Raw genomic sequence first — 483,194 nt, 5'->3', positions numbered from 1 at the left:
TAAAAGGTACTTAGAATTAAACTATATACATGAAACTTGGAAAGAAGGTATATCTACATGTATTCTACACGTATGTAACATTTGGTAACAATTAAAAAATAGTTACCTATTTTATTAACAGAAAACTGCCGTAAAAAGCTTATTTCATTTTGTTGACCCAGGTCAATCACCAATAAAAGGTACTTAGAATTAAACTATATACATGAAACTTGGAACGAAGGTATATCCACATGTATTCTACGCGTATGTTAAATTTGGTAACGATTAAAAAATATTTATCTATTTCATTAACTAAAAACCGGCCAAAATAGCTCATTTTATTTTGTTGACCCAGGTCAATCGCCTAAAAAAGGTACTTAGAATTAAACTATTTACATGAAACTTGGAACGAAGGTATATCTACATGTATTCTACACGTATGTTAAATTTGGTAACGATTAAAAAATATTTATCTATTTTATTAACTAAAAACCAGCCAAAATAGCTCATTTTATTTTGTTGACCCAGGTCAATCGCCTAAAAAAGGTACTTAGAATTAAACTATTTACATGAAACTTGGAACGAAGGTATAACTGATAAATATTTTTTAATCGTTACCAAATTTAACATACGTGTAGAATACATGTGGACATACCTTCTTTCCAAGTTTCATATATATAGTTTAATTCTAAGTACCTTTTATTGGTGATTGACCCGGGTCAACAAAATGAAATTAGCTTTTTACGGCAGTTTTTTGTTAATAAAATAGGTACCGGTAAAAATTTTTTAATTGTTAACAAATTTAACATACGTGTAGAATACATGTGGATATACCTTCGTTCCAAGTTTCATGTATATAGTTTAATTCAAGTACCTTTTATTGGTGATTGACCCGGGTCAACAAAATGAAATCAGCTTTTTACGGCAGTTTTCTGTTTATAAATAGGTAAATATTTTTTAATCGTTACCAAATATTACATACGTGTAGAATAAATGTAGATATACCTTCTTTCCAAGTTTCATATATATAGTTTAATTCTAAGTACCTTTTATTGGTGATTGACTCCTTTTTACTGTTAATGTTTATTAGGCTAAAAAGTCGTATCACAACCTACCTCCTTTTGGCATGGGAAAATTTTGTTTCTTAAAAGACATTTTCCTAAGCCAAAAAAAGGTAAGTTGAGATACGGCATTTTGGCCTAAAAAACGTTAACAGTAAAAAGGGTAACTGGATTAAAAAATATGAATGTATCATTATACATTAATAAAAATATATTCATAGTCTCCTACATTGAAAAAGAAGTAGTTTGAAAAAAAAATTATTGAATTCGGTCAACCGGTTAAATAAAAAATCGAAAAAACATGACTCTGACTGGCTTTGACAAAACATCCATTTTCTCAGATTCGTCATTTATGTTGATACGGCCTTTTTGCTTACCACGGCAGTTCCCTCATCTACAGGGTTTGAGAAAGGAATATCGTATGCACAGGCAGCTGCGAATATCGATGGCTGCGAGTGGCCAAACAGGCTGCGGCTGCTGACATGGTAGCAAAGGGCTGCCAAATCTTGCAAGGCAGCGTGGGGTCTTCAACCGGAGCAGGTCCAGTCCCAGAAGTGATGGTGAGACCGACTTTTTTTCTGCGAAGGATTTCAACTTGTTTTTCCTCGACTCTGTAGACAATATCGTGAGTGGTATTGTAGGAAATAAGGTGGATTATTTAAATAATATTCCTATGACACAAGTAGCCTTTCAGTGGATGATGTTTACACCCACTGATGTTGTAAATATTGTAAATAGTTTTAAACCATCATGTTGTAAGGATGTGTTTGATATGTCCACTAAGTTAAAAAAAATGCCGCAATACTAGCTCATCAGTTCAATTGCTGCCTATTAGAATGGGGTTTTCCGGAAGTCCTAAAAAGGGCAAGGACTGTACCTGTGTACAAAAAGAGGCCCAGAAATAACATGGCTAGTTATAGACCTGTATCTCTGTTACCAGTTTGTATCAAGAACCTTGAGGGTTTAATAATGTTGTACCTGTTGCAGTGTCACTTTGAGTTGCATAATTCCTTGTTCCGGCTCAACATGGTTTTCGGAGAGGCTTTTCATCTACAGTCACCGCTGTGGACTCCCTCATACAGGTTGTTTTGGACGCTTTCGAGAGGCAGTCTTCTACTGCTGTTCTCTTGTGTTACTTTTTATCTCGCGCCTTTCGATTGTATGCCGCATAATATTCTTTTAAATAAACTTGAGAGACTTGGACTGCGGGAGTTTGTACTCAGGGTGGTCCGTTCATATCTTGAAGACAGGTCTCAGGTGGTAAGCTGGGCTGGTAACAATTCCAGTCCTCTTCAAGTGAATCATGGGGTCCCTCATAGGGCTCAATACTTGGGCCTTTCCTATTTATTGTGGCCATGAATGACATTTATTACAATATGTGTCAAATGATGTGCTGCTATACGCAGATGACACAACCCTGTTTGCTAGTGATTCAGATCCTGTAGTTGCTAAACTAGCTGTAAGTAAAATCTATGGTAGAATGTTTAATAGCCTACTGCCACTGATTGGTTCTCGGGCAATAGACTAGCTCTTAACCAAGTGAAAACCCAGGAAATCGCAGTAAAATTGTTGGGTTTCACCCTTGACTCTGAGCTTGGGTGGAGTGACCACATTGAAGCACTGTGCAATAAGTTAAATAGAGTAACGTGTCTGCTCCGTAAGCTCTCATAAGAGATGCCCTTTGATTTTGTAAGACTCACTTTTTTGTTTTTTTTTCAGGCTCATGTTGTTTATGGAACCAGGCTATGGGGCCACTCCCCCCAGGCTCAGAAGATTCTGTTGCTACAACAGAAGAAGGCAGTCAGGGTAATCTGTAGGACTATCATCAGGCTCATTGTAACTACCTTTGTTTTGTGAGCTGCAGATCATGACTGTTATCAACGTTTAAATTTTTAAGTGTCTTAAGGCCATTAAAGAATCAGAAAACACGTACTTGCTCGATCAGATGTACATTAGTATAAGACTAGATGATTCTGTAACAAATATTCACTTAAATTATAAGGACCTGGGGACCGAGCTTTGCTCGGGGAAAATCATTAGTTCACTCTGAAAGCACCTTAGTATTGGAGATACATAAATCCATTCCCAAACTCCACACGGCTCGCCTTTACCACCATTTCCTACGTCATGGACCTGTTTCCCTCCATTCCCATTGCATTTAAAGATTGCAGATACCTTAATCTAATCATCATAAACAGTTCCCACACTCCGGACTACTCGCCTTGACTACATCCTTCACCACTTCCTACGTCGCGGACCTTTTTCCCTCCCTTAGCATAGCATTTTAGGATTGCAAATACCTTAATCTAATTATCATAAACAGTTCCCACACTCCGGACAGCTCACCTAGACTACTTCCTTCACCACTTCCTACGTCGCGGACCTGTTTTCCTCCCTTTCCATAGCATTTTAGGATTGCAAATACCTTAATCTAATCATCATAAACAGTTCCCATACTCCGGACTACTCGCCTTGACTACTTCCTTCACCACTTCCTACGTCGCGGACCTGTTTTCCTCCCTTCCCATAGCATTTTAGGATTGCAGATACCCTAATCTTATCGTCGTAAACAGTCCTCACACTCCGGACTGCTCGCCTTTACTACTTCCTTCATCACTTCCTACGTCACGGAACTGTTTCCCTCTATTCCCATAGCATTTTATGATTGCCTTTATTACTTCCTTTACCACTTCCTATGTCGCGGACCTGTTTCCTTCCCTTTCCATAGCATTTTAGGATTGCAAATACCTTAATCTAACAGTACAGCTCGCCTTGACTACTTCCTCCACCACTTCCTACGTCGCGGACCTGTTTCCCTCCCTTCCCATAGCATTTTATAATTGCCCATACCCTTATCTAATCGTCATAAACAGTTCCCACACTCCGGACTGCTCGCCTTTACTAATTCCTTCATCACTTCCTACGTCACGGACCTGTTTCCTTCCCTTCCCATAGCATTTTAGGATTGCAAATACCTTAATCTAATCGTCATAAACAGTTCCCACACTCCGGATGGCTCACCTAGACTACTTCCTTCACCACTTTCTATGTCGCGGACCTGTTTTCCTCCCTTTCCATAGCATTTTAGGATTGCAAATACCTTAATCTAATCGCCATAAACAGTTCCCTGACTCCGGACAGTTGCCTTGACTACTTCCTTCACCACTTCCTACGTCGCGGACATGTTTCCCTCCCTTCCCATAGCATTTTATAATTGCCCATACCCTTATCTAATCGTCATAAACAGTTCCCACACTCCGGACAGCTCGCCTTGACTACTTCCTTCGTCGCGGACCTGTTTCCCTCCCTTCACATAGCATTTAAGGATTGCCCATACCCTTATCTAATCGTCATAATCAGTTTCCACACTCCAGACAGCTCGCCTTGACTACTTCCTTCACCACTTCCTATGTCACGGACCTATTTTTCCTTCCTTTCCATATCATTTTAAGATTGCAGACACCTTAATCTAATCGTCATAAACAGTTCCCACACTCCGGACTACTCGCCTTGACTACTTCCTTCACCACTTCCTACGTCGCGGACCTGTTTTCCTTCCTTCCCATAGCATTTTAGGATTGCAAATACCCTAATCTTATCGTCATAAACATTCCCCACACTCCGGACTGCTCGCCTACACTACTTCCTTCATCACTTCCTACGTCACAGACCTGTTTCCTTCCCTTCCCATTGTATTTTAGGATTGCAGATACCTTAATCTAATCTAATCGTCATAAACAGATTCCCAGACTTCGCACTGCTGCCCTTGACTACAATGTATCGTGTAATCTTCAGTATAATCTTTGCTAAATATTAACAAGTGATGTTTTTCCTTTTGTACTGTATTTGTTATTTGCTAGTATACTGTGGGTAGTTGGCTTATTATGAACACATACTACAACTTCAAGTCTTTTGTTTACTTTATCCTTGTTATTTAATTCATCCAACATGGTTACCTAGCAACCCATAAGACTAATGTTAAAAAAATGTGATTTTCAGTTTCATTTTTCTACGTAATTAGATTTTTGTTGGCAGTTCTGACTGCAGTAAACTTGTTTTTAGGCCAGAAATAAACTATTTACAACATTTGAAGAAAATCGTCGGAGCCGTTTTCGAGATCTTTCTGCAAGCAAGCAAGCAAGCATACATACAAGCAAACATTGCTCGTATTAGAGTATAGGATAGGATAGACTAAGTAAAACCTAACAATGCTTCCCTTTTGTTGTAGGTATCAATCTCTTCAACTCGCTACCAGATCAAGTGAAATCTCTTCCAAATTCCAAATTTAAAATTATCCTGAAGAAGTGGCCATTGGCAAATCCTTTATATAAAATCATCGAAAATTTTTATGTAGCAATGAAGTATGGCACATTTGTTGTACCCTAGAATAGGAATCTGGAAGGTATATTATTTATTTATTTGCTTGCTTGTTCACCTGCATGGTTTTGCTGAATTATTTTGTAGTCTTTAGCTTTAGTTTTTTATTGCAGCTTTCTGTACTTGTTGCTTACTGTAGCTTTCTGTGTGTTTTTTGACAATGCCTATTGTATTTATTGTATACGAATGGCTAATAAAATCATTCATCATTTATTAACATTTTTGGTCTCATTCGGTATCACGAAGTTTGCCGGCTTGTGCTTCCGTACAAAACCGGTCTGATAGAAACTTGAGATAGCACATTGATATAGTTTTGTATTCTACGATAGTGTGTACAGAATGGGGAATGGGTGACTTGTAATTCAAAAGTTAGAAAGGTGATTCATATTTTAAGCTGTGAAGAAATTGAAAACGTAGGTCCAGGTTGGATGTTTCGATCGGGTAAGTGATATTTACCGGCCTGTACTTCCGTCCGTACACCGGCCTTGTTGAAGTTTGAGATTGCAAATTGGTAATGTTTTGTATACTACAATAGTGTGTATACAGAATGGGAGACCTGTATTTCAAAAGTTAAATAGGTTATATAGTAAAGTTGAAGACAAATTCGAGAACGCAGGTCCAGGCAGAATTACGATCGGGTACGTGAAGTTAGCCGGCCTGTACTTTCGTACACCGGCCTCATATAGACTCTTGAAATTGCAAATTAGTATTGTTTTGTATACTACAATAGTGTATTCAGAATGGGAGACGTGTATTTCTATAGTTAGATAGGTTAAGGTTATCTATATTGTAAGTTATGAATAAATTTGAAACTTAGGTCAAGGTCGTATGTCATGATCGGGTATGTGAAGTTTGCCGACCTCTACTTCCATACGACGGCCTCGTGGAAGTTTGAGATTACAAATAATTGGTATTGTTTTGTATACTATAATAATGTATGAAAAATGGGAGACCTGTATATTTTTAAAATTAGATAGGTGATCCATATGGTAAGTTGTAGAGACTTTCGATAACGTTGGTCCAGGCAGGATATCACGGTCGGTAGCACAGGTCTGATAGAAACTTGAGATTGCATATTGATATAGTTTTGTATACTACACTAGTGTGTATACAGAATGGGAGACCTGTATTTCAAAAGCTGGATAGGTTATATAGTAAGTTGAAGACAAATTCGAGAACGCAGGTCCAGGCAGGTCATTACGATCGGGTACGTGAAGTTGAGAGTATACAGAATGGTAGACTTGTAATTCAAAAGTTAGATTGGTGATCCATATTTTAAGTTGTGAAGAAATTGAAAACGTAGGTTCAGGTCGGATGTTACGATCGGGTACGTGATATTTGCCGGCCTGTACTTCCGTCCGTACACCGGCCTCGTGGAAGTTTGAGATTGCAAATCGGTACTGTTTTGTATACTTCCCCCGTAAAATTGGGTAAAGCTCTAAAATTGAAAGTTAATCATTATGATTTCGCTTATTGAATTCTACATATTGAAAAGACATTCGATTATATAACAACAATTATTAAACTCATTTAACTTTGGCTCATCGTTAATGTATAGCATACTATTTCATCCTGGATTGTTGCAATGATACTCAAAAGTTACAAAAAAGTGTTTCAAACTTTTTAAATTTTGATCTAAACTAATTTATTTCAAAAACCTAATGAAGAATTTAAATAGAGAAGTTACAATATTTAAATTTCATTTTCACAACTTTACTCATATTTCATACACTGTTATCATAAGACAATGACACTAAACGAGGGTGCCAATTCCAAATAAAATGTATTTGGGTCCAGTATGGAGGAACTTATTACGGTCCTGGTGTGGGGTGAAAAACAGGACTGTGGTTCAGGATCCCGTTTCCAGTAACTTGATCCCAGTCTTTTTTACTATACGATTTATAGTTAAACCGTTTTTTTTTAAATATAGATCTTGTTTGTGCTTACCACCAGATCCCTGTAGCTCCTGATGACGTTCATAAGACTATGCTGCCTTTTCAAATTCCTTTTCATGTCTTTTGGATTATGCAATGCTGCCCAAACCTTAAGTTTCATTGATAGGGTTGTTGTGATATCAGCAATCTATCGATAACGATTCCAGCCTCTAATATCGATATCGATAATATCGGATCCAAATATCGATATCTTTAGTATCGAATATCGATATTACTTTGGAGGAATCTACTTTTTAATGACTTGCTTGAGCTTGTTTAGGATTTTTGATTAGGCGTTCCGTCAGGAAATCTTTTTTGGCAGATATGTTACTTTCACTTTAGTACCTGTTGATTGTTATTACTTTTTATTTATAAGCACCAAAGAGGAAGTGAAATTTGAAATTTTCAGACAGCGCAACCAACACTCCAGCAATAAAAATCAGTTGCTACTAACTTAGTTCCTTCTACCACAAAAAATATAACCAGCTATTCCCATTAGTGTGGATTTTATCTTGTACATAACTTAACTCGATAAGAAGGTATGCACGGCCACCTTTAACTACAGGCCGCGGCCTGGTAGAATTGGCAACTTCGCAAGTGGTGTTGTTTAGTGACAGATGTCCCATAAGATAACATGACTGACAGGTGACATCAGCTCATTAATTCACACTCTATTGATTTAAATTTAAATTTATGAACATAAATTTATTAAAATATTGAAAATAAAACATACAGAATGGAAAACCGAAACAATATGAATTAAAAGTCTAGATATGTACATTTTAAGAGGAGTTAATATTGTCATAGTCCAGTAACCAATCTTTCACAAATACACTAATACCATTAGCTGCTTCCAAACAAAACAGCTGTTACAACACCACTTGCGACGTTGCCACTTCGAAGGCTGCGGCCTGGAGTTAAAGGCGGCCGAGGTATGTCGATATCACTCACTAAAACTTTTTCAAAACTTAGAAAATTCAATAGCGAGAACCAATATCAACAAAATTCTTCCGATATCACGATATTATCGAAACCCCAATATCGATACAATATTGGAAATATTGAAACGAAAATATCGTTATGCATTGATATCGATAATATCGCAATATCCCTATTCGTTGATGGTGTACTCAGTGGACTAGACTTCTGCTACGCTTACATTGATGACATCTCGTAGCTTCAGAATCCAAAGAACTACACCTCATTCACTTACGACAATTGTTTAAATTGTTTGCCGGAACGGACGCCCTGAGAAATCGGCTTTTTTCTCTTCGAAGGATTGTTGACCAAGACAGAGGACAAGAGTAGGAAGGTGTGAGCGTTGATGCAGTCGCGGCAGGCTAGGAGTTGGCTTCGCGAAATCCACACACTATATATAAAATATAGCGTGCCGCTATGCGTCCCACCGCCTATCTTCTTTCGGAGTCTTTGCCAACCCAAGTAAGTGCAACCTAGGAGTTGCCATTGTTAGTTTTCAATATCATGTAGCGTATCAATATAGCATATACATAGATATTGGAAAAAAATAGAAAAAAAGGTTGTTCCAATGTAATAACGTTTATTTATCTTTTACAAGTTAATCAGAACCGTGGATTATCTTTCATAGATTACTTTACAATATACACTTCATGAGGTAAACGTAATACTATCAAAATCTGATAACTTTTTTAATTTTCAGATTATTTTAGACATTCAAACAGTTAATTATAATAAAGACAGATATATATTGGTAACTCAACAATGTTTGCTTGATGTGACTAAATAATTCATAAATATATATATATAGTGATGTAACAAACTGGTGATGTAAATTATTCTTAGTTGGTAAATATCCCTTAAATCACTACATGTACTATCCGGCAATATTACTACTGCTAAATGTATTGGTCTTTTAGTAATTATCTTACAACTTAACATATATGTACAGATAGAGTCTAACTAGAACGCTAGACTAGATTATTCTCAGTAACATTGCATCTTTGAATATACACGAAATAAACTCTTTTTGGCACTTTGTCGGTTAATGTGTTTACATACATAGTTTACAAAACATTTACAAAATTTGATTAGAGGAATTTCTTATGTAATGAATATGGTAATTATCTTTAAAATATTCCCATTTGTTGTACAATTAAATATGAGAAATATCATTTATACGCTTTGGTTCAGTTACACAATCCAAACACTGCAGGGTAAAGAGGTAAGTTTTTCTAAGTATACCAAGAAAAATACCAATGATGTTCTGGCTCCCCCCCTTTATTTAAGTTACTAATTGTTTTGTTAAATTTCTTTGAGAAATGTCATAAAATGTGAATGGATTCTCATTTAAGTATCATTACTTTGACTTGTTCAAGAAAAGGTTATTTCAATTGAATACTTTGAGATATTAAATTATTTACTTTATAATTGGTCCCTTAAATAATATAGCTTCATATCACAATTATCAGTATCAAAGTTGATTTAGAGACTATCTCATTCTACATTTCCTGTTTGTAATTTTACAACTACTTTATTCAAAATATTGTGTTAATGAACTGACTACAAAGTTATATTCAACTTGTTATTTTGTAAACATAATTTAGTATCCAAATTACACTACCAAATTAAAATAGTTTAACTGAAACTAAACAATTCCTTAGTTTTTGCAAATTAATCACAAATACTTCTAACTAACTTACCTTCCTACGCTTTTCACTGGTGTACAAAACTATACGGTCCTATTTCTACATCGGTATAAGATTACAATTACATTTTCACAATGAAAAATATAAGTAGGCATCATTGATGGTGCTTTTAGTACCGTATGTATTTTTCAAACTGGAAAGACAGTTAAAAAATCACAATTTCTCCATTTAGGGAAATGTTTGTATATTACATTATAAAAGATTTAGTAAATATAAAAATTCAACATATAAAAATATTTTGATTAGGAAGTCTACAGTAAATACATTAGCAACAAATACCTAAATACGTCTATACAAAAATAGAATTACAGTGGTGGTTGACAGGGCTTTGTAAAAGCCGAGGGCCTATATCAGACTTTGCTCTCGGGCCCTTCTGCCGAATGTTTGAAGGAACTGCGTATCCGGGCAAGATGAATTGCACAGAGGTGGCCATAGCTCTTGTTGTACCACTCGGGTGTTCTTCCCCTGGAAAAAAGAGTTTGTCTATCAACATATGTGTGTAATCATCTAAATCGAAGCAAATAGAGTGTCTGCTGATGGAAACCGAAAGACAAAAAGATCCAATTGTTTGAACCTAAGCCCTAAAGACAAACTACATCTTTAACGATTTTCTGAGAAGGTATATATCTAACACTGTGAGATAATTTATGGCGTTTCTTGGTTTATTTTTTTGTTTACCCCACACAAACAAAAACTTTTGTTTTTTGACTAACCAGTGCTCGATTTGTAAAAAAATGAGGGGTTGGAACCGTAATCTATTTAATATGATTTGTACTTATTTATGTACATATCTAACACCAACCTATAACTTGGTGGCTTCATTAAATGATTGCCCAATGAAAAAAGAAATATAGGTTTAGAATCGACATTGGTTGAGATCGACCAGCAACCCACAGATTTTATTTTATTTTATTTACATTCCAACGGCAAAGACCATTACAAAAATGATTACGATACTTAAATCTTAAATTAATAATTAAATATGCATTTATATAATTCAATAAATAGATATTAACAGGAAAACAGATAAATATATAAATAAACATTTTAAGAGATTAACAAGACAAGAAACACAACTCAATTTACATGCACATTGATTAATAAATATTCTAACCTATCTATATACAAAAATAGAATCAATAGAATCAATAGAATTAAGTTAATTTTAATTGGCTATTCAGATAACTTATCCAGACAAACCCACAGAGGCAATTCTGCTTTCCTCATAAGATAACCTTGTGCTGTGTAAACTTACAGTGCATTACAAGAAGTTTAAATTCAATATTAATGTTACAAAATCGTTTATCACCTTTTACTTGATGAAATTGCAATTTAAAAATCAATATCTATATCTATATGATCTATCTATAGATCATCTCCGACCATTTAAAATTTTTCCGATACATTACTTGCTAAGCTACGGGGTCAGCACTCAAAACTTTGCAAAAGATATATGGTATTTCTCTTTATTGTGTCTGGGCCAACTCTATCACAGATGGAGACTTACTTGGTGTCGACCCTGGATAGGTGCATGATGCGAGACCGACCGCTGCCGCAAGGCTCTATGAGGTACCTGGAGGCCAACACGATCCCTCGGACGCCACCAGCCAACACGGCGCCTTCACTGTGCTCCACCGACGTCTCCACAATCACACACGCTCCCTTGCCCATCTCTGTCCTCCACGACCTGTTCACAACATCAGTCAAGAGTTGAGGACACAGCTAAGGTGTATTTTTACCCAATCAATAGAAGATGAGAGTGAGACTACTTGTGTAGCTTTACTACGATAGGGTTTTTGTTAGCAAGGACCATTTATCAAACAAAACACAAATCATTGACATCAGGGTCTAGTTGATCCATAAAAACCCGAATGACTTAAAATGGAATTGAAAAGTTACCTTCAGATTGTTATACAAGCACTAGGTTGTTATGCAAGCAGTACCTATACGCAATCAGGGTGTAATGTAGATTGATTAAGATCTTTTTATTTGGGGGATGATCCAGAAATTTGTATATGGGAGATTATAAACATGGATCAATTCGATTTTTTAGTATCGACTTTTTTATGCTCCACTCCTAACACAGCTGCCTCGCCCCTGCTTAAAGGTTTAACTTAACAGAATGTTCTCATAATTTTAGACTCAGCCTATTTAAATTTTACGTTATAGAGTCACTTCTAAGCCCATGTTCAACTAGAGGTTGTAAACATCATTCCTTGAGTTTATCTCTGAAAAATTTTAGCCAAAACTTGTGCTAACAAGTTAATGTATTTTGCTGCTGCTTTAGATATAGGAAATCGATGGTAGATACTAATTGGACAGAATATATGATTCACACCAACCCCCTTTAATCTTTCCCAACAAAATCTTTCAGAATAGTCATAGCTTTCATAGTACCTGAGGACGCAGTAGTCCTTGGCAGGTAGAGGAGCCATGCTGGAAGTGACGTACTGGAACACCTCTGCCTGGGGCTCCAGTCTGGCCACCACTCTCCACTTGAGCAGTGACGTGTCCCACAGATGTCTCTCCCTCAACACTCTGTGTAGTAGCTCCGTGGGCGGAGCCTCCACCTAGACAAAATTAACTGGTTTTGAAGCAGTTCATTTGCATGTAATTTTAGCTTGGCAATTACACATTACAATCCCAGTAAAAAGTAGGAAGTGTCTGCTTACTCAGTACTGTTGAGTGATCATGTTTCCCCGTCAGGTTAACTAAAGGTTTATTTTTAAGCGTATTTCCAAGTAAAAAAAAATCCTCCTCATCACTGGAGTGATGAAGAGCTGTTGTAATAAACATATAGACAAATAAAAAAATACCATAACATTAAATAGACATTGTTTGAATTATATTATTGAAAATGATAATGACTTTTAGGTTTGAAACAAGTGGTCGATTAACGAAATACCAGGACTTAAAAGTATTCTAGTGCACATATTTTTTATCTATTTTTATAAGAATGATACAGTGAAGAAAAAATGTACAAATAAATTACCTACTTAATCTCATAGATATATTTCAGTAAACTATGATTATAGCCATACAATTGTTTGGATAGCAACAACCTCTTGGATGGGAATCCGAGGCATAATAAGAATGTTTGAGTGTAGAAGAGAGTGAGAGGCCTCAACAGGAACACATCATAATCTACTTGACGTAAACTATTTTGTGTTTGACCTACCTCTGTACTGGCCCTCCATAGCCTAAGTGGATGACCATCCCCGACTTTCTTGTAGGCCATGTCAACCTCATTCCACGCTGATATGCTAACCCATCCTCTGCTCCTGAAAGATAAAATAAACTATGTGATACAATCTTGTTATTTGAAAAAGAAAATATAAAAACTGTGATTGTAAAGAAGTATTTATGTACAGAATGTTTCAACGTTTTACAATTGATCACTGAAACGCTTATAGTTCTTCTAGCAGCTTTGTGAGTCAGACTGTGCATATTCGCCTGGAGACCCATGCTATCAATGTGCTATCAATGTTATCAATAAACTGTAGGTCCCTTAGTTGCCATTAGCTGTATGGGCTATTAATTACAGCTGTGTCTAAGGAATATGTCGGCCTTAGTCACTAACAAGACTACAAGAACGCGCCACTCATCCTACACTCATACTTCACTCATATTTGGGTTAAAATATGCACATACTGGCGTCCCCATCATAAATAATTGATTGATTGATTGCTTTCCATGTATTTTGAATGTGACAATTCTTCACCAGTAGACTTAGCCCAAGGAATCATTTTTGAACAAGTGTAAGTTGTTGCTTACTAGGAAGCTGGTTCTTTAGCCATGCCTATTATTGCCACATGAAAGCTGAGCCCACTTTAGAACAACACAAAACAACTCACTTTTCTCCGGATCAAAATACTGACAACTACTAGGCTTCTCATCATTCAATGTACATACTTGTCCCTGGCCTCCTTGAGCAGTGCCGTGGTACAGGCGTACAGGTAACCTCTCCAGTCCTGTTGTAACTCTGCCCCCAGCTCCTCTAGAGCGACTGGCACACTCTCCTCCATGTAGCTGAAGTGACACTGGGACAACATCTCCTCACTGACCTGCACCACCAAGTGACCAATTTGTATCTGAATCATACAGTATTCTTTCAACTGATTGGAAGCTATGAAACAGTAATGCAACGATTGCAATTATAAATCAATAGTAAATTGACAAATAATTGTGAGTAAGTGTTAAAACCCACATAATGTTTGTAATGAGACAAGACAGTAGGTACTTATCTGGGAGACACACACAAACATTATCATACAAACTTTTTAAAAAATCACTAATTCTTATACCTACTAGTACATACTAAATCATTTCAACTGATGATTTCCATAATTTTAATAAGAAACTAGAGGACCCACGCTGCTCTGCAGTATTAAAATAAATATCATATCCGAGAAATAATAACATTTTTGATTTTCGATTGAGTAATACAGTATCTTGAACTTAACTATTTCAAATGATCAATAGCTCAAATTAAAGCCTACAACTTAATGATTATTTTGAGTCCAAAAGAGTAAAAAAACATAACCAATACTGGAGCTATCTATGATTTTTAATCATTGAAAAACCTTATAAAAAAAATTTCGTGTTGGTTGTTCACTTTGGGTTTACTTGAAACTCGTCCGATTTGAATAACTAATAGCTTAAATAATGAAAGCCATTTTGTCACTGAAGGTTCTTAGACCAAAATATATAGGATCATATATTTATAACCGGTGAAATACATCTTAAATTGAAGTAAGAGTTCAAAAATAAATCAAACATATGTTTTTTGGTCGAGTAATACAGTAAATGAATGTTAGCCGATGCTTGATGTGAAATCTGTGCGTGCATACCTTCAATTTGAGACCTCAATCATGAAAATCGGTCAGGTATAAGAGCCAAACGAACTCCGAAAAGAAAAACCCAATTTTTTATTTACAAGATTATCTTAGATAGAGGTATTAAATTGCTTTACAACAGAATTGTAATTAATTTGTTAAAAAGCTTAGCTGCAAGTAACACAACTAGCACAAAGAAGCTCACCATTGTTTTAAGGTAACTGAACGATTCGCTCAATAAACAGAAAGTCCAACAGAAATGAATAACAATGAATAAATTTATTATTTTCTATCTAAAAATTACGGTAAATCAGGATTGTATCCAATAATTACCGAGAACAGTTCGCGGTGTTGTTTAATCAAGGTGAGTAAACAGTCGTGTGCCGCCTTGTTCTGTCCAAGCTCCTTGGCGTCGGGCACGCCGGTGCTCTTGTTCCTGCGCCTGGGAGACACAGAGCTCGACCTGGACGGTGTCGGCTGCCAGTGGAACAGTGATGGTGCTAGACAGACGGCTAGGTTGCTTGCTGTCATCTGGTTAGTGCTAGAGTGCATTGAAACTTGGTACAGGAAGTCCAGAAGAGTCAGAAGAGCCTCACGGTGCTCGTCTGGTAACAGCAGCAACGCACATTGTACCGCCTCAGTGCGCAGATTGACAGGCACATCTGTGAATATAGAGCTCTTTGACTATTTTGCATGGTTTATAAAGACCCATTAATTATTTCCTGAGTTGCAGGAATACTTATATATCCATATTAGAAAGAATATCATGGAGAGAATAAAACAAGTCTTGTTATCAAATTTAACTTTTTCTTAGCAAGGTTTACACAATCAAATAATCATAAGTACAAGGTGTGGCTATAAAATAACAAGAATGGTTTTCTAAGAGACAAACTGTGAACCTGAAGGCCAAACATCATATTGCTTTGTCATCTGACATCCCCGCTCCACATTCAGGCCCGTTTAGGACCTTAGGCTGTTTAGTTTGGACAGAGCATTTGTTAGAATCAAATTGTGTATTTTTTGCTCATTGCAAAAATAAAGGGTGTTATAAATGTCAAACTTGTAACATGATTTTTTTGTGTAGATTTTACATCAGACAGGTTTGAATGTAAGCACTATAACACATAGGCTACTCAGAAAATCATATTATATTTCTTTTCTTCTCGACACTTGCCTGAGATAAAATTATTAAACTGTTAAAAATTATCATGCAAATTTGTGCTCCTCTGAAACAAACTTACGCTGGAAGATAGCCACAAATGTCTCTGACAGTTTATTGGTCAGCAAGACCTCCGGTAGTTCCCTGAAGTACTGCTTGACCATGTCAGCGACATCGTAAGCCTGCTGTCCCTCGAAGGAAAGGTCGTCCGTGTGAGTCTCTGCAAGGTTCTTCAGCCTCTGTATCCGAGAGCGGACGCCGGGTTTGCGGAAGAGTCCGACCTGGTCCACAGCCTGTGTCCTCAACCAAGTGAGAGCTGCTTGTATACACACTGGAAGGGCTTGACCACTCCTCTGTAGTGACACCACCAGAGGCACTCCAAACACTGTCTTGTCTGTTGATAGAAAGGAGCGCATTGAATAGTAATCGTACTCTGTAGTTTTTAAAATTAATTGTAGTTAACAAAAAGTCAAAAAATGTATTTATTTCTTTCATCAAAAATCTATTGTCTTTCCATAAGTAATCACAAGGTATTGGCCGTTTATTATATATTCACTCAGCGGTTAGCATATAACATAGGCCTTTGTATTCTTTTCTAATTTACTAATCAATTGCGTTCCTCCAAATCATATTAATCTTATTATCTTATTATAGGTAATAAGATAATATTAAGGTATTATTAATATTAAATAGGTATTGTTATCTTATTATCTTATTATAAAATAGTAAAAATATTCTCTTTATGTTGTCTTCCGCAGTAGCATTTTTGAGAGAAATAAATTTTATGAGAAATTGCTTAAAACATCAATAACAAACATCGTTTTGAAATATAACAGGGTTGAACACATCAAGATCCAATAGCAGGTTTACCAGAACGGGATGGAATTCTTTCTGGCACAAAAAGCACAACAACTTTACATTACACACAAAAAAAAATAATTTTACTTGCACTGACAACATTACCAAGGCCTAAAAATTCCAAAAATTCAATTTTTTGTGTTCAGCCTAAAGTTGATGAGTTTCTTGTGCCAGGATGAACTTAATTCCCACCTAACTAAACAGAGCCTGGCTGGGATGGAAGATGGCAGCATTAGTGAATTTAATAGGGATTGTACGCCTGTTTTGCTAACTTTTACCTAGTATAAAGAGGAGGACAACGATTGATCTTTTTCCTCTTTTAGTAAATATGGACATAGTTTTGATGAAATGAAAAATATAAAAAAAAACAAAATTCATAAAAGTGTTAGACTTATATAGAGTTTGTTTAAATCCCGGAGTTTAAAGGGGCATTAGCATTTTCAAGAACATTTAGTTTTGAATCATACAAGTAAGTCTGTAGAAAATATTAAACTATCAATAGTTTTCAGACAAGTAACACTCAGCCCACGCACTCTTACAGAAATCCATTCAAAACATTTGAACCCATTTCACAACGTATAACAAAACCAACACAAACAACTCACCTTTGTAGTCCGGTGTTTTGATTTTCCTGATGAACTTGGGCAGTTCCCAGTTCCAGCCTGTGCGATGTGTCGGGCAGTATCTCTCCATGATGGCAGTCAGCTTCAGCAGGGCTAGCTTCCTCAGCACTAACAGCTGACCACAAGACATGGAGCTGATACATCGGCCAGCCAGGGAGTCTGGACGCACACTGCCTCTCTGGAAACTGTGCCATCGGACGACGCTGCGGCTGTGAACACAACGCGGGAGTTAGATGTCTGTAGAGGGTGGTTAGATGTTGGGTGAAACTCTACATAGGCTTCGACAGAGCTAGGGCAGTGGAAACGAAATAACATGACAAGGGAGAAAGATATAATTATGAGAAACTTACTCCTAACTTTCTATTTGACTGCCTTCAACTACTTCAACTACCTTGTGCCTTGGATACAAGACACAAGATACGCAACTTGTTGAATGAAAATGTTGACCACAGATATTTAAAAACAATCCATCATCTCTGTCTTATTAAGAAGACACCAACATACTTGGGAAAAAAACTGTACCAGTAGGCTTAAAAAATATAGCCAATAATATGTCATTTAAAAAGAATTTATCATAATTTTTAATAAAAAAAAAACTACTAAAATATTAATGAGTATTTTAAGTCAGTATATTATATTTAACTATGGAATGTAAGATGACCAACTATGTATTCATTATAACTATAAATTGTCCAGTGGTAGAAAACTCTACCAAAAATATGTAATGTAGGCCTACAGACTTCTCTATTTTCGCCCCAAGCTGTAAATCAAACATGTGACTGGAATTTCTTCCATTTGTTTTGAATTTCTGTTTATATTTTGTTGTTATTTCTTCACCAGCATAGCAACCCATAAGGCCCATGTAATTTTTTTTTTAATTTAAAATTAATTTTTGCCTTTATTTTTGAGCTTATTTTAATTTATTAAGAGATTCTGCTCATCTACTGGAAAATGTATTTCCAAAAGTACCGGTATGCATAGACTTTTCCCGCAATGCACACTAGCTGAGAAAAAAGATTTTCAAGAAAGATGCTTATTCGACAATATGTCACCTTTTTTATAGCTGTGCTATAACACTATGTATACAAGTTCACTATGTACTATGTACACAACTATGTACATGCACCATGTACATGTTCACTATGTATACAAGTTTTTGTTACGATTAGTTTTATTTTATTTTATTTTTTGATGTTGTAAGCTTTAAATTTACAAACTAAATGTTGATTCTTAGGTGATGTCTACCTGTGTTTAGGGGTGAGCTCACTATCGCTGTCTGCTACGGCACTGCTGGATGTATACAAGTTTTTGTTACAATTAGTTTTATTTTATTTTATTTTTTTATGTTGTAAACTTTAAATTTACAAACTAAATGTTGATTCTTAGGTAATGTCTACCTGTGTTTAGGGGTGAGCTCACTATCGCTGTCTGCTACGGCACTGCTGGATGTATACAAGTTTTTGTTACGATTAGTTTTATTTTATTTTATTTTTTTATGTTGTAAGCTTTAAATTTACAAACTAAATGTTGATTCTTAGGTAATGTCTACCTGTGTTTAGGGGTTAGCTCACTATCGCTGTCTGCTACGGCACTGCTGGACTCTGCACTCTCCGTTTCTTCTCTTGCTCCTGTCACACAACACATACAGGGTCAATACATGGTGACCATATAATAGGGGATAATGTTTTACCCTTGTGCTTGGTAGGGAGGCTTTGGCTTTAAAAACTGAAGTGGAGATACCATTTGAACCAGATGTAGCCAATTTGTCATTTAAATCAAACCTAGTTGAATGAGCCGAACACGGAATGTTTAGATACTTTGATAATTGATGCGATACAAAGTATATTACAGTTTACAGTAAGTTTTGTTTCAGTTGGGTTTGGTTAAGCAGTTGAACGCAACAGAAATCAGTTGACATCAGCCCTGTGTATGTGGCTCAAATCTCAACTATGTCCATTTCCATTCTAAAATTGGTGACATTTTTAACAAAGATATGGGATGTTTACTTCCCTCTAAGGTCGAAAATAGAGAATAATTATTGTGTAGGTTTTACTAGACTGCAAAAAACTATTTCACAACGATTTCAGTCTCGGTATTTGTCTGCTTAGACAATATGTTTGACATTGAGAGTTCTGTAAGGTTTTACATAGTATGCTTAATGATTCAAACAATTCTAAGACACTCTTTCTTTAAATCTTAAAGTGTGGAGTTTCAGATAAATTCTTATGTATGGTGGAAACATTTTAATTTATGCACTTTCTAATGGTTTTGCAAGAATTATATATTTCTGTAAAAAACCATGCATTTTATCGAGCGCTTGTATTAGCCCTGGTATGAGAGAAGTTTTAAGACTTAAGATTAATATAAGTCAGTGTATAAGAGTGTATGTATAAGGAGTAGCATGGAAACTTAGATTTTCTAGCATGTAACATGTTAACTTTGAATAATGTATAAGCATTTTATACCAATTGTGCAGATGGAATACCAGTATAAATACTTATTTAAAAAAAAAATGTGTACGTAAAAAATATATTTTTCATTAGTAACTTAAATAGAGTAAGAAGCAGTGCTATAGAGCATGCGAGCAAAAACAAAATTTGAAGTTTCAACTTAAATCTACATATAAGAACTTGAGAGAATCATGCTTAAAAATACTCTAGCACCGATACCTACAAAAATACCAGCTTGATATGGAAATTAATGAAAATTAAGTTTACATATCTCTCCCTATTGTAACAAAAATGTATTACAATCTGTGATGATTTACACAATTGAGAAGTTTATCATACACTTTTGACAAGCTTTCACCATTTAAATGTGTTTTTTATAGCCATTTTAAAGTATTTGTGTGAAAATATAAATGTATCATAGTTCATTTTTAAATTACCATATTACTATTTCTAAGAATGTGAGAATTTATCAATTCAAACGTTGATAGTAAGCTGTTTCCAAGTTGGTAAAGTATAATTTTTAAGAGTTGTGGTTAGAAAACAGGAACACACTATATAGATTTATAAGAAATTCTTAAATCATTTCCAAACAAATAGACGAAGGAAGCAAAGGAAATATGAAACATAATTATTTCTACAGGTTATCAATGTCCCTACTGCATTAATAAACATAGATCCATTACAAACATCTTTGAAATACTGCAAAGCCTAAAAGCCATTAAGAAATTTTACAGCCTAGCAGCGAGTGCAATGAGTCAGTGAGTCGTTTATCTCACCAGCCTGCATACACGTAGGGTTACATGCCGTCTCTGGTTCATGATCGAAAGTAAAATACGCAGATTCGTCACTTCCTAGAATAAAGAGCAAACCAACCTCATCTGCTTATTGTGCCTTGTTAAACGATATTGGGATATACAAAGTACACATCCTCTGATATATTGGAAAACTCCAAAACCGATAATGTAAAAAGAGTACAGTTTGATGGTGTTATTTATGAACATAATTTGCTCTCAAATTACAAGAGAAATCAGATATGAGGTTAGTTTAGTTAGCATAGTTCGCATAAGAGTTCACATAAGAGTTTGCATAGTTTTATTCAAATGAGAATAAAATTTTTTGTCAAGATTTTAAAAGGAAAAATTATCAATAGCTAGAAAAGATTGATAAAAATTAATTATTCCCATTCTAAACTTTACTTTGACAGAACATACTACACCATGGGGGTTATGAAGGAGTATGAAATAAATGGGAAAACCCTAACAACACTGTGAAAACCTAGATACATACTGTACTTTCATACAAGATTGTAAAGTGTTATACAGATCAACTTTTAATAAGTGAATGGCTTTAGTACAGTAAGTTTTCTTACTGGGTTTGATGATACGTTGTCAATCTATTTACTAAGGAAGGATAACATTAAATTGTGTTTAGTAATTTGTCAAAGAATTAAGAGGATGTATTGAATCAGCATATTATCAAATTATAACAATGAATTGACACGCTCCAACTCCATTCCAAATATAATTGTATTTGAGGTGGCATTACGGATTTACCAACTTAACAGAAGTTAAAGGATAGTGAAAGATGGGAGATCCTCCACATTGTACTAGCCTACCTGATCTCTTTTGCAGTTTATCTCTGTAATGTTGGCTGTTGTAGCCCATGTTGAGGCTGCCACTCCTAGACGCAGGCTGGCAAACCTTCTCTCTACTTCCACCAGGTCTTACTTCCAGCAGTTCTAGAACCTACAAGTCGAAAAACATACAGTAAGATGATTGTGAACTACTGTGGGATAAGCTTAAGTTTTGCGCTGGACTCTGCTATACAATTACCATAAAAAGTGACTGTGTTGTTCTGCAAACTGAGCACTTTAAAACTAAGCAGTTTGGGTTTCTCAGCAAACCAATTAAAAGAATTTTTAAGTGCCACAGTACACTATAAGTCACAGTTATTTACAATCTTTCTAGCAACCCTTATGATGTTAAACTGCAAAAATTGGTAAAATCAACAGTTCCACAGTATCTGTGCTATTTGCGGCCCATTGTTGTTTGCGGACATTTAGAGTCTTCATCAGTGGTAGCCATATTGGATTTTAGTTTTGCCATTTTTCATCCATTCTTCATCCATTTCATTAATAAGTTAATGATCATTAATTAAGCCTTTAATTAAATAATTTACAAAGAAAAGACAGAAACAAATATTTTAATATAATTTCCTCATTTGTATATGTTATAAACCCAATTATAAATTTTCAAAACTATATCTTTGTAAATAACACCGGCATGCTGCTTCAAATGATGGTATGTTCCGTCAAATTTAACATTGCTCTTATGGGACTAAAATCCAATATGGCTACCACTGATGAAGACTCTTAAGTCTAAGTCGAGTCACACATACTGTACCTTATGACCCGTGCATAGCCATGTTTTTTTTTTTAGGAAAAAGTCACATTTCCTCAACAAATTAAATACACTTCCAGGTCATAGTATAGTATGATGTAGAATGTACACAAGAGAATGAAAAGAAAATATTAAACTAAACTATACCTATGTCTCTGTTTTAATTTTTGTTTTTTTTCCCTGATTATCTGTCTTATAACTGACTTCCACTTTAAGAAATAGTACCCATTAAACCAAGTGGGACTCAAGACTAGAGTACATCTAGACTTGATAACGTTCGCCCCTTGTACCTTAGTGTGGTTGCTGTTTGCATCCTTGAGGTAGTGTTGTCTCCAGCTGACCTCGGAGTCACTCAGCGCCCCCGAGTCACAGTCAGGACGAGACAGCAGACGACGCATAACACGAGGGTCGTCACTCAGGGCTAGTGAAGGTGACTCTGGAGGTGACACGTCCACACACCCTAGCTCCTTCATCCTCTGCTGCATAGACACTACATCCAGCACCTGGACAAACAGTCATGGGTATCATGATCAAAGGTTTGAAAATAAAAAGTCAGGAGACTATTCGAACAAAATTAGTCTAAGTTAGATAAACCATAGAGAGATCAGTTTGGTTTCTTGTTCTCTTATGCCCAGAGCCACTTACTAAAGTTTCGCTGCTACTAGGTCATGTTTTCTGGAAGATCAAGAATGGGTAAATCTAACAATTAGCCGTTTAAACCTGTTATAAACAATATTATAATACCTCTGATTAAAATTTTTTTTCTTGGAAATGTTAAGACTATCAGTGGACTTTGATTTTATCCATTATATTTCTTCAATAGAAGGAAATATGTCTGTATTGTAAGAAATGATCCATTTTCTTAAATACCGGCAAAAGGAAGAAAACTACTAATCTAGAGATTAAATACCTTGTTGCCAACATAATCCTTGGTAGCCTTAATGGCTACCAGTTTCAGCACACTAATGCTGTCATTGCCAGCCTAGACGTAGTTGTTGCTCCCATGAGGTCGTCAGAAAGTCCTCAAAATACATATACGAGACAAATAAATAACAACACACAAGCAAACATTTTTATGAATGAATAATAATATTGTATGGCCTACACCCTGAACCCTTATCTGCGCCGAGAGTTTTATGGCCAATGGCCATACAGATAACTTGTTCGTAAACATGTTTGTGTAAACTAGTGTTCGTTACTTATTTGTCTCGTATTGTGTTTTCAGGACTTTCTGTATAGGCTTGACAATGAACCCATAAGTCTATCGAAACCTTTAGCCATTAAGACTACCAATGATTAAGTTGGCAACAAGGTATTTAACCACTAGATTAGTAATTGTTAAGTGATCCAGAAGGCAACACCCCAGACATGAAGGAAGAAAACTATTAGAATGAGAAGGGTCCCCTCAGATGTGTTACACAATGTTTCTCTATCGATAGAGAACCTTTTTCTCCTATATTTAATTTTGAGTCCATAAAACTCCCTAAAAATAAATCCTAATGTAATTGAAACATCAAACTTATTTCGGTAGAATACAGTATAATTATCATACCTGCGGACCAGATATTATGACACCTTCCCGATGCTGCCTTTTCCGTCTCCGAGACTTCAAGCTCTCGACTCTCCGTAGGAACGCTTTGGCTCCGTCCCGTAGTCGCTCACTGCCAGAACGTCTGAAACGAGCAGCAAGGAGCTCACTGTCCGTAGTGATTGCTCCCGGAGGTAGGCTGCCGTAGCGGATCACTACTTGGTCACTAGGAGAAGCTTGCTGTTGGGAGACTGTGAAGCAAAGAGACGTAGATAGAAATAGTATCATACACTACATATTCTATTGACATGCGTACACTTATATATTGATGAAGATAATAATGTATAGCACTGACATAAAAAATCATAGATTTATTTCATGAAATATTTAATTTTGTGCTGTTAGCTTCTCCAGATTAAGTACTCAGATTCGGTTGCTTCTGAGAATTCAAGTGGTTTTAATAGTTAACAACAGTTGGCTGGTTAAGTGCCCTGAACATTCCCCAACTTGAACACTGATAAGTCCTGGCTTTGACATCCACTCAAACTAAAGGAGAACTAAGAGCAAAGCGTTTAAAATTTGGACCCTAAGACGAAGACTGTATTATGATGAGCGTTTTACAGCTGATGCAGATCTAATTAACTTTTAACAATTTTTTATAGACATTAAACTAATTTTGGACTTTGAAATGTATTTTTCTAATAAACTTTATTGTATTCCATCATAAGACTTAGTGGCACAGATGAACTTCAAAATCGGGATTGATATTTCTATTTTGTAGTTGTAGCCTAACTGTATAAAAATAATTTGAAAAACACTTCAGATATAAAAAGAGGTATTCTACTGTAATTTTCTTTAGAATACTGGTCATCTTTTGACTACAAAGAATTAATGACACCTACTAAATGATCATAATTTGACACATAGGCAGACCATAGGAAAGAAATGCCACACTTTCCCTCAAAGATAATAATCTATATATAAATATTAATACACAAGCATGTTTCTTTAAAAACTTTTTTTCAGATCCTGTTCATCGCAGGGAAAATGTCTCATATTTCTCACACATAATATAATATCTCACAGCATAATGTAATTTATAAAGAATAATTGGATCCCAGGTTTGATATTCCCTCACCATTAGGATTGAGCAATCTCTGAGCGGCCACATCACACACCCTGGACCACCGCCGAGACTCTGGCTGGAACGTCCAGTTCTCACTGAGTGCACACTGGTCCTCCTCATCTGAGTCGTCCACCTGAGACGGAAAAAATCATTGTTTAAACTGATCCAAAAATGTTACGTCTCTAAAACCTTCTAAAACTACACTTGCCGCACTAGTTGGCACACTGGCTGACTAGGAAACATCGCTAACGCTGAGTAGAGAAAACACTGTGGAAACGACTAACAATTTTCCCGCAGGCAAATTAAGGGTAACAAGGTTTTTAACCCTGTTTTACTGTCATATACCAGAGTTCTTAATCCGTACAAAAATGATGTGAGTTATGGAAATGAAAAGAAGCTAAGAGCAGTCCCTCAAACATTGACTACAACTATTAGAGAGAAGAGATCAGCTATCAAATCATTTACACCCAATTTGTAATATTAAAAAGAAAACTAAAAAGTAAATTGGGGTTGTATAACGGTTTTAAATTGATAAGAATTTGACAGTCATACAAAGGATATGAAATTGAAGATGAGAACAAAAAAGTGGTACAGTAGGAAAAAATTAGCAGCAAGTCGCCCCTAGGCGGCAAACATCTAAATCAAGTTAGTGACAAAAACTAATAACAGTGCTACAGTTGTGATTTGCTAGGTTGGTTGTTAGCCGGAATCAGTGAATTAGAACACCAGAAGTTCTCCTGTCAGTTGGTGAAGTGGGCAGACTGAGGTAGTGTTGGTTGTACTCGGAACTGATTATAATGTATGAGGCAGATAATGGATTACTACAGTCTACTGAGAAGGATTGGGTGGTGTAAGTGGTTCAAGGTATGTTGTATACATTATTGTAAACACACCTGGAAAGAATCACTTGGTGTAAATTACCAATGGTAACATCTACGTGTGCTGTAAATCATTGGATTAAGAGTTTCCTGACATCGATCAATTCTTTAAGATAGCGATGTACAAAAATTATGTACACATTTGGAGCTTAATGAATGCAAGGGGAGTGTAGAATGGAGTGACTTGCAGCTTTGTTACTGACAAATAATTATGAGCTGTTTTGTTGGTCTGGGCCATTTAACATCGGAAACTTTGGTTGCTGAAATGCAAATCCTTATGCTAATGATATAAAAAAACTAATAGTGTATGGCTAAAAAAAATTAAACCAAAACTTTATTTTGAGGGAAAATACTTTTTATATCTGAATCTATATATAAAGCCCGAAGTACCCATGAACTTTTGAGAAAACTACAAGTCGCACCCCCATAAACCATTTACTTAAAATGTTCGTCATGACGAGAAACCTTGCGCAAAATCCATTATCCATTATTCCATAAATTGCCCTTTAAGGCCTTAACTCCTTTCTAAAGGGAACTTTCCATATAACTAATGTTAAAAATACTTCAGCTGTACTTATTTGTTTGTATTACTGTATTCTGTTTTGTTTACTTCAGCTTAACTTAACCAATCAATAATTTTATTGATACTCATGAAGTCAAACGGGTAACAGCTAGTTTATGATAAAAGTGAGATTCCATTGCTTGATTTCAATAAGTTTTCATTATTCATGTGCACATTTTCAACCTTTTTTTGGAATTTCCAAGGTCTTACATTTTTAGCAATATATTATCAATTCCTTTCCTGCAGTATAACAGGCGTAATTTAATCAACAAGTGCATATTTCAGGAAGTAACTTAGTCTAGTGGGGCGAGTGCAGCTGATAGGTTCAAGTATCTGACCCAACTTCTATTCTGAGCCAGTTTATATTGGATTGGTTTAGTCCGAGAATAGTCTGATGTTTAAAAGTTAAAAATGAAATAAACGATAAGTTTGATTTAAATATCCGAGTAGTACACAGTATATTTAAACATTTAAAAATTTAAATAACTGTTATACATTAAGAAATTTTATAATGAAACTAAATCCTTAATAGAGTTGTATTATATGAATGTTAATTACCGCACACAAAAAAGTGTAGACTATTCAGATTCAGATTCAGATTCAGAAACACTTTATTCAAGATTTACATTTTACAAATATAAATGCAGAATGGCGTCAATAAATACAATTAATTCTATAAAATATTATCAAAATGCTCACTAAATGAATAGTAACATTTGCTTAATATAAATATTTTCAATTTCTTTTTAAATGTCTTAATATTATTAATTTCCATTAAATCTTTAGGCAGAGCATAAAAAAACCTAGTACCTGCAGCAGTGGGTTTTTTATTATAAAACTCTAAATTATGCCTCTGGATGGCTGGGTAGTTCCGATGCCGAGTATTATAATTATGTGACATTCCCAATTTTGGAAGTGTATGTGTGTTCATTTCACTTTTTAGATTAATTATAGTTTTATAAATATATAATCCATACACTGTAAAGATATTTAATTTAGCAAAATACTGTTTTGCCGATTGGTTTTCTCCCAAGTTTAACATGATACGTATGGCTCTCTTTTGTAAAATTAATTCATTGTATAACCAGCAGGAGTGTGACTTTGATATAAGAACACAAGTTTTGTAATGATAGCTCAAATATTGTCCAGTTACATAAAAAATGCAATTAAAGTATAAGAAATATCCATCTGGTTTAATTTACGTCCAAATAAAGAGTTTTAAATGTTATTTCATAAAAAAAATAATCGTCAGTTGGTTTGTTGAGCCTAAACCCTATTTATTTCTTACTTCAAAAACCTATCCAAATGTCCAATTAACAGAATCATTCAACATTAATGATAAACTTCGGCAAACTTTGCAAAGTTTTTCCCCTCTCGCGTGTATTTCCTTCCGCACATTGGTCATTCGGGAGCGGACTGCGGAAGCGTTTTTGGCGGCAACGGTGCGTGAAAGCGCGGGAGCGGCGTGCTGATGGCGGGTCAAGGGTTAGCCGGCTGCCGAGAGATGAATATTAACATTCACTTGCCTTCCAAATATCAACAAGTCTTCTACTCTCACTTGTACAATCGTGTGGTTTCCTCTTCAAGACATGTCATACATTTGTATACGTGGACATTGAAAAAATAGGTACTTTCCTGTTAAAGGGAACATTCATTATTATCGATGATTTTTTTCTCGATATATCGATATTAACAAATTGAAACATATCAGCTGACAACTACGAAAAATATTGTTCAGTATCAACAAACATTAATGAAATGAAACTGTTCTAAAAAAATAACCTAACATAACTAACCAAACTTGCTGTAACATTGAAAAATCCCGTGTTTATAACTTGCCTTTTATATTCAAACCCAAACGAATTTTTTTAAATGGTACAGCAAGTTTGGTTGGTTATGTTAGGTTAGCTTAGAACAGTTTCATTTCTTAATCCATATAACAGACTATATCGATATATCGAGAAAAAAATCATCGATAATAATGAATGTTCCCTTTAACAGGAAAGTACCAAAAAGTACTAGGTAGCCAAGGACTATTTTAACAGTATGCAATGGTAAATTATGTATACTTATATTGTGCCCTTCGAAACAAAAAATTCTAAAAACGGATTTTGGTTTGTGATTAATCTGAAATCCCACAAGTGTTCTATTCCGATCTGTACACAGCAGACGATTCTGTGTATCTTCTTTCTGCTTTGTATATTTTTGTAAAAGTTGGCGTATTCTTTTAGACTTGAATTTGATCATTCACATCGGTCTAAATGCTTGTGCGTAAAGTATCAAGCAAAACCACGGGTGAGCTGAGCAGCTGGCATAACACAAGGACAAATTGTCAGTACAGAATCATTCTCGAAGGCCACGAAGGTCATACAATAAGGACATTCTTCACCCAAGATACGACTATTCTTCTGTATACTTGAACACATATTATATCATTAGTGACGTGGCTAAAACCTTGAGTGTAAATCTTTAACTAATCCTAAATCAATACAATATGAAAGGCAATTAAAACCTCTAATGACTTTCTTTATAAGGCGCCGCTTTCGCATCTCTCGCAACACAAATGGAGTCTACAAATGGCCATCTGCAAGGTAATCTCATTAGAGCTAAATTAGAGGTGATTACATTACAAGTGTGAGTGATTTACATGACGGTGATTAGAAGACATCACCGTGTGTGAGACAGAGACAGAGAGACACCGTGTGTAGGTGTGTTGCACGCTAGAGTGCGTGTGTGATCACAGAAAACATACTACTATAACCCAGATACACGAGATCTGTGTGAGGGAATTATAGAGCTTCCGACATTAGTTTTAATTTATATATAAAGTAAAACCAGTTGATAAGCTCCAAATAGTATGTCGTTCACCGTGAGGTTACTAGTCATTTCTGTTATTCATTCCAGAGCTATTCAACCTTACTATCAATCTTCTACTTACTGTATATATTGGCAGTGTTGTTTTGACAATATCCACAATGCTACTTATCATACTTTACATTGGACAGGTTGGTAGCGTTTCCATAATTCATTTGAGTTAACAATGTTTTGAGGACAAACTTTACATCGCAGCATTGTCGTAGTTTTCTGTTTGCGAACATCTATCTATATATTAATAGGCAAGCATGTTTCTTTAAAACCTTTTTTCTAAGCTTGAGTGCATAGTGGGGTAAATCTGTGCATACCGTTAGAAAGCAATTTCCCTGTAGGTGTGCAGAATCCCTTTATAAATTTAAATAGGCTCAAAGATAAGCACAAAAAATGAGTTTAAAAATTTGAAAAAATTAACATGGATCTTATGCGTTGCCATGCTGGTGACGAAATAACAACGAAATATTAACAGAAAATCAAAACAAATGGAAGAAACTCCAATCACATGTTTTATTTACAGCGTGGGGTGAAAATAGAAAAGTGAGTACATTACATATTTTTGGTCGAGTTTCGACCACTGGACGACCTCTCGTTTGTTTCATTCTGCGAATCTTTATTACTGGACGTCTTTGTTAAAAAGGTTACAGCACAATGATAATCAATTGTGGTTTTAATCGATTGAGAGCTTTTGGTTGGGCACTGGTTGAACTGGAATGTATTTCGAAATAGTTTGGTTTCTCAGTTTAAGAAATATCTTAAAATTTGTGGAACTTGTTAGTTTTAGACACGTCTTAGGTTCCAATTTTAAAATATGATAGGACCTAAAAATACTGCTTCTATGAACTTTTCATAATCCAGATCTGTCAAACATGTCTTAGAGAATCTATACAACAGTAATATTAGAATCATATCATTATCCAGGCCAAAGTTTAGAGCACACACTGTACTCAAGGGAGTAGGGACCGATCAAAACGTAACTTCAACTCATTCTAACTCTCTCGCCCCTTTACATCTTCAGTTTAGTCACAAATGCACACAGTTTTTCTCTGAAACACTTATCCGATTATCAGTGTAACGGCTTGTTGGTGTGTGTGTGCGTGAGTGTGTGCGTATCTAGGCCGGCAAGGAGTGCCCAGCGCCGCCAGTACCGGTCCCATTAGCAATTATGAGCATTGTTTAATTAGCCCGCAACATATGGCCATCTGACGTCTGCTCAGACTCTGCAGCGCGGCAGTTCGCGGAACACTCTGTACATGAATCCCACACAAACTGCAAGACAGATTGGGCAGTTCATCACAATCTTCTGAGAACTGCCAGGAGGATGGTTTTATCTGAATCGTCAAACAAGGATGCACATTTTACCACGGTTGGTGGAAGCAGAGAACCACTCATTTTGTGGTGAAGAAAATGGGCGTTTTATTTGCTGTGTTACCATATCTTTGAGAGTACATTACAGCAAACACATCACAACATTACAGCAAAAAAGTAATGGTTACCGAAGTAGTTCCAGCCTACACCCCTATATTGTAATGTGCTAGGGGGATGAATGGTGGTTGGTGTTAATCAAGCCTTCTAATTGGTGGGGCACTTTTCATGGAAAATCTTTTAACCGTTAATTTGCTCCTCACTCCTTTCGAACGTCTTCCGTTCGTTGGAATTTATTCTAAACCTCTAAAATGTTCCTACTCATTTTAAATACTATAACTGTGTGGACACCATTAATAATTAATGGTGCTTATGATGCTTATAATTAATAATTTCCTATGCTTGTCTGTGTATTATTAAAATTAATTTTAATTTTAATAATACACAGACAAGCATAGGAATAATGCATATTTAATTCTTTGGTCTGCAATATTACGTGTAAGCTTTAGCTTTTGGAAAACCTCCTTTACTCAACGAGACAAACCCAAGTTGTTAAACAATTATTACAGTTTCGTAGCAGTAGTACAAGCACTTCTCTCGATGTTCCATATTTCTGATATTCACTAATCATTTATTATGCCTACGTTATAGTGGAATTGTGTTGCTCGTTTCGTATTTCGCGAATGGAAAACATTAACAACAAACCCACGCTGTCTGTCGAAACTGAGCTGACACATAGACACACGCTATTGATAAGCAAAGGTGTTCAAGGCTCTCTCGCTAACGACTTGATTAATGATTCTCAACCTCAACCCAATGGACTAATGATTCGCATTATGTTATGAGTGGTTTCCACTTTCAGTTTTGGTAGTTCAAACAAGTTTCCACAAAACTTTTATATCATGTAACATGGATTTTATTCGGGGTTTCACTAAAGCAGATCAATTTATTTACCCAAGTAAAAAAGAGATTATTATACACAAGTGAAGCAATTGATTAGTTAACTCATCTAAAGGTATTCTTTACTGCGTCTGTGTTTACAACTAGAGACACAGTAATAATCGATTTATTTTAGGTTATCACTTTATAACGACGCCAATTAAGCTTAAACATCTTCAATTTATTTGCGAAAATATCATAACCTTGTATCACATATAATAGCAGAGTTCCTTTTCTATGCTAAACCCGATCAAAAACAACCGTAATATCATACTTTTGCATCACACTGCTGGAACTATAGAAAAAAAGTATCTTAATTAGTCAAAAATGACAATATAACAATACGAGCAGGATAACACGAGTACCGGTGTTATCAGTTCCGGTGCCGAGCCCCGGTGGCCCGTGGCGTGGGTAGGCGGGTAGGTGCCGTGTGCCGTGTTGTCCGCGTGGTGTGAGTTATCCACCTTGGATGTTTCCGCGAAGTGTTTGCAGGTGTCAATGTCTGTCACACGAGTCACCACCTCGCCACACACATACACTGACTGTGGCTGGCCCGACGCCAACACACAGGACAGGTTGTGTTTAAATCTACAGTCTACAGGTGGTGATTCTACAGCAAATGCGAGATATTTCGGCACCTGTGGGGTACAACTATACTAAAATATAGGTTATGGGATAAAAACCAGATTTTCTACACCGAATTGTGGAAACCACTTTAAAAATAAGAAGGTTCGACCCTGAAAAAGTAAGTGGATTTTTTACAGTTCAAAACTGACCTAGCAGTTCGGCATTTCTCAGCTGTATCACTTTTGTTCCGGAGGTCAGCAGGTAGATTTCGGGACCTGCCGAAACACTGCTTTTGTTCCGCGGACATCTCTCTTGTTCCGCGAGAAAAGGGGCTGTATTCTCCCTCCTACAAATCCTTTCTTTCACCCATCCTCCTCCTAATTCTTTCTTTCATGCGGTCTTAAAAAACTTGTTAAATTACAAGAATATCAATAATTTAAATAATTTAACCTAGCTTAACCTATAAAAGAAAGAATTAGGAGGAGAACGAAAGAGAGGATTTGGGGGAGGGAGAGTAAACCCCCTCTCTCTCGCGAAATAAGAAATATGTCCGCGGATCAAAAGAAATGTTTCGCCCGGCCCCGAAATCCACCTGCTGACACCCGGAACAAAAGTGATGTGAAGAAAAAAGCCTTCAATCGTAGAACAAAAGCGACATAAGCCATTTCTAAAGCAAATGACAATGAGAACCAAGGTACATACATGATACTAGTTTAATGACATCTACAATTGTAATGCCCTTGCTAGGTGCTCGTGACGTACGTTTTTAAAAATCGACAAAGTAATTTCGCAGCCCCACGTGTTATTATTCCTTATTGCAAATGATATTGAACACAAATTAAAATCTGTATAGCTAGAAAGAATGTGAATTTTAAAAAATCTTTCATTCACACATCAAATGTGCGTAGTCCATCACTACACACAGAAAAATTGTTCATCGTAGAGCTTATAACAAACTAATATTTCTTTATCTTCAACAACCACACTGACGAAGCACGGAAAAATAGCTTCCTGACAACATGAAACTTAACTGGCTAGTTAAACCAAAAATAGACCTCCCAAAGGTGGTAATTATTGGTGAAACTTGGTGAGATTTTAAAATAAGGATAGATTACTTGGTTAAAAACCTCATTTTAAACCGGTAACTGCGCCTAAACACACGTGTCGGACTGCAATGGGGAGTAATTAATTCGTTAATTACTAAAGAAACGGCTTATTAGTCCCCATCTGAGTTTAACGTGGAACGTAGTGCATGCATTAATTAGTCTAGAACGTTCTCAGATTTACGTGAATGGAGAAAACGCTAGGGCTACATGTTAAAAAGATCCGGGACGTTCACTCCTTTCATCTATGGTTATACGTAAGAACGTGGAACACCATAGCTCAGCTTTGACCAATGACAAGTTCTGATACAGACAATTAGATATAATTATTGGAAGTAGGGACCAAAATGTTTATTAGTTTAATTTTTCTTAAATTAGTTTTATCTGTGGTCCAATACAAAAGTATAAACACAACCAAAGTGCAACATTTTTGAACTCGTGACCATAGACATTTACGTTGTATAGGTCCAATGTTTTAAAACTGGACCAAACCGGCCTTAACCACTGGGATTTTAATAAAATGACCCTAACTCAAGAAACAGCTGATTTATCAGTAACAATGCTGCACATATCATCCACTCCAGTTCACGTTCACACCAACCCTTCATTCGCATTTAGCCTGGAGACTTGATAAATTGATTAAAGGTTCAATCACTAAAACTTGTAAGTGAATAGCATATGAGTAAATACACATCCCAGTGAGGTTTCGGTGAAAATATCTCACCACGTCAGGGCCACATACCGTGCTCTTGGGTACGTTGTCCACCTTCATGTTGGCGCAGCGGTTGAGCGTATGCAGTCTGCGAAACAGCGACTGTAGCGAGTCAGGCTCCAGGAAGGGATGGTCCTTCTGGACTCCGCTCACGTCGATGGGGAACTGCAGGTCTGAAACAGGGCAAAGTTCATCTATTAGCGACCAACCTCACATATCCCATGGGGAAGATCTCAAAATCAGATTGAACCACTCACAAGATCGTTTCCGGTAACTTAGATGATCAGAATGACGAATGACGCAATAAACTCCGGCCCTCACGACAAAGGGAACTGCACAAATTGAATCCCCGGAGAAATTGAATGGAGGATCTGAATGACCATTGTGTATTCTGCGAGTCGTGATCGGGCGCCGTATAAGGCAGCGGCCTCGCGGGTTTCACCGTATATCAGATCAGCAATTCAACTGTTCCCGAGAAATTCGGGTTCTCGTTAGCGGCTGGACGTCCCAGGGAGAACGGGTCGCCTTCTGAGGGCAAACCCGGGTGACACACATTGGAGCTGTCAGGGAGATGGGTTCCTAAGAAACATTGTTTTACCGCATAGAATTCGGTAGATGGATTTCTCTGGAATACAGCAAAGACTCATCGCCTCAGAGAACTTGAGTTTTTAGGCCTACAAAACCAAGTACGGATCACTGGGTCTCGCCATTCATGGAATACGACTAAATCCGTAGCTTATAATGACATAGTTACCAGGCTGCAAAAGGAAGGTTTAGTATGTATACATGTTACAGTCTTATATTTATTTGTAAACGAAAGGTACAAAAAATTCGTACCTTGTATCAAATCATTGACACATTTGAACCTCGAGTGTGACAACACAGATTGTCTGATTGGTCGCATCAAAGTTTGATGTTTTGTTTGCAGCTGACGGCCAAACATCGGTCTAGACACAGGTGGGTCTGACAAAACAAACGTCCTAAAGCTAGGCGCCCACCGGGCAACTCAGCGGGTGACGCGGCGCGGCGCGGCACGGCGCGACGCGGAGAAAAACTTCCGTCCGCTTCTCCAGGGTTCGCGCCCACCAAGCAACTCAAGCGGAAGCGCGGGGCAGCGCTGAGAATTATTCTTTTGGAGGGGATGCACAGTGCACTTCGATTCGGACCCGAACACTCCCGAAGGGCTCACGATACTTTCCGAAAACACCCGAATGAGCGGCAGACGAGGGGCAGACGCCGTTTCCGTGCCTCTACCCCGCGCCCACCAGGCAACTCAACGGAGGCGCCGCAACACGAGAGGAAGAAATTCTCCACCGAATTCTCACTGCCGGATTCGAGAAGAAGTTTTTTTTCCGCGCCGCGTTGCGCCACCCGCTGGGTTGCTAGGTGGGCGTCAGTCCATAAGATAACATGGCACGGATACGTGGCAACTTTTTTCCACGGCGTCGCGCCGCGCCGCGCCGCGCCGCGTCACCCGCTGAGTTGCCCGGTGGGCGCCTAGCTTTAAACATTAGATTTACGACTCGCGCATATGCTCGTGAGTTGTGAGTTTACCAACTGGCACGTTGGGATGTTTAAATACTTAAGTTCTGTGTTGTATGTATGTTTCTTGTATGATATTGTGCGTATAAAACTAATATAAACTGTATTGATAGTCAGCATTTTTGTTTGTTTCAAGGTCTGTATGAGATATCACATAGTAATTGCTAAGTACTCCAGTGAAGTCTGTACATCAGTTAAACTTTACCAATACAAAATTTCACGATTTATCTTTAACCGGCTTCACAGATATTATAGGCCTAACTTTAGAACCGTAGTATAGTATTATTGTTAAAATGATTAATATGTTAGTACGACAGTCAAATTGGATATGTGTCCTTTAAAACCTTTACAAATCAGTTTTAAAACTCAAAAGGGAAGTTTACGTTTGGGTAAATTTACCAAACATTGTTTCCCTAGTTTATAATATAAAATATATTACAAATACTGACATCACCATCAATGGTGAAAAAGCTTAGGCGTATTTTAAACCAAGTACTTAAGGAAGATGCGCGAAGAATGGATAAGATACCTCATTGTTACAAACAATAACAAATACCGTGTCGAAACTGTCCAAATCAGTATTCTAGCATAGAATATTTCCATTATGTTGTGTTGGTTGTAATATTATTTATGATGCGATAAACAAAACGTATAAATTTTGTCCTGCGATCGCGTGAGCGTAAATCACTGTTGACCGCGCGAAACTCCGTTTTGGGGAACCCGAGATTTCGCCTTTTTAACGTGATATATAGGGACATAAGGGGGCCAATCTGCACTTGTAAAAGGCAGGAGCGAGGGAATTTCAACCTTAATGACATCGGCCTTGGCGAGCTGTACACTTACCGCTGAAATTAGCGCTTAATCGATTCAGAACTTTTATGGAGATCTTTTCGACCAAACCAGTTGTTAGACTGTTATTAAGCTATACGCGATGTAACACCTCGGATTCCGAACACTAACACGTAGGCGGGGCGTTTTAATCAAATTTTACATTGGCGGAAGTAATAATGGTGTTTGGATTGCCGAAATTGCCACATTACTTACTTTCTACCGTGTACGCATCACAGTAGCTAGCCGAAACTGCCTACTTTCTAGCCTAACTGCGGAGAAAGTGACAAGTTTACATTTGGTGTTTACGTCTGTAAATTGTGTTTGACAATGTTGTAGAGTGGAAACTGATTAGCTACAATTTTTAACTTGGGATAGGAATAATTTTAAACTTTTGTTGGTGATCAACGATTTAAATGTGTATTCTGGTTAAGAAGGTAGTTCTGATAAGTGTAAGTCTAACTTTATGCGAACAGTAATGGAGAAAATAATGGAATATCCATTTCCATTTCATATCCTCACAAAATGGAAAGTGTTACCTAAGCCACAGACAAATTGCACGAATCAGAATCAGTAGCGTGTATCTGTATAATTAAGTAATGGCAATTTATTTTAGTTTTATTCCGGGGTAAATGTGTGAAAATTTTAATATGTATTTGGTTTTAAATGTGGTTTTTACAACTGTTAGTTTAATGTAAGCAGTAAGTTTACAAACATGTTTGGTTTACCAAACAAGTAAGAGTATGTAAAATGTTTGCTCTTCCCCGTAAATTTATTGTCGTAGAATTTGTTATGTTAAGGTTACCGTAGCAATTACAGTAAAATGACACACCAGTATTCAGAGAAAACTCATTAATGTTAAAAGACTGTGACTATTCGAAGAAGAGTCACCCCCCATTGTATATTACTGTATTTAGTTTCATCATATAAATAATTGAAATAACCTCACTAAAATAAATTGAGAGAGAAACCTATTAATTTCTTATGCTTTAATTTCTTAACACGTACACAAATCTTTCAAACAAAAATAATTGAGTGGTCATACACTTACATACTAAACTTACAAAATCAAATACTCAAACAGGTTCAAACTATTCTGGTAAGAGTTTCAAGTTCTCAATTTCGCCCTAGTTCCGAGTGCGGCTTTAAAACGTCCGCTATTAAAGAGTTAAGCGGTTTCCAATGGCCGGAATCCCTGCTGAGATTACCGGCATAAATTACATTATCGACGTTGAGCTTTCAATATGATCCAGCGGAATCACTGATTGTTTGACAGTCCGGTCAAAATAGATTTAAATAACCAATCTGTTCGGATTTGGATTTAATTTACTAATGGAAAAACAAACAGGTTGTCAAAATATGTGAGAGTGGTTTCTGTTTAAAGTGTGATATTCACCATGAAAATTATCGTGAAAATACGTTCAGTGCTATTTTTAATGTGAAATTTGCAAAAGAGTGAAAAATACCGTAAATCTGCGCGGCTTTGTTGGATATTTAGCTCTTAATTCTGTAAAAAATTGACTAACGAGATTTTTATTGCTTTTGAGTTAGGTTTGCGATTCATTATTGGGAAAGCGTATGGCGTCAGTTTGTAGTTTATGAAGCAATTTAAAAGTTTTTGACACAACCGTTTGGCGATATTACGCTATAATCTTTGCAGCTGTAGAGGATTACTAGTGCATAAAACGACCGATAGTTCAGTGCACTCTCGGTAAACACGTAATGTCATAAAAGATTATAAATAAACCGATCTTTCTCTGATTATGATATTAAATTTCTGTTAACACAAGGTTGTTAGTTAAAAACTCACAGTAGACTACTTAGGTTGTTCCTTGAGGCCTTTATAGTTGATGATATTGTCAAATCGCAATCATTAATCCGATATTAAACAAATAACAAATTAAAATTGGCGTTAAAAGGTAAATGTATAATGGGTTTTATTTACCAGGAATTTTTTTTTATTATATCTTCAGTATAAACTGATATTGCCAATGCATATAATGTTACTTTTGACCAAGAAAATCCCTTGTGACTTGTAATAATAGTAAAAAGTTTTACGGTTTCAACAATGAAACTATTGCGCAGGGTTTACTTTACATGAACAGTTAATTATTTACACTACTGCGAGGTTTCCAAATTATTTCATTTCACATATTTATGTAACTGATCGATTGCAGCGCTCGCCTGGCAACCATAGAGCTGCCAATTTTACCTCAGATTAGGTCAGTAATCCTACTAATATTATAAATCATTTATATGTTAAAACTAATTGATCCAGGTTGACCATTGGGCTTTTAATAAACAGTCCTGACTGAAGAGACAGCTGATCTAGGTCTGCAACAAAGCTGCAGATAAAATATCACTCACACCACAAATATATTTATATTTGTATATTTATATTGGTACTAGCTGTACCCACGGGCTTTGCCCCGTTTTACTTCATAAGTGAGCTCGTTCGCATGGCTCAATCACGTCCTGGTTGAAGTTCGTTCGCGACGCTCACTCACCTTTAGGTTGGAGCTCGTTCGCTGCGCTCACTTGCCTTCAGGTTAGCTCGTTTGCTACGCTAACTCGCCTCCAGGTTGAAGTTCGTTCGCTACGCTCACTCACCTTTTGGTTGCAAATTAGCTGTAGTCATAAATTAAAAAAAAAAATAGTGCTGCACCCTGTTGGTAATCCTTGTAACTTAAATGCTATTGCACATCATAGAACAGAACCAACTTGTTTAATTGAAACAGCTGTTAATATTCATTAATTCCATTTAAATATGAGTACTCATAAGGTTAACATGGGAAACTCCAGAGCCACTGGGGCGGAGCCCGAGAGTCCGGTCAGAATAAAAATAGCTTAGTTTTCCTATTTAATACCTAAAGAATCAGTGTACCAAATTTCAGCCTCCTAGGTAAATGGGAAGTGGGAGAATTAGTGATGAGTGAGTGAGTGAGTGTGTCAGTGAGGGCTTTGCCTTTTATATATTTAGATTTATATTTGGGATTGAATGATCTTTAGCCGTGTCCCCACTAGTAAGGTGAAATTAGCCAACAAAGGGCTTATCACTCGGACATCCATAATGAAACCACACTTTTGACTCTAAGTTGTTCAGTGCAGTCCACATAATGTTCGGTAAAAAGTTACACCTATTTGAGCGTCAGGTATGGGGGGGGGGGGGGTAAAGTTGGAAAAATGGCACTTTTTGGTTTTTATTGGATATCTCAGAAACTATGAATTTTAGTACAAAATACGCCGTAAACAAAAATAATCTACACAAAATTCTAAACAAGATGGTCCTACTCATTATTTTGTTAAAGTGAATGGTTACAGAGCTACAGAAGCTTCAAAATTGGCATTTTCGACCATCTTTAATGCTTTAAAAGTCCCGGATATAGTAAAATATAAAAAAAATAATAAAGATACAGCTACACAACTTAGAACAAATTCACTGGATACAAAAACATGAATTAACAATATTTTCGTACTTTCACTTTGGATGTCCGGGTTTAGGTCTACTGTAATTGCACCGCACTACACCTCCTAATAGTAAAGTAGTGTTACCAAATAGTCTAAGTTGCCTCCGGTTTTGACGTTGACGAGTGCAAGTTTCACCCATGTATGTATGATCCGCTGACCCCACGTTAGCCACTTTCACTCCAACTTGGCGTTGAATTAATTAAATTTGTCTGCAATATTTATCACCTTTTTAATTAAATTCACCCGCCGTGTTGCATAACACCACGTAATATTGCTAATTAATCATTTCTCTGCTGGTTGAACACGTTTGAACTTTAAATTGCAACTCTTTACTGTACACTAATTAAACCTAGTTGTTGACTGACGTTTCAGTAAACAAATTACAACTAGTTTCAACGATACAAAAGTTTCAATCACGTCTATAAACGTCGACTTTATTGGATTAGTAAATGTTATCTATGAGTAAAAAATATTAAATGTTTTTATGTAGACATTTTTCTGACTAATTACAGTTCTTCATCAGAAGAAAAAGTATTTTAAAATTATGGTGTTTGTTATATAGTTAACCATCAATATACTGATAATCAGTAAGCGAATAAAGTTAAGAAAATGGCAAAACTGCACAGAGTTGGGCAAATCAAGGATTCCGCTCGTATGTGTGAATGCAGTGTAAAGTATGAAAACATCAATTTTAGTTGGGAATGGGAAGCAATTTACAGTACGTTCTTGGATTGGTTTTTTTCATTTTGGTAACCTCGTATGATAACAATTCATATTGTGTGGAAACTGACATTTACATTCATACATTTAGAAACGTATACGTATTCCTTTGTTTCAATATAAAATACACACACATTTTAAGGTTTGAAATTTAAAATGGAAAAAAGATTTTTAATCATTACTTTACCACGGAGTTACACAGAAGTCCACGTGTAAGCTTTTAAGCTGACACTCAAACCCCTCAAAAAGTCAAATGTATTGATTATCGTAAAGCAAACTCATCTGACATGTTTGGAAAGTTCTCAAAACCAAACAAAAGCCTCCAGACGACAAGTGATAAGAATACGACACGACAACCAAGATAACCAGTTCAGCCTTTCTCGCTTGTGTTTAAACCAGGGATTCCCTCGTCCACATTGGGTCGACTAATCGAATACTGCAATGCATAAACGATAAATCGAATTAGTAAGCGATCTATCGAACAGATAGCCGATTTCGTATGGACAATTTCGGCAATTACTTTATAAACGAATAATTGCTCTAGCGTCGTTAACACTTAAGATCAGTTTTGTCAGATCTACAACATTGAAACGGTTTGTTTTAGCGAAGTAGTTTCTGTATCTATCTACAAGTCCATAGAAAACTGGCACAAACTGCAATCCCCTCGGTTTACAGATAGAAAAAAATGTAACACATTACAAATTACACTTTCACTGAACTTATGAATTATGGCAGATAATTTTTAGATGTTAATTAGTCAAGAATCGAAAGCTTACCTAGGTAATCGACTGTGTTAATAGAATAATCTCTTTGTAAAAAAAAGAATCAACTTCAAATGTAACAATCGATATCTTAAAACTATCGTCATCTTAAAATTATCGATGGTGAAATCGATCATTTATTTTCTCTAACACACAAGATAGTCAAAGATACAAGTTCAAATGTCGGCTTCTTTACATCCGATTAGTAATGAACAATCCAACCTCGTAAAGAGTTGAAGCGACGATTTCACCGACAAAGAGTAACTGGGAACGTTAAAACTCCGGTTTAATCGTTTTTACGTAATGTATTCGGCAATTAAAACGATAAATGTTGCGTGGATTCGACCTAATGGAGTTTATTGCTGTAAACAAACTGTGAAATCGATTATATTACTGGTTTTATGTTACTTAGTAGGTACTTAGAACAGGAAGAAAGGTAGTTTACATATTACGTAACTCTAAGGAAAGTATACGGGAAGTTTATAAATTACTTTTGTAAGCAAAATTATGATTTTTTTAAAGGAATTTTGAAATTATCAAGTGTGAAGAGATTCATTTTGTTTAGGGCATACGTAAGAAATAGTATTGTATAAATTATTTGATACAAAACACATCTGGAACTACCTGGTCAGATTCCCTACAAATCGAATTTCCTTGTTTATTTAGAACCTTAGGGATAAAGTCCGATGATTTTATTGGTTTTAACTTCATACGCGTCACTGGAAAGTTGGTGAAAATATTTACATTAAGAAATATTATGGGTTTGGAGAGCATTATCCGTAGCATCAGTTACCAGTTTACCATAATTTCTATCAACTTAAATATTATTGTTACTGGTATATTGTGTTGTTTATTTACAGGACAAGTACCGGTATATAAAATAAAAAGTAAGATTTTTTCCAAACTAACACAAAATCAACGCTCACATTTTAAAAACTGAAGCTCATATTACGATTTAACTATCTTCGCCATCGATAGCGATGTCAGTATTTGCATATTTTTTAACAAAGAAATCAAGGAATCAATGTTTACATAGTAAAATAAAAAACAAACGTTTTCACGACAAAAGTCTATTCTTTGTCACCATGACAGGACGTGCTACTTCCCTGACCTAGAAACCTCGCGAACTTTGCCACTCAGATTTGAATTGTAAAACCTAAATGATTCGATCAGCTACATGACGCCCAATGAGTCATCTGTTCCTAGGTCAACGAGCAAAGGCACACTTGTCGCCTCAGCGTTCTGTGTTTTCCGAGTAGCGGTGACTAATATTTAAATTTACCTTCGCTCAGATCAGTGACGTTTAAAAGTACAATTTACCTAAACATTGAAAAGGTTGAAGTAGTTTTAGATGGTTTCAAAACGGAAATGGCAAATTAAATGCAATTTGAATAAATTCTTTCTCAATAGTATGTGAAAAACACTGAAAAATATACTAAAACAAACTAGATAGAACTATGCGACCTTAGCTATTACTTGAATCGTCTTATCAAGGAACAATTCATCTTCAGAAGTTCTTAGGGGAAAACTTAAAAAAAAATTGAATCGTATGCTTCATTGAGAGACTGTTCATATTCCCGAAATGGAGTGACAGATGAAATGTAAATTTCAGTGAAAAATTCTTACTTAACTTAACATAATAATAATAAAAAAAATAACCACAATTGATTAAAAGAATGTTTAAACATAAGTGAAATGGAATGAAAAATCAAATGCAAATATCAGCCTAACTAATGTGTAACTTGAGTAGGTCTACATAGTGTATTGATCATGAGTCATTAATGTTATGTACGCTATGACGTAATGTGTGTCATCATATTGAACACAATTAAGTTTGTAACTCATCAAATATACGTAACACTTGGAAACAAGAGTTTTTGACAGTGATAGTATAATACTGTTATATAAATAATAAAATGTGAAGTTTTCGTCGTTTTATTGACACAACAGCAATTAAATAGATAAATTATAGTTCGGATATAAGAAATGTATACATACATTTTTTTACTAGTTAGTTGCTAGTAATAAACGTAATTCACATGTTATGCATTATTATTCAAATAGTTCCCCAACAGCTAAGAACAAACACGTCCAATACAGGAGAAGGATGTTTGCGATAATGTAACAGGTGGCAGGAACGTCGAGCGAGTCTTCCTTCACGAGTTAACAACTAAAGTGATGCTAGCGATCTGTCACGTAGTACGGCACACAAAGTTGTAAACAAATACTAGTTAGTTTACAGCCCGAGCTGTACAATGTTGCTATTCTCTCTCTGATAATCTTGGACATTGTTTAGCTGATTTGGCAATCTATTTATTATTTATTTTTAATAATGTATTTTTTATATTTTGTAATAATTTTTCATCTATTGGCATTTTTATTTTTATTTATTAGGAAACAGTCCAAACCATAGGTATCAAGAATGTAAATTTGAATAATAATATTCAACTAACTTGAGGAATGTTTTACAAATCAGGAGGGTAGTTTTGCCCTTTTCTCAAAGATTAAAATTTTTAAATATTTGTAAACACGTTATGCAGCTTCAATGCAAAGACTTGAAAAATAAGGAGATCCAGTAAAAAAAAAAAAAAAAAAAACATCGAAATAGCGAAACGTTGGTATATCTAAGTGTCAAAAAATCCATTTTAACAATAAAAGTAATACCTTATTCAATTGCATCCAAATTATGTAATTTACAATTCTTGATCACACACTTCTCGTAAAACATCACAAACGTCATTACGAACTTTCAAAACAATTGTGGGTTTGTGCAGCACAATGGTTAACACCATACTGATGTACACTACGCACACTATCGCCGGCACCGCGCAGTCTACTGAGCTACCGCGCAGGTTGTCTACCGCCTCCGCACACTGCGCATGCGCAAACGATCGGGATTTCTCTTTTCCACTTTTCGTTCCGGGAAAACTGACCAGAGTCAATAAGTAGACGGTGAACGATCTCACGTCACTGACCACTGTCATTACGACTGTAAACAATATGGTTGACGACTGTGGGGACTTTTGTCTTAAAATACACGTTTTGTAATACTAAACTATATTAAGGACGGGGTTTTTTTTATTATTTACGTAAACGAATAGTATATTATGTGTAGTTGGTCTAGCTTAGGTTCTTTCAAAATCTAAAGGTACCTACACAGAATTTGGTTCTCTTACATAAGGCATTTTTAGTATAAAGTTATCACATATTTAAAAGGGATATCAGGAACTATGTAGCTTAAGTGTACCTTAAGTATTGAATTTGGTACAGGAAAAATATATGTTTGGTCGACAGTTGTTGTTAAACATTTAGTTTCAAACTAGATGAGATTCGAATTAATTCTTGTGTTCACAATTTTAACTTGTCATATTTCCATGTATAAAAAAAACTCAAATTTAAATAATGCATTTAGCTATACAGTATATTGAAATATTTTCATTTTATCATTGCCTCACATTGTTTTATCTGCAAAGTTATAGTTATTTCTTAAACAAAATAATCTCTTAGTAATTACAAAATAATGGATTGACTATTTCAACTATGGAGACGACACATAAATCAAATTCGTAATTTATAAGCCTGAAGAATTTATTTGCCAAATTCACAGTAGGCCTAACTCAAGATCAATGTTGTGGGGGAAGAATTGTACTGTCTTTAGTTACCTCGTTAATATTCTTTGAATATTTATCTGCTTAGTTATTTGTTTGTTTTAGTTTTGATAAATTTGATTAAGACAATGCCCCCCCTCCCGGGTTACTTAAGTAGGGCTTTCCTAAACTGAGAGGCGAAAATAAAATTAAGTTAACATACTCGTCCATGTAATGGGGCGCCAGAACCCTTGTAAGATTGATGGCTCACAGAGGTGTCATTAACGCGGGTTTGACAGCCGGCCAGGTTTACAATTTTGGCGGGTAACTCTCGCTCTCCGACAGGTATTGCTCATAAAATAACTTATAGCCAAAATTAACAAAGAATTAAGTTTGAAAATTTAACGAATAAATATACCATCATTATATTTTAGGTTTTGGTTATTTAATTTTTTTTTTCTTTTAACCTTGCATTTGCCCGTCCACATAGACTAAGCGCCCGTGCGTGGAACGTTTGCAGCAAAGCAAGGAGTGAGCCGGTACAGTACAAAGGTGAACTGTACTTATATTATAACATGTTATCGGCAGTGACCAGGATCCGAACCCACGACATCGCTGCCTTGGGCCCGAAGTCCGCGACGCTACCGGCTGAGCCACCGACTCACTAAAGACTTTCATTTAAGAAAATGAAGACCAATTATCAAAATTCTGTTAACATTTTAAATTATTGACATAGGTTGGGTTCAAAATTTAATATTGTTTCGACATGTCATACTTTCTGAGGTACAACGATGGCAAAATAAAGTCGTTCACCTTGTATTTAACAATTGATATTTTATATCAGAAAACTCTCTATTTCAGTAAAATATACCGCCTATAGACCTGTGGTAAGTAACCAAACAGAAAATTTAAATTCGGCCCAAAGCAAAAATCAGTGTCCTATGAATTAGGTAAGACCATAGACAAATTCAAACACGTGTATTTTTGTGACACCAACCATGACTTTCAATCAAATAAAAAGGTTAGAGTACAAATTTTTAGAACACATAGCAAGGCGATCTTATCAGATAAATGGTTTCCTGATTCAAACGTACTAAAGGCTTGGCATTACATGATCGGTATAGTTTCCAATGTTAATTGCAAATGAATAATTGATACAACGAGAGTAAGGAGTGTCCGGACATCCTACGAAGCAGGAACACTTCCTACACAGAACACGTCAACACGTACACACAACACGAGATACAACAAACAGGGCATGACGGGTAATTCGGTAATTGTATTGTATCGTGACGTCACTGTTCGCAGTCTACTTGTGGTGTGTCAGTCCAAGCATAGATAAAAGGAGTATACTCCTTTTATCTATGGTCCAAGTATAAATATGATCAATGATTCGAGAACTTGATAAATACGAATTCGTTTTAATAACAGTATGTTCTGAACTTAGCCATCCTAAATATCAACTCACTTGTAATAGATTTATAAGCCAGAAGTAGAATTTAATCCAGGCAATATAAGACAATATAAATAATTAATTTCCTCTTTGAAAATCGGTAAATTATTTCTCAGTGGTAAACTTACAGCGAAGTGCTATTATTGTTTAACAAATACTAACTTGACCATATAAACAATCAAGAAGTTACCTACTCAAAATGCGTTTAAATGCATAAATCTTCTGGACCTCAGGATTCAACTTTTGTTCTAGATTATATATTTTTCCACGTCATTGGACAAAAAAGATTGTTTCAGTCGACAGGGTTTGGATTTTTCCCTACCTAGAGTTAAAAGCGTGGAAACGGTCTTTAACACGAAATAAACAATTTAAAATTCAAAAGTTGATACAACAAATTTTCTTATTGATCTATAAGCAAGAATTACGTTTCTCTGGTTCAACAAAGCCCAAGATGGCGGCCAACGATTGGTAGGAACACAAACTCCGAATGGCGTGCAAATCCCGGGTATTATGCAGGCTCACAGTTGATATAGGGGTTTAATCCATTGCTAAATTACCCGAAATGTTCAGCAAATTCCTTCATTAGTCCTAAAGCTGGTTACATAAATCAATATCTCCCCAATATAAATGGTTGATTTTGTTATACATTAGTAACATACAAAAGATAAATACAAATTTTGATAAAAGTAAAATCGCACTTTTTTGAAACGGTAAATGTAATGAAATTATTGATACCGGTAAAGCAATTAAAATCCGTTTAAATCGTTGACTTTCATACAAGGCACTGCAAAATTTTCACAATGACGGGATTGTTAGTTTATTTATCAGTTAACAAATATATACAGTATGTAGAATATACACAGGCTCAAACCCACATAACATCCATTCAAACATACCTAGCTTAAACGCTAAGTTGTATAGCAATTTCAATTGAGCGTTGAATCACTTGGTTAACAAATATTTTCCTTTCAAAGCACCTCTTGATTTTTCGCCCGGTCTTCATACTTTGAGAGAAGCCGGATTATAGTTTAGAGCCCTGGGTTTAGTTAAATGGCAGATATATTTCTTAGTTGTATAGACTTACTTTAAGATGAATTATCACAGGTGCATTGTACTTATGCACTTGTAATACGTGAATGATCTCTACTGGCTCGCTGGAAAAGAAATTCGATAGACATATACTATTAATTAACCTATTTAATGAGTCTTGAATAAATACTCTATATTGAATACAGAGTATTGTATGGGAAAGTTGTGTCTCTTACCTTCGTACATCTGCGCATACTGAGGGAATCCCGCCGCTCTCAGCCACTTGCAGGCTTCTGCAGCTTCGATTTCTGGAATAAAAAATATAATTGAATCATCAGCACATATACAATTTTTTTAATTGTATTTTTTTCTATTCCATGTAAATGGACTCGCCAAAGTTGCCACCAATTCTGAACCACGCTGGTGCACCTATTTCAGTTAGGCAGTCCAAATTTGATGTAAAATACAATGATTACAAAACTATGTTAACGCTTTAAATATCTAACTTACAAATGCTTTCTTTGAAAAATGTATTTTAACATTCTGCTTCTCATACAAGCTAATTAAAATGCTTAGGTATGCCTGCCTTCAAGAGTTCGATGTTTTCTCTCTACCTTTTATCAGCGTAAATTAAGCTCTGTTATGTTTCTACTTGTATTGTTTTCTATTGTAAAAGAAAAATGTTATAACTTCTTAAAATATTCGTATGTTCTATTTTGATTATTTACCATTTAAAAAGAATAAGTTATTGCTGGGTGTCATAAATTCAATGAACCTTTTCCTATTTCATACAACAGGAACCCAGGTATCAAAAATAAATTGATCCCCATAGTGTGCTACTCAAAACCATCGCTTATATTAAACACTGATGCCGAAATCGGTTAAAAGTTCTGAGTGAGTAATGCAATTAAAATACATTTTTGAAGGGTTCACCCACGCTGAAAGTATTTTGTGGCCGATCAATTTGGGGAATACATCTGAAATTCAAATGTGACAAGCCGACTCTGTTAATAGCCTCGTCGTCCAAACGAGTTTATTATCAAGGCTTGACCACTCTCGACCGAAATACACTCGTATTGTGTGTAACGCAATACAATGTATTCGGCGAAATAAACTGTTACTCTCGATGATTTACACCAGTTGCAGTAATCTAGAAACAAAATCGTGTTTGAAATACTTTTGATGTTTAATGTATGTGTACAACTCTAAAAAAATATTCTAATGGAGTTTGACATCAAATCCTGTGTATGATATCGGGAAAATGTTGTGACATACTTCTGTATACCGTAATAATCGAATAACCTCTAGGAATATTCAAATTAAATATGTACGGACACAAATTATGTTGGATTAAAGTGCACATTGTTCCCTACTTATGATAACAGAAGAATTTTGGCCGAAGCAATATAAGTGCCAACGACACTTAAACCTTTTAAATAGGTTGGAATGTCGGAGATGCTGCAGTTACAAAACTCTTTGTACTCGTAGAAAATGTTATACGTTTTGATGGTTGTTTATGTAATATGCTAATTAACTACTTTATTGATTGTTAAATCGAACTGAATTGAATTGAGCTTTGGTTTGGTGGCAATCATACGTATAAACTAAACATTAAAAAAAAACAATTTATATTTATATTCTTGGCAATATTGGTATGTCCCTGAACACATGTATTTCATATGGCATTCAGAGGTTTTTCCAAACTGCAATGTTATGGATTCAACTTTCGGTATCCATATTTGAAACAACCTAAAAAACTTCGTAATTTACCAACAATCTCCAAAATAAAATACAATTTTATTCGTGACGTCAAAAAAACTTCAAGAATTAAAAACAAATAGATCCTTATCTCTATTCCTCCCCTAACCATCAACCTCCTTGACCAACCCAAAGAACAAAACTAAAACGCATCACTCAGACCACGCGGACAATGCGGCTTACCGAGAAACACAGCAATTAAGACCGGAGTGACAATCTTTCAGTGACAATGATAAAAATCTCGACATGAACCGGATAATCTGGACTTTCATCCGGGAAAACCGGCGCAGACAAGAAGTCCTCGGGTAGATATGACGCGCATGCGCGATGCACTGCGGCTGCGCAGACGTGGGTCGCCTACAGAGCGACACCTGCGCTAGCAGACGACGCGGAGACTTGTAAGTTATGGCAAAAAGTCCAACGGGGATATTCCATTGATTCAACCTCCTTTGGTGGATTGGCGGCCATTAGGGAATTCAGCAATGCTGACGAGATTGCTTAGAAGAGATTGAGAAAGTAAACGAGGATTAATAATGTAAGTAATGCAGGTTTAATTAAAAAACTGTGGTAGGAATTCTTTGAATTATTGTAAAATTATTTCTCTGACTGTTTGACTCAAGTGGCTTGAAATGTGAGCCGGGTTATTAAGTGTCTAATGTGTTTTACATTATTTTCTACCAGGAGCTGTACATTGTTTTCCTCTTTTGTCACTAGATTCTAGCCCGGGATTGTTTATTACATTACTTTAGTCTATATCCAGAGGCTTGTAAATTGGACAAATCTGTTGGTCATTGGCGGGATTTGAACCTGGGTGACTGTTTCTTCAAGTGTCTGTTGGTTAAGTTATTCGCTGAACTGCGAAGAGTATTAAAATTTATCTTGGAGTGTTGTTTGACTTACGTAATTCTCGAAAGACTACATTTTAAAAGGAAGAAAAATATAGATAGGTACGTCATAAATACGTTAGCTGAATTTATGATTATAATTTTAGCTTAAGTAATAAATAGAACTACATTCTTCATCTAACATAAGATCTGTTTTTCATTTATTGGTCCAACTATTGTTACTTATCGAATCAACATAACTCATAAATATTACATGAATATCGTTAAGGAAATTAACTCATTGGGTAAGTTTTTTCACAATGCCTGGATCTGAACCAGGTGATTACAGCTAAGCCAAGATGCTGAGTGTATTTTGTTTATATTATTTAAGCAGTTGGCAAGCAAGGGGAAAATATTATACTTCTTGTGTTTTCCGAGTCTAAAGGGTTGTATGTTATATGAAACAGATGTGGCTTGTATCTTATGCAGTAGAGAAACGGATCTCCATAACAATTCTTTGGAGAAAATGTTTTCGTTGAAAATGTATGAATATCACGCACTCTAGGTAATGTTAAGCCCCTTAAAAAACCAATTATTTATACAATAAATTCACAAAACGAATTAATTGAAACATTTTTTAAATATAAATAAGTGCCAAAGAAGGCAACGTAATTACATTTTTGAAAGAAATGGGTTAATAAATTCACCATTTCTGATTAACATTTTATTTTCGTATAGGAAAAGGGAGGTCTATAACTTATGATTGCAGTTATGAAGCTATGATTGCAGTTTGAGCACAAAGATGTCAGTTGGGGGAGATTGAGAGCTAAAAGTATACAATGATTTTCTCTCTGGATTCAGAGTTTGTTTCATTCCATTCAATGCCTCTATGACAAAGGCAGAAGCTGCTTGGTTCATCGGACATTCTGGAGTGACTTCTTTGTTTATACCGAGTGACATCACAGATAATGAACTATTTTTATTTACTAGTTTCCTAGCTATTTGAAATCAAGCTTAGTTAAAGTGGGTAGCCAATGTTCAAAATATAAGTTGTAACGGTTATTAATTATTTTTATTTTATTTATTGAAATTTAGAAACATTGTTTTGATACTGGTCACTGAAATCTACTTCAATTTGACACGTTTTATTGTTGTTTTAAATAAATGTATTACTGTTCTGGAGTGAGTCATATAAGCTTATTAAAAGAGGTGTACTCTATTTCGTTATTATGGTACTTGTATTTTAAATACAAGATGAGCATAAGCATGATACGTAAATCCTTATTCTAATACTAATTATATAATTGACTATAGAACCTTATATATGTTATTGTCAGTAATTATGTACAAACATGTAAATTTAGGTACATAGTGCATCCTTCACTATGCAGACTCTTCTAAACGTTACCTAGAAATATTTCACGTGAATCTTTAATTATAGACTCCAATATTATTAAAATCTGTTATAAAAGAAAGAAAATGTTTTCAACCTTACTTAAAAATGAACCTTTGGGATTGAAATACAGTACATAAATACGTTTTTGTGTTGGAATCAGTGAAGTTGTTATCATTTTCAATGATATGATTGAATTACTGAATACAGTCTGTGTAGTAGTATCCACAAAGTATCAAGAAAGATCAAAAGTAATCTGTTTGAACTTCTTCTTATACATAAAACAATGTTTTGTATTTTTCAGATCCAAAATGCGTGTAATGTAGTTTGGGTTCAACATAAACTAGCTGCGGGCTATAAATGTGAACACCTCCTTACCACAATATCACCGCCGCAATAAAGCTAGAGTAACAATTTGCAAGTGTTTTTGCTTTACGACCCATCGAGAGGTTTGAATAAAACATCGCAACAAAGAAAAACATTTACAGCGTCCTCGTTGTTTATTTAACCGCATACGAACTGTTGTGGCAAACATATAACTGAGATAGGCAAATATATCTGCATTAAGCCAACATGGAAATGCATTTAAAATACGATGCTCGAAATTATGCTAAAGGTTTATTTATTTAGTGCGACCTATTTTCACATCGGATTAGAATGGAATTAATCTCAAAGCTCTCGAAAAATAAATTACTCAATGAACTGACCTTTTTTGCTGACAATCGACAGTTGACACAGAGAAAAGAATCCATAATACGCAACCTGAAAGATCTAAGGCGGTAGGAACGTAAGTTTGTCAGGATTTCATCAGGACAGTAAAATTGGAATTTTAGGGATTTTTTAAGATCGTGACAAAGTTTAAGATGACACTTGTTACATTATATTAAACTCACACATTTTTGCTACCATACCAAGCGATTTGATTCACATGAATTTCCTCTAAAAATAGTTACCTTGTACAAGATTAGTTTTACTAACAATTACTACTCGGTAGAAAAGTGAGTTGATTATTGACCACGGCCGTAACTAATCGTATTGAAGTGATAGACTACCTAACGTTTCCATCTGATTTTAAAATTCATTTTTTTTTCTTTTAAATTCTCATTAACAATGTAAACTGAAGGCCTAAACATCTTGCATAAAAATTACATAAAATATAATGTAAAATTCTCGTGAAAAGCAAGTATACTGCCAATTCAATAATGCTAACACCTAATTTAAAATAACAGAACATTTCTTTAACCTTTATTAGTGTTGTTACACATCAATGTTACTATATTACACTCTTTACGAAACAACGAAGCTGAAACTTAACCGTGTGATACGGATTATTTCAATCGCCTCCTCTCCTTTTAAACTACATACATGCTGACATGGATCGAAAGTTAACCAAAGACGTGTGAAGAGGCTTTGGGCCGTTTCCGCTTTCTGCTCCCAGGTGTCCACACAGGAGATAACTCTTCTTCCCAAATCCAACACCTCGGTTACGTAAACGTGATAAACTACTTTCTAAGCAGTATGAGTAATGGACGCGCAGTCTGGCTTATGAATTGTACAATGGAAACGCATTATTCCCTCAGTTATGTCACGAGTGGGACTCCACGAAATTGGAAACGAAGTTGGAAGAGGGTAAGATTTCAGGTGTTTATGAAAGTTGAAAGAGATTATCTTGTTATGTTCCCTTTTGAATTTTTAGAAATTTTCAAACTGTGTTGTCGTCGACATGCCCACATAAATACAACAACGGACATTGAGAACAGTTGCACGGAGTTATGCTATTTTTTTCTAAATCCTTACTAATACCATATAGAAAAAATCTAATAAAAATCACAATTGAAAGCAACAAGAGCAAATAAACGAGTTGCACAGCGAAACAGTCAAGCTGAATCCTTCCTTAAATAAAAAAAAATCATGAACAAATAGGCCCTAATACTTTAAACCACGAGGATACAAAATGTCCGGGCTATACCGTAATACATATTATACAAATATTATTCTAGTTCATAAACCAATGTTTGTTCAACGTAATTCTTTCACAGTTGTGTTTTGACTTAATCCATTGACTATAGCCAATGCTTAAACCAAGCTAAAACATTACTAACACTATTTCACATCCCAACAGATTACTACGTCTTTAAACCCGTTGTCCGAAGCCCACTAAAGTAGTCAGCTTGCGGCGATTGTTCCAGGAAGCCCCACAAACCGTTTCAACAGCTGATTGTCGCGACAACAATAGGCCGTCACTTTCCTCGCAATCAGCTGATCGAAAGTCGACACCTGTGTGACAATTGACCAATCACGCACCGCATTGATCTCCACTCCGTGACCGGTCGAGAGAAAGTAGTTCGCCAATGTTTGGTCCTTAACTCATTGCCCCTCTTTTCACTTCGATTGATATCAAATCGACTTATTCACTTGTAGCGGTTGCAGTTGTTGAATGGCTTCTTTGAGAGATCGAAATTGCAATGAGGTTGCTGACAGTGATTTTCTCCTATAAGTGGATTCGTCCTATAAAAATAGGAGTAAAAGTGTCGAATATCTGTTTTTTTTTTACAATGAAGTAAAGTAATCGTTAACCCTGATCATAATAACTTTGTATACGATTCTAGTAAATTTTAACCCAAAACTTAATATTGTCAGATTTTAAATTTATTTTGTACCATTCAAACATGTGTAGATATACATAAACCCTTACATGAAAACCACTTCCTTCCTACTACGATTTTCCAATATGGTACCGTGCGAACATCTAAAATACTAAAGTGTAATGCATTATTTGGTAATTTACGATGTTCAATGTTAATGAATTGCACTTTATCTTGCACCTCTTACTTCTTTATTCCCCAAAATCCATATCCCTGTAAATTTCCTGACCTCGTGAAATAAAAATAAACTAAAAGTTATCTTCGCCATTTCCTACGATATATACACTGTCCCAAACAAAATCGTCTTCATATTTTACCAATATATACAACTAGAAAACTACAGTTACCACCCAGAGCCCGTACAGCCGCGCCAAAACCGCAGACCGCGATGTGCGCATGCGCGGGGTCTGCGTGTGCGTGCCGCGTCACCCACGGCTTCCTGAACCTAATGGCACAACCACAGCCATTGTCTCGCCAATCGTAAACCTATAAATGGGTCATCAGAGGAGCGTAGAGTGGGAAACCAATACTGTGGAGTGTGGAGTGTAGGCGAGCGCAACACATAGTTGCGACACACGAATCTATTGTCATGGGTTAGGTAAATAGTGCAGCAGAGAAAAACATCAATTCTTGGGGAAACACTTTCAGGTCCGGAATACATCAATAGTGGCGAGTCACTTCACTTAAAATTTTTTAGACGCAGCGAGGTGTGTTGTGTGTTTCAGGCCAAGTAGAAGATCGAAGTGATTGTAGAATAAAGCAAAAGAATCGTAACTTTTTTGTTAAACAAATGATTATCTCAAATTTAAAATAGAACACAGCATGCGTCCTAGAAGAAAACAGAGAGGTAGAACCACGCTCTAGGCCACAGCGACGCCGACCCGCATTTTGATAAGCCATTATTAAATCTGTGAAAATAATTTAGTTATGTGTAAAGAAAACAATGGGGTGTGGTAATGCAGGGGTACGGGCCATAAGTCATCATTATGTAAAGCGATTCGACGTGCTCCGCGGGAATTAAGAGGTAGACTGCGACGTGGGAGGCGGCCTGATGATAACGGAGCCACCAGGGACCAAGGTGGATGATCTACCCTTAGGATATCTGGAGTAGGATGAAATGGTCCAGGAATGAGTCAGTTGGAAAGTCGATTATCGGAGCCACCAGGGACCGAGGAAGAGGATCTATCCTTAGGATATCTGGAGTAGGATGAAATGGTCCAGGAATGAGTCAGTTGGAAAGTCGATTATCGGAGCCACCAGGGACCGAGGAAGAGGATCTATCCTTAGGATATCTGGAGTAGGATGATATAATCCTGGGGTAAGTCCTTTGGATAATCACTTAGGCACTATACCGTATTATACGGACCACACCGATAAATCGATTTCCAAATAAGATTTTAATCAGTTTAAATAACAAAATCTTCCTAACCTAACCTAAAACATAGTCCACCCCCAGGTTTGGTTAGGTTATAATTATTAGGCGTGGTCAGTATAATATCAAAGTACCACTTAAACGACACACTTTGAAACCAAGACAACGGTAGGCCTATCTGAGGAAGAGATTTAAAATTGGTTCACTTTGGACAATCAGTTACTAAACGCTTGCACATCAAGAAACCAGACTCACGATTCAACTTGACTTATCAAGTTGTCAACTTCAGCCTTACTTACAGCATGCATCATTTTCAAACCCAAAAAATAAAAAAATTAAAAATTAAAATCGGTGGTAATTAGGGGCAACTTGCCAAGAAAAAAATATATACATCAGCTTCACAATTGAAGGGTTTTTTGTATAAAACCACAGAAAAGCTATTGATTCATTCATCCATTGATTGATTCATTCATCTCTCTATTTTCCATCTTTATTTTATAACATAACAACAATCTATCTATGATCCTCTCTGAGATGTAACCAACAGAAAGTGTAACTTTAAAATATACAACTCATTCAACAAAAACGTCCATTCAAACATCCCATGTTTACTAAAAAAGAAGTATCACGCGTTACCCGTATTAAAGACACATTAAGACATTCAAATAACCATTTACATGTTCAAACCTTCGAGCGATATTCTCACGCGCCCAACACTGCCCTGAGGGACGCCGTAGATTACCACCTCATCAGGCTGGCAGCATTAACAGCGCATTACCCATTGTTTTTGACAAGTGTGCTCGCTATATAAGGGGCGAAATGGGTCCTAAGTGGCCATTACGCGCAGATATTACCTGCAGGCGTGGCTTATCACCATCTGGTGGCGCGTTATCACCTTATCAGCTGCTGCAGCATCTCCCGCCAAACCTTTCACTTTCAGCTGCGTATCGAGAAAGTACCGAATTAGTTTACGCCACGGCGATGTTTTATAGCGGAACCGACTCATATTCGGTTGTTACGTTGAGAAAGCAGCGGAAGCGATGTTTTTGGTCTATTTTATCCTCATTATCGTGTTAATTAGCGTCCGGGTTACGTTATGGAGCTTATGTGTTCGTGTTTGTGTTTCGGGGGACTTTCGATTTAGGTTTCGACTAGGCTGATTACGGCCATAAAATCTGAGAGGACTGTTGATATGAGAAATCGAGTAGAAACTATAATGACTAGACAATTTGACCGATGTTGATACGTGGTCAGAAACGGGCGTTCAAAGTGTTCCTAGCCGGGAGCTATGGTAGATTGTAGTTCCGTGAGAAATTGTTTGTTTTTCAATTGGGTCAACATTTTCACTGTATACCAAGGTCGAAATAAATACTGCACTGTCATGTGCTTGTGTTGTAATGTTCATAAATATTAACCAAAATGGCTACATTATAAATAATGAGAACAACATCGACCACGTTAGCAAAAACACAAGACACATTTCATTATGGCACTTTAACAGTTTTTAATAAAAAATGTTAATGATTATTCATAAGTAACCACGAACCTGTCATGACTTTAAAAAGGCCGAGAGACAATCTCGATTCTTTTAACGGGTCTTAAACAATAATAAGTACAACGGATACTAAAAGTATGGGTTAGAAATGAGAGATAATAAAAAATGATCTAAAATGAACACTTATTATTTAAAGGATTTCAATGTACAAACAATACAAAATGTACAAGGTATTGTGACAACTATTTGTGCAATTCTCTCAATGAACGCAAGTCTTTAAAAAGTTACATCTGCTAATCGTATGGGTCCATGCAAGATTGTTTCTGCCTGAACTGCATAATTTGTCCAGGATTGATAAAATGTCAATTGGTTTAGGTTCAGGTCGGGTTCAACCAGAACTGTGGGTTCACCAGATGACATTAGCTGTTGTATTTTGTATTATATCTATAAACATTTTAACTGGCTTCCACTGCTAAAAACAACTACAGCCTGTATTTAACTATAGGAGCTTACCTCAACTTTTAAGAGCATAAGTTGACTTCTAGTTAAGAAATATATATATAGAAACAGAATGATTAACACGGATCTTTAAAAAATCTCTTCAAAACTAAAGAGAAGTGCATCAACGAAGAACATGATGTGCAGTTTACACTTGAATATAAAATTTAGTAAATTATTTTAACAATTTTTTTGTGATTTCATGGAATTTTCTTGTGAGGAAGAACAGTCTTAATAACAGAGTAGATCAGCAAAGCTCCCACATTGCTGAGTTGACACATTCTACTTTGACACATGACACACTTACAGTCTGTGTATACAACTCGAGTGATGTAACGCGCTGACTCAGCTCCAGCAAGTGTAGCATCTACTTATGTATTGACTCTGGTATTTCTGCCATATGATGTTGACAGAGTGAGAGATCAATGCCTCTAATCTGTCAGTGTTTCCGCAACTTTTCAAATCAGTTTGTACTCGATGAGGGTCGTTGGTCTTAGTTGTTTGGTTTTGAAAATCTACAACAATACCTTTATGTGGGAATTTAAAAGTATTTTAACATTTTTCTACTTATCTAACATTTTAATAACAACAATTCATGGCCAATACATGTTGAAAAGCAAAAGACTGCTTTGACACATTGTTTTCAACAATTAATTTTACATGTACTTTTGTTACATTTTGTTACCCTGGTCTTTTGTTACATTAGACGAAAATTTTGCCGCCAAAATCCTCAGTTTTGTATAAATTCCCATCTTAAACTCAAACCAACTTAGAATTGGATATTAGGCTACATAGAACTTAAAAAAAAATGATTTATAGATTAGGATTGGACTTCACCGAGCATAGTGGTGAGACCAATGCGAAGATATTGAAAATAGTATATTTAAATTTTGATTTCTTCAACCTAAGATTGTCTGCAACATAAACATTCGTTTAATACTTTGTCCCTTCATTATCTAAAAAGCATCGCAAATGGCAGTCGAATGATACCCAAAACAATACAAAAACATAGTACAACAGCTAACCCGCTAACACATTCGTGCCTAAAAATACTACCTAATTTACATTCAGAAAAGGTTTCCACCAACCCTGGCCATAACATTCGGCTAAATTGCACAGCCATTAAAATAAGCGATTTTCACATTCTTCCCCCCAATAATACTTATCACTGGGATTATACTGTTTGAAACTGGTTTTTACATTAACCAGAGGACTTTGCATCATGGACACATTGTAGAAGCTTTTACGGAACATGCAATCATGCAATAAACATTCCCAGAAGCGGGTTTGGCTGCGGGTGACTCTGGAAAACACATTAGGCTGATTTTGAAGCTTTAATTTGTGGACCAGTTTTTAAAAGTGACATGAGTTGCTGTTGAGATGTTCAGATAAAATCTGAGATATCAGATTTGGCATCTAAAAGGGTCTGGTTTGAGATTGGACATCTGAAATCTTATTTACTAGCATTCTACACCGAGGAAGCTAATTACCCATCACAAAAAAGCAAAAGTGTCAGAGCTACAAGCAACACAAACAATTAAAACAAGCAAAACAATAAATAATCAGCCATCCAAACGCTATTTCGTAGTCACAAGGGTTTCTACACTCAAGATTGAAATATTCTACCCAAACTACCAGTAATATATATACAAACACAAGTAAAAAGATAACCCTCAAAAACCCTAAACATCTTCATGTATAAAAATATTGAGTGGTATGAAGATTAGAAAATAAGATAAAAATCCAGACCTAACAACGTTGTGTTTAATAGGTCACTTGACGATCCTTCTCAAAATGAATTAACTCATAAACATAAAAAATACGCCTTTTAGTGAAACCAATCAGAACAACGTCCTAATTAGAAATAGAAACTGCACTTAATCATTTCGAAACCCGGTCCGAATGAGCTGGTCAGATAGTGGTTGGTTTCTATTATGCATATTAGATGTGACAACACCGGAGACATGCTGGATTATAATGACCCAATAATCCACTGATAGAGCAGTCATCTCCAAACTGGGACGTAACTCTATCCGAACTTATCGTCGTCTGGCCCTGAAGAGAGGGACCATGTGGTATTTGGCAGGGAATGTATCAGAGACATGTGTAAACATCAGGACCAATCCGTCTTAAATTGTATTTTACCAGTTATATTTTGACTAAGGACAATATTAGTAGTCCAGTACTTGATGCAGAGTATGACAGTCTAGGAGATATTGGTTGTTGAAAACGAAACTTTTCAGAGGCGTTGCATCATCCATCTTCCGGAGAATCAGTTTATTCAAACAGTATGCGTTAAGCTGTATATTTTTGGACTAATATTATAGATTGGTTACACTCTGTAATAGTGCAAGTGGATTTTCAAAATATTTAAAAATCTAAAGAGTTTTATTATGAGTAATGTTTCATTTTACAGACGTTGGCGGCCCTTTTCCACATGGGCATGGGAGAGTCGGTACAGTACAAGAATGATTTATACTGATATATTTCAAGAAGAACCTGGACACGATCAAGACCAGGTTCTTCCAAAGATTGCATCGTTGGTTTTACTATCCGACTTAAGCCACCGACTCCTGTAAAATACTCTCTTGTTAAAATACCAGAGGTTATAGATAAGTTTATGATAATTTTAAGTTTAAGATTGTTGAATTCAGTTAAAATAATTAAAAATTTGCTTAAAAACTGGAGGAAACGTACCTTAAAATTGTCTTTAGCGTTAATCCGTGCTTACATGTTAAAGCGATTATCAGTTTAGCTCGCCAGTATACTGCTTGAGATCAGGATGTTGTCGATGACAACAATACACAATGTAAACAGCTGATCTAACATGCACTAGACAATGTTTGAGAACCCCTACAACACAGAACTCCACAATAATATATTTAAAGTAGAGTATAATTGAACGACTGAGTACCCTTTTAAGCATACAATTATTTATTAAAATACTTTCCGACTAGGATTCAACACTAAGTCCATTTTCATAGTAAACAAAAATGCCTTTGGGCCTTTACCTCATTCATACGGTTGGCAACTCAATAAATCTATACGGAATTATTATTTAATCTATGCTGGATCTTACAAAGTTCACAACTATCATAATTCACAACACATGAGGACATTCATTTGACAACTAATTCATTTCCATTTCACAATGAGCGATGCACATAGGTCATTTTGAGTTATTACGTTTGAAATGAGCAGTCCCACGCGCAAAGACGAAATCAAAAGTCCCGTAGAGAGTGAAAGTCGTAAATATTACAGAAAATGAGTTTGGTTTCCAGGCCAATATTTCACGGCTCATTTGCGTAGAGAACATAGTAGGCGGGCGCGCTGTTGGATCTGGTCTTCTATGCACTATTCTCTGAGGTAAAAAGAATGTGTAAAGTTTGTTCTATAGAGAATACAACGAATAATATAACGAGTTCAACCATTTAAGTGCCATTTTATTTGTAAGTTTTTAAATAAATACACCGGAAACAGCAAACTGAGCTTATTCGTAGTTGCATTATTAAACATTAATTTAAAATAGTTCACAGTAATACGTAACACGTATATCCAAACCCAATGTAAAAAATATGGCTTACAATTAATAGGTGTATTGTTATGAGGAACATTTCAATTCACTTCTCAAAGCTTACAATTGGATAAATGAATTTATTAAACTTTATGAAGATGTATTGATGAAGAAGCGATCTACAACCGTTTATTTTGTATCCACTTTGTGAAACGAAGAACCGCGTTTATCCCTTTTACATCCTGGAAACAAATAAGTGTGTAATAAATAAACGTAAAATACCAATGTCTTTTTGAACGATTTAAACGGTAGAAATTTACTAATTTAAAATCTTTTAATTAACTTTGGACTACATTCTGCTTTTGGGGGGAAGGAATTGAGATAAATAATATAGTATAGTACTATAGTAAATACTAGTAAATACTAGTACTATAGTGATGTATAATTCACGAGGGAAGTGTGTTTTGCAAGTAACCACCAAGTAAGTTTAAAATATTTCGACCCAATATTTATACAACGTAATTAAAACTTTAAAATTCAGGTAACTCAATTATTTGAATACTTAGGAATTGTTTGTATATCCGTTAGGTGTGGACTATCAATATTTAAACATTGCCTCATAAATGTTTCAAAGTCATCAGAAAGCTTACATATAGATTCCTAATAAAACCAGGTATGAAGTTAAGTGTGGAGGATACGGGGGTGTGAAAGACAAAGTATCGTTTAGGTGGGAATTATGTCAAGAAATTGAGAGAGATAGGGGGATGAAGGGTAACCACAAGGGGGGTTGGAAGGGGGGTGTTTTGTCGAGACTCGAGAGGCAGTTCAACATGCAATTAACCACATCTTACAGCGCTCATGCTCTAATTTGGACACTGACTTAAACCCTGGATAAATGAAAAGAACTTAAGACTATAAGGTCAGCTAAGATCAAAGGTCAAAATGCAGGAAATACCGACGAAATGGATTTCCTAACTGTACTTATCCAGGTAAATTTGCAAGGCTTGAATGTACATTTTAATTTAAGTCTTTTCTAGTTGAAACTAGACCTGTTGCACTGGTTTTAAGAAGATTTTACGTATAACAAATATCACTGTAAAATAGAAGCATTGAGTAAGTATGATTCTTTATAAAATTTTGATTTAGAATGAGCAAGTGATTATTATGGTGTTATATGATATATTACTATTTAAAGATGAGCAAATGATTATTATGGTGTTATATGAACTATTAAACTATTAAATTATTTATAACACATTTCATCGACACTTTCATCAAGAGATGAACCAAACTAATACCACTTGGTAACGTTGATCTAATGACGTATTTATTGAATCTGACAAAAACAATATTTCTACTCGTAATTGAAAACTAACTGAACCGGATTTACTATATGTACTACATTACAACAACCAAATCACTTAATAGCTATATAATGAAACAAGACGTAAAAAGTAATTGCAATGTGTAGAACCGAATTAGGTCAAGTCTCTGCCATTTGAGAATGTAATACTTTAATACTTTTTAATACTTTTCAATGAATTGCCGACCATACCAAGCCAAGTATGAATGGAGATGAGTGTAGGATGAGTGGCGCGATTTTGGGGAGCGTTTCATAAACTCCAAATTTCACAAACTCCAACGCTTAAAATATTAAATAAACAGAGTGGTTCATAACCTCCAATTTTCATAAGCTCCAAATCTATAACATTCAAATAATCACTGTTTCACAATGTCCAAATTTCACAAACTCCAACGATAAGATACCAAATAAACAGTGCGGTTCATAATGTCCAAATTTCATAACCTCCAACGGTACAGTCTGGGCCAGAAGTCTCTACAGTGGTTGCCACAGTCAGATAGCAGGCACCGTTCTCCAGCGCTCAACTACTGATAATACGTGCATTTTATGATTGAAGACCACTCAGCTGTGTGACTCAAATATGTGTTAGCACACAATGTGCAAATCAAATTTACATTTTTACATTTTTAATACCTTTAATTCAAGCTTTCAGCTGAGTTTCTTAACTGTTCCGTCTCTCAATTAAAAAGCCAATTATTACATTACAAATATCGTAAGAGATTTTTTTACCGATGAAAAATTTTAAAACATATAAATATGTTTTATAAGTATATTTTCTAATAGCTGTTGAAATTTCATAATGATTACATCAGTTGTTTTTTTGTTATGTGTAAAAATAGCCCTTTGTTAGAAAAGTGCCAAAAACCTTGTACTTTATTCATTCTACCCACTAAAAGGATGAGTTTAAACTACATAAAAATGTAGAAACTAACATACATAAACGCAGAAATACATTTTTATAAGTAGGATTTAACTTATACATCATAATGTAGGTATACTGGTCACGTTTCAATAAAAGCTCATACTCGAGTATTTACACTTTTTTACTCGACAGCAGTCTCGTTTTCTCTTTGCAACTTAATGTGGCTAGTTCAATAATGTTAAAGTTTTGACAAGGTGATAATTTATATTTTGATTGACTTTTCAGTGGAGAGCTAAGCATTGTATACCTTTTATTTACCAATAAAAATGCGTAATCACAAACAGTGGAGTCTTTGACTGTCGTATAAAATATTAAGGTATGAAGTTGTTGTTGTTGTAACGATTATTGCATATTCTATTTAAAAATAGTGTTCAATGTAAATAATTCAACAAGTTATTAGATAGGTACCTTTTAAAGTTTTTAGATTCTATTTAGCAAATTTCCCTATAAGAAAGTACAGTAGCTATTACCGTAGGTGGCATGGTAAGACCTAGGTCCGGGACCGATTTACTTTTTGATTTTGATGTCCCCAGAGGCAAAAAACACAATTCGTTAAAATTGTTATATTTGTATATATATGTGTACAGCTGTCCGTGTGAAAGCATGCATTTTCTAAATTTAAACCGACGACAATCAGGGATTGCCCTGGTGTCTTAAAATGGTTATTGCGAAAGCAAGACAAAAAGGAAATTTTAGTTTCTTAAATTCAGAGGGTAATTCGGATGAAATCATCATTATTCTTTGGATTATGACTATTTCTCCTTTAAACTTACCACTGATAACTTTTGCTTCAATCATTTTTGGTGTCATTTTTAGCGAATTTCCTTATAGGGAAATAAGCTATTACCGTAGGTGGCATGGTAAGACCTAGACCCGGGATGGATTTACTCTTTCATTTTGATGTCCCCAGAGGCAAAAAACACCATTCGTTAAAATTTTTATATATGTATATATTCAATTCAATTCAAACAATTTTAATTAATGCAATTTGTTTATTAAATACATAATCCCTTGTGACATGCAAAGCACGCGCGGGATGAAAAACATATTTTTCTTAATACATTTCATTTTCTTGTTTCTGGCAGAAAAAAGCTCATTTTTCCTTTTTGTCACTTAAACAGAACAGTGAGTAGACATTTCCTATTGCAACAGTTTTAATCATATAAATAACACTTAGACAAATTACAATAATTTAATAAGAACGCGGTTTTTAGAAAGACAATAAACTCTACATGCAAATATAAATATTTATTCATCTAAAACAAAGCTAAAAATAAGTTACAGATTAGTTATGCTATATTATGATTGATAGAAAACAACAAAGCTTTTGACTTTATCACAGACCTTTTATCATTATAAACTTCATTACCGAACATTTTTACAAACGCATTAAAAAATTTTGGACCAAGACAACAAAACTGATGTCTACTAGTTTCCTTTCTGCTAACAAGTAATATTGTGCTGATCCAGATATTCTATTGACAGGTTTCATTTTAAACATGTACGGAAACGGATATTAAAAAACAAACATAATCAAAGAGTTTACGTGCAATTGATTGAAGGTTAAAAGCTCTTCATGTTCAAAAAGATAACTTACTCTATCATATTTTTTTAATCCAAAAACAGCCCTCAGTGCATGTCTTTGGTTCGTGATGACAGGTTGTAATATGGTAGGATAAGTACCCCCATAATGTACTATTCCATATCTCATCACACTTTCAAATCAGGAGATGTATACCTTTTTTAAATGCTCACTCTTAATGTTGTCTCTTAAGTGATATAAAGCATAATTTATTTTCCTTAATTTAATTGAAAGTTGTTTTACATGCTGCTCCCACTTTAAATGATGATCAACAAACAATCCTAGATATTTAACATATTCTACTACTTCAATACAACTGCAAGAACAATTATACAAACAAGGGTGTTTACGGTACAATAAATTAAATTCATTTTGTAAATTTTCTCGTGATTGATTATAATGTTTTGAGTGAAGTGCTTGATTTGCAATTTGACAACCCTCAAGGAGTGGTTTTGGGCCCCATTATTTTTTGATATATATAAACGACTTGCTGGAGCTTGATTTATGTTCAAAAATATTTGCCTATGCTGATGACACAGCTCTTGTGTGCTCAGCTTTCAATAAAAGGTCGCTGAAACTAAAAATAAGAAAAGATTTAGACAAGATATCAAATTGGCTAATTGAAAACAGATTGTTAATAAACTCCTTAAAATAGAATTGTTTATTTTTCGATGTTTATATATAACTAACGATGTACGGAGGGATAATGCTACTTGATATTTAGATTCAGTGATATCACTACCGACCGTCCCCCCTCCGCGCCACTTCCGGCGTTCGAGGCCGGGTAGCACTGGTAGCAGTTCGAGTTCCTCACTCCGTATTTACTCGAGCCGTGCGTCGATTTTAGGATAAGTAAAAACAGTCGATGATGCGTAGAACCATTGCAATAATTAAATGCTGCTAAGTTTCATCGTAGGTGAACGCATTGCTTAGAATCTGTTTTAAATTACACAAGAAATGACAATATGTATACATGTACTATAAAACTACTACTACGTACTATGTACTATGTCTATGTACTATGATCTGCTAATATTTTTAATGGTTACGTAACACTAAACATTACGTCAAGTTATTTATAGGCCTACTGTGAATTTATATTTATTCTGTGATTTACCTTTCGGGTTTTGGACGACTTTCAACTCGATGTATAAAAAGTATATGTAACATAGTTACTACTCGGTGTAACATATTATGTTTTTCCGAGGGAAATATATTCTTCAATAACCACTAACGATTACAAATGATAAAATTGTAAGTAGAACCTTTGTTTTAGTAGGGTGATCCTTAATCCGAGTAGTTTTTGCGTGGACTAAATAAGATCGATATACGGTTTACTGTTAGTTTTTTATATGTCAAAGAGTCGTTTTCACCAAAATTGTTACTGTTAACACGCATAGATTTTTTACTAAACTCTGTACTACATTAACATTTCACTTCATGACGGTTACCCCTATTGTATTAAAAATACTAAACGGCCCAATCCATCCCATGTATTCCATCCCATGTATTACATATATTATCGGTATTATACAACATACGAAAGGTGACAGTGGATTGGGCCGTTTAGTATTTTTATTACAATAGGGGTAACCGTCATGAAGTGAAATGTTAATGTAGTACAGAGTTTAGTAAAAAATCTATGCGTGTTAACAGTAACAGTATTATTTATAAATGTATTTAAACATTATTTTTTAATGTTTTGGTGTAAATTTTATATTTTTGAAATGTTTTAGTTTTCCTGCAAAGTGATCTGAAGGAAAGTGGTAATTCAGTTTATGTTTTGAGTATGGAATATTCGTCTCTACGGCCACCAGAACAATCAAGTTGTACAGATAATTAATTGCTAATGAGAGGAAAACATATACACAATTTAACATAGGTGATGAATCTTACTCAAGGTGAGTGTTTGATGTTCAGCAGTACCAAAATTTACTTTCTCGAGATGGCGAGTACGCTGGATACGTTGAACTACAATGTAAATTTTGTATTATTGAAAAATGAGGTAATTGAGTTTAAGTTTAAGTATGGAACGTGTAATAATACCCATAGTAGGGGACGTAAACCGTTTGTTCTGATCAAAATCATTTATTCTCTACGGCCACCAGAACAATAATGGGGAAATCCACTTGCAAGTTGTGCTTATAATTGCTAATGAGTGGGAAACATGCAAACATTTTATCGTAGGTGATGAATCTTACTCAAGTTCAGTGTTAGACGTCCAGCAGTACCAAAATTTACCTTTCGAGATGGCGAGTACTGGATACGTGGAACTACAATTTATCAGTAAACTATACCCAAATAATTTTTTTTTTGTACACAGGGAAGTTGCTTACACAGGGTGTGAAAAGTACAAAAAGAAAGAGAAAAGGTAAAAAGTCATTAACTGTGCGTAAAGAGGCAACCAGATTGAAAAAAACACGTAGAGGAACCATCAAACTAAAAAAAAGTAAATTGCAGTTAAACGTGCTCTGGAAGCCCCTACAAAAAACACTGACTCTTTTGAATTGGGTCGTTAAATTAGATTTGTCACTACTGAAAATCTATGAATTTCGAGTCAGAATATACTAACAGGGACACAAATATACTCTCCTGATGTTGTCACAATGGGAAGGTAAAATTAGCTCCTTATCAACATTCTGAGTTAATGGAACATCTTATCAACGGGGCTACATACATCGACTATAAAGAAAATATTAAGTATCAGGGTCATTCCGTATCAAATCAACACACTTTTAAAATAATTTTTACCTCACCATTTTAGATTTTGATGAAATTTGGTACATATGTTACCTTTGTGGAAACTAAGAAAAATACAAAATTTCAGCTCAATATCTCAAACGGTTTCCAAACGGTCTTGGTCTCTGGATGAGTTACCAAAAGAAAAAACGAAGTGAATCCCGTTAGGGCTCTGCCCCAGAAGCATTAAAGCTTCCTCCACAGATTTGTTTACATTTTCATGATGTGGATAATACTTTTGAATTAAACAGCTGTTAATTCTTAAATTGTATTTTAAACAACACACGTTTATTGGGAGTTATTGAACTGTCCAAAAGAAGTATTTGCAATACTATTTACTGATTTTAAAATATACTAGTTAACCACCCGTGCTCTGCCACGGGAATATTGTCAGCAATAAGAGACATAATAATTAACAAATACTGGTTATCTTTGTATTTTATTTAGGGGCAGCTTATTTTTTTACATAAAATAGAACTGATAGTTGGCCTATATAAACTATTTTATGTTAATCAAACCCATTTTATTAGTTTAACGAAATGAATGTTTTATTTTAATTTGAGTTTCATTTGAAAAATAAATAATGTACGAACTGCGCAATGCTGATAACCTAATAAGCTACTTATTCTATGGAGATAATTTGTTTATGTATACTCCTACATTCCCTGATTTCTGTTCATTATATTTGTTGTGTGGAATAAAGTTAGTCACTTAAATCACGCATCAGCACTTGGTCGCATCTTTGACCTATTCTGTGAGCAACAGCTGTGTTTACGTCGTATATAAAGTTGAGCATACTTTGGTACAATGTTAGAGGGTATTAACGGTCCAATCAGATGGTAAAAGTAGTAGTCCCAGATAAAAGATTGATAAAAGAAACCAAAAACTTTCAAAAAACTATTTGAATAATACATTTGCAATGGTGAGTTATAAGTCTCACTTAGATGAATCAACATCATTCTGGTAGTCTATTTAATCTTAAGATCTGGGACTACTACTTTTACCATCTGATTGGACCGTTAATACCCTCTAACATTGTACCAAAGTATGCTCAACTTTATATACGACGTAAACACAGCTGTTGCTCACAGAATAGGTCAAAGATGCGACCAAGTGCTGATGCGTGATTTAAGTGACTAACTTTATTCCACACAACAAATATAATGAACAGAAATCAGGGAATGTAGGAGTATACATAAACAAATTATCTCCATAGAATAAGTAGCTTATTAGGTTATCAGCATTGCGCAGTTCGTACATTATTTATTTTTCAAATGAAACTCAAATTAAAATAAAACATTCATTTCGTTAAACTAATAAAATGGGTTTGATTAACATAAAATAGTTTATATAGGCCAACTATCAGTTCTATTTTATGTAAAAAAATAAGCTGCCCCTAAATAAAATACAAAGATAACCAGTATTTGTTAATTATTATGTCTCTTATTGCTGACAATATTCCCGTGGCAGAGCACGGGTGGTTAACTAGTATATTTTAAAATCAGTAAATAGTATTGCAAATACTTCTTTTGGACAGTTCAATAACTCCCAATAAACGTGTGTTGTTTAAAATACAATTTAAGAATTAACAGCTGTTTAATTCAAAAGTATTATCCACATCATGAAAATGTAAACAAATCTGTGGAGGAAGCTTTAATGCTTCTGGGGCAGAGCCCTAACGGGATTCACTTCGTTTTTTCTTTTGGTAACTCATCCAGAGACCAAGACCTTTCTTTTTACACCTCTACCAATTTTCTACGACTACTAGTAGTCGTTCTCTCAAATTAGCGGAGACAAAGTTTCCAATTAAATATTTAGATTCCTCCATGTTAATCCTATGGAAGAAAATCCAACTTTGATGGAAGATCCTGCCCAAACTAATAAAGATTTCAAATAATGACAAAGACTTTGCAAAACTACAGATCAGGGCCATTCTTTTGGCACTTTAATCATCGAAATCGGTCCAAAAATGAGGGAGGAGGTCTGTTTAAAAAAATCGGCTTAGCGTATTATATATATAGATTTCCGTAGTGGTTAATTATTCATGAGATTTACTTTCTGGAGAGAATTTGTAGAATAGTGTTTTATTAACTGTAAGGGTTTCTGTAATATTATTTATAATATGTTACCTTAAATTATCACTTACATTTCATTACACAGTTTAACTTTAACTAGTCTGAATCTCAATTTTTCAGTGAATATAAATTAAAATGTATGCAGCACTTAGCTCGAAATGATTAGGGGTTTAGGTTGGATAAGAAAAAGTACAGTCCAGCAAAAACTTCGCACCACGGCCTTGCTGGCGTTGCAGTCAAGAGGGAAGCTATCGTCAAGAGGAAACACCATACTTTGCAAAAAAATATATAGGCCTATTTTTTGTTTTGGTCAGAGAGGTTCTGCCTGTGGCTAAATTGTAGCCAATAGTTTAATGCATAAAATAGCCTGTATTTTTTAATTTTTTACAAACAATGTTTCTGTAGATTGCTTAAACAGGTAGGGCAATTTAGCATTTTGCAACGTGTAGAAAGAAACTACAATCGTACGCGTGCCGTATGGACTAATGTTTAATTACCTAAGGACAAAATAAAAATTAATTTATCTTTTACTGACTTTAAAAAAAAAACTGCAAAATCGGCATGTAAACTGCGAACTCAATTAGGCCTTTTACCATCACTAACTTTAACAACAAAACCAAGATACCAGAAAACGCCAAATAAAATTTTAACACAAATCACTAATTTCACTAATTAATTATGGATTCAATATTAAATGGAAAACTCCTGCTTTGTTTTTATTTCAAAAACATTATAATGAGATGATATATTCTAAACGTTTCTGTAAACATTTGACGCTTACTTTAGTGTTTAATCAATATTTTGTTTAAAGTGGAATGACCTCAACGGCTACTCTGGAACTAACCTGAGAATTAAACTAAAAAAGTTCGTAGAGACAATATATTTTTTCACTAAAGCAATTACTATGACAAGTTCCAGTGAGCGGGATTTATTAATTTTGTTTGGAGAAGGTTTTAACTAGGTACATTCTGTTTCTCAAAGGAAAAGGGGTTAAAATCATATAGACTAGCATGCATAGTATGAATAAAGTACAGGGAAAACCTATAACAGTAATATTTTGAGGTAGTTTCCTTTTCTTTATATGCTTGTCAATGCTGGAGAAACGTAATTTCGTGATTGGTTTCGACAAATGGGTAATCAAACCCTAACCATGCACTGCAGTGGCAAAAATGTTAGACGTGAGCCGTTGATTAGCTTTTTCAAATATAGATGAATATAAACTCGTTAAATGTTTTAAAATAAAATCATAATATATCCATTGAATATAACATGTAATACCATCTAACAACTAAATGGCTAAAGAGGATGAAGAAGCAAATAAATAGGTATTGTAATGTGGTCTCAACCATGGTCTCAACTGTGAACCCGCTGAACGTTTTAAATAGGCCTATTTCGATAGAATGTAAAGTCAATCGCACTTTTAGCAAGAATTCCACCACATAAACTTAGAATAAGAGTAGTTTCTATTTTCGTTTATATTATTTTGACCAGAACCAAATCTAGGGTAAAGTTTAGTCAATGGGATGCATTTACACTAATTTAGTTTACCTTAACGAAAGGAGAATAAAAGTAGAAAAAATAACTGGGCCAGGTCGCTAATTCAGTGGGTTTTACCAAGAAATTAAATTATCTCCACATCTTTATATGCCTTTTCATATTTCACGAAGACAATTTCCGAAATTACAATCGGGGAAGCATTTGTATCAAAGAATTTTGTTAACTATAGACTACCGGTAAGCATTAAAATGCACAAACATACGCCTGTAAATTAAGTTACCATTCTTCGTAATGTAATGACATATTTTATGTAATACAGTATAATGATAATTAAATGCTAGAAACTCAGTTTCTATATCCCGTAAACTGATGCTGAGCCGGCCAAACTCCTAGCGCCAATGCCGCGCCAAGCGATTTTATGCCTATTTTTAATCGCTTAAAATGATACAAGCAGGCTCCGTATCAAAAAAAGCTTCAAATAAAAAATAAAATTCATACTTTGATCTAAAACTTTGCCGCAGGAATTTTTTTCCTGACCAAAAAATAAAAAAGTTCCTCGCTTACTACATTTTTCATGTTTTTTATGGTGTTAAAAAACAATCATCTGTTTTAATTTGCCTAAATAAATTATAAAAATTATGTTAAGGTAAAAACTAGCTACATAGTAATGAGCACTGGTTTTTCCAGAAAAATAATATATCAATTTGAAATTTGTATGTTAACAAATAAGTGTAGCAGAGCAGGTTGAGTGAATGTATGTTTGTGTAAAACAGAGAGGTTCATTCGGCCCGTCCGCCTCGGTATCCCGCCAATTCGATTGACTTATGGCAGAGACTGTACCGTTGGAGCTTATGAAACTTGGGAGGTTATGAACCGCTCTGTTTATTTGATATTTAAAAGTTGGAGTTTGTGAAATTTGGACATTGTGAAACTGTGCTTATTTGAAAGTTATAGTTTTGGAGTTTATGAAGTTTGGAGGTTATGAAACACACTGTTTATTTAATATTTTAGACGTTGGAGTTTGTGAAATTTGGACATTATGAACCTCACCCCGATTTTGTAGTCTTTTTAGGGACTAAGGCCGACTTATTCCTTAGACACAGCTGTTAATTGATAGCCCATACGATACAGCTAATGGCAACTAAGGGACCTACAGTTTATAATGGAATCCGAACCACATTTTTGCCTTGGTATATACGAATTGGTCTAATTTTCAGGATAATACTGCAGATAGTCGTAGTACTCACTCGTGCGAACGTTAATCCACACCAGGGAGTATCGTATCCACAGTGCATGCCTAATGAATTGGGGTGTTGCCTTCAGTGCTCCGCTTGTGATATCACATAGTGATCAACTAAGTACCCAATCCGTAGACCTCATTATACAAACTAATCAATCACTGCAATTATTCTATAGGCATCACTTACAATATTTATATTCACTATTATTTATTCTACTACATAAACCCATTTTCACGATACGTAACTTTACTGAAAATACACAAAGTTTTTGATGAAACGGATTTTTATTTTAACCTTTTAAGTATGATTGAAGCTTTTCTTAAAGCCAGTAACTTCTTTACACGTTTCTTTATCAGATTAAATTTACAATTCAAATTCAAGTTCCACTCGCATTACAATTCTATTATATCATATTTAGTCCTTTTACTAATCTTCAAGGGCAATGTTTCACATTAAAATAGACTTCACGAGTCGCTGTAAACATAAACTGTCGGATAATAAACTGTGTAATTTCAAAACTACAGACCCAGTCGAACACTCCCTCCCGATTCACACCTTTGTAAAGACAAACGCGCCGTGAGACAATAAATAACCCCTGACCACGCCGCCCCAAAATTCCTCGTTTCCTAAACCCCCGGGGCAGGCGCTGTCGATACAAATTTGGAAGCTTTTGTTTACAGATGGCGTGTGAATTTATCGCGTCCTGTCATTACCTAATGTACGACTCCCAGGGTGGCAGGGGGGAGAGGGGGGAGAGGGGTCGTGTCAATATTTAATACCCTAACATTCCTGGCCACACACGATCAACCATTAGACGTGGGCGCAATATTGGAAGAACAGGAGATTTTGATGTAGATTTAATTGATTTGAGGATAATAGTCTATATTTTTGTAATTTGTGAAATTGGTTGTCTTAAATTATAAATCTTTAGTTCAGTTAATCCTTATTAATCCAAAAAGCCATTTTAAATAGTTTGTAAAACTATCTGACTTCAGAGACATAAATTATTCATCGTTAACTGCTAAGTTTCGTTAATTGTTTGAGCATGCGTACCTAGATTGTTTTTTCAGTATCTAGGTGTGGGGTTAACAAAAGGTCTTATAATAACATATTTTTTATTTATATGGATTTATATCTTCACATTTAGTTTATTTCATTGTTCCGATGACTTTGATCCCCAATAAGTCTAATAAAACCAGTTTACTGTACTACCTTTATTCCCAGGCCGAATTCAAAATTATAACTTTACAAAGGGTTGATTAGTAATTTTTAACAAATTGAAAAGTCTACAAATATGTTATATTTACATTTTAGCCTTCAACATCAACATTTACTCTTCAAACAGCAGATAGGTGCAAATGTTTAGCTTGTATTCCAGCGAATGTCAATGTTGTACTTAAAATTGTACAAAGTTTCCAATTATACTCAGTAGAATCTTGTTATATTTTTTTGACCATCCAGAAAAATATGCAATAATGAATATTATTTTCAACAATATAAAAGAAAGGGGTGATTCTTCTTACACAACTTCCAGCAGCTGCACAGCAATCACGATGTTTAATAACATTAAAACCACTTTAATGGTAATTTCCTAAAATCCCAGTCTTTTACTCCCCTTTTCCCATTCCGAACCCACTAATATATGTTCCACTCTGAGCTTGTGGGATTTATAGAGGTCCGAGGCAATTACAAGGGTCAACAAAGAAACAGCGACCCCAAGAACTCACAAATCACCAAATGAAACAAACAATATCAGCGGTTTAATCTAAACGAGTTGGGTGGTCGGGGCGGTCACCCAAGTCACCCGTATCACCCGAACAAGTCAATCGGGCGGTGCCTTCAAGGGATGGGCTGATATATCGGTATACATTACCACATATGGCTAGAGGGTGGAAGTGTTTAATGATGTAATTTAAATATGAGCAGGGATGTTTTTAAATTTTATAACAGTGCAACGCCCACTTTTGTACTTGGGTGGCTAAATATGTGTGTTAAGACGAGGGTGGTGAATAAAATAACCTATCAGCTATTTGCTGAGTGATGGATTTTGAAGTGACTGAGTAAGGTACAGTGAAAAAAACTATTGTGTCATTACATTCAGTTGTACTAGTAACTTGTTATTTAAACATTCGTATTTTACAAACTCCTCTTATACATATTATACATTGGATAAATAGATTCCAATTTGGGAATATACTATGAGGAACTCCCTTTCCTGAAGACACAAGACCATAAACCACATTTGATTAATTGTGAACGAGGAAAGTTCATTGTTGATGAATATTGTAACGATATAACATATTTTATATCCTATACTGCCCTAAATGATCCAACGTACAACTACAGGAGGAGGTTTTAGACCAGTTTACCATTGTCATCGTCTTGCCGCACGTCTGCTACGCAGTGCACGCGCGGTCATGTGTGCGGTCACCTGCCCCACGTGCGGTCAACTAATAGCCCCTCCGGCCTCATCAACCAATAATTACACTGCTCCATCAAAGCTACCAGTCAGCTGATCTAATCCACAGACCTTTGTACAGCATTCACAGCTGTAGTGTGGGGTTGGGCCGTTTAAAGCCATTGGATTGACAAAAAAAAAGCTCAAATTGACTCAAAGTAGCAATCACCATATGTTCAGATAGATATTGTATCGTATAGCGCCATGAAAAAAAATACTTCAATATTTGGGATTTTAGAGTTCAAGCTTTACACCTTTTATTTCATTTCACACCTCTTTTTCATTGCAAAGTTTATTCTATGAATGTAACTTCATGAATAAACTTGACCATAACAGGTTTCACCCTGTAAATACCAGGATACCAGAGTTTTAACCTGAAGGACAACGAATTTGTTATTAATTTTGACCACGAATCCTTGTTTGTAGTGTTTGAATACAAGTAAATAACATCAAGGTTTTTGTGAAAAGGTGTAAATTATTTAATTGCTGCATTGTAAAGAGTGGAAAAAATGTTGCAGCTCTTGAAATTTTAATTTTGTGCAACAGAGGAAATCCCATGAGACTGCCGATATAAAGTTTCTGCACAAAACGACTGGGAGATATAATTACACGACCACTCTTTAAAATATAACCCAACCGAGAAAAGTTGCCTGTTTTAAGCACGTAACATAGAAAACAAACTATTTTCATCCCAAATTACTGAACAACTAGAAAAACTAAACTTTGTAACACGATAAACCACTAAATAGTTAGCTTGCGAAGTGGACAAAAACTGATCGTCCAAGTTTATAACACTACAATCAAGCTAACTACTCCCACCAACATCTAATGTATCTGCATAGTTGATGATTGTTGGCGAAGTCTAGTCGTCACTTGGCTGGTTTGAACTTAATTGAAGTCAAGTTCAGCCCTCGCATTCTGCCTCATAGTGATAAATGTCAGCTTGGACAAGACACATTTCACAGTAATTAATTACATTTAACATTAATGGACTTTGTGATTTAAATTAATAATATTACTGTTGGTCTGTAAGAGTTTATTTGTAGTGAGTCATTATTGGTTGAACAGAAATCACCTTTTTTTGGTAATCAATAATTAAAAGTCGATATGCCTTCAGTGGTTAATCTTATACTCGCGTGTACCGACAAACTCTTATTTTCGTCCAAGGATTTTAAACTATTTGGTTTATTATGAAGGATTTGGCCACGAGAAATAGATTTGAGTTGGTCACAATGATGGGAAAAATCCACTTTCTGTCCTACAGCCCTTTAAAGTCCCCATGTTATCGTCAATACCTATTTGTAGCTGCAGTTAAGAAAAGAGCTGATACAGGTAGTTTTTATTGCAATCTATGTAATTGTAAAGGTGTATTAAAATGTTTTATTTAATTCATTAAATATTTACTCACATTGATTAACCTAAATAGTAAATATTTTTTAGCTAAATAACCTGTCTATTAAATTTAATTTTTAATTTCCCGGTACTTTTTATTTTATTCTAGTGTAAATATTGTTCCTAAATAAGTGAAACTTCAAAACTAACCCCTGAATTTAGGTGTCTGCATGTTATATTCATATAAATTTCTGTTTAATGTTGGAATTCAGAAGTGAAAATTAGTAGTTATAGTGCTCGCCCATCGATACGGAGGTCATCGGTTCTTTCATGTGGAAAGTCAGTAGCTTTTTGATGTTTCAAAAAAGACCCAACGGTCCTTGTTAGTTGGGATTTCAATCAATAGTTCTGACCAAAGATACAGCTGGTGTCAGTAACGTAGCTACCCAAGGCATCTCATTCTATTCGCCACCCTCCACTCATATTAAATTTGGTCTATTCTCTTAGTTGTGTCACCTTACTTTGTAATATGGTAATAATAATACAAGATCATTAAACTTTATGCACAATTCTACCCACCAAAATTGTCACTGTATGTCAAAATATGCTAATTTCATAGTTGCACTTTGTAGTATCTGCTCCTAAATAAATACACTGGGAGGTCAAATAGTTAATAGCTGCAGCGACGGTAGACGTAACCAACTGCACAGTTCGCTGCAAGCTGCAATGTGTTTATGCAGGTTAATGTTTTCATTAGAGTAGATTATCCACCATCGTCAGTTAACCATGAAGTTTTAATATTCCACTTTACTAGGTTATCAAGCTTTACGGCCTGTAAAGCGGCCTGCAACAATGTCTGACTGTTGGATGGGCTTCAACATGTGGATTTATTTATTTACCTCAGTCCTAACGGTTTTATCCACATTAAAATGAGAATAGGCAACGTATTTCATTTACATTGTGGTAAATAAATATTTAAATACATATTACGTCTATTTGAAACGTTTGTTTAGTATTTTCACACGGCTATACTATTTTTATGTACATTGCCAAGTTTTGTTTTTGTTCATTTTTATGCTTTACAGTGAATAATGACACAAACAGAATAATTGACAGTGATAATGGGTGAAGTGGGGTAAGTGGGGCCACTTTTTTCATAGTTTGACTTTGAGCTCAATTTACCAAGTTATTATTTAATATTATTCAATGAAACTTGGCATGCCTTATCTCTACTTTATTGGCTATCTAGTGACATAATTTATTTTAGAATTCCTTTAACCTTTTGTCCAGTAGAAATTTTGTTTTGAGACAATGTTCGGTGGCTGCACTTCCCCAGGTGTTCGGGGTAAGAGCAGCCAGGGCCTGGATTTCCCCTTTAAGACACACATAGAGAGACATGGGGGCAAATGGCTTATAGCCTATTTTTCACTGAGTTTGGCAATTTTTAAATAATTGAGATATCGTTATTTTTTCATGAGTTACAAACTTTTTTGTGATCAAAACCACGGCAACGTGAAAATCTTAAAAATTTCAAAGATATTACTTTTTCCTATAACTAATAAAATAACACCTAATTGTTGTACTTACATGATAAGTATTATTGTCTGACCTCTTCTGCATGGTTTGTTATACATTTTATGAACAAACATGATTTTTTTATTACTTTTTATTAATTTTTTACATTGTGTTAACAAAATTCTACACTTGGAACGTCAGTCTCATGGTTGTAGCCCTATTAAATTCAACTAAAAAGCCACTTAAAATCACTAGGCTATTTATTTTTCACTAAAAACTCCTTGTTGCTGTTAATTATTAAAACTTACATGTTAGGCCTTACAATGTTTTTGTAGCCTAATAAAAAAAATGTGTAACGTAATCCTAAATTTCACACTTGGAACGTATGTTTTGTCTAAAAATCAACTGAAAGTCACTTTTTCAACTAAAAACACCTTACTGTCTTTGTTAAATAAACTTAATTGTTAATGTCACAAATAAAAACAATTGTAAAGAGTACAAATAAAAACAATTTTTACTGGCTGCTCTTACCCCGGATGCTGTGGCTGCACTTGCCCCACATCAAAAATTGCCGGGGTAAGTGAAGCCATGGCTTTATTTTTTTTACCAAGCATTTTTGAGCAAAATAGATTACACAGGCTTAATCTACACATCAAAAACTACTAGAAACACTCACAACTTTGAGTTTAGGACTTTCCATATAGTGGTAAGAATTTTGCAAACTTTGACCCGTGCACTTCCATTTGGCAACAAAACGCAAGGTTTTTTTAAAAAGTAAAAAAAATTAGTTTTTGTCCAGTTACACTCAATGTTAATGTTGAATATATTAGATAAAGGTCCAAATAAACATAATTTGGTGTTTTTGTGTTTAATTTACCACTTATAAGGTCGAGGTAGCCACTGGCTTCACTTGCCCCGTGACCCCGCTTACCCCACTCCACCCTAATTGTAATCAAAACAATCGATAAAACATATAACAATCTTGTAAATAATCGTAGCAGGTACGGAAGGGCTCTTCCTTACACACATAGTGTAGGTCTATGTACATTTTTTTAAATAGAAATTATTTTACCTGCTTTTTTTAATGTAAACGGTCTACTTTTTTGAGAGGCCACAATCGATGTGTGTAACAAGTTTGAAAATGGTTTAGATTAAATTAGACTCAATTACACTTCAAGGAATACACTACGCTTTGCAGTAACAACAATCAATACGTTTCCTTTTGTGTATCCGTATTTCATTATAAAATTATAAGATCCTTAATTAGTAAAACAATAGACTCCAAAAATCCCAAACTACTGGAAATGGCCGATCCGAATTCGATTCCAATATAATATTTTCACAATCGGAAATAATTCGGTTGTACAAGAATGGTTCTCGAATGAGGTAAAGCTAATTGTTATCGCCTTAAACATTTTTCGGTGTATTTCCTGTATGCTTTCATTACATTAAAAAGCAATTCGTCTTTACCTAACAAACGATCAGGAATAAAGCAAAATCCGAAAATAAATATTTTTTCTTTTACTAAAACACACTAATAAACACTCCGAGCTACAAATCCAATGTTTACCTTGGATCCATAACAGATCTATAAGCAAACATATCGAAGGCGCGACGGTATATTCCGGTCGGACCAGGTGGCTATTGTATACAGCGGCGCGCCTGCCTCCAGCTCCAGGGTGTAAACTGTAAACAGCTGACATTCCGGGGGCTACCATCTGATTGCGGCTATCAGCAAGATCAGCTGATAACGGATGTTTGTACAGCAGAACGTCTCTGTGATAAAGACCACATTGTTGTCTCCACTTAACGGAGTGAAAGACGAAGACAAAATAAATACCACGTGACATTTTAGGTGATAAGACTCATTAGTGATAATTGATTCTAGAAATTATACTAAATCAAAAAGGTTGAATTAACCTGTTAACCTAAAATTGATGGTGGCTGTTTTTTCTCATTTTTTCACACTGCAGGAATGTTTTGTTTTAATGTTTTAATAAAGTGCATTCATTGTGAGGCTAAAGTAGTTACAGTATTTGTTTCCCTGAGGCGATTCATTTTTACACTATAGCATAATACATTTACGTTCGTTTGGAATGGAAAATCTTTAATATTGATTTTACTGGATAAAGTATCTTTAGGTATACCATAGATTAAAGGAGCTGCCCTACTCTTTAATCTACTCTGTGGGTATACTTTGATTCTAGTCTAGTAGGCCAAATCCTTAATGATTGGCATATAATCTGAATATATCGTTGTGTGTGTTTTCCCGTTGCAAAATCAAACATCCCGTACGGTTACAAATTTCCCACAATACTCGTCACACCTAAGCACACTGCTATACGGCCGTGTTCGGACGCGTGGCAATTTTTATTTGTACTCCCAAAAAGGACTCGCAGCCCAGCCGCAACACGCACAACGCATTAACCACACACCACAGACAGGACTGGTCTTGCACAGGACACAGGACACAGGAATGCTATTAGGACTTGCGTCACGAGCCAAAAAGGACCTCTTTGTGTGCGAATCGCCGCAATAGGTACACAATGAGAGATTGGCCAGTAACAGACCACAGCGGACCTGTCACGTGAGAGGGATTGTATGGGGTACCGCAAGGCTCCACTCTGGGACCGCTTTTGTTTTCAAAGATGCAATACAAACTTTGCTAAGGATCATTGGATATAAAGTAAACCTTGGGACTTTTACAAACCGGTCACAGATGGCTGTCTGTACAAGAACACAGCTTATAATTTGAATGGAGCAGATTGGACTTCTCAACTTATTATAAACCCGGATACTTATTTTAATTTGTGTTTAGTTTCGTTAGTTTGTCATATGAATGTTGTCTAAAATTATCATCTCTATTTGTACGCACTTTTACTCGAAATATTACGCATATGTATGCCTATTCTGGGTGAAATACAAGGATTAATTTGTTTGGAGATTACTTAAATAAAAAGCAAAGCATCAACAAGCTTACACGACATCCTTATAAACCAATGGATTTAAATTGAAACGCCCCTCGTTTGAAAGGCGTCGCTGCGTTTATCCAAACCTTACCTTCTGTACAATGTCGCCGTGTTTCAATCCGCTGCAATTTGCTGCTGTATCTCATCTCGTTCTCGCAACATCTCTTCACGACGTCCAGCTGTTCACCGGAGACTACTTTCCATTCCACCAGGAAAACAGATACGGCGTATGTGTAATACTAGAATACTGATATTAGTGAGTTAAAATTGCTGGATACTACTTTTTACTTTAGAACAAATATACGACTAGACAATCATTCCTATGATTGGAACCGATATTGCTAGTATGTGAATCAACAATTAATTTTAGAAGATCGTGCATGTTTCGTGTTATAACGATGTGTTTTGACGTTTCATATACTTAACTGTACTAAATAGAGTTTTTTACGATTCTAGTTATTTTTAGAGAGAACGTTCTTATGAGACAGGACTGAAGTTATGTTTAAATTTTCAAAGTAATCTGTCTCCGTTCCACAGAATAATTTGAGACCATGTACTTCTTAGATAGTGGAGTATATGTAGGTACTTGTCTAAGTATCCAACCATGGGCATGAACCCATATTTAACACAGTGCATCCCAATTGTCCTAGACTTCAATAGACCCCAGAAACCACCAAAGGTTACACATACGAACCCCCTCAAAGTCAAGGGTTGATCGCGAAGACTTATAGGAAGGAAAGGGTGTCAACCGGAAGTGGCACAATCGTTTTCGCCATTTCCGGCTTCCATGGTTGTTTCCGGTGTACGCAGGTGATATCCAGGTGGCACGCGCCAAACCAGCTGGCTTCCCGCGATGGCGGCAGATGGGGCGTTTATTGGTTTTACATGGGACATCGTTGTCTAGATCGAGGGAGGATTAATGGGCTGAGGGGAGGATGGTTTACAGTTATACAGTGGACCAATGATCAATGATAGTGAGAAGCGTGCATACTGTCTCGAGAGGCATCAGTCTATAGGCAATGTACAATATTTTAATAACGTTAGTTTGTTATCAGATATGCAAAACCCATCGACACATTCGCCCCTATGTGGTTTGTTGCATGCAGAATGCAGATAAGCTTACTTAATAAATCACTTTCAGCGTTGTTGTCGTTCTAAACTCGAGCCCCTTTATTATATTACATATCTCGAAACAGAAAGATCACATTCTGAACGCTTGAGTTGTGTTTTTTACCTAATAAAAAAATATCGCGAGCATATAAGGATGCCATGCATGAACTCTATAAAAATTTCAATATAGAAGTATCAAATGATGACTTTTTACAAGATTCCACCTCAATTCACTAAATACACTGGAGACTAGAGTAAAACATACCTACGACATAGAATAGACAAAGAGCAGTTTATTTATTATGCCTATGAGGCCTTTTCCTTATAGAAGCACGTCTACGCATCAATGATAGACCTACTATCACACACCTCAATGATAGTAAAAAGCAAAATATGCAACTACAAAGTTTCATGTAGGTTGTACATGCGTTCCTAAATTCCCAAGGGTTAACCTTTTACAACCACGATAATCAATTAAGATATTTAGTTAGACCCCAATTCCATCATACAGATAATATTTTCACCTTTCTAACACCACCGTGTGCCCCTCCTATACACTATCTTTTCGTGTCCCGCCATATTCAACGCCCCACGAAAGTGGCGCGGATGTGTTTGAATCAGATCACGACGTTCCCGCTAACATCTCAGTCACGAGACGGATAACCACAAGGGTCGAGCTATCAGCTGATCTGGCGTGGACGTCCCGGGAAGGCAAACATCGAGTGATAAAAGTGTTAGGTCGCAATCGCCGCTAAAAAAGGAAATAGCGAGGGAACGAGATGGGCGCCCCGTGGCGGCCACAGGGCCTGCCGCACATCTCGCTCCTAAGCGGAACATATCGGGGAATTTATAAAATTTACAACATTTTGTGGTTTCAAAAACGGTTAAAAGGATCCAACAATCTATTAATTTATCGTTGTAGTGATACAACCACTGCTTACAAACTTTAACCATCGTTTATCAGAAATTAAAAAACCTCAGCTGCCCGTAGACTGACCATAAACTCCTGGTCTGAAAATTGATCAAAAGACAGAGAAGATGCGTTCGATACGAGTGGAGTCACTTACGTAAATGAGGGGTAACTGTAATGATAGATAATACAAGCGGTCAGTATCGAATAAGCAAACTATGGCTATTAGACAAATATGTTTCCGTTGAGCTGTGTTCGGTAAGATAGATTGGTTTTCCAATAGTATTACCAATAAAAAAAAATAGTTAAATTGCCCCTAATCCCTTAAAACCCTAATCATCTGAAGAAGAAGAATAAATAAAATCTGTTTTACTTATGATATATAATAAATACACTCAATAACCAAAGTGATTATTCTTATTATAACTTAAAGTGCTTTGAGTCTAGTTAAAAACCTTTTTAGTAAAATCTCCTCTTTAATAAATTTATGACCAGAAAAACCCCTTCCTAAAATAGAAAAATCTATACATGGAAGAATAAACTCTCATACTTTCTCATCTAGAAATTCCAAGTTTCTAATAATCCTCTCAAATTCCACACACAACTCAAAATGTACACAGTATGTCTTGTCGCAAAATATTGTGGATTAAGTCAACAGCTGATCCCACGACCAGCTGTCCGGACAAAGCATTACGTCACATGACGTCACTGGGCATCGCAAAGTGACGAAACACAAACAGAGAGCAGTCCGACACTCTAGGCTCTCTGATGTGTTTACAGCAGCGAAAACTGATAGGATGAAACACTAATGGTTGTTTTTGCGCAATCAATTCAGTTCGGGAACTGTTTTAGTCCAACAGATGGTTAATGTTCTGGAACTGCGACTGAGTGTAAATGATTTTTTCCACCATCTGGTTGATTGATATTCACTCGACATCTCATTCGTTTGAGAAGCGATAAGTCGACGAATATACAGTTTTTTATACCATGTTGTTGTGTAAAAATAGATAATTTCCATGTAAACTTGCTGACGTTACATTTCAATCACAGATTAAGGAAATTTGTATCCCTTGAACTGTTAAAAACTTTGCCAAAAAGTGTCCCAAAAACCGGCGCACAGTCAGGGTACAATACAGCAAGCGACTTGTCACATCCAATGATCGTGTTTGTCTTATTGGCTCTTTCTTCGAAGACGTAAACTTCTAAAAATAACATTTTGAAACGATGTACAAAATTGCACTAAAACCGGAAACAGTATAAAATCCCTATTCAAACACTTGAGGGTTAACATTTACCATAGAACTTGTGAGTATTATAACTACAAAACCCAGCTTTCAAGCCTCTTTCAGCCTATGTGGCTGGTAAACCCAGCGGCTGTGTAAAAGCGCATGGACGTAAATATTCCCTCTTTTGACCTACTGATTATATATAGCTCAGAGATTACATTGAGGCTAAACAAGGAACACGTGTCGCACACCACGTGACTTCAAAGAGGTTTATATTAAACTATTCTGTAATATAACCATCCAGTCCAGGAGTAAAAGATATGACACACGTTAAGATTTAGATATTTGTTTTGGTTAAATCTTCATTGTTTTTCATCACGAGACATTTAGAGGAGTATTTTATTCACTCTAATGTTTTAAGTAAAACTTATAATATTTTTTTCCTACCACTGCATTGAATTGATCACATTGCCAAACCTGTAAACAGTGCACAAAATAGCACAAACAGTTAAAAAGTCATTGCCGCACAATTCTAGAGTGGCAACGACATACTTTGCGATCTTAACACAAATAGCTATTCTAACCTGTGCAAAACAGATTTTAATTTAACATGCAACAACCAAATAATGAACTCTCTCCCAAAATTGTGGTGAAAAGGGCATCATAACTTTGACACCCATTCAACTACATCATTATTTGAGTTTAAATAATAAATGGCTACAATTGGTCAATGTATACTGAACGTCTACTTTGGTATATAAAGTTTACGATAGCCTATTGGTTACTTACACAAGTTTAGAAACATTTGAACTTTTCACGTCATTTTTCATCCACATAACTCACCTGAAAATAAAAATGAGATTAGGTACAATACAAAATTATCACTGTTGATAAGTTACCAACTAACAACAACCAATGTTTCATACAAAAAGCAAGGTTCTCTCAATGAGAGCTAGAATATAACTGGATGTAACACTGGCACGGCAAATCAGGAAAAAATAGACACGTTATAACATTAAGCTATGTTGGTCCTAACTAGAGGAATCAACCATCTTATTGGCTTATGGCTTTATTACAATCACACAATCCCCTATTCCCACCAGCCTGCCCTAGTTTTAATGTGCTCTACCCGAAGTACATTGGCAGCCAATGTCACCCAAAACTCCCTTTCAGTGTTATAGTATATTTAGTTATATATTTAGGAAAATGGGTTCTTGACAAAAATTTTCCTTTTTAAAAATTTTACTTAGGCTATAGCTTTTTAGTTAACTCTTTGAAGAAAGAAAATCTATGCTTATTACGTCAATTTACACGACAGGACTTCAATTTACATGACAAGACAGAGTTGTAACGTAACTGGAACAACGACAAATTTACATCCAAGAATTTAACCATTTTTGTTACGGTTACTATCTGTCCGTAGAATTGATCCTACAGAGTGATAACCACAACAGTAGCCACGCAGGAGATGATGGTCCAGTAAACACCAGAAGTCAGCTACTGTGGTAGCCCGGGGCAAGGCTGTCAGAGAGTCAGACCGTTACACAGAGTCTTTTGTGGTCTGAACTGACTATGCCGCGGACCGTAGCGAAGAATTAACTGTGTCCCAAACGGGATTGGTTTGATGGTAAGGTAGTCCAAGCGTGAATCAGAATCAGTATTATATACTGTTATAGGCTAATTATGCGAGAATTATCTACGCAAATAGTTTTGAACAGAAAATTAATGTGTATTTATTTAACTCCAGTAGTGTTTTTATGAGTGCACACGACAAAGCACCCCTAGGTATGCTTTAACTCTTTTTGTAAGCTTGGTATGGTCCAAACCCTGGTGTCATTCGTGATTTTTACGTGTACGTTAGAAGATGTAGTTAGAAGATAGCATCATTATAACGTGACGACAAGTGCCATAGGATTTAGAATCGCTCTTTCTTCGGATACAAGGCAAACACTACCATTAGCTATCAGCGTCTTGTAATGCGCCTCAATTGCGACTATACTCTGATTAAACAGCTGATTTACAAACGCTTCGATTAAAATTCAAATAAATATATCAAATTTAGTGATTAAACATAGCAAAATGTACTCACAATTTACAACAACAAGACTTTTAGAGCCAAATTTATAATTTCATTCGCCATAAACTATTTATCAATAACTAACATGGTAGTTCGCAAACAACATTTACAGTATGGACAACAAGATTAGCAGATAGTTAAAGTCAAAATATCTCGATATATTTTAGCTTTATTTTACAAGTTTATTCGCACACATACATGGAAATTGACTGTTGGACGTCTTCTTTAAGACTAACGGTACGATTTGCGTTTACTCATAGTGTGCAGAGAGTTGCCTTAAAAATCTCTATCTTAATTCTACGAAACAATCAAGTGCAACAGTTTGTTCATAAACATGTAAACTATCATCATCAGCTGACACAACAATTGATCACTGTGTAATTTTCTATTCACTCGATAATTCAAAACCAATCTAAATAAAATCTCCGCATCCACAGCGTTACTTCCGCTCCCTTTATTAATCTTGTTTATGGATCACCAATAAACCAAATCGAATTAGGCTATCACCTATAAATATTTAACACGGACTAAATAAATAGGCAATCAATTTTAATCGTTCGTTAAACTCGTGAGGCGATTTACATGGATATTCTCCCACGCTCTAGACACTTCATCTCCTGGATCAGAATCTAATACAGTTTTCTGTGAAATTTTAGTTTAAGGAAAACACAATACAATTAATTGTTGAATGTTGAAAGTGGTGAAATAAACGCTCTCTTGTCATCTAATTGTATGATTATTTAAATGTGACCTTGTCAATGTCAAAGCATTGAACATGATAGGATGTACTGCATATTAATTATATAATTTTAATTATTTTAAATATTTCTAGTAAAAGAGATAAAACACACAATTCAAGATATGCCTCAAGATAAAAAAGTTGTGTTCTTTAAAATAAAGTAGTATTGTTTCAAATTACAGTGCGCTATCAGTACTGTTATATTAGCATGCTATTCCTTCACTCTTTAATTATAACAGATCTAGCTAAAATTTCAATAAAATGGGAAACCTGTTACAGGATTTAGTAGTCTTGTCCACTTAGTAACTTGTCCACACCAACATTGATACAATTGGAGCAGAATTTAAAAAATCAACAACCAACCCAAATAAACATACACCGGAAACATAACCTGTATGTGTTACTTATTTATTGTTAATAATTGTGTTAAATAACACAAATTTTAATACAATATATTTTCAACCCACGTACAAACTAAACCCCCTACAGTGAAAGTGCCCAGATGCAAACAGCAAACGCAGAAGAACTTTTGAAATGTAACATTTCGTACCCCAATAAATTATAAGGCATTAAAAATGCCAACCACGAGTGTGTTTCAATTGCTGAATTCGTCTCCCAGGACGAGTCTGGTACAGTGTTATCGAGTTTGCGATCTTTCCTTGGCTTAAAACCCGCTTCATCTTCATCGCTCACTGACAACACAATCCAGACGAGACTCGGTATTGAAGGTAACCAACATTTAAAGCGGCGTAAGCAATGTTAACGGGTAATTTAGTGTAATTAAGTACAAATCATCGTTAATTCATTACCTATAAATATTTTAAACTCTATAGCCGAAAACATTTTCAACACGTTAGTGGTAATTAAACGAAATGTTTACTAAAACTGAAAGACAACAAAGGGAAAATTGATGGTAAATATTTGATAAACTAACGTCAGAGATATAAAATACATGGAGGAGCTTATTATTTGTAGCTCCTCTATACTGTGGGACTGGACACCATAATTATAATTACACCACAATAATTGTCAACAATTATCTGGTAATTAATTATCCGCCGCTGTGTCACACCGATGATCAGCGTTTGAAATTAATATTCCAAAAACTCGCTTTATTCTTTAAATGTATGGGTTAGTAAATGTAAATTATCATGATGTATTTAAAACACTCAGTAGATGTTGATAAAAGTATTATAACAACAATCTATCTATATATTAATAGGCAAGCATGTTTCTTTAAAACCTTTTTTCTCAGCTTGTGTGCATCGTGGGGTAAATCTGCGCAAACCGTTAGAAAGCAATTTTCCTGTAGGTGTGCAGAATCCCTTTATAAATTTAAATAGGCTCAAAGATAAGCACAAAAAATGAGTTTAAAAATTTGAAAAAATTAACATGGATCTTATGCGTTGCCATGCTGGTGACGAAATAACAACTAAATATAAACAGAAAATCAAAACAAATGGAAGAAACTCCAATCACATGTTTTATTTACAGTGTGGGGTGAAAATAGAGAAGTGAGTACATTACATTTTTGGTCGAGTTTCGACCACTTCCGAAACTACTGAACCGATTGACAAGGTTTTGGTGTCATTGGAAAGAGCGTAACGTGAAGTTGTGCAGGAATGAATTCACATTGCCTAATTCACAATGTTTACATTTGCTTTGACATTTAAATGTAAAAAACCAGAACTGTCAAATGCCTATTTCACAATTTCAGACAGCTGATCCAAAAAAAAAATAAAACAACTATGTGGTAGATTTATTTAATCTTAAACTTTATGATGGATTATCTATCTATATATTAATAGGCAAGCATGTTTTTTAAAAACCTTTTTTCTCAGCTCGTGTGCATCGTAGGGAAAATCTACGCATACTGTTAGAAAGCTATTTTCCTGTATAGGTGTGCAGAATCCCTTTATAAATTAAAATAGGCTCAAAAATAAGCACAAAAAATGAATTTAAAATTTTGAAAAATTTAACATGGATATTATGAGTTGCCATGCTGGTGACGAAATAACAACGAAATATAAACAGAAAATCAAAACAAATGGAAGAAACTCCAATCACATGTTCTATTCAAAGTGTGGAATGAAAATAAAGAAGTCTGTACATTAAATATTTTTGGTCGAGTTTCGACCACTGGACGACCTCTAGTCTATATATTAATAGGCAAGCATGTTTCTTTAAAACCTTTTTTCTCAGCTCGTGTGCATCGTAGGGAAAATCTACGCATACCGTTGGAAAGCTATTTTCCTGTAGGTGTGCAGAATCCCTTTATAAATTTAAATAGGCTCAAAGATAAGCACAAAAAATGAGTTTAAAAATTTGAAAAAATTAACATGGATCTTATGCGTTGCTATGCTGGTTACGAAATAACAACGAAATATAAACAGAAAATCAAAACAAATGGAGGAAACTCCAATCACATGTTTTATTTACAGTGTGGGGTGAAAATAGATAAGTGAGTACATTACATATTTTTGGTCGAGTTTCGACCACTGGACGACCTCTCGTGGGTATAAAAATCTAGATAAATAAACTGCCAAACTAAATTAGAAAATGTTCTTTGCAGTTAATTGGGTACTTTGTTATTATACCAACCAAGCCCAATAATACTAACCTAAAATAAGGGTGGACTATTTTTTAGGTTAGGGTATGACGATTTTGTTACTTAAACTAATTTAAATCTTATTTGAAAGTCGGTATTCGTCGGCATAATACCAAAATACCGTTATTTGGTTTCCAACAATAGTTATTTGTGTTAGTGCGCTTGCGTTACACATAATATGTTTCAAACAGACACTATAAAGCATATGGATTGTCTTACACTAAACAACACGTTTTAGATTACGTTGAACCAAGGCCACACTAAAAAAAAAAACAGTTTTTTAGTGTAGCCTTGGTTGAACGTTGAACGAAAATTGAATGTATACACAAAACAACAGGTTAGGTAATTAAGTAGTAATATCAAAATTCAAAAGACTGTGAAACGCTACACAAGCTGATTCTAGTGTATCTTTGTGTCGCCAACTTATTTCCAAGCGTTGATTAATAAAAGCAGACTGTTTTGTGTTGTTTGGTCTGGATACTGCAGTGCGGCCTAAAAAATTGAGTGTGGCAAAAAAATGAGTGCGGAAAGATTAAGTAAATTAATTAGATACATTGCAATACAATTGGGTTTCTAATATTTGAAGATTTTCTTAGTTATTTAATTTCTTTAACTGTTTTTTAACATTCGGGGTTAAACGAAGGTTCCTTGAATATATTTCTTCAAATAAATCATAATCAGCATGTTCCCATCAGATTTGCTTGATTTATCAGTCAAATGTTTGTTTACGAATTAAAAGATAATAAAAAGTAACCTTGCGCCTTGTTATACAGCGCTCAGCGCTTGTCTACGCCCACCTCACTGTAGCAGTTAAACACTTTAAAATTATCATTAAAAGAGCTTATAAACATTTGACAAACTCCGGTAGCCAGAGAGCCCCAGGGATAAGGGGAGGGAAAAGAGAGGGAGAGATAGATACGGTTGCGGAAGTATTTAGCCTAACAATCTTACAACCTTACAAGGCAAAGCGAGGCTCTAACTCATAGCCGGGTCAAGTCATCCAGGTTACTTTAGATGCAAAACAGGCCCAGTTTAGTTGAGTCATACCGACCTGAGTAACCTTGTGTCGTGTAGAGAGATCTCGTAGATACGGCTCTTGAGTTGTGTTACACGAATTAACTGTTAAACTGTGAGCTTAGTTTTGACCAAGATGTTGAACAATGTAGTGCTTAGTTTTTGATATGGTCCTTAGTTCAACTGTAGATGACAATTGCTCCAAATTTGAGGAGAGAGATTGGTAGATATTTAAGATTTTGTAGAAGAAATATTGTTTTATACATAAAGCAAATAGTTTTATAATATTTGTCAAATCTTAGGACTATGTTCTCATCGAGTCGTTGAACTGGAGAAAATAGTAGCTGACGTATCGAATATGTTCCACAAACATTTTTTAAGACATGCTACAATTGAATTGTAGTTTATTTTGACCATGGCAACGTTCTGTATCTAGTTTCATGGAGTTTTATAGCACAGATTGTGAGATTCTTGAAAAAGGATGTCTCAAAATTCAGTGTTAACAGTTATACGAAATTGTAGTTTAAATTCATGAAACCCATGTGAAAGTGGACTTTCTGCTTTACCATTTATTGAAGAGTAAAAGTTATTTTCATGTCATCTTTTACACCCTGTATACGACCAGACAAACTTTCCATTGACATCGTACCAAACCATGACTTGCATCAGGTGGCGAAAGGAGGGTCACACCCTATAAAACAAGACTGTAAACTTTTCCAAATCAACATCATTTCATTGTCCTTTTCCTTGGCTGTAAAACTGGAGAAAATCGTAGAAAGGTAACTCTCAGATGAGAAACCACTCGGCGATGAGAAAATAGGTAAAATTCTGTTCTTGTGATAACTTCACTGAATTAGCGTAAAAAAAACTACCTACCATAAAACGAGTGGGCTGTAATAATTTATTGTTAAAATGCTTGAATTTTTTTTTGGAAACGGGGAGAGACGAGTGTCATTGTTACTAAGGTGTTATAGTCTTAGTTCATGACAGAGGCGATGGAGGTGGTAGAGGTTAGGGTAGAGGTCGAGAGAGGTTCAAAGTGTTCAGTCAGGTGGACATGAACGTATTGAACATCCCTCAGAGCTTATTGATTGCCAACCACTGGCACTGAACAGTGTACAGGCGTTCATTTACAACGATGCAACCGCAATACAGTTTGTGGTTATTACTATGTAAACGTTTTTTTGTACGACTATTATTTAACTGAATCGCACTCATACACTGTCACATAGATATAATATTATTAAGTTGGCGATATTTTCTGATTAAATAAAAATGCTATTTCAAAAAGAAATGTTTCCATATCCAAGTTAAACAATTTTTTGCTGAATCAAATGTCTTATCTAAAATTCCTACCAAGGTTCTTCCAAATTCTATTTCGTGAAAACCAGATTTTAAGCAAGGACACAAAGCTTTACTATAATAATAAACACCAATTCTGGTCTAATCTCCGCTCGCAAGGCCAGCCTGTCCTTCTCAAGATTTGTTTGGATTGGTAAATACTCGTAAAATCTTAACTTTATCATTGAGGAAATGTCAAATAAACCTTGAATGTCTGGATTGCATTACTAAAGACAAATTGAGTTCCCAAACATATTTTAAGGATTCGAAGTTTATATTGTTAAAATTCGTAATTTGCGAAGAAATGGACAAAATAAACTCAATGCTCTAACAAAATAATTGGTTATTATTACTAAAGCATTATTAGAGGTACAAATGTTCGAAAGACGATTATGGTTCTTCTCTGTAAACATTATAAGATATGGTAATATTTCAAAACAATTTGCAGGAAAGAAATACAGTCTACTCAATGATTCAAGGGCTTGTAAAATATTGATCAAAACTTCAATAATATATTTTGTTCTGAAATATATTTAAAATTACTGTTTTTTTTCTTGTCAATAATAACGCTATATGGAAACAAGAAACATTTCGATTATTTAAAAGACATAAGTACCTGCAATTTTTTATGAAAAGGAAAAAATATGTTTTGGAAAGTAATAGTATAACACTTAAAAATCATCTCCCAATAAACCACAAATTTTTAATTGTGGACGTTGTTTAAGTTTTTAAGAAACAAAACTGCCGAGCTCACCATAATGTTGCAAAGTGTTGCCAACACAATAGCATTAAACTGAAAGTCATGCTGCAACAATAAACAATGTCACCAACACTGCCACAGCCATAGCAATAATCGTCTCCCAGTACTGCCACAGCCATAACATAAAATTTCCCACGTAACATCTACTTATTTGGTGTAATACACTGTTAGCAGTACATAGTGGACATTCTATTACGTGAAACTAATTGATAAGCAACTGACTTATGAAGCAATACGGGTATAGGGTAACATTATTGTCTTTATTGGAATTTATTTGCTGGATTTATGATAAATAAGAACCAGTTACTTGGTGGGGTGATACATTCTTGAGTATAAAGGGCCACAAGAGTTAGCACAACATTAATCAATAAAATGTCAGATTTCGAAACTTGTCCAAACGTGCCCCTATGTTTCTCGTAATTGGATTGGCAAGGATAGTTGTCATTGTAGTTTAGAATATTGTACTCTGTTAAACTAACTGAAAATAATTTCTTAATCCGCTTGGTATGTGTCACAATACAATATTTACATTCTATATTTACATACTACTAGCAGAGCACCCGTACTTTGTTGCTTTGTAGCTTATTGCTGTTATACTCAAGCTTTGTGTTTGCAATGGGGAAGGACTCAGTTTTATAAAATTTGGCTCTTTAAATTTACAGTATGACATAGTATAACACATCTACAATAGCCATAATGTTCTACCACTGCACCTAAACAATAGAAACAAATAAATTATCAAACAGTCAAACAATACCACAAATTATTCATTAAATTAAAAACATACACATAACTGTAAACAATCCTACTTTGACAGTTCACATTGTGTATCACAGCTTTTTGTTGGACCGCTTGATTCAAATTAGCTGCTGTCATATATGCAAAAACTAAATAATAATAGTGATGCATCCTGTTGGGAAACCTTATAACTTTTTAATGCTATTGCATATTATAGAACCAACTTGTAAAGTTGAAAGAGCTGACTAAATTCTTTAATTCCATTTAAATATGAATACTCATAAGGTTAACATGGGGAACTGCAGAGCCACTGGGGCGGAGTCCGAAAGGAATTTTGAGATAAAAATAGGCCTATATGTTAATCGGGAATGTTAGCTATCATCATGCAAAATTTCAGCCCAATCTGTCCTGTATTTATTGCGTGATTGAGCAACAAACAAACACACAAACTTACAAACTTTCAGATTTATAATATTAGTAAGATATTTACATTTTGTAATCCAGCCCAAGACACACAGCACTTGCTATTGCCACCGATATTGTTGGTTACTCTATAACAGAACTCTTCACTGAACATACATAGGTATTTTGGTGTTTCACTTAAATACTTGAACGTTTCCCTAAAATTGATTCAATAATAGAGTAAAATTGCACAAGGATACAAAGGAAAAAGTTAAAAATATTGAAACAGCCAGTGTAACTTTTCACATTGTGGCGGGAGGGAGGCTGGAGAGAGGCCAAATTGTCGAGATAAGTCCCGGTAGAATTATGAATCACAATCACACTCCATACAAGGCGCTGCAGACAGTTTATCATTCCAGAGAATGTTGGCTCAATTTGATGTTTGTCGGAAGCGATGTTGATCAGCTGATTCTGAGTCATCAGCTGTTCGTAAGCCTTCCTTGAGCCGATGATTCGCCTTTGCCCTCCGGCCGGGTTGTTTGAGATGCCTCTTTTCCTTGTGTATTGGGTTTGGGTAGAGTATATTAGCTAAACAAGGTTATTCCGTTACAAAAATCTGACTATACAAAACTCTAACGAGTCAAACATTCATACTCCACTACAAGAGGTAAAGTCTCAGCGAGGAATAATGTCATCAGGAAGCTCACCAGCAGATGCTGGGGTGCTGACCCTAATGTCCTCAGAACCTCAGCTTTAGCGCTCAGTGTGTCGGCTGCGGAGTACGCGGATCGAGATCGAAAACCATTTGTTTTCTACAGTTGTTTAACATTCAGCACTCAGGCTGGGGCAACAAAGTTAGGTTATTTAAATGTTATAGTTTCCCAAACAAAAACAGTAAATTACAGTGCCTATTCAATATTCAATACATCTTTCTTAAAAGCTACCAATTAACTTATGAACTAGATCGAGCTAGAAGAGGTTATCAGGTTTCCTAAGCTAGCCTACGGCCAGCAACGACCATGTTAAATAAAATAGAATCACTCTCAATGGAAAGGAAGGAGTCAATTAAAAGTGTATTTATGTTCTGAGCCATCTACGATAAGCAAGTGATCATGGAGGCAGTGCTTCAGCGATTATATGACTCATGACCTACACCAGCTCGTAAGTCCCAGTGACCGACTAAGTTGCATACGTCACCTTGGTAAGTAGTTTATGTAAGTATCACAATAACACTGACTCATACTTACGTACATATACATAAATATTATACTTTACTAATTCACGTTATTCTCACAAATGAAGAATTATTTGTGAGAGTTTTCGTTAGAGACTGAAATGCGTGAAGTCAGTTATTGCATGTTTACGTTATCACCATTAGTCCCGTATAGATGCTATGGTTTTAGGTAATCGTAAGATAATGGTAAGCGGGTTTTTAAAAGATTTATAACTTATAGCCCAATAAGCTAAATCAGTTGGTTCCAGAATAATTCCATAAGTAAATTGAGATGAAAAAGGTTGTTCTAATAAATCATAAAATAAAAGAAGGCAAAATCTTCAAATCTTTCAAAACTGTCGTATTTCTGAAAAATCCTTTGTAATAACAACATTGCCGGTTAGTGATTTGCACTTCGTAAACGACATACAAATAAATTCGTTTATGCAAATTAAATAGCATAAAAGAGAGTGCAATTATTTTTATTGATGAATTTCATATTTTACAGTTTATTACAACTTAGTAATTAATTGAAATGTTATAATAATAATCTTCAATGTACGTGTTCAAAGTACAAAGCCAAGCAGGCTTTTCTAAACAAACAGTTTCGGGTCTAGAATATATTTACTTTTATGAATAAAACACAAAAACATTCGTAATAAGTTTATCAAAAGTTGAGTTTTCAAGGCCCAGGTTCACTTAAAACTTTCTTAAGATGAAAGAGAAAACGAAGAAAGTTGTATTGAAATCGGACCACTATCGCACCATCTCGGCTTTTCATTGTGGGCGGTGTGAATCAGCAGCATCGCATCCGGCGTCTCGCGATCTGCGTGAGAAATAATGGCTCGAATGGTTATAACAATTCCATTAAATGAGGTTACAAACCTCTGATAACCTAGAATTTGATATTCGCCCAGAATAGGCGAGTTTGTTTAGAAAATATTGCCATTGAGTTAAAATCGTGTTCAGCTGATCCAAAAGAATACTAAATCTAACGGGATTGCACCTTTCAATTCCAAAACTACTTTGTAAACAAGGCTTCAAACGTGGTTTCCATTACCTCAACACAATTTACAACCCGTAATGCATGTTCGACATATGACGTGCTTTCAGCTAAATGAATGGAGTGTGTACATCAATCTATCTAAATCGAGTTTCCGACCAAACAGGCTGAAATATCGGAACTATCGTCATTCCTGCTGAAACCATCGCTTACAAAGCTGATACATTGTGTGAGGTAAACACATATTGTAGTCTGTGACGTCACCATATGGCAGGTTGGCGGTGATCCAACCTTCGCCCACGTCATGCCAGGTGACCAACAGCTGTGAGGTTGTACATAGCGCGGCAAACTGTAGGGATTTGGCGGGAAATTTTGTTGAATGTATTTACAATCGAGTGGCAATCAAACTTTTAGAAACCCAAGGTTCTCTTCTCATGTCTTTTTAGCCTAATGTGCTTTGTATGGGATCTACCCAGTATTAATCTCTGCTAGATTTACGGTTTTGTTGGCGACTTTTGCAAGACCTTGGTAACTTTCCTGACACTAAACTTCCTTGTTTTGTTTCCCATTCAGGGTTTTTCTAATGGTACCTGTGGGTTTCTTAGGGGTCTGAATAGATGCTATCGCTTTCCGTACGTTCTAAAGAATTGTTGTTGAGTAACTGGACCTATTGTAATTTGTATTTAGCCTTTAAAACATTGTGAATCTTTAAAATCTGCTTAAGAGAGCCAAACTATCCGGTTCCAATTCCTTGTAAAATATAAACAAATATTAGCAGCTCAATCCACAATAAAATCACACAATGGTTATTGAAAAATATTTCATAACTCTAACTGCAAACTGCATATCACTGTCGTGCGCGTGCTACACTATAACTCTGTATTACAGACAGTCGAGTCTGCAAAGTATATAAACAGTGTATATACGATACTTCGGATTGCAATAAATCGTGCCGTGATAAAAGTTACAACCCGTTATAGGCTACGCTATACGCAGCAAACTTCTCGTATAGCATGGGACGCCTATAAGGTGCGTCAGATTTGTTTTTGATATGCAGGGAATAATCTTGTCTCGCACAATAAAGGTGACAATATAGCGAAGATCAATCTTGCGAACGAGGTTGGCACTACTGAATATGAAACAGCTGGTAACACTGCTTTGACGTGGACGAATAAAAACGTCGAATATTGTAGTTCAAACAATACATTTGAGTTGAAGCGTGTAAAAACATATTTTAATGTTACGGTGTATACATTTTAATCAATTATATTTAACTTAAAGGCAAGTGAATTTTCAACCGTCAAATTTAAAAGCGATTAAAAATATTTTAAACTTAAGGAAATTTTGGCATTAAACATCTCTAAGGTGGAATAATACATCAACGTCTCATATGTGGTTCTAAAAATGTCCATCTAAAAATGTAAAACGATAGTCTTTAATGAAACATATTTGAATTATTGTTAATTGGTAAATTAAATTATGGTACAATACTTGTGCTAAGTGAATTCGCTTAGAAAAATTAATATAAAAAATAGTTTATAATTTAAATGTCCCCAAATACGAGAAAACTACAGGTTGATTCATACACTACATAAATAACGTTAGTTAGGATGAGTTATTATGATGATGAGGATGGTCTGAAAAGTCACGAAAGTTCATCAAATTTGAAAAATAAAATGAGTCACAAAAGTTATACAAAAATTTAATCAAAACAACATACAATAGCTCTTAATGGGGATGACAATGTAGCCCATACTACTTAATTTCTGTTCTGAAAACAAATACGCACTAACATGAGCTGAGTATTCCTACAAGAACTGGCATAGTTTACTACAACAAAATGTGAAGGACACACCCAGAGCTCAAACGTTACTTTCATACTTTATGTGTGTTACTTATGTGTTATGGACTACTGTACTGTTTATAGATTATGAAGATAAAGTATAGAACACAATGCGCCGGTAAGCTAAGTACGTACTGTTGTACAGCACAATGCGCACTTTTAGTGGACCTTGAAGGTGACTAAAGGGATATTTCAAGGTCATTGTCGTGTAGCTTTAATTTCATATAGCTATTTTCAGTGTACAAAGAAAAAATTACACCATTGTTTTTAAATGTGAAAAATTGTTTTAAGTTGTTTCAAGTTCATTAAACATCTGAAATATATTTTAACTAGTACTTTTTGGGGTTTTTAGTAACAACAGTAAAATATTTCGTTTGAAACAACGGGTTTCTTCATAATTTGGTCAATGCTATAATTTTGTAACCAATGATTTAATAATCCAGCAAATGAAATATACCTGAAGCTGTTAAATCACAATATATACTGAAGTCAGTTCAGTAGCTTGATTATTATTGTGGAAGATAAAACATAGAGCGATGTTAATTTTCAAAACTTAATCAATAAGCAAGGTAAGGTAATTGATAAAACAACGTAGTTATGTTAATCCAAATATTCAAACCAGCAAGCGCTTATTAGACCAGAAACCGGTTGAATTTTCAATCGAGAATGGATTATAGCATTGTTATTCATCAAAAGATTTATATAATTTGGTTTAATACAGTAACGGAGGGCGTGTAAGCGAGAAATTGTACCATTGGACATGGGGATGATATAGGTCGGGATTTTAAAAATTTACTGATTCAAATTGGATGAATTTGAATTTCTTTATAAAATATTTAGTATGGGTAAAAAAACCTGTTTATTTATTAGTTAGGGATTAGCTAAATGTCTTAATTAAAAATGTTGCTTTATAGCTAAAGAGGAAAGTGAATCAAAATGAATTCAACATGTAAATAAATGAAACACAGGAATAAATTAAACCACTAAAAAAGGCTGAATATCACACTATAGACGTTGAAGGAAAAAAGATACATAAGTTATCTTGGCATTGGTATTAAATCTGGTTTAAAATGCAGTATTAAACACAACGAAATTTTCAAACTACCACCATCTTGCACATTAATCATAGTGTAAAAACAACTAATTTTGCCTAAATAGTTATGCTTAAGATGTCCTATTGGAATCCTGCTATTAAATATTTGAAAACAATTGTAAGTTTCCACTACCGTATATCTCTTAAGTTAAAGTACTCTCAATATTTAAGTGTACTTAACAAACAAGTTAATCTTATCTGTCGTTTGAACTGCAAATACGAATTAATTATCACTAAAACACATTTAACAAATCCGAGGTAATTCAACGTGGTTAGTTTGCTCATTCACAACAGGTTAACTGGATTCAAAGCTGAGCTCGGTGAACAACAATGTTAATTTCGCTAAACCGCACAAGGTGTCTAGTGAACCATAGCGGCAGCACACGAGTGGCTGTTAACAATACGCCTACAGGACTGTTGTGCTGGTAGGACTGGTAACACAAAATACACAGATTAAACATACCCCATTGTAGATTTATCATTCTCAGTGATCGGCTTAAGATAATTTTAAGGTTAGTTATTTCTGGTTTATGTAGATGGAGATTTGTTGTTAACTTGTTTATCTATTTCTTAGCGTTTAAACTATTTATCATTCAAGAAATATGGTAAAAATCAAGAGAAATTTAAGTATGTTCTTTCTCTTAACTAAAGTTAAGTTTTATAGACTGATCTCTACGCAAAAAAGCATTATTAATAATGGCAAATAACTTGTATTACACCAGAAATAATCCAACGTCACACACTATTTTGTTTAAAGTCAAATAAAGTAGTTAGAGCCATATCACATTTTCCCAGAGAGCACAGAATAGAAATTTCTATTCTATGCTCTCTGCATTTTCCTTTACAGAAGATTAAAGATTTTCTAAGCTCATAAACTACGTTACGTAAATCTAAAAGTACAACAGACATGTAATAGTTTTCCTATAACGTGGGTTTACCTGGAATCGTTAGTACATTAGTTTTTAGGGTGTCAGTAACATCAGTAAGTAGTGTAAACTAACTTAACTAAGTATGTACATACCAAAACCTTCGGGCAAGAAGGGCACTCACCTGAAAAGAAGAAAAATTGTTTAATATTTTACCAAATCAGAAGGACAACAGCCTGGTTAGTGGTATATGGTAAGTATGTCGGTAAGTTTACCACAATAATTACCCTACCTAAGAATATACACCGAGCATAAAAATAACAACTTAATGTTTTCAACTTTATAGGCTATCATTAATAGTTTTACTTTCAAACCATGTTACAGATGAAATCAAGTAATTGGTAAAAAATATTGTAAAAATAATTTTTATATTTCATTAAACTAATGATTACTAGAAATATATAGTGTCATCTAAAAATAAAGTAGGAGTAGAAAAAAATACAGATATCATTGAGCTTACACATGCATCCAAACATCTAACAACCCTAAAGGAAAGCGATCTTTTATTTATCAACTTTAACCCAAGTTTACCATAATCCAACCGTGTCTTACACCTCATATTTTCCCATCGCTATTAAATTGTTCAGTAATATTCATTCTACTTTTAAAAACGTGGGACGTCGAGAAAATCAACAGTATAATAAAAGAATATGGTAATACTCCTTCATATAACGGGTTAAGCAACGTTAAATACTTTTCACTAATTAAAAATGTCCATCTACAATACTTATCAAACAAACATAATCTCTCCAGTTTTGACCCAATTAACGAGGTACAAATTACATTTGACATTCAATTCCACATTGTTTACAAAACACGATATTAGCTAATAGACAACAGTGACTGATTATTCGACCTTTGTAAAATGATTGGAAATACACACTATTGTCAGTTCTATTAGTCAATCCCATATAATGGTCTGAATGACAGTATAGCACAACAAGTTAGCACAAAGAAGAATATTCCATCGCTTCTTTCTCATATTCGCAGCTACCTTATTCTATTTCCCCCGATGTCATTTTTTCCTAATTCCGTTCCATTTCTCTTCTTTGTAGCTTGTCGTAATCGAATAATATCAAGGAAATATTACTCTTTCAGATTTCGAAGAAAATGACTTTGTTTGGAAAATATATGTATAATTTTCGAATAGGTACATTTTGTTTTTTATGTTTTTGTATTTTATTTGCTTAGTCTGTGTTAGTAAGAAAATCTTCGTTGGATCACTATTTAGTTGGCCTATTTGTACTCTATGTAGAAAATCTATATTTAGTAGCTTATTTCCATCATACGTTCTGACCATTTTGTAGTAAAACCATAATTAAAAACACAACTTGAATACACCCAAACTGAACAATGTCTTCGACTGTTGAATCAAAGCAACGAAACGCAGTTCAAAGTTGTTTTGTCTTGAGAAGGAATACATTTACACTTTACACTGAGAAGTTGATTTTAGCGGGTAATTTATTCAATCTTCCCGCCAAAAGCGAGACAATCTCCTTGATTACCTTCCTAACGTCAAGCATAATCCAGAATACGTTTTGTACGTGTTTGCAGAATGTGGAGCCAAAGCATTATATTCATTTCATCAGGGATATTTCGGTTTATTTTGTCAGAGATACAAATAACAAAATAAACAGTTTAATTTTTAAACGACAAATCTTTCGGTCTTTTAAGTAAAAAGGTTTCTAAAAAAATACTTTCTCCTTCGATACGACTTTTAACATAATGATCAATAAAATAGTACTGTAATTATTAAACATATTACAATGGATTATGCCAACTGTACCCATCGAAGGACAACAACCTTGAATAGAGCTGATGATAGTTTATTCTTGGAAACTGTAGTTGTCCTGCGGATGCTGTAAATGCAAACATATGTGGATATTGGAAACCTATATATTGCCAAACCCAGTTTTTGAAACAACCCGTTAATATTTGTTTTCTATTTGTATGTCTAGTAACCACAATAATGGGTAACTTCGTCTTAAGAGGCCCCACCATGTATTAACCATATTAAGAGGCCCCTTTCCTCATTAACAACACCTGCTACTGCCCCACAGAGCGAGTTTGGCATTACCGTTTTCGTAAGGTAATGTTTCGTAACAGTGAGCGGACTTATTTGGTCTCCTCTCCTGCAACCGTCTAAACACTAATGTCCCTGAAAGTAGCCTACTTTGTAACCCACATAAACACTTTTCTAACATTCGGTGTGTAGCTATGCCTTTATAAAATGCCTATTGTAAAATCTATAAAATTATAAAAACCTATAGTTCAAGTTTGGTTATGACTAGGGTGGGTTTAAGTAATAGATATATTATGAATAGGTTTTTTTTAATGATGAATTAACTTACTGTCCTAACCCAACTCAACTTTAAGTTTAAGGAATAAATAAGTAAATAGGTGGCTAACCTATTTGATCTAGTTTTAATTGATTAACTGCTAAAAATGTATATATTAGTTTTCACCATCTTCATGTTATAAGTTTTTTAGTTAACTTCATTAGTTGGTCTCAGATTGGCTGGGCTTTAACGGCGCTGATATCAGCTTCACAGTCAATAAACATTATATTGATCCAATACTTTGATTCGTGATTAAGGTAAAATATTGAATTAAATAACTATAAACCCATTATATGTTTGTGTCGACGGTTCAGAAAGGACAGCACGTCATGAATATTAAAAACAATATTGTGTGTGAAGCCAATCGGCTTTATGACTGTAGTTTGCCAACAAACGCTTGCAAGTTCGTTATAATATTGCAAATGCACTAGATGCTGAATAATTGAGTTTTAAATAAGTTTCAGCTTGATTATCGTAAAGTTTGTGGCTAATTCGTTTAAGCCGGCAAAGTGGGTTATTGATGTAAGTGGTCCAGTGTTGAGCCCACACACACCAAAGACTGATCTAACCAGATCAGCTGATTTCACTAATGGATGCTACTAAACCCACTCCTGTATGTGGGACACAAAGTTTATACGGTCTAGTTACCTAACTTGTTTATACATGTAAAATGTCATACCTCTCAGTAACACTGGCAAAAGGTTAATTCTTGACTTTCATACTTATCACCCTAAAAATAAATATGTGTACTGTAGTTGCTTCTTACAAAAATGTTGCAAAACCCTAAGATAATCACATAAAAGATTACAAAAATGAACAGCACCCGTACAGCTTCAGACAAAACCTTTTCTTTGACACGACTACAAATTCTACTGATATTTTACAGAAAATACTACATAAATGTAGTGAAAATCCGCGCTCAAAATTTCCACCACGTAAATCTTCAATTTGGGGAAAATTCATTAGATATTTAATTCCATGGTTTGAATCCCATAACAACATTTGAAGTTTAAATAATCATACATAAATACAATACAAATATTGTTTAAAACTTCGGGATCAGTTAAAACAGCAAAAGTAACTAGTTTAAGTACAGAGTAAAAGCAAAACAAAGACAAACAATAAACATCCCAAACAGCTATTTAAGAAGAGAAGTGTCCTCTTGTATGGCGCTCTGGGTTTGGACGACGGCCAAAATGAGAGAAATGCCCGGAAGATATAACAGTATGAATCAGATCTGTACAAGGCTATGGACCTTGTGGCAGCAAATTATCCTAAACGGCGTCGTTTTTTATTTTGTTTTGGAAGGAAGGAATGCTAATCTAGTGAGTCAACATACAAGGACTCCAATGATCGTAGAGCTACCACGAACAACGTGGGCTTTAGTGCCGAGCTCGATTACAGCTATCGATGTCGTTGGGTAATTATTACGAATGAAATCAAACCTATCGTTCGGTGGTTTTAATCCCTAATATCGAAGTGATTCTGAACTTGACAAAGTGATTTCTAATAAGACATAATTGAAACATTGGTGACTTATATCAATGAACTACATAGTGGTTCGTGAAGAGAAGTGAGTATTCTCGTTGGTACGAAACTGGGAAAAAAGCTGTCCTTGATTATCATTGGTCTTCTTATAAATTATCCTAAAAATAACAGGAAATCTTAGTTAGCAAAAAAGCAATTATCTAACGCTTTCAACTCTCATCCTTCACCAACGTGAAGTTAACCCCACCCGAATAAGCACAGATTATGAAAACAACATGATTTCTTCGACTTAAAATCAAAATACGCTCCCTAGCGTTTTCGTAAATTCTACATATCTAAATAATAACGGATTGTGACAGAGATAACAATGCATTCAGAAGTAGTTTTTAATCATCATTACACGTATCAAGATTCGCAGAATACAGCTTTTGCACAATTAGATTTTCTGTTTATTTTTAGATTAATCCCAAACGTTATAAATCAAACCACATTCAAGCGCTAGAGTTTTTTGGCGGGAAACTCAAAATAAACATCTATGTAAGCAGCCATTGTTTACACCAGCAGACACATATTTGCTTTGTAACCAATAAAGTGAAGAGTTACAATCAAAACATAATTACTCACTTGTATTAGGTTATACTCGAATCAGGTAAAAGGTTATTTAAGAGCTTAAGAAATGCTCAAATATATAAACATATGAAAACATCCGATACGGTTCATCGCAAGGCCCTCTCCTAGTGATACAAAACGATAAATAAAGCCAAGTAATATGAAACCGAGACACGCCATCATTGATACTATTATATAAACAAGGATCAGGTAACGGCCGAGGTATTGGTGTCTTAATTATAAACCTGCCTGATAGTGATAGGATATTGTTCAAGATTTTATTTTATTATTAATTTTACAAGAGAATGGCACAGATGTATCAATTTAGTGGTTTGGAAAATTGAAAATTGCCCTTAAAGGGTTGAATCATACATCCAAAGTTTACGGCTTTCGTATCTAACTTTACTGGTGGAAATACATTTTTAATTTTTAATTTTGTAAACGGAACTTTTCATGCAAATTTTCGCATTCAGTTAGACATCTTATCTAAGAGTGTATTTTACTAAGGAGGAATATTCGGTAAAAACCTTTGACAATTTCATGATTTTGTTTAAATATTTACATAGGCTTGTTTAATTAATTAAAATAAATCATGTAAAGAGTAAACGAAAGGGTCTATAAACATTAAAGTTTTGATATAAAGACTTTGGAATTTCCAATACACTGCTGTGTACTTCAAATGCAAAATGTTTATTCCAGGAAAACGTAATATTTCTCAACCAAAATCGCGAGCGTTGTTTGATAATAGACCTTGTTTCGTTTATGAAATCACAAAATATTTTGACGGTAAATGTGCTGATTAAAATTTCCACGAATTTCAGGAATAAAGCATGTGAATGAGGTAGTGTAGCTTTTAAAAATAATATTTATTTAATATTTTTAACTGAAACACTTTTTGAATACATTAAAACAAAATTATGAAAACATTTAATTTTGTATTATTTATAAACTATAAATGGAATCTTTCAGAATTCACCTATCAAAACGTTTATAATTTATTATGTACAATAGATTTTCGACATTTCATACATAATTTGAACTACAGTTTTAGTAACTTAGCATAACCTAAATAGTTTTAAAACATTTAACATCAGTCCCGGGACCTGGTAGCTTTAGAGGAAATAAACAGTTTGAAAGTCTTACACGTATCTTGCATTAAGCCCAACGCCCTACTTTACTGACATCTGGGACTCCGTCGGACGTCCAACTTATCTCGTAAATTTAGATTATACTATTTAGATAAGAACCGTTGGGCTTAAAACGCAAGTAGCACAACTCCCTTTAAATACACCTATCAGATACGTAGGCTAACTTGATATTGTCATCTACTGGATGTGTTATTAGCTTTACTATTACAATTAACTAATTATGTACCCTAAAGTCAATAATAAAAACTACACGTTTCAACTTACTGCAGTACACGAGCGTGTCGTAACACTTCGGCCCGAAACCCTCAGATGTGGCCTACGGCCCAACTCTCTACCTGCCCACTAGTAACACTTCGTCCCAACAAAATATTTATGTACCATATAGTGATCACTTCAGGTGAAAATGTGTTTTATAAGTAAAATCATTATACTATCCATATTTAACATACAAGTATAGTAGTATTGTACTAGCAGTATGATTATGATGGTCTATTTTCACATGAATTTGTCTCGTACATAGTAGACTGTACAATTGACTGACTGCCAATAAAGTGTCATGACTATATATTCAATGATGTACACAGCACTTTGTGACAAAATAAGAAAATATTCTTAAATCATTGTCGTTTTAGAAATTCTAATATCCAAACTCCCCCCACAGTTGCATCTCCACACGTGTGCCGGACTCCCGCAGTGCCGGGCTGGAGATGACAATTGTTGAGAATTAATTTTGAGTCGCTGCCGCCCGCGCCTCACATTCCTTCCTCACTACAGGACTACAATTACACTCTACTTCCTTATAATCTCCCACTTCTCGGTGGCACCCTTAATTTCAGCTTCTCTATTTCTGTAACACTGATGATAGTTTGGTACGTTGGCGTGACGTGAGCCTCCTATTCTTCCTTTCTAGTGGTCGTGTGAAATGTCCAGTTATCCAGTTATCTTTACATAATTGGAAACCGACAAAACACTTCCTCTTGTAACTGGTATCACGAATCTAACCTTCAAACACTATTCCAATTGAGCTTAAAAACACGTAAAATATAGGTTGGTAAAATACAAACCTGATTTAATATTCGAAGGAACCTGAATATTTCAGTGAAAATGTTCTGCAAGATTTTGTTACCTCACCTTCTAACCTAATAAGAGGTGGTTCTTTGTTAGTAGTTAATTGTTTGGTAATGGTGTGTCTAGTGATAGTTGAGGTAATTTTTAATCCCGATTAGAAAATAAACGATGAGTTCAAAAGACTTTTCAGAATCTGGATCTCGTCAAAAGGTGAGGAAGTACAAAAAAAAGATAACAATGTAGTAGAAACGACAAAGCTTGCTGGGTTTGTGTGCTAACATTATGTTTACGGTACTGTTTTCACTTGAGGATGTAATTGGATTAATCCATAAACGTCGTGAAAGCTCAGTTTTTTACTCGTATTGATAGAAAATGTTGCAAAAATCCATAAAATAACAAAACGATGTACAGAAAAACTATTTTAAAAAGAAATTTTGTAAGCAATAGTGTTGAAAACACGAAATTACTAAACAAAACCAGTTTTGCACGAGTCAGAATAACATGTTATTTCTTGAACATAGGCTGTATAACAAAAACTACAACATCACAGATTGTTAAAAACTATTTTGTTTACCAACTCACTTAGTCGGATCGAAAATAACAATCGACTTCGAAAACCAATTCCGTGGAACGTCTATTTATTGCTCATCAGTGAAAATAGTAGGGCGGAATGATCGAGAACATTACATTATTCAAACAAGAAACGAGCGACTTATAAATAGAAAGACCGGACTTCTGCATATTAATAGAGAGTTACGTGGTAATATCGGGGATATAATCTGTACAGGAATGCGAAATTGGATTAATATACGCCTTGCGCGGCCTTGGACCTGACTGCATACCTGACACCCAACGATGGACACACCTTGGTAAACAATGTCCAGTCCGAGAGGAAACATAGGAACTGTGTCATCATACAGGAGAATATAGAGATTACACTGTATCTATAGGAACTTGTTAGGTTAAGCCTTTGACCATAGATGGATACACTTTCGAGAAATAAATAATGAATTCCCATGTTAAGGTTTAACAACATTGAGGATGAACAAAATTTTCATTATCATTGCATACGGACAGGAATGTGTTTATACGAACCTTCTGTTTTGTACCTACTGAACTAAAGTATAACCACATTGATCTAACCAACTAATTTTGACTAGAGAAATTTATTTAATGATAAGTCGTAAAGCCAATATTTTATTGCTTTAAATAAAGTACTGACACCCACTACAGATTTGTTTGCAGGAAAAAAAACTTGTGACGAAAGACTTTTACTCTCATTAAAGAAGCTGCACTGTGCTTATACTCGCATTTCCAAGCTTAATCCAAATGTTACATAATTTACAATTTAAACCTATTTTCACTCTGTTGAAGCAATTTCAGCGTTTAGTACCTAGGACATTGTGACAAGGTCACTGCTTAATGCTAGGATATGTAAATTCCTCACACTCGTAACTGGGTCATCTCCCCGCTTTACACACACGTACTCTTGCCGTGTTCTTTACAACACATTTTGAAATTTTATATTTTAACTTACTCTGTATAAACCTTATAAATATACACAATTTATTTGATTATTATTAATAAATTGTCATCCTCAACTTATCCTCGTTTTCAAACATATTATGTATATAGTTAACGTTTTAAAACTGTTTTAATAGCCACACGTTTGGTTGTAGACCCAAGAAGTGCATTCTAAAGCCAAAAACACATAATTTGATTTTGATAGGGTTTTCAAGCAACGAAAATTATCTAAATTGATGCTCTAACTCAAACATACTTCCTCGAATGTATTGAATAAATAAAAAAAATCTTATTGCTTAAGCTGTATGGAGTTTCTTCAACTGAGAGTCCTATTATTTTCGTTATTTCAACCTACAAGTACCAAGGCACATCATTATTACAGAAAAATCTATCTAATCTAGAACCTAGGTATGAGTATTAAGTAATTTACAAACATTGAAATAGATTTGAATATATTTCAACGTATATATCTTATGGAAAAAATCCTTTACTAAACTTTCCCTTGTATGGCACTAAACAGAAGCAAAGGCCAATGGTAAATCATTCACAGATGTAACAAGTAAGGCTGCATGGCGTGTGGTGACAGTGAGTAAGCACGCCGGAGGGAAATTACTGTTGACGTATACACTGTACAGTGTACAACCCCCGCCATGACAGGAGCAAAGGTAGAGTGCCTGGGGACGGGGCTCAATACACGGGTTTTGCATTAAATCCCTGCAAACTAACGTGCTTTGAGCTAACTTACAACAGAGAAACAAGGGATAAAGTGGGATATATTGCAAAATGTATTTCCAGGAAGTTCTCTTGTTTAATATACAGTATCAAATGTACAATATTAACTTAAGCGTTAAATATTAGTATTAAGTTCAAAGCTCTTATCTGATAACAGTCAAATAATAACATACTCATAAATTACGAATACGTAGGTTAATAACTAGTTTGATATTGTCCAACTAACTTATCCTATCAAAAATAAATATTAATTCAAAACATGTCGAAAGTGAAGAGACCCCAACTACTTATATACACAACTAAATTATGATTGTGTATTTTTGTGTGAGTTTTTTAGATCTAGATTTTCACTCAACCTTGGCCAAGCGAGATTATCCCCATCTTGTGTAGATGAGTCTATTGCGTTCGCCTACTCTCTTTTTGTACTAATTGTACTTTTCATTAGGCATATTTGTTCACTCTGTGAAATCCATTTAGCACTTCTTTATCTTTGGCTAAATTTATGTAATAATCTTGTTATGTTTTAGTTACTTATTGTCCAGAAGACGGAATCATATTTAAAATTCTGAAACGTCGGAAAAAATGTTGTTTTTTTAGAAATATTGGTAGAAAATGTCCGCAATAATATATCAGACTATATAAATCTCATACAGTAATTATAAAATCTTAAGATTACCCAGTCCAAGTCGAGAAGGGCGTACATCACCAAAGGCGTTATTTGGAAGGTCAGCAACGGATCATAAACCGAACCAATACATACTTGAGCAGATTTATAGGCCAATTTCAATTATCTCAGACGTAGGTTCAGCCCAGGGTCATTTGACGAATTTTAAGTCCACCTTCCGTCACCCACACAGCCAACAGTTGTTCGCCTTGAACTTTTAGATTGAATGTTTGTCTCAAAACTGATCTCTCAAGGCGTATCTGGCGATATGATCGTATTTTACTGTCACTATCATATCTTGTGAGATTTGTATTCATGGAACCTAAAAGTATAAATAACCACTGGAACTAAGACAATGTCAATTTAACTTAAGTTGATGGTACAATTTATACTTGACAATGTACGTATTTGTTATTGTTTGGTAATCGCAGCATTTATTGTTTTGAATAGAATCAACCACTGCGTATTTTCAGAAAAAGTTCAACAAACTGGGAGTGGTAGAGCAGACTTCAAGGTTGTGGGAGCTAGTTATGACACACCCTGTATGAGCTATACAGTGAGTCTCTTGGAATGTTGGCGGTCATAATTGCCAACGTATTGAGGAACGGACAGCACAGATTTATGTTTAATTTGTATTGTATGGTCGTTGATGTAACCATAACCTATATCTCCAATGTAATGTTTTAACCATCGATGTATAATAACTCTGGTTTTAACGTGTAGGATTCCCCCAATATTGCTAAGGGAATCTAAAATTACATACACTACAACAACACTACCACATAAACCATTAGTAACCACAACAACTAAAGTCCGAGTGTACATTTCAAGGTCGTAATGTGATCACGTGACCAAGTCAGCCAATCAGGGACGTTGTTGACTGCCGTTACATAAACTGCACCACCACTCATGTGGAGTATTGGCGCTAAGCTGCACTTGTGATTATTGTACTTATTGATTACACAAGATATTACATACTATCTCTGAAATAAAATATACCGAATAGTGGATTATTGATATAGACGCATTCAGTAAACAACAAACTTAACAGTCCTGAATGACTGTAGAAAAACAGTGATTATTACAATTACTGAAAATGAGTTAAGGACGAGCTTATTACGATGTAGTGAGGTTTTATGTGTAGCTATTTGGATGAAAACAAACATTTTCTCTATAAAGGACTATTTATTTAAATCTATATAATTTTATTTACTTTTCCAATACCTGTTAGATGATAAACAACCACTTATATCGTTATGCGGCTCGATTTGCATCAGATATACTTTTGAACGCAATTTTTCCAGTTAAGTGGTCAACAATCTCGGGTGCTACCGTTCTATTTCATGGTTCAAATAACCGCAAACTTTGGACACTTTCTTGTATACTTTTATATAAATTCACAAACAACAATCGCCGACGCCGCAGTACTCAAGACAACGGCAAACAGCAAACAGAGCATCGCACTGATGTATTCTCTCCGGGCCCGACTGTGTTAGCATTTCTTGCATCGTTTATGTAAATCCGGAGACACGCCCGAGTGGGGCGTCGCCCGAGTGTCGCGTCCTGGGAACTCGCCCGGGTACAACACAGTCGCTGGGGTGCAGTAGCAACGGTGTGAAGTGATGGTTAGATCTGCTGGAGGGTCTGTAGGGATCAGGGTACTCGCAAAGTGAAGACGTGGAGTTAGAGGATGAGGTCATTGATGTGTTCTTGACTTGTGTGTAAAGTAGTCCTTTTTAAACAGTGTTAGAGGGACGGGTACTATCCCCGGTAGAGCCAAACGATTTGGGAAGCTTAGTTTTCACATCTTATGCGTTTTCCCTCCATTTAAAATACCACTGAATGGCTAGTAAGAGAGTGCGCAAATACCTTATATCCTGAAAGAACATCTAGGATGTATTTGTAACGTGTTCCAGGTGTGTTGGGAAATGGACGGACATAATGTACTAAGTTTAAGACAAAAGTTTGATGTTCGCATTCAGAACGAAACGCTTAATGAACCTTCGAAACAGTAAACACACATCACCAATGTGAAACCTATCAGTCACTGAATAAAAGCTGAATGTATTAGAGTGGAACAACATAGTTTCAAACAAAAACAAAAATCTATTTTGTATCGCAAAACGTTCAGTTACAAGATCAACTTCAAATGTCACGAATCATATTTGTGGAACAGAGATGAAACGTTTGCATTATGAACAAATACTAAGGGAACGAGTCCTCAGAGGAGATGCATCGAAGGACCAGTTCACTGATCCGGAACAACCCAATCAGGCTCAAAGCATCAAATCACGCTTGGTGGATCCGAACCGTCTAGTTTAGGGAACATGTGACCTTCAAAAATTAATATCGGAAATGTCGTACATTTTCCTAAAACTCTTTTAAATTTCAACCAAACCAACATAAGATTTGGTTACACAATAACATGGTCGCGGTAACATCTATATGCATATCATTGCATTCAGATTCGGCAATAATAGGGAATTCGTGACAAATCGGGGGAGAAAGTCAATTTTGATTCGGTTATATATGCTTGACATTTTACAGAAAATGCAGTAAATTACGTCCATAAAACGTACATCTCTTGTAGCCGGAAATTAAATGAGCGAAAGTTGCATAAAGGTTTACAGCGAATACTTCCAGAGCTGATCAGTAGTAATCGCGAATATAAGTAGCTACGTAACAGATACTAAACGACACACTAAAGTTTATATTTTATCACCGTTGCAACATATGTGTATACGATAGGTCGATCCCTAAGGAGAAACTATTATAAAACGTATGACTCTATCCCAGTAACCGATAGAGCCGTTGGTGCTTTGTTAATCCTTATTTTTAAAACTTTGAGACTTTGCTAAGCAGTATACAAGGACAGTTCAAATATTAACGATTCATAGTTCTAGGAAATCTACAAATTGCAAGACTTTTGACCACTGCAATGTTATTGGTGCGTTTATTCAAATCATACGGTGTAGTTGGCCTCAGTTTAATAGGTACATAGTTGGTATTGGAGTACAAATTTTAACAATCGTGTTAGTGAGTGTCAATGTAAAGAGATACATGTTAATGGTGTAATGACTTAACTTGGGGTAGTTATAAGTTCACTCATTTGACCCCACAACAATGGTACATGTGCGCCGATTTAATAACTTAACAAATGACACTGATGGTGTATCGATTTTAGTGTACTGATTTTAACAGACCGATGATATTGGTGTAATGATTTGGCTACTACCTTAGCAAATCCACCCTACTGCAGTGGTGTAACTAATATACTACTACTTTAATATCTATTCGTAACAATTTTCAAACTCACTTATCAAGATGAGCAAGTGCGAAACACCTCTTCTGAAAAACTTAACTCGCGCCCACATTGTAGCTACACTGACACACAAATACACTGATACACTAATACACTGCTACTCTAATACACTGCCACACTCATACACTGCTACACTCATAAACTACATGTTACAAATACGCTGCTGGAGTATAGAACAGTTCTATAATTAGCGAGCCGATAAGCACCAGAAGACTACAGCAACGGCGGAGCTATTATCATTGTTATCAGTGTTTGCGAAAACTTACATGCTTACCAACGGCCTTGTGCTCGCTCTACCGTGTTCTCTCACTGGCTCCTGTTATTTCGGCCATACACGTCGTGTACTTGTGGTATAATATATTTTAATTTTGTAAAGTAGTTAAGTTCCTTTGATAATGGAGAAATCCAGAATAAATAAATTCATTTTTCCCGTGAATAAGTCAAAGTCTACAACTACAGTAATAGAATATTGATTGTATGAGTAACTCTAATACATTTTATATCGGACAAGTAATACAATTTAGTAATGTGGATGAAACAAGTTTAAGTGCATAGGCTAATAAAAACTGAATTATTTTTACAATAGACTAACCTACAGACCCTACCTACCTACCTACTTATAGACAAACCTACAGTACACAAAGAGAAAAGTTCATCAGTGATAAAATTTGTTATTTGGAATTGACGGATAAAAAAACAAATATTAAAAAAACAGTCGACCACAATACTGGTACTGGTACTTGTCGACAGTGTACTGTTATGCAATAAAATTGTACAGTACATCGATAGTTAGAATAATAGCGATAACATTGCAAGTTTACAGAGGTGAACACCAGTCTTAGGTACACTAATTAGTGATAAGGCGTATCCCAGAGGATTACCAGTCTGATCTGTGATAATTTACACAACTCTGTCATCTGTAGGTAATCGAATACATCTTCGATACCTCTTCACGGCTTTGGATAAATCATTTACGGGTTGTTTAGGTTGTAATTAATTGTAATAGCAAAAATACTTGTATTGTAAATAGTATACAACAACAATGGAAATAAAAGGTAATGCCTATGACCTTTTTATCACAGCATCGGCAATTTTCAAGGTTAACAATATTTTAAATTCAATTGCAGAGAGCTACGCTGGACGTCGGCTCATGAGTATGTATGTCGTAGCAGTAGTTTGTATGCCGGGATGTTAAGTCGACATTTACACTTGAATCACGGATGATTCATGTTGCCAACCGTCTGACAGACACACAGACACTTGTACAGACAGACTAACGGTACAAAGGAATCCGATCCGGGAAGATACTCGCCGGTCTTTCAGATCTACAGGGCACTGGACAGCGGTCAGATATCTGCAACGACTATCGGTTTGTCACTAGGCAACTCGATAGTCGATATACCGGTTGTCTGGGAACGGGATTCAAGCTGGAGAATTTTAAAAGACTTGAGTTTCAAAACTAAATATCAACGTTAAATTTTGTTCCTGTGGATTTAGTTGATAATTTGAAGCTGACTATCACCAAATTAAACAGTAATGCCCATGGAATCCTAGTGATAATAAAGAATGAATAAACATCTACTTTCGCATGCCAGAGTAAACATTTATCTTTATGTTTCAACTGTGTAGACAATTCTTTATTCAATTGTAATATGCAGCTTACAGAGTGACCTATTGTCACAACTATTTTTCACTCTAAGCTTTCTGATGCTACATTAGTTGAGTTCATATACAAATTGTATCATTCATACTAAATATTCATTTTGGCTCTGGTACATGTCCCTCTATAATGGCAACAGCAGAAACCAGTAACTTTAACATGTGAATGAAATTCCAAGTTTTACTAACTTACGATAAATAACTCTCAAAAATACACATCATTAGCGTTGGTTGTATACAAAAGAAGGATAATCTATTTCTTAGCATTGAAAACGATCCATTCGGGAAACCAATATGAGTCAGTTCCATTGGAAATCCAAATTCTGTATACACAATGACAGAGCATGTTTAACTCACAGATTAGTAGATCAAAGACGACGACGCAAACAGATGTGTGTGTGAGTAAACCAGTTATCTGAGGAACCGTTAGTGAGTTTACTTACACATGTAATGCCAATCATTAGTGGTGTCTGCAAAGTTTAACAGCTTGGCGTCACCAAACTTCAGAACTATTTCAAGTACAGAGCTGTAATCAGTGGTGTTGATTAGGGGGGGGGGGGGGTATTTGGCAAGGGGGGCAACTGTCCCGCACTGTTGCAGAGATATGTGAATACATTTATTAAATGTTTAGTTACAATAAAACCTTACTTCTTTTCTCAGCTTCTTTTGTACAGTTTATACCTCCCCGAGTTGTAGGCTATATCACGCGAGTTCAGTTTCTTAAAATTACAAGTTCTTAGCAAGTTACACAAGAATACATTTCTTGTTTTGTCATATTCGATCACACTTCAATAGCATGAAAAATGTCAGAAATATTTCAAATAATTTTGTAGACAGACATCAACTCTGTAAAGTGAAATCGAACACAAATGAAGGATTTGTCTTCGAAAGTGAACATAACCTATTTGTCACGAACCCATCGACACCGAGTAGTAAATGTAACCGAGAATTCCAGATACCCAGTCCATAAAACACCTCTTTGTCAGAAGCTTCGAGTGGAAGAAATAAAATGAAAAAGTGAGTCTAGAACACGTCATGCAGGGGTCAACAGTCGATAAGAATGTAGTAAACATAGGAAAGTGAAGTGGCAGCGGAGGCCCGCCGGGTAGACGGTAGACGGTAGACCCATCGATGTATAATGACTCCCTGGATTGCGTGCTCAGGTTGCAGTAGGTCTCGAAAAACGGTCCGTCGCTACCTCGCTCTGTCCGCGAGGAGTGGGGATAAAGGCATGAGTCACCCTAGTGGCGAGCGTCGCGCCCGCTCTCGCCGTGTATTGCTATGTTAGTTTTGTGGAAATATTCTGAGGATAATTGATTGTAACGAACTTAAGGAGGTTTTAATAGGCAGATATAATTAATCTACGTATTTGCTCACACTTTATAAACTATGTGTCAAAAGTAAATCTCATAAGAAATTTAGTGATGTTATGAAAGATTAAGATCTATTAATATTTGAACATTAAACAGCGCAAAATATATCACAATAATTATTTGATCACAAAGCATGTCATCATTTGCTGCTGTGAGGCCCAATTATTATTGAGATACTTTGCAACATTTAAGATATTTTGTTTATAGCGTATGTCTCTTTGTCATACTGTGATTAACGTGTTTGGAAAAAATATTATGTTGCTAAATAAAATGAGTCTAGCCTATAATATTTAATGCCAATATCTCAAATGTATTGATTATTCTCACTGAAGTAAAATAATAACAAAATATTTTCTCAGGTACTAAATACTACTGTGGAATTCAACATTTATTGACATAAAATGAGGTTACTAACCTGTCGTCAATCAGTCCTCTATTGTCTTTGATGACTATAGTTTCGGGGTTATAACCCCATTTTCAAATCTTCTCTTCAGTCGTCAAATGTCAAACATATTTTCTTGCGTAAGCCGTCGTCAAAATTACTTTACATATACACATAAACACACACGAAAACATTTATAAATACAAAGCATGTACATGCGCGTGAGGCCGGCCAAGGACAAAACCAGACTGCCAGATTAGTAACCTCATTTTATGTCAATAGATCAATCCTGGAGGCAAATTATGTATCAACATTTATTCTTTGATTCAAAGAATTTAGTTAACTATAGACTACCGGTAAGCATTAAAATGCATAAACATACGCTTGTAAATTTAGTTACCATTCTTCGTAATGTAATGACATATTTGATGTAATAAAATGATAATTAAATGCTAGAAACGCAGTTTCTAGATCCCGTAAACCGATGCTGAGCCGGCCGAGCTCCTAGCGCCAATGCCGCGCCAAGCGATTTTATGCCTATTTTTAATCGCTTAAAAAGGATACAAGCAGACTCCGTATCAAAAAAAGCTTCAAATAAAAAATAAAATTCATACTTTGATCTAAAACTTTGCCGCAGGATTTTTTTTCCTGACCAAAAAATAAAAAAGTTCCTCGCTTACTACATTTTTCATGTTTTTAATGGTGTTAAAAAACAATCATCAGTTTTAATTTGACTAAATAAATTATAAAAAATATGTTAAGGTAAAAACTAACTACATAGTAATAAGCACTGGTTTTTCCAGAAAAATAATATATCAATTTGAAATTTTTATCTTAACAAATAAATGTAGCAGAGCAGGTTGAGTGAATGTATGTTTGTGTAAAACAGTGAGGTTCATTCGGCCCGTCCGCCTCGGTATCCCGCCAATTCGATTGGCGGGCACGGACCGTTTTTCCACCACCTAGCGCGCTATCCAGTAGAGTTATATACATCGATGGGTAGACCATGACAGAGGTCACTACAAGGTCACTAGGAGATTGGTTATTGGCTTGTGATCGTAATTAACACTCAGATTGGACAACACTTCCTGACAGATGACAATGCTAATGTTGCTACGCCCTCTCCCTGTTGTAGAGTGTTGATCGCTCTACCTCTCGAAATACACCACCTCAAAGTGATACCCGCGAGAATACAATTCCAATCGTTATGTGATGTAGTATTGTTCTAAAAAATACGTTGCTTACTGTATCACAAATTTGATAAGCTATTTGTACTGTAACTTTCCTCTTACGATCATTATTTGGAATGACAAACTGAAATCATCGGGTGATTGTGCAATGGTTTCGTCTTCATATTTGCCAAGTTTTCCAAATTAGTTATTCCATAAGCAATGCATTTTTAGGGAATATTGTTTGAGAAAAACTATTAACCTACAGACAGCAGATAAATAGGTGGTTAGCTATGTATTTTGTATCCAGAAGGTAAAAAAAGACTGAGGATTTTCTCGTCACTTCTTCTGCTGCAACTTCTTCAGATCTATCTTTCCAATTAGTTGACCCATCGGACAGTCATTTTTGGGCGCAATGTGCAACTGCTGGGGTCATGAAATCGATGACCGTGTATCAGTGTATTGGTGCAGTCCAACTTACGGCATGATTAACTCAAAAATCAATGAATCATGCACATCCTTCTCATCTAAAAACACCGTGAATTTGTTGGCGGAAAACAGGACTCACATGGCACAACACAGTGAGTGCAAGCATAGATAAAACATACTCCCTTGTGCAAGGCAGAGATGCAAATTATACACTAAGGTCACAATCACAAATCCGGAATGACCAAAATAACATCTGTTTGGCAACACTGCTATTCTTGGCACTGGTGTGTACAAGAGTGGCGCAATTGAAATATGTCTGCAATTAATCCGGGGACAACTCCGGGGATCTGTCGGTGCGTGTTGAGGCGTGTTGAGGCGTGTCGTGGCGTGTTGTAGCGTGCACATCCATCACTGACAACACGGACAACACGAGGCTTGTAGTCTGACCTTGGGCCATCTTCAGCCATCAGTATATCAGCTGTGTGATGGTCAAGATGTCTGTCATGTAGACATTGAGTGGTCGTATGTCTAGCACTCGTTAACAGTGTCACCCGCAATATTGGGAGGAGTTGTTGCTGGTTTGAAAAAAAAAACATGACAACAAAAGGCTGGCTGTCGTATTCAGAATATTGACAGTTAAAAGTTATCATTAGGCATATTAGGCTGCCGGCTCAATCCTGGAAAAGTCAGTAGTTTTTTTACAGTAGTTTTTTTAAGACACCTTCCCTTAAAATATGTACTCTTGGTGTCCATAAAACTTTGGTGGTGCATAAAGCCAGTAGTTAAAAAAGGATAAATGCGTACTTTAGACGTTGACAATGACGTGAAAAACTCTTTGATTGTGCGTGGGACAAATAAGTAGAGCGGTTTGATAATTCAAACTAAAAAGACATATTTTGTACCAAACGTATAACTTATTTGCAGATGACATGGCAATCTCTTTTCCATGAGATCGCTTATCCGACGACAGATTTTGAAACATGTTGACAAATTAATGATAGTTACAGCTCAAAGTGCACTGTACGATTAAGTAACTAATCGACATAAGCATATAAGCATCGACATGGCGACAACATAGGCTAACTACGAGCAACTGTTCATATACAGTAAATATTGGTAGAAAACTAAAATAAATCACTTCATTTAGCAATTTTTCAGACCTTTCAATTGAGTGGCAATATCCTTTAGTGTTCAAAGTCAATTAAAATTTGTAATATTATGTATTTAAATTTAGCTAGTAAACATGTAAATGCTAATATCTAAATTTATAATCAATCAATATAACCTCTATACTCGAATTAAATACAAATCGAGCGAAAAATGACTTAAACAAGTGTCAAAATGATTAACGAGGTTATCTATGACTACGATGAAAAATGCAGACGCTGAAGTGTCCCCCCGGGATGTAAAAGCTGGCTCGGACTGACTTTGTGATTATTGATAGTCGAACTAATGAGAGTCTAGGTTTGGATTTCACCAGATTTCATTTCCAAACGCGTTTCCCGCAGAGAATACTGTAAATGTAAATGTCCAAGGTTGTTCATTTGGCGAATCTTCATTTATATGCGAATGAGCGCTGTTAGCAGTTTCGGTGTGGGATTTATAACGCATTGAGAAACATACGTTTCGGGAAGTTGCTTTCGAGATTTCTAAAGCCAATATACTTTTTCATGTCACGAATCACCTGTATGAGTGTGAGTAATGGATATGGGAAGAAATTCCATCGATGTTATGCTGTGTTATTCGTGGTCGTTAGTTGATTCGCATTTCTTAACTATAAATATAAGGATGCAGAAAAGATACAAACTAAAGATGACGAAAAGTTTAGATTTAAACGTGATTAAATTTGCGTAATGAATGAACGTGATTTTTCTAATACAATACCCATGTCACGAAATTGACTACGGATTCCTGGACCTTTAGAATCGAGTTATTGAATTATTGTTGTACATAAGTGCAATCTGATCAAAATTTAGCTTCCCATTCTGATGCTTAGGAAAAAAGCCGGCCAATTTTCAAAATGTATGGAACAAAAGATTTCTACCTTAACGCGTAGTCAAATGGAAGAGTGTAACATTGTAGACACCATCGACTCCGCCAAGAGATTGAAGTATTCCCATTAAAAATACATCGTCAAGAGTAATTTATCCTAACTTTATAATTTATCTTACTATTTCTTGTAATTTCTCCTAAACTAAAACTTATTGTATTAAATAATCAAGTTTCAAAACTATGATTATTATACGGTCTTTCTACCGAATTAAAATGAATTTCGAGTAGAAACCCTGATAACTTCAAGCGTTCCATCTGCTACTGTAGCGCTATCAAATAATTCTCTCAGACAAACCGCTTGTCTAGAAGACAACTTGACGCGCTTTACAAGACTTCTCCCAAACCTTCAAACCCGGTGTAGATCAACTTTCTCTGATATTGCCGCCCAGTAAATGGAAAACCTAGTACACCGTCAAGTTAATAGGGTGAGACATAGTGACAACTACAGAACTGTCTAGAAAGCCGACACAAGAGACTAGAGACTTTAGAGACACCTGGACAGTTTCTAGAGAAGACTCGTCTAATCCAGTTAGAAGTGACATAGGTAAATAACGCCTCGCTTTAATTCGTTTAATCATTCCTACTGAAATTATAATAAGACTCGGCTTTCTCTGATCTCGTCATATCTTGTACAATCAGACTCGAGTGGAAGAAAGGAGCTTATCACTAGTGGCTGTGTCATAGTGGTGAGAAAGTTGTCCACTTTAGATTGGTAGATTGACGGACTCAGGTCACCGTTTACATGTTGAAGGGCGAACTAGACTAAATAACTAGACTGCAGAAAATACCTTGCAAATACCTCACTAATCTCTCACTAGGATAAACAGTATTGCAAACTCGGGTGATCAAGCGATTTAGTTTTCTAACCTAATATAACACTTAGTCAATGTGTTTAAAGGAGCAAAAAAAAAATCGTCCAGTAGGTGTTCACATGTTTTGACCGGCTTTGGAAATATTGACCAGTAAGAGTTAGAGATTAGAAAATTGTTGCGTGGGTAGGCAAAATTGATTGAATTCGTGCTTATAGGACTCGGATTTTACGAAATGATTACAATTTGTTTATACAGCTCACTATAGTTTTCAGATAGCGATGAGGTCATATTTTCGTAGGCCTACCCCAAAACCAAAGAACAGCCGAAACACTAAGCCTAAAAAAAGCAACGGTATTCAATCAAAACTAAAACAAACTGTATGTGTAAATTGCCTCGTAGTTAATTGTGATTACAATAACAATTTAGATAAACGCCTGTGCTGCCACAGAAATGAGTTTTCAACTAGCCACTAACATGCATATGCGTACCGATAGCCCATAAATGCATCAAGTAAATACCCCATTACGCTTTGTCACTTCTCTGCAAGTAATAGACTAATTGTTCTTGTAAAAACACTACTGATCGTCGTGCGTTATGCGGTCTGTATCGTAGACTACAGCATTGTGGCGACACCGCGCGAACGTTTCCAAGAACTGCGGCGACTTCGGGCTGCTTACCTGAAGCCTATCAAGGAGCTGACCATTGTACTTGAGGGGTTTGGAATGTTGGTTTTTAGGTCGGGGTCGGCGCAAAGGCCTAAACAAACGTTCGTCGGTTCAAGTGGGGTATCATAGACACATACGTTGGTCCGACTTTTAGAGACTCTTAATATTATTCGATTAATAAGTAATTATCAAGTAACATATTCTTGTGACGGCTTTTGATTTAGCATGCGCTATTATTGGAGAGGGAAGGTGGTTGAGCTTGAACATTTTCCCGCCATAAGGGTTGAGATAAAATAAAGGAGGAAATGTTCAATATACAAAGTAAGTATAATGACGATAGTAGGCCTAAGTGATATTGCTTATACTAATTTAGTTTATCCGTTCAACACAATGAACGGTTACAACTGCCGAAAGCAGGATTTTCAAATTTTCAAAATTAAGAATCGTCAAAATAATATTTGATGGAATTACAAACCAACAAATTTAAAGCACTAGCCTTCGTTAAGTATACAATAGTTGTAAGTATAAGTATAAACCTGAAACACCAGTGCAGCAATCACACCTAAAAAATTACCTGATAATAGTTAAGGATTGTTATTTTGTTATTATTTACTTAAATATTATTTGCATTGTAATGTTAACGTTGGAAATTCTATGTAGTTAATCAAATATAAAAAGAAGACTTCCATTTCCAGGTTGAACAATTAATAGGTCTTAGAACACCTGACTAAAATAGCAATTTTAATTTGTACACAAATCTGTATATTCTTTACAGCCTAATAAGAACAATCAAAATAGAACGAATATTTCCATTTCTACGAGTAATTCAAAAACCTAGCATATACATCATAAATTGGAACGAATAAAAACTATAAACAAAAATTAAATGAGTAAAAAAAGTTAACAAAATAAATCATGCAAAAACCAAAAATTTAAATTTTCTTAACAAAGTTCAAAAAACTCACCTAGTTAAAGTAAACAAAAAATCCACAGGAAAACAAACAAAACCACATTGATCTACCGACAAACAGACAACCGCACTAACATGACGCTCTACCTGGACGGCAAGGCAGCTAGGCACCGACTAAAGAATGAAGGCACTACGCGGCTAGTCGGCTACAGCACAGACAGCCAGTAGGGGAGGGGAGAGGAGACAACAATTAGAACATATGTTCAAGAATCGGTGACACTGTCAAGTCTGCTACGTATGTCGGCGTACACATAACTAATTGTCCACCGCTGGATTAAAACATTATTTATGTCCAGTGGCTCGGGGGCAATGACTTTTGTATTAATCCACTCCGGTAAGCACAAACGGGTCTCATGATTTTATCACCGGATCTTTACGAGTTGGAAGTCTCCAGTTGTAGTGATACCGTTAGTTTTACTCCAGTTGTTTTGATTTTGTATCGATTTTTATCTATAAAGTCTATGTTTAAGAATTTAAGCTTTACGTAGTTGTGTAAGGTTTTTGTTTTATTGAAATTTAATTTTAAACCATTATCAACTAACAAGTACTTAAGACATGTTTTTTGACAATAACTTTTATTCATGGACACAATAATTATAAACCTAAAAAACTGAACGTTTGTATTAAAAACAGTGTGGATAGTATTTTGTGGACGTAAGTGCATTTTATGACAATTCAAACATAATCAAGATGTTCCTCAAACACTTCCCTTTAGACACTAACTATCTTTTTTCAGATGTGAAAACTTTGATCAAACCACGATGGAAAATATCAGCAACAATTGACATATAAATGAAGTTAAATCTGTAATCACTTTGGATAATGTTTTATGGACAAATGGCAAATTTTATACGAGGTATTGAATCGTCAACTTTTAATCAATAATTTTTTAATAAGTCACTTTAAAATGATACAGCAAATCTTTTATAAATAAACGTTCTGAATTCCATAAATTATGTAAGTGATGTCTTTTGAATGATTTATTTGTGTTATTTAAGGTTATTGAGTATCGACGTCGTATTCCTCTATTATTTCGTATTATTTGGTATATATTATCATCATCAATATTACAGTATTCATTAGTTCTTCTATTTAGGGAATATGATTAAAGAAAACAACAGACTAAAATAATACAAAATAATACAAAATTAAATAACTTTAAATAATAGTATTCTGTGTCAAAGGCCAGTAGTTTAATAACTGACATTACTAACATAATTCTTGGGAGAATTGATAAATAGTCCAAAGTAAAACCACATGTCAAATGTATACAGCTATACAATTTAAATACGAGTCCGACTGTGGCTGTACACAGAGTCGATAAACAACGACTGTTACAATACATCAGCTGTTTGCATTGTTGCATTGTCAATTATTGACCATGTGTCCAGCTGGTTTTATAGATATCTAATACTAGTAATTCTAGAGGATTGTGTAAATGACAATAGAATGTTTGCCAACACAATGATTAAGCTTGAATCAATACATAGATATAACCACATGTTTTATTAGATTTACCTGGTAAAATGGAACGAAACTAAAATCAGCTAATTGCATCGATTCCTGTTAACATGAATATTTAAAAAGCTTAATGCGATAGCCAATATGTTCTGGGTTCTGGGCCTGTTAATTTATAAATCCTTGTTCTCATTCCATTGTTAACTGACAACAGTATTTTTTATTTTAGTTGATGGAATTATTCATCATTTGGGCATTGTTTGAAAACAAAAACATCTTTAGTTAGTGTATGTTAATTCAAATATACAAGTTCTAGTTAGCTAATTGTATGTATTATTCAAAAATAATGTTGAAATATGGTTAACGTTAACACTATAATAATGATTTCTTAACAAGCAGAGTCAGTGATATTGAATTTGCGAGATGTAACTAAAAATATGTCCAATAGTACTTAAAACTTGTATTCATGCTTATACTGTTTAATATAAATTATATACATTCAAAAGATAGTAATTATTAACCGAGTAGACGTAATTTTATTTACTTTCCGCACCATTAACTACAAACAGTTTTTATTTGCGGGTTTTGTTACAATTTCGTAGAAAGATCACACAGCAAGGTAACATAAAACACAGAGACAATCTTAGCTGGCAAACCATCATTTTGTTAAACATTTAATAAAATAAAGTTTTGGTTCTACATTTCTAGGTTTCAAGTGTTTGCCATATCTATATATTAATAGGCAAGCATGTTTCTCTAAAACCTTTTTTCTCAGCTCGTGTGCATCGCAGGGAAAATCTGTGAACACTGTTGGAAAGATATTTTCCTATAGATGTACAGAATCTCTTCATAAATTAAAATAGGCTCAAAAATAAACACAAAGATTTATATAAAATCTAAAAAAATAACATGTACCATATGGGTTGTCATGCTGGTGACAAAATAACAATGCATTATAAACAGAAAATTAAACCAAATGGAATAAATTCCAATCACATGTTTATTTACAGCTTAGGGTGAAAATAGAGAAGTCTGTACATTACATATTTTTGGTCGAGTTTTCGACCACTGGACGACCTCTAGTATTTAAGAAATGTATAACAAGGTACATTTAATTATTAATTTCCTTTGTGATTTCCATGTGATTTTACTTTTGAAAATAGGTGAACAATACAACCTGATTTAAAATAATTCTCACATCCCTTTATTCGTTGGCACCCAGCCTCCCAAACTTTTATTCCACAAACCATATTTTGAAAGCAATTTTACGAACAAAGAATCGCCATAAGTAGGATATAAATCAAAATTCAATCTGTTTCAACAATAACCCGAACACCACGACCTGGGAATCCCATTAACGCTTATTTGGATTCCAGTGAAGACTCCCTGCCTAAACCTAAACCGTTCACACCACCTGGTTTTCAATTTCCTCTACAAACACCCCCTATTGATTTCCATTAATCGTCATTTGGACCCAAATTTCACCTCAAATTTTGCCATAATTCGATTTTTGAATTCCCAAAGGATCATTTACGAATAAAATTATATTTTGCTTATTGTAAAGGATTTTTGTTATTTACTTCACCTAGTTAGACAAATTAATAATATACTAGTACCATTATTAAAGTAAATAGATTTGAAGTATAGCTGAGTAAATAAAGGGATAACAACTATCGAGCAGTCAATTCCCTAATACGTACAAACTAAATTGTTACTTATCTTATCTTAAAAGTAGAGAATACGATTTTTAGACATTTTTACTGTATTATGAACATAGCCCTACAGCTGAGAAAACCGTATTAATATTTTGTACCTGTAAAACAGTTTAAAATTAAATGCAATTTAAACATAAGAAAAAACTTGTGATGCAAAACCAATCGCTACGTTAGTTTGGAAAATTAATTATTTTTCAGTACCCTGAGTGGCAAAATTTTAAATTTAAGTGTCATCATCAGAGCATTATATTATATGCAGAGCATAATTTATTATAACATGATTTTTTGACCAAAGTGCGTGCTTACTAAATTAAAATTCTTGCTTTAGCTATCACGAATTTAGGTTATAAATAGGGTATCACTTTTTGAGAACGTTACACTTCATCCGATTGTCATAAAACACACTTTTTATGTCAAATTAAAGGCATGGAGATGGTCTAGAGTTTCGTAAATGAAATGACCAAAATGACTAGAACATTGTGTTCCGTGGTGTAGGCTGTGGTTAAATCAATATTTAATAACCAATAAATTACAAAATCTTTAAAATACTTGAAGGATAATATTTGGAAACGAAAGAAATACACACAAGAATCCCCTACTCTGTTATACAAACAACTCAAATCGCAACAGGGAGTGAGGAAGGGTGGTGGGATAACATACAGATAACAGCTGGCCACAGTTCAGCTTCACACCAGCAACAATCCAACTGTCGCCATGGCAACGCGATCAGCATTTCTACCTTTGACCAAAACACTTTAGATAAGCGGTCCAGCCCAACCCACTGACCGTTGGTATACGGTTGATAGCACACGTTCTAGCTATCTGGCGACAGAATTTGGCCTTTAGATAACGACTAGTTTGTATTGTTAAATTTGCGTTTATTTTTATTGTTCTTTCACAAATAAGTTTAATTCTGTGTAATTAACACTTCATGTTAAAAGTGTTTAAAACTTATTTACACTTAACACACCTTTAAGTAAGTGAAAATTTTCCTAAAATAAGATTATAATGGCACAGCATGTCTATTGTTAGAGACCAAACATGATTTTTTAGGACTTTCTTAAAGTTTACCAATCAAAAGTTAATTTTCCTCCGTGGAAAATATGTCATCATATTAACCCTTGGTTAACCATCCATAATGTAACGGTAGCACCATTTTAAACGGATGTTTGAAATAAAATACAAAAGACAAATTCTCTCCATTGAATATTAAAATATAGGCGACAATTTCCATCTTGGCTACTCAATTGAACCTACTCTCTAGTGTGTATATTAGTTACTTTCATTACTTGTCAAACAGTGATATGATGTGCAACTAGGTGAAACCATTGACTTTGGTATATGTAAAGTCAATGGTGAAACTGAATAAGAATGTAAGGTGGTGAGTGGAGTATAGAATAAGATGAATACGTATCTTTGTTACTGACTAGCTGTTGATTTAGCAAAAAATATTTTTTGAAAGCATATATTTTGCATTCACGGGCAGCTGGACTCAGTTGCAAAATGTTGGAAAGCTACTGACTGACATTTATATCATCTAAATACCGACCTTTTGTCAGACGAATACTCACGGAAACAGCTTAAAATGCTCGTCGCACCGTGCAAGTTGCACTAGTGGTAACCCGCCTACATATATTTTTACATTTATCTCACGATCATCCCCTATTCCACTTAAATATCGTTCACTAACCACCAAATCGCCTAAGCTTCACAATTTCTCCACAATTACCACCTGCACATTACATTGTACAATTACGACGTAGACTGCAGACACAACAGTGAGTGAGAAGTGAGCGAAAGTTGCCCGATAACATCGGATGTTCCCGCCGCCGCCGTGGACTTTTTGGGGCATAATTGGTAGAGCAATCTACATAATGTGGAAGTGTAGTTTGGTGAAGACAATTGAATTTGCTGGTGGGCTGACCCCCCCTCCCCCCCTCCCCCCCTCGGGCACAATGACTACAAAAGACCATTCAACGACTAATTGGTGATCGCCTTACCTTTTGTTTGAACAGCCGAGATATGGGTTACAACAGACTTATGTAAGGGAACAGACATTTGTTGACAAATTACCACTTTGTGGTGGGGGGTTTGAGGAACTTTAGTCCTAAGTGTTTAGAGGGAGCTACAACTGTTATTTGGCTGGTTTACATTTAAGTTTTCTGAGTAAAAATGATACTAGAAGCACTAGAACCTCCTCCGATAAAGTAGTTGGTCAGTTCATATAAAATATGTATACATAAAGTGCGTATGCATATGTGCAGGAGTGAATACATATGAATACATGGTTATACTTACGAATAAATCAAGTTGTTAGACCATGACACCATACATACCTGTTAAAACAAAATCATAACGTCATTACTCGTCATTAAAATCATAAATCAATAAAATAATACAATACATTTGATTTAATTTGTCAATTATCAATAGAATATACTATTGTATATCTCCAAGTGGCCATAAAATACTTATATACAGAATTGGATTAAATAGGAAAGAAAATTTCCAGTATGACGTAGTCTATACAGCTCTGTACTTGATTCAAAAGTGTCCTATGTTCTTGTAAAAGGTAAGATTTTGAATTTACCAACAATGTATGGAAAAATGAAACATATCATATTCAATTGAAAAAACCTTATACTTTGCTCCTCCGCACAGTAAAATATAGAAAAACTCGAAAAATCATAAATCCCCGCCAAAAATATACCGCCAACTTGAACCAACACTGACAAAATACATCTTAAGTGACGTGGCCATCTGTTGACCCTTAGTGTTCAGTATAACAGTAAGCCACGGCAATCGATCAGCTGGGTAACTGAGGTCGGGATCCATTGTGAGGGTCAACGTCTGGCCAGATTAACAAACAATGGAAGAGCCCGTTACCCGGCCAGAGATATGGAATATCAGCGGACCAAGTACTGACCCCTGGGGAACCCCTTACGCTACAACGCCGTGTGGAGTAGCATGGTTATTATCATATTGTATTTGGTGGGGGGAATTTCACGATAGAGAAAAAAATATATTGTATCTTTAGACGCTTATTTGTTTTTAAGGTATAACTTATGGTGTGCTCAGAACACTGGATCGTGGAATTTTCATATAGCTAAATGTTGCGTGTACAGCGGGATTCGAACATAGAACTCATGAATAGAAGTCTAGAGCTGATACTTCTAGACCAACTCTAGCGTACAGGTAGTGCTAAATGTTTTCTCCTTTCCAGACAGGAGCGGATTATGTGCGGACACATATAAAACAGGAACTCTTGAGTGTGTGTAGATAGCAAGTCAATTTTGCATGGAACTTCATGGTCGGGTTGTTACTGCGTATAGGTGATCAGGGATATTTTGAATGATTATGCACACAAAAAAATACTTTTGAATATTTTGGGTTGCTAAATAGCAAGTTCAATTGCTTTTCGGGAAAATTTTGCTTTGCAATGTATTTGGCTTATACAAAGTTCTTCCGAAAATGGACGAGTTACACCTAGGTAAATTAACATAACGTAATCATGGTACTTTATTACACTTAACTATTTACTTGTCTTAATCCAGGTAAGCAAGTATCAAGGCAAAACCGTAATCTACTTACACAAGAAGCCTGTATACATTTATTTTTATAAGAATCGTCGGACCTATATGTTCAATTAATTTACAAATTATTGAATCATGCAAATAAAAAATGAAACCAAACGAAATAATGGAACTTTTGAAGAGGTGAGGTATACTGGCAATAACTATCGCTCGATGGATCAATCCCGTCTCTCGCGTCTATAAACCAATTTGTGTGTTATAACCAGACATCATATCACTCAGGGCCGTATCACTCAGCTGTCAAATCCGCTGTCAAACGCTAGCCATTGGTGACGTCACTGTAGCAATCACAGGTCACAGCACACAAATGTATTCTATTTGAAATAATAATTTATTGAGTCCGTCAAATCAGTTAAGCTTGGGTTACTTGAAAACTGTCAAATCAGGTCTTAAATAAAGCAAACAATGTAAATGTGTGTTAATTAAGCATAATGATTATAGGTCAACTTCTTTTTATATAAAATGGTTACCTTACGAGAGAGCTTTCACTTACCAAATTTTGGGGTTTATACTTCATTTACAAAAATTTTTAGCACCCCTCGAAATCAATCCTGTGAACAGCCTACTGTACTTGATTGCAAAGAAACACATAAAAATGTTTTTCATACGTTAATTGGTGGCTGAAAGTTACGTTTTGCTGGCCATGTCAGCTGTCGTCATCATTTGGGGACCGAGCAGGGTTTTAAATCCCTAGGGCCGCAAAATCAGCTGCCCGCTTACTTTCTTAAAACATGGATGCATATTAAATACACTATCAGTATCCATAGCATTGCAATAGAATTGTTTTATTGTCACCGCTGCCTAGCAACTGTTTATTATTATTTTTACTAATTCCTCAAATTATTTCTTCACGTAACCTTAAAGTTGTACTTGTGTTGACAGTGTGCATTATTATTGTGGTGAATAGTAGTAATAGTGGTATAGTGTGGTGAAAAAATAGCATTCGTACCACAGACCGAAAAAGGTTTTCGGCCCTAGGTACGAAATATACTATTAAACCCCATGCATATTAGTAATAGAGCAAGTCCATTAGAGTTAGTATTTATATTGCAGAGGACGAATATTTTCAAAATTAAGAAATTCATCCATTCCTTGAAATATGCACCGTACTTGATTTTGAATAACACAGCAAGTATATATTTGTGGTTCTACTGTAACATAGGAAGATGTCAGTATTGGCAGGTTTCACGTCCGACATCTCTATGTTTTTCTCTTATTTCAGGAAACATTTTGCAATGCGTTTAAATTTGTAGGTAATGTTTTCCAACTACATATCTTAAGAATAGTTAATCCACGGCGATGATAAACAAATTAAAACAATTCACCTGACAAAACAGTTTTAAGTTGACAACGTGAACCGGCGAAATTAGACTCGCAAATCAGCTGTCAGTGCAGACGACGTTGATATGAAACTCACATTGAGCGATTGGGCTGCAGCAATCAACAGAGGCCTTGGTAGAGTTAACACTGCACAGGGGTGATTGGCTCGAATAATCAAAGCTTAACTAGACTTCTCATGATAACTATTATTGATGAAAGTAAGGAAAAAATGCAGTAATTGGGGCTCAAAACGTACATAGCAAAATTCAAATTGTATCAATTAAGGTCAAAACATTCGCGTATGAAAATCTTTCAAAGAGTTTCCCGTCGTACTTTTCATGATATTTCACTTACATTTACTAGTATCAATCCTTTATACATAATTTACTTGTATTTTGCATAATATTTGCAATCCGTTATTTTTGCGTGGTATCTAATAAAAATAAGAAACTCACAAAAAATTATAAAATAAAATACGAAGTTTTATTTTGGGAATATATTTTCTCTATTTAGATTTTGGAGAAAGTGATGTAGAGTTAGTATGTAATTATAATTAATTTAATATTTATATTTCACTAGGTTTTATTTTTATTGATTAGTTGTTTAATTATTATCACACTGTTGTTGGTACTTGACAAACTTGTTCAAAAACCTTTTAGTCTATTGTAGTACTGTACAGAAGAAATGTTTTTCAAAAAAATATTATTCGAATTCACACTGATGTTGGGATGAACACTAAAAACCTTCAACTTGATAAATAACTATTCCTCCAGCCCTTCAATTTTGATGTAATCTTCTCCTATGTGTTCAATCTAATCTCCTGAACTTTTTTCAACACCACTGACTGTTGAAACCAACATAGAACTTGTAACATAAGCATTCCATAAACGTTTGAAAATATACGAAACTTAACTTGTCGAGGTTAGCAAAGTCGAGCTATAATTATAGTAATTGTAGAATGTAACACATTTTACACTCCCAAAGTTTTACAACGCACTTTTATCCTCGAATACGGTTTTATTCGAAAGATTTACTGCAGAGTATTAAAAAGTTTTAACAAGTAAATACACCAACAGTTAAAGTCGGAGCAGTGCGACGTCGTAAAAGTTTCTAATTTCAATAACTTTGTAACAGTTAGAGAACCGGGCGGAAGAGGAAGTTCTTGAAGAAAGAATCTGTCAACTGACTTTTATAAATATAGCCTACTCTTGAACTCTGAAATAAATCTAAAAACGTACTTTGCATAAAACTGTTTATTTAAGAACTGAATTGAATCTGTAAGTATGACTTACACCTATAGTTGAAGATTAGACTATTTAAATGGCCAATGTCCTAAAATGCTTTTGGATCCCAACAATTTTATTTGTTGCCGTTCCAATTATATAAAGTTAAAAGGGCTGTTATAAAACAACCAACCGAAAATACCAAGGAACTGCACTAAAGGTCAATTCGTGTGTTTTATTTAACCTAAAAAGTCAAATATAAAACATGTTGAAGTCATAAAAAACAACAACAACAATTATGTAAATCTTTAACTACGTTATGAAGAAAAAAACATCGTACTACTCACATTGTTGAACACCCAACCCGTTTGAAAATGCAAGTAGACTTATCAATGGAATAGGTTTTGATTATAAAAATTTCATTTTGTGTAAATTATTTTCCCCTAAAATAGATTTCACGGAAATAATCAGTTATTCTGTTTACAATAACCAGGCCATTTATTATCGTAACGGGGAAATCGCGTTGTATAAGATTCAATGCCCGTTCAATTCCACTCCCCATTCAGCGCAGCGAGCGCTGGCAATTATTTAAATGTCTGATCATACTGTGGGTGGAAGCTAAAGGTAACATATACATATAGCTCACATATACATACATACAGGTAACATAATACTGTAGCTCACAGATATTGTGGGTTAGGCATAAGCATACAGTGGGCTACATATTAAGAGATAATAAGGCTAGGAGATATTATAGCTCTAAAATAATAACGAGCTAAATAAATGTCTAAGATATAGTTTCAGAGATTTTATTTCAACAAGTCCAGAAGCTCAGAGTTAAAGAAGGTAAAACACCATGAGATAAAGTAAGCAGTAGCTCATAGAGAGATGCGTGAACATTAGCTTAGAGACTGTCCAGGTACAGATATACCGTAACTACTGTAGAAGTGCAAGAGATGCTAAAGGTCAAAGCTCAAGAAATACTGAACATACAAGTTCAAGAGACTGAATGTGGAAGCTCAAGACATACTGAACGTACAAGTTCAAGAGACTGAATGTAGAAGCTCAAGACATACTGAACGTACAAGTTCAAGAGACTGAATGGAGAAGCTCAATACATACTGAACGTACAAGTTCAAGAGACTGATTGTGGAAGCTCAAGACATACTGAACTTGTAGTTCAAGAGACTGAATGTAGAAGCTCAACGTACAAGTTCAAGAGACTGAATGTAGAAGCTCAAGACATACTATACGTACAAGTTCAAGACACTGAAGGTAGAAGCTCAAGACAAACTGAACGTACGGATTCAGAGATTTCCACCTACACAGTAGCTCTCTTTCTCTCTTTCTCCAATTAAGAGATTCGCAGACTCTCACTAATGACAATAACGGGAACCTTTCTTCTCACCAAATCGCTCTCACCTATTTCTACCTTGTGAATTCGCACTTCCGCTCCAGATCATACTGACGTTTAATTGTTTTGGCACAGAAATTCAGTCAGGAAGTGGCATTTCTGTTAACTTTGAGGTAGTATGAACATGCTCTGGAAAAGGAAAAAATGGAATGCACTCCCATGTCAATATGAGATGACCTTTTTGTTAAAGTGATGCACTTCAAGGCTAAACGACAAAGACAAATAATAATTAACTGGAATCTTACTGAATTTATGTATACAATGTCACAATGAACTTTGGTATGAAGGCTTCAAATGATTATAATGGATTTCAATTGCTTAGTGTATAACGTAAAATTTCATTAAAATTCGATCAAACATCATTGACTTCAGGCTACTAAGGATATTTAAAGTTAGGTGATTATTCTTAGTTTGGTAGGTCTGTAAAATATTAAATTTTAAACTAGAATTGTATGTAATCACTACTCCTATTACATAAAACCGGCCGCAGTTAGTATTTACACAATGTAATAGTGTTTTGGTCCCTGGAGGCATCTAAATGAGTAAAAGTAGATCGATTTTGGGCATATTTTAGACCATGCCACCAACTACGGCAAATGCTTCTTCTGTACAAGGGAAAGTCACTAAAATACTTAAGGAAATATCGGAGTAAACTACCTATGTAGTTTGTATAGCATAGTGACAACTTAAGTGAAAAAACATTTGAAAATAACCAAATACTCTAGCTGTCATGTGTTGCTGTGCAATGTGCATGCAGTTCTCCCTTTCCATTTCTTACTGTCGTGTCCCTCTGTGTTAACATTGAAGTTCTTTGCCCGATATCACACATTGAATGAACATTTTAATATACATTCAACACATATAACGTTTAATCTGGCGTTTCTAGTCCGTTCGTACCACGAAGGAATAGATATCTCCACGTTATACAACTCTCCACTCTCCCATAGGTCACGTCCATTCATATTCACCCATTATCATATCGTACCATTATATGGTAATCCATATATAATTGTGCCGCCAGTTATGTAATGGCGGATAATTTATTCACCAAACATGATCGAGCATCGACTGTGGGTGAATGTAGGTCTACAGCCGGCCTAGTGGGACAAAGGAATACTTGGGACATAATGAGTGGGTAATTCATTTTTAGTATCTTACGTGATGTAAATTACTTAATTACTTCACTAAGAAAGCGGTTTTGTGTACTGTAAGCTGATGGAGATCGATTACGTATGTAGCTTTGTTTTAAGTAGATCAGCTTTTTAATGGTCAGAACCATTTGATAAAATCACAATGGTCAAGAACAGCTTTGGGTTTGAACCATATAGCTGGCTGAATTTTCTCAGGATCGGAGGAGCACTACTGGCCTTCGAAAGTATCAAATATTTACATTATAACTTTTTAATGATCCATGCAATATCGTAAATATAAATAATAATAAATAGTTCGGCTAAGGACCTTCCCTAAATGGATCCTCTTTTACTTGCGATGATAGCTAAAATGTTCAAGCAAAGAACACATAGTTTCTAACCTAATGTATTCTGTGGCCCAAACAAAAACGAACCAGTGACTGATAATATCCTCTTTTTGACTTATTTTAATATCCTGTACATACCTTCTTAAAGTGTTTTCTGCTTACAACTTACAAAATAATTAAAAGAGATCAGGACACCAGATGCACGAGTGATTAAATTATGTCTTTTAAACTATGTCCCCTGTACACAAGACATTAATATGTATTCCACAACACTGTAAAAGCTAAGTCATATTACCCTTCTATACTCCAGTCATGCTCCAAACGTTTCATTGATAAAACATTAAACTTCACCGTGTAAACATAGAAAGTGTTTCAAGGATTAATTGTGAAACACACTTGTACCTCTACTCAACATTACCGTGCGTCTCTAAAGTTGTATTTCGTATTTGTATTCCAGAAGAGTCCGGCACCAGATGTTCATTTTATGTAACACAAAATATTCCGTCCCAGTTTCGGCTCGTTGCAAAATACTGCAGTTCGTTAAAACGCCGGATTCCGAGCACGTTTGTGAAAAAAAAAACGTTCTTCTACGGTTGTTTCTGGCCGTTTGACGTATTGTTTCTATGCTGTTAAGTGAATATAAACAATATGTTGTGTCGACATCTTTTTATAAAATAAACTAAGCAGATAGATAAATTGATTTAGTTTAGATTTACGTGATATTTGTAGCTAACAAGTTTTTTAAGCTTACCGCCCAAATATCCGGAATCAGCATTGACATTTTTAACAACGGTTTACTACAAAAGGTATATTGGATATTAATTCCTCAGAAGTCATGCCATCGGAAGTTTGCATTAATCTCGGGGTAAAATAAAATGCTCGTACGAGTAATTTATGTCAGGTACCTTGTGAATTATTATGCGGAATTCAAAAAAAATGTGGCAACAAAATTGCTTGTTAGAGTACAATCCATTACGTGCCATTTGAAAAACTTGTGTTGGGACAATAATCTTAGGACTAAACTATATAATTTTATCGTATAACAAATATTTTAGGGTAAATTTTATTAAACTTAAGGTAAATTGACCATACTGCTTAAGTGATCTATTACTGTTTCCTTCGATTGTGATTTTACTACCTTTTTTAACAGTGGACGTATTCAACAATCAATTGTATCATTAAGTTTTTTTTTTATATATAATTCAAAAGCATAAATAATCCAATGTAAGAAAGTATATTGTATGCCATTATACAGTAGCGGAAAGCTGAATGAAATAATCACAACGCTTTTGAAGAATTTTAAACATGAATAATAAAATGAAAGAAAATTTTCTTTCCAGCAATTTATTCAGTAATGAAAAGACGAATGAAATAACAACAGACTGATTACTTTTCAAGCGGCCTCAGCCTCAGTCCAGACTCTACAAAAACCCAGAGTGGAATCTCTGCAAATCCATCCAATCCCTTGTGCTCGAGCAAGGCCTTTTCTGATTTATTTCTCTACAATTGAGTGATATAGCAAATTACATTTAAAAATATTTGTGTTAGACATTTCTCATAATTTGTTTAACCTTGTTCAAAATCATGTGAAATGGTATGCAGATCCATCCAAAGATTGAATTATTTTTACAAGATTTTCTAAAATAATATAGTGACTTATAAAAACTACGCAAAATCGTAAAATTGAACTGAGTAAGATATAAATTCTTTTTTCATAGCTTTAAAATAGCTAAAGGTATATATGCACCTTAAACGGCTGTAATGATAAATAATACATTTTATACAACATTAATACATTTAAGATAAAACAAACTTGCTCATAAAACGGACACTACTAACAGTGATCTATGGTGGTTAATAAAAGTTAAAACTCAAACAATAAAAATTTACTTTAAGTCAAGTTATCTTTGTAATAAAATATATATTCAATTGTTATATTCATATTATTTTGGGATTTAGAGCAACCATTAGGTCCTTGTTTATTATAGGTAACTAGTTCAGATTAGGTTAGATAATTCATAGAGCCTTAAACTGGCCATACGTTTTGTTTATTCCTCAAAGATGCCTTTAAAAATTTGTCTGATGTAATTGAATATTATTAGTAAAAGATTCCAACACTTTATATTTGACGCGAGTTTCTAAAAATCAGACAGTACTGAGAAACACTCACAAAAATGCGTTATTTGATTATGAACTGCTACGTTAAACTTACGATAAGATACGATACGTTCAGTTAGACTATGTTTGGATAAGTTTAGTTAAGTCGTACAATAGGTAAAATAGGTTGAGTTAGTTTACGTTGGGTTTAGTTATTCTAAGTTAGGTTCTGTTGAGCTGAATTAGGTTAGGTTAAGCTGGATCAGGTTAAGCTGGAATATGTAAAATACGAATCCAACTAGATTATGTTGGATTAGGCTTCAGGAGAGGTTAGATTAGGTTAGGTTAGGTTGTTAGGGTATTAGATTTTCTTATGAAAATGTCCGTTAAAAAAAATAATTTAAAAAATAATTAAATTTAGGTAATTCATGACAACCACTTCCAACCGTTGCGCATCGTCAAATAACATTTTCAGGCGAAAGACAAACCATTTCATCCCTCGTAACATTATTTTCAGAGAACTAACAGGATCACGTGACGTCACAATCAGTGATAAGACACCAATCAGTGTTAAGAGCCGGAAACAACGTAATTGGATTAATTATCTCCCTTTTACGCCTCCTTTCTCCGCTCGTCTCAGATTTAACTAAGGATTTGTCGATTTAATCATTATTTCCTTGTAACAAAAAGAGCTTTATAATTCCTTAAAACGTAATTATCGAGTGTTGGAAAGTATTATAGAGAGATGTACATTTTTTTATTACAGGTATAATTTTTTAATTGATGTTAACTTTTAATAGTAGCCTAAATTATACTATAGTGAAATAGTTCAATTGATATAACTCACTAAAATATCAAAATAATCAATTATACTCATCAACTACAAGCACAAAAACCCAAAAATATCTATTAAACTTTAAGATTTGGTTAAAAATTGCTATTAATGTAATTTGTCTAGTAAAACTAAGAATTTATAAACAACTCTAATTAGGCTACTAACACGGAATTTTTGCACGGGTTCCTTATTTTAATTCTCTTATTTAATTCTTGACCCGCTTTTATCAGATTAACTGCAATGTTTTACATTAAAGATTTGAAATTTTTGGCTAAATTTAAATTTTCTTCTTATAGACAATTCATTAATATAGATCTAACATGTCATCGTATAACAAACTACTTCTTTTTCTTTAAATTAAATTTATTTTTTGCTCTGTTTTGCAATTATTTTTGACACAGCTCAGTAGGATTGTTTACACCCATGGTAAATGCATTAAGGTATTAAGGATTGAGGCATTAATGATAGTGTAAATGTTGAAAGCAGTAAGGGAATCAATTACAGCTCACGACCTATCCACCATACTTCCCTCTCCGTCACACTCGTCTGATGATTCATCTCATCCCATCGGGTATTCAAAATCAAAATAAATCATTCGGAAACCCGAGACTAACAAATCCTCATCACGTCAGTTCAAAACCTCAGGGCTCAGAACCCTTTCAGGACTAAAAAAAACTAACTAATGGATCCTTTAGAAATCGTGTTTTACATACAGTAAACACTGATCGACAGAACCCTAACGGGTATCGACTTTCAAGCGTAAAAAACTCAGTGAAAAGACCCGCCAGAATGTGAGGGATGTTTTTTTGGCGGGAGGGGACAGACGTCCTTGAAAGGTCACGAGGCGGCCTCCGCATTCCACAACACAGGTAGCAACGGTAGGTAATGGGAGGGTCCGAGGGTCTATGAGATTAGGAGGTGGAAGACCTCTAAATGAAACGGGAGGAGAAAAAACGTCAAAGAGAGAAAGGATTGAAGTGGGAATTATAAAGCGATGACCCGCGAGCTTGGAGAAAGAGCGGAGAAAAATAGTTAGGAAAACAATTCCACCAACAATAGGAAAGATCAGATTATGAAATTGTCTGGGCAGCTGAGAGGGCATGGTCCTCACATTCAAATCCGAAGATCGCTGGTTCGATTCCAAGTGAGACCATTGGATTACCAATTAGAATCTAAGAGAAGGGTTGATGTTAGGTAGTAACAGGACCAGGATTTGCGCAGTTACCTTGAAAAAATGTTTAAAATGCCATGGGTGGATACACTAAAATATCAAAACATTGGGTGAATTTAGTGAAAGATTGACCTTTACCAATACTTTTATCAAACGCACAAAGTTTCATACATTTTATATTTTTCTATACATTTTGTAACCGACGTTAAGTATTTGCGGTTAATGGATGGAGATTCATAAATTAAATGTTTATAATATTACCAAACAGTTTGACTCGAAGTTTTTAGGCTCGAAATGTATCTTAAATAATTGGTAAAAACAATTTCGTTTGGATTTAATCAGTTGAGTCATTTTGAAATTTTAAGATACCGATGTAAAGAGCAAAACGATTAAAAAAATTTACGGATTTAGAAACAAAATTAAATAGGAAACTAACAACCGTAACTGATCACCTATCTCCTCAGCGACACATAGATATATGGGTGCAGTAAAAGATAGGTTCAACATAACTTAACACATTCTTTGTTTAGGAAAGTGCTGAGCACACAGATAAGCATGGTATACTCGTATGGATAAATCGGAACTTAAGCTTACAAAGGGGCACTACTATCCTATACAGCAATTGTTTTTATCAAGCACAAAAAATTATAAGTATAAATGATCTAGTTTCATGTTAAAATTCATCAACGAACATAATATTTCAAATGCCAAAGGAGAATTTGAAATAGATATATGTTGTGGAATTATGAAGAATGTTTAACCATATTATACACAATGTCCACAACATATTAATTTATGGTAACACAATATTAATAATATCATGATAATATAATATATAGGGAACGATGGCCTATATAGTGGTCGTTGTTACCATACAGATACTTTTATCTTTAAATTATAGATTCACTGGGAACTAAGGTTGTATTGAAAATTATATTCATGAAAGAAACTGAATATTAAAAGCCGCAAGGAGAAACACGATATAAAAGGCAAAGTTTGCGGTTATGCAAGCTCGCTTGTTAAGCCCCAGGGAGAAAAGATCCACTTTTGAATTAAACACACCTTTAAGTAGGTCAGATATTGCGGATGAAGAATCAGTTAATAAGAGGTAATTGAGTTTTTAAAAGTATTCTTATAAATTGAGAAGAATAATGCAGTATTCTAAGCAAAGATCAGTGCCTTTATTGTCTTCCTTTACTGATTTGATCTCGTATATCAAATGTATTTTCTTAGTTAATGAGTAACTGAATTAATTATTGCTAACAGTTTTTACTGTGAAAGATGTATTATGAACCTGTGTTATAGATAGTTGAGTGATAGAACTGCAGTAGAAGTGAAATTCCAAGTCATAAACAAATATTGTCTACTGTAGTCCTTTTGTCTTTCCTTTCGTCTATGATCATAAAACATTTACAAAACGTATCAAGATTTACCCAGCAGTATAATCAAGGAATATACAAGGATATAAAAGGATTATATAAGTGACCAACCTATAGTTTGTTAATCCAATTTAAATCATCTCATTGGAAATTGGTGATCAATAGTAAAGATGTTTTTATTTTATTGCAAAGTAAAATAACTTACTTATAACAACCAATATAATTAATTACTTATGACAACTAAAAATACCTCGATCTTCCAAACCAATTCAAATCTCGAGAATTGTCTTAACCAGTAAAACCTACAATTATTCACGATTTAATATATTTTCAACCTAATAATTTCGAGATTATTGCGGAAATGGGTTAAACTACTACCACTTATCGCTAACGAGAGTTTTAAATGGACACTTTCCTGGAGATAAGTCTTTGAATATTAATAGTATTGTAAATTGAATTATTTTTAATATACTTTAGAACAACTTATTATGAATAAATCTTGATGTCTATACTACTTTATTGAAAAATCCACACAAGTTCTTAAAAAAAAATTAAATATATTTTAAGACATCTCAAACGTAGAAATAAGTATAGCTATACCACCGTCAGGATAATTAATGGCTAGTGCAAAATTTGTCATAATTAATCCAGCAGTCTTACTCCTCGACAATTAAAAAGAATTTGTTTTCTGGGTAAAACTAGCCTTCACTATTCAATAAAGTATAATTAAACTAGAATGAGCATAAACAAAAACCAAATATTTATAATCAAACACTTTGCTTAAAATGTGAAGTGGAAAATTAATGTAAAACTCAAATTGTAATTCTAGATTTGTAATTAAGAATAAAAACCCTTGAACAAAAGCAGGTTTTATCGGGAAATTTCAGGCTGAAACATAAGATAAAATAATTAACCGAGCTCATCCACGCGTACATCTCTGATACCGTACAATACAGACACAACACAGGCCTCACACTGCGCCCATCGCGTCTAGATTCAATTACTATTCATTTCCGGCTTATATAGGAACTCCAGTCGAATAATAATCTCAAAATCAATATTGACAAAATCACCAACATATTGTCGAATGCTTTGTACAGTAATTTACAAATTATAAATAATGTATAATAATTGTGAAAAAACTCTTGAATGTGTCAAATATTACTGTTTTAAATGTTCATAATTATAACCAATATAATATTAGTAGGCCCTAGTAGGAAAAATATTTTAGTAAAGCTGATAAAATTAAATACGCTTTACTGTAGTTTGATAAGAAAACAATTATTATAAAGAATAAAAGCTGACTTTTTCACGTGTTATAATTAAAACCTTTAACAAAATAAATTATTATTCTTTTAAAGTAAAAAAATATAATCGGAAAATTAAAAACACTATGAAAACAAAGCATAATGCGCTTGATAAAATACACAGTAGTCATTTGACGGAGAGCGCCTTCATTCTACAGGACGCAATGTAGCTACAGTAAGCGAATTGCATATCCTCACCAAGGCGCTACTCCAACACACAAAATTATAATACTGTAAGTTATTGTAGTCTGACGTTGTTTAAAACTTGAAATACGGGGTTTTTACTGGAAACATAAATTATTAGTAGGATTAAGGATGTATTTTTTTACATAGCTATTAGAATAGTATCTTCATTGAATTACATAAATCACCAACTAACAACCTCGTTTATAAAAATGTAGGTAATTGTACCGTGGACAGGGCTTTGTATTAATATAATTTTTTGCTAAATGTTAAGTATTAGGTACTTATAAAGTATTCGAAAATGAAAGATGATATTTGTATATCGAACACCAATTGTTTTTTTTTCATTTACTTACTCCAATAAGTGCACGTTGAAACTAAGTCCTTCACTTTGGAAATTTAATTACGAGGAAAATATTAATTTGTTAATTAAACTAAAAAAAACCCTCAAGTTGAAATTGCAAAATAAATAGTCTTGCACAAGTTACACAGTAACATTTTTAAGTCAACTCAGATATGTCTATTCAAGAATTGTTTAAATTAAGCTTCTCGGCTAAGTTTCGCCATGTTATTTGTAAATAGGCCTAGGCAATCGTTAACTCCTTAAATACTTAAATTTAAATACTCTACCAAAGTAGCTTAAAAATGTAAGAACAAAATATATATTGAATCCAAAAATATAATAGCATATTTAGGGTTTAGGTTTTATGTAAAAGAAAGTATATTTAATAGTATTTTACTCAACTTGATCGTATGGAAAAAAAATGTAAACATTTGACCTTGGCCCATTCAACAGAAGCATTTCCGAAACCAATTTAACTTGGTAATTACCCTCTCAACTTGCCAATGACACTGCACAAAATTTATTCACCGACGCAACACATTGGAAACTGGCTATTTATTGAAAATATTTTAAACCGAAACATTATTATATAACCAAATATGTTATATTAACCGTCCTGTACATTACCTACTTTGAATAAGGTAGGATTCTGGTAATACTGTACAATGTTAGGTTTGTATACATCTTTCAGAACAGTGATCTTGTAGGTGATTCATATCAATTTATGAGAGTTTGTTAATTAAATTATAGTTCCTGAAAAAAATTAAGGTTACATATATTTTAAGCATTGACTTTGTTGCATGCTAGGTACGAATTTACTGAAGTTGACACTATATCTAACATGATCTACAAAGTAAAAAGTTGTTCTATTTAGTCCTATTACGACCTCATAATATTCAGAATATGTAAGGTGCAATTTTAACTGATAATTATTTTCTATAGTCATTCAATTACAATATTTATAGAGAAGATTGTACTTTTAATATTAAAACTTTTAAGATTAAACAATGGTTTGAATGTATACGTTTTAATTATTTATATGCAATATTTCTCCTCATATAGCAGTCGATACAGATAAATAGAAACTATAAACAAAACTTTGAACATAGTTGCACAATACTGTTTGACCTTAGGGAATACCCTAACCATGTGGAGTTTGATTGAAAACATATGTTACTTTTACGTCCCGGAAATTAAAAGAAATCTTGATAGTTTAGCAGTTAGCATTGGTTGAAATTGTAAGAGACAGATATTTCATAAACATGATACTAAATGTTATTTTTTGGAAAGACAATTACATAAAACATAGTAAGTTTAGTTTCGTGTTATCTAAAACTAAATACGCTTACCAAAAGGCATTGGAAACAGTTTAAACTGAAAATACCTTGACCCCATTCAACATTGGCGTTTCCCGAGCCAATTTAACTTTACTAATTGCCGATACGGTTGTCAATGGCACCGGAGTGAATGTATACGACTGTTGAAACTGAAGTTAGCTACTTTACAACTATACACGACCGAACATGTTCAAACATGATTGAACCTCACTCTACACGACCGTGAACAATCTTTGCTAGAGTTGACGCTTTGGTGAAACATTACAATCACGTTGCGCATTTCCATGAGTAAATGTAACTGAAATTCAGTAGATATTAATTAACTACCAAGTAAGATTGTGTTAGGTCAATTATCAATCAACTTCAAATACTTTAAAAAGTCTATATTACATGGCACTGTTAAATTTCTTCGCACACACACAAACTCATCTCACTGACGTATATTGATAAAGTAAAATTGGCTTAAGCTATTGAAATTTGTTTCTGAAACTTTCAACACCAATAGGAGTTAAGAATGAATACATTTTTTTTTTTTTTGTCTTGAATCGAACCTGATGACCGGTGTAACTGGGCGTAATCGATATAAAACCTGGTATACGACGATAGAATATACTAACTCTTTGTAAAGGTTTTGAGTGTACAGATTTGTATATATAAGAGTGTTGAAAAACATTTATATCAAGCCGTGTAATAACATAAACACACATGGACTTACTATGGGCGTAGCGAAACATTGCATGAAATGCATGCCTAACTACAAATTAAAAAAAACACTAAATACATTAATTAGAAAATAAACCTTTTTGTCCATCTCCTGGTAGGCAGTCTTTGAATTGCATATACAACAGTTGACAGAATATAAACACGTTTTACAACACTACGCAGTTCAGCTATCTTAGAAACTATTTAAATATTCAAAGACGCATTTACAAAATAACCTCATAAACCGTCTGGTCGAGACGTGTATTGCAAGGCCCTGCCGTGACAGGTAATTTCCTGACTTGACAACAATTGTTTGCTTACAGTTTGTTTTTATTGCCAAATATCTTGAAACAATAATGGCATGTTTTTAAACTGCGGATAAAAAAAACGAACAAATATTTACCTAAGGGGTGCAAAAAGATTACATGTCCAGACGATTGAAAAATAATGAAATTATGATATGTCATTAAGTTAGGCGTAAACCTTAGATTAAATGGTTAGAGACCAGGTAAGACCATGGGTAAGTGATGAAGATGCACATTTAAAATTTAATATTATGTTGTATGTTGTTTTTTTCTGAATCACTGTGATATAATATATATATAAGGCAATGTAACCTCATACATATTATTTAATATTTTTTTCAATTCTGAACATTTTAACTAAGAAAAATACCATGAAGAATTTCAGATTTTTATCTTACTCCAAAACAAAACTGCGTAAATTTAAAGCGCAAACTCTTATTACAATTTTTAAAGACCTCTAATTGTTATAATTAAATCTAATTGTATATAGGAATACATAGAACTTAAGGTGGACTCAAAACCATCCAAACTATCTGATTCAAAACATGTCTATGGTATAAAAGTCCCATGGTCTAATCACCAACCCTTGGATAAATATTAAAAATGTGTAAAATAATGTTTTAATAAAGTAGTTTTACATAGACTTTATGCATTGAATAACATGATCAACCAATGTAATTTTTTAGTGAAAATTTACAAGATCCACTGTTGAGATCTTGTATGTATCTTTTTCCAATTTGTCTCATAAATAATTAGTAATCTTAAACACAACACAGCAACAACTATAATATACTCGTTGAATACGCAACGACCGGTTTAAAGGATTAAATGTTTACTACAACTGAGCTTTAAAAAGTTAACCTCTTGCAAGTTTACAGGAAATGCTGCAAAGTTCAACAAACGTTGCTGAAGTGGTTTGATTGTGGAGGAGGGGGAGAAAGGATTAATTAATTACCAAAGCCATTCATGCGATGAACCGATTTACACGAACTGTATTATTTATCAACCTAAGGGAACAACTGCATACGCGTATGATTGATTAAACAATATTATAATTGCATAGTTTTATGGAAAAAATATAACTGACTTTGACAACTAATGCTTTATTAAGTTCTTTATGCATTTTTGAGTGAAAATGACTGTGTACCCTGGGAAACCCCTTCTATAGCATACAAATTATATTTAAATGTCCAAATCTTCGACATTACAAAAACCTGTCAACTTCATCGCAGAGTTATATTGTATTGTCGTATTTGCAATTCATTCACCGTTGTTAAACCGCTAACTTTGGTTAAATTAATATCTTGAAATCTGATAACAGTATTTAAATGTTGGTTTATCATTAATTATAACTTAAATATTTATCGGAAAACGTTTGCATCCGTAGGTGTAATTCAATTTTGAGTTGGATGTTTTGCTAAATAGCTTTACGAATAACCAATTCACATAAGATAAATAGACTAACAGCAGGTAAATTTAGAATTTGAAAACAGTTTATATAATGTACTAATTGAAAATGCAATAAGCTTGAAAATAAACTGAGGCTCCCACGAGAATACTAATACGACAAAGTTTTGCATCATGCTTTAGAAGTTTGAGGTGTTCGTGGTATTAAGTAACACTTTTTATTTTTTATGTGGGACATCTTTTTATCTTAATCTTAATCTTTTTATCTCAATTTTTATCATGCAACAGCTTGCGTATCTTTTGTACAGTTTTTGTCCTAGGACGCTAGGCACGAGCCCGAAATTATTGTTTTTCACATTACTTCACGCTAGACATGTTGCGGCATTATCACTTAGATAAAATCCATTGGTGATTTGGCAGGATTTGAACCCGGGACCTCGGTGACCGAAGTCCCACGCTCTAACCACTACACCAGCTCGCTTCCCCATCGTTTGGACAGTACACCAATAAATATTTGACCTAAGCAAGATATTTTCCTCAGGGACAACCATGAATGGAAGATTAATCGCTGGGAGGTGTTAAATGAGGGTGTACATTACTCTAACTACCCTGAGTCTGCAGCGTCATGGCTACATCTTGGGACACATCAGCCTGTAGTGGTCCCAACGGAACTATTACTACAGAAGTAACAGCTTTATTGTGTGCTATTACATGGCTGTAACGCCTGTAACACGCTAAGAACTCAGATGTAAAGAATACTAAGCACATAAGTATACTTATGTTAGTTCCTGTTTAAGACACACAGGTTACCTGACTTGGTTATTTGACTGATTTTCGTTTCTAGTCTAATTCAAATTATAGTTAAAAAAATTCTATTGATTTGAAAAGAAATCTCAAACAAATCATTTATATTTAATCAGCGGACTCAAAATAAGTTACTTCCTATTTTTGCTATATTTTTATTTTATGTTATTTAATATCTATTTATTTCAGACAATTGTTTGTTACTTTTCCATTTTTTTGATACCATTTAAAAGTAAATTATACTACAAATATTTTCACAGAAGTAAAAAATCTCAGTAGGTATGTAGATTATTATTCGTTCCACAAAGCATTTGAAAATAATACAACCTACTTCAACTCTTACAATTAATATATTTGGAAAATTATTTACGGATAAGAACTAATCCAAGGAATACCATTTTCTACGGCTCATGGAATCAGACCATATAAATTTTACGTTATTTATTTTTAATTAATTTTTTCGGTAAATGTTTAGGTACCAAAGTGAGTGGCAACAACTGAGGAAACAGATATCTAAACGTCGTTGTGTCTGTAAAGGAAGCTGACATTTGAGATGCGGTGTATTCAGATGTCAGGGATTCCGAGAGAATTGATTTTAATGTCTGACAACCCGTTATGTATTTATCAGTAAACACTTTTAAAATAAAAATAAAATTGTCCTTTAGGATTTTATATTTAACTATCAACCTGTTATGAGTTATTTGTAACTATAATGCAAATAACTATACTCATTTATTTATTTTTTGTAGTTTTATCCACTGAAAATATGAATGAAACCCACTTTCAAGCGCGGCGATGTTAAATAAAAATATAAAAAAATAAAACATAATCAAAAACGATTTTTTGTGTGAACACAAACAAGTTAGTGACATCCTAATCCAAACAGTGCATGACGAATATTCGTGTTGATCTTTGAAACCGCACTAAAACGCAACACTTCCAAAATTAGACGACTTTCAAAATGTCAGTAACGATGATGCATCGCGATGTATTCTCCCACCAAAATGAAACCTTGTTGTGAAAATGCATCACTTTCCCGCCTCGGCACTTTGCGTGGAAAATGTCATTACAACTGTAGAAGCAAAGATATTTTCCCCCGCGAAGAAGCAAACTGAGTTTTTGTGAAAATATATCCAAAGAATACTTCAATTTATAAATTCGTACGCTTTTGAAACAAATAATTGTAACTATTAACCACAATGAGTGAATCTAGCTACTTTAATCTAAAATACTACATAATTGAATGAGTCTAATCTCTATTAGAGTGAAGTCAATAATTGTTAGTACTAATAAACCAGTTACTCAAGATTGAATGTATAACTATATTTCCCCCTCTCTTTTCACTTATTTAATTTTCACCTTTAGTTTGCCACACTTTGATTGTAGGTGGGGGTATCAATATATTGTATAGTAATCGGACTTGTTATAATCGTTTTTGGTTATTTGAATATTTTAGAAACATTCAATTCAGTGACTAAGAACGAAGAAACTTAAACGTATATTTGAAATCCTACAAAATTTTTAATTCCAGAGGATGTCACCAATTTATTTTTTAACCTACTTTATTTAAAAATCTAACGATTAAGCACCTTCAAAGATCGAAATGGGAGTTTATATATCCAATTTAGTTGTTTACTAGGTAATAATTTTCTAGTTTGAAGTCATTTTGTAACACACAGTTTCATTAACTAAGACAGATGATCTGTTTACAGTGCTTGACTGCAATGCTGCTACAAGTGTATCCCATTAGCAGTATGTATCTCTCCCCCCCCTACAACCCCCCAACACTGTGTTAATTAGTGGGTGACGTCATGATATCACACATACATTATCTATGAAATACAGCGATAATCTTGTATGTAAAATGTTGAAGTTCGATATGAATACATACATTTACTGGAATCAGGTATATTTGTCAATATAAAGTAGGGTATACATACACGTGTACTTTAAGTTTATCTGGAGTTCAAAATTTTGATTTAAAAATCCTCGTTTAAGTTGAGAATTAATGAATGCATAATATTGTGCCACACAAACCAGTTGCCAGCAAGCAGCTGAGGAAGAAAATACAGTTTCGTCAATACAAGTAATACATTTAAAGTATTGATAATTCTTCCATACTTTGAGGGAATACATAATGTCTCGACTGAGGATAGTGATTTATTGAAATAAGAATATTTTCCTTGTAATTATTCAAGTTCTGACATCGTTTCTTAGACTTATTCGTTATCTGAACTTTATCATTTGAAATATGTTTCGCAAATGACGAGCTTTCTTTCGTAAGCTATCCAATCCTTACATGACATTATAATGAGCACGTGTTCTCCACTGAGCATCATTATTTTCGAAAGAAACCGTTTTCATATATATTATGTGACTATCGTGTATTTTTAATTTAGAAATAATATTACTACTTCAAAACACTACTCTACTATATAACACTAAATTGTGTGACAGTTTGATTACATTTTTTAATTGGTGTTTGGAATAGGGAATTTGGAACTTACCAATCAATACAAAACTAGATTTAACGTGAAAGACAGTTGACGTACCTGAAAACAAAAAGAATCGTTACAACTTGTTAAAACTTGCAAAATATATGAGAAAACCAACAATCAATTCACATGTTCAAGTCTTTGCGGGTTTGTATTTTTGTTCATGATAACGTTAAACTCTTATCTTCAAACATGAGTCGAAATGATGAAAATGATAACATTTTTAAGTTTAGCTGTTCTTGAACAATAAAAACTCAACATGTGAAAAATTCTGTTCCATACAGATATTTAATGTATTTTCCGAAGCAACGTCTTTAAAGTATCAAGTAAACGTATTTTTAAAACAAAGTCGACAAAAATTAAAAAAAATTTTCTTCTCCAAATGAATATTGATTATAATAAGACTGATATTAACAGTATTGACGTTTTAAAAACAACATAAACATAAAAAGAGGAACAGGCCGTTGGGAAACATACAAATCAACAGTTTGAACGATAATATTTAAAAGAGTGATCATGACGTCAGACGCCTAGAATACCCGCCAATTGACGTTATGCAGCTCTGTTTTGGCGGCAAATGTAACCAGCTGGTGAAAAATAGATAACGTCGTTTGTAGGAGAAACGCGGCGTGTGTACTACGTTATGTGAGAAATATTGCATTGATCTATGTATGGAGGTTTTGATATAGTATTCCTGCCTCCTTATTTTAGTTAATATTGGTAAGATTTATTGATTCCTATAAATATTTAAACGCAGTTTAAATTAAAAATACAAACATATAACACACGGTATTAGAATTTCAAACACGAGCACAAAATACACTTTTACACTTTTTACCTAAATCCCAGACGTCTTTAATATTATTTAAAAACTGTAACTGTACAACTTGTAGTGTTGAATTTTTTTTCGACATAGGAATAACTATATTTCACAAGTTTAAATCATACTTTACAACAAAAATGAGTTACTCAATTAAAAAACAAACCTACAAATAAACCAATGAAATAACAATCATTAATTATTCAATTTTGAACAAATTTTTTTTATAGTCGCTCTCAAATGTTTGAAATAATGATCCATTGTAGCAAAACGACAACAATTCCTTTTAAAAATAGTCTCGTTTCATACAAGCTACTTTCATTCAATAAATGCTGTCCCATTTAGATTCCTAACTCGTCGAAAGCCATGCATGTTTGTTTGTTTGGTAAACGTACCGAAAAGTGTTTTTATGTATCAACTATTTATTTACCAAATACTAACTTTGACTTAAAATCATCGAAAACTCAATTTGAATACACAGACCCTATATAATAAAATGTATATATGCTCGCATAAAATATGTGTATGTCATTGTATTGACAGTAGTGGAAGACTACACGGGTTATTTCTACGATCGTTTTATACAACTTGAGATTATACGAGAATAATTTCCGCTAACTTTAGTTTCAAACAGATATTTCAAACGGAGGAACCCCGTAAAGGCGACACAGCATTCAACACTGAAGACATAATTACTGCAGATACTGTCATCAAGACACACAAAGATGTTCGCTTCCTAATGATGACTGAGACTGAGGCTTGAACTGAACGTAGTCTCGCCACAGAGAATTACTTCGCTCACTTGGCTGTTCCGCTACACTTGCAAATTACATTGGCACTGTATGTTTGTATACGTAAAGTACTTTAGGAGATTTTCACAAAGAAAATCAAATATTTAAACCTTTGCTCAGCTCTTCCTTATTACTTGGTTTCTCGGAATCACTTTAGCTAAGTAAGTAAATAATGTAAATAGTCTCATTTCCAATCCAACGTGGCTCTCACCAAAAGACATAGAATGTAATGAAAAGTAATTTTTTTTTAAAAGCCGAGGTTCTTCGTCTGTGAGCAATTTTAGCAATATTTTCAGTTTATTTGATTCCAATTTCAGGTAGCATGTAGGAATATTTGAGGGAAATGCAGATGGTGAACTGATACACATTGACCAGAATATCTTTGATTTATAACGTAATATTTATAACACCCTTCATAATGAAGAATGTCAAATATAAAGCAGGCCTATTATTTTATATTTTATATTTGTATAATTCAATTTGTGAATAAACAAATTAAACCAACCTCAAACAAAAAGAACGACAATACGAGTTATAAATTAGTGTATTAGATTACCTGGTATGTGCGTATTTTTGTTACCGTATATTATTGGTGAATGAAGATATCACACTGACGTCAACCTGAGTGTACAGATATAACATTGTAATTTTAAACTTTAAGTTTAGCAGGAAAATGCCATAGGTAATTCTTTATGCCTGTTTACGTTGATAAGAAAAATAATGCTCTGAGGGAAAAAATAGCTCTGAAATTGTAAACGTTAGACACAATGCTGTGACAATCATGTTACGCCGAATAATATAATCCCAGATGACCTGACGGTAAATGAAACTCGACGAATGTGACACTACACGTACACTGAAAGGAAAACTACAAAGTAGAAGCCGTGATACGTCTCTCAATAACGAAATAGAGTTTGATAGTCAGGTGGGGCTCCAAAGAGAAGCTATTTCAATCTCTTTACTCCCGCGGCGGATGTCAAAAGTTGTTATGCGGCTTTGACCAGACACGACAAATCTTGCCAGGGCAACAGTGATGTCACAAATGTATGTAGGGTCTGTGATGTCATAAATATACGACATAAATGTGACGTATGACTGTTTACCAGAGAAGTCATAAATTTACGTCATATATGTTTTTATGACAGTGTACCAGTGTCTTCGATCTATTTCATTTCTTTAATGTATGACAGCTTATAGTCATTATCATTATACAGGGTGAGTTTTAAATGAGTCCCTCCCTGTTTTTTTTTTTTTTATTTCTTAAGATATCAACTCCGAACCACATCAGCTCATTTTAGGGTAGTAAGTACTTCATTTTGACTGGGTATAAATTATTGGCCACCATCCGCCATATTGGATACAAAGAAATATTTTCAAGGTGGGGTTGTGGTTGTGACGCATCGTTTCAAACTAGATTTTTACACTGAATAGCCTACAACGCTGCAATCTGTTTTTCAAAATCTTAATCCGTTAAAAAGTAATAAAGCCTTTTTGAAAGTAATTTTTACATTTTATCGACCGAAAATTAATAATTCGTTAAAATGAAGTCAATTTGACCTTACAATGATCAGAGCCTTAACTCTTAATCTTAGTTTTTTTTAGCAAATTTAAAAGATTAGGGGCGAATTCTAACATTGCGTCATATAAAAATGAATACAAAAATTATTTTTGAATACTCCTAACAACTTTTTAATGGATTAATATTTTGAAAACAGATTGCAGCATCGTATATAAAGTAAAAATCAGGTTTGAAACGATGAGTCACAACCCCACCTTTACGCTTGAAAATAATTTTGTTTATCCAATATTGTGTATCCAAGATGGCGGTCAACATTTATCCCAGTCAAAATGAAGTACTTACTACTCTACAATGATCCGACGTGGTACGGAGTTGATATCCAAAGAAATGCAGAAAAAAATAGGGGGGACTCATTTAAAACTCACCCTGTATAACAGAGGCAGTTATACAATAATACGTATTTGAACTAGAACTCAGAAAGATGAGTGTAGAATGTTGTGATAAAGAAAGATGTATTTGCTTTAAAGGCCCTACTGAGTACGACCAGCGGTTTTTGTCACAGCCATTTATTTAAAGCTAGCTGCTGAACCCAATTTAGAAACATCACTGAGATTGGTGATTTTCAGGATCAAACATGTAACCTTATTACTTAGCAAGTACTTCAACCTATCATCAACCCAAATGTATGTTAAACCTGAAATGTATTATGATAGCATTATGATAATGCCAACAGTGCATCAGTGCACGTCATAATTATACTCGCATTGGGCACATCTGAATGTATTACGGTATCAGCAATGGTATAATGAGATTGGGTTGGTAAAATTAGCGATTATAATAAATATATCTTTGGAAATATATAGACCTTTGTAATTCAGTTCAATGGTAAAATTGTAAAAGTGTAATAGTGTTTTTATTTATTCCTATTATGTGAATTAATCTGTGAATTATAATAATGTTTTTTATAAAGTAAAATTGCAAACATATTATTACAATCAATGTATATTACAATTAATAATATTAAAAAAAAATGTTGTAGAAATTAGTTTAGTTTTGAGTAATACAGGTTTTACTAGAGATATGCAGCAAGGCGCGATCAAGGGAGATTCAAATCCTCTAAAGGAAACTTTTGTTGTCAGCGGATTTTATGCGAACAATAAATAAGCACCTTTACTAATATTCTGGAGATAGAGGTATACAATGCAATACTTTATAACTAAGTATACACACAATCACAGTGGTTTCAACATTTACAATCAACATATTATTAGTCCATCGTTTATGACGATTTGTCTTGTTTTAATAAAAATGTATCTATATAAATAAAATTTCTCCTTTAAATTACACGATTTAATTAATATTGTTAAACCTCTGTAACAGAAACTAACTGGGGTAAGTCAAAAATAACAAAATATACATTGCCGATATGAATAGCAAATACAGTACTAAGGAATACAGTATATTTTGCGGGATTTTTGCAACTTTTTATCGCACAACCTGTCCACAAAAAGTTGCATTATTGTATTTTATTTGTGGTTCTGCAATTAAAATTGAAAAATAAACAAGGACACGGATTCAACTCGTACACAGACAGTCTAAAAACACAATGGCAAAGAAAATATATATTTAACCCAAGGATTAACTCATGCATAATTTTTTTTATTGTTATTATTAATCGTTCTAATACATGTGATAAAAAGAACTTACGTAACTTATTTGTGAAATGTTAAGTTTGAGTATCTTTGAAACCACGAGTTAAGACATAAAAAATCCATTCAATGTTTGTAACTTCTTTGGGAAAATATACGACACAGTAATAATTAAGTAACCCTTTAGCGTCTCAGACCCAATTAGATATTATGAATATTTAATTCCTGTAAGATCCACTCAGTAACATCCTTGAGAAGTTCTACTTCGTAATGAGATCTCAATAATTAATTAACTTTTCTTTTCATATAAAACACTTCCGTTGTTACCATCAATAGTTACTTAACTTTAATAAAAGTACGGCTGTAAAAAGTAGATTTAAGTATTTTAGAGTGCAATCAAAGCTTTTTGTGTATATAAAAATTAGAAATAAATTTTGAGAATGTTAATGTTATTTTTAAACGAACAGGAGAAATACCATATTATCAATTTACATTTCTATGTAGGGTAGTCTATAAAAGACCTAAAGTATTTATTTTATTGATTTTTATTCTAAAGTAAATATTTTATTTTATTACTGTTGAGCTAATTTCTATACTGTCTCGATTTTGTTCATCGGAACGTTGAATACAATTTTAACAAATCATAACAACCACAAATTTGTGCCTCCTTCATGTTATGATAAATAGCATTTGCATCTTACAGCATTTCACATCTCATTTCTTGACACCCTGTGAATTTATATCCAAAATATTTCTTACAACAGTTTCTGATAATGAATGCCGAATTGATTTCCCAGTGCTTGTAGAAATTTTTAAAGACCAAATATGGATCTAACAGTTTTTTAAGCGTTAATTGTAGTTACGGTACCTTAATTCATACCGATGATTGACTGAGGAAAGAACACTAAACCAACCCTAAATATCGGTATATTTACTAAATGTTAAATTTGTATATAATCGTATTTATTTTATTAATAGTGCAATTAATGGAGAAATAATCTTATTTTCGGGTATTCATATTTGAAATGGATAATTGTTTGGTGTACCGTTTAAGAAAAATTCAACAAAAGAATGATAATAATGATCATGATGAGATGATCATGGTGACAATAAGAAAATATCACCAAATAATTATTAGATAACAATTACTAACTAACTTCCTTATAACTTTTAATGAAAGTTAAAATAGGAATTTCGTGGAATATCTCTTGAGGTCAACGTACTGTGTTACTGATCACAAATATCCCTTCTGCAAGCGACACTTTTGAAAAGGGTAAAACTTTAAAGGCAATTTTAAAAGCTAAAATAAGGATTCTGAGATCGACTGAGATATTTTCATCAACAAATTAAAAAGGAAGGGTTTCTGACTAGTGATCGAATTAATTCAATGAAGATTACTAAGCTATTAATTAGGGAATACAAATACCTTACTTTATACAAAAAAAATTGTTTTCTTAATTTGCATTACAACAATCATAGATTGTTAGCAAATAGTACAGAAATAAATATATTCTTTATTTAAACTTATCCAAACGAAATGTATATACAATGCAGAGGGTTTCCAAAATATGAACAACTAACTAAAAGTATTCCAATTACGAAATGCCTCAATATGGTAAAAAAACTTTTCTCGAAGTATTGTGACATTTATGCGTGTTTTTAACACAACCGGGATTTTAATGCAATTTTAAATAAACTAATGGTTTGTTTAACATATTTTTATTCCTCCCAATTTTTTTACCAAATTAGAAATGTATACTCGTTTTTTTCATATGTGTACCCGAGTAACGCATCTGAGAAAGAAGTTCGCATAAATAAAGAAGGATTTTCTAGATAAATGTAATTAGTAGGCAACTAACGGAGCCATTGTACTTGGAAATCCATCACACAATTCCAACTACAGCTTTGTGATATAATTCGTTAAACATTGTAATGTTTGGTTTTAACAATACGTAAGTGGGCTAAGAGGTAATTAAAAATGATCACGTACTAATAAACTTGAGTGAATTTCGAATAAATTTATGTTAAACGTTACTTCTTGTGTCAGAGTGCAATATTTCTTTACTGGAAATATTCATTTTAAGAATCTTACGTTTCGAACAGTTTAAAAATGTATAATAAGTAATGATTTAGGTTTGAATGTATGATTATAAACAATAGAAATTAATACTACGACCATTTCATAAAAAATATACAATTACAACTTATAATACATCAATATTTAAAGGTTTGACTCCAATATAAAATGGCAAAACAAACAGAGAAGATTTATGTTAAGTTAAAAACCCATTGATTTTCATAAATAATTATTTGTAAAATTAAGAGATTTCACAAAAACAGTGCCTATACTGTAATAAAAAGGCTGGCATCTCACTTCGTAAAATGGTTTGTTTTCCGAAGTAAAACAGACAAAAACCTCTGATATTAAAACAGATTTAATCAAGTGTTGCAGTAAAAATCTCCTCCGTGCCTCTTTGCTCGGTCTAAACCACGTTGTAATCTTTACAACTATGTTAAAAGAGATCAACGTGTCAATAGAAACAATTAAACTAGAACAATTTAATAATCATATAATTGTTTGTAAAATAATATCTCAGTTATTATACTTTAAGTTGCAGACCTTGGTACAACAAATGTCATGTAGTTCATAATATACATATTTATTTTAGTGGATTATAAGAATAGAATAACAGAGTAATTAATACAAAAAATACGAATTTATTGTAACAACACTTTTACACAGTTTTTTTTTTTACTTCTTTTTAGGTAAATAGAACAAACCACAAAGAAATCAGATGACTGGAATATTCAAATATTTTTTGCTACTCAGGCGTACCAATATCCTAGAAAATGGTAGGTTCGTTGATTTACTAGCAAGAATTCAAGACTTGTGATAGTAAGCTAGGGTAAAAAGTTAAATATTTACTTACTACCAAATAGGCACTAATCATAATTTTAGTCGGTAAAAAGGTATTATGTTCCAACATAATACATTATGTAGAACAATTTTCTAAACTTAGAGTGCACATACGAGGGTAAAGTTTTGTCATTTACATACAAAATTTCAGCTGCCGAGCAAACTTAGCTCCTCTTTGTCACTTAAATAATCAACGAGTGCTCGTATGTCTTAGATCAGGCGTTTGAAAATACAATACACACACTATAATGATCATTTTATTACAATGTTGCTTTTAAATACAATATAATTGTTTACTCTGAATAAAAGCAGTATATCCTGTTCAACTGGATAGTATACAAACACATCTGTTTCGAAAAAAGATTCTTTTTTGCTTTGTTACATTCGAAAAGGTATTTATATTATTAAATTTTTTTAATACAACACAACTAAGTATTTAACACATTTCAGGATAGCAGTTGATTTTATACAATGATGTAACGTGTATACTCAGTAAATGTGTGAATACAATTTTAGAAAAATAAGACTGACATCAACAACGAACATGATAAATTGTTTTCACACTATATTGTCAAGGGAAACATTGACATAATAAATTATCCTGTTGCAACTGATATATTCGTCTTTGATAGTGGATCCAACACTTTGTTTGAATAAATATTTGAGTTTCAATAATGAATACTATTTCATACAATTATGTTAATGATAATTGTTATGATAGGTGCGTTCTTTAAGAGCCGTGTGTGGAATTTTAATAACAATAACAATAACAGGTCTAATAAACAAATCATTTTAAAAATTGTAAAATATGAAAATGTTATTTTTTATAAATGTTTTATCAATGTAAAATTAATGTACCAATACCTCAGTCACATATACATATTTAAGGCTTTGTCATACATTGATCTGTTATAAATAATAAGGTTTTGGTAGCTTAATTTATACGGATTCTGAGCCAAATGTAATTATTGAAAACTATTCTACGTGGTTTACGATCCGACACTTTAAATACTTTTGCATTATTTAGAGGTAGGAAAAGTATTTTTTAGCAAAGACAAAAAAATGTCTATCCCCCTAGCTCCTTAAGATTTACAACAAATATAAATGCTGTTGCATATGCATATGGAAATGAAATATCGTTTTATATAACAAAATACTTATTTTCATTTTATGTAAAGGAAATTCCTGATAATACATATATATTATTAAAACGTCCACTGTGATTTTATTTTTCAAAAAAGAAAAACATTTACTTCAGATATAAAATGAAACTGCCGAAACCCGGGATCGAACCAGGGACCTTTAGATCTTCAGTCTAACGCTCTCCCAACTGAGCTATTTCGGCACTGATAACATTTCTAACCTTTGTGATAAGGTGAATAAGGCATTCAAAGGCGGGTATAACGTCGAATATTGATTTTTTTTATTTAGATATCTATTCATGTATACACAAATCAAAAGTTATCCCTGCGAGTTCATTCTATTTTAAAATTAGTTTTAAAGAATTCATCACATGTTCCCTTAAAAACTTTAAAGTTTTAAATTTTGTTGGTACTAAATACATTGCAATAAACTACATCTCTTGTTGTTTTATTTATATTGACAAAGTCAGTAAATAACTACTAAATCGTTGATACTATTTGCAGAAATTACATTAAAAAATCTAAACTATAACATGCAGGCTACGTATATTTTTAGTAAAATGTACAACGTCAGTCTCGTTATATTTTTTCTACAATAAAACTTAGAGACCATACACGTACGAACATTATAAAAATTGGTAATGTTTTAGAAGAAGGTAACATTTAAACATACAGTAATGAGATAATAAGCTAGGAATGTGTTTGCAACAGCAAACCAATTTAGATATCTAACCAGTTTCTGCAGCGTGAAAACATTCCAACAATTTAATAGAATGTCTTATATTCTTTGGGAATTTGTCTAATTACTAGACTGGCAGTTTAAACGTGTTAAACAGTAGGCTAGTTTAGAATCTTTGTGTTTTCTCTTCCTCTAAGTACTATCATTATTATTCTTTTACGTGTTTTAAATTAATTATTCTTTCCAAAATGTATCACGCTTTAAACATTTTTAAGGCAGTGTTCCATAATTACTTACAACGTTTAACCAAAGCAAAAATGTTAAGGGAACAAAATAATGTCAGATAGTTTCAGTTAGTTTACGAAATGTTATCCTGACAAATATCAATTGCCATACGCAATATAATCAAAAGAACGTGTTGGCTATGTTCCTCACAAATATAACTAAACAAGTTTCACCCTCTTCAAATCTCAACTTCCAATCTGCACGCTCTGTTATATTATACCCGATTTCCATCATTATCATTATTATTATTCGTAAATGTTTTTTAAGTGACAAAGACATTTTAAAATAAGAAAAATACATGTATCTAATTATCTTCTAGTTAAGAGGCTATAAATTGACTTTTATAAATAGTTTCTCGACGAGTTCAAAGTGTGGGAAGGATAACTACAAAGGGAATGTGTGCTCTGCCCGTCACTTCAAGTAGCAGTGGCGTTAATATTAGATTGCTCGTTTAAGGCAAGTGTCTGCTTCGAAGAGTTCACACAAACATTACGGATAGAAGGTTATAATTGTAAATTGAAAATTTAATTAGGATGTGTGGAGGGGTATAGAATTCGCATAGTTTTGAACTTCAATAAGTCATACATTTTATTATAGATAAAACTGTTTCGAACGACATAACACCTGTTTTGAATTACCTTTTTATGTAGATAGCTAATTGAAATTGCTAATTGATCCGGTACGTACATTAACTGATCTAACTATGAAAAAATTAAAATACTCTATGAAAAATCGTACCCATTGTAATATTCATGACGATAACGTTCTTTAATTCGTATTAACTCTGAATAATACACTAAACTAAGTTGCTTATGGTTACGAATATCACAGATAATAAATCTTCATATTCCTCTAATTGGTGAACTGAATAATCGATCAGTACATATTCTACGATGGTACCAATTCATGATACTGCTTACTGATTCTACTACCAAACATGCTACCACAATGCCAAATATACCATCGCAACCAACATGACAAACCTTATAAGATGTTTTATTAACAGTGGTTACAAAATAAACGTACTTTCCAATTTTCCCAAATTGCAAGGCAAGTTTTATATAAATTAAAAAAATAATAACCGTGTATAAAATACGATTTTTCAAAAGAGGATTATCTTTAACATAAACAAGTGTGACTTAGAGTTAACGTTAAGTACACTAAGGTCTGTTTACGTAAATGAGACAATAGGCCAGCTCATTAGGGAGTGAGCTATCAATGGGGCTATGCTGATGTACAGAGTGTATTGTATAGTTTTGCACCAGTGATGCGTTATCTCTCATCCTTGAGGGAGCAAAGTCAATAGGTAATTCATACAGCCATGACGACGTAGAACTTCAAAATCTATACTACTAGTGGAACCCCGTCGAAATCGACGGTTAATCTTGAGGTTTTATGTAAATTCAGCTAACTGTGTTGGATAGAGTGAAGTCATTAAAATCTTAGTTATATGAAGGGAGGGTAAGCAATAATAAGTATGATGATTGTGTTCCCAAAAAAACATGATTGATGAATTCGTTGAACACAATATTTCTTACCTTTCTTTTTATCGGCTTTAGGTTGCCCAAAAGGTTTTTTAGGAGTCTTATAATTGTTTGTTCATGGGTTTGTTTCATACCAAAGCCACTTTCACTATATGGGAGAATGAGTTCATATAATTAGTCTATTATGTTATGGAAAGAGTCAATATTTATTACTAACCACTAATTCCATCTGCTTTAGGAAAATCATTCAGATTGTATCCGGATTTATAAGTAAATCTTCATCTTTTTTTGATAAAAATATCTGATTCTCCAGAAAGCAGTAACATTCTTACTTCGATCTCAGCAATTTTAAATCCTTCTCTTGTCACATCGACCCATGTATTTAATCATCCTGTTCTTACTTGATAATTCATTACTTATGGGGTAGTTTTGCCTTGGCCATATAGATCACATAAAGCTGTGCATGTATTTCGTGGATTGGAATGAACCATAATTGTAGGAAATTTTATCACAAATCTTGAAAATTTGCGGAACCAAATCCATAACCTAGTCCAGCATTGGTAACAAACTATGCAAATGCGATGAGATGTGATGACACTGTTGTGTTTCCGAATGTTTTGCATGTAGTGAGGTTTAGATGCGTTGTTCAACCTACATGTGTACATCAAAGTAAAAACTGTGTATAAATTTTTTTTAATACCTGAATTTACATTAGTTCACCTACTTTACCAAAACCATAGACTTCGTAGTTAGTCTATTCCAAAACTTGAACACAGCTCTCATCCTCAACGTACTCATCTATGACACAATTTTCAACCCGATTATCAAAAACTGTTATACCAATAAATGAATCTCAGGTGTTCTTTCTTGAATTTAAAAATAAATGGTGATTGAAAGTAGGAAAAAAGGCAAGTGCCAACCTTACAATATGTATAAGCTAACCCGATAAGGAATAGTTATATAGTTCACCTACTTTACCAAAACCATAGACTTCGTAGTTAGTCTATTCCAAAACTTGAACACAGCTCTCATCCTCAACGTACTCATCTATGACACAATTTTCAACCCGATTATCAAAAACTGTTATACCAATAAATGAATCTCAGGTGTTCTTTCTTGAATTTAAAAATAAATGGTGATTGAAAGTAGGAAAAAAAGGCAAGTGCCAACCTTACAATATGTATAAGCTAACCCGATAAGGAATAGTTATATGTTCCTTTGAAATTGATAAGTCACACTTATTTCATAATTTAAAATTTTCTAAGAGCAATAAAGCATAGATTTTTGAACAAAACATTTCAAACGTATCATAAATTCATCATTTTGTTGAAACTATAAAAAACTTGCCATGCAGTGGAGAAGCCATTTAAAATCATAAATAATAATGTAAACATTTAATTTTGACAGTTTCAGTAGACCTTTGAATACAATTTTAATATTAACAGCTGGTTCATTAAAAGTTGTGTAAAACTATCCATATGGTCGAAATGTAAACAAAATTGCAGAGTGAACTTAAAAGGCCTCTGGGGCAGAGGCCCAAGGAAATTTACATCGTTTCTCTTTTGAGGGCTCACCTACAGACCAATACCTTTCTTTAGACACCCCTACCAAGTTTCTACGCCCAGCCGTTCTCTCAAATTAGCTGTGACAAAAACCTTGTTTTCCTCCATAAGAATAACATGGGATGGGAATTTAAAGGCAACTGGGGCAGAGCCCCGAGGGAATTCACCATGTTTCTCTTTTGATGGCTCATCTACAGACCAAGACCTTTCTTTAGACACCTCTACTGAGTTTCTACGCCCAGCCGTTCTCTCAAAATAGCTGTGACAAAGAAAAACAGTTTCAAATTAATATATAGATTATATAAAAATCTAAAGGTGTCTGTCTGTATGTGTGTTACTAATAGGTGCAAAAATTACTGAACCAACTGGGCTTAAATTTTACAAAAATATAGCTACCATATCAAGGACCATTATAGGACTATTCACGTTTCGATACTGACTGTAGGCTTTGCCCCTTAAGGACTGTTCACACCGGCGTAGCCAGACGTATTAATACTTTTTAGAAATACGTAGCTGACGTAGCTCTTAATGTAATTCATAGAGAGTGTTCACACCGGCGTATTAATACGTGAGCTACGGAAGCTACGGCGCTGCCGCTACGCCGGCTAGCTACGCGTAGCTCGCATAGCCGAATACGCGCATGCGCACTAGCACACCGGGCTGTTCTCCGCCACCCTCCCTACACCTCATAATTAATTTATTAGTGGTAAATGTTGGACTATAACATAAACATTCACTTAAAAAATTATTAAATCGCATTAATCTATTACATTCAGATTAGACTATAACATAACAATCTTAAGACAACTTTATATGATCAATTTAATACTTCATCATACGATTACCTAATGTACACTTTTTTTTGTTTATGCTTGCAAATTTCCTGATAAAAAACAATGTCTCTCTTAATATGGTTTATTATGGTTCATATAGTGGGCTGACATTTTTGAAACATTAATGAATTATATCTAGACATAGGTCTTACTTACACCATAGACTATTTTATTATGTAATCCTTATGGATGAGCAAAATTATTGCATGCTTTCTGTATATATTTTTTAATATTATAATATAGCGCAAATCTTATAGCCTACTATATACGGCCTAAAATTAGAGTGAAATATTTTTGTCAACATTAACACATTAATCAACAGACTTTTCATGGTACTATAAAAGCTGCAATTAAACCGTGGCAATCTTAACTGAAATTCATGAAACACTAATGAAAATAAACAATAAATTAACAAATATAAACAAAATGTAAAATAATATAATGAAATAAACAAACAAAAGCCGGCTACGTAGCCGTCAGACGTAGCTGCGGTGTGAACAGTGCACGGGCGACGTATTAATACACCAAATACGTCTGCAGACGTCTTGCTACGCCGGTGTGAACAGGCCTTTTGGCTTTAAAAGTTCTGAGGTGAACATTTTAATAGTAAATATTGATTGGTCTCCATGGCTGCGATGAGAACACTAACAATGTTTGTTTACATTTGATTTGACATTTAAATGTAAACAAGAATAACTGCTAAACTGCATATTTCACAATTTCAGACAGCTGATACAAAGAAATTAAATATAATATTTTTTATAACCGTGAGGTAGGTTTATTTCAATCTAACCTTTTATCATGGATTATTTATTCTAAAACTATGTAAATGATTGTAGAAAAAAAGATTCTATAACCGATGCTGTATCAACTCCGGCTCTGCTTTGGATTTTTTAAAGCGTCTAAGTTATGAAAATAATGTTATTGATATGTTTTCATGGAAACAGTATGCAAATTACAATGAATAGATGTTTTGTATGGATTTGGAGGCTACTTTAAATAAATTCTAACTGCTTAACATGTGTTAGATTAACTTAACATAACTTGCACATCACATTGTTTTTTATATGTATATTTAGGTAAATTAAGTTTTTTTGTTTTTTACAGCATTTATTTCTGGTTCAATGTAGACAAGGTAAATTAAGTTATTGTGTTTTGCTAAATGTTTAAATTAAACTAAAGAATATCATCAATAACTAAATTGTATATCGTTGATTTTTGTTTTCTAAAATCTGTTGTATGTGTGTAACTATATTTAATTATCAAATGGTCATACAAAATACTCTTATTTTATCTTAACATAGCTTTCAGTTCACATTTACTTTATTTGATTCATTTATTATTTTTGTTTTGCCACACCACTTATTAAATTAAACCAATTAAAATATAATAAAACTAAGCAGTACACCGTGTTCTTTTGTTTCTAAAATCAATGAAATATCTGTTACTATGTTTACTTAGTGGTAAGTGTGAAAATGTAAAGGCAATGGACGATGGAACTGATTAAAAGAACTGGTTTGTATATTAAGTTGTTTGTTGATATTTTTGTAGAGTAGAATCAGAGATGCAATGAAACGTATACTGTATTTGCTATTACATTTTTTAGTCCTCGATGCTTTGATAACCATATTAGTTTTGTCTGCTGTCTTTAATACTAAATTATTTGTTTAAATTATTATAGTACCTATAGATATAGTTTTTTTAATATTTCAAAAGACTGTATTTTTAAGGCACAGCAATATTTCTAAAGTTTATAACAGCTGACTTAGTTTTGCTAATGATTTATTGTGAGTGACGAAACTGAAGATGGAAGGATTTGTGATTTAATATAAAGAAGAGTGAAATTTAAAAAAAAAAATGTTCATTTAAATTTAATAATTAGTATTTTTGCAACTTCAAAATTAAAATTTAAAATGTCAATAATAAATTAAAAGATATGTAACTAAGGGAGATGAAGGTAAATCATGTATGTCAAAGTTTTACTCAAAGATTTGGACAGTTTTTATCATATCAGCCTACACAAGATTTAAAATTAATCAAAACCAAAATGGTGATATCCACTACTTACCAGATTTAAAAGTCATAGTTTAAACGTTTCTATTAAGGCCATAAAAGTTGAATTTTGCTTCTAAAAGCGTTGGCGGATGTGTAACTGGTAGGCTATGCAACAGATGTAAAGATTAAAATGTTTCTATTTTGTGTCCTCTTCCCGTTGCAAAGCACGGGTACAACAGCTAGTACATAATAACAATAATAACAACCGGAGAAAACAGTATATGTTTTCATAACAAGAGTGAAAATATTAGATATTTGAGACCATGTTTGAAGTGCATTTTTCGAGCACTGTATAGACGAGAATATGTATAGACCCACTTACACTCGTGTTTTGAACGTTACTTATCACAATACAACAAAGACTAATGGTTTTCTTAATTAAAAAGACATAAGATATTTCTTCATTACAATTAGGAACATGAAAAAGCTCTTAGCATTTTAAGGTTATGTCTTCAATTTGAAGTTAATATTTACTTTGGTTGTACAGTTTATGTTGTTGGTTCACAAAACAATAACAAATAATTGTTTGTTTACGTCTACAAAATACAAAAAATATAAGATAGTGAACACTTTCGCACAGTAAACATTCTTTTGCCGTATTAAACAATGTAATGACGCATTTTCGCAGGTATTAATGTAACGAAAACAGATCATTTCACAGTAGTGTAGCGACAAATTTATTTTCACCACACTAGGATGTTTTTAGCTGTTTTACTAACATTATTGGAGGCCTAAAGCTACGTATTGTTGTCTCGACTTTGTCTAGAACTTAAAAACTATCTCGAGCATGCAAAACCTCTTTCTTTCCTCGGTACGAAATATACTATTATATTTTGTCGTCTGTGGCTGCAATAGTCGCGGCTTATTTCGCAAGGCTTTTAAATAAATCCCTCTGGGAGAGGGAAGAAAGGACGCGGTATCTCCGCTTATCTATTTACAAGCTGTTTATCATTAACCCTTGAACAATTTAAACATCTACTACACGCGGTATTTAATTAATCGATGGCTAAAGTTTGGGAAGCCATAGCTTCGATTGGATCCTACTATTGCCCTGCTTCCACTGTTGTGTTTAGTCGTAACTGAGCTGCAAATAAAGGGCTGTCTTACAATCGGCTTAAAAATAATTTATTTAAAGATTCGAAAACTCTCTCAATATTGGTTTAAGGATAATTTAATTACTTTTAAGTTGAAGGGAGTGGTATAAGACTGGAATGTAGTAACGTACAGTTAAATCAGTTAGCCTAATTAATTCAAATCTTTAAATTCCTAAATTTAATCGAGTTGACACTCACTATTTAATACCTAAAACCTCAAATCTGTAAAAGGTGGAACAAATCCGTTAAAATATTGCCCAAAAGGCCTACAAAAAAAAGGTTCTTGAATGATTATCAAGTGTTAAAAAACCTTAAACTGGTACCACACTATTCAGTTAAGAAACTATCAAATGCCTCCAGCGGGGTTTTACAATACCCAATAAAATTCACTGTTCAAATAATCTCACCGTTGTATACGACCGAGTTGTCTATCAATAATATTAAGAACTTGTAAACAGCATTGAGGTTGATCACTTTTTACACTTAGTTAATGGAAGTACAGCTTTGATAAATTATATCAGTATTTCTAAAGCAACACGAGGCAGAAAACATGAGAAAACTTGTTTAATGAAGAGCCAAAACATACGCGGGGTCGATTCCTCCGGGACAAGACACGCGTTAATCACATTACCGGACAACGGCGAACTGCAGAGCTTCATAACTATCAAAACTCTCATGAGAGTAGCCTCTCGTACGCTTAAAACATTTCTCTCCAATAGGATTAACTTTATAAATAGGTTTACATTTCAGATAATTAGAAACGTGCTATTCTGTGAGCGTGTTTAGGTTTGTTAGGGATTATTGTGGGAATTTCCATTACAATTAGTAAAACAAAGCTTAAAAAAGTTAGATTTGTACTATAAAACTATATATTTATATTTTTTTTTACTATTCGTGATACCAAAATAATCCCCTCCACAACTTTAACAACGTTTACTAAGTTCAAATTTCCTACACATTACGTTTACGTTATAGTCAATCTTTTATTTTGGACAAAAATAATAATAATAACAAAATATGTTCAACCGGTTTCCTACATAACACACATGACAAAAACTCGTATAAAAGGCAAAAAAGTCAATATATAGATAACATGCAGAGGACTGTCCTGAAATTGAATTAAAACTGAAACCTTTGATGTGACCATCCAAATTGAACTCAACATCGGTAGAGATGTTTTTCGATCTGTCCACATGTGTATTGAAACATTTGTACAGCTATCAACATGTTAGGAAATGTTTGTTGTTATACTTTTAATAACCTACAAACATTAGGTGTTAAAATTTAAGGTGTTGGATAGATTTTCATCGAATATTCAAGTGTCCATTGCAAATGACAATGTTCTCTTTATTTAATATCGTTAAATAATTGTTCAAGGTTTGTAAATTGTTAATTTTGTATTGATGGATTTTATTATTTATTGGCAAAACAAGACAAATAAACAACAAAACAGACGACAACTTACTGTAGCTCCTAAGGAAATTGCCGAGACTGGAAAAATCCCTTGTCAGATTAACGTCAAAAACCAGTCAGACCAAACTTATTTTCTATCTGAATAACAGTTGTGTATATATACCTGAGTGGATTTACATATGACATTTTCCTACTAAAACAAAATTAACAAACAACGAAATTCGCCGTCATTGTGTGAAGTTTTATTGCTGAGAGACCACTCGTGCCTACAAACACAATATTTTAACATTTGAAAATTATAAACATAATCGAGATTGTTATCTTGAACAGTTGTTGCTTATGTTGATACATCATGTATACTGTCTTAGTAGTGGAGTGGTTGTAGCACTCGCTTTAAATCTAGAGGTGATTAAAGTAGACGTTGAGTAGTAAATAAAACCAGGGTTGGACCCTCACAAGAATCGTAAAAATCAGCGTTACAATCTAAAAAATATTAAAATTTAAATACTTAAGAGTGTGGGAAAAGTTAAAAATTTTGAAACAAGAAAAGAATATCAATCGTTAAAGATTTGAATTTAGCCATTTCATAAAAATGTACGTACAATTTTCGATAATAAATGCAAAAATAAAGCGATCGAAAAACTTAATTTACGCAAGAAATTTAACCCCAAATGAGTCAAGAGGGAATAAATTCCTATGCAGATTTAGAATAATACAGGAGTATTCAAAGTGACATTCATAAAAATGATCTACAACCAAGAAGTACTTATTTCAACAAATTACATAATACAGAATAATAATTGACAATTATCAATTAATAATCATCCCACAAAATGTTAAAAAATATGAGATTAAACAACAACAATGACGAAATCAATGTGTGTATCTAGATTGTAACCACATTAGTGTATTGAAGATCAACACATGTGTTCTTTAAAGTGATCAACGCAAAGGAAGGCTAAATATACTTTGGTTAACATCGATTTGAATGTTAACACTTGGTGAGTGTTTGTGTTTGCCCGGGTTTGGTTTAGTCTTGAGCGAGGCCTTTGAAACTAATTGGTTGCACGTTACCCTTGATTATAAGCAATGGAAATTGCAGCCACATATAATCTAGAGCAAAAAAATCAGGTATTTTTATTTTTACCGTCTGTACCACGTTTATACAAGTAAAATGTGTTAAATAAGAATTCTTTAAAATGTAATGTTTGTTGGACGAACACAATTTGTATTATAAAGAAAATGTTTCCAGTCGATCGATAAAATATTGACTTAGTCTTTTTGAGTAACTTCTATGCTACTTGAAGCATCTTTATGGCTTATGAGGAGGATTGTGACGAGTCGGACCACACATACATCAACCAATACAAATTGTTTAAACCCTTATTTCGATTACGTACAAATCGTGGGGTGCAAAATATGTATGAAAAAGTAGCCTGAATCATGTGAAAAAGGTACATTACATTCAATACTTAAACGGGACCTGTTTGTTTTGACAACGCACCATCGTGGTCACTATTCCAAACTATTAGATAACAAACGTTTAAATACAAGCCATACCAACAATTTTTCAATGCATATTATTTAGAAAATGAGTTGCATACACTATATACCATAGTCAATGATACTACTTATGGTATATAGTAAATGGTAGTATGATTTGATCAACTAAAACATACGAATTTCTAAAATAGCGATTCAGTTTTCTTGACAAGAAGACTTTACAATGTTATGAATTAAGATTTCATTACGATCGTAGAACAGATGAATCGTAAGAGGGATGAATCTGTTGAGTTTACATCACTCTTAGCCAATGCGAATCTTTTCTTAGCTTCTACTCCGAGAGAACAGGAATAATGCGAATGTGTTTCCAAGCAATTGAACGAAAACATATCAAATATAGCAGCAACAATAACAAATAATAATAAAATATAAAACAATATTTTATGGTAGCATGTGAATGGAATTTAACTTAGCTTGTTCTTTAGTTATATGTTATGTAGTATAAACTGTTGTTAATTTTTAGTGCAGAGTTGTGGAGAAAAACAAATCGTTGTTGTTTTTATAACAAATCTAAACTGACATCAAATCCCAAACAACAAAACTTTAGTAATATGTTGTTAAAGAAATTAAATTGAAGTATAAGCAAACCTATTTATTTAAAACTTTCAAACCCAGTGTAAATTCATTACGACGATGTTCATTATTAAATCTCAATCAACCTAAGTTAAGCCGAAAATTGAAGGGCGGAAGTTAATAAAACTTGCTTGAGTTACTTCAAACTTGGTAGAAACTTCAGAGTGGTTCAGGTGTCTTAAAATATGATAAATCGTAGCAATTAAGCAGCTAATTCTTAGGTGATTGCTATTTTAATCCGATTAAAACTAAACCCTTACTGGGGTATATCGATAACACTACGAAATCGGCTAAGTGATTAAAGATAATTTATTATTGTTTTATATTTGTAAAGATTTAATGTCATCTAATTGTGTGTAAACATCTAGAATATAAACTTTTGGTCTAAAAAATATAGGTAGTGATTTCAATAAAATATTCGCAAAACTGTAGTTAAAAGTCTACCAATATATTGGGACGAAAGTGTTGACAACCTACGTTCAAGGTTTCGTTTCAAAGTTTTCTAATTGTAAGAACAAATACGATTTGTTATTCATTTTGATTGGAAGAAAAATTAAGAGTATTTAATTATGTTATTCGTTACACCAATGGTTATGAATATTTAATACCTATTTTACTTTTAATTTACAAAAATGATAATAGAAACCTTTAGTATTAACATAATGAAATCGATGGATTGTATGTAGTAAATTGAACTTAGTAAATGTGGGATTGTGCAATTACAGTAGATAATACAAGGTTTTTAATTTTGTGTGCACATTGATAATATTAAATCGTACTTTTAAGACTGAAACATTGTCCAAAATAACTGACTCAACAATAAACAATCCTATACTCTTATATGAGTAATGTTTGCTTATATGTATGCTTGTATGCTTACTTGCTTGCTTTCACAAAGATCTAAAAAAAAACTCGACGATTTCCTTATAATGTTGAAATAATAATTTATTTCTGGCCTAAACACGTTTTTAATGCAGTTAAAACTGTAAACAAATTCTAATTAAAGTAAATAAACGGTATCAGCATTCTGACACATACTTTCTCCCATAACTTTGTCAACAACCTTTATCATATTGTGTAAGCGGTGAGAGTAAATATACGGAATTGGGATTAGTATAATCTTGTTAAGAATTTAAAGGACTACATACAAAATTTTTATCAAAATCGTTTTGGGCCAGTTTTGTGAAAATCCGATTTTTCCGTTATTTTATGGGATTTTTTTATGGGAAAATAACATAATTTACAATAACTTTTGAACCGTAATTTTTACAGAAATGGGATTTGTACCATTTTATTTAGAATATAAAGGACTATAACATACCAAATTTTTATCAAAATCGTTTAGGCCGTTTTTGGGAAAATCCTATTTTTCCGTTATTTTATGGGGTTTTATGGGAAATTTTCCATAAAAAATTATTTTTTTTTAAATGAAAAAACTATCAAAACTTTAAGGACCATAACATACTATGTTAAATTAAAACCGGATTTTTTTTCTAAAATCCTATTTTCGTTATTTGACTGGGTTTTTATGGGAAAATAACATAATTTACCATAACTTTTGAACCGTAATTTTTAGAGAAATGGAATTTGTACCATTTTGTTCAGAATTTAAAGGGCTACATAATACTAAATTTTTATCAAAATCGTTCGGGCCATTTTTGAGATAATTCGATTTTTCCGGTTTTTTATGGGTTTTTATGGGAAAATCCCCATTAAAAATCAAAATTTCAAAAAAATGAAAAAAACGCCTGGAGATACCATGGATTAGAACCTACATACCAAATTTCATCGAAATCGGACCACAGGTGTAGTCCCTAGCTCTGTACACATCCAGACACACAGACACACACACACACACACACACACACACACACACAGACATCACTTCGAAAACCACTTTTTTGGGTCCAGGGGGACCCAAAACGAATATATCCACTCAAAACTCAAACTCGAAAATTTTGACGAAAACAATACTTTCTCCATATACTATGGTATAGGGGGAGAAAGTAAAAACTAAAATTGAAAGTCAAAATATTTTTAACATGGGTTGGCCGTGTTGGTTGATTAAAATAAGGAATACGTAAACAAAAGACTTGAAGCATGTGTTTATAACAAGCCATCCACAGTATACTAGCAAATTACAAAATACAGTACAAAGAAAAAACATCAATTCTTAATATTGAGCAAAGATTACGCTGAAGATAATCGACTAGGTGAAAATAGTTCCGATTAAATACTGATTATTTTACTTGGCTCTCTTCTACCAAAACTTAATCCCCGAATTACTGAGGCAATCTTTAGCAAACTTTGGTTTAGCCGTAAAATACAAATTTAATAATATTATATTTATGTTATGTAAATTTGTATCCAATGTAAGATTTTCAATCAGCTATTTTATTTTAAATTAACTGTCAAAACATGTTTATGCTAGTAAAGACTATTATAAACACGAGTGATTTTTACCATCGAATGTAAAATAAATCAATGTGGGGTGGATTGCCAGGTTAAAATCTCCATCATAATAAATTGAAATTCCACTGAATCCAAAATAATAAAAGCCAAAATTAGTTGTAAATAAAACAGGAGTTTCCTTTAAATTGCTTATACAATAGAAATAAACTATACCGAGCCATGGCTTGGTCCCCAGGTACTAAAGTTTAATACACACGTCTAAAATATAATATTTTCTCTCCTTAAACACTCTGTTAACATTTTGATAAAAATACAAGAGAAATATTAGGCCAGAACTTGCAGAGAGAACCTACGAACAACAAGACAAGAAAATAAACAGGGGCGGTTTAATATGGAATTCATCCATCTGCAATAAACCAAGACAGTAAACTCGGACTTTTTACACCGTTTTCTTTGACTTAGTGTAAACTTTATTGCGAGTTGACATATATAAATGACAAAACAGTAGCGTGTATGAAAGTTGTCTATATACGTACACTAGTATGCCTATAACTTATTTTCAGATTTTCAAATTAGGCCTATTTCAATAAACAGTCATTTTAATAAAATGATAAAATGGACCAGCTTTATAGATTAAATCTAAATGTGTTTAGAGGCTTTCTTGTCTTTATTTGTCTACACTTTATTGTAAACGGCCAGGAAGATCCATTTTAACAACCCTTCTAATCAACACTTTTTGCAGTCCTCATTTTTGGGAACGCTTGCTTCTGAAAACAAGAGTAAAATTATTTTGCTGTTTTAATTACTTTAATTGGCGTCATGGTTTAGTTTACAGCCATAAAAGTTAACAAATTTGAAAAATATTTCGAACATATTATGAGATTACAAAATTTAATTAATGTGTACATTTTGTTGACAATCCATGGAAATAGAGTGAAATGGATTGATCAAACTCACACAAATTCCCAGTTTAATATATGATTGTATAGAAGCAGTAGACCGTGATACACGGCACACAGTGTTGATCTCCGACAACTACTTGACACCTTTGCAGAGTATTTCAATGCTTTACGGCAGTTCTTTTAACTCGTTCAAATTATGCATACGAAATTATGATTTAATGGAACTGAAAGGTAAAACTGAACCACAAAAAACACGTGTGCAAAGCCTTTTCACACTAAGTTTACTTAGGGAGGTTGGATTAAAAAAATATTATGGGAAATGAAAATAAATTTAAATGTGTCGATTAAAACCAATCCCACCTGCAATTCTTCTTTCTCTCAACCTCCTCCAGAACTGCTCGGCTTTCCGCATGGGCCATCCCGACTCGACCTTGGCGCTGAAACTGCGGAAGAACTTGTAATCCTTCACCTCTGGTACTTCAGCCTCCGCCATCGTCAATATTATCACTTCGAAAAAATAATACAGCTAAAACTCCATCAAGAATCTACATCCACAACAACGACGACGCGTGCAAACATTTAAACGGAGTTAAAATATTTAGCGAAAGTGTAAAAACCACGAATATGACGATTAAAAAATATTACGAATAGCAGAAACACTGAACACAACACGTAGACTATGGAAACACAGAGAACACGGACACGTGTATCACAGGGACGTACGTCAGGGGGAGGCGTCGACACGACACTGAGCGTCGCGGCGTCGAGACGAGCGCACGCGCACGCACGTACACACGCCCTGACGTCGACAAACGCGCGGGAGATCGTAGCCTAGTATGCGACTATGCGACACCTTGCATACTAGGCTAGTCTGCTCTTTGATTTAGTGAACTGCCAATGAGGCAACACTCTTGATGTAATGGTAAGACGATAACATTTTAGGAGCAAGAGATTCAAACTTAACTACAACTGTAAAAGCTTACAAGTCTTTACCTGTTGAGCCAAGAAATAGCAATTATTTTCAGCATGAATGCTGTTGAAGGAGTACAACAGTTATTCAATTAAAATAGGCTAAAAAATAAGCACAAATAATGAATTTGAAAACTTCAAAAAATTGATATGGGCCTTACGGGTTGCCATGATGGTGATGAAATAACAACGAAATATAAACAGAAAATCCAAACAAATTGCAATCACATGTTTTATTTACAGCGTGGGGTGAAAATAGAGAAGTCTGTACATTCAATATTTTCGGTCGAGTTTTCAACCACTGGACGACCTCTAGTTTAAAATAAAGCACCACAAAGCTCGCTGCTAAAATTTGTATACTCAAAAGGAACTATGTTCTATACAACATTAATATTATTAACAATATCGAATTACATTATTTTGTAACTAGCAGCACGTTGTGACCAACTTCTAGTCATTTACTTTCGGATAATACTAAATTTAGATGATTTTCATACTGAGTGTACACCCTAGCGGAAATATAAAAGCAAATAACTTAATAGAAAATTTTGTTTCTGACACAGTTTGGAACGAATTCTAAAACTATGTAGCAAAACCACAACCTCGCGGCCTCACTGCCTTTGACACTTCATTTTATCCTTTCGAATTATTCTGTGAAATATATGCTCCAAGTATTTATTATTAAAACTTCTACAACTTCATACAATACCATTAAATTCAAATTTAACCGAGTAATTAGAGGAGATTTGTTTTTGTCTACCACCTTTTGTTTCCGAAGTTAATTAAAATATTAAATAACATTTATAAACCTTGCTCAACAAAAAGTCTCATGGAACATCTATATATATAACTAGTGGAACCCCGTCGAAATCGACGGTTAATCTTGAGGTTTTATGTAAATTCAGCTAACTGCGATAGATAGAGTGAAGTCATTAAAATCTTAGTTAAATGAAGGGAGGATAAGCAAAATAATAAGTATGACGATTGTTATCCCTAAAAAACGTGATTGTTGAATTCGTTTAACACAATATTTCCTACCTTTTTATCGGATTTAGGTTGCCCAAAAGGTTTTTTAGGAGTCTTTATAATTAATTGTTTGTTCATGAGTTTGTTTCATGTCAAAGCCACTTTCACTATATGGGAGAATGAGTTCATATAATTAGTCTATCATGTTACGGAAAGAGTCAATATTTATTACTAACAACTAATTCCATCTGCTTTAGAAAAATCATTCAGATTGTATCCAGATTTATAAGTAAATCTTCATCTTTGGTCATAAAAATACAGAATTTTATCAGCATTTAAATAAGTTTTTTTTTTGTATTTGATAAAAATATCCGATTCTCCAGATAGCAGTAACATTCTTACTTCGATCTAAGCAATTTTAATTCCTTCTCTTGCCACATCGACCCATGTATTTAATCATCCTGTTCTTACTTGATAATTCATTAACTTGTGGGGTAGTTTTGCCTGGCCATATCGACCACATAAAGCTGTGCATGTTTTTTGAGGATGGAATGAACCATAATTGTAGGAAATTTGATCACAAATCTTGAACATTTGCGGAACCAAATCCATAACCTAGTCCAGCCTTGGTAAGAAATTATGCAAATGCGATGAGATGTGATGACACTGTTGTGTTTCCGAATGTTTTGTATGTAGTGAGGTTTAGATGCGTTGTTCGACCTAGCTACATGTGTACATCAAAGTAAAATCCCTGTAGGCCTACACATTTTTTTTAAATACCTGAATTGACATTAGTTCACCTACTTCACCAAAACCATAAATGAAACATACTCCGTAGTTAGTCTATTCCAAAACTTGAACACAACTCTCATCCTCAAGTTACTCATCTTTGACACAATTTTCAACCCGATTATCGAAAACTGTCATACCAATAAATGAATTTCTGGTGTTGTTTCTTGAATTAAAAAATAAGTGGTGATTGAAAGTAGGAAAAAAGGCAAGTGCCAACCTTACAATATATATAAGCTAACCCGATAAGGAATAATTATAGGTTCCTTTGAAAATGATATGTCACACTTATTTCATAATTAAAAATTTTCTAAGAGCAATAAAGCATAAATTTTTGAACAAAACATTTAAAACGTATCATAAATTCATCATTTTGTTGAAACTATAAAAAACTTGCCATGCAGTGGAGAATCAATTTAAAATCATAAATAATAATGTAAACATTTAATTTTGACAGTTTCAGTAGACCTTTGAATACAATTTTAATATTAACAGCTGGTTCATTAAAAGTAGTGTAAAATTATCCATATGGTCATAATGTAAACAAAATTGCTGAGTGAACTTTAAAGGCCTCTGGGGCAGAGCCCCAAGGAAATTTACCTCGTTACTCTTTTGAGGGCTCACCTACAGACCAATACCTTTCTTTAGACACCCCTACCAAGTTTCTACACCCAGCCGTTCTCTCAAATTAGCTGTGACAAAACCCCCGTTTTCCTCCATAAGAATAACATGGGATGGAACTTTAAAGGCCACTGGGGCAGAGCCCCAAGGGAATTTACCAGGTTTCTCTTTTGATGGCTCATCTACAGACCAAGACCTTTCTTTAGACACCCCTACCGAGTTTCTACGCCCAGCCGTTCTCTCAAAATAGCTATGACAAAGAAAAACAGTTTCAAATTAATATATAGATTCCGTAAGTCAAATTTTTGTAAAGAAATTGTGAGTGACTGGATGGCCGTAGAAGGATGGGAGGGGTCTTATTTTAAAGGTCTTGACGTGAATTTTGAGGGAAAACTATTCATTTTTCTTATTTTTTTTTACCATAAATTCACAACAGAATAAAACTTTTCCCATTAAAACAACATGGGGTTTAATTTGTTTACATCTTTTGAAATTAAAACAGCTGTGCCACAGATTTGAAAACAGTGATCAATACACACATTTGGTTTACTTTTAGCCAGTCAACTATGAAATGTATACTATAATAAAACTGAAATATTGAAGATTAGTCGGAAAAACGTCTGCATTCTTTGTTTATATTTAAATCATATACTCAAGTTTCATTTTTTCATGCTTTACGTTATTGTCGTGTTAAAGGAATAAACGACATAGAATAAATATTTTGTATAAATAATCAAAGAGTCGAAATTAAATCTAACTTCTGTTTTGTTTTTATTTTTAAATCATATGTTCAAGTTTATTTTAAATGATGTTGTTTTCTTTATATTTCTACACATTTTAAGGTTAAGGTTGTGTAAATATATACAACTAAAATAACCTATAAATGTTATTGGTTCTAAAATGGTGTATTTGCATTCCTTCGTAAGTAATTTTTTTTAGTACAGTGAATATACAACGTATGATCATATTCGATCATACTTTTATAAAATCACCAGGGATTCAAGATGTTTTGGTATGTAGGCTGCTGGATATATATTCTTTTCATTATAAGTACTGTAATTAATATGAACGCCAGGGGAATACCACAAAGGCGGGGAACTGTTCATAGGAATGACAGTGCGCGTAGGAGAGCAAGAGTAGATAATGACGAACTTAATCAAGATATGTTACAACCCCTTTTTAGGAGACCCATGGTAGACGAGAGAAATGTAAAGATCCATGATGCAGGATTATTGGACCAAGAGTGCATTCAATGTAGTGCTCATCATTTTAGAGAAGAACTAACGAATAATCATTTTATGACATGTTGCCATAACGGACTTATTAACCTTCCTCAGTAAAAAACTAATGTAGAACTTAAAAGTTTGTTTGAAGAGAGCCCACAACTGTATAAATTCATTCGACAATGCAACAGTGCGATGGCTTTTGCTTATTTTTCAGCCAGTAAGAAAGATATTCCAGGAAAAGGACCATACTGTTTCAAAATTCAAGGACAGATTTATCGTCCAATCTCAGATTTGCTGCCTCAACATGATGAAGACCCCGTGTATGGCCAATTGTACATTATTGACACATCAACAGCAACAGAAATTCGTCAAAGGCGTCGAGAAAATAGTGACTTAAAACCTGAAATATTGTCAAAACTAGCTGAAATTCTATTAGAAAATCCATTTGCACAAATTTACAAAAGAGCTTCGGAAGAAATGGTTGTACAAGGTGACAGTGAATTAGAACTTTAGGTTTGTAGACAGGATAAATATGGATCGTCGTAGGTATAATAAGCCTAGCAGATGAAATTGCAGGCGTCTTCAATTCATCTGAAGGCGAACCTCCAATGAATTTTTAAAATTCCAAACAGGGAAGCTTTTATTTATCCTCATTAACCACAAGACCAAAGCTACCTTAGTAAACCAGTATTTATTTACAAACAATGATATGTTTGCTGCCTTTTCATGTTGAACCACTGGAGTGATTCAAATTATTTATTGCAAATGACATCAACAAAAGCAAACAAAGAAGAACAACAAACTGGTTTTTACACAAAAGATATGGTGTAGGGATGCCTATTCTGACACATAGATAATGTTATTCTGAGTTTGTTTAAATACCGGTATTGCAAAAAGTTGTTTTACATTTGAGCTTTTTAGGGACTTATGTCCCTACAAGCCACTAGTTTCTCTTGATTTTCTATTGGCTGAACATAGTTTTTGGTCGTAAACAACCAAGAGCGTAATGAATCGCCTACTGCAATTCTTGTTATAAACAAAATATTAAAGTTTTTTTATTTAAATAATTTATATATAAGTTGGACGATTATTAAATTTATACATAAAACCTTATTCCAAACTATTAATTTAAACTTCCGACGTTTTGGCGTTGTTTTTCTTTTGGGCAAACAGCCAATCTATGTAACAAGCAAGATGTAAACAAACTGACAACAATGCAAAAGATAATCTGTGTGAAACGGTGAATGTTTTAAGAGTGGAGATAAGACAGAAAACTACCATTCAAAATACACTCTAATTCTACCATTCACTCTGACTACTGTACTAGACATGACTTCTCAAATGGGTTTGGTAGTCTGTTTTTATATTGAAGTTCTAATGTCTTTTTGAGTTGTTTAAACTTAGAAATTTAGTGGGAATATGATAGAAAACTTTCCCCGTCAGTTTCATGAAAGTTCGTCTTAAAATTTAGGAGACGGTGGGCATATTTCACGTAGCAGCACACTCTATGAAACAATTTGTTTATTTCGTGCACTCGGGTACTTTCAACGCGTCATTGGTACTGTATTTTTAAAATTATTAGTAAAGTACGGTCGATGTTTGAGAAAATTCAATAATAGTATTAATAAGCCATATTTGACTAAAAATGCATTGGTTTTTTTTAACACAGCAAGGATGTTGAATATGTACTTTACAGCATTAGATATAGTCAAAGCTTATTTATAATCAAACTTTAAAAAAAAAACACAGAATATAAGACTCCCCTTACTTTATATTCGTTAACGTACAACCGGCCATCGATTACTCGATTGTTGATTTATCTTGTTGTGTAAAGCTGCAGTGCACATTTAAAATAAAAAGCGCCATTGCACTGCGCCTTTTAAGGTTGCGACCGGGTGAGGAGCAAAAACCCTCTGACCTTGCAAAACCAGGTCGCGGGACTAGCTGCATCTGAGCAACTAAACAGCTGATCAGCCATTGATGTGTGGTACAGCTGTGGTGGTTAAGGATGGCGTTGTCACGTCAATGTGAATATAGTCGGGGTTTCTAATAAACAATTTGAGAAATCGGAAGATTTTTGTTTTGGAATTTGGATTGGCGTCCAAACATTATTTATTTGCGAAAATTGTTATGGAAACCAGCGTGTAATCAAGGACGTTAAAACAGTAATGATTAGAAATATAAAAAAAACTTAACGCGATGAAGTTATATTGGGTAGCTAGTAATAGCATTGAATATTGGAATAGTCAAAGTTACGATGACATGAACAGAACCGATATGGGTCATAAAATAAACAAATGAAGTTGCTGGCCCGAATCCTATACTAATAGAATAATTACATGGTTTAGACAGTTCCATTTAAGCAATGTTTAACTGGCGGTGTGCGCCAGATTCTGTGGTAACCGCAGCACGGCTGACGGTCTATATTTAATTATTTTTGTCTATGGTGATATATAATAATAGCAGTCATATGTTTCAAACAATCAAAACAACCCTTGACTATTAGCTTTGCTATTAGGTACTATTTGTTATTAGATCTTAGTTAGATCAAAACACAAAACAATATGACGCAATGCAAGTGTAATTTCAAAACAAATTGCACATTTATATTCTATCTAGGGAATGAGGGCAATTTAAAACTCAATTTCTCCCAATACGAAATAATTTGAATTTTTTTAATTTGATTGCTTTCCTCATAATCTAATTTAAATGAAACAATATCACCATATCGTCAGATAATAATAAATGATAATTCGTAATTATGGTCGTGCGTATTCGAAGAAACTGTGTTCGTTGAACTAGCGAGTTCTATAAAATGCATTATTGTGTAGCCAATTTTCATTAATATTGCACATAATGAAAGATCGCACGAATGTTGTTGTATGGAGATAGGTGCGATTGTGACGTAGGTGTGACATTTCGCCGACAGTAGGCGTTATCTACCTCGCTGTCACACGGTTTAATACCTACATAGTCGAGTGTGTCAAACATTGTATATTGAACTGTTCAGTACAGTGATGGGAGGATTTTTGGAGCATTTAAATTTCACTAAGATAATAAATTACTTATAGCATAGAACGTATACATTTGGACTAAATCTAATTGAGGGGTTATTTTATCTTTATATTTTTTGTTAAAAAACCATTTGATTTATCTTCTCTAGGTAATCGATCCTTTTTCGTTATCTTTTACATTTTGACTATTTTGGTAGATTCACGATTTTCATTTGCACGTGTTTTGCAACAAAAGCGATGATTTGTAGTCCGACAAACAGTGAAACTATAGTGGAATAGAATACAGAATAGGACCGAAACCAGTTCGAGTCGGGTGGGGCGGGGCATGCGGCATCCAATCAGCTTTTAGAAAACTGTCCACTGTTGCCAAGTTGTGCCACGCACTCAGTCTCTGCCCGATAGCCGACCTGTGCGTTTCTATATACCCTCCTGTTTTGTCAAGAATTCGTCTATGAACTGTGTTTCGCCCAATGAATACGAACAACAGTAGGTGACGTGGACGACCACGAGTACACGTGAAGCGTTTGCGATATCGTAACGTCGGACGTGGTGTTCCTTTACGTAATGCAAATATCTTGATAGGTCTATATAAAAATGTCATTGTCCCTTAAAAATTGTATTTAAGTTTCATACGTCAATATCTTCTTTTGTAAATATTTTTATGCAACAATTTCCAGTGCAATGTAATAATATTTTCTAATAAAAATAGTTATGTCATTTTTGCAATAAATTGGCAGTTATGTTATCTATTTCCCTTTTTACCTGGTATGTTTTTTGAGGATTTCTAGAGTACCTACATTAGAAGTTTTTTTTGTTATAGAAGAGTGGATATATCGTATGACTATTTTAATGAATGCAACACATAACGTAATGTATGTAAACGTTAGTTCAATTTTCTTAAATTCAATATAAAACTAACGGACTCTTTTGTCAAATCACAATACATATTACAGAAATGTCTTCGTCACTATTGAGCTACCTGTTCTCCGTAAGTTTAAGTTCAGTCGAGTGGCAATAATAAGATTAACGGAGTGAGGGTCACAATAGGTGTTCAAAGAAAGGCAGCTTTGGGGTAATTCCTAAACATTGACCAACTTCGTTTCCTAAACACAACCAAACTATTGCTGTAAATGTTTAATATGAAAGATTGTACCTTCTTCATTTCCATGTTAATTTGTTTTATGTATCAAACTATAAGCAGGGCAACAATTTACAAGATTTTTAGAACTGCTATAAAAGTTTTTGGACCATATGTAGGCCTATTCATTTGCTCTTATTGTTACGGTGATTCGTTTAAAAATTGGGGTTGACAAACGTTTGACTATAGGCAACATTTTCCCAGAGACTTGTAAAGGTGACCCTATATAAAATGTATTTTCATTTTATATTTATTAATTGTATGTTAATATATTTTTCAAAAACTAGCCTAAATCTAGTATCGGTTTAAGTCATTAATTGTGCAAACAATCTATCCATAATCATGTAAGAGATGAATATATCTTCCATGTGATATAAACATGACAACACTAACCGATACCACCAAAAAATTAATAATTTGTGGTGTTAAACTACCCTACAGGTAAGAAGACAGAATCAGAGGGATGCCCGCGCCCGCTCCCCGGCTCTAGGTGAGCTCACCAGCCAAGAACGAAGTGGCAACGTCGCATCCCCTACCTCCTCAGAGGCCAGTCCTATTCTGTATTCTATTCCACTATAGTAGTGAAACCTTAAGAGGTTAACTGTGAAAAAAAGAATATGAGGTCCTAAGTTCGCCTCAATAAAGAAGCATTTTTATTTCATTTCAAAACTAGTTGTTTAAGAAGATACAGAGACATCACAATCACACTGATAAAAATTAAAGTGATGTATAAAGTATAACTTTGACTATTTTATGGTCTAATGTATTTCAGGAAAAAAATACCCTAACATATTGTACACCACTAAGAAAGAATGCAGAATCCATGTAAACCAGTACAGTAAAAACCCAAGTTGAGTTTAAAATTCAAATCGCCTCCAACAAGATTCCACGTGTGAACCGTTAAAGCCCCGTGATCCGGAATATTTCAGTGGCGTTAACTGTTAACATTGTCTTGTACCGATGAATATTTATATGTGAGCATGTGGTGCGGTGAAGTGGTTTTATTCATCTGCTACGTATGTTTTTAGGGAAAAAGGCTGTACAAATGAATATTTACTTGGACTTGAAAATGGTTACTGATTTTTTTTGCAGCAACATTTCTTTCCGAACGATGACGTTTGGTATTATAATATCCAAGTTATCAACTATCCGCTTTTGAAGATTGTTAGAAGTAGATATTCCAATACGATGTCAAATTTGTCTGAAATTGTGAAATAAGCATTAGCAGTTCTGACTGTTTATATTAAAATGTAAAAGCAAAGGTAAACAAAGATCGTCAATTTTCTCATGCTTCCATAGAGACCAATTAATAATATTTACTTTTGAAAACACCTCAAATCTTTAGACATTCAAGGGGCGAAGCCCTAGAGGATTTCAGGGAAGTGAATTAGTCCTACGACATTCCTAGGTATGTGGACAATCTTTGTGCTTAGTTTGGGCTGTATCGGTTTAGTATTTTAGTCGTGGCAGCCGGACAGATAGACACCACCACAATTTTATAATAGTATGGAAGAAGATAGATAGATGATAGATGGATTAGGGTCTCCCTGTAAGTGGCTCATTTACCAAAGTTTTGTTTAAAATAAATGTATTGGCTACAGCCTACAGCCGATCCACATGGATGTAATGTCTATCACAGTGTCCAATTTGCAATACTAGTAGTAACTATTGAAGTAGTACAAGCACTTACCGGTAAGCTGGCGTTCGGACTGAGACCTCGGCTGTTTCAGCACCTACGGACAGACAGACAGACTGACACACAGACCTTGTTAAGCGTACAATACATGATGAGTTGGCACTGCTTTGTACTAAGGTAATTAATCAATCTTGATGCAGTCCTTTGTCCGTACAACAATGTGTGAAACGGTAAGGATCGCGGAGCGGTTTTTTTTGGCGGGTGATTAGACGATGGGGTTGTTGATTTGAGTGCAAGATGGAAGGCGTAGTAGGACGACCGGCTCTAAATAATAAGGATCTTAAGATAAATTAATCTTATTATAAATTGCGTTAAGTTGAAGTTTTAAGCCCATTAAAACCCTCACAAACGTTCAGAAAATTGATCTAACATTACATTTTAAATTGAAACCTTGCACTTATTTACAAAAGAATAATCAACACAATTTGACAACTTTGTATTACTTAATTACCTAAGCATAAAAACTATATTGTTTCACAATGAATGTAAACCATGCATAAAATAAAATTAAAGTATCAAGGGAAATTCTTACATTACCCAATTTACATAAAATGATTCAATGTATACTTAAGTACAAAAATTTTTGCGATTAAAATAATTCACACAAAATTGTCACAGTAATGGCGATTCGAAGGCAATAAAATCACATAAAAATTAAAAATATTATTTCCGAGGCCTTTGTAGCTATTAGTTTTACAGAACTTAATAATACCATTGACTATATATACCTACAGGTATATATAGTCAATGATAATACACACATCAATATCAATTTAATCCTTTAAAACGTGCCAACCTAGACTCTGAATTCAATGTAAAGTATTTAATATAAATTACTATGTTGGTGACGTCACAAGCTTTAACTGAAACAATATTTGTATAATAATATTTGCTAAATATCACATTAACTTCAAATTTACATCAGAAAAAATAACTCAAACTATAAAAATAAAGTTTTAAAACTTAAAAAACTCAAAATTTTCGTCAAAGGCAATTTGAGATCAAACTTTAGAACAATGTAACACCATAACAGTGTAAGTAAAATTAAATTTAAGTAAAAATAAAAGACAGTTCTAAATTTCGTCACACCACTCCTGATAGAATTGCGACGATGATTCACTCAATTCGTAACCCTATAATGGAGCCGACTCCCCGTCGAGGTGTGCAGAATTAATTTAGCATATTGAACAATAGAGTCTCTTGTTACAAACCAATAAGGAACGAACAGATTAGCATCCCAATGTGGTGTCCCGATCAGGCCTGTGAATAATAAGTGCTCATTACCGATGGAATATTGAATATATTACAGTGCTTGATTGAATTCGGCAAAGGAGTCACCTCTTTTCCAAGTATACCTCTTATTTCTATGACGTATTTGTAATTGTTAACTTATAATGGTACATTTGGTTTAGTCATCTTGAATACACCGAATCAAAAAAAAAAACAATGTTGGAAGAAACAGTTGACGAATAGATCAATACCGACAACCTTAAGAGGCAAAATTTAATGAGCTGCGTAGTTGTATTGCTTTCTTAAGTAATTATTTTTGCCCTAATGAATTGAACAAAAATCTTTTTTAATTTTCCTATTGTCTTTTCTTTTGGAGGGTTTATTGGACGATTGTAACTTATATTACCAAGTACAGCACCTAAATCCGTATTTTAACCAAAATATGAGTGAAGGATGAGTGTAGAATAAATTGAGGTGCCTTGTGTAGCTTTGTTACCGACTAAAACCAGTTGTTTCATTAGTCAAGAACATTTATTGAAATTCCAATAATAGGCCAGTCGAATCGTACATAAAAAGAGGCTAAAATCGCAAAGCGTGATGTATTGCTGCATTTTTAATATGTTGTTGGGACCCGTTAGGGTAACTCAAAACCAAGTTTGCAGCTTCGAGATCCCTGTGCTCCCTGCGTAAAAAGTAAAATATTACAAAATTAATGTATTTTTTTTAAAGTTTTTGGTTTATAACTTATTAACAGTGCATTTTTCTTAATGCTACTCAAATGTAGTAATTAAAGTACATTAAATTTCCAACAATTTAAGCATAGTTTCATTTTTGTGTGTCAAATAGTTTTTGAGAAATGATTTTTCAAATATTACAAATTTTTTAAGTAATTACCATAATTTACATTTTTCCCGGGTTGGACCCACAAAAACTGTGTAATACCCATATTATGGCAGAATTTTTATAACTGCTTTTGTAGTAAATGTTATTGGCTTTCGTTTTATCACAAAGCTAAGTCTCTACCTCCAACACTTTTCTGAAAACTATACAAAAAATAATTTATGAATATCACGATTTTTTCATTTAACAAGCTTAATTGTTTTTACAACATGTGTAAGTTATTAAGAGATAAAACAAATTTACTATGTTTTAGCAAATCTTTTTAAAATATAATATAAATTTGTGTAAAAACAACTTACGGTAAATATTACCACCGCAGAAAATGATCAAATATATCGGTCTCGGCACTAAGACTTACCGTACCACCTATGGTAATAGCTACTTCCTATCAGTAAGTAAAAAAGAAGAATATGTTAAATTAGTGTTTTATTTCTATTATACTTGTTTTCTTTATGTTAAGTTTTAGATATAGTTTTTGACGCCATTCCATGTACCGATTTATGTACAATATGAAATAAACACTATCTGATTTGATTTGAACACAATCGTTGCGTCTACTACTACGGTATATAATTTTTTTGCTGTTTCAAATATGTATATGATGCATTTTAACTACAATAGTACAGGTTCTACATCAATAAGACTCATGCTGATTGCTGATGTACTTTTTCCCGCAGCATCTTTTCCGAGAGCCTGAAAGAAGACCTCCTGTTGTGTCAACCTTGTTCACTGATTAAAAGGACAGGACGTCACTTGCAGGATTTTGTTTTAAACTAAAAAGGAAAAATGACTTTGTTAAGTTAAAATGGCAAAAGATAAGCTGTGTTTTGATCTGATATTTATATCTATAGGGTGAATATTATTGATTTTGTACTGTATTGAAATTGGTCCCGGGTCCAGGTCTTACCATGAGTACTACGGTAATAGATCATTCCCTATATAGGAAATTTGCTAAAACCTTATAATTTTGTTTATTTCGATGTCAAAAAAATGTCATTATTTATACACATCCAGGACTGATTTACTTTTTCAACTTCAAATTCCCAGAGGTCAAAAACGCCTTCCATTCAAGTTTATGTAAATGTGTGTGTATGCCCATCAGCACATGAACTAGAGTAAAACTCATCCGATTTTGATTAAATTAAAAGCAAATGTTATGAACCAGTATGATCGTACTAAAGGGTACGGGGTTTTATGGGATTAAAATAGGTTTCCCCATTCTCACCCTAAAAACTCCTCCTAGGAAGCTGGAGAAAAGTACCTAATTGCTTTGTATGGTGACAACACATTCCACGATGAATTCGAAAACCTTCGGTTCCGCCTGTTTGTAAAGGCAGCAGCCTGCGCTAAGGTATCACGCTTGCCCACCCCCAAGATGCAGCTTCCTTCCACTAATTTCGAGCATACCACCAAGTGCAAAAATGGTTAGGGATTGAAAAGGATCCCACAGAGTGGGGTTGGTCAAATAGCACAGCAGGATTGGTTCCAGTGACAACAACATGCAGTACAGCTCCATCCAACCTTCTGAAACTAGTTTCATGTAGGTGCAAAAAGGGATGCAAGGGTGCTTGCACATGTTGGAAGGCCGGGATAAAGTGTTCACCATTATGTACTCCTTGCTCTGCTAAGAACTGCCAAAATGTCACATTACCATTTATTGAAGAGGATGAAGATGACCCTGACGATAATATGTCTTTTCCCGAAGATTTTGAATCAGGAAACATTTCTAATACCTTGCCTTCAGTGTCGAAAAAGCCAAAATATTAATTATAAGAATGTTTTGTCATTATTTATCTTTAAATATAACTTTTAATCTTAAATATGTTTTTCCTTACTTCGTTTTTATCACTTAATGGTTGGGGACATTATTTAAACTCATTAAATAAAAAAAATCGTGATATTTATAAATTATTATTTGTATAGTTTTCAGACAAATGTTGAAGGTACAGACTTGGCTTTATGATAAAACGAAAGCCAATAACATTTACTAAAAAAGCAGTTTTTAAGAATTCTGCCATAATATGGGTATTACACAATTTTTGTGGGTCCAATCCAGGAAAAATGTAAATTATGGTAATTAATTTAAACAATTTGTAATATTTGAAAAATCATTTCTCAAAAACTATTTGACACACAAAAATGAAACTATGCTTAAATTGTTGGAAATTCTATGTACTTTAATTATTACATTTGAGTAGTATTAAGAAAAATGCATTGTTAATAAGTTAAACCAAAAACTTAAAAAAATACATTAATTTTGTAATATTTTACTTATTACGCAGGGAGCACAGGGATCTCGAAGCTGCAAACTTGGTTTTGAGTTACCCTAACGGGTCCCAACAACATATTAAAAATGCAGCAATACATCACGCTTTGCGATTTTATTGTCCAATTTGACTGGCCTATAACCAAGGACAGCTGGATCAAGTTTAGAACCATTAAAATCTACTATTCGTAACTTTTCTCAGGATTGGGCGACCTTTTGATTACCAGGCGAGAACTACTATACAGGGTGGCTGGTCATCAGTGTGACAAAATTTTTTTGGCGTAAGTAAAAAGTAAATGCAGTGTAATGATGTATATAAAAGGTTCCAAGTCCAAAAATTAGCTTCCCAAAGAATTATTTTATGTTTTTCAAAAATAACAATGTTTTCAAACTTAATACAGCTATTTCTCAATTACCTGTTAATGGATTTGAGTAGACAATGTCATTTTCGTGTTCTACATTAAATTTTGAATATGAATAATAGAAAATGACAGAGGATCAGTTGTAAAAACTCCATTGTAAATATTATCAAAGATACATATTAGGTGTTTGTTAAAAATTAAAAAAAAAACATTGGTCTATTGTATTTGTTCACACCCTGTATACAAGAAAGTGGCCGAATATGTAAAAAAACTGCGCCATTTTATAAGCTTTCTAACCATATGCTACACTATTGAGGTTTAGATATTCTGTTGTTTGTTTTAGTGGTTTGAATACCAGAAAACAGGGAACTTTTTTACTGTTTTTACTGTTTAAGCTGAAACAAAAATACAACTTTTGCTTAATACATGCCGGCTTTCTATGTTTTAAATGTTAAAGACACCCTGTTTTCTGGTATTCAAACCACTAAAACAAAAAACAGAATATCTAAACCTCAATAGTGTAGCATATGGTTGGAAAGCTTATAAAATGGCGCAGTTTTTAACATAATCGGCCACTTTCTTGTATACAGGGTGTGAACGAATACAATAGACCAATGTTTTTTTTAATTTTTATCAAACATCATAATTTTTATCTTTGAATCTATTTACAATGGAGTTTTTACAACTGATCCTCCGTCATATTCTATTATTCTTATTCAAAATTTAATGTAGAACACGAAAATGACATTGTCTACTCAAATCCATTAACAGGTAATTGAGAAATAACTGTATTAAGTTTGAAAACATAGTTATTTTTGAAAAACTTAAAATAATTCTTTGGGAAGCTAATTTTTGGACTTGGAACCTTTTATATGCATCATTACACTGCATTTACTTTGTACTTACGCCAACAAAATGTTGTCACACTGATGACCAGCCACCCTGTATAACTACTCAGCTACCTATAGCTATCTGTTGTCATTCAGTTTATGGAGTTGCCATAGGAGGCCGGTAACTTAAAATACTGAAAATATGAGTCCTTGATCTTTAGTTTATAAATGGTCCGTGTTAAAGAAAAACTGATTTGTGACACTGACAACGATACACAGGAGCACAGGGTATCTACCCTTATCTCCTCCGCGTCCAATCCCCATCCTGGATGTTTATAGTTACATTAAGTAACATTAAATTTACTTTTTTCAATTTTTAATCAGTGAAATATTAGAAAATACCATCTACAAAACAAATGTGCAAACTCACCCTCTTGTTGCAGTCCTCGGCCTTGGGCGACGGCAGGGGTGGCTGTTTGTGCAGTATTGGCGCCGACGACGACTTGTTGCCCAGCTCTGTCACCATGGGGGTGGGTGACAGCTGCAGGGAGGTGGATGGGGAGGGCAGGGCCTCTGTGGAGGTGGCGGGACTGTGGAGAGGTAAGGGCAGACAGTTAGGACGGACGGCCCTGGGCCGGGGGAGAGTCAGGTCCGGGTCACTAGAAGACTCCAGGAGGTGGTGTTTGAAGCTCTCCCGTCGTACCCAAGGGTCGCCGCCCTTCGCGAGACTCTGGGCTCTGGAGTTGACGGACTGTCGCCGCCGTAGTCTCTCCCAGGTCTCTTTGCGCTTGCACTTTTGTGCGGGTGCTGCAACAGAACCATCGACTTGTAAATGTATGTACCAAAACTTAAAAAAAACATTTGTTTACTATCGTTTCAATAAACTAAATAAAAGACTGAAGTGGGCCATTTATAAACCACCTATGTCCAGTTTTCCGTTCGATTTATTTTTGTGTTTTTCACCTCAATTGGTGTAGTAATCTGTTGTAAAGTAAACCAGTTCTTGTTTGTTAGTTAAGTTGTAATATAAAAAACCTGAGATAAGTCAGCTTGTCATTAGATATCACAATAACAATAGCACTATGGCTAATGCCGTGTGTTTAGAAAATATTCTTAAATATGACAATCTTGCTATATCAAAAAATCAAAGCTAAATGGGAAAGTAACATCATTTGTTGACTTTGGAAATGTTTTAGAAAAAGTCTTTTCCGAACAGCTTTTTGTCCAAATGTGTTGAGAATTTCACATGATTTTAAAGAAGAGGTAGATTTTTCTAATAAAGAGTGTCTACTCCAAATACGTTCAAAATCATGAATAAAAAAATATAAGTACAGGAAATCGTTATAACAATTTACCTACACCAATTACAAACTCTCTGCACTAGCAGGAGTAAGAATATTTCAATCAAACCACTAAATGCACGTGTTAAAAACATTTTGTTTTCGATCCGTACAAACTAGACTATCCCTTTAAATTATTTTCTTACCGATATCTTAGACGAGAATCGAAACAGGAGGAGATTTCAGAAGCTTCAGAAACGGAAATGAGTTTAAAATGGCACTGGCGCTATTTCATCAGGTGGCTCAATTGCATTACGAGGCTTAAATGAAAAGTCCATTTCAATTAAAAAGGCTGTAGCAGTCAGTCAGCGCGGAGTTTCACGCCGACACTAATTATTCCAACGATACAATTGAGAACCATTCAGAGCATTTAACTTGGAAAACTTTTAGTACCAACGCAAATGTCCCCTGAAATTAATTTACAAACGATTGTTTTGAACATCAGTGCTCCAAACTCATTGTAGTTTCAAATTAAATTTCAACTTCAATGTGTTTCACCCACTTGAAAAGTTACATATTCGAAGTTAACGACAAATATTTGAAGTCATAAAATGTTATAATTTTTCAGTTACGAATTTAAATAAATCATATGCATTATTTCTTCTAGCCTACTTATTTTATTTATCATACTTATTTTGCTAATTTACCATTGTAATTTACCGTTCATTTACTGTTCGTGGAGTGGATATCATGTCAGCCTTGTAATCTATATTAGTAACAAAACCATCATATCGATTCAACACGTCCACCATGTATTCCAATCTGCATTCTGGTTTTGCGGCGGCGTAAGAGCATAATCTAATTGTGCTTGGATTAAATGCAACGGTCAGCTTATTATTCATATTCCAGTACCTAAATTAGCAGTAAATTGTTATTAAATATTGAAGACAAGAAGAAGTATTTCTTTATTTTTAACTATAATAACATATATGACGTTTTGATGATTCAATGTGGTAAGAATAAAATTATATGTATAAGAAACTCATTAGAAGGTTCTAATGAGAAAAATCTAAAGAGAACATTTTCTAAAGAGAAAACTATCCGAACGTTTGATTATTCTAGGGCAAATTCTACCAACGTTTACTCAGGTGTGTGGATTTGATTTGTAAAAGTTACTACATATCAAGCATTTCAAGATTACGTCAAAACTCTTCCACGAAAATACATTCCTGCTTGTGAATGTGTTTCACTGAGAATACAAAATACATTGTATTGTTTATTTTGCTGATACGAAGTTTGAAATATTGCGTTTATCGGAAAAGGCTATAATCCTCCCTCTCTGTTGCGGCACAATAGTGAATTATATTCCTGATTTAACAGACAACAATGCCGTTTTGAAACTAAACTATTCATGTTAATCCGTTGAACAAAACCCACTGTCTGTGTTTAATGCAAAGTTTGAATATTCCAATATTCACAAAGGACTTGGAACATCATAATGTTTTTTATAAGGTAAATTTTCTAATAATGGGAGAAATACATCTACCTTCATGATTTTTTGAAACAATAACTAGTAATTAAAATAATATTTTAAGTTCTTCACTTCCAGTTCTGTAGGACACTAATGAAACACTTGTAAAAATATGCTACTAATTAAATAAGATACAGTAAACCCCATTTGGATAGTTTTAAAATAATAATTCTTTTATAAATACTGGTCATGGGTATTTTGTTTTTTGCGTGATTCTGTAATAGGTTCAATAAAAATATTATGAAATGTTGGTATACAATGTATATTTGACGCACGGGTAATATTAGATAACAAATACATTCTCAGAGACTTCTCTATTCCACTGTAATGAAGGAGAGTCACGTTTTGATTCAATCTTATGGAGGGTGAGCTAATGAAAAGCTCCGATCTTTCAGTACTCAAGTCTGAGCTATTCTCTCTTACTCCATGATATATTAGTTGAATATAAACTGTAGTAATAATCCCAACACATCGTTCATTATAAGTTCTGTGGAAAACAATGTCTGACATTCACAAACACCTGATAATGTTGTACTTCTACTTGTGGACTTCGATGGTGATAAAGATCTAATAAGAGTTATAAGATATATTTTCACTAAAATTGTATCACACCTTACACCAAATACTGATAAATACAAATTAGTGACCGATTTCCATGTCCCTTAAACCTAATAAGTAAGACAAGGAATTTATTATTGCATAGTGTCTCAACTTTACTGACCAAAAACTCCGAGGTAGAAGTTTCAAAATATACAATTATGATTAACGTTTATTTGGTCATTTAATGGTTTGTCCTTTTTTATTTGCACACACTTTTGTTCCACTCAGACCTTGATTAAGCCTATACAAGATTGTCCTCAATTTCTCAAAATAATTGGAAATCATATAACTAATGTTTGTAGGAGTGCTATCTTCGGTTAAGTTCTTCAATATGTGATGACGGATTTCACTCGTGTCATTCGTGTTTAAATGGAATTATAAATAACTGTATTTTGTAAGACCTATTTGTGATATTTCTTGTCAAATTATCTATGAAATAGAGAGCTATGGAGGTAATAAAACTATTTCCCATAAATTTTCTTAACTAATACCCAGTGTTAATAGGGCCACCATTTGATTTTATGTCATTTGAAAACGATTTCAGTGTAAGTGTGTCAAAGTCAATCACCATTCAACGTTTGTTTCTTCTTCTAAAAGATTGTTATTATTAGACAAGTAAAAATAAAATCTAAATCTAAACTCTCTTCTTCAATGTATTTAATCATGCATTAGCAAGTTATATGCAATAATTTGAGCACAGACAATATAATATTTGAGACTGTAGCCGTTTTTGTAGATTGGCAGATTGTGCGTTGTATGGAGGTGCAGTTTACTATTTACTGATTCAGCGGGAAGGGAAGTGATAACGGGGAATTTGGCGGGAAAGGAGGGTGGTAATATTTACGGATAAGCGCCCATTTCACTCCATTGTATCGACCTATGCTGGCCCGTCTGCTTTCAAAAATGTGTTCTCCCTTCAACAAAAAATATACTAAAGCGCAGTTGCAAACTTTCCCTTCTTAAATTTTCCTTGTTTCGGATATTCACTCTCAAACAGGTACCTCCTGCGTTTGGCTCTTATTTGACGTTGTTAAAAATCCAATATTTTCTCAAGACATAATAGATTTTAAAAGTACACAAATACGTTAAATGTTATTCCAAAAGATAATAATGTAGCTATTTAACTCATTAAATTGCATTCGCACCAAACGCCTAGATTACCGTTAAAAACATTACTATTTTAAACATAAAACATTACAATTACCATAAAACTTGAATATTTGACCAAGACATCAAATACCACTCAATAGGTTTGCATTGGAGCCTGCCTACCCTGCCAACCTAGGTTTAGTGTTCGATTTTAAGAAAACAATGTGGAGCACATAACTTATGTTTAGGGAGTATGGTCATAGATCGACTAGTATGTTTTATCTATAATATGGCCAAGATTAAACTTTTTATCATTATAGTTCACAAAAAGATATATATAACTTCTATTTAAAAAAATCTATTTTTGACGATCAAAGATTTGAAGATTTAGGTTAATTTAGAGTCTCTGATGTCTTTTGTTTCGAATTTGGCCTGTCAATTGGTTTGATGAATATCAATACGTAAGGAAGAAGTCAGCAACTCTTATTAAATTTTATAACAGTATTCCAGCTTCTACGCCATCCACACTCATACTGTACTCTTTAATAGAGCTTAACACTATTATTGTGGGAAAAACTCACGTTTGGTGTGTCTGGGATGAGGAGGAGAGGCGGTGCCTATCCCACTCTCAGGCTCGTCCCTGGCTGTGGAGGAATCAGCAGAGCTGGTGGACCTGTCGTCGGTCTCAGACTCTGGAGAGTGGCGAGGTAGGGACGAGGAGCAGTCAGACAGCCAGGTGAGGCTAGAGCACCGCGACACTGCGGGGGAGGTCTGTGTGTACACGTCGTGTGGATGCTGGGGCTCTGGAGGCTACAAACATACAAGACACAAGGTGAGTAGGTACATGTAGTCTCTGACTCTGGAGAGTGGCGAGGCAGGGACGAGGAGCAGTCAGACAGCCAGGTGAGGCTAGAGCACCGCGACACTGCGGGGGAGGTCTGTGTGTACATATAAGTTTGTACACGTCGTGGGGATGCTGGGGCTCTGGAGGCTACAAACATACGAGACAGTTGAAGAGATTCTAAGAGACCTGTTGGCTATGATTAAAGTACAGATAAATGGGCTTAAATTTACTATTGAAAATATACAACCACTTAAAGTCATAAGTTGTGATAAAAATATACATCTTTCCTACAAGTATAAGGGACAAAACACAAAACGATCAATGGTAAATCAGGTTAGGATATAGCATAGAAGGTGGTGTTACGGAACTTAGCCCGTCCGATCTGGAAGATTCAATAAAGGAAGATAACACAGATTCAATTTAACCACAAGCTGTCTTGAAGATACAATCTGTAGGTAAGATCGCAACCAAGCTGCAAAATCTCGCTCGGAGTCGCTTGATATAAAGTTTGTTAAGGAAACCTGAGATTTTACAGCAGGCTTCTCTGTAATAATAGTCACAATGTCGGTTCGTTGTTTAGCATGGTTGTTTACTCTACATACTAACTATTAGGTATTTTCTTTCATTGTTTTCTGTATGGAACACACTACTGTACAGATATTAATGTAGGTGTTCTATTGCAATTTATTGGCTTTGGCTGAGTTTGTAAGTATGTTTTAGGTACTTTATAACCCAAGCATGTGATAAAGTTTGAGATTCTTTCAAATCGTGATGAAAAATATCATCAATAATACCTAAAATGATACTTACCATTCATAAAGTCAAAGTCAAAGTCCTTTATTCAATCAGATTAACCATACATTGCATAAGTCAAAAGATTACATTTTTATGAAATTAATTAACTACTAAATACATTATATACAAATTGTTTTCTTTTATGTAAATAAATTATTTTAAAGTGTATGTTCATGTGTGTGCGGTGTGTATGTGTCGCGTGTGTGTGTTTGGGTGTTGTATGTATGGAAGGAAAACACTAGTTAGACTTTTGGAATGTACAATTGTGATAAGATGTTATTTGTTAATTGTATACATTTCCTAGTACGGTGGTTACAAACTATACTTCACTCACCTGAATGCTGCTAGACTCCTCACTGTCACAACACGCCACTCCCTCGTCCACCGCCAGGGAGTCCTGCTCGCTCGTCTCCTCACACGACGTGGGCGTAGTCCCCTCAGTATCTATGGGAGTCACCCTGAGTAGCACGGGAGCGGCCTTGTCCCTCGGCATCTGAGACCTAGGAGGTCGCCGCCATAGAGGTCGATGTAGCCTCCCCGAAGACCCAGAGCTCCCCGAGCTTGTGTCCGACGTAGACGGTGACGTCGCCGGCGAAGGGGGCGGAGTCCCCAAACTCTTTGACCTCGGCATCGCAGAACGACTTCGAATCATCGACTCGTCATCAGACAGGAATATGTCATCTTCGTTTTCTATATCGTGTTCCGCCAACAATGTTGTAAGTTCATTGGCGATGATTGTGTTGAACTCTGCTAGAAGGCCCTCGGACCATGCGTTCAACGTTTTGTCCAAGTCGCCGTTCTTCTTCTTCGGGCTGGGCAGCGAGTTGGTGCGGTAGAGATGCTGGTAGGGGCGCCGCCCGTTCTGAGGCGGAGGTGGAGGTTTCTTGCGAGGAGGAGGAAGTGGCGGTACACCCGAGGTTATGGCGGGAGACTTCCACCGGTCGAACACTTCACCAATCTCCTCCTGCGAACAGACAAAAGTAGTTAGAGAACAATAGTTTAAGGCATGATATGAGATATGTGCTTTATTTGTTGAATATATGAACTACTCTAAGTGATGATACCTATGTCATTTGCTTACTTCTTTAATGCTAGAAATACATTAAATGAGCTGAATTTCATATCATTACAATAACTGTGCTTATTCTATATATTCATCAGTTAGTAATAAAAAAATTGTTAGAAATAAAAATATTGCTACAAACAACAAAATATTTAAACGTTATTTTGTTTAAACCAATCTTTATTTTAGAAATCCCTTTGATTTTATATCAACAACAACCTTTACAATGACGACTGTCGTCAACATACGTTTCATACAATACTTTGTTACATAGTTTGTGTTGGTTCTTGGACGAAGGTTACAGGTTCGGTGCTGAGACGGATTTGATGCAATTGTCATTTACCACTTTATTGGTCTATATATACAAAAAGGGCGTCGTTTTGATTATGGACAAGGTACTTTACAAACTAATTATTGATTTGGGGAATATTTTATCTTAAATATATAATAAATTGTCACCAGCGTTGATACACATATAATAAAATATAATCATTGACACAATAGGACATCGAAAATAGTTTAGGCTGTAAAAAAAATTAACTTTAGGGAAAAATTTAAATTTAACCAGTAATAAAACGTTGCAGTAATCATTTGCTAGACAAAACCGATCCAAATTTAAACGGTCGCGCTTTACAAAGGATAACAAACATGGAGAGACAAAACAGGTATTTCCATTGATATTGAGTTGGATGAGGCCCTAACAATGGGTTGTGACAAAATAGAGCTGACATTTAGTTTGGTTAGTCGGTGAGAGAACATTGTAGTTGGCCATGACTATATTTAGAACGGTATATTCGGTTAGTGGGAATAAACAAAATTATCAAAATACGACTTAATAACTTTATCATTATAACAGAGAAAAGCTTGTTGAAACGAAATCCTGTACGATTACTCCTATCTTTCTGTGGCAGAACTAATTCAAGATAATATTTCGATTAACTCCGCACAGTTATGCAAAATAATGAAAGACGAAATAATTCACTAGAACAACAACTATACCTTTTGTCCAGGTGTACAAATGAATGCAGATACGCAAGTGAACAATTACAGTATAAGACTGATTCTAAAGTTTTTTGACTGAAATTCAAAATTTTGAGTCAGTAGTTTATTCTGTTTGGATTGTATTTAAAATTATTGCCCTTATGAAGAAGATACACAGTGTATGCATTCACTGACCAACACTACAGCAAGCGTAGGTAGAACAATAGTAATTGCATGATGTAGTCTGGGCTTATTTCTATCTAATTTTGAACTTTATCGCACAACAAAGACAAAATTATACTACTACAAGGCAAAATAGATTTCTGACGTTGCGTGCTTTTTGTATAACTGACTTTTCAACGTTTGGATGTCGTGCCAGGGAATTATAAGACATGTTATTCAAAATATTTCTTCATACATGTAATTTTATTCTTACCACATTGAATCATAAAAACGTCAAATGTTTTATTATCGTTAAAAATGGGGAAATACTTCTTCTTGCCTTCAATATTTAATAGCCATTAATTACTGATGGTAAGGATTGGCGTTCCCTGGCAAATTATCTAAGAGATGCTTGGAAGTATAGATGGGATTTGGTTTTAGAATTCCAGCTTCAAAATTTTAAAAAGGTACTGACTTTCTTCTTCTTCTTCATGATCCAATTGCAACCACCTGATTACAAGGCTAACATTATATTCACTCCGTGATTTCCTATATAATTATAGGCAAGCATGTTTATAGGCAAACCTTTAATCGGTTCGTGTGCATCGCAGGGAAAACCTACGCATACTGTTAAAAAGATAATTTCCTGTAGATGTGCAGTATCCCTTTATAAATTAAAATAGACTCAAAATAAGCACAAACAATAAATTTAAAATTAAAAAATAACATGGGCCTTATGGGTTGTTATGTTGGTGACGAAATAACAACGAAGTATAAACAGACGATCAAAACACACGGAAGAAATTCCAACTACATGTTTTATTTACAGTTTAGGGTGAAATTAAAGTATTCAACATACCTTATTATCATTATCTTGATATAAATAAACATGTTTGTCTAATGTATTAATATGCGAAATATTAATATTATAAATTCATTACATTTTGCGTCCTCTTCCCGTTGCAAATAACGGGTTTAACAGCTAGTTATAGTAATCCGACAACATGGTAATTTATGTATGATTTCCCGAATACATATAACAATAACCAGAATGTAAAAGAATCGTCGATATATTCCCAATCGAACACCACATGATATAATTGGAGATTTGAGAGCCTAGTTTCAAAACAATTGAATGATTTATGCATGGCTAATAGTGTTCTAGTCAAACCGACCGCTACAATGAACAAACCACTAGTATCACACTTCTAGTTGAAAGTTGGCCACTATAATTAATTGTAGTTGTGTTTAAATAAGCTGTCAAAGAGATTTGAAGAGGGCTTAGAGCTATTGAATGTAGTCAGTTGTCTGAATTAGCAATTGCATAGTAATTGTGAGTTCCATATCAGTCCATTTCCTTTGATATACTATATTTTACGTTTAATTGCCTCCTATGTAAACAAGCAGTGAATACTTGCCATATAGTCTTTTAGTTAAGGTTTAGTTTGGTATAGGTTTGAATGGAAATGTAACATGTATTTACATCACATTTTATAATATTCCCTAAACCGGTTATTCCAAACACACGCAAGGCTATTAGATCATAACAAAATGTATCGTTGTAAAATCATTAAATATTTATTCGTTTACTTCCTACTAATTATTTCATTTCAAATTATATAAAAAACCTAGCCTACTCTTAAAAAAATACTTTACCTCGTTAAATTACAAACAGTCATTTTTACAGTTTAAAATTTAGGACGGTTTTTAATTTGGTGACGTAAAATTAGATATAATCAGATTCTGCATTTATAGAATTGAAAGATTTTGTAAGGTGGATTAAAAATCAGATCACTATTCAGGATTAAGTTTCACGTTCAATGATTCATTTCAATTCGTAATCTTATTTCTACCTCGTGGCGATCCGATTATATCATTGTACTTTGCGAGTCACAAGTCTGTGCTCTAGGCATGAGACAATGGGAGTTTTGTTACATGGCTCTGACCTACTTCACGGTAATTTTACTAACTTTATTGTTACCTACAGTGGTGTTAGTTAAAAATTGAAGTAAATAATTGAGACATAGAAAATGTCACTAACTATGATAAACTAAAAATGTCGATCTAAAAACATAAGATGATTTGTGAGCATTTTCGTAGAGGAACTCAAAAAACGTATAAATGTACCTAAAAGACTTATCACATCTATGATTTGCACTGACAGCTTTAGATGTGTTCAGTTCCACAGGGTCGTGGAAATGTCACTTAGTAAATAATTGCCATATATAAACGGGATTCTTATTCTAATTCGTGATTTAAAGCCATAAAAACTATTTAGAACATCCAAATTAGCTGCACCTCATGGACCAGTAGGCATTTGTTCATACTAGTGGTGACGTGCTGGGAAAAAAATTATGTACATTTCAATCACAGTTTACTATAGCCAATTCCGAGTCCAGCAAGATCCAATATACTTACTTCAATATATTTGTGGAAAGCAACAATAGAATAATTTCAATTTTATAGCAAGGATGGTAAAGGTTTGATAAAATAAATTATCTTTTTAAAATGTTATTCCAACAATAAACAAACCTTGGATAGCTCAAACTTTTTCCGTAAATAATTGATTGATACCATAGAATTTTCAAATTTGTACGATGTAGAGTATTTAAAACCCCGTCAAAGATTCAGATAAATTGAAAAGACAGTGTAATATTTCCAGCCAAAGTTGCATTGCCCGCAGACAACCAGAAGATTAGTTCCGCTTCCGGCCGTTGTGTCCGGCGCGTGTGATGATTGGTGATACAGTCGCTTTGACTCGTGTTTCCGTTTGTGCTGAGCTAATCAACGCCAACCACTCGCACTCATTTCGTTGGTTTTAGTTCTAAATTATACCTACATTTAAAAGTTCAATTGCCGGTAAAAACATTATGAACGAAGCTAAAATAATAACACTAATATTTGGACTTTACGAATTTAAATAAACGTTATCAGCATTCTGACACATACTTTTTCCCATAAGCTTGTCGACAACCTTCATGGGTGGTGAGAGGAAATATGATATTTTATAGTAAAAAATCACAAAAGTTGCAATAACTTTTGAACCTAAATTGTTACAGCAATGTGTTGTACTATTTTTTAGAGTTATAAGGACCATAACATATTATTTATGATCAAAACCAGCTTTTCTTCAAAAATCTGATTTTTTTGTTATTTTATGTTTTTTATGGGAATATAACATAATATACAATAACTTTTGAACCGTAATTTTTACGGAAATGATGTGTACATTTTTGTTCATAATTTAAAGGACCATAACATACTAAATTTTTAAGAAAACCGTTCGGGCCATTTTTGAGATAATCCGATTTTCCAATATATTATGGGGTTTTATGGAAAAATCCCCATTAAAAATAAAAAATTTCTAGAAAAATGAAAAAAAAACATTTTAAGGACCATAATTTTGACGAAAACATTACTTTCTCCATAAACTATGGTATGAGAAAGTAAACATTTGATAAAATTTCGAAATGACCATAAATTTTTATTTAAAAATATATTAAACCAGTCTCAGTTATGAGCTTAAACCACACCAATATAATACTCGCAGTAGTCCTCGACCATCTGTATATGTACGGATGTCACCATATAAGGCTGGGGAGGACCTGACGACAGCTCCTGCTGTGGTGATGATTTATAGATGAGAGTCGCGACCTAGTCCACTGGATACCTCAGATACCACCAGGACAAGATCGTGTATCAAGGAATGGAAAAGCAGAATGCAAGGAATTGCTGTAGTTGTATCATACGTTTTACACGGAAGCGTAATCTTAATTTGTTTTGCTAAATGTGTAAAAATATTATGTTTTCTGTGCTTTTGGGGTTTCTCAATAGAACTGCTTGTCTTGCATATTAATTAAAAGAAGCTAAATTTTGTCTACCCAAACGCTCTAATATATTGTTTGTGTCAATTTTATAAAAACATTCACACACGTATTTTTTATACCAGTTTATTTAAAACGTTTTCTTAAACTGAACATTGGAATAATATTTCAAACCCACTCCAACATAGTCTTGGCATTATGTTTATCCGAGCATTTTAATAAATATATGTTGGTTTTTATTTTTGGGTAGCTATTTAACAAATTCCTCATTTAGTCCATGTAGACAGAAGGAATTCGAAACAGAAGATTAATACATTCGATAACATAGAACACGGTTTGGTTTATATATATCCAGTAATATTAGATTTAAAGCATCTCTCAATGCATCATATTCAGCAGCCAATATTAGTAAAAAAAACCTCTATCTTAAAAGACTGTTTGTTGAATATGACGTATTTACACATATTAAACACATTGGATAGTTAAATATGTTAGCTTTGTGTTTGCATTTTCCGATCAATTGAACTACATACATATCTAGTTTAACTTTGGTTTTCTTATAATGACTAATAATAATTCTTAAAATTGAAAATACTAATTTGTTTGGATTCTATATAAACGCAGCTTTATATTTTTTGTTGTCTCAAAAGATACTCAGTATTTTTAGAATTAGAAGTGTTCCTAAACAAAATATCACAGAGAAAATGTTATTTAAGAATTTTTGCTGTTCTTTTAAATATCAAGGGGGCATTACTTTTAAGGAAAAACAACAGTGATTGACTAAATTAGGACGTCGAATTCGCTGATAAAAGTCGAGAACTGTAACCGCTACACTAACACATTCCTTATTTGAAACTAATGGACTACTTTAACAAAATATCACCCATTAGCTGACAGCCTACAAGCCTGTAATTTGAAAACTGGTCGTGGAGATTTAAATCTAATCAAGAAGTCACTTTCGATCTATCCATACACGCGTGACTGCACAAAAACTATTTTCGCTTTAGATAGATACGTAATGGGAAAATAATAATTCCTTTTATGGGCATGATTTGTTTTAATTGACAACTTTTTAATTAGGCATTTTTAATGAGCAATGGCTTAGGATTTTTCAGTTAAAAACAAAATAGACCGCGATAAAAATGTATAAAAAGTTGCCGGTTATATTCACATGAAAATACCTTACTACATATATCATCTCCCTCCATTGTACTTTTAAAATCAACCCACAATTATTTTTGGCTTAAAACTTGTGCCCAAGTTTGTGCGTCACTCTTTCAAATAGTTCATTGCTCGTATCGCTCTATCCAGTAAATTAAATTGTATTCCATGTATCATTTTGACTTGCTATCTAAATGTTTTGATGTCAAATGACAACATGAAATAATCATCCTAGCTCTATATTTTGAATAAACACGCTTATGCAATCTAATCCATTCCGCTAATTGTTTACCAAAGAAATTCCAGTTTGACTTGTTAAAGTATCAATCAAATCACATCGATTCCCTGAACATGTACAACAAACTCCGTTTGATCCATTGAATTTTCGCCGAAGTCCTCTAATTGCAGACCCGTTCTGGGACTCCAGAAATAAAGCAGTTCTCTGTTTTAAAGGAACATTCCCAACGAGTTTACAGAATTTTAATTTATTAGGGTTGTTTACGACTGGCCGCCACAATGTTTACTTCATTGTTGTGGTTGGGCCACTTTTAACCGCTTAATGCAAATATTTTCACCTCCCTGGTGTAAAATGTTGCTTGCAAATAAAATAGTTTCAAAGGGCCTGAACTCAAATTTTGACGTCTTAACGTATGAAATACACAAGTGTAATTTTCTATTCTATTTTTAATTCTACATGTTGTTTGTATTTTTGTACGAAAAGTACGATCACAAATTAAAATTAAAATTGACGATAATTAACATTTTAGTTGAGACTGTAGCTAAAACATATCATTATTACATACTCTGAAAAGACTAAATCAAATTTATGATTCATAATGCTAAATCTTAATTAACAAAATAAACCCATCTTTAAAAACAAAGTCCACATACCAGATAAAGATATCGTATATAATATATATCGTATATATCGTATATATCGTATATATCGTATATATCGTATATCGTATATATAAAACTCATAATGTTAAGGTTTTCATTACATGGGGTCAAAGCAAAAATGTTGTCCATAAAAATTGTGGTCTCTCCATATCATGAAAAAAGCTACCCAGTCAGCTGAAACTTTACACAAAGATAATCTACGAATTGATGTCTTTTCCCGTTTCAATAAGGGGACCTAGGGGATCTACTCCTAGGGGTTTCAATTCCAGATGGGGTTTCGGGAAGTAAATATTTATTAATTAATCTGCATGGAAAAAAACAATTTTCATATTTGTGTGGTTTACTTCTGATCACGTGACGAAAAATCACAAGTTTTTTTAATGCAGGTCCAAGACTTCAATTTGTTTATATGTCAATACAAAGTATAACACCATATTACTTAACTGCTAATTCCTATTTAAATCTTATAGTACAACAGTTTGCAGAATTCTAGAAGTGACAAAGTATGGATGATTTGTCTTTTTCCGCCACAGTAAACAAGAGATCATAAAGTCGAAGACTCAACAGGTAGAAAGAGAAGATTGAGAGGAGTTGAGATCAACATTGACCCAGATCTCCTAAAAGGTTCCACGTTTTATAACCTTTGAAATATTATTATTTTCATATCTGAAGTCAAATGCTGTTTGAAAGAGAAAATACAAAACTCTCTTTGCAGGAATGTTTGGTTGAGTACGGTTTACGAGAACTAAACTTTTTTTGGGTGTAAAATCAACATTTTTATCCTTTGTATTTTGTAATTTTGAAAAACTGCATGACTTCCGAAGTGTTTACCGAAACCGTTTTATCACGAAATTAAAAAATGCAATTGGTTAATAGATGAGATTGTTAATTATGTATGTCCAACTTGTATGTATATGCAACATAAACCGTAGCTTTGTACCCTAACTTTTACTGATAATTTTCATTAACATAATATTTAATTTATTGTATTTCTATAATAAACATATTGAACTAGAAGAAATACTAAATTTGGAAAAGGAAACAGTTTTGTAAAAACTGGAAACAAAACCAATAATTGTATTTATATTAACTTTCTAGCACACGGGAAAGACTCTTCATACATTTTCTCCATCTATCCATTTCTTGTGTACAGTAAATGTAATAAAAATCACTATGATAATACTGTATATGAACCGGTCAGTTCCATAGGAAATTCCAAAAGATTTTAGTAATTTAGAAATCCGTCCAGATATTTAATAAAACATTAGCAATAATTATTACGAAATTATTTAGCTGAAAGTCTATTACATGAAAACACTATTGTATAACAACATTATAAGATATCTAGACCGTATTCAAGAAACTAATATCACAACGCAACCGTTAAAGTTTTATTTAGCAAAACGTTTTTCTATTAAGAAAAGGTAACAAAGCAATACAATACAATAAACTGGATAAAATGAAAACAATAAACAATACAATGTACCCAGCAGTCAACTGCACTGTATTGTGTTGTATTGTTATGTCGGAGAGTGTGTTGCGCAGATTACCTCGGTGTAATATTGTGTCCTAATGGGGTTTACAGCAAAGGTTACATCCACATCAATACACCGACAATTGACTGAGTCCAGCCTCTGTCATACAAACGTTTCAATGTGTTTACAGAAACAGATGCGAGATACGAGGAAATTTGTTGTTAGAAAAACTATTACAATCGACTGGGCTCGTTGGAAAATTGTAAATACATCTTAAAATGTTTCGGTGGATTATCATGAATGTATTCCACACATTTAAAGGGTTTGCAGATTCCTAATCTCATATATTTTTACTCAGAAATTAGGTTATAGCAAAGCAAAATTCGTGTACGGGATTAAGTTTGCAAAATAAAAAAATTGCGTGTTCAGTAAAAGATTCTAAGAAGTATTAAAATAATAATTAAGTCTTGCATTCTGTTAGGTGTTTGGTTCTGAACATTTTTGTTATGCCCCATTTTCACGTTATAGGACGCTAGGGTCTAGGCCGAAACTGTTTACACATTACTCCAGGATAGTACTAGAGGGTTACGGCATTATCATATGGATACAATCCATTGGTGATTGGCGGTATTTGAACCCGGGAACTCGGGCTCTGAAGCACCCAGCTCTACCACTAGACCAGCTCGCTTAGCTCGCTCCCCTTAGTTCTGAACTTGTCGTACATGGCTACTGTTAATTGTAATTTACAAGCATTTAGTGAATTTATTGCCTATTCCTGTTAAAATGGGGCATATGGCAATAAAGACTTGTGACTTGAAAAGGCGGAGTTTAATCAACAAACTCTGTTGGGCTAATTGACCTAACTTGTTTTATAGAGCGATCACTGAATATAGATAAGACATACATTCTAGCTCTCTGCTTATTCTGTAACAGGAAACACAAAACAATTACACTCTCCTCTAGTACAAATAAGACTTTTTTAAATGCACTGTGACCTCTTATTTATTTTATAATCACTGCTCTGATTGGTGGCTGAACGGTTGGTTTGGGAGAATTGATTATAATTGTACAATATACTGTTAGTAATTAGTATGTATAATCCAAGTCTTCCTGAGGCCAAGTTTCTTGTTTATTCCAAATAAAGTTATTTGTCTTTAACGCGTTTAGACATTCAGACTCGGTGCACTGAAGGATATTGAATAGGCAAGTGACGGACATTAATTTGGCGCCAAGTTGGATTGCTTGTGGCGGGAGAAGTCCGTTGGACAAGACAGAAATTGCTTCCGTATCCGGTCAATCGGTTTAGGACGGAAACAGACATTAGGGTAAACAAACAGCTGATTGTAGAGTAGAGACTAATAGAAGGGGAAGTTTAGTTTGTTCCCGTAAAAAGTAGTTGTAGTGCCGATTCATTAATCGCTTTAATCACAATTGCACAAAAGGGCTTTAAATATAGTTGGGCGGAAGTTTACGCTAATGGAAAGTATGCTTAAAATGTTTGTTTGTAAAAAGTACTACCAAATATCTAAAAAAAAAATCAAAAAAATCTAAAGCCAGATTTTATTTAGATTCTTCCTTTTATGGCCTTTCCTTAATTGCACTGTTAGGTATTGGGCATTTGTTATATTGGATATAAGGTATAACATAATTTGATTGCTTTCTTAAACCTGAAACTAAATTGCCAAGATCACAAGCTTTGAATGTCAATAAATACTCACGAACCGTATCCGAAGTTTCTACTAACATATGCAAGGGGATCTCTAACAGAAAACCACTATCAGATAGGCACACATTTTTAGAATTTCAGCTCATTTATTTAAAAAGTTTTGTAGATGTACCGACCGAAGGCACAAATTACATGTTTAAACTAAAAAGATATGTTTCTTAAGCAGTTGCTAGCCTATAACCTTAAACGTTACCGCCCCCATGCCTCAAACTTGTGCATAGAAATAATTTAATCAAAGCAAGGCTTGAACCGTATAGTACAAGATCTAACAACATTGATACATTTTTAGTAGTGGCGCCAAAATGTGGCCCCACGACTTCGATGTCATTGTTTACAGTCCGTCGAGCTATCGAATCGCCAACAATAGGGAAAGTCTTTTTACAACCTGAATATTAAAATGGTTAACAGATTACAATGATATTATCGCTGTACTGTATAATTAGCAGTTTACAAACAATGATGAAAAGCTGTGTTATATGTGCTGGTTAGTGATACCATGTATACTGGGTATTATTGGTGATTACTATTGACATGACATGTTATACATTGCTCCAGGGATCTGTGATCATTATGTGTGGGTGGTGAGATGAGCCAGTCACAATGTTTGCCTCATTATTCCATTCGACCAGTTATTAGTTACATTTTAAATTAGTATAAACATACTTCCTTTTTGTAAATGGAATACAATTACACTTTCCTAAAAAGGATTTCGAATAGTTATTTTATTTTAATTATGCATTGAAGTATTTTTTTATTAATGTACCTTCGAGAGTGGCTTCCAGACTATAAATGCATGCAATATGCTAATATGTAAAAATAATAAACACATCATTAATGCTGAATTCTGTATCACAAACGTTCTTGCCTATTTTATTGCATATAGTGGAAAAATGTATACAAGCAGTATGTATAGTGCAGTTTGTACTTGTACATGATTTATATTGTAAGCAATAACGAAAATTAGGGTAAGACCGTGAACCTGTTGTAAATATGAAAAAGGTCTAAATGGAGTTTTTTATACCATCCTGAAAAAGATCAGCCGGTTCTCTGTCCAGAACAAAGGTCAAACTAAAAGGACAACTAAAAAAAAAACAGACAGAGAAAAAAACAGTTGTGAAAAGGACAACTAGGTCCACTTTCAAACCATCGAAAAGTTACTGACTTTCCTCAAAATGAAGACCTTTTCGTTACTAGGCGAACACTAGATGATCCACATAGCTACAAAGTTATTTTTAATTAACCAAGTAAGAGATTTCGTTAACGCGCATGAAAATTATCTTTACTTACAAAAATCTCGTACGTACCCCGATATCGAAGCCATCTTCAAACAAGATTCAACCAAACAAACTAGCCAACCTCCCGCTAAGGCCATGGCACGTTTCAACCTAGAAATCCACTTAAACACAATGGCGTGTAGCTACTAAGCAGCGCGCAATATAAAGAACAATAAAGTTGCTTTTAATACAGCTTGTGGCGTGTCGTGTATCTAATGATAAACAAACATGGACACAGGAGCGACGGAGTGGACCGAAGGCCATACAGAGGAACGGTGGGAAGGGACAAGCGGAACATGGACTGAGGTTTACAAAATAGAAGTAGTAAATTGTGTACTTTACTTCTTGTATCATCAAAATATGGCCACTGCAGTTTTTTGATGGAAGATTCTAAAATGACCAGGTAGGTATTCAATCAGTTGTTTCATTCAGTAATGCTTTTCGTAACTAGTTTCAAAAATTCAGTGTTTTAAACTGTTAGATCGTCTGTACACTGTTGCTTTTAGTAATGATTTTCCTGAAAAAACTAAACATATGGTATTCTAATTTTAGGATCAACAAAGTAAATAATAATTGCATTAAGCATAAATGATTTTTTTACAGACACATTTCCAACATTCAGGTTTTCACATGTCAGCTGCTGTATTGATCAATGATTTTCCTGCAAAAACTATTATTATTCACTGTTTTAACTTTCTGCATCATTAAAACAAATTATTCATACAATATTGGTTGTTTCAAATAATAGAGTCAGCTGTTACATTGTTGCATTCGACAATAATATTATGCACTCATTTAACGGTTTGAAGTACTTGGATCAGCTGTTGCATTTAGCAATGGTTTTCTACGCACGTTTTAACATATATAATCAGCTTAAGCACTGCTGTGTTTTTAAATCCTTTAAAGTGCACGTCACAACTGCAAGTCTTAAAAAAAGTTTCACTCTTAAAGAGTTTAAATCTACACCATTGACTATACAACACAAATAGTTAATGTCTATACTTTGATTTAGATTTAATGTTAAAAAATTTCAATTTATATTTGACAGCACAGGAGGTACTATATTAAATTCAAACACGTAGATAAGCATCTGTTAGCGCAGCACGTAACCCGATTGCAACGTTAACATAAATGGGTTAGATACAGCTTGCATTCACGATTTTTACGATTGAATCAGTAAGTTTCCATTTGGCGTAACTTTAGCATCGCATTTCACCACATAAAGACAAATCAATTTTGTTTCTGTCAATATAGCAAAAGATTTAACTAATTTAATACAAGCAGTTAATTTGACATAAATCATATACGGGCAATTGTCTTTAATCAAAACAAACATTAGTCATAAAACAGGGAGTAAATAAAAATGTATAATCCTTAAGATGAATAGAATAAACCATTACCAAGAACAATTGACTTGTAATACAACGTACACACAGCTAATCACCGCAAAGTTGACCAGAGTTTTAGTTACTCGAGATATTCTAATTTCACATCGTAGATCAAGTACCCACACACATATCGTAGTGGTTATTAATAGTTCTAGTCCATAAATACTCCAACACCAGAACTTTCAATTAGAACCCAATTATAACTGTCAGTGAATGAGCTATTCGTAGATACTTGATACAGATTTCAAACTGTTGACCGGTGAAGTTTCTAAAACCGTTGCGAGTCAGTTTTGATTGGCGGAATGACATTGCATACAGTATTCCATTCAACAATATGGATCACATTTGTTTAGTTAGTACTATTATTATTTGTTATTGTGTTGTTTTTACCCCATTACACAAAATAAGTAAATATATCATGTTATTTATAATATTACAATAAATTTAATCAATAACCACAGATAAACAAATAAAAGGTTAATTGCCTGATAGTACCTGGGGACCGAGCTTTGCTCGTTGAAGATCATTAGATACTCTGAAGTGGTGAAGGAAGTGGTCAAGGCGAGCTGTCAGGAGTGTGGGAACTGTTAATAACGATTAGATTAAGGTATCTACAATCCTAAAGTGCTATGGTAGGTAGGGAATCAGGTCCATGACGTAGGAAATGGTGTAGGACGTAGTAAAGCTAACAGTGCAGAGTGTGGGAACTGTCTGTGGAAATTACATTAATGTATCTGCAATCCTAACATGCAATGGGAAGGGAGGTAAATAGGTCCACGACGTAGGGAGTGGTGAAAGAAGTAGTAAAGGCGAACAGTGTGGAGTTTGGGAATGGATATTTGGTATCTGCAATACTAAGACTGTTTTAAGAGTAAACTAATCAGGTACTTTAGTTAAAAAACTTAATAATAATAGTGTTTTCTTAGGTATATGCATATATCCCCCATTATACGGCAAGAAACCCCTTAAAAGTCATGCTGTTGAAATTTAACAGGCCGTGAAAATGTAGCTTATAACATTAAATGTTTAGACTTTCTGTATGAACCTCATTCCTAAACTTTTTAAAAGCATTCTGTATACACAGCTAAACATTGAATAATTGAAAGACGCACATGATACTGTATTACGAATCAAAGGACAAGACAATTATGAATGACATTCATTAAGAATGATCACATTAAAACTATGAATTCAAAACGTTATAAGACTAAAGATGTGGAAACTATTACGTAAAAAATGGGAAACAAGGGCAGTTTACTATTTAAATATTAATTTTCATAACAATACCACATCAAAAGCCGTGTTTTAAAACAACTTTAAGATGTACAGACAAAACTTAAGTCACAAATCTAGAAAACCAAACCACTTTACTCTGCAATTATAATAACCAAGCACATTTGGCTTATTGAAATCCTTGACAAGTACATAAGTCTGTCACAGAAGTGGTTATTAATACATTACATCAATCAAACCGTCGTACACCACTCATACACATGTCAGAAATTACAAAAAACAGCTGTTTAAAAACCAAATGAGATATCTCGTTTGGAACCAGTCCTCGTCCTTACCTGGCGAAACCTCGAGACCTGCTAAGGACGGATCTGTCCAGGGATTCGACGAAACTTGACTTTCGTAGAATTTAAAAGGATAAGACGCTACTTCATGTGTTAGCCTGAACTAATCGTAAAAATATTGTTGCACATATTCTAAAACTGAAATTGCATTCTGTAAAATTTACTTTACATTTTTTTTATGGGACTCAGTTGGTTGCAGTTAAATATATAAACTGTCCTGGATTCAACAAACTTAAGTTTTAACATTACAGACTATTTTACTTTTTAAACATTGATCTTTGCAGTCTTCAAATTAAACCTCGTACTACTTTATTAGTGTGTTGTTTCCTCTTATGTAGTTCATAAGAGATTTTCGGGAATCTTAAAACACCTTATACAGAATAAGCCTAAAATATTGTCTTTATTTAGTATACCCAACTACCCACTATTACTCCGAACTGACCCTCACCCACACATGTTATTAAAAACTAAAAATATTAGAAATATTACAAAATTTGAAAAACAAGTAATTAATACACTAAAATATTCACAACACGACTATTCTATTAATTCAGCATACATTCCAAATGAATTTAAATTATTAAAATGTAGCCTATAGTTAATGACATAGTTCATGGATATTGAAAATGTATCAACTGAAAGCTTTTCGTTAACGGACAATTCAACAATTGAAACAGCTGGTTCCATCCAACAAAGACCATTTAAAAGGCCCGTCACCCAATGCTAACTTTGAAAAATCAACACTCTTATCACATTATAAGATGAACGTGACTTCAGATAATTTGTGTAACTACGTTGCCCCTGAGTACTTGGCAGTGACGGCTACGCCACTATACGCCTCTGGTGGCCCATTTACGTTGTAGGCTACGTAGAAGGTCGTACGTTACGTTGCGCCACCGTCAATCATCCTATCTAATGACACCTATCTCTATCTCTATCTCTCCCTGCGCTAGATTACCGACCGACGTTGATGTGTCTATAGTCTCTGTCTGGTCTTTAGTCTAGAGACAATGCAGGAGCAATATATTGTGAGATATCTAATCAAGGCTGAAATGTCTTATATAATTATCATTACATATATACCGACAATGCTGCAAATTTGAAGCCAAGAGTGAAGGGTGCGTGTAGAACGGAGTGAGATCTTTGTTTATATTTGTTACTGGCTAAGACCAGCTGTTAAGCTGGGTCCATTTAAATAGAATAGACCATTTATACAGGGTGAATAAAAAGTCAAGACCCCCCCATCTAATATTTTTCCAAGTAAATATACAGAGATATCCTTTTAGGGGTCGTGCAATCTTAGCAGGAAGTTTCTTTTTATGATTTTGAAATTTTTGAGTGTCCCCCCAAAAGGGGGGATTTGGGGGGTTACTCAAATATTTTAAAAGTAAACCCCCTTCAAGTGACACCTCATTTTGAAGTGTTTACAAAAACTTAAAGAATGGTGAAAACTAGAGGTCGCTATCTCTTCTCTGACCAAAATGGTAGCCCGTCGAATGTTGTGGAAATTCAATGGTAAAATTGGTTCGTAATTGTAATATTGGCTACCATTTTGGATAGAGAAGAGATAGCGAACTCTGGTTTTCACCATTCTTTAAGTTTTTGTAAACACTTCAAAATGAGGTGTCACTAAATGGGGGTTTACGTTTAAAATTTTTGAGTGTCCCCCCAAAAGGGGGGATTGGGTGGGCAACTAAAAACTTTTTAATGTAAAACCCCATCAAGTGACACCTCATTTTGAAGTGTTTACAAAAACTTAAAGAATGGTGAAAACCAGAGTTCGCTATCTCTTCTCTATCCAAAATGGTAGCCAATATTACAATTACGAACCAATTTTACCATTGATTTTCCACAACCTTTGACGGAATACCATTTTGGACAGAGAAGAGATAGCGACCTCTAATTTTCACCATTCTTTAAGTTTTTGTAAACACTTCAAAATGAGGTGTCACTTGAAGGGGGTTTACATTTAAAATATTTGAGTTACCCCCCAAATCCCCCCTTTTGGGGGGAGACTCAAAAATTTCAAAATCATAAAATGAAACTTCCTGCTAAGATTGCACGACCCCCAAAAGGATATCTCTGTATATTTACTTGGAAAAATATTAGATGGGGGGGTCTTGACTTTTTATTCACCCTGTAGACCATTTATATTAAGGAGAGCCGGGCCCAGTTTTTAACCACAAAAAATCAACTGACTTAAATAAATACATTTAAAAACAATTATATACACATATTAATGAAAAGTTACGGACTATTTTCTCAAGTTTACTCAAATTATTTATTTAAAAGATTTAATTTACTTTACCGAAATAAAACATTGTTTTTTTCCCTTATATAAAAATCTATGCAAGTTGTGTGGAAGGAAAAATATAAAAGATACTTCTAAGCAATTAATTTTTGAAGCATTGTTTTACATGCTACACTTACAATATTATGTGAAGCTAATAAACTGGAGTTACATCAAATAATGTAAATGAAAAAGTAACAACAAGTTCATTGCGTACAATTTCAAAAGACAACAGTTGTTCAGATAGACGTGGCCGGTTGACATTCTGTGTGTATTATTCCCACGTAGAGAAGGTGTGTAGGAGTTACTTTACCAGTTCATCGCGCACGCCTAACCTAAGCCCACGTGTTTATAAACTGTGAATCTACAAGAGAATACAGTTCACCTGGGGAAGTTCATCCTCCATTTCAAATTAGAAGTGTTAGTGGTGTTTGTTAAATTTTTAAGAAAGAGCTTGTTGTATGGGAAAAGGTATTTCAATTAAATGAATACACGATTCTACCACTGTTACGGGTCCCATTTTTAAACATTTTAGGTATTATTTAACAAAAAAAAAATCAATCACCTTTAAAAGTCAGGAAAAATATATAAATAATTTCTTTTCAATATTTTGGGAAATGCTAAATTCGATATCCAACATTACATAAAAAAAAACTCTCAAATACAGTTTCAAACTCAAACACATAGTTTAATGTGTGAAATTATTGAATGTACACAACACAGCCGCTACCTCAGCCTAAACTAGGTCACAGTCAGAGTAGATTCGCGCTCAACAACTCAACCGAGCTCTCATCTCACTTAATGACTCGTCTCGATTGTTGTTTTGACTTTGGAAACAAAACTAAGAGCTTTTCAGCCTCTTGGCTCATGTATGCAGCGTTAATTAAAATTCACACATTGTGGTCATGTGGGTGCTAAAGCCATTTGTGTGGAGTAACTTGGTAATATATTTAAGGGTGTGTTGTTTAGTAGGGTGAGGGACTGTTTGAAAACGATTATTATCGAATGTTATGTTGAAAATATCTATATAGGTTTATCTGTAATTTAAGTTATACCTAATTTGGGTGTAAGATTGTAGATACAATGAAATTGCAAACGAAAAAATAACAATACCCGTTTTGATGCGAAATATTATACGAGTTTAAACACCGCAGAGGAGAAATGAACCCTGTGTGGGAGTTGTTGACGAAACATTTGTAAAACAAATTGTTATTCTTTTGTTTTAAAACGGCCCTGTTTACTTTACAGCGTTAAAATGTATTTGTGGCAGTTTACTAACACTTAACTTATAAAATAGTCATACGAATTATGATATCCTTCCTAAAAGTTGTTTTATGTTGATAAAATAAAAAACCAAGTTTTAATCGTTTCACGAAAGTTTTCCGCTGATGTTATAGCCCATAAAAAGTGAAAAAATTACTAACAGAGAATGCGAAGTAAGTTTTCAGGTTTAAGTATTTGATTATCACTGTTTTAATTTTATTTTTACGTGGAAGCATCATTGAATTTGTGTTTAAACTGTGTGTAATTGGTAAACAAATTATATTTATTTTGCAAGATTAAAAGTTTAAACTCCGTTTACAAGCAGTTGGCGAAGTGGCAGTCCGGTCGGGAATTAAACTGAAATCAACTTAAGACTCAATCTCTATCTCAGGGACTCGATTATGTTAATAACTTATTTCTAGTGCAACTAACAGATTTTTTATAAAAAATAGTATAGCTATACTATTTTTTTAATATTGTAATGTGTATATAAAGCATTGTTTTTAGGACAGATTTTAACAAATTTATAAAATAACACTGTGACCAATAAAACTTTGATTTTGATAAGAAAGTGGGTATGCAACAAAAGTGTTTTCACTGTAATACAATATATTATTTATTAACTAACAGTATTCACGGTGAAATCCAATTTACTAAATAAAAAGTGAAATCAAGAAGCTGAGGGTTAATCCAGTTTGTTAATTGCTTCTCACGGTTCGTGGATAACTAATTGACCAATTAATCAACGTGGATTATAATAGTGAAATTCACACAAATCATCTTTAAAGGATATTAGTCCGCGCACAGCTTAAGCAAAGCTCACCATTTTAAAGTAAAAGAGAAGATTGTCTCTTAGTTGGGAATTCCGTTTGAAGCAAGATTGTTTAGTTTAATATATCTGTCCATGAACTACAAAATGTATATTATCTATTTATCTATACTTATTTAATACGCAAGCAGGATTTTTGTGACAATTACTCCTCCGAAACTACTGAACCGATTGACATGTTTTTGACGTCATTGGAAAGAGCGTAACTTGAAGTTGTGCAGGAAACTTTCTTTTTAGGGAAATAATTAGAGGGTGAGGCCCTGGGGCCCTTTAAAGTTTCGTATTTCTCCATAAGATTAACATGGGAAACAAAAATTGTTTTGCAACTCCAGCTGTTGTCAGAAATTCAATATTAATAATTGGTCTCCATGGAAGCATGAGAAAATTCACAATGTTTACATTTGCTTTGACATTTAAATGTAAACAACCAGAACTGTCAAATGCCTATTTCACAAATAATTTCAGACAGGTGATCCAAAAAAAAATAAAACAACTATGTGGCAGGATTATATAATCTTAAACTTTATGATAGATTATTTATTATAAATCTATTTCAATGATTATGAAACAGATATTTCCCGTTGCAAAAATTAATAGTGAGAAAAAGAGAATATGTTAATTGTAAACAGTCAATGTGTAAATTATCTATATGTTGTATTAAAAATGTAAAAAAATGTTGGTTTGTGTTTAATGATATAAGTTATTAATTATAGAATTTTTATTTTAAGGATTTGGCATTTGAGTAAGTCTGTGATAAATAACACCATTTCAGAGTTCTGCCAGTGTTTGCCTAACTCTGTCATGTAGAGTTTAAAGTAGCCTACACCTTATTGTCTACAAATTGGCTAAAAAACTTAGGTACGGTACTTTATAAAAGCTGACAACCTTTTTACGGTGACTTAAATTGTAAGCTTACCTTTTCCCGTCCATAAGCAGTTTGATTGTTAAAAATTAACCCTTTAAACTGGAATAGGACTGTTATATAAATTGTGAGTATTCCCATTAGTTAATAATCTTTTAGTTGTCTCTTTTAAAATCATCGTAAATTATGACTGTTTTAGTTTTTAAACAAGTTGTTTATAAATAACTCCTGTACTTATTTGCAATTGCTCGATTTCGAGCAACATGTACACTAGTACTTATTTAATACGCAAGCAGGTTTTTTGTGACAATTACTCTTCCGAAACTACTGAACCGATTGACATGTTTTTGGTGTCATTGGAAAGAGCGTAACGTGAAGTTGTGCAGGAAACTTTTTTTTTTGGGAAATAATTAGAGAGTGGGGCCCTGGGGCCCTTTAAAGTTTCGTATTTATCCATAAGATTAACATGGGAAACAAAATTTGTTATGGAACTCCAGCTGTTGTCAGAAAAGTGAAATATTTATTGATGGTATCCATGGTAACAATGAACAAACCCACAAAATTAAAAAAAAATGTAAACAAGCAGAACTAATGTTTTGTCAAATTTATTTTGATTTCACAATTCCACACAGCTGGTCCAAACATATTAAATACTGCATGATTATTAGAACAGGAACGGTATGGATCATAAACATAAATAAAATGTGTCACTCGCCTGAATGTAAACATTTAAAATTGATTAAATGGAACTGTCAAACTATATGTTAATGCCATTAGCATGGGATTCTTTCAGTTACGTCATTTGTTGACCGAGTCTGTTCCAATATTTTTGAGCTGCTGTAATAATATTTTACAGGAAATAATTATTAGATAAATTCATGGATATAAGTAATAATTCAGATTCTTCAATCATTGCTGTTATTAAAATTGTGTATCCGCAGCAAAGCTTTAGACTAAGCGAATTCCCATTTACCTGGCTTAATTCTAGAATGATATTCCCTGAAAATTGTCATTTTTTGTCCTATTTAAATAACATTAAGTTAATTTTAATATGAGTACTTAGGTTTGCTGCTACAGGGAAGGTAGGTGTGTTTTTGTTGAAATGTTGATAGCTTAGTATGATTGTTATTGGTTTGCAAATCCTGTAATACTTTACAATTGCTCGAATTCGAGCAAAATGTACACTAGTTTATTATTAAACTCCTTCATTGTTGACCTGAAAATATGAATTTATTTTGTGGCGGTTTTCCTGTGGTTCCCAGCGTACAATTTAGCCAACGCAACAAATAGTTGTGCACAACCACAGGGAATATGTCAATATACAGGTTTATGAGTTATTTAAATTGTTCACGGAAATTCGTTTGTTATTGAACTGAATTCAGTTTTTCAACACATTTTTATATAAATTTTTTTTTTTTTTGTTTGCTATGGAAACTCAATTTAACAGATTCCAAAATAGTACTATACTGTATAGCTTGTACGCATTTTGAATAAGGTATTTAAATATTAAATGATAACAAATTTTCCATTAAATGAAACTATTTAAACAATTGTATAGACAAAAATGTGTGTATATATACTTTTAAATTAAATTTAAGCACACTTAAACGTAAGCAGGTCATACATTGGTATTTGTTCTTGTGCGAGAACAGTACAAAGTTTATCAATTTAAAATAATTTATCAGTATGAATTTGAAAAATATGTTTTTTATAAATACCCTTTTCCTACATACTTTCAATGCAACAATGCAATTAAATTAGAATCAATAAAATAAGTAAATCAACAATATAGTAAATCATTGTATAACATTAAAAACTAATATGGTATGTTAAAAATAAAATAATTTAGCTTTTGGTTTAGAAAATACCCTACGACAGATAAGGGGTTTCTCGCCTCAAACATTAAGTTTTTTGTTTTCTAGAAATATTCTCACAATATATTGCCAGCGAGAGTTCCTCATAATACAGGCAAATATGTAATTCCATTAAACAAATATATCGGAATAACAGCAGGTTTGGATTTATGGTAATTGCAAATGAAATATTCCTATTTAACAATATAAAAGACACTAAAGATAAAGACAATGCTATTATTTTTTATGTATCCAAATTAGTTTATGTAGTTATTTTCAGGAATTTTGTATCCAACCCTCCGGATGGCGTAAGAAATTGACAGCGAAAAAAACAGCATTTTCATCTAACTAATGTTAGTTTTATTTTTACCTGTTACCACGTTAACTTTGTGCTTGACAACCTAACCTTTTCAAAATATGATGTCAAAATTTCTACTTGCACCAGTCGTTAACATAAATAGCCTATATCACCTGATGTCATCCAAAGTAGTCCTTGATGTTATCACTATCACTGACGTCACAGTTCACGCACACACGCGCACCACACGCGGACAGTTGCGGCGAGGTACTGCGGGTACCTCCTGCTGGTAGCGCTGCCCTGACCATAACCAGCGGTGAAAGGTACCTCAGCTGTGTGTGTGTGTGTGTGTGTGTGTGTAGAGGCACCACAGTGTCTGCTGTGTCTAATGCTGGTCCTTGCCCTTTGGCAGATTGAGCTACAGTTATCAGAGCCGCTTCTGTTTCGTCAACAACCTTGGCTATGGAGGTGAAGGCTGGTGATGGAATTTGGAAACGCACTTGTATCACACACTTTCGTTGCCCAACCACAACTCTGGTGAATCTTCTTCTTTTGGGTAATAGTAAATTGGTGAACGTATAGGATTACGAGAGAGGAATTCCTAAACGTGATGTACCGATGCTATTGGTAAATATTTATTTCACCTAAAATGCTTACATATAGAATGTACTAGCTGTACCCGCGGGCTTTGCCCCGTTCAACTTCACAAGTGAGCTCGTTCGCATGGCTCAATCACGTCCTGGTTGATGTTCGTTCGCTACGTTCACTCACCTTTAGGTTGGAGCTCGTTCGCTACGCTCACTCACCTTTTGGTTGCAAATTCGCTGTAGTCATAAATTTAAAAAAAAATAGTGCTGCACCCTGTTGGTAATCCTTGTAACTTTAATGCTATTGAACATCATAGAACAGAACCAACTTGTTTAATTGAAACAGCTGTTAAGAAATTCCTTTTAAATATGAAAATCATAAGGTTAACATGGGGAACTCCAGAGCCACTGGGGCGGAGCCCGAAAGCCCGATCAGGATAAAAACTACTTAGTTTTCCTATTTAATGCCCAAAGAATCGGTGTACCGAATTTCAGCCTCCTAGGTAAATGGGAAGTGGGAGAATTAGTGATGAGTGAGTGAGTGAGTGAGTGAGTGAGTCAGTCAGTCAGTCAGTGAGGGCTTTGCCTTTTATATATTTAGATTAAAAAAAAAACAGTTCTCAATCAAAACATCTGGTCTCATGTCTATATTCTTCCTAAGCAACGTTAATTTACGCAAAATATACAGTTAAGTTAAGGTTTCGTACGATTTTACTGTTCAATTACAGCAATCTACAACGTCATCAATCATTACTTGAATATACTATTGTTAAGTTCCCAAGGTTCAGTGTTGGTAGGTGTCAGTGTATCGCAAATGGATAGTGATCAATAAGACAACGATATTTGTAAATCAATGCAAACATTATGTAGACCTCGTTCAACCTAATAAACCTAACCATCGTCGAGTAGTGAGTTGGGAGCAGGCCTACTCAATGTGGTATCCAACAAGGGTTAGTGTTCAGAGCTGTCAGTGTACCTTCAAAGAGAGAATCTTTGAAAATATATTGAGTGAACAAAAAAAAACAGCAAAAGATTTAAAAAGCCAACTTTCTTCAACCTAATTAATCTTAACATCAGTGAGGTTGTGGGTGTACACAATGTGTGGTCCTCCAAGGTTCAATGTGTCGGAGGTGTCGGTGTACCACAGAGATAATGATCGACAAGACATCGAGTGAACCGAACATTTGGTAATCGATACAAAAACACGGACTTACTTCAACCCGATTTACCTTAACAAGACAACCTGATCCGCCTGATTTAGGGTACGCGATACTGAGGTGAACGGGCCACATGTTACAAGAGCGAGCCTTACTTTATTGTGTAATTAATTAGACAATGCCATGATGTAGTGTCTGATTCTAGTGACATTCACTACCTTGGAGTTCTGTCTGTTAGTTGTAGACAAAGGTTTTAAATCTATAACAATTCCAGGATAAGGCGCCGTTCTACGATTTCAGAATATTCTTCTTTATCTATTCATATTGGGTATGAGTTCTTTTAAAAATATTTTCGTGCATATGAATACAGGTTAAGAATCTGTAAGAATCACCTTATGGTGTTTGTTGTGATCCCCATTTATACCATTATACTTATCAATTTAGATTAAAGGTAGATCAGTCTATGAAAGTATGCTATATGACGAGACTATTAATCTTTTTGTTCACGTAAGTTGAACTTAAAACATATTTCTACATAAACTCAAATAATACAGGGTGGTCATAAATTATTGTACACATTTTAGGATTAAAGGATTAAATACGTATATAACCAAGTAGCTTAGAAACATGGGAATTGTTTTATTTAATAAAAAATTTAAAGCTGTTTTATACAGTAACTGCAAAAAATAGTAATAAAAATGTCAGAAATTATGAGAACTAGTTATAAAAGTCTGTAAAAATCACCTAAGCCGTTATTGTAAGCTATGTTTTTATCTGACCCTTTAGACTGTTGGACAATTACTGTTCGTTCAAACTGCCTGTATAATAAAAATAGAACCTAATTAGAGTACTAACATATAAAAAAATCAAACTTACTTCTAATCTTGAACGCATCGCATATACAGTGCATTAAATCCACATAACATTCTCCACAAAAAAATACACCCAAGCAATTTCACACTCGTTTCGAAAATGCCTATCCTTCTTTGAAGTTGTTCAACTTGTGGGTAATCACAAAAACACTTGTGTACTAAGTGAAACGAGCGTCGATAAAACGCAAGGATCGACGACAGATGTTCTGATGTCAAGGTGGTTCGGTCCTTACGTACACACACATACGTACATGTACGTACACACATACGTACAGCTTGTCCGACATACCGCAGGCATCCAACGATGTGGATGAGCATTATCCTTACGTAGTGCGTGAGCAGCGTATAGATGGTACAACATAACGTGGAATCATCCGGACAACGATTTGAAAGTAGACCATCTATCGTAATGTATAGGAATAATCTTACTGTTATTTACCTATTGGTTATAATCTGGCGTACCGTTAAGCACTACTTTATTCTAATCGTATAAAGAGTCGTATGTTCAGTTAGAAAATATTTTAAACTTAACATCTCTAAATTTAGTTTTACATTGTTACAGTAATATAAGGAACCAAATTAGTTAACCCAGGGTTATTCTAGATAGGTAAAAACACTACGATAGCTTAAGATCTTATTGAAATTGTTAATGTTTCCAGAATAACTCTATTGCACAATAAACATGTTTGTACAACACTGTGGACTCGTCTTACCAAAGGGTTTAACGTTGACTTAAAGTAAGCCTATTACGAGTCTTAAGCAGTAAAATAGGACTACACTATTGTGTTTAATACTGCAATGACTTTTCTTAGTAGAACCTTAAATAAAATCACAGTAGTTCATAGATTTAACCATTTTGGTTTTAATTTAATATGTACGACTCTTCACACATTTACAGAATTGTTCACCTCATTGCTAGGTGCGTTTAGTTATCCCCACACAAAAACAATTCGTGTAAAATGCAATCACGTCAAGTCAACGAGTGACGCTAAAGGCTGAAAGACGACGTTGGAACTTTTAACTCAACCAGAAGCTTAGTCGTCAACTTCGCGCTTGGCTTTCAAAAGTGTATCTTCAGGAAAGTTTTAAATGCTTTCGTGATAAGTGAATTACGTAATACAAAATTCTAAAACTTTTAAAGTATTTTAGGCTAGAGCTATAATTTCAATTGTTAAAGCTTTTTTGTTTGTGTTTTAAAATATATCTGAAAATATACCATCGAATTCTAGACATATTTTGTTTATTTAATATTTAGAGTAAATGATTGTATGAATAATCATGATTATGCTACATTTTGCAATGCAGTTCCTAGAACGTAGGATATGTTCGATTCTTTTTAGTACATAAACTCCAGAATTCGTATAGTGTTTGTATGGATATTACCCTTTTGTAATACGTAGTAACGTTCATGTTAACATCTTATGACGCACTTGGCTTGTGAACGAAATTAATTTGATGTACCAACAAATCATTCCTCCCTTCCAAAAAGAAAAACGATCCTAAAGCATTCTAAACACGCATCACTAAGCTTGTCAAATGCACAGGGACATATTGGTAATTAATTTAAACCGGGCCCCGACCGAGTGCCCCACGACCCCCCCCCCCCCCCTCTCATACACAAGGTAGATGGGACATATAGATAAATGAGAATGTGTGGTCGGCGTGTCTCTATAAGGCCAACGGACCTTGCGGTATCTTGCTAATGGTATGTAAAGAATTGTCCCAACGTCAAGTGAATAAAGTGGCACTGATAAGTGAGTTGAAAGAGGCGAAACGAAGGTTCAAGGGACCGAGCTTTGCTTGGGGACAGAACATTTCATTATGGCACGGGTTATTTTACCCGAGCTCTTGATCATAACGCTTTGGCTGGGTTTGTGTACTAATCTTGGAATGCTTGATGTACTTTGTCACTTGAAGAAGGGATTAGATTCTATATGGCGAAACGTCTTGAATTCTTTGTTTTTTGTACTAATCTTGATGTGTAATGTAAACACACCATCATCAATAATGCACTTCAAACGTAGGCTATGGGGTAAAACACGTTTCTTTGTCTTAGGAAGACTACCGAGGTTCCCTGAACCAAATATGTCCCAAGATTATTTTAAAAGTTTACGAGCATACTGACGAATAAGCACGAACTAAATACACTTTTTGCCATGTACTGAATCGTCGTGTCTCAGCTCAGATCGGATTACTTTTTTCCAACCTTATTTTCCGAATTAAATCAATGAATTTCGAAAAAGGACAAAACCAGATCTGAAAAAGCACTATTTTACAATTTAATTCGACCCGGTCATGTCACATTTCAAATTCCAAGTTGAAAACACAAGCTTCTCCATGTTGTTACAATGTTTAGTCGAGTGATCTTGTCTCCCAGCGGGACTGCCTCAGGACCTCCAGCAGTGCTGCCAACCAACGAGACATAATGCCATTTATCCCACATTTAGGGTTAAAAATCCACAATTTATCCCATATAATGTGGAATCTTATTCCTACTCATATGTACATCCCTAAATTAAGCGAATTAATTTTAAATTAAAATTAGATACCAAGATTTGTTTATAATGTGGCTGAAAATTGCACTGGCTTTATTGAACTCTATATCTACGTATTGGATTTTTCATCCTTATGGAACAGCTGATGCCAATTTTATTGTTAATTTTGAACGTCCAACTGTAGAGGTCGTGTTTTGTTTACAATTTGTTTCTTGTTAGTCCAGTCATTTAAAACCTCATTTAACCAAATAAAACTATACAATCATAAACAATAACTGGTCTCCTAGTTATATAACCAAATAGTAAAGCACAAATCATGAAAATAACCCTAAAATAATAAACGAAATTTCGTCTACCCCAGTGATCAGTCTGGTCGTAAACATACTAGACACGAAAAACTAGCTTCAAAATTTACAATGGGATGAGGAGTCTGTACTACTTCGTACTATTATGCCTTACATCTTACATCTATTATGCCTTAGTTTACATAATCATGTTTCGCAAAGAGGTGAGGCCGCAGAAGAAAACAATATGGTTTAGAAGAAAAAGATTGTTCAGCCAGTGATTACCACATGTTTAAAACTTATTTTTGAATTAATTCAATTAACTGTGAGAAAGAATAAGATCAATGTAATTTTTGGACCACATTATTCTCTTCTGCATCTCGACACTTAGTCTACGTACTGTAAACGCACACACAATCACACAGATTGATATGACTGCTCTTAGAAACGAAACTAAAGCTGTGTGACTTTCAATCGTTTCAGTGGCAGAGCGTTTCGTCGTTTGATCGGAATGCAGTCGCTGTTGTGAGTATGTACCGTGAAAATGTAAAAATACTGTTTTATTGTCATTGAAATTAATTCATTTTTACCTCCAAAACTCTACTAGGAAACATGCGACGGAACCCGAAGAAATTTTAAGGATGTGAATAGCACCATGTGTTTGTTATTATCCACCTTTGTGTACATTTTCAACTCTGCATTTTTAGTAGTTTTGTGTCACAAGAAACAAATAGATATAAATGCACACATGCTCCGCATTGCAAAAACGGACACATGGGATGAAAATAATAATCTTGCATAACATAGGTTATTTTTATTAAATTAGCACAAGTAGTGGGGTCACATATCTCTAGTCGACCTGGTAGTGGCTCATGGCTCAGAGAGAGACAGGCTGTTAGTTATGCTGTTGCTGTTGGCCAGTTTCATTGACAGAGAGGCAGGTTTCCATCTCTGGAGACGTCTCCGCCCTTACACTGTCCGTTCCTCGTCCACTTGGCGATGTTATCAATCAGCTGTTGAAGATTTATAGCTGTACACAGCAATCGTGGATTTTTTTTATAAACCTGGAGATGATTGGTTGTTTACTCACTTTTTACAGTACTAGAATGTTCCTTCAAATTTTAAACATTTTTGAAACCTGGCTTGAGTTTTTCGTATCTGGATGTACGTTTGCCATCCATAAAGTTACGTCTAATGTAAAAGGATTGTGTTTCAAGAATAATTAGTTTTTTACTCCTAAAACACCTGCATCTCAGGAAATATCCGAACTTGTTGAGCAGTATTCACTGTAGCATACTGGAAGGAATGTAATTGGTTTTTATGTTAGTTGGATCTGCAAATTTGCCCAAGTTGTCACGGTTTTATAGCAACATATGGTGTTATATATGAAACATTATCTTGCTTTAACAATTACATTACAGAACAAAAGCAGCCAGCGCCGCTGTCACTACCGTCACTGCTGTCATCGCTGTTACTGTTATGTGACAGGACCACGGGTATCACATGTCACTCGTTCTATTATGCGATTTAGACATGTTAGTTTATTGAAAATTACATAAAACTTGTTGAACTAGTTTGACCAAAAAGATTTCCGCTTTATAGAGGAATGCTCTACAGTGTAAATAGATAAATACGGCTTTCTTTTAGTCCTGCCCTAAAGTCAATGCAGAAAATCAGTAGCTTACAGTGTAATTACACCCCTTAAAGATGGTGTAGGGAATTTATATATATAGATAAGTAATTTAAATAAACTGATGGGGTTACATTTCAATACAAAATTCAGTGCAAAACATGTACACTATAAAAAAATACAAAATCCATTTATTTCATGTACAAGTTAGTTAGTATATGTACAAAATAGAATCGTAAACAGTTTAGCACAATCTTTGAACATGAACAGAAATAATTTATATTTTTATGGATCAATATAAATAATTTATATTTTTATGGATCAATATAAATAATTTATATTTTTATGGATCAATATAAATAATTTATATTTTTATGGATCAATATGTGTAAAGCGTTCCAATCTTCAATCTGTGTTTTTATCTTCAAATAGTTTTTTAACAATAGTTTTACTGGTACATATTGTGTTAATTGATATTTATTTCCTTCAAGAAACCTTATGTAAACGACACTCAATCATAACTGAAATAAAATAAATCATCGTAATACGATACAGTATAGCCAATTAATTTAACAAACTGTGATTGAGATTGAATAAACTGTGTAGTTCAGAGTTATTCCGCGCAGCGCCACTATACTGCACGACCGTCGCGCTACCTCTGGGCGTTTGTGTGAACTTCACTCAGTTTGTAGTGGTAATCTGCATTGCCGACAGCCTAGTCGGTAACAGAGATAATTACAGTACAGTATTTCACTTTATACGTTATAAAGTCGATGCATAGAAGCAACATTTATAATTTATATTTTCATCATACATGGGGAGGTACACATGGATTCGTATTATTTTCAATATTATGGATATGGTCGGGAACTCAATCTACATTATCGCTTTTCGGTAGTAACATACCGAATATATATTTTTACTTAGACAGTACAGTAGTGTAAATTTAGATATTAATGAATTATTAATAATCTAATCTACACTATTGGCGTTACGAAATTTATAAAGTGTGGTACCCTAGTAGCATACTCAATGGTAGTAGGTACATATTATTTAGTTATTTGCCCATTCATGCTATCAATCGTACTTTGCAAATAAGTTTACTGTTTATGTTTCTATGATTTAAATTAAACTAAGGAACAGTGATATATATTTTTGAATTATAATTGGTAAAATACCAACGTTGTAATTGTAGGTAATTACGAGTTCTTTATGATGTGTATGATTCTACAATTTGTAATTGAATTTAATATACATTAAGACTATGACACGACAGTATACTGTATAATAATTTCAATCATAGGTACGTAAACTATACATTATACAAAAAGCTTTAAAATAATAAAAAATGACAAATGTAGGCAATAGATAAGATCACTAGCAATCCAGACTTCACTTTAGAATTTGATTTGCAAATGAAAATCCATCACCTATTTGTAACCGTAATTACATCAAAAATTCCCAATGATCTCCTTTAAAAAACTATTCAAGCTTCCTAAGTTTCCTTTTCGTTGCCCTCCAATTACTATTGCATCAAACACATCTTTTCGATGCAATAATTTTCGTTTACATTCGCAATTTAAAGTTCTAATGTCCCATTATATGGGGAGCGAGCTGGCGTAGTGGTTAGAGCGCGCGACTTCAGTCCTGAGGTCCCGGGTTCGATCCCCGCCAAGTCACCAATGGATTTTATCTATGTGATAATGCCGCAACCCCTAGGTCTAGCCTGAAGTAATGCGAAAAACAATCTCAGGCTCGTGCCTAGCGTCCTAGGAAAAAAAATGTCCCGTTATATGCAATTACACTTAATTTAGTTAACGTTTATCTCTCAATTACATAATTCCGACGCACAACCAATACTAGCCAAGTATAACAAATGACCTGACCTCCCCCAGCGTATTGTAAGGGCAGCCACCCCACCCCTCCCCAACACAGACGGCAGACAGCGATTGAGGTCCAGATCCTGTGATAAATAGCCTCTCCTCTCAGACACCATTAATATTACCAGTTTCATTCCCTTTTCACTCCGTAAGCAGCTTATTCAAGGGTCTGATGAGGACTTGTGTCGGGTTTTTGCCCGCCAAGTTTTACATACAGTAGGGTGGTCGAGAGCGACGACGACTGTCACGGAACCATCCGGAGGAATGTTGAATGTTGATCGTGTGTTCAGGTTGGTTGAGGGGGTTAATTGATAAATTGAGTATATATGAAGGTTTGTGGTTGTGGAGCTAATGTTGGGAAGCACGAAAACATCAGGGACAATAGTTAAAACGTGTTTCTCTTTCATACGTTTTTTGACACATTTCAAAAATATCCATTAGAAAACCCGTCATAATGGGATGGGAAACGCTTTAAAATGGCTAGTTAAAGGATATTATTTATGTTGAGGGTGTTAACATACGTGTCCATTGGGGTTTTCATTTTGTATTAAATGGTTATAGTATTTAATAATGAGTTATGATAACTAATTTGAAACAAGTAATATAGATACTAAATTTCCAAGTCTTACCATTTATGCAGTTTAAAACAAGTGTAACAATCTAACAACCAAGTGAAGGCCCATTCAGGTTCCATCTATTTATGACAAGTTTATTAGTAATCACCGTATTCTAAAAAAGTCCAGATAATTGAGAAATTGCATACAGATAATCAAATGCTTCGAAAACATTTAAACGGTAGGCAAAGTAGTTTCACATCAAGCAATTTGAAACCGGTAGCTTACACAAATCAAAGTACTTGCAACTTTTTTACACATCGTATAAATGCAAATTCTATACAACACCATGGTAAACTTTACATTCTAGCTCAAAAAAATCCTAACTATCCTAATTGCTTATTTAAATCCACACACCGATTAGCGGCTCTGGGCCGATCCGGGACGAAATTTGGTTAAATGCATGATGCATGAGGTGGCTATTAACAGTCAATAAACTATGGCGAATCAGCGGGTGTTTGCATAATACCCTCAGTCGCTGCCAAGCGCTCAAACTGGACTTACTGCGTGATTTGTAACTGGAATGTGCGTTTACGCAACCTGCAACACATGTTTTGCATACGAAAAGAATCACGTATTTAGCTAGTAGAAATTGGGGGAAGATTTTTTGAACTTGGTTAGGTTTTAGTACGTAGGGTAAAACAGATTTCATTAGGGACACAGATACAATTAGATTTACGTACGGAGGCATTGATAAACTTTTCACACTGTTTTGCGTTTTTATTCGCCTAAGATGGACGAGGCAGAATGGTTTTCGAAGAGAAGATCGGAAAGCCAATAGTGGAGAGGGTCAATACCTTTGTTGACGGTGAATGCGAAGAAATTGGCAGTAACAACTCAAGGTGTAGTGAACAGGAACGTCGCCACTCTTAAGTCGGTACTAGGATGACTTCGGTAATACTGTACTGCGATTGAGTATTTTTCTAGTGGAATCGCCTGGTACCCAATTTGCAGCGTCCAAAGAGGCAAAAAAAGTCCCGTTCTTGAGAGATATACATGAAAGATGTAGTTCCACTTATCTGATGATAAAAATAGTGAAATAAATTTCATAAATATTTCTGCCCTGCCACTACAGCCTTTCCCCAGAAAAAGCTACAGAGCTTTTTACATCATGGCAAGCCCTTAATGGCAACAAATATAGTGTTTTTTCCCCTTGTTAAGTTTGACGAATGAATGTTAGGTAACATATAACCTAAGTTTGGAAACATTTAAAAATGCTTAATTATCAATATTACATGTACGTTTGGTGTTTTACAATGTTAAAATATTTGATTAACCCTAATGTATATTGGCACTATTGTGCCTCTTAAGATCTAACTGAATCTATAAAATTGGGTCTGGCCGTACAAGTCGTTTAATCCAACGATAATGCTTCCTAGGTTTTGCAAATATATCTGCCTAGACAAATCTTAAATTAATATATTTGTGAAGTTTGAATAAAATAAGGTAATCTAGTGATATTCATCCGATTTACTCTGATTAATTTGATATAGAAAAGCGGACAAAAAATATTCAAAGGAGTCCCCATAATGCAACCCATTATTAGCACCACTCAATCGCCATTTGTTGTACTGACGCGGAATGATTGACAAAGTGTTCGTGAGCCAATGGCAGCACGGAGCACGACATTACATGACTGGAGTGGAGTGTAGTACTCCAGTAACACAATACTCCAGTGTTGACAGCCGAACTGTTGGGGAAGTGTGTACTGTGACAAACTGGAGTAATTCAATGATCACATTGTTGGTTTGGAAACAGTATTATCAGAGACAGTGTTGTTGTTTGAAACATTGTTGCATTTTGTCATCATTATTTTCGAAAATGAAGCATAGATGTGGTTTGCAAGCATTATAGCAAACATATCTACAACAATCTTTTGTACTACCTATCACAGCTGTTATTGACCAGATAATGATTTCAAATTATGAGGTGGAAACCGAAGGCTAATTACTTATTTGGAACGTTTAGCAAATCCATGTGTAACTCTGTTGCTATCAAAGTTACTCTGTGATCCCACATTCCAAACACTAATTAACTAGTACATACTTAAGGAACAAAATCTCCTTAAAACCGTTACTTAGTTAATTCATTAAACCCCGTCGCCTTAATTAGACACCTAACATTCCAGGAGAGCCGTAAACATGTCTAGTCAGCGAGATAACTCTATTTACCAGCCTCCCGCGGCCACAAACATAGAGGTACAGTGACACAGGTACAGTGGTGCCGTGGTGCCGTGGTGCGGTGACACCCTATAAATACCGGCCTTAGACGCAGCAGTAAAGTAAGGTAATGAGCCGCGTGGACACCCGGGGATTGGGGGAATTATGGCGGGAGTTTGGGAAGAAGTGGCGGGAATGATCTGTGTGGCGATTGGGAGAAACTGTAGTTGTTTTGTGTACCTCAGTCAATGTAATGGGTTAGGTATCGTTGACTTGAGTTATCATTATCTTCTTTGACTATTAAATTGTTATTGGGTTTGCTGTTATATTTAACGATTAGTAATACAATTCTGAGTATGATATAGGAGCAAGTAAGAGCACTGCCACTATTTAAGAAATAATACTATTGTATACAGTTACAATACCTTTTCTGAATTCAGCATGTATCAATAATTTTTTATAGAACGTCTCATTGAGATATTTATTTCTATGAAAACTGCATTAATGGAAAACAGTTGACTATGTATGAGTCAATGAGCTTACGGTAGTATAATGATTAGGTTCATATAGTTTTTAAGAAAAAGAGTTAGTTGTTTATGAACCACACAGATTGTTTTACCAAGTAATCATTCACTGAAGTGGTAATGCCTATAGTTTTTCGCAATCGTAATAGCTCACTAAATGTTGGTAAATTTAAAAAACTATAAGAAATACGTTCCCACAAACTCCATGAAAAATATAATCAACATCGAGCAATTTAAGCCTACAACCACAACCATTGACTAAATTCTAAAACTTTAAATATTGACGGTTCTTTAGAGCAGCAAAAACAATCTAACAAGCCAGAACTTATTTCGTGCGATAAAGAAATTACAAATGACGCAACAAAACATAAACACACGTTGACGTTTATCGTATATTTAATTCGTAGAGACGTCATAAATAACGTTGCTAATAGCTCCATAGTGACGTGTACACACGTGTGCACCATCCCATCCTATGAGAGACGCGATCAGAGCAAAGTCTCACACCGTAACTAGTGACGTCATTTACACAAGTTAAAAAATGTGTCTTCATCTTTTGTCTTGTTTCCCCAATTAATATAACGCCTTAGTGCAACTAGAGTAACTTAAATTTCCAATACCAACATGTAAAAAATATGCAATAGACTAACCAGTAAGACTAGTAGATAGAAAGTCAATGGGTTGATGCACATTTGTAATCTTTATTAACTTTTCGTTGATCTTTCGTCTCCTGGAGGAGATTTTTTATCTACATCCTATTTATTTCCCAGGGTATTTATAAAAGGGTCCAACCAGGACTTAGAAGTAAAACCCCTATTTAGGTTAAGCAAATTCATCCAACAAAGACAGTACCCACAAAAGCCAGAATTATAGGATGTGCACTCCACAAGAATTGACATTTCACTCACTGTTGTTATGGACGATTACGTTCCTCAACATTCCCGCCTAGGGAAGGTGTTTTGTTAAAAAGGATCCCTCCATTAAATCTGACACCTGAAGGAGATTAGTAGAACTACACCCTGTCTGATCACAGAGGACTTAAAAAAGGGATCAACCGAGTCCTATACATAAAGAATATTTCAGTGAAGCGAACTCAATTTGATTATCGTTCATCGATAATATACTCTTCGCTCAAAGTAGATTTCAATAGAGACATTATTTAACAATCCTGTCAGGGAAGGTATATTATTTTGTAAAAAAGATCTCAATGAACTCCAGTACCTGATGAGATTAGTTACAACCTATTATGATTCATAGTAGGTACTTATAAAAGTGAACAACTAAATCATACAGACAGAAAATTCTAACTTAATACAGCAAATTAATTCGTTGTACAGTAAAACAAAGACCCGTTGTACAGTAAAACAAAGACCCCATTACATCAAGTAGATTAGGATGTACCCTCTTCAATAGTAGACACTTCACTCACTTTAGGTTTCAAAGGATACGTTATTCAACAACACTACACCGAGAAGATTCATTTTTAAAAAGAATCTCTCTCTCGATTCTCTACTAAATCTGGCACCTGAATATTAGTAAACCCACGACCTCCCGACTTATAATAAAACGTATAAGAGCGACAATTGAATACGCTACTACAGAAAAAACCAATATAAGCGAAGCAAATTTAATTTTACCCATCAAGACAATACCCACCCTAGGATGCACGCTCCAGCGCCGCTCCCTACACCAACACACGTCACTTCCGGTTTCACACTTGCGCGGGTCAATTAAGTGACCTTTCTACCCGACTTTTGTCTCCAGACTGAGGAAGGAAGACACCGACCGTGACATGAGCTTCCGGAGACGGATATAACCTAGCTTCTGGCGGGAAAGTAAACAAATCTCCCGCCGATAATGCAGCTCTCCGGGGACGAGATGTGTTTATGTATCGGAGTGGAAGTATGAAGACGAGATCTGTGATATGGACAGACGTCTTGTTTGAGGCCGGCAACTTTATGTGCACAGCGTGGCTGCATGAGTAAATCTGTCGAGTGTGTTGTGCTGCATGGTAAAATATGAAGATTATTTGTGGACACATTGAAGCGCTTGATGTAGAATGCTACTTGCTCTATTTTTAACCACTTTTATTTCAGAAAAAAAATTGCTTGGTCATCGTTCAGGTTTAGATACAAAAGGTTACTGCATGTAAATATTCTTAACAATTTGCTTCGTTTGCAGTTGAATGAAGTACTGTACACATGTTATGTTCAGAACGTGAATACTTAATGATAAAGTTATTTTTTTCTTGATCATGATCAATTTGAATGAATAATAGTTACAATACGTTACTTCACCAAGGGTTCCTGAGTCGTTTTAAAAACAGATCACGCAAGTCAACTCATCACTCGCGATCGCGCAATTAGTATAGGCTACATGCGCTGTTGGTTTTGTTATTTTGGATAACCTGATTTCCACTCGAGTACATTTTTCCTAAGTGGATATGGCAAAGGTGTGTATGTATTTACTATAATGTAATGTTGTTGATGTTGTATTTTTGTTGTTACTTACGCTGACTTTCTCGAGGTACAGTTCCAGCTCTCTGTAGGGGTCGGCGCCGGATATAACCCCGGCGGCTCTCTCGTCTCCCCGCATCATGGTGTCCATCTTCACGGCTCCCTACACTCCTGCAACAGACACGTTACATCAGGTATTAGCTGTATGGGTTATTAATTAACATACTGATGCTATTTGCTAATTTATGCTATTTCTTTGACTACTGATCCAATTAGACAACCTATTACAATGTTTAAGTTACAGCCGGTTGCATGGTACAATTAATATAGTTTGATTGAGCCATTAACAAAATGCAATGATGAAAATTACTAATTTCTGTTTTATACGCAACCTTCTTAACCAAACCAGACTGAGGGAAGATTTCACTGAACAATAGATTATATTTTATGTTACATCAATTATACAAAATAATCGTAACCCAAGAGACAAAATAGAATCGTAGCACGCTCAGTAGCAGAAAATGCACCGGTTTTTTTTGTCTAAACTATTGGTTCATCTGATCCATATACCTTGGTTTGGATACTGAAGCACACTAGAATAAAAAGTATGTTGTAAACACTATGTCGAATAAATGTATACTTTACAAAGAAAATTTTTAGAACATGTAAAGGTTTCTCTTTCTTTACAGAGAAAATAATTTCAATTAGTCCATAGGGATTACCTACTACGTCAATCACAGCTGTACTGTATCAGTATTGAGAACTGTGACTGGTACCAGCAGCTGTCAATATGGCGGCTATCACTGATAATACGACCTTGAGTCATCGTGATAACGGCGGGGAAAAGCGGTTAATCACTTTACTAGAAACATACCAACTAAACTAAGGCAAACGTCACTAAGCTAAGTCATTGTTTTGTAAGTTTATCCGGTAAAATAGATATTCAAAAATAATTATCCACAGTGTGCACAGTGGTATTACATCCAGTGATCTTGTATGTGTTTGTGGTATAGATTTAACAACGCACATTGATTAAGAATAGGTAATAACCTCTCGAAATTAATGTTGTATGGGTCAAATTTGGAGGGCGTATTGAGAATGATAAAAAGAATTACATGTGAGAAGAATAGGAGATGCAATAATAAGAAGAGTGTGGAGGGATCATCCGAAAGAGCGACATTTATAGGAAGGATCAACCAAGATTAAGATGGAATGATCAAGTGAGTACAAACTTTAGGAAACTTGGAAGAGAGGTTGTGATGGTGGGGAAACATGGACTCCTGTGGTAACTTATTTATGATGTCAAAACTCAAATTCAACTTAAGTAACCACATGCGTAATATTAGGTGAGATTCGTATTGGAAAATCATCATCAAGTTTCAGGGCATTATTTTTATTGTTATTGATTTAAGCACAATACGCTTCTAATGTATTTATTATATTCGGACATTAGTTCCTATCCTAGACACCACATTATCAGTTGCAGTGTCGTCACACCACATCTGTCCTCACCACACAAGGCCGCTCTGACGCTCTGAGAGGCTTCAAGCGTCGTTGCTTATCACAGATCACAGCTATTTTCGCACATGTCCATCTGTGATAAGACATCAGCTGATCAATGGAACAGATGGCAGACTGAGGCTATCTACTGTGCGTCTGTAGCTATTTATAGCTGTGCTACAAGCAACAAGCTACAATGTATACTGCGTTGCTAGGATAAGAAGCACTTATGTTGCAGTTGTAGGACGGTTTGTAAACTCATTTCATGTCTACAGTGAAACGCAGGTCTCCTCAAAGGTTACATTCGTTTGACATAATGGTAAGTTTAGTATGTTCGTGCAAACATTATCAATACTAAAAATACAGAAATAAAACATTATCTGATGCTGAAGTACAATATTATTTTATTTGTGCTCTTAATTGCAGTATCCACAAGTAAAACAGTCAATTATTAACAATTGAAACATCAAAGCTATCTTAATATTCTATCCAGTCAGATAAAGTGTTACTGAAATTTATGTTTCCTCAATCAGCGTCCATTGATTGAGAAACATGAATGAACGAGATTACGAGGTCACCGAGACCTCATCGATCAGCCAATCGGCGATAGAAAGTCATCAATGATCCTGAAATATTGCAACCTGCGGTTTCTCAATGGACCATCGTCTCGGCCAATAGTAGGTTTCATAACAGCTGATAGCTCTAGGTTCACAGCGTCGAAATTCACACCTTATCGCCTTCTTATCACCGGACGTGACGGATAAGATAACCCTCCCTTCTCCACCAAGTTCGCACACAAGGGTGAGAGGTCACGTGACCTGATGATAGCTGACCAACCACGCGCCGCAGTCTGCTTGCCGTCATCTATATATAATATAATCTATTATATGGCTGCTGGATGTTTATTGCCCACCAAAGATTTGAGGTCCTGCTACTTAGGAATGCGTTTTGATTTGTTTATCCGCTGGACTAGTTTATTGCATGTTGTCTGTTTTCGAGATATGTTACAGGTTTGTGTGCCTTTTTACTGGACAACAAAAGGATGGCGATTGAGAAAAATACTCACGTGTCTAAATTAACGTATTGTATGAGGTATTTTTTTCCTAGGACGCTGGGCATGAGCCCGGAATTGATTTGTCACATTACTTATGGCTTGACCTAGGGGTTTCGGCATTATCACTTTGTCAAAAATCCATTGGTGATTTGGCGGGATTTGAACCCGGGACCTACGGAACCGATGTCCCGCGCTCTAGCCACTAGACAACTCTCTCCCCAAAGTTGTGTGAAGCTGTATGAAAATACCGTAGTATACCTGGTATTAAAAAGAATGCAGGAAATACAATTTATAAAGTAGCAATTTTAATGTAGGTAAAAACCTCCAACACCATACAGCTCCGAACATTTTTTTTATCTTACCAGTTTTGATTTTCTGGCGTAACATAATCCCAGCATAATAATAATAGGTGAGTGTGCACATAACGCATAGCTCTTTAAGCCCTCGAAGAACACGCTAATTCTAGGTCAGCTTTAATACAATTAATAAAATTCATAATTGAAACTGTATATATCAGAACCACAGAAACCCTCCACGCCAGTCACCTTAGCGCAAAAAAATTTCTTTCGACGAAAAGACATGTTTATAAACAAGTTTCGAAGATATCAATCTTCCAACCAGTTATTGATAAAAATTGTTTTCAAACACTACAAACTTTAACACTAATTTAAAGCGGGGGATGAAGCCTCGGCTGGTCTTCAGAGGGTTCTTGTGATAATTTCAGATAACCCGCTGGCCTGGGGAATGTAACAGGCTCTTGTATCCATTAGAGGGTGAATGGGGAGGTTATGGGGTGTGGTTATCTAAAACGTTGTGTTGCTGCACTAATCTACAAGCTATAAAAAGGTCTAAACACGTCGTTCCGTTTCCTCGATTTACATGCTAAGCTAAAAACGAACAGTCGCAGTACAATATCTACACAATATTGAGTAAGCGAAAAGATGAATCGATTCTTCAACATTCATTATGGAAATCGTTTGTATACAAGTTGCAACTGAATGTCTAAGTCACGAATGACTATGTCTAAGTTCGGAAAACCTATAAAAATTAAAAAACATATCTTCGGAGGCTGTCTTTTTAAAATCTTGATTATAGTGTTTCTTCATTGTACGATATACATTTCTTAAACTAATATTTCATCACTCTTTCAAGTGATTAAAAAAATTAAATACAGAACGAGCAATGCAACCAACAGGTATGACATTTACTTCACATGGCAACTTCTTCAAATTCAGGTGTCAAAATTTTAGGATTATTCTTTATATTTACAATGCCAGGAATAACTGTCAATGGAATAAAATACTTAATGTGCATGCATGATTCTAGGAGTTACTGTGTTCATTCCGAATGATTCAGAAAAGCATTTGTTGCAAATCACCTGTCAGAAGTACAGTTATATCCACGATTTTATTGGAGTTGTTACATCACTTAACGAAACATCCCTTGATTTAAAAATACTTCACAGCTAAAACACCATAATACTAATTTTCACCAAGGCGTAGGGGTTGTGGCATTATCACTTTTATAAAATACATTGGTGATTTAGCGGGATTTCAACCCGAGACCTCAGGAACCAAAGTCCCGCACTCTAACCACTAGACAACTCGCTCGCCCAAAGTAGTGTAGCTGTACGGTTTGAAAATAGTAGAAATGTACTATTCGTGTTAAAAATACGTTTTACAATTCTCTTATGATATGTTAAATATTTATTACTGTTCTTATCAAGTAGGTATCAACTACAATTGCCAATTTAACAGATAAAAGATAGACTACAAAAGATTTTGACAAATTACATTGACCAAACACTGCTCTCAGATATACTAATGATTTTCCCTAGCAAAGCTCGGTTCCCTGGTACTGTGAATAAACAGGCAAATTAGCATAAACCTCATTGCATGTTAACATCGTTCATTGAGGAACTAACACTAGTTCTACAGTCTCACTGGGAAACCAAAACCAGACAATAGGCAATTTTTAACTAAACTACCACCTAGATTAAACTATATATTTACAAACTATTACTTGATACCATCCTACTTATTGATATCAAAGTATTACATGGGCTTATTGTCGGTTGACTCCGTCGAAGTTAGAGGTTTCTGCCATTGCACTGATAGAGGTAGTACATGTGATGGTGTTCAATAATAATACATTCTGGAATAATATCCAATTGTCATCACATACTGTCAAAACAGGACAAATCAACTTGACATACACACTGAACACTTTCTATCACAATACAATGACTTGTTAGCATTGACTAGTGACCACCTGTCAACAATCAGCGCAGATCTGTGATAACAATGACTAACAACAGACACACTGTCTGACCAATTAAAGTCTGCCAACATTCAGGTTCTACCAGAACCACTATCTTGTACAGTGGTGTTTGATATACCCTACATTAATACACGGCCTTATTGTTGGTCTGAATGGTGATGGAGTCTTTGCAGTTCCTATTGATTGTTTCGGTGTTTCACTGATACAAATATCGGACCTATAAGCAGAGCGGTGTGAGGTATTGTTTTGATTTTTTAATCAAAAGCCTATTTTTTACCACGCTTATCATACGTTAATCATCCCAATGGATCAGATATAGGCTGGTTTAAGGTTATTTCCATCCAGTTAGGGAGAGGACATTTTACTTTTTGCTATTCGTCTGTTCCATGTTATCTTACTAACTTCGAAATTATTGTAACAAGATTAAACTATATATTTACAAACTATTACTTGTATGGCTTTAATATTCCACGGGTAAATGTGTTATAAATTCTACATTACATACCATAACTAAGGTTTAAAACTGGGAACAGCTACGATTTCTTCTACAACAGTTTGTTTTAAATTCCTTACTTCTTAATAATCAACTGGACACAGTATTTAGGAGAACTCTTCCTTTCCTCCCTCATATCATTCGAGTTTCAGATTAACCTTGAGATGCACTATGTAATGTTCTGTATAGTGAATACCAATAATAACAAGTATTTACAGAATCTTTCTAAGTAAACTATCCGTTTACATGACCAACTGTGTTATTTAGGACCATTAGATTCTCTCTATATCTATTCCACAGCGTTTCCTCCCTATAAATCTTAGCAGTATCTCTACGAGAACATTTGTAACGATATGGCTCACGATATCGCCGCTATAGATTATACAAATACGAGGTTGTTCTCGGGCAGAACCTAGCCTTGTCAACAACATCTACATAAAATGCACGGTACATTTTTACAACCTAAATAACTTAAATGAAAGTCTATGGGTTTTTCTTGTTTGCTTGCACGTATTATCTATATTACTTATTTAATACGCAAGCAGGATTTTTGTGACAATTACTCCTCCGAAACTACTGAACCAATTGACATGTTTTTGGTGTCATTGGAAAGAGCGTAACGTGAAGTTGTGCAGGAAACTTTCTTTTTAAGGAAATAATTAGAGAGTGGGGCCCTGGGGCCCTTTAAAGTTTCATATTTATCCATAAGATTAACATGGGAAACAAAATTTGTTATGGAACTCCAGCTGTTGTGAGAAATTAAGATCGAAATATTTATTGATGGTATCCATGGTAACAAAGAACAAACCCACAAAATTAAAACATGTAAACAAGCAGAACTAACTGTCAAATTAATTTTGATTTCACAATTCCACACAGCTGGTTCAAACATATTAAATACTGCATGATTATTAGAACAGGAACGGTAGGGATCATAAACATTAATCAAATATGTCACTCACCCGAATAATTTTTGTCTATGCCCGAATGTAAACATTTAACATTGATTAAATGGAACTGTCAAACTATATGTTAATGTCATTAGTATGGAATTCTTTCAACATTATTTGTTGATCGAGATTGTTTCAATATTTTTGAACTGCTGTAGTAATATTTTACAGGAAATAATTGTTAGATAAATTCATGGATATAAGTAATACCTAATTCAGATTCTCCAATCTTTGCTGTTATTATGTATCCGCAGCAAACCTTCAGACTAAGCGAATTTCCATTTACCTGGCTTAATTAATACAAAGATTGATGAATTATTCCCTTAAAATGGTCATTTTTCCTACTTAAATAACATTAAGTTAATTTTAATATGAGTACTTAGGTTTGCTGCTACAGGGCAGGTAGGTGTGTTTTTGTTGAAATGTTGAAAGCTAAGTATGATTGTTATTGGTTTGCAAATCCTGTATTACTTTACAATTGCTCGAATTCGAGCAACATGTACACTAGTTTATATAATATTCTGGGACATTCACCTTTTGGATTTTGGCACACCAAAGAATTCCTCAAATATCGCTTCCAACCCAATAAAAAGATAATGTCAGAGTGAACTTTCAGAAACATTTTTATTAATTTACTTAGCAATTAGGAATCCAAGGAAAACTTGTTTCTGCTGAACTGCGACATTTAAAAGGATGACTGGACACATTGAGGTGACTCAGGATTCCGCATACATGAGTCATCCTTGTTGTAAGGAACATTAGAATCAGCTGATGCGTTTGTGATTAGGTGATTCTTTTGCAACATTCTAGTGTTCTGCTAGGTTGTAAAAGCAAAATTAGCTATTGCAGAGCAGAGAAAGTTATTTTCAGTGTTTCTCAGTTTTCAATACAAACACTTTTGTATTCCATTTTTTTCGCAGCTCTATCGAAGTGAACGGTTTTAAGCTAGTCCTATTAAATTTCACAAGAGTTTTACGTTTAATTTTTAAAGATATTTTTTCCTTCATTACTGCAAAGATCTATTCACATCCCTAAAGCGTTCCAATGACAATAAAAAATATATATTTTAACGGTTTTATTTTGACTTTATCATTCATCATGTAACCACGTTTTTTAATTACACATGTATACCTTGAACTAAGTAAACAAGCTTTGTAGACCTAACTACGCAATATGCTCGAATTTTAAGTAATCGAATGAAATCCAATCACCACACTTTTGAACCTGTTTATGTAAGTACTTAATATAGTTGATAAAGTTATCAGGTTAAGTTAGGTTAGGTTAGGTTGGGTTTGGTTACTGTGGGTTGGCATTCGGGGTACTGAAAATTAAAAATAACACGGTAACGGCACTTAAAAAAAAACAGGGTTAACTTTAATATTTGGCATTAGAATATGTATCTTGTTAAATTTGCAACGGTTAGCGGAAATACGCGGTTGTAGAGATTAAATTGCGTTGTTAGCGGATCTATACGCAATTGAGATTCATTCGGTCTTTTAAGTCTCCCGTGTGTTCAACTCCTCAAGTTTTGACTTCTGATCCGTGTAAACCAGCAGACAAATGTTGTTATCTGAGTGATTCACGATCACCAGGTTTATAAATCACCGGTGGCGCCGGCGCTGCGGCTCACTTGGCAAACATCACCGGATTTGTGGAAATGTTTACGATAGCGACATCGGGCGTGTTGTGGTGGCTGGCCGATCGCCACACTCTACACTGCTACACTGGCCGGTGTACGAGCAGGTACGAGATATCGTGTGTATGGCATAGCCCAGGCGCATATTGAGCTGTGCGGCACGGTCGGGCAGTGCAGCACAGCACAGGGCAGAATTGGGCAAAAAGTCTGTGTTGCACAGTTGACATCGCATATTGGGAAGCAGTGTCGTACAGTTCTCGTATAGGAGTGACACAGTTTCTTGTGTGAACATGTTGTTAAATTTAGGATTTCAGTTCTAAGTCAGATTCAGGTGCTGATCTAGATTTATTGTTATTTCTTCACCAGAGAACAAGGAAGAAAGGGCGAAAAAATTTTACAATATTTAGTAATTTTCGTATTTTCTGCCAGATTTCATTCTCGTAATTACTCTTTATATACTTACTATGACTGGTAACGTAAAAACTTGATAAAAATGCACAATTTCTATTAATTATCCTCTAGATCCGTCACAAAACACTAGTCAACCCGGCGCAGGTGAGCAATGCGGCACAGACACTTGTGACTCGACCACAAGTGCGCGCAGTCCACGTGCGGGACTGCACTGTCCTGCGCTGCGCTGCGCCATAATATGCGCGTGTCCTAGCAAATACGTGGTTTACAAAACACTGCCCTGCGCTGTGCTGCGCTACGCTGCTCCGACTGCGTCTCAATATGCGCCGGGCCTATCCGTCATGAAAGTAACTACCACATGGATGCCGACATGTTTTGTGCTGCTGAAGCAACTATTGATAGAATATATCATGTATAGCGATGATCGAGTCGATTATTAGACTGTGAAAGAATAAGCTGATTGGAATAGAACTACTGTCGACATGCATTGATTGCCGTATTAAAGTTATCAAATTAAAATGGAACTACTACATTTTAAATTAGCATCTGACATGGGTGAACTGCTGTCAGGCGTTTCATTTGAGTGTTCTAATTGAAACCTTAAAAATTCAGTAATCAATCCTGATGGTTACTTTTTGACTGTCAAGTAGTTGAATTTTGTTTTAGGGACAAAATATCATTCAACACATGAGTTATATTTGTAAAAAGTGTACAAATTCGATCTTGAAGATGGATTGTTACCACGCATCGGTAAATTCTGTCAATATTCCAACCAATTCAACATTGCTGCCATCCTTTGAAGACCAAGATTTAAGAAATTTAGTAATTAATTATTGTACTTGGTCAAATGTTTGTACCAAGTAACCATCCAAGCGTTACCTGGTTTTCCTGTGACGTCATTACACGACCATAGGAGTTGTACACGCTGTATACTAATGAAATGTTTGTTTTGAAAATTCCCCCAAGATGAAGTCATAGCTAGCCAGCCAGTCACGACGAGAAATTACTAATGATAAATTGCCTGAGGAAATTATACTGGCTGAAAATAATGTGTCCGCGACGCCGCGCGCTTGCTGAATACAGCCATAGAATTAAATTCGCAGCTTTGAATCGTCAAAACAATGCAGTCTTTAATTAATGATAGAATTTTTGCATAGCTGGCGTGTTATAATGTAAACATATAAAGTTCAAAAAGCTATATAGATTTGAGCAAATACCTCAATGTCAAAATTACAATCTAAAATGTAATCATAGAAAACCATTCAACGCACTACGTACTCAGGCGTCAGCGTGGATAATGAAGATATTTAGAGTTGAAATTATTAAATACAACTGCACTATAGTATTATAGAACTAACGTAATACCTCAAATGTGTATGATAGGGGAAAACAATACAATAGTTAAACTGATTTAAATAAATTGATTGGATTTTCGTCGGAATTATTCGTATCATACGATTCTGATCAGTTGTGAAAAAAACTTTCTACCGAAAAAAGATTATTCATAAAATAATATTTTCGACACAAAACTGCAATGAATCAATAGAGATCAGGTAATCCATTATGCAATTATAATTTCTTTTTATGTAGAACATGCATACATACTTTTAAACATTCAACACATAATCCACCACAAACTTCACAGCAAAAGAGAAATTCTTTTAAACAGGATTTAAAAAATCGGGTTGACCGAAATAACCATGAACCGCTCAGAACGCTTCACTTGAACCTAATCAATCCGCTTCAGCTGAGCTAGGCGCGCCGGTCTAGGATGGGTGATGGGTGGAATCCTGCGATACGGTGCGCGGTAGGTGTGATTCGGACGGCATTCCTTGATGCATTATATAACTGATGCATAATAATGAGCTGGACATCCGCCAGACAATGTCCCAGGCTTTGCGCAACTGCCCAACTGTCCTAGCTGTCCTAGCAGCTCTAGCAGCTCTAGCGGTGCGTAGAGTAAACTATTCGGAGAGAGGAATGAAATCGATCGAATCTTTCGCATAAAAGCTTCGACCCCTTGATAGTAGATATTACATCTCAATACATGGCGTCATCAGTTGGAGCTCATATTGAAGATTTAAGTATTCAAGGGATGGTTTTGAGCGTGTGGTGGGAGATTGCAGACGTCTCGCCTGGCAAGACATCCTGAAAGTATTCTGATGATAGCCACTCATGATATCTCTTCAAAAGCAATGCTGAAGCTTCTGTCAACAATCCCCAACTGATGAGGATTTCCTACTGAAATGAACGCATTGAATAGTCACCGACAGAGTGCCCTGATGTATAATACTGATATCTGTAAAGCGTGCCAACTTTTAACAAAGCCACACTAGGCCTAATAAGGCTACGATTACTGTATGACCTATGGCATCTTTCAATAACGCGGACATTTCAATCAACAGAAACATTCAAAACTCCGTATGTATACGTTCTGCACAGACCTACTTATGTGAACAATCGTACATAACTGCAAACACATGCATGAAAGTCCAAGTTTGCCAACAATTCACACCTTATGTTTGTGACGAAATTCACTTCCCACAAATTAACTAAATTACCTTAACAAGAAGGTATCCTAATGCAAATCACCATGCAAGACTAAAACCACAGTTGGTCAATAAACAATACCTAATTGGTCAACAGCTCGGCCGCGCCATCTGCAGCCAGTAGCCCTAACTCACATGTACGCAGATTTGCCCGACACCGACTCTATTAGAGATCACCATGTATGGAACATAACTAAATAACCGTGTGTTAGCACAGTTACTTTTATGCATTTACATTCAATCCTGGGGGAAAGTCTCAGTATCGTTTGATTCTGTTGGACAAGAACGATTTGACCTTTGGCCAGCAAACGTCCACATATCAGCCTTTCTCAGCCCGCCTCTGCTGGCCCGCAGCTACAGCGTAATTCGCAATGTCCAAGTTGTAAACTGTCAGTTTTGTCGCTTTCTAAAGCCTGCTGGGCGGAACGGCTTAATTCAACGGATATCTACATTAGCGCCATATACGTAGCGGGTCTAATAAAAGTGTAATATAAACATCGGATTGAATGTAACTAGGTTAACATGTTGGACTCGAAACTCAAGCGGAGGGGAAATTGTTTTTCAACATCCTACACTTCTGAAAATACATAATTTGAAATTTGAAACAAAATGTCAACCAAAGCGTTAGTTCTTCATTGTTGTTCATTCAACTTGTATATTTTAAAGTAGGCCAACACCTTTGAACTTTTTGAGCTTTTGATCAGTAATGCATACAGCTTTATTGGTTCCAATCAATAGTTTTAATTCATAATAATTGCGTGTTTCGTCAAATGTACGCTTATGTTTTGTTACTAGACAATCATTAAACAATGTGCTTGGGTCAAATTAATCAATACTGTTGTTCATGATTAGTAGGTTATAAACAAGTACAGCTTAAGAATTTAACATTGTTGAAACAATAAGGCTCTTCTTAATTAGATAATACTGTAGTTATATTTTTTTACATGTGCTACTTGATGCGTTAAAATCGTCTGTAATCAACCATTCCAATTCCTAGCCGATTTGTGGTAGATTGCAAAGGTGATAGTCCAACCATACAAATTACATACATTGCAAATGTTCAAATCTCTGGAAATCAATTAGACCATTAGTACTGAAGGTATTAAGCTCTTTAAAATATTAAACAAAAGTGACATTGCAAACAATTATAAGGTAATGTAATAGGCATTTTATTGATTTAAACGCCCACAGTCCCTCTAAGGTCTACTTGTGTACTAGCAGCTAATTTGTTCACCTCATTACATCATAGAGCAAGGTGCGAGGTAATGTATCATGTATGCATTCAACATTCCACTGCACGTGCAACAGCAACAGCGTTGCAAAAGTTGCATAACTTTGTCACCTTGACTGCAACACCGAGCTCAGCCAAGTGGATAGTTTGAATTAGTCCATTTTGAACTATTCAATGCTAGAGCTAACAAATTAAAATGCAACAATTATCTTCTTTTAGTATGTAAAATCTTGTTTAGTAGAGGTGTAAATTCGGTTCCGTCGGAACCCAGCTACCGATTGGGTCTCCAATTGACCAATGGGTTTGGTCGCAATCAAACTATCGTAATGTAGCATCATTAGACTTCCCATCTATATGGACCAGCTGTAGCCAATTTTTTTATTAAAACAGAATGTAGTTGTGTGAGCCGCTTACAGAATGCGCTCGTGTCTAAAATTCTGTTTTATAGCTTAATTTTTGTTACTGACCAGTTTGATGGGTCATAATAGTTGCTATAACTTATCATAAGTCATTCCCTATGTTTGACTTGGTTAAAAAGATTGTGTATTCGGCAGAATTTAGTAATTTAGATCAGCGCAATCTGTAGGTAGCTCACATCAACTATAACGATTTTGATGAAAAAGCTGGCTACAAAATTAACATGGGGATGGAGTGTCTTAGGTAGCATCCATGTTCCTACAGATAATGCATTTAAGTCAGTTTTTTTTCTTTCAATACTTTTACTTTACTTTGAAATTGTGACCATACAAAGTAGGTATTTTAAGCCAAGTATGATTGGAGATGGGAGTAGGATGAGTGGCGTGATCTTGTAGTCTTGTTAGTGACTGATGCCGACATATTCCTCAGGCACAGCTGTTAATTAATAGCCCATACAAGGGACCTACAGTTTAAAGTGGAATCCAAACCACATTTTTTTCCTTGTAATAAACGAATCGATCTAATTATCGGGATAGTACTGCGGATAGTTGTAGAATTCACACCAGGGATAGTGTAAACTGTAGTAAACCAAGTCCAAAATATAGTACTTACTATAGTCCAACTATAGTAGTAGTTCAAGTCCAATATTTAAAAAAAATCCGAATGTTAAAATGTTACTAAATCACGTGTTAAAATTATGTAATTCAATTAAATATACAGGAAACAAACTTTGTACTTCTCGCCATCCAAACACTGTGATTTACAACGTTTTGTCAAACAAAATTGTACAGTGTTATTTTAATGTTTCTTACCAAACACAAACCACATTTCGTTAACCCCAAGTACTAGAGTCATTTAACTTCATAGTTTTCAATCCGCATCAACGAAAAGTTATACAGTAGTTGTAATGTAATTAGTTAATAGATCTGACGATCGATCCGTTCAAATAAATTTGAACACTAAAAAAATTAAACAATATACAACAACATAAGAAAAATAACATAACTTATTTGTTTAACCTGAATCTTTTTAGCACTTGACAATGTACTTATGTTTTATTTACGCTATTCCAAATAGTGTATTAGAGGACAGAGGAAGCTGTGAGGTCATCGATCTATCCGATGCTGGAAGAATGGTTAATGCATCAGAAGCCACGTGACTTAGTGTCCGACTGTCCGAGCATTTATAATCCAACATGTGACGAATGGGATTTAAATGATCACCTCTCCAGGTATAATCCAACTAAATAACGCCGACAATTCTTTGTTATGACACGATGTGTCAGTATCATTTTCATATGTTCAGGTTTGAAGTATTCGACGACACTAAGTAAACATATGAAAAATATAAAGGAGGAAGTGTAGCATTAATTTTTGTTTTATTCCCCGACAATTCTTTGTTGTGACACAATACGTCAGTTGCATTTTAATATATTAGGTAATGAATAAGCTATCGACACTAAGTTAACGTGAATATTAATTGCAACTCTAGCTTTAAGCCGTTTTATATCTACTTATTTATTGTTCCTGTCAATCACGTGCAGGGTTAGTGTAATACATTGCTTATAATCCTGAATTATATTTAAAAGCCCTCCCCCCCCCCAAAAAAATTGATTATAATTACATTGTTATAATACTTAGGACAACAGTAGTTGATTGAGCAACCATGAGAGAATAATTGATAAAAACAATGAAATATAACATTTGTAAGGGGGAATCATAATGTTCAGCCAAACTCGATGGTAAATATATGCGGTACAAAGGAAATTTCGTACTTGACACGCTAGAAATGTCATTCAAATATGTATTATCTTCATAGTGGAAATTTATTTTAAATGTCTTTGTTTATAACATGAAACTAACTATGCACCTTATAATAGTACAAATAAATGAACAAGTAAATTTTTTCGTGAAAAACACGATTACGTTTTTACAAAAGGTGGTCCATGACATTTTATGTTTAACATCAGATTTTCAATAAAGTTATTCCTAAACTACTATAATATGTTTTGAGGGGGTAAGTCTATCGCGGCGAAAATATCATGCATATTATACATTGTAGACTATATGCATCCTATAGTATACAATGCACTTGAACTTGAGTTCGAAATGATTAAGTAAAATATAACCAAAGTATGTTTGTAACATATACGATTGCTGTTATCCAAATAACAACGTTTACAAATTAACTATCTTGACAATTCTCCTCGGAAGCTCAGATTGACGTGACAGCGCGATGTACATTGTACAGTGAGTGCTGGAGACTACAACGCTGGAGTGGAGAGGTGGCGAGGGTTTGTGTTTCACTGTAACTGGAGACGCCTGGACACTGCTGGACACTGCTGGAGTCACGGTCTACGCTCGGCGCGGGGCCAAGGGGCAAAGAAACGCCGACATGTCACGGGACAAGTGAGGAACTAAACACCGGTAGCCATCTTGGATTTTCTTCCATATTAAACCGATAACTCTATGGCGATTACACATTGACCACAAAAGATTGTGAAAGGTGTTTTAGTAATTTTCAATATAGAAGATTGTATTTCAGGAAATTTTAGTATCTTCATTTAAAAGTACTATACATGAAATATTATACGGTTCTTTAGACAGTTTTTTTTTTCAGCCATGACCATTTATAATAAATTATAATAAGAAGGGCTAGTCCAGTTATGCAAAATTAAATTGATTTTTCTCAGAATCGAGCCGCTGGGTTTCACACTGTCAACCCCGTTCATTAGTTATAGCATATATTTTATTTCACACCTTGTCAGCATAAGAATTTTTTTTATAATTTGCGATTTAATAGGTTTTCATCCTTATCTGATCAGTAAAGCAAAAACTTGAAGAAGAAGACACATTTAGTTTGTATTAAAGATAGTGAAGTCTTTTCACTTTCGCTAGCCAAAGAAACTAGATCTTTTGCTGTTAACATATAAAGTAGACCAAACATACAACCCTCTAAAACAGTCCTAATGTTCTACATAATTTATTATCTAAGATCTCCTGTAAGGTACTACCATTGGCTAGTCAATGGTACTACAATATAAAACAATCGAACACTCTGGTCAGATTTACATAACTGTTTTGCATTCCACCTCTACAGGCTATAAACCTCCGAGATGGCTCTAAATCAATTCTATTCTTCAGCCGAGCGTTGCTCTTTGTTCACCTATTCCAAGGTGGATAAGGTGAAACGTGTTAGATAGAACAGGCATTGCAATCAGCTGGTTATTGCGATAAAAAGACTGAAAAAATGATGCAGTTACGTAATTCTTGCAGAATTTGGTCGAATCCACTTGATCGATTCATCAGTTCGATTTCAACTCTGGAGCATCGGATACTCTGTTATTACCCTGAAACCGATCTTGGAAGTCCATCCCATTTCGATTGCAATTCTGGAGGCAATCTGAAACCTTTTTATTGTTCGATGAATCGCTTCTGTTTTTAGAGTTCAAAAGATCATTGAAACGCTTCATCGTCCATTTTTAGGAGGAATCATAAGCAAAAACTACACATTTATGAATTTTTTCAAGTATTGTTCAGAAAGTTAAGTTGAAGTTGGTTCTTCAATTTGTTTTTTGTTATTAAAATAATTATACCTTAACATTAAACAACAGCGTATGTGGTTTAAAAATTCAAAATCTACAATCTCCATCTTTATGTTAACAAATAACACAATATTTTACTAAATATAAAAATCATTAAAATGACACGACATTTTTGAGTGGAAATAACAACTCTATCATCACTCTGAATACGCAGAGCAAACCCCATCCGATTTCGATTGCAATGCTAAAAAAAGGAAGTATTTGGATGTTATAGTACACGAGATTCAAAGTTGATTTAATTTATCAAATCCATGTAAAGAGTAAAGTTTGTATTTATTTGACAAGCTCCGTTACAGGCGCCAGGGCGATGAGTTCAACTAGTTAATGAGCTAATCATTGAACAAACAGACAAGTGTTCACCAGATATCTGAGTCAACAGATGATTCAGAGGCTGAGGACAATGTAACACTCTGTAGAGTGTTAAGTTTTATAACCGACTTTTAGTTTTATTCATAAAATCACAGTCGAATGAAATGGGTTTTGTATGGATTTAATTGTTTTGTTTAGCTGCAATTGAATGCACAAAATTATAATTTGGTCTGAAAAACAATTTGGTCTGAGTTACTCATTATTGCAACAACGTGCCTTTAACGTATGCTTATGGAATTTCCGCTATACCAGAAATTTTGCACATAACGGGATTCTTACGAACTGAAATTGTCTATTAGTCTAATTAATGACAAGGGATTACTCTTAGGAATAGCCGGGAGCCAGACGTAAATGTGAATTTTTTAGTTAACCATCTAACCTAAAGGGCTTAAGCTCATAAATCGGTGGACGAGGATCAAATTTGATTATTTTACCATGTAAATCATTACGTAGTACAATAACTTAAATTATGTATTTCATTTCATTTCAATTTCTTTATTCAATAATTGTACATTGTACATTGAATAGTGTCAAATTGATAACCTAGTAAATAGCCTACAGTTGTAAGCTAAAATTACAATGTATACAATCTAAGAAACAACCAAGAAAATCAGGTTAATTGAGGAAACACCTCTTTAATGGAGTAAGGAGCGATTTCTTTAAGATAATTTTTTAATTCCTTTTTTAAATGGATGCTGCCAATGGTTTTTAAATGATTTGGAAGAAAACGTAAAAACCTTCTTCCGTAGGGCACCACCAGGATGAGAAGAGGAATTGGCGTAGAAGCAATGTGTTCACATATCCCGTAGGAACCTCCCAATATCGATGACGTCAGAGGTGGCCGAATCTGCGGCCTCAACTCGCCGGTGCCGAGGCCAAGGTCAAGTGTGATGACATACTGTGGGGAAATGACTACTTGAGTGACCTTGCAGTACAGACCCACCTTCAACCTACATATCGATCGTCTGCAAAATGTCTTCCTGGTTTTATGGCGAACGGTGATAGACTTCTGGAGAGTAGTGTTGATTTATTGTATAGTTTGTGATGCTTTCGGTTAAAATTGTTATGTATTTGCTTCCTATTTTCATGCAGAAAAATCAGATTCGCATCCTTTATTCCTTATTGTATTTTAATACACAATATTAACATTGTTCTCAAAACCAGGGTCCGAAACAAAATCCTGCCACACAAATAGCCGACATAGACGGTCCCTCCTTAACCAAAATTAAGGTATACTTTGCTGAGCTCGCTATGGGACTCTTTTTAACTCTTGGTGTCTAATTGTCTATATTTTTTGCTATATCTTCGCTCTAGATATTTATCTTGCTCATTCCACTAACTAAACTAAGTCTGACACACAAAAGGTTTTTCAATGTCTACACAAGGAAAACATCAACCTAAACACACGCCGTCACTTCTATTTTAGCACTAATAAAATCATTTCCCTCCATCAGACATATACAAAGCGAACCCCTAGCCACGTCAAAAGGGGATATGTTATTTGTCAAAATAGAAAGTTGGGGGTTTGTTTATCTTGAAAGCTACCCTAGGTGTGTCGGCGCCCCAGCCCCACCCTGTTGGCGTCAAAAGCTACTATCTGGGGATCTCGTCCGTGATACGTCTGTCTATGAGACTTCACACTCCGTTCTGCTAGAAGGGCTGGGGTTCGTGGAATATCACCAAGTGCGAAAATGATTCATTTCATCAAAAACATTGCTTGAAGCTAAATAATAATTGTAAATACTGAAAATAAGCCTTAGTTGTTATCAAAGAGGTTATTGTGTACATTTTCCATCACGAATGGTAAAAGCCACACAGAAAGCCACTGTGATCTAAATTGGTCCACTCTTAATCTTACAACAATTACATAAGACAGATTTTATTTATTACCTGCAGTTCTCTGTGTAGTGTTTCTTTTCATGTTTGTCAACTTCTACTGGGTTTTAAATACCAATATTGTCATGTTGTAGACACTTTCTTGCCTGAAGACAGGATCAAAGTCCAGTTCCTATTTCTTCATCAAAACTCATTTCACAAAAAAGTATTTTCAATAAAAGAGGCTTTAGCCGATTTGTTCATACTAATTTGACTAATGTTTTTATTTTGATAATGCTGTTGAGCTAGGCTAGAGTCAAACCAACGAACCTACGAATTCAAGTACAATAGGTTAGGTAGAATTTTTGGCAGCATGAACCGTTGTAATAAATAAGCCTTGTTATAAATTCCACTATTAAAGCATTTCCTTAAAAGACTTACAATTGGAGATAAAAATGTTTTAAAGTTCTAAATATTTTTTCTACAATACTAATGCTTCAGAGATCGAACGAAATAAAGATGTTTTAAAGCATTCTGTATAGCTGCGACATCCTTTGAACTCATGCTTTATACCCACAAATCAAACATCACTTCCTACACCAACACTTAATGCACAGCCATTCTTCAAAGCCAGCAGCTTGTTGAACTCTTGATCAAATTTTCTTCCTACACAGATGGCACAAAACGGCATATTTTTGCATACCGGGTCCGCTTCGAGAGCAGCAGCCACAGTATTCAGATGGCCGTGGAGATGTATCAAACAGCTGATACAATCTGACAAGCCCTCCAAAACAACAACCACCAATTACCAGGGATCTGTGGCAAATCCTACAAGACCTGTGTTGTAATTACATATCGTGGCTAGTTTAAAATCATTTAGATAACATCAACGCGTGGTATCGGATATGTCAAGTTTCTATATCCAGTTTCCAAACGAGGCGTAAGTGTTTTACGTGTTTTGCGCCACTTAAACAGTCGTTATGCGGGACGACACACTTTTGAGTTGTAAAACTGATTTACAGGCAATAGGAGAGTGGAACTGGGTGTTTATTCGCCGGTAATGGGATCTCGCCATTTATACGCTGTTTGTTGACAGTTATCTTGTTGTTGGTTTTTGAAATGTTAAAATTTAACATATTCATAAAAAGGTTCCATTTCATATCCTAGATATAAAATACTCACAAGCCATAGGCAGTGTTTCTCATAATCTTGAGTATCAAACGTAATTTCATTGGAATTATGTTGCCTTCTTTCCCCCCAAGTTAGCATAAGTGTGAAATAGAAATAATACAATCTGTTTGTTTTTTTTTTCAATGAAAAGTCAATAAACATCAACTGCACGACAAACAATAGGCATGTAAAAGTTATTGCTCGATATAACCATGAAGCACTTCACGGCGAGGTGTGCGAAGATGACAGAGATACGGTGCTGGAGGCTCCAGCTCCAGTGATCGTGCTGTTCCAGCGACCTACACCAAGGCCAACATGTGCGGCTAATATCTCAATGGTAACCGGAGAAAACGATTAATCACGCTTTTATTGAGCATTACTTGAGGAAAACGATTGTTAGAAAATACTTATAGTATCACTTTACTGGCATTAACTCTTAACATTCAGTATTCTTTTCGGGTGCTATACATTTCTATAAGTGTACAACCACTATTAATATGAAAATCTGGTGAATAAGTGGCCCAACAAATATTTCTTCAGGAACTTTACGTAACAACAAAAAAGTTTTTATTGTCGTGCTGAATTTGAATAGGAGTGTTAAAATTGGATGTTATACCTTTTAACAATTGTATATGCTGGCATGAAACTTCTTGGCAGATAGTATATCAATGGTAAAAAGGTATGCAGTCATCTTTAGAAGGTTATCAGATTTATATGAGTTAATTCCTAGAAGATAACGCTGGAAATCTAGTGTATGAACCAATACGGCTACAAATATTCTTAAAAAGCAGATCACTGACCTAAAGGACACATTGACGATCCGAACCGGTTATATTAAAGAACCTTCAGAGAATATACCAGAAAAGCGAATAATAATTCTGCAGTTACCTCAGGGTACACGGCTCAAAATAGTAGCATTGACTAGGTATATAAATTCAATGATAGTAGTTAACTCATCTGAGATGTACGATATACAGAGTCAGTTCGCAAGGATGATCAGTTCTATCAGAACGTCCTTGGTATCAGCACCTGGCAGTAGGAATGTGAAATGTCGCCATTGTCTTTCATGAGTCTCTGGAATACCAGTAGTCACCTCATCTGAGGTGTACGATAGACAGAGTCGGTTCGCAAGGATGATCAGTTCTATCAGAACGTCCTTTAGTCTCAGCACCTGGTAGTAGGAATGTGTCAGGTCGCCATTGTCTTTCATGAGTCTCTGGAATACCAGTAGTCACCTCATCTGAGGTGTACGATAGACAGAGTCGGTTCGCAAGGATGATCAGTTCTATCAGAACGTCCTTGGTCTCAGCACCTGGCAGTAGGAATGTGAAATGTCGCCATTGTCTCTCAGGAGTCTCTGGAATACCAATAGTCACCACATCTGAGATGTACGATAGATAGAGTCAGTTCGCAAGGATGATCAGTTCTATCAGAACGTCCTTGGTCTCAGCACCTGGCAGTAGGAATGTTAAATGTCGCCATTGTCTTTCATGAGTCTCTGGAATACCAATAGTCACCACATCTGAGATGTACGATAGATAGAGTCAGTTCGCAAGGATGATCAGTTCTATCAGAACGTCCTTGGTCTCAGCACCTGGCAGTAGGAATGTTAAATGTCGCCATTGTCTCTCAGGAGTCTCTGGAATACCAATAGTCACCACATCTGAGATGTACGATAGATAGAGTCAGTTCGCAAGGATGATCAGTTCTATCAGAACGTCCTTGGTCTCAGCACCTGGCAGTAGGAATGTTAAATGTCGCCATTGTCTCTCAGGAGTCTCTGGAATACCAATAGTCACCTTGGACCTTGGAGCGACCGCGACACCGCGGATACGCAAAGAACCTTGGGGAAACTGTGACAAAAAGATACTTGTTAAAGTTCACTAAAATATAGTGACCCAAATCAGAATGCGGAATTAGGTGTGAGACTTATGAGCTGATGTTATAATACCGAGACCACTTTACATATCGAGTTTACTAGGGAAGCAACAATGCCTAAAGCTAATTACTAATTGTAAAATACAAGACAAGAAATTGCAAAATCATTTACCCAGAATTATATGAATATCACTGAGCCACGTGTTGAATGTTTTCCACGGTTGACATCGTTGGAAGGACAAGATCAAATTCACACTAGCGGAAATGTAACTACAGAAATCACAACATGTTTGACGGCTTTCGACACGTCCTCATTTCCCTGTTTGCAGTGTAGCGTCTATTTCAGTATCGGAAGGGAAGTTTGTGCGACACATGCACACGTGTGTTGACGTATCCTGCAGATGCGCCACAGTGCCACATGGAGCGTCGAGAGCTCTCAGAGGCATTAGCAAACCAGAGTGCAAGTCAAACATGGAGAAAATCACCCACTGGGTATTTCACTTCAGCTCACACTACATGACAGTCAAGTTGGGGATAATTTTATCACATAAAGTTCCAATGTCCTGCATGCCAATACATCGTATACCCACAAACTTGAACAGCAGAGTAAATAATCCACCCAGGATAGATTTTTTCCCTCTATGTTGGGTCGTATCAATCATTCAGATTTGATGTATTTTCTAAACTGAGTCTTTTAAAGCTATATTAACACTGCTTGTTATCTTTTGAAATACTGACAAAGCATCGTAAATCCAAATTAGTTTTTATCACGCTGTAGCCAGCATGAACTACTCCTCTATCACCAGTAGCCTAGTCATACAACTGCGTCATAATAATAACTCAAATCATTAAACGTTTGCAGTGTGTGTTTGAAACCTTCGATGGTAGCCATAACTTTTGATAGCTAAAGGAAACGACAGTAAACCCTTTAAAACTAGTATTGTACATACCAATGTATGTGTTCCTAGTCAACTAGTCAACCCCCTAGCGCTAGCAAACGAACAACTCCCGAAATAAGATAACACCTTAGGTAAAGGTATATTTAAGATTTACTTTACATTAAGACACGTTAAGTTCACTAACACATCGCATCTGATATAAAAAACAAAATAAGTCATTCACAGAAAAGTATTTTTTTTAAAACATGTAGGACCCAATCTACTGCCTTGAGGCAGTCCTGGGCGTCTCCAGATTGCCCAAACAAAGAATTATCAGACTCGTGTCTACGGTTTGTTTTATGGCAGCGCCGAACAAACTGAGTTGTAGGGACAAGTCATTAGTTCAAAGATGTGTCCGCCCTTATCAGCATCAACAAGAGAGGAACTTAACACATTCCTCGTCGGTGGGAGACTTAATAGGCAGGATTAGACGGACGATCCTTATTTGACTTAGATTGTCGGGTAGGCTAATTTGTTAAGGTAAAAGGAACAAACACTCCATAATCACGGCCCGGGAACAATAAAAGAGCGCCCTCTAGGAGGTGTCAAGATGTACCCAAAGGAGATTGGCTCTGGTGTCAGAATAGATCCTGGTTACAGGATAGGTATTGTAATTCTGAGGCCTGTTTTGATATGTGTTTAGTTTTGATGAAAACAAGCGTAATGGTCTGGACTAAATGTTCTCTACCATTTTAAGGTATATTCTACAATGTGTGGTTTGCACTTTAGTCATAAGTATTATATGCAGTTTATATGATTACAAATTTTGTTCAATGACAAACCCTAGACAGTACCCAGCAAAACTCTTCTTCATCAAGTATAGAAGTATCTTTAAGATCAACCGTCTAACTTCCAGGATGTTCAGATATTGCATTTAAAACACATACATATGGATTCTAAATACTGTGTTTAATTCCTAAGCTAATGGCGTTGAAATGGAAAAAAATGAATATAAATTCACCATAGAAACTACGAAACATCTAACGACTCTCCGATTTTTAAAATCGCATTGATATATCCCCACCAATTACCCCACAGCTATAATCGCCTAACGTCTTTTACACCGTTCATAAAACTTGTGTATTTTGGACACCGTTTAGCAGCCATTTAGGAGCGGCTGTGGCCCCCCATGAGGTCAACTCGTGACCTTGAGTCAGCTGATCACAGTGCCTCTGCTAATGGGAATTGATGGTTTGTGTTTGTCCGATCAAGCTTGGGTGGCCAGCGGTAATGGACCCACAGAAGATACATCCCGGTTGAAATGATGATGGATGATTACAAGGATTGCCCATTAATTGAAATCTCGGATTTTATCTCTATGCTTGCTGAGTCTGAATATTGTTGAACACATCGATAAAGGTGGATCATGATAGGTAAGAAGCTTTTTGATAGTTCCAAACAGAGCTCAGCTGTCTTTTGATCATTCGGCTTTCCGTAGCCTATAAGGGGCTGGCTATAGAAACAGCTGATCATAGTAATTTGTTTTTATTCATTCAACAAATTATCATTCACTCCTTTTCACCCTTATGCACTTTGGTGGCGTCGTATGAATCTAATATGTAGTACAAGTGGATGGGGATTTTCGTTTGATATCGATACAGCAAACCAACAAAAGATTACATAGATGGATACGTAATATTGCTAGTGCTCACCTTAAAATTAAAAGTTTGCTATTTAAGGCAATGAAAGAGATAATAACTGAACCACTCTGTTATTCGGCTATTAATCATTTCTGTTTTCTCTGAACAGAACAAAGTTTAAAAGGCCTATTAAAGGTTGCAAAGTAAGACCGTCCCTTGTGAAATTTGCTTAAAACCTCAAAGATAGAAAACCCACAATGTCCTATAAATAGGCCTTACAGTAATGACTACCTATAATATTTGGCTGATACAACGTTATGTCAACGTTATTAAAAGGAGAATCAGTGGATACTTTATGCACCATAATAAACATTTTTCATATAATTGAGGCTGCAAGATGGTGGCTTTTTACGGCAAACCTTAGGACGAAGCTTAAGAAACTTAAATCTATGAGTTCACCATTAAATCAGTAGTTACCCAGCCATCTTTCAACTACACACAGGAACATCTCTTCCCTGATGCAATGTGTAATGTGACAACAGTGCACCAGCTGCAGCGGGGCCGGGACCGCACGGAACAGTGTTTGTAAATAGAACACTTCTGTAAACATATTAACACTTTCATAGAGGTAGTGTAAAGTGTAATAGCCCGGCATTAGAGAGAAAACCACTCAAACCGAGCAAGTTCAATGACTGCGCGTATTTTGAGCTTTTGAGGTTGCTTCGTTATTTTGTGATGCTTTTAACCAGTACTTTAACCTTTTGTGATCCAGCTCCAAATGATAATCGATGTAATATTATTTGAGTTTTATAGATTATTTTACGGAAAAGACCTTTTGAACAGTACGATTCTTTTTTTTCCTGACATAAAAACCAATAAGGACCGTTTACCCTCTTATTCGAGTGCGCACTTTTGTGTGGCAGCGATAGGAGATACAATTGAAAGATGTACCATAACGATGTTAACATTCAAACTAAATGAATTGATAAATAGTGGAGTTTTTTAAAAACGCGGGTTTTCGTACAAGGATTGTGTATAGGTTTGGTTTTTTTAAAGTCAAAACTCATTAAACTGTTATTGGTAACTTCTTGATCCTCAAATTTGGAATCCACCATTCCCATCCTCTTTTAATTTCATTACAATTTTCCAAAGTAACTTTACATATAATTTCAGTCTATTAAGCTGGTTCAAAACACGTCAATAGGATACGAGGAAAGCTTAACTGCCTCAGTCAATAGCAAGTTGATAAACCTCGCCCGTTATCAGAGACAATACGCTGTACGTCGTGTTATCAGTAGGCTTTAAATGTTACTTACGTAATCCTCACGACCTTGACGCTGTGGCGGGAGTGTCATCTGAAACAAACACCACACTATTACACCACTAAACTACCACAGGTATATCATTACTGTACCACAATATTACCACTATACCACCATATCACAATATCATCATGAACAAATTTTTATTAAGATCAATTTTCCCACTGAATTACTTGCAGTTAACTATCAGAACTATGTTAATGTTCAGTAATGATTTGTCAACAACCTAGCAATATCACCTCAAAAATAAAACAAAATCTAAACTTTCTATAAGACAAACCTGTTAGAAATGATCACGAACTACTCGATCTGAGACGGTAAGTGACAAACTCAATCAAGAGGTAAATTCTACAACGTCGAAAAATGTACTGACCATACACATTTTACACTATCATGAAAGTAACAATGTAAGTAGCTTAATTTTAGTATTACAATAACATTGTGATAAACCTACAACGACATTATCCCAATAACACGACGAAAGTTAACTTTATCGCAGAGAAAATATTGAAATATTAAAAGATTTGGTTGAGTTTTTTTACATTAAGATATGTAACACAAACACTAGTCATAGTTCCAGTGATCAAAGGAAGCGGTTCTTGTCAATATTTGATCAACCAAAGAGTTCCATAACAGGGTCAAAGTAAAAACTCCAGAACAATATTAATGGTTATTTTGTGGCAAACAGTATTGTAATAAGCTTGAAAAATGCATATTTTTTATAACATACTTAATAAACGCGTTTAACGCAATAAATGAGGTCATCTTTGGTATTCGACTGTTGGTGTGTTCTAAAACAATAGACAATTTAAACAGCATTACTTTTGTTAATAAATGCCGTTTAGATTGTACCCACAAGTTTTTGAACTACACAAATAGGCTAATTTATTTATTTAAAATCTCTAATCTCAATTTATACACAAATTTGTAAATTTAATGAATTAGCTACACAAAGTAAATCAAATAAGTTACCTAATTCACAAATCCATACAAAACAATCTAAAATTGAAACCATCCAACACAATGATTCACTTTCACAAACTACCAACGATAAAACAATCTTACAAGTCGATTCTGATACTTCTAGGAACCGGAAACACCACTCCCCAACTCAAAAGTAATATTACCAAATATCCTCAGATCGTAGCATGTTTATTTACCGCAAGACAAAGCAAGAGTTCACAGACGTTTCTAGGCCAGTTTCGTTGCGAAAGCTCGCTCGGTTTGGTGCTTTATAGAGGGTCCGGAGCCCTGCTGACACGTTTATGGTTCAATCCACTCCCCAGGAGATACTGGCGAAACTAAAACCTTTCTAGAGTCCGTAAAACTTTATTGGATGACAATATTTTAGACTCGTTTAGTTTCAAGACTGTCTGAAGTGAACTCGCAGTTTAAACTAGTTTAGGGGACAACATGTGAGTGTTGGCCGTTGTAGCTAATTTATTTCAATTAAATCTTTCATGAAGTTCCACCATTTTATTAGGTAACCATATTAAGTTCGTCATGACGCGAAAAACGTCCTTCAATGTGTATGTTTCAAGTATATTACAGCATATTCGATTGGACCAGATGAGTGGTTGATATAGATCGTCGTTGTAGCTTTTTTTTGTACCTATCTCACCTATCTATTATTATAAAATAGTATATTACGTTACTAGTCCTGAAAATAAGTGTTTACCGGACGAGCGTGGTCGTTCCCGTGCGAGACATGTCGATTACGGGATTACCATACGAGTCCGGTAAACACATTTTGGACGTGCGATAGTTTATGCCTTGCTACTAAATCTGTACAAATCCTTATATATTACCACCAAACCAACTAAAGGACTAATAATCACTAGTCAGAGGTTATGTTTTTGTTTATAATACAGCATAATAAAGTTCGTCAAAATAGTGTAGTGTGGCGTAAAAGATGTTTTGTATGTATGTGTTGCCGCCTTGTAAATGTTTACATATTGAAGATTGTTCAGAGAATTGTTTCGTTGCAATAGTGAGGACATTCACCTAAAATAATACCACAGACAATGGAATAAACCATTAAAGTATTATATTGTCTGTGATAATACTGTGCCAGTTCTATTAATAAAGTTTACATAATACAAGATAGACTCGAAGAGTAACTCATCAAACTTGTTTTTCAGAGTGATAATACAAAATAAAAAGTGTATAAAACGATAGTTACCAAAATATTTCAACATTGATTCTTCGTAGTATTAACAAACGGCTATTTAAAAAAAATGAACTATTAACACACTTAACACAGTAAGCTCCATTAAGCTTAAAGCTTAATCAGAAACAAAAACAAACAACAAAAGCAAATAATGTGTTTATAACTCTAGTATCAGGTGGTTTGGTAAAAATCGAAAATACATAATTCATAAGGAATTAAAAATATATTGATAAAAGGGGAAAAAAATGTATACTATCTCAAATTTAGACCAAATGTTGTTTAAATTTAAGTTTTAGTGAGTTTTCTCAAGCTGTCTTAATTTTATGTCTGATGTGTCTTTAGCTAATTTTCTCATACCTTTTTAGTGAATAACACAAAATAAATCAATGGATATAATTATTAACTTGTCTTAATCGATTACTTAACTTAGTTTAGTGTATAAAAAATATTTTGTAGCACTTCAACTTTTGTTAGTTACTAAAGTTAAGCAACAGCACTAAGTAATTATCCTATGTAATTTGTCACCATTTGAACATGTGGCAACACACGTGTCGGGATAATTTGTTCACCGAAGGTTTTATGGGTGTAAAACTGGGTGCTAATAACAGTATTTGGCCCAGTTTAGGGCAAGAAAATAAACCCGAGCTCAAAACGCCGACCACCAGCTGAATACTAATTCTACTTTAATAGTAGCGCAGTTTCTAATGATGATTGCATATTAAATATACGTTTCAACACATAGCTGACACCAACTATCGATGGTATGTTTATAGTTTATACTAGAATTAAACCACGTCTTTCATTGGAGAAGTTCTGTCCAACAATCAATTTCCAAATGTGATTAAATTATGGCTGTAAACTACTGAAATAACAGTCAAATAATATACTTTGATATTTCCAAATTTGGAGAATGCTTTACTGTTATTGGCTCTATTAACTAACACAATTACTTAGAGTAAGAATATACATATTTTTCGAAGTAAATTCTCCAACTCGTTAAGGGCTTGTTTTCCTTGTAGAGTAAACATGCATACGCTGATTGAATTCTAATCGATTCCTCATGGAAATGCCGTTGCTAGTGTTTTCCTTGTTCTTCAAGTTTCCATTCAATGCATGATGTAGAATCATGTAATGTTTATGTTTGAATCTTAAAGGTCTGCTAACTATTATAATCACGTAAATCAAGATTTACCGAGAAAATGACTAAATACCAAGCAACAGATTCTTCGATTTTTACAAATAAAATTGATCAAGTATTTTTAAAGAACAAATATGACTATGATTGCTAATGTACTCCAGGAAACGCAGAATTTGTCAAAAGAGAGAAATGTATTTGAGTAATTAGTAACGAATTTTAAGTTAAGATAAAACTTGCGTGTAGCTTGCTTGGGGTAGTTCTTGCCTTCAATCTGAAGTTCGATAGTACAATTCCAATCGAGATAAATTAATGATGATGTGGATGTTAGATACTATTGTGCTTTCCCTTACGAAATAAAAAAAAAAACGTATAGCTAGTTATACAAAAATAAACACAAATGAACACTAGTTTTGCTACAGAATTGAATATTAATAGTCAAAGATTGAATGCATGACTCATAAGAAACATTGTGAAGAGTGATCAAAAAACAATTGGTTCATTTGATTCTTCAAACCATCCAAAAATGTTTGTGGAATCGACGATCGTCCAGTGACTTGGTGGACACTTAGGACTCCGCTGAGAGAGTGTTGGACCTTAACAACATGTTAACATACCATAATACAACTAGATTAGTCATCCTAATGGAACAGCTGAAGCCAATTTTATTGTTAGTTCTGTACGTCCAACTATAGAGGTTATGTTTTGTTTACAATTTGTTTCTTGTTATTGCAGTCATTTAAAACCTCGTTTAACCTAATAAAACGATATAATCATAAACAATAACTGGTCTCCTAGTTATATAACCAAATAGTAAAGCACAAATCATGAAAATAATCCTAAAATAATAGAAACAAAATGTTGTCTACACTAGCGATCAGTGTGGACGTACATGAACTAGACTCAAAAAACAAGCTTCAAAATTTACAATGGGATGAGGAGTCTGTCCAAATCCAATAACGTTAATCACGCAGTACGACGGTTGTGTTGAGGTTGGTTATCCGAGCCATGAGGCAACCGAAAAGCAAGTCAACAAACCCGTACATCTGTCAGCTGTGTTGAGATATCATCTGGGCTGTGCATCACCAACTGTATCGCTTACAAGGCCGCTGTGATCATATCTCAACTACACGGTGGTTGGTTGTATCTTTGTAACGTTTCATTTGTCGTTTAACGGTTTCGTCCAGTGACACTAGATTGTGGTTCGACGATTCTGTTTAGATTTTTATCGTTCGTCGAGTAAGACTTGACATTGTAGACTTCTGGTTACTACTCTTCCAATTGTCACAGCCACAGTGGGACTTGATGCAACCCATTAAGCGACCCCGTGATTCTACCACGTACCACTTGATATACCCAGTCTCGTTTGGCCAGTTAGTGTCCTCCAACTTTGACCTCTGACCTGTCTACTAAAGAGCTTGGTCACCTTCTAACAATCCTGACTCACTTGTATGCGTGTGCCACAATAGTGCGTAGAAAAGTATGATATCCACACAAAATTTCTAGTTTAATTTTTAGTAAGTAGCCAAACAAACTATCTACAAATGAACTAAAATTTTAATGTTACAATGTAACACCACCAAGACATATACATGGTCAATATTTCGAGAACTTTTATTTTCAAACAGGACATCACTTATAGAATTGTAGTAAGTTTCTTGTGGATGAACCATAGGTTAAATTTAGGCTCATTCGACAAATCAACAAAATTCGTTCCACATACGTAAAATTGGAGATACCTGAAATGTATTACGACAAATCAGTATAACAACATATTCAACCTCTACTCAATGAAGTAAACGTCCTTACAGTTAACCCCTCCTTACAGTTACAGCCTTACCCAACTTCGACGATCACTGAGAAACGTCCTTACATCCTTCTGTTCACCATATTTGCTACGTAAAGCGACGGCTAGGGAAGGAGTAGTGACCCCCAGGTCCTGCATATTTATCACTCATGTTTAAGTATGAAACGCATAACTGCTTGGCAAACGGCGCCGCACAAGATCCAACCCGAGAGCTGAGGATAAGTGAATTACCTACCTTTCTCTAAATGTTTACCTCTGAGTGGAAACTGTGCTGGGTTTAGAGGAAAAAACCTCCGTGAAAGCTACGAAGTTTAACCTTTGACTATTGATAGAAGTAAACATAACTTTCCGATGCTAAAGTCGTGGCCAGTTTAAATTACATTGATTGATGTAATTCAATCAATTGATGAAGTTGAATTGAGCTACCAGCATAGTGTTGTTGTTATTTACTTATTTCTCGAATACGCATTTAATTTTTTCTCGAACTTGCAAACTTTATAGCTAAGCCAAACTGAAATGATGCCTTTTTGTAAACTATAGCTTCATCTGTATCGTATCAAACACTAGGTGTAGAAAGGAATAGCTACATCAGCTTGTCCATAAAGTTAGGATGTGTACTTCTGTATCCTAAAGTCAGCGGTTTAAAATTATTAAGTAACGCTATAACCACGAACTACATTAAAATTTCAAGAAATAGGTCAACTGAAAATTGAGTTTTGTATTACAGTACCTATTTTGTATAAGTCCTATGAGCTTAGATTTTCAAAGGACTATAATCCAACAAGGTTGTTTGATAAACGTTTAAGTAAGTTAACTTACCCACTAGCACTAGACATAGTAAAATCCAGAAACCATATCAAATCTTATAAGTGAACTTTTGCAGTCCGTGTAAAGAGTTAACAGAAACCAAAGTGCTTTCTGCTTCTTGATGTGATCTAATTTCTCTTAGTGACCCAACATTGATTATTGAATTTGTTTAAGCAACCCACACAATGGAAATCGTATCCCTGATAGAAACCAACCGCCACGCGCAGATGTGCATTCCAGAGTGGCTATAAAACCCGGCGACTTTTATCACGATTTTAGTGTCACCAAAAAACACGTTCTAGAGGATTTCGGCAACTCTAATCTCCTGTGACCAATTCTAAATGCCCCCTAATGGCGATGAGAGCTTGTGGAGAGGGGGGCGGCGAGATGAGAGGACATTGTGGTCAAAACTGATGCACGAGTCTGCTATTAGAGCTTGGTCATCGGCACACCTGATCATGGCCAGAGAGAGACTACTGCTAAAATAATAACTATGCAAAACGGTATTACCTTACAATTCTTGTTGAGGATGAAACAAGAAACATGAACAATAAGGAAAAGAAAAAACTGGTAGTTGCGCTTCCACAGAGAAAGCCTCTCTTTTCTGTGACATCTTACTGATGAATCTTGGTATTCGAAAGATGACAACTTTGTTGGACGTTTAGGGGTTATCTGAAACTGAAGTGATGAAACATGGATATTTATTTATCCAAAGTTACAAAACTGACGTTTCAGCTACGTTGCAACACAGAAAACATACTAAACCTACTACTAAAAATTGGGTAATAGTAGTATGTTTTCTGTGGTTGCAGCAATCTCCGTCGCCAGATAAAACTGAACAGCGACGCGGTCATCTCACGAATACCAATATTCGAAAATAATAATTTTACGTCAAGACATTAAACCAATGTAAAACCAAATAGCTCCAAATAGCTTAACAGAAATATGTTAAACCCGACCTTGGTGGAGCGAAGATGTATTTTAAGTTGTAACTCACTATACTTCGATCACGATACTTTCAAGACGACAAATGCGAGAATCAGGTGAAGCTGGTGAAACTGTGTCTCAACCTGAACCAACCTGATAACATGTTCATCTATCTATCCCTCGCTAAGCCGCACCTCCAGCTGGTCGATTGAGATACAAACTGTGACACAATCGCGAGATCACACCCGGAGGCGAAGTTGCGCCACGACTTCGGTGTGTTTAGTCTGTTCGTGTACGCTTGTTTGTGCGTGTGCGTGAATTTGATGGTTGCGTGCGTGATGCTAAGTACACGCAGGTGCACTTTCAAACTCTCTTTCGGGTCCAACTTTTATTACTAATGGAAGAGAGTCACACTTTTCAGCTTAACGTTCTGAAGTAACAACAATGCAACAATAGAAACAGCTGATCTTTTTAACATTATTTTTGTAACCATGTTACCTCTAAGTACTGTAACCTCCCAATTTTCTATTTTACTTTGATTTAAGATGTGACAGAGATATTCTTAAGTTTACGATAGAAGTACTGTAAGTCCTTGCCGTTCGACTTACTTCAAAAGTGTGCGTTTTCGATCCAAGTTTTGGACATTTACAGCAGGGCAATCGGTCGGTGGCTAGATTGCGCATTTTCATTTTGGCTACAGACTATAACATGGGAATAGGATGTCTAATTTTACCCAACTACTGGTTTAATAGAACTTTGTCGAGTTATAACGCAGCAATTTTAAGAGCTGATTTGATAGTTCATCAACACACAGAGCAATGTTAACGTCGTAAACACTCGTTGCTCATTTCTTACATTTGTTATGATGGGTGCTCACCATCATATTCCTCGAGCAAAGCCCAGTTCTCGCTTACCCTGATAGCTAAGCTCGGTCACCAGCCACTATGGTCGGATCTGTGTGAAGGACGTTTCCGACATGTTTATCACCGTACTACAGCTAATGAGGACGCGCCGTGGAAACTCAGCCATTGTTTGGAACAGGATACGTCACGTGACCCGCCCCGTGACGTCATGTGACGGTGACGTAAACAGCGTCACGGTGAGCATAACCATACCTTAGCGCGATGGTGGGAATTAGAGATGTCACTTGGAAGATCAAAGGTGAGGTTGGCTTACGCAAAGACGTGACATCAGAGAGACTTTCAATGGTTTGCAATTGTACTTACTGATGTTTTTATTAGTGGATTAAAAGGTCGGGATATGGGCTTTGATGCTACATTTATTTAGTTGCGTTTGTTCAAATAACGTATGAGTAAAGGTCAGTGGCGAAATGATCTTCAATTTTTCTAACTTGAGTAATTGTGCATAAATCAGTATTAATTGCTGTAGGAGCTTCGGAGGTGCAGGTACATTTAAAACCAATTACCTGTACAGGGTTATTACAAATGATGTTCCTGATTTTGATTATAAATATTATTGGGTTAATTTGTTTCAAGACTATTTTAGTTGGTACCATTGGAAAGAAAAACTCACAAAGTTTCGTTTACATTGGTTTGAGCGCATATCAGCTGTTTGTCAAGTCAATTGTTGTAAGTGTTGTGTAATGGCCGAATTTGAAGGCAGGAAAGCTTTTTGCCAGTTGGAATATTACATTAACCAATCTGTTATTAGTGTGGAACGACACTTTAGAACCAGGTTTAACGATTATCCTCCTAGTAACCACTATATTGGCAAGTGACACTTGAAATGTGAGAGAAATGGCTGCATTTGAATGTTACTTGTAGTAGGGCTGAACTTAACAATGTGCTGGCTGAGATACGGAACGAGCTCGGTGGTCCGAATAATGACACACCCCTGAACTGGCCTACAAGATCTCCGGACATCACCCCCTGATTTTTTTCTTGTGGGGATACATCAAAGATAAGGCGTACACACCACCATTATCAGATAGCATACTTAAGGTCCAGCAACGGATTACCAATGCTATCGAAACAATAGACCTAGACACACTTTTCAAAGTCTAGCAAGAGCTTGACTACATTATTGACATCTATCGTACCACAAGGGGTTCCCGTGTCGAGCATTTACAGTTCTGTGTATCTGTGTCAAAACTTTTTGAGTTGTTCAAAAGTTGTAACTATTTTATTTCTTTGTATAACAAATAAAACTATATTTCAGGTATGTATGAAATCATGAACATAATTTGTAATAACCCTGTATTTTTAATACACATAACTAAAATATCTAAAGCTGTACTTTCCAAATGTAGATTTTTTAAGTTTGGTACACTTTTTACCATCCCTCCGAAAACAAGAACAAATCATTAATTTCAATGTAAACATTTAAATTATCAAACAATGTTATGTTATTTCACTCCCTCTCTCGTACTGAGAGTTCAAATTAAAAGTCCCTAAGAGATGTTAACACTATAATTCAAGTTTCAAGATACTTAGTTTCCCACACAGAAAGTTTCCTGTCACTATTTCGCGCCATTACATTCCCCTGTCAGCTAATGAGCTAGGTTCAACGAAACACATTATCCTCATCGACATACCTTCAAGAAGGCCGCTGACTGGTGACTCATACGTAATTTCGCTCATGTTTAGTCATGACATGCATGGCGAATTTTCCCCTTCGCTCAGGTGATATGAATAATTGCACTGATCTGAGCAATGATTATATTCGCACATACTGACGGATGTTGGGTGGAGACGTATCGTACTTTGTTTCTCTTTGTGTTCTATTTTTACATTTTGTTTATGCTATGCACTACCTAGATTTTTTAAACATTACTGCAGGCTAGGTCTAGTAGTTTGCGGCACAACCAATTAGGTAAAAATCATTGATGATTAGTGGGATTTGAACCCGGAACCTCGGGGATTGGAACCCCGCGCTGAACCTAGACCATTTCACTCCCCAGTACGTTGCAGCGTGTGTGTGTTATCTAGTGCCTAAACTGAGCCCCCGACGTTACAGACTGGGCCAACATAACCAAACCACATCTGTCAACTGTCAGGTGTAGATATCACTTGAGAGCAAACTCGCGCCTACACCTTCTCAACTGATATAGTATGTGCCACAGACACCTTTGGTGTGGTTAGTCAATTAGTGGTTTGTAATTAATTTAGTTTAGTATTTTATTGAGCTTTTTAATGAGTAGCAGAAGATGTAGAGCTTGGCTTGTAGAACCTTGTTTGTACTACGGTATACTTACTTTGCATATAACCATGCTTAATCTTAGATGTTAATCTAAGCATTCTGATGCAACAAAGGTCAGGTGATTGAAAGGACATGATAGGATATTTAATAGAAAAACTGCTAAAAGAATATTTATTTTATTTTTAAATGCTTGCGTGGAGCTGGATGGATGTGTGTGTATACTTTCTGAGGAAATACATAAAACCATAGACTAAGGAGCCAGACTAATTTGAATCAAAAGTAATAAAAGGAGAATTATTTAAACACAAGTTTGACAAACTGACCAAGCTTTTCTATCAAATGTTGTTCAAAGATGTTTGTAACAACAAACCATTCGTAACCTACCTCTACAGCTTGGGTATGCATTACAGCAATATAAACCAGAGAAGTATACCCTAAAAAGAAAACTACAAGAACCCCTAATCTCATGACTGAATATTCAAACAGACATCTCGATATCCAAATAAACCCATATAACTCATAATAATGTATTTAAACTGCAAAATAATTTTACGAGTTTGAAAGTTACATTAGTTCCGAGAAACTTGAGGCACAACAATGAGCCATAACTGTGAAAGTATCCACTGTTGGCGTGCGAGAGTCAAAGTTATCACCTTACTTTGCAAACGATACATCTGCGGATCTCACAGCACCTCTGAGTTTACAACTGTGTTTATCTCAATACTAACGGTTTATGGGATGTGCCATATGTGATGGTAGATCAAACACATACGGATATGGCTCGACTATGGTGCAAGTAATGGAGAAAGCGTTGATTGTTGTAAATGTGTATTATTGAGGAAGAAATCGTTAGTGATATTCATTGTATATGTTGTAACATTGGATTTGCCAAGGATCTATAAAACTAATGAACTATAAAGTGGTTTTAAATTTGTATACAACGTTTGTTGAGGATAAACTTTCTAATTTTCAATATTACCTGCCTTAATAAGATTATATTTCCATTTTGAAATGTTGAATGTGATGGCTGTTTAAAAATAATAAGATCTTAGGTCTATACAACCAAATAGAGATTACTGTTTGAAAGTACTGATTCTCTCTCACATACCAATTTTAAATGGTTATAAGTATTAATATTTACGTTCACGCCATAGTAAAAAAATCTATAAGAGAATATACAACTTCAATAGTACAACACACTAACTGAGGCCAATGATGTCTTCGGATTTCTTCCAAGAGTAATATTGGAAGCAGCTTCTTCAATACAGATGGTATTTCTTATTTAGTGTGAAAAGTCAAAACTGATATTAGACGGAGAAGCAAGGAGTTTTCATATTTAACAAAATTAGTAATGACATTAAAACGTCCCATCCACAAAGGGATAGCAAAAGAAAACACAAAAACAAAAAAGTATATTTGTTGAACTACAAAGTTTATAATAATAAACAGCATTATACACAGCTTAAAATAAAGACACCATAACACCGTAGAAACAGAACTGTTTTACTTTGTTTAAGAACGTTTAGCTGTAAAACTTTAGCTCTAAGTTATGAGCGCATTACTTTAGACAATAAACCAGATGTAAAACTATGTTTAGCAACTGCCAGTAAACATACAACATAGAACATGATACTTGGAACTACAGTTTACCTATACTGCACTAATATTGGATGAACAGTCATAACTCAAGAATAAATACCTTGGGTCCTCAAAGTTATTGATTATAACTTGTGATATAATAAAATATACTGTATCCGAGGACATGTTTCAGCAACGAAATTCTACCATTTTTGGATCCAGTTAGTTACGACACTATCCTATATTTTTGTTTTATAAACTTATTCTCAGTTATGGTTACAATTTTACGTATAAGTTAATGAATTAAAATGTTTGGCTCAACAAATAAAAAAGCAATTAGATGTCTCTACCCCATAATCTCTAGATGGTCCTAAATGAGTAAATATACCTTATGTCGCGGTCGTGGAATATATGTGTAACTTCGTGAAAACTACTTAGACAACTTGAAATCCACCCAAAAACAATATCCCCCAGAACGAACGCTTAACCTAATCTTCAAACTGTTACAGGGTATTCACAAAAGATTTGTCATTAATTTCCATGACTTTCCATGACTATCCATGACCATTTACCATTGATTTCCATGACTCATGAACTTAACTCGAAAATTATAATATAACATACACACACGAATAATACTGCCTAGACATGTTATTTAGCAGAAAATACTGAAATGTGTAATAACAGATAACAATGGAGTACAATAGATACTACAATTAACTAAAACAAACTCAAAAATCATAAAATAATACAACTGTAATAAATTGAATTGTTGAACATTTGTGAAAAATCCTTAAAAATGACCACAACAGTCGGGGTTACGGCTGACTAGAGCATTGAATGGTCCCCTCAAATCCATCCATCATTGGAAATTTCCATGACTTTCAATGACTTCTTGCCTCTTTCCTGACTTCTTGCCTCTTTCCATGACTTCTTGCCTATTTCCATGACTTTCAATGACCAAAATGTTTTTCCATGACTATCCCTGACTTTCCAGAATGTGGACACCTTGTGTACAGTAAAAATCTGTTTTAAGGAACGATTAGCTCACGTTGACCTATATGAGGTTGGCCAAGAGTTCTACATAACAAAGGAGGTTTAGACCAAACCCACCTTGGTATCAGGTTGCCGGAGCAGCCCCAGGCTAAGATCAGCTGATTGTTAACTTTGATCAGCTGATTGTGACGTTTGTTTAGCTCATGCAGCCTTGCCGTCGGAGGTGCATTGCATCACTCTTCTTCAGATGCAATCTTCGATAGTATACAATGTAACTATGTGCAATGTTGAAATCTTATTGTTCGTCTTACGTTTATTTGTTTAGGGAATGCACTTAATCGAGGGACTCAAGCAAGGGATGTGACACGTTTTCGGATCAAGAAAGTATTAGCCTATAAATATTACACTGAAAATCTACTTTGAATACTCCTATTTCACAGAAGGGGGGCAAGTATTAGTAAAAGTACTGTGAAAGTGGCTTTAAATGCATTTTATAGTTGTGATTGTTATATAAAAAGCATCAAAAACCTTATTTAAACGGTCTCTTGTTGTGTATAGGATTTAATATAGGCCTATAGGTATCAGAGACATCTTATTGTAAAATATCTTTAATTGTGTACGTACTTGTTCCCTGTAATCCTATGAACAGTTGTATGACACCCGCCATGTAAATGTCATCCTTTGTTGGAATAATTAGTCTCCAGAATGTATACTGTACACATAAAATTGTACTATAAGAGTTCAGTGACTGTGTTAGCTGAAGCTAAAGGCAGCTTGCCAAAGCTACTCATTGGCCTTGACTTAAACCAATATTTAAACAGGTGCATTGGCCATTTGTCGATGCTTATGGAAAGCGGCATTGCATGCACACTGCTGAGTTGTAGCAATTGCTTATGAAGATAAAAACCCGTTGTTCATTACGCTATTTTTTCACTTAAAACACTCATAAATTCTCATTAAAAATATATTACAATAAATATAACACTGATATACCAAAGAGATGTTATGAAACATTTGTCGTCTAAAATTTTAAGTGGGCAAATATATAAAAAAAATATCTTTGGTCTTTGGAATACGTGACATACTTCTAACACAAAAAATAATCTAACCTCATTTTTATTGAATAACATGTTTTAAAATGGTGATACCTCCAAGCAGCATAAAACCCCGTTCAAAAACATACACAACTCCATCCAATAACCAAACCACAAGTGATTCCATTGGCGTATACACGAATAGTCATCTGACAATCTTGGAGGAAACAATTTATCGCTCGAATAACAAGTGGTCTACAACAATGGTGGTCTAATCTTTACTGTCTACAGCATGCTACACATCATCAGATATCACAAGACAAGGTTGTAAACATATAATCGACAAATCATGAATATTATCTGCTCCAGAGTGGGTGGGAGGGCCATCCTGCAGACAATGTGTGTAACAGTGTTGATAGAAGTGGACATAGCCATGTTAAAACTGTAGGCAATTAGACAAAATATAACGTAAATGAACTGATATCTATTCAACGACTGGGTCGAATATGCATACTTATAACGAAGCCAAATTGAAATGACTAATTGTAAACTATAGCATCTATTATGTCGCATCTCTGTGGCAGCAACTAAGATATAATATACAATTTTAAACTGTAGAGCACTCTGTGATTAGCTTATTGAACTATATTCTTTCTAATAAAGCACTGGATAAAACTGGTCCCTTTAGATTGGAAGTATCCTTTAGTATCCAAAAACAATACAACTGCGCGCGATAAAAGTGATTCCTTCAGCTTGTTCGATTTGAATAAAAACTGGCTACACTTGGTTACCGAAGGTACATACTGTACATCAGAATACAAAAGTGAATCGTCTCGTCACACGTTGTTTGGCACAGTTATTGCTCGGTACCACACAGTACCAGTGACACAGAGATACACAGGCTAAGCACGTGCCGGGTACCGGTGGCTTCGACGAGTTCCATCAATGGTGCTAGCGACACTGGAACGCTTACTACAAGAATGTCACCAACGGTATTCGATCAAGTGTAGAGGTGTCCAGCCGTCGTGTATCTCTATACAATGTTGAGAAACAGTTGATAAACCTTTAGGTGATGTTTCTCAATATTTGAACGTACATTTGGTTGTACTACTTTACCAAAATGTATAATTAGTGAATTTACTTGTGACAAGGTCGTCACTCGAATACTATTACAGTATGTGACCATGGGAGAATAAGTTCTCTTCCCTTACTGCGGCCTGGTCATCAAACTCAACGGTCATCTATCACACAACTTAATCTAAATCTCCACTCAACTCCCTCAGATCCAGAAATCATCCACATTCCTGTCCCATTGCCCACTCTACGCTCATCACGGAGTGGCCTAACTAGCCGGCGCAAGTGAGAGTTCTCTGTTAATAGAGATGAGCGGGATGGACGGCGATCAATCAAGGTGTGTTGATTGTGGCATTACAGTCTTGTCACGCCCTCCTCCTCCCCCCTCTCACACCCCCTCACCCACATATTGGCCCGGTTTGTTTGGGCCTGGGGCCACAGGCTCGGTTGGTGGGCCCGTGACGGTAAAGCACGGCACGTGCTTGGACCACGGCCTTTTATGGGATTCGGTTCGTTTCTTTATCGTCGTCAACGTGGACTTTCTGTTCAAGCCCTTGTATGATTCTTGATGCATAATGTATTAGAGGATCAAATTTAAAAAATGGAATGTTATAACGCGAGCTTCTACTCAATATTGGGTAGATTGGGAATTACCACATAGCCCCCACGTGATTTGATGATTAGAAAATTTCTGGGCAAATGGGAACTTTCTTGGGCCAATTTATTTTTGTCTCTGAACCTTAATCAATCAAACAACATCACAAATGTTGATGTTAAACTATTTTTAGCTTAAACTCGTTGTATATTTGGAAATTTAGATGTTTAACTTCTCATGTGTTTGACTACTATTTTATATAGCTTTCAACAAGATAATATTGACTGTATTTTGTTTTGCATCTTGAACAAAAAAGGAATAGAATATTGAATCAAACCATTTCTTCCTCTCGCCTGGCCTAATCCCTAACATTATGGCAGTTAGGTGCAGACCAACTGTAAAGTTTATTGGTTCAGTTTGTCGTGAGGAAATTAACAATTTGAGGGAACACGTACAAACGAAAAATTGGTTTTGCGTTGTAAACACTCAGAGAATTGTGTTACAATCAATTGCAGAAGAAAGTTATGGTCTTTGAACTCTTCAGGATCATTTGTTCTGATTAGATAGTCTACTTATGAAATGTCTGTGTGGCTAGCACTTTATTTCCCACTTATATGATTTTTTATAAGTCAATGTCTTCTTTTTTGGCCTTACTTTTAGCATGTATCTAGCATTAGACCTGGAGAGTTTTAATAAACACAATAGTAGAAAATATGAATAGGGGTAGAACACACAGTTAAATACATTTGCGACTCATCCTATGATAATTTAAAAAAAATTGTTTGATAGTAAAAGATACACTGAAAGAAAAATATTATAAAAAACAGTAGTGGGTCTACATTGTTTTGTCCTACCCAAACCATTGATCCAACACTCAATGTCGTCCACTACATTAGCTTTTACCGCTCTATTACCTCCATAACACGATGATGACCTTGATAAGAAGAAGTATAAACGATCAGTGACGTAATCCTGAAATGCCCAAAACTCTTCCACGTCCTCAGCGTCAGTGAAAGTGAACTAAGGACGTCTTCTAGGACAGATCACCTGTACATCTCGATAATGCGTCATATTACTTTCGTCGTCCTTTACTCAGCGATGTTATTTATGTTGAAAAAAATATCAGATCGTTAATGATTTGTTTACAATACAAGTTGAAAAATTTTGTATATGTAAGATTATAATTGTGTTCATAAATTAAATAAGTAAGCTATGACAGGTTTGAGTTTGAAGCTAATAAGAGCTTTCAAACTCATTTACAAACTTTTTTATCATTATCACTGAAAACTTTATTTTTGCTTGATTAGTTTACTACTATACAATACTATTAATTAAACTAATTACACATCAAAAGCTTACTGCAGTTTAAATATAATTCTTTTCGTTGTATAGTGTGAGGTGGGGTCGTATAATCAATGGTTATTATGTAAAAATAAATGAACTGTAACTTTAGCGAAATCGTGTTGACAGAACGAAATAGCTAGCTTTCCGGTCAGCTGTCGACACAGTAGAAATCAGCTGATTATCTTGTCAGTTTCTATTGCACCACTGCCCTAATACCATTTGTGGAGAATATTTAATTATACTCATATATTTGGTTTAAAATTTAAAGAAAACCCGCGTCTTTTGAAATACCAGTGATCCGATAAATTTAATTTTCTTCCAAAAAGCTAAATAGCTTATCTATTTTCACAGACGACCTTAAAATTTGATACTAACAGATGTTAAAATCAATCGCATAGTTGATTAATGTTTAAGGAAGCTAGAAATGCATTTGAAGTAAGTTTTCTTTTATAAACCAAAAGACCTCGTATGCCATGTTTGTTTCTTATGAAGGTATGCTTTTGGTGAAACTAATCTCATATTACGGGGTCTCAAATCACTTTGTCAATACTATAGTTTTAAATAGTTTCTCATGCGTAGATGAAGTAATAGTTTCTGCATGTAAATAAGATATCAGTTTATATAGAATGGTTACTATAACAAGACAATAATTTTGTTTTAAGTTTTGGCAGAACAAAACACAAAGGAATTCCAAAACATCGATGAAAATACATCATTAAGTTATGCACGAAAAATCAGTTACAAAATGCTAAGTCAGGTTGTCTATGATTGGTCAATTGTTCCCAAATCTAGGATTGGGAGAAAGCTAGGAATTATTGCTAGGATCGAACTGTTATTGTCTCTAGTTTCGACATCTCGATTGGTCGCAGACAATTTCTGTTGCCGAAATATCAGAACGTGTCCGACGACAAAAGAAATCGTGATGGAAATGTCTTCATAGCTCATCCGTCTGTGATTAACCGCTAAGAGTGGTTCCAAAACACAAGAGTTAGATTTAAATACTAAATCTATATAAATAAAATTAGAGTTTTGTCTGTACATTGCTTAGAATAATGAACTTTTTGGTTATTTTTACATTTCATAGGTCAGAGAAACCGAATCAAACCTTATCTCAATTTCTGTCTGTCTGTCTGTCTGTCTGTCTGTCTGTCTATCTGTCATTCTCTTGGTAACGCTAAAATACGCACTTTATTACAACTACTCCTCAATAACTATAGCACTGTCCCGCCTGAAACTTATTTTCCAAATACTATACATATATGAGATGGTTTTAGACGTATTTCATCGAATATGAGACAGTTAGATATTTAACAGTAAACCCTTGAAAATCAAGTTTTTGTCGATTTTTGACGTGGAATTTCTGGAAGCCCATGTTAACCTTATGAGAAATGAAATTATTGAATCTTAACAGCTGTTTCAATTAAACAAGTTGGTTCTGTTCTGTGATGTTCAATAGCATTAAAGTTACAAGGATTACCAACAGGGTGCAGCACTAGCACTATTATTTCTTTTACATTTATGACAACAGCTAATTTGCAACCTGGAGGCGAGTGAGCGTAGCGAACGAGCTAACCTGAAGGCAAGTGAGCGTAGCGAACGAGCTAACCTGAAGGAAAGTGAGCGCAGCGAACGAGCTCCAACATACAGGTGAGTGAGCGTAGCGAACGAACTTCAACCAGGACGTGATTGAGCCATGCAAACGAGATCAGATAGTAAAAATAAAAGTAAGCCTACCGTTATAGGATCGACCGGCAGACACAGAGGTAATTTAACCTTTTATTGATTGTCATACCGATCCGGAACAACAAAAAACAACATAAAATGAAGCTATGTATAATAGTTTGGCCAGCATATCTTAAAATATGCAAACCAACTGCTGTTCGTTATATAAGAAGGTTTCAACTGAATATTATAAGATCCCCGTGCGTAGAACGGGTACACAGCTAGTTGTGAAATATTAAAGTAATTTGATGGTGAAAAAATTTGTTTTGTATTTGCATATTGTTAACCAGTAAAATAATATGGTTCAAACAATTGCAAAAAAAATTGAAAACGACAGTGTACGATATGGCCCAATAGAAAAGTAATTAGGAGCAAGGGGCGGTAAATTTAGTACAAGAGTAGTTCTGGTTCTTTTAATTTTGGTCTAAGTTTGGGATTAAGAAAGAACAATTTCCAGTTGATACATACAGATGATAAATCAATTAGGTCAGTTTATTTCTTTGTCTAAACACAGGTTGATGTAAACCCTTACCTTTCTTAATCATGATAATATCTTTCAAAGGTATTAGCAAATAATCTCAGTGTTTATCAACAAAGAGTACTTGTCCAAATCAAACCTTTTCAACTTACTGCCTCCAATTCTTCACATTCAACGTCACCAATGTGGGAATCACTGAACATTCCACGTCCACTCAACGACAATCATTCAACTCGCTGTGACACATCTGTAGACATTCCATTATAGGTTGTTCACTCAGCTCAATCAATCTTACACAAGTGTTGCTTGAGTCTCCTCAGTGATACATCAATCCTCATCAGCTGTGAGATGTGAGCAAACACTGACCTTGAGGTCAAGAGGAACATTGTTGACCTTCGGATGCTGCAGGAGGATAGAGTCATTCGTATTCGCGTACCATTAAAAATAAACTTTAAAAGTTGTTGGATAAATAATTGTACGGTTGTAAAACATTAGGTAATTTATTGTTTGGTGCCAAAGAGTAAATTCCATGAAATAGACGATACGTAGTCAATATTTGTATATAAATAGTTAAGCAAAGTTTGTTGTTTCATTTCAGATAGCAATGTAGGACACTGAGTGTTCCTCAAATCGTACGCTGCTATCAGAAATTGATTTTCTCGTTTAGTTAGTATAAATTTTATTTGGTGTACCATGAGAGATATAAGTTGGGCTTTCAATTTTGCTTGGCATTCCAATCAGTAAATCCTTATTATTTAGATTACAGTGCACATGTACATTCTGTAGATAGCTCAATTTAACTGGCTCAATATTCTAAAACTATATAGTTACAGTTTTTATAATTTATATAGTAATAGAATATCTACCCCTATCAATAGTCCAAATTTGAGTATCTACAGTTTGAGCTTAGGCTTATAACAAGGACTGTGGTCCCAATTTTGCCAGGAAGCATGGATAATTTATTTACCTATTAACATTTTCGTTTGTTTTGGTGAGCTAAAGACAAGTAAAATAAAGTATTTAAACGCGTTCTCATTGATAAGATGACGGGGTTATCTGACCGGAAGTTGAATCAATGGAGTCAATAACCATGAATGAAGGACTATATATGATCAAGGGATAGTGAGTGATGGATAAAATTTGGACTCGTACATAATTATTTTGAATTGTCCAGATAGCAAACATGTTTACATGATTTGGATACCACCGTCCACATTATGTTCTGATTATTAAATTGAAATGATAATCTTAAGCGTAAAATGGTTTGTTCCTAGTATATGAACGTTGGTAACTTCATCTTTATATAATTTTGAAATTCGCACAACGAACATCTTGGAATAAGACATTGCTTTTGAATCTGAACGAGGGTCTGCATACTCAAAAAAATCTTAAATATAATTAACAATTTTATATAATGATCTACATAATCAGGTATCTAATGGGGACATAAGGCAAAACATTTGATTCTCTCTCTCTAAAAAATGTTTTGATTCCCCTAAAATCACATCTAAAATCAAGGAAACGTCAATAAGTTCTCACACTAAAAGCTAAAACTCTCAGGAAACATTCTATTGATAACAACTCGCAATTTCCCTGATGCCTGCCCAAACCGTGATCCATCTTCGTGTCGAAAATAACATCTCGATCAATCCCCATTACGCCACCCTTACCAAAGTAGCCCCTGTCTAGTAACAGCTGTGTTTACATTGGGGTAACGACACGAGCCATTACAGCTGCTACATCCCCCTTTGACCTCCTTCCGCTTCCGGTTTAATATTAATATCCGGTTATTTTGAAACAGTTCGTAGTGGTTACGGTTGCCATTAGGTGATGAAACTTATACCGGAATAGGTGTGGAAGGTAAATCGTAAAAAGTATGTTTAGTAATTCAGTTAACTAACTCAAGGAACAGTATTGAACAATACGTTTGATTAATAAACGTACAAGATAAATATGATACAAATATGATAGGAATATAGGATGTGTCTTTGTCCTCGGGTGAACTTTTGTAATTTTCCAAAATATTTGTAGCGTAGGCCTACGTATAAAGTTGCCCACTTGTTTCATGCAAGGGCTGTTATTATGTATTAACAATTTACATTCAACTAATAAATAAATACTGTACTTATAAATACGCTCCAAAGACAACTACATAACGTATTCTTAACAAGGCAAAAACTATGACGCTAAACTATGTAGGCACTATTTGAATGCATTAAACCTGTTTCACTTTAATGTACGCATAATAAATTCAACACGTTTGACGATTTCACTTTAATCTACGAAATTGGCAAACTATTAAAATAATTCCGACAAAACCTCCCCTGATGATCTATAAATTATGGATCGTCGCCAACCTGGACGTGTCCATGGTTTGTTCTCATTAGTGTGTAATGCAATAATAACAGGGGGAGAGCGGAGTGACCTAGGCAGGTTCTAGTTGCAAGGTTTATCACGAAAATGAGGTATTATTTTGGGGCCTGGAGCAATCAATTGGGATAATTTATGATGTAAAATCCCTCAAAACCATATAACAAAATGTATAAGTAGATGGATCAAAAGAGATGCATATGACAACGTGTGTTTGTTTTTGAAAGGTCGAAATTCTAAATACCCGATGAGTGAAAAGAGGTTTCAGTGAGTTGGAAAGAGTATTCAAAAGGCAAAGTAAGGGATAGTAACGTTTAGTGAAATCCTTACGAGTTGTGAAGTGAAAAATAAAAAGTGACCAGTCTCATTTTGCCAAACCTTGCGGGAATGATATATGGCACTGATTGTTCTTACAACTTTAATTCTAAGAATTTAGCTATCTAAAATTTGCTATTGCTTTTTTTTACTAAGCTTAATTTATTGAAACACACACATAGTCTCCCTAACATTGTTACACGTTTTACTTCACAAATCGTCTTACGCTGGCATTGACCCAGCGACGATAAGTAGCCATTCAACTTTCAGCAGGTTGAGGTTTTGGCAGCGAAGAGCTAATTACACTTGAGACACATTAGCACAAATTAGCGAGTGTTGAACATTCCCAATGTGTTAAAGACAGTTGTGTAAGGTCGACCCGTCTCACTAACGCAACAAGCTATGACTTTACATTGTATACGGAGTATGACACTAAAAGTAGTTACCTCCATCAAATGTTTCATACAATTTTACAATCTACTCATGAGGGTGTATTTTTCGCTCCAATAATTCCCTACACAGGATTGGCAATTAATTTAAAAAAGTATCATACTTTTTTAAACATCAACCACGATTGTCGAAGATTAACGATAAAGATCTCGTTAACTGTTAATTAACAGTTTATTCTGTCTGTAATAGTAATTATATTCACCCAATATAAATAAATAGATTGATTCTACAACCATTCCGTATACTCGTCAACTCCATTGTAATTCAAGCATCCCACACACGGCTTGGTTTACCCGAAATGTTCAGAGGGTATAGGAACAAACGCATCTTCAGATGAGTTTTGTATCCCTGTTTGTGCTGCGCAATACAAATGAGTAATGGATGATTGCGCATCCCAGCACAACTACTGTGGCAATTGAATGGAGAGCTAATTTGACAAGAGACAAGTGACAGGGCCACCAACGTCTTTACATTACACAACTGCTGTATCAGTAATACTCAATTGTACTCAGTAGTACTAGCATAGTACTACAATTGTTACTCAGTAGGTAGAACTCAATTGTATTACTCATGAGCAACTGAGTGTTCACCGATCAAATAATAGATGAACACCTGATGAAATTCTCATGTAGGCCTACGCTTAAAATTATAATGCGGAAACTTGACTTTTTACCTTCCCCAACACCTTTTATTGCAGTTTTATCCTCTACATAATTTAATGCAATTAGTCAATGTTAGGTTCATGTATTTGAGTATGAAATAAGCACTCATTGGTGGAGCTTTGAATATGGAATATCTATTTTACTATCCATTTATATTTTGTTGAAGGCAGCTTACCAATTCTGACTAATTTGAATTGATTCTACTTTAGGTTAATCTTTTACTTCTATAATTACTTGCAATTATTCTAAACATCCTGTGATATTTTTTAAATTCTAAATACATTCGTGTGATGCACTGAAACAATAAGCTGAATAGATATTTACTCTTTGTAGTTCTGGAATTTACTGCTTTCTTTTCAACTGTGTCTAAGTTTTATTCATTGAAAACCTCGACGATTTGAAACATATTGCTCTCGAACTAATCCTACTGAGAGAAACTAAAAGGTTTTTTTGTTATTCTCAAAACAGAAAATCGGTCATCATAAACCCCATAAGACTCCAGTCAGCTGAGCAGTGTAGGCGTTTATGTTAGTTAGCGATCAGCTGATGACTTCTTACCTCACAGCTGATAGGGAAATTTGATAACATATGTGACCACCTAAACACCTTCACCTCCTGATTAATGTATCAGGTTATCTAAAAATAAAAATAAACTTTCTACACCCTCAATGCTAGCTAACACCAAGTACACTTTGCATTACTTTCCTATCTCTAATCGAAACCATTCGCAAGTCCGCGGGACAATATCAATTGTTCTACCAACTAATAAAGCAATAATCCGTGACGACTCGGGTTTATCGATTCAATAAGTTAATAACAAGTGGTGAAAGTGTCTTGGAATCTGATGCAACTCGAGTGCATAGAACAATAGATGACGTCACCCATAGAATATCCGTCAGCGATACTCGGACCAATCATCTGCATGAATAAACAGCTGGTCCATTGTTGGGCCGATAAGGCGGGAAAGGGCAGGTGTCACTTGTTGAAAATTAAACGAGATAAATTGTAAACGGGCATGAAATTATTCATTTAATAATGAGATATCTACACGTACCACAGTCAAAAATACAACGCATGGATAAGCCTTCAATTAGATTCATTTAAGACGCATTGAGAAATTTCTTCGAACGATTCGGTGTGCTTCTGTCGAGTTTGTATGATACATACGGTGCGAGTAAGATAAAATTAGTCTAGTACGCGAGTACTACACGCTCGCACGTGCTCTACTACAGGGGACTTACCAGAGTGATAAGAAGTGTTCTGGAATGCGGCATTCCATGATAACAGGAGTACCAGCCTGCTGATAGTAGGTGTGCAATAGGTTAATTAACCCATAGTTGGCAACTATTGTCTAACCTCAGTCAATTTTTAAAATTTTCTAAGATATGTGACATTTGGACATTCATGATCGTTAGCCCAGATTTACTTCATAGTCAGCTGGTATTATGACAGAATCAACTTATTACAAAAATATATATTCTTAGGTATAATTAGCACATAATCTGTTCAAGTCAGTAACAAATCTCATAACAAATTCATTATATTTGAGTTGGAAAACACCTCGGGCGAATGTACTAAATACACATACTGTGGTGGCTGAAAAGTAACTTGCAACTTCCTTACATTTTCCCACCATTTTAGATATTTGGCGCAATTTTACTTTTTGGACACCCATACGATTGTTTTGATTTGAATCGTTTTAGGGCGCTATTTCTTATTGATGTACGATTTTAGTTTTCTTGATGTGAATTGATTAGTTTCGTCAATACCTATAAAATGATATCAAAGTCGACTCCCATTTGAAAGTTTTGAGCTACCGCCTACCACCACTACCCCTAAATGAGAAATTTTCTAAATTAACCCTCATAATATTGTAGCCCCTCATATCTAAGAAGGTTGCCGCAAACCGATTTCAAAAATCTTAAATGGGTAAATAGATGGGGGGAGGGTGCAAGTTACTTTTCAGCTACCCTGTATAACGATCATTCATATTCTTCTTCTAGTCAGCGGTTGATTATTGTCTTCGATTACACACACACCACCCCTGTTTGGGAAGTCCTGTAAAATTTCCCCGTGCTAATTAAGGTGGTGCCAACTATTAAAAATCCCGCTTTTTTAAATACCCCAACTTTTCTGCATTACGCTACGCATTTAGGAATCAAAACCATCTAATATTGAACAGAATGTGGGGGGAATAACTATTCAAAAATAGATTTAATACTCGCTAAGGACAATACAAGTAGACACCGCCAGATGATACGCTGACGTCAAGGTCGTCGTGATGACGTCACCGGTCATACGTCGTGGAGGTGGACAGACAGAGGAGGATGTGATATAACGCGAGGTTCAGGGTCAGCCACCTTCAATTATATGCAAATGTTCAACACTCGGGTGTATGGGACAGTAAGTCTATCTACACTCATCTTACTTGGAATACAATTAATCTGAAACACAGGTAGCTTGTGCCAACCAACAATGTCTATCACTACAACTGTGACAGCGATTTCTCAACCTTTCTGTTCACGTTCAGTTGTTTACCGTTGTAGAAGGCCCATCACATTCTGATACGGTTTGTTTTGTTTATGTTTGCACCCAAATTAACGTGTTGAGTGCAGTTGCCGTACCCTATTTTTTAGATAACCAGTTTAGTAATAACACGAATATGTTGGGAACCTCTTTCCAACGCAGTGAATTTTCAACAAAAGAACACAATACTCATTACTCACTCAGTCATTCCTTCTCTATTTCCATATTGACTATCCAGATTGAAGAGCTTACCTGCAAAAGAAAGCATTGTAAATTTGGTGGTTATGACACACATATAGAGTTAGAGATTTCACTCAGTACGTATAAAAGATGAAACAATTGTTTAATTGTAGATGTTAGCCTCTGGATAATATCAAAAAGGTTCAAATACCTGCTATTAGGCAATCCAATCTTGTTGCAAACAAAACTAGTTTCGGCTCCTATGTGGAGTCATCATCAGGCTGTACAAGGACGTTTTTCTTTCTTCGTACGAAGAGCGTCATATTTTTTAACACGAAAATAAATAAACATTTAAACACGACACAAACACGAACACGAAACGTGTATGACAAATGATCAGTTAAGAAAACAAACGAAGCTAACCCAGCGGAGTTTACGTCCAAGTTGCAATTTTCGTGTTAAATACTATCAATATGACGGTCTTCATATGAAGAATGAAAAACGTCCTTGTACAGCCTGATGATGGCTCTACATGGGAGCCGAAACTATATAGTTGTGTTTGCAGCAAGATTGGATTGCCTAATAGCAGGTATTTGGACCTTTTTAAAATATTGTTGTTGATATAGTAAAACATGTTCCATAAAATTACTGCTCAGACCGTCACCTTTTACCTGTGAGTATACTACTGGAGTATAACTGGAGCTCATAACTACCGAAAAAATCCTCCCAAAATTAAGTTTATCCCGAATAGTTAATATTGTAATGTATTCGTGTACTCACCCTTCAATAGTGAAAATCATCGAGGTAGACTTCGAGGTAGAAGTCTACCTCGATGGTGAAAATACGCTCCTTGGTACCTCAATCTTAATTGGTAATTTGGTAATCATTTGGCAAATATACAAGTATGTTTTGTACACACCTTCAAATCCGTAGGTAGTTGGTTCGACCATGAAGAATAAATTGTCGAGTTTCCGTTTGTCATTTGATACTGGATATTAATTTACATATAGGCCTAGCGAATGTTTTAAATGAAAATAGTCGGATTTGGACCCTTTAAAAAGCCGTTTTTTACTTTTCAAAGATGAAAAATGAATCTCTCAAAACGCAAGACTCTTGGCGACCTTCAGTGGAGGATGCTGATGTGATTATCGCGAGCCACAATGCGCATGCGTTTTACAAGTCATCAGTCCCCAATTAGGCAGCTATCAGCTGGCTTTGATCCGTGATCAATGTCTGACCCTGCACAATACTACGACTGACACCTGGCTGATTGTAATATGGATTAGTCGGAGAAAGACGTTAATCATGGCTTTGAAAATGCCAATTCGATGTGGAGTTTTCAATTATTTTTTCCCTTTAGATTTCTTTTGTATAGTAAGATAATTTACCCACTGTATAAATTTATGATTGAAAAACTGTACCAGTGTCAATGCACAGGAAAAAAAATAAGATTTTCTGTCCAAAATAAATTGTATATGTCATATTTACTGTCAAGGGAAACTCTTTTTGACCAGTTTTGTGTTGAAAAGTGTGTTTATGGGTTTCTTCGTGTCGTTGAAAGGTGTGCTGTGGTTGCATTGACTACTACAGACTACTTAGTTCAATATTTGTTTGTCTATAAAATCATAGATTAAAAGGAGAAGTCTACTCATTTAATCTATGATAAAATCTAGAACCTTAAGTCAAAATAAAACAAAACTTAGAACTTCCACTTAACAGATCAGCGTGTTTGGTTGAATCTAATCCATACTATCGACCAGCTGTAATTTACTTTACTTACATTACTACTCCCAAATTAAGTCATTTCAAAAATTGACTTTGACGCGATAACGGTTTTCAAACCGGCCCCGAGCACTTCGTCCCCCCAATGACCTCGCTGTAATTATTCAGCACATGTTAATTGGCCATTTATGATTCCAAAGAGGCAGAATGTCGTCATCCTTTATTAAAATTCATCGGAGAACCTCTACGGAATAACAATTGCCGGTGAACATTGGAAACACGGTGCTTCAAATGGTAATTGCGGCAGTTCCGGCTTGTTTAAATATTGTAGGAGTATTAAGCTAATGTCTAAATAGCGTTGTAGATAGTCGTTATCATCTGTGGTTAGTGGGGTTGGTGTTTTGTAATGGAAAAATCATTCCCGATTCGTCGTTATTTTTGATTGAAGTTTATGTAAGAAGTAATTTGCTACAGGGTCAACGAATTGGGCAAGAGTTCGAGGTGATGCCTTTTCAATTCATGAAACCAATTAAATTTTATTGAAACTGATTGTAAAAGCAACAACAATTGCATGGACAAATTTCTAAAGCACAGACCCTGATGCCTGCTGACCTTGCTGCCTGATATGATTTTGGTAAAAAATGCTCTTAGTTGAACTTTTTTTGTAATACTACGATAAAGTAACTAACACTTTTGTTGAACATAAATTATAGGCTAAAGATAAGAGGGGTTATTTTCAATATTTTTATGTTATAGGCCAACTCAGAATAGAACAGTTCATATTAGGATGTCCATTTTGTTGCTTAATGTTTCTCAGATTAAATAGGAAATACCCTCTAGATTAATATTACAAGTATTGTTGGAATTATGCTTCTTCCAACAATATTCTATATACAGGGTGCGGCAAAAGTCAGCGTGCCGAAAGTGCAGCTAAACTACAGCTAGTAATAAACATAACTATAACAGTATTATTGTAAGTTCCTGTTAGAGAAGCTGCTAAAAGTGACCACCTCCATTGTCTTTTACATAGTTGTGGTGTGAATATAACATCAAAATGTTCCGTTATCAATTTTTTTTAATGTTCTAAACTTTGATGTTTCTCCGAACAAAACGTTAGTAGGTTGTGTTCCAGGAAACTGTTGTTCGTATGCTGCAAGAACATCCGTAAAGTTACGACCTAAAAATTTCCATCAATTTTTCAAAAGAAATACTTGTTGGTCTATAGATAGTTTGCGATTCATAATAATAAACACTGATGTATAGAAGTTAATAGAACGATCACTACACTAACCAACTTCACTTCGCGGTCACAGGTGGAATATTGACAAAACAAAAAAAAATCCTCGATAAAGAATAAACGAAGGTAAAAAAAACATGACTTGACGTTAGATTAGATAAGGAGTGAAAGTAAGAGATGAAAATAAGCGCGAGAGATAAACAATGACCCTTCACCGGTCTGCAGCGGTATTACACGTTTTTGCGCCGATTACGCCTCATCAAAATTTATATAACTGATCACAAATTTACATATTTAATTTTATCAGTGTATGCGATGGATTTCGTTAAATATTCCAATACATTTCCTTAACAGTTAGAAAATTTCCAATTATAATTATTTAACATCATTCTTACGCTAAGGGTGCGAATAGGAACCTTAGAGATTGTCTACCCTCATAACGTCATACCCAATACACTGTTTAAGACACGAAGATCACATTATGGTTGTTGTAACCCAAAGTGTATCATGTTTACCTTGGTGTTATCACTTACACAATCCAGCTGATAACGCAGCGAAGATCACTTCAGCTTTGTGATGACCGACAAATTACAAAACACCTTAGATAAGCGCAAGGTTAAAGTCGTCACCGACACAAGAAATTAAGGTGACGCAAGTCAAAGGCTTCTTCTGATACATCTGTCACAAGTCTGGCAATGAACTCGATTACCAGTTTGACGAATAACTCAAGTTTATAAATGTCCCATGACTTCACAAAGGTTTCTTTTGAGAGTCCAAAGAACACTTTTGTGAGTTTACACCAAATCAGTTGTTTATGTTAGCCGAAAATAAATAAACACTCTGTTAGCACCACAGTCTGGGGCTTTTACAACTGTAAACAAGCGCAAACCCATCAAGAGTTACTACAATGCACTCTCAAATAACCGAAACGCAGACAGAAAACAATTCGAAAGGTTTCGTTTGTTTGACTTCACCGGAGTTTTAGTTTTGTGTAAAAAACCATTATGTGGAATGTTATTGTTTTCCTGATAGCTGTGAACAAGATTTGTCCACCAATCGTCCTGGGACTAAATCAGTTACGAATTCGTGTAAAACGTGTTTGATGATGATTTCAAAACAAAGCTCAATGCCAAAAAAAGTGTTTCGATTATTTTAGCTTTACTTAAACATTTCATTTTGTTGTTGTTGCAAGTGATAAGGGATTGTGAGTTGCCATAAGTTTCAATAATCCAAGGTATTGGCGGTATTGGTAGTTATGGTCACAACATGTTTGAATTGAAACAACCTTAGACGTTGAAGTACTTCATAACTAAATAGTGAATTTGTGGCTGGATTGTAGTCGAACTCGTTTTAACAAACTTTAATATTTTAATTGATTTGTAAGTAAAAAAGACATTTTTCGTGCTGATAAAAAAGGGATAGCGAAGGGTTTGGATAAATTGAAATGTGGTCAAACCTACAATTGACAAAACTTGTATTTAAACTGTCAAGAAAACTGCATTTACCAACAGAGAACGGTATATATTACACCAAGAAATGCCTTAACTTGATACCCTACCATCAGAAACACCTACTACAACCGCTATTTGTTTAATCGTTATTTTATCACACCGACATAAAATCTCCCCACTCGACCACCTACCGAGAGAATCAATAAACAGCGTGTAAAAGTCACCGGGACATGTTAAACAGGCAAGATATGGACACAGTAGAGTCCAGAGACTCACGATAAGTCAAAGTTCCATTATAACAATGCGTTATTTACAGCTGCGCAAGGAGCCCCGGGGTACACCCACTGCTTGGTTTATTACTCTCTGTACACTTCTAGCGCTTCATTCATCATCTCACCTCCGTCCAGTGGGGGAAATGAGCTTTTCATTCAGAGAAATCCGGGTTCACGAAACACAGGACAAACTATTGTTGTCACTAGATTACAACGGGTTTTATACCTGAATGATATTTTACCAACATGAATGTACTGAAAATAAGTGTGCGTGCAATCGTAGTTTAGCTTAGAAGGGTTGATTCCAATAGTTATGGTAGTGAAAGTTAAGCATTATTGGCGTCTTTATTCATTGATCAAACAGTAATGGAAAATTTACAGGGTTGTCAAATAAATTAAAAACTTCCACTGACATTACAAAAGGTCGCTCTGAAATAGGTATGATGGCAAGTGGTTTCAGATTCAAACAAACGTATTTAAAACACTCTATATTTTTTGAGAAAAGTTAAAGTACGCCTTTGTTCTTTATTAAAAACGGAGACAAAAAAAATTGTGGGTTTTTGATGATTTTTGAATTGATCAGTGGGAATCGTAATGTGATTTTTTTTTATTCATGCAAAACACAATAAACTCTCTCAATAATTGTAAAATTATATTGTAAATTTTAAGAAAAAAATTATGAACAGTAACATATTAAGAAACTGAATTAGTTGAACAGGTGTGTTCTTTGACCCTAACTGTTCGTTGCACAGAACTACTCCCCGGAACTCAACGATTGGTTGTGAATAGTTAGCGGAAAGTCATTGTTGTAGAAATAATCGAACTGTGCGAAAGTTCCGCAATGGTTTGTTGTGTTTATTTGTGTTTCTAAGCTATTGGCATGTTTTTACTTTTTGACATGGGAGTAGTCCAAACCTTGCTGATTTCTATCTGAGAACTACCTTTTTAGATGGTATCAATAATTGATAGCTACGTGAATAATTCCATAATAATTTTAATAAGATTTGTTGTTTGCTCTAAAACAAAACAAGAACTTTTTCATTAACGATTTAGAAAAAGTATAAGCATCATCTGCTTATTTTTATTGCTGATCTGTTTAATTTTAGTCCTAATTTATATGCTAAACCTTGCCTAGGTTGTCTGATAATCCTGTTATAAATCTTCAACCAAGAAAGAGCTTCTAGCCGATTACAGTTCCCCTTCTCGATTCAATCTCATCCAGAACGGTTCAGATATCACTCCGCATTCATTACTGAGGTGACAACGGAGCAGTAAACTCATGAGCTCAAATTGATAAAAAGCAGACAACATGTGGCCTTCCCAATTAAACCAATTATCCAAACAACGCTGTTAATTGGCTTAACTAGCTTGTGGGAGCCTTCGTGTCTCTGGCAGTATTGGTACACTTGTTACATACATATTACATACTATAAATATCAGTCGTTAACTTAACATTTATTCAAATTAAAGTTTCATGGACCTTAGTTTTGCTGTGCGATAGATGAGATGGATGCAAAGGCAAATATGGGTATAATCTTTGAATATTGATCTTGATCTATACACCCACAAGTCTACGTATTGGATGATCTGTTACATTCTGTTTTACTTCTTTCAGATATCAATCAATTGAATGTACTGCTAGTATAAAAAATGTTATTGTAAAATCTAAAGCATAAGTAGATATGTGTTTAATGCACTTTGCGACCGTTGATGTAAGTTAAATGTTTCCATTTCATTATTTCATTTTAGGATAAACTTCAGAACGTGTGTGTATCTTTGATCATAATCCTAGAGAAAAGGCATAGCTTACAAATAAATTGTATTATAATCCCTGTACAGTTGAGAGTAAAAGGTAATTGAAAAATTTCTCATATCAGCGAGAAACCTACCTGAAAATCGTCTGCACTAGATGCAGTAAGTAGAATGACATGTCTACTCGTATATGAAGCAGTTTTTCAATGTTTTAACCTATCAGTTAGTGAAGATTCTATTAGTTATAGGTTAAAAGATGTATGTTAGGAAATATAATTTACTCGGATACAAAAGGAATAGATAACTTGCCTTTTGAGAATTGGTATTCGTTGGTTCTAACTGATCAGCATGAAAGATTAAGTAAGTTGATTTTTATAAAACATTGACATGCTTGAAAAACAGAAACGGTATTGTTATTGTAGTCTATAATAAACAGAGCATGACAACATTATGGAGCTCCGAAATGACCTCTCTGCCAGAGAACGTGTGTTTTATGTCTCAGTAACTCACATTGTGGGTAACATTTGAATATAAATAGCAAACCCAATTAAGGCGATGTTGGTATTTTAACACCTCGCCGTTTATTAAGCGGTCGCTGATTGAAAACAGCGCAGTTACCCAGAAGGCCTTTCATTAGCTAATTGCGGCGCTCTGATTGGCCTACGTTCATTGCAGCCATGTAAGGATTTATGGGGTTCGCGGCTTTATGGAATATTTATGGAAATGCACGTTTCAAAATGGAGATTTAAGTCAAGGGAGTTCTTATAAGCTACATGTAGTCTTTTGTAAAATGACAGGTTGTACTGTTAGAGCAATTATTTACGTGTTGAAGAGTTTATAAAATTAGTTGAAGAGATCGTAATAGGTTATGATATTCCAAGAATGCGAAAGTGAACCAAAATTGCTCGATTTAGCAACTGTAGAACAATTATTACCCGTATCAATTATCAACGATTGTCAATCATTGAGATTTGGACGCCACCTAGGTGCGAATTTAAACCATAATATTAGTCAAGGTTGAGTGTAGAATGATGTGATATTATCTGTGTAGCTTCGTTACTGACTAAGATCAGCCGTTTCATTAAGCCAGGATCATTTATTTAATGCCCAATGATCAGGAACAACTGGGTCCAGCTTCGAACCATCAAAAAGCTACTGACTTCTCAAGCTCGAGCCATTGACCTGTTGATTGTAGGAAAGCATTGGTTTTACATATCTATAGGGTGATTACCGAGAAACGCATGTTTTTTAAATAACGAGTACTCAGGTTATTCAGAGCAAAAAATGTATTTATGAGTGGAAAAACAGTGTACACAATATGCAATTTCAGAATAAAATTACTTGCAATTTAGCATTTAAAAATTACATCTCTAAGGTGGTGGTTAGAGAACATTGTTAATTTTACAGGTCGCATTCTGCTTGGATTCAGTGTTGAAGGTGTTCCTAAAAATTTGCTACGGATTTTGCTATCATATCTCTAGGAATGGTGTTGATTTCCTGGCAAATAGCTTCTTTAAGTTCCTGTATTGTTTTTGGTTTGTTTATGTAAACTCTACATTTCGAAAATCCCCATAGAAAGAAATCTGGAATTTTAAGACCTGGTGAGCGCTCGGCCAAGTGACACCACCAAAACGTGAGATAACTCTTTTAGGGAATGTTCGGCGAAGGAATTCCATTCTAATGCGAGCCCTATGGACTGTTGCCCCATCTTGTTGGAACCATACGTCATTACGTATCTCAACACGTTGATGGCACAGTTCCGGCAAGAAATATTCTTCCAACATTTCTAGGTACCGTTGTGGATTCACTGTCACTGCTCTGCCGTCGCGGCTAGGACTCTGAACTGTTGCAAGGCGCACTCTTTCAACTGTCTCAGGGGTACTAACTGTCCTTGCCAGTCTAGGAGGTTTCTTCTTAAGAGTCTTCCTTAGTGGAAGCCATGTTGGATTTCTTCCCCATAAGAACAATGTTAAACATTACATCATTTGTGGACACGTAACGGCGTTATTTGTTAAGATATAGCTTTGAAATTTATAATTTGTATTTTTAACATAATAGACTCGTGACTGAGGTTTTTGAATTTCGAAAATCCATTTTCATTTCCTTTCAATAATTAGCTTAATTTTAAGCTAATTAATAATCAATTATTCATTATAAAAATTAAAAATTGTGAAATAAAAAACTTCAATCTCTAGAGGACCGCAATTCCTTAAATTTAACTCCTTATCCATTATTATATGACAATTTGCTGATGAGATATTTGGACCCAAAGTTAACATTGTTCTTATGGGGAAGAAATCCAACATGGCTTCCACTAAGGAAGACTCTTAAGCAGAGATCCAATTGAGTTTACATTATGTATCCAACGCAATATCGTGTTACGATCAGGGATAGCACCATGCCGTGCAATGTTAAAATTCACCATTTGCGTAATATCGACGCATGACAAACGTACGATGTTCAAGGTCCCACATCTTGGCAAAAATTGAAACTGCACACTTCCCCCTCCACAGCTAAACAACTTCCGGCCGTAACCGAACGATATTCCATATGTACTACGAAAGTCAAAAACATGCGTTTCCCAGTAATCACCCTGTATATAGGTAACTACTCCGACTCGGCTACCAGTCAGTCTATTTAAAGTCAGAGCTTCTAAGGTGTCTAAGGTGTTCATACACCTTTAGACAGTAAAGGTGTATGAATACACTTGAATACACTTGTTATACACTTGTTCATAACTGTTCATACACCTTAGACAGCAATTGTTTTTCTTTTGACGTGCATCCTTAATTTTAATAATCACTCTCTACAAATTGTTGTTGTCCCCAAAATCAAGACATTTAAAACTTACAATTTATTTATTACATGCCTTATGTAGCAACTATAATCAATGTAATTAATCTCAAATTTATTTCTCGTCCGGTCAAGAACCTCATAAACGTCGGTATGCAGTCAGCTGTTTGTCGGCGTGTTTGTGTGTTAATTAGCAATCAGCTGATGACTTCTGACCTCACAGCTGATAAGCTTTGATAACATGAGTGACCGCCTCCCCACCTACACTACACTCAGCTCGGGTTACAGCTGATATAGGCACTGTAATGCACTGTTTAACTTTCATCTCAATATTTTATAGGCTAAAATTGTCTGAGTTGCACATGTGTTGACATTTCGTCATGCTAGAAGGAGAACTGAATTAATATTGAATTGTATATACAGGGTGACCGTTAAGTCTTAGGACGACTTTATAACTTTTAAACGACAAACTATATCACAACCACATTTGGTATAGCCTACCGTTACTGGAAATTGAAAGCTACTTTTCTGTGTACATGGTGGTCGGATATCACCTTTGGGGGACGGCCCGTCGGGGGTCAGAAGAAAATCTTTAATTACAGCCTATGTTGAGTTGTACATCATCTTCAACTGAAAACAATGCCGCAAACCGCACTTCAAAAGGTTGATCCTGCGCAAAATGGCAAATGTTCAAAGATTTTCAAAATTAGCCAATTTCTTTAAATTACAACACTTTTTTAAATCTTTAAACAACTGTCATTTTTTAACGGATGGTCCTTTTGAAGTACGGTTTGCGGCATTCTTCTTTGCTTAAAATTCCCTTTAAAACGGTCCCCATAACTTTACATTCAGTGATCCAAATAACTCTTCAGGGTGACGGCCCACAAGGAGTCGGAAGTAAATCTTGAATGGAAGCATAGGTTGATATACACATCAAATTAAAGGTATTTATTAGTAGAATACAATGCCGCAAACCGTACTTCAAAAGGACCATCCGTTAAAAAATGACAGTTGTTTAGAGATTTAAAAAAGTGTTGTAATTTAAAGAAATTGGCTAATTTTGAAAATCTTTGAAAATCTGCCATTTTGCGCAGGATCAACCTTTTGAAGTGCGGTTTGTGGCATTGTTTTCGGTTGAAGTAGACCTTTAAAATAATGTACAACTCAACATAGGCTGTCATTAAAGATTTTCTTCTGACCCCCGACGGGCCGTCCCCCAAAGGTGATATCCGACCACCATGTACACAGAAAAGTAGCTTTCAATTTCCAGTAACGGTATACCAAATGTGGTTGTGATATAGTTTGTCGTTTAAAAGTTATAAAGTCGTCCTAAGACTTAACGGTCACCCTGTATATCATACATATTCTTGGCGTTTCATTTTGTTAAGCCTTCAAATGGTTTTAGACTCTTTTATGTGTTACGGTTGTGGCAATGGTAAATTTTCATCTCTGCATTTTATGGACTAATTTTATGAACATAACTGCTGAGACTGTTCACAAGGTTTTGTCTGTACTAGAGCGGAAATTAATTGATCTGGCAATAAGACGTATTATAGATTCATCTTTTTCGTAGACTTGTAACTATTTTCGTCCTTGCAGAGGCGTTACGTGAGTTTTTAGAATACATTTTAGCTCGTTTTTGGTTAGAACTGTTCGCCAATGCTGGAACTGGAGAGCTGGAGCATGTGTTGTTTGGTGATAACAAGCCTGGAATGTGAAGTGATAAGCAAGCGCCACGGTAGCGCCACATCGTGCTGATATTACGCTGCACCTTCATACTTCACTAGTACAGCACTTATATGTAGTATATACTCTGCGGCAAGTGGGATACTTGTGAAACTGCTTTGGCAATATTGCAAAAAATAATGCAATATAATAGATAGGCTATCATTTATCTTGCTAAACTATTTGATAAGAAGACTTGAAGAATGAACAACAGTTCTTATGCGTGTGAAGACATCTTCACAAAATGAACATATACACAGGGAAGTAAGTTACCTATGTGGCTTATAAAACTCAAGTGTTATAAATGGATAGGAAGGGTTTTCAATTTCGATGCAAAGAAAGAGATATTTTTAAGGATCTACATTTCATCAATTTAAAACGTTTGATTGATACTTGATTTGTTTGATTGACAGTTTTGTTTGACAGTATAACATTTCATTTTACCCATAGTTTTTGTAACTGTTTCTGTTATAATTAACTAAATGAATCGCCAAGAATATGATATAGACCCAATTTAAGATTAATTCAGTTCTCCTTCTATCATGGACGAAATTTCATCACAACACATGTGCAACTCAGCGATTATCTTGTTTACTATACATTATTCTTTCAGTTTGGCTTGTTTGAAAAAAATCGTCGTAACAAACAGTAATCAATAATCTACAATGGCGGAGTCTGTTTGTAGCTCAATTCAAGAACGCTGAATTTGATTCCAAAAGTGGCTATAACTGGAACATGGCAATGGAATGTCTACAGTCTAAATAATGATTGTGAATAGTTCAAAGAGTCCAGTTCTGTTGTACCTAGTCCTGAATTTATCACACCAACATACTCTCCAAAGTTTTCAACAACCTTATACACACTCAAAAGTCATTTCCCACAATGTTTTATCCTACGTTACCCAAACACATAGCATGAATCACAGCAAGGCCGAGACAACAATGGGTTTAAAGGTGCAAGAACACACGAGGATTGGCTGGTGGCTGGACATATTGAGAAGCCCACGTAAGTTTGGAGCTGTGAGCTGCAGTAGGCGTGAACCGCGAGGTCAACCTCTTCGACCAGCTGTGAGCTGTACTGAGGCACAGACAAGTACGGCATGTCTGTACTTGAGTGAAACATTCTTTGGTATCACAAGGTGGAAAAATTATAAGGTTCAACACTATTGCGAATGCGTAAGATACAATTTTAATAATTTATCCTATCGTATGGGTTTTGATGGAGGGAGATATGCATTAGAAACTAGAGGGTAAGTTCCCCTTGAATTACATTCGTATTTGTTGACCTTCTGATTAGGTAAGCTCTGAACCTCCGGTTTTTATAATATGACACAGCTGAAAACTTGCGTCTGGTAATGTTTAAACTTGGACCTCCGAGGAAGAAGTCCTAGGCTCAGCCACTATACCAGCAGCGTCCCAAAGTACATGTTACGATTAAAGTACAAGTTATGTTAAGATTGTAGCCCACAACTAACGCAAAGCCATACGTCAGCAGTAAAGAAGATACAACAAGGGCGTTATAGGGAAATTTCACATTTAACTGAGTCACCAGATGTAACAGTGTACAAGACATTTGAAGTATATTTAAATACACTTATATTTAACCTAAACATAGCAATGGAATGCAGAGCCATGAGAAATCGCTCATTAAATTAGCAGTTAAAATACCCCCGCCGCAGCAAACCTGCCGACTAAGCAAATTTCCATTTGTCTGAATTGATTTTCAGTTAAATATATTTTAATAACATTAGGTTTAACGAGTACCTAGGTTTGCTGCTACAAGGAAACTAATAAAGTGTGTTTTTGAGTAAAATATTGATAGCTTAGTACAAAATAAATAAATTTGCCAAGTTTGATCAAAATATATTCATAAACAAGCAAACTACAACATTTGACAATATTCTCCATAAGAATAACATGGGAATTTTAAATTTACAATTTTTTTAATTTTCTCCGTTACTAATAATCGAACAAAAATACTTTTATATACTAAATTATTTGTTTTTTAAGCTCTTTAAAAAGGTCTAAAGAAAAATTGGGAAATTTTGTGTTTTGAGGGTCAAAAGTGAGAAAAACCAATTTTTACCCCATAAAACCCCCCGTAAAGCCCCGTTCCCATGGTCCGATCGTGCTGGTTCGCGAACTCATTCAAGTTTATCACGCTTTACACCTTTAAACCGAATTTCATCAAAATCGGACAAAAATTACTCAAGTTATCGCGTTCACGGACGTATATATATATATATATATATATATATATATATATATATACATATATAAAAATTTGAACGAATAGTGTTTTTGGCCTCTGGGGACATCAAAATGAAAAAGTAAATCGGTCCCGGGTCTAGGTCTTACCGTGCCACCTACGGTAATAGCTACTTCCCTATAGGGAAATTCGCTAAAAGGTAAAATAAGTGATACATTTAGAATGCACTTACATTTGCTGAGTGCTAGAACGGCTAAATGAGTAAAGAAGAATGAGAGTAAAAAATTCTAGGAAGAATCTTCTACCATTGTAAACATGTGCTCGATTTCGTTTTGAAGACGAGATAGCTACGAATTTGTCCTTTCCTCTATCAATTGTTGGAGGTACTAAAAAATTCAAAACACATCAAATCATTTAAAAACCAATTAACGATCTCATCCAGTGTTGAGCTGCAGAGCCATACTTAGTATTTTAAAAGAGTTCAAAACAATCACATCAGTAACCCCATTAAAACGGCGGTCAGAGTGCAATTCGCTATCAGTGTTATCAACAAACGTCGCCCAGTCTGGTCAGCTGATGGAATGTTCACTTATGACAGGAGACTAATGTCTGTATACAAGAGGTCTTTGTAGGAACCTCAGTATATGCGCCACTCCCCCGCCCCAGCATGCCGCACTGCACGTAGCTCCGGCTGTTTATGCGAATAGATAACATCGTTGGTATTAATTAATCGTTAACAGAATTACACACAGCATTTCAGTATCGCGAATGAGTCACATCCGATGAGATAGCGAATTAGATTGCTGTGTTGCTAGTTACATTATTTATGTAGAACAACTCTGTCGTGCTTGGCAAATTTGTTGATTCAAAGATACAGATACTCTTGATACTCTTGACACTGCATTGGTGCTTGCATGAGCACACAAACTACATTACCAAATCATAAGAAACACACACCCACATCTCATAGGAGTAACAGAAGACATTCTACTGAAGCCAATGAAGTTGGTTTTCTTTTATTTTTGCGTAAAGCCAAAGGTTGATCTCATAAGTATTGGGAAGAAAAGGGCAGACACACGTATGATAGATTTTGTAATTCTTCTCAAACGTTTGACCGTATGCACACAGATTCAAGCTTGAAACTTTTTAGATATTACATCATCGCAAGTTGATTAAATGTTCCGAACACTCGATCAAGCAAAACGCTAAAAGATATATCAAACTGAACTTACCAGTTTTAGAAACTAAGTTATTTTACCACAATCGCATTTCAAACACAACTATACTATTTTCCCAGCACATCACGCCGACTGATCGCTGCGTCTGCGATCAGCGCGCCGTGTGACAGGATCTGTGATAAGATGGATGAATCTATCCAGCTGTCAGCCGCGGTCACACAAAGACACAATGTCCGTCGTGACGTCATCGTGAAGTCACATCCGGAAACTACAGAGAAACTTGCAAATCGTATCGTTTCTCAGCTTCCCTGACCTCGCAACTATGGCGCACCCGTGAGCGTGACCTGCCGCTCAACTACTCACCCAAGGTTTTGGGGACTCGAACACAAATAGTGTTTGTTTTGGGTGTGTTTCTTACGACGTTTCGTTGTTTTATTGGAAAGTGGACTCAGTCTAAGAATTTTTACAGCTCAAGAGCTGTAAAGAGTAGATTTGCTATGATTTAACACTTTTTTGACACGTTTTAATATAACACACTTTTTATGATTTAACGCTTTTCTAAGCGACATCAGCTGCGCTAGGCGTGCTGGGACGCAACTGGTCTGCTAGTTGTAGCGTGAGATTTTTGTACTAAAGTCACAGGTCCACCAATAGTTTTGAACTGTGTTCAATTGAATCAGTAAAAAATAAAAGAGCCTAATGGCATGACCCGGTGCCCACAATAAGAGCTCATGAGTCAGGATACAATCGACAACAAAGAACTTTGAAGAAAGAACTTTTTCTTCTTTAGAGAATTTCCTTCCCGAAACGATAAAAGACATTTTGCTGATAAAATAGTAGGCTCTGGTGTAGGCTAGTAAAACTCCTTCAACTTTGGTAGATGGTAGGTCCTCGGAAACTTTAGGAAAAGAAAACATTAAAACAGTGTCGTGTCATAAATGTAAAACGCGTCCATAATGACCATAATTGAACGTGCACCAAAATAATTACTCATTGACAGTGAATCGTCTCTTTAGACTTGCAGATAATTCTTTAGTGACTGGTTTAAGGTTAGTCAATTACCCAAGAGCATATTACTTTCTCTCCTGGAAGATGTAAATCGGTATTAACATAGATTAAACATATTAGAGCATGTTTAATCTATGGTATTAATCTGATTTTAACACTTCGCACACCAATATATACCTGAACACGGTAATCTCTTTATATTATAAACTCCGATGGGCGTTTGAACTAAAGTAAGGTTGAAAAATGAGTACAAATATAACAAACAGTGATAAAAGACAACTTTTATTACATCAGTACAATATCACAATAACACAACGCACCTGCCAGGCATTTAAATATTTATTTAATCGTGATTAATTTAAAGCTATCACGCGCAGATGGATCATGTCAGACCAATTGTTTATCTGGATACATTCAATCAAGTTATCCAGAGGACACGATCTAAGATTCAATTTTAGATGTATAAAGTTCAAGGTCATTGAGCCAAACACGATCACAACGTCAATCCTACTTACAATACAATGCGGGTACCCTTATCAAATATTACTTGAAGGACGCATCTTGTTTATTGTCAGTACCGGTTACAGGTCCATTACACAGTTTGGATACGGTTATTGAAAGGTTTAATTTGTAGTATGTGGGTAAAGGACATATGTTTTCACATTAACATTACCATTTTCCATGACAAGTAGGTTGATAATTTAGGGCTAGTTATAATTCTTTGAGAGGTTGCCGTTGTCACACAGTTAAATAACCCTTCAGTTAATTTATTGCTTATGCTGGTTTATTTATTGCACACATATACAACAAGTTTAACTTAGTAGAAAACTTAAAAAAAATAGTTAAACGTAATTAGTTTAATTACTTTACCCATTTAATTATTTGTCCAATGGAGTATCCGGTCGGTAAGTAACATGCATAAGACAGCTCACTACAACAATGTACAACAAGGTGGGTCTCTATTCTGTGTTCTCTGGTCTCTAATACTGACAAAACTCATACATAGTACCGTTATTTTTGTTTTATATTAAAAAATTATCTAACTTTACACAATATTTAACCTCCCCGGCGCACCCATGGTCGGTGGGAGGTCTGAGGTCCTTCCTGACCACCGTAACAAGAATCTCATGTTTTTCACCTTGCCCAACCCTTATAGACTGCGGTTGCTGTGTGTGCGCTAGATTGGCTTACTTGCAATTTTGAGCGCTTCAAATCATCTTACTGCAAAATATTACGAGTCAGAGAGCACTCTAGAGCAGTTGGGTAAATGAAGATTTTTTGCGAGAGAATAAAATGTGTTGTTCATAGTTTACCCTTTGTGCGGGCTATGCCTGCATTGAGCTCCTATAAGACTGCAGGATCTAAGCTTTAATACTGAAATTCCCTTACTCCAGTGGGTGTTTCTTCAGCTAAGGGAATTAAATATGCATTAATATATCATGACGGAAATACCGACTTAAACCACTGACCTTGGGTACAGGAGTAACCAACCATCCCTTTAGGTACCAGCTGTTTCCAAAACGTCCACTAGAAGAACATGATTAACAGACTGTCGTATAGTGAGCTGAAAATTTATAAGGTCTTTTATTTTACAATTTTTTTTTAGTTCTGTCATGTATTGTCAACTAAGCATGGTTTGTTTAAAATAAAAAAATGCTCTGTCGGTGGCACTAAAGGTTTTTATTATTCTTTAAATGGCTACAACTTTTATAATGGACTATGCTGTATACTTCATAGTACTACATCTATAATAAAAGATACAACACTAGTGGTAGTGAAACTAAATAAATAAAACTGTAATTTGTTTTCAAGTGCTATTGATGGTAATTTTACAACTGCTTACTCCACGAATTGCCATTTTAAGTTATTAGGCAAACGAAAAAGTGTAAATACTAGAAAGGAACTGGAACCTCCAACAGGGAAGGGGGAATGTATAAGGTCATGGAATGTACACTCGCCGCTTACTTGGAGAAATAACTCGTCGCGGTGTGACTCAAATGCTCAATAAAATAAACCAACAAGCTGCACAACTATTATCATTATAGGCTGCCTCCAGTTATAACCATAGGGAATTTCAAAACCACTTATTTCCTCGAGTACTCTGTTTTTTTTTTATCAGAATTATCATGCATGAAATGCTAGTTAAAGAACTGAATACACATACATTCACTTTATATAATATTTAATGCTTATTGTATTATTTCAATATGGAACTTTTAAGCAAAAATAATAATTATTCAAGTTTAGTATTTTGTTTTGTGTGAAAGACAGTTTTATATTATTTTCAACAATATAAATTCTACCTATTTATCAGATAACTACTTCCATTTATTTGTGTTTGTGTATCCCGTGTATCCTAATCAATTAATTATATTCATCAGACTAAGCCCTTTATTCGTTCAACAATTCTTACCGTTCAAAAAGTAATCGAATACAGTACTATAATACCCCCGCCGCAGCAAACCTGACGCCTAAGCGAATTTCCATTTGGCTGAATTGATTTTCAATTGATCTATTTAAATAACATTAGGTTTAACGAGTACCTAGGTTTGCTGCTACAAGGAAACTAAAAAGTGTGTGTTTTAAGTAAAATAATTATTGCTTAAAATGAATATATTTGCCAAGTTTAATCAAAAGATATCCATAAACAAGCAAACTACAACATTTTACAATATTCTCCATAAGAATAACATGGGAATTTTAAATTTACCATTTTTTTAGTTTTCTCCGTAACCAATAACCGTACAAAAACACTTTGATATACTGAATTGTTTGTTTTTTTAAGCTCTTTATGAAGGTTTAGAGAAAAATTGGGAAATTTTGTGTTTTGAGGGTCAAAAGTGAGAAACACCAATTTTTACCCCATAAAACCCCCCATAAAACCCTGTTCCCATGGTCCGATCATGCTGGATCGCGAACTCATTCAAGTTTATCCCGCCTTACACCTTCAAACCAAATTTCATCAAAATCGGATAAAAATTACTCAAGTTATCGTGTTCAAGGACACATATATATATATATATATTATACAGGGTGAGTTTTAATTGTCCCCCCCCCCAACTTTTTTCTACATTTTTTCAAATCTCAATCCCAGACCCCTTCCAAACATTGTTGAGTAGTAAGTACTTCATTTTGACAAGGTGGTCATTTCCGGCCGCCATCTTGGATCCGCCATATTGGAAATGACCACCTTGTCAAAATGAAGTACTTAATACCCAACAATGTTTGGAAGTGGTCTGGGATTGATATTTGAAAAAATGTAGAAAAAAGTTGGGGGGGGGGGGGACAATTAAAACTCACCCTGTATATATATATACATACATAAAAATTTGAACGAGTGGTGTTTTTGGCCTCTGGGGACATCAAAATGAAAAAGTAAATCGGTCCCGGGCCTAAGTCTTACCATGAGACCTACGGTAATAGCTACTTCCCTATAGGGAAATTCGCTAAAACTTATCAAAATATATTAGACATTACTGTATTTTACAAAAGTTTTTTTTAGTCTCCAGAGCCACTGGGGCGGAGCCGATTGGCCGGATCACGAAATTGATGGTGTATAAACCTATTCCATTAAATTCTACACGTATGTACCAAGTTTCGTGGCAATCGGTTCAGCGGTGTCTGAGTTTATCACTGCCAAATATATATATACAAACATCCTCTTTTATACTTATAGATAAAAAAGATATAGGGTGGGCCTAGATATTTTTACATGGTTGTTAAATTTACATTTAATGTCTTTAGCCAATCTAGGCATATAAACTGACCTAGGCTGAACTTACTGAACTGATATAGTCATATATATCTCCATATTGTCGTAGCGGCAGTTTAACACTTTTTCTTCAGTTTCAGAACATTGAATGGAACCACCTCCCCTACTCTCTTCAATCACGATAAAACAAATTAACTAACAAATATGTGATGCTGCTTACAATGTCCCGTAACTCAACTTATGATCCCGAATCAATCACGACTAGAGAGAGTCATTGACACATTTCAGTATGGGTTACAAAGACAGTAAACAGTGGATATAAACTCCTCAAGTTCTCACAGGACCTCGAGGCGGGTGAGTAATATCGCGTGTGTACGAACACTAACGCCATCTGTGGCCGGCGGACGATAATTACTGGAAAGTGTGTAAATGACACCAGCATATATACAATAACCGATACAACAGTGGATGCCGCGAGCAGTAGAACGACAATATATCTGCGAGTGAAGGCCTTCTATGTGCGTGAGTCTTGGGGAATTGTAGGCGGTAGTTTTGCCAACTGTAGAAAGTAAAAGTAAGAATCTACAACGTATATGTAGGATGGCTCTTTTTTAATTTACTTATCAAAGTTTGTAAATAAGTCAACATCAACGTGTCAATCGTGTAAAAATAAATTAAATTAAAGTATCAGTGTCGTCTGTGTTTTGAATTTAATGAGCCCAAACATGTTGAAGAATTGTAACTTGTTCTAAATGCATCCAGGTTATTTGAAAAATGATTACAAAACGAATGATATATGTTGAAAAAACGTAGCAGTCATATTTTATTTTTAGTAAAACGCAGCGATTAACGGGCGGATTTATTTATTTATTTTTAGTGAATTTGCCATGTAGAGAATGAACGAACTATTACTGTAGTTGTTATGTTGTCAAGGTAAGACCTAGACCCGTGACCGATTTACTTTATCGTTTTGATGTCCTCAGAGCCCAAAAACACCAGTTCAAATTTATCCACTCAAGACTAACCGCGGGCATGAAACGCACACTAGGCTAATCGCACTATCCAAAGTTTTGTTGAACAGTTTGTAGTCTCATTCACCACACAAGCACAAGATTGTTGACATCGACACCCGGTCTCTTACAATGTATAACATCTCGGGTGTCCACTGTCCACTGAGCATGCGCTGAGCCTGACCTTGAGTCAAGGCCACCAGTAAGCCAGTACGACGGCGCGGTAGTGGTTACCGGAGTAACGACAGTTCCGTCTCCCGCCAAAGTCACGGCCGTACACCCGCCAAAACAATCCACCCCTGCACAGCTTACGATATTTGCGGGAACCATTCCGTGTTTACAACTTAATTTTAAAATGCTCTTTCACATGCATTATTTGTTAAATATCTTTTATTGCATACTTTCGTTTAGATTGTATTGAGCGGTGTTATTTGCTCCACGCCAAATAATATGACTTTTGCTGATATGCCGAGAATTGCTAGTGGGTTTTGCTTAGATCTAGCTATCATTGATCATTTGGACGTTTAACTACAGTATGGCTTATTTCACACAGTGTGTTCCGGTACGGATCGGATTGAACAAAACTGTTTAGACTATTATGAAAGGGTGCGCCCTAGGTTTTACTCACACAAGCAGTATACAATGTGGGCACACAAACGACGCACTCATTCCAACATATTTATCTCAACCTCACTTATATCTTGGTCTCGTTAAAATATTGGGCCTAGGCATACTAACAGGTTTGATTTCAGTCTTAGTTTTTTTGGTCGAAGTTTGGGAGCGAAACGATTTCACATTAGGCCTACCACAATTACTTTCACTGCATTTTATATTTTACCCTACCTTTTAACTTTCAAGCTTATGGATGAAACCTGAATTTAGCAGTTACTATACCAGGGTTGTTCAGTGCACAGTATCCCGCCAAAACCGGGCAATCCTTCCCGGCAAAAACTCAGCCATGGGACACATGTGGTGTTCCTAGACATCTGGAACATCCGCGGGGGATCTCCACACTCCACAATCCTGGACGGCCTTCCGCACTTGACGGCCTTGGGTTTAATAAAGTACTTTACGCTCAAGTACTTGATTGACCCGCCCCGCGGCAGAGGAAACTGTTTTATATCCACTTTATGAAACTTATGTGGAATGTGTTTAAATATGTTTTAGTATAAATCTGTTGGTATTGTTATTGAGTCTATTAAGTTCTAAACTCATAGGTCACCTAAATTTTAATGACGATTAATTAAAGGTAAGTAGGTTTTGTCCGTCATTTTTACTAGGCCTATAATAGCCATGAATATAATGTAATCACTAAGTACTAAAACAATTTCTAAGCAAAGGGTTTTAGTAAAAAAAGTCATCTATAAGTGAACATCCATAAACCATATTGGTGCACAATATTATTTGTAAAGGGTTGAATTTTCGTCATACTGCAGCACCTACTGTAATCAATACATTACTGTTCTAAAGAAGCTCTTTTTCTCCCTAGGGAGTAAAAATTATCTTTTGTAAACTCAGTTGTAAATTTCGATTGTAAGCAAACGCGAGTATCGAAACTATGATTTGATTGTTTTAATCGGTTGTAGTTTTTTGTTACAATCTTTCCAATAGTGCAACATTCCTATAGTAATTTATACACTGATATAATCCTAAAAAACGTAATTATTGATTAACTTACTCAACGGCTGCTTGTTTGCATTAGTGAAATCGATAACAAGTTTTAAGTAGTTTTGAGAGATTATTTTTACATGAAAAGTATTTTCGTTTTATAACTTAGTTTTTCAAAGTGACAAAAAGTATAGTTCATCACGCCTGCGGAAAGTGTCTTTTCAACCATGGCTTATTTTCCGTATCTATAGCTCAGTTCGAAAATTGCCTCTTTACGCTCTAGTTAGGAAATGCACTATTATTTAAGTATCAATGGAGTTATGTACCTAAGTTGAAAATTACTATAAAGGCCTACTGTCATAATTATTGAAGCACGCAAAAGGTATGAAATAAAATTTACAAAAAAATTTCTTGAATGATCGAGTTGGCCTACAAAATAGGTTGCATTTAACAAGGTAAAATATTGAATTAAGCAAACGATACAAATTCAACTGCCTAATAACGAGTTTTTTCCAATTCATTTTCATGAGTGCCTAAAAAAATCACATTGAGTTATACTCCTTATATGTCTTAAACATGTCTTTACGTGAACAAACCGTTTCTTCTAATTAAAAGAGTTTTAAAAAGACTACTTAAAATAAATATGGAGAAGTGTATTTCATAATAACAAAAAGTAAAAATTAGTAGTATAATGCAATTACTTTATTAGTTTAATAAAAATCATGTTTTGAATAAGTAACAACCCAAGTAGGCTAGCTTAACAAAACATTCAAATTTTCGAGGTAATCACTCCGACCAAATTGAAGTGTAGTCCATCTAGTATTCAAATTGATTCTACCACATTTAAAATGTAATCAATATAAAATCCCGGGACTATTCTTTCGATCGACTACAACCGTAAAAGCGTTTTTCTTGGGAGAATACTGCTAGTATTACGCCTCTTTCACACGAAGCGGCGCGCGCCGTACGGCGTCCGTCGCGCGGCGCTGCGCCGGACAAGCGTGTGTCTTCACACTAGTACGGTTTCGTGCGGCGCGCGCCGTACGGCACTCCTAAATATTTATTATTTTCTGTTCAGTTGTGGCTTTTAAATGAATGCTCCACTTAAAAGTTCAAATTAAATTAATAGGATAATTTTAAATATAATAAACTAGCGCACCTGTTGCTCGAATTTGAGCAATTGCAAAATATTAAAGGAGTTTTTTTTTTTTACGAATAACTGTCACTATTTCCGTTGACGTGTGAGAGTCAACTCAAAGATAATGTAACCAATCACTCCACTCCAGTTATCGAAACTGGAAACGAACTCACTCTGAAAACGAACGCTCACTCCACTCCATCTATCGAAACTGAAAACGAAAACTCTTGGGTGTATCATGTGTGTACTATGAACAGCTGTAATTAATACAAATTATTCGTCCGTTTAACCATGTTTAACTAAACAAAATCTTATCTTCATAAGATATACATTGGGATTTTGATGGCCTGAGGGGCAAAGCCCGAGGACTTTTACTACAGGAATTGGTGAAAGGGGGCGTGTACACAACAAATACTTAATTTTGACACATCGTTTGTAAAAATCGGTTCATTATTAACGGAGGAGTAGTATTTCGTAGAAATCACCTTCACGTATTATATATAAGTATTCGTCATATCTGAAAATATTGTATTCTAGAAGTTAAAAAAAATGTTTCATTACGTATAAATTACTAAATTATTAATTTAATACTAAATATTCTCCTCTAGTTATTACAGGAAAATTTTTGTTTTAATACTTTAAGTTGGTCGATTTGCATGGGATTAACATAAAAATGTATGTTTTGTAATAACTTTAAATATATTATTTTCCGATACAACGATATATAATTTCTTAATTAACTGTTGCATCCTCTTGGTCAGGTAGTTTGCCAAAATTGAGACAGCGTAGGGGTTGGGCCGTGCGGCGCGCGCCGCACCGTGTGAAAGCTCCCATAAGAACCAATGCACCTTCACCGAGTTGTCCGGCGTGGACGCCGCGCGGCGCTGTCGTCCGGCTCAAGGTGCATCCGGCGGTAACTCGCGCGCCGTGCGGCGAATTCGCCGCGCGGCGCGCGCCGGACGAAGTGTGAAAGGACTCATATACTCCCATAGCCCTACGCCGGATCCGGCGGGCGCCGCACGGCGCGCGCCGCGTCGTGTGAAAGAGGCGTTATATATTTTACAAAGTTATATCATTACTTCCCTTGCAATTGTTCAAACTCAAAGCTTATTGCTTTATAAGTTTAGTGTTATCTTTCTCATAACTTCCGATACGCTTCAAAACATTGAAACTTTGTTTAAACGCCAATGAATGACGTAAACCTTTCTAATCTATAATAATACAGTATTTGCATAGAGTTATTGCTCAATTTGGAGTTCATAAACTATCATAACTATATAATTTGTAAGTAACAATACACAATTGAAGTGTTAGGTCATGTCCCCATTTTTGCCTGATCTAAAAATAACCCAAATATTAACTTTAACCGGATATTGAATGATGAATGAAAATCCCTCTTCATTGAGGCGAAATTGGGATCTTATGGTCCTTTTCAGTTAACCTCTAAATTTAGATAATTAATCATAACTGTAGTACTACAGCAATCGTCGCATAATGTGGAAAATATTTTAATTTAGATTATTTTAACTGCTGACAATCAAATTTTACTAGCCGGCATTGAGAATAATTGAGATTACCCATCACTTCCATTGTAATAACTTAGTGTCAATTTGGCTAACACAATATTACAAAACAATTACAATAATGTTTGTAAATAACATCATAACCAAACCTGTCACAATTATTCCCCGGCCAGGTTAATACAAAAGACAAAATAGATCTTCAAATGAGATAATTTTGAAAGAAATTCGAAAAATCATCAAAATTGTTACTATTAAATGTTATATCAAATCACCCATCGAAAACAAAAATGTATAACCAACAAATTAAAATAAACTGCCAACAGTCAGCTATCACACTACAAAATTACCCAAATTTTTAACTAAAATTTTTCAATCACACATCAACTCAACGCAAACCAATATTGAGGTTAGACTCACCATATCCACCAAACACATGGGCGATCCAACAATGGTAATCCACAGTCAGCTGATTACACAAAATAACAGTAACACGACACGACAACACACCGGACACAACAATGCGACGCTCACTCGGTGCACGACAGCGATCAACTGACGGCTCGGCGGACGGGGACGGCACGGCACTCGGCAGATAACCGTGGAGGGGAGGGGGGTGACGTCATACCACTTGTTGCCGGCACATGTTCACACATCCTGGTATGTGTTTACTGACTCTAATTGTTGGGGTCGAAATGGTTACATTGTTGTGTAGAAATGAGACATTTGGTGACAAAGCTTTTGGCCGGAGTTGAAAATAAAAATTTTACATTAAATGTTTGGTTGTCTGTATATTTGAGGGTAGTTTGTATTTGCTCAAATATTGACAAACTGTACTTTAAATTATTTATATTACAGCTGGAGCTAGGCATGTTTGCCAGGATTCTTAGTCGTTTTTGAAACTTAATGCACATAATTTTATAATTGGAGTATTTTTTTTTTCAAATGTTCTTTGTCGATGTATTTAAACTTTTTTTAATTGCATAGACTACTGTAATTTTTTCACCAAATATAACGTAAGAATTATATAATCACATCACGAAGGTAGCGACGAAGTTTGTGTAAGCACTTTGATTATGAATGCAAGGTAAAATGAGTGAGATCATCTGCGTATCTTTGTTACCGACTAAGATCAGCTGTTTTAAGCAAGGTCCATTTATTGAAAACTTGAATATCAACGACAGGTAGAGGTGGATCCAATTTCGAACCGTCAAAATACGACTGACTATTCAGGATCGAACCTGAATATGACATATAACCTGTTATCTAATGCCTATCTAATGGTTTAAAAGCTTAAAGACGAGATCCCCCACGCCAAATTCATTTAGTTCCAAACGATTTTTTGAACAGATATTTAACATCTCAACATCAACAATTTTGTGCAAAAGCATACTTCTTCTCAAGTCAAGGTACACGATACCATTGCCTATCAGCCTTTAGAATTTCGTGTACAAATTAAAATCTCAGAAACCCTTAACCAAAATCACAAAAGGTCGTACGTTACCATCAGTCTTATCGCGTTGCTATCTGGTGGATGGGAGCGGTTCACGATTAATAACAGGTGTGTATAACGCCGCGTTCCGCCTACCGCACCGCCGCGCCGGGAATTAACAAAATATATGGTTTTATATATAAGGCATTCCTTTCCCAATTTGGCGCTTGGCCAAACGATCGACCGCACCTTCAGTGTATTGCTCGTACTACAGACACGAGAAGTGTAATTAAATACAAACACACTCATCTGATACCCTGAAGATTCAATAAACATTCAGCATTGAATATACCTAATTTTAATTGGAATGTAATATAAATCAATCAACTATGTCAATTATTTAACATGGAGACACCGGGGACGCCACTATGTGGTATTTACTCAGGGGAGGTATAGAAGAGGCTACGATGACAGCTGTGGGCTTCTTATTAGCTGAGGGAACGCCATTACCGTAACAAAACGATCGGTAGCCATCGGCCTCAGTCTATTGGTTAGCGTGCCGGGCTGATATACTGTAGGTCCCGGGTTCGAATCCCGCTGATACCATTAACTTTTTGTCCAAGATTTTTTTATTATCAGCAAGTTTGGTTGGTTTGGTTCGGTTATTACAGTTTAATTTTATTATTAAGTCATTATAAAATTTTAATTGAGCAAATTCTAGTTCTATTTAATAAACAGAATTATTTTTCCGATTACTAAACTTTTGTTATATTATTTCTTTATCAGCAAGTTTGGTTAGTTCGGTTAGGTTATGATAGTTTAATTTTATAATTAAAAAATAATAAAATTGAATTTGAGACATTTATAATTTTATTTTATTAACAGAACTATTTTTGCGATTAGTAAACCTTCATTGCCAAAGTTATCTCTACTACAGCGCTGTTCACGGAGGAATTTTGAACTAAATGCCTCATTCGTACCTCCCCTAAGTCAGACCCCCACTATGTGCATATTTTAACCCAAATATGAGTGAAGGATGGGTGTAGGATGAGTGGCGTGATCTTGTAGTCTTGTTAGTAACTAGGCCGACATGTTCCTTACACACAGTTTTTAATAATCCATACAGCCAATGAACTAAGGGACCTACAGTTTACGATGGAATCCGGACCACATTTTCCTTGTAATTAACGAATTGGTCTAATTATCAGGATAGTACTGCGGATGGTCTTCCCTGTGGGGAAATTCGCTAAACGCCCCAAAGGTTGAGGACATTGAGGACTTTAAAAAGTGTTAATTGATTAGTGTATTTGTCAAATCATGAGTCTTGCCCATGTTGTAATTTTAAAAGTAATGACGCTTTGTCCACTCAATGTAGACAATAGTAAAACTTAGATGAAAAACATAACTATAAAATAATATCTGAAATTAAATTGCGTCTATAGTTTAAATGGAGTAGAAAAGAAGAGACAAAAGAATTATTCCCTCATGAGCTAATATTCCCTACAAAATAATCACTTATTACCGTATTAGACTCAATTGTGAGTGAACAATTCGCAATTTTCACTCTCAAGCATTAGACGTAGCTGAAGGGCATTTCTAGAGGAAACCCATGCAAATTCCACGCCTATCATCACCCTGATGGGGGATAATGGAACAAAGCCTGTGATTGAGAGGTGCCGGTCAGAAACGGGTTTAACATTCTACACGCAGAAGGTATGGTTGCTAACTTTCTTTCTCAGCCAATTTAAATGTCATACAAATAATTTAAAATTATATCAGGAGTAACAAGTATACAAATAGATAGAATTTTTAGTTTAGTAAAAACGTATACTGTACTTGAAATGAGTGGAGCTACTCAAATGAACGATTACAATAAACTTTAAATCCATGCTCTGACGATTATAAAAGTACATTAGAATACGTGGCACGTTGTCCTACTTATATTATAAATGAGAAAGTTTGGATGTTTGTGACAAGTGAACGCGAAAAATACTGGTCGGATTGGGCTGAAATTTGGCATGATGATAGCTCACATTCCCGATTAACATACAGTATAGGCATATTCTCATTTCAAAAATCCTTTCGGGCTCCGCCCCAGTGGCTCTGGGAGTTTCCCATGTTAACCTTATGAGAAATGGAATTATTGAATCTTAACAGCTGTTACAATTAAACAAGTTGGTTCTGTTCTATGATGTTCAATAGCATTAAAGTTACAAGGATTACCAACAGGGTGCAGCACTATTATTTCTTTTACATTTATGACAACAGCCAATTTGCAACCAAAAGGTGAGTGAGCGTAGCGAACGAACTCCAACTTGGAGGTGAGTGAGCGTAGCGAACGAGCTAACCTGAAGGCAAGTGAGCGGAGCGAACGAGCTCCAACCTAAAGGTGAGTGAGCGCAGCGAACAAACTTCAACCAGCACGTGATTGAGCCATGCGAACGAGATAATCTTGAAAATTAAGAAGTTAAACGGGGCAAAGCCCGCGGGTTACAGCTAGTATACAATATATGTATGATTTTCAATCGCCCGTTATTTTTAGGCAAACGCTTTTCCTGTATCTTTATAACGTATGGTTGTAGGGGGTTCCCTTCTTCGTTAATAGCTGTTTTGTGCATTTCGAAAGAACCAATCTTATTGGTGTTAAGGGGAGGAGTTTAACACTGATTAACGATCTAAAGCAATTATAGCGATAGGGATTTCTAATTTGTACCCAAACGTGTTAAAACTAGGAATTAGAACCAGATTGATCAGCAAGGGACCTACACCACAAGCCGAAAAACTATCGAACCGCAAGATATATATAGTGAGCTATAAAATGGGAGTGTAAATGAAAAAAATAATAACAATAACAACAAAAATAGTGTATCCCTCGTTTTAAAATACTCCTTTTGGATCTAAGTGGTTTAGTATTGATAATTGCGTGAAAGTTCGTAATTAAAATATATAGATATACGTATAATCAGTGACTATATACCGTATTATACTTAATGGCATTATACAAGATTTGTTAATACCTAAAATGTGTTTTTATTACTCTGGATACATTAAATGTATACAACGAAAAAACTCGATTAAAAACTACTCTAATGCCAATCTAAAAATTGTTGTTTTGAATAACATATCTTAATTTGAAAGAGAGCTCTTGGAGGTTACAAGAATTTTAGCTGCACACATCTATATAGAGATTCTCGTTTCGGAAAAAAGTAGATCGAAGAATGTCTTATTTAGAAATAGCAACACCTAACGTCTGGTATGCTTTTTTATTGCTCTGGATATAGTCACAGACACTACATCAAATGACCATTTATTATACAAGAAACAAACCTCTTCAACTGAGCGTTTTCTCGTCATGTTCTATATACCTTCACCTCGACCGTCCCCAAATCACCTGTGTGTTCAGGGTCGGCGATGCCGTGTTTGCTCACGCCGGAAGCTGTGATAACGTGTTGTTATCAGCTGCTGCAGCTCCTCCACTTCCGGTCCAGCAGTCCTGCCAACCCTGTGTGACAAATAAACACATTTTTAATAGCACTGTGAGAGCACTTATTTATTGTACAAAGAAAAACTAACAATCCCACAATTGAAACTTCAAACATGTTGAACAACGCTGCATATTTACAAAGTCTCGCCACACTATCGTTGTGGTTAATTACCTGCAAGAATCTTGACCAGTAAGAATTCGCCCCAAATACCTGTTATTGTGTAACAGGTTCTTGGCAAGTAACGCGTGCCTCGGGTAACAGTGATGCAACAGGAACCGCTCCACGATGGCAGTTGCAACTCCGTTGATTGACACTTGGCACCTACATCAGCACAATCACTTTCTCAGCCTAAGTGTTCAGTGTAAGGATTTTGAAAGTTTGATCCTATTATGGCTGATGGTTGAAAGTAACAATTGTTGTTATATTGTTGTAGATATTATAGACGAGTTCATTATCCCACGATCTGTTCTACAATGTAAGGTTAATTGACTAAATGCCAGCGTGGATCGGTCACAGATTATGTCACACTTGTAAACATGTCTCTCTCCAGGGGTCCCGGATCCCTTGGGAACTAAATACATCACTTCCTGGTATGTACTTCATTGTCCCTTTAAAAGGCAAGCATGTTTCTTTAAAACCTTTTTCTCAGCTTGTGTGCATCGCAGCTAAAATCAACGCATACTGTAAGAAAGATATTTTCCAGTAGATGTGCAGAATCCATTTATAAATTCAAATAGGCTCAAAAATAAGCACAAAAAATTAATTTTAAATTGTTATAAAAATAGACATAAGATGGGCTTTATGGGTTGCCATGTAACGAAAAATATAAACAGAAAGTCTAAACAAATGGAAGAAATTCAAATCTTTTGTTTTATTTACAGCTTAGGGTAAAAATAGAGAAGTCTGTAGAATACATATTTTTGGTCGAGTTTTCGACCATTGGACGACCTCTAGTACTAATTATTATTCTCTCTCTGATCGCAATAACTACAAAAACAACAACATAAATTTATAAATACTCCAGTCCATGTAGGTAAACTTTATCACAAACAAACTTACATCACCACGTTTCGCTCAATTCGTCCAGCTGTTGCCGAATTATCAGCTGACTAGGTCCTAGGGCAAGACACGCCCTCCGACACACCCTGTATCACTTCCGTCGTGATCACGCGACGTGCACATCTGTGAAATGTGATATGTGATACAGCCTGAGGCGAGTATGTGATGTGTGATATGTGATATAGGCGTATACCTCTAGGCCTACCTTGCTAACCTGGCAGCCATTGATTATATACTGCAGGATCTGTGTCAGACTGTAAAAAAAGGTCAAATGTCACTTTTTGGTTTTGATAGGTCTTAAAGTGATCAGCTGATAAGAGATGGAAATGTATATTTTCAGTAAGTCTTTTTACTGAAAATCACATAAAAATATTAAATTTGTAATTAAATATTTTGTATTGAATTTAAAATAATTTAATTAATTATTTTAAAATATTACGTAATTGCACTTAAAAAAGATAAATGAAGGTTCAGTAAACATCTATCGTTTCGATTCCTTTACCGATTGGAACTGATTTTTGTATGTCTTCTATACACTCTTATTAGAAAACCTCCCAAATCATGCTGTCTACAGATGTCACTATCATTGAATAATCTTTTTAATTGTAAAAACTCTCTCGCTCCTTCAGTCAATGACTGGTCAGTTAAATAACGCACAGTGATTAGTTATAACTATTGTCTAAAATTCAACCGCAAATTTAACATTTAATTAATAGTCAGAGAAAACAACATTGACCCTTCTCATGAATTTGTTCAAAACCTTTAAAAAAACTCCCGTCTTTGAATTTTAAATACGATATAAACTGTATGTATTGATATTATAAAACTGAAAACATTTATTGCCTAATTTTTTTAAGTGTCTTATTAAAATAACCTTTGAAAGCTACATAACTATGAATAAATTGATAAATTCGTCCATGATCCACGGGTGAAAGTTGATCTTTGGAAGATTCCATACATAGTCTACACATTCATAAAATGTGTAGTTCCCGAATTCAAATACGGAAAATACTAGCAAGAGACAAAGTCTCCCTCTACCATATTTTAACCAACTATTTCCATCTCACGAGTCAATCCATTTTATCCAACGCACAATTTAATGCTCACACAAAACGGAATTTACCTTGATTCCGTATCAATTTGTAAGCCATAGGCTACCCTGATTGGCTGTGATATACAGATGGCGTATATTTTATGACGCTGTATGCTAAGGTTGTATGTAAATGTGCGCATGTCGATGTCTAGAATTGCTTTATTGTGTGGCAAGCATTGTGAAACTGTTTATACGGTACTGGAATAAACCGCAATGATTTCTTTACAAATAGCACCGCGATGCCAGTATGTTTGAGAATAACAATAATAAAAAATGAAAGAGGTGAGTGTAAGCTTCGAAAATAGAAGAGCAAGAAGTTCCAGTCCCATATTAAATTTTTTGCGAGTTTTAGATGAATATCGACATGATGAAAAAGAACGTACTAAAGTTGAATTGACCCACCGCCACAGTGCTTGAAATCACAATTAATTACTCTCTTCTATTCTTGTATATTCAAACTTTTTATAAAGCTAAACTGAATGATTTACTGTAAATTATAGCACTTCTTGAATCTTAAATTTTATCAAAAAATTAAAATATGAAGGGGAAATTAAATTGTGGTAAAATAGTTCAATCTAAGATGGCTAATTTAAGTCAATCTCTTTTAATTAAATTTGGAAAACAGCTTTTGAATGCATATGGGATGTCTACTCCAACGTAACCCTAGGGCAATGCTTTGAGTATTGGCTGAATATTGACTAATTGTATCCGAAAGTGTTTTAATTCTTTTGAATATAACTAGGCCTATATTTTAAATTATGAGAAATATTGATACTATAACATAGACATGAGTTGATAACATTGTTGTTCCATTCAAAACCATTCAATGAAAGAAACTAAACCATAAAGGCCATTCTTCAAGTTGTATTCAATCCACACCACAAAATGCTGGTTAAAGTTAGACGCAACCTTTGAAGTTCTAGTCGATTTGTACAACCCATTCCGCAATTAGCTGCGATTTAATTACACACACGCAATTATTGCATTACGCGGTATTGTACAATAATAGAAAGTGGCCATATAGATCTAGGAGGCCAAGGTGGACTATGGCGGGTAATGGGTATAATAATTGCGTCATAGCAGCTGATCGCATAGCGGCGCGTGATCAGCTGATTTGGAAATACGCACGAAGAAGTGAAAAGCAAATTGCCCGCGAACTCATCATAGGCATTCATTAAAGACCAGCTATATTCTATGTGTATACTTAATACACTATGGGGGTTCTCTGTAACATCTCTTTTTCCCCCGACATACTTCACCGATCTTTACGATTAGTCTAAAGGTTATGATTTAGTGGTGAAGCGGTCGATAACTAAAAAAATGTAATCTCCTTTATGTCTTCACCCCCATGAAAAAAATTCAGTAATTAGATGTTAAGGTTTAAGAAGTTAACTTTTCTACGTAAGTAGTTCAAAAGGTAAACTTAAGAGTGATTGGAGGCTAGTGGTCATCTTGGATAATTTCAAACAGATGCTGAAGAGTTATTTATCGTCCAAAAATATTTTTCAAACACCAAAATGATTATAATTTAAATATCTAGTAAGAGTATTAATGTTCTTTGTAGTTTTGAATTGTTCTCCAAAGGAGTCCATGGAAGGAACGGCCATCTTTGATTTGCCCGCCATAAGAGCAATGTTAATTTTGTTAATTTCAAACAACCGATGTAGAGTTATTTACCACCCAAAAATATTTTTTCAAACACCAGAGTGGTAATTAAATATCTAGTAAACTGTGAGATTAGAAATTGTCTTTGTAGTTCTTTGATTGTTTTATGAGTTAGAACGTCTAGGCTCCAAGGACTCTTAAGGATGTATAGAAATTAGGACCGAACACTGCCTAAACATCCCTTGGAGGTATCATCTTAAAGGAAATACAGCATAAACATAATGCAATACCAACAACAGGACAATCTTGTTATAGTATTAGCGAAAACCCCGAAAATGCAATTTCCTCCAAATTTCAACCGCGTATCATTCGCAGATGTTAAAGCACTTTCTCCCATTCATCACATTTACACAGCAGTGCCAAGTGGCAAATTTCAATAACAATCGTCTGAGTGGCTCAGAGTCTGGCGCCGTGGCTGTTAACATGGTTGATATATTGTGCGAGACCGCGGTATCAGCAGACTGTACTGGGACAGAGAGAGATTATACTGACCAGTGACCATCGCCTGTTGCGAAGTTACAGTCGAGCAATATGTTCACCTCAACGATAAATTGAGTATTGGACCAACAGATGGAGACTTGATGCAATAGACTGATACTAAATGGGCAAAACCAAAGTACACTTTTAACTCTAAGCTACCTGGAAAGAGATCATCCAATAACTCCAAACTATTTTGTTCTCAAACACTTTCTATTATAAAATGAACATCAAAGTAAAGAAAATTGGCTTTTTTAAATAGACCATTATTCAAAAATCCCTCACAAATCGTTTCTAGAGTATTGAAACCAACACTGGTATAAAATTTGACTTCAAGCACCCAGTGTTCCCAGTTTAACATATAGTCCGCACATTTCAAAACAAATACAGCATGTGAAACATTCACATAGCACTTTTGTGACCCAAGTGACATTTTGATATGGATATAGGCTTACCTTGAAATTAAACACAACTTTATATGCTGGATTCAGTCAGGTTCACCAAATTTTGTTCAATGGAATAAATTAAACATTAGCAAGACCACAATTTATTCCTGTACTGCAAATATACTCCCTAGATTAAGACAACAATTACTTATTCAAAAACAAAAACAAAAATCTGTCTACACAATTCATGTCACTTCAGGGTGAATAATATGGAAGGATTAAGAACAATTAACTAATCACGACGCCAAAGACTATAACATAGTTCTACTGGGCCACGATTCCAGTGGGTCCCACTCTAGTATTAGACTCTATACCAATCGCAGTTGCAAATTGTGTTAAATTAAACAGATTAAATACGTCTGTGGCTGGTGTCGGCATAGAGGATAACTAGAGCGTAATGGCCAGTGCCGCCTCCCTCATTAACTAGTACATCTTGCCTCTCATTCAGTCCTTTACATTACTACAAGCCTGCTGAGTATCAATGAGTACAGTTACATGTTGATTCAGTATAGAGTGGATTATCAATCAGATTACGTGTGTTAATGAAGTTGGCCTCCTGTAGACGTTCAACTATATAGTCATCATTGATTTACATCCACCATTCCATTAAATAAAAAAAAAACTACAGTAATATATTTACATAAAGTTTTTTATCGTCAAAGAAGGGGAGTATTCAGTGTAAACCAATCCTAAATATTATTCCACACCAAAATAAACAATAACTTACCAGTAAATTAAAAAGGAAATAAATAAGGTGGAGAAACATTCACCAGTCATTTAGAAAAATAAAGTTATCTGTTTTAGTAATTTTGTATTTAAATAGTAGTTTACGCAAAGATCGCGTGAAGATATGTACGAGCTTTGGCGAGTGTCGTGAGTGACTATTTACGTGAGTTTTGTACACTACTTAACCTACGACGGTGTTTTAATTACTAACAATCACTACTCATAACTTCTAAGGGCCGCTTTCCCCAAATCAAGTTTAACTCTGATCGTGGTTTAAACTCTAGTTTAACCTCAGATCCACTTTCCCCAAAATAATTTCTCCGTTTAAACTAGGTTTAAGTTAACCCTCCGGGTGAGGCTGGTTTAACTGGCGATTCATGGGTTAAACCAGAAGAGAAGAAGAATAGCTTGATTTTGATTGGCTCTTGGCTGACTAGTTACGTTCGGCAGACGGCAATGACAAAAAATATCCTTGTTTGACGTTTGTCTTGTCAAACATAACCTAAAATAAACTGAACTGGAAATAAATTAAGAAATAGCAAACCAGAACCCATGTAGACAATTAATTCATGACTATTTCAAATTTAAAAATATAAGGCTACAGATATAATGGTTTTAAGATTTTTAAATGCGTAAAGTAGGTCTAAATTATTATATTTTCTGTAGGTAGTATTGTAGTTGTGTACAATCGATAGGTTACCTTGTCCACAGAAACGCAACATTGGTTGGAAAGTTTAATCGCTCATAATAAGCCTTTTGGTTTGATTTTATTTTAACACGATTCTTACGATACACAAAAGTAAATATTAGTTAACATTCGGGCCTAACCACTAGCCTATTATCATGTGTGAATTAACAACTACTGTAGTAGGCCTAGGCCTGAAATTTAAATTTAGTTTAGAAACATTGATCGAACGTATCTAATGCTGAATAGCCTATGCCTGTCATTACAAAGGTTAGGCTGTTAGGCTCTAGTTTTTAATCCACAAACATTAATTTTGCGTCTTTCCCAACATTTTATTTTCACATGATTGTAATTAATGCAGTTATTTTATGCGTGCAGTAGGCCTACTGTTTGATTAAGTTTGAGATTAATTAAACACAATTAACGAAATGCTTATATAATAGCAGTCGCCTGAAAATAAAAATGTTTCTTTTTAATGTAAACAATTGGAGACAATGACACGAAACTTAATTCAAATATACAAATAACCAAAACACGAGAAAATTAATGACAGATATGTCATAGTGGGGTTCTAAACAGCTAATATTGCAGACAAAATTGCATAACAGTGTTGCCAACATTGTTGCTTGCAAAGAAATCTAGGTTAAACCAGGGTTAAACTAAACTCTCATGACAAAATAGTGGGGAAAGCCATCCTACGTTTAACCCACCGATTAAAGTTAACCGAGATTAAGTTAAACTTGATTTGGGGAAAGCGGCCCTAAGAGAGGTTATGTTTTATTGTATAATCAGCTGATTTCATGTAATTACGTGTCTGTAAAACTTCGTTAAATAATATGTTGCTTTTTTCAGGGAATAGGTTCTGCTAGCAGCATTCTTACCATAAATACTGTATCAGGTACAATAATGAGGGAAATAATATTGCATACTTTTTGGACAACTTAATTTAATAGTGAAACAGTTAATTGACAGTTAGTCTCAGCATCGAATATTGTGGTTCACAACGAGCTGGGTGAAAAAGTGGTTAATAGGTTTTCAAAATAAACCAGAAGCACATTTTCATTTATCAATTTAACCATATTTTGTTTCGTCCATTTAATGAATTGCTCGTATGTAATTTCATACCTTTGTTTCGATTTTGGTGGCAAAAGATTAGCACAAACAGTTTGTGCTCTCATTTCCATCTCATCAACTTCACTTTCACTAACTGACATTTTTAAATAAGTTTAATCCAACTTCCACCAACTTAGGTTAAGAATACGCGAGTATCAACAGGAACAAGTCGGATCAACAATTCAAATTGTCAACTGATCAGCTGATTAGTTGACGTTCGAAGCATTACAATTTAACTTCTTTTCTCTCAATCCTTGAACCTCATTGGCACGCTACCCGTGTTGTTATGAGAAAAAACTATGCTGATATGAAATGAAACTATGCATGAACGTCAGCTGTAAAACTTTTCAATTCTAAGAACTGAACTGAAATGGCTACTTTAAAAAACGGTCGTAGGTAAAATAAGTAAACAATGATGTTAAGTGAATCTTTTCAATTTTAAGAACTGAACTGAGAAGGATATTTTAAAAAACTGTCGTAGTTAAATCATTTTAAAACATACCAAACGTTTACTAACATAACAAATTGTTTTTGGTCATGCTCGTGACCTATTCTGTTATTTCCTTTTGCTGAGTATCCTTACTTCAATGTTAAATAATAAAATTAATTTCTAATTTATAAAACACAAAACAACATCACAAATGTGCCAAACCAACCTAAATCAACTTATTCTCTAATCCAAGCCAGCATAATTAACAAGCTGTCCAATCTTTGACCTTGCTTTCGAAAATAAATCAACAAAAATAAATGCCATCAACACACAACTTTCACTCATAAGCGCTTCGATGCTAGAGAAACTTGTCCAGTAAAAGATTAATGATGTATCAAAGGAAAACAATGGGTAGGCTCAGTCGGCAGCTGGACTAGAAGTAGGTCGGTTGTTGGACAGTCTGATGGATCGCTAACTTGTCATAGATTGATTGGAATTATATCTCCAGGTAATATGGAGTCAAAAAATAAGGTCACAATATAGTTAGGCTGAAGAGAAAAAATGTTAATCTAAAAACTGAAAATGTAAATATTTTATTACAGCAAATAAGAATTAATATTTGTTTAAGCTATGGTTAGGTCTTTTTATGGTTTGTTGGGTTAGGTTATGTTGCGTGGTTTCAGATTTTACCATGGATATAATTCCACAGTGCAATTAACAGATACAATTAAATCTGTTAACATATTGCTGATGTCAGTCCTGATATTGAATCTGTACATCAGTATGTACTGAATAAAATGTTTTAACACACAGACTTAACAAAAATTGGAAGCAACTATTTTTTAAATGTCTTTCAACCTTTTTTTGTTTTCATAAATAGTTAGGTTTGAAGTGCGATTGAAGAATCAGTCAAATTGTACAGTAAGTTATTATATTAAACCGGTTTATTTAGGTCAAGGTAATCCCAAGCTGTCTAATTGTGATTTTCAATTAAAAGAATGCCACAAACCAAAGTAGGTAGCCTTCGTTACACTGCGCGTTAATATTTGCGCATTGTGGTTTACAGTGTGACTCACGTGGAACTTTAGAACAATATTTTTAAATGTATACTTTACCCTACAGTGAACTAATTTTGATTGTTAAAAACTTTTAATCATTTCCTTTTTACGTAGGAAATTTTCGTTTCTAAAAATGAGGTGAGGACGAGCAATGTTTATAACATTTGGCCAAGTATTAACGTTTACTTACTCATGCAAACTATCTTAACATCTCATTACTTGTACCAAGCTATAAACAAATACCGTTTTTACCGAACTACTAGACCGAATTCCGTTAGTTATAGTTACCAACTAATTATTTCAACTGAATATAGGATTTTTTTATTAAGTCGTTGATCCATTCTTAAAATTAGGCTTGATTTAAAAACTTACGTAATTTAGGTTGGTATTTTTTAAACGACAAGTCCTGAAACTGTCGTTGAGCTCAAAGAGCTCCCTTTCGCAAGTGAGCAACCCAATAAAAAAACAACTCCAATTTAATAGCCGGTCTCGCAGCACTTTGTCGTAAGAATATTGCTTTTGAGTTTATTTTTTTACCCAACTTCACAATTTATGCCGCAGGACACTGGGATCTAGCCTAAAACCATTCTACACATCCCTCCATGTTAAGACTAGGTGTTTGGCAAAATTTGAATCCGGGACTTCGGGAACTGAAGCCTAGCGATCTACCATTAAATACTACTCACTTTAAATTGGTTCACTTGGGGTTTTGGGTCCTACTGTAATATTTGTATTGGACATGATCAGTAGGCCTCTATAAATGGATATAGTGATGTACCGATTAAGTCTGCCAGAGGATTTAAGATATTCCTAAAAGTAAATCTATATAGAGTGCTGGATCAGAAAAGACGGTGATTTCTGACTCTCACAATCTCTTCCATCCTCAGCTCACCTTGACCGTGTATCTGTCAACTCACAATCACCACAATCACAATCAATACAATCTGATCACGAGAGCAAACATCACTTGAGGCATTACTGTGAATGACGCAGCGACGAGGCGCAACTTCAGACCATCACAATAGTAAACGTGCGACGTGCCAATAACCGGAGCCTAAAGTAAACGGCTACTTGATGACTTGCGAAGAACACTCAAGGTGAGTCTAGTGGAAATAAAATCTCATTCGTATGGGTAAACAATTTGATTGGTGCTCGGGTAAAATCCAGCACCAGTTAGCACACGTAACAAAATTTTTAGTGGTTGGCGGTCCCATTTCACCTTGTATTGGTGCGTGGAACGTTTATCTATCAACGCTGGGGGCGAGCCTACCGTAAATAACAAAATATACTGTGACAATAATATCGGTATCGGAACGTTAACCTACGACAAAATGCGCCTTAAATGAGAAGTCCATTGCACTGCCGACTGAGATCCATTCTTAATTCACAGGTCATAAAGTACAATCTTCCAGTAAACATAGATCAATATAGCTGCGATAAACGATTTTAAAACTGAAGACCAACTCAACTACAGTATTGTGTATTCTTTTCTCAATCTTGTGAATGTATGCAGAAGTTTTGTTAATAAGTTCAAATACAAAATTTTCGTTTCCCAAGTGTAAGTTCGGATAAAATTCTTTCGTTTCAACTTTAAAATAAATTAAAACTCAAACGGCAGCTACATTAAAATTCCCTCCACGTAAAATTAGAAATTTTAATTGTCGAATACACCACACCAATAACTATCTGAACTGTGATTGCATTATGGCCTACATTCCGCAGTAATTATAGAACTATTCGCGTCCTTCTGCACACTCGCTATTTGGCCTATTCAGTTCGCAGGAATCTCTCGGTGATTAGGACACAGCGGCAGGATCTATCCTGCAAAAGCACGTGGTTCCTGCGCGGCATCTTCAGTAATGGCGGCGACACGACCCAGCATGCCTCGCATAGACCATAGAGTACAGTTAATAGGATAAATAGCAGACGTGACATATGTGAAAATTCCCCTCCAACTACAAGTGAAGAATACCTGGGGCTTAATTTAAATGTTTGCCTCTCGTTTTTTTAACCGACGCTCATGATTGGCTGGGAATAAAATGCCAAATACGTTGCATTTGGTTAAAAAAAATTTATTTTTGTTCTCTCTAAGAGAAATTTGAATGTTTAAAAATGTTTAAAGATGTGTCACATCTCTCTTTATGTATACTTAAATATAATCGGTTACGTTGAATTTTTTAAATTTTCCAATATGTTGCTAGAATATTCATGTTTAATGATCGAATAGCAATATTTATCATAGAAAATTGGACTTTTAAAAAACGTGTATAGTAATTTACAAGAAACAAAAATTAAATGCTCTCTATATAGTTAGGACCCACACAACATAAGGGTGCATTATTGAAGGGTAAATTTGCAAATACAAAATATACATATTATAATCAATTGACACTCAAAATTCGATATGTTTCCACTTGTAGGTAGATTTGTTATACTATTTCTGCAGCCAGCAAGCCAAGAGAGAATTTCCAACTAAACTTCAGTAGAGAAGTATCTGAAACTACGCACGGTGGTGAAGACTCGCTACCCTAGATGCTGCAGCCAGCTGCCGGGCATAAATAAACATGGCATCTCAGCTGATTTACAAACAATGCGAAGAAGAAGACCTAATTGAATCTTTGTGGCCCGGGGTTGTAGTATGGTAATGGCTCCATTTCCATGTGTTTGATAAACGGCGGAAACTCGATACATCACTTGGTTCTGATAGCAGAGTCCCTAACTGAAGTGGTTTCCCCATGACGAGTATAGGGGAACGCTAAACATTCATTATAAACTCTACTCGATCCACAAAAGAAATATTATTGATAGGTGGCAAATCCATCCTGTCTAATCTCGTTCAGTTTTTGAGGACTGTGGATTGATGTAAATACATAGTTAATTACATAGTTAATTCACTGATTGGTCAATCCTCCAGGAAGTTACCGCCAATGACAATCACGGATATAATAATTTGTACCACGTTGCCACAGCTACATGACGAATCGTCTGTCGTATCCCATAGCATCTAATACAATCTACCATATATTAAAGATTAGACACTCCTTTAACCTATGAATCTACCTAATCGAGTACAGAAACGCTTATGCAAAGTCCATTGCTTCCGTGGAAGGGTCATTCCACCTACTTCAAATATCAAACAAGCTGTTAGAAGACTGTTCTAACCGTGAAATGATTCCCAAGGTAGAACCCAATCATCAGACTAAAGCTGTGAAAGGATGTACGAGACTTCAACAGGCATTCTTTAGAGGAAGGTAAATACTTGTAGATAAGGAGTACATAGGATTTTATTATACACCTTTAGTGATGTCTCTACGCATCTCCGATGGAACTTTTGGGAAGAAAAGGGGGCAAACCCAGGGGTTACAAATCATCATTATCATCATCCATCAAATACGTACTTATTCCGTCAAAAACACAATAATTGTCCCACAGAGTTGTAAAAACAGATGGATTACTTCCTACATAAGCACAGCCTGTGTGTGGGGAACTGTTAAGGAAAAAAATATGTTCAATCGAGTTTGAGCTTGAATATCTATGAGGTAGAAAAACAAAATACAATAATTTTCTTAAAACAAAATCAAACTGAACCTAGTTTAAATACATATTACATGGTAACAATAAAAAAGTGGTATCCTGTTAGGTAGTAATTTTCATGGTCCTATTTAGCTTGACGTTAATCCTTTGAACAAGAACACTAATAAGTTAAACAGGAGCAGAGTGAAATAGGACTGTTTTACCATCGGGACAGAAAAGTGATTTTTTCTATTGAAGAAACAAGTAATATTATTTTGTACAGATAGAACAAGAATTAAACCTCACACATAATCTTCAAACATACCTATCCGAACAGTTTATTCGACAAAATGCTGAGACCACTTACTGTTCCCCGACACACTCCTGAAGTGACCTGCGATTGACCTTGCCTGAAGCTGGTGATTATCGCTTCTAAATAACGCCGACTCCTCATTGTAAACTATTCTCTAATTAATAGCTTCACTTAAGATAGCGGCTGACCACTCTGGACCGGGCTACCTCATTACTGCTGGCCGTGTCGTTCAAAACAAACGTCCTACTTTTATCATAGCTATGATAGATCAGTCCGGTGAACACTGCTTTGGTGGCCAGAATTATTCACCTCCCTCCTGGTGTTAGACTATTTCCGGCTTAGCTAGATGGATAATGAGGGTTTCTTTGATGCAAGATAAGTAACCCTTGCCTCATTCTGTACCACACCCGTGTTTAAACGTTTCATCTTAATGAAAGTAGTAAGTATTACATTTTAAATGGAACTAGTGTACCTATTGCTCGAAATTGAGCCGTTGTAAAGTACCTACCTGTATTACAGGAGTTCTTTTAAAATAATAACAGACATGATTTTCCTTGAGTTTAAAAGACTAAATGCTTATGTAACTATTTGAAATACTCACGCTCTTAATTAGAGTTCGTTGATGCAAAATACTGACTGTGGTGTGTTATTAAGAGCCACTGCCACTTCTGCCACTTACGGTTGTTTTCACGGTGACACCGCCTAGCTATGTTTCGTTGCCGTCGCGTCGGAGGCACTTTAAAAAACAAAAAACCATAAATAAACAAATTTAACTGCATAAAGTTGAATTGTTTTAGACGGTCTGGTGATTTCTGCAAATCACGCTAACACGATCATAGAGATCCGTATTGGTGGTTATGTTTGTTTGCATAACTAAGATAATCTCAGCTGTTCTCTAGCTACAGTAATCAAAACTATTACCAACCCAGATCAAAAGAATATTTTATTGGGATTATCTATAATATGCTTTTGTAATGTGTATGTAACAAATGTTGTCAAACGATTTGTGAAAATAATTATTGAAGATTATTTGAGCGTTAGTATAGAACAGATTGTAAATAAATACTTGTAAAAAAATAAAATAAAATAAATATAGCCCACAGCAGATTTACTGATCACAAATGCGAAATAGCTACTATGTAAACATCTGTTTTGTACTAAAAAAAAATAATTCTCGTCATAGGCATAATTTGACTTTTTGATGCGATATACCTCAAGACCACGGGCACTTTTCAAAAATTTAAGATTAGTTTGCACACCTAATCGACACGCTCTTTCCAATGTGACGTAAATGGTCAAAAACGGTTAAAAAATTGCGGAGGAGAGTTCAATCAACAAATAATTTCGTGTTGGCGTATTAATTAGATTCCCTGTGTAATTTTAAAACGTCTTTGCTAAGTCTTTCGTTTAGCCCTTTTCTCTCACAATCTAACTCTTCATGTTAGGTAAGGTCAGTAATGTAAGATATCCCCGGTAGAAGATATGATACCGGAGTCTGGTTGCACATACAGGATGTGGGATCTGTATGTGATACGGTAGGCGCACATTACCTACACCAAGGCCAATGTCTTGCACTCTCCGATAGGTCTTGTGCCACCTCAAACCACCAAGATTGAAATTCCCTTTGCCAAGTTTGACACAAAAATATGCTAAACTTCCCATTGCTCTGTTTTAATAACAAAATAATAAGCATAGGCCCTAGCCTCTCTTGGAGCTATACTAACTTGTACCCATGAAACTACTAAAATCTTATGTTTCATACCATACATATTTAAATAGTCCTACTCTAACCATGGGTTTCTTAATAAATATGAGAATTTTCTATGTAACGAATTTAACATCCTTAGGTTTGGAGAAAGCGGGCCTTAGTAGTCTCTGCCTTGCTCTCCTTAGTTCTGAATTGATTAGGTTGAGGACGGAATGTTTGATTAGCCGTGACGGAATGTATAGTTCTTATTTTGTATACTAGTTTCCTCAATCGTCGATTATTACATCTACAATTGATTGGTTGTTTGGATAATTTCATTACTTGTTTCTCAAAAGGGAATTACACTAGTAGATTTGGTTATCTCACCAATGGATTTTACCGAAAGCTAATTTTATCATTACTTTCATACAGCAACGTCACATGATATGAATGCAAGACGAGTATAATGAAATGGGATGACCTTAGTACTCTTGTTACTGACTGGCATCAGCGGATAAATTATCTAGGACCTCAAAAACAGCTGGGTCCAGTTCCCTATCAAAACCTAAAGACTTTCCACATAATTTAACCAGTTACCATCTCACTGCCAGACAAGCACTACGATGGATGCAGACCTATGTTAAATGACTCAAAATCAAAATTAATACTTTATTAAGATAAACAAACTGGTAATACTGGTGGGGAAAGGGCTTGAAGAGTTTTTACGCAAAGAAATGTTATCCATGCTGAAACCAGTTCTGATAGATAACCTAGCCAAGAGCATGGAGCATATCGCGTACATGAGGGTAAAGTTACACTGTAAATGTGTGTGTGTGTGTGCGTGTGTGCGTGTGCGTGTCTACGGTAGCCAAGAGGTTTCTGGCTTCTACGCGATATCCTTGAGGTGTGGTAGACCCAAGCTATGTGCCTCGGGGGACAAGTCAAGCAGACAACACAGCTGACTCCCATTGTTAATTAAAGTTAACAATTGATAAAATAGCTTGAGATTATTTATTGCGAAAATATTCAGTTCACATTTTAGTACTTAAAGATTATCATTTAATTCAATTATCAATTATTTAAGATGGGGACGCCACTATGTGCGTATTTTAAACCAAATATGAGTGAAGGATGAGTGTTGGATGAGTGGCGCGATCTTGTAGTCTTGTTAGTGACTAAGGCCAACTTATTCCTTAGACACAGCTGTTAATTAATAGCCCATACAGCTAATGGCAGCTAAGGGACAAAACAACGAGATGAAAGTGAACATGAATTTAAATCAATCTTGATACGTAAGATAAATATGATACAATGTTATTCATATGGATCTCCTGTATTTATTTGTAGTTAACTGTATCGAACGAAGAAATCTTTACAAGTTTTACCAAGTTACTTAGCAAAGTATAAATATGTTACACTACACTCTATTTGATGTTTAATGGCTAGTAAAACCCCTCAATTTCTCTTTATCCCACCGGTAAACTGGTCGACAAATCTAGTTGATGAAAATATACCTTTTCCCATTACACACTGATTGTTCCTGTAATTCCTTATAGAGTGAGATTTCTCGATCTTACATCCGTCTACAACACACATAATCTTCTTGATACATCAACACTTTACTTCAAAAATGTATTACAAGAAAATTGTTATTTATGTTTATGGTCCTTACCGCTTCTTTTCTTATATTTTTGAAAGTAACTTATAGTAGTGTAGGTCTAGCAAACGTCGTGGGAAGGCTTGTATTATATCCCCATACCACCGACATGTAAAGTGTTAATCAAACCGTTATTTAGAAATAGGTTAAACAAACCTACATTGACTCAATTGAACTTGTTTACTAGTCTACACTTTCATTTACTCATGTAAACTCAGGTACAACAATTAAATTAAAACACTAGATCGGCTAGATTGAAAATCACACAATTACTTCCAACAGTTACCGAACGTAAATCAATTCCCGCGGTCGCTGGAAGCGCCAATAATCACAGTCGAGGCTGAGAGGGTTTGTTTATTATCACTCAGTGTTCTGCTGATGGATAGTAATTATAATTACCTGAGCCGACTTTCACCTCAATTACCTCACTACAACTACCGTAATTAAATGAATTAGGCTAAGAAGCATCGGACGATCTCATAAACAAGCAATCACGCTGACAGATGTTCTATTTGCGCCTGGGAAGCTATTAACTGGTAATTTCAGAGCAGAGCCTTTGTTTGAGATGCTGGGCTATGATTAGAACTATATTATACAAGTTTTTTTTCAATTTGAACACTTTCTAAGATACGTCGTATTTAACGGTTTATAGTGTAAAATTTGAATATTTTTATCACCTTGTAATGTGATTTCAATTTTGACGATCTTTCATTTGGCTTTTTACACATTCAATCAATTTCCTTGAGCTTGAAAAGGGGTGTAGTATATCACTATCATACTGCGTCAAATTTGATAGAAATGCAATATCTATTTATGAGACACGATTTGGACCCTCCCCCCACGACCCCACAAGAGCCACTAATTGTTGTTTTGGAAGTGACGTCTTGATTGGTTGATTGTAGTCCTCAGTTGTGTCACATCCTTCATCAACCTCCATTCAATCTTTGTATTTTCTTGTTCACGGTACTCTCCCAACAAACACCCTCAGAACCGTTGACCCATGGGTTAGGCCCTGCAATAGGTGTGTCTAAAAATATACTCAGCTGATATTTTTTGAAGTTCTGTATTGGCATGGGTATGTTTAGGGAAGCAAAGGTGGTTCCTCTCGATCTTCCTTGGCTTCAATGCGTGTTGATAGCACACGTTATAAAACTAAATTTTCTTTTGTGTGTATTCTAAACTTTATGATTGTGTTGCATTAACGTTAACCAAATTTATTTCCTAAGTAAATACAGCATTTATGCATGAGCGTACAGAGATCAAATGTCTTTGAAGATTATGTATGAAAATATGCTTTGGAAACTACTAGGTTAAACCATATGGATGTTTATTTTATCTTTCCTTTTTTCTAAGCCCTTACCATGCCAGACTACGATTTGAATTGAAATGTTAAGGTATAAAACCTAGTAAGATGGAATCGCAACTGTATTTTGTGATTTCAACGCATTTCCAAACAATGGGATTTTAAAAAGTCGATTGTGTCTTTGACTTCGCTAGCTTCTGCTCGATCCTGTACATATCCACGTTATCTTGCTTGTTATGGATAGCATAATAAATATGTCACAAGCCGTGTCCATCATAACAGCTGTTAAAATCTCTGGAACATCATTAACGCGGGTCCAATCCTTCGAGTAACATTTACAACTGGACTGACAGCGAGAGGTGTTGAAGCAAGGACAACTCGTTGCCCAGTAATCACCATCATTACAGCTCTTGCTGACCGAGACCACTGATTGACACTTCCTTGCCAACATACAATCAGCTGATCGCAACGTGCTCAGAGACAAACAAACAACAACTGCACCGGAACACGTTGCCACAGATAATTGGGATCCCTGATACTTTGAGAAGTTGCAGGATGTTACTCTGAGATGGACATAATTGAAAGTACCTCAGAGTCACTACAGTTTAGGTTGTATTTTCTTGCTAACTGTATCTTGCTGTGATAGTTTATGGGACCTATTGAAGTTTCCAAATCTGCAATAAGTTGATCTTACGTTTCGCATTGTATTGGGTGAGAAAGACAGAAATTGTTAGGTATCTTATCGCAATACAATTTTGTCTCTGATAAAAGTAAAACATAGATAAGGATCGAAAGCACATTTCATAATAGTCTATCTAGTAAAAGATATAAAGACCTTGCGATATCAATCCATGATTGTTCAAGCAGATTACTAAGTTAAAACAAGTATGCTGACAAGTCTCTATTATGTCTTTTGATAATGATCGTAGGAAAAAGGGGGTTCTTAAATTAAAAAATAAATTATATTATTTATTTCACTCTAAGTAGGCCCTACTAGAGTAAATAGTAAAATATCTAAAAAATAAAACTAAATTAAAATAGAAGTTTTATTTTTTGAAAATGTTGCTGAGGAATGGGGTGTGTGTACCTTTATACTCATTAAAAATCTTGCAAAATCGATAATTTTACATCGATGGTTTTACTAAATACACAACGCAGACAATGTTATTTCTTGAAAATAAAAAAAAAACCGTAGGACCAATGACGTTAGGACGTGAGGACCATGAGTCCCAACAAATGAATAATATATAATATGTACCGGTATTTGTTAGTGCACAACTGTACATTTTAAACTATTCTTTACAAAAGCAGTCATCAGAACATTACTCCAGACACATGTTTGCAATGTACTATTGTCTGTTATGTTTTGATGTTTGTTATGTTGTTGTGACCAGGCCAGGCAGACTGATCCACACTTGTAACAAGGTTGTTCTATAAACTCAACCTCGCCCTCTAGCAGTCTCCCATTATATATTGAGTGATGAATATTTTTAACGGCCTGCACCAGGTTTAATATCAATATCGATTTGTCAACGGTCATACGTAGTCGTTAGCCTATCTCGGTTATCTGCCTTGATTAAACGTTCAACTGTATCATTTATCTTGGGTCGTGTGTTGAAAGTGCTTTAAATTATACCCGGCCACTCACAACATATGCCTCTAGGTATTTGTATATTGTTGAGAAGATTAAAATTCTGAACGATATTTTTTTAAAGGTTTAAAAATGTTAATCCATTTTACCTGGGTAATGGATAATTTTTAAAATTTTATGTAGGCATATACACTTTAGATAAACATTTATTTCACAATATTGTTCCGCACTGAAAATTAGTTACAATATAATATGATTAATACCTACTACATCATACTTCCTTGTAACTTAAAAGAGTGTAAGTATTAAAAGGTGAGGCAATTCAAAATATTTTCTATTTGCTTCAATACACCTTGCACTCTTAATATCTACAACTTGTAAAAGTAAATTTAAACTCTCCTCGAAAACTTTTCAAATCATTATTACTCTACTGACGGATTCGAACGAAAACGAACCGTTTTCGAGGTCGTCCTGAGCTCTGAGTTCTCCCTTAAAATCGGAATAACCCGAGGCGCAGTGTGGTATTCATAATCAGTTCTGCGCCAAAGTTGGAAATCTACGTTGAACAAACACCTCAACACAATCCAAATCAAATTCAACCCCCAAAATGACATCCACAAATACATGCACTTCTTGATTGTGTACAACACGTTGATCAAGTCACGTCCCACCCAGCGGTCGCCGTAGTGCAAACATTCGATTTCCGCGAGGTCAAAATTCACAACGTTCAAATCCCACTGTGCTTTGATGTTGTCTCTAAAGGTATAAAGTCCTCTTGTAAAAATTTCCGCCGAGTAGATGATTTGGACGTTGATGATGAGGTTGATGATGATTGTTGGCCACACTATACGCCAAGTGTCCGGGAAATCTGGTCGGCCGGCTCCTCCTCTGCCACAGTACTTGAACATCACCACCATGAAAGTGGCCACCGTCGTAGTCACCACCGCTATCACCAGGATCATGTCGCAAGGGTTCCAGTGGAGAGCTGACTGCTTAATATCCAGAGAACACGAGACGTTTCTACCGCGAACGAAATCAATATATCGATCAGTCAAGGATACATTCGCGTACAACACACAGTGATTCCCCACCAGCTTCATGAGCCGCGTGAAGAGCCAACAAATGAAGAACCCTAGAGGAATGCAGCAGATGAAGAAGAACATTTGGATTATTTGCCAGATTGGGGATATGTCACTTTCTTGTTTCCCTTCCAGTGTGTACACGACGTGTTTGGCCAGGGTTCCACTAGAAAAACGTTTTTCATGGGGTCTCATTGTGGATAAACTTGCTTTGACAAATATTATTTTTAGCGATGATCAGCTGTTTAACCATTTGATCTTATTATTTCATATATTGTGTACGGACTGGGATACAGTACTTCAGGAAATGAAAACTATGGAAATATTATAGCATGGAGTAGTATCTGATATTTATAAATTCTGAAATTCCTTTAAAAACTGCCTACTATATATAACATGAGACAAGATATTTCAGCACCATGCAATATTACAATTGCAATATTACAATACTTCAAAAGGAACAAGAAGAACTATAAAATAATCATACTTTTGAATAAAATCTCAGTCAGTAATTACTACCATAGATTGTAGATTGAACACACTTTAGTATGTAGCTCCAATTAGGCTAACAATATGATCAAACATCCGCTATGCTAATAGTCAGAACAATGTATAATTTTTAGTTTGCTTGGTTAAAAAGGGATTTGTAGTTAGGCCTACTTTGTAGTTTTAGTTACTTCAATTCAAACAAAACAACGTGATTAAATATAATTGACCATTCATTTTTTGACACTTAAATACAGTACACACATTTAAATATGATCTTTAAGTACTCAAGTTTGATATCACATAACGATAGTTTGAATGATTTCTCGGGAATTGGTAGAGTAGGAAACCGGGACAGGGAGATGATTGCTAATAACCGACCAATGCACCTGGTCAGATCGTTCAAATATTCTACCAATCGTACACAAGGAGTGTAAGAATATATAACATGAAAATTTTATATTTAAAATAATTTAGTACTGTCAGAATACAAACTTAAATATCGGTACTGCCATTCCGTGAAAGGTCAAAATTATACTAATCAAGTTCAACCAATTTTACATTTTTGTCTGATCGTACCACTACTGACTTTATCAATTACAAGTAAGTGGAGTACAAAACAAATCCTGACGTGTGAAAAAGACGTCATGATAAAAGAATTTGTAAGGAGAACAAAAGTTCATCGCCATCTGAGGTCTGCGTATGAATGAACAGGTTAATGAACGTGGTCATAGAACAATGGACATCAACACATTGAAGGCACCGCCTCTCTGGCTAGGTGAGTCAGGGGACTGTGTGGATATCCCCTCTATATAGGAGTAGTATGTCTCCTGAGAACGTCCCATCTATATAGGAGTAGTATGTGTCCTGAGAACGCTTTCAGGTCATTTAGCCAGTTCTTCACTAAAACAAATAATAGTTAAATGAACCTCTCATATAGTATATCATGTTTAAGTTTTTTTTTCATTTGTAGTTTCACGTACTATTCTAGTTGGCAGATACAGATTCTATGGTTTACAACAAGGTGTCCTTTCAATGTACAAAGTAATTGAAAAGTATGATTAGAATGTTGGTCGATTGCATTCGGATTGACTCCTTACTTAACGCATATGTTTATACATTTAAAGCGAAGAAACGTGTTTTTTTTTTTCATTTGTCTTTGGTCACACTGTCATACCCTTACAATTTCTTATTGAGAGAATTAAAAATATATCTGGGAATTAATGTTTTGAATAGATCTTTGTTACCTCAGTTAATTGTATAGCTCATATAAGTCTTAATAAACAATGCTGTTATTTTTCATCGAACTTGAGGTCAATTTTGATCGACAATTAATCTTGAATTGGCAAAAGAACAGTTGCAGGCATATTTTGGAGTTTTCAACTTTTAGGAATGTCTAAGTACAATTAATCTTAAGGTCTGGCATTCATTGATCCTCAAAAAAATCCCTTGAAATTAAATTATTACCGAAGGACAGATACGCTAAACGTCTCCAATATCATAGCAGATGTTTTCATAGTTGTAGTGGGACAGGTCGCGGCCCCGGAACTTATTGTCTACGATTACTCTGTGAATCTCTTATCTAGATAATGCACATCTCTGATCTAGAGGCTGCGGCTCATCTGGCCGAGAGATGAAGTATCTGATATTGATTGTGAGCTGAATACCAAACATTAGAATCACTCTATTGCGTTATACGTTGTACTTTGAGAAACTACTTTTGTATTGCATTCGTTCTATGCCAACAGTCTTTTTTATCCTAAAAATCTATCTCAGAAATAATCTTTGATTGAAATCATAGACAACTGAACGAAGCTGTAACTAAGAAAACCCACCGAGAAACCATACCAAATTCATTCAATCATTGGGCAAAATAGCGTAGCTAAAGAACCAGCTGATAGTCCTGAACCAAGATATCTTCTCACCCGTCCTGGTGTCTGCATCGTACTCATAAAATCTAGATCTAATTAATAGACAAACAAAAACACAATTTGAAATCTCTAATATTATAAAACTAGTCAAAGGAATGTGGAGATCTTCAAATGGCCCAAAACCAAACATATTCCGCCGTTAGTTACCAAGATGACTAGGTCCTTTCCACTCTCAGATCCGGTCATAATCGATGTAACGTCTTCACCCAAGTTAAGTTCGTTAAGACGCCGACCTTTATCTCCAATATGATCCCGTATTGTCTGTTTGTTTAGAGAACAACGCGCTGGTCACTTGTCATGCCGATGAGTCGTCGAGATTTGTCAGGGCCTTGGTCAGTTGTGGAGGGAATTCAAAATTCATTCCCACTCTCTTTGCAGACAAAGACAACTAGAGACCCTATTTAGACGTGTGGTGACGTAATGTATGAATGTGATGTTTTAAAATTGTATTAACGTTTTATAATCAATGGGATTTAGGGATTTCACATGTGCTGCGTTTGAAAAATGATAAATAAAATATACCTGAAGGAGCTGGTTAAAGAGGGAGCCTATTTTACACTTAAATTTCAGCACCGAATGAAGTGACAATGATTTAACCAACCAAGTGTCAAAAGACTAAAATTTAATTTAATGGTTTTAACTACACAACACCACCCGTTTTCACATCGCTACAAAATACACAAATAGGTCTGCTTTTTTTGCCCCATATAAAATCTTGTAAATTTTAATAATGGAATATATATGGGGAAATACCAATATCTGTGACGCAGTTAACAAAATGCATACTAGAGATTAAAATGTCTCAATCCGTCAATGTGATCAAGTCACCGATGAAAGGTGACCCGTTTCAACCCATCAAAGGGGTAATCCTCAGACGAAGAACCCCTTTGGTGGGTTGAAACCGGTCACCTATCATATATGATATTACATTGACGAATTAAGGTATTTTAACCTCTAGTATTAATTTATATTGTGATCAGGAGAAAAAAAAGCAGCAAAATTTAGCAAAATGCGTATATTGATTAAGTTTTTCTTCGTTAAATCAAATAACAATACAGTATCAAAGTATTACTTGGAGAACTGCCAATCGTATTAATAACCCCCAGCTAGCATAACTCACCGCTGCATTTTCTTTTCTCTTGTAGCGTTTCCCGAGGATCACAAGACAGAAAGTCCATTATCCCCGGGATACATTAGCGGATCTCGCCATACAAGGAGGTTTGCAGCAGGACGTTCATTCATCAAGTGATTTACACTGCTTGTAAGCGCCAGCTGATGGAAGCATTTGCACACTGTGGAATCAGGGTCAGTGTTACTATACCGTTTATTTTACTTGCCCAGTTAAGTGTTTTGACTAGTAATACTATTATTACCATATTTTCAATTGATATGATGAGTACGTTATGAGTAGAGAATGATAAAGGGATTTAGGTACGTAGATACTTTGCGTAGCTTTGTTACTGATTTGAAACAGCTGTTTATTTAACCAGGGTAATTGATCAATAACCCATTGTATAAGGACACTTGAGTCTAGTTTCAAATTACTGAGCCACATAACTTTTCTCAAGATAGAACCGGCGACCTATTCTTACTGGTTTCAGTATTTATTGCGAGCCCTATTTCTGATACAATTCCTAATTGTATTGTTTGTATGTGGGGCTACATGAAAAATAAGTATCTTTCTTATATGGGGTCAGATACCAGTATTTTAACTAATCACTATTTAGGACCGAGTTAACTGAATACCGCACACTTTTCTCAGCTTTTATTTTTGAGGTATTTTAAAATTATCGTCTTAAAAAGAAACTTGAACCTTACACCACCAATCGAGTACATCATCGGTAAAACGCCATAATCGAGTACATCATCATCAGTAAAACGCCCTAATCCACCTGATGATTAAGGTTGTTTGAAGTAATATTGACCAGAGGAATGTTGGTTTCGTAGTGTACCAACATGCCGTAGTACTTTAACCAACATCCACCCTCATATGACAAATTCAGTAGTCAAACAACAAAATTGCAAAAAAATGTTGAAAAAAAACACAAAATGGAAAATTGAAAGATACTCAAATCCGAGTATGGATGTCTGCGCACGTGCGACTTGAGCCTATTCCGACTGTGGGAAATGACACGCACATTGCTGGGCTGATTGTATCCCGGGGGCTCATCATGGACTCATCAGTGAACAGAACAGTGCGATGGTCAAAACAAAACTACGCCCTGCAGCACAGCTGACTGTGGTGCCGGCGCCGGGGGCCGCGCAAACCCCGTAACTTGACAATATTTGGCGGGTAATTAGATGAGCGGTGTGTGAGAAAAATTCAAAGTATATGGTAGTTATAATTTGGCTGAGCGTAATCGAGACACTGCCCTCGTATTATGCGAAATAGTAGAGATAGTGCTTTAAACAAAGAACTAACTATAAATTAAATACACTTGTCATGATGACGAACGTCATATTGAATCAACATTTTGAAGCAAGTTCGTATTTCACTATGTTTATTGAAATTACTGTGATTAGGGCTACTATATTAAATATAGTAGCCTATAGATTAAAGGATACATTTTTAAGTTGAACGTATTATTTAACAATAGTACCCTTGTAATACTCACGCAATAATAGCGTAAAAATTGTCTTTGCGACACAAGTAGAAAAACTTCTACCAGTTTTTTAAATGCCAATTATGCGAGTTCCTTATACTACTTTACCTACGATCGTTTTTTAATTGCTTCATTACCTTACCTACTTCATTACTCTTGCTGTTATGGTTTTCTGGGAATATGTGCTGCTAGCAGCGTAGTTCTTACCATAATTACTGTTTTAGGTAAAAATATGCAAATATTACATATTTTAGCAATACCGTACTGAATGTATAGAAACAGTTCATTAACAACATCAAATCTAAACAATCCAAATAATGCGTCTTAGATTATTATTACCAGTGAACTATAATAAATAAACAGTTTTGCAAACATATTATTTTCTCATTTTCCAAATCTTCAATAAACCTTCCTGCAACTGTTTGGTTACAAGTAGTTTAGTTCAAATAGGTTAAGAAAGTAAAATAAAAATCTATGTAAAATTTAAGAGTACCTTTCGTTTTCTTCATAATACCACAATCTATTATCTATTATATTATTAAAGTGATACAATCAAATTTTATGTAAACGTTTAAGGCCATTTACCAAATAAAAATATAGGCATATGTCACATCAAAATGAAGCTTAGAGTGTGTAGATTTGCCGAAAAGTATTGATATGGACGAATTTCCTAAGGGCTCTGCCCCACAGGCCAATTTCCAAAGGGCTACACCTGGCATGCTTTCAAAGTTTGCATGATTTAATTTAATTTAGTTAATGAAACAGCTGGTCAGTACAATGAACTGGTCTTTGTTTATTTACTCGAAAAAGATGTTTGTGTTGCTTTATGTAGATTTAGGAGGGTTATGTTTGGTTTCAAAGAAAGGTTGTATACGTTTTGTAAAGTATTGCTCAAAGTTTCATTTTGTAATTTATATAGTGAGCTACATGTAAAGAGGCTTGACTAAAGTTGAAGAATTATGGTAAAACATGTCATTAGTGAAGCATCAATATGAAGCAATTGATGCTGTTGCTACACTAAGGTATGTTGACATATACTTTTGGATCTATTAACATAAAAAGTAGGAGTTTGAAAGTATGTAGGTTTACACTTTTAAATCAGTTTATATTTTCAAACTAATTCATAGAGTTGCAGTATTTTAAAACACACATCAGAATTACTTTAATAGCTCTCTAGGTCACATTTTCTTCCCGTTGCAAAGCACGGGTATTGCAGCTTGTTCCAAAATATAATGGATACGCCAGCCGCAAATAATGCTTTAAAATTGTAAATATACAAAATTAAGTTGATCACATCACAACTCAATGAAGCCAGAATGACCATATTCGCACAACAGTAATGAGAAACACGTTAATGTAAACTAGCTGACAATCGATCAGCTGTTAAAACAACATATCGGCGCTCGGTGGCTGAAATCGAACATGTAGCCGGTATGTTTGGCCTTGAATTTGAACTATAAAACTAAACAATACAATAGGGCTGTTGGCCCCGAAACTATAGTCATTATAAAAGACGACTTGGATATGAGGACGTAAACAAAGTATTTAACCTATTATTATTATTATTATTACTCATTATCAATCCAGGAGGCAAATATGGATAAAATAAAAATAAACATACAGTATAGGCTAACATTGATTATATAAATAGAAAATGTGTCATTGCCTTTAAATGCTTACATTGAGCCTAGATCTCTATTATCATAGACTATAATAGTTTATGTGCTTGCATTAGCATACTTGTTTTAAACTATAAATATAATGTAAAGATGTGAATAATGTAATGATATTTCTGTGTTGGGTAATGATTTAAGACGTATATTTTATGGTTTATTGAAAGGTTAGAGAGCTTAATTATTTTTCTCCACAAGCAGACAACTATAGCTTAATTGAATAAAGGTCGATGTCATGATTTTATTGAAATAGACGTAAGGCTCGTGAGATATTTCATCAAATTATGTTACAGTTACCAAAGAAGCCGTACAAAAATAAGAAATATTAAAATGTAATCTATAGCAACCCATTATCCTCCTCAGTTACTTGTTCCTCAGTATGTGAAGGTACAGAGGTAGCGAGAGCGTGTCTTATCTTCGGCATGCCAGGAGCCTTCAGCTAGTTGCTGTTATTGTTAGGCACTAAAGCAACTGTTAGATACGGTTAAACAAACTTGAGTTGACTCCAATAAGACAATGGTTCTGTATGTTGTGCAATACACGCACACCTACTTAGCAAATCGCAGTAGGGTGGTCGAGCTTTGGTCAACGAAGAAATTGTTTGCTTACCTCTTTTCTGCTTGTTAAATTTGACATTTTTCATCCTTTTTTGTGAAAAACGTTTGCGTGCTTTTGTTAAACATAGTGTACTTGGTTATTTTACAGCTAATTAGACATTTGAGGACTAAATAGGAGTAGTGAATGCTTAGAGATGTTTATCGTCCAATTTACAAATCAAGGATAATATCAAATTTAGGCTTGTGAACACCCAATTTCCCTTTGTAATCCATTCATAGGTTTTGGGAGGTTTCATATTTGTATATGATCATTCCTACCGCCACTAATATAAGTTAACAAATCCTAATTTAGTTTTATGCGTGACCACAGTAAGAGTTTGATTATTATTTATGTATGGTACAGCTATACAATAATAGTATCGAGTGCTAGCATAAAAGCAATTAGGTGGACTGACAATATCTCGATCAACATCAGCCTTGACTTTATCCCAAGTCGTGATTGGAGATAGCAAGTAAGCGATAGTTTGGTTACTACTTCGATTGTCAGTTTATATTCAATGCTATGTCTGAGGAAAATGTCAAAAGAGCTATATGTATGCTGTAATTTGCATTATCGTGAAATGGAATCTAATAAATAACGATTATTTTTACACATAATTTACTTTGGATAATGCAAGATGACTTTTTATCTCGTTTGTGTTTTATATTTAGTTCCGTTGGAAGGTGCTGATGTCTACTGAATGTTCTTCATACAGGGGATATTTTACATTGTGCACTTAATTTTAAATACTTTAGAAGTCTATCAATAGATTTTAATACATGATTTTATTTTTAAAACAATGTTTATGCTAGAGAAATGAGAAAAATCGTTAAAACACGCTCTACATATACCAAAAGAAAACTCACCTTAAAATTGACACCCTATAGACCTTTAAACCATTCTTTCTAAATAAAATATCAATATGACTGTTTACGAAATAGTTTGAAAGATATTGTAAAGATTGATCGAAATCATGAAAACTCCCTTTTATTTACACTAGTCCAGTGGTCGAAAACTCGACCAAAAATATATAATGTGCAGACTTCTCTATTTTCACCTCACGCTGTAAATACAACATATGATTGAAATTTCTTTCATATGTTGTTGATTTTTGTTAATATTTTGTTGTTATTTCGCCACCAGCTTAAATTTCCCCCATAAAGCCCATGTTATTTTTTATATTTAAAATTCATGTTCATTGTTTTTTGTAGCATATTTTAATTTATTTAGGGATTCTGCACATTTACAGGAAAATGTCTTTCAATAGTATGCGTAGATTTTCTCTTCGATGCACGTGAGCTGAGAAAAATGTTTTAAAGAAACATTCTTGCCAGTTAACAACATAGATAAAGCATACTAGTATATTAGTAGATTTCTCATCCTAATGGAACAGCTGAAGCCCGTTTTATTGTTAGTTCTGTCCGGTGCACTGTAGAGGACGTGCTTTGTTTACAATATGGTTCTTGTTATTTCAGTCATTCAAAACCTCGGTTAACCAAATAAAATGATCTAATCATAAACAATAACTAGTCTCCTAGTTATAAAACCAAACAGTAAAGCCCAAATCATGAAAGTAACCCTAAAATAATGGAAACAAAATTTCGTCAACACTAGTGTCACCGGATATGAACTAGACACGAAAAACGAGCTTCGAAATTTACAATGGTATGAGAAGTCTAATAGTACAAATGGCAGGTGATAAATCTAAAGTACTTTAGTCCAATAATTGCTCTCAGATTGTCAAGTCTCAACAGGGTCAACATTTTTGACCCAGAAACACAAAATACTATTACAAACGTGGGTAGAAGTTATATTCAAATTCTTTAAAAGCCAAATATATATTTTAATCCTTTAGAACAATTTTTTTTAAGTTCTATGTTGTGTTATGATTGTAAAATCGCTGACCAATTCAGTCTAATTCGATTACAGCGCTTGTTAAACAAAGCGGCAGTTAGAGGCTATTACAGATCATCAGCCTTGATTAAATCTTTATTAAACGTCCCCTTAGTCGGCTTTCTATACCTATAATCAATTATTAAGTAAGTCAGTAATTAATCTTAGTAATCTAGATGAAAATAAACTATTAAAAAATTATTAGCTGACCATAGTTATAGTAAGGGGTTTGTAGTTTATCATAGTATTTACTACTTTACATTTTGATCTAAATTAGTGACCATACGAACCATCAGTTTTAAAAATACAGTGACGATATGTACATATTCAAGAAAATGTTACCATCGCACAAATCTGAAAATAGTTTATTTAAGTCGTAAATGAGTCACCACAAAAGTGGTTCGTGCCAATAATGACTGAATGAAACCTGTGTTAACCACCAGCTGATGGACCAAAACGATGCTGATAGAGTCATAAAGGTGTTCATGCATGAAACATCAATTTGACCTTACGAGCGTGGGTCAGCTCACCTTGACCCCGGTGTCGCGGGAGTGTGGCACTAGGAACAGAGGAATAGGAACTGTGTCTGGAACAGGGGACTAGGAACTGTGTGCAGAACAAGGTAATAGGAACTGTGTGTGGAACAGATGAATAGGTACTGTGTTTGGAACAGGGGAATAGGAACTGTGTCTGGAACAGGGGAATAGGAACTGTGTGTGGAACAGAGGAATAGGTACTGTGTGTGAAACAGATGAATAGGTACTGTGTATGGAACAGGGGAATAGGAACTGTGTGTGGAACAGGGGAATAGGAACTGTGTCTGGAACAGGGGACTAGGGACTGTGTGCAGAACAGGGGAATAGGAACTGTGTGTGGAACAGATGAATAGGCACTGTGTGTGGAACAGGGGAATAGAAACTGTGTGTGGAACAGGGGAATAGGAACTGTGTGTGGAACAGATGAATAGGAACTGTGTGTGGAACAGATGAATAGGCACTGTGTGTGGAACAGGGGAATAGAAACTGTGTGTGGAACAGGGGAATAGGAACTGTGTGTGGAACAGATGAATAGGTACTGTGTGTGGAACAGGGGAATAGAAACTGTGTCTGGAACAAGGGTTTAGGGACTGTGTGTGGAACAGGGGAATAGGAACTGTGTGTGGAACAGGGTAATAGGAACTGTGTGTGGAACAGGGTAATTAATAGGAACTGTGTGGAACGGGGTACTAGGAACTGCAAATGAATCAGGGATAAAGGAATTGCATTTGGAATAGTGCGTTTTGAATTGCTTGTAGGACATGTAATTAGAAATCAACAGTAGAGCAGGTAATTCAGAATATATGTTAGAAGTTGGAACTACAAGAAGACCAGAAAAATATGAGGATCAGAGAATCAAAAGCTACATGTTGAACAGTGAACTAAGAACTGAATTAAAGATTTAAATGAATATTTGTAACTGAACTGTAACTGAATGTGGAGAGAGGAAAGCTATGAATGTACGGTACGCATAAGAGTGGAATTGAATTTAGTAAAATTCAAGAGTGAAACTGGGAATTTAAGATAAAAAAGACAGATTTAAAACTACAGGCATCAGTGGGTCATATTTCTATCTGGATTTTTTATAAAGGTAAAACAATCTCTAGGAGTAGGAAGCTCATTTCACGATATTCGTGCAATATATTTATGTCCTTACATGTCCGTAATTGACAGATTCATGTAAGAGTGTAAGCTGGACTTGAGAGAGACTGCAACACGACCACTAAAAGCACAGTTACTGATGTAAATTTTAAGTTAAAACTCGACCACAAATCTCAGCTCTCGCTTCGCCTTGTATGGAACACGGTTGGCATCTGCTGAGGACCGTGGTGTGGACGAAATATTACCTTGTTAAAGCAGGAAATAGCGTCATACATTACGTGAATTTAATGTTAAAGTTATGTTGTATTTCAAGTCGCTGTTACAAGTTTAATCCTTTTTAACTTTTTTCTTGCGTCAGACTTAACGGATTTTCTTAGACGTCAACACATACAACTGAACTCGTACAGTATTTTCTTGTACTTTTAATAATTATTTAAAAGTACTTTAAAACTGAATGATTGTTATGTATTAAATTAGAGACGAGTCTTGCATTGATAAGCCCAGTTAGAAAGTTATTCGCCAAATACAAATATATTTCAATTCACTGGTTGTAAAATGGGGAAAATGAGGATTATAGAAGATATTTTAAACTTTAATATTTATTTCACATTTAAGCTTTTACAAAAATTTCACATTTGAGACCTAAAAGTAAGGCCATCACGATATTTTCATGTGTTTTATGTTTGTTTCTCTTTTTGAAATTCGTCTAAATGTAATGTATGTGTTTTGAAAATTTATATTTTTATAATTAGTTAATCCTTTATATAATAATTTTTATTTTGAACTATAATAAAGAGTATTTCTTTTAGTTTCACAATACATAATCAAAAACAATTTCTTGCGAGCCCTAGAAGACAAAGTCGGACAAATCTGTTCAAATATTGGAACCTTCACGTATTTTTTTGTATGCAGGAAAAATTATACTTCCTGTTGTGTGGTTATAAGATGAGATTAGTAAATCAGTCTCATATTATACAATGTCCGTTATGACCGGACCCCCCAATGAATGACTACTTGCCACTGCAGTAGTGTAGTATCGTTGCACTCCGAGGGCGAGGCCGAGGCCGCCCAAGGCCGCAGTCCGAGTGACTCAGTCGTCGACCCATACATGGCGACCTCAGGATCTCTAAGTTTACGTGATTGCACAAACTTACCACTGCTATCTATATGTATAAAGAAAATGGGCGAATACTCATTAATTGTACGAACTAGGTTAATACTGTTAATACTGTTATAACTGTTCAATGAAATGGCGACCATACATAGTAGGTATTTTAAGCCAAGTATGAATGGAGATGAGTGTAGGATAAGTGGCGCGATCTTGTAGTCTTGTAAGTGACTAAGGCCGACATTCCTTAGACACAGCTGTTAATTAATAGCCCATACAGCTAATATAAGGGACCTACAGTTTATAGTGCAATCCGAACCACATTTTCCCTTGGTATATACGAATTGGTCTAATTATCAGTATAGTACTGCGGATAGTCGTAGTACTCACTCGTGCGGACGTTAATCCACACCAGGGAGTATTGCATCCACAGTGCATGCCTATAAATAGGTATTTACACATTTTGACAAATCCGGTACCTAGCTTTCTAATCCTGTAAATTTGATTTATTTTATCTTTCTAATAGTTTTGTTGACTATGGATGGAACTAGACATTCAATCCAATGTTAAGATTCAGTCAGATTTAGAATTGTGCGTATGAAAATTACTTATTTCTGTAGAATACGCAAATTTCTATCCAAGTTAAACTGAAAGGATAACTTATTACTAACTATAGCAAGTTTTATGACATATCAACCATCAACAAGTAACATAAACTAATTAGTAATAAAGATTTTATACATTAGTACTATCTGAGAGTTGTTCTACAAAAATTATATTCGATTTTAATTAAAAATTGGTCACATTTGGTCTATAAAGATGGGATGTTTACTTCAGTTTCCAAAAATTTAATAATGGTGCAGTAGTTTGTATCCAATCTACTGTTCCTATGTATGTTCTAGAGTATGTTCCTGTACAAAATTACAGTTGTTGGTTTGGTATTCAGAAGTCTGTTATACTACTGCTATACTGTTCGATGAATTATAAAGCGTTTCGCCAAACTTTATTGAAAATTGCAAACACGACATATTCTAATAAATAGTAAAAGAACCTTAACTTAAAGGTCAAGACTTCTTAGAGACTGAAGGACTTGCCAGTGCTGAACTAGAGTTTCTTATACAAATTGACATCGCATGGATCTTTCCTAACATAATTAGTAGTTTGGTGTAAAAACTATATTTGACCATTGTGCCTGTTTACCTTATATTTTTAAACAATGATGATTTTTCTCGTAAAACAATTAATTAATTCATGTAACACCAAATATTTACTGGGGGTTAATATCGTCACTTGTTATTAATTAATGGTACTGCCACAGCTGCAGACGTTAAACACTCAGAGAAACACAACACGACAACATGCAGGCCCACTTTGATTAACAGCGCGAAACAACAAAAGAAGCTGGCAGCCAGATGTCTGCATATGAGACATTGTGTGCTATAACAGTCATTAAAATGACGGTCATTTGACAGAGAACTGTTCCCGCGACTATCAAATGATGACCTCACGCTGCCAGTGAACCAGTGCTGCGCCGTTCCCACAGCACCAGCTGGCAAAGAGATGGGATAAATTGTAAAAAAAACATAATTATCATCATCAATCTACATTGAGACGCCACCTAGGTGTATTTTAACCAAAACATGAGCGAAGAATGAGTGTAGAATGGAGCGAGATGCCTTGTGTAGCATTGTTACTGACTGACCACCTGTTTCTAAGCCAGGACCATTTAACAACACTACAGAAGGCGTCTCACTTAATTCTACACTCATCCTTCACTTATGTTTTGGTTAAAATACACACCTAGGTAGCATCCTTATCTCCACTGGTAATATAATATAACTTATTAAAAGGCCAATAATTAAGGAGAGAAGTTTTGAACCATCGATAAGTTTTTTTCTGGATCGAACCGGCAACCTATATCGTAGTCGAAAATATAAACAAATTATGTTACGTTTGACGAAATGTTAATTACTGTCCGTCTTACCTATATACTACATTAGCCTCAATTGAGTTATATTTATACAACTTTGTAATCAATACCGTTTACGGAAAAATGTTAGTGCCTTTTGATATTTTTACAGTAGTTCAATTTATAGTTTTTGTAGATCAATTGTTATTATGGCTCACTGTAACTTGTACAAAGCAATGATTTTTTTTTATTATTTTATAACAATATTTAACTTATTTCGGGAACAAGCAATAAGAAAACGGAGAAAAACAGAATAATTCATATTTATCGGATAAATAGAAAATGTAAAAATAAATTAAACTTCCTACAACTCACCTTGCACTTAGGGTGGTTTAGGATTAGCAAATAACATCTTTTTGAACTATAACGTTATCTATGTTGAGTTAGAATATGTTTAAATTCAATTGAATTCAAATAATATTTTATTCCCTTCGATTTCTCCGACTCATAGATAATGCATTGACTGTAAAAGTCGAACCTTGAATCTGCACCCGATATTTAGATCCATTATTAGCATTCAGTATCGATCCCTGATCCAGATTCTGACTGCCACTTGACCTTTGACCTCCAAACTGCCCAAATTGATGGAATGTTGAAGCAGATTGGTCATCAAGTCGTTGTTAACTGTTTGTTTTTACGTCCGTCCGTTGACTCACTTGTAGTAATGTTGCAACTAAAAATCCAACCAAGGCCTCGGTTGTTAAATAAATTAAGTATTGGTAATAAACTCGCCCGTTCGAGTAATTTCGGAGTGTTTCAAAACAAAAAACACTAAACGCAATTAAGTTTCAAGTTTGCTGCTATAGAGCGTGGATAATGTCTTTGGTACCAGATGTATTATTGTAATAATAACGTAGAAAAAATTCCTTTTCATCTCTTGGAAGTTGAGCACAAGGTATCCTTCGAGTATCGAGGCCATTGCATTATCTCCAAACCTCAAGAAGAGATATCCTACGGCCCAAGCACTATTATTTTACCTTACGGATTCTATATGAAAATAATACACCTAAAAGTTAACAAAAGTTTTTAATTTCAATTTTTGATTCTCGTATACTTGAAAAACGTAATATAGGTTCTTATATCAATCGTATTGTCGTATACATACTGAACTACGCACTATAGAAGTTTTCGGCATTTTTTTTTCTCTGGAAAGTTTTAGTTGTAGCTTAATTTCATAGTAAATTCACTGAATGAAAAAAATCAAACGAAACTGTATTACAGAATTATTCAACTTTAAGATACTGAGAAATCAGTGGACTTCGGTCCTTGAGTTCTTCAATCAGGTTCATATTGTTAGTAGTTTCCCAGTGATAATGCTATGATTTGAAGGTCCTATCTGAAGAAATCTGTAAAAGTCCTACTTTCCGCAGTGCTGAGACAGGTGATTTTTAGTAATGTAGTAATGAAATTTCGTTTTGCAACTAACAAAATACAAGATTTGCTGTCTTATTCTTCGTCTTTCGTGATGGTTCAGTGGCCGATGAGCTGATTGGGGTTTTCTAGGATTTTAGTTCAGCCTTCAGGTTATGAGCTTTGACAGGAGTTCCGCGCATTACCACTTGAGTAACAACTTATCGCAGCTGTTGGTGGCAGTAAGGCTGTTTGGATATGGGTATGGGCCATTGAGTTTTAGGTATTTATGCTTCTAATTCTAATTAGGGATAGATATTACCCAAGTCCTAGAACAATGAGCTAAACACCCTCTAAAACTCCACGATCAACTCAAGTAAAAAAGTCCTACGACAAGAGGGTGCAAAAACCATCGACGTATGTGCGATGAATGCCTTGTTAGCAGTAAACTGTCATGAGACTAGACCGAGTATATTAGCGTTCTCACGAGAATGGAGAGGAGTCTCGCTGTCTCACGGTTAGCTATAACTCACACAGACAGCTTCTACCACGACCACGTGGGCATATTGCGACTACACCACAGACACCGGGGGAAAACGTGTTGCCTCGCTAAATAGTACTAGCTGTGACTAAATCTAAGTAGACCCTCTATAACCATGTTCAGGTTGCCATTTTTTATGAATTTGGGCGAAGTTGAATTGATCCACTGGCACAGTGTGCTTCTATCTATTCCCATTTTCTGTCATATACACTGACTTTCTAACCAAGCCATGAAATCTTTCGTTGTAAAAGTACTACATACAATCCGTCCATATCACGCTTTGCCGTTTTGTCTCAAAATTTAGGCTATAAGGTAAGCGCCGCAAAGGCGTTAGCACTCGCTTTACACATTATATTTTTCATACAGTTACTATAAAGCATATAAATAATTTGTCTTTCTAACACTGTAAACACGTTTTTATGTTAGGTTGAAACGCGAAACGCTGCACCAGCTGACTGTAGTAATAATATCTTCAAGTGTTGCCAACTTATTTTCAAATGTGTTACGTACGTGCCTAGTAAAATCACGTTTTTTTTGTGGTGTTTGGTTGGAATACTGGTGTGCGGCTTAAGCAAATGCAGCAATTAGCAGATTTCTTTACCATAATCAGTGCAAGGAAGCCCACTTTGTCGGGTGTCTGTAGGAAAACTTGTTTTTACTTAGCCTTTGTGTTTGCTAATACCTTGTTGTGAAGTACAGGCAAACAACGAGTATTTAGTACATTAAATGAACTAAATATAAAAACAGGAACATCTGTCGGCACGATGGTCAGCTGACACCGGCTTGTAGGATGTAGAACCACCCAGGCACCCAGGGAAGATATGGGAGACTGGAATGCGAAATCTGAGGAGACTCCTGCAGTCCACACCCACAGCTGGGGAACATTATCTTGTCTGCATACTGCAGGCTAGGATGTGGACAGGTCACTTTCTGCAAGAGTTAGTCATAGAACTGTGACCTCATTAATCTATAGCTCTTGTTATTCCTTACAATTCTAAAAGGATGCGTAAAGGGTTAATCTTTGTGTTATTTCCTCTACAAAAGATCTTATTACTATCTAACTTCATTTTGGTTTAAAGCATCATTGGTGCTCCAATAAGGGGTACAGAATCGATTCCAGGCTCGAACCAACAACTTTTAATATGTAAAGTTGTATGGGAAACAAATGGTTATCCATTGTAAAAGCAAGCTAATTTTTCATTTCTTATGGATGGTGATTTTTTACTGAAGAGCTATGTACAAAATTATATTCTCCAGAAAGTTATGTTGATCACATAGAAACTTTGAACATTTCTACATATTATGAAAAACATAATAACTCGTTGACAATGATGTAGCATGAAGTCCCCGGATTCTTCCGTTCTTTAACTTGATTTTGTTGCATATCAAAGGAGTAACTAATTCTTTCAAGTTTCAAGTTTAAAGCGACGAAATTTAATTGCCATTTTTACATTAGTTTGGCCATTGATTATACACTAAGGGATACTTAAGGTTAATTTAATGATGCCTAAGGTTAAAAACCCTATCTTCAAGGATATGGTATTGTGAAGTGGAAATACTGTAATAAATTCAGTGCACCATTTTTAATGATTGATTTTTAAAATGTTGCTGGTTGAGCATTGAAAGCACAACGTATCCAGTAATGTTGTAAATTGTGTTAGGAATGTTGTTTTGCCAAAAACAGACATCGGAATCCCTGCAACAAAAGGAAATTTGCAAATATTCGGTTGAAACTCGATCTCCGTGCGTGGGAACAAGGTCGAGAGTTCAGCTGTAGATGTTATCAGTGTCATTGAGAAACTGTCTGATAGTGATCAGCTGACTGTGGCAGAGGTAATGTGCTCGGCCCGCGAAACAAACCACTAAACACTCGGCATTGATAACGATAACAGCAAACTTTACAATGTATATGGTTCCGGAGAGGATCAAATCTAGTATGGCCTTAGGTGGGAAAACGCAATGATATTGATTTTATTTTAGGTCCGTTGTGTGTAACTGAGTGGTCATAGTGCTCGTCTATTGATTGTAAGAGTTTTTATTCAATCCTGATAAAGTGTGAAATTCCTTTATGGTGCGAAATTCTTTCTTAGTTATTAGACTTAGACTTTTAACCATGTTTTTAACAGTTCTTGCGAAACTGATTTTCTTTGTTATTAACCTTTTAGTAAATAATTCTGGCCGAAAAACAAGCTGATCTTAGTGATTTAGGATACACAGGCCTTAATCATTTTACGCATAAATTGCCTTAATCTTCAGCTCAAAACAGTACAGTAAGTGCGGACATGTCTTCACAATGAGTACTCGTAAGCTTTATAATATTTTGTGGTTATTTTTTTCGTTTTTGAACAAAATGTGTTCCTTGAGCAACAACATTGTTCTTGAATTGGAAAGGATAGCGTTCGTGATAAAATCTATACTTATAAATATATCGAATTAAATGAATAGAACACAAGATTCGTCAACTCTCTCTTCAGTCTTGTTTTGAACAAATGAGAACTCTCCAGGCTTTTTAGTCTCTCAGGAAGAGCGTTAAGGAACCCGACACCTGCTTGAGAAGGGAGTTTCGCAAACGCAGCTGTGCGGTGTTGGACAGTGCGAAAATCGTCCCTTGCTCTAGTTCCATAGCTGTGGATAGCATTGCCTTGAATTGGTAAGTGTTGGAAACGGCAATAAACCACAGTCTCCAAAATGTAAAGGGAAGGTAGGGTCAAGATTCCAAGCTCCCTGAAAGCAAGCCTACACGTCTCTCTTTCATGTTGACTTAAATTTGCAATTAGTCTGATGGCTCTTTTCTGGAGTACAAACACCCTTTCAAAATCTCGATTGGAACAACCACCCCATAACCTAATTCCGTAGGTAAGGTGGGGGTGAACAAGGCCATAATAAGCCATGATTAGAACTTGTTTTGTGCAGGTCTGTTTGAGATTCCTTAAGGCAAAAATACCTTTTGTGATTTTGGAGCAGAGGCTATCAATGTGATCTTGCCAGTTCAGCGCCTTATCCAGCTGCATCCCTAAGAACTTGATAGAATCAACCTCCTCTAGAGAGGTGTCATCTACCATTACTGTGGGTGTAGACTCATCGTCACGGTGACGAAGTGCAAAATGAATGTAACATGTTTTTGATTTGTTCGTGCTTAAATTTTCGGATTGGAACTTTTGAATGCAGGCGTTCAAGTTGATGAAGCTTTCAATTTCAAGGGTTTCTTGGGAATTTGATTCAAAATAGAGAGTCGTGTCATCTGCATACTGTATGATCTTCCCACTGTTCATTGAGGAGTGGATGTCATTGACATAAATCAGGAACAAAACTGGACCAAGGATTGATCCCTGCGGGACACCTTGGTAGACCCTTGAAGTCTTTGATTTACCATCCGACACCTGTACATACTGAGTCCTACCAATGAGGAATAATTTCAGCCAGAGAAGGGGCACCCCGCGGATGCCACTTAGCTCCAGCTTTTGTAACAGGATGTCATGATCCACACAATCGAACGCCTTAGAAAGGTCGATAAAAACACTTAGTGCTTTTTTGCGACTCTCTAGTCCCTCGAGGACATCTTCAATTAACTTATTTACCGCATCAATGGAGGATTTTCCCGGTCTAAATCCATACTGATTCTCTGAGAGAATATTATATTTATCCAAAAAATGTTGTAGCCTCAAAAGAAAAACTCTTTCAAAAATCTTACTCAGAACTGGCGAGATTGCAATTGGGCGGTAGTTGTTTGAAATTTGTGGATCATCTTTTTTGAAAATTGGAATGACTTTTGATGATTTTAATGCAGATGGGAAAGTTCCAGACTGAAGAGAAGAGTTAATTAATTTTGTTAATGGGGTTAGAATAGGTAAATATACTTGCTTTAGTACCCACACTGATATGCCATTAATGTCGTCAGATCTTTTAGCTGAGAGGTCATGAATGATACGTGCCACCTCGATTTCGCTGGTTGGGGATAAAACTAGGGAAGAGGCAGGGCTGTGCCAGTGATTTTTATTTGATGGCATTCCTGTTTTTAAGTTTGTATTTCCTTTCCCAACAGACAGGAAAATGAGTTAAATTCATTTGCTACAGCCTCTGGGCTACTTGTCAGGTTCCCATTGACATTGAGTGTGATTGGCTTACATTTTCTTTTATTGTTTTTCATGTTGTTTATAATATTCCATGTGGTTTTGGAGATATTCTCTGAATTTATAATTCTTTTGTTTATATCGTAGGCTTTCGCTGCTTTTATAACATTTCTGTAAATTTTCTTGTATTTTTTGAAAAACGTTTTAAATTGTTCATCGTTTGTTGTTCTATTTATCTTTGAGAGAAATTTTATTTTTTCTCGTGATACAAGAATACCACAAGTAATCCAGTGTTGTTTGTATTTTTTTGCTTTTGTTTGTTTTCTTTTAAATGGACAAGTGACATCAAGATGGTAAATCAGTGTTTTGTGAAAACAATTAAAAGCCTCATCGGACGATGAAACGCCGTCTACAAAATCCCAATTCTCAATGGAAAGATTTCTTTTTTTAAAGTGATATGCTTGGGCGGAAGTCTCTTTTTGTACTTATGGATGGGAGATCTAGTTCTGGCAAGCAAGTTCTTATCACAGTTTCTTGTGCAAAGTGATCGGATATTGCTGTTTCAATTAGGTACTGTGACAAGGCTGTTGGGCACGTTAGTTATGACATTATCAATTGCGGTTTTGGATGTGGCTGTGACACGAGTAGGAGAGTTCACTGACCATTGGAGTGAGTAAGTCCTGAGGATGTCCTGAAACGGTCTGGTTACACAGTCACTTATTCTAAGAATATCTATATTAAAATCACCAGTGATAACAAAGAATTTTCCCTTGGATATTAACCTATGTAAAAGATTATCAAATTGTTCTAAGAATACATCTACCTGACTATTGGGCGATCTATAAATACCTATTACTACAACATTGCCAATTTTGGTAAGATTAATTTCAATTCCACTAATTTCAAAATGTCGATCAAGGGCAGAATTATTTAGAAAAAGAGGTTTGTACTTAATACCATTTTTGACAAAAAGTTATACACCTCCTCCCTTGTGATGTTTTCGTTGATAAGACTCAGCAAGCTCATAATTATCAATTTTAAAGAATTCTAAGTTATTGTCAGTAAAACCGAGTTCGGAAACTATAAAAATTGAAGGCTTTACCTCATTTGTCAGTAAAGATAATTCATTTTGTTTATTAGTAGCAATTTGTGCGTTTTGGTGCAAGATCTTACATTCTAATTGGGACTCGATGTGGTTGCGTGCCCCAGGGGCGTGAGACATTTTCCTAAAAAATAATTACAGTCAATGAGCGAGTTGTCGGGTTCTTTACGCTGCTGGGCTGAAGTGTGTTCTGGTGAGACCGAACACTATGGTGTGGTTGCCAGCGTCGGGTCCTGAGCGTAGAGGAGGAAACTCATTCATTGATAGGTTGAAGGTGGACTCTATGGAGGAACTATTGATGTTATGGGGCTGGCTTTTGCTAGGTGACTTTGCTGATGATGGAGAAGTGTGTGAAAGTTTTGGTGAAGTTTGGGATGTAAAATCAGGGTATGGTTCAATGAGAGATGTTGTGTTACATGAGACTTCTGTGGCAACGGGAGTACTTCTCTCAGCAGATGGAATATATCTTCAAATTTCACATGCAGTTATTAAAGAAACATCTGCTAAAATTGGTGCTGGGGTGCATGACTGGCTCTTGGGTTGCCAGATGAACTTGGCGAAGTAACTAGCTAAACGCTGTTTACCACGTCGGCTGTAGTGGAGTCCATGTCTCGTGAAATCTTGCCTTGTAAGAACGGAGTTGACATCGTGATAAAACAGTTTGAGTGGTCCACTATAGTTTTTTATTGAATTTTCCAGGGTGTAGTTGCGGAAGTAGATGTTGTTGTTGAGTGAAGTGTCATCGTAACGGTAAGGCACACTGTTTATTAGAATGTTAGTTTTGAGTTCGAGCGAAAGGAGTGATTGTATTCCTTGTGAAATCGTAAGCTGGGACGGTTCTTTGTAGTGGAGATCATTTGTACCAGCCAATATAATGATTAGGTCATCTTCATTAAAATCATTCACCATACCAAGCCCGTCTCAAATCACATGCTTCAGTTTGGCGCCTGATTTAGCATATACAAAAACGTGATAGTCCTGCTCTAACTCCGCCAGATATTTAGCAAACTCTTTTCCTTGGCTGTCGGCTAGTATTGTAACTCTCTTCCTTCTTGTTGCAGAACTTACAGGTGGGTGAGTCTCACATGTTACTGGCACAGGTTTGGGTGTTGCCGGCCTATGAACCTGAGCTTGGACTTGAACCAGGTGACCACAAGATTCAGATGGCGGTGAGAGATCAGTTGTTCCAAGAGCCGCGAACCTGTTGTTTACAATGGTCGAGTGCAATTGATCCGGTGTTGTACCCGGAGTTTTACTCGGTTTAAAGGGTTTTTTAGGTGTGAAGAATATTTTGTCTTCAGATAAGGTCAAAGATGGCAATTTGTTTTTTTCTATCTCTTGCAAACGAAGATTGTCAGATTGAATTACATTTATTATTTCATTTTTATTCTTTATTTCTTCTTTCAGTTGACTCAGAGACACCTCCATATTCTCAATCTGAAGCTTTAAGTTCTTAATTTCATGCTCAACGTTTTCTTCGTAACTTAAAGAGTTTTCAAAACTTTCTTTCCTTTTACGCTTTTCATTTTCTAGGAGTTGAGTGAGTAGAGTATTTTCTTCCGAGAGCTGTGAAAGCTTTTCTTTTAGCTCAATATAGACATAGACTTTATTTGCACAAAACATTCCATGCAACATAACATAACATAACTTTTAGAATAGGTGCATTGTCAAAATTAAATCCATACATAAAATATTTAACATTAAAGCTTTTAACTTAAAATTAAACACTTAAAAAAATTTCTAAATTGTAGTTCTGTAAAAATCATCAAAAGCCTTTTCAATAAGAAAATTATCTATTGTATCTTTAAATTTGGTTTTGCTTAATGACTTATAGCATGGCGGAAGCACATTGTACAATCTCAGCCCAGCGTACAATGGAGATTTTTCATATAGGGTCAAACGGTGTCTGGGGAGTCTAAATATATTTTCATTTCGGGTTTCATACCTGTGATTAAAATGTATTGTTTCTGGTAGCTCATTTTTAACTGAATCTATGTAATTTAATAATTCTAGAATATACAACCCCGTTAATGTATGAATTCTTAAATTTTGAAAATGTTTCTTACAAGAACTGCGTGGATGAGAGTTGGTAATAATCAGAATAATTCGTTTTTGTAACCTGAATAAAGTTTTAATACCAGTAGCTTGACCCCATAAAATTATGCCATATCTTAACACTGACTCCACATAAGCATGATAAACTACTTTAAGTGTCTCAATAGAAACACAGTCCCTTAAATGTATGAATAAAGATGATATCGACCTAATTTTGTTACTTAAATAATTCAAATGTGAATCCCATTTAACTGCGTCATCTACGTAAACCCCTAAGAATTTATGAGCTTCAACTAAATTAACGGAACAGTTTTCCATATTTTTGTGTCTAGCAGAAAATTTAATAATATTTGTTTTTTCAACATTAAGTATTAACCCATTTTCTAAAAACCATTGCTCCATGTCCTTTACCATACTTTGCAGAGAAGAAAACATTTCAGCTGTATTATTATTTTTGATCAAAGCAGTAGTGTCATCGGCAAAAAGAATTAGTTCTTTATTAATAGCTTTTGGAAGATCATTAATGTAAATAAGAAAAAAAGTGGGCCCAATACTGAGCCTTGGGGAACACCTGTGGATATAATTTCCCATGGTGAATAATGTTTGTTGTTATCTTCTAAAATTAAAGTTCTTTGTTTTCTTTCAGAAAGGTAAGATTGTATTAAAGAAAAGCAACTTCCCCCAATGCCATAATCAATAAGTTTTAGCAACAGGAGTACAGGAGTGAGTGATCCACACAATCAAAAGCCTTAGACAGGTAACAGAAAACACCTGCTGTGGGCTGAGACCTGTCCAAGGCCTCTGCAATCTCATTAACAAACTGAGTAAGAGCAGAAACTGTGCTTAAGTTTTTTCGGAAACCAAATTGTTTATTGTAAAATAAATTATTACTTTCAAAATAATTAACTAGTCTATAGCTTATTACTTTTTCAAATATTTTAGAAAAATTACTTAATACTGATACTGGACGGTAGTTATTAATATCTGATTTTGAACCTTTCTTAAAAACGGGAGAAATTTGGGAGTACTTGAGTTGATCCGGAAAAATACCATTCTTTAAACACTGATTTATAATAAGAGATAATGGTTCGGAGATAATGTCAGCAGCAGATTTGATCAATTTAATTGGGATTTCGTCCCAGCCTACTGAAATTTTGTTCTTTAGACAAAGGATGATCTTTTTTATTTCATCTTTATTAGTGGGGCTAAGATTGCACAATGTAACCCCACCATCACTGCAGTATGATTTTACAGACGAATGAACACCATTGACAGAAGCCTTTTTTACATTCAGATTAATAACTGTATTACAGAAAACTGTTAAAAAGCTTAGCTACATCATCAGGATTATCAACAGTGGTTTGGTTTGTATCATCTTTTAAAATAATTTTGTATCTTTGAGTACGGTTTAAACCCAGTTCATTGTTAACAATTTGCCAAGCTGCCTTAGACTTGTTTTCAGATTTTCTAATTAGGTTATTATTTGAGAGAATGTTTGGATTTTTTACAACTTTGTTAAATATTTTTTTGTATTGCTTCACATAGGATAAAAACTCTTGGTTTCTACTAAACTTGGCATCCAAGTGCAATTCTCGTTTCCTCTTACTGGAAATTCTTATACCTTGGGTCACCCAATTCAGAGTAGATTTATTAGTTTTAGCATTCTTTTTTAGTGATTTAACAGGAAATATATGATTGAAAGATAATAAAAAATTTATCAAAAAACTATTGTAATTTTCATTGGGGTTTAAAGCGGGGTTAAATACAAAATTATTATTAGTGCTCTGTAGATATTTGCAAAATTCATCTGTATTTCTATCAGAGATGATTCTTTTCTTAAAAGAACTATAAGTATTCTTGATGGAATTACACTTGGCTAGCTTAGGGAGGTATATAAATATAGCATTGTGATCAGAAAGACCTAACTCAGTGTTTAACCTGTAATGGCAACTAAACGTTTTGGGTGTGATAAAATTATCCAAACAAGTAAATGAAGTATTTGTTATTCTAGTTGGCTCCTCAAATTGAAAACAAAAACCATTACATTCGACAATTTCTTTAAATCTACTTATGAATGTGTCATTCGTTAAAATGTCTATGTTAAAATCTCCAGTTACAAAAACAGTATTTTTTTTTAATTTTTTCTGTATTATCAAAAATAGAATTTCAAGTCTATCTAAAAACTGTTTACTTATGTTGAAATTTGGTACTGTATAAATAGAAATTAAAATTGAATTAAAATCCACAAGTTCAATAGCAGAACATTCAAAAATAAAGTCTTCATTTAAATTGGAAAACTGTGTTATTGTTACATATTTACAGTTCTTATCCACTAATATGCAAGATCCGCCCCTACAGCCACTTTCTCTTATATAAGAACTAGCCAATTTAAAATTATTGATTGTATTTAACAGAGAGGCTGAATTATGATCTAACCAATGTTCATTAAAAGATATAGCTTTAATATTCAAATTGGCCTCAGATAAAAATAAATTGAGAGCTGAAATCTATCTATAATATTAAAACGAAAGTGGGTTTTTTTATTTCACGATTCTGAATCAACCACTCGACGGATTTTCATGATTTTTGTGTTGAAAGAAAGATAATTTTGAAAACTAGGGAATGTCGAAGCCATAATTTTAGTTTAGGGTCCCAGTTTTTTAGAAATTAAGTTTTAATTTTTAAAAAGTCTAGCAGCCGACGCTAAGATTCTAAACTAGCTTTTGGCATAAAATAATTTGCTTAACATAACAGCTGTAAACATTCAGCGTTTGTAACACAAATTCAGCATTTGAATAAAATTAAAAGACATACTAAGGGTTGACTTATTTACACTATGTGTAATGCTAATCATTGATACGTTCAATCCTTCGATAAGAGGATGACATATTATTTAAATATACATAGGTAAAATACTAGGATGTTCAAAGGATTTTTTTAATAAATCTTTGTAATCTTCGGTTTTTTTGTGTAATATAATTTTTTTTTTAACTAACAGCTGGTTAAATATAAAAATGCTCTGTAGAACTATGAGGTTATTTTATTTACTCTGATTTTGTCATTGATTATAGGAAATAAGTAAGATTAGTAGACCACCGAGATAAATAACACCATCGATGTATACAAGTCGAGGCTCAATACATGAGAGCTGCTCAACTTTTTTTAGGAAAGGGTAGGAAAATCCATTTTTACAAGTTTTAATTCATTTTGGTAGCATTTTGTTTGCAATTAATGTTTTTGAATGCTTAAACTTTGTTTGGATTAGGCCCGGAAATATTGATGTCATAAAGATGGAGATCAAGAATCCTCAGGAATACGATTTTAAATTACCACCACAACCTCAGACGGGTTTATCCAAAGATATACAGATATGAATGACATAGATTGAGCACAACGTCATAATTGACCTAGGATACTGCAATTAGACTAACCATCCTTTTATGAAATCTAAAAAGTTGTTTGGCGTGTGTTTAGTTGTGGTTACGTTTGGAGGCACTGAATATTTTATAGTTTAAATAAATGAATATGGGGAATTACGGTGTACATTGATTCAATGAGGCTGGTTTAATTATTAAGGATATTATAACTGATAACGGCATGGATTATAAACATAGACAATTAATTACGTCACTAGCTTTACTAGCGTGTTTTACGTTTTAAATTCCTTCAACATGTGACCAGTTCTTTTGTTGAATATTGTTGAAATGAATATTATTTTATTTTTGGCTCAGCTGTTTACCAAAACAAACTATATGTTGTTGTTTTTACTTTTCTTTGTTTACACTTATTTATTTAGCAATTGATGCAGTGAAATTGATATAAAGGATATGTGTGGACGATTTGTTTAATGATGTCAGGACACCAACGTTATAATTATGTGTACTGTGAATTTTATTGGACGTTTTCGTTTTATTTTAGGGAGTTTCTATTCAGACCTACTGGAAATTGTGTATAGTATGAGTAATTGTATTGTGTTGATATTGATTATGGAAGAGGCAGGTATGCGATGGAATTGGAAGGTGATATCGTTGACTAGGCATGTACACTTTCTCAATTGATAATTACTCTTTCTACTGTAGGATGCTATAAAATTTGTCTTTATACGTGTAAGCTAGCTGTTCTGATTTACGGTATACACAGTTTTAACTGACTACTCACTACTCCCGTACGTAGGACGGGCTAACACCTCGTTTTTGTTAAATATAAACCTTGACAATTGTGATGCATTATTAAATCACAGTTAGTTGAATAAAAAGATTGATTACATAAACTTTTTAGTTCGTTATTTTGAGCCAGTGAATTTATTTTGTGCAAAGAATTATCTAAGTTACTTAATTTAGCAGGTACAAGGTCATTGTCAGAATGAATCAGTTTAATATTAAAGGAGAACTATCATCTAAACAGGAATCTAACTGTAACACTGATGGATCACCCTCAACACTTGACACCACACATTTCCTCTGCTTTTTCACAACACTCGATGGTTTTGATATAACAACTTCGTTATAGCTGAGACCGCCTGGAACCAACCGGGGGATGATAAGACCAACAGCAGGAAGTTGTGTTGAAGTTGGTTGTGAGTGATGCTGTGGAGAACTAGATAGTGGTTGTAGTTGCTGCGAAGACGGTTGAGATGAGCAGAGTGTCAGTGGTACAGTTGTTGGTTTGCTTGCCTGGCATAATGTCTGGATGTTCTGTCTCAGCTTAAGGACAAATTCTGAATGGGAGAGTCCATGGTGAAGTATTCTCTAAGCACCAGGTTGTTCTTTTGTTACCACTATGACTGGAATGCCAGTGGTCCTATGAAACTCCATTATTTTCCTTGAAAAATGTTCAATTCGAACAAAATCTCGCACACAACCCATGGGGGAGCATATCAGCACACTGAATTTCTTAGTCTTGAGTTCATCAGTCAGAGCTCCAAATGCTGAGTCATAACCATCCAGAGTAGGCTTGCCATATTGTTTACTTTACCACTTGTAATTTAGCCAGCAGGGGCCGGCTGAGGGAGGACTACTACTTCAATCAGCACCGGTGAAGGAGGAGGAGGTAATGAGAAAACTTTGTCTAACAGCCAAAATGCAGCACAACATACTGCCAAACCACCCAGCACACAAACTATAAAAAGACTCATTGTCAAATCAATTTGGTGTCAAAGTTGGATGATTCGTCTCTATGGATACATATTTCATTTTTATAGTTTGTGACGGTTCAAGTCTTTAGTTAAACTAGTGCACTTGTTGCTCAAATTCGAGCAATTATCAAGTACCGGTATTATACAGAAGTTATTATTATAAAACTACAGTAATAACAGTCATAATTAATTTTCTATGAGTTTAAAAGTCCCAACTTATAGCTTATGTAACTAATTAAAATACGCTATTTAATAGTGCTTTGAAAATAAACGCTTCTTGTCAAAATATTTTATCATTTTTTAGACTCGGCCTTATTTTTTTAGTGTTTTTTACAAATGTTTTCCGACTTCAAGCTGTTACCAGAAAACATTTCTTTCATTTATTTATTTGATCTGACATTAGGTACGTTTACTTTACCACTGTGACAACATGATGTGCATATTCTTCATGGTTTTTTTTACAGTACTTACAAAATATAAGTTGCTTCGTACTGGCAAAAATGATTCATCTCTCCAAGTGATTGTGTACCTGGATTCCTTACTGTGAGACCAGGCCTCTCCTCTACTCTTCTCATACGTAGATTTCGGCCACATACAGATTGGCCAATGGTTTAAGGGTCGTTTCTAACATACAGATTGACCAAAGGTCCTAATGAGCAGTGACAAAAAATGGGGGAGGAGCTTGCCTATTCACGTGAAGTGTTTGTCAATGCTTTCTAATCTTATTAGTCACAGAGGTGGCCAAACTCAAGAGGCGCATTTAATTTTGTGAAACATTAAGTTTTATATAAGCTGTTAAGTAAACAACTAAGGTTCTTACACTCGACTACAGCTTAAATAAAACAGTGCGGTATTCTAAGGAAAATAATAGGTTAAACAATCTATATATTAATACGCAAGCAGTTTTCTTTTCACAGTCATAACTCGATAGCGGTTTGACGGATTTTAACGTTTGAGGTGTCAAATTAAGGGTATTTTTCCGTAGATGTGCAAATACGTCTCAGAATATTTATAAAGGGCACCACTTAAGTACACTTAAGGGCTAAAGTTTTGAAGGTGGCGCTATCTGTTGACATTTGATCATACGTATTTCCCTTTGTTTACAAATAACATATAGACATAGTTTGAAATAGGTTTTAAGGTTACTGTAACCACAGACTACAGGACTTAAAACTTCCAGAGCAAAGCTGGAATATATTTTTTTTCAATCTTTTAACTAAGTCTGGTTCTTAATGAACTGTTTCATATCAATACTAGACAACAAAGTGTTTAAGAATAAATATTTAATTCTTTTTGCCTATGGTTAAATTGATTTACCTTACATCGTATTTTACTGATTATCAAGTGGTTACAGTTCGATGTGATGAAGTGAATGTTTAAAAGTGATTATTCACAGGGCAGTTATCCGTTACATTACCATTATCATGTAGTTTACAATGTGTATCAAAATTCAAATTCCTTTATAGTGTGTTCTGTTGTTTGGTTAACTTTCTTATTTCATTTCAATTTAAAATCAAATGCCGCCAGTACGACGAAGAACTGTGAGTGGCTGGAGGGAACGCGAACATGACCGTTTGCATCAACCTCTCAGTTGAACATTTGATAGGTACATAGTGGTAGTACCAGTACCGTTGTGATAGTCCAATCTCGGACAATTGAACGTTAAATGTTTACATTGTAGTGGCTTACACATTTTTAAGCAAGAAAAGACTGGCCGAGTCAGTTAAGTTTGTACTCTTTGTTGCCATAAATGAAAGGTTCGTTTACCTCATTTGCGCAATTCACCACAATAAACTTCGTGTTCTTATTGGAAACTCCCAATCTGAAAATAGGACTGTGAGACTTATATCCAGAAATTATTTGGATAAAGTTTGTCAATTAAGTTCTGTCTTTACTGTGGTCAGCTCTAAAGCTCATTAATATGAGAAAGTTCCACAGGGGATCTACAATTTTAAGATCCGTGACACGTTTTACCACCGAGTGGGTCCTCTAATTCCTCAAGAAGGTGATGATCCTGAATACGCACAGATATATAAGTACGACAATGTCACTAGAACACAAAGGAGAACTAAGCACAATAAAAATAATTTATTTTTTAAAAAAATATAACCAACTTTAAATGCTCTAAATATAATGAAATAGTTTCAAATAAAGTAAACTTTTGTGATACTTTTGCACACGTATTTTAAGTCGGCGCGGCTCTATGATGATTTTTGATACAAAATTTAAATAGGATGTCCACATTGCAGGTGACTATCTATAACTAAAGGTGATTATAATCTTATAGGGGTATTAACGAATATCTTTAAAAAGATTATAGGTAATGTATTTACATGTTTCTAACTTGGAAAAGTAACGTTTTAATTTTAAACTAGCTTCTTTTCCCTATCATAATATCAAAATAAATTATTTTCCTATTCATCTAGAACATTTGTGTGTGTTGCCTATTTTCATTATGCAATCTTTCTGATGTAAACATAAAATACAAGAAAATGAACAAAACAGTTCAGTATGTTTTTTTTATATATTTGTGTTATCCAGCTACAATTTATTGATTTTCAAAATACACTCTCAATATCTTTTATTTTATTCGTATTTGCAGTAAGAGCCGCGCCGACTTGAAATACGTGAACTTGACTATCACAAAAGTTTACTTTATTGAAATTATTTCATTCTTTTTAGAACATTTGAAGTCGGTTGTATTTTTTTACAAAAATAAATTATTTCATGATTTTTAGTGACTGTATAATTTGTTATATATATTAATTACTTGGAGTTTTTTGATAAGCAAAACTGTTTGAAACAATCAAAAGTGCCACAGAACAATCATTATTTTTAAACTGCTTGAGTCACCTGTTCAGGTTTAATAATCAATGGGTCTAAAAATTAACTTTTTTGGATTTTCCTTAAAAAACAAAGATTTGTCCATTTTATTAGGCCTAATGAAAAACTAAATGTCTTTCCTAGAGACATTGAAATGCCAGACATCATTGTTTTCTGCAATTGGTGTACACATTATAAAACTAAATACAGTAAGGTCTCAAGCCTTTTGGAACAATAAGAAAGTTATTCCTCAGCCACCAGCACTAAAAGATCTCTTAAAAGTAGAAAATCGGTTGTTATCACGTAAATTACCTTTGAAAAATATGTATATGAAAGATTGGTTCAGCTAAAAGTGGTGTAAGGGGTAGGTGGTTTTGTTTGCTCAAGATTTAGTCGAAATTGCAAATCAGCTTCCCATTTCCGAAGCAAACATAATATTATTGACAGTGAAGAATTTTAATAAACATTCCACATCTTCAAATGCATGTTTAGTAATTAAAATATTTACCACTTTTAAGATGATTGACGATTATGCAATCTCACACCTCTTATGTTGTTTAAGGAATAATTGCATCTCATTTATATTTAGACCTCTTTTACGAATGCTTTGGTTTTCACAATACACCTTAAATTGTCAATGTCATACAGCTATTCACTATGTTTTTATAAGTTAGAACATTCAATACTCAAAACAGAATCATACACAAATCAGGTCAAACCTTTAAATACCTTTTTTATAGTAGCCTAACCAAAACAAAATGCATTTTTTTCAATGTAACTTTTAATAATATTTTAGGCTCCATGGCAAGAAATAGTTTATTAATAAATATGAAGCAACTGTTTCATGAAGAAACTGTCTGTAGCTTCATTTAAATGGTTTTAACTAACAGCTGTAGCAATGTTATTATTATATATTGCCTTCTCTGCAAAAATATAAACAAAATAAATGTTGAATATTTGAGGTTTTCAGAATTTTTCACCAAACAAATATTTTTCTTAAACATAATGCTATATATGGTACCAATTAGAAACTCTCCTGGTTATTTTGGTGGTGGAACTACGCTGATCGGTAAAAGAATCACAGAGAAATCGGTGAACATACATAGAAAAAAAAAACATCGCCACAGACAAATTGAGAACCGCCTCCTTTTGTTGGTAGTGGGGAATCTATATATATAATTCCGTAAGTCAAATTTTTGTAAAGAAATTGTGAGTGACTGGATGGCCGTAGAAGGATGGGAGGGGTCTTATTTTAAAGGTCTTGACGTGAATTTTGAGGGAAAACTATTCATTTTTCTTATTTTTTTACCATAAATTCGCAACAGAATAAAACTTTTCCCATTAAAACAACATGGGGTTTAATTTGTTTACATCTTTTGAAATAAAAACAGCTGTGCCAACGATTTGAAAACAGTGATCAATACACACATTTGGTTTACTTTATGTATACTATAATAAAACTGAAATATTGAAGATTAGTCGGAAAAACGTCTGCATTCTTTGTTTATATTTAAATCATATACTCAAGTTTCATTTTTTCATGCTTTTACGTTATTGTCGTGTTAAAGGAATAAACGACATAGAATAAATATTCTGTATAAATAATCAAAGAGTCGAAATTAAATCTAACTTCTGTTTTGTTTTTATTTTTAAATCATATGTTCAAGTTTGTTTTAAATGATGTTGCTTTCTTTATATTTCTACACATTTTAAGGTTAAGGTTGTGTAAATATATACAACTAAAATAACCTATAAATGTTATTGGTTCTAAAATGGTGTATTTGCATTCCTTCGTAAGAAAATTTTTTTAGTGCAGTAAATATACAACGTAGAGTAATCATATTCGATCATACTTTTATAAAATCACCAGGGATTCAAGATGTTTTGGTATGTAGGCTGCTGGATATATATTCTTTTCATTATAAGTACTGTAATTAATATGAACGCCAGGGAAATACCACAACCACAAAGGCGGGGAACTGTTCATAGGAATGACAGTGCGCGTAGGAGAGCAAGAGTAGATAATGAAGAACTTAATCAAGATATGTTACAACCCCTTTTTAGGAGACCCATGGTAGACGAGAGAAATGTAAAGATCCATGATGCAGGATTATTGGACCAAGAGTGCATTCAATGTAGTGCTCTTCATTTTAGAGAAGAACTAACGAATAATCATTTTATGACATGTTGCCATAACGGACTTATTAACCTTCCTCAGTCAAAAACTAATGTAGAACTTAAAAGTTTGTTTGAAGAGAGCCCACAACTGTATAAATTCATTCGACAATGCAACAGTGCGATGGCTTTTGCTTATTTTTTAGCCAGTAAGAAAGATATTCCAGGAAAAGGACCATACTGTTTCAAAATTCAAGGACAGATTTATAGTTCAATCTCAGATTTGCTGCCTCAACATGATGAAGACCCCGTGTATGGCCAATTGTACATTATTGACACATCAACAGCAACAGAAATTCGTCAAAGGCGTCGAGAAAATAGTGACTTAAAACCTGAAATATTGTCAAAACTAGCTGAAATTCTATTAGAAAATCCATTTGCACAAATTTACAAAAGAGCTTCGGAAGAAATGGTTGTACAAGGTGACAGTGAATTAGAACTTAGGTTTGTAGACAGGATAAATATGGATCGTCGTAGGTATAATAAGCCTACTGCAGATGAAATTGCAGGCGTCTTAAATTCATCTGAAGGCGAACCTCCAATGAATTTTTAAAATTCCAAACAGGGAAGCTTTTATTTATCCTCATTATCCACAAGACCAAAGCTACCTTAGTAAACCAGTATTCATTCACAAACAATGATATGTTTGCTGCCTTTTCATGTTAAACCACTGGAGTGATTCAAATTATTTATTGAAAATGACATCAACAAAAGCAAACAAAGAAGAACAACAAACTGGTTTTTACACAAAAGATATGGTGTAGGGATGCCTATTCTGACACATAGATAATGTTATTCTGAGTTTGTTTAAATACCGGTATTGCAAAAAGTTGTTTTACATTTGAGCTTTTTAGGGACTTTTTAGGATAGGCCTATGTGAGCGAACGGGTGGCCGTAGAAAGCTGGGAGGGGTCTCATTTTAAAGGTCTGGGCATGAAATTTTGGGGAAAATTCTTCATTTTTCTTAATTATGCACCAAAAGGTTGTTACGGAATAAAATAATTCACGTTTAAATAGCACGAGAATATAATTGTATGTATTTTCATTTAGTCTAAACACAGCTGCGATTATATAAATTGAATAAATTATAACCACACCTGAATGTGCATTATTTTGTTATTGTAAAATTGTTAGTGAACAACACCAAGTGAAAATTATATAAAATCTTAAAAAAAACAATTTGATACCTTTAAACTTATAATACTTTTCAATGGATTGTTCTTTTGCACAGTAATAATGTATAATGTCGTATGGCTACCACGCAGAGGTATTGTTCCTCGAAATGAGAACAACAGGCGCCAGATTTGGCACAATATTAATGAAAGAAGAATAAATGAGCATCGGATGAACATGAATTTATTCCTGTGTATAGATTACCACTTTTAAATGAGATTGCATTACACAGCGTAGGACCAATGAACGATGGGTGCATTCATTGTGGTGCATAGAGCAATTTGATTTGGTGAAATTGTAGCACAATGCCGAACCTTCACAAAAGTTGGCATTTATTTGAAAAACCCAGTGTTTACCCATGGTCAACTTTATGTTGCTTTTAGATGGCTAAAGAGGCCAGATGATGTTAAATTAGTACTAGAACCAAATAAAGAACAAGGAATTGACCAAAATGGATACCATACAACAAATGTTTTTTCAGAGAGATTTTGTTATAGAATTAGCATTTTACAATCTGGATGATGACATTATCTCTATTTGTTTTTCTAAGTGAATTTGTTTATATTTAAAGAAATCTATATAGCCTAGATTTAATTAATAGCCATGAAGAGTGTTATTGAGAAATGTTCCTTAGTTGTAGTATGATTAGAAAGTTTATATTAAAAACACACCACATGTCCTTTAGAATTCAAAATGCATTATACAGGTATGTAATAACTATTATACTATCATAATATACAAAAATGTAAAATGACAATTCAAGGTAGTGTAACCCATGAGACTAATAATTTGTACAAAATAATTACTAGAATATAGGGGCTATTGCCCCTACAAGCCACTAGTTCGGTTAAAAAAGGCAAAGCCCTCACTGACTCACTCACTCACTCATCACTAATTCTCCCACTTCCCATTTACCTAGGAGGTTCAAATTCGGTACACCGATTCTTTGGGCATTAAATAGGAAAACTCGGTAGTTTTTATTCTGATCGGGCTTTCGGGCTCCACCCCAGTGGCTTTGGACTTTCGCATGTTAACCTTATAAGTACTCATATTTAAATGGAATCAAAGAATCTTAACAGCTGGTTCAACTAAACAAGTTGATTCTGTGATGTTCAATAGCATTAAATAGTTAATAGGTTTACCAACAGGGTGCAGCACTATTTTTTTACATTTAAAACTTCAACCTGAAGGCAAGTGAGCGCAGCGAACGAGCTCCAACCTAAAGGTGAGTAAGCGTAGCAAACGAACTTTAATCAGGACGTGATTGAGCCATGCGAACGAGCTCATCTTGAAAATTAACGAGCATTGACATAAAACCACATTAGGACACGACGACGACTTGACCAATTGAGCAGATTTTTTTCCTGAATGAATAGAGCCAATATAACCACAGGCTTAGTGGAGATAGTCACTTTTAATTTATTATTAATACTTATGAAGTTAAACGGGGCAAAGCCCGCGGGTACAGCTAGTAATAATATAAAAGTACGAAGAATTAATTTTAGACATAAAATAAAATTTTGACATGAGTGATAGAAAAGACAGGGTATTATTCTTAATGGAAAAAATGCAATGGTGGACAAGACCAATAGAAAACACAAGGTAGTCCTTATCGATAAAAAATACAATGGGGTATGAGTGGTAGAAAATGAAGGCGGTCCTTATCGAAAAAATACAATCGCGAAATAGGTAATACCATTGACTATTGGATACATAAGTTGTTGTATTAATAGTCAAAGGTACAGTAGTCGCAGTTAGTCTTGGCGCGCGGGTCTACAACAGTAGCATTTTGCACAAAATAAACACACATAATTTTAAAAGGACCACAAGGAATTTATACGACCCTAACCCCTCTAATCTTTGTGGTTATGTAGGGTAGCCTGTCCCTCTCTAGTACAAGATGTTAACCATCAGCTCCATCACACTAGCAACACACCAGAATAGTTTATTTAGCATGAAGGTCCTCTTTGTATGTTCTGAGTCCTGAGTGATACAAAACACGAGGATGTTCATCGTATACGAGAGAGCCTACGCCATGTAATAGTCCTTATTTGCATCTCCGAGTGCTCACAACACATTTCAACCAAATCTCCGTGTGTGGCTGGGTTGGCGACATGATGCTGGAACCAGTTTATTTGCATCCAAACACTTTTGTTTGTATCTCCAGTTGTGTTTGTTGTAATTGCACTACAATGTCGTGTTTGTTTTCTACTTGTCAGTTTTATTAGACAGATGATATCAGGTCCAAAGTTGTGCCGTGTCTCAGGATATCTCTATCAGAGGTATGTTCTTTGATCACGTGATCACCTGCGGAAAGCTCGTGATTCGTTTGTTGTTCCGATCAACAACCCTGATTTATGTTCCGGATCCGCTCATTGATTTCTTTCGTAGGCCGAGTTAATCTTTTCCTCGGAGTTGCCTCCTTAAATGTAGCCTGAAGAACAAAATATCTCGGATGTGTAGACTCGATTTCTAAACTGGACAGTGGTGGATGTTGGATGATCATGTATTGTAAATTATCCATCCCTGGATTTTTTTTAGTCACAAACTTAAATTTTATTTGGTTAATTAATTTTGGGCCAATATAGTTTTAAGGTTTAAAATTTGGCTATGGACGGATGTAGACACTTCATTCCCATGTTGTATCCAGTTTAAGAATGAAAATGGACGTACGTTGAATTAAGCCTTCGGAAAGTGTGCCATTGACAGTTAATTACTTACTTCTGTCATGTGCACCAACTATTGGTGCCGTAATATTTTATGTTTACATCAGTTGCAAAAGTATCGGAAACTAAAAAATAAATTAACAGTAAGTCTCTCACTCAATTAGCAGCTTATTCAATTATGTTTCATTTCAATAAAACATTTTCTATAGATGGTACTTACCATGAATATTAGAACAGAAATCATTATGGATCATAAACATAAACAAATTACGTAACTGCCCCGAATGCTTTACTAATGACAATAACAATTTGGTTTGGACAGTTCCATGTTAAATAATGTTTACTTTCGGACCACTTACATAAATTTTTTATGTTTATAATCCATACCACTTTCTGTTCTAATATTCGTGGTACATGTAGATTAGATACATACTAAGTTTATTGTACAACGCCCATAAACATACACAGCCATGGGGAACAAAACCCATTATTAGTAATTCAACAGGTCAAAATCGCTTGGATGTCAACATAGGCTTTTATTAGAGAAAGGGAAATCAATTAGGGTAATTTGACCCTTGCTAGACGTTCGAAAAACACAGTGATTTGCCAATGTGTTCCCTCTGGGTGTACGTTTAGCTCAACCATTTGACCACTTTGCCAAAACACAGTTCGCTATAAGGAAAGATTTTGCAGATTATGCCCTTCAAAACAGAGATAGCCGCAATAAAAATCGTCTTTGGTGAAGATATCTTTTTATGTTACGATGTTAGATTTAAGTGAGATTGTTTGTAAACGTTGGAATGTGTGAGGTAAAGTTGGCAGCTCTGCAGCAAAGAAAAAAGGCAATGCGGTATTATACAAAAATGTAATACAATTATAATGATGGGTATATAAAATATAGCCAACCTCTTCAGATCTAAATTGGACGTTGTCACTAGGACGTTACATACAAATTGTAAGTCGATATGAAGCTGTTCATCCATATGATAGTTAAACGTATACATTTTACTGTATCTACTAACAAATATTAACAGCATTATTCAAAGTTAAAGAATTAATTATCTCTATTTTATGCAAACTGAAGGTAGAAAGAACAATTGCATTTTAAAGTAAGAAGCATTCTACTGGAGACTGGGGAGCGAGCTGGTCTAGTCGTACGAGCACGGGAGTCCCTGAGGTCTCTGGTTCAAATCCTGCCAAATCAAGTGATAATGCCACAACCCCTGAAGTAATGTGAAAAACAATCTCAGGCTCGTGCCTAGCGTCTTAGGACAAAAAACTAGCCTTCTTTCGATACAGAAACTTTGAATTTTTTAATATTACAAATGAACCTGAATCGATATGTAAAGGTGCTTAAAGTGCGTAAGGTGCTCCCTCTGTAATGCAAAGGTCGTGGGTTCAAACTTGAAAAATCAGTGTATTTTTATGTTTCGAAACTGCTTCCAGCTGTCCCCGACCACTGGCTTGAAATGAATCGTAATAAATTGTTCTGACTAAAGATCTAGCCGATCCGTTTAGTGATGTTTAAATCAAACACTGTTTCTTCTCTCATCGTCGCCTTGATATACGTGACCTAGTGTATCAAAAACGCACTTATCTAATAAAATAGATGCCAACGAATTAAACGGAATGTATTAACGAACGCCAGATGAAACGTCAGATAACACCAACAACAGTATCGGCCGATGTCCGTTAATGGATTCCGACGTGAGATGCAGATTGTCCCACTACCGCGCACGTGAGCCAGATGATAGTGTTTACATCGCGCCCGCGGCTCACAATTTACCCGCCACTCTCGTCACAGCTTCCCGCCATACATCATCGCCGGCGGCGGAGGAAACCGTACGTTAGTCACAGCCGGGCTTGACACATGTGGCGTACCCCAGGGCTCCACGCTGGGCCGGTGTTCCCTTGCGTGCTGATCCTTCACATTCCTTGTGCCGATTGATGTTTCTCAATGGACAATTTTGTTTAAGCAACGCGGATTTGGTTGACCGTTGAAGATAATTCGTGTAACAGAACTGGCGTACCCCAGAGCTCCTCGCTGGGACCGGCGCTATTATCTTGTGTGCTTATACTTCTCGCATTGATTTTACCGATATATGATTTGCTATGGAACATTTTTCTCAAGTAGGCCTAGAAACACGGTCTTGGTGACCTCAAATTCTCTGCTGCATACTCCAGGGATGCACGATTTGCCGGTATTCTCTTAAGTGATAAGTGATTTTCCTTCTGGCAGTAAGCTACTTTGGTATTTGATGTTTCCTTATGGAAGAAATTGAACATGACTAAGCAACGCACTGTTGACTATTAGATCCAGAGACCACGGTTTGTACTTCTTGCAATGTCTGAATACTACTTCATGGTTTGTATGTTTATTCTAGCCCCATCACGTGGCCGTCTGACTACTTAGACAGATTATGATCTCGAACATTATGCCATCAGTCATCTGGCATTACTAAAAGTGAATGTTCCTAAACCATTTCAACATTTCATCGAAACTGAACCTCACACAGTTGTCTTTACTTTCGATAAATTTAAACTATTATAAATACGTAATAAACTAGTTGCATCTTCATTAAAATTAACCCTGTACCCCAAAATCAAAATATTTCTCATAATCAACCTAGTACAACTAACACAGCGTATCCCAAACACCTAGAAATACAGAGCATCAATATCCACTTGTTAAGGTGACACCAATTCCCCTCAAATTACAACACTTTGATATTCACTACATCACTGTGTTGTGATGCAGGATCGTCCCTTCACAGGAAGTGTTGTCCGGTTCACGTGACGTCACGGAAGTCACGTGCGTCACATCCACTACGTGACGATGTAACGCACTTTTTGCTCACCAGCGTATTCGTTCATCAGGAGTACCGCATGTGTTTCAAAGCTCTACACTAGTTCCATAAATGTAAACTGTTTGTAACGTTTCAATCGACCGACTCTTCGTGCTGCGATAGACGCTGCTGACTGCTGACAGCCTGTATACAGTAGCGAGTTTATACCAGTCGTTTGGTTCCGCTCCGTGCTCGACCAGTTATTAGTTTTGCACGGTTCGTTTGCCCTATAATGCGCCGCTCCCTTCCTGCCAGCAGTTGCAGTTTGTCCTATAATGCGCTGCCCCCTTCCTGCCAGCTGTTAAAGTTTGCCCTATAATGCGCTGCCACCTTCCTGCCAGCAGTAACAGTTTGTCCTATAATGCTCTGCCACCTTCCTGCCAGCAGTTGCAGTTTGTCCTATAATGCGCTGCCACCTTCCTGCCAGCAGTTGTAGTTTGTCCTATAATGCGCTGCCACCTTCCTGCCAGCAGTTACAGTTTGTCCTATAATGCGCTGCCACCTTCCTGCCAGCAGTTGTAGTTTGTCCTATAATGCGCCGCTCCCTTCCTGCCAGCAGTTGCAGTTTGTCCTATAATGCGCTGCCACCTTCCTGCCAGCAGTTGTAGTTTGTCCTATAATGCGCCGCTCCCTTCCTGCCAGCAGTTGCAGTTTGTCCTATAATGCGCTGCCCCCTTCCTGCCAGCTGTTAAAGTTTGCCCTATAATGCGCTGCCACCTTCCTGCCAGCAGTTACAGTTTGTCCTATAATGCTCTGCCACCTTCCTGCCAGCAGTTGCAGTTTGTCCTATAATGCGCTGCCACTTTCCTGCCAGCAGTTACAGTTTGCCCTATAATGCGCTGCCACCTTCCTGCCAGCAGTTACAGTTTGCCCTATAATGCGCTGCCACCTTCCTGCCAGCAGTTACAGTTTGCCCTATAATGCGCCGCTCCCTTCCTGCCAGCAGTTACAGTTTGCCCTATAATGCGCTGCCACCTTCCTGCCAGCAGTTACAGTTTTTCCTATAATGCTCTGCCACCTTCCTGCCAGCAGTTACAGTTTGCCCTATAATGCACCGCTCCCTTCCTGCCAGCAGTTGCAGTTTGTCCTATAATGCTCTGCCACCTTCCTGCCAGCAGTTAAAGTTTGCCCTATAATGCGCTGCCACCTTCCTGCCAGCAGTTACAGTTTGTCCTATAATGCTCTGCCACCTTCCTGCCAGCAGTTACAGTTTGCCCTATAATGCGCTGCCACCTTCCTGCCAGCATTTACAGTTTGTCCTATAATGCGCTGCCACCTTCCTGCCAACAGTTACAGTTTGCCCTATAATGCGCTGCCACCTTCCTGCCAGCAGTTACAGTTTGCCCTATAATGCTCTGCCACCTTCCTGCCAGCAGTTGCAGTTTGTCCTATAATGCGCAGCCACCTTCCTGCCAGCAGTTGCAGTTTTTTCTATAATGCTCTGCCACCTTCCTGCCAGCAGTTGCAGTTTGACCTATAATGCGCTGCCATCTTCCTGCCAGCAGTTGCAGTTTGTCCTATAATGCGCCGCCACCTTTATCATTTGCAAGTTGTTTTTACGCACTGGTTTTTTCTTGTCAGCAGATACAGTTTGCCCTACAGTGTGCTCATATTTTGCTGCTACAAGTTACATTTTGCACTATGTTACGCTGCGGCCTAGCAAATAATTTAAGTACCATATCAGGATTGATTAGCTTAAAGAATTAACAGACAATGAACCAGATAGAGAATGCGTAAGGTGGGGGTAGGGGTAAGTATACCAAATTATAAGAAAAATAATATTCACACAGTCCCACTGAAAAACTCTCTAGCCAATTGCCGCCAGATATTTTTACGCTACAAATCAAAAACACCCTTGACATGTCTGCTACTTTTACGACTGAGGGAAAACAGCCCCTGCATTGCAACATAAAACCTGCAGCTAAACACTCCCTAGCCCGGGAACCGCTCCAGCTCCTCGGTATGATAAACACCCGAGAACACCCAGAGAGATGGTGAGAATGACGTCACCAAGTATCAAGTGCTCGGACTAGACATGCGGGTCACAATTGACCCTTGTAGGGCTGTTGTTGCTCAATGCTCAGCACAACACACTCGTTACTGAGCATTCACCGTGAGCATCTCTCAGACTGCACCTGAGTAAGCAGTGGACCAGGTGATGTCTGAATATATAAATTGATGGGAACTGTTTGGGTTCGATAAGAAAAATGACCATAAGCCTTATTCAAAAAATGTTTACCATGCCACACTTCGTTTTGACGAAAAATGTAGAGAATCAAATACTTAATAGAGTGTACATACTCTAGTTTCACAGAACCTTTTACGATAAACAACGCTTTTCAAATAAATGATATATTTAGAGCGCCCACTTGTTATGCTAAAAGTGGCCATAAAACCGTTGACTGATCCTGTATGTCATACAGATTCCACCGGTGTAAACAGCAAGCAAAACAAAAATAATACAACATGTCTTAAACATAACTCCCTTCAGCGCCTTCATTCTAGCGCCGGCAACTCACATGCTGCATCTGTTTTGCATTGCCAATATTTCAGGAGCTTTTACTGCCGTAATAAAGATACGATATTCTGCATTTCACTTCTCGAAGTCGAACCGAAACTTCAAAAGTTGATTTAAAGGGAAATATGACATGGTAAAACTGGTAATAGTACTGCACTTTGGTCAAATAGCTGTTGCCTGTTCAAATATTCAAGTGTAGCCTACATTATTACTTGTTAAAAGTATAATTAACTAACTAATAATATCAAGCCATAATATTGTTGAATTAGCCTTTTGTTCACACGTTGTATAGGCCTATAGATAAGATTTTCTTCATTTATTAATCCCTCGTATTAATACTAGATCAATGAAATTCTACATTTTAATCAGAGCAGAGCGGATCATAAACATAAACAAATGACGTTGTTGGCCCGAATCCTATACTAAAGCATTGAACATATGTTTTGGTCGTTCCATTTAAGCAATGTTAAATCATGTTTATTTTCGGGCCAAAAACGTCAGTTGTTTATGTTTATGATCCATACCGGTATTTTTCTAGTAATCGTGAGCAGAGCTAAATATCTGCAAATTATTCTAAACTAATATCTAAAACCAGCTGTTAATAAAATAAGTGAAAATGTTCATAACCAAAAAATTGACACTATTCACTCCCATGCTATTTTGTAAATAAAGTAAAGTAAACAAAGCTTTGGTGAGCAAATAAATAAAAAAAACATAATTTAATTTTAATTTTAACTTAATATGATATGTTGTTACTGGATATTACGTTGATTGCAGTGGTAATTTATAGTAAGATAAAAGTCTGTAGTTGTTTCAAGTGCCCTGAAAAACAGAATACTTGCAATGATGGAGACAATATTGTCGCCTTTTGTGTCAGGAGCAAAGAGGAAAATGATTATTGTGACAAAGACTTGCTTGGCCAAATATATGAGTATCCTCAGACCTGTGAGCCAACACAGTGTCCTGCAAGGATAAAGGATTATTGTGCTGTTAACCCTTGCAAGAACGGAGGAAAGTGCAAGAACTTTCCTGGATCATACTCCTGCAGTTGCCAGTTGGGCTATCACGGAAGGGACTGTGCGATTCAAGGTATGTGGTCGATCCTGATATAAATTAACTTTTTAGCTCCAAAGTCTGATATGTCAGCTATATAAGCCAAATAAAACCAAACTTCCATTAATTGTCAGTATGATCATGACCAACTAAAGGAGTACGGGGCTGCACTTTACTTTAGGTCCTACACTCATTCAAATGAAAATATCGATCAATATATTGATTAATCGATTGTTTTATTCGATATATCGTTTGGTTAGTTAGGTAAGGTTAACCTAACCTAACTAAACAAACGATATATCGAATGAAATAATCGAACAAACGATATTTTCATTCGAATGAGTGTAGGACCTAAAGTAAAGTGCAGCCGGAGTACGGTATATTTTTATCTATGGTATGACTCAACAAAAAAAGGTGAAATCATGAAATTGCAGCCTGCAGGTCAACTTTAGAAGTACCACTTGTATTTTTGTCCACCGTTATTGTAGTAGATAGGTTTGATAGGTGGTCGAGTATTTAAGTGTAGTCTCGTTGGCCAGGAGATAAAACAAATTCAGGGTTCAAGTACCATCTCAGTCTTGTCTAGTGTGCAACTTATAAGATCATCAGTCTGTAGCAGAACTTAGAGGGAATTGCCCACCTAAACTCAAATGAGGTTAAAAAGTGTTAAGGCTATACCTACATGATTTACTGTGCTTGCTGAAATCGTGTGGAATCCATCCTCCAATATAATTTTTTTAAATCCCTTTTATAAACAACAAACAAAAATAAGGCTTAGAAGGATATGGTTTTTTTGAAAATTTGCCTTCTTTTACCAGGGAGGAAAATTTAAATCCACTATAATGCCAGCTAAAAATCTCCAATTGCATGATCATCAAGCCTCCTTAAAATATTTCTTTTATTAGGTACTCTTTATCTGAAATAGTTCCATACTTAGGGCCCAACAGATTCAATTGAGTAAGCCATAGCAGCTCCATTTTTATTTTTTCACGATAGTGTAATGGAATTGCTATCTTAAATTATTGTTGATAAAATGAATAAATGTTTACATAGCTTATACCTTTTTCATTCTTTTATATCAACAGTTTTGCCACTCTTATAGCATCATATATATTTTTAAGTATAGTGTTCTTTGCATAGACGACTATTTTCATACAAGAAGGAGTATTTTAAGTTTATATATTGATCCATAGGATGCAATAGTGCCACGTGGCAAATCAGGGTGTTGTAACCTTCATTCATCGCCTCTCTTTTCTTTCAAAGAGCCAATTTTTGAGCCGATATCTAAAGAAAATCAAAATACATTCTCCCACAAAAAGGAGTCAATGTCCAGGAAGACAGGTTTGAATAGTTAAGGCTGGACACTCTGAATTCTGGAAAAGTCAGATCAAATCTTAGGCCTAAACATTTTGCAAATAGAAGTTAGCTTGAAAGTTAGTTACAAGTATAAGTTAGTAACTCGGAATACCCTAATATTATGCATTTTTCAGATGATAAAGCTTTTAACAATAATATTTTCTTCATATACGAACCAATTGTGGGCTGGAAACACCAAGGAAGTGAACAGCAAGTTGTAAGATCCAAAGCAATGATTTTCATGAAATCTGTTGGAAAAAATACAAGTATAGTTTTTACAACAGGTTGTTCTGCTAAAGTAAAAATTTATAAGAAAAAGGATGTAAGGATTGAAAAGACAGCAAGAGAAAAGTGTGAAATTGAGTTTGAGGAAAATGAAACGATAAAAAAGTTATTTTGTCAATATACTCCTACAGGTAAAAACACAACACATAAAAAACACAAGAGGTTGTAGAATCCATAATATAAAATTATGAGACATGCACACTTAGCTACAGATTTAAGCTTATAATGAGTGTAGACAAATATAGAATGAATATAGACTGTCTAAGGAAGGTTATGCGATGTGCCGCTGGAGCGTGCTCGGTGTTCGATTCGCTGCCGTCGTTGGCTCCTCGCTGTATGCTACCAGCAGACACTGAATGTAGTACGCCATAACTAGACGGCACTCCTAGCGGTGGACGCTAGAACATATGCTAACCGCAGCACTGCTGTTGGTCTATATTTAATTCTTTTTGTCTATGGTAGATCGGAGTATAATGATTAGTGTATGTTGATCAAAAACAGCTGTCCGCTGGGACTAGTGTAAAACAGTAAAAGATCTACTTACTTTTCTCATTATTGAACCAGAAACCTTTTGGTTTCTAGGTAAAAACCCTCAGATATCCAGCTTCATCCCCTAAATCAAATCACTGATCCATTTAGTTTGTTTGCATACCATTTTAACTTGAATCTTAACAAATAGGTAGATACTAATAATTGGTTTTAATCTTAACACTATTTGAAGAATAATTTTTTATTACCCGTTTACAGATAAAATGTTATATTTCAAGCTGTATTTTGACATTGCTTTTGACAACACCAACGAGCCTCCAGGTTCAATAGTGACAACTTACAATAGAGAAGCTCAGATAAACTTGGCTGGGTTCAAAGTCACCAAACTAACCTTGGCTGTTTACAACGAAGGAGTCGAGGAATTCAAAGAAAGCTTCACTCAGATCAACATTCTTCAAAGGGCAACCGGAAGTGAATGTCTCACACCTGTGAATCTTTTGTAGGTAATTTGTGATTATAATAGAAATAGATAAATGGTACTAGATTTAGTAATATGATATCGAATAAAATCCTTCCTACGTCCTTTAGTATTTACAAGGAAAATTGAATATTATGATTCAGACAACTTCAAAATATCTCCCAATATCCGCTTGACTTTTTTCATGTTTTTCAGAGTTTCTGGAATGAGATGTATCAAGCCTTTGAAAAAGAGGAAAAATGAAAAGATCTCCATAAAGAGTGTCTTTGATACTCAAACCAAGTTTGAATCCGGTCTTGTCTGTTCCTACTTGTACCCAGTGTATACTTGGGAGACTTTCAATTGTGAGTTTTATGTTTTCAAAACAGTTATTGCAATGCATACGTTTGATTGATTTTTTTTATCTTTTGACAAAAATATCCTTAACAGGATTTTGTCTGGCCTCTCTAAGCAATTTTTGGGCCACAAGGTATTTAACCATCAAGACTTTTAGTGTTTTAATGTCTTGCTCACATGTAATACAGAATGTACAGAGTATAAGAAGGATACAAAATATCCATATAATATGTACAGTAGTCAGAATACAAAAGGTTGTATTCTTCATAGCAGGTACAGGTCCACAGAGCCTGAGATTTAAAAGAAAAGCATCCGTAACTGAGGTTATCAAGAGTTTATTGCTTCACCTTGTTCTGTAGCCTACAGCCTTTATACTTATCTTTTGAAAACTCTCGCTTTTAAAGGGAGGAACATTAATTAATTTAATGTTTTTCCTGGTATACATTTTGGTATAACATTTTAAGATGTGGTTTCAGTCAGAAAAACAAGTTTCAAACCAACACCACCAAAAGCATATCTGCCATCTAAGAACTGCAGTCAGTTTGACTCGGGCGACCACCACTGTCACGAGAGCTTTGAAATCAAACCGTTTGAGTTAGGCTTTGGCCTTTACGAGATCAAACTGACTGTTAATGCTGTGGTGAAAAGGACATTTGGGGAGACTACGTTGGAGGCATTCCCATTCAAGACTTTTGGATTGGTAAGGGTTTTTTTTTATATTTTTCTAAATAGTAGCAGCGTTTTAGATTCTACTTTTGAAATATTGTATACATTCGTAAGAACTAGGCCTACATCATTCCTTTTGTGTTCTTCTTTTACTGTAGGAATTGCATTAACCCCCTTGTACGAGCCCAGAATTCTCATGCACAGCACTTTACACTGAGCTTACAAGATCATGGCATTACCACTTGGCAAAAATATTTTACTTGTGATTCCATTACCTCAGTAAATTTTAAGTTAAATCAGTGTTCATAAAAACCTATAAATGATAAAAGCAATTTTACATCTATGGAATTTGTTTTATGATAAACTAGCTGGCCTGACAGATGTCTCCTGTCCTAATGAGGTTTTATGTCAATGCTCATTCATTTTCAAGATGAGCTCGTTCGCATGGCTCAATCATGTCCTGGTTGAAGTTTGTTTGCTACGCTTACTCACCTTTAGGTTAGAGCTCGTTCGCTACCCTAACTCGCCTCCAGGTTGTAGTTTGTTTGCTACGCTCACTCACTTTTTGGTTGTGAATTAGCTGTTGTCATAAATTTAAAAAAATAATAGTGCTGCACCCTGTTGGTAAACCTATTAACTTTTTTAAGCTATTGAACATCACAGAATCAAATTGTTTAGTTGAACCAGCTGTTAAGATTCTTTAATTCCATTTAAATATGAGCACTTATAAGCTTAACATGGGAAACCCCAGAGCCACTGGGGCGGAGCCCTTTTGACGGATCTGCAACAAACTTCACACAAACCATCCTTGAATAATGCTTAATAATGCCTGAAAGTTTCATTACAATCTGTCGAGCGGTTTCAGAGTCCATAAAGGACAAACAAACAAACAAACAAACATACAAACAAACATACATTAAATTTTATATATATAGAAGAACTTTTTTTTATTTTCATGTGTTAGCCCAATCAAAGATATCAACACACAATGGCCGAGTACAATGATGACTTAAGCTCAAAAGGATAGCCATATTATTGGGCTTGCTCTGTTTGAAATTTGTGGTTTTATTAGCAAATTTCTCTATTGCGCAGTAGCTATTATTACCGTATGTGGCATGGTAAGACCTGGAGCCGGGACCGATATAATTTTCCGTTTTATGTCTCTAAAGGCCAAAAACACTATTCGTTCAAATTGGTATATACGTCCGTGAACAACTTGAGTAATTTTTGTCCAATTTTGATGAAATTTGGTTTGAAAGTGTAAGGAGGAATAAACAGTACGGGAAATATTTTGATCAAACTTGGGAAATTTATTTATTTTATACCAAGCTTCTAATATTTTACTAAAAAACACACTTTATTAGCCTCCCTGTAGCAGCAAACCTAGGTACTCCACTCGTTCAACCCAATGTTATTTAATTATAGATTTAATTTGAAATCAATCCAGGCAAATAGTCTACAGGTTTGCTGTGGCGGGGGTATTGTGTGTTATAATTACTGGTGTGAAGTCATTGTCAATTTCATTTTTAAGAGTTGTTAGCCTCCGGATTACGTTTGAATATTTATAATGGTTTAAATACCTGCATTCAGTAATCCATTATGCTGCTTGTGGCAACTATAGTTTCGGTTCCCTGTGAACCGAAACTATAGTTGCCACAAGCAGCATAATGGATTACTGAATGCAGGTATTTAAATCATTGTCAATGTCTGATTACATTCTTCTATCTGGAAATTGATAAAGCTCTTCTGCATAATGTTTTGGTTCATTTTTTACAACCAGAAATGTTTATAATGATGGTCATCAACTACCCTTTCAATGTATTTAGTGATTGTCACAAAAATTCAACCTCCTTTTCTCCAGTATTTTGTAGAGATCGAGGAGTCACCTTTGATAGCCATTATAGAGGGCGGAGATTCAAGGACTATCTCGGAGAGTGATTCGTCAGTTATTGTCGATGGTTCTTGCTCGCACGACCCCAACAGCCCACCCGATATGCAGCATCATCTACAATGGACTTGGAGCTGTGGTGGTATAACAAGCAAGTGCTGTAGAGATGACTATGGTGAGTTATCTCATTTATAATCGAAGCAATCCACATAAAGATTCATTGTACAAAAGTGACTGAGGTATGCTTGCAGTAGCTTTCAAACTATTTAAAGACTACTACTACTAGTGCCATCTTAATGCTTTGGAGAATTTATTGATCAACTTAACACATTTTAGGTAGGACTTTAACAGCTTGCCACCTTGGATTTAGTTGTTTGAAGAGAGATAGTTGTTTTTACATCTGCAAATACATGTTTAGTTATAGCCATTCCCATATTTTTTTTACGATGGCAGGTACCGAGGTACCTTAAGTGTTTAATTTTTCCTTACCAATTAAATAAACAGACATTTAATTTCTTTGAAATATGATTACTATTTTCTAACAACAGATTTAAACAGGCTCTTACTTGAAATTGCAGGGAAAATATGCAAAGTGGTTCAAAAATTAGTAAGGGGAATCGAATATAAATTTACTTTGACGCTCACTTCTGCTGGACTGTCGTCTCAAGCCACTCAAACAATAACTGTATCCAATAAACCACAGCTACAACTAGAAATCAGGTAAGTCATATCACAGCCTGCTACTTTACTATTACTAAGTTACTTTATGGTTGTTATCTTTGTGTTCTGTACAAAAATTTTCCTTATACAAACAACGGTTACTGTAAAGTTTTAATAATTTTTTTCAATTGATTTACAAATTGGAGGCATCGGATGAACCTTTATTGCAACGCTATCCTTAAATCTGATACCGACATCTATTATACGAACTACATGGAATTATAAGGGCTATAAAAGAGGCTGGTTTGATCAATATAGTACTAATTAAGAAAATTATTATTTTCTGGTGTAGAATAATTTTAAATTATTCTTCAACAACCAAGAATAAGTTTAAACTGATGAACATTTTCCACCCAGATGCCTCAAGAATTGTGGTTTTGACGGCTTCAAAACAAATCCCAGAGAAACGGTTTACATGGAAGTTCACAGTGAGGGTAAAATTATTGATAAAACAAAGAATCCAGGGTTGAAATTCCTGTGGAAGTATTCTTGCGAAAGTAAAACAACAATGAAAAACACCAATTATATAAAACAGGTGGATGTTAAATCTCACATTCTTATTGTTAAAGAAGACAAACTAACACCTGGTTCAGAATGTAAATTTACTGTGGAAGTGGATTCAAGTGGTAAGTAAAAACATCTATGATTTAAATTGGTTTTACAAAAATATAAATTATCCTTAGGTAAAAATAAGCAACTAGCCTTATCTTATACCATATACTTTATTTGCTATCTATATACATGCAGGAAGTTTACTTATCTATTCATACGTGTTTTAAAATGTAAAGGTTTTGTAAAATGACAAAAAAAATTGACTACTAGCATTATAACAGACTTCAATACAGTATAATCTCAGCAAAAGGACTTGAATTGTCATAGTAAATATTTGACAGTACTTATTTACTTCTTTCAAGAGTAGCCATCAAGATTAAAAACCACATTTAAACATAAAACTCAAACCTTACAAGGGCTCCAAGTTAACTAGTTCAAATCAGGGACCAACACCATGTTGAAACGATTAGTCTCGGCATGGTATTTGATAGCATTGTGAAATAAAAGTTACTCTCCCACCAAGGGTGAAGTGTTTTAGAATTCCATGACAATACTTATTGTCCCATAGTAGAGGAACCGGCAAGAATACTAGTGGAGGAAGTAATAAGGAACATGACTTTGGTTTGAGATTTGAACTAGCTTGCTTGGCTTCAACAAACCAAACTAACTAAATAAGAAGCTTCATGGATACCTTTATCCACGGATAACCCTTGTGCAGTATACCTGGAGAACTAATTTAATATATTAGGCAAGCATGTTTCTTTAAAACCTTTTTTCTCAGCTCGTGTGAATCGTAGGGAAAATCTACGCATACCGTTGGAAAGCTATTTTCCTGTAGGTGTGCAGAATCCCTTTATAAATTTAAATAGGCTCAAAGATAAGCACAAAAAATGAGTTTAAAAATTTGAAAAAATTAACATGGATCTTATGCGTTGCTATGCTGGTTACGAAATAACAACGAAATATAAACAGAAAATCAAAACAAATGGAGGAAACTCCAATCACATGTTTTATTTACAGTGTGGGGTGAAAATAGATAAGTGAGTACATTACATATTTTTGGTCGAGTTTCGACCACTGGACGACCTCTCGTATTTATTAGTTCAAGTAATTTAAGTATCAAGTATTATATATATATAATTTAAGTATCCGAATTTAAGTATCAAAAAGCAAGTTTAACTAAGAAGATATTTTTGTAACAATTTTGTACTTTATATGACAATCTCTCTGTCAAGAAATCTTAGGTACATTTTCCTTGATCAAGAAATAGAACAAGAACAATCTCTAAGGCTCTAAGGTAACATACAATCACCTCACATGGCCATGAAAATTAAGTTCATTGTTTCAGTGGAGCAGGTCGAAGGCAGCTCCAGCATTGTGATGCTCATCAACAAACCCCTTGACAAGGTTGAGTGTAACATCACTTCAGAGTGTACACCTGACAAATGCTACAAGGCGAGAGCAAAGTTCACAATATCCTGCTCCGGCTTTAACGACACAGGATCTCAATTAGTGTATTCATTTTATCAGACCAAAGGACAGGTAAGTCCAGGTGAGTTTTAGAGGTTGGTAGTTTTCAGGGAGGAGATACAAATGTATTTAATCCTTACTGACTACGCAATCACAGGTGATACTATACTGTTTGCTTTTAGGAGATTGTTCCAACGCTGGTTGCATAGTACTGTAGTTAACTAACTAATGTCTTGTTTATATACTTAACACAATTAAAATGTCTTAATTTGCATTTCATCAGCAGTTAAATACATTTAATTTTTATTTAACCGCTGAGACAACACTTCGTAACACTCCATGACAGATGACAATCAATCTTTATTTTGTTCAGATGTTAAATCATGATGAGCATTAATTCCAGTGGCATAGAGAAACATTTGACACGACACAAAAAGGTGAAACTGCAAATTAATGTACCTCAATTATTTAAATAAAATATCTCATTATCAGTATGTGGTTTTTGTTATTCACGATTTATAACAATTAATTATACATTGTAATGACTCAAAATTCAATGTTTATAATTATAGTCCTTATTTTAATTTCAAACTCAATCTTGTTATATTTTCAATATTTATCCATGTCCATTGTTAATATTATTAAAACCATATTGTCTCAACATATATATAATTTAAAATCAAAAATTTATTCATTGGCTTATTCAAAAATTATTATTCAAAAACAAATCCTCCAATCAGAACACCATCCATCTGGGTTCAAGATTATTAATAAAATTCAACCATGTTTTTATTTATGTGAACCCCATAACTTGATATGATTTACAACAATGAAAAGGAGTGTGCAGTTTAAAAGCATCCAAGAAGAACATAAAAGTTTAAACTCTTAATTGTGAAAATAATTGTCATATTATAAAAGAAAGTAGTGTCAAAATTTCCAAATTTTACTGAAGAAAGAAGAATTTAAGCCTTTAAACTAAGAAGAAAATTATTATAACAGAAGATTGGTGAGAACATTCCATTTTTATTAAGTTATTGACTCAGACTAGACTCTTCAAGCATCCATTTGGACCCAATTTACCTCTCTTAATTAAAATCAAAATCCTTACAATTTAACTCATTGTTTCTAAAAGATTATTTAATTCATAACTTACTTATTGAAAATTTAAATTTGAAATCTTTTGATTCGGCCAGCACGAATCCCCACCCCTGAACAATTTTTGTAACCCTATTTTAACCATTTAACTTATGTACTATTAAACCTTGTATTTTAAAATCTCTGTCCTTGTAATTATTATTGTTTAACTAAGATAAGATTAGAATACAAACCATCTTTAGGGTTTATTTAAACTTGTATCTGTGACAGGCACACTTCTCGGCTTCAGCATGTGCGGACAGCTCAACAATGTTCTCTTGACGGAGGAAAAAGTCATTGTGAGGGTCTCGGATCAGTTTGGGATGTTTACTGACTTTGAAACCAAAGTTCAAGTGAAGGTATACCTACTTTGCAATATCTTGTTGATATGAATTCTCTTTAGAAAACATAATCACTTTTAATCTGTAAAATATTTTCTTTTCAGTTTCAAGACTGGACACCAAATGAAAAAGAAATAAATGAAATGATGAAAGATTTAGAGACTTACGTTTTGTCTAGAGACTCGTCAAGTAAGTCACTACTTATTTAAATACTTAAATTTTTTTATTTTACAAAATCAAAGTTTGACATTGTCAAAAGCTAAGAGCAATTTTTACATAAGCAGTACTGTACTACTTTTTGAGCTTGCTATTACAGTGACAAAATATGTAAAAGTGAGTGAATAGAAAAATGTGACAAAATAGATAATATGAAGCATACATCAGAAATAAATAATATCGTAAATATTAATCTTATGTAGACTACTGTAAACTATGAATATGATTTTTAAACGGTGGTTGCTGTTGGAATAAATAATTAAAATACATGAACTTTGACATATTTATTTTAATGCAGTAACTTATTTAATCACAGTGTATGCCATCAATAGTGTTGTTACATAATTACGTACTTAATTGTAGCATTTAACATTCAGTAATTAAATATCTTAGTTCTTAATACGGTATGTCGTTTTTATTTGCTATAGAATACTAACCTCATTTTGATGCATTTATTAGTTTTAAAGGACAAAGTATTTTGTTTAGGTTCTGCAATGCTTGCTGGAGCTATGCTTGATGTGATAGACTTTCATAGGAAAATTGATATTTTGGAAAATGTTTTAGAGATCCTTAGTAAGGTAAGTATAGACTGTTATTAGTGAGATAACAGTTAAAAACAATCTCAACTAAATACTCAGTTGTGTACTGTTTCCTTAGAAAGTACATTTGAAAACCTGTTTAACCATTTTAGCGAATTTCCCTATAGGAAAGTAGCTATTACCGTAGGTAACATGGTAAGACCTAGGCCCGGGACCGATTTACTTTTTCATTTTGATGTCCCCAGAGGCCAAAAACACCATTCGTCCATATTTATATATATACGTCCGTGAACGCGAAAACTTTTGTCATTTTTGTCCGATTTTGATGATATTCGGTTTAAAAGTGTAATGCAAGATAAACTTGAATGAGTTTGCGAACCAGCATGATCGGCCCATGGAAACGGGGTTTTACGGGGGGTTTATGGGTTAAAAATGGGTTTTATAATTTTTGACCTTCAAAACACAAAATTTTCCAATTTCTCTTGAGATCTTTTTAAAGAGCTTAAAAAAATAATTTTGTATATCAAAGTGTTTTTGTACGGTAATTAGTAGAGTGAAAATTTAAAAACGTACGTTTTCATGTCCCTGGCCTTTTACTTCGTAGATACTTGATTTGTAGTTTATTATTATGTGTTTTAATATTTTTTGGGACGGGGGCAACACGTTACACACATTTATTTGGTTTTAAATAGGTTCTAGGTATTTTTTTCGTATTTTTAAAGTCTCAAAATTCACGACCATGACGTGTCCCTAGGGTACATTTTCCAACTTTCACGCTGTTTTTAGACTAATTATTCATGCCGAAATATATAAAGCCATATTTTTATGTCATCAATGGTTATTAAACTTACAAAAAAGGAGCATATTATAATTTTATTGTCATTGCAAACTGACTACCATGACAAAATAAGTCTGTCCCTCGATTTGGCGTCACGACCATTTGGGAAAAATTTTCAACTTTGGAGCCCGACAGTGGCAAGCCTGGCGTCGATGGAGTCAGTTGGTTTGAGAGACTAGTTCGGGGTGTACGTCAGGATTGTAGTGCCGGTCGTTTCGAGTTGAAAGGAGGAATTACAAGATTAATAAAGGAAAGATTGTGTTTTTTGTAATTTTGGTGTGTCCATGACCGTACGTAGTCATTCGATGAAGTAGACATGGTGTTAATTTTTGTTTATAAGATATTTCAATTGCTAGATTAACCTAGAAGTCCACTTTGTATCCTCGAACATGAGGTGCAGGGCTACCGCCAGAACAGAGCCAAATAACACGTAATTTCACGACCAAAGTTTCACGACCATCGCGGGTTTTTTCACGACCAATCCAGCCTTATGGATTATAGTGTGTTTGGTCGTGACAATAACTTTAATATAATTGTGAATTGAACAGTTTAGTTCAATTGAAACACATATTTTTATTATAACTAACAGTATAATTGAAGGATTGCCTAGAAAGATTTAAATTATCCCAGACAATTCACGACCGTACCGCTTGTCCCTGACCATCACGTTTATGATTTCTATCATAACAATTTCAAAAATTAAAATATCGTCATATTTCAATGTTTTATACACAAAAGAAGCACACCTCTATACAAACATAACGATTTTTCGGGTCTCAGGTAAGTTCTTTCGTAGTTATACAAACTTAAAAAGATTTTATTGGCTTTATTTCAATTTTTTGAGTTTTTTTATTTTTTTCTGGAAAGACCAAATATACTAAAAGTTTAGTGACCTTTTTATTGTATAATGGTCATAAAAGTAAATTAGTTTATAGCAAAACATAGTTATAAAAATAATATTAACCATTTTTAATATTCATTTAAACGTCCGTTATGGTCGTGACAGGATTTTGTGTTTTTCCACTAAAGATGCTCTTTTAAAAAGAAACTACCAAAGATATTGCGTTACCATGGACATTTTATGAAACTTCAAATGTTAATGAAATAAAAATAATAATAAAAGTTTTGAAAAAAGGGGAAAAAAATTTGCAAAGTGCTTTTTCTGAAAACGTACGTTTTTAAATTTTCACTCAGTAACAAAGAAAATTTACAAAATTGTAAATTTAAAATTCCCATGTTATTGTTATGGAGAATTGTAAAATAATGTTGTTTGCTTGTTCATGGATAAATTTTGATCAAACTTGGCAAATTTATTTATTTCATACTAAGCTATTCATATTTTACTAAAAAACACACTTTATTACTTTCCTTGTAGCAGTAAACCTAGGTACTTGATAAACCTTATGTTATTTAAATAGATTTAATAGAAAATCAATTCAGACAAATGGAAATTCGCTTAGGCGGCAGGTTTGCTGTAGCGGTATTGAACTTTAGGATGTATCCCCTATATTTCATCCGTTAATTTTAAAATGTAGCTAAGCTGTTGTGCAATGGACTTGTCATAACTTATGTAATTTATCTATCCAATGTTCCAGAAAACGAAAGCTGATCATACATTACATATGTTTTGCAGGATTTTGTAAATGATCTGTCCGATGTTAAGCTGTATACTTCAACTTTGAAAAAGATTGTGACCAAAGGAATAAAAGAATCCAAAATGCAGCTGAGCAGTAAAGTTGTTGAGCTTTTAGGAGCGATGATGGATGAATTATCTAGACAGTTGCTACTTGAAGTGAACCTCAGTACCAAACAGTTTACTGCAGTTCCTGACCGTGAAATCTGGGATACAGTATTGTACGTGGTAATTTGTTTGTAATCAAATAGGTTTGTAGTTATTTCCACAGCAAGCACCAGTTGAACAGCCAAAGAACCAAATTAATAATTTTTGGCAATTTTACAAAACATTTGATTAAAATCAAATACAAGCTCAAACACAAGACGAGTTTATCCAATAACAGCTCAATCGGCTTAGTCACATCTAAGCAGATTAGTACGAGTATGTTGCATCCTCAGTAAGCGTCGTTATTCTAGGTTTAGTAGTATGTTCTCTGTGGTCTTACTTTGAACAAGTTACTAAATACTGAAGGAATTCTTACTTTGTTGTCTAAGTATAGAGGCACACTGGACATTACAGACATTAATGTTTATCTAGCCTTTATTCTACAGTAACAGCGTAGTAGAAGAAGCAAGGATTAAGTCCTTTAGGAAGGAAATACGTAAAGTGATTGTGTAAAATGTTACCCTGCAGTTATTTTAGTGAGCTAAAATAAAAGTGTGTAATCGTACTATTTTTTCTAGAACCATGGTAGAAACAGCAGATGCCATCGCAGCCAGTGAGGATGAAACGGCACTTGATGTCAGGACATCAGGAACTCTGGCAGTGTTAGTTAGAACCAACCAGGTACATAAAGTCTCTGATTCTCTATATCAACTTAACACACACAAATTTACGTATAAAAACTTATATAAAACTGTTTTTGGTATATTATCATTTTCAATTAAGATGGGGGTGTATTTTAATCTAAATATGAGTGAAGGGTGAGTGTAGAATGGTGAGGATAATCTGGGTAGCCAAGATCAGCTGTTTAATTAGCCAGGATCATTTTGTTTCATTAGCCAGGATCATTTAAAAGCCCAATGATCATGTACAGCTGGTTCCAGATTCTAACCATCAAAAAGCTACTCACTTTTGTCAGGATTTTGGAGGGCAACCTTTTGATTACTAGTATTGTAACCACTCAGCTAATCAGATCATTTATAGAAAGAGTAAAGTTGATATTTTGTTTACCACATACATCTTATTACACAGAATTCAAATATAGAGATGGCTAACACCAACAATTATGACTCTGTGCTGAACTCAAATTCATGATGATAGATACATAAATAGGTTGGTTATTTGTGGAATTTTTCTTAGTGTCTGCTGTTACAAGGCACATTGGTTTATTAAATTTAAAAAAAATTAAAGATCTTTTAAATTTAGAAGTGTCTACCAACAAAGTTATAAAATTGTATTTATTAAGAAGCACTCAAACTTATTTTTAACGCTCACATGCTACTATCTGTTGTAAAAACAATTACCCGTCTGGCTGAATAAAATTTAGTATTGAAAACATCAAAACTGTATTATTTTATAACAAACTAGTGTGCCTGAAGCTCGAATTCGAGCAGTTGCGAAGCATTACAGGCGTTATTTTAAATTCGACAAATTGATGACGTGTATGTGTAAGTTGGACTCCGCCCCAAAACCTTATGAACCAGCCCCCTTGACTACGTGCCATTTTTTGGTGGAATGGACTTTTTATCTCTAAGTTAAACTATTAAATAAAAAAAGTTTTCAAACCCAATTTTTCGAAGAAATTAAAATCATTCTTAATTAATCTGGGTCCCTATAGTATAGATGAGTTTCTAAATCAAAAATGAATTAGCTATCTTTTCTAAATTAATTTTCAAATTGTATAGCTCAGTCTTTTAGATTAAATTGTATAACCATTTTTGTATGCTTTAACACTATTCATGCATGTAAAATGTATAAAGTGAATAAAGATAATTTCATTTGATTTGATTTGTACAGAAGACTCCCTCTCATCCGGACTCCTCAGGACCAAGGCCAGTCCCGATAACGGTTTTTCCGGTTAAACCGACGTCCCTAAAAACTCGTTAAAATGGACCGTTTACCGTGCATTTAGGACTTAAATTTAGGAGAATATTGTATTTAGACACATGATCACTGGTCTCAAATCTTTCCCACGAGAACAGTCGTTTCAGTACCGCCCACTTCCTGCCGATCAAGTCCGGTTAAGCCAATGTGCTGATAAAAATTGTCCGAGTAAAGAAATGTCATTTCCAACATGTGTAGTCCCATTAAACCTGAGCCGGCCCCTCCCACCGCCCCCAGACGAACAACTAATGAAAGCGTGCCCCCCATAGTGACAGTGGATGCGAGTGGTCGCCCCACATCCCTAACTAAAATGTGAAAGGCCGTGGGTGAACATCGAAAAACAAAAACCAAATAGTGAACAAAGCCTATAATCTCAAAAATTCAATAAAAACAACAATCAACAACTTTCAGCCATCCAAAGAATTAAATTATCAAAAATTATTCCAAAATATAAATAAGAATGCATTTTTAGCCTACCCTTCTGAACTTACAAACTGGTACCAGTACTAAAATTTCAGGACTAACAAGAAATAATAAAAAAGATGGTAACTTTAGAATTTTAAACTTTGAATAAATTAACAAAAGATAAATAACAACAACTATAAACTTACATGTGTCAGGCGGACATTGACTCTGGGTTGCAGGTTTGCTGCCCGAACCAAATCGACCAAGTTCCGGCGCAAAGCCAGCACTTGCACTATAAAAAAAAACTGAGGCGTGACATGGGTGGAACGCTTGGTGGACATGTCACGGCTTAAACCGATGTCTGGTTAAAAGGTATCCGGATAAGAGGGAGTCTACTGTATTGATAAATTGATAAGTTGAAATGTGTAGGTATTTAATTTAACACTAATACAGTTTCAAACATAATACTAAATAAATATAATTTTATACCTGTTGTAAGAAATACATCAAAAATGAGTGTTTACGTATGTGATGTCCAGTACAAGATCGGCACAGCAAGTATGGTGAGAAGTTTGGTTCTCTCAGGCAAGGCAGTTCTAGATAATCTCCTTCCTCACCAGCAACACGTCCTGATTACATCTGGAAACATAACAATGTGGGCTAAGGTACAAGATTTGGTTACCATGTTTGTTTGTTTTTTTTTTTTTTTTGTTACATTGATGTTGAGAGACAATCATAAGTATACACTCATCCAGACACTGATCAGTGTTCCTTTAGCCTACCTAAAAATTGTATTATTATTACCATTTGCTCAAAAAAATATTTGATTGATCGTTGGTTGATCGTATTTGATTGCCCTCACTCATATAAACGGTTTAACAGTCAATTATCAAATGGAGCTGCAGATAAGCAAAGAAAACAAGAACACTAATCCATCATTGGTTTAGTATTTAGTATTTCAACACCATATTTTTTTGACAAATATCAGGGTGGCAATCAGTTCAGTTGATGGTGTCTTTAAACTTTTCGTAATTTGTAAAAGTTCCACAATTTCTTTGTGCACCCGCTTCATGACTTTATATTTGCAATAATCCATCTCATATGTAGGTTTTTATTTGTAAACTTAAATTAACCATAAGTTACACACCAATTTGTTTGTTTTCAGGTAGAGAAACCCTCGATTCTCACAAACCACTCCATCCCAGAAGCCTCCTCTACACAAATAAAAATGTCTAAGAAGTTTGGAGACAAATTGCAACGCTTGTCAGAGAACGTTGCATTACAGGTTTGTTAATTATGTATTTTAGTACTTGTAGATGCAATTTTAAACAAGGAAATTCGGGGCGGTTTATTTATTACATTATATGTTCCAGGTGATCATCTTCACAAACAATCCATACTGGTGGGACGTGGAAGACAGAGACGTAGCGTCGGAAGTCATCTCTGTTGCCACCTACAGACAACTTGACAGACGACTAACAGTCTCCGATGACAATCTGATAACCAACGTGGCAGAGGATCTGGATGTGTATTTGAAACTGAAAACTACCAGATCCGAGACTGTGGAGGGCTCGGTCACGATGCCTCTTGCTTCTGCGTCGGACGATGAGAAAGACACAGCTGTGAAGGTGCTCACTCTTGTAGGACCTCCCGAGAACAGCAACGGGATGTTGTTTGTGGAGTTTACAAATTTGGAAAGTAACGAGCTTCAGGTAAGATGCTCCATGTATATAAAAATGTAAGCAATGGTCAGACAATTGTGTATTGTTTTATTATTATTTCATGGTAGTATGATTCAAAAGTGATTCATCTCCAAATATAATTTTATTCGCAACCCAAATTAATATTCTTGTTTAGTTTTTAGAATTGAAAGTAGTATTTTACCCCACACAAAGAATTGCTAGGCCTACATAAAATTTATATGGATTTAGAACAAATATGAATATGAAGTATATTTTGACAAAACTTAGTCTTAACTTTTCATTTTTTTATGCAATTTAGTTACTAAGATTTATTTTTTTATTAAGTACTAATGTATACGTGATTTTTAACAATTTATAAACATTTGTTAATTCATAGTTTGTAGCACTGTTATCAACAAAACTGCACACCTTCTGCAACAGCTACTGATATACCAACTAAATTTAAACTTGGTACTTTAAAAGCCAAAACCAAATATTTAACTTTACAATTATAATTCCCAACAATTTTATGTTGCATCACAAATGGTAGATTAGCTCTTTCCATGGATAAGATTAGTACTTGATACTTTTTTATATGATGGAACTATGTTCAGGTTTTACTGACAGAAAATATTCGCCCAGATTACCAAATGATGGAAAAATCTCAAACAGTGAACACAAAGTCACCTCTTCTTAGTTTAGCTTACAACAACATCACTGCGGACACGTTACATTTCATTGGCATACTACCTGGCACACAAGTAAGTTGTAATGATCATATTTTATTCAAAAAGAGTTATAAGTAAAAGGAAAAGTACTGACAAAAAATTTTGAGCTCTAAAAAGGCTGATAATTTGTACACAAAAGAGTATAATCCAACCTTCACTTACAACTACCATACGAGTATAACTCAGCAAAAACAACATATACCCTAGCTATACTTGACTTGTTATGAGTGTTGACTCTTGAAGATACATGTGAACTAGTTAACACTACCTTGCTAGATATTTTGTTTATTAGTGTTGTTAGAGTTTGAGCAGTTTTTTGTAATGAGGATTAGGTCGGATCTATGATTGAGCGATCTTCCTGCCAAGAGACAGCACAATAGGTTGAGAGTTTGAATCATGCCTTGGTCAGTTCTGGTGTCTATAATACAGCTTGGTGGGAGGGACAAACTTAAAATCAATAAGTTAATTTGGGTGAAAGTTGATGAAACGGGTAGATTCTTTGTGATATATCCCTTATTTTAGTCAGTTTGATAACTGCTTTCTTATCCTAAATCTGTGTATGTATAATTTAAACTGGTTTTGAATCATTTTTATTTTTCAGTTCATGAGATGAGGAAAAATCATTGTAAAATAGACATGATCAATTCGCTAAATAAACTATAGAGTTCAGAGTGGTAGAGTGAAATGAATCCATTACACATTTTTATCCAAGAGCAATGAAGTTAGAAAAACTTACCACTCAATTCTGTAAATGCTAATAAAATTAAATATAGTTAGTTTTATATAAGTAGAGATAATTATTTCAAGACATGTTTTTATGAATTTCAGATTAGCGAGGGCCATTCTGTGAATTATACAATGAATATATACAGTATACAATGTAAAATACGACAACAGACAGTTTGGACCAGTCCTAGCTGTAAGGTAAGATTTTCTTTTGTGAATTTGGAAAGTTTTTACAAACAAAGACAGTACGATCCAAATAAAAGCGTACTAATATAGAGATGAACACAACCACGTTGTATCTAAGTATGTTTTTTATGACCTGGTTGGAATTCTAGAAAAGCACATTCATCTAATTTACACCTATTTCCCCCTCTAAAGATGAAATTGAAAACCCGGTTGTTTTCTAAACACAATCTCATCTCATAACTTTGTAATTTTCAAAAAGTATTCTGAATCCAATCTTGAATGAACAAAATAAGAATATTACTTGATCGTTCTACTTTTAATAATTGATTCTAACTAAAGAAACAACTGATATTAGACAGTAACAAAGCTACACAAGGCATCTAACATTTTATACTCATCCGTGGATTATTTGTTACACACACTTGAGTCCCAACCTTAACTAGTAATATGGTTGAATTAAAACTTGTGCTTACAAAGAGTACTGGATATATTTACTTTTCAGCAAAATTGGGATAAACCAAAAAATTAGTAAAATATAAAAGGTTTAATTTACCTGTTGCGTCAATTGATCCTTGTGTTATACACTACAGCATTAACTACATAGCATAACTACAGCTTTTTTATGCTGCTAAGCGAGCACATCATCAGGTTGGAAGAACGTTAAAATACGGTACAGTTTTCTCATCCGTGAATGAAGTTGTCAGCACATTTAGGAAACATATCACGAAAAACATACGAAACAACATTTAAGAGTGTTTACAATAAAAAACTTGGCCAAGTAGTCCGAACACGAGGTGCGTAACCGGAAGATGATGAGTCATAAGTTCTGACAGTCATAACTCATAATCTACCGGTTACGCACCTCGTGTTCGGACTACTTGGCCAAGTTTTTTGTTGTAAACACTTAAATGTTGTTTCGTGATATGTGTCCTAAATGTGCTGATAACATTCACGGATGAGAAAACTGTATTTTAACGTTCTTCCAACCTGATGATCTGCTCGCTTAGCAGCACGAAACAGCTGTAGTTATTTTATAACACAAGGATCAATTGACACAACAGGTAAATTAAACCTTTTATATTTTGCATTATCTTGATCCAGAGGCTAACCCCATCATGAAAAAATTAGTTGACAACTACTGGCGTGCAATATTAATAAAGCTATGTTAGTTTTGTAGCAGTATTTTCTTTAATATGTGCCGTGTTTCTTAAATACACTTTAACTAGCAGCATGGTCCAATCCAGAATGTGTTTTGCAATTCTGATGGAAACTTTGACTTCACAGGTCGGGGAGGAAACTACTAAAGATAAAGTACACTGCAAATGTTCGCACATGTCCTTCTTTGGCAGCAGTATCTTCGTGGCTCCTCACACGGTTCATCCCATCAATGACATGAAGCTACTTTTGACAGTGAAAAATAATCCTGCAGTGTTCATGGTTGTTTTAATAATACTGATTGCTTACGTAATACTACTTGTTTGGGCACTTCTTAAGGACAAGAGGAATAATACCAAGGTAAGAGTAACTTTTGACTGTCACTAATAAAAAAAAAACGTATTAAATTCAAATACTGTATGTTTTGTTTTTAGTATGAATAAATGTACATTTATATTTCTGTGTGGTTTAAAGACAATAATTGTGGGGTGGATGAAGTGTTTCTTCATAGCAGAAACCAGTACCTGTCTACTTAGATATTAATGAGATGATTTACAATATTCTTATTTGGGTGATCCCCATTATGGTTTAGGGACACTCACTATCTTACTAATATTATAAATGTGAAAGTTTGTGTGTTTGTTTGTTTGAAGTTCAATCACACATTTACTACTGGACGTATTGGGCTGAAATTTGGCATAATGATAGCTTACATTCCCTATTAACATATAGGCATTCTTATCTCAAAAGTCCTTTCGGGCTCCGCCCTAGTGGCTCTGTAGTTCCCCATGTTAACCTTATTTAAAGGGAATAAAATAATTTAATCAGCTGTTTCAAATAAAACGGTTTGTTCTATGATATGCAAAAGCATTAAAAAGTTATAAGATTTACCAACAGGGAGCAGCACTATTTTTTTTTTGCATTTATGAAAACAGCTAATATAATTTGAACTAAGCAGAAACAAAAAACCGTGATACGCAATGAGAGCTGTCAAAGAAAGATTGATTACAGTTATGTTTATGTTTTTAATTTCATGAATAATATGTGATATTTTGCGAATTTTAAATAATTTATTTTTAGTGGCTATGGTAGATGTGTGTAATACTATAGTATACCTTAAATTTAGGGAAGCAAATGTTGTCAAACTGTATCCTTCTCCATTGCAAACAGAAAGCTTTTGAGCATAACTGCAATACACATTGTATACTTATATGCCAACCCCGTACGAAGGACGGGTACTCTGCTAGTAAGGCATATTTTAACACAAATATGAAAGGTAGATGTGGACGGTGTCAGGCCTTATTAGCCCTATAGCTATTGTTACTTAATACAATCAGCTGTTTTAGTAGCCATAGGACAATTTATTAAAAACCCAATGATCAAAGCTTGATGATGAAGGCAACTTGGTGTAGAATCAAACCTTTGTTGAAAATTTTCACTTTTATGCTTAGATATTGGCTTAGAAATGGTTTGATACTACTCATACCACCCAACCAGTTCTTTTCACTATCCTGTATTAATTATGTTTTTTACAGAGACAAGTTATTATCCTGGATGACAATTTTCCTGGTGAGAGCTACTCATACTTGGTTGTGGTTTACACTTCTTTCAACTACGGATCTGGTACAGACGCCAACGTTGGAATAAGGATCATCGGCAGCAACGGTTCAAGTAGAGTAAATACAGTCGTTTATTAGTTTAATACTGAGTTTGACAAAATTTGGAAAAATTACGTATATCGAGAGCATTTTTCAACGTGAAAAAAATTAATGTAGACTAGAAGAAGGATCACAAAATGGGATTTAGGAGGATAGGGTAAGAGTTATGAGTACACTTATTAGTCGAGTGGATTGGCAAGCCTGGCTTGCATTGTGTGGCAGAGTTCTTTACTTGTAGATTTTGAACTTTACAATTTTTTAAGTTCATAGAGTGTTACACAAATCTTATTGGTTATGTTCGTTTTCTATGAAGATTGCCGTTTACATTGATGTATGGATGACGTTGTAAGTAGCTTTATTATTGTTGAACCACTGCTCGTAAAATTCTACAATTAGACTGAGTGTGAGCTGTGATCCCGTGTTCTCTACGTCTGCGCATCGACCGACGCGCAACTACCTCCAGGTTGTTCGCCACCGGGAAGTTTTCCCTGTCATATTCCCACCGCTGTGTCGGCTGCAGTTGCACTGATTGCTGGCTACTGGATTTTTGCTGCGCCTGCATCTCCGGGAACGCAACTTCTACACGCACCTGAGTTGTGCAGGCAAGCATGTTTCTTTAAAACCTTTTTTCTCAGCTTGTGTGCATCGTGGGGTAAATCTGCGCATGCCATTAGAAAGTAATTTTCCTGTAGGTGTGCAGAATCCCTTTATAAATTTAAATAGGCTCAAAGATAAGCACAAAAAATGAGTTTAAACATTTGAAAAAATTAACATGGATCTTATGCGTTGCCATGCTGGTGACGAAATAACAACGAAATATAAACAGAAAATCAAAACAAATGGAAGAAACTCCAATCACATGTTTTATTTACAGTGTGGGGTGAAAATAAAGAAGTGAGTAAATTACATATTTTTGGTCGAGTTTCGACCACTGGACGACCTCTCGTTATATTTTAATGTGGACAATTTTTAAAATATTTTGGCATATTTGGCACGAGTGATCTTTTGGACTGCATCTGGTTTTTGTATATTAAGGAACGCGGCAGCGTTCCGCCCCGCCAAGTCCCCCAGCGGTACACAGCTGCTGTAGTGTATATATACATGACGTGACAAAGTGGCTTTTTTACTCGTCTATAGCTCTGAAGAAACAAAAGCTATTAAAATAATTGTTCATCCACTGGATAGGGGCAATCATTCTTGGCAAAATAAAAAAAAGAATTTAAAAAAAGGTTGTGTTTGAGCCAAGAAAAACTAGTTTGAAAATTCACAAATTTTCCGTGTTCTCCTTCTTCTCCTTAAATGTTGACGGACCTACAGCCCAAACCACTGGCTCAATTTTAATGTTTTTTATGTTGTTTGAAAGCCCTTAGCGTGTAGATGTGCCTTTTGAGGGTCACAAGTCGGTGCGTTGACCCATAAACCCTTGGCAAGCCCTCAAAGTACGATTTTGGCCCATTTAAATAACATGGGATTAAAATCAAAACAAAAGAAGGATCAGCTGCGATTAAATCTCAATTAATTTAAAATGTTAGAGAAATTCATAGGATCAGCTGAAAAATTATTTTAAAACTTTTATAAAGTATTTTTTTTCAAGTATACCGAATGATTTGAGCTACTTACTATATAAAATTACTTAGAGCAGTGATATTCCCCGATACTTTCCATTGAAAAATGCAGTGTACCGATGGTACACTGGTACAGCAGCTCGTCATTTTTAACAGTTTAATACTACTTATCAAAACATATGAAACCTAGGAACTTGAAACTTAGTACTAGCATAGACTAATGTTTTATCTATGGTACTAGTACTAAGGTTAGTTTTAACATTGTTTCTTCATAATATTGCCAACATTTATTTAACTAAATAAGGTTAGTTTTATGTTTTGATACACTAAAACAAATAAAACAATCGGGAAAATTCGTCTACGTATGTTAAACAAGCAAAAAAGTGAATGTAAAAAGTGATATGTAAATTTAGGATAAAAATGAGTTTTTCAATATTTGTTTTGCCTTATGCTATTTCTAACAAACCTAATCTGTTTGATTACATTTTTACTTCTCTAATAAGGGCTCAATTTACACTAGTCTTTAGATATACGGGTTTAATTATCGGAACACTTATGTAACACCAATGCATTTTATGTGTAGTTGTGCCCTGGTCTATATACAGGGTGTCCCGGAACTCTCTACCAATATTTTCGGGCATTGATCCTGGGTAAGAAACGTACCTAAATATCATATTTAAATTGTCCGGAAGTCCTTAGTTACTCACACAGCCGCCATTTTGTTTTTTCAGTTATTAATTTTTTTCTAAAGAATGGTTAAGCATACGAAATGGAAACTTCGCACAAACATTTATGACAACTAGACAAAGCTGCAAAAGAATTATGAAGATTTTTCAAATTCATAAAACAAAATGGCGGCCATTTTAACTTTTCTTTCTCAAATAACTCAAAAACCATTGATTTTACAAAAATTTTAAATTGCCGCCATTTTGTTTTATGAATTTGAAAAATCTTCATAATTTTTTTGCAGCTTTGTCTAGTTGTCATAAATGTTTGTGCAAAGTTTCCATTCCGTATGTTTAACCATTCTTTAGAAAAAAAATAATAACTGAAAAAAACAAAATGGTGGCTGTGTGAGTAACTAAGGACATCCGGACAGTTTAAATATGATATTTAGTTATGTTTCTTACCCAAAAGCAATGCCCTAAAATATTGGTAGAGAGTTCCGGGACACCCTGTATAAGAGAAAAGAGGATTTTTATTTTAACTGTTAATTTTCTACAAAAATAAATACAATCTAACAAAAAACCACTAAGTGGTAACACTTCCCCCACCAAGTCAGCAACCCAAAAAAGACAATAAATCACCACTTTTCCGCCAAGTAAAACAATGTAATGTATGTAAGTTTGGCCACTTGGCGGCAGACTTTTGCTTGATCACTTTAAAAAATACCATAAAATTAGTTTGACCTTATTTGTGTCACATTTCATAAAATCATAATAGTGATGGTTTTATATTTACTGATTACCTCGAAATTATTATACTTAGTTGGACTAATTAATTAGAGAAGTTGATTTGTGAAATTATCCACCAACGTAACTTTAATGAAAAAAAAAAGCAAAAGTCTGCCGCCAAGTTGCCAAACTTACATACATTACATTGTTTTACTTGGCGGAAAAGTGGTGATTTATTGTCTTTTTTGGGTTGCTGACTTGGTGGGGGAAGTGTTACCACTTAGTGGTTTTTTGTTAGATTGTTCTATTTATATGCAATGGACAATTTTGAAGATATTTTATTTGGGTGTACTAATTTCTCTGAAGAAAATGAACATCTTATATCTGATTTTTGTCTACAGTCAAGTAAAATACTGGCTAATTGTGAAATTAGTAACTGTCAAGAATTTGTTAACTCAGCGAGTAATGTTGTTATCAAATTTAATTCTGTTTGTGGTGATCTGTCCCTGTCTAATTACAAACTGGGGGACGCTGTGGCTGAACTTACGGACCTGAATGCGCGCTGGGAGTCTGTCAAGAACTCTTATGGAATAGAACTCAATTAATCAATCGTTAAGAGTGACTGTTTGTTCGATGAAAAATGTGTGCTGGAGAACCAAGTACGGGATTTAACCAATAGTCTTTCTAAGGCAAACAATGGACAGTCAACTCTGAGGAAGTTACAGTCAGAGAATGACAGACTTGTAAGCGAGTATGAGAGTTTACAGGGTGCTAACAAAAAGTTGAATATCGAAAACAGTACTTTAAAAAAGTCTTGTAATAAATTAGATTTAGCTTGTGGTGGGTTAAAAATTAAAAACTCAGAGTTGTCAAACAAACTAAGTCATCTGGAATCTACTATCAATGACAAAAGTAAATACATTTCCGATGAGTTTCTGACAACACATTTTAGTTTATTAGATAATGAAGTTAGCTAAGTTCTGTAACGGTGTTATTTGTAGGGCCATCTGTAACAATGCTGCTTTAAGTCAGTAATAAAGTGGAAGTTGAAGCCTTGTTAAATGACATTAGTTTTAGTGAGAAAAGTCCAGTACCACAGAAGCCATCTCCTTAAAACCTGTTGAAAGTGAGTTCATATTAAGGTGGCCTATCCTGAAGATTGACTCATTCTCACACTCACGTTTTTTTATCTGAGTTGGTGGATGTTACCCTCAAAATCCCAAGATTCTGCACCAGGAGTGAAAATCTGCCCTCCCACACCAGGAGACGTAATGGTCGAGGGAATTTCAGTGGCAATCTCACGAGAACCATGACGCCTGCAGGTTTCTCATTGGAGTTTATTGTTTTTGGATAGGGTTGCAAAACAAGCAACACACTATGACTCTGTGAAGGGTTTGAATAAGCACCATGCGATGACACTGATTAGTCTAGGCGCTAAACGGGTTGAGTATGCACTGAAAGTCTGACAAAATTTGTTTTTTGATTATTGTTGGGGACATCTATTAGATGAAAAAAATCGATGATGTCGCATTTCTAGGGTGGTCACAACTCGGGGGGGAGGGGGGGAAGTTGCGCGGGTCATCGGTTTACGTTTCCGCGTCTAACTCACAAACGGTTAATGATAGAAAGGTGGTTTAAGCGTCTATCAACGCCTAAATATATTGTCCTTCAAAAAAGTTATTACAACCTTTCTTCTATCTCTTATGCTTTAGGACTCAATCAACTTTTATTGCAAAAATTTAAATTTAAAACTACTTTAAAATCAAATATCGGAAATATTGTACGCGTTTAAGACATGTTACAGAAGATTTATGGTTAGAAAAACTAACAAATAGTACAAAAACACCAAGTTTAAGGAAATATGTGCAAAAACAACAGAGCTACGTTGATTTCAGTAAGAGTAAACGTGGAAAATTCGTAGTAGTACCGAGGCGCGCATGGACGGTACGTAGCCCACAGTCAATATAGGTTTGATGTTGTAAGTAACTATGGGAAAGCTGAATTTTTCTATGCTGTTAGACCATGTTGAGATGAGCATTTTCCCAAAAGTCCCCACTAATACCCCTTTGTGCTTTCCTCTACCCCCCCCCCCCCTTAGATAGATAAATTTACAGTCTCTTAGAAATTAAGCTATAACTTTAAAACGGGTAAGGATAATAACGCAATCTTTTATTAATCATTTTGCGTTACGATATTCTACAAAAGGTGTATTTACCATGGTATCCCAAATATTCATAGTTAAAAAATATCATAAACATAAAAAATATTTTTTATGGATTAATTTATGAAACTTTTCTTCGTAGACTTTTTATACGAGGTCGCACAACAAAATGTTTGAAACAAAATTTGGGGTACATAGTTTACATTTTAAAATGATACATAGTTATTAACAGTTTGTTTGCATATAGTGGTTATAGATAGTACAGTATATTGATTTTGGATTTTACAGGACTCTGACTTTTTTGTGCACCGTAACAATGAAAAAAATACGTATATTATGGTTTTTGTATTTGAATTTGCCGCTTTATATAGATTATATTAACGTTATGTAGCTCATTCAGTACATATACAGACTGTAGTGGATACATATGAATGAATATCGTGCATTTGCTGCTGTACGCCAGAGCCTCATTTTATTATACAGGGTGTCTCACCTAAAATGAACCAATAGATAACTTTTTTATTATGAGATATAGAGTTAACTTCTTATGGGACACTACCCTTTATTTTAAGATGTTTTTTTAGTGGTTTCGAATTTTAAAAATTTTGTTCGCTATTTTCCAATATGGCTGACAACTTTGTTAGTCCTATGGAATACCCTGTATTTTATGATTGTTTTAGAATGTAAACGCACAATTTTTAAACTTTTTTATTCATGACATTTTTCTCTAAAGCTACTTGTTTAGGAGTTACTGTACATCGAAAAAGAAATGGTTTGTGAGTACATCCTGCATCCTGTAGCTCATAAACGAGTAAGTTTAAGAGCGGAAATACAAAGAATAAACAAGTTTTCAAATCATATCTACATAAAAAAAACCATAAAATAAATTGTTCCAATATCAAAGTAAGCTAGCATTTTTGAAAATGGTGGCCATTTTTAAACAACAAAATCAGTATTTTGTAACGTATTTTATATATTTTTTTGAACGAGGACTTATATGTGACTTATTTATTCTTTGCACTTTCTCTCTCAACTTACTCGTTTATGAGCTACAGGATGCCGAATGTACACCACAAGCCTTTCCTTTAGATATAACACGCTGTAACTCCTAAATGGGGTAGGTTTAGAAAAAAAATGTCAAGAATAAAAAATAGCTTTTAAATTCTAAAAGAATACTAAAATACAGCGTATTCCATAAGAAATAACAAAGTTGTTGGCCATATTGGAAAATGGTGGATTCGTAACCATCCCTAAAAACATTTTTTACAAATAAAAGGGGTCGTCTAATAAAAAGTTAACTCTATATGGAAAATAAAATTTATGTATGTTCACAATGTAATCTCAACCGGGATGAAACGTGTACCCTTTTATAGCAGAATGTCCAATTTAAAAAAAGATACGTCAATTTTGGTCTAAATGAATATGAGTTTTTTTGAATTTTTAAATGGCAAAGATTGGCGGGCACTTGGAAATTATCTTAAAGAGGCGTGGAGTAAAGGGTGGGAATTGATAATGGAGTATAATTATTAAATTTAAGAATTGAGATATCAATACAAAAATTAGAAAAATCTATGTAATTTAAAAAATTTATAAAATATTGTTTGTTAAGTATCTATCAAAGTAAATTATAAAAGAAACAGGTTTGTTTTATGAATTATTAACTGTTTGTAGGAAAAATTCAGATTCTCAGTAGGCTACATTTAAATTTTGTTATTCATTCAATTGATATCTGATCTATTAGTATGTAGTGCTATTTGTGTATGTTCTGTAGTGGAAATCAGTTTATTTTATGAATAATTGTATGTGATTCATGGAATTTTTTAAACTGTTTTAAAATATTTTAAAATCAGTGTGTCTAACACAAAACAGACGGACTTTGACCATTGTTCTTTGCATTTAAATAAAAAACACTGTATTGATATTTTATTACAATTAACACATTTTCTTCTTCTTCCGAAATCTATAATAATTCTTTTTAAATATTTATTCATCTAATAATTCTTTTTGTAGATTATCGTAACGCAAAATGATTAATAAAAGATTGCGTTATTATCCTTACCCGTTTTAAAGTTATAGCTTAATTGCTAAGAGGCTGTAAATTTATCTAAAAAGGGGGTTAGAGGAAAGCACAAGGGGGGAGGAGTGTTGACTTTCGGGAAAATGATAATCTCAACATGGTCTAACAGCATAGGAAAATTCAGCTTTCCCATAGTTACTTACAACATCAAACCTATATTGACTGTGGGCTACGTACCGTCAATGCGCGCCTCGATACTACTACGAATTTTCCACGTTTACTCTTACTGAAATCAACGTAGCTCTGTTGTTTTTGCACATATTTCCTTAAACTTGGTGTTTTTGTACTATTTGTTAGTTTTTCTAACCATAAATCTTCTGTAACATGTCTTAAACGCGTACAATATTTCCGATATTTGATTTTAAAGTAGTTTTAAATTTAAATTTTTGCAATAAAAGTTGATTGAGGCCTAAAGCATAAGAGATAGAAGAAAGGTTGTAATAACCTTTTTGAAGGACAATATATTTAGGCGTTGATAGACGCTTAAACCACCTTTCTATCATTAACCGTTTGTGAGTTAGACGCGGAAACGTAAACCGATGACCCGCGCAACTTCCCCCCCTCCCCCCCGAGTTGTGACCACCCTAGAAATGCGACATCATCGATTTTTTTCATCTACTAGATGTCCCCAACAATAATCAAAAGTTAAATTTTGTCAGACTTTCAGTGCATACTCAACCCGTTTAGCGCCTGGACTAGATGGCTAATATAGATTCTGGCTCAACCATCACTTTAACAGAAGGCAAAAGCCATTTGTGGTCAATGGCTCAGCAGACTGCTGGTCACGAGTGTGGCTTACATGTCCTTGTAAACGCTCGTCTCTTGGCCAGTCAAATTTCCCCTCATGTAATAACTCCCCAGATCCCAAACAATACTAATTCTATTCCATATTCCTTCTCTGATCAACACTTCCATTTGCCAAGCTCCTACAGATTCAGACACCATATGTAACGATTCTCACGCCTATGCCTCTTTGAATGATCCCTCCTGGAAAATTCAGATAAAAAGAAAGAACAAAAGGAAAAGTAAAGCTAAATTTCCGAAACCTTTTGATAGTTCTCCTATTGTTTGTAATAATAGCTTTAGTACTCTTAGTGTTATCTCTGAAAATCTTCCTGACAATGTCATTATTACCTCTTCTGGTTCTTGGCGTGAGAAAAAACGCTACAGTAAGAAAAAAACAAACTCTGAAATCAAGAAAGGGAAAAACCAAAAACATGTTACTGTACCTAGTCTTAGAGATGAATGTTTAATTGAAGTGACAAAGCAAAGCAATTGTAGTAGTTTAGCTGGTAATACTGTCAGTGAAAACACCCGTGCCTCACTCCTGGCTGACAAAGTCTGTTTAGGAACAGAAGGGGACATCAATTGTTTGCTCATTGGAGATTCTTTGTTGCGGTATGCGGGAAACCGTTGTAAGCAGGGTGGGTATTTTGTTAGCGTACATCCTGGTGCCAAGATCAAAGATATAAAACATAAAGTTAAAAGTTTCACTAAACTAAATTCCAAAGTAATTTATTTTCATGTTGGCACCAATAACTTACCAGTTGGTTACAGGGGTGGTCCTGGGTACAACGGTGGCTGCGGTAAGCGCCAGGCTCTCCATAGCATGGCAGATCTGCTATATACCACACGCACCCTTTTTCCCATAGCAAGGTGTTGGTCAATGGGGTGTTATCGAGAGCTGACATCTGCAATGCTGCCCTTGCCTCTATCAACGACCAACTAGAGCTTATGTGGTTTGAGTTTCATTCCTAAGACAGTTCATTTACAGTATCCTATGGAAAATTGTTGTGGTGTTGTCAATGTAAAAGGTAGAAAATTTTGCATATGTGTGGATATGTGACCTAGAGACACCCCTTACACGCATATCGAGCCTTTCCTTTTATCTGTGTTCCATGACATGATTGAGTTTACGGACAATATAATTGTAATGGGTGATCTAAATATAAATCTGCTAGATAATTCACAGCCCGAAAGCTGCTTCTTAATCAAAAAAATCAATGACCTTCATCTACGGCAGCTGGTTGATAAGCCCACGAGAGTCACAAAAACATCGTCCACGCTGATCGATCATATATTGGTGAACAATCAGATTGACTACTCAGGATGTGATGTTATAGACATGTCAGTAATTTATGATAAGCGTGGTGTCCGAGTCTCTGACCATAAATTGACTTTTTGTGACATACCCGTTAAGCATAACAGAACCACTGAAAAGGCAAAATATATCACTTACAGAGACTTTTCAAATTTTAATATAGAGAATATGATTGAGTGTGCTTCCCAGGTTAAATGGAACACAGTCCAAAACATGAGTGATGTAAACAATATATTGAACTTCATAACCACTGCTATTTTAGAAATGTTTAATCGAAATGCCCCATTAGTAACAAAAAGGGTTACTAGAAAGAAAGCACCGTGGAGAAACCAAAATATTATAGATCTCACAAAGCAAAAGAACTTTTGGAAGAAAAAGCTAATGAATTCTAGAAATGACATGGACAAAGATCAATACTGTAGAGCTAGAAATGCTCTAAACAGTGCTATTAGAAGAGCCAAACGAAATTATTTCCAGAGAGAATTAGCAAAATGCTCAAATTCAAAGGATTTTTGGAAAAAATTTAAGATGAGTGGGGAATTAAGGCAAAAAATGCTGAACTCCCATCATTTCTTAGAAATCCAGATGAAATTAATAAGCATTTTTCAATGGTGGGAACTGGCTCTCAATTTCACTTTGAAACTCTTGATTATTACTTAAATAACATTTCTCAGAGTGTAGAAAACACATTTTCTTTTAGAGCAGTAACAGTAAGAGAAGTAAAAGATGCCATAAACAAGATCACCTCTATGGCTGTTGGCATTGATGAGATAACGATCAGCATGATAAAGATGGTAAGTCCGTACTGTATTGAGGCCCTCACGCACCTGTTGAATGTTTCGTTGGCTACGGGGGTGTTTCCGGATGACTGGAAGGAAGCCATTGTCATTCCTCTGGCCAAAGTTGGTGCTCCCTCTTCTTTGGCCGATCTTCGCCCCATCTCTGTGTTACCCGCCCTCTCCAAGGTCTTGGAGACTATTGTTGTCTCTCAGTTGGTTGAGTTCCTGGAGTTGGAGTCAATAATTCCAACAACACAGTCTGGCTTTTGTAAGGGGTACAGTACTTCAACTGCTCTGTTACTGCTTTGTGATGATGTCATAAAAGCTAGAACTGAAAAGAGGTGTACTTCTCTTGCAATGCTGGATTTTTCGCAAGCCTTCAACTCTATTGATCACGATCTACTGTTGGCCATGATGTATCACTACAGATTTGACCAGCAGGTAGTGCCGTGGTTTCACTCCTACTTGAACGGAAGATGCCAAAAGACCAAAGTTGGATCTGAGATCTCCGCCCCCTTGCAAAAGTCCAAAGGAGTCCACAGGGCAGCTGTCTTGGACCTGTCCTGTTTACTTTGTTTGCCGCATCTATGGGAAGAGATTTGCGTCATTGTCGGTTGTATTCATACGCTGATGATGCTCAGCTGGCTTTTCAGAATGACGCTGACCCAGCAAATCAGGCAGTCTCTGATTTCAATTCTGATTTGGATTCTGTCTTTGCATGGTCTATGTCCCATGGCATCAAACTGAACAGAGACAAATGTTCATTGGTGACTTTTTCTGTCAGGAGGGTTGTTCGGTCCGAGCCCCTGTCTCGTGTATGCCTTGATGGAACTCCGCTCAAAGAGTGTAAAGCTCCCAAGCTTGGACTTCATTTTGATCCTGAGCTCTCCTTTTCTGATCATGTGAGTTACGCATGCCAGAGAGCAATAGGTCGTCTGAGAATGCTGTACAGGCATCGTGACTTGTTCCCCAAACCCACCAAATTTAGGCTTGTGCAGGCACTTGTACTGTCTGTGTTTGATTACTGTCTTCCGGTGTATGGTAATGTTATATCACTGGGAGACATGAGTCGGATGCAGAGGGTGCAAAACATGTGTGTCAGGTACGTCTGCGATCTGCGAAAATTTGATCGAATTTCATCAGACCTCACATCTCTTGGCTTATTGCCTATGGCTGACCTGTGCCTTTTACGTACTTCCTGCATCATCCGGAGGGTACTGTCAGAGGAGATACCTCAGTACCTGAGGGAAAGACTGAGAGCTCGCTCTGAGATGTGATCCCGATGCACACGGCAGGATGACATGCTGGAGATGCCCCGTGTGCGCTGTGAGTCCGACCGTTGTGGGTTTTCTTATTTTGCCCCTAAAATCTGGAATATATTGTCATCCAGGACTGAGCCAGGGGTGTTCGACAGTGAAAAGTCGTTTAAAAAATATATAACAAATGTCTTGAAGAATATGGTAAAATAAAAAGGAATAGAGAACATCTTTTAATTTTTAATTAGCCTAACTTAAGATTTGAAAGTTGCCTTTGTTTTATATTATTTATGTTGACGTGAATTGTTTTGAAAAACATATGTTGTAATATGAAAAAGCTCAAGAATAAAGACGATTTTCATTTCATTCACTTATGTAATCTATTGGTTTTAATAAAGTTTATTCAAAGTTTTTGCAATTTTACTTTCTCATTGTCAGATGTTGGGAATTGCAATAATATATTTTTTTATCAACTGCGGAGTAGAAAAGCTTTAATAATTGATAGCTCACTTTTTTTCTAGAATCACATTCTTCGTAGTCCAAAAAGAAGAGTTTTCAGGAGAAACTCGGATGACTGGTTCCTCATCTTCACACGAACATCACTCAGAGACTTGATGTCAATCTACCTGTGGCACGACAACAGTGGGTCTCATCCTGACTGGTTGGTGGTGATACTTACTATAAGCTTACTCTATAAACTCGATTAATTCTTCATACACTTAGAAATCTTCTCAAGACCTTTTTACCAGGCCTTAGTAATCTACTTCAACCCTCCTCCTCCCCCCCCCCCCCCCCCCGAACACAAGGGTTTCAGATGATCAATGGACAATAATTTGTTTTACCTGATTTTCAAAAGGAGCCAGGTGTTCGGCGGTCTTTGTCCTGTGGTGAAGGGGACGGGAAGTTTCTGTTGCAGACTGGCAGTCAGCGGCGATGGCTACGTGGTCCGTTACCATCTTGTTTTTGCAGTGGAAGAGTTTAGCCGCAATAACGAGTCAATTGTTGTTGTGACGTGTGCCTTTTCTCCGCCGTTTAAACATCCCACCTTACGGTAGTGTTCCTAAGCGAAATGCGATATTGAGTTAGGTGCATAATTTCCGCACTTCATGGACGCCTAGACGTCGAACAATAAGGACGCCTGAGAACGTGGAGCGTGTGAGACGCAATGTCTTTACCAGCCCACGTCGATCAACGAGACGTCGTGCTCAAGCTCTTGGTATGCTTGTCGGAGCCTTTAAAGGATTCTTAACAAAGAACTGAAATTCATGGTGGTCCAGAAGATTCTCCCAACAGACCATCTTTGGGGATCTCTGTTCCCTGGCCGTTTTATTTCCTGTAATGGAGATTTCCATTGGTCTCCTCCCTCACCAAACCTCACGGTATGTGGCTTTTTCTTATGGGGCTATTTTAAAGCAAGGGTCCAAACCCCGGACCATTCAGGACTTGAAGGCAGCAATTCACAACAAAATCACATTAATTCCTGGTGATGTGGGCAGGCAATGCGGAACGTTAAGGACCGACTCCAAGAATGCGTCGCTCAAGAAGGAGGGCATTTGATGTATGTAATTTTTAAAAACTAACTTTACTATTTTTTTTATAAACGTCCATTGTAACTACACATTTTTCACTTTTTTTCAATCCAATACTGTACCATTAAAATTGACAGTTTGACAATTATTTTAAAACCACCCGATCCATCTGCGCCACCCTGTACAACCCACAAGGAACTCTCAGTGGGTTTAATGTTAACAAAATACACTTTAAAATCTTGGTTTGCTTTGTTGTTTCTCGGCTAAGAAAATAAACCTAAAGATTTTCAGACACCAAAGAGACTGAGCAGCTCATTGATCTAGCAATGTTCATAAAACAATTGATTTATAGGACCAGTTATACGTATAGTACTTTTGTTAGGTACTCTCTTCAAACCATAATTGAATGCTTAGTCAGTTTATTAAAGAAAGGATTACTTTTGTTCACTAAATACTTTTGTGGTAAAATTTGAAACAAAAGGATTAACTTAAACGGAGAGTAGGATTTGCCACTACTAACCCTGACTATTGTCATATGAATGCATTGATATCCCTGGTTGTTGCAGGTTCTGCCAGAAGGTGGTGGTATATGATGTGCAGAAAGGTACAGAATACACCTTCATCGTAGAACAGTGGCTGAGTGTACGACCAGGAGAATTCACAGAGACCCTGGTAGTCCCTGCTGGCCGGCAGGAAAAGTTTCAGTGGAATAGAGTCATAATGCACAACATCCTGTACAACCTGCGCGAGAAACACTTGTGGCTCAGTATATACATGAGGTAACAGTAGCAGTAGAGCTTGCAAGGTACAGAAGTACGTTTAACTTAATAAAACTATTGTGGTCTTCCACGTATATGATGTGACATGGCTGTACCTTTGACTATTGATTGGACTAGACATTCCACTAGTTTTTTCAATCAAAATTTGCGTACCATAGTTGAATTGAGCCCCCAACAGGCTGATTTAAATTTCTGATGTCTACAACTTTGAATCAAGTCGAACTGACAGGCGACTTTATTGCAAGGTATAGCATCTTTTTTATAGCATCAACTACCTCAGTAAAAAAAAACTGCAGCAGAAAATAGATAAATTTTTTACTGTACCACACTCTATGAATGGCACATCTAACCATGTTCTTTTTGCATAAAAATTTGCAACAATTGGTCCATGTTGATGGGACGTCTAACTCAGTATCCATCATTGATTATACCCTCTGAGAACGACAATAGTGTTATGAGGTAAGAACATAACCTGACCTTTTTCTGGCTTACCCCTTTACAGGGCTCTTTCACTTAGTAACGTGGAGTTAATTAATGATGGATTATGTTTATTATTTTTTTTTCAGTAACAAATTTTCTAACCATAATTATGAAGCTTCCCCAAGAAGAGTATATTTTTGTGATTGATTTATATCTGAGTGAAGTACAGAGGTAGGAGAGTTCTGCTCTATACTTGAGTGCTAGTGTTTCATGACAGTCACTTAGTTTGTGTTACTTAAATTTAGCTTACTACTGCCGTGGCTCTTGGTCCTCTAGGAGGTACTTTGCCTCGCCAACACACTGCCTCCAGACTGCACAATCCACTGCTTCATCCTCCCTTCTTCCCATTCTTCTCAGGTCTCTTCTCACTTGATCTCTCCACCTCAACTTGGGCCTTCCAGTAGGTCTTCTACCCTCGGGATTGTTGTTTAGGGCGTTTCTTACTAAGGATCCCTCTTCCTTTCTTAACACATGGCCTGCCCATCTCAATCTCCTACTTCTCACCTCAGCCACAATATCTGGGTCCCTGTACAACTCTCTCAACTCCCTGTTGTGCTTAACTCTCCATTCTCCATTTCAAAGGTTGGTCCAAAGATTTTCCTTAGAATATTGTTTTTGAACACTATAAGTTGTTTCTCAGTTCTCTTGCTTATCACCCAATTCTCTGAGCCATAAAGTAATACTGGTCTTATTATAGTTTTGTATATACAGATTTTAGTTTTCTGTGAGAGTAGGCGAGAACTCAACAATTTGTGGCATGCCGATAACCTTTTATGAGCTGCATTTAATCTTAGCTGAATTTCAGAGTCTTCTTCATTATTACTCGTCAGCTTTACTCCTAGGTAAGAGAAATTGTTTACTTTATAAAATTTGTGTCCTTCTATTTCTACATGATTTTTATTATTTAATTGGGTAGCTCTTCCACATTCCATTATCTTGGTTTTGTCTACATTGATACTTAAACCAACTTTTTTAGTGTGGTTTATGAGTTTTGAGACCATAACTTTTAGTTCTTCTTCGTTTTTGGCCACAAGTGCCACATCATCTGCAAATGCCAGGGTATTTATGTTGGTTCCCATAGTAATTCCAGCCTCTAGCTTTTGTAATTCTTGTAGAGAGTCTTTCAGAGCTAGGTTGAATAACAACGGGGACAAACCATCTCCTTGTCTCACACCAGTATTTATATCAAAATCCTCTGAGAATTCTCCATTGACTTTAACCTTGCATTTAGATCCTGAAACAGTTGACTTTGATAGATTTATTAACTTTTTAGGTATTCCATACTTTTCCATTACTTTCCAGAGTTTTCTCCTAGTGATCGAGTCGTACGCTTTGGAGAAGTCAATGAAAAGGCAGAGAAAGGATTTGTTGAGTTCATAATATTTGGCAATTGCCTCTTTCAGTATAAAAATTTGATCCGTGGTTGATCTTCCTCTTGTGAAGCCGGCTTGATGGTCTCCTATGATATTTGATGTATATTTCTCTAGTCTTTTTTGTAAAATCTTTGATAGTACTTTATAGGTGCAGTTGAGGAGGGAAATTCCTCTGTAATTGGTGCATTCTTTTTTGTCTCCTTTCTTGTGAATGGGAATGATAACTGCTTCCTTCCACTCATTCGGAATCAATTCGTTGTCCCAAATATCAATGATCAGTTTGTGGATCTCCCTTGCCAGTTCTGTGCCTCCTGCTTTGATTACTTCCGATGGAATAGAGTCCCCCCCTCTAAGGAATTATTTTTTAATTCCTTGATTGACGTTTCTACTTCTTGAATTGTTGGGTATGGTACCATTGGATCTACATTCTGGTACGCTTCCTCCTCCTCTTCTTCTTGTTCAGACTGTCTTACATTCAAAAGATCTTTGAAATGTTCCTCCCATACTTGTAGTCCTTCTTTGTTCTGCACCACCAGTTGTCCTGATTTGTTTTTAATCCCATATGGCATTGGACTGTAACCCTTCCTAAAAAATCTTATTGATCGGTAGAAGTCTCTACTGTTGTTTGCTGTCTTGTCCTGTTCAGCTTTCTCTAAGATTTGGTTTACCCATTCTCTTTTTTTCCTCCGAAGTACCTTTACTGTCTCTCTTGAGATTTTTGTATAGTTTTCTCTATCTCTTTCTTGTTTCTTATTGAGCCAATAAATTTAGCTTACACAATTAAATAATCCTCCTCATTCTAACGTTTTGTTAAACACACAGATGCCACTCTGGTTGGTCTAATCTGACCTGAATGTTCAATTGGATTCTTTAAACTCTGTTCTATTTCCGATTAACACGTTCGCTACTGAGCGTCGCATATATGAGACCATTGCCACAGACCGAGGAATACATTTGAATCTTGCACATAGATCGGCTGTCACTTGGTTAACAGTACACACAGACCACGGGTGAAAACCTGTAAAACAGTGATAATTTACATTGTAATGTGCTACAGTCGTGTTTTTAAATAATTTATTCTTGTTTTTTTGTATTTTTTATAACCTTTTGTAATGTCGCATATTTGCAACGCCCAGTCTACAGCTAAGACAATAGCGAAAATTATCATAGTTTTCTTGAAATAGACCAAACGTCGCATATATGCGATAGCACATTTTTTTGTGTTTTAAGGTAAAAGTAAGTAAAAAAAAAAACAGATTATTCAAGAACAGTTATAACTGAACAAATATAAAAGCTACAGAAGATAATGCAGCATAAATACTGCATACATACATCCAGTGATGCAGAAAAGTAAAGACCAGTTTTTCCAACTATCATATGACGTCACCAATCATCATATCCACAGACCAAGCGACGCAGTTGTGCGTCAGACATCTCTGCATCACATCACTGCAGGGAATTCAGTTCCTTCAAATAGACCGTTACAAAGATATAAGCATTTTAATAACATTAGAACCCCGACGCAAATATCCATCGTCAGTCTATTTTAATGTGACTAGCCGTCGCATATATGCGACGGCAGTCTATGAGTGGAAACCGGCCGTCGCATATGTGCGTCGCTGGTCCATGCAAATGAAAAATTTTGTACTATTGCAGTAGCGAACGTGTTAACTAGACACATGCATTTTTTCTGCTAAGGATTGTGATTGTTTCTCAAAATTTAACGTTTCCACAGTCATCCAAGAGCGACAGTGACAAAAAGTCAACGAGTGACAATTGCATTCTGTGTTTTCTTAATCACTCTTCTGACGGGCATCATGTTCTATGGAGTAGCCAGAGGTAAGAAGTTATCTCTAGATTTCATATTTCAGTCGCCCTTTATAAGTAAAGGGGAGTCAACTAACATGAATTAGCTAAGATAAAAAAGTTATCCCTCAGTTCAAAGTATGTAAGCCAATCATAAACTTATCACATACTATATAGTTGCCACAGGTAATACGATATCTTTACAATTTGGTTTGTGTACAAGAACAAAATTGCAGGATGTATTTTACCTTTTGATTTAGATGTTATATGGACAAGTAAAAATTATTTAAGAGTTTAGTAACTAGACCTGAACGGTTCTTTGAAATAAGCTAATCATTACAATATACGAGTAATTGAAAGGTATAACTATTAAAACGTAGCATCGACCTGATGTTAGAAAGAATCATTGATTAAGCCCAGCGGCAAAAAGGTTAAGAATAAATCCTTCTGTAGATCAAACTGGCAACTTGCATATTTGCGAGTCAATGTTGCAACAAACAGGCTACCCATACACTACATTTCCCAACTGGAATGAAAGATTTTTGCTATTTTCATACTGTTTTTCATACTGTCATAAGTTGTTGTTTTGTAGATGGTGTTGAGAGTGATGCTCCAGAGTACAAGTTTAAAATGAGAGAGTTTATCATTGCTGTGCAAAGTGTGGTCATCTCCACACTTGCCACAGCTCCTGTCGTTATCTGCTTCAGGTGAGATCACACCTCTATATGTTCTGTTTGTTAGTGCTGATCAAACCTTCCAGTTTCTCTAAAGTCTGTTCTTATATGTAGTTTGTATAGAAATGTTGTTTTTAATTACTGGTAACCATTTCATTCACAAAACATTTGCTTTGATACATGTATGTAATGTAAACCAACAGTATTTAACAATATTGATAATTTCAAGTGCTTTGATCTGTGTTATATTGAATGGTGATAGTCTGTTGGCTAAATGTTATTTAAAATATGCTAATGCTTTTATTTCACATAGAAGGCTTTTATTTTATCTTGTAATTACAATCGCTTACTTTTTATCACTATTTAATATTTTCACTACGGTACAACTTTCAGGAGGAGTCAGATAGTTGCACTTCAACAAAGCGTCAAAGAAGAATCATTAATTGAAATTGAGAGTCTAACAGATTTGACCAGAATTCCAACAGCAAAAGGAGGTAAATATTTGTTTTTAAATATATGGTGAAGTTTAACCTTTTCATAGCTTAGAGTAGAGGTGGGAGGTGGGTTATCCAAAAGTCAGATGGAAAAATATATTTACCATCTTTCATTGAACAGGAATAATGGGCAGGCTGTATTTAGAGTCACCTTGTTTCTATCAAGTCCGTTAGAGCAAAAAGATGGATTTCCAAAGAGCCAGAATCAATTTTGAGCTTGGTAATTTCTTTAAGACAGCTTTAGAGCCAGAAGTAATAAGAAAATCAAATGTGTATCAAGAAGTAAAATGTTGTTTATTAGGAAGAAGAACAAACGCTATATGTGCTTTCAGCTTGCTTTAGAAACTTGATGAGCAAAATGGTGAGGGGAAAACCTCTGATCCCGGTAGTGGTTGGTAAAGAAACTGCCAAGTCTGTGATCGTAAGAAGAAGATGGGCAATATGTGGATGGTAAGTCTTTTTACTGTAGGCCTGCCTTAAGTGTGATGCATCTTAAATAATTAATTTAGTGCTTGGAAAGGAAACCCTACCACTAAAAATGTCCATGGAGGAAATCAAGGTGTCCTAAAGGGAATTTACATTAAACGTTAGCACTCGGTAATCTCTGTGAAACATTAAGTAATTTTGGAAATACTTACTTAAAGACTTTTTGAATAATGTGTCTTGTATTCTATGGCTGATATAAATCCTTTGGTTGCCTTGAACCATCACTTCACTATTGATTTACTTTGAATAAGATGTTGGTGATTGAAATGCAAAAATTATATCCATTCAGGCAAAGGCATATGGTCATTTCTTAAAATTTAGTACAAAAATAAACACACCAAATAAAGAAATAAATTCATTTCACCATTAAATCAACCCGGTACACGTTTTGTCAGTAATCACATACAGACACAAGACCTGTACAACGAAAAGACGACAGATTGCTTTGAACAAAACACATCTTGGAGTGTTGTTCCAAACCAGAGCCAAGTAGGTTATGCAGAATCTCTCAAAACTGTCACACTCTACTAGTAGTTTTAGGATGATATTGTTTCCTAAAGGATAATTTGGCAATATAATAATGTCAGTTTGTTCCTTAATCACTTTTACCATTGAAATTCTGGTCATGTGTTTGCAGGGTGATGTCTCAGATGGTTGTGTGGGGCAGTGGATACATGATCATCCTGTATGGACTGAGACTAGGCAGAGTAATCAGTGAACTGTGGCTTACTTCCGCAGGGCTGAGTATCAGTGTTGGAGCACTTTTAAACTCACCTGTCAAAATTATCATTGTTTCAATGATACTGTCCTTGTTTGGGGTAAGTTTAAAATGAGAGTTCATATGTAACACAGTAAAACCCCTTTTAGCCGCAACTTGGTAAACCGAAACACTGTTTAACCAAAACTATGATAACAATTTCATATAAATTTGAAAATTAGCAAGAAAACAGGATTTTTTATGAAGGATAGTTGGCCCAGCTTGGCCTGGGATATTGTATTGCATTGGAGGGATGGAGACATGGTCCCACTTACTAGGTAAGCCTATGCTCAAGTCCTTGACCAGGTCCGGAAGCTTTGCCCAATGTTAGTGCCCAGTTCGTCACCTAGTTGCTTTTGCCCAAATAGGGCACTTTTCCTAGCCCCAAGTCTTTAGTAGTGCTTTGCAGTCTCATCAGACTGGTTTCAAAATCGACACTCCTTGTTGTCATTGATGATTCCTAGAGTTTGAAGGTGAAAGGGCTGAAATACCATCGTGTCTTGACTCTCATCAGACCTACGGGATAACATCTGGCCTTCTTTCAAGGTACTTCTGCCAAGGGTGGAGTGATCTTTGTACTTCTAGATCACTTGGCCACCCTCGTCCCGACATCTGCATTACTTTTGTGAACTTTTTCTAGGAAATGTACAACGTAACAACGTATGAATACAATGCTAACAGACCTTTGAAGGAGGAACTGGTTGGAAATGCAAAGTATCTTGAGAGTCTGCTCAAGTTAAGATCTTCAAGCATGTATAAACCACTGCAGACTGAACAGATTGCTGTAAGTAAAAGATGGGAAGCGTTTCCCATATAGTGTGCCATTTCAGTAGTTTTAATAGTAAAACCTAAAGGACAACCATAATTTCTCTTTTTATGATCCCTAGAGGCCATAAATTCCATTTGTTCACATTTTTGCAAAGTTTATGTACATGTCTGTAGGCAATTTAATCCATTTAAAAAAATTTCAACTTTAAAGATATACCAAATGGATTAACACCTAGTTGTATGAGTTTCTGGACCCAATAAGTTATTGGAGGCAAACTGACCCCTTTCCAGAGTTTACCATCTTAGGGTCAATGTTGAATTTTGTTTTTGGATTGGCAAAGATAGTGGACAACATTTCAGAATATGTTACAGCAAACCATCTTCTCTTCTGGGCAAACTAAAGTTTAACTGAAGCAATTGTAGTTTTAGATGAATTGCAGCTTGCCTCAAAGATGGATTCCTGTAATACATCTGTAACGTTGGCCAATCTTTGCCAGCTTAATAGCCCAGGCATCTCCCAAAAACCATGTATGTCCAGCTACGTTGACAGTCTAGCTACGTTAACCGTGGAAGAGCCTACCGTCAATAACTTAGGACACATTCAATTAATACCGAGTTTATTTGATTTTAGGCTAAAGTGTATGAATTTATTTTCTGAAACAAATTCACTGCTAAGAACTATGTTTGAACTAAAAGACTTTCAATTCTGTAGGAGTACCGCAAGGCAGCGCTGAGGCACCTGAAGATTGTTGAGCGTACAGATTTCCTCTTGTCTGTTGTGTTGCTGTTGACTCTCCTGTACATGAGTGGAAGTCCGGGGGAAGAGAGAGGTTACTACATCACATCCCACATCAGACACAGTCTGGTTGTCAGCCATGGACCACTGGCAGTCCCTCTGGAAAACGTCATCAATATGAAAAAGTATAGTAAATATTTAAATGTCAATTTTATTTTTGATAGTTTTTACTTTGGTGTTAGTTACCAATCATATGGCTGTATAATTCTTTGCAAAGAAAAAGATCTGCAGAATTGTTGGTTCTGATATTATAAAGACAAATTCATTTCTCTATTTCAAGTTGTATTTCTAATTCAAGTTAGTGTTGCTTAAGGGGGTTCCACCCACCGGCTGGTTACCACGTAAACATGGTCCTACAAAAAAAACCTCCGTGGCAGTATTCATGTGTTAATCAAGTTGAAATAAAATGTAAAATATTCACAACAATCCAAACTATGCCCTGGATGAACTGAAACTTCGTAATTGTTTCTTTAAGTATTTACAAAATCGTTTTGAAAATCCGTAAATTAGTCTTTTTACATGTGATTTTAGCTTCTAAATAATAGTTAAACATTAATCCATTGCAATCTCTGATATTTTAAGAGCACAAAAATCACACAATCATTGGAAACAAATTAGTTTTAGAGTGTTGAGAGCTTGTACCGTAGAGGCGTGTTTAGCAGCCATCTTGAATTGACCGGGTAGAACCCTCCTAATATGGGTTGTAGAGTTGCTAACCCACCTAGCAAAGCACAACTGTTTACTACACTCACTGTCTGAGTGTCTGCCCCCACTAGATGTCAGTGTCCCCACTTGGACTTCTAGGAGTTACACCTTCCACCTACCCACATTGTGTTTAATTCATAGTTGGTCCTAAGGAACACAATTCCAAAAAGAGGTTAATGTCGGAATTGATAACTTATCAGTTGTGTAGTTGCCAAAGGCATGACACAAGTTTGATTGGTCTTCTCATGCCAATTTACCCTCCGTGAAAAATATTTTGGCAACAGAGTGAGTTCCAGTTTTGTTCACTAACTCTGTATGTGATATGATATACAAATGCACAAATACACACACAAAGTTGGACATGACATGGTCAAGTAAGAAGAAGCAGGGAACTTGTTTTTAAAAGTAAGAAATAAAGGATTGGGTATGACCACTACTGACTTCTATCTTTGACTATTGCTACAATCAGACATTCCATCTTCATTCAAAGTTCTTGTAAGTTTTTTAATAAAGATCCTCTTAGATGATATGAGCCACCAACAGATTTTGCTGATGTAAAATTACTGATTTCTTTCTTAACACACAAACTTTTCTACCCCCGTCAACCCAATGGACCAACTTTATTGTGAGCTGTTACCTATGACCCATAAACTCCAGCAACAGCAAAAAGCAGATAGAAAATATAATTTTAGTCACTATAGATCATTCTGTGTCAAACATCATGACTGATAAAGAGCTAACTTAACTAGTACATGAATGTTACAGACTTACAGACTATCTAATCAGTAAACTATTTCCTGGTTTATACAAAGAAAAATGGTACAATAAAAGAACCAAACTAACATCACCTGGTGAGTACTATGGTAGTTTTTAATTTTTAAATGAATTAAAATAAATTATATTTTAACTGATTGTTCATCAGCTTTACACAAATCATTATATCAACAGAGTACATACAGTGTGTAAAAAATGTCTCCCCCCCCCTATTTATTTTTTTTATTTTTTAAAATAATGAAATATCGTTTGGGGAGTGATAGTAACATAACGTGAAGTTTCTTTTGACATAGTTAAAATTTTTGAATTCCCCCCCTAAATGGGGGGTAAGGGGGGTAACTCAAAATTTTTAAATGTAAACCCCTAGCTTGTGACACCTCATTTGAAAGAGCATTAAAAAACTAGGTAAATGGTGAAAACTAGAAATTTCTATCTAATTTCTAACCGGAATTACAGCCAAAAACGCTCAAAATTACAATATTTTTGGGAAACTCAAAATTGTAATTATTGCATACACCCTTTGAGTGACCCCTCATTTGAAAGAGCAATAAAAATCAGGCTTATGTTATTAAATTAAAAAACTGTTACTTCCTACAGCCAAAAATTTCTACAGCTAATAAATTATTATTTTAATAAAATCTTTTATTTCTTTATTATTGCAAAAGTGCAAAATAACATCTTTTGAAAAAAAGTGAAAATGAAATGTATTGGTTATCCACAACAGAGCAAGTACAAACTAAAAATTTAAGGTTATTACAATAAGAAATTTTCGTGAACATGAGTTTGTTTCATTAGATGACCTTTGCTCAGCCGGTTTTCCCTGTTTGCCCTGGCATGGGTTTCCTCAACTCATTCTGTCAATGAGCTGTTACAGACAGGTCTAGGTCAGTACTGCAGCATAAATTCAATTTCTATTTAATAATAACAATTATGTAACTATTTGATAACTGTAAAGACTTTTTTGTTCATTAAAATTCTCTAAGGTTAATAATTAATTGTTAGTTTGTTGCTATTTAGTTAGTCAGGTTTTTTAATTTAGTTTCTTTATTCAATAGTTAGTTTTTTGTTAAAAGTTTATTAGAAATTTTTAATAATGGCTCGAAGCAAAGACGATAAGGTGGAAATGGTTTTAACTTTTGGTGCCTCGAATGAAAACTACCACGAGACAGAAAGGAGATTCAACGAAGCACATCCTGATCGACCAGTGTGTCGAAAATATTTGAGGGAACTAATTGGCAAGTTCAGACGAACTGGATCCGTAGCTAATGCTCCAAAATCAGGCCGAACATCTTTAGACGAAGAAACACAATTTGAAGTTGTGGCAGAATTTGTAGAGGATCCTCAGCAGTCGACTCGATCAGTTGCTACACTGTGTGACTTATCCCATCAAACAGTTCGAAATATTTTAAAGAAAAATAAATTTCACGCTTATAAATTTAAACTTGTCCATGCATTAAACGACGATGATCCAGACCGTCGACTTCAATTTTGCGAAGAAATGGAAGAACTAATCAAAGCTAATCCACATTTCGTGTATAATGTAGCTTTTTCAGACGAATGCACTTTTTTTGTTAATGGAACTGTCAATAAACATAACTGCAGATACTGGGATACTGCAAACCCCCATGTTTACCGAGAATCCTCAACGCAGTACCGTACCCAGAAAAATTAAATGTATGGGCTGGGATGTTGGGTAATCATATCCTAGGACCATTTTTCATCGATGGCAACCTCAATGGAGAACATTATTTGCAAATGCTTCAAGAGTCGGTTTTTCCAGCCATAGTGGAAGTTATTGCACAACATCCACATGAGTTTGATGAAGATATTGTTCACTTCCAGCAGGATGGCGCTCCCCCTCATTTTCATCGACAGGTCCGAGCATTTCTAAATACACAACTGAATGGTCAGTGGATTGGCAGGCGTGGCCGGATAGAATGGCCAGCACGGTCCCCCGATCTAACACCTTTGGATTTTTTTCTATGGGGGTTTATTAAATCGACAATTTAAAAACTCCCGTACAGAATATTGAAGACTTGAGACACAGGATTGTTGAAGCCTGCAGAAAAATCACTGAGGAAACATTCCATAACGTGAGGGAAGAGTTCACGTCTCGTTTATTTTACTGTCAGGAAGTAGGAGGACTTCAGTTTGAACATTTGCTGTGAATTTATTTGGTGAACACAACATCGCTACTGTTATTTCGCACTTAAGGTTAGTTTGTTTGTAAAAATCATAAAAAACCATCTAATTACCTGTTAGAAATTATTAATCCTTATCATTGGCCTGATTTTTATTTATCTTTCAAATGAGGGATCACTCAAAGGGTGTATGCAATAATTACATTTTTGAGTTTCCCAAAAATATCGTATTTTGAGCGTTTTTGGCTGTAATTCCGGTTAGAAATTAGATAGAAATTTCTAGTTTTCACCATTTACCTAGTTTTTTAATGCTCTTTCAAATGAGGTGTCACAAGCTAGGGGTTTACATTTAAAAATTTTGAGTTACCCCCCTTACCCCCCATTTAGGGGGGGAATTCAAAATTTTTAACTATGTCAAAAGAAACTTCACGTTATGTTACTATCACTCCCCAAACGATATTTCATTATTTTAAAAAATAAAAAAAATAAATAGGGGGGGGGAGACATTTTTTACACACTGTATGTATTACTGGATATTTTTTTTAATTTGAGGATTCTTTAATTATCAAGTCTAACCATGTGAATTTTATTGAGCTCGCACTGTTTTAAGACGTATCACATTGTTTAATGTGTTTTGTTGGTAAAAATTATGTGATAAAATTGCACTCCGCTTTAATATTGGAGTAACCAATTTTACAACTAAACTCTATCTTTACAGCGGAATCCTTGCCAAAGATGGGCTGGTTTTCAGACACTGTGCATCGTATGGTTGGAATCCCAAGGATGAGACAGCTACGAGTAACCTTTGGTAGGTTTTTAATATTTCTTATGTCAAAGAAATCTTATGGTTATAAGGCACATTCCAAAAACTACAATTTTATTATCATTATACTCAACAATATAGTTGAACCAGAGATTAATCAACCAATTCAACATTCAAAAACCTAGCTTTTTGTCTTTGATAACCTCATGACAAACATTATTTATATATAGTTGGTTTTTATGTTAAAGTCTACAATATGGAACCTGCCTTCTGGATTAAGGCCTGGGCCAGTTCTAGGAAGACGAAGGGGTGAGGAGACATCGTACAGGCTATTTACATATTATTATACATTTTTGGCGTAATTGTACTTTGACTTTTTACAGTTAGTGGTTGTATTTCAGACAACTGCACATGGGTTGACTACTTCAATGTCAGCAATGCAGTGTGTGTTTTTGGCTTAAGAGCAAGCACAGAGGACTCCCAGAGATACGGACTACACTGGGGTAAGACCAGCAAGGATATAAACATGCCACTCCTGGCTCCTTGGACTTATCAACATGATGGGGAGCATACAACTAAAGTTTACGGTAAGGAAGTGAATGTTTTAATTATTTTTTCAATGAATTGGCTTGGTTGAATCAATGAGACACAAATCTTAAAAGGAGCCGACGATCTGGTAGGTTCGGTCTAGATGACTTTGGTTTGGGTTCTAGTATGTTGACATGGATTAAGATTAAGAAACCATATAGATTTGATCACGTGTACCAATAGTACAAGAGTAATGTATTTTGAAAATCAACTTACGCAGTGTATTGATTCAGTTTAATATTGTTTTTTAGGAGATTCAGGTGTTCCCTACCACACTGGAGGATATGTAGTGGATCTGTACGAGACCCAAGACAAGTGCAACAATGAGATATCCGACCTGGTAGACCTGGAGTGGTGGGACGTGAGGACGAGAGCCTTCATTGTTGAACTGACTTTGTACAACCCCAACACGGATATGTACAGTCTGGTCACATTGATAACAGAGCACCTGCCTAGTGGAGCGTTTACCAATCGGATACATGTAAGTGCAACATAAAAATAATGTTACAACTACTTTAGCGATTGGTTCATGTTCCCAGAAAATATTGTAAGGATGACGGAATATTTGAAAAAAGAGAGGCATGATGTTTAAGAAGCTTTTTTGGAGTGTTTTAGTTTTTAACTTTTTGGGCAGAGAATCATTATTTGTTGCTGTTGATATGAAATTATTGCAACTGGTCAATATATTAATGTAGGTAAATTAGCCAAACTTCTTTTCCTGTTAACTTTACATAAAAATGATTCTGAAATGCCATGGAATAGTTACATAGAATTTTTCCTCAACACTAATATTTGATGGCAATGTGTAACATACTAATTAATTGTGTAAAGTAATTTAATAAAAAAAAAACTAAATGCCCACTTTTGTATGGCTAAAAAAGATCTTCAATTGGGTTCCAGGTTAAAAAAATTAAATCACTCTAATATTTGATATTTTGACAAGGTGGTCATTTCCGGCCGCCATCTTGGATCCGCCATATTGGATGAAAAAATTTTTTTTTAAAAGTAAAGGTGGGGTTGTGACCCAATATTTCGAACTAGATTTTTACCCTGATTACAATGCCACAAACAGTTTTTAAAAATCTTGATTCATTCCAATGTTATGGGGGCTTTTTAAAACTTTATTTTTACATTGTCGACCTATTTTCACTTGGTTATGACTGATGTATTTGTTTCGGCGGCCATCTTGGATCCACCATTTTGAAATGTGATAAATTATTTTAAATGTGAAGAGGGTGTTGTGGCCCATTTTGAGCACTATTTTGAGATTATGGTCTTAGTTTGTACATGCACAATGTTAAAATGGGGTAAAAATAAAGTTTTAAAAATCCCCCATAACTTTGGAATAAATCAAGATTTCTAAAAACTGTTTGTGGCATTGTAATCAGGGTAAAAATCTAGTTCGAAATATTGGGTCACAACCCCACCTTTACCTTTGAAAAAAAAATATTTTGCATCCAATATGGCGGATCCAAGATGGCGGCCGGAAATGACCACCTTGTCAAAATGAAGTATTTACTAGGTACCCAACAATGTTTGGAAGTGGTCTTGGATTGATATTCGAAAAAATGTAGAAAAAAGTTGGGGGGGACAATTAAAACTCACCCTGTATAATGGGTGGTTGGGATATGAATCCTAGAATTTTCGGAACCTCAGACAAAAATATTAGACCTAAAATTTCATAGGGTGTCTTACTCTCATCACACGTTATTAGATAAACCTCTGGATGGCCATCATTGAATAAACCACTATCTAATCATTCATAATCCATTTAAGGACAGGATCTATGTTGTTACCAATTTTAGTAAAATTTCCCAACTTTAACTATAATACTTTTTTAATGAAATGGCGACCATACAAAGTAGGTAACAATCAATTGCCGTTATTGATTAATAATAAAAAACATCATACGCAGAATTTTGTGTTTTCCAAACTAACTACAGGTGCATTTTTGTATAGCATGCGTCGTTTAGGAGTTGTAAGCCGAAAACTGGTCAAATAATCAACCTTTTGGCCATGTTATTGAAAATATCCCAACTTTGAAAAGCTACAGTGGCTAAACGGCACGGCCGATTTTGACGTAATTAACATCAATCGACGCGGAATTTAATGCACTAAAAGACACCTTTGAACAACATTTTCCTTAGGATTCGTTATTTAGGAGTTTTACGCGAAAAACTGAAAAAAGTGCAAAATTTTCATAGTTTTTCGACTCCCAAAACTTAAGCAGACGTCAGAATCCGTCGCAAACTCACAGGGGTATTATTTGGGACCCCCAAAAGGTATTAAAACACTTTCCAGCTTTAGACGATTTTTTGGGGAGCACACCCTATTTTTGATCTAATTTGCCTGGACTAATGGCTAAAAAAGATCTTCAATTGGGTTCCAGTTTAAAAAAATTAAATCACTCAAAGATATAACAAACAGGCCTAGATGGATTTAGTGTCTGTAAAGATTCAAAGGACCTAAACCAGAGTTTATGGATTTCCCCAAATCAACATGAGGGAATTATTAGTATAATTTTTATAATGGTTAATTTAATTTCATCAAGTATTTTAAAAAAATATATTACTTTTGGGTAGTAAAGATATAGAAATTTCTATTTTGATGAAGTTTTAAAGGTAACTTCCTAAATTCAATTTACAAAATTGATATTTTTTAATTAAATTATTAAAACTTATTTATTATGGGTTTGTTTACATGTATATATTTTCTCGGCATCTAGATAGGAATCTATATTATAACAAATGCTGTCTTGAACTACACTAAAAGTTTACACAAATCTCAAAATGAATAATATTAAGTACTATCTCAGAGTAGCCTAATTACTCTGAGGTACTATACATAATGAGTTTTAAAAAAAGTCAATGGATATGATTGTATTAAACTTATTGAAATACTAACTATTTGTTGAATGTTTCAGGTTACGTTAATTCACCTTGGTACTAACCTATTTTGGACAACTCTTTACCTCGGTATTCTTATTTTATTCAACATCAACTTATTCCTCGAAATCAACAGAAGAGGAGTTATATTAAGTTTGTCGAGAGGTTGGGGTTGCTACGAGATTCTGTTTGTCGGTGTCAGTGACGCTGCAATTATATTCCAATTGTTGAAAACAATCAAAATGTCAACAGCTGTCAGTGTGTTTCAAGATACTGGTAGCAGTGGATTCTTTTTCTTTCCTCAACTTGTCTGGTACGAGAAAACCGCTATTAATGTTTGGATTACAGTTTTATGTCTCACCCCCATTCGGTTGCTTAAGTTTAAGCCCTTTGTATCCGCTCTTAAAACAGTGCTTTTCTCGTTATACAGAACAAAAAAGCTTTTATTAGGCGTGTCCTCTCTGATTCTGTTTTCAATTCTTATCCAAAATTATATGATAAATTCAAAAATTTCCCCAGAAACATTACCTTTTGCAACGGATTCCAAGTTTTACATTGGGAGTAAAAAAGAGTCTGTTGACAGTTCACCTGGTTATCATCAATTTGTAACATCCCTGTTGCACTCAATTGTTTCTGGAGTAGCAATTGTTCTTTTTAAAGTATTATTAGTTAATGCATATAAGAAGTAAACTCATAAGTATATGTACTCAAGTATTGTGTATTATAACAAATAAATCTGTACAAACACAACTTAAATTATTCATTTAGGTCTACATTGGCTAAATTAACTTTTGTCCATATTGGCTTCTATGATTCCATCCAAATCCAGGATATCTCCTCCTGTGGTCATGTAGACAACATCATCGTCTACTGCAATCACGGTCAAATCCCTTATACCTCCCGTGGTGATGGAAACATCATCTTTTTCCGCAGCAAAATCCCAAATACCACCCGTGGAAAAATAAACATCAACAGTCTTCTGCGACAGCGACAAAATTTTGAGTTTCTTGCACAGTCAAGGTAACATTAATATCGTCTTTCACTATCGCAGCAAAATCGTGAACGTCTCCCGCGGTTGTGTGTACATCATTCTCGTCTTCTGCAATTGCGACAAAATGTTGAATGTCTCCCACACCCACAGAGACATCGTCATTGTCACCTGTTGGGAAATGTGTTCTATTCGACATCAGCAGTCTCAGCAAAAGCATGAATCTTTAAATCGCATGGGCGTGATCCTCAGTCTGGATGATATCACGTTCCTAAAAGCTCTGCTTGAGCTTGATTTTCTGACTTTGTGCTGGTTATATCTCTCAAGCTTGTAGTCCAAGCTCGGCTCGGCTCAAAAACTGATATTCTCTAATACAAATTATAGGAAAAAATAAAAATTAATTTTCTTTATTTGTGTTTTGTTATACAAGTATACATAAAATAACACAACAGAACACTTCATACTTTCAAAATATTTTCTTTACTCGTTTTTAAATATGCGGATATATCCGCTACCCGTCCGCGGATGAGTAGAAAAGCAGCGGATATATCCGCCACCCGTCTTTGAAGATATGACCATGACAAGGTTAGGCAATAAATAAAGAACAATAAATAAATAAAATAAAGACAATGTAGTGTTGAGCACGAAACGTCGAGAAGGGAAGCGTAGGAGAGGTGGGTGGTGCGAGAGGAGAGGTTGAGGAGAGGGAGAGGGTAGGGGAGAGGGGGAGTACGGGTGAGAGCGCTGCCATGGAGAGAGCAGGAAAGTGGCGCCTTGGTACCGCGAAACATCTGGTTACTGCTCAAGCACCTGCCAGTCTGTCTGAAAAGAAGGCTAATATATCCACTTCCCATCCGGAACATAAAAAACCATAAGCGGATATATCCGTCACCCGTCCTGTATCGCCAAAGACTTTGGCGGATATATCCGTTACACGTCCGGGAAGGGTTAAACGTGCACGCGGGGGTATGACATACCCCCACCTATGGTAATTTTGTCATAATTTTACAAGTATGGTGGCAACCCTGATGAGCATAACAGTAGCTTCCTTTTATAGCATATGCTATCATCTGGCCGCAGGGTTGTTAGTCTTGACCGAGTCATTGACCTATTATCACCCCCCTGGGTCTTCCATACCACCCCCACGTGCGTGCTTGTGTTACCAATACAGTGTTATATTGGGGGGTCTAGTGTACCCCCGTGCGCGTAGTAGTGTCTCAGATTTATTATCATAATTAGTATTAATAACTTTATTATTTATAATTTTGATAGTTTTGAAAGCTTGCAAAAAAAACTTAGTATCTGTAAACCAATTGGATGGCAATTTCCATCCATAGAGTCCACTGATCTAGCCTCCCAATAAAAATATGCGGTGTACCGTGTGCCTTGGTAAAAACATACGCCTAGACCAAATTTAAGTGTAAAACCTTAAAAAAACTAATGTACCAGGGACAAATGTAAAATATTTGAGAAGTGTGTTTAAAAGGACTTCTAAACCAACCACTGGACGAGGATTTTTAAAGAAAAACACACATTACCAATACAATGAAAGTGTTGAATTTCTTTTATTTTTGTTCATTGTTTTCTACAAACCGGGAAATATATTAATTAATTGAATTCATGAAATATTTACTGCTTCCATGGATTTTTACAAGTATTAAACTTTTGTATAGTTAAAAATATTATTGGTTTCCAATAAAAACATGTTTATAACTACGATTTTCCCATCTTTAACATCATTATTACACTACATTTCATCATGAAAAAATTAAGGGTTTAATTTAAACTATTGTTTTCAAAATAGTGGATATGGTAGGATCATTAAATAAAATTTATGTAAAAATATGAGATAATGAATATACAGGGTGATTGGTACTCAGTGTGACAAAATTTTTTGGTGTAAGTACAAAGTAAACGAAGTGTGATGATGCATAGGTTCCAAGTTTAAAAATTAGCTTCCCAAAGAATTATTTTAAGTTTTTTTTCAAAAATAACCATGTTTTTAAACTACTTTAGGGCTTAGTACATCAATTTCTCAATTACCTGTAAATGGATTTGAGTAAATTATGTCATTTTCGTGATTATCTTCAAGTGGGAGTGTGGGAGAGGTGCGTGGAGGGCTGGAGAGGGGGAGGCACGGGAGAGAAGTGGGAGCGTAGGAGAGGTGCATGGAGGGCTGGAGAGGGGGAGGCACGGGAGAGAAGTGGGAGTGTGGGAGAAGGCATAGCCATGGAGAGACCAGGAAAGTGGAGCTGATATATCCGCTTCCCGTCCGGAACATCAAAACCATAAGCGGATATATACGCCACCTGTCTTTTATCGCCAAAGTCTTAGGCAGATATATCCGTCACCCGTCCGGGAAGGGTGAAGCAAAACTTGTATTTTTCTTTCAGTTTAAACAGTAAAAACAGTAAAAGTTCCCTGTTTTCTAGTATCCAAACCACTAAAACAAACAAAAGCATATCTAAACCTCAATAGTGTAGCATATGGTTGGAAAGCTTATACAATGCCGCAGTTTTTAACATATTTGGCCACCTTCTTGTATACAGGGTATAGAAAAATGCAATAGAACAATGTTTTATTTTTTTTATTTTTATCAAACACCTAAATTTTTATCTTCGGAAGGCTATGCTGTCTACTAGTTGGTAAAGATCACTACTTGGACTATAACATTTTGCTGATAAAAATTCTGAATTCACTTACCAATGAAAGTGAATCAGGATTCAAATTTCAATTTTCGAACAAACATTTTTCCAATGGATCTATTAGCGAGACTTATATAATAATTATCTTATATATAATTATAACGACCATAATAATCTTTAAACTAAAATGAAATAGGTATTTACAATAAAGGGTAATCACATATATTAATATATATTTTAAATTGAATTATAAAACAAGAACAAGCGGAAGTCCAATTCAAATCAATCCAATGTCCAATTCAGATGATCACAGGAGAAGACGAGCAGGAATAGTGGTCGTCTATGGATTAGTCGACGTAGCGTCGTGACCTATTCCGTTAAGCAGGTAGTCAGCCGTTGGATGTAGGGGCAGAGGATTTTCGGAACTCAGGTAGCGCCAGCGCCTGCAAAGGTGGGATACTGACAGAGCAGCAACTACGTGTGGGCAGGACTGCGGGGAATGTTGTCTTCCATGGAGGAATGGTAGACCTGCTTCCGGTTGGTTGTTGGAGTGAGTGTAGTGTCCCCCCCCCCCCCTCCCACTCTACCACCCTGGAGGTTGGTCTCGAGTCTTCTCTTGGTTACTCACAAAAGTGTAAAATAATGGGGAGGCAAAGGCAGTTTAGTACAGGTATTGTTGAGAGGGCAATGACTAAACAAAGGGTAAAGAGCTTCATTTTGAAGTAAATGAAAATATGTAAGAATAATTACCACAGCAACCTATTTAACTATGTTGTCTATAGTAAGAGAATTGACCATTGGAAAATGTTTAATTTATATGTAAAATTTTACTTTTGAAGGGAAACATATGTACACACAGTGAAACATGTGGGCCTTGTGGTTGGAGTTTGTTACACATTTAAAAATTGTTTGGGAATATTTTATTTGTATGGACAAAATTCAACAAAAGACAACAATCATTATCTTCACAATCATAGATGGGGTAGCGTATTTTTATCCCCATGGAATTTTACCCCCTGGCCAAAACTAACGTTCCAAACCAGTGAGGTAAAATTCCGCCCACGAACTTTTGAGTTGCGTTACACATTATCAGTTTGATGGATTAACCCTTCCAGGGCTATGGACGGATATATCCGTCAATCTTTGTTTACTTTCCGGGCTGAAAACAGATATATCCGTCCCGAGAAATTTCTTTTCTGGGATAAAGCAAGGCCCCACTACAAAAACAGGCCATGCTGCAGCACGGGCAGCGCAACACTACGTCACAGTTGTGGATAGTTGTACTAAACTCTTACCATTAAAATCTTACAACCAGCTTGTTTATTTACCTAAAACAGTGTTCATATTTTGTGATTATCACTGAGGGCAGCAGACGGATATATCCGTCCACCTTTATGTTTTTTGTGGGCTAAAGACGATCCGTCAAATCAAATTTTATTTTCTTCATAACTTTTGTACAAAAATTAGTTCAGCCCTAAGCAAAATATTTTTATGATCCATGAATTATTTCAAGTAAAATAAATACAAAACACAACCACTTTAGTTTTTAATTTTTGGCAAAAAATAATTAAGCTCCAGCCCTTCATATAATTTAGCCCTGGAAGGTGTAAAGGTGGAATTAAACGTATATTTTCAAGGTTGTGAATTTAATCAGAACACATCACATCATAAAAACCTAGAGTGTAGGGGCCGGAATTTTATCCCCAGACTATAACAAAAAACATTGGCTTTCTGCCGACCTTAAAGAAACAAAAAAAGATTTGATTGAACTCAGTAATATAGCCAGAAATTCAAAAGATAAATATTTCACTGTTAAAGTAAAGCAAAAGAATCGAATTTTTAAATACCCCCGCCGTAGCAAACCTGCAAACTAAGCGAATTTCCATTTGCCTAATTGGATTTATACTCAAATGTCTCCTTAAAAATATCACATTTATTGCCCCCCCCCCCCCCCCTATTTAAATAACATTAGTTTAACGAGTACTTAGGTTTGCTGCAACAGGGAGGGTCAAAAGGCGTTTTTTTGTAAAATGTTAATAATTTAGTATGAAATGAAGGCATTTTCCAAATTTGATCGAAATATGATCATAAACAAGCAAACTACAACAGTTTACTTATTCTCTATAAGAATAACATGGGAATTTAAAATTTACAGTTTTGGAATTTTCTCTGTAACCATTAGGCGCATAATAACGCTTCAATGCACAAAATATTTGTGTTTTTTTTAAGCTCTACAAAATGGTTTGGAAAGAAAATGCTTAATATTAAGTTTTTAGTGTCAAAAATGGGAAAAATCAATTTTTGCCCCATAAAACCCCTGTTCCCATAGTCTGATCATGCTGGTTCGCGAACTCGTTCGAATAAACATATAGGTTTACACGTTTATACCAAATTTCATCAAAATCGGATGATTTTTGCTCCAGTTATCGCGCTAACGGACACATATATAAATATACAGGGTGTCCACAAAGTCTTGGTCGGATAAAGAGACCGCATATAGTTCGAAAACGAGTGATAGTAGGATAAAGATTCTTTTACAAATACGACAGGCAACTTCTTAAGATTTTATAACTATGTACAAACGTAACACAACTCTACTTGTGCGCATCCAGTGGCCTGCATATCTTCTATACGTCTTTTCAGTTTGTCCCAGGTTTTAGTCAGCATATCCTAGGTTACAGACGCCACAGAATTACTGAATTTCTCCCGCAGTATGTGTAAATAAGGAACCAGAGAAGAATGGACAGTATTCTCGACAAATCCTCACACAAAGAAATCCATGGGGGAACGAGGTGGCCATTTCAATGGGCCATCAAGCCCATCGTCCGGGGAAGTGGAGATTTTAGAAATCCCTCCCACATTTTTAGCCCAATGAGGCGGGGCGCCATCTTGATGGAAAATTATCATAGGTTGCAGTTCTTCCAATTGAGGGACTACGTACAACTCCAAAATCTCCAAGTAAACAAACCTATTCAAATTCTCTTCCGGAAAGATTAATGGTCCAATGATTCCACCATGCATTACACCGGACCAAAGATTTAGTTATGGTCTATCCCTTTCATTTTCAACCACAATACAGGGAGTTTCACTCCCCCAAATTCTATAACTATTGTGTCTGTTAACCTTCGAACTTAAATAGAATGTCGTCGAACTGCTATAGGGGATTGGGTTTCGTTAAACAACAAAACACACTGTGATTTCTCATGTATTAAATTCACCATTTATAAATTGTTATTGTATTGAATCATAACTGTATTGTTGTCAATCAGCTGTGTTTTGGTGTAACCAATTTCATTAAATAAAACTTGATTAAATTCCCTTCAAGGCAAGGCATACAAGATAAGTGTGGCTCTAATGGTTTTCGTACAGCAAAGCTACTAAATAATGCCATATTAATGCCAAGACTTTGTGGACACCCGGTATATATATATATATATATTAATAAATAATACACCATAGTACCCTTTTTTAAATTATTTTTGACTGATGCATTTCGACACTAAGGTCATGGTCACAGTCTTTCACAATGTTTTATTTATTAATATTAAATACAGTAGCCCTAAACGTGAACAATATCAAATCTATAAGTATAAAAGAGGATGTTTGTATATATATATATATATATTTGTTTTCTTTGGCAGTGATAAACTCAGACACCGCTGAACCGATTGCCACGAAACTTGGTACATACGTGTAGAATTTCATGGAATAGGTTTATACACCATCAATTTCGTGATCCGTCCAATAGGCTCCACCCCAGTGGCTCTGGAGTTTCCCATGTTAACCTTATGAGAAATGGAATTAATGAATCTTAACAGCTGTTTCAATTAAACAAGTTGGTTCTGTTCTATGATGTTCAATAGCATTAAAGTTACAAGGATTACTGAACAGGGTGCAGCACTATTATTTCTTTTACATTTATGACAACAGCTAATTTGCAACCAAAAGGTGAGTGAGCGTAGCGAACGAGCTAACCTGAAGGCAAGTGAGCGTAGCGAACGAGCTCCAACCTAAAGGTGAGTGAGCGTAGCGAACGAACTTCAACCAGGACGTGATTGAGCCATGCGAACGAGATCATCTTGAAAATTAAGAAGTTAAACGGGGCAAAGCCCGCGGGTTACAGCTAGTAGCCTATATATATATATATACATATATTTTATAGTTCTGTTCACTTTTAGGGCTACTTTTTCAATTAATAAGTGAAATAATAAAAACCAGAGTACCCTGAAATTCATTTTTATTTCAACTGATACGTATTTCGGCACTAAGGTCATGATCACATTATGAGTTATACAGGGTGAGTTTTAAATGAGTTCCCCCCCTACTTTTTTCTACATTTCTTAAGATATCAACTCCGGACCACGTCAGATCATTGAAGAGTAGTAAGTACTTCATTTTGACTGGGTATAAATTTTTGGCCGCCATCTTGGATCCCCCATATTGGATACAAAGTTTTTTTTTCAAATGTAAAGGTAGGGTTGTGACCCATCGTTTTAAACTAGATTTTTATGCTGAATACGATGCTGCAATTCGTTTTTAAAAATCTTGATCCGTTCTAAAGTTATGAGAACTTTTTATAACATTATTTTTAGCCCATTTTAACATTGTGCATTTAGAAACTAAGAACATAATCGCAAAATAGTGCTAGATAAAGATGAGTATACACCTTTTTCTAGCACTATTTTGCGATTATGTATGTCAGGGTGAGTCGCTGATCCAGCAGGACGCCGAGGTACTTCACCCGGCGCTTCCATGGGATGTCGGCCCCGTCTAGGTGGAGGTGTTGACCATCGTCCTGCCTCCTCGACCTCGTGAAGGAGATCGCCTCACTCTTGTCAGCGTTGACTTTCACTCGCCACTTCGTCAGCCACGGCAGCAGCAGGTTCAGCTGTCGTTGGACATACACCCTGGACATCCTCAGGTTGGCGGAGGTGGCAGTGAAGAGCGCATCATCTGCGTAGAGTGAGAGCTGCACTCTTGGCGCCAGGGGTATGTCGTTGGTGTACCACAGGTAGAGTATCGGCCCGAGAACCGACCCCTGTGGCACACCCGAAGAGACTGGCCGTGGTGTGGAAGTCGCCCGTCCAACGGAGACCCTGAAGCGGCGAGCGGTCAGGTAGCTCTTGACGAGCCTGTAGATCGAGCCGGGTAGAGGGGAGGACGCCAGCTTGTAGAGAAGCCCCTCGTGCCAGACCCGGTCGAAGGCTTTGCTCACGTCGATCAGGACTGAGGTCGAGTGGTGCTTTCGTTCCATCGCCCCAGCGATGGTGTTGAGGAGAGGACCCACCGCAGCTGGACTAACTGTTGATGTAGGGGTGTTTCTGTAGACATATTTTTTATAAGAATTGGCAGATAGAAAGGGGTTTTAGCTTTAGGACACATAATGGATTATGACATTAATGAACCGTATTATATTAGTAATTTATTTATTTAATTCATTATTTCTCTTCCCGCTTCCGCTGTCACTATAAGATGGTAAAAATGGCTGGCCGACAGTGACAGAGGTCAGAGTCAGAGACAGAGAAAGAAGTTTGACAGAAACAGAACATTAGAACAGAACAGAATGAAATAGCTCAGTGGAATGAACCAATGAACGTATTCGTAAAATCGTATTGAAGTTGAGTTGAAGTTAGACTAGACTAGAAATGTCGAAGTACTTTGAGAAAAAAGTCGAAGTACTTTCGAGATAAGTCGAAGTAGAATGAAAGACAAAAAGAAACTGAATGTCCCTTCAGGGCCGTCGGCTGAATTTTTATTTCAGCTGCAGTATTTATAATAAGGTCAAAATAAGAGCATTCTATTGGCTAAGGGAACACCATTACCGCAACGAAACGGCTTGTAGCCATTGGCCTCGGTGGTCTGAGTGCTGGGCTGAGAAGCTAAAGGTACCAGGTTCGAATCCTTTCGGTAACACTAACTTTTTTTTAAGATTTTTGCATTATCAGCAAGTTTGGTTAGGTTATGACAGTTTAATTTTATAATTTAAAAAATGTTTAATTGAATTTGAGGCATTTATAGTTTTGTTTTATTTTATGAACAGAACTATTTTTTGTATAAGTAAACCTTCATTCAATTTTTCATTATCAGTAAGTTTGGTTAGTTAGGTTAGGTTATAAGATTTTAATTTAATAATTAAAATATTAATTTTAAATTTTTTTTAGATTTATAATATTTTTTTATTTCTAATTTTTAAACTCTCATTTTGTCCGTATTAAAAAACTGCAGCTGAAATAAAAATTGTGCGGGCCGTCGTAAGTTTAGGCATAGATTAAACATACTCCTCTATGTATGTTTAATCTATGGTTCAGGTTCATTTCACATTTCAGTTCAGACTTCAGTCTCACTTTCCTTCAGTCAGACTCTGAATAGGTTATGTTATATGTTTATGAATATGGTTACAGTAAAAGAGACTAAAGAAAGAAGAAGATTGACTGATTGACTAGAAATAGAAAAGGAAGAGGGGGTGTTTTGGTGTTTTGTTATTTGTATTAATATTCATCCTAATGAACATGTCTTTCTGTACATAATTAATCTAATTTTCTACTAGTTTATTACCTTCTCAACAATGCCAACCTACGAGCTATCATTTTTAGTCCGGGTATTACCAAAGGTAAGACATCTTGACGAATAAGTTATAGGACTGGGCTATCCATCAGGACCTCAGTGATAACCTAATTCAATATTCATTCACATTAGGTTAAAGACTAAAATGTTTATTTTATAACTAGGCCTAGCCTTTTTAATTCGTGCTCAGAGTAATTTTTATTTCAAAACATAAGCTAAATAAAATATTGGGTAATTATTCCGTACAGGTGCCTCCAAACGAATTTTTAATTTTGATATCTTACTTTATAGTTTTTTACCTCCTGAATCCAAATATACCATTAATTTTCACCGCTGATGAATATTTCTCAAGATATCGCCGTAAAAACATACTTAACATTACAATAAACAAGGTAGGATGGATGACATTTACAAGTGGAATGTACTATGGGTTAAGTAAACCAACCAGCTGATTGTTTTCAATCATAGTCAAGCAAATGGAAGTGACAACTTTAATTAGCTAACTCTGATTCTGCAATACGAAAATCACCTGATTAAGTTACACTTTTCACTTTCTAAGACCAATAAGTTAATAATGTATTAAGTTAGTGCTTTTCACACTGACTCCGAAAATGCAAACAGTTGGTAACAATATCAATCACAGACATCTGGCTAAAATTATATATTTTTTTAATAGTTAAGTAACTTAAGTTTATTCCTAAATGCTAAATAATGTCCTGAATTCAAAAATGAATGTCATATTCCCTGTTAAAGCGGAAAACGGAAAAAACAACATTTTTGCTGAAATATTTAGAATCTATGAGGCCACCATCGATTCACACCAGAAATTTCGCTGGAGATAAGGTCGTGTAGAATTAGGTAGCCTACTTGTGGTAGGCCTATGTAGGCCTATTTGTTTCAACTCGATGAACTCGACTCTTTGTTTTTGACAATCATATTGGTGAATAGACCTAATAGACTGGCTGATGAATAATTCCATTCTAATATCAAATATTAGGTGTCCAAGCTTAGAATTTAATTTTGTTTCTTGTCTCAAGATTACTGTTTTTAGATTAGAAAAGGTATAATGTTACCACTGAGCTATAAATCTAACTGGAGGTAGCACTGAATGTCAACGATGCGTGTCGCCAGCCGCCATGTTTGCGTGAGGTGTGAGTATAAAGAAGCCATGTTATTGGATGAAAAAACTCACTGCTATGCAAACCTAGCTATAGAAGCCATGTTATTGGATGAAAAAACCTGCTGCTATACCAACCTAACAAAATCAGCGACACGCTTATGACAGACTTCTGCCATGGCAGTGCTACCTTCAGTTATAATTTTAGCTCAGTGAATGTTACCTGGATCTGCCAGAGTAATCCAAAGGTTGACTGTCTACTACGCGTTTTGAAGAAATTTTAGCTTCATCATCAGGTCTTCAAGAACACGTTTCACTCATCAGAGGTCGTCAAATAAATATAATTTTTACAAACATACATGGACGGAAAATAGTAGGCCTACGAACCGCGTAGGTCTGTTCTAACCTGTTTAAGTGCGTGCACGCCGTTCAGAATTAAAGTTGGTAACCTAGAAATTAGATTTATTGATCTACAGTGAACCTACTAAGTTAAGTGAGGAGTATTATGGTACCAATGCTCACCTACTTTCACTCAAATATAACAAAATATTTGCTGACTTGTTATTAACATCAGCCTCTAGCTTAGGTTCTATCCTAATATCTTGGTAGTTTTAGTTAAAAGGTGAAAAATCTACTTACCTATAAGTCAAAAATAATTCTGTGTGTGTATGTGTACATTTAACAACCATTGTTTGGTGGGATTTCTTTAAAATTTGTTGATTTGATGCTGAAGATGATTGTCCTTGCTTGAAACATGACCAGCATAACCTACACTAGTAACCATAATATTTTACACGTATGACGACAACTAAGTATATTTTCAGCGTCTAATTGCATACTTCTGGTGTAAAGAGTGTTTCATTTTATAGTGGGCCTACAACTTATATATTTTTGTTTATATTTTCAGCATGAAACAAAAAATATTTTGAAAAGGGCAGCAAACTACATTTTTGATCATGGAGGAATCATTAGGAACATTGATAACCTAGGAACCAGACCAACGCCATACAAAATTAGCAATCATGGGGCTGTTCACAAGGAGGCCAGGTAATTGTAAGAACTACAATACAAAATTTATAATCTATGACATTTTCACTCTCTAATTTATTATCAAATAAAATTTATGTTAGGCCTACTAGCCTAGTTAGGTGAGAAATATGGAGCAAAACCTAAAAGCTTTGTATTTTAAAATATGTGATAAGTCTTCCATATAAAAATTGTCTGGATTGTAGTGCTCGCCTTCTAATATGAAGGTTGCTGGTTTGAGTCCAAGCAAGATTTTGTTGAGACAAATGTCATTTTGTCATTGGGCTATAAAATAATAACGATTCTACATAACAAAAAGATCGACGTTAGAAAATCGGAATGTTGCCGTACCTGCTTTTTTAAATTATAGAGCAGTTTTTGCCTATTTATTTATTCAATAAGTTAACTTAGTTACCTAAATAATTCTTTACCAGGTGCATTTGTCTGAACTGCTTATTTATTTATTTATTTTATTGTCTGGAAACCTTTAAACCAATTGTCTTTCATGCTCTAGGCCTAGTTGTGTTTTGAGGTGTCTTTAAGATATTTACATTGTTATATTTTGACAAAATTTATTGTAAGTCAATATGTTGTTTAATGATGAATATTTGATTTGATTTGAATGGCAGGACCAGGGTTTGGACCCTTTCAAAACGTAAAAAATTCCATTGGCGTAAAACACACAAAAAATAAAATAAATAAATAACTTATAAAGTTTGTCTATGAAGTTCTTTTTTTGTAATTTATTGTTTTATTTTTACTAAAAATTGCTTTTGAATCTGTTAAGTTTAGACTCCATACATCAGCATACTTCCAATCATCTCCCCTGTCTTCTGGCTGTGTAAAGGCCCGTTGCCCAAGAACGCGTCTGTTGCGTCTGACGCTGAGTAATAGACGCTAGCGATAGACGCGTCATTGACTGCTAAGCATTGATTTCAATGGGCCCGTTGTCCAAGGGAGCGTCTCTAGCGTCTGACGCTTGAGACGCTGAGCGTCTGACGCGGGGCACTGCTCCAGGAGCAGACGGGATCGCTTATGGCCAGCGTCTATTGCGTCTATTGCATTGTTGTTTCTGTGTTCTCCCATATACTACATACTATACAGTATCTTAATGAAATGGCTATAGTCAAATACATATAGGTTATGACCTTAAAAAATTTCAAGAAAATGTCTTATGGTTTTATTTTGTAGTATTGGGTCTGCTGAGTGACATAGGCCTACTAGAAGTTGCCAAAAATCGGTCCATGGTATACCCCTTAAAATCATGATTAAATTGCGGCTTTTCCCAACATTGGACAAATAAAAAAAATGCTTGTATACATTTTTCGAGATATTGACTTAAGATCGCCACCAGTATTTATTGGGTGGTTAGTACTTCATTTCGATAGGAAACACGTTTGTGTCCGCCATCTTGGATCCCACCATATTGGATATACATTTTTTTTATGTAATGATAGTGTTGTGACACATCATTTACAAAACTAGATTTTCATGCTGATTTCAATGCCGAAATCCGTTTGAAAAAATCTTTTTTCGTTTCAAACGAAAACTCTCCCCCATACATTTCTTATAGACGTTTCGTACTTTTATCATTTTTTAAAATTATTTTTTTTAAATCTCCAGTTCTTATTAACGTTTGCAGTTTGTTTTAGCCTTAAAATAATTAGTAATGCAAGGGCTTCCATTTGGGCTAATAATCAAACGAGTTGGAGACCAGCTACGAACAAGAACACAAAATTAAATTTAACATTTTCAGAAATTTGTTTTTATTAAAAGATTTATATCTCTGGTTGTTAATACGCCATCAAGTTCTTTCTGGTCTTAAATTACTCAGTAAATTGTTGGTTAAACTCCCAAAACTCTTTATAGTCTTAAATAATTCACCAACGTATTGACTTTTATTTTAGCTATGGGTTTATATTGGGAGTTATTTAGAATAGGGGATATGTTTAACTAAAGACAAATTTCTAAATAATAATAATTAATGTTAAATTAAACTATCACAACTTAAACTTTAAAGGAACTTTAAAGGATTTTTAAAGGATCTTAAACTGTTTCCTTTAAAAGTAAAAAAAAAATCACTTAACAGCCTCTGGTCTGCATTAAAGTGGTTTTTTATAAGTATTTAAAATATCCTTCCTCACTTCTCTTTCTGAAAACACTGTGGGCACACAATCGAGGTTCGCTAAAGGTCCAGAATTTTCTCGTTTTCTATCTCTTTGATGAATAGGATCTTCAACACTTTTCTCTTACACTAATAGTGAGAGAACAAACAATTTTTAACACAGTCAGCAACCAACTGTTGAACTGAATAGACGCGTTCTTGGACAACGTGCCTCTAAGCGATCGACGCCCAGCGATAAACGCTCGGCGATCATCGCTCTGCGTCAGACGCAACAGACGCGCCTTGGACAACGCACCTTAAGTCAACATAAGCAGTATCATCTTGTGTACACTAGCAATATGATGATTTTATATTAAATGCAAGTAGCCTACAGTAGAACCTCGCTAATTTGAATTTCATAGGAAAGACAATATATTTTGAACTATAGGAAGTTTGAAATGCAGAGAGTTTGAATTATAGAGGTCAGATCAGAATTTAAAAAAATTTGGAGGTCCCAGTTTTAAGTGTAGAGAGTTAGAGAGAACCCATATCAATAAGAACATCAGTTCATGTTTCAACAGGCATATTTTTCATCCTGAATTCGAATTACAGAGGCTTTACGGTAACACAGTTCAAATGGTAGAGGTTGACTTTGAATTTTTTAGGTAACAGTTTGAATTACAGCAACAAAATTCGAGTTGTAGAAGCTCGAGTATGTGCAAATTCAAATTGTAGAGGCTGCATTAAGCGTAAAAATCACTTTGAATTATGGGTATACTAGCAGAGTACCCGACCTTCATACGGGGAAGGCATATAAGTATAAAATGCTTATTGCAGTAATACTCAAGCTTTGCGTTTGCAATGGGGGAGGACATAGTTTTGATAAAATTTGGGGTACTTTCCTGTTAAAGGGAACATTCATTATTATCGATGATTTTTTTCTCGATGTATCGATATTAACAAATTGAAACATATCAGCTGACAACTACGATAAATAAATATTGTTCAGAATCGACAGACAAAAATTTAAAAACATATTGAAATAAAACTGTTCTAAACTAACCTAACTTGCTGTAACATTTAAAAACTTTATTTAATATTCTCCACTTGCTTTTTCTGTTATCAAACGGAATTTTTAAATGGTACAGCAAGTTTGGTTGGTTATGTTAGGTTAGCTTAGAACAGATTAATTTCTTTCCATATAATAGACTATATTTTAGCCTAAATGTCAGCTGTCAATTTGTAATGTATCGTAAAGGGGAAAAAATCGATATATCGAAAAAAAATCATCGATAATCATGAATGTTCCCTTTAACAGGAAAGTACCAAATTTGGTAACTGCACAATTTGGTAATAACATGGGGAATTGCAGAACCATTGGGGTGGAGCCCAAAAGGATTTTTGAAATAAGAATAGACCTATATGTTAATCAGGAATGTGAGCTATCATGATGCCAAATTTCAGCCCAATCCATCCAGTAGTTAATGCATGATTGAACATCAAACAAACAAACAAACATACAAACTTTTATAATATACTAGCTGTACCCACGGGCTTTGCCCCGTTTAACTTCATAAGTATTCACATGGCTCAATCGCGTCCCGGTTGAAGTTCGTTCGCTACGCTCACTCACCTTTAGGTTGGAGCTCATTCGCTGCGCTCACTTGTTTTCAGGTTAGCTCGTTTGCTTAACATAACATCTGTAAACATTCAGCTTTTGTGTCACAAATTCAGCATTTGGATAAAATGTAAAGACATACTTAGGGTTGACTTATTTATACTATGTGTAATGCTAATCATTGATACGTTCAATTCTTCTGTAAGAGGATGACAGATTAAATAAATATACATAGTAAAATACTATGATGTTCAAATTATTTTTTAAAGCAATCTTTGTAATCTTCGATTTGTTTTAGAGCAATATAATTTGTTTTAACTAACAGCTGGTTAAATATAAACTATGGAACTATGAGGTGACTTTATTTACTCTTATTTTGTCATTGATTATAGGAAATAAGTAAGATTAGTAGAGACAATTAGACGACAGTTTAAAATAGCTTAGACCAAAACTAATTAAACCACAGTACAAATCGAGGCTCTGTACACGAGTCAAAGGATAAATGAAATTTATTTTACTGCTCCACTTTTCAAGGAAAGAATAGAAAAATAACAATGTTTACATGTTTTAATTCTTCATGGTAGCTTTTTGTTTACAATTAATGTTTGTCTGCTTTAACTTTGTTTGGATTAGGCCCGGAAATATTGATGTCATAAAAAGAAGATCAAGAATAATCAGGTATCACGATTCTAAATTACCACCACAACCTCAGCCGGGTTTTATACAAAGATAAACAGATGGATGACATAGATTGAACACAACGTCAACATTGACCTAGGATACTGCAATTAATTAGACAAACCATCCTTTTATGAAATCGTGTTCAGTTGTGGTTACGTTTGGGGGTGCCTATATCAGCGCCCCCAAACGTGAAAATATCACTTTTATTTCAACTATGAATATATTGTAGTTTAAATTAACTAATATGGGAAATTACGATGTACATTTATTGAATGAGGGTGGGTAATTATCAAGGATAGAACTGATAACGGTATGGATAATAAAATATACATTGACAATTTACGTCATTAGCTTTACTAGCATGTTTACTTTTTATATTCCTGCTACATGTGACCAGTTATTTTTTTCAAATGAATGTTATTTGAACCAAACAGCTGTTTCAAAACAAACTGTTATTGTTTTTACTTTTCTTTGTTTACACCTATTTATTTAGCAATTAATGCAGTGAAATTTATATAAAGGATAGGTGTGACAATTAGTATTGATGTTAGGACACCAAAGTTAAATTATGTGTACTGTGAATTTGATTGGATATTATCGTTTTATTTTAGGTCGTTTCTATTCAGACCTACTGGAAATTGTGTATAGTAGTTGTATTGTGGTGATAATAATTATGGAAGAGGCAGGTATGCTATGGAAGGTGGTATCGTTGACTAGGTCTATACGCTTCTCTATTGACTATTACTCTCTCTACTGTAGGCTACTTATAATCAGTGTGCGTCTGTGCGAATCTTATGCGATAATTTTAGTTTTATTGTAAAATTATCGGATTTAAAATGCATATCTTATAGGCCTATGATGGAATAAAAACATATTTGGTCACACAACATTTGTTTAAAAGATGATTTTTCACATTAAAACTGCAAGAAACTTTGTCTTTATATGTGTAAACTAGCTGATCTGAATTGTACACGGTTTAAACTGACTACCTACTGAATTCCCATACGTATGACGGGCTAACACCTCGTCTGCTTTTAAATTATATTTATTTGTAAACATTCTAGATCAAAAAGTCTGACATTGGCCCACTTTAAACCCTCTGGGGCAGAGCCCTTTTGACAGATGTGCACCAAACTTCACTTGAACTATCCTTGAAAGATGCTTAATAATGCCTGAAAATTTCATTACAATCCGTCGAGCGGTTTCGGAGTCCATAACGTATATATATATACACACATACATAGTTCCTCTTTTATAGATATAGATAATATTAGTAAGTTTAAGTTAGTATGATTATTTTTTGAATTTTAGAGAGGAACAGACAAAAATTACTAATAATAGAGGTTTTCAAATTATCAAAGTTCGAATTAGCGAGGTTCTACTGTACCTATTTAGTTTATCTTTAAAATCTGTTTTCATTGTAAATATTACATTTTGCTTCAAACTTTAACTAAAACAATTAAACTTAGTGTTTTCCTGACTTTAGCCTAATTGTACTAACTGTTGTTCTCTTTTCTAGTTATTTTGTTTACAAATTTGATTTCCCTCCTGCTAAATTAACGATACTAAATGATGTCCTCCACCGAGATGTGGATATCATTAAGAAAAGAATATTCAGAAATGAGGCAAAGGAAGAGTTTGAATGTACGTTGGAGGATGAAATCAAACCAGCGCCTTACAGGTACACAACATTGATAAATATTAAAACCTCACTAACCCAACTCCCGGTAACTCAACAGTCTATTATAGCTGGCAGGGCGCACATCTAGCTGGCTTTGTCTTACTATTGTGCTTGACCTTTCAAGTTCTACTCGTTGAATTTTTTACATTTCTTTGAAGATTGCTTACTAACTAAACTACTGTAAAAATAATGAATTTATATGCAAAAATTAGTCTATAATGTATCCATTTATCAAAACCCATTTAAAATTTTAATGTTCTGGATGGTTTGACAACTCCCAAACTCTACAACCTCTATGTCCACAATTATTTTAATTAGCGCTGTTCTACTGTAGCCTATGTATTTAACCTTACTTTAAGACCCATCATACGCTGAATTAGACACATTTTTTGTCCAATAGACAATAGACAAGTGATGTAAAAAAAGTGTTGTTACATCTTTATTGGTAAATTGATCACCCTTCAATAGATAGAATTAAATTAATCAATAAAAATTTGCTCTAAAAACTCACTTATAATTATAATAACACTTATAATTTTTTTTTTTTTATTTCAACAGGAAAGAGGTTCAACTGATGATTGAAGAAGGAAGAAAAAAGGCTAGTCAAAAGAAAACGTTTACCTATGGTAACAACCTAAAGATCAATCCTTTCCAGCGATAGTTTGTGCGATAAGCAGGTAGTTTTGTAATTATATTGTTAAGTAAATTGATTAATTGTTAATAACTTTATTTAATCTTACACCTATCTTCCATCTGTATCCTGGCAAGAGAATCATTCCCTCTCCAAAACTTCAACCCTAGTTCAAACATTGATCTTTTTTAATAATGTCGAAGAAAGGTCGTATAGTTTGTAGTACTGTGACAGGAGTGTCGGTTTGGTGGTATTATAGCAGACGGAATCCACCCCCAAGTCCTGTCACGGAAAGGGAATTGAGACGGTGGGTCCCTATTTGGACTGGGTAAGTGAAAGGCCCAGTCCAGATAGGTCAGGGCAGGATAAAGGACAAGGAAAATGCCCTGACAGAAGATGAGGTGGACAAAGACAAAATACCCGGACAACGACAAAATACCCTGACAAAGACCAAATACCCCGACAAAGACCAAATACCCCGACAAAGACCAAATACCCCGACAAAGACCAAATACCCCGACAAAGACCAAATACCTGAATGTGGACAATAAAAGCTGGAGACGCTTCACGAGTTGTTAAACTGTCTGGTTGGTAGTCATCAAACTTTTGGGACCGATCACCACTATTGACTAATGTAATATCTCCAACCATTTTCTACTACATCTTATTTCAATGTATAACCAAATAAAATTCATTGTTTTTATGTGCAGTATTAAGTTTTATGTGTTAAATAGCTTAAGAACTATTAATATTTTTTAATTGTTTTTACTTTCTCCCCCATATATGGAGAAAGTATTGTTTTTGTCAACATTTTCGAGTTGGAATTTTAAGTGTATCCATACTGATTTAAGTACCTGCATTCAGTAATCCAAACTGCTGCTTGTGGCAACCATAGTTTCAGTTTCGGTTCAGCTAGGAACCATCTTCAGGCCGTACTAAGAGTCGTTCAGGTTATTCCTTAGTTGCCATTAGCTGTATGCTATTACCGTAATTAACAGCTGTGTCTAAGGAATAAGTCGGCCTTAGTCGCTAACAAGACTACAAAATCGCGCCACTCATCCTACATTCATCTCCATTCATAGTTGGCTTAAAATACCTACTCTGTATGGTCATCATTTCATTGTAAAGTATTAAAAGTATTTACCTCCATATATATATATGAAGGTTGTCATTGTTAAAAGTACATAAAACAAAACAAACACAACATTTAAAAACAACCGAGTATTCGGGGACACGAGACATGTGTTGGGTGAAAGTTGTAGTTCGAACTGGTGGTTGGTGGTCAACGTGGTATGATGTCAGCCATTGATTGGAATGAGAGTTTGTCATTTAGAACATTTTGACCATTTGTTTTGACCTGTAGATTTCAAATTCTAAATTCTTCAAAAGTATTAATGGTTGATCGGTCTTAGAAGAGATGTAGAACGTCCATATTACTATTTATGTTTACATAGATGTGATTAAGTGAAATTAAATACTCTGCGAAATTTTGAGTTTGGGGGCCTGTAGTTTTCTTAGGGATGTGATTGTCTGTCCGATGTAATATTTTGAGCAATCACTACAATTTAATTTGTATACCCCAGACTTGCCGTAAACAGTGGATTCTGTTTGTTGCCATTCTTTCAATAAAGATCCTAGCTTGTTTGTAGTTTTGAAAACTGTAATGTCATTTTATTTTTGAAATTGTGGCTTAGTGATGAACCATATTAAGCCGAGATATGATTTTTCTGATTAGAAGTTTTAAGGGTTTTATTTTAATGTTTATAAATTAAATTGTCTATTTAACAGCTATTGAAACCATTTGTGACCGCAATGTATTTTATTATGATGACTTCTTCTTTATAATCATTATCACTCATTGGTACTGAGAGCATCCTGTGAACAAAACTTTTGTATGCAGCAATCTTAGGCATGTCGCACACTGGGTCCGCACAGTTCCAGGGTGTCCACATTCTGGAAAGTCAGGGATAATCATGGAGAGTCATGGAAAAAAATTCTGGTCATTGAAAGTCATGGAAATAGGCAAAAAGTCATGGAAAGTCATGGAAATCCACAACGATGGATGGATTTCAGGGGTCCTTTCAATGATCTTGTCGGCCGTAACCCCGACTATTGTAGCATTTTTCTGAATTTTTCATAAATGTACGACAATTCAATTTATACAGTTGTCTTTGGGAGTTGTTGTTAGTTTATAGGTTTTGAGTTTGTATTTAGATCATTGTTGTACCTGTTGTACGCCATTGTTATCTGTCAATACATATTTCAGTATTTTCTGTCAAGGCAGTATTATTCAAGTGTTTACTGTATATTATAATTTTCGAGTAAAGTTCGTGAGTCATGAAAATCAATGGTCAATGGTCAATGGGTCATGGAAAGTCAGGGAAATTAATAACAAAACTTCTGTGGACACCCTGAGTTCAGTCCGCTCAGCTCAGGTCAGTCAGCTCAGTTCCGGCAGTTTTCCCACACACTACGTCAGTTCGGTCCGCTCAGTTCAGTCGTTTTTGAGTGCCAAAAGTCAGTGGGCGACAGACGCTGTCATTGTTCGCAAGTAAATTATGAATTTGTGTTGGGGTTTCCGTTAGTGCAATTATGAGGTCCAGCAGTAATGACGAAGAAATTACTGTTATAGCATTGGCACTAGGTGCAGAAGAGGATGATCACCTCCTTCATTGTAATATTGTAGTAATCCTTGTGTGACAGGTCATACAACAATTGATACGTTTGTACAAAAGAAATAAGTCTTTCATCGGAACTCATCTTTAATAAATAATCACAGTAGGCCTACTACGAACATGTGTCAGATCACCCGAATTCAGTTGCACAACACTGGCTGATGTACTGTGCACATGCACGGTGCCTTTGGTCCTTCCGTCGAAATCGCTCGCTAATCTAAAAGTGGCTGAGACGGACGGAGCGGACTGAACTGAACTGATGGAACGGACCCAGTGTGTGGCTCTACATTTGAATACAAGGTTCACGAAATTTGCGGAACCGACTGAACTGAGCAGACTCAGTGTGCCTTATGTGACATGCCTTATGTGAATTAGGGTGGTGTGACTCTGCATGGACTGTCTGGTAGTTACATGTTGGATTTCTGTAAACGTTGAATGAGAATTGGTAATTTTTCTTAGTTGCTGTTAAATCCAAAAAGTTTAGGGAGTTGTAATCAAGATTTGTGTACCTTAAAGTTTACTCATAATGGATCTCACTACTTTAATTAATTTTAATGCTGATAATAGTCGGTCAAATTGTCAGTATGTTACGGGCAAGAAGAGTAGTTCTCGAAAAAAGATGAAGACGGAGACGCCCATCAAAAAGGCCAACAGTTTTTAAACAATATAGAGGTCAGTGGATTGCCAAGACACAGATTGAACTTAAAAAAGGGACAGTGGTTTTATTGATGAGGACTATTACTATCAACTACTTCGTCAAACTATACATCAAAGGGTCTCATTATAGGCTCAAGGCTCCAATTGACCAGAATGGTTAACAACTTAATAATATTACGTTATGTCCTAACTTGACCAAGTGATTGGGGACATATTTTCATACCGAGGATAAAAATTGCCCCTCGGAAACAAACTTAGCTTTTAAAATGGAAAGATACCAACTCTCCTTGGCTTTACCATCAATATAGCTCTACAGTAGGGCAATCCTTAATATTCTGGACTTAATTAATGGACTGGGACGGGTGGCGTCGTCCTGTAATCCAGCTACTAGGAGGTCACGAATTGTGGATATTTATAGGGATGCTCTGTGGATGCGATGCTCCCTGGTGTGGATTATCCACGACTATCCACAGTACTATCCTGATAATTAGACCAATTCGTAAATTACAAGGAAAAAATGTGGTTCGGATTCCACTATAAACTGTAGGTCCCTTAGTTGCCATTAGCTGTATGGGCTATTAATTAACAGCTGTGTCTAAGGAACATGTCGGCCTTAGTCAACAAGATCGTGCCACTCATCCTTCACTCATATTTGGATCATAGATGCCGTCGCGTTAAAGTCGCTCCAACCCGGCAATGGGGTTCTTATGGAGCATCTCATACGGACGCTAATGCCGTCGGCGAGTCCGCGTTAGCCGGACGCTGAGTGCAGCCAACACGGACGGTCGCGCTAGCGATGCGGCGCACGTGACGCAGGACCCTGTCACGTTAGGTCCATGTCATACGAGCGCTATTGCCACCGCGCAGATGCCGTCGCGTTAAAGTCGCTCCAAACCGGCAATGGGGTTCTTATGGAGCATGTCATACGGACGCTAATGCCGTCGGCGTTAGCCGGACGCTGAGCGCAGCCAACGCTGACGGTCGCGCTAGCAATGCGGTGCACATGAGGCGGGACCCCGTCATACGGAGCGCCAGCGCCAGCGGGACGCATTTGCCGCATGAGCACTGTCAGAACAACTGGAACACCTTTGGAGTGATCATTACGATATTTATTTATTTAGTCGTCCAAAGAAGCAACCAACATTCGATAGTAACTAAAAATTGTATCTTCATACTTCCTGTGTACCTGGAACATCAGATGAAACTGTCCCGTCTTGGATGGTGTCCATCTTGAACATAATTTCCGCGACGGCAAATGCGCCCGGAAGACGCTACGTATGACAGGTATAAAAAGGAATAAAAGAATTTTATCACCTGTTTTAAGTACACGAGTTGTTTCTATGATATTAAATAGCATTAACAAGTTATAAGGTTTACCAACTAGCACTATTAATCAGCAGCGCTATAATTTTTTTGCATTTTTGAGAACATCTAATTTGAACCAACTAGCAACAAAAAGCTGTGTAAAATGACTTTTTCTATAATTTCTCCATTTAACAAAAGTTTAAAGTACCAAGAATCTTAAGAGTATATTTGAATATAGTATTTTATACACATTATTTCACAAAGTTTGAAATTTTATTTGTAACATTTTTTTTGAAAAATTAAATATGTTGTTTGCCCATGGCAGTCTCTCTTGACACTGTTTGTCTTATAAAATAAACCTTGGAAAACCCCTTTGTTTGACCCAACGTTTACGACAATCCAACGACTAACGGCTTGACACGTTCAGCTATCAGGTAATAAATAATCTTCTGCATTTCTTGAACATTTAACTTCTAAATTATTTGTTTGGATACAAAATATTCCTCTTTTGCTCCCAAGTGCTAAATTCTCTCCATTTAAAATTTATTCTTTCCCTCAAAACCGGTAACAGAATTTTACAAACAATTTCTTTGTTCGTGTAAAATTAGCGCATTATATCTACAATTACACGCCTATCAAACCTATCTTACATTATGGAGGACAGCCCTCTTGCTTTTTCCCAGGTGTTCTCAGTTTTTCATTAGGAGTTTTTTTACTAGCTTTCCTAATTTATTTAATAGTTTCCCATGTAACATTGCAATTGTTTGCATTTCTGTTTTTTTTTTTTTTCTATCGGCACTAATAACTTTTTGTCTTTACACTTATTATTGTAACATCACTCAATCATCTGTCTAATTAAATCCCTTTCTCCACAATGTTTAGTCGAACCTCTGTTTCTTATAGGAAACACAGCTTTAGTTTTTCCATAACGGCAAGCCACGTACAATTCAAAACAGAACCCACTGCGCAAGCATAAGATACAGGATACTGCACTGATAAAAACGACTTGACCACCCACTCACCAAAACAAATATATGAGTAATGATGTTTACAGATACATACAGTATATTGCGAGGTGAGGCACCCTCATGTTTAATGCCTGCAAATAGTGTGCGATTGATTACCTCCAAACACACCTTCATGTGGACCTTGCTCAAGGGACTTTTTAACTCTCGCGGACAATAGTAAATGTGTTTAGGCTTTCGATATTATTAAGAAAATGATACTTCAATTACCAATTGCCACGTCATGTTTGCCTTATCGATTGCGTTCTTTGCGTTTTATAACAAGTAAATCTTCTCAATTTAACAAATTGATAAAAGAATATAGGTTTTGCAATCCCCTTAATCCCAAGATTATAAGATACTAATCCCAGGATTTCATGGTATTAAAAACTTGCTGGGATCCCGGGTTGAGCTGAGCTGTTTCTATAGCCAGGATGATTAATTTATCAAAAGCCCAAAAGACAGTTGGCAGCTGTGCTCTGTTACCTTCAAAAGCTACTGACATTTGTAACAATCAAACCAGCTTATAATTGCTAGGCCATCAATAAAACCACTCAGCTTCCCAGCTACGTCTCTTTGCATAAGAAGTTGAGTTAAATGGTTATATTTTCCAAGTTGTATGAGTGTTCCTCTCAATCCAGTGAACCATGTTGCACTCTGGTTAACTCATAAAAGGCAACAGGAAGTAAATCACCAGTTACAGTATTAAAATAACTTTATTCAGTAAATATATTCATAATAAAACTATTATTAAGTCACTATACTATCGAAGGCTCGAACAATTCCAACATTCATAGATTTTTAGCACCTCTTTCTCAATTACTACAAGTTTAACAAATTGACAAATATCTACACAAATAGAACTGGAATGTATACGTAATACTAGTGGGTACACAGTTACTGGCGGTGGCGGATGTAACAGAGATTGTCGGATTACAGTTTCTACGGAAGATATAAAATAAATAATATAAATATAAAACAGTACGGGTACTGATAGTCTTTCACATAACCACGTATTTACACAGTGAGATGTTTACATGTGTCTTGTGTTGCCGAAGTTGATTCCGCTCTGGTTTGCTCCCTTGTTGCTGCCGTACTGTAGACTGATCACTCCTTGGCCAGCTTTCAATTGTTCCTCGGTGAAGTTGCGAACGTTCTTCTCTGCTTCCTTGGGTCCAATGCTGGGTTGTCCGTAGTTTGAGCCCTGCAAAGTTTTATTGTTTATTAGGATTATTTTGTACTTTTAAATTGACTGAAAAAAAAAACTACTGTAGGAAATGTTGATAACAGAACGTCACAAAGGAACTTCCCCAGCCCTGAGATGGAAGCGGTGTAACAGCTAATAGAAAATGTGATACCAGCTTTAAGTGCATTTCAGAGTGGCACCAGTTTCTTTTTCAATCAAGGTTTTTACAACGTTTTCATGCATAGTCTCTAAACTTTACTCTGAATGTTTGTGTAAAGGTTAATACTGTTAAAAGTTGATAATCCAACACTAGCAGTATTGCATTTTCCCCTTAATAAAAACTCTAATGCCTGTTCCCATAGACTTGTTCTAAACAATTATCTATAGACAGAGAAGTTGCTAAGGTATAAATAAGCCAGTGGCGATTGCAGGTGATAAAGACAGTACAGGTGGCCGAAATGGTACAAAATTGAACCATTTAGTGATGAAAAGTTAACGTATATTGCCTTACAACATATCTCTTGAGTATTGTATCCTTAAATCCGTTCAGGCACTATTTGAAAAAAAATAAAGAAACTGTCAATTGGATATGAATATAAGAAATGTTCAAGAACCGTACATTAGCTGACAGTCACAACTCATTTAGCACTGTGCATTACAGTGTGTGGAATTCTTAACAGGCGGATTATTGAGTGACAACGATAATCACCTCACTTATTAACATTTTCGTTAAACATTTAACAGTTCACTAGTTTCATAAACATTTATCTACACACAATTAATTGAAGATTTTGCGTGATATTTAAATTGATGGATTTTTTTTAATTGGTTGACATGTGTGATACAGATCCAATTTTACTAAAGGTTTTTCATTCATTTTAGACTCTTTTTCACTGTTGCACTCAAGGAAGCTTGCTTCGATCCCCGAGTTCCCTGTTTTGGTGACCACCAATCGCCAATGGCTTTGAGCTGCTACCCTCTAGCTAGGCCTAGCCTGAAGTAATGTGTAAAATGGTTCCAGGCTCTATAAGTAGTTGTTAGAGGACTCACCTTTCTGCCTAGTGACTGCAGACAGATGACTACAGAGTTGAGGTTTTGTCGCTCCCACAGGTCGACTGTCTGGAACGTCTCCTGCGCAGGGACGCCCATCTGTCGTGCCACCTCCAGGAAGTTGTTGATGTTCTCCATACACTTGAATGCCATTGTGCTGTTGTTTATCTTCTTTACGGAACCGGCTTTCATTATGTTGACCAATCTGAAACAAGGGTGATGAATTGTGAGAAATGTTAAGAGTATGGTAAACTGTCACAGCTTGTGTACATTGGTTCTTTGACTGAAGTGAATTACTTTTTATTGAATCAGGCCAAAGTTAGGGCCATGTGGCTTTTCTAACAACCGGGGTTACTGGTACAAAAAAAATAACATTTTAGGTGATTCATTATTTACATTTAAGCCGGGTTTTCCTAGGCGCGGAAGTGGAGAGCGGAGAGAGGAACGCGTAGAGCGAACTCCACCTGTCTTAGGTAATTTAATGTTACTGTTTTCCTAGAAGCAGAGCGGAACACCACGTTAATCTCTTTTCCGCTCTCCGCGTTCCTCTCTCCGCTCTCCGCTGCTGCGCCTAGGAAAACCCAGCTTTATAATTTTAAGAGCCCTACATGAACAGAGCAATTGGACAAGGCAAATAAAGAAAGTTCTCACACACACAAAATTAGCAGTAGCACTAAAAACAAAAGTACAATGACACACCAGCTCTGACCATCTGATCGACTTAGTTCATTATTGGTGATGGCAAGTTATGTTATTTAAAGCCCTTGTCACACGTGGGCTAACAGCTAGTTCTCACTGCAAAGTCCTGTCAGACTGAGCTAGGAACTACCGCTACAAGTCTGGTGTTGTGATTGGCACCGTGTGTGTAGCTAAAACATAAATAATGTCAATGTCACCTGTTGACATTAGACGATATGTTTTGTCTATGATCAGCCATTGTTGAAGTAAAGAAATTGAAATGTTAAAATGTAAACACTATGATTTTGTACCTACTACGAGCTTATAAGTTAACAAAAACAAATAAGCTTTTGTAGGCCTATCACATCACAAAAGTTGTACATGTTAACACTTACTCTCTATATATTACCAAAAATCACATTCACTTAGCTTTTAGAGGTGAGATGTATTTACAACGAAAAAATTATGAAAATACGTACCTAAAAATATGTTTTTTAAACATGAAGTTCAAAATTTAGATTTTGATTAATTTATTTAAATTAATCAATTAATTTAAATTTGTTCTCCTTATTGCAAGAACTACAACTAGAACGATACTATTGGCTCCAGTCAGACGCTGGAATGGTGCTAGAGACTTGGTGGTCACGAGACCAGCTAGTGACTTGTAACGAGTCAAATGGGTAGGGGGTAAAAATATAACGATCTAGACCACGAACATTAAACAGCTAAACATAAGCTGTTGAGTAAGCCTAGTCGCGACACTAAACTGACGTCGTACCTAACCTCCAATTCCAAGACCGCAGACGACGTTGGTGTCAGTTTGGTTGTTTGGCTGTTCGACTGCGTCTGAGGCCGGGCTACGGGAGAGAAGATGAGCAGCGAGGTCACCTTTGAGCGGTACGCGGCTGTAAGCCTGTTAAAGCTGCCATGCGCCTGCCTTCGCTGCCAGTTTTTTTTTTGTTTCGGTAACTCGTTGACCAATCAGGAATCGTTTTAACTTTCGTCTCGATTCTGAGACGAAGGTGAAGTAAGAAGAAGTTTTGTGAAGTTTTGTTCATTCGTATTCCCGGCTTTTGAAGGATTCGCTAATACGTCTTTTCGTCTTCGATTTGAAGAGTTTTGTTCTTTTTCGTTCGTCGCTTAAAAGTGCGCCTACATTAAGTTCGTGGTGCATCGAGTGTGCTAAAAGTGTTTTACAGTAGTATTACTTCGTTTGGTAAGTTGTGTAAAACTAAGACAACTTAGGTTTTTCTTTTGTCACTTGTGTTTCGGCAGAACTTTGTCGAAGTTCCTAGGCTAGGCCTGATTCGCAGACCTCGTCATACGCTTTAACCAACTCATTTAATTAAAGTATCGGAGTTGGTGACAGATCATTTCGATTAACGTTTCGTAATCCATATCTGGGACTTTCTTTTTAAATTCTTAAACCCCTTTATAAAGTTCCCGAACGCCCCGAAGTTGGCCCCAGCAGACAGGTTTCTGCTTGATAATTATTGCAGAAGTTTGCTTAAGTTGAACACGTGGGGAAGTTGAAGTTTTAGTTTTTCTTTTTTCGTATCAGCTCTTGAAGCAGTTTTATTTTTAGTTTCAGTTTTTCTCTCGTTTCGTGTCTCACTTGGACAACTTAAGCCAACTCGTTTTCTTGTCTAGTAAATTCAGACTCTGTGGGAGTTAGGCTAGGTTAGGCCTATCTTGTACTAACCTTGTTTGTTTCAGGTTGACGACGTAACTCCGTAGGTAAGCGGAGTGCCTACTTAGCTTACTTGTTGATTTGTTAAGTTAGCTAGTAGTGTGTCATTTAGATATTTGCCCACAGAGTCAAGTCAAAATTATTTATTTCCCCTCAAGCCCTAGGCTAGAGTGGTGATTTCGAGTAGGGTGTTTAGTAACCCGCAACGTTCGTCTCGAGCTCTGACAACCAGGGCTATCAAACTTAGGCTATCCGAATCACTATCGACTCCTGGGAAACTCCCCGCGACCAGACTAGGGCGAATCCTGGGATCCTCGTTTTGTTACCGGTGGCGTAATTTCCCACTTGTCGTCCGCCAGGAAAATTACGTCACAGACTCTTCAAGTGCATGAAATATTTAACTTTTTTTAAACCTTTTAGTGGCTGGAGGTACCAGCTCATGCAAGTGTTTCTAGCCGCTGGAGGATCAGTCACACGATGCTGGTTCTAGCTGCTTCTTACTAGCTGTGAAAACCCAGCTCTGTGTTACAGGGGCTTAAAAGTTTATCGGGGACAGAAAACATTTATACAAATTATAATAAAAAATGCCCCCAGTAGCTACTAATAATAACATCTGCTAAAATTAATGATTGGTCAGTGCAGCCAAAAACTGGGGACGTTATTCTAGGGATCTAATTTGATGGTTACTAAGTCCATTAGATTAACACAAACTTGTCTCCCTTTTTAAAATCATTAATCTTTGCATCACGGGGGCAAAATATTTTATTTTGTCTTTCATAATTTAAATGTTTGTTAATTTAGCCAACATAGCCTGGCTCTATGTGTAATTATCATGCATTCACCTTAACGCTCGTAACATTATTCGCACTACAAATTTATAACACATAAAGCAGATATAAAACACTTGTCATTGGCCTATTTGTAAAACAACTCACCTACACAACAGTTGGCCATCTCTTAATGTCTCGTAAAAGTTGTCTGCGTCTCCACTGATGTTGAAGTCTTCGTTTGTGATTGCTCTGATCCATTCTAAACATTCCTGTGCTAGTTCTTCACTGTACTTGCTGTTGATCTAAAACAAACATATTCACGTTGAAATATCGTGGTATAACATATCCTCAAGGGATTTCGAGAATTATTACTATCCGTGAATGCATCAAGGAATTGAAGTTAATAATTACAGTTTTTCCTAAAATTATGGTAAGGTTAAAATATAAAATACACAAAATATACACCCTTAATATATTTATTAATTGACCTAATGTATTTGTGAGTGTAAAGAAACCGGTTTTAGTTACCAGGGACCAAGTATAATTCTTTTGTCTATGGTAGCAGTTTTATAGACCATCAAACAGCACCATTATTTTATAGTATACTAGCAGCAAAATCTGACGTTGCCTAGGTCTAAATACCATGCACAATAAAAACACATAAGTCCTTAATCAAAATGTTTATTTTGTCTCCATTTGAAATCTTTTCAATTCCCTGTATTGTTCCCGTTGAATGTTGACTATGTTGGCAGCAAATTGTTCCAGTAGTACTCCATCCCGCACACAACCCATTGGTGAGCAATTCAGCTTATTAAAGGATCGCCTGGTAAAGTCAGTTGTTAGTTCTTGGAAAGCAGCATTTTACACTTATGTTTTTGGTTTATCATAGTATTTTGGTTTCGTCACTAAGCCGTAGACAGAGGATCCGTTGGTTTTCTGGTAAACCAAATGTTCATCACAGTAGTCACTCTTGGTAGGCCTGCCAAACCTCTCTGAATTTCACAGCAACTCCCGCCGTCATATTCCTTTCACTTGTCAGATCTGCCGATATACAGTGGGAGAAGGCCAGGCTCTCACATTTACTAAGATCACAACTCCATCCCGCACACAACCCATTGGTGAGCAAATCAGCTTATTAAAGGATCGCCTGGTAAAGTCAGTTGTTAGTTCTTGGAAAGCACATATAATTTAGCCAGCAGGGGCCGGCTCAGGGATGGCTACTACTGGAAAAAACACAGGCTGAGGAGGAGGAGGTAACGTAAATAATTTGCTTAATGTCCAATATACCCCAAATCCTACTACCAAACCGACCAGCACAAAAACGATAGAAAGACTCATTACTATAAATCAAATCAATTGGGGTATCAAAGCTGGATGATTCGTCTCTATGGATACATATTTAATTTTTATAGTTTGTGATGGTTCAAGTCTTTAATTAAAAATCTATATTTATAAATCAAGAAATATCTTATGGACTAACACAAATTCAGTAACAGATATTTGTGAAGTTCCTGTGGGAACGGATGTGAACTGGATGTCACAGCGATAAAACTACATTTCTAAGAGATATGGAAAATTCCACTTACAACTTGGTTTTTCATTTACAGAATAGAACACCAGGCGCACCACTTGACGGAGATCCATAATCAATCTTCTCGTTGTTCCTCTTCACTGCCTTTTCATAAGCAGGACACTTTCTTGACCCTGCATCGTGCTTCAAATCACCTCGATTTTCTCTTTTGCAGTTGGCACAACAGACTGCTTCTTTCTTTTTCTTATTAGGGCACTCCTTGTAGTCATGCTCACCAGCGCAGTATGGGCAGCTAGGCGTTGTCGCAGTACAATGCTTCGCTACGTGGCGGAACCTTTGGCACTTAAAGCATCTGGCTATGTCTACGTAGTCCTTAACCCTACAGCATTGCCATTCTACAAATATCTTGTCCTGCCTTCGCAGCCAGTTTCGTACTCTCACAGAGCACTCCACCACGATGTGATTCTTCTTCCCAGCTGATTTAACGTCTTTGTACTTATGTCGCACCTTAAACTCCTGAATGAATTGTCCCTGCTCAATTTCACTACCTTGCATATTTCTGTTGAAGACTTCTTCCTTAACCTCGTTTTCTGTCAGCTCAGCGTTCACGTCATAAATCATTATGACGGGTCTCTTCTTTTTGTCGGCTTCTCAACTTTTAAACCTGCATCCGCTAGAGATTTCTCTTTCATCAGATTGTCTATTCCTTCTTCGTTCTCTGCTTCCACGATTACTCCATTCCGAATGTTAACTATTCTTCTAACCTTTAATCCTATTTTCTGCGGTTTCACTAACCTCTTAAGAGTGCTTAGAACTTTGGCGCTCTCCTGGTTGTCACTCTTCACTGTTACAATCTTAGGCGGTGGAAGCACAAGGCCTTTCACGCCTGTGACCTTTGGCACCGTAACTCTTGGAACGGTTGGGGAATCCTTCTTCAGAGCTGCAGGATATCTTCTTCAGAGATCCTAGCTTACTCCACCTGCGCCTGATTCGATCTTATCCTTCAGATTTTCCATCTCATGCCGCACAGTTGAGCTCACAATCTTCAAAAACTTTTTTGTATTTCGTGGATTGGAATGAACCATAATTGTAGGAAATTTTATCACAAATCTTGAACATATTTGCGGAACCAAATCCATAACCTAGTCCAGCATTGGTAACAAATTATGCAAATGCGATGAGATGTGATGACATTGTTCAACCTAGCTACACGTGTACATCAAAGTAAAAACTGTGTACATTTTTTTTTAAATACCTGAATTTACATTAGTTCACCTACTTTACCAAAACCATAGACTCCGTAGTTAGTCTATTCCAAAACTTGAACACAGCTCTCATCCTCAACGTACTCATCTATGACACAATTTTTAACCCGATTATCAAAAACTGCTATACCAATAAATGAATCTCAGGTGTTCTTTCTTGAATTTAAAAATAAATGGTGATTGAAAGTAGGAAAAAAAGGCAAGTGCCAACCTTACAATATTTATAAGCTAACCCGATAAGAAATAGTTATATGTTCCTTTGAAATTGATAAGTCACACTTATTTCATAATTTAAAATTTTCTAAGAGCAATAAAACATAGATTTTTGAAAAAAACATTTCAAATGTATCATAAATTCATCATTTTGTTGAAACTATAAAAAACTTGCCATGCAGTGGAGAATCCATTTAACAATTTTAATATTAACAGCTGGTTCATTTAAAGTAGTGTAAAATTATCATATGGTGGAAATGTAAACAAAATTGCAGAGTGAACTTTAAAGGCCTCTGGGGCAGAGCCCCAAGGAAATTTAGATCGTTTCTCTTTTGAGGGCTCACCTACAGACCAATACCTTTCTTTAGACACCCCTACCAAGTTTCTACGCCCAGCCGTTCTCTCAAATTAGCTGTGACAAAAACCTCGTTTTCCTCCATAAGAATAACATGGGATGGGAATTTAAAGGCCACGGGGGCAGAGCCCCGAGGGAATTCTCCATGTTTCTCTTTTGATGGCTCATCTACAGACCAGGACCTTTCTTTAGACACCTCTACCGAGTTTCTACGCCCAGCCGTTCTCTCAAAATAGCTGTCACAAAGAAAAACAGTTTCAAATTAATATATAGACTTTTGTTCATGTTAAAGCATCTTTCACTATATGGGGAAAGGAATTCATATGATTGGTCTGTCATCTGACGGAAAGAGTCAATATTACTAAAATGACTGGTTCTATCTGTTTTGGGAAAATCATTCAGATCATATTTTGGATTGTATAAGTGAATCACCATCTTTGGTCATAAAAATCCTGAATTTTATCAGCGGGAGGCATATGAAATTTTTTTTATTTGATAAAAATATCTGATTCTCCAGAAAGCAGTAACATTCTTACTTCGATCCAAGCGATTTTAATTCCTTCTCTTGCCACATCGACCCATGTATTTAATCAACCTGTACTTACTTGCTAACTGATTAACTTATGGGGTAGTTTTGCAATGGCCATATCGATCACATAAAGCTGTGCATGTATTTCGTGGATGGAATGAACCATAATTGTAGGAAATTTGACCACAAATCTTGAACATTTGCGGAACCAAATCCATAACCTAGTCCAGCCTTGGTAACAAATTTTGCAAATGCGATAAAATGTGATGGCACTGTTGTGTTTCCGAATGTTTTGTATGTATGTAGTGAGGTTTAGATGCGTTGTTCGACCTAGCTAGATGTGTACTTCAAAGTAAAAACCCTGTACACATTTTTTTTAAATACCTGAATTGACATTAATTTACCTACTTCACCAAAACCATAGATGAAACATACTCCGTAGTTAGTCTATTACAAAACTTGAACACAGCTCTCATTCTTAACGTACCTATCTATGACACAATTTTCAACCCGATTATCGAAAACTTTTATACCAAAAAATGAATTTCTGGTCTTCTTTCTTGAATTCAATAATATTCTTGAACCTTACAATGTATATAAGCTAGCCCGATAAGGAATAATTTATGTTCCTTTAAAATTAGTAGGTTGCACAGATTTCATAATTTCAAATTTTTAAGAGCAATAAAGCATGGATCCTGAACAAAACATTTAAAACGTATCATAAATTCATCATTTTGTTGAAACTATAAAAAAACTTGCCATGCAGTGGAGAATCAATTAAAATCATAAATAACGAGCGGTTTGGCCCGTCCTACGTACGGGAATCGAGTAGTCTATTAAAACTGTATATGATTCAGAACAGCTAGTTTACAACTTGGTGGCCGATTCACACACACTGCTTTCATTACAGCAGCTACATACCACCTTCCACTGCATAGGCCTACTATCACTTACCTACCTTATTTTACCACCTTGGCCACTGAAACCTCTAAAATGATCCTGGCCTCCCGTTCTCTTCTATCCCTTGCCATTTCTAAGGAAGATACCAGTCTGAAGATGTCTTTCATTACTTGGTCTTCCAAGTGGTCTTCTACCTTGTAAGTTAGTACTCCTTGGAATACATTTTTAAAAGTTGAAGTATCTTCTCTCCGCCATGCAAAGCCTGCCCAGCCCATCCGAGATCTGAGACTTTTGGAATGTACCCCTTTATCAAGTTTCTGAATCATCAGTACTACTGGGATGGTTATGATATGGTATTAATCGATTTTGGTTTCTACTGACACCCTGCAGCTTACTGGTCAGTTTTCTGGAGACCTACTACACCAGTTGACATTTTCATGTGTACTGTATGCAGTCATACTTATATTCAAAAATCTAGAAAAAGATGTATCAACACGTAAACCACTTATATCTTAAAGGATTGAGCACTTATACTTAAGACGGATTGCATTTATAACAAAACTTGATTATACGTTTAAAATGTTAAGTTCAAAATTACATAATCTCCTGATAACATAGATCTTTTACGGTAGGTAATAAACTGCATTTTAAAGTGAAATAGTGTGTAGGTAAACTCTGGATCAATAGTTTTGTATACAAACATCTTGTGACATAAACATTTCAATGACAGTTAGAATCCAGCTGTTAGTTAAACCTAAACCACCAGTCAAACGACTTTAACTCGTCCGTCGGCTGCTAGACTTAAAAAACTGGGACCCTAAACTAAAATTATGGCTTCGATATTCCCTAGTTCTCAAAATTGTCTCTTTCAACACAAAAATCATGAAAATCCGTCAAGTGGTTGATTCAGAATCGTGAAATAAAAAAACCCAGTTTCGTTTTAATGTGTAAACATTTAATTTGACAGTTTCAGTAGACCTTTGAATACAATTTTAATATTAACAGCTGGTTCATTAAAAGTAGTGTAAAATTATCCATATGGTCGTAATGTAAACAAAACTACTGAGTGAACTTTAAAGGCCTCTGGGGCAGAGCCCCAAGGAAATTTACCTCGTTTCTCTTTTGACGGCTCACCTACAGACCAACACCTTTCTTTAGACACCCCTACCAAGTTTCTACACTCAGCCGTTCTCTCAAATTAGCTGTGACAAAAACCCTGTTTTCCTCCATAAGAATAACATGGGATGGGAATTTAAAGGCCTCTGGGGCAGAGCCCCGAGGGAATTTACCACGTTTCTCTTTTGATGGCTCATCTACAGACCAAGACCTTTCTTTAGACACCCCTACCGAGTTTCTACGCCCAGCCGTTCTCCCAAATTAGCTGTCACAAAGAAAAACAGTTTCAAATTAATATATAGATTTGACAGTTAGTTCTGCTTGTTTACATTTTTAAACTTTGCAAGTAGGTTTGTTCGTTGTTACCATGGATACCATCAATCAATATTTACTTTCAAATCTCTCACCTCAGATTTTTGAAAGCCCATGGGGCAGAGCCCTAGGACAATATCGAAGCGGGAATAGTTCTATATGTATCCTCGGAACTGTTGCTTCATTTGTGTGCAATTTGAGCATAGTCGGTTCAGTAGTTTTTGATATTAGCTCATACAAACACACACACAGACACCACCTCTTCTTTATAATAGTATAGAATATAGAATATAGAATAGAATATAGAATAGATAGATAGATAGATAGATAGATAGATAGATTGTTGAATGTTGGGTGCCTATGTTGGTTGTGTTTATGTATTCACTTTGATAAGATAAAATACAGTATATTGAGCACACATTGACTCATGCCTCATCAACATTCCAGAAAGTTACTGCCCCATTAATCAGAGACACCTGTGTTTACATTCGTAATATTAAATATCCATTGATTTTTAAAATACAGCAAATCCTATAGGCCTACTCTTATGTTTGTCTGTCTATCTGTAATATATATTTTGAAATCCAGCAAAAAGATTTTGACTAAATTTTGGACATCTAATGTTTCTAGAAAGAACTCTTTAAAGTAAATAATGATTAATCTCCACTGCACGGAAACAAAAAGAAGCCTACAATGTTCAAATTGCACTATCTATTATGTAGCCGACTTTGTTTAGATGTTGTGTAACGGCCCAAAACCCGTCAAGGGGTAAAAACCCGATTTTTATTTTAAGTATTATAATTTTCTACGTTCGGGGTAAGCCGCTCCCGCGTTGTCAGCGGCGTCGTAGGGGCAAGGGTCCTACGTCATCGTAGAGATATCTAATTTTCCCGACACGTTTACTTTGGTGATTACCAAGTATAACGAACGAAACACGTTTAGGTTAAGTTTCCAATTAATTAGGCTTAATCGCATTCATCATAGGTTATTCAAAATTCTAAATTTAGCTTCACATATTTTTCGAGTGGCTATGATGAGCACTTGTTGAAGGTAAGCTTAACGTTGAAAGCATTATTGTTGTAATTAATATTCTGAGCCAATAAACTCGAAAAGATAATTAATTAACGAACACGTTAAGAGTCCTGGACTATCTCATAGTAGGCTAAGCTATCTGGACAAATTTAAGGTGTGACCGAATTTCAGGTGAGGCGACAATAACGTACTTTAAAATCTGATTTTGTCTCTCAACCCGAAATTTCGTCATAGTTGATAAAGTTATAATTGTATCTTTCCCACACGTCTTACTGGATCAATTCAGTTTAACAAATCCTTAGCATAAAACTGCCAGTTTTAATATAAACTTTACCATGATTTAATTTCTAGTGAGAAAACTCTTTAACTGAAAGGGAAAGTGTTTCCACTAAGAAGATCAGTAAGAATGAGTTAAACACATTATTCAATTTCATTCCATACAAAAATAGTTCAATATGGCTTTAAGATAGTGGGATTCCGTTTAGCACTTGGACTTGAGAGGCTTTAGCTTTGACGACATGAACATTGTAATGTAACCAAAACTCATGTTACTGCAAGTCGAGTGCAAAGTGTTACAATCTAGTGAGAGGATATGTTGCATTAAACAGTGTAAGTGGTAAATAGGAAGCACCTGATTACAAGAGAGGGGAACTCTGCCACAGACAGATGGTCAAAAGCATCAGCTGGAGGCATTAGATCACTGGGACACTAACAGTTGGTCAATTGGCCCTCTAACAGCTGTTCATTTGAAATTTTAGCATGGAAAAATTTGTGATAGAATACCATACCTCGATACCTGATAATTATTAGGTAAGTGTACGCCCTAGTATCTGATTATAACCAGTCAGAGCTTGATTTTTGAAATTCTGATCATTTGCGATGAGTACTTAAAAACCAACTCGTGATTGTTTTGGAAACTCTGACATCTATCATCCAAGTGTCCTTGAAAATGTAAAAAAATATGACAGTATAAAGTTGGTATTCCCACCTAACCCCTGATCTTTCGGACAACAAGACACATTTTCTTTCTTTATCCCTAGTTCAAAAAGGTAACTCAAATAAATAAAGTAGAATTGCCATTGAATATTTCTAGACTTTACCCTGTACACATGGAAGCGTTGCAACGCGACTCCTAGGTAGAAACACAGCAATCAAATGAGTGCTACACACAATTACACATGCAGCGCCAGTGCTTCGGCCAACGCGCGCCTCAGAGGTTCACCGTGCAACGCGCTAGCAGCGCGCCTCGAGTTACGAAGGTTCTAAGGCATTAATTGGGCCGTACACACACATAGGAGCGTTGTAACGCGCGTTTTGGAGTAGAGGGGAGTAGGTTTTATGTATGTTTAATGAGTACTACTATTATACAATACCTTATGGTAATTACGATGTTCTCTTCTGTTGAAATCCAATCCCTAATGCTCTCACACGGTGCTATTAAAGTCAATGGTGCTAGACAGACTTTAACTTTCGTTAAAATAAGCAATTAACATGCTTTAGTATTTAAAAGCTGACGTTCATAGGACGTTCACTCGATTAGGTTAAAGAGTAAAAAATAAAAAAAACATACGAGCTAAACTTTCCTGTAAAAAGTGTTCTTAGGAAATTTCCTCGGACACAATTACTCGGGATCGCTTTACTTTTTTCATTTTGATGTCCACAAAGGGAAAAACATCATTCATTTAATATTTTATAATTGAAATATTAAATTAAGCTCCAACGGGGAATTTTGATTTAGTTTTCTTTCTTTATAACTATAGTACAACTCCCTTACAAAAAAGTTAGTAGAAAGGTTAGTAAAAACTACATTTTCGACTTTTATGGCTATGCCGAGACATGCCATGAGACGATTGCTTAAACGCGCGTTGCAATTGCAACGCTGTCATGTGTACGCCAAGGCCTATCTGAAGCGCGTTACAACGCTCCCATGTGTACGTAGCCTTAGAACCTAGAAGCATACATCTCCCATGTGTACCGGTAATCAATAACTGTAGGTCGTCTAGACCGACAGAATCTCCCACATATAGTGTCGTTGACCTCCACTTGGGAATTGTCAACGTTGTACCTGGACGTCCCAAAACATCATCAAGGTAGGTCGCCTCGCCAGCAAGAGGTCAGTTTGGACTTGTGAGTCACTATAACCAGGCTCAGCCTTGCCTTATAAGGTCAGAGTGGCCTTCACTTCACCATGTCGAGGCAGCCTTTATCAGTACCGCCAACACCGCAGAAATGTAAACCTCATCTATGCTATACATGGCTCTAATGATACAGACTGAATGGGCTACATGGCTAGTTCCTCGTTCCCTTTGTGGGTGTCGGGCTTGGAGCCGGGGTATTTCAAGTGGAAATATAATATTTGAAGTAGGTAGGCCTACCGGTAATGTCTATTGCTGACCATTGACCTCTTAAGTGTATTGTCTATTTACAAACATACTGTGGATGAAGGAATTTTCAGAGGTCCCAAATGGAATGTGGCTATTAGGTCAATAACCTCTCAAGTAAACATATCAATCTGTTTTGTCGTTTCATCGTACTCATCAAACTAATGATGTTTACTCAAACGTCAAAACAAAACATGGAGAATGTTGTTTTTCTGCATAATTTTTTACTAGGTTTTGATTGTTGGAATTTTTGTTCTTAGTTAACGAATTTATTTTGTTTACATACCCATATTTTACGAGGTCCGATTATGTACAATATAATGTTTTCTGCAACCGTTTCGTTTACAACTAATACTCCACGATTTAGCCCTATTCACGGTAACTGGCGTCCACACTTTAATTGTAAAAGCGCCCTAACATAATTAATATTTCAGTTGACAATATCAATCTTTGCGTTATTACAACAATGACCAAGTTTACAAGCGGCGAAAGCGATATAAGTTTACGACCCTTATTTACTTCCGTACATCGTACATACATCTTAATACAGTATCAGGTTACATTGTATCACATACTCTCACTAAGTGTTTGTCAGTTGCTAGTTATGGCGCTGCAGTCAGCATTGACTGTTAAACATTAGCACTTCGTTGGTGATAACAAATCGACCAGTGACCTTGTACTGTATGACTCTACCTCAACTGATAACATTGCAATCGTTACTGCTTGTTCTACGTTTGGATTGCTCACTTCTCACTTGTCAAGATCGGGGTACAGAGATTATATTCGATGGGGCATTTTTATGGGATAGGTTAACTCTCAGATGACTAGTTTTCACCAACTTGATTGTACAAGTGCAAGATTGCACAAAGGACAGTTTGTTATGTTGAATGCGATATCCGTGTTGGTTATCCATCATTTTGAAGGTTGTTTAATCTGTATTATTTGTACGTCAAAACTATGTTATAGATATTAAAAGGTAAACGCAGCAACCAAAGCCTAGTGGGCTACAATGCTAGATATCTGGGGACAGACGAGTGTATCCATTAGTATTATCTCCTAATGTGGTCTGTGGAGACCGGATGGCTTCGGTCGTCTTATGGCACGAAACATTGTGAGACATTTCATGTTTTTTTTGTATAGTGTACTAAAAAATTTTAATTTTAAATTATAATTAATTTACTACGAGAAGGTGTTTGTCAAGAAATGCAATACAAATTGTTGCGTTAACTGCTCTTTAAATGTTTAGTATAAGGTAGGTAGAACAATTTTATTTTATATGGATTCCGAACTCGACTTTAATTAGGCAATAAAATGAATTACATACCAGTGATTAACGAGTTTATTAATTGTGGACAACGATTGTTGTATGGAATCGAGACTTCATGGTTGTTTTCTAAACCGATTTAGGTCTCAACTAACAAAAATAATGAAATTGAAAAGAAACTTCCTGCGTGAATTTCGATTTTCAACCGTGGTTTTCTTACAAGATTTTAGTGGACAGTACCTAAGTACTGTATTTTAACCTTCTTCTGTATTTAACCAAAGAAATAAAGACCCAGGCGATTGTTTTACGTTTTTAACTTCCTTCGCAAAACCATAATGATCAACGTCGTCGAAGCTTCAAAGAAATTTTCCTGTGGTGGGTACAACACCCAAGATTAAATGGTAGCTTAAAGCCTAGGTGTTAATGTTTCCACCAGGTGCTAACTAGCGTGAAGTAGAAGACACCCGAGAAGGTGAGTTGAGGAACCATAACGGAGCAGAGCGTCTCGCGTTACTAGAAGGTCTAGTAGACTGGAGGTCAAGACCTCGATTGTAATCCTACAAGTCTCTCCTAAAGACCTACCGGTCTATTACAGTGTAAGTTACCCTTTACGAGAAAATGTTAGTAATGTTGTACTCTAAAATTACAAACATTGTACCGTATCGTAAAAAGGCGTGTACAACTATAACATACTTTTTTTATATTTTGGTACAGTAGTAGACGTATAGTTAATTGTTTCGACTAGAGTAAACCCATTTGCCAGAGTAGCCATCGACCACGACTGGTAGGCCTACTATGAAACTAATTCATCAACTTTGTACTAGTTACGTACCCCAAATTAGACCTATGCTTGTATTTGTAGTTTAAGCATAGATGAAGTGGTATAAGATCGAGACGCTCCTTCATTTTAGTTCGAAATTGACTCATTTTCCAGTGGTATCTATTGGTAATTTAAAGGCGTAACAGCGGTGAAAATTTGTATTAACTTTAGTAGGCCTACTTGTTATAGTGTTTGTTTTTGTTGTTATAGACAGGTCCTGGGATTTCCACAACTGAGAAACCAATGAAGCTAAATCAGCCCTAAAGGAGGAATGGTCTACAACAGATTATATAAAAGTTATTGGCACGTACGACTAAGATTTTTTGTGATTTCTGTTATAGCTTTCCATAAAAACCCCAATAATAATTACAAGCTTAAGTGACTTCAAGTCACGAGATAAGAGCTGATAACAGCGTCACGCCTACCTTAACCAAGTCAGTCATGGATAAACTGGTGGTTATGTCCTATTCCGCCCGAGTTTTATTTCGCCCGGAGCCTAATTACTCCCAATTCGCCCGCGGTCCCAGATTATCCCCTATAATCCTCAGCTCTACCTGCGTCAGGAGTCCTATTCCATCCACGGAGGACCCCACCCACCAACCCCCAACTATGTAAAAGCCCTCCCCTACCCATCACCCTGTTATCCACCTCCGACTACACGGTTATTTTAATGTAAAGTTTAAACACGAAGTTTTAAGCATTAAAATATAAAGGGGCATATGCCCTTATTGATGTAGCCGTTGTAAAGATACGTTAAATCTTTATAATCTGGAACTTTCCTTTGCGTTGAAACGCTTCAACAGTGATATTGATACATGTTTACGACATAACAGATTAATAAAATTTGCTACCTATGTGCTGTTAGTTACTGTATGTTTGTCTCCCTATCCAAAATGTGCAAATAAGCAATTTAATTATTTAAAATATTGCGTTTAACGACAAACAGAAACATATGATAGATAACACTGCAATCCAAGACATGGCCAAACAAAGGCCACTAGTTAGCGGCTTCTAGTGTTAAATACCCAACTGCACACCTTTGAGTTTTCTTTATTATGCAATGTAAATAATTCACCTATTGGGTTTGATGATGATTGGAGTGTCGAATCGGACTCGATCACCATTTGCTATCTTTTATGTAAATTTATCGTCTGGTGAGATAATAGTATAAGAGCACAAATATATATTTTAAGTGTTATTAGACGTTTTTTTTCTTTTCGTATACAATGTAATATAGTAGTTTACGCAAGGAATACGTTAAGATAGTGTCGTTTACTTTATTTACGCAAGTTGCGTACACTACTTCAGTGTTACTGTATTTTGGAGTAGTGACAGTGTAAATGGACCAGTGTTATTAGACTATCTTTTTTTACTTTTCATATACAATGTAATGTAGTAGTTTATGCAAGGAATGCGTTAAGATAGTGTCGTTTACTCTTTTTACGCGAGTTGCGTACACTACTTTACCTACGACAATATTTTCTTATTAATAACCAGACAGGATGTGAATGAAGCGCGAGGGATGTTGACTTGGAATGTCCAAGCGTTGTCCGTGAGAAATAACAGGGGAGAAATAGCAGAGTTTCGCATTTTTCCAAGAGAGGGCGGTCATTCAGGATTCGTCATCGGTATGCTTCTTTTTTGGGGAGATGAGAGCTAAATCTCATTTCCATATGTGCCGTTGACTGTTACACATCGCGATGGAGTACACAACTACTAATAGAGGTGCGCTTAGTCTTATTGACAACGGGTATGGCTATTAAAAAACGCGAGAATAAATCTGGTGAAGTGATCTGGTGGTGTAGTAAATCGTTTAACGGAGCTTGTCTCGGAAAGGTGATCGTTAAGGAAGAAGTAGTGTTGAGGGAAGAAGCTCATCGGTGTATTCCGGACGTTGCAAAGTTGGAAGCGAAAAAAGCTATTGCTAACGCAAAGAAGAGGGTTCGACAAGAAGACAGCATAACCGTGGCAAAGGTATGTAAACAATATCTTGAATAATCTTCTTCCTTAACAATCACCTTTCCGAGACAACCTCCGTTAAACGATTTACTACACCACCAGATCACTTCACCAGATTTATTCTCGCGTTTTTTAATAGCCATACCCGTTGTCAATAAGACTAAGCGCACCTCTATTAGTAGTTGTGTACTCCATCGCGATGTGTAACAGTCAACGGCACATATGGAAATGAGATTTAGCTCTCATCTCCCCAAAAAAGAAGCATACCGATGACGAATCCTGAATGACCGCCCTCTCTTGGAAAAATGCGAAACTCTGCTATTTCTCCCCTGTTATTTCTCACGGACAACGCTTGGACATTCCAAGTCAACATCCCTCGCGCTTCATTCACATCCTGTCTGGTTATTAATAAGAAAATATTGTCGTAGGTAAAGTAGTGTACGCAACTCGCGTAAAAAGAGTAAACGACACTATCTTAACGCATTCCTTGCATAAACTACTACATTACATTGTATATGAAAAGTAAAAAAAGATAGTCTAATAACACTGGTCCATTTACACTGTCACTACTCCAAAATACAGTAACACTGAAGTAGTGTACGCAACTTGCGTAAATAAAGTAAACGACACTATCTTAACGTATTCCTTGCGTAAACTACTATATTACATTGTATACGAAAAGAAAAAAACGTCTAATAACACTTAAAATATATATTTGTGCTCTTATACTATTATCTCACTAGACGATAAATATACATAAAAGATGGCAAATGGTGATCGAGTTTGATTCGACACTCCAATCATCATCAGACCCAATAGGCGAATTATTTACATTGTATAATAAAGAAAACTCAAAGGTGTGCAGTTGGAAATTTAACACTAGAAGCAGCTAACTAGTGGCCTTTGTTTGGCCATGTCTTGGATTGCAGTGTTATCATATGTTTCTGTTTGCCGTACAGAAACATACAGTTACCGTACAGTAACTAACAGTTCATAGACAGTCAATTTTATTAATCTGTTATGTCGTAAGCATTTATCAATATAGATAACTGTTGAAGCGTTTCAACGCCCAACAAACCCAAAGGAAAGTTCCAGATTATAAAGTGGTAGGGGTGATGGGTAGGGGAGGGCTTTTATATAGCTACATTATCCGGGGGTGGGTGGGGTCCTCCGTGGATGGAATAGGACTCCTGACGCAGGTAGAGCTGAGGATTATAGGGGTTAATCTGGGACCACGGGCGAATTGGGAGTAATTAGGCTCCGGGCGAAATAAAACTCGGGCGGAATAGGACTACACGAAACTGGTTTGTGCCAAGGACAACCCGCCCATGAATCTCAACCTCGGGACTTGACGACGACAAGAACCTCAGGCTGTGATTGATTGATGACATGTATAATGTATATTGCATATTGATGCTATGTGCCGTAGTATCGTTCAGGTGCAGAGATGGAAGTTTCTTCTCTTTCTCGTTTGCATTTTATAACTGGTTCGAGTCCGAGTGGTTGTCATGCAGCCTAAGAGATTGAGTTACGTCATGGCATTTTCTGAAGAAGATGAACAAATTCCTCAGATTTGGTTAATACTGAGCTCAACTTCCAAGTTTATGACGAAGTTAACGTTCAAGACAGCCCTGGCGATCAAATGTTGACGTCAAATAAATGTTTACTTTTCACAAACTGTTTCGTAAGCTACGATAGTCAAAGGTATGATATTGACCTCGGATGAAGCAATTATTGGAAAACATGTACTGCGGTCTATTTCCTATACAAGAAATATTGTGCCCCTCCTTCGCTACAAAGTTTCCTGGACCATCTCTCACATCCCTACAGCGAAATTAGCTGGAGCGCTGGAGGAGTTCTGGTTTCGGTGTCAGTTGTTTAGTCATAGGTCAAACGGGAGTTATTATACATCGATGGGTCAAAATGTAATCAAACTCTCAAACGTGAACTTTATTCAACGTGAAGTACATGCAGTACTACGATGACATAGGTCCTGACAAACTAAGATGCAACTCCGCCTCAACTTGTTGGATAACGAAATGCGAAGTCAGAGACCTCATTTTCCCAATAATTTACATAACTACTACGAGATAATACACCCAGGATATGTTGAGATTGTGATAAAGATAGATGACTATTTTTACCACATATTGAAGCTAAGTAGCACACTATGTATTCTTGTCCTAGCTTGGGTTTTACCGGAAGCCTGACTCGGTGCCTTGCTGAGTGCTGACGAAGCTAACAGATTGTTGAAGCTGAGCGCGCAATCGTCAGCAAGCATTGTTCTCTGATACTAGCCTCTCTTTCTGCTGCGACGTTGCCACATCTATATAGACTCCTGGGCTAGCATTAGAATAATGAGATATTTGTCAGGTCCAGGTCTGTTGTAGGCTAGGGCTAGAAACCAATTTGAGGATAGCCAAGTGAAGGGAATAAAAACCCCAGTCGTCTTTAAGCATCAACCTCTGAAATTTTAGAAAATATTTTTGTTCATGTGTTACGATTGGACATGAATTCAATCGCAAAGATTTCAAGCGTCTGTTCCCATTTTCAGTTAATATATTCTGTCTCACATGGACTAAGTTATCGTAACATACAAGATATCTGCACCCGCCTCGATTTAAATGTACGCTTTCAAGCTGTAAGAGTAAGTGGATGCATTTTACGAATAAATTCTGCAATATTGTAGCGTACCTGTCATTCTGTAATACCTTTAATCTAAAATGCCTGTACTAAATTAAGTTATCGTCGTAAACTGATCTATGCCACAAACAAATTATTGAATTGCAGAAGGCATAAAATGTTCACTGACCTAAAATTTGTAAATCGTAAGACTAAAATCAATTAAATTTGTTTAAATGACAATTGTTATCGCCATATTATGATACGGTGATGCATAATCAGTATTGTATGTAACAAAATTCCGTATTCAAACTGTAATTTGAGATAATAAATTGAATTTGAATTTTGTTATAACAGTTCCTTACCCGTTCTATGGGTGCAAGGGTATTGAAACTTTACTAGTATTAGACCTTACACCAATGCATGAATCTGATATAGAAACCCCCCATTTAGTTTCTTATGACTTCTTCCTTAACCACTTATATATACAGTAATATAGTGTGAGGTGCTTGACATTTCGCTCGGTGTATATTTTGGGTTGGGTGTTTAAGATAACGTTTTCTGTGCTGCTCACCCCGAGTTGAATACAGTATCAATAGTATCGATGGACCCCGCACAAATTAAGATAACAAACAGATGATTCTCTCACAGTTTGTCGGGGAAGGGTAAATTGGGTCACGAGAGAAAGAGAGAGAGCAATCGATAACCAGCATGACGTCATCCGCCCTGTACCGCCCAGCTGATAACTAAGCGACTGTATCATTGATAACAGCTGACATTTGATTTGAACTTGGTCTGAGCTCAGGCCTCGATCACTGATCACTTCCGGAATAAAATGACATAAATATCCTAAATTGTTCTTGTATATAATGGCAGTTATTAATAAGACACCGTAAATATGATATTCTTGGTAAAAAGCTGGCCAATCAGTGCACACGTGGACCTATTTATTTAGTTTTCTATAGGCTAGAACTGAGTGAATGACTCAAATGATGATGAAAAAATATATTGTACTGTAACCTACAGGTATTTTAACACGTAAGCTTTTTGCACGGATGAATATGATCATTGCCTGAACGTTTAAAATAAAATTTCTCCAACTGTTATTTACACGAATATATTATGGCCTATGTATTAGTAATTTGTATAATTTAGAGTATTCACGTCTCTCTATGTATGCAAATGGATACATAGTAAATATTGTGATGCCGTAAACAATAAACAAATTTATATTAGTAGAGAACCTATGTTTAATCGTTTGCAGATACGGTTTCTTCACTTCAACTTAAGATTTAAAAGTTTACTAATTGCTATCAATAAAATTGAATTAGAGTTAAATCAATAATTATTTCATCCGATAACAATGAATATATTAATTTACATCATCAAGTTTCAACTTTTCTTTCTTCCTTTTCCTAAAATATTGTTTGACTTCCACTTGCTATTTCGGATCATACAAGTGTCACAAGACAGCAGGTTGCCTAGTTGACGCTGCTATTGTTATTGTTGTGAGTCGGGCGAGGAATTCGGTCAAATTAAACAGCCGCAAAACAAAACGTCAAGACATTCTCCTTGTCTGGCAGACCAGAGGGAGTGGCCCGGTCCCAGGTCCCACTGCCGCCTACACTACACTACACCACCGGGCCGAGAGACATCTGATGTGGACAAATGCTTGTTGTCTATAATATTGGGAGATGCTATCCGACTATGAGAAGCGGCACAATAGTGGACTGACTTATGATCTACGGTATTCCAATTGTTGCATGTCAGGTGCATTAGAAAAGTTGTACCTAAAAAAATAATTACAAAATCGGTTTATAAATCTAAGAGTATGATGAAACCATCTGAATTCATACGAAGTACCTACGACCTACCGGTACATGAGTGACATCTGTTTTACGAGAATATTTTTATTCCTAGAGTGAGGTAGCTTTCTAGACGTATTTGAAAACTGTACAAATGAATTGCTTTTAAAATTCGGGATACTGAGTTTATGCAATCGTCTAAATCACTGTTTATAGTTTATACAAAAATAGTTAACTAACTTTTTAATAATAGGCTACACATAATCATGAAGGAGAGATATATACACGGATTACTATACTGTACTATAGATATAGCCTAGCATGAAATAGTTATACAATTTTACTGGATTTCAAAAGTAAAATGGTTAACAAAACTTTTGGGTACATCGCATGTTCATTTTATCAAACAAAATTTAATTGCAGCGTTGAAAATCGAGTTTAGTAGTCAAAGATATATGAAATTCCTCAATTTGAACGAAAAGCGTGACAGAAACGGGCAACAATAGCAAACTGGAGACCGATTTCCAGCCGTCTGTTTCTTTGTCATTACAGCAGCCTCATAAAATGCAAAATAAACTAGGTTTTATATTAAATAAATATTATTCACATTATAAACAAATAACTCACTTTTCTCTGCGCCTCGGCGGCAAATCCAGACTTGGCGGCTCTGTTGTTTGCCATCTCACTCACTTTCACACTTACTTACGCCTTCAACTACGAGGGAAGACTGACTGCTTTGCCGTGAAACTTGCCGCTCCGAGCCACCTGGGGGTCACGTGACTGCTAGCTGGCTCCTGATTGGCTCACAATGATGTCATCTCCCTCCCACCACCCGGCGCCGGCGGACGACAAAAGGCCTTCCTTGAGTAATAGCAGGCGCATTTGCATTTTACCACTTAGAGAAAGTAAATATTTGATGTAAAAAAGAATCGTGAGCGTGAATAATAAGTTTAAACTGGACTAGGTAGAGTAAAATCGGTTTCTAAAGCAAGTGGTTGGACATGAAGCACGTGACGTGTATAAGAATATTATTATTGGTGTCCTGGTATAATAATGTAATGAGTTAATAATTAATTTATCATTATCGATCCGTTTAGTACACTTTTAGTTTTCCTGTTTTCTTTTAATGCAAAACTTGGAAATTAGACAACTAAAACTGAATATAGTATACCTACTACAAAAACTAAATTGTCACTTTGATAACAAAATTCCTCTTAAAATTCCCTTCAACTTCTAAAACACTAGATCTGGATCTATAGATCAAAAGGTAAACGTATTGTTCCAAAAGCCACCATGCCAGGTAATCGCCCGTGTATTTTGTGGTGTTATTTCCATGAACTGTAGTAAAGATCAAATGTTCTCTGAACTAATAGCAACGTGTCAACGTGTCTTGCACTTGATATAGTTCAAACAAGCCAGCAATATCGTACCATTGACTAATAGATACTCTCCAGGAAGTGTTTCAAACATTTTGCAAACACGTGCTGACCTATGAAAACAGCTGTTATCGTAGATAACGTCAAATACGCTGAAGCTGAGATTCAACATGAAGCAATTCTCAGAGCTCTCAAACTCTAGAGACGAGAGCTATTCAAGAGGTGACGTCACGCATTACGTCACAACATCGGGCGCATAACAGATTCGGCACACGCTCCGTGCTTCACTATGTTGAGTCTTCTCACAGCGCAATACGCAACATATGACTTCCGCGATAAATTGATCAATTTGTAGTCTTCTCACACTATAACCTCTATGTATAGATCACATACATGCACATAATAATGAGTAGACAAATTAAGTATCTACTCTGTATTATGTGGTGCATCCTACAACAACAGTGTGGTGTCTGTCTAAACAATGCATTCTAAATTACTGGTTTAGATTGTTGTAGTTTTCGATACGTTACCAGTTAGGTTGAATCAGCTGTTCCTATTGCATTGTTGTCATTCAAAAATGACAAAATTGGATAGCTGTTATTTGCGGAAGGTGGAATTGGATGAGTTGATCGGTAAATTTGCTTGCAGCCATAGTAAAATCATGATATGTCAACGGATTGATTGTTAAACAATTATCAATAAATTACTTAATGATTTTACTAATTCTGTAAGTCGACACACACATCGGTACGCATTCCTAGCCGATTGTGAACCAGCTTAACAATTCTTTCGGTACACTGGGTACGGATTTCCTGATATAATAATAACATAGTGTGATTTGCAATTTGTATTAGTATCCGTCGTTAAGGTACAACAAAGAGGCAAAAGTTAGTTAAATATACATGGTTTCCATTCAACTCCTTGAATTGATGTCCCTCGAAAAAATTACAGTTGTCACCTGGCGTTCGGTTTCAGGGCACTCCCATATTACTAAGGGTATAGCCAATATTTTAAGATCAAGGAAGCATGCCGTTGAGTAGGGAACTATGACAGCTTATTTTTTCTCACGCCATTCCGTAGTGACGTCAGAACAGCGTACGTTCCCTACCAGTAATAGTAATGCACTAAGCCGCGATGTAAACACAGACATAGAGTATCAACATAGTTTGTTGTCGCGCTCAGACATAGAGTAAACACAGTTGTATCTCGATAGCTCCCATCTGTTACTCAGCGATGACAGGCTTTTTTCACAGATCGTACACAGTTTTACTCGCGGCTAGCTTTAAACATAATTCCATACGCGATGAAAGGTTTAACGCTTGTTTCCACTGCGCATAATCCCTATGATATATTGTCTAGTTCTAGTTGATGGCAAAATTGTGGGTTTGTTGGATTCACAAGACTACTTGATGAGGAACCGTTAATTTGACTATTGAGATTTATTGCGTCACGCATCAAAGCGAATGGTCTGATAGTTTTGTCATCTTTCAAATATAATATTCCCAAGTACGTTTCCGCCGTTCTTCAAGAAGATAAGATCCAGCTGTTTCTAATGTAATTGCACTGAAAGGGGACTACCTATAATTGATGTTTTTTTTTCAGTATTTATATTTAGCTGATTTTTTTCTTTGTCACTTCCATGAAGTTCCTTCTCTTGAAGATTTTATATCTAACTGAACTACCAATTATTTCTTAGTTTATCCAAGTATCAAGATAGTTGACGCATGTACATGTTTAACCTTTGCCTTTAATTCCGGATGCCACACGGAAAATGAAGTACTCATAGTCAAACCAAACTGCCCTGAAGAGTTACTTCATCCATCCCATCCTCCAATGCATCACTCATCCACCATTCAACGTAACCTCCCTCCAAGTGGTGATCTTATAGGAAAAAACAAAATTGTCGTGTGAACTATCAGAATGGCGACTTGTAGTGAGAAAGATTCCTCGAATGCTGAGGTATACGTGGTCGGCCCTGTGCTCAGTACGGGAATGCCGCTACTTGCACTTTCTAACTTGTTGCCTTATTTGTACCATGCATTACCTTAACCCACATCTCGCTGTGGCCTTCCTTTATCAGCTGCTCTGTATGTGTATTTCCTATTTCGTCTTATACGGCCTGTGTTACACTTTTAGATTTATCTCAATCGATTTCTAACTCTCCCTGTTTGAATCGTTTCCAGATGAAAGCTTAGTTAGGACGGGATTTGAATAGTTGAACGATTAATTCTGTGTTGTATTTCAAAATTTGATTCCGAGTGAGATTTTATTCTAGACTCACATATACAGTTTTTCATCAGTGATGCTGCCCCGCTAAAGATTGACGTTAGATAACAACAATACCAGGATTCAAACCGTTTAGTTACGAAAAACTTAAAAATTACTTATGGCGTTGAAAACCATTAAATATATAATACACGTGAAATTAAATTGACACTATTTGGTTAGTACAAGAATCACACCTTAAATCAACGTAAGTTTGTAAGATTTTATCTAAGTGGTCCTCTGTTGGTATATATAATTATGTCTCTTCGCAAATTGGTTAAGGCATTTAAATGCTATAACTTATTTTTTGCAAAATTATAAATATTTACGGTTTACAGTTGTTATGGTTCTAATTCTTTAGCCCATTATTTGGCACCGCTTGTCACTCTCGTTTATGGTATTGACCCACTAATTCACCAATGAGCAACCTCTATTATGTAAATGATTGAAGCCTTTGACGAGTTAAATTTAATCGGGCTTCTCTTAATTGGTAAACAAGTCAAGAGAAAGAGGCCAAATTCCTTGTAGTCAAAGTGAGCCGAGCGCCGCTTCACACTTGTTGATACGGGCGATCACTCACGCTCGATACTGAAACCGTACCATCAAATTATGACATAAAGTACCTTTCTTAGATTAATCATTACATTAACGTAGAATAGATGTCTTTTAAGGTTCGATTTTAAGTCAGACATGTTCTAATACCTCCTCAAAATAGGAGGTATCCAACATCCAACGATAGCACAGTCAAAACCATTGATCAGTCAAAAACGTAACAGAACTTCTAAACAGCAAAACATAAATAGTGAATAAATAATTTATATTTATGAGTAATTAGGTCCTGGGGGCTTTCAAGGTTTATATTTAATTTTTGTCAACGAAAATTCCATTCCAGCTTTAAATATAAAATACACCTTTTTTACACCCATTACAACAGGTTTATTAAAATTATGGCACTATCTTTCGTGTTGTATCTTGTTACATCGTATCATTGCTGTACAGATCCACAGATGGAAAAGGATGTATATTATTTTGTCCATAATGGGTTGTAGTATAAATAGATGTACGGTGTAACACGCTATCTTCAAAGCTAGCGCCGTTCCAAACAATATTTATGATGAGTCAACATTCGACCTTTCTCGATCTTATTATTTTATTTTGAAAACTGAGTTTATTAATAAACTTTGCCTATTAGACACAGTAAAAAAAAACTTAAATTTATGATATAAATAACATGTAACATAGATTAATAACGTTGTCCATATAAATGATTTTGAATGATTTTACATGATTCTTTTAGCACTTTTATGACTATTTCATTTTTTAATTTTGATGGAAGATTATATTTTTTTTAAAATTCGTCAAAAAATTTTGTAATAGTCCCTCTTGCACCAATCATTATGCCAATTACTGATATTGAATTTAGATTATATTTGTTTCTTAATTAAGTTTCACATTTACTATAAATTTTCCTCTTTTCTTCATCTACTTCTAGGGGTTGGTTTGATGATGTTTCGAACCTTATTGTTGGATCAATTACAATTCCACTTTTAGATTTTGTATCATGTGGATCCAGTATGTCATGACGTACTTTGCGCTCTTAATACACTAGCTATTTCATTCTTATTTTTCTTTAAAATAAAGTGTAAACTTGCCATCACTGGGACATTTGTCTGTAAATAAAATTGCAGGAAAATTGTATCAAGAGAACGATAAATTATACACACGATATGAATACCAATCCTATTTAATAACCCAATGTTTTTACAGCATATTACGTATTACCTTATATCGTATGCTACTTAGAGCATCTAAGTAAGTAACCCTAGGGTTCATGGGTGTATGGACGTTTTTGTAGATCCTTCAACATTGTTGCGTATAAAATAAGAACTTATTTGTGGAAGGGTTTTAGTATTTATCGAGATAACCACAAATCATTCACACCAAGTAACTACCAATTCTTCGTACTACAGTCTAGGTTTGGAGTACTCAGAACACTGGCCTAAGGCCACCACGGGCCGACGACCTCTGTAGAATGTCTGGTTTTGTTTACACAGACAAACAAAGCCTTGTTATGGATCTAAATACTTCAGAAGGTGACAAGAGAGGCTCGCCAGTCGCAGCAGACCTGCATACTCTGCGAATATCAATGTCAAGAATGTCTGACCACGAGATAAGTCACGTATGTCTACCGTCTAGAACAATACCTGGATAATGCGAATTATTCCTGGAAACTGTACAAAGAGTTTTGTGTTCTTTGGAATTTGAATACAACAAGGACGCGTAATATAACGATTCAGCTTAACAGATTTTACCAACGAATGCTTTATAAAATTTCTCTATATTAACATCGTTTGAATCACACTTAAGTGTAATCACAGACAAGGGAAACTTAGTAAATAGTGTAATGTTTGAAAATAGCCAATCAATCACCCTAGCACAACATATAGTGGAATGACAACCATATGATGATTGTACAAAATTCTACTACATCCATTCATACTTGGTTTAAAATACCTACATTCGTATGTGATTGACTGACTGTGCCATTCTTGAAGGTGAATGTTGAACTTGTCTACAAATTGTATAGCTATGTTCTAGATTTTCTATTTCTATTGAGTTTTCAACTCTTTCATTTAATAAAAATCTAATTATTATTCTTATTTTTGCATAATAAAGACATCAAGTCCAAATTCTCTCTTTAAAAGCAAAAATATCAGCTTAGTAATGCACCTTAACTCTAGCCCGCACGTTAAACACCTTAGTCAAGATACCCAGTCAAAAAATAGAAATATTTTTTATGTTATTTTCTATTTCTAATAATTTCCAGGGCTTACATTGCAATTTGCAATTCAAGTCGTTGTCCAATTCTCGACAAATCATAGACAAACTATTTCGAAGCAAAACCCTTGACTTACAGATAATGCATATTTTTCTAGTATTCGTGTGCATATCTTAACTCTTAATCAAAACTTAGTCAATATCCTGAACAAACAATTATAAATATTTAATCTGCAAGATTTCGCTGAAACGTGAGTGTTTGTTCTGGTGAGATAAGCACATGATTGGCAGACCGGGCCATGTGCCTTTCTGGTGACTCAGCTGATGATGTCATTGCTGAAGTTGTTCAACACAGCCTCCTGTATAGAGCTGCGCAATCATTCAGCAAAGCGATAAAACTAGGGAGCAGTTGTGTAGAGGCGAATGTTTGGAGGGTAATTTGCATTTCAATGGTTTATAACGTGTGATTAAACATTAAACTATGGAATGGACCAGTTGTATGAAACAAAGAAGGCTGGGGGCGCTAAGGACGTCTTAGAAGACTTAATGACTTCACTGTTTGGAATTGTCATTGACTATTACTGTTGATAACATTAATCGTAACTACAAACAAGATCAAGATGCCGTGGATAAACCATCCCCAAGGCCTCACTAGGTTTGACAGAAAAGTATTTTCTAAGAGGCAATGGTAAGTTGGTGGCGTATTAAAAGTTCTGATTTATGTACAAACTTACAAAGCACGTAGTTGTAGTTCACCTCCCCTTTCCCACAAGGGTTTCTCATGTGTGCTGTTTATAAAAAACGATGTTGTTCTTGGTCTAACTGCTTAAACTGATATTTAGTTTCTTCCTAATTTATCAACCAAGCATCATCTTCACCTCTGCCAATACAGTACTACATGAGAGGGACATAGTAACAAGCGTTGCGTTGGCAACAACAAATTTACGAAAAGCTCTGAAAACGGAGAAATTATTAGTTACACCATCTAATTCGTTTCTGTAAATGAAAATGCCCACCGATGTCAATATGAATATCATTCAGTTTTTAAGGTAGACCATTTGCCAAACAACCAAAGTTTTGAACATTTTAAAGCACTGGCCGTATTCACTGTATCGTAGTCTATAGTCGTCATCCAGCTAAACCATGTAATGCGTCTGTAGACGAGACAGCTGGTCCAGGGCCGTTGTTGACGAGGTCAAGGTTTTCCACTGTATAAACTGGTCTTCTTCTCAAACCTCTGTCTCTATAAGGTACTCCGGCCCCCGCGACAGCAAACCTCAGATTTATTGTATGGTTTGTAATTAATGTTATTCATCACAATTAATTCCCCTTGCAAGCACAAGCCTGCTGTTGCTAACGACGTTTCGCATAGCAGTAGTGGATTTCACTGGTAATGAAATCTGGTAAGGAAAATGTAAGTTGATTCAGAAACTGTTCTAAACTATACACACATTTTTAAAATTTTAGATTAAATATTTTCATTTGTAGACATGTTTCAAACCCATTCACATTGAATATTAGTATATTCGTATATTGCAGTGGATCGGTTCTGTTTACATCATTAATTAGACTTTCGACTTTATTTTTTACAAAAGCAAGTTGCTCACAGTGGTTTAGTTGAGGATAACAGAAACACAATTAATTCGTAGGGTTTGAGTCAAGCCAAGTTGACTGTTCAGAGGCATATAGGTACCTATAACGAAAGAGAAAGTTGTAGTGCTTGAGCCTAATATGGTCTGGAGTCCAGATGGTTAAGTTGTTTTCGTCCAAGTCGTCCAGTTGCTAAGGCCTCTGACTAGTCCATCGATAGACTAGCCAAATTATATTTTACGTCAACGCCAAAGACTCTCGTCATTTCTAGTATTGTGCCTTGACTGATGATGAGCCAAATGGAAACTAATTGTCATTTTACCATTTCACTTGTAATGCCTTATATATGAGTATACCCTACAAGTGTAAATGTATTGTTTTAAGAATTATCAGGCATCGGTCCTATATGAGTTAATTGTGACATTAACAATCCATAGTTAAAAACACGTGTACACCGATGCCAAAAAACGATGTATATATTCATTGTTCTTGAATAGATTTTCTACATCATTTTCCTGATAATAGCGTTTATTTGAATGAGAAAGCAATAAGTTTGAAACGCATTCAAAATCAGCAAGTTTGAAAATCTTTTAACAAGGGTATAAAAATAGTAATACTGTAGTATCTATATTGTAGCTTCGCCTCGAGTCCAAATTCGCGAGTGTTTTACAGCTAAGCGGAAACGGAAGTTGATAGCGTGTTGTGACTTTTGATAAGTCACTACACACTAGGTCTGCCTTCAATGTAACACTGATACCATTGACTATCGGTTGACCTATAGATTTATTTGGCTCTGGTGATAAACAAATCAACTATAATAATTAACAAAGGTTAAACATTCTGTAAAAACAGGAAAAGACATAAATAAACACCTGATATGTATAGTTTCATGACGGGAAACTACCGAATTCCTTCATGAGTAGACGGTTATGATATCGTGGTTTTGATTTGTATCCCCCCCCCCCCCGGCATGTGAAAATAAAATTTAACATCCCCTTCCAAAGCTTTGGTTATAAAACTGCACACAAAAATATCACATAAATTATTGCATTGCGATAGTCCAAGCCGCATACTCCCATTCATAAGACACGTACCATGGGAAACTGTAACACCATCATAGATTAAACATGTAACCCGTCGCCCGATTAAAATACTTTTACTACAATTCGACCTTTTTCACTCTACACAGTAAGGTGTGTATTTTACTTTGATATTAAAGATTGTGATGAACACAAAATAAATTACTAAAAACAACA

General features: G+C 35.2%; 4 protein-coding genes and 1 non-coding gene across 7 annotated transcripts; 2 read left to right on the top strand and 3 right to left on the bottom strand.

Moving 5' to 3' along the window:
• Positions 1-8,897: 8,897 nt before the first annotated feature.
• On the bottom strand, positions 8,898-307,378 carry LOC128991595 (rho GTPase-activating protein 7). Of its 3 annotated transcripts, none has more exons than XM_054414614.1 (23): positions 307,261-307,378; positions 257,172-257,210; positions 232,036-232,151; positions 194,734-195,363; positions 193,342-193,570; positions 188,691-189,067; positions 182,667-182,709; positions 47,632-47,703; positions 34,038-34,180; positions 25,026-25,146; positions 23,912-24,138; positions 22,650-22,862; positions 21,576-21,705; positions 20,737-20,811; positions 19,060-19,138; positions 17,493-17,719; positions 16,112-16,423; positions 15,204-15,532; positions 13,948-14,126; positions 13,214-13,316; positions 12,433-12,605; positions 11,543-11,722; positions 8,898-10,500 (listed from the first exon to the last, which is right to left on the bottom strand). In XM_054414614.1, exons 3-23 carry the CDS (start codon positions 232,129-232,131, stop codon positions 10,386-10,388), a joined length of 4,053 nt encoding a protein of 1,350 aa, XP_054270589.1. In that variant the 5' UTR covers positions 232,132-232,151; positions 257,172-257,210; positions 307,261-307,378; the 3' UTR covers positions 8,898-10,385. The 3 variants fall into 3 exon arrangements, with proteins under 3 accessions (XP_054270589.1, XP_054270590.1, XP_054270591.1); XM_054414615.1 differs by having other exon boundaries at positions 13,948-14,099; XM_054414616.1 differs by lacking the exon at positions 20,737-20,811.
• On the bottom strand, positions 157,529-157,601 carry Trnaf-gaa (transfer RNA phenylalanine (anticodon GAA)). The gene has a single exon. It is a non-coding gene; the product is annotated as a tRNA-Phe (tRNA).
• Positions 307,379-407,997: 100,619 nt separating the features above from the next.
• LOC128992926 (polycystic kidney disease protein 1-like 2) lies at positions 407,998-428,999 on the top strand. The gene is made up of 17 exons (XM_054416670.1): positions 407,998-408,027; positions 408,479-408,618; positions 410,053-410,265; positions 413,854-413,957; positions 414,517-414,631; positions 414,992-415,092; positions 415,425-415,542; positions 416,216-416,396; positions 416,976-417,119; positions 417,816-418,024; positions 419,370-419,455; positions 422,238-422,327; positions 422,684-422,869; positions 423,122-423,351; positions 425,794-426,393; positions 427,403-427,520; positions 428,836-428,999. The coding sequence occupies exons 1-17, from the start codon at positions 407,998-408,000 to the stop codon at positions 428,997-428,999; spliced, it is 2,829 nt and encodes a 942-aa protein (XP_054272645.1).
• Positions 429,000-435,834: 6,835 nt separating this feature from the next.
• Positions 435,835-444,903, top strand: LOC128992721 (probable 28S ribosomal protein S6, mitochondrial). The gene is made up of 4 exons (XM_054416444.1): positions 435,835-435,998; positions 437,977-438,116; positions 444,018-444,179; positions 444,738-444,903. Exons 1-4 carry the CDS (start codon positions 435,954-435,956, stop codon positions 444,838-444,840), a joined length of 450 nt encoding a protein of 149 aa, XP_054272419.1. The 5' UTR covers positions 435,835-435,953; the 3' UTR covers positions 444,841-444,903.
• Positions 444,904-451,148: 6,245 nt separating this feature from the next.
• On the bottom strand, positions 451,149-474,700 carry LOC128993278 (myophilin). Its single transcript, XM_054417069.1, has 4 exons — positions 474,557-474,700; positions 455,991-456,127; positions 452,688-452,892; positions 451,149-451,655 (listed from the first exon to the last, which is right to left on the bottom strand). The coding sequence occupies exons 1-4, from the start codon at positions 474,608-474,610 to the stop codon at positions 451,485-451,487; spliced, it is 567 nt and encodes a 188-aa protein (XP_054273044.1). The 5' UTR covers positions 474,611-474,700; the 3' UTR covers positions 451,149-451,484.
• Positions 474,701-483,194: the final 8,494 nt, after the last annotated feature.

Source organism: Macrosteles quadrilineatus, unplaced genomic scaffold (assembly GCF_028750875.1).
Source record: "Macrosteles quadrilineatus isolate MER2022 unplaced genomic scaffold, UCM_ALF_1.0 Scaffold_4__1_contigs__length_99947679, whole genome shotgun sequence".
NCBI lineage: Eukaryota > Metazoa > Arthropoda > Insecta > Hemiptera > Cicadellidae > Macrosteles > Macrosteles quadrilineatus.
This window is presented reverse-complemented; position numbering and strand designations above follow the sequence as displayed.

What these genes read in the sequence shown, in the direction of transcription:
- LOC128992721 (XM_054416444.1), top strand. Translation starts at nt 435,954, where the DNA reads ATGCCAACCTACGAGCTATCATTTTTAGTCCGGGTATTACCAAAG. An exon ending in TAGTCCGGGTATTACCAAAG is followed by an intron (nt 435,999 to 437,976) that starts GTAAGACATCTT and finishes TTATATTTTCAG; the next exon opens with CATGAAACAAAAAATATTTT. An exon ending in ATCAAACCAGCGCCTTACAG is followed by an intron (nt 444,180 to 444,737) that starts GTACACAACATT and finishes TTATTTCAACAG; the next exon opens with GAAAGAGGTTCAACTGATGA.
- LOC128992926 (XM_054416670.1), top strand. Translation starts at nt 407,998, where the DNA reads ATGACATGCTGGAGATGCCCCGTGTGCGCT. An exon ending in AGTGGGTCTCATCCTGACTG is followed by an intron (nt 408,619 to 410,052) that starts GTTGGTGGTGAT and finishes TGGTTGTTGCAG; the next exon opens with GTTCTGCCAGAAGGTGGTGG. An exon ending in AGATGGGCAATATGTGGATG is followed by an intron (nt 415,543 to 416,215) that starts GTAAGTCTTTTT and finishes ATGTGTTTGCAG; the next exon opens with GGTGATGTCTCAGATGGTTG.
- LOC128993278 (XM_054417069.1), bottom strand. Translation starts at nt 474,610, where the DNA reads ATGGCAAACAACAGAGCCGCCAAGTCTGGATTTGCCGCCGAGGCGCAG. An exon ending in CCGCCGAGGCGCAGAGAAAA is followed by an intron (nt 456,128 to 474,556) that starts GTGAGTTATTTG and finishes TGTTTGTTTTAG; the next exon opens with ATCAACAGCAAGTACAGTGA. An exon ending in TGCAGTCACTAGGCAGAAAG is followed by an intron (nt 451,656 to 452,687) that starts GTGAGTCCTCTA and finishes AAAACTTTGCAG; the next exon opens with GGCTCAAACTACGGACAACC.
- LOC128991595 (XM_054414614.1), bottom strand. Translation starts at nt 232,131, where the DNA reads ATGGACACCATGATGCGGGGAGACGAGAGAGCCGCCGGGGTTATATCC. An exon ending in AGGAGTCTAGCAGCATTCAG is followed by an intron (nt 193,571 to 194,733) that starts GTGAGTGAAGTA and finishes GTATGTTTGTAG; the next exon opens with CCTCCAGAGCCCCAGCATCC. An exon ending in TAAACTGCAAAAGAGATCAG is followed by an intron (nt 20,812 to 21,575) that starts GTAGGCTAGTAC and finishes TCTTTATTCTAG; the next exon opens with GAAGTGACGAATCTGCGTAT.